General features: G+C 42.2%; 2 protein-coding genes, 3 long non-coding RNA genes and 1 other non-coding gene across 31 annotated transcripts; 2 read left to right on the forward strand and 4 right to left on the reverse strand.

Annotated features, from left to right (window-relative positions):
- Positions 1-490: 490 nt before the first annotated feature.
- On the reverse strand, positions 491-351,374 carry LOC146395980 (uncharacterized). 17 transcript variants are annotated; one of them, XR_014829587.1, is made up of 7 exons: positions 351,125-351,177; positions 282,733-282,957; positions 190,305-190,475; positions 58,259-58,402; positions 38,137-38,231; positions 31,774-31,958; positions 491-3,558 (listed from the first exon to the last, which is right to left on the reverse strand). It is a non-coding gene; the product is annotated as an uncharacterized LOC146395980 (long non-coding RNA). The 17 variants fall into 17 exon arrangements; XR_014829586.1 differs by lacking the exons at positions 491-3,558; positions 31,774-31,958; positions 38,137-38,231; positions 58,259-58,402; positions 351,125-351,177 and adding exons at positions 206,883-207,066; positions 214,831-214,916; positions 264,856-264,940; positions 293,235-293,407 and having other exon boundaries at positions 187,413-190,475; XR_014829592.1 differs by lacking the exons at positions 491-3,558; positions 38,137-38,231; positions 351,125-351,177 and adding an exon at positions 293,235-293,462 and having other exon boundaries at positions 27,079-31,958.
- On the forward strand, positions 94,720-109,031 carry LOC146395981 (uncharacterized). The gene is made up of 2 exons (XR_014829604.1): positions 94,720-94,807; positions 106,484-109,031. It is a non-coding gene; the product is annotated as an uncharacterized LOC146395981 (long non-coding RNA).
- LOC146395982 (U6 spliceosomal RNA) lies at positions 98,281-98,387 on the reverse strand. Its single transcript, XR_014830649.1, has one exon. It is a non-coding gene; the product is annotated as a U6 spliceosomal RNA (small nuclear RNA).
- Positions 160,414-168,529, forward strand: LOC146395983 (uncharacterized). Its single transcript, XR_014829605.1, has 2 exons — positions 160,414-160,631; positions 166,348-168,529. It is a non-coding gene; the product is annotated as an uncharacterized LOC146395983 (long non-coding RNA).
- A 7,634-nt stretch (positions 351,375-359,008) lies between the features above and the next one.
- On the reverse strand, positions 359,009-379,829 carry LOC146395984 (uncharacterized). Of its 5 annotated transcripts, none has more exons than XR_014829581.1 (4): positions 374,221-374,619; positions 372,576-372,845; positions 367,697-367,858; positions 359,009-362,538 (listed from the first exon to the last, which is right to left on the reverse strand). XR_014829581.1 is itself a non-coding variant. In XM_084999554.1 (4 exons), exons 2-4 carry the CDS (start codon positions 374,338-374,340, stop codon positions 367,814-367,816), a joined length of 435 nt encoding a protein of 144 aa, XP_084855680.1. In that variant the 5' UTR covers positions 374,341-374,619; positions 379,140-379,822; the 3' UTR covers positions 363,990-367,813. The 5 variants fall into 5 exon arrangements, 2 of the variants coding, with proteins under 2 accessions (XP_084855680.1, XP_084855681.1); XM_084999554.1 differs by lacking the exon at positions 359,009-362,538 and adding an exon at positions 379,140-379,822 and having other exon boundaries at positions 363,990-367,858; XR_014829583.1 differs by lacking the exon at positions 359,009-362,538 and having other exon boundaries at positions 363,990-367,858; positions 374,127-374,619.
- Positions 379,830-395,253: 15,424 nt separating this feature from the next.
- On the reverse strand, positions 395,254-485,751 carry SP3 (Sp3 transcription factor). 6 transcript variants are annotated; one of them, NM_001444626.1, is given in 9 exon segments: positions 395,254-396,999; positions 399,615-399,811; positions 405,711-405,903; positions 434,933-436,292; positions 443,914-444,048; positions 444,531-444,688; positions 449,831-449,872; positions 481,711-481,829; positions 485,309-485,751. In NM_001444626.1, coding segments are annotated over 7 exon segments (2,370 nt in total). In that variant the 5' UTR covers positions 449,841-449,872; positions 481,711-481,829; positions 485,309-485,751; the 3' UTR covers positions 395,254-396,682.
- Positions 485,752-531,870: the final 46,119 nt, after the last annotated feature.

The raw sequence follows: 531,870 nt of genomic DNA on the forward strand, positions 1-531,870 counted from the left end.
AAGAAAAGAAAAGAAAAGAAAAAGAAATAGATGAGGATGAGGTAGGGAATACAGCTTATTCTTTCTAAAAAAATAAAACAGAGACCTAGCCACCTCAGGTATCAGGCATCCACAAATGCTGCCTCTTTTGTTGGGTTTTAAAATGTATGCAAAGTGCAAGGTAGAAATGACACAATTCCACAGTACTTGTGGTTTCCAAACTTAGCATTATGGGAGCAGTAGGATGCCACAAGAATGCTCCATCAAATACTTCTAAAAGCGTTTCACATTATAGAATCTACCTTTTGGGAGCGTTATTTGTTCGTTTTTAAGACTCAACATAGTTGCAGAGAACGAAAATTTTTGCAACACACTTTCTCCTCCTGATGTTATTATTTCAGATGTTTATTTCTCTCCTGAGGCAGATGGTATACATTTTACATTTTTAAACTTAAAAATAAATTGCTACTATTTAATTGATTCCCAATAAATAATACTAGTGGAGCCAGGGTTATTGAAATCACTTTCCATTTTATTTAATTATCTCTCTCATGTTTCATAACTTCTCAGTCTTTTCTAACCACAGGGCATTCAAGAACCACAAGGAAATATCTTTAAAAATGAAAGGTACACGTTCTCAATTTAGTTGTTGCAAGTATTTAAATAAAAATACTTCCCATACTAGAAAGTTATGAAATATTCTTCTTAAATGAACTTGAAAAGGGGCTGATTTCCATAAGAATGAAAATAGATTTATTAACAAATGGAATGGAAGAAGCGTTTTTCACTGAATAATATTAATGAATTAACCAGTGGTTGGTGACGCTGAGCAGCCGCCTACGTGGGAATGTGTGGGAAACTCATTTTTACTGCCAGTGTGCCCTCAGACACACCCCATGTCAATAACAACGCCTTGTTATCCTCCTTGATTTTACAGCTTTCATAACACATATCAATATTCAATGTCGACTTCTTTTGAAAAATGAAACTCTAGCACCAGTGGGTTGAGGAAATGAAACTTGAACTCCAGCAAATGTCGCTGCTTCATTTGTTGCAAAGACCAGTCTCATCTAGTGATATGAGTAGAGGGACTCGGATCTTGGAGGATGGGGCATGGGACCTCCATGCGGCAGAGGCAATTGTAGAGCCTGAGTGTGCTAGGTCACCTGAGGACCCTCTAGTGACTGCAAGGGAGATCCCAGCCTGCAGAGAGAGGCTGGCCTGGTTGGTGGCTTTTCGCCCTGCTCGTCCCCTTGCTTCTCTCACCTGCTCTTCTGTAGCTGCTGCTTGGATCCCTCAATTCTTTGCCATTGAATCCATCTTTCGGGTCAGATCTCACTCTCCCGGGAGATAGATGGTGAGAGCTGGAGACAGGCTTGAGCCAGGCAGAGGGAGCCGGAGGTACAGCTCATGAGGACTTTTTAAACATAATAGAAATGTGAGGGGATGGAAGCCCTGCATTTAGGATACACTTCTGGGAGAATAGTGCACATAGTTGGAAGGAATCTGAGCTGTTCTATACCTTAGGGTTGGGGAAAGCTTTGGAAAGATCTCCCCTGGAAGGAGTGAGCTTGAATAGCAATAGGTGGTAAGCCAAGTGCCACCTGAGGAGTGCCAGCTAAATTCCCGGCTGTGGCTTTCCTGGGGGACTGTCACTTGTGTCCTCTTAAGCTCTTCACCTGTTCAGGGCTCACCTTCTTTTTTTTTTTCCCCACTCAATGGATGCTGAAGATTCTTTAAAGGACACTGATTTAAAGTGATCCCAAATGATTACCTAGGGCCCCCACAGGTCTCATTCTGACTCCACGGAGCCTGTTATGTGGGATCCAGTTAAGAAAGGCGAGAGTGAGAGCGCTCCTGGGTCCCATCTTGACTGAGAAGCGGGAGGAGGGTGCACAGCACTGTTAGACAGAAACAAAGCCTGGGGAGGAAGCAAACGGCAGAGGAAGAGCAGAGTAAGCAAATATCTGTTTGAGCTAATCCTTACAAACCGGTCTCTTTTTGTGTGACCAGACGTGGGTTTTATGGGGTAGATGTCAGAAAAGCAGCACCTTTCCTGGGACCTTTTTCTTTTCTTTTCTTTCTTTCTTTAAAAAAAAAAAATTTAGAAACAGGAACAATTTTCTGTTCAAATGGTCGCTGTCCCTAAGTGGCTTAAAAACTCCCAGTGGGAAGGACAACAGCCCTCTCAGAGGCAGAGTGGCCTCTGTCTGTGAGAAATATTCACCTACGGGCATGCTTTTCTGGCTCGCTTTATCGCTAGCTTTGCAACTTGGAGATGTAACGTAGCTTGAAATCCACCGTGTGTTTAGCCCTGCTTTGTCAGCCCACCTGGCGACAGATTGGGCTGTTTTGTAGCCCTGCTGCTTTCCTAGGTCACACAATACCATGGCAAGTAGAAGGACTGGGTCCGATTTAATCAAAGGCTTTTGATTGCACAAAGCTTAGAGCCTTGTTCCGACAGGGAAGCCTCTTCTGGGACAAGGAAAGAAGGGGTTTGGTGTGTAGCAGACACACTGGTTTAAAGCTCCATGCAGAGAGATTGATTCCCCTCAATCTGCCCAGCAGCAGCCTGGCGGACCACCACCGCTGCGGATGCTCACACTGGGGGTGGCGGAAAAGCAGAGGAAGAACCGCTGCTTCTTCCCAGGGCGCTGCTGTCAAGAGGCTGGGGTCCGCCGCACGCAAGGTCTCAGGGTGCCACCATCGGTCTGGTTAACCTCCAGATGGGGGTGGATTAAACAAGAATAGGCGACATCACACCTTGGGCTGGCTCTCAGGTTGGCAGGGACAGGCTGGCTCAGCCCTTTACTTTGCGTGTCAGAACAGGGACAACTTCAAAGGCGTGCTCTGGTGTTCCAGAGATGGATCTTTCCACCTGGTCACCTTCCTGACCTGAGGTGGGAAAGGTGATTCAACTAGTGGGTGCCTCCCCTGCTTGGAACAGAGATGAAATTATGTTCTCCTTTCCAGTCTCTCGGGGTATAAATAGGATGACGGTTGTAAGATAAAAACACCAAGACAGCCTTTATTGATTTGCTGTCAGTAATTTTCCAGCAAGGAGCAGGCTTCCTTTGAACACAGTTGGAGAAGGAAAGGTAAAGTCCACATATAACAAAGCAAAAGTTATAAAACCGACAGCGTGGAGTTCCCGTTGTGGCTCAGTGGTTAACACACCTGACTAGTATCCACGAGGATGTGGGTTCGATCCCTGGCCTTGCTTAGTGGGTTAAGGATCTGGCATTGCCATGAGCTATGCTGTAGGTTGCAGACGAGGCTCAGATCCCACGTTGCTGTGGCTCTGGCGTAGGCCAGTGGCTACAGCTTCGATTTGACCCCTAGCCTGGGAACCTCCCTATGCTGCCAGTGAGTCCCTAAAAGACAAAAAGACAAACAAAAGAAAACAAAACAACGGCTTGTAACTTTCATCAGTGGTTTTTGATTCATCTCAGGAGCTCCTGGGAACTGGCAATGATACAGGTGTGGGGGATTATATGGCTTGCGGGCAGAGTCCAGACATGAGGCATCTTCATTCTAAGTGAGTATTCTTAGTGCTCTTGAGGTCTCTGTATTCAGGTACTAGATATGTGGAGACACAGAATAGCTAAATGTGAGTTTGGTTTGAAATATTTTATACCATAAAGATATTTACTAAAAATCTCCATTTATTTAGCCTTTTTTGCACATATGGAGGTTCCCAGGCTAGGAGTCAAATCGGAGCTGCAGCCACCGGCCTACACCACAGCCACAGCCACACCAGCTTTGAGCCGTGTCTGTAACCTATGCTACAGCTCATGGCAGTGCCAGATCCTTAACCCATTGAGCAAGGCCAGGGATTGAACCCATGTCCTCATGGATACTAGCTGGGTTCGTAACCCACTGAACCACAATGGGAACTCTCCAAAATCTCTCTTCATTTAAAATGCTGACCATGGAGTTCCCGTCGTGGCGCAGTGGTTAACGAATCTGACTAGGAACCATGAGGTTGCAGGTTTGGTCCCTGGCCTTGCTCAGTGGGTTAACGATCCGGCGTTGCCGTGAGCTGTGGTGTAGGTTGCAGACGCGGCTCAGATCACGCGTTGCTGTGGCTCTGGCATAGGCTGGTGGCTACAGCTCCGATTTGACCCCTAGCCTGGGAACCTCCATATGCCGCAGAAGCAGCCCAAAGAAATAGCAAAAAGACCAAAAAAAAAATAAATAAATAAAAAAAAATAAAATGCTGACCATATGACACTGGCTACATCCAAATCTACATTAAAGCGAAGGAAAAATACAGAAGCTTGCTTATGTTTCCTTAGATTATTTTTTTAAATTGAAGATTAGTTCATTTAAATATTGTGTTAGTTTCAGATGCACAGCAAGGTGATTCAGTGATATATATATACACATATAAAACTGAATATACACATATATATGTACATACATATATATATACACACATGTATATGTATTTTTTCGTATTTTTTTCCATTAGTGGTTATTGCAAGATATTGAATATAGTTCTCAGGGCTATACAGTAAATCATTGCTTCTTATCTATTTTATATATAGTAGTTTGTATTCCATATTCCTAATTTATCCCCCCCAGCCCCTCCCTTTCCTCTTGGTAACCATAAGTTTGTTTTCCAAGTCTGTGAGTCTGTTTCTGTTTTGGATATAGATTCATTTGTATTATTTTTTTTAGATTCCACCCTGAAGTGATACCATATAATCTCTGTCTTTCTATGTCTTTTTATTTTTGTAAGTTTTATTGAAGTATAGTTAATGTACAAGGGTGTGATAATTTCTGCTGCACAACAAAGTGACCCAGTCATATGTATATACGTATTCATTCTCTCTCAGATTCTTTTCCCACACTGATTATCCCAGAACACTGGGTAGAGTTCTCTGTGCTGTACAGCAGGTTGTCAGACAGAGAAAGCTGTCTGACTTCACTTAGTACGATAAGCTCTGGGTCCATCCATGTTGCTGCAAATGGCATTATTTCATTCTTTTCTGTTTTTTTGTTTTTTTCTTTTTAGGGCCACACCCACAGCATATGGAGTTTCCCAGGCTAGGAGTTTGAATGGGAGCTGTAGCTGCTGGCCTACGCCACAGCCACAGCAACACCAGATCTGAGCCGCACCTGCGACCTATATCACAGCTCATGGCAACACTGGATCCTTAACCCACTGAGCGAGGCTAGGGATCGAACCCGCCTCCTTACGGTTACTAGTCAGATTCGTTTCTGCTGAGCCAAGACGGGAACTCCTATTTCATTCATTTTTATGGCTAATATTCCATTGTGTGTGTGTGTATGTATATTTCATATTCTTAAACCAGTCATCTGTTGGTGGGCATCTGGGTTGTTTCCACGTCTTAGTCACTGTGAATAGTACTGCTGTGAACATTGGAGAGCATGTATCCTTTTGAATTAAAGTTTTCATCTTTGGGGATATATGCCTAGGGGTGGGATTGCTGGATCATACGGCAGTTCTATTTTCAGTTTTTAACAGACCTCTCTACTGCTTTCCATAGTGCCGTACCAATTTACATTCCTGTCAACAGTGCTTAGGTATTTTTAAAGGCTTTTCAGCCAGTTTGGGCCGGCATACCCCAGGGTAAGGGGAAACCAGTCTTTTAATCCAGTTTGTGCTAGTTTTCTGATTCAAACAAAGTCAACATTGGAAATTGGTTTGGAAAATAAATGGAGAAGAGACAAGACAGAGAACGGTTTGAAAGGAATGAATGAATATGAATATGAATACAGTTGCTAATAAACACCAGCAAAGACTAAGAGTCGACTTCAGCCCCTCTATGAGATGACCGATTCAGTCAATGATGCAGGTCACTTGTTTGCTCTTAGTGCCGTGATGGGGGTAACGGGCTGGCATGTCCCCTCGAACCCATCTAGGCCATTACGCAGGAGGCTTTCGGGGACCCAAGGGGAGGGGTGGTGTGGCTCCACATGTTAGCCATGATACCTAAGCCAAGGTCTGGGTATGAAACAGGAAATATCTGGGAGAACATACGCTTTGGGGAAGCAGCGCCTGTCACCTCTTCTGTGTCTTCAAAAGGAAGATTTCCTAATCTGAGGCATGAGAGGAAAATCAGAGTGTGAGAGAAGACCAACATCATCAGAAGTTTGTGACTGTTCCCTAAAAGAGAGTTTCTGAAGGGCGCCTTCCACTGACTGTTTGTGCACGGATGTGAGTGTGTATGTAGGGCATGCGTGTGATGGGGCCTCAAACAGATGAAGGGTCTGAGAGTAGAGGAAGGCTGCCCTTCCTGCTCTCTGGGCCCCTGGGCATGGGTGGGGGGGTGGGGGAGGGCAACACACAGCTGCCGTGGTGCTGCACGGACTATGCTTACACTTTGGCTCCTGTGGAGCTCGTGGGTGGCTGGGCCTGACAGAACACAGGGGCAGTGACATGCCTTCCTGGGTGGCCCACGATGGTGTGGGCATGATGCCAGGAATGGGCTGACCTGGGGGTGCCCTATGGCTGGTGTCAGGGGAGTTAGCCACAGATACGGGGCGTATGGCTGGAGGCCCAGTGGGAGTATAGCCACCTGGGAGGTACCAGCACACGGAGATGAGAATAACTGGGAAGCTGGCAGGGTACATCCATTTCTGAAGATGCAGAGGTAAGGTGGACAGATGCAGGCCAAGGACCAGAGGCCTCCCCTGGATGCCATGATGCTATGCACTCCTGGGAACAGAGATGACAGGCCTCCCCTGGAAGAAAGGGAGCTCCTAAGTGGATCATATTTACCCTGAATCAATTAGGTAAACCATGATTTGATTACAAATTTGGAAACTTTTTCCATTAGAAAGCAAAATGGAGGTTTAAGTAGAGAGTTACAGTTTTTGAAAACCCGAGTTATAGATTAAGCAATATACCTATCTCAGAGTCCCTGGTAGCTCAGCCAGTTAAGGATCTGGCCTTGTCACTGCTATGGCGCGGGTCCCCTGCTATGGCTCAGTTTCAATGCCAGGCCCAGCCAAAAAAAAAAGGAAATTTGGGTATTTCGATACCAAATAACTAGATTCTGAGACACATACAAATGCTTGAGTGAATTTTAAATGCTTGAATCTCCTCTGAAAATCTTTGATATACACAATGAGTAGAGCCTCAGAACTGTAATCTGCCTAAGGCCCAAGACACTCTTTCATTGTTCTTTGAACCCTAAATTTAAAATTCATTTATTCACTAAAATATTTATCAAACACTTCCTGTGTGCAAGTATTTGTCTAGATATGGGGAGTTATTTAAGATGCCTTTGCTGACCTCCAAGAGCTTAAAGTTTATTGTTTTACAAGTAGCATATAGATATTTCACTCAACATAGTTACGTCGCTTGTCGGGCTGTATCCCGCAGGCCTACAAGGCCCTGTGCTTGCCCGGCTTCAAGAGCGAAGAAAGAAGCCAGAGTCCGCAACAGAGATATGAATGATTTAACAGATGGGGGGAGCTTATGCCTCTGAAGCAAGGTCTTGGAGCGACACCCCACCGTGTGTGGCCAGTGGCAGGTGGGACATGGTGGCAGTCTTTGCTCCCAGAGGGAAGGGGAGATTGCAGTTATAGGAGGACTTCTGTCAGGTTGGCTCATTAGTTACCAAGGAAACCAGCAGAGGCACTCCTCTCACTGCACCTTTGATAACCTATCTCTAGCTTAGCCTGGGCCATGTGCGTGTGTAGCTGAAGCAGGCACTGGTCAAACAGGGGCTAAACAGAGAGTGAGAACAGTCATCTTGAGTGGCCTGATCTTATAGTGTTAGAGTGGTATGAACACAAAACAATAAAGTGATATTTAAATATAACAAAATTCGGAACCTCAGCTTAGACATCATGCATATTCAATGTACCATCGTTAGATAAAGTTCGTCGGGAATCCTAAAGATGAGAAGCAACACAGGCGTAAGTGCTCAAGCTCTGGAGTCAGGCTGCCTGGGCTTGGATCCCTGGGCTGTCACTCCTCGCTGTGTAACTTGGGGCGAGTTTCTTAACTTGTCTGTTTTTCCATTTCCTCAGGGGTGAAATAGGAACACTAATAGTACCTACCTCATGGGGATGGTTATGAGGACTAAATCAGTTGTCATATACATGGCACATTTTGTAGGGTCTGGTGGAGAGAACGGTAATATACACATGTACTTGTGTGTTTGTGTAATACATAATAATGGGAGTTCCCATCGTGGCTCAGGGGTTAACAAATCCAACTAGGAACCATGAGGTTGCGGGTTCGATCCCTGGCCTTGCTCAGTGGGTTAAGGATCCGGCGTTGCCGTGAGCTGTGGTGTAGGTCGCAGACGAGGCTCGGATCCTGTGTTGCTGTGGCTCTGGCGTAGGCCGGGGACTACAGCTCCGATTCAACCCCTAGCCTGAGAACCTCCATATGCTGCAGGTGTGGCCCTAGAAAAGACAAAAAAAACAAGCAAACCTCAAAACAAAAAAAACCCATAATAATGCATGTATTTTAACACATGCTCTTTTTTCTCCCCCCAAAACCTAACAAACAGTTCTACTCGTTTGATGCTATAGTGCAGAATATAAGAAAATCTCTTGCTTACGTTTCAACATTTAACTCAGCAGGTGAATGACATTCATCTTCTATGTTAAAAAATAGGAAGGATCAGACACCACCCCTAATGTTGTTTGTGTCGTCACTGTAGCCGACATGAAGTCTCCCAGGGTGGGAACTGCCACCAACATTAAGAAACACGTATGTATGAAATACTTGAAAAATGAAGCACCAGATTTGGTTAAATATACGTCTTTTTGAATTGGTTGTGTGATAAGAGGAGCTGGTTGATAAAGGACAGAAGAAATGCTAAATATGTGTCTTGACAAACAGTGAAAAATTAAGGATTGTAACTAACATTAATTACGTTCTAGTAAGATGAATAGGCTGCTCATCATTAATGAGAACATACACCTTTGTCTAAGTCGCACATCCACCTGTGATGAATGTGCTAATGGGGATAAAATACATCATAGTAACATTTGAATTAACGGCACACTAATAGATTGACATATGAGTATGAATAAAGCATTTAATCATATAAACCATACCACACCCTAGAGCAAATTTTTCTATATTGCCTACATCCCATTCAAGTGAGTGTAGAAACGTGTAGAGTCTTATTTTAAATAATATACTTAGGATACTGTCCGTATTGGCTAATGTTCTAGAAAAAAAAAAGGGTTGACTTATTACATTCCAGTGAACTTCATTAAGGTGAATAAAAAGATTCTTCAATCTAACTGTGATGTGATAAAGAGAATTCAAACACTGTATGTATTTCTCAAGACATAGTGTGTGTCTAAACTTTTAACTTTGATTCCTAGCATATGTGCTGCTGATAAAATGGTATCGATTTAATACCAGACATAATATATTCTGAGTGAAACCAAGCTTCTGTATTGGGGAGAGTTCTAGGAAAAGTCAAGTATATCCTTTTTGTTGATACCTGGTATCATTTCTATAGCAGGTGAATAGGACCTCATAAATAAGGCAGTGCCCTGTTATTTTAATGGATGTTGAAGTTCCTAATATATTAAGTAATATTATTTAAAGCCTCACCCACTGCGATAAAGTATTCTTGGAGGAGAGCAATTATGCATATATCACAACAATGGGGATAACAAGCATATGTTTATAATCTAAATCCATTTCGGTTAGAGAAAAAAATATATATATACTCTGTATGATATTTTCAAGAATCTCAAGATCATGTATAAATTGCTTTGGTCTTTGTTCTTACTTACAAGTTGGGAGTGAAAAATGATTTGACTGTATTACAATAATAATAGCCAAAGCCTTTTGAAAGATACTGTAAACCATCAATCATTCATTCAGTCGCTGAGCTCCTAGAAGCCAGGTGCAATGGCAGTGCACAGACAGGTCTGTGGACACCAAAGACAAGACTGTGGCCCTTGGGGACTAGTTCTGGGTAGACAGAAGTGCCAGCAAGTGAGCTGAAGACCCCTCAGCAACCCATGGAAGCTGTGTAGATCCTTGGATGGAGGAACCAGGGCCAGTGGGTGGGAAGTGCTTGGGGGCAGGTAATCACTTACAAGGGGAGAGAAGGATCTCCTGGCAAAAAAGAAATACATCATGAGAGAAAAAGGGAGAATGTGAGCCTGTCACTCATCATTCCCTTCTTCCTTTTTTTTTTTTTTTTCTTTTTGCCATTTCTTGGGCCACTCCCGCGGCATATGGAGGTTCCCAGGCTAGGGGTCGAATTGGAGCTGTAGCCACCAGCCTACGCCAGAGCCACAGCAACACAGGATCCAAGCTGAGACTGCATCCTACACCACAGCTCACGGCAACGCTGGATCCTTAACCTACTGAGCAAGGCCAGGGATCGAACCCGCAACCTCATGGTTCCTAGTTGGATTTGTTAACCACTGAGCTACGATGGGAACTCCTCAGCTTTACCTTCTTGTCAGCTCCCATGGACGTATGCCAGTGGGACTGAGAAGAAAGCAATATGAAAAGTAGTTTTGTAAGATGTCTTGACCCAGAGAAGCACCACAGTGTATCTGGTGAAACAGAGTGGGTCCAAAGTGCTTCAGCAGGCTCACTGGGGTCTAGGATGGGTAGAGTGGAACACGGAATATGATGGTCAAGTTTCCACAAATAAATACAACGACTATGTTGCAATAACAGAGGTAAATAGGAAATGCTGTGGAGAGAGGAAAGGATCCTGTCCTTAACATTTGTGTTTTCACAAAAGAGGGAATGTGAGCTGCTCTTGAAAAAAGACTATGCATTTTTCAGGTAGAGGGGAGGAGCAGAGGAATTTCTGGATGTGGAAGAGAAGGGACAAAGCCAAGGCATGGGCTTGATATGGTAACACCCTCCACTCCCCTAATACAAGAGACCATTTTTTGTTGTTGTTGTGTGTATTTATCAATCATATCATCAGATACTTCTTTAAAGAACATAGTAAAAGCATACAGAGAAATGAAAATCTATGAAATGAACAATGCAAGTCCTTTAATAAGAGGTCCAATGAAAGATATCTGCCCGCAAAATAGCCAAATAAGAAAATGACAAGTAACTAGGGGAGTGTGAACTGGAAAGGCCACAGATCTGAATAGCAGCCCCTGGGTTCTAGCTCTGTCACCTGTGAGCTGAGCAAGTAAACGGGGAAAAAAACTAACTTTTGTTGAACATCTACTATATAGCAGATTCTATACTAGTTGCTTTGTATAAAACATTGCATTTATGAGTTTCTGCTGTGACGCAGTGAGTTGAGAATCCGACCACAGTGGCTTGGGTTGCTGTGGAGTTGTGGGTTTGATCCCTGGACTGGGAATTGCCGTATGCCACGGGTGTGGCCATAAAATAAAAAAAAAAAAGGCATTTAATTTTCATAACACTTTATAAAGTAAGCATTAATTCCCCTATTTTTTACAGATGAGGAAACCAAGGCTCAGTGAAATTGTGTTCACATGGATAGTAATGGGAACCCCGATTTGAAGCCTAGGGCTGTCTGGCATCTACAGCTGGGCTCTGCCTGGGATACTATACAATGAGATCTCAAAATTAAGCCACTTTTCACTATACCCCATCCTCCCAAAGCCACAGGATGTTCACCTGGATTACTGTGCAATCGATTCTGTAATTACTAGATTACTCACTGTAATAGACTATTTCCAATGGGTCTCCTTGAATGTACCATTGCTGTCTGTCATCTAGTCTCAACACCATGGCAGAATGAGCTTCTAACTGTAAGATCCTGTCACTCCTCTGTTTAGAACTCTTCAGTTGCTCCCTATCTTATTCAAAGTGAAATCCAACATCCTTACTATGACCTACAGGTCCTGCATGATCCGGTCACTGGGCTGCCCCCTGCTCCTACTCTTGAGACCACTCTGCCTGTCTCCTCCCCCTCTTGCTCTTTAACTTGCTCAGACCCTGCTTGTCCCTTGTTCTTTGGACTCCCCAGGAACACTCCATTTCAAAGCCTAAGACCTTCCTTGGGTAGCTTATCTAAAATTTTACCCTCCTCAATGCAATACTTCATGTCCTGCTTCCTTGCTTTACCTTTTCTCCTTTTAGCTTTTATCTTTATTAAGCATGCTTTATGTTTAAGTTATTTTTCTTATTTGATGCTCTATAGAGGTCCAGGGGACAGAAGATGTGGCTTAGGCTAAGGTGGGAGCAGTGGAGATGGTGAGAAGAGACTGGATTTAAGACAGATTTGGATGTTATAGTTATTGTGCTTGCTACGGGCTTGAAAGGGGGATTGGGGAAAGAAAGAAATCCAAGATGATGACTTTGTTTTGACCTGAGCAACTGGGTGGGTGGTGGTGCTATTTTCTGGCATATAAACATTTGTTAGGGATGAATCTTTTGGATGGGAGAAAAAGATCAATAGTTGAGTTTTAGTTCTCTCAGTTCAGGAGGCATATTAAGTATCCAAAGAGAGACATAGTTTTATGTACCCAAGTTTAAACCTCAAGGAAGAAGTCTGGAGCCGGAAAATACATTTGGGCATCATCAATATATGGATGATGTTTGAAGACCTATGGGCCTTTTTGAAAACCCTAAGAGAGAAAGTGTTGCCTGAGAAGAGATTTACAAATCATTCATGGAACAAACTGGGCTTGGAGATTTAGTTTAGAACTCTCTGTAGGAAAAGATGATACAGAAAAAAAGGGAATTCTTTAAGAGCCAAGCCCAAGAGAAGGAGAGCAAGATGGGGCCCAGAGCATATTTGAACATATTTACCAGGGAATGTGACTACAGTCATAGGTAAGTGTGTGGAATGAAAGGTGGGGAGTTGAAATGATTTTCATCTGATTGCATCTATATTTCTCTATGAAATATCTGACATGGCCTTCAGCTGAGAGTTGGGTGGGAGGGGATGTTGGAGATTTGAGGATTGAAGAGAACGTGCATAATAGTCATCTTGGGAGTAGGTTAATGAATTTACTAGGGAAGTTTAGTTGTCAGGTAGCATTGAGTGCTCACTGAAGACTTTTGGTCATAAATTTGAAATGGATCCTGATAGCATGCTTATGCGATTTTCTCCAGCAACATTCAGCCACTTGGGTTCAGGGATATAGTAAGAAGTTGGCTGAGTTTAAGAAGACTTGGGGTTTCACTGGGAGAGTCCAGTGAGGAGCAATGAGGTGAGGTGGTTAAGAATGTTTGACAATGAAATGGAACATGGAGTCGAGAGTGGGTTGTGAGAGCTTCAAAGAACTAGAGGAACTAGCGGGCGGGGGGCAAGGGGTAAGTGGATTGGCAGTCTCAAAGGAGTGTGCTGGAAGGACAGGGCATGATGACTGGGGAGTGCTTTGTTTGAGATTGAGTTTTCAGAGTGTTTCTGTCCTGCTATGTCAGGTACTGTTCTGGGTGCAGGGGATGTCACAATGAATGCAACGGATGTCCATGTCACTTGTAATCTATTGCATAAAACTGTCAATAAGCAAGTAGACCACGAAACTGCACTGTGTAACGTGTCAGACAATGATAAATACTATGGACAAAAATAAAGCAGAGAAGGGAAATAGGGAGCACTGAGGGAGGTCATTGCAATGTAAAGCGGGATGGTTATGGAAGGCTTTGCAGTGAAGGTCATATTTGAACAAAGGATGGAAGGAACTGACATAAAGATGTCTCAGGGAAGTGCAGTCCAGGTAGAGTGACAACAGATGCAAGGACTCTGAAGTGGGAACACCTCTGGTGATTGGGGGTGGGGGTAGCAAGGAGGCCAGCATCTAGGATGAAGTTGCCAAGAGGAGAGGAGTAGAGAGGAGGTCAGAGGAATAATGATGATGGGGGTGAGGGTGAGACCTCATGGAGCCTCGTGGAATGGGGCTTTAGAGACTATTGCAAGGTTTGGCTTTTGTCTTGATTAAGATGGTAATCCATTGGAAGGTTTGGAACAAGGAGGAGACTTACCCTTAAAAGGGTCACTGTGTCTGCTGTATCGAGAGGATACAGAAGAGGGACAAGGACAGAGGGAGGGAAAACATCTGGGAAGCTATGGCAGTAATCTTGGTGAAAGATGGTAGTGGCTTGGATCTGGGTCATAGCACTGGAGAGGATGGAGAGTGGTCAGAATCTGCGTACACTGCAAAAGGAGAACAAATGATGTTTGCCAATGGACTGGATGTGGGATGTAGGATGTGAGAGAGAAAGAGAGAGAGGAGTCCAAGGTGATGCTAAGAATTTTGGCCTGGAGTTCTCGTCGTGGCGCAGTGGTTAACGAATCCGACTAGGAACCATGAGGTTGCAGGTTCGATCCCTGCCCTTGCTCAGTGGGTTAACAATTCGGTGTTGCCGTGAGCTGTGGTGTAGGTTGCAGACGTGGATCGGATCCTGCGTTGCTGTGGCTCTGGCGTAGGCCGGTGGCTGTAGCTCCGATTCGACCCCTAGCCTGGGAACCGCCATATGCTGCAGAAGCGGCCCAAAGAAATAGCAAAAAGACAAAAAAAAAAAAAAAAAAAAAAAAAAAAGAATTTTGGCCTAAGTGAACTGAAGGGTTGGAATGGATATTTGCTCAGGTAGAGAAAACCAAGAAAGAATTTAATGTGGTTGAAGATAAGATTTTGGTTTTGGCCATGTCAGGGCTGAGATTCCTCTTAGATTTGTGAGCAGAGACGTGGAACAAGCAGCTGGGTATATAGGACTACAGTTCAGAATCCTGAATGCTAATTCGTTCTCTTTTACCCTGGAGATAAAAACTTGGAAGTAGGGAGTTCCTGACATGGTTCAGTGGGAACGAATCTGACTAGTGTCCATGAGGATGCAGGTTCGATCCCTGGCCTCTCTCAGTGGGTTAAGGATCCAGTGTTGCTATGAGCTGTGGTGTAGGTCACGGACGTGGCTCGGATCTGGCCTTGCTATGGCTGTGGTGTAGGCTGGCGACTACAGCTCCCATTCGACCCTTAGCCTGGGAACCTCCATATGCTGAGGGTGCAGCCCTAAAAAGACAAATAAATAAATAAATGGGAAGTTATCCCAAGCCATGTGACTGTGAGAGATCCCGGGACAGTGTGCATTAGAAAGAGAAGAGAAGAGGCTGAATAATCCTAGGGGCGTTCCAGTGTTTAGAGGTCAGGGAGATGAGGAAGAGCCAGCACAGATCACTGAAAAGATGTGCCCACCAATGTAGGAGGAAAATAAGGAGAGTGTGGTACCTGGGAGACAAGAGTTGTAATTATTGGCCATGACCAGGCCTGGTGTATGATGATATGAGTGGACGATTGAGGTGAGCTGGAGGGAAAGACCTTTGGAGCCAAGGAGGGTGGGGAGCTGAGTGTCGGGATGTCGGATGACTCCAGGATGGATGACAGGATTGTGGTGGAGAGGTAGGCAGTGACCCATGTGTTGACATCACCTCTGAGTCCACTGACCAGGAGGCAGGGAGGTGACCTAAGAAGTGGTAAAGTTTGATGATTCACTTTTTTTTTTTTTTTTTTTTTTTTGGTCTCTTGCGGGCTGCACCTTCGGCATATGGAGGTTCTTAGGCTAGGGGTCCAATTGGAGCCACAGCTGCCGGCCTACACCACAGCCACAGCCACAGCCACACCAGATCTGAGCCGCCCACACCACAGCTCACGGCAATGCTGGTTCCTTAACCCAGTGAGCGAGGCCAGGGATCAAACCTGCAACCTCATGGTTCCTCGTCAGATTCGTTTCCACTACACCGTGATGGGAACTCCTGATGATTCACTTTCAAAGAGCTAGGACTTTCAAAAGAGGAAGGACAGACATCTGAGAAGTTGCAAAGTGGTGCCAGAGGAATGTTGGGTCCTCCTTCTGGCCTTGAAGTCCTTGGGGGCATAGGAGAGACACAGTCTTCTGCTGAGAGGGCGGCTGGCAGTAGCATCCTCAGGGGACATCCCGCTTCCTTTAGCAGGAAGGTACATTTAGAAGAGGAAGAAGACTCTTCGAAGAGGTAGGTCGGTTTGCTGATGACAGTCAGTTCCTAAGAGCACAGTGGAGTGGAAGGGTTTGGGAGGAGAGGCGAGTTGGGGTTTGGGGTTAGATTGGGTAATACCTGGATGGTGAGGGATGACCTGATGACCTGTTGGTGACCAGGGTGAAGGTGAACGCTGTGGGGGAGAGTGGCGGTGAGGTGTTTGGGGTTGGCACAGAACAGCCCAGGTCAAGAGGTCCAGCCTGAGGCTGGCGATGTTATGGCAGCCAGGAGAACAAGAGGATTGAAGACCAACCTGAGGCTGGTCACACCTGGATGGGTAGGGTGGTGGAGAGTAGAGTAAATCTGTCCATGGTGGCTAATTATCATAATGCTATAGTCATCACAGTGGAGGGAAATTTATCAGCAACTAGGCCAAAGACAGGGAAGTTTATCTGCAAGTGGGCCAAAGAGTGATGAATTACATTTCATCCCAACCCACTGACTACACTAATAAGTGTTGACAAACAAATACCAAACTTTTACTGGAAAAATGAAGAGATATTGAGGAAATCTGGGAAAAAAAGAGGTGAACCTTCAGTGAACTCCAGGAAATGGCCAAATCATTCTGACACTTAGGAATGTGGAGTAAAAATTCAGGGCACAAGGGGAATCGTTGCCATAAATCCAGTTTGGGAAGCCTTGTCTGCCCCAAATTCACCATTTTAATGGAATGTGTGGCTCTAAATGAATTTCCTGTTCCATTAATCTGTTATTATTTTTTATGAGAATGAAAATCACTGTGATTCATACTGAAACACAGACACATGTCTCCACATACAAACCCACCCTGTAATCTGGCCAAATAGCCACCGGCACAACCCTCATTTGATGCCTAAGAGAGAGTTGTTTTGAGGATGGATGCCTTTTATTTCTTTTGTTTGTCTAATTGGTGTGGCTAAGACTTCCAAAACGATGTTGAAGAGCAGTGGTGAGAGTGGGCATCCCTGTCTTGTTCCAGATTTGAGTGAGAAGGCTTTCAGTTTTTCCCCATTGAGGATTATATTTGCTGTGGGTTTATCATAAATGGCTTTTGTTTTGAGGATGGAATGAGATAATGCATTATCCCAAGGGCTGCCACTGAGTAAGATTGTAATGAACATTTCCATATTACTTTCTTATATCTTCAAATAGAGGAAATGGCTGAATGATTTGGAGGGATTCGATGTAAAAAATTAAGGTCTCTGTGTTTCTCAGGGACAGGTGTTCACCTTTGTATCTTTAGCACCTAGGATAGTGCCTGGCATGGAGTGGGCATTCAGTGACTGTTTCCTGGGATGAAGTGGGGTCCTGCTCCCTGAGCATTGCTACCACTGGTTTCCATGATCACTTTCCAGTAAGTCCCCAAACAAGTTAGGGAGGAACCCTACAGCAACTGAAACATACATTTTACCAACCCATTTATGACAGGAGATAATCTTGGACATAAGTCTTCAAGGAATTAGTGTTTGATGATTGAACATCTGAGCCCAAACGCAAGCAACAACTCCAGTCTACACATAGTAACCTGAGCTAAATAATCATTTGTGGTGCTTACATCTGTGTTGTTAGGAACATAAATCCATATGATGTGGCTCATATGATATAGGGAGAGCAATGGTTAAATGGTAAGGCTCTTGGATGCCCTAACGAGATGGGGATGGGAGTTTGGGGAGGGAGGTGCTCATTTCCTGCAAGGTGATAACCCTTCTATTCAGCATCATAGGACATCCGTTTTAGCTAAGATTTCACACTGGAGGTTCTTCTTCCAGGCAAAATATACAACATACACATTGAAAGACAATGCTTAGAGGGAGGAGAGAGATCAAACCCATAGCTACAGAAAAATAAATCTTTCCTAGTGCTGTAACTGGCAGCAATGTCTGACAAAGAGCATGACATAGACTGATGTTTTGTCTCCCCAAAATGCATATGTTGAAACCTAATCCCCAATGTGATGGTATTTAGAAGTGCGGCAGTTGGGAGGTGGTTAGATCAAGAGGGTGGAGTCCTCATGAATTGAGTTAGTGCCTTTATAAAAGAGGCTTCAGGGAGCTCCCTTGCCCTTCTGCCACCCAAGGCCATGGTGAAAAGACAGCCAACTAGAACCACGAAGTGGTCTCTCATCAGGCATCAAATCTGCTGGTGCCTTGAGCTTGGACTTACCAGCCTCCAGAACTGTGAGAAATGAATGCCTATTGTTTTTCAGCCACCCAGTCCATGACATTCTGTTACAGCAGCCCAAACAGACTAAGAGCATTCGAGCAAATCTTATGCTTTAAGTCTAGTTGAAAATTAGATGTCCTTTACTTGGACTTGAAGCCATTGCAGTCAGAAACAGAATTTCATTCACATCCTAGTAGGGCTGTGGTGTAAGGAAAGCCTAGGGTAGAGAGCAGCACAGGATTCATAAGAGCACTTTAAGGAAGCCTGATTCAATAGAGGCTTCAGGACAGGACCAGACAAGAGTATTTCACAGATGCTGAGGATTTCCCTTGGTCCCTGGTGAGGAGGAACTGGGAACCATGATTAGAATCCCACAATTGTGTCTTGCTAATACCCTTGGGCACAAGAGTTACTTATTTACAGTTCTTATTTAAAACTTGTAGCAGTCATTTCCCAACAATCCTATTCTTTTCCTTTTTCCTTAAAATTTTCAGTTCAAGAACTCTATCAGATAATGTAGGAGAATGTCCTTATGCTTAGGAGATGGACACTAAAATCTTTTGAGGTGACACATCAGGATTTTTGCAGATTACTTTCAAGTCATGCACACATATAGAGAAAGCAAGTATGATCACCATCTTTTGAACTATAACTCTCTTCAAAGTTTTTTCTGGGTTTAAAAATCTCACGCTAAAGGGAGTTCTCACTGTGTCCCAGTGGGTTAAGAACCCGACTAGTATCCATGAGGGTGGGTTAAGGATCCAGCATTGCTGCACGCAGCAGCATAGATGGAAGAGTCAGCCTGGTTCTGGTGTGGCTGTGGCATAGGCCTGTAGCTGCAGCTCCAATTATACCCAGAGCATGGGAACTTCTATGCCACAGGTGCAGACTTAAAAAAAAAAAACAAAAAAAAAAACCAAAAAAACAACTCAGGAGCTCCCGTTGTGGCGCAATGGAAATGAATCCAGCTACTATTCATGACGATGTGGGTTTGATCCCTGGTTTCTCTCAGTGGTTCTGGGATCTGGCTTTGCCGTGAGCTGTGGTGTAAATTGCAGGCATGGTTCGGATCCCGTGTTGTGGGGCTATGGTGTAGGCTGCCAGCTGTAGCTCTGATTTGACCCTTAGCCTAAGAACTTCCATATGCCACGGGTGCAGCCCTACAAAAAAAAAACAAAAACAAAAACAAAACAAAACAACAACCCATACTAAAAATCGGGAGGAGAGGTCTACTTCATATTGGTACAGACAGGTATCTGGACTAAATATGCTTGTCAATTTTCATCAAGATTTGGCTTCCCGCAGTGATCAAGTCAGATTGGCAACAACTCTTATAGAATGTGATCCTACAAGAGTTTATTTCTGTTGGCATTCAGTCATTCAACATGGATTTGTTGAGTACCTAGTATGTGTGAGTCACAAGCACCTAGGTTCTGGCTAGATAGCAGGGGAAATAGATGGTTCCTTTCTCATATGCATGTACGTTAACTATTATTTAATAAAAATACCTTTTAGAGAAAACAGATCTTTTGGAATATAGAGGTTTATTTTTAAGAATGTTTGCCTTAAAGAAAAAAAGTTCCATTAAATGTCCTTCCTAAAACTATATGTTATAAGAAAAATAACTTGAGCATTGTAAAAAATACTTCATTTCTCTCTTTATGGTTTTCTGACTCCTTCAGTTTAGAATTTTGCCCCAAGGAGATAGAAAAACCAAACCTTTCAGCCCTGCAGGTATCAGAGGTAGGAATATCAGAAACATCTTCGGTTCAGTCTAGATTAAATGAGATGGTGCACAGGGGTTAGGTGGTAATTATTTTAAGCAGAATAATGGGCTAACCTGACATTAGGTAAGACCCTATTCATACTTCTTGTTGCATTTATTTTAAAAAGCAACAACTGTGTGCACTCTGTGCTGAGGGTTTATAGCTACCTTGGTGGCATCCTAGGCAGGCTCTCCTGCTAGGTGATCTTCAGCTACTGTGGCTTTTTTTTTTGTCTTTTCAGGGGTGTGTCTGAGGCATACAGAGTTTCCCAAGCTAGGGGTCGAATCAGAGCTATAGCTACCAGCCTACACCACCACTATAGCAATGCAGGATCCAAGCCACATCTTCGACCTACACTACAGCTCATGGCAACGCTGGATCCTTAATCCACCGAGCAAGGCCAGGGATCAAACCCGCCTCCTCATGGATCCTAGTCAGGTTCGTTAACCATTGAGCCATGATGAGAACTCCCTATTGTGGCCATTTTATCACTTACTCCTGAAGGGCAGCAAGTCAGAGAACTTTAGCCCTGCCTGTTTTTAGCCTATTGTGATGTCCCCATCAAAGGACAAACAATGCCATTCCAAATGAAATCTTTAACTTGCTAGATTTTATATCCCCAAAGCACTTTTTTTTTTGATGCACCCACAGCATGCAGAAACTCCCAGACCAGGAATCGAACCCACACCACAGCAGAGACAAAGCTGGATCCTTAGCCTGCTGAGCCACCAGGGAACTCCCCAAGGTACCTTCTAAAGATGCCTCCTCCCCTCCACACTGCCATTTCTGCATTCTCCCTGTAGGGGGCCTGAAGTAGACCTACCCCCTGCCTGGCACTGAAGAGTTTCTGATGGAAGAATATGGGCATCAATGATTGCTATGTTGGGCTTATATATTTTGTTTGCAAAATAATGGGTTTTAGGTTAAATTGAGGCAGGTGTGCAAATGTTCTGGTGAAGTCCGTGCCACCTCCCTCCCTGACAGCAAACCATAAAAAGAGTCTGATGATAGTTGTCGCCGGCATCAGTAATTGTAACAAGGGCCTGGAATATCAATCAAAGGAAAGACAAGCATTTTGATAGCATTAATCAGAGCTGGCTTCCTCCCGCAAACCATGCCAAAGCTCTTGGATTCCTGCCTGTTCCCATTGTTTTCTGTCTGGTGGTTTGGATGCAGATCCTTTTCCCTTTCCCTACTGTGGCCATAATGAAATTGGGGAATTAACTCAGAGCAGAGTTGTTCTAGTTTGGATGTGAAGGTAAATACAAATGGAGAAAGTTCAAATTATTAAGAAGAACAAACAGCCCTTGTTACTAAACATTAGCTGGCAAATGCAATAGACATGTACAATGGGCAGAAATCACAGATGATTTCCCAGACCAGGCCTGTGTATCATACCTCTAGAAGGAGATTTTAGGTTTATCCCTTTTTCAGCAGCCAAGCCCATATACCTACTCTCAAGATTTTGAAAAATAGTCTGTTATCACCAGTAAAAAGAGATGGGGGGAAAACTATAGGCTTGACTTTCTTCAGTTGTCATCCTAAACTGTTCTATGCAACTTTAGAGATGCTGTGGGGACCAATTCAACCTTTTTTTTTTTTTTGTCTTTTTGCCTTTTCTAGGGCTGCTCCCATGGCATATGGAGGTTCCCAGGCCAGGGGTCCAATCGGAGCTGTAGCCGCCACAGCAACGTGGGATCCGAGCCTCGTCTGTGACCTACACCACAGCTCACGGCAACACCAGATCCTTAACCCACTGAGCGAGGCCAAGCATCGAACCTGCAACCTCATGGTTCCTAGTCGGATTCATTAACCACTGCGCCCCACGACAGGAACTCTCTAGGGACTGATTCAATCTTTATGCTTCACTTTATTTACGGACAGGTCTTCTTTGAGACATGCAGTATATGCAGGTCTGATTATTGATTTTCCATCCCAAAAAAGTTACAGTTACAAATGATAGTCAAGGGCATGGCTAGCAAATGTATACATTTCAAGATTGGAATATTCCAAATTCATAAATTTTTTTTTTTGCCTTTTTTTTAGGGCAACACCTGTGGCATATGGAGGTTCCCAGGCTAGGGGTCCAATGGGAGCCGCAGCTGCCTACATAGGCCACAGCCACAGCCTCACGGATCCAAGCCACGTCTGCCACCTATACCACAGCTCATGGCTACACCACAGCTCATGGCAACAGCGCATCCTTAACCCACTGATTGAGACCAGGGATTGAACCTATGTCCTCGTGGATACTAGTTGGATTCGTTTCCTCTGCACCCCGGAGGGAACTCAAATAAATGGCTTTAAATATTGCTTGATTGCAAGTAATGACATAATTTTATGAGAAGAGGAGGAGATGGAACAATGGGGATAACCCTAAAGGATCACTCGAAGCCTAGCTTTCCCCTGGGCACATGCAAAGGGGGTGGTAGAAAGTCCACAAACCCAAGAAACAAGAGCAAAGCCTTTTACACCCCTCCCCCACACCGAGTATATCATATACAAAAAGTTATAGTGTTATATACCTTCCCACAGGATTAAACCCACTTAAACAGAAAAAAAAAAATCCATCTACCCTAACACATGTATGCATATTTATATAACTACACAAAGCCAAAATAAATGGTTGAAAAATGAGAGATTCAACCAACTGGCTGATTTGTCTAAATGCTGTCAAACAATCATTTTGATTAATATTTTTTTCACTGAATTGATGGATTTTTTTAGTGACTTGAGTGAACGGCAACACTGTATAGACATCTCATATATGGAGTTGCCACGGTTCCTTAGAAAATTAATTGGTCAGCGTCTGCCACAATGGATAACAATCTATGTTAGAGATATCTCACATAAACAAATTATTATCCTTTATAGCATAGGCTGACTAATTAATTTTCCAGGAAGCTCTAAGTCCTAGAAACTATTATTTACTAGTGGTAAACGAACATGTGTTTGAATTTCAAGTGTTTGAGTTTCTTATGCCTTTATTTCATAAGAAGGGACTCGTTTTCTCTAAGTGCTAGTAAATAATTGCCTTTAAGACAGGGTCTAAATTGGACCCTTCCTTATAACTTTGCTTGTTCTTTTCTGCACTAACATAAGCCAGTCTTTAGATATGAAACACACACACACACACACACACACACATTCTGGATGGACTTTGCAAAAGATAATTAAATTGTTATAAGAAAGAAAAAATGCTGCCCCCAAATTCTATTTACCTTAATTTGAAAAAGATAAGGATAGTATAGAGGAAAACTAAAGAAGAGGTAGAAATGGTTAATTGGGTTTATAGTCCATAGTGATTATTATATGGAATCTTGTCTTTCCAAGAAATTGCAAGTTGAAAAAAATTAACATGGGAGTTCCCGTCTTGGCTCAGTGGTTAACGAATCCGACTGGGAACCATGAGGTTGCGGGTTTGATCCCTGGCCTTGCTCAGTGGGTTGGGGATCCGGCGTTGCTGTGAGCTGTGGTGTAGGTCGCAGACGCAGCTCAGATCCCACGTTGCTGTGGCTCTGGCATGGGCTGGCAGCTACAGCTCCAATTAGACCCCTAGCCTGGGAACCTCCATATGCCACGGGAGCAGCTTAAGAAATGGCAAAAAGACAAAAAAAAAAAAAATTAACATGGCCTCTTATTAATATAAATGTTTTCTCTTAGTGGGCCTCCTCAGCTCAGGGTGCATTGGGGCTCTGTCCTGACTGAGCTCCCACTGTCCTATTCGGGCAATCAGTGCCTCCATGTCTTTGTTTCTCTGATGAGGTTCTGTTTTCTGAATGGCAAGTTTAGACTTTACATCTTCCACCTGAATTATTACAAGAGAGATTTGGTAATTAAGTTCTAACAAGATTTAAATGATATTAAAAACAGTCAGTTAAAAGGAAACACAGCCTTGGGCTTTGTTGGAAATTTGTATAATTATTTTTAGTCCTCTAGAGGATGCATAATTATGTTTCTGTATTTATAAAAATACTGCCTCTGAGGCACCAAAATGAATTTTACAGTATGCTGATTTGCATATTAATGTTACTCTTTGTATATCAGAATTTCTTTGGCTGAAAAAAAAAAAAAGATTTTCCAGGAAATCTTCAGCATAACCACGAGGAGTGTAGTGTTTTTTGATCTGTGTGTCTGACAAACCACTGCTCAGGGAGAAAGTTTGATAGTGTCGGAAAACAAGAAACTTAAGAAAGCGTATTTTAAATTTTTTTTATTTTTTGCTTTTTAGGGCCGCACCCACTAGGCTAGGGTCTAATCAGAGCTACAGCTGATGGCCTACACCACAGCCACAGCAACTCCAGATCCGAGTCGTATCTGTGATGTACACCACAGCTCATGACAACACCAGATCCTAACCCACTGAGGCCAGGGATCAAACCTGCAACCTCATGGTTCCTACTCAGATTCGTTTCCCCTGCGCCATGACGGGAGCCCCAAGAAAGCAGACCTATAACATTAAACCTCAAATTGAATTTGATCGTCACTTGGAAAGGGTGCAGTGGCACAGCCAGGAATAATAAAATAGCCAGTAACGTTGATTGAGAAGTACTTCCTGAGGGGCTAACTTATAGCTGGATGGCAGCCAAGGCCATGTGCTATTATTATTTGGGTCATGCATGTATATTCTCATTTAATGCTCCCGACAAAATTATGAGTTGATCGATGTATTGCTATTTTACTGGTGAGCATAACATGATTGAAAGAGGTCGTTTGCCCAAATGCTTCAAATGGCAGAGCAGGGATCTTAACCCAGGTCTGACTCCAAATCCAGGCTCCTTCTACTCCGTCACACTATTGCTTCCAGGATTAAGAACGAAGTTATAAATCACGTCTCTATCCTACTAATGGTTAAGGTTGCAGTGAGAACTATAAAATTGGTCTCTGAGAAATCTCAAGTTCTACCACATTGCTATAGAACTACACAGCTTTAGCCTGGAAGGGCTGCTTATAGCTACTCTTTGGCCCAGCCTCTTCATGTCAATGGGATAGAGACGGACCAAAAACCACCCAGGAGTGGTTACAGAACTAGAACCAGAATTCGATTTTTTTCTGCTACTCCATACCCTTTTGGGTGCCATAAAAGAAGAGCATTCGGGATTGGTTTCCTCTGTCTTTGAGAAGCCCAGTCGAGCTTTGGCCTCTTCCATTTCCGTTACCGACACCTCATCCACACAGGGCATCCTGCTTTCAGCTGGTTGTCATTTAATGTCTAAAAGGAGATTAGCTACGAAGAAAAATGGTAGCTTATAATACTTTGAACCCTTCAAGTTCTCTTTTGAGGAAGCTTTGCTTTTTAAGTGGTGGCTATTAAGAGCTTGTGAATCCAAGAAAAAATATTTTAAAATGAGAGACCTATAAGCGGTCGAGCAGTCATTTTGGGGCGGGGTTCTTCCTCTAACTATTCCTCATCTCCTTCTAAGGCTGTGATAGGAAGCAGCAAGGTCTTTGCTCACATGCCTCATTGGCTACTTACTTGTTGCACGTATGACCTTAGGAAGGTTCCTCAGCTTCTCTGAGTCTCAGTGCTCTGCTCGGTAAAAAGCAGCATTACCAACATTTACCTCAGGGTAGGGAGGAGTTGATGAATGTGTTGGATAAAGTGCCTAAAATAGCTGCTCAATAAATGTTATATCCCTTTCTCTTCCCTCTCAGAGCCTCTGTGAAGGCCCTTTGTGAAGAACCCTGCCTCTTGCAAACTCATATTTTAACCTAGTTCCCGTTGTATCTTTTGCTGCATGACACTTTATTTCCTATACACACAGGAGGAACTAGAAGTCATGGCCTGATTTATGGCTTAATTACCACCCCCCCCAAGTGTGTGTACCTGAGGATCTACCACAAGGGTGACCACCCGGCCTAGTTTGCCCAGCCCTGACGGGTTTCCAGGACGAGAGCCTGCCATGCTAAACCTGGAAATGTCTCAGGCCAACTGGGACAGACTGGTCCATCTAGTAGAGCTATGCCAAAGACACAGCCCTCACTGCTTTTCCAAGACAAATACCCTGGCCCTCCATACTTCTCTTCTTGGTGGGGAGGTAAGATCAGTGGTTATTCCATGTACTCCAGAGGGACTCCAACAAACAGGAACAGGGAGAACACACCTTAAGCAGAATTGCTGACTGGACATTTTAATTCCATTGAGGTGCCCAATTTTTTTTTTTTTTGTCTTTTTGCTATTTATTGGGCCCTTCTTATGGCATGTGGAGGTTCCCAGGCTAGGGGTCGAATCAGAGCTGTAGCCACGGTGAATCAAATCTACAATGAGATACCACCTCACACCCATTAGGATGGCTCCTGTGAAAAGGAAAACAACAACAACAACCTGAAAATCACAAGTGTTGGGGAAGACGCGGAGAAATTGGAACCCTGTGCATTGGTGGTGGGAATGTCAAATGGTACAGCTGCTGTGGAAAACAGAAAGGCCGTCCCTCCAAAGATTAAAAATGGAATTACCAGGAGTTCCCTTCGTGGCTCAGTGGTTAACAAATCCATCTAGTATCCATGAGGTTGTGAGTTCGATCCCTGGCCTCGCTCAGTGGGTTAAGGATCTGGCGTTGCCGTGAGCTGTGGTGTAGGTTGCAGACGTGGCTTGGATCTGGTGTTGCTGTGGCTCTGGCGTAAGCTGGTGGCTACGGCTCCGATTAGACCCCTAGCCTGGGAACCTCCATATGCCGAGGGTTTGGCTCTAGAAAAGACAAAAAGACAGAAAAGAAAAAAAAAAAAAGGAATTACCACGTGATCTCACAATTCCACTTCTGAGTATATACCCAGAGGAACTGAAAGCAAGGTCTTGAAGAGATATGTGTACACCTACCCAGAGCAGCTTTACTCAACACTAGCTAAAACATGGAAGCAACTAAAGTGTCCACTGACAATTGGATGGATGAGCTAATGTGGTTTATAAACATGTGATGGAACGTCAGCCTCAGAAAGGGAAGGTATCCTGACACATCTACAGCATGGATGAACCTTGAGGACATTACGCTAAGCGCAGTAAGTTGATCACAAAAAAGACAAATACGGGTGGACTCGTATGAGGACTTATACGAGTGGCCTTATATGAGGTGCTTGGAGAAGTCCGATCCATAGATGGACATCGGAATGGTGCTTTCCAGGAACTGGTGGGAGGGCGGAAGGGAGTTAGTGTTTAATGGCTGTGGAGGTCCAGCTGGGGAAGATGAAACAGCTCTGGAAATGGATGGTGGTGATGGTTGTACAACATTACGAATGTTTTAAATAACATGGAACTGCGCCCTTAAACAGGGTTAAGCTGGTCAACTTTATCTTATGTGCATTTCCCCACAATAACTAAAAGAAAAACCGGGATTGTTATATTACCAAAAAGCTTCAGTTGTCTGTGCTGCCACCTCCAGTTCTAAATAGTCACCTCTCTTTGACCACTAGAGTTGTGAATAAATTTTTCATATTGCACATGGAGAGGTTTAGGTACAAAGGGGTCCGTTTTATGCCGCTGGAGTCACAGGCAGGAAAATAGCTTCACTAGAGGCTTTTAAAGATGCTGGAAGAACTGAGGAATTGCTGCTAAACACTTGGCCTCTTTGTAAACGAGAAAGAAAACTATCTGCGAGTCAATGGTTTGGCGTTTTTATAACTTATTTTCAAATCTTTTCATTTCCGGGTCAGTTCCCTCTTCAGAGAGGCCAGTCCTGGTCAGGCTGGATAGATGGGCGAGCATGGCTGAGGGGCAGCTGTCCTTTCATGTCAGTGATGCAGGAAACTTCATTTGTGCTCTTGTGCCCCGAGACAGTGCAGATACTAATGTAAATGTTCACCGGAGGAACAGAAAGCAAACTGGGAGTAGGTGATTTCGGCAGGTCCTCAGAAGTCAATATTTAAACAGTCCCTTTTTCCACCACCCCAACTAGCTCCGTATGTTGGTCCAGCGGCCTCTATTGTTTGCCAACTTGTAAGATTTGTGTACAGACAATTCCAATGATCAGCAATAAGATTAAGACACATAAAATACTGTCGGGGATGGCTCGGACTTTTCAGAAATACATTACTGTGAAATTGGTGTCCTGAGTTTGATCACTAACAATACATGTGAATGCTTCTGTACCCCCTTATTAAAACCACTGAGTTGGGAGTTCCCATTGTGGTGCAGTGGAAATGAATCTGACTAGGAAACATGAGGTTGCAGTTTTGATCCCTGGCCTCGTTCAGTGGGTTAAGGATCCAGCATTGCCTTGAGCTATGGTGTAGGTCGCAGATGAGGCTCAGATCTGGCATTGCTGTGGCTCTGGTGTAGGCTGGCAGCTGCAGCTCCGATTAGATCCCTAGCCTGGGAACCTCCATACACCGTGGGTGTGGCCCTAAAAAAGACAAACAAAACAAAACAAAACAAACCCCCACTGATTTGGGCCTTGGAAAACCAATCTACCTCAAACCACTCAGTGTTAGAAAAGTCTTTCCCAGCCCCGAGCTGGTCCCTGTCAAGCCTGCACGATGCTCCACGTGCCCCAGGACTATCTCTATTCCGGACAGTGCCATCTCGGAAAAGAGATCATTGATGTCCTAGGTTTGGGTGCTGCATTGCTCTAATGTGTCAGAACAACAGCTGGCTGGGTCTCTCTGTGCTGGGTGCACAGCAACAGCTGACTGCCATGATGGATTACATCCTCGTGCAGCCTATCGCTGTAATACATCAAGACACAGTGCTGATTTGAAGGTGAATTAGTCAAAAGATGGAGTTCCCTGCAAGTTCCAAACCCAAGAAAAGGAATTCTGTTTAATTATAGAATGAAAGACAAAGTAGCTGGCATGAGGTTTAGCGACTGTCAAATGCAAGGCTATTTCTAAGACATAATTCACATGAAGTGCGGAGCATTCCCAGATGAGGTCTGATCATTGCTCCGCTTTCTCTGGGTGTAATTCACATCCTCCATCAGCACACCACCCTCGCCGGAGTAGCTGGACCGCAGTTAGGACATATTTTCTCCATGTGCCTTTGTAGAGACTTCTAAATCCAGCTGTACCAGAGACAATCAGACTCCTTCTGTCCTAAATTCAATCAGCTCCCTCTGTCATAAATTTCCATCTCCATCTCTGCCCTTGTACCCCTTTGCTCCGAGTCTATACAGAACAGAATGAAACTATAAAATGATAAAAGTCCATGCCATTCTGCCTCACATGAGCTGGCTGATCCCTTTGACATTCATTCACTCAATTATTCATTCAATAAGTGTTGATTGAGCATTGAACTTGTTAAGATATTTCCATTGCATATAATTAAAAAAACCTGCAGTGGTTAAAAAGTAAGGACACTTATTAGCTCACATAATGAGATGTCCAAAAGAGGTAGTTCCAGAATGCAATAATGCAGTGGCTCAGTGACACCGTTAAAGATCCAGGTTCTTCCCATCTTTATGTTTTGCCATCTGGCCTTGGTCTTTAGGCCTTTTCCTTCATGGTTACAAGATGACTGCTGCAGTTCCGGCCATCACATGTGGACATAATAATGTTGATTGAAGGAAGAGAGGAGGGACATTCTGTCACAAGAGCGAGGAAAGCTTTTTCAGAAACCCATGTCAGACTTCACTTCAAGCCTCATTGGCCATAATTATGTCCTTTAACTAAGGTTAAAACATCACTGATAAGGAGAAGGAGACTATCATGAATGGCAGGTGAGAGAGCGTCTGTCCTCACTGAAGGACGTAGATGCTTGGCAGATGGGGAAGAAAACTGTGGCTTTGAAAACAAGCAAGAAGAAGGGAGGGCAATTTATGGTGTCAGTTACAGACAACTAGCTCTGAAGACCAGAGGAAGCCTTTACGAAGATTCTTGGGAGCTTCCAAAGGACGGGTGGTGGTGGACAGAGTGATAGTCCACCCAGATCCCCCTTCAGAAATAAATACTTTATTCCTCCAGCTTCTGGACAGCCCCAGCCACCATCATGTTGCAGGAGAAAACAGTTTTGCTCAAGGTCATGCTCTTTCCAGGGGTCGCCTACATCCCTAGTGACCGATCAACACAAGGATAATAAGCCCTGCTCCCCTGCTTCCACTTGGGGCAACTCTGAAGGGCTCCCCCAGCTTCAGGTTCCTGGTGACAAGGACCTCCTTGTGCCTGTATCCGAGCTCACTGTCTGCTGCCCAGTCCTGCTTCTTCCGCCCACACCTGTTTATCCCAAGAACATCCTGCTTGTTGATCTCCATGTCAAAGTCTGCTTTCTGGGAAGTCTGCAACATACGATTCCAGACCTTAACTGTCCCTTCAGACCCTGTAACATGGCACTACCCAGAGAAGTGGCTGTTTTTCCATGCCAGACACCCAATAATTTGGAGCATCGAAAATTGGTGGCTGAATCCTAGACCCACTGAAGACTCTAATCTGCTGAGAAGACACTCTCCCACCTCCAATAGTAACAATTTCTAATTCACTTTATCTTCTTGAGGAGATATAAAATGTGAGAACTCATTTGAGCTTAGATATTGGTCAGAATTATAGCTGTGTTTCTGCTGTTGTCATGCGCAGTAGTGGAGCCACAAATAGGACACAGCCAACGTGATATGGTATGAATGTGTCCTGGGCCTTGCTGCTCAGAGCAGGGTCTATGGACCTACAGCATTCATATCACTGACATGCACGGGCAGTTTGTCAGAAATGCAGAATCCAGGCCATAGCTCTGAACCCTCTGAATCAGAATCTGCATTTCAACAGTGAGTCACACGCACTACTTTCCTACCTTCCCCCTCTGCAGTTAAGCTAAAATATTTCTCCATTTAATCACTACATTTTTATTAGCATGGTTATTATCCTTGGGTTTGGATACTTTAAAAATATTACAAATGCTCCCCTGCCCTGGATCAATATACACATGTACTAACACTTTTGTTGGAATTATTTATATTATCATAAGTCAGATTTTTCATAAGTATTGTATTTATGTTATCATAAGTCAGGTTTTTCTTCCTCTCAGGAGTGTCAAAAACCAGTTGACCATCTGATGGACAAGGAAGGGGCTAAAAAGGAGGCCAGAGGGCAGAAAGGTTAATGGGAGTTTCCAAAGTCAAACCAATTTCCCTCAAGGACAGAAAAGGTTTTAACTCTGCAGACATGAACTTGTAACCACAGGCACCTCTTGGCTCACGAGGGCATTCAGCTTTCTGCTTGTTTGACCATCAAGACATACTGGAGGAAGTAGATTTGGGGCCAGGTACTGGCTGTCACCTTGTTTCAGGGAAGGCATCCAAGGGTATCAGACATGAGGAGCAGGTACAGTGATTCGAGCTCTGCAAGGGATACTCAACCTTCAACACAGAAGCAGAACAATCCTGTTGCTGCCGGGTGCTTACCAGGACGACAGTGCTTGGGCACTGGGGTGGTGCCACCACCCTGCCCCAGAGATGACACAGAGGAGTGCTAAAGCGGGGAGGCGGGGTGGCCTCACTGAGAAGGTGCAGAGCCAGGCAAGTGCTGGAGGGGCCCGGGGACAATCCCTAGGAAGCTTAGCCGTAGTCAGTGAGGAAGTGGCCAGTCACAAGTCCCAGAAATCTCCCGCCAATTGGGGGCCCACTAGTACCTATGGCACCGTGAAGAGCCAAAGCACTTCTGAGGAGAACCCTCACTTCTTGAAATCCTTGGATCTTGGCAATCTGGATTTTGGGGTCCTTTCCGTACTCTCCAATGAATGGTACTACCAGCACTGAGAGGAAGTCACTTTGTCATAGTTTCCTCATCTGCAAAATGGTGCTAATGCATTTCACCCTGTTGTAAGGTTCTCAAGAGGCAAAATATAAGGACAAAATTGAAAAATTGTGATGTAAGGTCCTGTTTTGCCATTGGTAGTAAGGAAGCTAATAGGAAGGGCAGCAGAGAAGAGGGATATTGCTGGTAAGCTAGGGAGGAAAAATCTCAATCCCTAATAGAGGATCCCAACATCGTGGCATCCGAGGAATATCAGAGATAAGTCAGCGACCCAGGCGCCTCCTACTTACTGTCCCCCCTTTCATAGTGTATTGCCTTCACCACCATGTCCACGAGGGCCTGCTCCCACAACAAGCCAATGGGAAGTGAGACGGAAGGAGGTGCCCCTTCTTTGTAAGGTCTTCGTCTGTAAACTGCATTCAGCAATTCCACTCTCATCTCGCTGGCCAGAACTTCCTCCCTGGGCCAACTTTACCTGCAGGAGAGGATGAGAAATAGTCTTTTTTTCTCTAGATGGCCATGAGTCCTGCAAAAATGAGAGGTTTTATTTTGTTGAGAGAGAAAGGGAAGGGTGATACTGGGGGACAGACAGCAGCCACATTTCACAATAATGAGACATATTTGAGAAATGACCACAGAGGGAAGAAAAGCCCTTTCTCCTGCATCCCTCTCTCTCTCAACAGCTCCTAACCAGGACCCAAGTCTGGGTGACAGGGCTCGCCTTCATTCTGAGTCCAGGTCAATTCCTTGGCAGAATTTACTCCTTTTTGTATTGAGAATGATGGAAAAACCCTACCCTTCAAACACAACGTTAACATCAAAGGAAGATAATTTCTAAAGGGTAAGAGTGAGAAGTTCCCAGGGGACAGGACAAGACGCTCTCCAAACCGAACTGCTGGTCAGTGAGGCTGGCTGCGAATTGGAAAGCCAACGGCCACCTCTTTCTCTTTTAATTGCTCCCTGGAGGAGAAAAATGGAAATGCCTGTTCCTCCAGGATCACACACAAGCAATGAGCACATTGCAAGACCAATAGATGTCATCCTGGAGTTGCAAGACTCCAAAGTTTGAGTACGGTTTATGGTCCGTATAAAAGCCAACAGTCCTGGTAAGGGACTTTCGAGGGGTGGCCATGTGGGGAATCTGACACTTGCCCACGAGCAAGGGAAGGCGGCAGGATTAACACAGAGGTTCTAAAGAAGAGTGTGACAGTTCGCTTTGAGACAGATGTCACTTGCATAGCCGTGCACAACGGGAAGGATGATGCAACACAACGTGATTAATAACCAGTGGGTCTGAATCACTAGGGGCCCTTACACACACTTCATAAAGGCGAACAAAAGCTCTCCCTGGAAGTAATGCAGATTTAGCCGTGAATGTTCCTTCGCGTGTCCTTAGCTGCGGCAACACATTGCTTTATTGTTGTTGGAGGTTTTTCAGGGGAGATGAAACAGGGGGAGAAACAAAAGAGATACAGAATGAGGCAGATGAATATCAGAGTTTTTTTTATGTTTGGCTCATAAAGACACAGCGCATATGGGTCAAACATGGAAGTATGCAAAGTAAGGATAAAGACGGGGGTTATTGGCAGGGAGGGAGAAAAAAAGGCAATTATTGAAGCCACTTCATCGTCTCTGGCTGTCTGTTAGGGCATCATTATGAATACTAAATGAATTTCTATCTGACACCCATAATGTTCCCCTCTTCTCATCAGTTTATATTTTATAAGTCAAGGGTCTCATGAAGAATAAATATTGTACGAAGTTTTAAAAAAAGCTATTATTGTGGAAACAGCAGAAAAAACTGTAGGTCATTTGATGAATTTCCAGGAGGATGATATAACTGGATCACCCCTGAGCTTTTAATCATATCTCATGTTTATTTCTCTTCACTGAGTCACTCCTCTACATGTGACTACTTTGGGATCTAGTCTCAGCCTGTCCTATCTTTCCAAGGTCCAAGGCACTTAAACAAGTTACCATAAACATAAAGACATTTGGAAGAGGGGGGCGGGGCACTGCTATTCTTGCTTCCCTAGAAGAGAGGCTGATAAAATTGATGTAAGTTGGAGTTCCCATCGTGGCTCAGTGGTTAACAAATCTGATTAGGAACCATGAGGCTTTGGGTTCGATCCCTGGCCTTGCTCAGTGGGTTAATGATCCGGTGTTGCCATGAACTGTGGTGTAAGTCACAGACATGGCTCGGATCCCGAGTTGCTGTGGCTCTGGTGTAGGCCAGTGGCTATAGCTCCGATTCGACCCCTAGCTTGGGAACCTCCATACGCTGTGGGAGCGGCCCTGGAAAAGACAAAGACAAAAACAAAACAAAACAAAACAAAACAAAAAATTGATGTAAGTGAGAGTCCCCCTCTATGGCACAAAGGGTTAAGGATCTGACATTGCTGCAGCTGTGATGTAGGTCACAGCTACAGCTCAGGTTCTGTCCCTGGCTCATGAATTTCCGTATGCTGTGGGGTTGCCAAAAAAAAAAAAAAAAATCATGTAAATGTTCCCAAAGCTTCTCCATCTCTCTTTACCCCTTTCTCTCCTTCCAGGGCACTGGGAGGTCCTTCTTTAAAGTGTCTGCCATGTGTCAGACACTCAGGAGATAAAGTTGAATAAGCTGTTCACATCCTCAGCGCGCTAGGTCAGATGAAGACATTAATGGACCAATTACAATAGGAGCAATGGGCAGAAGAAACTGTGCAGAATGTTCTGAAAGCACAGAGGATGGACAGAGGGACTGAACTGACTGTGGGAGTGACATTTGGCAGCATTTTAAAGTCCAAGTAGGAATTTTCTGGGTAACTCAGGACTGAGAGACCCCTTCTGGGCTAGAAGAGTAAAAGGAAGGCTTAGTTAGGAGTTGCCCTTGTGGCTTAGCGGATACCTGACTCGTATCCATAAGGATGCCGGTTTGATCCCTGGCCTTGCTCAGTGGGTTAAGGATCTGGTGTTGCCATGAACTGTGGTGAAGGTCACAGATGTGGCTCGGATCTGGTGTTGCTGTGGTTGTGGTGTAGGCCGGCAGCTGCAGCTCCGATTTGACCTCTAGCCTGGGAACATCCATATGCCGCAGGTACAGAGCTAAAAAAGACACATGAAATGAAATGAAATAAAAGGAAAGGTTAGAGACTTCACGTAGCAAGATGTGTTTCAGGAGTGTCAAGTGGGTTGGTGTGAACCCAGGTGGGACGTGACTGCAAGTTGAAAATGAGGCTGGAAAGGGACCTTGGTACTTTGCCAAGGAGTCTGATTTTTTGGCTTTGGTTTTAATCTTATAGGTGATAGGATTTGGGTGGAGGGAGACGGTAGGGCTGATGGGGCCAGTGGCAGGGGGAGACTGCCACTCGCTTTCCACCTCCTCCCATTGGGGAATCTCAGCAGCCATAGCAGAGGATAGAGAGGTGTGACAGTGGCCAACAGCTGGCAGTGCTGGAGAGAGACGTCCAAACTGGCAATTGGTAGGTGGCCACTGGCCTGGTGACCCAGAGGACAGTTCTGTTGTCTATCATTCAGGGCCCAGCAGGAAGCAAAATCCATTCTGGAAGGTTCAGGTAAAGGGATTTATCTGGAGAGACTACCTCTGAGGTGTGGGCCGACAAGGGAGTTTGAGGCACGCAGAGACTAGCCACCTTGGGGACCACTCCTGGGCTAAGAAAGCAAGAGAAGGACACAATGCTAGAGCCCAGTGAGGGCAGAGGCTGCCCTGGGGGCTGTCGTTGTATCATGGCACACCCAGAGATTTGATTCCCAGGATGGGAGCTGGGGAGAGAAAAATCCACCTCTCTTTCCTCCAGGCCCCCTGCCGTTACCTCCACTGGTGTCACCCGACCACAGCTGTCTGACAAGGAGTCCAAGTGACAGGGTTCATAGAGTCCTCCTCCCAGAGACGGGCAGAGAAGGGTGAGGAATGGAGCCGGGGAGGGCCCAATGGAGAGGAACCTATTTACTGCATGTCTGCTCTTTCCCCCAAAGACCTCAGGGATGAGAAACTGAATCCCATAGTCACCGTGGTCCTTCTCTTTTTTTGTCAATTAATCTCATACAACATCTGTGTTAAATCTTTTTGTTTGACTAACCTCTTTGAGAATCTGATGAAACAATAGGCCATAAAAAAAATCACATATGGATGAAATTTGCATTCAATTTATATAATCTCTAGAGCCCTCTTACTCAAAGGGCGAGCCATAGACCTGTGGAATCAACCTCACCTGGGACCTTAGAATGCAGGCTCTCGGGGCCCCATCCCAAACCTCCCGGGGCAGAATCTGCATTTTATTTTATTTTGTCTTTTTAGGGCCGCACTCGCGGCATATGGAGGTTCCCAGGCTAGGGGTCTAACCAGAGCTTTTGCCACCTGCCTATGCCAGAGCCATAGCAATGCCAGATCCGAGCCACGTCTGCAACCTACACCACAGCTCCTGGCAACACGGGATCCTTAACACACTGAGCAAGGCCAGGGATCGAACCCACAACCTCATGGTTCCTAGTCAGAATCGTTTCTGCTGTGCCACAACAGGAACTCCCAGAATCTGCATTTTAACAAAATTTCCGGGTGATTTATATGCACATTACAGTGTGAAAAGCCTTGGTCTGGAAGTCCATGGGAACCAGCTTCATGGTGGCTGGTTGAGAAGATATGGACATGTTGGTTAAGATGTTGGTTCAGCTGCAAATAAAAGAAAACTCAATGAAACAGCAGCCTAAACAAAAGAGAGGGGTTTTTTTTGTTTGTTTGTTTTTTGTTTTTTTGTTTTTTTTTTTTGTCATGTAGCATAAAATCTAGAGATAAATCAGTGCAGGGCTGGTGTCAAGAATGTGCCTTACTGTCCACCTGTATCTCTGCTTGGCCATCCTTAGTGTGTAGCTTTTGTCCTCGTGGCTGTCAGATGAGTCCTAGAACTCCAGACATCACCTTGGCAGTCTAGGCCAAGGGCAAAAAGGTGAAGTAAGCAAAGCCCTGAGTCCTTGATGAGATCACTTCCAGAGCTCTCTCCCAGAAACTTCCACCGTCCTTGATTTGATATAACTGACTCTGGTTGCAAAAGAGGCTGCAAGAGTGAGGGGTTTTGTTTGTTTGTTTGTTTATTTAGGGCCACGTCTGCGGAAGCCCAGGCTAGGGGTTGAATCAGAGCTGGAGCTGCTGGCCTACACCACAGCAACACTGCATCTGAGCCACATCAGCAACCTACGCCACAGCTCACCACAATGCTGGATCCTTAACCCACTGAGTGAGGCCAGGGATCAAATCCACATCCTCATGGATATTAGTTGGGTTCATTTCTGCTGAGCCACAGTGGGAAGTCCAAGAATGAGTTTGTTTTTAACCCTCAAATAAAATGGGGGCTGTGTTAGCCAACATGGAGAAAATTGATATTTGAGCCGGCAACTCTCCAAAGCTGTCATTGGATGTAAGAATGAAAATGATTATTTTTGAAAATCTCTCTCACCCCACCTTGTCACTGATAAGAACCCATTCCACGTATTCTGTCTTTTGGAATCTCCTTTTTTTTATTTTTTAAAATTTTATTAAAGTATCATTGATGTACTGTGTTGCGTTTTATATAGTAAAGTGATACATATACAAATATCCATTCTTTTTCGGATTCTTTTCCCATATAGATTATCACAGAGTACTGAGATTTCCCTGTGTTACTTGGCAGGTCCTCTCTGACCATCCATTCCGTATCCAATAGTGTGCATATGCCAATCCCATACCCTCAATCCATCCCTACCCACCACCTTTCCCCTTTGGTAACCATAAGTTTGGTTTTGAAGCCTGTGAGTGTGTTTCTCTTTTGTAAATAAGTTTATCTGTGTCTTTTTTTAGATCTCACCTAGAAGTGATATCATATGATATTTGTCTTTGTCTGACTCACTTTGCTTAGTATGATAAACTCTAGGTCCATCCATGCCTCTGCAAATGGCATTATTTCATTATTTTTATGATTGAATAATATTTCATTGTATCTATGTACCCTGTCTTCTTCATCCATTCCTCTATCAATGGACATTTAGGTTGCTTCCATGTCGTGGTTATTGTAATCTCCTCTTGCAAAATAATGTGATTTGAGGGCAAAGTAGAATTACAGAAATAGAGAAGTGGGAGAAAAAATTGAAAACTGATCAGTTTGGGTTTCAGTTACTCAGAATTGATAGTCATTTCTTTAGGCATTAGACCTGAAATATACTTTTGACCCATTAAGAAATAACTGCCAAAACAGGGGTTCCCATTGTGGCTCAGCAGTAATGAACACAACTAGAATCCATGAGGATGCGGGTTTGATCCCCAGCCTAACTCAGTGGGTTAAGGATCTGGTGTTGCCATGAACTGGGTTGTAGGGTATAGACACCGCTCTGATCTGACATTGCTGTGGCTGTGGCGTAGGCTGGCAGCTGCAGCTCTGATTCAAGCCCTAGCCTGGGAACCTCCATATGCCACAGCCGGGGCCTAAAAAAAAAAAAAAAAAAAAAAAAGGAAAGATAATTGCTGAAATATACCTACGAAGACCAAAAATCACCGTAGGTTTCTTAAAGAAATTGTGTCTAAACTTCGTGTGTGTGGATGTTGGTGTGTTGTTCTGGAAAGAAGGGCTACAGCTTTCAGTGTACTCCTTTCAGTTAAAAGACACTGATTTAGAATGATTACTTACAAGCAGATGACATACTAATTGCATGTCTGTCTAACCGGGTTGTTAACTTGGATACTCTCGGAGTTCTCCTGGCCACTCAGGCTCATTCATACTACCTGAAAGTAAGAAAACTCCGAGTTAAAAAACGCTGTGCTTAATATTCTTCACCAATTCAAACAGAGTTTTTACAATAACCTAAATGAGTGATTTTTACTGGATTCAAGTAGTAAACTTCCCTAGGGATCTTTGAACTGTCTGGTCTGGTAACAGAGGTGTATATTACCTTGAATATCACCCAGCTACAGAGAACTGAATTCTAAGGAGACCTGAGACTTGGCTTCATGTTCTGAATCCTAAAAAAAAAATTGTGTTCCATTGTGTCCTCAAAATGCCTGCAGTCTCCTATGGGTCTCTGATCAGGGACATTTGAGAGTGGTTAGGGTCTCAGTTGGAAGGCTTTTCTTCTCCTGGAGTCAGGGGTCCCAGCAGAACACAAGGGGAATGTTGAGCACGAGACCTCACACTTAGGTGACAGACACTGACAGAATGACACTCTGCATCCAGGACCAGCTGAAGACCCCCAGGTCTTGCAGCTCCACAGAGCAGCCATTACAGTTTCATGAGACTTTGGGCAATAGGTATGTTCAGAGATATGGGTGGATTGTTGTCTGTGGATTGTTGTCTTTTTTTTTTTTTTTTAACTATTCTCTCTCCTTTTTTTACATTTTAATTTTTTTATTAAAAACATTTTTTTGTGGCTGCATCTGAAGCACATGGAAGTTCCTGGGCCAGGAAAGGAACCCACGCCGCAGCAGCGACCCAAGCCACAGCAGTGACAATGCTGAATCCTTAACCCCTTTTGCCACCAGGGAACTCCCTGGATTGTTGTCTTTCTGCAGTTTATTTTGCCATCTTCTCTGACTAGAAATATGGAGAAACACCTGATCGGGTGCCTGCACCTTGGCTAGTAGGTGCTGTCCATTCATTCAGCCAACCCAACGCCAACCATGTTATTTTCTCTCTGCTTGAGACTGGTAGCAGGAGACAACACAAAGAGGAGGAAGAAGCGGCTCCTGCTTTCAAGAGATACACGTATATGTAATTGGTCAGAACAGAAGGGCAATTACACTAAAGATTCCCAAACACTAAAGATTTTGTAGGCCTAAAGTTTTTCCACACTCCTGTGCAAAACTGCTCTGATGCTATGTGAAATACGAAGCTCTGAGATTTTGCTTTTTCTTTCTAATTTATGGATATATTGGAAAGAAATGGCCTATTAACCCCGATTAAGAACAGCTGTTTTAAAGAATCCATACCAAATATTTACCAAGATGTCTTTTCAAATCCAAGTCAGTTGTCAGCACCAAGTTTGTGCAGCCCTTGTAAGTTGACAGTATCAATGCTCATTTCAACTGTATTTGGACAACTGGATTATACTTTTTGAGAAAGATACTCTTTTAATTCTATAAAACCCACCTCTTATATTGACTTGAACACACCCATTTCCACGAGTCGGTATATGCTTCTCGGTGTTATTAATTAATTACCATACTCGTGTGATATAATGCGCATCAGGCCTTTGGGAAGAGCCCTTCTAGAGGCTCTACCCATGTTACATGCTGTTCAGACTTTCGGGCTTGATCCGTCTTACTTCCAAGGCGTCTGTGGTGTTATTGGCATGTTAATTATTACAGCAAAGGATAAAATGTGCAAAATGGTACCCCCCTTTCTTAATGACATAAATAAATGAAGCAATTAATTTTACACAATAAAAACAAGCAATACAATAACTTACAAATTTGGAGTTTCTTCATTATTACATCAAATTGCAAAATGGAAACATGTAATTTCAAAAGGCTCATAAGTAAAAATGGAAACACAGCTGATGCCGCGTCAGCTTGTGGGCTGCAAAATAATGTGGGGCTTGCACAGTGTGGAACTGTCAACATCTTTTAGAGACATCAGGCCACATATGATTCAGAAACTACATAAATCTTCCTAGAACTGAACCATCCCAACGAGCCAAGCCATTTATGCACTGTAATAAGAAACAAAACAAAAAACCCACTTTTTTTTTTTTTTCTTGTTTTCCCTCATGTATTAGTTTGGAATTCCAGCAGCTACTTGGCTGAGGACTCCTCTCCATCTCCATTTATCTGCAGTTGCAGGAGCTGGAAGCCTATGATTGATCTTGTAACTTCAATATCTTGAGAGAGATAAGGAGGGAAGCAAATTTCCCGGAAGGGCTGACAATAGTTTTTAAAATGAAATGTGTATACACAAGCCTGACATCCTGTATTGCCCACCATCTCTGAAACCTTCAGTTTCAGGGCTGACACTTGGTTCTGAGTGTTTGTTTTGGTGATCGGGAAAGTAACACATATTTTCTTTGACATCTTGTGCAATTTTACAAGTATGCAGGGCACACTCCCTACTTTGCATGGAGAATGTATTTGCACAGTTGTCAGAATGACGGACAGCGGAGCGAGTGACAGGTTGGAGCGCTGATCTTTGCTTGTTATTACATACAATAGCCTGGTAGGAATCGTGATGTGTTGGTGAGACAAACTGTGTCCCATTCTGGAACATATTAAGTTTGTCTCCAGGACACACATGACTTCGCTAGGGTGTCGAACCTCATTCATAATAGATGCTAATCTTTTCAGGGCTGACTGATGACAGCACTTCCTGCCCTTCACGGAATTAGAGCTGGGTTTTATCAAAGGACTCAAACTGCCTGCTAATTAGACTAATTCCCTTCATCATGAATTATTTATTTCCATTGGTAACCGATCACTGTGACATTAATGGGTTCTGCTCAACTTGGTTTCATACTAATACACACTAGGAGTTAAATGTTTCAAAATTCCTGATACTTCACTCCAGGTCTAGTGTATCTTTGGCTAATATTTGACAGATTTGATGAAGCCTCGATGGTTAGGTTTTAGCTACCAATAAAGTGGGACAACGTTCTCACTTTTGTTTAGACAGGAAAACAAATCCATTTCTTACTCTGCTCAGGTGTCTCCTGACTTAGCTGGGACAGGTCCTCTTATTCTGACGCATGCTGTCTGCAGGGTGTTGTATCTTATCAAGGTCAAACCATCGGGTAAAAGTGCTGGTGACCCTCTTTAGGATAACAGTATTTCAGGATAAGAGTATTTCAAAGCCGAACTGGACAGAATGTCCACGAGTAAAGTTAAAGTCATGCTTAACTCAGTTAGTGCCATATCTTGTTTATCCATTTGTAAAATGCAGAACATGCTTTTAAAAAATAGAGCTTATAGATCAAGTCCAGCAGTGCACTTTTTAACATCTGGGGTTGTACGGATCAGTGTGTCTCAAAGCACAATCCAGAAACCACCTGTATCCTGGAAGCAGTTGTGAAAATGCAGGTTCCTGGGCCACACGTAAGGCCTGTTAGTTAGAATCTCTGAGGACAGGGTGCCGGAATTTGCATTATTCACAGGCACCTCATTGTGATTCTTAAGCAGTATGAAGATCATTGACCTCAATTATGATGACAAACCCTGTAAATAATCAATGTTTTATTAGAAATTCTGAATCATTTCATCAAACAGGAACAGGACACTGCCTGACAATGTTAGCATTGGCGTCTGGAATTGGCTTCTGCAGCAGTTTCATCAACACACATAAACTGTACGTCAGTTCTATTGACTGATAAGGCAGATAGATGGTCAGTTAGGTCTGTGAACGATAGAAGCAATTTTTGGGCATCACACCTTTGCTCAGAGGACACTCATGAACCAGGTGTCAAAGCAGAGGCAGAAGCAGGCACCATTTGGTACCATAGTGGGTAATAGGCGGGAAAACTCGCTGTAGGCACACACATATTTGTGCTAGGTGGTTTGCTAGTAAACAGTGCACTTTGCAAAGTGGTGAGGAGGTCCCTGGTGGCCTAGCAGGTTCAGGATCTGGCATTGTCACTGCTATGGCTCTGGTTACAGCTATGGCCTGGGGTCAATTCCTGGCTCGGGAACCTCTGCATGCTGCAGGTGCAGGCATAGCTGGGGAAAAAAAAAAAAAAAGAAAGTGGTAAAAGGAAAAGTAAAGAGAAGACAGTCAAGTGAATAGGAACAAGAGAGGAGGGAACAAACACTAACCAAAGTATTATGGAATCTACATGCAATGAGGCAAAGCTCAAATAACAGGGTCTGTTAAGAGCAGCTACAGTTCCAAACGGAAGGCTGGCTTCATATGAGTCCCACAGGTCAAAGATGAGTGGCCTCTTTGCTGTACAGCAGAAATTGGCCCAGCAGTGTAAATCAACTGTACTTTAATATACATTTTTTGAGGAACGGTAACAAAGAGGAGCGGCCTCAAATCATGTGGACCCATGAGGGCAGAAAACAAAGTTTTCAGCACAGTCAGGGCTAAATATAAGGAGCAATAGATTGTGCACGCAGATTAGCCCGAGTTCCATTGCCCTTCTAATTCGAAGCTTAAGCAATCTGTTCTTTCAGATCTTCTAGTGAAAATGGTACTGTTGCATAACACACGCATTTTAATCCTCAAAGACATGAGATCTATGTAACCGAGAAAGCCAGGTTATATGGATTTGGTTTTTAGCTATCAGTACACTGTATTATTGTTGTCAGGCATATATATTCATACATTAAACACATTTGTTAAGTTCTTACTCGGTTCTAGGTACTTATATCTGATACAACTAGGCTTGCAGAGATATACATGGATTCAGAAGAGTTTAAAGATGTTTTCTGAGCTATTTATTTATGTGTGCAAGGGGCTTATTCTACTTGAATTTGCAGGTAGTATTTTTCTACTAAAGAAAAAAAATTGGGAAATGTAAGGCTACCAGTGAAATGGAGAAATATGTTTTGTTTTGTTTTCTCATGAAAATACTCAGAGGACTTTAGCTTTGTATTTCCTCCCACTGCCTCTTTTTTTTTTTTTTTCCCCCACACCCACAGCATATGGAAGTTCTCCGGCCAGGGATCAAACCCTCAGGAGTGACCCAAGCTGCTGCAGATACAACAGTGGTTCCTTAACCTGCTGAGCCATCAACCTGCTCAGCCACAGTAGAAAGCCCCCCCCGCCGCCTCTTTCTCTCCATCTCTCTCTCTCACACACAGTCACATCTACATGAACCTTGAATTCTATTTCACTGTCATACATCTCTCCTTATGTCCCTGAGGTTTTTCATTCATTTCATTGATCTGCACTTGATCACTTACTAAATTCTTTCCTCTTTCCTCTGCTTCCTTTTTCATCTCCTCTTATAAGTCACATTGCAGCTGCAATGATTAAGCTTGAGAAGTTCGATCACGTGTTAATATTTGGTAATTTGAATGGATCCTACCCTAAAACCTTCTACAAAATATAGTATCATTTAATAGATTCCAGAGACAAAGATTTTTCCTCTAAAAAAAAAAAAAAAAAGGGAGGTCCCATTGTGGCACAGTAGAAACGAATCCGACTAGGAACCATGAGGTTTTGGGTTCAATCCTTGGCCTCACTCAGTGGGTTAAGGATCTGGCGTTGCCATGAGCTGTGGTGTAGGTTGCAGACTTGGCTGGGATCTGGCGTTGCTGTGGCAGTGGTGTAGGCTGGCGGCTATAGCTCTGATTAGACCCCTAGCCTGGGAACCTCCATATGCTGCAGGTGCAGCCCTTAAAAGGACAAAAGACAAAAAAAAAAAAAAACAAAAACACAACAACAACAAAAACAAACAAAATGACATCAGAAATTCTGATGAGGGGTAACAAAGCAGCTTGCCTGATTGGGTTTTACTGGTTCTCACATAATTGGAGGTGGCAGGAGAGGGATGGACTGGGGGTTTGGGATTGGCATATTCACACTGAAGTATATGGAATGACTAGCCAAGAGGGACCTGCTGAATAGCACAAGGAACTCTACCCAATATTCGTGATAATCTTTGTGGGAAAAGAATCAGAGAAAGAATGGATGTGTGCTTATGCATAACTGAATCACTCTGTTGTGCAGCAGAAATTAGCACAACAGTGTGTATCAACTATACTTCAATCAAACTTTAAAAAATGAAAAAAATTAAAAGAAGATGATATGAAATGCAGGATAAAAAAGGAAAAGCCTTCTTAAAAATATTTTACGGAGTTCCCGTCGTGGCACAGTGGTTAACGAATCCGACTAGGAACCATGAGGTTGCGGGTTCGGTCCCTGCCCTTGCTCAGTGGGTTAATGATCCGGCGTTGCCGTGAGCTGTGGTGTAGGTTGCAGACACGGCTCTGATCCTGCGTTGCTGTGGCTCTGGCGTAGGCCGATGGCTACAGCTCTGATTCAACCCCTAGCCTGGGAACCTCCATATGCCGCGGGAGCGGCCCAAGAAATAGCAACAACAACAACAACAACAAAGACAAAAAAGACAAAAAAAAAAAAAATATTTTACCATGCACATACAACATGCTCAATAAATATTTATTAAATTGAAACAAAGTTTCCAATGGTTTCAGCAAATCACATTCCAGCCTCTTCTTGTCTATCTCTGGAGAGTCTGCCTGACCTTCAAAGAGCTCTTGAATGGCTTTTGAGTTGTGTTTTCTTGCTTAAAAATTGTCAATACAGTGTTGAAAATAGTGACCAAAGGAAGGGGGGGGGACAGGATCTGAGGTCTCAAAGGGAAGTCAGCTTGCAGCCGGGTAAGGAGCCTGGGGTGCCAGGGGGACGGCAGTTCCCGGGAGCTGGAGGTACTCTACCCCCTGGGCAGTAATACGACCTACTAACTGGTGAGTCCAGGGGCATCTGGGTTACACACGCAAGTATCCCTGAGGATTCTTTCACATACTTGTGGAGAAGAACCCCTAAAAATTATAGACCTTTTGCTAGTCAAGTAACAGGATGTTTAGAGTATTGAATGAGAAACAGATTAATTATATTAAGTGTAGGCTTAAATATTGGGAAGAACTTTGCCGTGTTATTTCCTCTGGTAACCAAATTTTCTAATCAATAGGCATACTTAACAATAAGTAGTGACAAAGCAGAATTGAAAAAATTAAATCACCATAAACCAAAGAATAGATGAAACCAAACTTACTGAAAGATGAGCTATTTGGAGGAAAAAAAAAAAACAATTATATTAGGAATGTACCTAGCTTATATAATCATTCTCTCGGATATGCTATGGACCCCTAGTCACCCCCCAAGCCTCCTATTCTTTCTTTATTATTTTCTTTTTTCTTTTTTAGGACCACACCTATGGCATATAGAAGTTCCCAGGCTGAGGGTTGCATCACAGCCACAGTGATGCGGGATCTGAGCTGTGGTCTTGACTTAGACTGGGTGAGGCCATGGACTGACCCCAAATCCACACTATGTCAGGTTCTTAGCCTTCAGAGTCACAGTGGGAACCCTGGATCCTGTTCTCTAAAGCAAAGTTTTCCAAAGGAAGACTGATACCTAAAAACACTAATAGGTATTGTGTAAGAAGTGTTACATGGGAATTTGGGAAATTTGGGAAACGTTACAATAACTTCCAAATTTAAGAAATGCCTTGAACTTCCATTTCATTCTGGGATGGAGGCACTGGGACCAGATTTACCTTTCCACCATAAAGAGGTTGAAAACTGGACAGATGGTGTTTCTGCTGTGGCACAACAGGATGGGACTTGTCTCTGCAGTACCAAGACGCAGGTTCGACCCCCGGCCTGGCACAGTGGGTTAAAGGATCTGGTGTTACCACAGCTGTGGCGTAGGTCGCAACTGCAGCTCAGATCTGATCCCTAGTCCGAGAGCTCCGTATACCACGGGGCGTCCAAAAAGAAAAAGTATAAAACTGGACAGTTGATGAAACAATGGTTTTCAGACTTTGCACAGAGGCAGCATGGGGCTGTGATTCCAGAGAGATGGGAATCGAATGAGTTCCAGTATCATCTGGTTTCTACTTGGCCGTGATTTTCACGCTGCAGTGCAGGAAGGGGAATCTCAAGGAGAGCACTGCAGCCTTGCTGAATTGAAGAAAAAGAGATTGGGGAGGCTAAAGGGTTTGGACATTGCAGGTCATAATTCTGAACAAAAGAGCACTATGCAGGAATAGAGCTACATAAATCATTGGGATCCTCTTAAATCTTGTTGATTATTGGGTTCTATGTGCATGGGGTGAAACTCCATGAGGCAAGGGAAAATGCAATGCAGGTCTTGTAAGTTCACAAGGGCAGGGAGGAGTTTAAACTCCAGCCAGTCAGAGTAGAGCATCTCTAGTGGTCACTCAGAGCTTGCCATGGAGACCGCAGGGGGCCACGCCTTAACCGTAAGGCTGAACAACTTTTGGAAGAAAACTACACAAGATGTGTGATAGAAAGGCCAAGGGAACAGGTCTAGAAGGGATCAAGCTGAAGAGCAAGTAATTGCTCACCAAGACAAAGCCTGATGCTCTTTAAAGGAAAACAAACAAAATCCAGACATTCATAATGTCTGTAAACCAATTTAAAAAATTATATAAAAAAGTCATCAGATATGTCACAAAGCAGGGAAGTATAACCACTAACCAGGATGAAATCAGTCAGTAGATACAGATTAGTTCTATAGATAGAATCAGCAGAAAAGGATGTTAAAACAGCTATTATAAACATGTTAAATAGTTAAAGAAAAACATGAATATAATGAGAAGAAAAATGGAAGATAAGGAAAGGAAATGTTTGGAGACGAAAGCTACAATACCCAGAAAGAAAAATTTAGTTTGTGGAAATAACAGATGACTAGACACTGAAGAAGAAACTATTATTGAACTTGAAGATAGAGAAACAGAATCTATACAAACTGAAATATACAGAGAAAAATCACTGAAAAAAAACAACAACAAATAACAGAGCAGCAGTGATTGTGGGATAATATTAAGCAATTTACCATACAAATAATTAGAATCTCAGAGGAAGAGGAGAGAAAAGAAGTGAACAATAATTTATTTGAATAATTAATGGCTAAACAAATTCTGAATTTGATTAAAATTATGAATGCTTGGCACTCCATGAACTTCATGCAGGAGGAACCTTCTTTCTCTCTTCCACTTTCTTTCTCTCTTGCTCCCTTTCTTTTTCTCTGCTTCTTACCTCAGAGCATGTCATATTCAGATTCTTGCTAACCACAGAGCAGATCTCAGGTAGAAAAGAAAGCCTGGACATTTGATGGATAAATGTGGTGTGTGGTGGTCTTCAGGCCCACCCATGGCTGCCTAACACTCTCCTCACTTCCTCCTGCAAGGAGTTCTTATAAATTGCAGGGTCCTGTGGTCTTTTCTCAGCAGCAGTGGGCTAGAGTGCAGGAATGAAATACATCCACCTTCAGGACCAGGAGCATCAAGACGGGGCTTCAGGAAGTCAGACAGCAGACATACTGGAGGTCTCATATCATCTGCCATTCTTCTTGTCCGTTTCATTAATTTTTTTGGTCTTTTTTTGGACTGATACTAGCCAGGTTCGTTACCACTGAGCCACAACAGGAACTCCATTTTTCACTAATTTCCTTCTCTCCTTCCTTCCTTTCTTCCTTCTTTCCTTTCCTTCCTTCCTTTCTTTCTCTTTCTTTTCTTCCTTCCTTTCTTTCTCTTTTTTTTTTTTTTTGCTTTTTTTTAGGGCCACACCTGTGGCATATGGAAGTTCCCAGGCTAGGGATTGAATTGGAGCTACAGCTGCCGGCCTGTGCCACAGCCACAGCCACGCCAGATCCGAGCCACACCTACGACCCACACCACAGCCCATGGCAACGCCAGATCCTTAACCCACTGAGCAGGGCCAGAGATGGAATCTTCTTCCTCATGGATGCTAGTCAGATTTGTTTCCGCTGAGTCACGGTGGGAACTCCTTCACTAATTTTCATTGGAATTCTGGTTTTTGTTTTTGTTTTCAGAGGACACAGGACATCTCATGAAAGCAGTTAATATATTTTAGCCCATTTCCATGGGCAAGAATAGGATAGAAGGAAGATGAGAGGAGTTTGGACATTCAGGAGAAGGACACGGGTTAATGTCATAGGACAAATACAACAGAAGGTTTAATTGTTTAGGAGGCAGTCATGGGGAGGTAGCCAGAGTGGACTCGGAAGTAGCCAGAATCATCTCTGTCTCTCGCTTTCTATGAGATATTTGGCAAATTACTTATACCTCTGAGCACTGGTTTCCTTATTTATAAACCAGGGATAAAAATATATACCTTGGCATTCTCACTGTGGCTCAGCAGGTTAAGAACTTGACATTGTCTCTGTGAGGATGCAAGTTCGATCCTTGGCCTTGCTCAGTGGGTTAAGGATCTAGCATTGCCGAGAGCTGTGGTGTAGGTCGCAGGTGCGGTTCACATCCCATGTTGCTGTGGCTGCGGTGTAGACCTCAGCTGCTGCTCCAATTCGACCCCTAGCTGGGAACTTCCATATGCCACAGGTGCAGCCGTAGAAAGAAATGAAAAAAAAAAAAAAAAAAAAAAAAAAGCCTTGTATATATGTCCTAAGCACAATAGGTACCCCCCCACATGTTTATCTATGTAATTTCATGTCATTTACTTAATGAAATCATAAATGCACATGCCTATTATCCCTAAGATGTAGTAAGTGCACAATAAACAGGAGCTGCCATCATCATTTCTGAAACCACTGTAATGGTTTAAGATAATGAATCCTGGTCTGAGAGCATAGAGTGCCTCTATAGAAGGAGGGATTCTGAAACAACCCGGGGGGAGGCGGGTGTGGGAGGGCTCTTAAAGCTTTTGTTTAGGGTAGAGATAGGGAGGAGAAATAATTTAAAACTCTTTAAGAAAAACTGCAAGATAGTCTATGCTGTGTTCATAGGCAACCTGATCACGCCTGGATTCTCTGGGAGAAGTAACTTCTTTATAGTGTTCTTTTTGTTCTGTGGTTCTAACAGAAAGCCCATTTTCTCTTAAAAGCAGATGCTCCTCTGCTCCTATGTAATGGTGTCCCCCGAAGATAAACGCACCATTTAGAGCTCTCTATACGTTCTGTAGCCTGCACACGCTTTCTAAATATAGTAGCCAGATGATTACTTAATTTAGCTAGAAATGGCAGATTGTTGACAAAGAATCCCTGCTGAGTTCCAATGCCTTGAAATGCAGCTTTTATAACAGCAAATCATATCTGAAGAAATGACTAACAATGCCATTTGCTTCATATAGTGACATAATATTTAGCTCTGTCACTGAGGAATAATTGCCTTATTTTTACAATGTTCGTACTCTATTGATAAATATAGATTACCTGGAACAAGTCAGAACTGCTGCAGGGGGCAAAGCAGTTGCAAAGAGTGGGGCTTTTAGACAAGGAAACTATCTCATACTCAGACAAACCATCCGTTCTCCAATAGTGGGTTACTCAAATGACATGGATCCAGTTCACATATAGGATCCATTCATGGAGGGTTATTTCATGGACTCATAAGTTAATAAAAAATTAAATAAAGAAACAGAAGCAACCGGTGTCATAACGCAAAGGTGTGCAATAGAAATTTTGTTGCTATTTTTCGACTTGGTCATCATGCGTGGAGGGAGTGGGAGGTATTAGAATTAACATGGCCCCCATCTGCTCTTACCTATAGGAAGAATATGTGATCCCCTGTTTAGCCTGGGTTTAGCCTTTGACTTTGATGAGAGTGTGCCTCACCCCTCAAGAGCAGTAGAGTGGAGAGAACCCAGCTCCAGCTGTTAAAGCAGAAACAACTGGCCGGTAGAACTGATGGGTCCAGGTGTTCAACCCAATCTCTCTGGGTCTCCATCTCTCCCATCTGCGTTTCTCATAGGTGGTTCCTCTGCATAGATACAAGAAGCCTATCCTTACAACTGGGAGCCCTGACGTTTAAACAGACACTGTAATGTGCCCGATTGGACCAGGGCAGCGGACTCCAACCAGAGAGTGTTTCATCCCCTAGAACTGCTTTTGCTGTACAAGGCTTTGAGGTTATATCATCAGTTACATTAACATGTAATTAACATGTTTTCCAAAATGTGCTTTTGGCGGCTCTCTGTTAGCACAGTGTTCCTTTGGAGAAAGTTTCTCAGGAAAACTGTTCTTTCCTAGATAATTATTTTTGTTTCTTTTCTTTCTTTTTAAAAAATCTTTTGGACTTTGTGAATCTATTAGAGGTACATTTCCCTCTTGGCTTTGGCTCATTTGAGAGTTTAGAGAGATTTACTGTCCACCTATAGCAACTGCAGAGGATATTACAAAACTACGTTATATTCTAATATTACTCTATTTTATTTTCCTAGCATTACTTTTATATTGTTTGATTTCATCTATTTACTTAGTCTTATTTATCCTACACATTTTTAAACCCACTTTAAATCATTTTTGGAGGTAAGGTATAAATAAATCAATTTCTTTTCTTTTATTTTGCTTTTTAGGGCTGCACCTGAGGCACATGAAAGTTCCTAGGAGCTGAATCGGAGCTACAGCTGCCGGCCTATGCCACAACCACAGCAATGCAGAATCCGAGCCTCATCTGTGACCTACACCTCAGCTCACAGCAATGCCAGATCCTTAACCCACTGAGTGAGGCCAGGGATCGAGTCCTCATGGATACTAGTCAGGTTCATTACCACTGAGCCACGGCGGGAACTCCTAGAAGTGTTTTAAGGTCCCTAATAATTAGGGTAAATTAGGAGCGGCCCCAGCATGTCAGTCCTACTGTTGGAGATGAAATCTAGGGATTTGCATGGAAAGTAGCGTCTACGGGATGACACACTTTTATCTCGGTCACTGTATCCATTAGCTTTTAGTCCCGTGTAAGAGAAACCTAACTCAAGTGGGGTTAAACAATGAAAAGGGATTTATTGGCAGAAAAGTCCAGAGGCAGGGAGAACTTTATGTGAGAATTGATCCAGAAGCTGAACCATGTCACCCCTGTCATCTCGTGTTTTTTTCTCTCTGCTCTGCCTTGTTCAGTGTCAGCTTCTTTTAAGGCTGGTTCTCCTCATCACTGTGGTAGCAACAGCTAGGGTTAGAGGGATCTTAATTCTCAGCAACAACTAGGGTTAGATGGATCTTAATTCTCCTCTACAAGGAGAAAACAGCCTTTTCTCCCCATCAAAACTTCCTGCTGCTTAGACTAACTTGTGTCACATGCTCACCTCTGAACCAATCAGAGGAGACAGGTGATTAAGGGCAATTAGCACCCCCCTGCCCCTGGACAGGCCAGAGACACCTGGATTACACAGCTAGAAATGTGGGGGTCCTAGCAGCGGCAAAGGGAAAAGGAAACGAATATGGGGAGGGGGGAGGTGAGGGAAAGCAGTCAAAACTCACTACCATCCCTCGAGTCTTAGGGCAACACTTTAGTTTGTTTCCGGATCTGTGAAGACCCTCCAATGTCTGCCTATGGGTTAAAGATCCAGTGTTGCCATGAGCTGTGGTGTGGGTCGCAGATGCGGCTTGGATCCTGTGTTGCTGTGGCGTAGGCGGGCAGATGCAGCTCCAATTGGACCCCTAGCCTGGGAAACTGCATATGCTGTGAACAAGGCCCTAAAAAGCAAAAAAAAAAAAAAAAAGAAAAGAAAAAAGAAAAAACTCCCAGAATTACCTGACAGGCTCTGACAGGTAGAATTAGCTGCATCATTGCTATTTTTTGAACTTCCCGCACAATATTATGCAGGAAGAGAATCTATAGTTAGATCTAGACAATGAATTAAGGTGCATCGAAGCAGATTATGTTAAAGGAAAAGGAAAATGGATCTGCCTCATTCCTACCATGTATATTTAGCTCCTCAATGAACAGCCACAGTTAGAGAGACTGGGAACCAACTGGGACCCAGGCTAGTACTGAGAAGTGGAGGGGACTTGTTATATACATGTGTACTGAGCACAGACCAGAGGAGGAGATGCAGAAAAAAATGCCTTAAAAAGGCGGGGGGGAGTTCCTTTTGTGGCTCAGGGGTTAACGAACCCAACTAGTATCCATGAGGATTCGGGTTCCATCCCTGGCCTGGCTCAGTGGGTTAAGGATCTGGCGTTGCTGTGAGCTGTGGTGTAGGTCGCAGACGCAGCTTGGATCTGGCGTGGCGGTTGGTGTAGAACTTCCACAAGCTGCGGGTGCAGCCCTAAAAAGCAAAAAAAAAAAAAAAAAGGTGGTGGGGAAGCAATGCACATTCTGCCTGGCAACACCTACTGGACAACTTCAGTTCAGTCAATAGGATTCAAGGAGCCCCCAGTGGCGTGTGGTTCAGTAGCTTCAGGACTGCTTATCAGACCTGGGTTTAAGCTGCAGGTATCCCACAGCCTGGAAATTTCTGTTGGTGCAAACAACACAGCCAACTATAAGAGAGCCCTTAAAAAAAATCCTCCTTCTATCTTTTTCTGCCTGATCACAAAGATCCTGCCTGGGCTTAACCTTTGCTCCAGGCATGGAGCCTTGCTTTTTAATCTAAGGATTAAGAAATGTTTAGATTTTTGCAAAATCATTTCTATTGAATCTCTCTCTCCTTGAGGCCTAGAAAGGCTCATAAATGGTTTTGCAATATATATCACAGCCTCTTTATTTGACTAATAGTTTGCACGAATAATAAAATCTTCCAGGAGTAAACAAGCTCATATTTTTGCCATTTGTAAACTTTATTGCTATTATAAAATCAATGTTTTGCAACCAGAACTCTTGGCAGATCTTACTGACAGCAGTGGGGGCTGTCAATAGGCATCGTGGACTCTGCTCTTTTTCAGTAGGACTGTCTTTTCATGTAAAACATTAATGTGGTTTTATATATGTAATAATCACTCCTCATCATAAATATCTCAAGAGTTAGGCAGGCAGTGGTGCACTAATGATATGCAAAGCAGGGTCTCTACTCATGGATGAATGGGCCTCCCCACCACAGACCACAGACCTGGCTGAAATATGGCCAACTCAGGAGTGATAAAGGCTTTGGATGGGATAAAGTTTAGAAACAGATAGCCTCTGGTGGAGGCTCTTTTGAGGTACTTGACTTTTCTTCCTCAGCTCTCAGAAGGGTCTAGGTTAGAAACTTCCGGAGTTCCTGTTGTGGCCCAGTGGAAATGAATCTGACTAGTATCCATGAGGATGTGGGTTTGATCCCCGGCCTCGATCAGAGGGTTAAGGATCTAGCGTTGCCGTGAGCTGTGGTGTGGGTTGCAGATGCAGCTCTGATCGTTCATTGCTGGGGCTGTTGTGTTTCGATCCCTAGCCTGGGAACCTCCATATGCTTAAGGTGAGGGCTTAAAAAGCAAAAAAAAAAATAAAAGAAAGAAAAAACTCCCAGAATTACATTTCTTGTCTCCCAATTTTGTGTTGGGCTGACTTCATGTGACTCTTTTAGCTTCTCTCTAGTGCAGACGTTCTTGCATTGTCTGTATATCAGTGTTAACTGATATTTTTCTTTTTCTTAGTCATTGAAAAAATAATATATGCACATAGAAAATAACATTTCAAACAGTACAGAAGAGAACAAAACGAAAAAATAGGTTTTTCTTGTTGCTTGGCCTTATCTCCTAATCATTATTTAACCATTTTTGTTTACTTTTCCTCTGGTATTTACCTCTACAATATTCATATACATATGTATATAAATGGCTACACCTGCCCATCCAAAGAGGGATGATACCACCTTGAAGATCCTTCATTTAATTATATCGGCAAAAGATCCCTTTCCCAAATAAGGTCACAGATTCCGGGAGTTAGCCTGTGGACTTATCTTTTGGGAGGCTGAGAAGGCTGTGAGAGTGGCTCTCTAGCAACTAGCCGTGAAACATTTCAATATTTTGACATTCTCGTCTATACCACCTAAGTAGAAATCTTGCCTTGATTTCTTGATATATCCACTTTAAATAGTATCTATTGATCTGGGACCCATTTCCAGACCCATTCAGATCTACTGAATCATCTGCATTTTAAAAATCTTACCAGACAATTCAGATGAGGTTGTCCAACTGAGCACCGCTTTGCGGACTTTAGAGCTGTGATTCTCAAATCTGGGGAAGAAGGGCCAGAGTCGCCAAGGTGTACAAGAGAGGGCCCTGACATGGAAATGTGTCTTGAAAAGTGTGTTTACCATTGAGCTTGTTTAATTCTTCTTCTTTTTTTTTTTGTCTTTTCTAGGGCTGCACCCGTGGCATATGGAGGTTCCCAGGCTAGGGGTCTAATTAGAGCTGTAGCCACCGACCTACACCACAGTTCACGGCAATGCCGGATCCTTAACCCACTGAGTGAGGCCAGGGATCAAACCCTCAACCTCATGGTTTCTAGTCAGATATGTTAACAACAGAGCCACGATGGGAACTCCTAATTCTTCTTATTAATGACAGCCATTAGAGGGGCTTATTTTTCTAGTTTTCCAAAAGAGGCTGTTTCGGAAGATTTTTTTTTTTTTTTTCTGGAAACTAGGAAGTTCCCAGGCCAGCGATCAGACTTGAGTCACAGCAGTGACCCAGGCCATAGTAGTAGCAACCCCACATCCGTTACCCGCTGTGCCACCAGGGAACTCCAGAAGATATCTTTCAAACTGCTACCAGTCTTAATAGCCCCCAGGTTTATAAAGATATGGCTTTACCCAGAAGTGCGGGGGACAGTCTCAAAGTGCTTTTCTGTGTATTTATTCAACCTCTACTATTGCTTTGTCTTCAAAAACAAGTTTCTTGGGAGTTCCTGTTGTGGCTCAGTGGTTAACAAATCTGACTAGTAACCATGAGGACGCAGGTTCAATCCCTGGACTTGCTCAATGGGCTAATGAACTGTGGTGTAGGTCACAGACACGGCTTGGATCTCACGTTGCTGTGGCACAGGCCAGCCGCTACAGCTCCGATTCGACCCCTAGCCTGGGAACCTCCATATGCTGCATGCAGGTGAGCCCCTAAAAAATTAAAACAAACAAACAATTTCTTAAATGCACAAAAGATGCAGAAAGTGAGAGCAACATAAAGTTTGCTAGTGCAATAAGTGAGGCTCGCTGAAGTTCACAGACTTTGCTGTGGATCTGCTGGCTCACTTTGTGGCATGGGGCAGCCACCTCCAGCAGCTCCTCCAGCGCCGTGGAAACACCCCCTTCAGCTTCCTTCACTACTGGGCAGGTGTGTGGGCAGCCCTTGGTGACCTGTGCCGGTCCCCACAGGCCACCTCATTGCCTGAGAGACTGATGTGGCTTCGTACTCCTCTTCCCAGGCTCCTGTCTGTCCTTGCCTCTCCCCCACTTCACGTCCCTTTCCCCCGTCCTGATCTCTGCCTTAAAGTCCCCCATCAGACACAGAGACAGCAGACGTACATAAGTACTTAACTCGCTTCAATGGTCAGGCGAGGTCTAATCCCTAAAACAATGCCTTAAATCACCCCCAGTGGTTCCACTTCTCATGCCGAATTGGTTGTTATTTTATTATTCTGTTTTTGTTGTGTTGGAAGAGATGCAGCTTGAGGATTTAATTTCTCTACTATATTTTCAACTAGAACTAGAGGCATATGAAGGATTATGAATAATTATTAATAATAGGGATTATTACTATTAATTGTTTTAATAATAGGGATTATTCGTATTATTAGGGATTATTATCTTGTCTTGCAAGGACAGCCTGTCATACACTCTGCATACCTTGGTGTCATCACGACCTCTCCGGCTCTGACGCTTTTGGCTCTTCTGATTCATCCTGCCCTCTAGACCCTTAACTCCTTTTCCCTCCGTGTCCACTTCTGGCTTCACTCACCTTCCCATTCAGGTTGGTCCCCAGCTCGTAGCATCCCTGGCTTCCTTTGAACCCACTTTGTTCACTGCCAAGCTTCTTGACACGGCAGCTTGCTCTGGCTTTCTCAGTATTCCTTTCTGACATCCTTTTGACCCATAATCATCTCTCTTGCATCCTGCAAAGTCAGAGATCTCCTAAGCCAAAAACCCAACAAGTCTTTGCTTAGCGCTGATCCTCCCTGACCTAGTCACAGAATGTACCATGGTGTCCTCACCTCCACCCAAGAAGCTGGTTTTCCTCTTCTTTTGTGGTGTTATATTACAACCCCCACGTCTCTAACTTTTTCTGCTCTCACTCACTCACCAGCTTTTCTTGTCACTCCAGGCTTTCAATGCAGCCACCCCCATGGGAAGAAGCCTGATGTATGGTTAGTTGTGGGCTCCCATGCTAGTCTGCATACATCTTAAAACAGAGATTTAGACTGACTTATTTTGTAATTTCTGAGAGTTTTTTTTTTTTTTTTTTTTTTCTTTAAGGGCTCTACCTGCAGCTATGGAAGTTCTGGGGCTAGGGGTCGAATCAGAGCTGCAGCTGCTGGCCTGCAGCACAGCCACAGACACATCTGCAACCTGTGCTGCAGCTCATGGCAATGGCGGATCCTTAACTCACTGAGCAAGACCAGGGATCGAACCTGCATTCTCCTGGATACTAGTCAGATTCTTAACCCACTGCACCACAACAGGAACTTCTCTCACAGTTCTTGAATAATATTTCTATTACAATTTTCAAATCCTAAAATATTTCAATTTAACTAACCCCCCTCCTCACCTGCAAAGTGCATTTCTAGTTTGAATGCATAAGACACTGGGAAAAAATAGCATTCAAACTACTGCGCAGACGTTTGCTTTGCAGTTGGATCTCCTAGAACATATCTATTCTTTTTCTTTTCTTTCTTTCTTTTTTTTTTTTGTCCTTTTAGGGTCACACCCACAGCATATAGAAGTTCTCAGGCTAGGGGTCTAATTGGAGCTGTAGCCTCTGGCCTACGCCAGAGCCACAGCAACACGGGATCCGAGCTGCATCTTCGACCTACACCACAGCTCAGGGCAATGCCGGATCCTTAACTCACTGAGTGAGGCCAGGGATGGAACCCACGTCCTCATGAACGCCAGTCAGGTTCATTAACCACTGAGCCATGACGGGAACTCCCTGGAACAATCTATTCTTTTATAGCAGAACTAAAGGAAAACTTAGTATAAATTAGTTCTTCTGAGTTCCGCTTCTGTTCTTTATTTTCTAAACCAATAAACTGTCTTGTCAACTCTCTATCAGTGCTTGAAATCTTACCCATCCTTCCAGATTAAGGGCAAATGAAGTCCCACTGAATCATGGATTCTTTTCTAAGGGCCCCTTAGCCTGAAACCTCTCTTGTCCACCTTAAAATTCATACAGCTATTCATCTTTTCCTTGCTGATGATAAATTCCCATTACAACGGTTTTCATATTTGCCTTCTCTCTTATACTTGGCACATTCCTTGATGTCAGGGTCACAGTCAAAAGCTTACCACCACCCCCTCTTTTTCTGTTCTCTAGCTTCTTCTTGCTAGCTCATACAGTGCATGTCTCAGGTCTTTGAAAGTGTTTGAAAATTTAAATCGAATGGACAGATTTAGAAAGACAGGTTCGACATTGAACCATAACGTGAAGTGAGGGGACAACTAACTCCAAACACAAACTCAAAGCTACCTGCAAAAGATGGAATGGAAAGACCATTTCTAAGTGGAATCTATGGTATTTCTTCTGCTCCCTGAGGGTTAATGCTCAAGCACAAAGCTCATGAGAGCCCATCAGAATGTGCAACCATGGAGTTCCCACCGTGGCTCAGTGGTTAACGAGTCTGACTAGGAACTATGAGGTTATGGGTTTGATCCCTGGTCTCGCTCAGTGGGTTAAGGATCTGGTGTTGCCATGAGCTGTGGTGTAGGTCGCAGATGCGGCTTGGAGCCCTTGTTGCTGTGCCTCTGGCATAGGGCGGCAGCTATAGCTCCAATTGGACCCCTAGCCTGGGAATCTCCATATGCCTCGGGTGCAGCCCTAGAAAAGACAAAAAAAAAAAAAAAAAAAAAAAAAAAAAAAAAGTGCAACCATTAGGGAAGTTTTAGAATTTCAGTGTGGAGTCTAATTGGAGTGTTTGCATGCACTTTCAGCTATTTATTGCAATTTCAGTATTTCTTGAACCTGGAAGAAAAGGCTGAAAATCATTTGGCAGGGAAAAATTTTTAAGATGTTTAGAAGTTCTATTTATAGTTCAAGCCCCAGGATGCTGCTGCCCATGACCTTTCCACAGGTCCTTACTGATTTTGGAGCATCGACACAACTAAAAGAAAGAAAGACAATCTATTAACAGCTCTTCAAGGACTCCTTGAAACAACACGGAACCAAATTCCCCCTTTGCTCCCATTTTGACCAAAAGATTTTCCTTCTTATTTGAAACAGAGAGGATCATCCATCTTACCTTAAAATATGGACATGTTTGAAGACGCTTAGGCTGAAGGTCAGTTTGGAGTATCAGATGGAGACAGCAAACCAGCCCAGATAAGGGCTTCTGAAGCTATCCATCACTTGAATAAAAGCCGAGCAGCAGGTATTGATCCTAATCCTGAAGACAGGTTGAAAGGAGAAGGTAAGGTCACAGCATCATAGCTACTTGGGAATATGAAAGAGGTGAGAGTGTGATGAAGATGCATGGGCAACAGGAAGCTTCGTAGACCAGGTGGAAAAGGTGCTTATGATGCATGAAAAGCCCTGTGCATGCCCTTATGTCGCCCAAATCGAGGTCTTCGAAATGGGAACCGATGGCTTGGATTTTCTTGGCAGAGGAGACAGGATTGATCATTAACCAGGGTGACAGAGAAGAGGATTACACTCTTAAGGCCACCACAGTGAGAGCACATTCCTGACTCTGGCACAACCTGACAACATGCAGGTCCTCGTGCTCCAGGCCCCTATTCTCTTTGGGTTCCTCCCCTTACATTTTTAGGTCTAGACCTCCTCAAATAGTCCTACTGCTTGCTTGCTAAATTTTGGAATTTCCACCAGCTCCACTATCCTCACTTTACACGCTTGCCTGGACCATTGTCCTGGTTTCCTGGTTCTCCCCCAAACTGTGTACTAAATCCAAAGCTCAGTGCACGAGCTTGTGTGTGGAGAAACCATGGCTTTCTTTCTTTTTTAGCTTTTTAGGGCTGCATCTGTGGCATATGAAAGTTCCCAAGCTGGAGTTCCTGCTACACCACAGCCGCAGCAACAGGGGATCTGAGCTGTGTCTGCAACCTACACCACAGCTCATGGCAATGCCGGATCCTTAACCCACTGACTGAGGCCAGGGATCGAACCTGAGTCTTCATGGATACTAGTCAGATTCTTTACTACTGAGCCACAACGGGACCTCTGAAAACGTAGCTTTCTTGATTTTTCTGTAACTTAATTTCTGTTCTGCATCGCTCTTCTACTGAAGTGGCAGAAATGTCATCTCAAGCATTTATCCTTAGTTTAGGGTTTCTCCTACAACAGGTAAACATCTCCGCGCAACGCAGAGCCCCCCTGCCCGAAACTCCCAGGGCAGCCCAGCCCTCATTCCTGCCGCAGGACGCCCCTCTCTAGGGGCCAACCAACATCTGCCCCTCCTCTCTCCTCCTTTGCTTCTTCAGCGCAGCCCCTGGAAATCTTTTCTGGTCTCCATGTTGTTGGGGTAGGAGATGGGGGGGAGTGCGACCACCTCTCCTTCCATTCTGAAATGCTGTGACTGAAACCTTGATCTCTTCGTGTTCCCTTCAGTATATAGGTTATTGAACTGCAAAAACTGAGAAGAATCTCCTAGCATCTCCTTTCCTGCCCGGTCCGAGACAGTGCGCCCAGGGCAAGACTCAGATGCAGGGAGGGGCAGAGTTGGGTGTGGGGGAACGTGTTAAGAGTTCCAAAGTGGTATCCTATGGCAACACCTGCAAAAGCCAACAGTGTTTGAACCCACCCTGTGGATCTTTTTGTCTCCTGCCACACTGTGGTTCACATCTTTTGTTAGTATTAAGGACACCTTGCCTTCTTTTATCTTGGTGTTATTTAACTTCACTGAGAGAAGCCACCCACTGTCCAGCCCTCCAGTCTAATTCCCCTCTTCCTCTCTCTCCCTCCACAAACACTTACAATGACTGTATTAATCTTTATTATTGATCAGAGGTTGCACTTTATAGCAATTGACGATGTCACTGTTGTATTTCAAGCGATACATTGAAAACTCATAAATTCACATCTCTGTCTCATTCCTATCAGAGACAGTGACGCTCCAGATATGGTGTTCTGGAAACCTGGAGCTTGCATTTTTTTTCTCTTTGTTTATTTATTTTATTTTTTTGTTAAAGTACATTTGACTTAAGCTGTGCTTTTTTTTTTTTTTTTTTTTTTTTTTTTAGTCTTTTTGTCTTTTAGGGCCATACTCACGGCATATGGAGGTTCCCAGGCTAGGGGTCAAATTGGAACTGTAGCCGCTGGCGTACACCACAGCCACAGCAACACCAGATCGGAGCTGAGTATGAGACCTACACCACAGGTCACGGCAATGCTGGATCCCTAATCCACTGAGTGAGGCCAGGGATTTGAACCTGTGATCTCATGGATACTAGTCAGATTTATTTCCACTGAGCCATGACGGGAACTTCTAAATAACTGTTTTAAATAAAGTACATGTAATACCATATTTAGCTTTTTTGTGTGCTTATAAAGTACATCTTATTCTGGTAAAAACACATCCCATAAAGTTTACCATTTTAACCTTCTTGGTTTGTTTGTTTTTTATGGCCGAGCTAGCAGTGTATGGAATTTTCCGGGACTGGGATTGAATCCAAGCTGCAGCTTCGACCTGTGCTACAGCTGTGGCAACGCTAGATCCTTTAACTCACTTCGCTGGGCCGGGGATTGAACCTGTGCTTCTGCAGTGACTTAACCCACTGCTCCACAGCAGGAACTCCTTTACCCATTTTTAAGTGTACAATTCAGTGGCATTAAGGATATTCACATTGCTTTGCAACTATTACCACCATCCATCCCTAGAACTTTTTCATCATTCTAAACTGAAACCCTGCACTCAGTTATTATTTAATAACTCCCAGTTACCCCTGGTAACCACTATTCTACTTGCCATCTCTATGAAGGTGACTATTCTGTATGCTTCAGCTAAGTGGAATCGTACAGTGTTTGTCCTTCTGTGTCTACCTTACGTTATGAAGCATGTTTTTAAGGTTTTTCCATGTTTAGCAGGCTGAATAATATTCCACTGTTCAGATATACCACATTTTGCTTATCCATTCTTTGTGCATTTAAGTTGTTTCCACCTTTTGGCTATTGTGAATAATATTGCTGTGAACATGGATGTACAAATATCTGTACTCTAGTTCCACTTGCTGCTTTCAATTCTTTTTTTTTTGTCTTTTGGCTTTTTAGGGCTGCACTCATGGCATATGGAGGTTCCCAGGCTAGGGGTCCAATCGGAACTACAGCTGCCGGCCTATACCACAGCCACAGCCACACGGGATCTGAGCTGCATCTGTGACCAACACCACAGCTCACGGCAACGCCAGATCCTTAATCTACCGAGCGAGGCCAGGGATCGAACCCACAACTACATGGTTCCTGGTTGGATTCGTTTCTGCCGCACCAATGGGAACTCTGTGGCTTTCAATTGTTTGGGATGTATGCTAGGAAATGGAATTGCTGGCTCATATGATAATTCTATGTCTAATTTTTTTGAGAAACTGCCATACCGTTTTCCATTGTGGCTGTGTCATTTTACATTCTCATCACTACACAAGGGTTCCAATGTCTCCATATCCTTACCAACACTTCTTATTTTCTGTAATTTTTTTTTGTAATAGCCATTCTGATGGATGTGAAATGGTATCTCATGGTTTTGAGTTGTATTTCGTTACTGATTAGTGATCTTGAGCATCTTGTCATATGCTTATTGGCAATTTGTATATCTTCTCTGGAGAAATGTCTACTCAAGTCTTCCGCCGATTTTTGAATTAGGTTGCTTATTTTTGTTCCTGCTAAGTTGTAGGGGTTCATTACATATTCTGGATATTAATTCCTTATCAAATAAATAGTTTGGAAATATTTTCTCCCATTCCACGGGTTGCCTTTTCGCTTTCTTGATAGTGTCCTTTGATGCACAAAGGTTTTTAATTTTGATAAAATCCAGTTTACTTTTGTTCTTGTTGTTGCCTATGCTTTCGGTGTCATATCCAAGAAATCACTGCCAAATCCAACGTCATGAAGCTTTTCCCCTATGTTTTCTTCTAAGGGTTTTATAGTTTTAGCTCTTATATTTAGGTCTTTAGCTCCATTTTGAGTTAATTTTCCTATATGAATAGGTAAGTGTCCAAATCCATTCTTTTGCATGTAGATATCCAGTTTCCCCAGCTCCTTTTGTTGAAATGCATTTTTACGTATTTAAAATGCATCCTACACACTATTCTTTCTTCAACAGTATATGGAAGACAGCAGACTTTTTCTTGAGGGCTCTTGAGGGCTCTTTGTCGCCCTAAGATCATTAACTCTTGTTCTATGCTGTGTTCCAGTGACTATCTCAGGGCTCTCTTATACTAGTGAGCTCATAATCCTGGGCTTCATTTGTTCCTCTCTAGGTTTTCATTGCAATTATTTCTCCTCCTTTGTCATCAAACTATTTACTGTCAAGGTCTTAGCTGTCATATCTCCCTTATAACAGAGTGCTGTCTGTTTGTTTCTATAGACTAACAAACCTGATAGCCAAACGTACTAAGCATTGTGTATAAACTTCAACTCAGTATTCTCTGAGGAAGGGTCTCATGCATCCATTCATAAAGGAAATGATCTTTAGCTTAAGGCCTTTATGAGAGCTATTGACTTTTCTAAAAGATCACTCTCAGTTGAGGTCTGCATCTTTATCTGATGTCTGTATATTCAGGCATTACTCACTGGTATGCTGATAAATGTTTAAAAACTAGCTTTCAAGGTGGGGAGAGGGAAGCCTTCTTTTATAGTAGTTGCCGATTTCCATGGTGTAAATACTCCCAGTATGGCTGATTTTAAGTTACCAATGTGATATAACTGAATGTTGAGTTGGGAAGAGATATGCAGTCGTGCATCTCTACTGTATAGACGCAACAGTCATAAATAACTCCAAGGCCAAGTTAATGATAAAATGTAGCAAAGTAATTAAGAAATGATGCATTTTGAGTATTTATTGCCCTTATTACCTTGTTTTAAATATACTTCTTTCCATTATAAGTTTATACAGTTGAATTCTTAATAAAAACCATGTTTAACAACTGGCACAACAAACTTCCTGAATATTTAACAATCAGCCTTGTAAGCTGGGACAAACCAGCTCTAGCACATCTTTGGCATGACTCAACTACCTTGCACTGAGGGTAATAAAATCATAAAGTTTATTATCCCCAGAATTTGCACAGACGCAAAATGTTAATGGAGCTTTTAAAGGCTCAGATTAATTAATAAATGACGTGCGTGACCAGTTACTAATGGAAACAGGAATATTTGGATGGTATTCTGCAGAATATTCAATAGCTAAAAAGTTCTGTGTTCTTATTTGGTGCCAGGTACTATGATAAGATCTTTATGTCATTATCTAATTTAATTCTGATAAAAACCTGGGGGTAGGTGCTATTACTAAGTGCAGTCTAGAGATGAGGAAACTGGGGTTTAGAGAGTGTCGTATGTTCAAAGACATGCTAGGTTTTGAACCTACAGCTGCGTGATACCATGCCTTCAAGAATTCTTTATTACAAGCCCACTGTTTACTAGATGATGAGTAGTAAGGGGGACTGAAAGGAGGATCAGGTGGATGGACAGAGACTGAAGGGGACCATGGTGCAAGATATACCTGACATAGCTGATATATGGTGCTAGATATACCTGAGCGGCCAGACCATGTAGAAAATCTAGGCCACGTTAAAGAGTTTTGTCTTTATCCAGGACCATTGAAAGCCACTCAAGATTTTAATTATAGGACACAAAATGTGTTCAACTCTGCCTTTCGATGGAATTTTCTGTGTGGAGTGGGGTTTGGTGTACATGCAGACTGGTTAAAAGGTCACTGCAGTGCTCCTGGCAAGAGATGCTGAAAGCTTGGTCTAGGGTGGTGCTGGCTTCTGCAGCTAGATGCATAGTGGTACCACTCATGGAGTCAGGGAGCAATACAAGGGAAGCGCCCCAGTGGGGAAATCAGGAGTCAATTGGTGGCCATGGCTTAGTCTCTGTGTTGCACTAATTAAGTCATAAATTGGACCAGTTGAAACCTGAGATCCTTTGAGACTTTGGCATTTCATAACACCATGTTCCCTGACACTGAGGTAGCCATGAAGAGAGCTGCTACATCTTGCCACGTGTGTCCCTGTCCTCTACCAGTGGAAAGAGAATCTCTCTTTGGATGGACTTTGAGACTTATCTTCTATGGCTCCCCCCCCCTCCTGCCCCTCTCCTTTTTTGCTTTTTAGGGCCGCACCCAACGCATATGCAGGTTCCCAGGCTAGAGGTCCAATCGGAACTGTAGCCACCGGCTTTTGCCAGAGCCACAGCAACGCCAGATCGGAGCCGCATCTGTGACCTACACCACAGCTCTCGGCAACGCCGGATCCTCAACCCACTGATCGAGGTCAGGGATTGAACCTGCATCCTCATGGATCCTCGTCAGGTTCGATAACTGCTGAGCCACTACGGGAACTCCTGTGGTTCACTTTTATCTTACCATCACAGCGTGAACTCGGATGAACTGGCAAAAATAGATCTGCACTGGCTCACCAGCCTGATGTAGCTTCTCAAGGAACTGGGCATGAAAAGGATATGGCTAGAGAAGCAGGAAGCTCTTGCAGAGCCAATTACCCCATGCCAAGGAGCTTAGACTTGACTTTGTAAACCAGTCCTTAATGCCAAGCATAGAGTAGGATCCAAAGCCACTTAATACACAGAGAGAGGGATGGAGAAGAGGAAGTGATGGTGAAAAAAGCTGCCATTTTTCCTTTGCTTCTCTTTTTCGTTTTGAAAAAATTGACTTTTTTCTTTAAAAAATAAAATCAAAAAGCTTTTAAAAATCTTATAATAAAAACGTACCCTTTTCCAATCTGTCCCTACCTTCAGTCTTATTTCTCAGAGCCTAATACTTTCAACTCTTTTCACTATTTCTTCTGGAATACACCTCCATATTTCTCAATAATATGCTTATATTGCTATATCTTCATGTATCCGTTTTCATGACGTGTCGCACTTTTGAGCCAGACTGTCTGTTCTATTTATTTATTTTTGTCTTGTTGTCTTTTCTAGGGCCGCACCTGCGGCATATGGAGGTTCCCAGCCTAGAGGTCGAATCGGAGCCACAGCTGCCGGCCTACACCAGAGTCATAGCAACGCCAGATCCAAGCCCTGTCTGCGACCTACACCACAGTTCACCGCCACGCCAGGTCCTTAACCCACTGAGTGAGGCCAGCGCTCAAACACGCAACCTCATGGTTCCTAGTCGGATGCGTTTCCACTGTGCCATGATGGGAACTCCCAGACTGTTTTAGAATTCTGATTCTGAACAAACTGTGTGATCTTGGGCAAAGTCCTTAAGGTCTCTGTGTCTCAGTTTCTCATTTGATAAAATAAGGATAACAACAGCCCCAATCTCATATGATTTGATCTTTAGGAAAGTTCCTAACACTGATACATAAGTATTTGTAAAATAAATTAATAATGGAAGAAACATTATCCTTTGATTTCCTCTGCTGGTGACTGAGGACCTAGCTCTATTACACCACTGCTGCCATCCACACAGCATCCCTCCCACCCTCTGTGGCAAACATATGGCTGTACCCCAATTTTTGTTTACATCAAGAGTCAGTATTTCCATTATTATAACCATATGCAGATTACCACTGCTGGGCCAAGGGACATACTACATTTGTTCCCATTTTTAAAAATTAAAGCACAGTTGATTTATAATGTTGTGCCAATTTCTACTGTACAGCAAAGTTACCCAGTTATCAATATGTATAGATTCTCTTTCTTATGGATTGTCTTCCGTATGATCTATCAAGATACCACATTTATATTCCCTTTTTCATTTCACTTTTTTATTTATAAAAGAGTTAATTGTTCCCTAATCCTACAATCCTCCCTGCTCCAAGATGGGCTGGTGTTCTTTAACTTGGTTCCCGTGCCCATCGATTGTCCTTGGACATCGCCAGTCCCAGGTCCTGTTTTTTGGATCCTAAGCCTTTTTTCCAGGTCTTCCTCACTTTTTTCCTTCAGCCTTTTTTTCCTTCAGAAGCCTTGTAAGATGGGATAAGAAATAATCATTTGAGTCTTCACATTTGAAAATAGTCTCTGTGCTACCTTTTACAGACTGAATGTATGTGTCTCTCCACCAAATTCATATACTAAAGCACAGTGTAGCTATCTTTAGGGCAGAGAGGTAATTAAGGTCAATGAGGTCATAAGGGTGGGGCCCTGATCCAGCAGGATTAGTGGCCTTATAAGAAGAGACACCAGACACCAGAAAGTTGCCCTGTTTCCTCCGTGCACTCACCAAGAAGAGATCATGTGAGCACCCAGCAAGGTGGTGGCTGCCTATAACCCAGTGGGAGAGCAAGACAGTGATCCTGCTGGCACCTTGATCTTGGGCTTTCAGCCTTCAGACTGTGAGAAAATACATTTCTGTTGTTGAGACCACCTAGTCCATGGTTGGTGTTTTGTTACAGCACCCAGGCTAATATACTTTCCTCTCTTGCTTGATGGGTATTTTGACAAATACAGGAGTCTAGTTTGAAGATCACTGTCCTTCAGAATTTAGAAGATGATGGCATTTGATCATCTTTGTGACTGTTGAATTCCTGGTGTTCTGACATTTTACAATGATGTGGCTTTGGCACTTGTGTCCATTCATTCATCCTGCTGAGCACTGGGAGGTTCCTTTTGATCTGGAGACTCATGCCTTTAAGTTCAGGAAATTTTAATTTTATATATATCATAAATATCATTTCTTTGATAGTTTTGTTGTCTCCATTTTCTCTGTTCTGTGTTTCCAGGAACTTTATTAATCACATTGTACGAGCTTAGAGACTGAGTCTCAATTTAATTTTTATTTTATTTTTTTCATTTTTGGCTGCCTCATGACATATGGAGTTCCTGGGCAGGACATCAGATCTGAGCCATGGTTGTTACCTGAGGCAACACCAGATCTTTTAACCCACTGTGCTAGGCAGGGGATCGAACCTGTGTCCTGGAGCTGTAGAGATGCTGCCGATCCTGTTGAGCCACAGTGGGAACTTCTCAATTTTATTTTTAAAAATCATTTCTCTGCCATCCTCCATATCTATATTTTTTATTTAGGATTCTAGAAGATAAGTTTATAGAATAAAATTTTTACTAAATATTTTAATTTCAAGTACTCTATTTTTAATTGCCAAAATTTCACTGGTATCTTGGATTTCTTTTATGACTATATTATTTTTGACCAGATTTGGTTTTTTTCTTTTCTTTTCTCTTCTTCTTTTTTGTGTGTGTGGAAGTTCCTGGGACAGGGATTAAACCTGCACCAAAGCTGTAACCAGAGCCACAGCAGTGACAATGCCAGATCCTAAGCCACAAGGGAATTCCAAGGTTTCTTTTCTTTGATCAAGGTTCTTTCTGCTTCTCTGCCTTTTGTACTGTCTCTGCTTCTTTTTTCCATTTGCTTATTTTCAGTTTCTTTCCAGCATGCTGGAGATTGTCCTCAAGTGTCAGCTGATACTTTACTCGTATTAAAGATGGAAGCACTGAACAATAGTTTGGAAAATCTGTGTATGCGTGAGTGGGGTGTAGGGGGTGGGCTTGCTGCATGGCGGGCATCACCATGGGCTTAAGCCAGCCCTTCTATTGGGAAAGTCCTAAACAGCAGATTTTGAGGTCTTTTCTCAGAGGCTGGTTTTTTGTTTGCTTTTTTTTTTTTAGGGCTGCACCTGCAGCATATGGAAGTTCCCAGGCAAGAGGCTGAATCAAGGTGCAGCTGCCAGCCTACACCACAGCCATAGCAACGTGGGATCCAAACCCCGTCTGCAACCTACACCACAGCTCACCAGCAACACTAGATACTCAACCCACTGAGAGAGGCCAGGATTGAACCTGCATCCTCATGGATACTAGTTGGGTTTGTTACCGATGAGCCATGAAGGGAACTCCCTGTTTTGTTTTGTTTTGTTTTAAGCAGAAGAGTCAGTTCTTCAGTCTCCTGTTTAAGAGACTTGGCTGCTGCCATTCAGGGAGTAGGACAAGAGAGGGGAGGGGTTGGGTCCCACAATTCTGTACATAGATTTTTACTCTGTCCCTCTGTTTGAACTCAGGCCTTACTCCTGTTTGCCTCTGATCCCAGGGACGGGATCTGAAGCCGCTTTTGTTCAATTTCTGCAATGTGAACAACTCTCCCATAGGTCGGTGTGGTACTGGTGGAGGGTGTGGTTCTGAGGGGGTGTGGTGCTGGTGGGGGTGTGGCAATGGTGGGTATGGTGCTGGGGGGGTGCAGTGCTGAGGGGGTATGGTGCTGGAGGGGTGCAATGCTGGGGGCGTGCAGTACTTCTGGGGGTGTGGTGCTGGTGGGGGGTGTGTGGTGCTGGGGTGGGGGGATCGGGAAGGTAGTTGGGTCACTGCTTCTGGAAATCTCTCTGCAGCACCCTTACCTGTTACTCCTTCAGCTCCACTGAGTTGACTGCCAGCTCTCCAACCCCACTGTCATCTTCAAAAACTTGCTGAAATCCCCTAAATCATCCTCTCTGTTCTCACATGTTAATACTTTTTTGACCTTTATTGTTTTAGGAAAGTTTGGGAAGGAAGAAGAGACAAATGTATGTTTATAATTCTGCCATATTTAACTGGAAGCTTTTCTTTCTTTTTTCTGTTTTAAGGTTTGGAATCTATAAAAGTCCAAAAAAAAAAAATCACAGCCTGTATATTAATTGTCAAAATGGGATAGCTTCTCATTCCTATGAATCAGTTACCAAAAACAAACCAAAAAAAAAAAAAAAAGAAAGAAAGAAAGAAACTGAGGATTTCTCCCCTCTAATCCTCTAATTATACCCCAATAAAACATGTCCTATGAATTAACCAGATACTGTTACCACAGCATATTTGTAGGTAAATTGTCACCAGGGAATGACTTCTAAGAAACGAATCCACCTTCAAAAATTTCTCTAAATTCCCCTCTGATGAGTTTTCCACTATCTGATGTGGCAAACTCCTGTGATCACTTTAGGCTATTGTGAGTCTATCTGAGACAAGTGAGAGGTCATTTCGATCAATGTGATGGGTCCTAATCATAAACATTTCCTTTGATTGATACGTGGTGGTGTTCTTTCCATCTAGTTGGGGGAGGGGGGCAGCATTTTTGTTGGCATTTGAAGGGAGGTGCTCGTCTGGGGACCCCTGAAAGTGGTAAAGGAGCTGGGGTTGCAGTAAAAAGTGCAAGGTTCCTATGGTGCAGTTCTGGATAAAAGCAAGAAATTAGCTCTCAGCCACGCCAAAGGAGCTGAGCAACTCTGAGGAAGCACGCCCATCATTCTGATTGAAGTGGAAGAGAAGAAGGTGAAAGAGCTTCTCCTTGGCATCTGAGTACCGGGAAGTAAAGCAGAAAGGAAAAAGCTTTCAGCGCCTCAAGAGCGGTTAACAGACCCTGAAAGGGAAGGAGAAGTGGGCAAAACGGCACTGCCTGAAAGTTTTATTGAGAGAAAAGAGCAAAGAGCTTTATACACAAGGTGAAGAAATGATGCTCCTGTAGAAAGATAATAATGTGAGTTACAGGTAAGAACTGGTGAGAACGTAGTACTTACAATTCGCAAATTTCTATAGACAGCTACGCATGGTGTTCAATACTTTAATAGAATACACTTGAAAAAGAAGCAGCAGTTTAAACATATAGCCAATATAGGAAAGAAATTTCATTCTAACATTTGTAAGAAGATATTCTGAGCTTGGGGAGAAATGCTAGGTATATTGTGATGATGAGTAGACAAGCTAATTCTGTAATTCTGTGTAACAGGACTTGGGCAAGTCAATTCCAGAGAGAGTTGATGACAGGTTTTTGTTGACAAAAGCTTTCCAGCCAAATATGAAGAGAAAGACCTAAAGGGATAAAAATATTTTTTTTCTCCAATCAACAAACAAATCCTTTAGGGATGAATTCTCATAATAAGGGTGCAGGGTAAATTAATTTCATTTTAAAGGGGAAAAAATCCATCTATTGATTCTTTAAATGGGAACACTTCATTATTAGGGGCCTCAAAAACTCATCTGTTTAATCCAGAGATACTTGAATAGGACAAGTAAATTAGGGAATGAGGAAACTCTATAAAACTGAATGGCTTAATGCTTTTTTTTTTTTTTTTTAAATGCATCCATGGCATTGGAAAGTTCTCAGGCCAGGGATTGAACCCGTGACACAGCAGCACCCTGAGCCACAGCAGTAACAACTGCTAGGCCACCAGGGAACCTCTCTAATGGTTTTTGTTATATGACTGGCATAAGAAAAAACTAAAATATTATTAAAATGAGTTTTAAGGGCTACAATAAAAGCCATTTATTCCCTATTCTAACACCTCTCCCCAAACTCTCAAGTAACTGATAGATGCTTCTCTGCATCTGGAGAGCAATGCTCACTGGGATGTGTAAGAAAGACCTTGAGGTACCGTGAGTTCCCAAACCACTAACTTGGACTCTGTATAGTCCACGAATTAGGAATATGAGAGTCCTTGCATTTGTTTTTCCTGGAAAATGGTGCTGTTAGTTGAAACAAGTCTGACTTAGAAGCAGTGGTATAACACTCCCATTCAAAAAGCCTATGCCCAGGTTTTCCAGAAATACCTCAAATGCCATATTTAATGAACTATAAATGACATGCCTGGACACCACGAAGCCGAGTACATTCAGCAGCTTGATTAGCAAGATCACATAGTAACCTGATAACATTACAGAACATGATACTAAATTTCTACCTTCACAATTCCTGCTTATTTTTATTCCTGGTAGCAAGGCAGAAAAGGAAAGAAGAGCTCCTTCAGGGCAGTTAATGTGGACGGGGGATATTTTCAGTTTTCTTTAAAGATATTTAAGAAGATGTAGTACATATATACAATGGAATACTACTCAGCCATAAAAAATAACAAAATAATGCCATTCGCAGCAATATGAATGGAACCAGAGAGTCTCATACTAAGCGAAGTAAGTCAGAAAGAGAAAGACAAATACCATATGCTGTCGCTTATAGGTGAAATCTAAAATATGGCAGAAATGAACCTATCTGTAGAAAAGAAATCACAGACATAGAAAACAGACTTGTGGTTGCAAAAGGGAGGTAGTGGGATGGACTGGGAGTTTGGGGTTAGTAGATGCAAACTATTACATTTAGAATGGATAAGCAATGAAATCCTGCTGTATAGCACAGGGAACTATGTCCAGTCTCTTGGGATAGAACATGATAGAAGATAATATGAGAAAAAGAATGTATGTATAAATATATGTGTATAACTGGGTCACTTTGCTATACAGCAGAAACGGACAGAACATTGTAATCAACTATAATAATATATTTTAAAAATTAAAAAAATTTAAAAATATTTCCCCAATACAATTTTTTTCCTACTGTACAGCATGGTGACACAGTTACATATACATGTGTACATTCTTTTTTCTCCCATTATCATGCTCCATCATAACTGACTAGACATAGTAAAAGAAATTAAATAAATAAATACAGTCATCCCAACAGCACAAAAATTTTTTTTTTTAAATAAAGAGATTTTTGTGGCTGGTGAGGGGATCTTTTGGAGTAACTTTTATAAAACAGGTACAGGTGTTTGTTACCCTATCATCTTTTATTTCCTTCTCCCCTCCCTCCCTTTCTTCCTTCCTCCCCTTCTCTTTCTCTTTTTTCTTTCACTTTATTTTTTAATAATTGCCCTCAATGAGTGTGTTATAGCTATTAATGCTGACTAACAAATCACCCCAAAATTCGTGACTTAAAATAACAACAGAAAGACAGTGAGCTGGGTGCAGCACTGGACAGGAAGCCTAAGGTCTTGAATTCAGACGCTGGCTGTGGCTTGTAATACATTAATGCCCATAAGCAAGTCTCTGCACCTCTCTGAGGTCTTGCCTCTCTAAATCAGGGCCCTCTAAAGCCTCCTCCAACTTTAAATTATTTCCTTCTATAGCTAGCCCCCTATGCCCTGAGATGTTTGGTGATCAAGCTCTCATTCTTTGAAATAGAACGTCTTCCTCCACCTTGAGGCCATGCAAGGTATCCCTGGCTTTATACACCCAATCCTAATATGCACAGAATATTTTACCCTTTCATCTATAACCATACACCCACAAAGGCAGAATCACTTGGGACTGAGCCTTTTTTTTTTTTTTTAATCTTTTTTGCCATTTCTTGGGCCACTCCCGTGGCATATGGAGGTTCCTAGGCTAGGGGTCTAATCAGAGATGTAGCCACTGGCCTACGCCACAGCCACACCAACACCAGATTCAAGTTGCATCTGCAACCTACACCACAGCTCACGGCAACGCTGGATCCTTAACCCACTGAGCAAGGCCAGGGATCGAACCCACAACCTCATGGTTCCTAGTCAGATTCGTTAACCACTGAGCCACAACGGGATCCAGGACTGAGCCTTTAATTTGCAGGATCTGCTCTAACTCTGGAGAGCTGGTGTCAGAATGGAATGGCAGAACCTCCAGAAGTGATGTTAGAACTTGCTTGGTCACAGATGTCATCATCCAACCAGTCACTGAGGGAGAAATCTGCTGGTTATTTTAGACTCATTTTTCAGTCCACACTCCATAGTCAAGCACTGAGTGATGTGGATTTTGCCGTCTGAATGTGCACCTGACTCAGCCTCCCTAACCCTGAGCCTCCCTCTGTCTCCCTCTCCAGCGTCCACTGCCCTCCTTTAGACCCTCGCCAGCACTCACCAGGACCATGACAGGAGCGTCTTGGTGGTCCTCCCTATCACCAGGCTTGCCCCCTCTCAAATGACCCACTGGGTTTTTTTTTTTCCCCATTTATAATGATTTTTATTTTTTCCATTATAGCTGGTTTACAGTGTTCTGTCAATTTTCTACTGTGCAGCAAGGTGACCCAGTGACATATACATGTATACATTCTTTTTTATCACATTATCATGCTCCATCATAAGTGACTAGACATAATTCCCAGTGTTATACACCAGGATCTCATTGCTGATCCCTTCCAAAGGCAATAGTTTGCATCTATTAACCCCAAATTCCCAATCCATCCCACTCTCTCCTCTTCCTCTTTGGCAAGCACAAGTCTGTTCTCCATGTCCAGTTTTAACTGAAAAAATACTGTGGTCTACTGAAAAAATACAGACTGACCAAGTCTTAAAACCACATAAAGACTGCCCCTGCATATAGCAACGATTCTCAAGCCTGAAGGACCTGTGGCTCACCTTCGAGGGATTTGAAAAACGAAGACATCTGGGCTACTCCTCTATCGATTCTGAGACCTAGCTCCTACCCAAAGGGCAATCGAATAGCTTATTCTGGAGTTTGGGATCAGACACTTTCAGTGTTTATTTTCAAGTGTTTGGAATTCAATGCTGCTGAAAAATCAAATCATGAAACTTTTCAGTTATTTCTAATAAGACAGAGTAAAACCTTCCATTTCACTATTTAACACTTAATGGAATTTCAACACTTAAGTGTTCAAAGTGTAGGTATTTTGCAAGTCCTCCACAGCCAGTCTTTTTGGTTTTGGGGCCCGAGGGGGGGCGGGGTTCAGGCTGCAGTTGGATGACTGATCAAAGATTGCAAAACATGAGTTCAAGTTTCCAAATCTGACCGAATCTTACCTCGCATATGAAAGTTCCCAGGCTAGGGGTCCAATCGGAGCTGTAGCCCCCAGCCTACGCCACAGCAACGCGGGATCCAAGCCATATCTTTGACCTACACCACAGCTCATGGCAATGTCGGATCCTTAACCCACAGAGCCAGGCCAGGGATCGAACCTGCTTCCTCATGGATGCTAGTTGGGTGTGTTAACTACTGAGCCACAACGGGAACTCCCAACAAAGCAACCTGTTTAAACTGCCAGAGAGTGTATGTCTTCAGCAGTGGGAAAGGCTGCCTTTAACTACAGAGACCCCTCTTGGGGACCTGGAGGGTATTTCCAGGGTTCGATGGTAGATACTCCAGGCCATTCTTTGTCAGGGTTTTTGCTCTACAAGATGCGGATAATTCTGTAAGATCTCACCCACGTGGATTATCCATTCCTGTAACATCCTTGGTAATTTAAGCACTGCTTCTACTATTTTAAAAGAAATCATTCATTTTATCAGCAATACACAGGTGATTTGACCTTAAACTTAGGTAATTATAATAATTAAAGAGCTAATACCACATTCACAAGCCTGTGCAGACCCTCTCTCATTGCCTATTGTCTAGAAACCATTATGCTGCGTGTAGCTCTCTTTCTGTTCCCTGTTTCTTTGGAGCACTTCCAAGATCCAGCCTGTTATTATTTAAACTCTCTCTGAATGTTGGTATGTTGGTATTTTTGTGCTCTGCCTTGTATGACTTATGGATTTTTTTCCCTTCTTGGTGAGATATTTTCCATAGCCATTCACAACCATTATTCATTCCAGACGCTGCAAATATAATGCCCACCTAATCAATCACCACTTCTGCATTTGAAAATAAAACCATCCTTTCTTTATTATATTAGGCAAATTAGTCAAATGAGTGTTTTCTAAAATTCGCTGCCTTCTTCGGGCCCTTGGCTCTCAGCCTGCCTTTCTCTACTGCCGCCTCCTCCCTTTCTCCTCCTCCTGTTTGCAAACAGTATCCAGTTCCTTTTGTGGTGTTCCCAGTGGATCCTGATTGTCCCGACTTTGTCGCCTGCTCTCCATGATCAAGCATCCCTCCTCTAGAGCATGCCCTATCCAAGAAGACTGTGCGGGTGGTGCAGAAGAAGCCTACACACACACACACACACACACACACACACACACACACACACACACACACACACACACACACACACACACCCTGTGGTTGAGCAGCGAAGCCTCTTGGAATTAAGCAAAGGAAACTCTGGCAGGTTTTACTTTTAGAAAGCCCAGCGACCTTACAATCAATATGAATCACCGAAAATTACAAAATGCCTTTGTCGATGGTTTGCTTGAGACAGGGGAGGAAAAAAGAGAAAAAAAGGAGGGGGAGGGAGAATGGAGCCGCTTACATACGCAATTCTTCCCTTATCAGTTCTCCCCCCGGTCTGCATTTGCCTTAATTTCTTGATTTTAATTTAATTTGAAGCAGGATTCCTTTGTTTTAAGAAACCAGGGTGCTTTTGTGCCAGGCCCGATGTTCTTGTCAATGAAGCCTCTTGAAGAGAGAATGGAGTGGAGCATCTGCTGCCCCCAGAAGTCTTGGAGCCAAAGCCTGTTAGAGGGAACTCTGTCTAACTATTGTCCTGGCAAAGCAAATGGCCCTTAGAATCATGAGTCTTTCTAATGTATGTGTTTATAAGCAATTAAACTCCAGTTTTAGGGAAGGCTCCCTAACAGCATACATTATTTTAATAGACGTACAGTACTACTTTAAACCGTCTTCGCCATCTGCTCATCATGATTATAAATGCAAAAAGAACATATTTTACATTAGCATCAGAAACTAGTGTGATATTAGGGATTGAAATGCCCATATATGCTCTTTGTACAATACCCAATGCATCTGTGCTATTTTCCTTTTCTTTCCATAATGCAAATCAGAGAAAGAAGATGCTTGTTCCTTGTGGTCTCTTTCCTGACATGGAAGATAATTTTCAGGATAGAGATTCATTAGGAGGGGATTCTGACTTACCATGCAGACAAATACACTTTTAAAACTACATGAGTTGATGCGTCTGGCTCCTGTTGGTCCTATATGGCTATCGTATTTCCCAGCCAATAAGGGGGGAAAAACCCAATACACCAAGGGCAGTAAATCTACTGTATCTTCTGTAATGTCCATGGGAGATACATAATGTATGATGGGGGAAGCGTTTTTGCTCTATTAATACAACTTAAAAGAAGCATGGAGGCACATGTATTGGTGGAACACTATATGCGAATGCGAGTTGAAAAACATCTGGATAGGCATATGCTGTGTTTTTCATCTGCATCTTCATGGTTGGGCGATCTTTCTAGATGGATAATACTGTCATCATAATGTTGGCAGAAGGAGGAATGAAACACTCAGTCCTATCTTCTCAGCTGGGCTAGTCGAGGCCACATACCAGCATAACCATCTCATAAGAAATGGTGCAGCTGAGTACCTTAGACCCTCCACTAAGAAGGATTTTTAGCTAGCCTTTAGAAATGTAGGCCAAAGGGGAGTACCTGACGTGGCTCAGTGGTTAACGAACCCAACTAGTATCCACGAAGACACAGGTTCCATCCCTGGCCTTGCTCAGTGGGTTAAGGATCCGGCATTGCCGTGAGCTGTGGTGTGGGTTGCAGATGGGACTCGGATCCCATGTTGTTGTGGCTGTGGTGCAGGTTGGCAGCTGTAGCTCCGATCCGACCCCTAGGCTGGGAACCTCCCTATGCCCCGGGTGTGGCCCTAAAGAGACAAAAGACAAAAAAAAAAAAAAAAAATGTAGGCCAAAGAGAAGGATACTCAGGATGAGTTAAAAGAAGTTCAAGAGTAGGAGTTCCCATCGTGGCGCAGTGGTTAACGAATCCGACTAGGAACCATGAGGTTGCGGGTTCGATACCTGGCCTTGCTCAGTGGGTTGACGATCCGGCGTTGCCGTGAGCTGTGGTGTAGGTTGCAGACGTGGCTCGGATCCTGTGCTGCTGTGGCTCTGGCATAGGCTGGTGGCTACAGCTCTGACTCGACCCCTAGCCTGGGAACCTCCATATGCCGCGGAAGCGGCCCAAGAAACGGGCCGCTTCCAAGTCCAAGAGTAGAGTCTACTGGAAGTAATTTGTCCCCCCTCAGCAGCAAACTGGATTCATCATGTACTTGAAGAACTCCATTCACACTGCGTTTCCAGGTCAACACATTTAAGAACAAAGGGCAATAACCATTTCCCTTGAGCTTATGACGTGTGTTTCTGCCTCTTGTTGGGCACTCTGGTCGTATCGGACGGTACCGACTGAAAAAGTCATGTATTTTAGGCCGAGAAATGTTACATCCAAGTGAAGATGAGGATGCACATGCTCATTAGTAGGGAGTGATTCAAGGCGCTGATGAACTCTATGGAACCAGGGAAACATCCCCAGAGGTGATTGCCCCCCAGCGGCAGGACCAGGACCTGCAGTGATCACAGAACAGCTGCTGGAGGGGAAAAGTCAGCGTGCCTCTCTTCTCAGGTCTAGGTTAAAAAACAAACAAAACGTAAAATACAGTACCCAACAAGGAGATTTCTGACTTCTTTTGGAGCATCCCAACCTTGTAATTCTGTGAAAGACTGCCTCCCGGTTGTGGCTGTTCTCATTTTGTATCAGGGCTGAGCTTCTTGGGTCCCAGCCTCATAAAGTGGGTACAGTGAGCCAACCCAGCTACAAGACCAATGTCCCTAAAGTACCACATTTACCATGTTACTCCCTGCTCAGAAATTTTCAGGCGTCATGTGGAAGTTTCCCAGCCAGGGACTGACTCTGTGCCACAGCAGTGACCTGAGCCACTGCAGGGATAATGCCAGATCCTTAACCTGCTGTGCCACAAGGGAACTCCCACAGAGGACATTCGAAGTTGCTGCCAAAGCCTTTGTGGAGAAGATCTACCAGCTTTTCCATTTCAACTCCAGGAATTCTCTGGTCCCTCCAACTTCTCAAGCCTCCCACTCCCTTCATGGGATCACGAGGAGACTCTGGCATATCTACAGCCTGTAAGGACCTAGGGGACTCCATCTCAGACCCTCTCTGGCTAAACATAACATACTGCATATTCTCCTGCAACGATCGTTGTTGGTTTAGGGACCTGGAAGATGGTCTCTTCCCTGGGTTTCAACAGAAAGCAAGCCCATGCCTCCCTGTCGTGCATCTTGGGTTTCTATCATTAACACTTTCTCAAGCCAAGACTCTGGGTCCTTCCTCACAGTCTAATTAGTGGGTTGTTTTTTGTTTGTTTGTTTTGTCTTTTTGCCTTTTCTAGGGCCACTCCCGCAGCATATGGAGATTCCCAGGCCAGGGGTCTAATCAGAGCTGTAGCCACCGGCCTAGACCAGAGCCATAGCAACACAGGATCCAAGCTGTGTCTGTGACCTACACCACAGCTCATGGCAACGCCGGATCCTTAACCCACTGAGCAAGGCCAGGGATTGAACCTGCAACCTCATGGTTCCTAGTTGGATTTGTTAACCACTGAGCTACGATGGGAACTCCTAATTAGTGTTTTAACTCAAGGCTTGTCTCCTCCAAAGGTCTTTCTCCTATCCACAGCCCCTTCTCCCCCACCCCCATCCTTCTTGAAAGGGCTTTTCTCTTTCCAGGGTTTTAGGCACTTTCCCCCCTCCCATTAGGTTATTATAAAAACTCTGGTTCTCTAACTTTGGGTCCTTGACATCCATCAGCTCTTTCTTCCTTCAACAAAGGTTGGCTCTCACAAACAAAAGCCTGGGCTTTCACAACTTTTGTATCTGAAACAGGAAGGAAGAAATACTGTCCTTCCTACAAAGCTGGCTTCTGCCCTTCTCTAAAAGAAAGATTAACTTCAGCTCCAATGGATGGAGGATGGTAAAGTCCCAAGAACTGGGGGTGGGGGTGGAATAAAGGTCACACTTTAAAATAAAACGTTCACTTCACATGCATTAGGATCCCATTGAAATTCCATCTTCCCTAATCACACAGGTTAAAAGTGATTTCTACCACCTCTAAACACCCATGGTGTGTAGCCCTCATTCGGGCCTGGAGAGCCTTGCCTGCAGCCCTTTCTTATCCTTCCAAAGAAGAAATAGCCTGATGCAATACCTCTTCACAACAGTTTATTCTTTTTTCTTTTTTTTTTTTTTTTGGTCACACCCACAGCATGCAGAAATTCCTAGGCTGGGGACTGAATCCAAGCCACAGTAGTAACCTGAGCCACAGCAGTGACAATGTGAATCTTTACCTGCTAGGCCACCAGGGAACTCCCTCACAGTAGCTTAATTAGGAGTTTTAGAGCAGTAAGCCTTGTGTCCTTTCTGATAGCCTCCTGGCATCTCCCTGTGGGCAATCCTGTGTGTCACCTGGTGCTGTGCAGGTGATGCCGGAAAAGCCACCTGGAAACCCTTAGAGGTGAGTCTGTGACTTGCGTTTTACACTTGCCCTGATTTTTTTGACTTTTAGAGGTTTTAAAGTTCAGAGCCACAGCAGTGCATCACTGTCAGCCAGCCTGTGAACTTGATTTCTAGACACTGAGTAGAATTACTACAAGGAAAAAAATTTAATATTGAGAAGAGCGGATCCCTAATCAATGTTGTTTTCCAATGTCCTCAAATTTGAAATTTGGAGAAATGAATGAATGAAGGCATCACGCTGGTCACAAAGGTATGTAGTCCTTTCTCCACAAGATTTGGTAGTGTTTAATATATCTAGTATAAGAAAATATTGGTTAAAATACTTTGAACTTTTTTTTTTTGTCTTTTGTCTCTTTTGGGCTGCACACGTGGATATGGAGGTTCCCAGGCTAGGGGTCTAATTGGAGCTACAACTGCTGGCCTACGCCACAGCCACAGCCACAGCCACACCAGATCCGAGCCTCATCTGCAACCTACACCACAGCTCACGGCAACGCCGGATCCTTAACCCACTGAGCAAGGGCAGGGATCGAACTTGCGTCCTCATGGATACTAGTTGGGTTCATTAACCACTAAGCCATGACAGGAACTCCTGAACTATTATTTTAAATGATAATAATGCCTGCACCTACCTGGTCAAGAGAAACTGAGCAACACTAAATATTACATGCCAAAGGCGAATGTCTATCTCATCCTAAATTCCTTTCTAGTTTCTCCTCCAGAGGCAACTGCTCTTAACAGCTTCTTTTTAATTCTTCCAGAGAATTCCTGTGCACATACAAAGTGTGTTTTTGTGGGTACATATGCATATGTATATAACCCCCTTCCCCCCCAAAAGCGAGCATACTTTATACACTGTTAGGAAACTTGGTGTAGCCACTTAAAATGAATCTTGCATATATTTTTATGTCAACATATACAGCTCTCATTCTTCTTAACAGGCATTTACGATTGTATTATTTGAATGTTTCAGACTTTATTTGCCCAATTCTCTATGGAGGAACATTTAGGTTGAGAAATTAAGGAGAATTTCTATTATGAAATTTCCCAGGCAAGACCAATGCTGAGAAACCAAGGTCTCAGCTAAATTTCTATTGACTCAGTCCTCCACACACTTCAACTCTGCAAGGTCCTTGGTAGCGGAGGTGTCCCTGGCTCTTCTCAGTGCAGAAAAAACCATGGTGAAGGGGTACTTTTCCTGAGCTAATGAGGGACATAGAGGCTCTTAAGGTCAATATGGAGACGTAGCTGTCCCAGGGCTGGCTGAATCAGGATCTAAGGCCAGTTCTCCTCTGACCGAGCCCTTGCACTTGTCCAGGCCTGTTGGTTCAGTGTGAGCTGCCACTCTGTTCTCAGACTGTCCTGACTCTGCTCAGCTCACTGCCTAAGCCTCCCTTCGAGATCCCTTTCATGTGTTCCCTGCTTTTGCATCCACGAGGCTTACCTGACCTCTAGAGTAGCCATACCTGTCTACTCTAGGCTTCTGGGACCACTCCCCTCCCACCCTACTTGGTCTCTGACTCTCAGGCAGCTCCTTCTCAGCCCCTCTTGTGGGCCCCCTACTCTCCCAGCCTGCAGAGCTGGGATACCCCTGGCTCTGAAGTCAGCAGTACCTTCCTCTCTACCCACACTCTCCCCAGGCGATGGTGCCAGTCCCACCATCAAAAACATGAGTGAGCCAGGAAAACACCCAGGAAGCACTCCTTGATGCCTCTCTTTATCTCCAGTGGCAACTCTACTGCTACTGTTCTAGTTGGAACCACATTTGTCTTCATGAGGTGGATTGGGGTAAACATAAGGAAAAGCAGCAAGGGAATGCTGGCCCAAGGAATAAAAATGTGATTAGCATGAATGACATGCAAGCTGATGTATTTCACAAACTTTTGAGCTTCAAATTCAAAATCCTATTGCTAACCTTTGTTTGGATTGGGGAGGAGAAGGTAAGTTGAAGGGACCACTCAGGGTCATCGCCAGTTACTGCCTCCTTCCTTCCCAAGAAGGCAAAAGTCAAAAGCACTATGAGGCATCTACTAACCCCAGACTCCCCCTCCATCCCCCTCCATCCCCCTCCATCCCTCCTCCCCCTTGGCAACCATGAGTGTGTTCTCTATGTCTGTCAGCGTTTCTGTTTTGTAGATGCAAACTAGTACATTTAGAATGGATAAGCAAAGAGGTCCTACTGTATAGCACAGGGAACTCTAACCAACCTCCTGGGATAGACCATGACAGAAGATAATATGAGAAAAGGAATGTAGATATATATGATTGGATCACTTTGCTGTACAGGAGAAATGGGAAAAACGCTGTAAATCAACTATAATTTAAAAAAAAAAAAAGCACCACGAAGCAGGTCTGGGACTGCACTGCCTAATGTGGTTGATAGTAGCACCCATGGGTACTGAGCATGAGCAACGTGGCTACTGCCAATGGAGCTGTGCTATATGTGTAAAATACAACCACATTAGAAAGATTTAGGACAAGAAGAAAAAAGAATGCAAAATATCTCATCAGTAGCTTTTAGGTTGATTATATGTTGAAATAAACATTTTGGATCTATTAGGTTAAATAAAATATTATTATTCAAGCAAAAAAAATTTTTTTTGTCTTTTTAGGGCCAAACCCTTGGCATATGGAGGTTCCCAGGCTATGGGTCCAATCAGAGCTGTAGCCACCAGCCTATGCCACAGCCACAGCAATGCCAGATCTGAGCCACGTCTGCGACCTACACCACAGCCCACGCCAATGCCAGATCCTTAACCCACTGAGCAAGGCCAGGGATTGAACCTGCGTCCTCATGGATGCTAGTCAGTTTCGGTTCCACTGAACCACAATGGGAACTCCCTATTCAATCAAAATTAATGTCACCTGTTTCATCTTTAAAAAACTGGGCTGCTAGAAAATGCAAATTACATAAGTGGCGTGTGTTTGTATTTCCATTGGACAGCAGTGGTCTGGAAATTCTGATGACTGGGGTTTTGAGAATCCAACAGAGTTTTTACATTTTAATGGCATTCTGTCCCCATGAAAACTAATTCCTGAGAAGTTTCCTTTGTTCTGGGAATGTTCAAGGAACTGAATTGTATTAAAATAGTCTTCAGAGTCCAGAACCCTCATGGGGGCCTGTCTTTGTCCTCTTAAGAATGAATTTTATTTCTAGAAAGCTTTTACTCGTTTATTCAGCAGGCAGCCATAGAGTGCTTACTATGTGCCTCATGTAGCCAGACAGGGATGCATGTAGAGATGAACCTGAAAATTTCCCAATTTCGAGGAGTTTATTACATTGGAGAAACAGATCCTTAAATAAACATCCAAAAAATGCTTTTAATAGAAGGGTGTACAAAGTGTGAGGAAGGTCCATTCACTTGGAGCCAGGATGAAGAAAACAGATGATTAGGCTGGGCTTCAAAAGGAGACAGGAGTATAAAGTAGTGAAACTGCTCTGCATGGCTAATAAGCTAGATGGACCAGAAATGTGAGAACTAGCAGCATCACTTTTCATTTGAGTAAGCGTCATCATTTAGCCTGCTAAAGTGACCACTTTGAAAGGGACAAGGGTTATTTTATTTTTCATGTATTGCATGTTAGTCACAAATTAAGTCCTATATTGAGTCTGGCTCCCAGGGCTTCCTCAGTCCAGCATTTCCGTGAAGAGCTAGGCTGGTCCCTGGTGGGTGGGAGCTGTGGTCCGGGATGAGCTTTAGGAGACAGAACTTCCAGGGGGCTGGGGAGCATCTTGATGAGAGCCTTAGTGGGCTGGAATGGGGACTGGCAATGGCTTCTCTGTACCTGCTCTTTCTGCTTAGGGAAGTGTGGGGATCACATCTAAGGGTCCTCTAACCTAGGCCACTGCCACCTGTCCTATTGGACAGTTAAGATATTTCTCTTACCCTAACACCTAGTGTGTGAATTTCGCAAAGGAATTCCACATGGATGCCTCCTAATCCATTCTATTTAAATGAAAATGTTTTGCAGTTCCCATCATGGCTCAGTGGTAACAAATCCGACTAGCATCCATGAGGACACAGGTTTGATCCCTGGCCTCCTTCAGTGGGTTAAGGATCCAGCATTGCCGTGACCTATGGTGTAGGTCACAGATGGGGCTCAGATCCCGAGTTGCTGTGGCTGTGGCATAAGCTGGCAGCTACAGCTCTGATTTGACCCCTAGCCCCGGGAACTTCTACATGTCACGGGTGCGGCCCTAAAAAGAAAAAAAAAAAAAAGAAAGAAAATGTTTTGTAAAGGGAATTACTTTGGTGATTAAGATGGACCAGGAAATCCACAGGAGACACACATATCATGGAGGGTGTTGGCCAGTTGGGGAAGGGTGAGTGGAACCTAGCAAGCTTCACGACTTGTCTGATTGATGTACGGTCACACAAACATTTTCTCACACTGGTAAATGGTGACAACATCGTACAGAGAGTGGCTGGTCAACTCCAGTGCAAACCATTAACCACATTAGAGAAAATAGCTCTGGAGAGGTATCGTTCCACGGTTTTTAACTTCAAAAGATGTCACGAGAAGAGCCACAAATTATTATTGCTGACAATTTGTACAATTTGTCCCTGGTGAAATGTGTGTGTCCCTACACCGCACCGTTTTACATAACAATGTGAAATATTAAAAGGGAAAAACGTTTTGTAATAAACAGCAGTTTTGCTGATTGCGGCTGATTATGTTGAGCAGCTTGTACTGTGGGTGTCAGAGGAGACTTAATAGCTCCTATAACTAATCTCCACGGCTGACCTCTCCCCTCTGCTGATGAAGCCTATTCAAAAACCTGCTGCCCTTTCTCATTTTCAGATCTTATATTTCTGAACTGTTTTGATCATGCATATATTTGCTAAAGTTGTTGTGTTCAAGATTTGTGTGTGTGTGTGTGTTTTAAAAAATATATCATGCAGGAAGAAGGATTCTTGCCAGGGCTGTCTCCTACATTATTAAAAACAAAACAAAACTACACGGGCACTAAAAACACGCATATGTGCAACATTCTTATCAGATACCGAAATGCGGTTAATTACAGGCAAAGACAGGTCCTCTGTCTGCGAGAACCTCTGTGAAGGAATATGGTGCTGAAATTCTTTCCCTCCAATTTAAAAATAAAGGCCAAGGATGTCTTTCCAGGGAAGAATGTCGCCTTGGTCATTTCATCAGCCTCAATGACTGGCACTTAGAAGCAAAGTGCTATTCAATCATAAAGCAATTTCATTTTTCTGATAAAAGTTTTTGATTTAAATGGGATTCCATAGAGCACATTTCAGAGCGTGGAGAATTCCTCCACCAGTAAGTACAGATAAATATGTAAGTGCATGTGTGCAAGTGTCTCTAATTCACAGTTTGCTCTTCTTTCCCCCAAATTCAGAGATGTTTACAAAACCACAGGGGAAATGTGGTGGAGGTGGGGAAAGCCGAGCTTTGAAAGAGAGACGGCTCTACCCCAGCTTATGCAAATGGAAGCCATCCCTGGGAAATAAAATAAGACAACAGAGGGAGGGGGAAAATCAACAATCTGAAAAGTAAAGTGTTTGAATGCAATTTGCTCAGGAAAGGGGTGGACTCCGTACAACAAGGTCACAAAAAGGTACAGCTTTCTGTGCGGCAAATACTGGCTGAAGCCGGCTGATAAATGTTTCCTGCAGGATTTGAAGCAGGTTGCCACCAGCAAAACAAAAATCCCTAGGGGGCAGTACATAATTAACAATTTGAAGATGTGGCCGTGTGTCATGTCTCAGAGGGAGCCGGGGAAACCTACCCCCACAGCACAAAACCCGAGTTCCCATATTAATCTCACGATTCCCATATAAACGAACGTCAGTGTTTCCCCAGAGGCTGCAAAGGCGCCTTTCCCCTCGGCTGGCAAACGTTTCCTGGCTAATGGTGTCATTTTCCTGTGATTTTCTATCAGCACCACCAAACCTGTTCCTCTAGTCTGAGGAAAGGCACTCAGCGTGTTTAGAAAAGCAAAGGAATCTTCTTTTTGTTTTTTTTCCCATTAACAAAGAGACGAATAAAATCAGGACTCAGAGGAGCAAGCTGCTGAGAAGGGGTGCCTATCTGAGTATTTAAAGACTTTTGAAAGGGTGACTTTTTCTTAAGCCATCGACCTTCGATTACATGGGACCCAAAATGCAAACAAAAGCTCAGGAGACAGTAACAGTGCTGGTGTTAAGTGCTAAAGAGGTTTTGGTGTGGTTTTAAAATTTCTTTGGTTGCTTTCAAGATGGGCTGGATTTTGGAGGGAGGAAGAGGTTGATTAATTGCTAGAGAGAAAGGAGAGACAAAGAAACCCTCAACTTTTTCTCTTGGAGTGGCGCTGGCATTCATTCCAAAGAAATCAGCAGTTTTTTGAGCTGGTACAGTCAGGACAGCGCCAATTGTGTGTTTCCTCTGCTCCTGAGACCTGGAAGCTGTTGTGGACCACTGGTCCAGATTTTGGACCCCTCCCTCAGATTTTGGGAAAGGAGATCTGGGCGACGTTCCCAACTTTTGACATGATGGGTTCCCCAGGAAGTTTCTGAGCTTCTCCCAGTCTTGGTTCTTGCAATTGCAAACAGAGTTCAGATCACTTGCCACCTGCCTACCTAATCAGAATATTGTGAGGGTTAATGAGATTGAGCTTGCAAAGTGATTGCCTCATCATATAACTCCAAAGTATTATTATTCATCATAAAGACACAGCTGCAATATTGTATATTGTTACATACCAGACGCCATGCTTCTATTTTTAGCAACTTTGAAATGAGGATGTCTTAGAATTATACAGTGGAAGGGACCTCGCCATAACCTGCCCCAGAACAGAGTCTGGGGCAGGTAAAGGTCTAACTGCCCAAGCTGGCCGGCTGTTTAGTCTCATCTTTACATGTAAAGGCAGAAAATCTTCCTCAGAGGAAATTCCAGTGTTACCATCCTAATGGGTGAGGGTTATTGCTTAAGTCTGCATTCTCCCTGGGGTTTTAACTACAATCAACTTTTTCTTTCATTAATATGTACACTGGTCTCCCTCATTAGCACTCTTGGAAGGCAGAAACCATGCCCTATTAACATTCGTAGAATCTGTGGTCCCAGCTCCCCCCCATCCCCCGGATCAGGCTGGAGGACGATACAAATCCAGGGGTTCAGGGCTAAGGGATGGTGTGACTATGGTGGGCAATGTGGCCAAATTTGCAAAGAAAGTTGCACTTGAACCTTCTTTTCCGTAGGCATTTCCAAAAGCCCCATTGGTTGCTTCCTGGTGTTTTCTGCTCTTTGATGCAGAGATTAATGAATGATTCCATCAAATTTCCCCAGTTATCAGTGCTATTCGGTCTGTAATTACTACATGAAATCATCTCTACCTCCCAGCCTCTATCTTTTTAAAGATGAGTACAACATTTTCTCACATTTCCACTCAGAAAGAACTTTCGTCCTCCATAGTCTGAAAAAAAAAAAAAAAAAAAAAAAAATCCAGGAGCTCAAAGACTCTATCTGCTTGTCATTAGCGCTGACTCACTGGCATCCCTCCAGTCTTCACAGATTGTCAGGGACTTTGTTTGGTCCCTGGTCTCGTCCCAGTTCAGTGTATCTAATATAGCTGAGTCTTAACTGGTTTACCATTTACCTCTGATATTTTTAAAAAGTTAGACCCACAAGACTAATGGCTGCCTCTGCCTTTCCTTCCAGCCTTCCTTCCCCGGGTGGCCATGGGCTTCAGCCTCCCTCCTCTCCATCAGCGCTTGGTCCTGGCCTGCCTCTGCTGATTCCCAACCCATCTTCTATAATCCCTGGATCCCAGGAAGCAAGAGGATCGGGGAGCTGGGCAAAGGATTTGGGCTCACAAGGTTATGTCCCTGGTTTGGTGGGCGTCTCTGTTTCTGTTGGTATTTTCTGCATTCCCCGTTGGCTTCATCCTCCTTTAAGCTGTAGTAGTCCTCATTTCCTATGCTATTTCTTTATAAACACCTTGAACAATCTGGCCCAATTTCTTCTATTTTTTTAATGCTCTTCTACTTTTCCTTCAGCTCTTGATAAGTCCTGAGATCACTCAATTTGTTTCCTGGTTATTTGTCTGGTTTCTAAACTGCTATGGTTTTTCACTTTTTAATAAAAAGATGTTTTTTCGGCTGCAGCTGCAGCATATGGAAGTTCTCGGGAATTGAATCTGAGCTATAGCTATGACCTACGCCACAGATACAGCAACAAGGGATCTTTTACCCCATTGTGCCACAGTGGGAACTCCCTGCTATGGTCTTTTTAGAACCTGCCTAACTACTCTCTGAATGGCAGTGCTGAATTACTTGGCATGATAGTAACTATATGTGTCAATTTAGCTAGGCCATGGTACACTGCTATTTTGTCAAACACCAGTCTAGATGTTGCTTGTGAAGGTATTTTTTTAGCTGTGATTAGCATTTAAATCAGTAGATTTAAATCTACTTCAGCATGTGGGTGAGTCTCATCTAATCAGTTGATGGCCTTCAAGGAAGAGCATAAGGTCTCTCAGGAGTGGGGGCGGTGGGGGGGTGGATTCTGCTTCCTGATTACCTTTGAACTTGAGCAGCAACATCGACTCTGCCCAGTCTCCACCCTGCCCTGAAGCTTTCAGACTTGGGCCAATGTCTTAAACTCTCTCTCTAAGATATATATGTAATGTCTTATAAATGTATTATATATATGTGTGTGTGTATATATATTCTGTTTTGTTTCTCTGGGGAACCCTGATTAATTACATGTGGTTTCTGAAACACCCATTTCAACAAACTTTTCCTATTTCTTTTATATAATCAGGTTCTCCTATTTTTTAAAGCAATTTTGGATTTTTCCTCCTTTTTCTAAGGATCTTAAAAATAATCACCTTGTCATTTTTTTCTTCCAAGGACCTCGAATTACGAAGATAATCATAATAATCACTGTATTTGTATAGCGCTTTACACTTAAAAAGGCTTGTGATCTCATAACAACATGAGTTAGGTATAACTGCAGGTGAGGAAAATAGGCTTTGGGCATCGTAAGTAACTTACCCAAGTGCACACTGATAATAAGTGGTAGAATTAAATAGGAAACTCAGGATCTGGCTCTCTTTCAATGAGATTTAGATGCTTAATGAGTCATTCTCAAGTTCCAAGATGCCCGTTCTTCCCCAGGCTCATTGTGGACCTGCCTGCAGTGCCTACAAGCTGAGCCTCAGGATCCTGCATCAGCGCCCAGCCCCGCTTGGACTAAAGCTTCTCCAGGCCTGAGTTTTGCTTGAAAACTTGAGTCTGATTAATCCTGCCAGGTCTCTCCGATCCTGCAGTCCTAGCTCACTATCCAGTCTTTCTCCAAGGCTGGAGAGGAAGGAGGCTGTGCTGGACGAGCCTTCGTTCAGGAACCTGAGCTCCATCTCGGGAGATCCATGGTATCACTGAGCAGTTGCATCCGCCTGTCCTTTCTCCGTTCTGTAACATCTGTGATCTCAAGGGCAGAGCTACAAATGCTGTTTTTTGTTTCCCGCAGTCCTTGAATTTTCATTCCAATATTTCAGGAAAAAATAAGGTTGTGAGCTGCTTTCCTTAAGTCTTTACAAATGTTTGGGAAATTTAACTTGGAATTGCCAAATCTGGGTCAGAGACTGGTTTGTGTTATTGCCTGATTTCCTGGAGCTGAGTCCCGTGACTGTGTCCACCGCTTGCCAGCAAGGGCCAAGCAGAGGCGTGGAGCATGCACAGGAGACACGCGTTCCAGTGCTGTTCTGGGGGGCTTGGAAAAGCTTGACTTCGAAGTCTAGGGCTGCGTGTGGGAAGAAAAAGTGCCAACAGGTCACTGCCTTCCCTCATAACACTCCATTCTTGGAAAACCCACCAAGGTTCTGAAAACAACCTCGTCCTGGCTCAGTAAACCTCATTTTTCTCTACAGCAAAGAAAAAGTAAACAGTTTTGTTCTTTATCGCTCTCTGCTTTTCCACTGAAAGTTAGCCTGGAGAGGAAAACTTTCCTCGCATGACTGAAGATTCTGATGTCACACCATGGGAGAGGACACAAGTTCCTGAGTTGCCGGCTCCTTCCATAAGGTGATTCACCCCTGGCATCAGTGCCAAAGGGACATGGGGACAAATGGAGATGGATCTAAAATGACCCTCAGGCTGCTTTAATAATACTAAGATCATGAATAACAACAAGCAAAACAAGAACCACTAATTGTATGCTTACTTAGAACCAGGAACAGTACTGAACCCTTTGACATGTTTTATTTCATCAGAGAGATATTATGCCAGTTTCCAGATGGAGCACAGAGAGTTTAAGTAACTGCCCAAGGACCAACAGCTCCATTTGTGGTTGAGTGATGGTTCTCCGCCCGCTTCAAGACCCCCAACCTCCAGCAGAAGCTGCTGCTGCCAAAGGATGAACGTCCTTAGGGTGAACCCAGAGAAGGAAGCTGTTGTGCCCATGGGCTGGTTCTAGTTAGGTCTCTTGGAGAACAGCAGTGCCTCTAAGTCAGGGGTTCTAGACCCTCAGCCTGTCCAGGGTCATCCCAGAGTGGGCTCAAACTTCCTGAGCCCTGAAGGTTCCTTATCTTGGTCTTGGGGCCCCCCAGGCCAGAGAACGTTTCTGAAGCTCATGGCTGCAAAGTTCTCCCAAGTTTGCCTCAGCAATGCTCCCAGACACAGCACCCCCACCCCGTATCCACTTAACCCTGGTCATCTAGGGCTAATCAGGGGTGGGAGGAGAAAGAGCCAGGCCAGGTAAGGAATTGCTGCTGCTTCTTCTTCTTCTTCTTCTTTTTTTTTTTTTTTTGTCTTTTTGCCTTTTCTAGGGCCGCACCCGCGGCATATGGAGGTTCCCAGGCTAGGGGTCAAGTCGGAGCTATAGCCGCCGGCCTACACCACAGCCACAGCAACGCGGGATCCGAGCCACGTCTGCAACCTACACCACAGCTCACGGCAACGCCAGATCCTTAACGCACTAGGAACCTCATGCTTCCTAGTCGGATTCGTTAACCACTGAGCCAGGACGGGAACTCCAGGAATTACTTCTTAATCGTCTTTCCCTTTTTTTCTATTGACCTCACTCATTGCTCTTAACTCTGGTGTAATAAGATCTCAGGGACCCAGAACCCTAGGTCTGTTGGGGAGACTGGTCTGCTCTGAATGGCTAGCCCAGGAGCCATTCCAGATTATTTATTCCAAATAGACACTACCCAAGCATCAATGCACGACACTTGAGCATACCTTCCTGGGCACAATCAGATGCAATCTGTGCCCAGAGGTGGGAAGACATACACTTAGGTGAGGTCTGTTCTGACACCCTCAGTGCTGCTGTAGCAGTGACTCTTGGGTCAGGGAGGTGGGAAGGGGGCCACACTAATCTCAGAACCAAAGCAATCAGCGTTGGCCCCTGAACCTGGCTCAGCCCCCATCTAGCACTCAATTCCAAGTGCTCTCTGGCTGGGGGTACTGGTAAAAAGGGACAAGAAGATTGGAGACCTACAGCCATGGGGATCCAAAGGAAACCAGAGGCTGGCTCAGGAACCATGTGATTCACTGCTGGAACATCACGCTTTTGCTCCGCTCCTGAGGGTCCTGTAGGTACCAGTGGAGCTTCTCGGCCTGTGGATCAAGTGATGGACACAATGAAAGGGAAAGGCGTGGAGGACCGAACACGGCTCTCTGCTCTTTCAGCTCTTGGTGCTTCAGTGGAGTGTCTGCGTCCTTTCAGAGCTCTCTACTCTGGCAGGAGGTGTGCTAGACCTCCCATCCAGGTCAAAGGGTTGCTGATCACGCATTTCGTCTCCTCTTGCAGACATGACTACCGTGAGAAGGGACCTTTCTATCTGTGGTTGTTAGATTTAAAATCCAAGGGAGTCTTAACATTTACTAGATTCTTAGATTGTGTTGGTTTTGGGGGAGGCCCTTTGAAAACTTCAAGATGGGTATTTGAGTGGAATTACCCTTTTTGCCCATGTTCTAGGAACACTTCCTACTTTCAGAGCCCACATTCAGAGCTCAGTGTGAAGAACCAGCCAACATACAACACCTCACCCACACACCCCCTCCAGGGCATTTTCCTGTGGAAGAACAAAGTGCCCAAAGCCAAGTTGGAAGTGATATGGGGCTGTGAAACCAGGGGAATCAGAAGTCATCCCTTGAGCCAGAGTTTGAGGCATTGGTGTGACCTGGTTCTAGGTGGCAACAGCATGGTCAAGAAGTCACCATGGCATATTGTAACACACGAGTCATGAATAGTGCCACCTTTTGGGAGGGTGGTTGGGAAGGCTTCCCCAAAGTGTAGCCCCTTCCATTCCCAGTAGGAGGATGTTCTTAGAAGAAGCTTAAGAATTTAGCTGATCAAGTTCCCTTCATGGCTTAGTGGTTAACGATCCTGACCAGGATCCATGAGGACTCTGGTTCCATCCCTGGTCTCACTCAGTGAGTTAAGGATCCAGTGTTGCTGTGAGCTGAGGTGTGGGTCAAAGACATGGCTCAGATCCACTGTTGCTGTGGGTGTGGTGTAGATCGGCAGCTGAAGCTCCAACTTAACCCCTAGCCTGGGAACTGGGAACCTCCATGTGCGGGTGAGGTCCTTTAAAAAAAAAAATTACCTGATAAAACAGGTAGAAAAAATAAGTAAAATCAGTGTTTTTTTTGTTTGTTTGTTTCTTTTTTGTTTTTATTCATTTGTAGAAGCACAATTCAGTCAGGGTTTCCCAAAATGTGGTCTGTGGGTTACCTGCAGCAGAATCACCTGGGATTCCTCTGGGCCTCCCTCCAGTTGGAAATCAGAACCCTTAGCGGTGAGTCTGGAGAAGGGCGGGTAATAGCTCCCTCGGGGGATCCTGGGACATCGCAAAGGCTGAGAACCCTCTGGAGCAGGTAATCCCCTCACACCCTCACAAAACCTGCCGCCAAGTTGATACCATTTTCCTCCTGGCTTGAAATGGGATAAAGTTAGAGTCACTCATCTCAGTTAATTCAATTCACCAAGCATTTATTGGGCAACCTTGCTGGGCTGTCCTGGATACAAGGAAGAGCAGAGCCCAGCTCTTGTCCTCACTCATTTTATCATGGACTCAGAAGGATCAGACAAATGCACAAATACATATAATGCAAGGCAGAGAGCGGTGAGGTCTTCCCATGAGAGAGCTCCACTGAGGACCAGAAGTGCAAAGTAGAGTGCAGCCATGGTCTACAGGGAGGACTAGGAAAGCCATGGTTTCGCCACAGGCCTTGACTGGTGGGCAGAATTTCAGAAGTGGAGACGTTGGGTGTGTTGGGATTCTGGGAAGAAGGAATGATGCGAGGAAAGGTGGAGAGGCAGGGATGTCCAGGGACCACAGGGAGTGGGTTTGACCTCAAAAGCTACTTTAGAACCATTTCAGGACCATCTGGAATACTGGGTAGATGAATTTTTTGGATTGAGATAATTCACAGTGTGAAATGCATCCTTTTAAAGTGTGCAATTCAGGAGTTCCCCTCGTGGCACAGCAGAAACAAATCTGACTAGGAACCATGAGGTTTTGGGTTCGATTCCTGGCCTTGCTCAGTGGGTTAAGGATCCGGCATTGCTGTGAGCTGTGGTGTAGGTTGCAGTTGCAGCTCGGACCCCATGTTGCTGTGGCTGTGGCATGGGCTGGCAGCTGCAGCTCCGGTTCAACCCCTAGCCTGGGAACCTCCCTATGCCACAGGTGCAGCCCTAAAAAGACCAAAAAAAAAAAAAAGTGTGCAATTCAGTGGTTTTAGTATATTCACAGAGTTGTGCAACCATGAACATTACCTGAACATTTTCATCACCCCAAAAAGGGATCCTATACCTTTAGCAGCCACTCCCCATCCTCCCCTCCAATGGTCCCTGGCAACCACTAATCTACTTTTTGTCTGTATGGATTGGGCAGATGAATTTGTACATAATTAGACAGGGAGTAGGGAGCTACTAATTATTTTAATTGAAGTAAAATTTGCATATAGTGAAATGCACAGATCTTAAGTATACAATTCAATGAATTCTGACAAATATGCATACTTATGAATTTCTTCAAATAAAGACATTTTCGTCACCCTAGAAAGTTCTCTGTGGCCTCTTCTAGCTAATCTCTACTTCATAAGCAACCATTGTACTGCTATCTATCATCATATTAATTTTACTTTTCCTTAAATTTCATGTAAATGGAATCACACAGTACAGACTATTGCGTCTGGCTTCTTTTGCTCAAAACGATATTTTGAAATTCATTCCTGTTGTTGGTATGTCAGAAGTTCACTTTTTTTTATTGCTAAAACATATGAATATCCCCCTTTTTGTTTATTCATGCTTGTTTCCAGTTTATAAACAATTGTGAACACACTGTTCATTAAAAAAGAGAAACAAAGTTTCTCTTTGGGGTAATACCTGCTTTCATTTTTTGGCAGGGAGGGTAAATATCTAGGGGTGGGATTGTGGATGAGGGAGCTAATGCTTTTTTCAGAGCAAGAATGTGATCCCATCAGAACCCAACTTTAAGGAAATGAATGAAATGACCGCAGCAGCAGGGAGAATTAGGTATGGAGGTTAGGAAGGTCTGAATGGATGACCTCCTTTATGATTGGGGGTCAGAATATACAGAGCTTAGGAAATGCATGGGTGTGAGTGGACAATGGAACAAGAAGTTTTGATGACGGTCTACCCAGTGTTTACCCTCCAAGGCATCCTGGGGGTTCAGGGAGTCTGACTGGCAGAATGATTGACACTTATTCTTGTTTGTGGGAACGATAAAGGTTTTGGCTTCAGACTATGAGGTAGATCACTGTTCCTGATAATCCGAGTGCCCGGCTCAGAGCATCGGTTGAATGAATGAACTGCTAGCCATCACTTGATACTTGGGAAGAAGGAAAGGGCATCGGGGAGAGTGGGTGGGCTGAGGCAGAGGCTCACACACCAGAAATTAGCCCACTTGCTGGACTGGTTGATTAGATTAGTTACTTGGGTAATGAGGTGGAGAATTTTATTCATCAGACATTCTCCTCCAGAATTGCTCCCCAGAAAATCAGTCAGCGCATGCCCCGTGAGTCCCTCCCCCTCCCCCTCCCTCCACCCCAGGGAATCTCCTGGAACTCCCACACATGTTTATTCAAAGGCAATATTTATGGGCACCGGAGGCACAAGAAGGCCGTTCAACTAGAACTTAAGGAAACGTGGGTTGTTGGTTTTTGTTTTTTTTTTTTCCGGTTACTAAGCTGATTGTGAAAAACTTTAATCATCTATTTCTTAGTTTCCTTATCTGTAAAGTAGGAATAATAATGTCTGTTTAATTTCCCTTGAAATTATTTTATTGTAGATTTGTAGGTTTTTTAGGTTTAAATTTAAATGTAAGATAAATGTTTAAGATTTATTTTAGAGGATAACAATCAAAGAGATTATCAAGGCTAAAATATTTTGGAAAAAAAAATGTGCTCCCCATTTCCAACCAAATAACCAAACAACCTAAAAAGTTCTCAGCTCATCCATCAAGCTTTCCTGTCTTGTGCCCCAGCGGTCTAAACTGCGTCTCGTTTGTTCTCTCCCCTCCCCCGATGCTCACTCGGCTGTTGCTGTTCCGGCTGTGGCGGGCACAGGTCCTACGCTTCACAGAGTGTCTTTATGACACCCTTCTAGACTGCGTGGGGGCCCTAGATTACAGCAGAGGTCACCTGTCCTAGAGATTTCAATAAAACAGACTCAAGCCAATCCTGTGGAAAGCGCAACATCCTCTGTCCATCTGCTTATTCCTGAGGAATTATAAACTCTTAGGTATGTGTGGCTTCAAGTTCCTGATCTTCCTGAATTTTTAAATTCTCTGGGTCTCAGCTTCTGGGGCTCCTTTTCTCTTTGCAGATATGAGCAGATGCCTCACCCTCCTTTTTTTCATAACTCCCAACACACAAAGCACTCAGAGGAGGAGGCATTTGCTGTCAAGTTTACTAGGAGTTGAGGCAAAGGCGGGAGGCTTATTCCTATAACCTATATGCCATAAGAGTATAAATCTTATGCAGCTTTCCCCTTTTTTTTATGTTTTTGGGTTTTTGTTGTTGTTGTTTTATTTTTGGCCATACCTGCAGCATGTGGAAGTTCCTGGACCTGGGACTGAACCCTCACCGTAGGGACAATGCTGGACCTTTAACCCACCGAGCCACCAGGGAACTTCCTTTAAAGTTTTGTTTTGTTTTTTATTTATTAATTTTTATTTTATATCGGACTATAGTTGATTTACAGTGCTGTGTTAGTTTCAGGTATGCAGCAAAGCGATTCAGTTATACACAGGCATATACTCATTTTTTTCCAGATTCTTTTCCCATTAGGTTGTTACAGAACATTGAGTAAAGTTCCTATGCTATACAGTAGGTCCTTGTGATTATCTGTTTTATATATAATAGTGTGTATATGTTAATCCTAACTTCCTAATTTTCTCCCTCCCCCCTGGGCTTTCCCCTCTGGTAATTATAAGTTTGTTTTCTAAGTCTGTGAGTCTGTTTCTGTTTCATAAATAGGTTCATTTGTATCATTTTCTCAGATTCCACATATAAGTGATATACGGTATTTTTCTTTGTCTGACTTAGTTAAGTATGATATTCTCTAGCTCCATCTACATTGCTCCAAATGGCATTATTTCATTCTTCCTTATGGCTTACTCTTTAAAATTCTTGGGTCACCCTGCTATAAGCACACCCGTGGGCTACTTTGCTCCATGGGCAAAGCCTCTCCATTGGGCCCCCCCTCTTCCCTCTTTCTTACCTATTCCCTCTCTCCTTGAGTCTCCTTTTCTCACCCCCAAATTCCTTTAGCCAGTACTTTGCCTTCTTTTAAACTTCAGTTTTAGGGCCTCACCTTCAGTTCCTAGAATAGAATATCAGATGTTTCTTTTCTAAAGAGAATTTCCTCTTTAAATATATTTGCTACCTTTAAAAATAATTTTCCTCCCTCTGACGCTGACTAAAGCTATTGATGATGATGTCTTAGAGCCCTTTCCTACTGGGTTATATGCTCCTTCATGGCAATGTTTATTTCTGATCCATATTTTTATTTATTTATTCGTTTTAAATGATTTTTACTTTTTCCATCATAGCTGGTTTACAGTGTGTCTGTTTTCTACTGTACAGCATGGTGACCCAGTCGCACACACATATATACATTCTTTTTCTCACATTATCATGCTCCATCTTAAGTGACCAGATATAGTTCCCAGTACTACACAGCAGGATCTGATCCATATTTTTAAAAATTTCCCAGAGTGTAAACCCGATGCAGTAGACCCTCAGTGTTGAATGACTGGCCGACTGTGACTGAGTGAATAAATGAAGGCTGCCATTATCTATGCAACCCTCTCCAGGAAAAGCAGAGGGAAGCTGCCGAAGCACTAGATTTCCAGGATGGGGTATTAATATGTTTCAGTCACCACCAGAAGAGATCAACACGGGGTAGAGCGAATGCCCCTGGATGGGGCTCACCCTGACTGTGAGGAGCAGGCGAACCCTGGGCCGGGTCCACGCAGGCTTTGTGCCATCCCTGTTCCCTGGGAGATGCGTGTGCAGCCCTGATTCTTTTCAGAGAGGCTGCTGACCTCCAGTTGAATGGTAACAATTTATGACCATTACCAATGAGAACTAGAACTGCTCCTGTGACCCACGGGATTTGTCCTCTCCGTCCCATCTGTAACCCCTCAGATCAGATTTCCTTCACTGAAACCAGAGTTGTCACAAGGAGTACAAATTCAGGGCAGAATCACAAAAACCCTTATACCTACTGATTGCAAGCATGAAAGGTGTATTTTATTATAAAAATGTTCTGCCATTCATCTTATAAAAAATGGAGAAAGAGAAAGGAAACTATGGCTTGAACATCAATGAAAGAGACTGTTCAACAAAGAATGTGCTTTTGAAATCGTCATTGAATGCTGCTGTTCTTTAGATCCTGAAAGTAAAAACACTAATGTTTGTAGAGCTGTCTAGTCCACAGGTGAGCTCATGCAAGGGGTGCACAATCTTCCGAAATCTTCACCATAAGCCTATACGGGAAGGGTCATCTCTATTCCCAGTCTACCAAGGAGGGAAGTGAGGCCCACAGAAGCCAATTTTCCCAATGTCACATACCTAGGAGGTGGCAGAGCTACCACCAGAAGCCTGTCTTCAGGCTCCAGATTAGTTGCTTTTCATCATACCAAGCCACCTTGCCTGCAAGATAACCTTCCGGGCCTGTCCAGACCCTGTACATCAGAGTTCTATTCACTTGTGATGGAATATGATGGAGGATAATGTGAGAAAAAGAATATGTATATATATGCATGACTGGGTCACTTTGCTGTACAGTAGAAATTGACAGAACACTGTAAATCAGTTATAATGGAAAAGATAAAAAAAATAATAAAAAACACCTAAAAGGATCGGGAGTTCCCATTGTGCCTCAGTGGGTTACAAACCTGACTTGTATACGTGAGAATGCAGGTTTGATCCCTGGCCCTGCTCAGTGGGTTAAGGATCTGGTGTGGCCGTGAGCCGTGGTATAGGTTGAAGACGCAGCTTGGATCCTGCATGGCTGTGGCTATGGTTGTAGGCCGGCAGCTGTAGCTCCAATTGGACCCCTAGCCTGGCAACCTCCATATGCCACAGGTGCAGCCCTAAAATAGCAATAAACAAACAGATAAATAGGTGGATCACATTACCTTAAGAAAAGATATAAAATCATTGGCTTTGAGAGTTCCCATCATGGCTCAGTGGAAACAAATCCAACTAGTAGCCATGAGGATGTGGGTTCGATCCCTGGCCTTGCTCAGTGGGTTAAGGATCCAGTGTTGCCCTGAGCTGCGGTGTAGGTTGCAGACGTGGCTCAGATCCTGCATTGCTGTGGCTGTGGTGTAGGCCAGCGGCTATACCTCCGATTCGACCCCTATCCTAGGAACTTCCATATGGTTAGAGTGTGGCCCTAAAAAGCAAAAAAAAAAAAAAAAAAAAAAAAAAAGAAAAAAAAATCATTGGCTTCATGAGTAATACAATGGGCTTAATTACCAACAATAAAGTTATATTCATTAAGAGTAATTAAGTCACTTTATCGTTTTGCTATGCTGTATCCCAGTTTTGACTTGTTACTTAGAATGAATAAACTTGGAATATGTGGTACCTGATCCAAGAGAAGCACACAGAAATCTCCAAGGAAACAAAGTAGATGTATGGCTTTTCCCCACCTGAGAATTTCTTCTCTGGCTCACCTTGCAGAACATATGGTTAAGGTTCCATGTTTTGGAACGCTTCACGAATTTGCGTGTCGTCCTTGTGCAGGGGCCATGCTAATCTTCTCTGTATTGTTCCAATTTTAGTATAGGTGCTGCCGAAGCGAGCACAGGTTCTATGTTTTGGGGTCTGGCTGACACGTGTGTGTGTCCTGGATCTGCCATTAACTTTGAGCAATTACTAACTTCTCTAAGCTTTAGTTTCCTTTTTCTCATCTGCAAAATGGGAACACATCAGTTAGGTTCTTTGGTTGCAAGCAACAGAAACGGATTCATTTATGCCAAAAGGGAAATTTACTAAATGATCTTAGTTCTCTTGCAGAATCAAAGGGCCACTTCAGGGATCAGGCCTTGCAAAGAATAGAAATTCTGAATGGCGGAAGAAACATATATTCTTGTCAGCACTCTGAGAGCAGAATGTCTCCACCCTAACCATTTTAAAAAATTGAAGTATAATTGAGTTACAATGTTGTATTAGGTTCAGGTGTGTAGCAAAGCAATTCAATAACACACACACATTTTTTTTTCAGATTTATATACATATACTATGAATTTTTCAGATTCTTTTCCATTATAGGTTATAACAAGATATTGAGAATTAGGTCCCTGTTCTAAACAGTAGGTCCTTCTTATCAGTTGTCTATTTTATGTATAGTAGTATGTATATGTTAGTCCCAAACTCCTACTTTATCCCTCTCCCCCTTATCCCTTTGGTAACCATAAGTTTGATTTCTATGTTTGTGAGTCTATTTCTATTTTGTAAATAAGTTCATTTGTATCATTTTATTCCATCATAAAAAAGAATGAAATAATGCCATTTGCAGCAATAAGGATGGACCTGGAGGTTATCATACTAAGTGAAATAAATTACACAAATATCATGTAATATTGCTTATATGTGGAATCATCCTAACTGTTTTTCATTCTGGTGTCACTCAGGGCAGGATAAGTCAGGTGGCCACATCTGGGCAGGGAGGAGGGGTGGGGACCTTGATGGACAGTTCCTCCAGAACCATATGGAATGGAGCGGGGGAAGGTACTCAAAGAAAAACTGGAGTGCTGTTGGAAAAAAGGAGGCAGAACCAAAGATTTACTAGAGGAATAAAAAATAATACTTCATAGGGTTTTTTTTTTTAAGGAGTAAAAGACATAATAAATTTAAAATGCCTAGCACGATGTCTGACACAGTAGGTTCTTGATGAATAGTTGTTGTCATTAGAATGGAACAGAAGTGAGTTGAGAAGGAATATGAATAATCCAAAGAGAAAAATAAATCAAAAGAGAAAAGGATTCAACAAGTGGCTTGGCAGGGCAAAGGAGAGCCCTCCTTCCCCCCTTGATACCATGACCATTCCTAAAATACCATGAAATTTGGAATGAATGCCCTTAATGATTTGAACATCGTATTTTGTATAAGGAATGCTAAGCAAGAGGCACCAGGACATTCAAACAAGCAGAGACTATGTCACTGACTAAACTGAATAACAGATACATAGACACATCTATATAGAAAGCAATAATAGTGAAGGAGAGATGATTCATTTGCCGAAAATTCAGTTTTAACAATCTAAGGAAGAGAATGAGTATTTCATAATTATTATGATGGAGTCATTTAAAAATTAGAGTAAAATGGTTTTCACTTATTCCTCTGTTACGTGAATCAAATGTACTGGCAATTAACAATTATACTCTGATATTTCTACATACCACACTAAATGCAATGAACATTAATATTTATGTGTTACCCACATGGTTACTGACTGGGCCAGATTTGGTCCCTAGTTTCTCATTTCTCCATTCCTAGAGACATAAATGGGAGTTGCAAGTGAGTGTCTGAAGGCACATTTTCAACTGCTGTAGTTTATCATTCTTATAGTTTATATCCTGAAAGCTTCATAACCGTGGCAAATCAGCCCTCACTCTGGGAATGATCTTAAACAAGTTGGAAGCCATAAACCTACAGACAGTGCCAAATGTATCTGAACGATCATTCAGCTTAATGGTGAAAGCATGGCTCTATTATTTCTAAAATCACAAACTATTTAAATTACTATTTTGAACAAAATAATGCTATCTATCTATCTATCTATCATCATCATCTATCTATAGTTATCATCTTCATCAACTATCAATCAAATCAAACGCACACAGCTTCAGAAATTTACCCTGGGACTCCTTGGAATGCTACTGGAGAATGTAGCTCTTTTATGGTTCTCAAAATCTGCACATAATTCTAGATATTTTTGTACAAAAGAGACAACATATCCCTTTTGTGGAGCTTCTCTCCCAAAGCACCCCATTCTGCTGTGATCAGAATTTGCCTTTGGGGATTAAGTAATGCCTACAACATTTAAAATCATCCCTGACTTCAGAAGCATACTTTGTACCCACTCTTCCCTCATTTATAAGGAAAATGATATGGAAAAGTTTTAAAACCTCTACTTAAGGAAAAAAAAAAAAAACCCAAAACACCCCTGGGAGTTCCCTGGTGGCTCAGTGGGTTAAGAACCCAGCATTGTCACTGCTGTGGGTTGAGTCACTACTGTGGGTTGCATCACTACTGTGGGTTGAGTCACTGCTGTGGCATGGGTTCAATCCCTGGTCCAGGAAGTTTTGCATACCAAAGGAGCAGCCAAAAAAAAAAAAAAAGAAAAAGAAAAAGATACCAGTCTTTGAATGTGCAGAATGAGTGAAGAACTTCTTTTTAATTTTTTAAAAGATGAATATTGTTGACTTGAAATGCTTTTCATAAGTGATATCATATGACTCTCTAAATTAGTAAGTTGTGTCATTATATTTTATATTTGGGCAGGACCCAAGTATGTAGGTTTAAGGGGGCCCAAAACAAAGGAAAATATGTTCACTTGGTATTTAAATTAGACTGTATATCCTTGGCACTTATGTATCTAAGTGGCAAGGATTTTAAGATGCTTATTTTGTCAGTGGTTTTCAAGTGAACTTGTACTTGAATGATGATCTTTGTTGGAGTCCACAACACACTTGCTATATGGGACATTTACATGTGCATAGTATTCTTAGAGAGACTAAGGTTCCCACAGCATCAAAAGCATTGCACTGTTCTAGGGCCTCTCTTAGAATTCGGGTCAGCTATTCCCAGTCAGATACCAAAAGATAATGAGGCATCATGGGCAAAGTAGTGGCAAATTAGTGGTTTGTAGATAAATACATGCTCATCAGTACCTGAAAGTAATAATATATGAGGCAAATGAACAGTAAATCAAACTCTTTAACCCTTTAAGATTTTGCATGCATGGTTAATGTTTTCTTTTGAACCAAATTTTACTGTTATATATGGAGCATAAATAAAGTATCTCCAAATAAATAAAATAATAAAATATAACATTTCAGCTATCTGAAAAAAAAAAAGTATCTGAGGGGCTGCAATATTCCCTCTGAAGAATCATGGTGTTTCCTTCATTGGAGCCTGTGCCCTACCATTTTCAATATTCAGTGACAAGACCATCTGGCCCTATTCATAGAAAGTAAATAAATATATTCCCTTTTTCTTCTGCAATTTTAACATTTGACTGCAGCTTTAGCAAAAGGTAGTGCTGAATATGTGCCCTATTGTATTACTGTTAGGTGGTGATGGGTTATTCTAAGAAAAGTTTATACTAGAACAACATAAAATAGAAGCAAGGGCAGGAGGGAAGAATTGAGGAACTCCAACTATGTTTCCCAAAATTGAGTTATGTTCAGACTGGTACAAAATAATTTTTAGATGATCATCAGAATGAAAACATACAATTTCAAAGTTCTTCCACAATTTCTAGACCCTACAGACTTCAGCTTGACTGACTTAAACTATTCCAGGTGGAGAGATTGAGACCTGACATTATCCTTATTTTCCCCCCAGAAGTATCACAAGAGTGTCTAGGTAACCCATTCTAGACTGAAAGTATTCTTACAGTCTGGAGCTGGCTTTTGAATTCTTATATTGCAGTATCTTCCCTTTGAATAAGTATAGTTTTCACCCTCTCGTTCATAAACTATTCATGTATTCTAAGATAATAATTAGGTTTCCTCAGGTTTGCAAGGTTATATGTATCATATCCCATAATCTTATTTAGGGTTCCATTCTTTTTATGGAAAAAAAAAATCTCTACCTGTTTCTTTGAAATTCTCTCACTTCCCACCTTCCAAGTTGAAAACCCCTAAACTAGACACAAGTCTGACCTGAGCCAGCAATGGTCCAGGTAACTATGATGTGGCCCACGTGAAGTCTTTTTTTTTTTTTTTAATTAATTACTTTATTTTTTTGTCTTTTTGCTATTTCTTGGGCCGCTCCCTCAGCATATGGAGGTTCCCAAGCTAGGGGTCTAATTGGAGCTGTAGCCACCAGCCTATGACAGAGCCACAGCAACGAAGGATCCAAGCCACATCTGCAACCTACACCACAACTCACGGCAACGCCGGATTGTTAACCCACTGAGCAAGGGCAGGGACTGAATCCGCAACCGCATGGTTCCTAGTCGGATTCGTTAACCAATGCGCCATGATGGGAACTCCCCACATGAAGTCTTAAAATACTCTTTTTTTTTAAAAAAATTAATTAATATTGAAATACAGCTGATTTACTATGTCCTTTTAGTTTCAGGTGTACAGCACAGTGATTCAGTCTCATATACATATATTTTTTTTTGTCTTTTTGTCTTTTCTAGGGCCACACTTGCGGCATATGGAGGTTCCCAGGCTAAGGGTCGAATCAGAGCTGTAGCTCCCGGCCTACACCACAGCCACAGCAACGCCAGATCTGAGCCGCATCTTCAACCTACACCATAGTTCATGGCAACGCTAGGTCCTTAACCCACTGAGCGAGGCCAGGGATTGAACCCAAAACCTCATGGTTCCTAGTCAGATTTGTTAACCACTGAGCCACGATGGGAACTCCAGCAGTCATATATATATATATATCTATTCTTTTTTCAGATTCTTTTCCCACATAGGTTATTACAGAATATTGAATAGAGATCCTTGTGCTATACAGTAGGTCCTCGCTGGTTATCTATTTTATACATAGTAGTGTGTATATGATAATCCCAACCCCTCCCCTTTCCACTTTGGTAATGTTTATTTTTTTGCTTTTTTTCACGGCTGCACCCATGACATGTGGAGGTTCCCAGGCTAGGGGTTGAATTGGAGCTGTAGCCACTGGTCTACACCATAGCCACAGCAATCCGGGATCTGAGCCACATCTGCAACCTACACTACAGCTCACAGCAACGCTGGATCCTTAACCTATTGAGCAAGGCCAGGGATCGAACCTATGTCCTCATGGATGCTAGTCAGATTTGTTAACTGCTGAGCCATGATGGGAATTCCCTAAGTTTGTTTTCTATGTCTGTGGGTCTCTCTCTGTTTTGTAAATAAATTCATTTGTATCTTTTTTTTTTTTTTTTTTTTTTTTTTTTTTTTAGATTCCACATATAAGTGCTATTATACGGTATTTTTCTTTAAGTGTCTGACTTACTTCACTTAGTGTGATAATTTCTAGGTCCATCCATGTTGCTGCAAATGACATTATTTCATTCTTTTTATGGCTGAGTAGTATTCCATTGCATATGTATACCACATCTTCTTTATCCATTCCTCAGTTGATGGGCACTTATGTTGCTTTACTGTTTATCCTTTTTTTTTTTTGTCTTTTTTCTATTTCTTTGGGCCGCTCCCATGGCAGGTGGACGTTCCCATGCTAGGGGTCGAATCGGAGCTGCAGCCACCAGCCTACACCAGAGCCACAGCAACGCAGGATCCGAGCCGAGTCTGCAACCTACACCACAGCTCACGGCAATGCCGGATCGTTAACCCACTGAGCAAGGGCAGGGATCGAACCTGCAACCTCATGGTTCTTAGTCGGATTCGTTAACCACTGCGCCACGACGGGAACTCCTGTTTATTCTTTTAATGGGAGTAAAGTGAGTATACAAAACATTTTTGTGAAGAATCTTTAAGAGCTACATCAAAACAGTCCCATTGTTCTTGGCTGTAAGATGATCTCAATAGTTGTAGGCTGCTTCTTGGAGCCTGGATAAAGCAGGTTAGTAGGTTGCTGTTGGATAAGACACCCAAGAATCCTGCTTCATGCATCCTCTGCCATCCTACTGTATTAATATTATTATTTTTTTGTCGTTTTAGGGCCACACCTGCAGCATATGGAGGTTCCCAGGATAGGAGTCAAATCAGAGCTATAGCTGCCGGCCTATACCACAGCCACAGCAACTTGGGATCCGAGCCTCATCTGTGACCTACTCCATAGCTCAAGGCAACACCGGATCCTTAACCCATTGAGCAAGGCCAGGGATCGAACCCCTGTCCTCATGGATACCAGTTGGGCTGTTTACTGCTGAGCCATGATGGGAACTCCCTCTACTGTCATTTTTATTTGCATAACTGGCCTTTTTTGAACAGCTTACTCCTGTAGTCTGGTTATGGAAGGGTGCTTCATAGAAGGTAATGATTGCTTGATTCATTAAAAACATGGATGTTTGCCCTCTTTACTCACATATTTTATAACTGACAGCAGTGAACTTTATATAATGGGGCAGAGTTATTGCCTGGGAAACATGGATTGCTTTCCTCTCTGATTCTTTGCGTAACTTTTTCACATTGGTTGGAAATGTCATTTCCTGTTTCTATTTCTAAAATGTTCACCCACTGTCTTCAGCTGGACATTGGTGGTCCTGCCTGTCCTCACCGTATCTGGAATGGGGCCGTGTGCCTCTGTTCCATAGGCTGCATCCTTACCAGCATCCTGTCTGCATTTCTAAGCGCCTGAGGCTGGCGACCATGGTCCCTACCCTGCTGGCCTCTGTGCGGTGCGTTCACACAGCCACAGAGCAACCCCTGGGGTTTACGCTCCTCATGCAGTGAGGCAGCCTTTGAGACAAGGGCTCCAGACAGAGGACACGTTCCTAGCTGAGCTTCCTAGGAAACTTTTTTTTTTTTGGTCTTTTGTCTTTGTTGTTGTTGTTGTTGTTGTTGCTATTTCTTGGGCCGCTCCCGCGGCATATGGAGGTTCCCAGGCTAGGGGTCGAATCGGAGCTGTAGCTGCCAGCCTACGCCAGAGCCACAGCAACGCGGGATCCGAGCCACGTCTGCAACCTACACCACAGCTCACGGCAACGCCGGATCGTTAACCCACTGAGCAAGGGCAGGGACCGAACCCGCAACCTCATGGTTCCTAGTTGGATTCGTTAACCACTGCGCCACGACAGGAACTCCCCCTAGGAAACTTTTTAACCCTTTAAGCCAGTGTAACTTCAGCTTCATCACATTCTGCACTTTTTAAAGTTACACAAAGAATCAGAGAGGAAAGCACAGGAATCTGCTTTCAGACTCCTGCCGCTGTTCCTAACAAGCCAAAACATGCATTTCTGATGTTCCTGTATTATTCTCCTCCTGTTTTGTGTAACCACTAATATTGCTCGGTTATGCTCAATGTTCAAAGCACTCTGTGGATGTGCATGTGTGAGGGTGACTAAGTTTCAACACACGTAACCTGATATCATCTCTGTATTCAAGGGCCAATTCCAGGGGTTTTTTTGGAAAAGCACCCAACTTTGAAAGCTCAGACTTCAGTAATTGACTTTGCGGAGTATCTGGATTTGAATCGTGGCTCCACCACTTACTGGCTCTGTGGCCTTGGTCAAGTGTCTCAGGTGCCTTCTCTGGTCACTGGGGATGACCCCAAGCCCACAGGGCAGTGGGGAGGATTACATGCATGATCACATCATGCTCGAGAGTAACGTTTGTCAGGGAGGAAACATTCAGTGATGTGAGTTATTACCAGCTACGATTCTTCTGTCATCTTAGGAAATGCTGATTTCTGTATCAGATGAGTGACTTAGGCAGGCTTATATAGAACCCCCCCCCCCTTTTTTCCATCAGGGAAAAAAAGCATTGGAAAATATGCATCTCCTGGAGGTTTCCTTGGGGAGTTCCTATTGCTTGCTGGGCACTGCCCTGTACTCACTGCCCTGAGGACTGAATTCTGGCTCACCCCGCAGCTGAGGAGGGCAGAATGAACAGGACAGCTGTCCAGAGGGGAGATCTGTGTCAGATTCCTTTGCAGATACAGTTTTTCCCAAAAGATACAGTAGTGGTTTGTGAAATACACGGCGCGTCTCGCTTCTCGCTCTGGGCAGGGTTTCCACTTAACTTTAAACTGAAATTTTCTCTCTCAATAGCATGCTTTGCAGCTGCCATTTTCTGGCTCCCCGTGGGTCCACATCTCATCCAGACGTAAAAGCACTGGGCCAATTTCTGGCCTGGGAGGGCTGTTCCAGCGCATGAGGGTACTGTGCTTTCAACGGTGGCTGCCACTTGAGTGCAAGTTCATTGTTCGACACCCCAGCTGCACTTCATTAGAGTAATGACTGCAGACCAAGAGGAAGGCTGCCTGCCAAAGGTGACTCAGTGGAGAGTGAGACGGTGCTCCAGGAGAATGCAGTCTCACAAAGGGCTGCTTAACCTGGACCCTGGCTTTCAGGGGCCCAGGAGGGGAAGCCGAGTTTCAAGTACTCTGGTCATTTTCACAGGCCCATTGAGGGGATCTTTGTCAGAGCCTAATCATTATCATAACATCTGAGTGGCCATGTCATTTCATTCAGTTCCACAAATAGCCAATGGTGTCATTGATGCACAGGACATGGAGCTGGGTCTCGAGGGAATTCAGAGAAACAAGACGTGGCTCAAGCCCTCTAGTAGCTTACAATTTAGTACAGAACCCAAGATAAGTATAATCGCCAATTATTCAACGTCATTACTTTTGTCTTATGTGCCTGGAAATGGGCCAGACCAGGGAAAGCAGGTGCATAAAGCCAAGTCTCCGCCCTCAAAGGAGGAAAGTAAGATAGGAGCCCCAGGGATCCTTTCATCCTTTTAGACGCCTGATTTTGAAATAACTTTGAACTCAGAGAAAAGAAGGAAGACAAGTACAATCTGTGTGCCCTTTACACAGATTTCCAGTTGTTAAGATTATTACCACAGTTGCTTTACCATCCTTGTCTTGTTATTTACATATATATGCATGTATTTAATTTTTATTTATATAACTATTTTGTATTATATGGGATAGATACATATATAAAACATGTTTGTTTCTTCTTTTCCATCCAAGTCAAAGGAGGATAAGTTGAAAACTGTGTATTTCTTAAAAGAATAGGCTCCTATCTAATCACAGAACAATCACCCAAAGCAAGAAATTAATACTAAAGTAATAGTACTATCTAATCCTAGGACCTCATTTTAAGTTTCACCAATTGTCCCAATAATGGTCTTTAAAGCAGGAAAAAAAATTCCTTCTCAGGTCCACTATCCAGTCCAGGATAGCATGTTACATTTAGTTGTCAGTTTTGTTTATTTGTTGTTTGTTTTCTGTGTGTGTGTGTGTGTGTGTGTGTGTGTGTGTGTTAGCCCTGCTCATGTCACTTGGAAGTTCTCTGGCCAGGGATCAAATCCTGTCCACAGCAGTGACAATAGCAAACCCTTAACCACTAGGCCACTGGGGAACTCCTGTCATGTTTGTTTGTTTATCTCATTCAGTCTCCTAGTTCTGGAACACTTCCTCACTCTTTTTTTTTGTGACCTTGATTTTTTTTTTTCTGTCTTTTGCATTTTTAGGGCTGCTCCCATGGCACATAGAGGTTCCCAGGCTAGGGACTGAATCAGAGCTGCAGCTGCTGGCCTATACCACAGTCACAGCAACACCAGATCCAAGCCCTATCTGTGACCTACACCACAGCTCACAGCAACACTGGATCCTTAACCCACTGAGCGAGGCCAGGGATTGAACCTGCGTCCTCATGGATACGAGTCAGATTCGTTTTCGCTGAGTCACGACAGGAACTCTGACCTGGATATCTTGAAGTCTATTACACTTATTTTGTAGTATGTCCCTCAATTTGAGTTTGTTACTTCTTCATGATTAGATTCAAGTTACACATTTTGGGCTGGAATATCACCAAAGTGATGCATGTCCTTCTCATTACATCATGGTAAGAAGGATATGATATCACTCTATCCTATTACTGGTCGTATAGACTCTGATCATTTGGGTAAGGTGGAGTTTTCCAGGTTTCTCCACTGGAAAGTTATTTTTTTTTTGGTAATTAATAAGTATCTTATGCGGTGCTACTTTGAAATCATGTTAATACCCTATTGCTCCACAAATTCTCGGCTTATTTTATCATCCTTGGATGATTCTTGCCTGAATAAAATACTACTCAGTAGCTGCCACATTATGGTTTTTCTAATTTCATCATGACTGTGCTTTCCCTTTTCTCTCATTTAGAAAGAGAGAAATGAGAGACATTTGTTTATTCCTATCAGCAAAATCCATGGATTTCCATCTTATTCAATGGATCATAATCCATTACATCATTATGGATTTTGCTGCTCAAATTGCCCCATATTTGGCTGCTGGGAGCACCTTCAAGCTGGTTCCTGAGTGATTTCCGACAGGTCCCCTTACCTTTTTGAGTTTTCCTTCTTTTCTGGATCAACAAGATGTTCGAGACTCATCTGTATTTTGCTGCCTCAGTCATTTCTCCAAAGAGCTTTGGCTGCTCTGAGTAGAGGAGGGTATTTGGAAACCAAGATTTGGGCACTAGTTATGCTCATTGTATCTAAGCCCTCTCAGCGGACAGACCTAAGAAATGTATGTATGTTGAGGCACATGTATACACACATCTGTATATATGTCTGTATCTATCTAAATAAATACACCAAAAGTCATGCATTCGCACCAATAATTTCGATTCCAAACCAATACTCCCTGGTCCATTTTAGTTTTTACTCTTTCCATATTTACAACACTTCACTTCAACTGTGAAAAAGCTGCTCCCATCATCTGTTCATATATTCATCTGCTTATGACAGCAGTCTCTTGACCCATCTACCCTGGCTCTGGCCTCGCAGACCCTACAAACCTCACCAGCCTCCTAGGCCCTGACGGATTCCTTGACTCCAATGGCCCTGCCACTGCAAGTTAAGGGAAAGAATTAATAAATAATTTTTAAAGAGAAAGGGGAAAAAAAGGAAGGGCAGAGAAGAGAAAGAGGACTCACAGTTGCTCTGGTCTGAATGTTTGTGTCCCCCTCCCAAATTCATATGTTGAAACTCTAATGTCCAATGCGGTGTTAGGAGGTGGGGCCTTTGGAAGGTGATTAGGTCATGTGAGGACAGAGCCTCATGAATGGGATTAGTGTCCTTATAAAAAAGACCTGGGCCTCTCCCCCTTCCATCATGTGAGGGTGCAGTGAACCAGAAAGTCGGCCTTTGCAGCATCAAGCCTGCCGGCACCATGATCTTGGCATTTCAGGCTCCAGAACTGGGAAAAACAAGTGTTCATTATTTATAAGCCAAAGGGTCTACAGTATTTAGTTACGTTGCCTGAGTGGACTAAGACAACAGTAATAAAAGGAAAAATAATTGTCTAAAATGTATTCCACACTCCATCAATTTCCCTTTTATCAATAGACTCAATTATTAGATTTAGTTGTTTGGAGGTTTAATGTTTAATGTATGTTTTATTTATTTGTGCCTTTTCTTTCTTTCTTTCCTTTTTTTTTTTTTTTTTTTTTTTTTTGCTTTTTATGGCCTCACCCATGGCATAAGAATTCTCCCAGGCTAGGGGTCAAATCGGAGCTACAGTTGCTGGCTTACACCACAGTCACAGCCACAGCCATATGGGGATCCAGGCCATGTCTGCAACCTACACCACATCTCATGGCAACACGGGATCCTTAATCCACTGAGCGAGGCCAGGAATTGCACCACATCCTCATAGATACTGGTTGGATTCATTTCCACTGAGCCACAGGGGGAACTCTGTAATGTTTACTATTTTAAAACCCAATGGATTATTGTACTATTTTAGTAGTATTATGTAATATTTTTGAATTCAGATTCAAAACATACAATGTATATATTATCTTAAAATAACACCTGCATTTTTCTCATAGAATATATTGCCTATAGGAAATTCACATTTTCCTTCTTTCTCATCCTGATTTGTTTCCCTGGTTCTTCCCTAATAATTGGTGTCAGGACCCACATCTTGTGTGTTTTGTATAAAAGAAGTGATGATGACAGAGGAATGGATAAAGAAGATGTGGTACAGTGGAACGTTAGCCACAAAAAAGAATGAAATAATGCTTTGGGCAGCAACATGAATGGACCTAGAGATTATTACACTTAAATGAAGTCAGTCACACAAAGAAAGACAGAGAAACACAAAATATCATAGGATATCATTTATATGTGAAAAATTTTAAAAAGGATACTAATGAACTTATTCGTAGAATAGAAACAAACTTATAGTTACCAAAGGGGACAGAAGGGGCAGGAAGGAATGGACTGGGGGTTTGAGGTATACAGAATGACTGGCCAACAGGGACCTGCTGTAGAGCAGAGAACTCCACCCAATATTTTGTGATAATCTATGTGGGAAAAGAATCTGAGACAGAATGGAAGTGTGCACATGCATAAGAGAGATGTTTGGGGATTTCAGCCTTTGTATAGCCACAGTCCAAGAAGGGTTACTTCCTTCCTTACCCAAGGGCAAAAGAAAATGGGCCTCGCTAAAGTCTCATATTGATCAGGGCTATCTTGGAGTTCCCTGGTGGCCTAGTGGTTAAGGGCTCGGCAATGTCACTTCTGTGGCTCAGGTTTAATCCTTGGCCCAGGAACTTCTGCATGCCATGGGTGTAGAAAAAAAAAATTATCAGATTTATCTAAAAAACTGGCATTTCATTCCTTGATTCACTGACTTCTTTCCTAGCATATTTACTGATGGGTCCTTGTCATGCACAAGAGAGGAAAAGGGAATTCATTTATGTTGGCCACATTCCTGGGTGAATATAAAAATGGGTCCCTCATCTGCCTGGGGGCCTGAGTGTTTACCATCAATTGCAGATGCTCCTGGGGGCTACAGTGTTGTCGGGACCACTGCTTCATGGAGGGCAAGGAGGTATATACACAGCAGGGAAATGCCGCTTGAGATTCGCAGCTCCGAGTCAGCTGATAAACATGACGGAATATGCCAAGGGGGCTACTCAGGCTAGTTAGCCACACGAGCCCTTGCTGGGGGCTACATGCAAGCCAGCACCTGTCCACCCTAAATCCAAGATAATGGGCTGGAACAGGAGTTGTGGCCAACCAGGTAGGGGATGGAGGCCAGCCAGTTACAGTAGGAGACATCGCTGCATTTCACACCTCTCTCCCCTCCCCTCACAAACACAGCTGAGGAACTGGATGCAAACTTTTGCTTTTGGAATGGATTAACAATGAGATCCTGCTGTGTAGCACTGAGAACTATGTCTAGATACTTATGACAGAGCATGATAATGTGAGAAAAAAGTATGTATACATGAATGGGTAACTGGGTCCCCATGCTGTAGAGTGGAAAAAAAAATTGTGTTGGGGAAATAACAATAAAAAAAAAAAAAGAAAAAGAAATAAAAAATTGGAGACAAAAATAAAAATAAAAGAAAGGGGAAGAGGGGGCTGAGAGTCGGCTCCCCCACCCCAAGAGTCTTATTGCGGGTGCTTAGGGAAGAGAAGGAGATGACTCTAAATCAAATTTGAGGTTGAAGTTTCATTAAGAACAGGATGGGGAGAAGATTGCTTTTGTGTTAATAACCAAAACATGGTTAAGAAATATGCAATCTAGCCCAGTAGTCCTTAAGGGAAACATCACCCAACAGCAAAAGGGAGGCGGCACTGTGAAGATGGTATAGTTGGTGTCTGTTCTTATAAAATAAAATTCTTTAGTGGTCATGAGCCAAAGAGTTGAGATTTCTCAATAAACTGTTAACACAGACATCTGCTAAAAATGTTATTTCAGAATGCTGTTCTGGCTTGTGAAAGGGGTTTCCAGAATGCATCGAATCCAGGTATCTGCTAGTAGAAACATGTTAGGCATCCACTGCGGTGAGATTGGAGAGGAGGGAGCCATGAGTTCCACATGGAGACCCTCCCTCCCCGCCCCCATTCTCCGGACAGTGGGCAAGTGGCCGGGCTGAGCTCCGATGCACTGTCAGCGTCCACTCACTCTGACGAGAGCACAGAAAGGAAATTCCTCAGCTTCCTTCCTGAAGTTCAACCCAGTTCTGTACTTACTCTTTCCTCTACCCCTACAATGCACTTCTGCCCTGAAGACTAAAAGCTGACATTTATTGGCCTCAGTTTGCTGGTAAGAATGGAAGAGGGCAGGGCTGGCTCCCTTTGGCTCTGTTGCCGTAAGGCTGCTCACGGCCGTCTCTGCATGCATTTGGGATAATATAAAAATTAGAGCTACAGGGATATGTTTTTACATGCGTACCCTTGAAGAAAGTTCAGGGTTTTTTTTTTTTTTTTTTTTTTTGGAAGGAGCTTAGGACTTAGAGTTGGACAAATTTGAAATAAAACTCTTAACTCTGCCAATCCCCGGGAAAACCAGTTAATGTCTATGAGCCTCGGTGGCTTTACCCATGAACATGGGATAATGACTTTGAGGCAGTGGAATTACTGGAAGCTTAGTGAGATGATATACCTCAGTGCCTAGCCCTGCCTGCCACCCTGAGCACCTTCAGACAAGCACCTGCTTTCTAGCCCTTCTGCACACTCAGCATCTGGGGGGCACAACAGAAGGTGCTTAATAATTACTTCCCAGGATTCTCTTCATGCCTCAGTGGTTAACAAGCCCATGAGGTCGTGGGTTCGATCCTTGGCCTTGCTCAGTGGGTTAAGGATTCAGTATTGCCATGAGCTGTGGTATATGTCGCAGATGCGGCTTGGATCTGGTGTGGCTGTGGCTGTGGTGTAGGCCGGCAGCTGTAGCTCTAATTTGACCCCTAGCCTGGGAACCTCCATATGCCACGGGTGCAGCCCTAAAAAGCAAAAAATAAATAAATAAAATAAAAAAAAATAAAATACTTCCCAGCATGAGTTCTAGCCTGTCTCAGGGTTGCTGGGCACCGTAATCCATTCCAACTAGCTTGAGTGAAAAGGGGTTTATTGCAAGAACCAGGGAGAGCCCGATGGACTGGTTCCTGTATGTAAACACCCCCATCCTTAACTCCCATTTTGTCCCTCCGATAACAGGCTGGTACATGTGACGCTGTCTTGTGATGATGCTCGCTCCTGCCTGGATTCTATACGACCTTGCACTAAAGCTCCCAAAGCTAGCTTGCTCAGTTTCCGTTCCCCCTTTTCACATTTCTGGAGGAAGAAAATTCTTGTTCAGATTTAGTCAGGATTTTGTCTCTAATCCAATCAGACTTGGTCAGAGCCGTAAACCTGCCACTGGGGCCTACCTGGACTGAGAGGCATGGGCGAGAGAAAATTGCCGCGGTGAAGAGTGTTGTCAGCCAGCCACTCTCATCTCCCCCAGAGCCACTGTGATTGGAGGGGATTCACCCCTCATTCTTTACTTAAGGATGGTTGAGGATTCACCCTTCATTCTATACTCAGAGGATGAGTCTCCAGAGCTTGTGCTGTCAGTGAAAAGACATTTTGTGTACATTTTATTTTATTTCATTTCTTTTTGTCTTTTGTCATTTTAGGGCCACACCTTTGCCATATGGAGGTTCCCAGGCTCGGGGTCCAATCAGAGCTGTAGATGCCAGCCTATGCCACAGCCACAGCAACTCAGGATCCGAGTTGCGTCTGTGACCTATACCACAGCTCACGGCAACGTCAGGTCCTTAACCCACTGAGCAAGGCCAGGGACCGAACCCGCAACCTCATGGTTCCTAGTTGGATTCGTTTCTGCTGCTCCACGATGGGAACTCCCACATCTTGTATACATTTTATAATCAATTAAAATTTTTTACCTAAAAAGCACTTATCATTTACTATGTGTTAGGGACTATCCCCAGAGTGCTACAAATATTAACTCATTCAATCTTTTTTTTTGTCTTTTGTCTTTTTTTTAAGGGCCGCACCCATGGCATATGGAGGTTCCCAGGCTAGGGGTCGAACTGGAACTGTAGCCGCCAGCCTACACCACAGGATCCGAGCCATGTCTGCAACCTACAGCTGGATCCTTAACCCACTGAGCAAAACCAGGGATGGAACCTGCAACTTCATGGTTCCCAGTCAGTTTCGTTAACCACTGAGCTACGGTGGGAACTCTTTTTTTTTTTTTTTTTGTAACTTATTCAATCTTATAATTGGCTGAATGGCTCTGAATTTTACCAGTTTTACTGAAGAGAGGCACAGAGAGGTGGAGTGATTTGCCCAAGGACACACAGCTTGTTGGCAGCAAAGCCAAGATTTGAATTCAGGCAGCTCGGTGTGCAGAGTCTGCACTCCAGACCACTATCTGATGCTGCAGCTCACACTAAGACAGCTTTGCGAGGCTGCCTCTCAGACCAAAGACGCCAGCGTATTTACTTATGACCTATCCATGTGAGGATGTTACAATGTATGCCCGTCCTCCTCGGCATTTTCAGAGGGGACCCACCAGAGGCCGATACCCACTGCCCACTTGTCTTTTATCATTGTCCGGGTCAACGGGTGTTCATGGGAACCAGGAATCATATTACCTTCACAGGGCTACAGGTGCTAATGGTTCCTTTTTGCCTGCATGTTTTTAAAGCCTTTTCACCTCAGTCACATTTTCCATTTTCTAACAACACTTTAAATTCTATTTCTATTACTTGAACATCAGGCACAATTATGCCATTTTGAGTTTCTTCTTTGCAATTAATGCAATCATATGACGCATCCCTAATGCCAACCAAGAGTCTTATCACAAAATAGTATAAATTATCATATTTCTATATACATTTGCAAATGTCTTATCAACATTCCAATCCTGTATACATTTTTATTTAAAAAAATACTCTCTGTGCTGGATTTCTGAAACTGTTACTAGCAGCCAAACTAGATCAGTTTACATGGCTGCCTCTCTCATAGAGGGAAAGTCTGATTGAAATTGGCAGCTTAAATCAGGTTGCATGAGATTTCTTAGCCAATCAAAGAAGCTTAAGCTCCCAAAATTGTTCATAAGACTATAAACCCATTTTTTCTTTCTTTCTTTTTTTCTTTTTTTTTTTTTTGTCTTTTCTAGGGCCCACACCCACGGCATATGGAGGTTCCCGGGCTAGGGGTCTAATTGGAGCTATAGCCACTGGCCTACACCACAGCCACAGCAACACGGGATCCAAGCAGAATCTGCAACCTACACCACAGCTCACAGCAATGCCGGATCTTTAACCCACTGAGCGAGGCCAGGGATCGAACCCGCAACCTCATAGTTCCTAGTCAGATTAGTTAACCACTGAGCCATGATGGGAACTCCTAAGCCCGTTTTTTCATATAGCTGTATGTATAAATATACAGATGCATGTTATCTATAAGGCCATTTTTCATATAGATATTATATACCAAAATACAGATCTGTACAATAAACTATTTGATATGTAAATTCTGGTACTTAGTAATGAGAATTCTGGGTTAATTCTTTAGACGATGTTCTGGAAAAGGCATTGCCCAAGAGTTGCCCAAGTACCTCAGATCATTGCTTGTGTTTTGATTTATCCAGAAATGGGTCATCATAACATCTGTTCAAGAGAATCAGGGTAATTTTAACTTGGGTAAGTCACAATTCCTCTGCTTCAAATCCTCTGTCTGCTAAATAAGGATAAACACACCTCCCCAGATACGAGGTGGTGGAGGAAGTGACACAGAAATATTGGCTCTCTCTCACATTCAGCTTGGTCGTGGTGTCCTCTCTTTTCCTGGTGTCCCTCTTCCCCTTCCTTAACTCTGATCCTCCTTGTAGCACCTGGGTGATCCAGCAAACACTGAATGGGTCGGGTAACAGCTCAACACTGAACTTGTGATTTGCTATTTGTCACTTTGCAAGAAGATACGTGAAAGTACCTCCTGCTCAGCCTTTGGACTACAAACTTATGGCAAAGAATGGAAGGAATTTCCCACTATCTTGAGAGAAGGGATGGTAAACAGGACTTTTTGTGTCTAAGATCGAAGCCTTTCTTGTAAGCCACTGAACTCTCTTTTATCATTGTAAAAAGGCACAGCAAAATATGGGTTCCATTCAGAAAATAAGGGGGAAAAGGGGAGGAGGAAGGAAAAGCGCGTGGGCTCTGGGTCCAATGGCTAAGTCATATGGGCATCATTTCCAGGTTTGTTACATGGTCTAGGATGTGCTCATGGATGAGGAAGGGATTGCCCAGGGGTCATCAGGCAAGTGTCCTGGAGCACTGGTCAGACAAATGGACCCACCCCCAGCATTGAAGCCCAGGAGCACTCAGTGGGAACTCTGTCCCATTGAGTCAGTAGGATTCTTGCTGTTCCTATACTGGAGGGTCTTTGTTTACTACCTTTTAGTCACAATGGTGTGGGTCCCCACATTTCAAGATACTGCTGGATAATTTCCTACTTGCCCAATAGCAAGTACCCCAGGCAGGGCCAGCTTCACGAATGTACCACCTAAACAGGACCCGCAACTCTGAAGGGCCCCATAATTGGTGAAATGCTCTGCTGTTGTCATCTTGAAATTCTTAAGAGTTTTATCTTTTCTTTTCTTCTTCTTTTTTTCTTTTTCAGACTTGCCCACAGCGCATGGAAGTTCCCAGGCCAGGGATAGAAACCTAGGCGCAGTTGTGACCTATGCCACAGCTTCAGCAATGTTGGATCCTTTAACCCACTGCACCCAGGCTGGAAATCAACCTGTGCCTCTGCAGCGACCCAAGCTGCGGCAGTCAGGTTCTTAACTTACTGCACCATAGCGGGAACTCCTGAATAGTTTTATCTTTGAGCTTGTGCTTTGTAAGGGAAGTGCAGTGGGGCCGTGGAGCATGTGGGTGAGTGGAGGAGATATCTCAGTATGTACATCTACTGTTCACTGATGCCCCACTCACATGTAGCATTCACAATGTTCCACGGGCACAGAATTTCCAAGACTGGTGGGGCATGAGACTCCAAAGAAGAGTATGAAAGTTACATCCCTGACCAAGTAAAATGGGGTTTGACATCCTTAACACACTACACTTTCTACTTGAATCAGAACTTGCTTCCAGGGAGTTCCCATTGTGGCTTAGTGGTAACGAACCCAACTAGGATCCATTAAGACGCGGGTTCAATCCCTGGCCTTTCTCAGTAGGTTAAGGATCTGGCGTTGCCGAGAGCTGTGGTTTAGGTGGCAGATATGGCTCTGATCCCCTGCTGTTGTGGCTGTGGTGTAAGCTGGCAGCTGCAGCTCTGATTCGACCCCTAGCCTGGGAACGTCCATGTGCCAGAGGTGTGGCCCTAAAAAAACCAAAAAAAAAAAAAGAAAAACTTGCTTCCAGTAGAGAGAAAGAAAGAAACACCAGTGGTATTCTATCTTATTCATGTAACTTCCCCGTTATTAGCCAACCACTTACGTTGTGGTCTGTGCACACAGGTCGGAAAAGAATTTCTGGACTCATGTTGGCGTGAAAAGAAAGAAGAGTTTATTGAGCATGGCGAGGTGGAAAGAAAGTAGAGTTTATTGAGATAAGAGACACTGCAATCGCAGTGGGACGACTTCCTGATAATCAGGGAGAGCTGGAAATGAGCTCGCGGTCATATCTGTTTTTATAACCCAGGGAGAGAAGAGGTCTCAGGATACACCTGAGGACCTGCTGATTGGTTGGGGAAAGAGGGGTCTTACAACACACTTGCTAGTTGGTTGCGACGTATAAAGCCCCTATAGAGGCGGCGTGAGGAGAGGGCCACACACCTTTCCTAGTAGGGGGCAGGAAGGAGTAGGCCAGGTTGCTCAAGGTGGGGAAGGGGCATTACAATGAGATGGGGGGGCGATGATAAGGGTCTGGTAATTTTTGTCTTGGCCAAAGGTTTTGAGTTCAATCTCCCTGAAGGGGAACTTGAAGCCCAACAACTCAGGCTGAAAATGATGACACTGAAGGAAGGAGAAAGATAGGGCAACATGCAATTCTTTTTCCTTTCAGACACTCCTTACTCATTCTGTAAGCTGAAGGTAGAAAGTGCGGGTAGACTGTGCGTGTATCAAGCACGAAGCAAAATAAAAAGAGGAGTTCCCACTGTGGTGCAGAGGTGTGAGTTCAATCCCTGGCCCCACTCAGTGGGTTAAGAATCTGGCATTGCCACTGCTATGGCCTAGGGTGCACCTGCAATCCTAGGTGGACCTTGGATTCAATCCCTGGCCCAGGAATTTCCATATATGTGGGTGCAGCCAAAAAAAAAAAAAAAAAAAAAAAGGTTGTTTTTTTTTGCAGCATTTCCACTGCTCTGATAAGAATGAAATACATATGCATGTATGAGCTAGGAAATACAAATTGTGTCATTTCAATGATTCCACATACAAGTTAAATGTTCTTATATTTGCATTTAAAAGTGGAAATGCACAATATAAAGATGAACAGTAAAATTCATGCCAATAATTTGAAATTTTAATTTTTCTTCCCATAGAGTGACAAAAACACCACAATAAATTGAGAGAAAGAGGCAATAGGAGAAAGAAAAAAGCTTTATATTTCAGCACCTTTAGCAGCATTTTTTTTTTTTTGTCTTTTTGCTATTTCTTTGGATGGAGGTTCCCAGGCTAGGGGTCTAATCGGAACTGTAGCCTCTGGCCTACGCCAGAGCCACAGCAACGCGGGATCCAAGCCATGTCTGCAACCTACACCACAGCTCACGGCAACGCTGGATCCTTAACCCACTGAGCAAGGGCAGGGACCGAACCCGCAACCTCATGGTTCCTAGTCGGATTCGTTAACCACTGCGCCACGACGGGAACTCCAGCATTTTTATTTTGAACTGGACTGCACGAATTATGAAGAAGAAACCTTGCATGAAAATTTGCACTTGGACTTGTAAATTAGGTAGCTGTCTCTGATCCTAGGCTCCCTGCAAGGCACCCATTTGGGGTGGGAGAGAACTATCTGGGGGATGGGCTGGCATGCCAGGGCCCTCTAAGCTGGGGTCAGGGGGAAGTGGACTTGGATCCCAGTCAGAAGGGCAAGCCTTCCTTACCAAGAGAAACAATCTGAACAAGAGGGGGAACATGGCAGAGTGAATGGGCGGAGACTCAAAGATCTTTAACCAACGTTGAAAATGACTATGGGGAGGAAGTTGTGCTCTTGAAGACTTGTGATTGACAGTCCTAGGCTGCAAGGTTAAAGTTTTTCATTTTTTGTGCTTTTTTTTTTTTGCCTTTTAGTGCCACACCCTCAGCATATGGAGGTTCCCAGGCTAGGGGTCGAATCAGAGCTGTAGCTGCTGGTCTACACTACAGCCACATGGGATCCAAGCTGTGTCTGTGACTCGCACCACAGCTCACAGCAACACTGGATCCTTAACTCACTGAGCGAGGCCAGGGATCAAACCCACATCCTCATGGTTCCTAGTTGGGTTGGTTAACCACTGAGCCATGAAGGGAACTCCCTGCAAGGTTAAAGGTGTGATGTCAAAGCTGCTACGCTTCCCAAGTAGGAGTGACTGGAAGCTTGGACAGCCTCTGATGCTGGTGTGAGGGCTTTCTCAGGCCTAGGAAAATCAGGGCACTAGAGAGCTGGGAGGGATCTCCCTGGGGATTTACCTAGCTCGGCTTTTTATCGTGTTACATGGGGAAAACGAAGACGCTGAGTTTAATGTGGAGGAAACCTGAGCTCTACCTAGTTTTCTAAATAGTAGTGCAACTATGGGCAAGCCACCTGCCCTTTCTAAGTCTCTATTTTCTTAACTTTAAATTGAAGAGATTAAATTATAAGTCCTCGAAGGAGACTGATCTGTTTCTTTTTTTAATTTTTTGGTCGCACCTGCAGGATGTGGAAGTTCCCAGGACAGGGATCGAACCCAGGCCACAGCAACCATCCAAGCTGCTGTAGTGGTAACGCCAGATCCTTAACCTGCTATGCCACAAGGGAACTGAGCCTAATATTTAAATGTGTCATACTGACCTCAGGTATTTATATTCATTTAAGTCCTACTCTAAATAGCATATTATGCCATTGAAATTAGACATGAACATCTATGCTGCTTCTTTAATAAAGTCTTCTTTACGTTGAAAGCCCCCCCCCCAATGTTCACAGCAGCACTATTTACAATAGCCAAGACATGGAAGCAACCTAAATGTCCATCCACAGAGGAATGGCTAAAGAAGATGTGAGGCCTATGTACAATGGAATACTATTCAGCCATAAAAAAGAATGAAATAATGCCCTTTGCAGCAACCAGAGGGACCTAGAGATTCGCATACTAAACAAAGTAAGTCAAAGACAAATAACGTATGATATCACTTATATGTGGAATCTTAAAAAAATGATACAAATGAATTTAATTTATAAAACAGAAATAGACTCGCAGACAGAGAAGACAAAATTATGATTACCAAAGGGAAAGGGTGGGAGGGATAAATTAGGAATTTAGGATTAACAGATACACCTACTATATATAATATAGATATCAACAAAGACCTACTGTATAGCACAGGGAATTATTTTCAGTATCTTGTAATAACCTATAATGGAAAAGAATCTGTAAAAGAATATATATGTCTATATATGTACATACGTGTGTGTGTATACATGAAACTGTATCACTTTGCTGTACACTTGAAAACTGTAAATCAACTATACTTCAATAAAAATCATTTTAAAAGATAAAGGACATACTCGATAGGACTCTGTACTATAACTCACGTTTAGTTGGTAGCATTTTGTCTATAATTTGTGTAGTTCTATGAGACCAAATAATAAGAAACTATAAACCTGCCCTATAAACTTACACCTATCAGTAATATTTTATACCGATGGTATTTATATTTATCATGATACTTACCTCTCAGAAGAATAGAAAACCATTAATTAATTTCCATAGGAAGTGACGTGATTGTAGCGATTTTGGTCAAATACTAGCAGCAGTAGGAATTCTGTTGGTCTCTGTGGGAAACCAAATAACGAACTTTATAGATCTCTGATGTGCTTTGGTGAGGGTAAAGGAACAGGTCTGGAATGGAAGGCTAATTTGCGTAATTGGCCAATTAATAATTATCACTTTTATGATCAGGAAGAAGGAAGGAAACAGGCTGGCAGTGTGAAGGGGTTTTGTCAGAGATTGACTTGGTACTTTTAAGGCACCTGTCTTTGTTCCAGGACCACAAACAATGCTTCAGGCAGTATGTCCTGCCACCAAACTCACTCCTGAACCCTGACCACTTATCTCCATTTTGGACTTGGTTTTGCCCTGAGGTCATGGCTTTCTGAGCTGGAAGACTCCTAATTTATTTGGAAGCTGGGATGCTACCTCTTTCCGCATATTCATGACCTACCTGTAATCACCTTGACCCACACCATAAGCCAGGTGTGGTTTTCCTGGTGGTTGAAGCAGCGTCACCCAGAGCTGAGAGAATGACCATCTTTAGGGTCCCTGCAAGCCCTAGACATAGAGATTTATGAACGTGAAACTCTCCACCATTATTATCTTTCTCTAATGGCTTTTCTCATGGAAAAAATAATGGGCAAGAGTTCAGTTTCTCGGAGTTCCCGTCGTGGCGCAGTGGTTAACGAATCCGACTAGGAACCATGAGGTTGCGGGTTCGGTCCCTGCCCTTGCTCAGTGGGTTAACGATCCGGCGTTGCCGTGAGCTGTGGTGTAGGTTGCAGACGCGGCTCGGATCCTGCGTTGCTGTGCCTCTGGCGTAGGCCGGTGACTACAGCTCCGATTCAACCCCTAGCCTGGGAACCTCCATATGCCGCGGGAGCGGCCCAAGAAATAGCAACAACAACAACAACAACAAAAGACAAAAAGACAACTCTATTTAAGTTCTTTTTTTTTTTTTAAATCAAGATTTGGAGTTCCCTTTGTGGCTCAGCGGTTAACGAACCCAACTAGGATCCATGAGCATGCGGGTTTGATCCCTGGCCTCACTCAGTGAGTTAAGGATCTGACGTTGCCGTGAGCTGTGGGGTAGGTCGCAGGCACGGCTCTGATCCAGGATTGCTGTGGCTGTGGTATAGGTCAGCAGCTGTAGCTCCAATTGGACCCCTAGCCTGGGAACTCCCATATGCCTCGGATGTAGCCCTAAAAAGTAAAAAACAAACACCAAAAAATCAAGATTTGCTTAAAGTATGCAATAATCTGGCACACAATGGTTTACAACACACGTATGAGTCCGTTTTCGAAAGTGGTCTTGAAGGATAGCACTTATTACATTGTACAGATTAAAAGCAGTACTCCCTGAAGAAATTATCCCCATTTGATACCTGTTTTTACATTCCTAAACATTTTTCTTTCTTTTCTTCTTCTTTTTTTTTTTTTTAAAGATCTGGACCATCCACTAGGATTATTGGATTGAGCTCGGTGACGGGAGGGAGACACCAAAAAGACAATGACGGTGGGGCGTCCAGAAGAGGTGCCGCTGCAGGCTCTGTGGTCTGTGAGGGGTGACGGGGAGTCAGGGCTTCCTCACCTTCACCTTCTGACCTAGACCCACGGTCAGCCCCCTGCAGCCTTGGTTCCAGGACTTGTCCACAAACGTTCTTTCTTGTGTCAACATCTGCTCCGTCTTGACTTCTTGTTCAGCTGCTAAGCTGACCTGAGGTTTGGCCCTGATTGCTCTGAACCCTGTTTTTTTACTTTGGACACTTTGGCATCAAGCCCTCCTCTCCATTAGCCTCCAGGACGGGCCTGTTACTAGCCTGGGTTTCACTCGCTTCTTGTCTGTTCTGTGATATTCTAGTTGTTAGAATGGTAGAGCAGCTCTGTTTTTCTCTCTAGTGATGGCCTTTCCTCCTCAAATCATGGATGGTGGTAGAAAGTTGTAGCAGGGGTTACTGGAGAAAAATATAATTTTTGGTGTCCTGGACTCATTCCCCTGGAACATACTTCTTAGAGGAGCTTTATTTGCTGGGATAAATGCCACTTTTTATTTTTAATTTTTTTATTTTTTTTAACTCTATGAAGCTCTCCTAAGTCTGCGATACTTGGGTTTCACTTAAAAATGAGTGTACGTTGGCTATGCTATGAAATGAGTGAAGATCAGAGGCAAGTCAAGTCAAGGAATTCTAAAGAAATAAGTGAATAAACCAATGAGAAAAAAAAAAAAAACCCACTTTATACCAAGCCCGGAAATGTTACGCTAGTAAATCTACAGTTAAGTTAAATAGAGGAATGGCATTGTGTGTTGTTGTATCAAATCTTATAAATCAAAAACAGTTGAATAAGTACTGGCAGGAAATTCTCCTGAATTTTTTATGCAAATGAACTGCTGTTTGTATAAGTATGAAAATAGATTAGTATCTCCCAGGGTGGAAAAGGCATATTTATGATCATCCATTATAGTCCTGAACAACATGGTGTCAGGAGCTGAAATCCTAGGTCCCGAACCTGGCTCTACCTCTTATTAACCGCGGACCTTGGGCAAATGTCTGTATCTGGAAAACAGAAACAGGAGCAGTACTGACCTCGTAGGGCTGTTGTGAGTTTTAAATGAATTAATATGTGTAAAGTGCTTAGTCCATGCCCTGCGTACAATAATTACTTAATAAATATCAACTATCACCATCATTATTATTACATATGGGATGAACCAGAAAATAAACTCCAGAAGACCTTTTTTTTTTTTTTTTTTAAAGTAACAGGAAGGCTTTGGGAGATGAAGAAGAGGAAAACAACAGAGTAAAATGGAAGAAACAGATGTATTTCTATTTTATTTTTTTTTTGAAATTCACCAATCATTTCAAAGACTGAAATGATTTAAGGCAGTTTTCCCTGGCCGAGCACAGAGTGTTATCACATTCACCGGGCATCTCATTCTATGAAGATTATAATTACTATCAAGTTGGCATTAAACCAATCAAATGAGTCTGACCCAGCAGCCATACTTAATACCTTCATGTTCTAAAAAAAAGAACAAGAAAATATCTTCATGTCCTAATTTATGGTAATCTAATAAGCGCACAGTGCTTCAGTTCTTCTATTAAGCCGTTGCAGTCAAACCCTAAAATTTCAAGCATTCTCAGACATAAGTTGCATCAGCCAGCCTAGGGCAGTGGCTGAAAGGTGGAGGAGGGAGGGAAAGAAAAAGAAGAGAATGCTTTATAATAGGGGGCTATTATTCCTTTGTCATATTTTGGTTTCTTTAAAATTGTTCTATTGCATTTAAGTCCCCAAGAGCCACAAAAATTATGTCGAACAATAGCAGGGATTTGTGAAAAGATTCCTTAGATAACATTTGAAAAACACAAGCCGCCCTTGAACCTTTCTGCATCCAGTACATCTGACAGGCTTTGTGAGCTGCAGCCACCTGCAAGAGTTCTAAAATAGATGCTTTCACCAAACAGAGAATTCTCAGAATTGATGTGTTAATATCATTCTCTTAATTACTTGACATCTGACCTAAGTAGCAGTAACAAGATGATTTTGGCCAAAGTGAAAGGGACAGTTGAGGCTGTCATTCACATATTTTTGGCTACAAAAAAAGAAAAAAAGGACAGCTATTGAGAAAAAAAACCAACAAAAAACCCCCTCAGACATAGTATCAGTTAGGCAGATTGTCTACCCAGCTGAAGTTCACTAAATAATTACTTAATCTACCACTTCACTTTTCCTGTGTACATCAGCTTAGATTTTCAACAATACAAAGAATTTCATTTACATTTACCATTTAGGGCGAGAAGACGATAGTTTGGGTATGGGGTGTGGAATCTTCAAAGGAAAATGTATATTATAGTGATTTTGTTTATGGAGATTTTTTTAAAGCATGAAACAAAACATATAGAAATACATACTGGTTTAAAAAAAAAAAAACACTTAGAAGCCCTGAGGAGGAGAAAAACTCCAAATAATGGAAACTCCATTAAAAGATAGAAATTATAGGTCTGAAATTCAAGTTAAATCAGTAACTTCTACTAATCAAACCGAGGCTCCTTTGGAGGGTCACATCCCATCTGCTTATTTTCCACCCCAAGACAAGGTTTTATTTCCTATTTGTCTTTCTCTTTTTTCAAACTGTCAACACTGCAAAGCCATACAGCTGTGGGTAAAGCAGCTGTGTGATACTCTGCCTCCCACATCGTCAACCACATTGTCCGCTCAGTTTTTCTTTATTACTGGTACTGAGGGGATAGAAAGCCAAGGGCTGAGGGCTGATTTATGTCCATTAACTCCCTGTTTCTCAGGTACCTCTCTTTAGGACCTCTCGTTTCCCTCCTTCCCCTCCCCTTAAATTCTTTCAGCCTCTTTTCTCTGTCTCTTTTTAGTTGTCGAAAGATCATGTTCATGATACAGTTTCGATTCCTGATTATTTCCTTAATGAGTGGCCATAAGCATAATGATGCAGTTAAAAACTCCCCTGCCTTTTGCGGATGGCGATGTAGTACTGCTAAGTGGAAGAATTGCACTCCATTCAACTATTTTCATACTTCACTCTGAATACCTGCTTGATGAATATCTATGTACACATCTTTATCTTCATTTCTGATTCTTTTCCTCAGGATGGCTAGAAGTGGCATCGCTGGGTCAATGGCTATGAGTTTTTAAAAGGTTTTTGATGCATTATGCCAAGATGCTTTCCTTTCTGGATCTCCGAGGTTAGGAGAGTCTAAGCCATTTTTAGTACATCCCACATGGAAGAGAAATGGGCTTCAGAAATCATCCCTGAAGGATGCTGGTTAGCAATACGGACATCTGGTGCCCTTGCCTAGAGACTGGACTTGGACTTGGCATGTTAGCGGGCTTCCTGGGGTATGCTTATGTCAGGGAAGTGGGAGAGACACTCGGAGATAACTGGCACCAGCAGAGTGGGGTTAGGAATAGTGAATGGTGTAAGGTGCTCAGGCTTGTGCTTCTGGGGCAGAAACTCTGAATGAAATTCTGGGACAGTGTCTGTTTCAGGGTTCTTTGAGGCTGGATCCAAAGAGATGCTGGGAGGGAGAAGAGGTGAGCTGAGGAAAGAGGTGATGTTGAAGGTAGGCAGGCAAGAAAGGTGAGGTCAATGTGAGGTCACAGTGAGGGAAGGCTTCCTGGAGGAGGTAAGCTGAGCTGACGGCTTGCTTAAGGATTATTCTCCAGTTGTTGGCTGTTCATACATTTGAAATTTTGCCAATGACACTGCAAATTCCTATTTTTGGGAAAGGATCTGTGTATGTCTATACATATTCCCCCCACACACACACACTTATGTTTTGCCCTAAAATCTCCTATTATAAATTGTATGATTTCATTAGATAAGAAAAACATGAATACATTCTGCCTGTAAAAACTTAAAGCATTGCAGATAAGTCTAAAATTATCTTTAGCCATCATTACCCAACCTCCCACCCCTGGAAATAACCAGTACCATCGGCTAGCTATTTGTACTTGCATAACTTTTTATGTACAGATATCTCCATACATAACACCTGCATAAAATATATAGAATAGCTTTAAGTGTGGGCACACTGCTTTGCAACTTGCTGGGGGGGGGGATGAGAAACGGCAGCATTTTGACCCATTTTAACATTATTTTAGAGTTTTTTAGATTTCAAATTAATTTTTCGCTGCACAGTTCATATGACAGTCAGTCTCCTTGTAAATCAATTTTTAAAAAGAAAGGAAGTTGCAAATAAAGCTAAGTTTTCTTCGTCCGTCTCCTCAGTCCTGCCCCCCTCTTCTCTCTAGAGGGAAATCCCATCATCACTTTGGAGGGTTTCCTTGACAGTGGCTGTATTTTAGATCTTTTCCCTTAATTCCTCAACATCGTACCGAAGTCACAGCAGTTGTAGAGTCTTAGAACCAAAGGATATTATACAGATTATCTAGTCTAGCCTTTTATTGTATAGATGCAGAAAGAGATCAAATGTCTGGTCTCAGGTCTCACTCATTACCTCTGCCTTGGTTTCTGTGACCCTTCGCCAGCGCGCTCCTCACTTTACCAGTCCTTGTTACTTCTAGCAATTTCCCCACCAACGGTTTACATTGAAAGCATCCTCAGTAGCAACTCCATTTGCAAAGAATCTGTGAAATTCTCTCTTTTACCAGGATATAGGCTTGGGGGACGAAAGAGTTAGCCTGCCAAGGTCAAGTCTGAGCTATGACGGGAGCTGTACTTCCTGTGACTTTAGGCAGCTGAGAGCACCAGGAAGAGTATGGCCGTTGGTCTGACTCCTGATACTGCCGGTGAGGGGAGGCCTTGGCCCCGGCTCTCTGAATCCCTCAGTGGGGCAAGGTTTTCATTTTGAGGCCAATCGTTTGAAGACCAGCTCCCACCTTGCGGTTTTCTAACGATGTCAGAGGCAGAAAGAGCACAGCTTGACTCTTGAATTCCAGGTTCAGTCCATTTCAGGGATAAGCAGAAAGAAAAAAAAAAAAAAAGAAAGAAAGAAAGAAAGAAAGAAAAGAAAAGAAAAAACCCTTTGGCTCACAAAGTGAGAATCTTTGAAATGAAAGTTGTGCAGAGAGTAAATATGAAGCCCCACAATGCCATCTCTAGAGCCGCATTTCAAAACACAAGGGCACTTCCACTCTGTCATGGAAAGTTAAGAGATGTCATGTTCCTTAATTAAAACCTATCTCGAGTCAGTGGGAGGCACCTGCACAGCCCCTACCTGAAGATGCCGATTTACAGAAAAACTTCCAGCCGTGGGATTCATACAAGGGACACGCTGGCAATTGTGAGTTTCTTTTCAAATCGGCCTCTGTCTGTCATACCTATGTAGTTACAAAATCAAAAGGGATAATAAAGTTCAATTGTATATTCACAGTTTGATATTTCTATTGACAGGTCTCACACAAAAAACACCATTTCAGGAAACTCTGATTCTGTGTCCCTCTATGAAAGGCCCTGAAAGGCTCTCCCGTGTGGCAAATCCCCACCCAACAATCCCTCTAAATCTGAATCTATAAAGTGGCCCCATCGAGGTTCAAAGGTGTCAAATTGGGCCTCCTCTCCCCAGGTTCTGTTTGTGATTTGAAAAAAATCCCTCTGATGGTGAGGGAAAAAGGAAACCACCCAGACCAAACCACAACTGAGTTAAAAATCCCAGCTCCTCAGTAGAGAAGAGCAGTTAACCCAAGCGTCACCATCCCCAGAGGGGACTGGAGCTGCTGCCGGCTCTGAGGCCTTGGGTAGACCAGGAGCAACCCGCACATCTGCCCCATGGCCCCCTCCTCACCCACCACTCCGTATCAACTCTCAACAGCTCTCTTGTTTTCAAAACGTCAATATATGTCACCGCTATGGAAAAATTCTTCAGGCTCCCCTAGAAAAATCAACATGCAGGTGCCTCTAATGTTTAGAGAAGATTTTTTTCTTGGACAAGAGGGGTGCATGTTTGGCTAGATTCAAAACCAGCACGTCTGTTCTTGTCATAGTGTATGGGACTAGGCTTATGCAAGAGCAGAGCACATCTGAATGTGAAAATTAAACGGAGGAATGGGAGGGGGGGAACAGGTGCTCTTTTATAAAGGCTAAATTCCATATTTACCAAACTGATTTGCATGAGGCATATTTTCAATGAAAATATTGCTACTCATTTTGCTGCATTTGTGCAACAGAAACATAAGGATGGAGCAGAAGAGGGATGCGATTCTCAAGCTGTCTTCTTGCACCTACCCTTTCGCCGACAGTTAAATGGCACATTTGGGAGATGAGCTCTTGGAACGTCTGGTTTCCCACTGCCTAGAGAGCAGGACTTCGGGTTTCCTCTTATCCTAGAGTAGAGCCTCCGAGTCAAGAGTTAAAAGAGAATCGAGAAGGGATGGTAAGAGGTCTTTCATGCCGTTGACTTTTACCAGTGGAGAACATCTAAATTACCTCAAGACAAGAATTCTATTCTATTTTATTTTATTTTATTTTATTTATTTATTTATTTATTTTTTTGTCTTTTGTCTTTTTAGGGCCGCACCCATGGCATATGGAGGTTCCCAGGCTCAGGGTTGAATCATAGCTACGGCTGCCGGCCTATGCCACAGCCACAACAATGCAGGATCCGAGCCACGTCTGCCACCTACACCACAGCTCATGGCAACACCGGATCCTTAATCCACTGAGGAAGGCCAGGAATCGAACCCGCAACTTCCTGGTTCCTAGTTGGATTTGTTCCTGCTGTGCCACAATGGGAACTCCCAGACCCAAGATTTAAATCCAAGCATGTGACTCCAGAGTCTGTATTCAGTGTACCACCACAAATTGCTGCCTGGAAGTCTCAGGTATGGTCAGCTGCAAATGGAGTTACCAAAAATGCACTAAGGAAGCTTCAGAGATTCTCTGAAATTTCTAAGAAATTTCCATGACTTACATGGTACAGGCTGTTTTTTCTGTTGTTATCTGATTGTTTGTCTCTTTGTTTCTTAGTGAAGGGCTGGTGGCTAGATGACAATCGTTTATGTCCAATTAAAAATTTGAAGAGTAAAACACAGTTCAAGTGTCTCCCTCCCAGTGACCCTTGGGCACTAGTATATTTGGAACCTAGGCCAGAAATGAGAGGTAGAAATTGGAATAAGGTTAGGCGAGCAATCGGCTGATGGGAGATGCTAGAGCAATGGCTGGCAGATGGCCCATGCAAATACACATAGATTCACTTACAGCTGGGCAGGTGGTGAGCAAGTTCCAATGAGCAAGGCAAGACTCTTGGGGAACCCATGTTCCCCAGAATGGGTTCCAACAGGGCTTATCCAGTAAACTTCTCAATGGGGGACTCTCCAGGGTCACCCTGAAGTTTCTACTTATCTTTGAGAGCTTGCTCTGAAGGGGTCTTGTAGAGAAGTGAGGTTTCCAGAATGCTTCACTCTTTGTTGGAATCAGACAAACTTAGAGCCAGTCCAGGCTTCCTGTGTGTGGGTCTTCTGGATTTCCTTCTCCTTAGGGACCAGAGGCTTCAGATACAGCCCGGCGTTTCAGGGGCAGGGTGGGGGCCATACCTGCTGAATGGTGGGGAGAACGCCCCAAGGGGATGCCTCTTCCTGGCTCGTAGCTGATGTGAGAACACACAAGAGAGCTGCACACGCATCCTGGAGGAAGCCAACAGCCTCAGTGTTGATGTCCAAGGCGAAGAGAGCTTTTACTCCTCATTGCTCAAAGGGTTTGAAATAAGTAGTTCTTCTTTCTCAATGACAATTGAATCGTCTAGTTTACTCTATGATTTCTTCTGAATAGTTGTGCAAACTCCACACTGAATTGCATTTTCTTATGTAAATGGCTTAATTTATCCTACTTCTTGGCTGTCTAGCATTTCTGTTTATACGAGTACTCAAACTTCAAATGGGTAAAACAGACATTGGATAGAATCAGAGCTTTCAAAACTACACCTTACATTTGCCTCTCACACTCCCCCAAATGTCCTTGGACTGCAGTAGATTTCTGTACTGGGATTTCTATACTGAATCTGGGCTCCTCCTGAGGAAGACTACTGGGGAAATGTTCTCTGCTTGGAAATTAACAGTTTCAAGGAAGATTTCACCCCTCACTGAGGAAAAACCAAGCAGATAAAATCAGGGTCTTCCAACTCTCCATGATCAGGGGCAAAGACAATTTTAATTCTTTCTATAAAATTCCCTTTTTATGGGCAAAAGACCTGCATAGACATTTCTCCAAGGAAGAGATACAGATGGCCAACAAACACATGAAAAAATGCTCAACATCACTGATTGTTAGAGAAATGCAAATCAAAACTACCACGAGATACCACCTCACACCAGTCAGAATGGCCATCATTAATAAGTCCACAAATAACAAATGCTGGAGAGGGTGTGGAGAAAAGGGAACCCTCCTGCACTGTTGATGAGAATGTAAGCTGGTACAACCACTATGGAGAATAGTATGAAGGTACCTTATAAATCTATACATAGAACTACCATATGATCCAGCAATCCCATTCTTGGGCATATATATGGATAAAACTTTCCTTGAAAAAGACACATGCACCTGCGTGTTCACTGCAGCACTATTCACAATAGCCAAGATATGGAAACAACCTAAATGTCCATCGGCAGATGATTGGATTAGGAAGATGTGGTATATATACACAATGGAATACTACTCAGCCGTAAAAAAGAACAACATAATGCCATTTGCAGCAACATGGATGAAACTAGAGACTCTCATACTGAGTGAAGTCAGTCAGAAAGAGAAAGACAAATACCGTATGATATCACCTATATCTGGAATCTAATATATGGCACAAATGAACCTTTACACAGAAAAGAAAATCATGGACTTGGACAATAGACTTGTGGTTGCCCAGGGGGAGGGGAAGGGAGTGGGGTGGATCGGGTGCTTGGGGTAAATAGATGCAAACTATTGCCTCTGTAGTGGATTAGCAATGAGATCCTGCTGTGTAGCACTGGAAACTATGTCTGGTCACTTATGATGGAGCATGATCATGTGAGAAAATAGAATGTATACATGTATGTGTAACTGGGTCACCATGCTGTACGGTAGAAAATTGACAGAACACTGTAAGCTATAATGGAAAAAAAAATAAAAATCATAAAATTCCTTTTTTTAAAAAAGGCAAGACTTCAAGTGTGTGGGTACCCAATTCTTCAGTCCCTGAAGAAAGTCCCTTGCTCACTCCCACCTCAGAAGCACCCCAATTCCATGACTTACACAGCACAGGCTGTGGTCTGTTTTTTTTCTGTTGTTATCTGATTGTTTGTCTGTTTGTTCTTAGTGAGGGGCTGGTGGCTAGAGGAAGATCATATACATTCAAATAAAAAAATCTGAAGAGTGAAACACAATTCAAGGGTCTCCCTCCCAGTGACCCTTGGGCACTAGTTCATCATGGCGGAAGCAACCATAGTTACTGTTTCCACACTGGTCCCTTGGGAAAGAGTCTCTGCATATGCAAGTGTATGCATGGAGGTCAATGTTTTTAACGCTAACAGAAGCATACTCTACACACAGCATAATGGTGAGGAACACCAAGCTCTGAACTCTGGAGCCGTCGTTTGAATCCTGGCTCTCCTGTACGGTAGCTGTGTACTTTGGGCAACTTACTTAACCTCTCTGGGTCTCAGTTTCCTCATCACTGAAACTGGGATATTAACAGTGCCTACTTCATATGACTTAATGATTAAATTAATTAATAGATGTGGAGGATTTAGAACAGTGCCTGAAACTTAAATGGTAACTTTTTCTGGTTTGCCACTTAACCACAGATCTTGGAACTTCTATATTAGTTTGTTTACATGTTGCTTTTTGTTTCTAGTGGCTCAAGAGTGTTCTACTGTATGGAACTTTTTTCTTTTTTCAGCCACACCCACGGCATATGAAGTTCCCGGGCCAGAGATCCAACCTAGCCACAGCTGCAACCTACACTGCAGCTATGGCAACTTGGGATCCTTAACCCGCTGCACTGGGCTGGGGATCGAACCCATGCCTCTGCAGTGACCTGAGCCACTGCAGAGACAATGCCAGATCCTTAACACACTGTGCCACAGTGGGAACTCCTTAACTAATTTTTATTTGATTTTAGGTAATATTTGTTTAAATTGATTGAATTTTTAAGTTTTATTTAATATTTAACTAATATTTTAACAATACTTAACTACCGATGGTCATTCAGATTGTTTTTAGTCATCTTCTATTACAGTTTATAGTGCTACAACAATTACCACTGTACATACATCCTAAAAGGAAAAATAATTTCTAAAAGCATAATTGCTGACTTAGTTGTCACAAGCTGCCCTTCGAAAACTTTCTAACTTATACTCTCAACAACAATGCCCAGGGCTCTTGCCTGATATACTTCTCAAACTTTACCAATCCAAGAGGTGAAAAATGGTGATTTTGAGTATGCATTTCTTCTACTCTGAGCAAAGCCGAGCATTTTTCGAGTGCTATGTCCAGTTTTCTACTGGGTTGTCAGTCTTTTTCTCATTGAGCAGTCTGTTTTTTCAACCAGGAAGCTTTTATGGGAGCGATTGGATCTGCCTCCTGGTTGATCTCACTTAAAGTCTCATTAGCCTGTGCAGAAAGGTTTCCACTATGGTAATTTTATTCTAAAATGTGAAACAGTACAAATTTGATCACTGCAAGGATCCGTTAGCACTCATGCAAACTGATCTGTCGTGCTGGGGAATGAGACTTTATTGCATCATAAAAGTGTTACCCTCTGCTAGTGTTAGGCAAGGATTGAAATTTTTATGAGCTCTTTTTAACTAAAGTTATCAATAAATAACATTTGATTCTTGACTGGGCTAATGCTAGATTAATGTGACTGATTTGATAAATCAACACCATAAAGGAATTCTTGGCTCAACCACTGATCATTTAAGGAGAGAAGGGAGATTCCAACTCTGAGTTACTTAGACTCCAACCGTGAAGAGAAGTCAGGTGGGTTAGCCTTCTGAGACTAGAGCCCTACTGGTCAATGCCATAGACCACGAATCACTAGGATTGCTTTGCACCTAGGTTGTTACAACACCATGAATCCCTCATAACCTCACTGCCTATTTGATCTGTTGCAGAAAGAGGCCAAATTTGTAAAGGTCCTTTCCAGGGGCCTCCATACTTTAATGTTTATCAGAATCATCCACGAAGCAGCACTTCTCAATCACAGGTGATTCTGAAGCAGGTGGTTGGAAGGCACTCTGAGCAACTCAGTCAGCCAAAGCCATGCTGGATCACTCAATCACAGTTTCAATGAACATGGCCCAGGAATCTCCATTTTCACAGGCACACTCACTCTCCTCATGCCCCCGACGTAGCAGCTCTCCCTGTGCTGGGGGCATCCCTATGCCACGTTATTGCCGTGAAGAGGTGACAATGTTGGAAGAATTCTTTTGAAATGTGCCCTCCAATAAAGTTATAATTGGTGGTGGTGATTGAAGCGACTTTAGTTTTCCTCTTCCACGTACCTACTTTTTGGAGCTCAGCATTTGCTTTACCTCCTCCCACCCCATGAAATAATAGAGTAAATGAGAAACAAGAAATCTGTCTAGAAGGGGAACAAGGGGAAAAGGAGAGCAGTGAGAGGGCTTCTCCCTGAAATGTCCCTCTTTGATGTCTTGCCCCCTGTTGGGAACATACAGCCTAACACCCTGTCTGGGTAGGTGTTCCCGAAACTCTTGTTTTTATCTAGCTGTTTTACACCTGAAAAGGAGACTCATCCAGTAAGAATAATTGCTACCAGTGAATTATTCCAGATGTAGTACTAAGCGCTTTTACACATATGACTACAACAACACTAGAAGGTGGTGTTGCTATTATTCCCATTTAACAGTAGAGAAAATGGAGACTCAGGGAGTCGAATAACTTGGCACAAGTCTCACAGCAGGTAGGTGAAAAAAAGGATTCAAACCTGGTAGTCGGACTTGAGCCCCTACCTCTTTCCTCAGGGCATGTTGCCCACAAGAAGTTTCTGATCCTCACCAGGTGCATCTTAGAACTGCTATTCATACTGATCAGGCAGCATAAGCTAGTCGAACAAGAATAGTACAAAAAGCAAAACCTCTGGAATGCCTCTGACAGAGCAATGTTGCATAAATCCATGTCTTTTTCTTTCTTTCTTTTTTTTTTCTTTTTTGCCATTTCTTGGGCCACTCCTGAGGCATATGGAGGTTCCCAGGCTAGGGGTCGAATTGGAGCTGTAGCCACCGGCCTACGCCAGAGACACAGCAATGCAGGATCCAAGCCAAGCTGCGCCTGCAACCTACACCGCAGCTCACGGCAACGCCGGATCCTTAACCCACTGAGCAAGGCCAGGGATCGAACCCGCAACTTCATGGTTCCTAGTCGGATTCATTAACCACTGAGCCACAACGGGAACTCCAATCCATTTCTTTCATCACCCCCTTCTAGCCATATTAAGGAATGGTGATGGTATTGCTATAATATTTGTATAAGTGTTCAGTTTGTGTAATGGCACATGCATGTGCGAATATAATATGACGTAATAGTCTACAGTGTCCCTGGTGGAGGGATCAACCCAAAGGCTCGTAGAGGCCTCCTGAAGCCAGCTTAGGATGCCCGCAGGGCGCAGGGTGAGCGTGAGGGTGGAACGCGGGAGATCTGCCTCCGGTCTCACCTCCACACATGTGTGACTTGGACAATGAGGCCACATCTCTGGAACTCATTTTCTCAAGCGTAAAATGAGGCAAACCAATCAAATCCACAGTTTAAAAGTTTTTAAACATAAAAAATAATGCCTAATATATTTCCATTATTTAAAAACCCAAACAATAGGGATAAAGGGGAAGCCCTCACCCACTCCCACCCAACCCCACTGATCTCCCCTGAGTGGAACTCCCAAACAGTACGGTGTGCAGTGTATGAGTCCACTCACTCAAACCAAATGTGCTCATTCCTTTGCAAACGTCTGGATCCTTTTCTTGACACGTTACATAAATGACAGCAGGTCAGTAGTTTTTATTCCTTTTTTTTTAAATTTTTTATTCTAAGAACTCATTGAAAACCAAGTATCTCCTCCCCTTCCCCAAAATGTACATGTACACATTTTGAATAGAAAATCTTTAAGGATATTCATGGACTCCTTGAACCTCATCCATGGATCCTGATTCATGCATTTCAGATTAAGAAACCTGGACTAGAAGATTCCAAGGGCTTTTAGTTCAAAATTATGTCCTATAATTTTAAGTACAGGGCCATTCTGTGTTTTGAAATATCAGTCTTTCCCCCTATTCCCCTACTGTTCCTTTCCATACAACAATATTTGCTTGATTTGAATATAATTTTATTTTAATCCAAGTCTCACATGCACATAGTTTTAAAAATCATATGAGAAAACACATAATGAAAAAAAAATTATTCTCCCACTCTATATCATATTTCCTAGAAGCAACCTCTTTCCCATTTTTAAGCTGCTTCTTCTGGGATTTTCCTCCATGTTTCTAAATAATATGCATATAACTGGTTTATTGAAAAGCCTCACTAAATGACGTACAAACAAAAAACAGATTTATTTTTCTCCAACCACAGCCTTTGCTCTTTCCCAGCCTTCATGCCATCTCAGGCATATCCTCTAGTTTTTAATTATAATTTTCTGGGATAAGTTAGTCAAGACCTACTTGTACATTTCAACCAACTCTGGTTTAAAATTTCTCCCTTCTCTCAGCTTGAGTCTGGCTGTGGCTGAGGGCCACGTACAGACCTAGGTGAGGCTGATGTGTTGGTTAGGGCTGAATGCCCCTCTGATACAGTAGTTCCTTTCTCTGCCTGTGGCTTGGCTGATTGAAAAGTCCAAAGTAACCCAGTGGTAGTTACAACTTCAAGGTTTCTGGATGCCTTCCTGGCTCCAGGCACCAGAGTGGTTGAGAAAAGATCTGGCTGATGTTCATGGAAGAATCATCCTGTCCACCTGGTTGTTGAGCCCCTCCTTGGTGATGGTCTTTTTTGATGACTACAAAGAGTCCATAGATACATCCACAAACCCTTTTCCTAATACTCCTTGTCTCTGATCTGGGATCTTATTCACTGCAGGCCCCTGACCAGGAGTCCCTTTAAAACCTTCTCTCTAGGAAGTGACCAGCCAAGCATATTGCTCAAAGCTGTGCATGCCAGGATGGCATTCCCTCCCCCATGCCCTTCAGAACTGCCCCTGAGTGAGGCTGCGACGTAGCAGAAGTCCACTCTGAGCCGCACAAACATGTAATGTCAGCTCATCAGGAATCTGGCCTGAGTTCATTTCTCTTCCTTCATTTAGCCAAAGGGGTTCCCAAGAACATAGGGGTGTGAGTTGAGGATGATCCTTGGGTGCGACAAGGTAAGTGATATGGGAACCCGGGCCACCTTCCTATGTAATTGTGCCTTTTGCTTCTGCCAAGGTTAGATCCTAAGAATACCATTCCTTTTTGGTTTTATTTCAATTGAACTATAGTTGACTTACAATGTTGTATTAGTTTTACCACTTCTGTTTTACTATGGATTGCTGCTGTGCTCCATTTTCCATGCCATCTCTCATGAACTCTCCCAATTATTAGTTTTATTAAGCACCATAACACAGGGCAAATACTCTTTTTTTTTTTTGTCCTTTTGCCATTTCTTGGGCCGCTCCCGTGGCATATGGAGCTTCCCAGGCTAGGGGTCGAATCGGAGCTGTAGCTGCCAGCCTACACCAGAGCCACAGCAATGCAGGATCCAAGCCGCATCTGCGACCTACACCACAGCTCATGGCAACGCCGGATCCTTAACCCACTGAGCAAGGGCAGGGATGGAACCCGCAACCTCATGGTTCCTAGTGGGATTCGTTAACCACTGTGCCGCGACGGGAACTCCAGGGCAGATACTCTTGCAGAAAATTTATGCAAGAAGTTTATGCAAGAGAGAAAACACCTTGACTACATATTCCCTGTGAAAACTGTAATACATGATCTGGCAAATTCTGGGCAATTTCAGCCTGCATAGTACATTTGATTCTTACTCAACTTATCCTATTTTCCTAAATGGATGTGGAAGCTCGGAGAGCACATGTTTCTCTGTCTCTTGTCCAGCATTTCCTGGAACTTTGTGCATACGCTAGAAGGTGGACTCCATCAAGAGTTTGCTCTCTGCTTATGTCAAACCATGGTCTCTTATCCTATGTCTGTGAAAAGCCACTGGTCTGGACACAGCTTTTGCTGTTTTACCTCCTCTCCCCTGAAGCCAGGAAGACAGTAAGAGTGAGAGTTCCAGGTCACCTCCTCTGCAGTGCCCAAGAGAGGAGAACTGGAATTTTCAATGGAGGCCCCAGGCTTGTTTCTCTGTTCTATTCATTGCTAATTCTCTCCTGATCAGAGAGACACTCCTTCTCCTAGTGGGTCCTCCCCTGGGCCCTTGCTCCTCAGCCTGACATCACTTGTATCACCTGTATGGTACATATTTCTAGTCCAGGCATATCACAAGTATTGTAAGCACTTGCTCCAGTGATCACAGCATAGAGATGTTACTTTTTAGTTCTTAAAAAGCAGAGCCAGCATAGGAGATAGTTTCAGATACTTCTCATTCTTAATACTCCTTTTCTTCTGCTCTGACTTGGGACACTGACTGATGATTATAATTACTTTATAACGCAATAGAATGAATTATTATGGCAGAAGAAAACATTCCAAAGGAGCACTTAAATCCATCAAAGCATCCCTTAGCCAACTTTGCTAACTTAAATGAAAAACTGTTAACAATGTATTCTCTTTCTTTTGTTAAATGTCCTTCCTGACCTTTCATTGTTTCATGTTTTGAAAGGAAATTATAAAATTGGCGGAGCTACCCTCCTCTGGATCCAAAGTCTATCTAGTTCTATATCTTGGGCTTGCCCTGGGCAGGAGCCATTGATACAACCCAGATCTTCTTCCCACCAGGAGCCTGTCAGATCACTTCCAGGGCCACAGGTGAGTTTAAGGTCCTTGTGAATCCGTTCATATTCTTATTGAATCCATAATGGACTCTGGTGTGAGTCTGCTGTATTCACAATCCATACATCCTTTAGGGCTTGATACTGTGTGCCTTTCCTGCCATGTTCGTGGACCCTATGTTAGACTTTTAATATGTAAAATTAATTAAATTGATATAAATAAGAAAAGAACAAACAAGATGATAAGAGAGGCAGAAACGGGTCTTATGAGAAAATGTCTATGGAATTATAGGATTTATCTTGAAGAAAAGGTGAAAGTCTGAATGGCCATGCTGGTATAAGATGGTCAGTGAGTCTTCCTGGAGAAACAGGGCTGGGGAGGGTCTCTGAATGATGGGTAGGAATCAGGCATGGAGGCAAACTGGGTCTTCCATGAAGGGAAATGATGGGAGCAAATGCATGGGGGCTGGGATGTTGTGATTTTGTGTGGAGGGTGTAGACTCAAGGCACTGGTATGGAGATTCTATGAAGGAAGACATGAGAGAGGAGCTTGGGCAGACGCACTGATCTGGGCAGTGTGTTGAGGTCCTAGAATGCCACGTTAGTGGGGTAGTATGATAAAGAGGAGTTCTAAGAAGATAAATCTGCTGATGGGGGCACAGTGTGCTAGAGTTAAGAAGACCAGAGGCTGGAAGGCTAGCCAGGCATCGAGATCATAATAACTGGAACAGAAAGAAAGAAGTGGCCTGAGCATCACTGGGGTGGGTATGTTACAGCTCTCCGTGTAGGACCCACACTCTCTCACTTTATAGACTGTTCTAACTTCATTCAGTGGCCGCAGGGATTGGCTGCAGGGTGATAGACATGAGACACAGAGTCAATCAAAATTTTAGTTCTGAGTGGGAGCAATGGAGGCACAGAGCTGGAATGTTGGCTGCCAGGGAATTATCTCTGTGGCAGATGGGGATGAGGCCAACCTACAGGCAGAGGCAGAGGCCAGAGATGAGGGAGTGAGGAGAGAACTGACGACCCAGCTATGCATTCTAGTTTTCCAAGCTACGTAACTCAATACATTCTGACAGATGCAGTTAAAGGAATACAAATTAATATGGATATTAATGGTTAAGGCCCAATAGGACTATTAGAGTATGGAGAAAGTCAGGAGTTGACAACTCCAATATCTTTTATCTTGGGTAGCTGGATGTATTGAGCACAGTGTCTAGCACACAGATGTACTCACCGTTTTGACGAATGAATGAATGAACAAAATAGGACAAGCCTTTACTGAATCCCTGACCCATAGAAACCATGAGGTAATTTGTTGCTCAGCAATAACCAGAACAGTTATGTAGTCACTGGAGGGGATTTTTCGCTATTACTATATCTTTTGATACCCTGAACATTTCAGACCCAGATCTATTTTGCTAATTTGCAAACGGATCCTCCCTCAGCATCACTGACTCTGCTCCAAAGAGCAAATGCTTAGGACATCACAGAGACAGTTTAAGCTGCTTCTACTATGGCAGAAAAGAGATATAAAAACATAGGAAGATGTTGAAAGATACAGGTCTATACAATTAGGAGAACTCAAATACTAATGGAAATTGCCTAGATTTGTTTTTAATCATTCCTCTAACAAAGACAGAAAAAATGAATTATTTATTATGTTAGCTTTAACCACTACATATGTAAAACTGCTCCGTGTATACCAATGTAAGGCTTGTTATGGTCTTAATTTCCCGATAACAATGAAAAATTTCGACAGTGCACAGATTAGGCACTGAATAAATGTTCCAGTAAGGTTGCTCTATGTAGCTTTTGTAACTCAATGTGATGGAATATTGCATTTTCCTGCCACTGAAAAGAGAGTAAAATGCAGTTATTAGAATTATTGCAATATCTATATGCACATTTTCAAATATAAATGGCATACTATAAACATAAATCATTCAACTATAGTGTGATTATGTTGAAATAATACAACATGGACATAAATGAAGAGAAACGATATTGAACTGCCTTTCCATCTACACGATTTAAAATTCTACCAGGAAGATCAGAATTATAATTGGAAAACTGAGTAAATACTGTGGCAGTAGTTTTAACATGAGAAAAGCACCAATTTCTTTGGAACTGAAATTGTAGATATACCTTCCTATTTATCTCACCAGGTATTTCTTCTGCACTGCACAAAATAGTCATATCACAGGCAGAAATGAGGTAGGATGTTAGCTTAAATCAAAGATAAAATTTAAATCTGGCAAGGTGGTTAAAACTAAAAAGAAGCAATGGTTTTGTTTGAAAGGCTCCAAATAAGTGGTAAAGTAGAGGGGTCATGTACCATTAGCTACATCAGCCCACAGGAAAGCAGGAGGCACTGGGAGCTCATGTGTCAAATATATAGTTTTTCAAAATGAGTGAACTCTGTACCCTCAGCTGCACTCCAGCTGTCTGACCTTGCATGGGCAATGCAGCACAAGGGGGTGAAACACAGACAAGGAAGGCATGAAAATTGCTTCTTGTCCGAGGCAGGAAACCAACAGGGCCTGTCCATTGATTCCAACAAGACCATGTACAGAGTTGCCAAAGCTGTACCCAACAGCGGGCAGCGATCAAAATTCAGGATGGGGCAGGTGGAGAGAGGAGAGACAGAAAATCCAAGCAAAGGCATCAAAGCAGTTATGTGACCCCCTTGTTCTTGTTGAGAAAGTAAATCATTTATAAAGAACTCTGATGAGACTTCTAGACCAGTTCATCTCAACCGTATCAGTGTATCAATGCCAGTGCCCCTTCTTATGATGAATCTTGCATAATTTTCCCCCTTTATTATCTTGAAGGGAAATTCAGCCTACCTAGACACAGAAATTTTTAAAAGACCATGAAATGGCCTAAGTATAATATAAAAGCCTAATAAAAGGCAGGCAATAGATGATAACCTAGAGGTAGTTCAATATGCAGATGCTCAGGTCCAAACACTGCTATCAACTCCACATGGCATCACCATGCCGGTGAAAGAGGCAAATGCAGACAGACGTGGACTTATGAGTTGTTACACTGGCACAATCAATACCACGAGCTGTGTTTTGCAGCTGGTGGTGTGATTTTCCAAAACTGGGAGTAACTTTTGGTCACGTTCCAGATAAAAGAAAGTGCAGCCCTTCCCTTTATTCACACAATAGCTCAGAAAAACAGAACATAACTAAATCTATGGAGAGGCTTCCATGTTTATCCATAAAAGAGCTTGTTTGTTTGTTTGTTTTTTAAAAGAGGGTAAGTTCTAGGCTCAGGGAATTACGAATGTGTTTTTCATTTGTGCGAACGTCCAAGTGGAGGATATTTGAGAGTCAAGCACGAGGTGCAGGATTTTTCACCGTATAGGGCTAACCCTCCTGCCCCCCACTCTCATTACATATCAGTAGTACCCCCTCCATCCCTGCCAACATTCTGACGGTTCATTTGTCCCCATGAATTCCCCAAACACCACTGATTTAGATCAATCAAAGCTCAGGCTTTTATTTAGATGGGCTCACACTCTCCCAACAAACAAAAGCCTATCTTTTGCTGGTTCTGGAGAAAGAATGGAAATGTAAGAGAATGGAACAGGATCCCAAACACCTGATACTCTGAGACTGGGGCGGGAGGGGCTGAGGCTCGCAGCAGAATGTTCTTCTGCTGGGCTTGGGGCGGAATTCCGTCTCCACAAAGCTGTGAGTCGGGAAGGCAGAATGGAGCTATCGCAGGCATGCTCAATTTTTTCTCTTTCTAGCACAGTTAAGAACGTTCATAAAAAGCTATACAAGGTTGTTTTTCCCGAACCATCCAGATTACCTTGGGACTGTGTGGCCATGGCAAAACCCGGACGAAGGAAAGAACAATACTGTTGGTAAGAATCCAATACCCCCTTTGTCTTCCTATCCCAGCCTGTCCTCTGTCTCTGACTATCACGGTCGGGGTGTGATGAGGAAGAAAACAGGACGCCATGCCCTGTTCAGTCTTTCCCTCCAAGGAGCTCTGATTAAGCAGAGAAAGAAAGGTTCCTGATTGTGCTTGTGTTTCCAGGAAATCGGGATGGTTCCCCTTTGACACTGTTCTCATTTCTACATTCTTTCAAGGAAATTTTGCTTTTTCATGAACCCTGTTAGATCCTCAGCATAGATGCAGTTTTATTTATTTATTTATTTATTTGTCTTTTTGCTTTTTCTAGGGCCGCTCCTGCTGCATGTGGAGGTTCCCAGGCTAGGGGTCTAATCGGAGCTGTAGCCACCAGCCTACACCACAGCCACAGCAATGCAGGATCTGAGCTACGTCTGCGACCTACATCACAGCTCACAGCAATGCTGGATCCTTAACCCACTGAGCAAGGCCAGGGATCAAACCTGCAACCTCATGGTTCCTAGTCGGATTCGTTAACCACTGCACTACAATGGGAACGCTGCAGTTTATTAAAAAAACAAAACAAAACATTCCTTTTTCCACACATGGGAAAAAAAGAGTTGGTTCCCGTGTCACTGAGTCTAAAGATTTCCATGAGGCCCCCATGAACATTCGCCATGGGAATTCCCTTCCAGAGCTGGGAGCTGCGCAGAGCCCTGTCTAAAGCTGGAGGATGCCTCCCATCTCAGGAGCCAGCTCAGCATCTTCTCCCACCAGGCACAATTTGGTGATGGGGGCTGTACGGCTGTCCTCCACACCAGCAGTAAATGAATGGACACAGAAACTGACCAAGTTCCCATGCAAGTCAAGGTGGGAGGGGGGGACCTGCTTGACCACAAATCCTGGCGCTCAGACAGACTCACACCAACCCTGTCATCCCGTGTCCACTCGGGGCTATTCTATGACAGTATCTGGCTTCCTTCTCCCTCATCTTCTCCGCCTTCCTCTCCTGAGCGACCATCATTCCAACAGTGGGAAGGCAGTGACCCTCCACATCCCCCACACAGGCCAGGACTCTCCAGTATAACTTCCCTCCTTTACAAGCCAGGCACACCTTACTCCAAATGAGCTTTCTTCCCCATTCACTGCCAGTTTTTCTTTTTGTCTCTCTGCAAACATCTTTCTAATATGAGCACATGTACAATGCTCTTTGCCCCTTTCTGATGGGGCCTGGTCCCAAGTTGGATGCCATACTGAGAACCTGAGCTCTGTTAAGCAGTGGCCCACAGACCCTGTGGTGCTTGAGACCATGTACAGCCTCTAATTAGAAGGCCCACTGGCTCTTTCCTCCCTCTCTTGCAACATTTTCATAGCCCAGGTCACCATTTCTTGAGAGAACACCAGTTTCTGGGAGCTTCTGGCTTCCTCCAAGAACTCCAATGTTTGACTTATGGTTGGTGCCCCAAGTGAGCTTAGCCTGTAGGAGATACTGTCTGGGCAGACAGAACAGAGATGAGGGTCTCTGATTAGACAGAGCATATCTGCCAACATCATCTGTCGCCCTTCTAGGAAAAACATCAATATTTAAACAGATGTCTACAGACGCCAGCACTCCCATCAACATTTTGGCCTCGTCTTCTGTCTGGATTTCTACCTGCAGTCTTCATTCTCCAACATCATGATGCTCTCAACCACAGTGCAGGTCATTTCAAACAGGTTTCCACGACTTCTTCCTCACTTTAGGTGGTAATCCAGGGTCTATGTCAGCCTGAGCTGGGTCTGTTTGTGGTCCCCTTGTATCATCACCTACAATTTGGCACTTATTGGGAGGATATACCTTCTGGCTCTGTTCTAAGGTAACTGATTTACACTGAGATGCACCTATATGCTGCCCTGAGACCCGACGCTCTTGGATGGACATCAAACATAATTTCAATGTCAAATGAAGTCACCTTGTCCCTTTCAGTACAAGCTTAGTGCAAACACTATGTGGAAAGTTGACTTTTTGAAATTTGTGAAAATCCTAGAGGTCCTTCAATTCTTATACTCAGCTCCATCTGTGAGCTCAGGCTACCACCAAATTAATTCAATTTAAGGCTTGCTTTGTCACTTCATAGGTACTGTCCCTCCCAGGTATGAAACCCAGATCCTTTTCTTCACACACACACACACACACACGTTCATTCACTGAATCCCTTATTCATAAGATGTGCATGTCCTCATGGACCTTACAGTTCAGTGATGGGAGATGTACAATAACACAATAAACAAGGAGATCCATGGTCTGTCAGAGAGTGGTTAGTGCCACAGAGACTGAGAGCGCACTGCCTGAAGATGTCAGCTCCAGAAGGGCCGGGAATTTTGTTTGCTTTGTTGTTTGGTGCATTGACCTATTCCCAACAGCCAGAATAGGGCTTGGCATGTGATGTTGAATAAATATTTTTTGGATGAATGAAAGGCTAAAAGGAATAAGGCAGTAGTGTACTAGCAAATAGTGAACAAGTACTCTCTAGAAAAAGTGTATGCATATATATGTGCACATAGTAAATTTTATATTTTATTTAAATATATTTATGTAATATATTATGATCATATAGCATATGTTTTATATTTATTATAAATTTTACTATTGAAGTTCCCTTCATGACTCAATGGTTAACAAACCTGAGTAGGATCAATGAGGATATGGATTCAATCCCTGGCTTTGCTCAGTGGGTTAAGGATCTGGTGTTGCCGAGAGCTGTGGTGTAGGTCGTAGACAGGGCTCGGATCCCATGTTGCTGTGGCTGTGGTGTAGGCCAGTGGCTGCAGCTCTGATTTGACCCCTAGCCTGGGAACCTCCATATGTCGTGGGTGTGGCCCTAAAAAGCAAACAAACAAACAAAAAAACAACTATTTAAAGGATTTTTAGCACACAACTTACAATTAATAATAAAATACTCGATGCTCTTCATTATAAATTCCAAACTTATCGATTATCTGTTTTTTGCCAAAATCTTATATCCATAGCTACCCTGTTTGCAGTGAATAAATAAGTGCGGTTCCAACATGAGTGCTGATTGATCATTTTGTTTACATTAAGAGAAAGACAAAAGTGAAATAATAAGGACCTACATCAAAATTTACTCCTTCAATGATGTGAGTGACTTCTTTGCTGACTTGGAAAACAGTTTTTGAATATTAGAATATTTTTCCAATTCTTTTGTGCTTCCCACAATGTAATAATTCCAGATATGGTACACTTTCAAGTTTAATGGTATTATTAACATTAAATCTAAGCAGTAAACAAAATACCACATTAAACCCTACTTTGCATTTGCAGATTTATGTGGTGTAACTATTTCCACCATGGCTGATTTCAGGCCACCAACGTGATGCTTACTAACCACAGAGTTGGAAGGACACAGCAGTATATCATTATATAGTATTTCTGCCATATGGGTTAGTGGTGCCCTGCAGGGACCATTTTGTTCCCCAGGGGACACTTGGCAATGACTGGAGACCTTTCTGGTTGTCACAACTGAGGAGAGGGGGTGCTTCTGACATCGAGTGGGTAGAGACCAAGAAGACTACTAAACATCCTATGACAAAGAATTACTTGGCTCAAAATGTCAATAGTGCCAAGCATATCGAGTATAGATAATAATTGGAGTTCCCATCATGGCACAGTGGTTAACGAATCCAACTAGGAACCATGAGGTTGCAGGTTCGATCCCTGGCCTTACTCAGTGGGTTAAGGATCTGGCATTGCCATGAGCTGTGGTGTAGGTTGCAGACGCAGCTCGGATCCTGCATTGCTGAGGCTCTGGCTTAGGCCGGCGGCTATAACTCTGATTAGACCCCTAGCCTGGGAACCTCCATATGCCATGGGAAGCGGCCCTAGAAAAGGCAAAAAAAGAAGAAAAAAAAGAGTATAGATAATAATAAAATGTAACAAAATAATTAGGAAGTGATATGCTTTCTGTATTTGCTACTTTTGCCTTTAGTATAATGTATTTATTTGCTAGTATAATTTAGTATGATCAAGTTAGTTAATTATATAATTCAATTTTTAATAATGCTGCGTTTAACAACCACCCTGCAAAATCACTGAAAGTTCAGCAATCAGTTCTCACACACTGACATGAGCTAGCTCCAAGGCACCCCTGGGATAAGTATAGGGAAGAGATAGTCACTATTTTATATAGAGTGGTCGAAAAAGCTCTTAGAAAGCACCTTTTGAACTTAGACCTAAATCAAATGAGGGGTGAACCTGGCAGGTGGAATAGAATCTGCAAAGGCTCATATCAGGGAGCTTGCTTGCCACATCCCAGGAACAGACAGGAAGCAGCGTGGCTGGATTCAAGTAGGAGGGAGAGAGGAGAGGAGATGGGCTCAGATGGGAGGCTGTGAAAGGGTTTGAGTAGAGCAGTGTCATGGACCACACTGGAAGAGAGAATCTCCTCAAAGGCAGTGGGCTGTGCAGTCCACCACTTGACATGGAATATCAAGTACCTCTGTTCTTGAAGGACTTTGCAGCCACTCGCTCACTGGCTATACCACAGGCTGCCCCACTCCCTACACAGAGGACAGAGCCAGGCACCTTTTGCTGACTCTTCTTCCCCCCTCTCCTTATCACCCGTCCTCCCCCGCAAGCACTCTTCTCCTTTCATCATCCCGAGGATTTCAGCTCTCTCCAGTCCTACCTTCAAACTCAACTCTAGACCCATCACAGGCTCAGTTAAACGAAAAAGCCTCCCTCTCCATCAACAGCAAGCATTCACCTTCCAAGAGCACAATGACATCTATGTGAGGTTTATGTCACACTTTCCCCTCTTGTGTTAACATACCAATGACTAACAAATAATGCCCTGGAGGCCCCCCCAAAGTAAATTATATTCCTGTTATTAAAAGAGGTATAATACCAACATGTTCACTTTGCCACCTGACTTTTAATAGGTAGCACTTTATAAAGACTTGCTCATGCCTGGTGATAAGTGCTCACATATACTGGGCAAATGATGTCATCTTCATTCTGCAAAATATAACGTCATCTATGTTTCTGGCCCTTGTAGATACCCTGTATTATCTCTTTTACCTTCACAATAACATCTACATCCAATCTATTGGGATAGAATATGATGGAAGATAGTATGAGAAAAAGGATGTATGTGTAAGTATGACTAAATCACTATGCTGAACAGCAGAAATTGATACAACACTTTAAATCAACTATAATAATTAAAAAAAACTATGTAAGGAGTTCCCACTGGGGCTCAGTGGGTTAAGAACCCAGCTAGTATCCATGAGGATGTGGGTTCAATCCCTGTCTTTGCTCAGTGTGTTAAGGGTCTGGAGTGGCTGTGAGCTGTGGTGTAGCTTGAAGACACAGCTCAGATCCTGAGTTGCTGTGGCTGTGGCATAGGTTGGCAGCTGCAGCTCTGATTTGATCCCTAGCCTGGGAACTTCCATATGCCACAGGTGTGGCCCTAAAAAGCAAAAACAAACAAACAAAAACTATGTAAAAAAAAAAAAAAAGAATATTATCTGTGTGGTACAGATAAGGAAATTGAGGTTTAAACAGGTTGTCTGACTTTGTACTGGGTTACCAGCATTTAGGGCAGAGGTGAGATTCAGATCCATGGTGACTCCAAAGAGAAGCTCATAGCTGCTCTCCTCATCTCCCAACCCACTCCATGCTGTAGTCCCACTGCACTAACTGTTACAGAACCTCACACCCCTAGAAGGGGTAAGAATAAGGAAATTATATCAGATGCTTTTCCATCAATTGCTGCAGAAGTAAATAAAACAAGGACCAACCCCTTTTAATTATAATCGCCAAAGCAATTAAAAATATTATTAAAAATCTCCCTTAAGTACAGAATATTTCCGAAATTTTTAAAAAGAAAGTAGCAGCCAGCCTTGTGTTGCTACGCTGTTGTTTTCTCGTGGACCTCAAAATTCAGTTCCAGTTGGCATTGCCTGTGAGTGAGGCACCATCATTCATCTTTCATTCTGGGGCCACATTTCTTCACGTGGTGACTCCCGATGTCCTGTTTTTGTAACAGCTGCGAAGAATTCAGTCCTTCCCTAAGCTAGGAGGGAGGCATGAGCCTCTTGTGGGTTTTTCTGTCTCACTTGGAGAGTTACAATATGAAGCTTAGTCATAGCACATTTTGGAGACAGGAAAGAGTCATGGGAAAAACAAAACAAAACAAAACACCACTGCAAGCCAATCTGCTTCTGATGCACCAAACAGTCTCTGTCATGCTCCAGTGTCTTGCTCACTCTAGAAGTATCTGTCACCCTACTGTTTTCCCATAGTGGTGACATTTTTCTTTAGCTGAGCCATAATGCTTGAACTTGGAAAGGAGAACTGTGGGAGATAAGACAGCAGTGAGCAAACACCAGCTGGGGACAGCAGGATCTTGAGTCAGTTTACTACAGTTCTAGAGGTCATGAGAGCAGGCTGAAAAAGTCAGATTTTCAATCTACATGGTTTTTCCCTTCCTTTTCTAAGAAAACACAAACTGTAGGATTTTGTAAGAAAATGCTGTGGAACGAAAAAATTAAAAAAAAAGACTAAACCAAAAAAAGAGGGGGAAAATGAGATGCATTAACAAATGAGCAAGGAAATAAGTAAAACAAACAAACAAAAAAATAAAAATACACAAAGTTTTTGGAGGGTAGTTTGAAAAAATATACAAATTCATCAGAGATGTGTATAACTTTAATCCAGAATATTCACCTGTAGCAATTTCTCTTATAGAAGTAACTAGAGAAGTCTATAAATCTTTAGCTTTAAAATATTTACCCTAACATTGTAATGACAGGAAAAACTGGAGCCAGTATAAACATTCAGTAATATAAGATTGGTTTAGAAAGTTCTGGTCTGTCTAAATGGAAGAGCACTATGCAGCGACTTAAAATAATAATTTGAAAGTTATTTACTGATGTCAAAATAAAGTATTCAAATAGAGTGAAAAAAGTCTGATTTCAAAAATAGTGTACAGGAAATTCTGCTTCTGGCTAAAAAGAATAATAGCAACCAGATTTACCCTTCTGCCAAAAATAACCAAAAAATGAACAAAATAAATGAACAATTTTCGAGAGACTGTGCCTTAGTCAACCAAGGACAGTGATTCCCAGAAGTAGGAAATAAATGAGGTGAGCCTTATTACTATCTTGGTTTACTACCTTGACAGAATTTCCAGACCACAGTGAATGAGGAAAAAACTCAAGAGACTGGTGGTTCCCCAAGCTGTAGAGATGGAAGAGAGAATACAGGGACATTCTAAAGATGGCTATAGTCTTTAAGAAAGAGCACCTGAAAGGAGAAAACTGCATAGAGAGAGAACTCTGGAAATATGCAGAAAGTCAGTCTTGAATATTCAGCTGATCAGTGCATGCATGTGAGGAAACCTCCTGAGGCCAACCACTTAAAAGAATTAGAGAGAACCAGAAGTTCCTGTTGTGGCTCAGCAGTAATGAGCCTGACTAGTATCCATGAGGATGTAGGTTCGATCCCTGGCCTTGCTCAGTGGGTTAAGGATCCAGCATTGCTGTGAGCTATGGTGTAGATCCCAGACATGGCTTGGATGTGGCATTGCCCTGGCTGTGGCATATGCTGGCAGCTACAGCTCTGATTAGACCCCTAACCTGGGAACTTCCATATGCAAATAAGGCCAGGAATAATGCTTGTTCCCACTAGATAAACTACAAAAACCCCTCATGATTAATAGGGCTTTGGGTAGAGTATACAAAGTGGCCTTGCTTTAGTAATGGGAATAATTAGCCCTAGAAGAAGACTAACCTAGTCTGCATGATAAACTTAAAAACAAGACCCAAAGGATCAAGTTGTAGCAAGTAAGTAAATTACATCACAAAGTTCAATATTATTTATAGGTATACAAAAATATCCAATGTACCTGCAGGTAAATTCACAATATCTGGCATCAAGCCAAAATTATCAGGGATGAAAAGAAGTGAAATACAATTTGTAATGAGGAGAAAAATTAATCATTCAAAATTGACCCAGAAATGGCACAGATGTTAGAACTGGTAGATAAGGACACCATAAGAGTTATTATAATTGTGTCCCATATATTCAAAAAGTTAAGTAGAGACATGGAAGATTTGTAAAAAAGATGCCAATCAAGCTTTAGTGGATAAAATATACAATGTCTAAGATTTTTTTAACCCATTGGATGGGACTGATTACAGATTATACATTGCATAAGAAAGGAATGGTAAACTTGAAGACATAGCAATAGAAACTATCAAAAATAAAACAGAGTGAAAGGACACCTAAAAATACGAACAGAGCATTGGTGAGCTATGGAATAACTTCAAGCAGACCAACATATACATAAGGAAGCCCTAAAGGAGAGGAGAGACAGATGGGTCAAATATATATATTTGAAGGTTTTCTATATATATATATATATATTTGAAGATATACAGATAGATTTGAAGATATAATGGCCAGAAAATTTTCAACTTTGATGAAAGTTATACGTACAGGAATGCAAGAAACTCAATAAACCCAAGCATTCAAAGAAACAAGAAGAAAACAACATCATGTCACATCATAATCAAATTGTTCAAAATCAGTGCTAAAAAAGAAATTCTTAAAGGAAGCCAGGAATAAAAGACATGTTACACACAGGAGAACAAAGACAGGGATGATAGAAGGTTTCTTGCAGAAGCAATACAAGAAAAAAAGGCAGTGGACCTTTGAAGTATGAGAGAGAAAAAAATCTGTCCATTTGTATCCTATATGCAGCAATATCTTTCTGAAATGAAAACAAAATAAAGGCATTTTAAGACATAAAAAAGTTAAAAGAACTCATTACTAGCAGACCACATTATAAGAAAGGTTTAAAAAAAAAATCTTTCAGGCAAAGGGAAAATGATTCCAGATGGAAATGCAGACCTACACAAAGCAATGAAGAGCACCAGGTATGGTACCTAAAATATACAAGGTATTTTTTTATTAATACTTAAATCGCTTTAAAAGAACTTTAAAAGATAATTGATTGTTTAGACAAAAACAGTAACAGTATAGCAGGGAGGATATAACACATGTAAAAGTAAAATGTATACCAACGAGAGCACAAAGGTCAGGAAAGGACAAAGAGAACATGAGTGTAAGGTTTTTATACTGTACACTAAATGGTTTAATAGATTAATATCATTTGAAGGCATACTGTTTAGTGAAGTAAATATTGAACTAAAAGCCCCAAAAGGAAAGCCAACTAAGGTGCTAAAATATAATCACAAACTTAGCAACTAATCAACAAGAAGTCTGGAAAAGAAAAGGAAAAACAAGGAACACATGGGACAAATGAAAGAGAAAGAGAAGATGATAGATTTAAACCTAAACTCATCAACAATTAAAAATGCAAATGGTCTCAATTTCCCAATTAAAAGATTGTCAGAATGTATTTAGAAAGCAAGAATTGACTATAGGAAATGCATTTTATGTATGTGTGTATGTATGTATGTATGTATGTATGTATGTATGTTGCTGAGGTTTTTGCTTTGTTTCTTTTTAGGGCCACACCTGTGGCATATGGAAGTTCCCGGGCCAGAGGTTGAATTGGAACTGCAACTGTGGCCTATGTCACAGCCATGGCAACACCAGATCCCAGCCACATCTTCAACCTATGCTGCAGCTTGTGGCAATGCCAGATCCTTAACCTGCTGAGCAAGGCCAGGGATCTAACCTGCATCCTCACAGAGACAACATTGGGTCCTTAACCTGTTGAGTCACAATGGGAACTCCAGGTTTTGTTTTTGTTTTTGTTTTGCCATACCCATGGCATGTGGAAATTCCTGCGCCAGGGATCAAACCTGCACCACAGCAGTGACCCAAGATGCTGCAGTGACAATGCTTTATCCTTAACCTGCTGCACCACAAGAGGACACTAGGAAATGAACTTTAAATATAAAAATACAAATGGGTTATAAGTTAGAGGATGGAAAAGATATACCATGCTAACACCATTCAAGTGAAAGCTGAGATGTCTATATTTAATATCGATGTAGATTTCAGAGAAAAAAAAATATTACCAGGGATAAAAAAAAATGGCATTTCATAATAACAAAGGTTTAATTAAAAGGATATAACAATTCTAAGTGCTTATGCCCTTAATCACATTTCTGCAAAATTTACAAAGCAAAAACTAGAAGGATTTCAAGGAGAAATAGACAAATCTGAAAACACAGAGATTTCAACTGCCTTCTCTCAATACTTGATAGAATACGTAGATATGAAATAAATAAAGATATAGAATATCTGAACAACACTATCAACCAACTTGAACTAATGGACATTTAGAGAATATTCCACCAAACAGCAGGAGAATACACATTCTTTTCAAGTAAATGTTCATAAATATAGACAATATTCTGGGCTATAGACAAGTATTACCTCTTTAATTTTAAGGACTATAAGTCTGACAAGTTTTGTTCTCTAGTGGTGTAATTAAACTAGAAATCAATAATGAAAAGATTTCTGGAAAATGTCCAAATATTTTGAAATTAATAAAATATTTCTAAATACTCCATGGGTCAAAGAAGTAATCAAAAGGAAAATTATAAAATATTTTGGACTAAATGAAAATACAGCATATGACAATTTGTAGCATCCTGCTAAAGCAGTACTCGGGGGGAATTTACTGAACTAAATGCCTATATTAGAGAAGAAATAAAGGTCTCTTATCAATAATTTCAGCTTCTAGTTTAAGAAACTACATAAAAGGAACAGCAACTTAAACCCAAAGTAAGAAGAAGAAATAATAAAGATTAGAGGAGAAAAAAAAAAAGAAAACAATAGATTAAAAATGGAACTAAAAGCTGGTTCTTTGAAAAGATCAATAAAATTGATCATGTCTAGCCAGACTGCTCAGAGAGAAAAAAGAATAAAGACACAAATTACCAAACTCAGAAATGGGAGTAGTGGCTTGGCTATAGATACTATTAAAATGATAATAAGGGAGTATTGCGAATAACTTCACGTCAATAAATTCAACAATCCAGAAGAAACAGACAAATTCCTTAGGAGACGCACAAAAACACAAAGTTTACCCGAGAAGAAATACATAATCTGAATAGCCTTATAGCTATTAAAGACATTGAATTTGGAGTTTAAAATGTTTCAACAAAGATAACTCTGGGCCCAGGTTGCTTTACTGGTGAATTCCACCAAATATTTAATGAATAAATCATACCAATTCTACATAACTTCCAAATAACTGAAAAAAGACAAAATTTCCAAACGTATTCTATGGGACCAGCATTACCCTGACATCAAAATCAGACAAAAACATTATAAGAAAATTATAGGCAAATAACTCTCATTAACATAGGTACAAAAATTCTAAACAAAAATTTAGCAAGTCTAATTTGACAAAATATATATGCATGATAATATATCATGACCCAAGCATGAAAATTAATCTATGTAATTTACCGTATAAACCAACAATAAAAGACCCTAAGCTTATCTCAATAACATAGATGAGCACTTGAAAAAATATAAAATCCATTTCCTAGAAAAACTCACAGGAAACTAGGAATAAAAGCTAAGTTCCTCAACCTAATAAATGGCATCTCTGAAGAACCTACAACGAACATCATATTTAATGGTAAAAGACTGAATGCTTTCCTCCTAAGATAAGGAACAAGACATCTCATTATTTCTATTCAGTAGTATACTAGAGATTCTAGCCAGTGCAGTATGGCAAGAAAAAGAAAGAAAAGCCACCCAGATTAGGAAGATAAAGGTAAAGATATCTTTGCAGACAACATGATCATCTATAGAACATAATTAAAACTATAAGGAGGACTATTAAAATTAATACGTGAGTTTAGTGTGGCTGCAAGATACAAGATCAATATATGCAAAAATCTATTATACACTAGCAAAGAACAATTAGAAATTGTGTTTTTGTTTTTGTTTTTGTTTTTGGGAGTTCCCACCGTGGCGCAGCGGAAATGAATCTGACTAGGAACCATGGGGTTGCAGGTTCCATCCCTGGCCTCGCTCAGTGGGTTAAGGATCTGGCGTTGCCGTGAGCTGTGATGTAGGTCGCAGATGCGGCTCTGATCTGGCATTGCTGTGGCTCTGGCGTAGGCCGGCAGCAACAGCTCTGATTGACCCCTAGCCTGGGAATCTCCATAAGCTGCAGGTGTGGCCCTTTTAGGGCCAAAAGACAAAAGACAAAAAAAAAAAAAAAAAAAGAAAGAAAGAAAGAAAGAAAAGAAATTGAGATTTTTTTTAAAAGCACCACTTATAACAGCCTAACAGTTAATTTGACAAAAAGTATGAAAGATCTGTGCATTAAAAACCAAAAACACTGAGATAAGTTTTTAAGACTTAAATAAATTGAGTCAAATATAACGCTCATGGGTCAGAAGACTCAACACCATTAAGATGTTAATGCTCTTCAAATTCATCTAAAGATTCAAAGGAATCCCGGTCAAAATCCCAGCAGGCTTTTTAATAGTATTTGACAAGCTGTTTATAAAGTTCATATGGAATAAAATGCAAAGGGCCTAGAAGAGTCAAAACAATTCTAAAAAAGAACAAAGTTGGAGAACTAACATTGTCTGATTTCAAAATTTATTATGAAGATAATAGCAATAAAGACAGTATGATATTAGTGTAAAAACAGACAAATATAACAGAAGCTATTCCAATAACAGACCCATGTATATAGTGACAAGATTTTTTACAAGGATGTAAAAGAGAGAAAGGATAGTGTTTTCAACAAATGATGCTGGAACAACTGAATATCCATAAGTGAGAGACACACACACACACACACACACAGAGAGAGAGAGAGAAAGGAGAAGAAAAATAAGGAGGAGGTGGTGGAGAAGGTAAAGAACTTTTTTTTTTTTTTTTTTTTTTTTTTTTGTCTTTTTGCTATTTCTTGGGCCGCTCCCGCGGCATATGGAGTTTCCCAGGCTAGGGGTCTAATCGGAGCTGTAGCTGCCAGCCTATGCCAGAGCCACAGCAACTCGGGATCCGAGCCGCGTCTGCAACCTACACCACAGCTCACGGCAACGCCGGATCGTTAACCCACTGAGCAAGGGCAGGGATCGAACCCGCAACCTCATGGTTCCTAGTCGGATTCGTTAACCACTGCGCCACGACGGGAACTCCTGAAGGTAAAGAACTTTGATGCATACTTCAAACTATGTAAAAATTAACTTAAATTGGATGATAGACTTAAAGATAAAATTTTAAACTACAAAATTTCTAGGAAAAAATATAGGAGAAAAGCTTTATGACTTTGGGTTACACAGAAGTTTCATATGTATATTTTATGGCCACCCCTGCAGCATATGCAAGTTCCCAGGTTAGGGGTGGAATTGGAGCTGCAGCTGCTGGCCTACGCCCACAGCCACAGCAACGCCAGATCAGAGCCACATCTACAACTTATATACTGCAGCTTGCAGCAACACTGGATCCTTTAACCCACTGCGAGGCCAGGGATTGAACCTGCATCCTCATGGGTTCTAGTTGGGTTCTTAACCTGCTGAACCACAACAGCAGCTGTCAAAAGTTTCTCATATGTGACACCAAAGAACTTAAAATGTAACAAACTGACTTCATCAAAATAAAAAATGTCAGCTCTACAAAAGACACTATTAAGAGAATGAAAAGCCATAGACTTGGAGAAAATATTTGTAGGTCATATATCTGATAAAGGACTTGCATTCCAGAATATAATAAGAATTATAAAACTCACCAATAAGGAAATAACCCAGGAGTTCCCTGATGGCTCAGCGGAAATGAATCTGACTAGTATCCATTGGGACGAAGGTTCGATCCCTGGCCTCGCTCAGTGGGCTAAGGATCCAGCATTACCATGAGCTGTGGTGTAGGTCACACATGCAGGTAGGATCTGGCGTTGCTGTGGCTGTGGTATAGGTCAGAGGCTACAGCTCCAATTTGACCCCTAGCCTGGGAACCTTCATATGGCTTGGGTGTGGCCCTAAACAGACAAAAAAGAAAATAAGCTAAATTTTTAAAATGAGTAAAGGATGTATATGATGGCAAATAAGCACACAAAAAGATGCTCAATATTAGTCATTAGGAAATGCAAATTCAAACGACACTGACACCATTATACATATACTAGAATAGCTAAATTTTAAAAAACTTATCATACTAAGAGTTGGCAAAGATAGGAGGAACTAGAATTCTCACATACTGCTGGTGGGAATGAAAAGTGGTATAAGTACTTGGAAACAATCTGGCAGTTTCCCTTCTTTTCTTTTCTTTTTAGGGCCACACGTGTGGCATATGCAAGTTCCCAGGCTAGGGGTTGAACTGGAGCTGCAGCTGCCAGCCTATCCCACAGCCACAGCAATGGCAGATTTGAGCCACATCTACAACCTACACTGCAGCTTGTAGCAACACCAGATACTTAACCCACTGAGCAAGGCCAGGGACCAAATCCATTACCTCACGGATACTGTCATGTTCGTAACCCACTGAGCCACAATGGGAACTCCGATCTAGCAATTTCTTAAAAAGTTAAACATATGACTTAATGACTTGGTCATTCCCATTTCTAGGCATTTGCCCCAGAGAAATAAACATTATGTCCATATAAAAACTTACACACATGTTCATGGAAGCTCTATTTATAATAACCTAAAGAGGAAACAAACCAAATGTCCTTAAGAAGTAAAAGAATAAACAAACTATAGTATATCCATACAGGAGTATTCTACTCAGCACTGAAAAGGAATAAACTATTGATCATGCTATAATATGGAAGAATCTCAAGATAATTATGCTGAGTGAAAGAAGCAAGGAAAGAAAGGGTACGTAATGTATGGTACTATTTATATAAAATTCTAGAAAATTTAAGCTAATCCACAGTGACAGAAAGCAGATCTGTTGTTGCCTGAAAATGGAGTGGTGGGAGAGGAGGCAGGATGGGGGGATTACAACGAGCATGAAAAAACTTAGAGGGTGATGGATCTGTTTACTATCTTAATTCTGGTGATGGTTTCACAGGTTATACACATGTCGGTCTGTTAAATTGTACATTTAAATGTACAATTTACTATGTGTCAATTATTCATCAATAAAGCTGTTAAAAATAGTATAGCCTGATTTTGGTAAAAATATCTATGCATATTTATACAGTTGGGAGAGGGCACACACACTGAAAGACTGAAGCATAGCTTATTTTTCTTTTTTCTCCTTTTCCCACTTATTTCTCATCTTCCTCTTCTTCTTTTGCTTATTTACAATTACTGATTTTCCAAAAATGACATGTGTCATGTGTGTTACCAAGCCCAAAAAACAGAACAATGTGGAACAAAGAAACCAGGGAGACAAAGAGGAAAAGCTGGTAATTTTGTTTACAAAAATCAGAAAAGAGCACAGGAGACACCATTTGGAGGAATTATAAAGAAGATCTTTTAGAACAAAGATTTTTAGAAAAGTTCATCAGGAACAAAAAAATTTAACGATCAATTTGATTGACTTTTCTGAGGCAGCCTGACCAGATTATCACAGTTTTGGAAATATGCACGTAAATAAATATGGTTAGTTATTCTCCAAGCAGCAGCTTCAACCCAATATGCAGAAGGAGAGAACAAGCCCACTGGAGGCTGAAGGTGTGGAAAAAACAAAATTATTTTCTATGTAGTGATGAATTTCCAGCTAAGAGAGGATGGATGGACAAGGTTAGATTTATTGCCAACGGCAATTCTGAAAAACAGTTTTCTCAGTTTTGGAAGAATTAGCTCCTGCATTATGACAGTTGACATACTTAGTGACCTAGATAATTTTCTGGACTCAAAAGGATTGTGCATGGGGAGTTCCCATCATGGCGCAGTGGTTAACGAATCCGACTAGGAACCATGAGGTTGCGGGTTCGGTCCCTGCCCTTGCTCAGTGGGTTAACGATCCGGCGTTGCCGTGAGCTGTGGTGTAGTTTGCAGACGCGGCTCGGATCCCGAGTTGCTGTGGCTCTGGTGTAGGCCGGTGGCTACTGCTCCGATTCAACCCCTAGCCTGGGAACCTCCATATGCCGCAGGAGCGGCCCAAGAAATAGCAACAACAACAACAACAACAAAAGACAAAAGACAAAAAAAAAAAAAGGATTGTGCAAATGACATTTTTGTGTTAGAGCCGATGGCTAGTGAAACCATGACACAGAAGTACTAGAACATTAAATGTCTTACTAAGTCTCAAGGCCCTAAGATGGAGCAGCATTCCAAGACAGGATGCTCCAACTGCCTGCTAGTCTGTAAAATACACAGCAGATGAGGGGGTAGTATAGTTCAAAGGTCATGTCCAGTCTCGGGACTCAGACAATGCAAAGTGAGATCCGAATTTCACCACTGTCTTTGTGGTCATGGGCATTTTATTTTTCTCATCAGCTCAATAAGAATTCCAACAGTTACTTGTGGGATGTTATGAAGATGAAGTCAGATAATACATGAAAGGCACTTATGTTTAAAATGTCACACTTACAATAATGTCTTTGATATATTTTAGAATTTTTTGGTTCATTCTTACGTGAAAACTAAAATAATAAATTGGACTAAGAGAAGGTTAGAGACGAAGGGGCCTTCGAGACTATGGTCCAGTTCCCCAAATTAAGGCCTGGGGAATTTAAAGTGAGACAGATCCTGATAGGTCTCCCTGTTTAAAGTGTATCCGATTGCACAGCACAGTTTCTTGGCACTGCTCATCGGGATTCGCTCTAAGTTCTTCAGCAGCTCATAAGCTTCTACTGAGCAGTGATTAGGAAGTTTAGTACAAAATGGTCAGCAGAGCTGAGCTCACCAGGGTGCTTGATAAGTATTAGTTGGTAATGGCAATTACAGGACAATATAGAGAAAAGGGGAAAGACTGGTTCTAGAAGCTCCCCAAAGTGAAAATGAACCCCCTTCTCCCACACTCTGCTCTCTCTCTCTCTCTCACACACACACACACACACACGTCCATTTCTCTTTGTCTTTTTTGCCTGGGTCAGTAGGCATTTATTCAGCAAAACTGACTCATTCTCCTATAAAAGTGTCTAGAAATATAATTTACCCTTAATATAAACTTCATGTCAGGTTGTATTATTTCAGATTTATTGACCATCTCTACCTATTCTAAGATACCTGGCTGGCACATTGTTTATAAGACAGAAGAAAAATCAAGTCCTTAACTACCCCTCCCTTCTTTCATGGCAGATTGGTTCAAATTCCTATTCTGCTCGGGTCTGAGCTAAAACCGATTCAGGCCCAGCATGCAACGGAATCTAGGGAGCAGTGGAGCCCAAAAGGCAGAAACAGACACTCTTCCAGCTTCCCCTGAATGATATCTCTACAGTGCGGCTTCATTATTGCTTTTAAAGCAAATGCCATTCAACTTATAGCCAGGCACCAAACCGTGTTCCCAACATAAATGTACATTATTTTTAGACTCTCAATAATTTGAGGCCATCCAGACATCTACTCCTCTCTCCACCACTTATAGATGATCAAAACTTGACTCACGGTCATCCTACAAACTTCTTTTTTTGTTTGTTCCAAATTCTGTCTCCTCTTCCTGCTTGATTTTTGAAGACAATGGAAAACAAAGAGAAGTGAGGACGGCCTGGCTCTACGCGTGAAGCTAATCGAATCCTCCCAAGACAGCTGCCAACAGCATCCTGACCCTTGCTGGGATTCTTCAATACTGCGACGAAAAGTACAAACTGTAGTTCAAATATGTCTTCACTCTAAGTGCATTGGGTCATTTCCCTGAACAATGTGAATGTGCTCTCATTACCATGTTCAACTTGATTAGTGTATGGTCTAACATTTAAAAGTGCACTTCAGATAAAAGAATGTATAGATGCATGATTGGTTCCTAATAAACTGAGCGACTCCTTAATGAACTGTGAGACAGCTAGAGCGGAACTATTACATACCAGTCACAGAAATGGCAAACCAGCCAAAAACAGATTGTGTGTTTCTGTGTGTGTGTGTGCGTGTGTGTGTGTGTGTGTGTGTGTGTGTGTGTGTGTGCAGGGAGAGGAGATGATCTTTCTCCATCTTCTGTGATACACATTGCTAACTTCGTTGAAAAAATAACTAAGAGAATTCAAGGCAACCAGAGAAATTAGTTCATTTAGAAGCCAAACATAAACAAATGTTCAGCATGGCTGACCTAGCACAACTAAACAGGAAATTCAGAGGGGCACAGAGAGAAATCCCTTCTACAGGATTTCCTACTGTCTTCTTCAAGGTAAGATTGAGCCGATTTAGGATGTTAAGATTTTCTTGTCATTTAAGATAAATTCTGTGTGCCCCCCCATCCCATTTTCTTTTCTTTCTTGTCTTTCTTTGGCTTTTACTTGCTAAGCATACATTTTTGAAGGTTAGAATAAGCACTGGCACTGGCGAGGTGGCCTTCACACAGTTTAAAACTAGAAGCTTGGTATCTTCTTTGTGAAATATATCTTACAGTTACTTCTGATTGGAAGCTAAACATTTTTCAGAAGAATGAGGCAGGGCGCCTCTCTATTTCTTTCTCATATCAGATAAACATAGGTGAAATTTAAATATGAGCTTGGAGAGTTTATGTATTTACTTGGCAGCAGCCTCACGCGTAAGAAATTTAAGAACCGTGCTGATCTGCATCAACAAATGTTTACTTGGTGTTGAGTAAGCGCAAGAGGAATACAAACAAGTATGAGGCTGGGTTTCTCGTTGTGAACAAGGTGGCACTTGCCAAGTGCCACCTGCATTCTTTGGGCGGGTCATGCACATGAGAAAGGAGGGTTCATCTGAGACAGGATGGTGGGGGAAGGGCTCAAAGAGAAGGATGACACTTGAGCTTGGCCTTACAGAATGTGACTGGATGAAGTTAAGTCCAGTGAAGGATGGAGGACACGGGGGCTGGAGGCCTCAATTTGGGAAAGAATACCATGTGTCTGGGGGCTATGGAGGCAGCCAATTGAGGCTACAGGGACAATCCATGGAGGGGAACAGGATGACAGGAGGCCGAGGACCATGAAACTGCCTAATAATGGGAAGCTATCAAAGGCGTCAGAGGAAGGCAGTGACTCCTGCAGAGACAGACGGATTTGGCCTGGTGTGTAGGCCAGGTTGTATGGGGAGAGTGTTGGCGAGCAGAGTGTCCAGGGGAGGTTTTCCAGAGTAGGGCAGGCATGTGCGGGAACAAAGGAAAGACAGTAGTGATGACAGTAGTCTGAAGGCAAGGATGCTCTGGGCAAGGGGTCTTATCCCATGTGGTAGCTTTTACAAAGATGGAGATACGTGTAACTCCCATATGCTTTCCTTAAAATGAGACACATGGATACTCCTGTATTGAAATGTGGGGTTTATACTGTCTCCTCATGGCCTGGGTAGAATATTGTAACTGCTTCAACCAATAGGATACAGTGGAAGTGATGCAGACTGACTTATGCTGCTGATGCTGGGTCATAAAAGCCTTCATGACTCTCTCTGCCAGCGCCCCACCCACCCACCACACACACGCCTAGGAGCCCTGAGCCAACAGGTACGAATGCTGGAAAGATGCATGGAGAGAGCACAGGGATGCCCAAGGAGCTACAGGCTTTTGAGCTGGTATCTAACCTTTGACTCTCCCAGCTGAGACACCACACATCATGAACCAGAGATAAATATCCCCTCTGTGCCCTGTTCTGACCCATAGAATCCATGAGCCTAAGAAATAGTCATTTTATACCATTCACTAAGTTTTGGGGTAACTTGTTACAAAGTTACAGTACCTGTAACATCCCATCTCTTGATTATAAATCTACTAAGCACACCTTGGCCTTCTATAGCCCCTACTCCAGTGGTCAAATTTTTTCTATAAAGGACCAGAGAGTAAATATTTTAGGTTTTGCACCTATTCTGCCATTCTTATACAAAAACAGCCACTAGGCAATACCTAAATAAATGTGCTTGGCTGTATTCCAACAAAACTTTATATACAAAAACAAGCAGAGGCTGAAGCTGGCCTGGGGCCTAGCTTAATGACCCCCTATTCCATACTCAGGGGTCATCGGCAAGCCTCATGAGCAGTAGTTTAGGTTGGCCATGAATGCTGTGCCAGGACAGGGACAATGCATAGGGCCCATGTCCAAAAGCACGTCACTTGAGCCAGAGCGAACAAACAGTCTAAGGTGATGGATTTTCCCACCCTCCACCCGCATCCACTGAACAACCCTAATCATTTCCACCACCATGGTAGTTAGGTCCTATCCTAAGCTGGTGTCCTTCCTCCTCCTTCTTCCCATTTCACTTTGTTCTTAATCGCCCCATATTGACTGTGTTTAATACTGTAATCCTGAGGGTTTTCCCACTGGCTCAAAGCAGAACTGGTAAAACCGAGGTCCCTGTTACTAAGTGCTCAGAATTCATTTCAGAAACCAAAAGGGTGCTCTTCACCCATGATACATGGAACTCAAGGACGGGTAAGAATGCATCCTATAGTCCAATTCCTATTCCTTGAAATGCCAACAACTGTGAGCCGCAGAAAGTGACAAGTAGACAGGCGAGTACAATGGGCCTGTGCTTTTGTTCTGCCTCCTGAGAGCGAGTTGCTGTTGGGTCCTTGATATCTGTAAGTGCTGATTTTGCAATGATGGTGAAGTAAGCGGTACTGAGTTCATAAGTTCACATCACAGAATACATGGAGAAAGAGGCCTTAATGAGAGACAGAAGGACTATAAGCTAACCAGAAAATTCGCCTCTCCTTCCTCCTGGTTTGACAGGATTCTCTAATAAGGGGATGACTTGGAGCAAAAGGAGAGAAACTCAACTAAGTGTAACAGCGGGAGTCCCTCCAGCAATCTTCTAAGCAGCTTCCTGAGAAGGCCTCCAGCCATTCAGCAGAGCCTGGAAAGGCTTAATGAGAGCAGTCCCACATGCATGACCTGTATACAGCCGCTGCGATGCTGGCTTCCAGTGGGCCCTTGCCTGCCCAGCATCAGCTGGCTGCTCAGAAAAAGGAGGACAGGAGGAATTTTCAGGGACAGTTCTCAGCTCTGACCCAGCTGTTATTCTATTATAACATAAACATATAAAATAAAAATGCCTTAGAGGAAAAGCACATATATATATATATATGGTTTTATAATGGGGTCACTGAAATGTAGGCAGTAAAGGGTGCTAGGAAAATGAACTTCCAATTTTGCTTCTAAGATACATGGAAAGTAGAATAGAATTATGAAGCAATCTTCTCATTCATTCAGTCCAAAAGAACCATGACATTTGTCAGGATAGATTGTTTAGGGGGAAAGTATGTTATTCTGAGACAATGCCTTTCAGACTGACCCCCTGGGTTCTTGGGCATCTCAGTGAGTTAGAAATTTAGCAAGCTCGAAAGACCAAAGTAGAGATGGTCTGGGAATCTTTGAATGGAGAAGCTCCTTTCTTCCCCCTCTACCTGTCCTCTAAATCATGACAACTTTATAACAAAGCAGGACTGCAATGGCAGGGAACTATCACCTCAGGCCTCAGAGGAGCTGCCATATTCTTTCAGCAAGCACTTGATGAAACAGCTGTTTGTGTGAGAGCTAGCTCAAACCTTCTGGGGAAACGGTGTTTAAAAGACTCACTTTGATTTAGAAGAGGTAGCAGAGTGAATTTCTGTTCTGAAATACTACAGAAAGGCTTTCATGGAATCAGATTGTACTTTTTTTTTTAATGATTTTTATTTTTTCCATTATATCTGGTTTACAGTGTTCTGTCAATTTTCTACTGTACAGCAAACTGACCCAGTCACACATACATACAAACATTCTCTGCTCACATTATCCTCCCTCATGCTCCATCACAAGTGACTAGATATAGTTCCCAGTGCTATTCAGCAGGATCTCCTTGCTTAGCCATTCCAAAGGCAATAGTTTGCACCTATCAACCCTAGATTCCCAGAGATCACACTTTTCAGGGCAGGTGGTGAGCAGGAATGACTGGTTCAGAGGCCCTTGCCTGGGCCCAGCCATGTGACCAGGATAAGCCACTGACTACCCTCAGTCCTACTGTCTGCAAAATGAGTCTAGTCAAACAATGTAGCCCACTCAGTTGTTATGGGTGAAGTCCAAACAAAATCAGCTATGGGAAAACCCAAGGTGCTTTACGGTTATTCCTTTTGTAACATTCTGTACAACTATAAGCAAAATTCAATAGGGAGAGAGACAGAGAATGGAGATGATCTGGTGACCAATGCGTTTTAATTATTAAGCATTTACACAGCACTTTATATTTTCAGAGAGCATAACCATCTTTTTCCCTGAGTTACTTAGATAAGTTAACATCTCATTTGCTGACCTTGGCTCAATGACCAGTATCAAAACACAGCGGAAAGGGTAAAAGTTCAGAAAAGCAGTCGTGCAGCTCTTCCCCTTCTGGAGGCACTTGGATGTCATCAGCCATTGAGAAGTCACTTCTCTCCTCCCCTTTCCCCTACCTTGCACCAGCCCCCGCAACGTATCTAAACTAGGGGCAACATAAAATAGAACCCAAGACCAAATTTTACCTACAAACTACACATAGGTCTCTTTTCTTTATCACAAAACCAGGCTAGGAACTTAAAACTCAAGGCTTCTTATGAAATTTACCTGCCAAAGTCCTGATTTTTCTAAACAGCACAGAAAATGCCTGGCTCTTGAGCTTTGCCCTGGAAAAGGGAGGTAGGTCTTCTGAGGCCCCACCCTGTGCCCTAATCAGAGCTCCATGCTTGGGGCCAGCTGGTCCAGGGCGACAGGTCAAATACTGACTCTGTAATCTCTGATCCCTTAAAAGAAACTCATCCTGCCATGGCTGATATCTTAAAAAAAAATAAAGCTTTGGTGGTTCTTTCTATTGCTGGAGATGGTAGTTTAAGCTGAGGGTCAGGGCACCCTTATCTTCACGGAGTGAAACACAAACAAAAGGAAACATTTCAATGGACTAAGCAAGTGGTGGGTCAAAATCCTATTCTGAAATGGAGACACCTGGGGCCCTGTGTTGAAAGTTTGGTTTTGGCTCTGGCCGAGTTGCAGCAGGCTGATTTGCTTTTGCCCTTTTGTCCTCCCCTGGGCTAAGTCCTGAGAGCATAGCAGAGGCCTGGTCCTAGCATGGAGAGGACACAAAGGCCCTCACAAAGGTAGTGCCAGGGTGCCACAAACAGATGTGGAGGAACAAGAGTGGCCACAGGGCCTCCTCTTGGAGGGTCATGGCTGGTGCACTAGAGAACGGAGTTCCAGCTAGTGTTGAGTTTCAAGTATGTCTTTTCTCATTGTAAATCTCATCTGGAGGAATTCCCTGATGGCTTAGCAGGTTAAGGATCTGACATTGTCACTGCTGTGGTATGGCCCCTGGCCTGGGAACCTCTCTGCATGCCATGGGGAATGGCCAAACAAACAAACAAATCCCATCTTTAAACTTTGGTTAATTTTTATTATGTATTAGGTATCATAGCAGGTGAGAGAATAATCAAGGGTCAGCAGTGCTTTGGGAAGTCGGGGAAAAGTCGTAGCAGAAAATAGAAAATAACCATGTATCTTTGTGTAGCAGGTAGGGGCTTAGGATCCAGAAAGGGGTAGGAAACATAAGAAGCAAAGAGCTAAGGAGACCCTTGGGAATATTTTACCCTTCCCCCACCTCAACATACACACACTATGGATAAGAAAACTGTCCCAGAGAGCTTCCTTTACTTCCTGAAGTTTGATGAAAAGGTCCCCTCTTGCTGTTCATATATTTGGGCTGGAGTTTCCCTGTCAATCCCTGCTGCTGCTTTATCCAAAAGAAGGCTGGAATTTCTCATTCTGTTGCCCACCCCCTAAACTGCTACAATATGTTGACTAGAAGCCAGGTCAAGACTATAAGCATCCAAACAATTACAATGGCTTGTTGAGACTAGGCAGACTCTTAAGATTGTGCTGGGTTTTTGTTTTATGCTTTTTTTTTTTTTTTCTATTTTCCTCAGATTTTCTCTATCCTAACAGGCTCTTTTCAGTGATGGCCCTTGACATTTTCTTAGCTGCTCAGCCTGCCTACAGTCTTCAGAAAGATGTAGTCATTGCCTCAGCCCACTCAGCAAACATTTATTGAAAGCTTGCTGCATGTGCCAGGAATTGTTCTAGACACTGGCTGTGTGGAGGTGGACCTGTCGGGAAGACCCTATCCTCCTGGGGTGTACGCTAGGCTTCTGCTGCCTCTCCTAACTTCCGAGACAGTCCTCAATGGAACAGCACAGACTTTATTTTCTTCTAAACTCTTAATGCGTGTTAGCACCCAGACATCTAGCCACAAGCAGAGGTAAAGAGTTCTATTTCATTCAAGCTCTGTTGATTCTTCATACTCTTTATTTTTTCATTTTAAATCAGTATATTCTTTTTTTTAATTACTCAAATGAATTTATCACATCTGTAGTTGTATAATGATCATAACAATCCAATTTCACAGGATTTCCCATTCTTCTTGTGCACCTTCCAGCTTCTATACCCCCAGGAAGTACCCTTAAAATGCACATAATATTGTAAACCTTTGAGAAATTGAAGCAAAGCTCTTTTTCCCATTTAACACCCTAATGCGAATTCAAAAGGAGGTTCATCCAGCTGAGGAATGCCAAGTGCAGACAACTTGGAAGTATTTTTGGAGGTTAGATTTCTACTACACCAAGATGCCTCATCATTTTGAAAATACAAGGTGACTTAAGGATCTTTTAAGAAAAATGAGGAAAACCTGGGAAGCTGGTTGAAGTGATACCTTGAAGTCGAGAAGTATCATGCACAGGGGGCCCCCTAATACTTCTGCAGAACCCCCAGGTTGACAGGAAGCCAGCTTACTGTGGTGCTACGGCAAAAACCAAAAAGACCTACCCTTATGTCTTCTTTTCCTATTTAAGGCTTTGACAGAAAGAGAAAATGGAAATGCCACCACATGTAATCTGGAGATTCATCCTAATGGAATTGGCTGGAGTCTTGGAAACACACTATAAAGCTTGCCAGCTCCAGGACCTGGTGTAAATCTGCAATAGCTATTATAATACTATTGGGACCAGAGCACCCATAAGTCAATTACAACGATCTAAGTCCTTGAGATTAACCATATCACTTGCTTGTGACTTCAGGCATTAAAAGAAAGATGAGATGAACACGTGAAATGAACCAAGCAAAGGTATCTTCTGGAGACACATCTACTCTCCAAGAAAGGCCAAAAGTTTTCCTTAATCAACTGTAATAAATTTCAGAGAATGATACTGAAATAAAGGCTGCCGGTTTACAACTGTGATGGATAAGTTCCCAACTTGGCAAGAATTTCCATGTTGCACGTTCCAAGGCAACTTTTCCCAGCCCGAATCACTCACCAAGGTCCAAGAGGCATTACCTAGACTTCCTTCATTCTTTCTAAACGCAGCAAAACTGAGGTTCCCCTTGTGCTTGCTCACCTTTTTGAATCATATCATGAACTGACAATAGAATCATGTCAGACAAAATCCCAACATCAAACGAAGTTGTCTGAAAGATGCGTCTTTCTGCGGAGCCCTTTACAATGGAGATGCATGCATGCCCATGGCACTTAAAACATGAAACTCTCTACTTGTTTTTTTTTGGTTGGGAGCAAATCTGTCAATAGAAGAGTCATTTTCTGCCTTGATTTCCTTAAACTTTATGTGTTTAAGCAGGATAAAAAGCCCATTTGGAGGATGGTAAAGCACAGCCACCACAATATCCTAGCTCTGTCGGTCCTATTCAACTCTTTTTTTTTCCTCTTCAGTGAGCTTTGCATAAAGCTTACCCAAACCCACATGGATTTCTATAATATCCAAAAAGAATGACAATGAGTGATGTGATGTAGGTGGAAACTGCCTGAAGAAACCTAAATTGTAACAGGAAAAAAAAATTGACATTTTAGATTTTAAATGTTACACAGTTTTTATAAAGCTTCAGTCAATTTATTTTATTTATTCTAATGAAGAGCATTACAACTGCTTTACTGCGCTGAAGCAAGCATCGATCACATCATTAATCACACCTTGTGAATAGCCACAAATCAAGTTCTAACAGCAAGCACTGAATCAGGAGCAATGAAGCATAAACTCCTTCACAATTTATGATCTCTCCAATTGCATCTTTTCAACCATTAAATTGCAAGATACCATAAATTTTTATCTTCTTCACTTCAGTCACATTATTGATTCTGCCGTGTGAAATATAGAAGCGCCGTAAATCTCAGCTATTGAATTAAATTTAAAGTCCCGACTTCAGAAAAGAAACCCAACACACCGCCATGGCTGTTAATTTACACTGAGGAACAAATGATAGAAACATTAAAATTTAAATGGACAACAGGGATTTCTAAAAGCCATCGTACTGTCAATCCTAGTCCTTGTCAACCTTGAAGGCTTTTTTATTATTATTATTATGAATTCAAATTTTTAAATAAAAAAAAGAATCAAAAATTTTAAAAGTAGAAGGTAGGGAGATTGTTCATAAGAACAGATCATAGAAAGGTTCCTCCATGGGAATGGCTGCCAATACTAGATATTTTCAAAGGCAGGATGATAATAACATTTCCTCCCACCCCATCCCTTGGGATAAGTCCGAATGAACCCATGTGCCCAGAGCCCACTCAGGACCTCTCTGGATGACGTGGGGATCTCCCAGGAGGCACTGACAGTCCCCAGGCAGGTGTGCTCATCTCCATATGCATCCTGACTCCTAATGCATTTGCTGCCCTGCTGTCCCTCCCTGAGTCCCAGGGGCTGCCCCGGCAGGCAGCCTTACAAGGCCCCCTTGCTGTCTGGCTTCCTGTTGGGTTTGGCTCATGGGAAGGCCCAGCAAAATAGCAAGGGCTGGAGTATGAGTTCCCCACACCCTCTTTGCTTTGATGACAGAATTTGGCAGGGGTAGGACCCCTCCCTGACCACAGCTCGTGTGTGTGTGTGTGTGTGTGTGTGTGTGTGTGTGTGTGTGTGCGCGCGCGCATGCATTGTGCATTGCCCCTTGTTGGTGTAAGTTCTCACAAAGCTCTACTAACCTGCTCCCCTCCCTTTGCCCCTTCAGGCCTGGGGTTAGAAAAGGCTCTTCCAGTTGGTTTTCTCCAGGCAAGTCAGCATCCCTTAAGGATGCCCTTAACCCTCCCAAGCCTCCGTAAATAGGCCCTTCATTAAAGTCTCCTTAGTTGAACATCAAATGGGAGTCTGCCTCCCGCTGGAACCTTCACTGTTACAAGTAGGGCATAGGGAAGATCCTAAAAGCTCCAGAAAACAGCTGATAGCAGCTCAGCTTTGCAGTGAAAGCCAGAGATATCACACCCTCCAAATGGTAAAAATCCTAAGTAAGCCCAGACCACATACAGATCAAGAAATGCCAATTATGTTTTGGCAGAGAGCTGACCCTGGCTATTATGAAGAGTGTGCATTACACCCAGAAGTGAGACAAATGGGATCATGATAAGAGGCTTTTTTCATAAGCCACCAGGCAAGTTGAGATCTAGCTGCAGAGAATAAGGGGGAGGTTGCTGAGCAACAGCAGGGCTAGAGGAGGAAAAGGGGCTTGCCTTACACACAGGGCATTCTAACACAGGCAGAGACAATCCAGGTCCACGGGGATGTCCAGGGCTGGCTGGAACTCAGCAGACACAAGCAGGCCACCAGCCTGTTCTCGGCGGATCCCAAATAACTCTTTGTGTGTGTGAGTTGTGATCTGAGGAAGCCCTGAATAGCTTCTAGCCTTATCTACTTTCCAATGAATTATTATACTTTGCACGTGAATCGTCCACATTTTTAAAGGTCTTCCCAAATCTCAGACTGCTTCCCTCTGGAAGGGTGAGACAACTAAGAAACTAAGAACAGTAGTAATGCAAAAATACCACTGTAACGACTGTCCCATGATGCAACAAACCTCCCACCATACCTGACCAAAGACCCCTAGAACTGAATATGTTCATTTCTCCAACCAAATAACAATCGCATGGGATACAGGTATTGACAGTCCTTCTCAAGCTAAGGCTGTGCCAGAAGTCAGACCATCCCTGAGAGCCAGCAAAGCCATTCTGGGATCAACTGGGAGTCCAGCCTCCTCCCATAGAGTCCAGGCAGGTCCGGGCAAGACAAGATTTCTGGGATCATCCTTCATTTGATTGAAAGCCACGTGAGAGGTGGAAGCACCGAGCTCTCCCCCTGCATCATCTGTTGTGTGTGTGGTCTGGACCCAGAGAGTCCTGCTCCAAAGGGACTGAACCCCCTTCAGTCCATCACAATAATGCCTCCGACCCACTGGGTGATTCCTGATACTCAGAGGAAATAACTATGACTCTAGAAGAGGTGTCAAACTGATGATTCCCAGGCCCTTCACAAAACATCTGTTTGGTAAAATAATAATATATTCACATGGCTCAAAATGCAAAATATGTAAGAGAGGATAAAGTAAAAAGTTTCCTTCTTACCCCACCTTTCAACCAGCCAGTTTTCTTCCCAGAGGCAAACTGCTGCTAGTTTATCTATGTATGTATAGATACCCGTTTACCTACCTAGATGTAGATATATATGCATGTGTGTATACAAATAGGACATGCTTTCATAAATATTCTACTCATAATATCAAACAAATGAATACATACGCATATATATTCTCCCTCCTCCTTTACACAAAGGGCAACACACCACGCACACAGCAGTATATTTACCTTTTTCATTTAATGATATGTCATGAAGCATATAAGGAGCTTCCTTGCTGCTTGTTCTTTAAGGCGGCAGAGTAGTCACATGAGATGGATCCTAATTTACTGGATTGGTTTACTGTTGAGGAACATTTAGGTTGTTTCTGATCTCTTGCTGTGACAAAGAAAGCTACAGTCATACAATTATGCAGGTCTTTACATACACAAACAGGGCATAGCAGTTTTAAAAAACTGATCCGACAGTATTTTTAAAAATCCAGTTTCACGTGAAAAGTGGATTGAAGCTTCTCCTGAAACACGAAAGACCTGGCAGAAAGGAACTCCCACTCCCACACGGCAACAGGCCAGCTAGAGCTGAGCGGTGGACGCCCCTCTGGAAGAGTCAGGTGCCCTCCCAGTTTGTCGTGTCCTCCACGCCTGCCTCGTCCCTGTGTGTGTGTGCAGTCCTTCTACTTCCGACTGTGGTAGGATGAAATGAGACAGGGACGGTGCAGCACTTGGTTCCCTGTGAGTGGTGCAGACTTCGCAGGGAAACGAGGGGCGTGTTCCCTTCCATTCTCCTTCCCCTCCCTGGCGTTTATGAATCCTGGTTCTTCGATCTCTCTCTAATCACATAAGAAAGCAAACTCCATGAAGACACAGACTTTCGTTTTGTTCACCACTACGACCCCACCAGTCTCCCAAAGCACACAGTGCCTATAAAATGAATGAGCAAGAAATAAACCATTCTAGGGTCTACATGCCTCAACTCTATACCTGTTTCTCCATGTTTGCTTGCTTTCATTCATTTTCCATAGTTTTCTATTTACTTGCCCACCCCGAGTTTTTCCACTTTGTCAGTACATCAACATTTCCCCAAGTTCTTTAGTATGTGCCTCTATTCCTTTTTTTTTTTTTTTTTTTGATTTCTCTCTTCTGTCTGACTGCAAATGCTTTCTGTCGCTTTCAATGGTCTCCATCTCATGGTTTCACACCAGAAGAAATCAGATTTTTTTATGTGTTTCCCAAAGCCATAAATCTAATTTTAAATTCCAAAACAGTCCTAACATCTTTGAAATGTTAATAACCCTATAAAAATATTCACATTAGTCCAAATTATATGATTAATGTGGCATCTTCCCCAGGAACATTTAAATGACTTTAAACACAGGACTTTGTGACATTTGCTGTGTGACACAGGTTCCATCTCAGAAAATGTAGAAGATGAAGAATGGTACCTGATTAATGCAATTTTGAAATAAACACCAAAGAATTTAGCACAGTTATTTTCTAGCTTGCTCTGTCATCTGGTGAATAGGATGCCATGGCTATAGGAGCCTTCGAGTTCTGCCAAGTGCTGGCCCCACATCACCCTGGCTCGTTTGCTCTTCTCTGCAACCCGTGAGGGAATGTGTCAGGATGCTGGAGACAGTCTGAGTGAGTTATAGACCATCAAACTGTCTTAAGCTAACATGAGCAGTTGTTGGGGAGAGGCAGATATCTCAGAACTTGAGGACAGGAAATGTGGCCCCATTTCAACAGGAAACAGAAAAAACTGCAAAATCATTGGGAATCGAGACACCTGCTCCATTGCCTCTCCGTGAGGCCACGGTCTCTCATCTCAGCTTCTCCCTGTGCACCTGTTCCCCCACTTCATCTCTACCTGCAGCGAGCTTTCTCTGTTTTTCCTGTGCCTAGAAGTTGGCTGTCCTCTAGCTTCTGGGCTTCCTAACCCTCCTTCTTCAGACAGTTACAAAGATGAACCAGAGTCTCTCAGTCCCGATGCCTGTGAGAGAGATTCTGATTGGTCCATCCTGGGTCAGATGTCCATCTCTGTCCAACACAAGGTAGGAGGGACACTCCTCACCACATGTTATTCTCTGACATTCCAGCAACACGAACCAAGGGCAGCTTGCCTGTGATGTGAGATACAGAAACTATGCAGACAACCTTGAGCACCGAGGAGGAATCGCAGGAGAGCAGCATGGGTATCTCTTGGCTCCGGGAAAGAAGGGTGGCTGCACCCTAGATTGGTTCCAAGTGCCTCACCCGCAGCTGCAGCACCCCTGTGCAGTCACATATCGTATGGGGCCCAGTGCTAAATGAAAATGTAGTGTCTCTTGTTCAATAATGATGAAGAATTCAAAATGCTGACAGCAGAACGGTCCAAGGGCAGGGCCCTTCTAAGCCCAGGTCCCCTGAAGCCAGCTCTGCAGAGAAGGGGGACCTTTGAGAAGGGAAGACATAAGTAGGCAAGCATTCCCAGAGGTTTCTATCATAAACAAGTGCTATCATTTAACCCTTTTAAAAGGTTGATTATGACTAGGTGACTTGCCCAGGACTATACAGGTAGCAAGCAGATTCTGACCTAGATCTGCTCCACCCCAAAGATTGTTTCAATTTTACCACATTCCCTTTTCTACAGCTTGGGACATAATAGACACTCAGGACACAGAGATTTCCAGAGCAGGAAAAAAAAAAAAAGATAAAATATTCATAGTTAGGCTCCTAACTTCCTATTTTATGATATGATGTTCAACCATTTAAAAAACACTAAATTTCAGTAGAAACTGAATTCCAAACACAAGCATATCCTCACCACCACTGTAATTTTACCATAACTACCCTATCATAGTTCTTGGAATTCTTTCTGAACCCCAGAGTGTCAAACTGACATACACTTTCCAGGAATTGTTCGACTTTTAGGCATTGAATATTACTCTCTGCTCCTCTCCCATCAAGGCATGTGATAATTCTCCAAAAATGTGCTCTCCCTACCTTTTTGCTTTTAATAAATGTAATTGAATCAGTCCTGGGCCTTGGGTTGCTGTGTAGAGGGTTTCTTTTCTTTCTTTCTTTCTTTCTTTTTTTCAGTCCAGAGGGCACATTTCTTGTTCTGGGGTCAATGAAATAATCAAAACCTAGTCCCTGGGGAGGAAATTTTATGGTTCTCATTTATTTGATCCACAATCTACTAAACTCCATGCCATAGTCAATCAGCTGCAAAATAAAGAAGGAGAGCACAGCGAGTTTGCTCTAGATAAGGTAAAATCCATCGGATCCTGGGCTGGTTAAGTTAGAAATAGATTGATTAAACCTAAGTTGGAGGCTCACAGGGCTTCAATGAAAATGCCCAGTAGTTGGGAGCTCACTCATTTATTTTGCTCACAAACAGAAACTGCCTTTTGAATCGACAAGATGAATCCTAGTTAACCGGGTTTCCGACCCAGGCACTGGTGGAGAGTGACAGGCTCAGATTGCCAGAAAAGAACAGCAGGAAAGTAATGAAGGGACAGCACTTTAGAAGCGACGGGCTGAGGTTCACAGGGAGAAGACATGTGTTCAGAGGTGCCCACCACCGCCCCACGGACACCCGGGGCATCTCTTCGGTGACCCACCCCCCTCAGCCCTCACATCCCATCAATTGATCTCTAATGCCCGCCTTCGTTAATGTAATTGGAATGTCAATGAATAAAATGTGGTTAGTTACGTGTTATTCTCTTTCTCATAAAACTCACCCTTGGACAGAGGGAACCAGCTTTTTTTTTTTTTTTTTTTTGAGGCTAGGGGTCTAATCGGAGCTGTAGCCACTGGCCTACGCCAGAGCCACAGCAATGCAGGATCCAAGCCGCGTCTGCAACCTACACCACAGCTCACGGCAACGCCAGATCGTTAACCCACTGAGCAAGGGCAGGGACCGAACCTGCAACCTCATGGTTCCTAGTCGGATTCGTTAACCACTGCGCCACGACGGGAACTCCGGAACCAGCTTTTGATAAGGACTATCACTGGGTTCCCAGAGAGCACTTATTTCTACATGGTCTCTAGGACACATGTGAAGCATTGGCAACTCCAAGTTGAGCATGAATTTAAATGACTGGCGTGGGGTCAGCAGGTTCTCAGACAACTGTGTGACCAGGGACTCAGACTTTTTTGCCAGCCCATAGACACAGTCACCACCCAAGGAAACCTTTCTGTCCTTGCTGTTCCACCAGTACCCAGAATTTACATGGAGCTAGCAGTGGGGATAGAAGGGCTTTCTTTCCAGGGTTTGCCTGTGGACACATGTCTTAACCCAGCATTGTTGCGATTCAAAGCCACATGGTACTCTCATACCTGCCCTTGAGCTCTGATCTGCAGCCTCCAGGAGGGCAGGGACTACGTCCATTTACTTACTGCTACAGGGCCAGGGCCCAGCTCGCGATGCCTGGCACACCAGAGGTGTTAATAAATGTTTGTTAAGGCATAAAATGGATCTGTGGAAATTCGAGGAAGACTGTGGAGAGAGTTCTAAGCTGGCAGGACAGGTGTGAAATGGGTACCATAGATACTACCGCTCAGGTAAGGAGACAGGAAAAAGGAACTTTAGTTTTGCTGGAGTCTTTTTTTTTTTTGGTCTTTTTGCCTTTTCTAGGGCCGCTCCTGCTGCATATGGAGGTTCCCAGGCTAGGGGTCTAATCAGAGCTGTAGCCGCCAGCCTACGCCAGAGCCACAGCAACGTGGGATCCGAGCTGTGTCTGTGACCCACACCACAGCTCACAGCAACGCTGGATCCTTAACCCACTGAGCAAGGCCAGGGATCGAACCTGCAACCTCGTGGTTCCTAGTGGGATTCGTTAACCACTGCGCCACGACAGAAAGTCCTGGAGTCTTTTTTTAAAATGACCCTATATTCATTGTTTTGGGGGCAGTGAGTGGAGCAGAAGCTAGAGCAGGGGCAACCTGGGGATGAGTCTGATGGAGAGTGTGAAAACGAAATGTGAAGAGTTTAGAAATGGCCAACATGTGGGCCAAGCAGCCATTGATTCTTTCTTACCAACATGACCAGCCTCCTGCCTTCAAACCAGATCACATCTAAAACACTGCATGGCGGTGAGAGCTTCTCCTGAAAAGAAAGCCAGCGAGGGGCCCCCTGGTAAGCCTTGGCCAGTCGTGCATCAGCATGCACGTAGGTGCTGAGCCTTCATGTTCAAGACAGTCAGACACAGAAAGTGTCTGTGTAGGAGCCTCTCCCCTGCCACTGAGAGAGGCAGAATCCAAATTCAAGGACAGGTGGCCTACCCCATGCCAACTCTACTACTAGATTTCTTTGGTGTGTGTATTTCGAGCTATTTGCTATTAGAAAACCCACAGAGCTACTCTATATCCATTTTCTTCAAAAGGAGATGTAGTCTCTTGCTAAGAATGATTTGAGCATGAAATGGTTTCTCTGTCTAATTTAAGCTGCTTCTGCGAGTCACCAAAGTTAGAGTGGGCTGCAAGCATGTCAAAATGAATCCCCCCACCCAGACTGAAAGGCCTAGAAAAATGCCCTGAGAGACAGCAATCGCCTATTAGACGTGATAGAGAGGTGCTCTGTCCAGCAGAAAATGGACAGAATGAGAGGAATCAGAACTCCCATCAGCAAACAGTGAGTGTCTGCAGAGTGAAAGCTCCTTTCATGTATAATGAAGCAGGCACACCTACCAGGGGAACACCTTAAAAAATAAGTAGTACATAGCTCAGATTCATCACGTATTGTATTTTTAAGATGAATGCATAATATCACTGATGTATGTTGAGTATAACTATTTTTACCACTTATTTTCAACCCCAGAATTAAGCCAACTCGATCCCTATAAGGCTTTTGATGCCAAAAAAAAAAAGACATATGGGGGAGACGGGAAGACAGAGTGGAGTTTTGTGTTAAGAGATCGTACTCCCCCAAATTTTAATTCTTTTTGAATACAGTCACTTACCTGATCCTAGAAGGCCCAGACACTTGCAAATGCAAAATAGGTTTCACACAGTGCAGGAGGAGAGTCTGGGGGAGTATTCTGGGCTGTCAGGAGACAATCCAGTAATGAGCACAAAGTCTTCAATAAAGACAAACAATAAAAGGGCTGTATTGAAATTCTGCAGCCTTGCATAATAGCTGAGCTGCAAAGATACTGCAGAAATGGTAATGAGTACAATAATGCTCTGAACTTGGAGTGTTTTTATTTAAAAGATTTTAATTAACCAGAAAATGAGCATTAATCCCAGCAACTTGAAAAATAACAACATACCATCTTATTGCTTCGAGCAAAAAAGGTAGGAAAAAGAACACAAAAATGTTATCTAGGGAACTAAGCCCTTTGAAAGATGAACAATTCAGAGCACTGGCTAGAATATATAGCAGGTCCACTTCTAAATGGTCAGTTTACAATGGCTTGTTAAACTCTGAAATTTCTAACCCTTAACTTGGGAATCCAGTTAGATTCCATGCTCTGATTTCACAAGTTAAATAGAATGAAGGAAATTTTCAGTCATCTGAAATTTATATTCTGAAAAACTTACTCTTTGTTGGGAAATCCAATGAGCCAGTAAGTATCAGTTACCTGCGGCCTCTCCTAAAATATCAAAATAGTGGGCAAACACCAGAAAGATGCCAGTGGGGGCCTGCTCACCTAGAAAGGTCTCTGCAAAGGACATGATACCACACCAAGTTCCCTACTGCTGCTCAAAAAAAAAGTTGTAATTTTTACCTATTACATGAGCTATATTTTCCAGTGGAAGAGGGCCTGGGTTTTATTATATGAGTAACAGAAGCAGACCTAAAAATATGAAACTGATTGTCCTAAAGCTTCCTGTTAGCAATCAGGAACCTACAAAATGCAGGCACTGAAAAGGTGGACTTCTTTTATAAGAAATGCTCCAGGAGTTCCCGTCGTGGGGCAGTGGTTAACGAATCGGACTAGGAACCATGAGGTTGCAGGTTCGGTCCCTGCCCTTGCTCAGTGGGTTAACGATCCAGCGTTGCCGTGAGCTGTGGTGTAGGTTGCAGACGCGGCTCGGATCCCGCGTTGCTGTGGCTCTGGCGTAGGCTGGTGGCTACAGCTCCGATTCAACCCCTAGCCTGGGAACCTCCATATGCTGCGGGAGCGGCCCGAGAAATAGCAACAACAACAACAACAACAACAACAACAACAACAAAAAGACAAAAGACAAAAAAAAAAAAAATGCTCCAAAGTGTTCCCGCACTATCTTCCCTGGAAGTTCCCTGGCCCTGCACAGTGGATTAGGATCTGGCATTGCCACAGCTATGGCATAGGTCACAGCTGCAGTTCGGATTCAATTCCTGGACCAGGAACTTCCATACACCATGAGTAAAGCCATTTAAAAAAAAAGTAGGGCAAAACTGTAAAGGGCATGGTGAGTAAGGACTGTGGTGGGCAAGGGCATTTTTGGGTATGACAATTTAGTTAGTTAATTTAGTTTAGTTCTTATGAGGGAAAGACAAGAGATAAATGGAATCAAGACAGTGAGAAGAACTTGAAGATTACTGAAATTTTTCCAAGTGAGAGAAGGGCTGAATGCCTGAACTGAGAGATGGGTAAGAAAGAGAAAATGCAGGAGACATTTCTGGAGTAGACTTGACAAGGTTTTGTGACAGAGAGTCTAAGACAACTTTGCGATTTCCAGCTTGGAAGGCCGTGGGGATCACAGCGCATTGCCCAAGGAAAAGAGTTGAGGGCAAGATGCAGGTTGCAAAGTCAAATGTTGGACAGGTTCAGTTCGAGGCTCTATGATCCTAACTCTAGATATCATGTGATGGCCAATGACATGAGAAATTACAGCTGTAGAGCTTTGAAATCTGTATCCTAAGTGTAAATCCTAATCTACTGTGCAGGGCAGGGGTTGAACCCAGGCCTCCACAGCAACCAGACCCACTGCAGTCAGATTCTTAACCCACTGCGCCACAGTGGGAACTGCACAATCTTGCTCTATTTTTTTTTTTTTTTCTTTCTTTCAGGGCTGCATCTGAGGCATGTGGAGGTTCCCAGGCTAGGGGTCTAATCAGAGCTACAGTTGCCAGCCTACGCCACATGCATAGCAACGTGGGATCTGAGCCATGCCTGCAACCTACACCTCAGCTCACGGCAACGCCGGGTCCTTAACCCACTGAGCAAAGCCAGGGATCGAACCTGCAACCTCATGGTTCCTAGTTGGATTCATTTCTGCTGCGCCATGACAGGAACTCCATCTTGCTCTAATTTTATTTCCTGCCCCTTACTACAAATAAACCATGTTTGAGACACGCTGAATTTCTTAACATTTCTTTAGTCTACCACATTCTTTCACAATTTCAATTGTACAAGTTGTTTTGGCAAAATTTCCTTGGTCTTTGCAAAAGGGGGACCCCTGCCTAGGTCCCTATGCTTTAGGGGCCTCTTTATTTGAACCTTCTCTGTCTACCCTTCTTTACCAGGCAGGCTGTCTGTGGCATCAAGGCCACATGCCTTCCCAGAGGCCACATTTTCCCCATTTACACCGGGGCCCCAGAGTTGCCATTCCAAAGACCCGAACCTTCTAGGGCCTGTGTGGGTCTCTTCCCATGTGCATCCTCCAGAGGGCAGCCCACACCACCAGCCTAAACACTCCTAGGCTGGAGGGTGGCCATGAGGCAGGTGCTCACAGAGGGACAGGGGTAAAACCAAAGTGTCCACATGTGGCACATGAGGTCCCTTGTAATATAAGATAGAGCTGAAGGTTGGGAAAAGAAGGAAAGAGGTTCCCAGGTAGGAGCACTAGGGGACAGGGACCAGCTCACCCCAGGCTGTTACATTCCAGCATGGTTGAATTTGGTCTTACTGGTCATTGAAAAAGTAAATGTATCATGATAGTGGAGTGGATATTTTCTTTAATGGTTTACTAGCTGGATTTATAACTTTTATATATTTAAATATATGGCATCTGGGCCTCTTTGTACTCCTGTTCTGGGTTGTGGTAAACATTTTCTGTCCTACTGTTATGTCCTTCTTTCTCATGTCTGCCTATCGAACTCCTATTCATCCTTCAAAATCCACTGCAAATAGATGAACACCTTCTTCTTCTCCCTCTCCCTTTCCTTCAGTAAAGTTAGGGAATTGGAATGCAGTTGAACTTAGGCCTGAAGCCAGGAAGTGGGGTATAGTCAAGTCCTGAGGTGCCATGCTCATCCACCTTCTGCCAGCTTCACCTGTCACTCATCCACATAGTAGAATATGGCCATACCACACTTCAGAATATGAAAGTGAGGTGGACTGGATTAATTAGTTTCCCTTCAAAAATGTATACTTAAGTTATGTGAGTTTCTTCTTTTAGAAATTTTGATATTTCTTCCATTCAAGAGGCCAGTCCTGGAGTTCCCACCGTGGCTCAGCAGAAATGAATCTGATAAGTATTCATGAGGATGCAGGTTTGATCCCTGGCCTTACTCAGTGGGTTAAGGATCCAGTGTTGCCATGAGCTGTGGTGTAGGTCACAGATGTGGCTCAGGTCTGGCGTTGGTGTGGCTGTGGCATAGGCCAGCTGTTGCTGCTCCAATTCGACCCCTAGCCTAGGAACCTCCATTATGGAAACAACCTAAATGTCCATCTACAGATGAATGGATTAAGAAGATGTGGTATATATACATAATGCAATACTACTCAGCCATAAAAAAGAACAAAATAATGCCATTTGCAGCAACCTGGATGGAACTAGAGACTTTCATACTAGGTGAAGTGTTTCAGAAAGAGAAAGACAAATACTGTATGATATTACTTACATCTGGAATCTAATATACGGCACAAACAAAACTTTACACAGAAAAGAAACTCATGGACTTGGAGAACGGACTTGTGGTTGCCAGGAGGGAGGGGGAGGGAGTGGGATGGACTGTGAATTTGGGGTTAATAGATGCAAACTATTGCCTTTGGAATGGATAAGCAATGAGATCCTGCTGTATAGCACTGGGAACTATATCTAGTCACTTGTGATGGAGCATGATGGAGGATAACGTGAGAAAAAGAATGTGTGTGTGTGTGTGTGTGTGTGTGTGTGTGTGAAGGGGTCACTTTGCTGTACAGTAGAAAATTGACAGAACACAAAACCAACTATAATGGAAAAATAAAAATCATTTAAAAAATAAAAATAATAAATATTCACCTAAAAAAAGAAATAACTTTTTTATGGACAAGTTCAGCAAGATGGTTTAAGATTAGACTTATGTGTTTTACTGTCTTTCTGTGATTGTAATCTGACATGGAATATTATTTTCTGGGTGAAATTTTCTAGTGTGAATTGTTTTAATCATGACATATTTTTCAATTGGCAAAGAAATAAATTTTCCAAATGCAAAAGAAAGTATACACACACACACGACTGGGTCACTTGGCTATACAGTAGAGATTGACAGAACACTATAAACCAACTAAAATGGAAAAATTTAAAAATAGAAAAGAAAAACCAAAACCCAAAACAAAAGGCCAGTCCCAAGAGAGGCTAATTTCACAAAGCTAATTCCAAATTCCCAGGGAAGGGGCTCTGATACAATGCTAGATATCATATCTTTCTGAGGTGAGATGATCCCTTGAGATATGAACTCCCTCTTGTATCCTTGTCTTTCCTTTATTTAGTCCAGACCATTTGCTGACTTGGAGACTAGGGGGCAGGGAGAGAAAAGGCTACTGAGTTTCAAAAGCCTTGGTTTTCACTTCACACAGCCTAGTTGCTGAGGCGACTCTGGACGTGGTGAATACACACTCCTGGATACACACCTGCTTAAGACAGAGCTGCTATTCCCTTTTGACATACAGTTCTTTAGGCCGAGCCTCATGGAAAGAGGAGGAGAATAGAAACCGTAAGAGTTTAATTAAGAGTTGGACCTAGAATAGGCAGGACCTTGGACCCCTTCCACAGGAGAGCCTTCAGCAGAGGTGAGACCTGGAGTGGCCCACCCCCAGGGGGTCGGCGTGGGGCAGAAGGAGAGCAGAAAAGGTGGGGTGGCGTGTCTAGGCAGATGGGACTGGAGGAGCTGCGCTGAGCATCATGGGAGCAGAGGACGACTTCCTGTGTGCCAGAGGGAGGGGCCCTGAAGGAGCCTAGCAAGCCTCTGGGTGTGAAGGTGCCACTGAGGGCACAAACAAGGGTGACGCAGGGGCGGCTGGCAAGGACTGACAAACAGTCTTAGGTTGTGACAAAGAAGGGAAGGAAGCAGCCAAGCACCATTTGCTGATGTAAACCTCCAAACTTATCTCTGAGGAAAGGGGAGGAACTCTGACATGATTGCCACAGAGTCAAGGGGTGGTTCGGAAGACAGATCCATATTTTAGGATTAATCTTTTGAAAATGAAGTGTTTTTTTCCCTTGATTGTGATATAGTCCCTAGTCAAGCTGTCTGCATGCCTCAGTATTTGCATTTTTTTACCACCAACTTAAACAAACCTGTATTCTTCAGGGGGAATTTCAACCACAATAAGCAACAGCCTTTGCCCCCAAAGGTTCAACCTTCGAGCTCCCTAAAGTAGCACGTTGCCTGTAGGGAGAGCTAAGTGGGCACCTGACAGGGCTCTGAGTTCTGCTTTGGAGTCAGGGTGCCAAAGAGGAGCCGGACAGCGCTTCCAGGGCTGCTCTGTGGAATTGGCAGCTGTCCCTCAGCATCAAATCCTGAACAGAATCAGCTAAACATATCTAGGGACATTGTACAGGCTTGCAAAACACCCCAGAACATGGAAATGAAAATTAGTATACAGATGACCTGTTTCTGTTTTTTTTTTTTGTTTTTTTTTTTTAATTATATTTAAATCAAACATCTGAGGATTTTTCCTTTCTGGCTGTTTTTCATTTGCAGCAGTTACTATATCTGCATCAATGCTTTTTAAAAAATTAGATAGGTTACTGGCTATGAAGGTCTTGCTGCTCATAAACTTTGTCATTGCCACACTCTCATTAAAGGACATCCGAAATTACTATTTCATTAAACAAACCATATTATCAGATTAATTCTCTAAGTCGTGGAAGACGTCCATGGTCTTCCTATTGTCTGCCATGATTTCCACGGATTGGACGGGAAATGTCAAACTGCTCTCTCTGCTCTGAGCACCCCCAGCAAGGGGTTTCCGGCTCCAGCAGAGGAGACTTTTGTTGTGTTTTGTTTTTCTAGTTCAATGAGAGCTTAATAATCTCTTTTTTTCTTTCCTTTGAAGACTACAGGCAAGAAAGGGTCATTGCTCAACACGAGGGATAAATTGGTGCCATCATACGAGAGGGCAGGAGATGAATTGTGCAGTTCTGGAGGGATCTGACAGATTGGGACGTGAGCCTGAAAGCACACTCACCTCTCCCGTGCACCACTCTCTCCCCAGGCTTCCTGGAAGGGCAACTACTGTCAGTTAACACAACAGCCGTGAGCATCAGCAGAACAATAGATTTTGATTAGAAAAACACTAATGCCAGATCTATTTGTTAATTGTAGACTCTTAACAATTTCTGTCAAATGTGGGATTCTTTTTCAAATTTCAGAGACGTAATCACAGCCTCCTGAAATTCCCTGCGAACCCTATCCATTCAGGCTTTTGTTTGCCTAATGTGTGGAGGGCTGGGGAGGGGGCACCGTGAGAGGGACATAATAGAGCAGCTCTCTTTCCAAGGGCACTTGAGAAAGCGTGTTGAGCTTACAGTTTTAATCATGAAGGACTAAAGATAACCAACTGAAAAGTTTTTGATCAAGATGTTTACATCTTCCAGTTAAGCACTGGAATTGAGAGAGCAAAAACACATGCAGAAGCCGCAATTTTTATTAGTTCACATGGGATCTGAGTGTTTACTTAACATCTCAGAATTTTCACATTGCCTACTGCTACAATGAAGCGAGGATAAGAAAACCATCCAAATGAAGAGAACATAAGGGAAATAAAAGCCATGGGAGAAAATAATTCTTTGGAGAGGGGGCGGTTGTTTAGTCTGAGAAAACAAGAAAATTAAACTAAATATCGATTTAAAAATCTATCATAAAACAAGGACGTTGAACAGCCACTGAACAAAGAGCACAACAGGGTGCAGTAGAGTCATCCTGATTTATCACCGTTTGGAGTCCAGGGTTATCTTACCTCCATCTGTGGTTAAGAACCTGTCTGAGAGTCAAACATGTCTGGGCATATCTGACAAATAGCTGGGGCAGACCTGCCTGAAATTTCTTAGCCTGAGAAGGGAGGAGGGGAGCATTTGGGGTGACACCTCATTCTAAGAGGTGGATCCAGGCACACTGAGCCTGACCCAGAGACAAAGAGGGAGGGGACATGAAAATGAACACAGCTCGACGTCTGGTAGTTGAATGTGTCTCAAATTCTAGCCCCACATCTGACTCATGGTTGGGTCCTAAAGGCACAGGGAAGAAAGGAGTATGAGGTGTTTGCAAGAACTTCTCCAGGAAAATTGATGTAAGCTCACGTGGCACTAGCAGCTCTGCTTGGGTATCCCTCCCACAGCAAACACAAGACAGAAAGGTCTCCTTCGATCTTGCCACCTGAAGACCAAGAGCCTTTGGTATTCTACAGGTGCCTGAATTCCCACTGGGGTGGAAGCTTATTGCCTGGAGACACCCAGCAGAGGGAGGAGCAGTCACCAGCCCAGACTAGCTTCAGAGCACTTGTAAAGACACCTCCTGGGGACTCTCAAAAATACCTGGTGGGGAATATCTTGTAGGAGGCTAATGGGCAGACAGAGAAGGAGATCAAAAGCCAATGAAATATTTACTATATACTCCCGGCTTCCTTTTTTGTTGACTTTGATGTTTAGGTAAGTTAACCGATGCCATCATTCTAACATCTTTCTATATCTCAAAGCTTTCAATGACACATTGCTGATTAAGAAGATAAGCTCTGACTGAAAACACTTTTTTTTTTTTTGTCTTTTTGCCATTTCTTGGGCTGCTCCCTCGACATATGGAGGTTCCCAGGCTAAGGGTCAAATCGGAGCTACAGCTGCCGGCCTGCACCAGAGCCACAGCAACGCGGGATCCGAGCTGCGTCTGCAACCTACACCACAGCCACGGCAACGCCGGATCCTTAACCCACTGAGCGAGGCCAGGGATTGAACCCGCAATGTCATGGTTCCTAATCGGGTTCGTTAACCACTGAGCCATGACGGGAACTCCTGAAAACACTTTTTAATAGCATAACATAGTATTTGAATTTTGGGCACAGACCTTTCTTCCTCAAATACGTATTCTAATGTTTCTAACTATGAAAGGACCTCCACAAGGACAGTTTTTAATGCACATAAAAATGGTTTACACTTGTATTCAATTTGGGAGAGTTATTTTTTCATCCCATGCCAGTTATTTACTGCTGTATAACAAATCACTCCAAAACTTAGTGGATTAGTCTACATAAATATTGAAATGTCTAAAATTTTAAAGCTGACTATACTAAGTGCTGACAAAGAACTGGGACAATTAGAATTCTCATACACTGTTAGAGGGAATGTAAAATGATGTAACCACTTTGAAAAGCAGTGGAAAACAGTTGGTAGTTCCTTAAACTATTAAACATATACTATCACGTGATCCAGTCATTCTACTCTTACCTATTTACTCAAAAAAAAAAAAAAAAAAAAAACAAAAAACAAAAAACAAAAAGAAAGAAAGAAAGAAAAAAAAGACAGTGGAGTTTCCACTGTAGCACAGTGGAAACAAATCTGACTAGGAACCATGAGGTTGGCCTCATGGTTAAGGTCTCTCTAAGTGGGTTAAGGATCTGACATTGCCGGGAGCTATGATGTGGGTCACAGAAGTGGCTCAGATCTGGTGTTGCTGCAACTGTGGGGTAGGCTGGCATCTGTATCTCCTATTAGACCCCTAGCCTGGGAACCTCTGTATGGTATGCCATGAGTACAGCCCTAAAAAGCAAAAAAAAAAAAAAAAAAAAAAAAAAAGAAAGCCTACAGCCATGCAAAGAACTAGGAATGTTCATAGCAGCTTTATTTTTTTAATCAGCAAAAACTGGAAACAATGGAAATACCTCCACCACAAGTGACTAAACAAATTGTGCTACATTCATACAATAGGTTATTAATCAAGTAACAAAAATGAAGTACTAATACCCTCAGTAACATGAATGAATTCCAAAATAATAATACTGAGTGAATAATACCAGACAAAAAATAGTAAGAACCCATTTATAAAACCCTAGAAAATATAAGCTAGTCTACAGTAACAGGAAGCTTGGCTGGGAGGGGAGAGCAGAGGGAGAGATTATGAAGGAGCACAAAAAAACTTTCAGGAGTAGTAGATATATGTTCATTATCTTAATTGTAGTGAGGGCTTTACAGGTATATACATACCTCAAAATTTGCCAAATTGCACACTTTAAATATGCATAGTTTATTATACTTCAATTCTGCCTAAATAAAAAAATTAAATTTTGAAAAGCAATGCCAAAAGAAAATTTAATGGCTTAAAACAGATAAAGCTAAATAAAATCACTCAGTCTGTTCATTAATCTGAAAATTGGTCAGTGCTTCATGGGAAAGGCTCATCTCTGCTCCATGTGGCACCAGCCATGACAACTCACTGAGGGCTGGAGGATCAGATCCCGAGATGGCTCACTCATATGGTGACAAGTTGGTACTGACTATTAACTGGGAGCTCAGTCTGCATTGAGTACTTGGAGGTTTCTGTTCCTCTCCATCTGAACCATCACAAGTGACAGGAGCTTCCCATCTAGTGACTGATTCACAAGACAAGTGTCCTGAGAGATCCAGGCAGAAGCTGTGTCACCTTTTGTGGCTTGGAAATCATATCGTGTCGCTTCCATTAAACCTAGTAATCGAGGCAGTCACAATGGCACCCCCAGGTTCTGGAAAGGGGAAACAGACTCCCGCTCTTGAGGAGGAGCATCACATTCTGGTTAACACATGTGGAATGAGAATTACTCTTGAAGCTATTTTTGGGAAAATATGGTATACCGCAGTCCATCCTCTGGCCCAATAATTCACATTGCTCACACATGCAAAAATACACTCTCTCCTTCTCTGAGACCCTCAAAGTCTTAAATCATGATGGTACTGGGCTCAGGCTTGAGTCCAGGATCCTGTAGGAAACAGTTTCTTAAGAAGTTAAGATTCTTCAAAAGTTAAACACACACTTACTATATGCTCCAGTCATCCCATTCCTAGATATTCACCTAAGGGAAAGGAAAACACACGGCTAAAAAGAGGAAGCTCTTGGATGAAGTTTCTCAAGTGCGGCTCCCCATGAAAAATGTCTTGACCTTAAAAACCTATGAATTTCAGAAAAAGTTATTTACCCCATACACACTCAACATACAATGGCAGGACAGACAGATAGTAACTCCTATAAACATTCTTCTTCAAAAAGAAAGAAAATGGAGGCACACGGAAGTCATCGCTCCAAAGCAATCTGGAAATCCAGTTGGGCATATTTTGCCAGTCCCTTATCAGGGTTCAATTCTACTTTCTGTGTGGAATTTACTATAGCTCTTAACCCTTACTATAGCTCTTAACCCTTTGGGCTCTTGATTCTATACTCTGAATTATCCTTACTTTTCAATAAAATATAGCCAACAATTTTCTGTCACTTTTTTTTTTGTCTTTGCTTACTGCATTTTCTGTCAGGCCAAAGTTTTTCTTTTCAGTAAAGCAGTTTTGAGGGTTTTTTTTTTTTTTTTTTTGGCTGTGACCACAGCATGTGGAAGATCTCAGGCCAGGGACTGAACTTGCAGCATAGCAGTGACCTGAGCCACAGTGCGACAATGCCAGATGTTTAACCACTAGGCCACCAGGGAACTCCCATAATGAAGTCAATTTTATCCATGTTTTTCTTCAATTACAAGGAGAAAAAAATTGTTTTAACTATAAATAAATTGGACAACATGCCTACAGAAGAAAAAAATAGGTAAACCCCATTGCTACAAATCTTCAGTAGAATATATTGTCAGTGGTATTGGTGTGCTAATTCTAAGATGATTTCATCTGCATACCATAGGAAAGAGCAAATAAATGACTACATTTAAGTGATTGGGAGGAGGAGGAGGATGAAGAATGCTTTGCCTACGTCACTAGGTTTCCACTGTCAGCCCCTCCCACACAAACCATGGTGATTCAATCATAATCCACAAAAAGGCAGGAACCTGCACCCACATAGAGAAGGGAGATTTAAAGAAATTCGTCTTCACCTTCACTTTGGGGAGCTGCACCTGGGAATAAAATGAGGACCCCAATAGTGAGACAACAGTAAAACAATCTCATCTTTAATGGGACTTTTTATTTACTACCCCTTTTTGCACAGGGAAAGGGCAAAGTAGTTAACATTTTGAGAGTGGCTTCCATGTACTTTATGTGTATTACCTACTTTAATCCTCAGAACAACTCTGTGAAGAAAAAAGAGGTTTTCAACCCACTATTTATGATGAAAAGTCAGAGACTGAAAAAGATAACACAGTGAAGACACTGAGCACTTGATGTAAGTAAAAAACTGTTTTCATTTAATCCTCACAATAATTCTACACGGTGGCACCATTACTATGTCCATTTTCCATATGAGAAAGTTGAAGTGTATAAAGGGTAATTAACTGGCCCAAGGTTTTAAGATTAAGTTATGGAGTCAGAATTTGTACCTTAGCTGTCTGGCCGCAGAGCCAGTGTTTTATCTCTTCCCTTTAAAGGGGGTAAGACACAGAATTCAACTTGAGGGGGGTCCCACTGGCAAAACTGGAGAGAACTAGACATCAAGTAAATAACAGAAAAGGATTGTAATCTATTGCATAAAATTGGGATCCATGAATCCATACACATTAGAGAGAATGAGAGAAAGAGAAGAAAGAGATAGGTGGATGGATGGACAGACAGATATAGGGGAAAGCTCTTTAATATGTATTATGTATTTATAAATGTAATATATTAGAAAGCAACTAATAAGTATACCAGGAATGAGAGAAATGTCACCATTTGACAATTACCACAGCAATGATCATTTTAGGTGAAAATCATAAATGGATGCTAAAATTCATGGGTAAAAGTTTGAGGAATATCAGGTGGTTTGATGGTCTCAAAGCATCCCATCATCATACTTACTAGTTACAGAGAGAAAAATATTACATTTACAGTAGAGAAACCAAGCAGCTAGCATCCTAACAAATGCTCATAATTAACATCAGCAGTAACAGGACAAATGGACATCATGTAGCTCCTTATATAATTCACTAAAAAGAACACAGCATCATTTCTATTATATTCCTGCTGAAAATTCATAACCTGAATCCAATCATGACGAAACTGCAGACAAATTCAAACAGAGGCACAGTCTATAAAACAACTTGTCTGTACTCTTTGAAAAATATCCATGTCATGAAAGACTGAGGAACTGTTTCAGATTTTAAAAGACTAAAGAGACATAATAATGAATACGATGCATGAGCCAAAATTTTCTTTTGCTCCAAAGGACATTATTGGGACAAGTAATATAATCTATAGAAGGTTAATAGATAAGATAATAGCTTTATACTGATATCAACTTCCTGACTTGGTAATTACACTGTGGTCATGTAAGAGAACATCCTTTATTTTAGGAAACACATCTAAGTGTTTAGGAGTAAAGGAACGTGTGTGTGTGTGTGTGTGTGTGTGTGTGTGTGTGTGTGTGTGTGTGTGTGTGTAAAGAGAGGAAGGGGGAGAGAGGGCAGGTACAAATGTTATAAAACTACAAGCACTTGGGAAATCTGGGTAAAAGGTATGTGGGAATTCTTTACATTATTCTTGGAACTTTTCAGTAAGTTTGAAATTATGTCAAAATAAAAGAGAAGGAAGTAAGAAAAAGGTACCAAATCTAGGATCCATTTTCGGACCCTCTGTGTCTGAGGACTCCTTCTGCCACGAGGGACAGGAAATCCAATTCAAACAGGCTCAAGCAATGTAAATAAACCCAAATTTCATGTACCTGAAAAATCCCAGGAAAGGGATGGCCACAGGCAGAGCTTGTGCCAAAATTCAAACAACACCATCAGGACTTGGTTTCTCCATCTCGCAGCCCAGCCTTCTGCAATACTGCCTTCATTTCCAACCTCTACCTGGTGGACGCTAGCAGTTCCAGGTTCATATCTTTTTGGGGTTTGATCCAGTTGGAAAAAAAGGGCTTTCTCACCAGCACCAGAAAAAGTCTGATTATATCTAATTGGCTCTAAGTGGGTCATTCATCTGGTTCCAGAAACAACCTCAGCAGTCAGTTGCTCTGATTTGTTCCTAAGTCCATCCCTGGAGTTGACTGTGAATGAGTCAACTCCATCCAAAGTACATGCACTGGGAGTGGGCACAGGATTGGTTCCTCCAAGAAATTAAAGGTAACTTGACCACAAGAAGGGCACATGGATTCTGGGAGTACAAACAGTACACCCCACAGATACGACACTATCTATGGCCGTGTAACAAGCCCCTCCAAAACTCTGCAGCATAAAGCAACAACAATCATTATTTGCTCACACCTTTGCAATCTGGACAAAGTTCAGCAGGGATGGCTCACCTCTGCTCCACATGCTGTCAGCGGGGGAGGCTTGGCTGGGAATGGGGGGTCCATTTTCCAGATGGCTCCTTCACATGAATGGCAATTTGGTGCTGGATATCAGCTGGGGCCACAACTTTCCTCCATGTGGGCCTCTCCCATGGCTGCTTGGACTTCCTCATAGCATGGAGGCTGGATTTCAAGAGGAGAAACAAAAGTTGTCAGTGATTTGAAAGGTTAGCATCCCGCCATATGCTGTTGATTGAAGTAGTCACAGGCCCATAGAACAGATTTAAGAAGGTGGAGGAATAAAATCCACCTCTCCTTGGGCAAAATGACCAAGAATTTGCAGCTGTCCTTAATCCACTACAGATATATTGTGTCTCATTCCGTAATCCCACCACTGCCAGGTTTCAGCTTTGCTCTCACAACTGCATGTCCCCACTAAACCCGGAGAAGCCTCTTGCTAATAGGCATTTAGGAGCAATCTTACCCTCTGGTCACTAAAGCAGGGGATGCAACGCTAATGTCTACCAAGGTCAGGCAGGTAACCTATCCAAGTGAAGTGGATGGGGCACTAGCAACCTGAACATGTGAGAACATTCTTCTACTCCACAGACATAAAAATGCATTCTCTCATTTCCGGAATTACACAGTCCTCTTTGTCTTTTGTTTTTTTCACTTCCAATAAAGATTAACTATAGATGTATACTTCTCTAGCATAAAACAAAACAAAACAAAACAAACAAACAAAAAAACACCCATGGGGAGTTCCCATCATGGTACAGCGGAAACTAATCCAACGAGGAACCATGAGGTTGGGGGTTCCATCCTTGACCTCACTCAGTGGGTTAAGGATCTGGCATTGCTGTGAGCTGTGGTGTAGGTCGCAGACATGGCTCGGATCTGGCATTGCTGTGACTGTGGCGTAGGCTGGAGGCTACAGCTCTGATTCGACCCCTAGCCTGGGAACCTTCATATGCCACGGGTGCAGCCCTAAAAAGACAGAAAGACCCCCCCCCCAAAAAAAAACCTCCAAAAAACAAACATAAAAAAACCCCATGCAGGCACATAGAAAAATGACATTTAATTCTAGATATTGACAGAGTTGATGCCGTCTAAGAGGACAGCTGCTATTCAGCTCTGGTCAAGCACTGCCAAGTGGAATTTAGGCCCTTTATGACCCAAATTTTCCATTTTCCAAAAGAAGCTGAAAATTTGGAGTTTTATGTGAAATTCTATTTTTAAATACTGGCTCATCTTTCTGAAAACATTGTGAAGGTTAAACAAAACATCCTGAGGCAAGTTCAGCCAGTAGATCATCAGCTTGTGACTGAAAGTATTAAAAAGAATTTAGCATTCATTGTCAAGTTGTTATATACTTAAAAAAGAAACATAATTTTATTTTCCTAAGCTAATGCTTCAGAGCATAGAATGATTCAGTAACTATGAAACAGTGTACATTATTTCATACCTTAAAACATATTTCCAGCATCACCTATAGTAGATTAAAGACAGCCTTAAATTCCTTGAGACACTTCCCATCTGGAAGCAGGGTCTGACTCCCCTTCCCTTGAATATGGGCTGGCTGTGGCAATTTGCTTGTAACCCTACAATGTGGCAGCAATGGCGATGATGACTTCTGAAGCCAGGTCCAGGGAAGACTTGCAACTTCTACCTTGGCCTCTTGGACATTCTCCCTTCTCTCTGGACACTTCCTCTCTGGATGTTCCCTCCTGGAATCCAGCTGTTATGCTGTGACAAGCTCCACAGCCCACAGAGACAGCACATACAGACACTCTGGGCCAACAGCTTGGCTGAGCTCCCAGCCCACATGAGCTGCCATCACCAGAGAGGCCTCCCTGGACCTTCTTCCCAGTTTTGCCTTTAGAGGCCCATGGCTCCAGACATCATCTCACTGCAACCAAATGAGAGACCCCAAAAAGGAACTGCTCAGATGAGTCCTTGGGGAATTTTGGATCTAAAAAATTATGAACAGGATAAAGTTGCTGTGTTACAGCACTGACTGTCAGGGTCATTTATTACCCAGCAATCAATAACAGAAACACACTACCTTAACATAATTGCTCAGGAAAGTCAAACTTCTCAGGCCTAAGAAAACCTGACTGCTGTTAGCACTATTTCCACTTAATCTTTTTTCTATCACTGTCATGAAGACTTATGGATTAATTTTCAAAGAATAAAGTATCGGAATCTTTAGGCATTTTAAATAAAACGTTTGATGTTAATTAAATGTCTGATTCCTTTTTTTTTCTGCCCTGATTTCCTGTTGCGATGGTGAAAACATGACCAGGAGCTAAAAGAAGTCAGTCAAAGAATGACCAAAAATGGGTGTTCTCTTGTTTCTTTATGGCACATACTATGGATTTCCAAAGAACACACTTGATGGAGGGTAAGCAGACTTTCAAGATGAAAAAGGACAAGTGAAGCTCTTCTAGAAGCATTTGGAGACTGTAATCAAAAGTACTCAAAATAAAAGGATGGCTAATTATCTCATTAGTAAAATTATGAACTAAAGATGCAATTTAAAAGTAAAATAAATAAATGCTCCCAATTAGGCATCATACATGTAGGATATAGAAAAGTTTCATGTCTGCCTTGAGGGCAACATAAAGGAGCCCAGGTTTTCACATATGGGGCCCAGAAATGGAAGGTTTGATAGTATGAGTTTTTAGACGAATAATCTATACCCATTTTCTATTTTGCAACACCCTATATTAGTTTATCAGTTCAAATAATAGGAAAGTAGGGAAAAAGATAATTTGGAGAACCGAAAAATAAATATAAATATACCAGACCCTTCATCTACTTCCATTTTTAATAGAACAAAGAAATCACACACACATCCATTCATACTCTTGTAGTGAGGGAAAGATAAAATTTCAGAAATTAAAGCATCAACTAGAAAGCTCGGATTGTTCTGTAAAAATCCCTGTAGCCAGTGAACAAAATCTCCTCTCTCTAGCTGGGCTCACACAATCCAGTCTGAGGAAAAATGTCCAGTCACTGCATTTCCTTAAGAAGGGCCATCTGATGAGTCAAAAGAATTCTTGTGATAGCAAGACAAGATTTTCTTTTAAAGAATAATGTTTAAAAATTGGGGGATTCATTATCTTGTTTAGGAGGGGGAGAATCTGGTCGTAAATGGGGAAAGGTGTGGGTCTAATGATTTTTGACCTTGACCTGCTCGGGAAACACAATCCAGAGAAAGTCCAGAGCTGAGGGGGAATGTCTTAGCCATAGGGAAGCACTGTAGGCAAACCAGCCTTAGCCACTTCAGTAATCTCAGACTCCTGCTTTGCAGAAGTAACACTTGTCTCCTGCAACCACTCATCTTACACTAATTACACTGGCCATTTTCACATCTTGTAGCCTTGTAGAGGTCACTGCAAAGCTAATGGCTCCTGACAGGGAGTAGGCAGACTCGGGTCCTGTCAGTCACAGGACTGAGGAAGGAAAGAAGAAAAGAAGGGAGGAAGGAAGACAAGGGACACATTCAAACAAAACTGACTAGTCGTGGTCTCCATGGCTCATTTCCAGCTTCTTAACTGTGGGGGAGACAAACAAAAAAATTGTTTTGAGTCTCAAAGGATGAGCAAGAACCCTTAGAAATCTTGTCAGGGGAGAAAGAAGCCACATCCAGCATTTGTTAGAACGTTGTGCACTAGTGGTTGTGGAAAGACCTGGAAAATTTTTCACCTGCTCTGTAGGTAGCGACTGAGGCACGTGGATGCCGTGGCTGGGAAATGCACATTCCTCTTTCCAAGAGAAAGATTCAGTATTCTTCCTTTATGCTAACCTAAGAACAGAAAGCTAGTCTCACAAAGAGCTTAGAGTGAGACTCACTTGGCGCCACGCTACTTCTGCAAGTAATCCTCCTGTTGAAAACTTCAAGAAGAGGAGCTGGATGAGCCCTGCCCTACTATATCCAATAATCACAATTGGCTGACGAATGAAAAGAAAGCTGACAAAGAATGTGCAAGGGTTCCCTTTAGGGTGCAAAAGACACATGGTAGTGTTGGATGGTGACAGAGCCCACAACCTCCCTGGCAGGTGCTCAGACTAGACTGCATCAACCCCATCATTGTGGGGGTGTCTGGGCCACAGAGCCACACGGCCAACACTGGTCTCATAAGCGGTTTTTGCATCATCCTTGTTCTGTTTTCTGCAGTGTCCTCCCAGCTCACCATCTCCTGGGCCTTCACTGAACATATAAGAAGATCTGGGGCAATGGTTCTCAAGCGGTCTGGAACTCAAGCGGATGTTTTGGAAATTTGTGGGGGTGCTTTTGATTGTAAAAATAATTATAGGAGGAGGTACTACAGACATTTAATGGGCAGGGCCAAGGAGGTTGGATGTCCTGAAATACACAGGCATTCCCCAACGGCAAAGAATCATCCTTCCATCGCGCACCATGGCTTTCAAATGATCCACTGCACAGCATAGACAGTTTCAGCCTAGAAACTTCTTCCATTTTATGTATAAACACAGAAGACTCTTCTGCATTTTGCAAGATTTTATTATGCTCTGAATTTTCCATTTGATTGCAGAAAGATTATTCTTAGCTTTGTTGGAGACATTACCAAGAGTCATCACTGTTCAGGATGTCAGTTCATGACCCTAACGCTGCTCTAGGTATCAGAGGCTCTGACACAGTATGCTTGTGTCACCTGCCTCTAAGCTTGCAATTGCTCACAAGAATTTACATATTAAAATAAAGAATATTTTATTTTAGGAGTTCTCATCGTGGCTCAGCGGTTAACAAATCCGACTAGGAACCATGAGGTTGCGGGTTCGGTCCCTGGCCTCGCTCAGTGGGTTAAGGATCCAGTGTTGCGATGAGCTATGGTGTAGGTCGCAGACACGGCTCGGATCCTGTGTTGCTGTGGCTGTGGTGTAGGCCGGCGGCTACAGCTCCGATTAGACCCCTAGCCTGGGAACCGCCATATGCCATGGGAGCGGCCCAAGAAATGGCAAAAAAAAAAAAAAAAAAAAAAAATATATATATATATATATATATGCCTTGTATTTCTTTTTGATATTTTAATTGGGCATCCCATGCTAAAAAAAAAAAAAAAAAAAAAACTCATGTATAAGCAGATTACCTATGAATGTTATTACTGTATAGTAAAAAGTGCTAATAAAAAATGTTTTGTTTGGGGAGCCGAAGGTCTGTCAGGGCTGGGAACTTCTGCTATAATGAGCTGGAGCATCTACAGTCAGTAATTTTTCACTTACTGACTCAGGTACGCCTCCTCCTATCTATCCTCAATAAAAATGCTACGAGGAAAGAAGAGAAAGGAGGACTACACAATGATCACCCCAGAGAAAGACCCTGGAGAAGCTTCTCTAGTCCCAGGATGCTCTATGGCAGCCTTGCCTGGTTTGCAGGATTTTCTCCTCTGGGGCCCAACTTAACCAGTTTCTGCTGTCTTATCTACTAGAATCCTTTCTCTGCTCACTGGGGATTATCTCTCAACTCTCATTTTTCAATTGTGTGACTTTGGTTGTGTCCGTTTAAAGTTCTCAACCCAGTAACCCAAATTCTTTGGAAGAAAGATGCTATATGAATAACTGGTGAAAGCAAGTATGTTTACAGTTAACTCAGGACAAAACAGTCATAAAATCTAACAGTCCCTATTTGGAAAAGAAACTTACGGATTATTACATTATTTTGATCATAGGGGCCCAATTTTAGCTGATTAATTGCCTTCTTTAGGTCCCAATTTCATTTATTTTAGACCTAAGATATAAATGTTCCTAAGATCCTTTTTATAGTGCCCCAGGCTTTCTTACTTAAAACGGGAAATCCCAGGCATATTCAGGATCTGACCAATTCCAAATCAAGAACATTTCCAAAATAAAAATATTTCCAAATTTTAAAGAGCTTATATCTGAAACAGCATAATCAGGAAAAGATTCAATTCAAACTCAAGAGATATTTTTTGTCATCTGGAATAACAAATGAGTTGTGCAGTATATGTGTGCACAGAACTGTAGAGTAGCTGTTTCCACTGGAACATAAGAATATAAGTCGTGCACCCAGAGCAGTGGCACAGCTGAGATGTCCCCGACACACATCTGCGTGTTGTGGCTTGGACCCCTGGCTCCACCAATCAGTCTTCGGAAGCCCAGCAGCTCACATATCAGCAAACACAACACAGAATATGCACTCAGTCTTAGATACTGCAATGGCATAATCTTTAAAATGGGTTTCTCTCAAAAAAAAAAAAATCCTTTGTTTTTGGTTTAGGCTCTGAGAAAAAAAGTCTTCTACCATAATTACATTTTAAACTACAAGAAATAAAACGCTGAGGAGCCAAGCCAAGACCAGGAAGGCAGTTGCCTTAGCCCTATACCTCTGAAATCAAGCAAGCCCCCCTGCCCTGAGTGAGAAACACTAAGGCAGGCACAACGTTTTGTTTGCACACGAATGGAAGCAGGTCCTAGGCACACGAACAGTTAAATTGGGCAAGAGAAAGTTTTGAGTTTTGTTTTTGTTTTGTTTTGTTTTGTTTTTTAGAAATAATTAGGTACTTGTCTTCAACATATATACTCACACACACACTCTCAAAGGCATTAGTAGAGAGCAATGGAATGTGCATATGCTTTAAAAAGAAAAAGTAAAATAAACACACTCATCCCTACCCTCACAGGCATAGGCAAGCATCCTGGAGACGGGATTTGGATTCAGGCAGGTAGCAAAGTCTACTGTGCCTGGAAAGGGGAGCCAGTTAGAAGAGACTGGACTCGGAAGCCCTCTCCTATCTGCTGGCCCCAGGCCCAAAGGTTCCTCTTGGACTGTCTAAGGAACTGCCATGCTGTGACGCTATGCAGGCCCTCACTGCTGCACTGGGCATGCACAGCATTATTAAATACCCTGGTACTGTCTGGCTTCGAAATGAGTTGATAATTGAGGGTCGGGGGTGGGGGAAGGCAGGCAGGACTGAGGGAGGGAACAGAGATAAAGGAAAAAGACTTACACAGGCCGGTCCCTCTTACTTACCTAAAAAATGCAATACATACAGTTCTCTAATTCTGGTTTTTATCACACTCATATTTACTACATCCATTATTTATACAGATATCAACTCTGGACACACTCAAAGTTGCTTTCTGGCAGAGGCTAATTTGAAATATGAGTGGAGTTTATTGGAATTATTGACTGGAGTTTCAAAAATGTGCATCAGTACTTATAAAGCACTAAAACACTAGACTATTTAAAAATAATTCTCAGAGTTCCCGCAGTGGTGCAGCGGGTTAAGAATCCGACTGTCATGGCTCAAATCACTTTGGAGACACAGGTTCACTCCCCAGACCAGCGGAGTATGTTAAAGGATCCAGCATTGCCCCAAATGTGGTGCTGGCCTTAAAAACACTACTACTACTACTGCTACTGCTACTGCTACTGTTACTGCTACTGCTGCTGCTGCTGCTGCTAATTCTCTTACCAGTTCTATACTTTTAATTCAATTTAATTTAATTTCTTTTTTGGCTGCCCCATGGCATTTGGAGTTCCTGGGCTGGGGATCAGATCCGAGCCACAGCTGCAACCTAAGCCACAGCTGTGGCAATGCCAGATCCTTAACCCACTGTGCTGGGCTGGGGATCTAACCTGCATCCCAGGGCTCCCAAGACGCCACCAATCCCATTGCATCACAGTGGTAACTCCCTAGACTTTTTATAGACATAATAAAATCTCCCTGTGATTGGACAGTAGAATAGCTATAAAAACGTGATTCTATCTGTAAGTATAATATATGTATTTTATATATAAGTATACATAACTGCATAATATAAATATATTACATAATTTTGTTAAGTATAATAGATGCATTCCACTTCCAAGTTATCTTATTCAGTTATATTCTCATGCAAACTAGCATTCCTGAGTCATCGTTTCTCCAGTGTAATTTTCACATACGTTTCCTTGCTCTAAAGAAGGTAGCTTGCCAATAGCTGACAGGCCCTGTGTTTCACAAGTGCTGGGAAAGGCTATTAATCCTAAAGGATTTCATTCTGGATGATATAAGGGATTTACCGTCATGGAGTTTAGCAATAGCAGTATTAGTGGCAGTTGTAGCAGCAGTAGTATTATAGGTGGAGGCATCTGTTTCAAATTATTATATACTCCTTGGTTTACTTGCCTTTCAAAATTCAGGTATATGATTGCAAAATCTAAAGTAGGTGACTTTGTGAATGATGTATTATTGTTAATTTTGAGGCCAATCCCCAAAGTCATTTTCATTAAGCTGTATAGAGAATGCAAAATGAGCTTGCATGTTCAAACGCAGTTAGTCAGTCAAAAGTAAGCATACCCTAAATTTTAGACCTCTCAGGTAAAAATTAAGCTAACACTGAATTATGCACTTTACTGTTATGACCTGTATATTTTTAGGCAGCAGCACAATGTGTATGTTAAGAATGTAATAACAAAAATGGCTGAGGGGGCACAGATAAGAAAGTAGGAAATTTAGAGGTTGCAAACCCAAATGCCTTGGGGCAGGAGGATAATGACAATGAGGACAGGTGGGTAAAATGCAATGTGAGTGGTCAGGATAGGACAACAAGAGGGCATGTGCCCTGTCTGATAACATTCTACAGCATAAAAACAAACACCGTTGAGTCCCCAAAGATCTGCAGATGAAATTAACATGTCTGAGATTTGCCTCAAAGTAATACAGGGCAAAGTTAGGAAGAGAAGGAGGACAGGGGCTTTTAGAAGAAACAAGATTAGCTTTTTTTTTTTTTTTTTTTAAAGTGGTGCACTCATGGAAGTTCCTGGGCCAGGGACTGAATCTGAACCCCTGCAGTTGGATACTTAACCCACTGTACCACAGTGGGAACTCAAGAATAGCTTTAATTGGTAGTTTTGAAGGCTGGTGATGGGTACCTAGACTTCACTGTACTCTTCTCTTTATTCCCACATAAATGTGAATGTAAATAAAAAATGAACATAATTTTTCAAATATTCAAAAAAAAGGTCCATAGGTTGCTAATTTTCAGTCTCAGTTGTAATTGAAAAAAAACATAAAAATGGCTTTATGTGTGTGGCACCTAATACCTGTCCACAGGAATGAAGACAAATAGTAAATTCATTGCTGCCATTAATAAAAACGTCCCCAAAGCAATAGGATCACATGAGGAATGAGAAGCTTTGTTTTTATGCCTCTAGTATTTATTCATAATTGTATATCAAATTCAAAGTGTGGGAGAACTGAGCCCTAAAATGCAATTATAGATACTCCCAGACACACACACACACACACACACACACACACACACACACACACACACACATCTTAGCATCTTAGCAACATCAAGCAGATGCTGAGATGCTGTGGACAATGAATTACCCTTAGCATGTGAACAGCTTTTTACTGTTCCCTTAGCATAACAGCTGAATTCCTAGAAGTCAAGATGAGTCCTTCTTCATCTTCTGACCCTGGAACATAGTAGATACTTACCAAATATTCATTGAATTAACAAAACAGCCTTCATGCACTAGGAATATCACCTTGACAACTCACAGAAAGTCTACGTATTGAAAATGAGTAACATGAAATCATTGGGACAATTCAGAAAAACTTTAGCAAAATGTGAAGTGTAATGAGCAGTGGGAAAACAACTGTTTTCCCCAGTTAAAAAAAATAAAATGTGATTCTAAATATATTCAGTAAATGACTTTTTCTGGAATTGCCTTAAAAGCTGCCCTAATGCATTCCATCCTCCATTTCCCAAGGCTATCACACTCTCTGGGATTGGAATCACCAACAGACAATTTTCCAGGCAAGTGCCAGAGACTTAACCTAACAGGCAAGCCTGATGACAGAAGTACAACTCTGGGAGCTCCCGTGTGTCCTGGAGCTCTGCAGGGGACTGTGCTTGAAGAATGACCCAACAATGTGGGGTGGACACATTTTGGTAATGGGCAGGTTACTGCCGCACTGGCAGGTTTAACTAGAGGTAGGCAGGTGAGGTTCCTAAGTACAGGTAGAAGAAAGTGCTGAAGACAGCCCAGTCAGAGAGGCCGTGATCCAGCACAACTCCTGGGCCCCCAAGCTGGGCTCCTTAAATTTAGGTGGGCGGGTGCCAGTAAGAGCTACCAGTTAAACAAAATGAAACTCAACTCAGGAGGTAATTCAAAATATTGTCACCATCCTAAGCAGGACATTTGTTCATATGCTGATACACCATATCCTCTCTCTCTACTCTTAGAAAATAATAAAGCCAGTCCCCTTCATAGAAAACACACATGTCACAGAGCCACTTCCCTCTGTGATTAAGAGTCACTAGAAATGCTCTTCTTCCACTTCTTGGATCAGCCTGATTTGGTGACAGCACAAATGACAGAATAATTCAGTTGTGACAGGAGTACCACAAGGGGACACACTTGTCAATGGGCCCATCTGTCTGCTGTCATTCTCCATCCCCTCAAATGCTTAAGAGAAAATGTCCCCTGCTACTGAAAATGTTAGGAGCAGAAGGAGTTACACTGATACATCCCCACTCTAAATGGGGTGAAGGAAGGTCGTGAATAATAGACAGTGCATTCATAGAAAAACAGTCAACAGAAGAACATGTGGTGGATCTAGGACATCCAACTCTCTGGGTAACTGTAGCCATTCATCTTCCTTATGCTCTGGAATAATACTAAAACAACAAGAAATTATGATGCCTTGTACTTATTTCATGAATGTGAGTGGCTACCATATAGAGAGCAGTGGGCTGGAGATTACAGAGAACAGACAGCAATAAGATTCATGACTTCTGCTCTCAATGAACTTAGCTAGTTGAGAAACACTATACACTCATAAAAAGTTAAGTTATAAAATGATACAAGTCCTAACTAATCACATAGCCCCACTAGTTCCATTTTATAATTTGGAATTAAAAGAGCAGAACAAATCCCAGAGATTTCAAATTGACTACTACTGATGCCCTAAATGTTACCTCTCTGAAACACAAGGGAGAAGTGGCACCTGCCAGCTTAGCCCTCCATCGTTCTGTTTCTTATGTATGAATGTGGTCTCCTCAGCCAGACTGTGAGGTCTCCAGAGGCAGCCCCTCATCTCCTGAATGTTCCATAGACTTCTTAATGCCCAGTGCATCGCTGGGTGACCAGGAGAGCCAGGTAAAGAGTCTACTCACAGATCCCACTATGTTCTCTTACTTTCATCCTGATACCCCTCCCATAGAGCTTAATGCACTTCACTGTAGCCATTTAGAGTTGGCACTGTTGAAATCTGTTCTATGAGAGCAGGCGGTGGGGCTTTCTTTCTTGTCACTGTGTTCCCAGCAGCCACCTGGGCACAGTAATTGAAATAATGAACAACTGCTACAACTTTGCTCAAACAACCATCGAAGTAACTAGAAAATCTGAGATACAGTTATACAAAAAAAAAAAAAAATTAAAGGATACAAATAGAAAACAATAGGAAGATAGGAAAAAACGCTAACCTACCTCACAGTTTTATATGCTATATTATTGCTTATACATATTCTTCAGCTAACTACTCAAGGATATCCCTGTTTTAATTGCCATCTGAAAGGCCTTGGGCCAAAAAGGTCATCTTCCATGTTTCCAACCAGCCTGCAGCAGTAACAACTGCAAGACAGACTGATCTTTCAGTGACTTCAATCGCTAATCTACGAGCAGCTTCTCCACACACCCTCTGACCTGGTCCTGTTTCTGGGCTCTGTCCAAATATATTGAAGCACCCCCACATGAAAACACCCAGATGCCACCAAATCTGAGACGGGGCCACAGGCATCCTGGGAAACCCAAGAATGTCTCAATTCTTGTGGCTCACCCAGGAGACAAAATGCGAAAGAGGAGAAGGCAGGAGATGTCCATTTAGTTCTATGGATGTGTAGAGACTTACATTACCACGTATACCAGGCCACCAGTCTGGTGAGACCACCAACCAGCCTCATCCGCTTTACTTTGTTATCACTGACTGTTTTGTGGTCTCAATGTAGTCAAAAGTGTTGAGAAGGGACTCAGACAGGTCTGGGTCACGTGGGAGAAGCAAATTTAGAATCTGGCTTGGCAGTGAGCAGGTGAAGAAGATAAAGGTCCACATATGGCTGCTGTCTTTGCTCCTTTTCATCATGTCACACTGAGTCTACAGACACACAGGCGATGCGCACACACACACAGAGTGCCAAGGCAACCTCACAGTGCCAGGTCTGGCTTCCAAACAGCTGGAGCAGAAAGCAGCAGTTGGCAGGAGCAGACAATAACAAGAGACACAGTATTAGGTCCAGATTGACACACAAGAGTTCTTGGCATTAACCACACTGCAACCCTTTTTCAGGAGAACTGGCAAACTTCCAGGCCTCCCCAGCCCTTCTCCAAATGGCAAATCCTAGACCATCTATGGAAAAGGAAAACTTAATAGGTAAAGCCATTTGCCTCTGACTGTTTTCCAGCTATGTCAAATTATACTTGTTAGACTAGGTCTCAAAATGAAATGGGTTTGCACATTAATAAAAACCATGACATGAAAGTAATAAGGACCATTTCTTCATATGTTATAACCTGAAGAGAACTTGGACATAATTACTCTAAATGCTCTCGTGTTATCGTTGAGGAAAATGGGTCCTGGAGAATTTATGACTTGATGGGGTCACACTGCTAGATAGTGGCAGAGTTCCTGCCCTGAATTCCAGGTAGCATTCTTTATTTTCAGCCATGCTGCTCTTGTGATTCATTTCACATCCATCATTAGCTCCCTGAAAGATCATGATATCAAATTACTACTTTGTGACATCATATTCATAGCTAAAGCAACTGTGCTGATTTCACAAATACAGTTGCATGTTCTGACCCAGCTGTAGGATAAACAAAGACAGTCTACGGAGGGGCGGGGGGGAGGGGGCCTCCTTAGTGATGACTTGAGTAATCAGGAAGCAAGAATGCAATGATTTCCTTAGTAATTTTCTTTTGCTGAAAATCAAACACTAAGTCTTTGTTGATAGTAGTTAAGAGTTGATGACACTGTAGTTAGGACGACTGGGTTTAAATTCTGGGTACACTGTAGTTAGGACGCTGGGTTTAAATTCACACACACTTAAAGTGGTATGACCTTGGGCAGGTTCTTTCATCTTTCTAAACCTCAGTTTCTGAGTCTATAAAAAAAAAAAAAAAAAAAAAAGAATAAAAACAGCACCTTCCTCATTTAGTTCTTATAAGGATTAAGTGAGATGAGGCACTAAAGATGCTTAGCTTAGCACATGCCAGTCATTCTTATGTATCCAATGAGTTTAATATTTCATTTTTTCTCTGATTCTGTTTTTAACACTCTTTTACAACCCATCCATTCACTCATTATTAATTCTGGACATTATCAAAGTTGCTTTCTGGAGGTGTCTGATATTGAAATTTCTAAAACATGTATCAACACATATGGGCATCTAAAACAAGAGGGTCTTTAAAAAATCGTCTGTTGCTATTACAATTAAGGCTATCTATCCTCCTCCTCCTTATCTTCAATACCATCATCTTCATCCTCAATATCGTCATCATCTTCTTCCTACTGGGTGCCCAGAGTCATCTAGAGGAAATCTACCTTGATGATAAGCTTTGGCATTTTTTACAGAGTGGGAAGACATAAAGCTACGCAGTGTCTGTTAGTAGACATGGCAGGGACACTTAAGATCAGACGAGTGAGTATTTCATCTTTTAAGTTAGCAAAGGGGAAGCATTTCCAGATATTAGAAGTGTCTCTACTTCTATTCTCCCAGGAGGTTCTACTTGTTGCCTCTAAAAGTGGGTCTTCGCTCTCTGAGAAATTCCCAGAGGTAACATTATCAAGTCCTCTTCCTTCACCTCAAAACTTCTCACTTGTGTTTTCACAGGGAAAAGTTCACAGGTGTAGGCTGACTCCTTTCAGATCACAACTCTACCAACCACCTTGGTTCTTGAAATGGTAGATTCATAGCCAACAGACCCAAGCTTATCTCTTTCTCAACCTCTCTGTTTCTGTCTCTGTTTCTCATCAAAATAGTTCTGCTTCTACCAAAAAAGGGCAAAATTCCATGGTCTTTAAATATAGTAACAATGCTTTTAATGCAAGAAAATAGAAAGTGTACATGCATGTGTAACTGGGTCACCATGCTGTACAGTAGAAAAAAAAAAGTATTGGGGAAATAATTAAAAAAATAAAATAAAAAAGAAAATGTGAAAGAAAATAAATCTGAATAAAGCAATTTAAATTTTTAACCATTAAAAGTGATAAGAGAAAGAACATTATTTTTAAAAATTTTAAAAACCTTGAATAATTTTCTTTTCAAATTTTAGTTTTATTCTAATTTCAAAGGCATTAGTCACAGAGAACCTAGATTTAAAGTATCTTAGCATAATCGCAGTGATGGAAATATGCAAACAGTTTGTCTAAATTATTTCTTAAATTCCATTCTTTAAAATCATAGACAAACTCCTTATTCCAGTTTGAAGTATATACTTTTCAATGTTACCCCTTCAATCTGTAATCTTCAGAACGCAACGCAAATTGTTTCCTTTTTTGTTGTATGGGTTTTTACTGATTTCAGCTTCAACCTGATCTTAGGACATAAGCCAATTTTCCTAAATTTATCTTGTGCTTGTTGGCAATTTGGATTTGTCTCTGACAGAGGCTAAACGGGGTTTAGAATATTAATTTAAAGTCTTGTGCTAAAAAATGCCATAAAAATCTTGGGTTTTGAACATAAGAGACTGCAGCATTTCCATAACAATATGCAAAAGGCTCTGTTTTTACTAAATGTACCATGGTGAGGTTAATCCTGAAAATAAAGTTGTTCTCTCTCTCTCTGTCTTTATAATGTCTTGATACATGAACTAGTGATACTTGCTTCAGGCATAATTCCCAGCCCACTTAAAACAAAAGCTCTGGGCAGCACACTGTGATACCAAGGCTAACAGCTGTCAGCCAGTAAAGGCATTCGCCAGATGTTGGGGCCCAGAGGCATCCAACAACAGTGATCATTACAGCCTTCAATCACCCCATTTAGAATTTACAACAAACTGAGCAGAAAGCCATTATTTCCACCTTCGGTATAAAGTTTTCCTCAGGCCGCAAGGGGAGTTGTGCAACGGACGGATGCACCATCTGCTCCAAGTTCACGCTGCTCTTTTCGTGGAACCTGCACCCATAGAAATAAGTCCCATAAAGCCCAGAAATGCTGAGATGTTATTTGTTCTTATTTGAGAGAATATCAAAATCCCTAAGGGTTCTTGATCACACCTAGAAAAAGGATGGACACTGTAATTAAATGAACTAATAACAAATCATAATATAAGGCATAAAATGAACAAACATTATGAATTCATCATACTTAGACAATTACTACCCATATGGCTTGTTAAACTCAATCTGCTACCTGTAGTGACATCAAATGCATACTGTATATTCAATGCTGCAGCTTCTTTTCCCCCCAGGATATAATTACTTAATTTTGTGAATGAGCAAATGAGATGTACAGGCAATGTGTTCACCATTCGGTAGCCTCTCTAGTCTCCCTTAATGGGTCAAAGGATGTCTGCCACTCACAGCTCCGAAGGCTCCTGCATTCCTTTGCTTAGAGACACCAGTTCCTTTGGAGACAAACGCCCATATTCCTCCTCCCTCCTCACTCTAACTTTTCCCTCTTTACTTCAAGGAACATACAGCAAGAAGTTAAGAGAGTGGACTTTCTGTGCACCTTAACCTGGAGGGACAATGTGTGTCTCCTGTGTAATCTGACACCACAGTCAAATGACACCAGTCTCCTAGAGAAAGCCTTGCTCGCTCTTTCTTTCTTTCTTTCTGTCTGTCTGTCTGTCTTTCTTTCTGTCTTTCTTTCTTTCTTTTTTTTTTTGTCTTTTTGCCTTTTCTAGGGCCGCTCCCATGGCACATGGAGGTTCCCAGGCTAGGGGTCGAATCAGAGCTGCAGCCGCCAGCCTACACCACAGCTCACGGCAATGCCGGATCGTTAACCCACTGAGCAAGGCCAGGGATCGAACCTGCACCCTCATGGTTCCTAGTCGGATTTGTTAACCACTGAGCCATGACGGGAACTCCCCAAGCCTTGCTTTTTCTATAATAAAATTGCAGATGTGACTTAGAAGACCCAATGACTTCCCCATTTACCAAGGTCACTGCTGGGAACAGCAATGATATCGACCCAAGCGGAACTGTTGTGAGAATGAAATAAAACATCTCCGTGAAGGGTCTAACCCCAGGTGAGTCAGTGTTCACCAAAGGGGTAGTGAACTTGCATCCTGGAAACACCACTCGGAGTTTGACTGTTCAAGAGAAAATTTTAAAAACAAAAACCAAGGAGCTGCTGAGAATGCTCTTACTCTGGAAGGGCACAGCTTATCTATCCCCCCACTCCCCACCCCCCACAGTGAAAATGATGCTATGAAAATTAGGGGCTGAACCAGGCTCACACTCAGCCTGGAAGTTTGGTGCATCACAGAATCACCATATCATCCACCAGCAGGTAAAGCCTAAGGAACCCCACGGACAGCCATTGGGGCTCAGAGACTAGGGGACAAAGCCCCAACCAGCTATACCTTCCCAAGCAACTCACGCAGACCAGCTGCAGAGGCAACAAATGCTTGAGGGCAGCAGCGGGTGATGATGGGTGGAAGACTCAGTCAGCCGTGGACTCTCAGCCTCCCACCTCGGAGGCCAAATTTGTTCACACATCCCATCTTCTCCTGAGCTGAGCAGCCAGTTCTAGCATCTGTGACCAACTCCAGGTACAAGATCTGCTGTCCGATCAAAAGAGGCAGAATGAACCATGAGTCACCCTGACTCCAAGGGGGCCTAAAGAAGCTATCTCTATGAATAAGCCTTAATCAAGCACCTTTCACACTGTCACAGAAAAGTAGACATGTGAAGCCTGTTTCACCATTTATCCTCTTATAATCAGGTACTCTGAGTAGTTCTATAGTATCTCGGACAGAACAACAATGCCCAGGTTAGCTCTTTGCCCAAACTTCAAGTGTAGAAACTCTCTTGGTGTATTCTAATTAGTTGTTTACAGTGGTCCGGGAGCCCCAAGGCTTTTTCAGTTAAATCAAGCCCAGATTCTGTGCAGTTGGCGATGGAGGGAGGACCCTTCCTGGAAGAAAGCCATGGCCTGTGGCCTTAATGCCTGTGTCCTGAGGTTCATCTGCCCCCAGAAGTCCTTGCAATTCTTACTTTACCTCCAGCCCACCCTTTCAAGAATGCTTCGAGGCACAGCTGAGACCACTTAAATGTGAACATTTAAACATAATTTTGTTAAGTACTTGGGGAGAACAAAACAGAAAGCAAGAGAGATTTGGCATCTCTGAGCCTGAGTTTGAATCTTGGCTGCCCCTTTGTATACTTGGAGCAGGTGACAGCCCTTCTGTCTTCATTTGTGATGCATAGGCAATAGTAGACCTACATCATTTTGTTGTGAGGATTAGATGAAAAAAAATTAAAAAGAAAGAAAAAGAGAAAGTCTGGCACATGGTAGGTCCTAAAAAAAAGTTTTCCTCTGTGGTTTTGTTTGTTGATTTTTGGCCTTATAAAGCATTAGCTTTTTTCTCTTATTCACCCTGACCCAAGATGCCATCACCTCTCCCCTGGATTATCACAGTGGCCCTTAACTATTCTTTGTCTTCTTGCTTTCCCACCACCTGGGCGCTCTGCTCAATGCAGCAGCTATAGTGACTGTATTCACTTCCTACTGCTGCTATAACAAATCGCCACAAACTTAGAGGCTTAAAACAACACAAATTTATTATCCTACAGTTTGGAGTTCGGATGCCCAAAATGGATCTCAGGTTTAAAATCAAGGTGTCAGCAGGGCCGTGTTCCTTCTGGAGGCTCTCAGGGAGAACACCTTTCATTGCCTTTCCCAGGGTCTAGAGTCCACCCCAGCTTGTCCCCAATACTGTGTCCCTTGATTTGTGGCCCCCTTCCTCCATTCTCAAAGCAGCAATAGCAGGCTGAGTCCTCACTCTGCCACCCCTCTGGTTCTCACTTGTCTGTTTCCTACTTACAAGGACCCTTGTGATTACACTGGGGCCACCCAGATAAGCCAGGATAATCTCCTAGGTCACCTGATTAGCAACCTTAATCCCATCTGCAACCTTAATTCCCCTTTGCCATGTGATATGACATATTCATAGGTGCCGCAGACTACATCATGGACATCTTTGGGGGCCACTGGTCTGCATTGATTGCCACAGTGATTGCATTAAAACGTAAGCCTGTTCATACCCAAAGCTCCCCATTCAGAATATAAACCACAGTCCCCCCATATGGCCCACTGGAGTGTGTGCTCCTCCCATTGCCTCTCGGGCTGCTCTCCTACTGCTTTCTCCCTCAGCCACACGGGCTTCTTGACCTTTACTGGTTAAAGGAACATCCCAGGCAAGCAGCACTCGGAGGTTTTGTACTTGAAAAAAGCACGTCACACAGAAAAGGATATCCAAAGTGCAAACAAGCATATGAAAATGCACTCAATTTCGTTAAGTCATTCAGGAAATGCGAATTAAAACCATAATACAATACTACTATATGCACCCCAGAATGGCAAAAAAATGAAAAAAAAAAAAAAAGACAGAAAATACCAAGTGTTGACAGGGATGTGAAGCAACGGGAACCCTCAGACACAGGTGGAGTATAACTACTATGGAAAAACGTTCAGCAGCTTCTGCAAAAGCTGGACATATTCTATGACCTAGGACTGTCACATTATAGCTGAACTGTTATTTCCCATAGATTGTGAAGGCCTGAGAGGCAGGCATTCTGTCTGGTACAGAGTGACTCCTAGAACAGTGCCTAGTACATAACAGGCACTCAATGAATCCTTGCTAAATGAGTGAGTGAAGGCATCTACATGACTAGACCCTTAGAGGTTCCACCACTCGCCCCACATGGTTTCAGTGCTTCTATTACCAACCTCTGTGGTTCTGGATAATTGATTGGTTTCCTTACAACATGGCTTTCTCTCCACATACTAGGTCAACAAACCCTGGTTACTCTTGTGAGTGTGCGTAGCACATGGATGACTCCCACACACAGACCGGACCCTGCTAAAGAGCTTAAGCGAGTGAGTGAGTGAGTGAAGTTCACAGTGAAAAGCCATGGTGGAGTGCTGCCTGCACTTCGTACACTCTGGCCCCTTCCTCAGACCCCCGAACCCCCACCCCAGTGACTTCCGCAGGTCTCCACATGGTGTCTCCTTAGTGCTTGTGAACGTGTTCTCCCTGTGACACGTGGCAGCTGCCATTTTCTGAGCCGTTTTCTGCTGGCTCCTCTCAGTGCCAGGGCTCTGCTGTCACTAACGAGCCCTTTCTTACCAGGTTCCACCACTGTCTCCCAGTGGCACCACTGTCATCAGCAATGCCCTGAAGATTCCCAGGCACCAAACCAGTACCAGTCTCTGCAGTTTTCAAGGCACTGAAAAAGTCTCCCTTTACTCTAGCAAGAGTGGGGGGTTTCCCCTCCCCTTGATCACTTGGCCCCAAAAAGAAAACTACTCTTGTGACTTCTGCCTGTGGCATCCATCTTCTTAAGGCTCAGGCATGAGTTAATCTGTGTGCCATCTTCCTAGTCTCCTCCCCTCTGGCCCTACCTCTTCAGGATGCTGCTACAAAAACCCCGATGCCATTAGCTAGTATTTATTCCTTGCCAAATATTGCCAGAAGTCTTCTAAAGACACTACACATTTTTAATCACTTAATCATCAGCATAACCCTATGAGATGGGTACTAGTATAATCTCCATGTGACAGATGAGGACACTGAGTCATGGAAAGATTTAGAAACTTGTCTAAAGCCACACAGCCAGGAAGTGCCAACACCAGAATTTAAGCCCAAGCAAACCTGTATATTAACTCTTGGCCTGCTGACCTCACAGTCAATAACATAGTGGAAAAAGAAAAAGGAAAACCAACAGTGATCCAGTGCACACTAAGGACTAGGCTGTGCTCTAAGCACTTTACATCTTTTGTCTTATTTAAATCTCTCAATAACTAAGAACTGTTAGGATCTTTTCTACAGAGATGAAGAGTCTCATCTGTAGATGAAAGTAAAACGCACTGCCAAGGTCATACAGTCCTTGAGTGATAAAGCCAGATTTTATTCTCAGGTACTATGACTCTGGAACCGCTGTGCCAGTGGTCTCTGCCTCTGAAGGATCACAGCACTGGCAGAGGGTGTAGGGGAGGTGGGGGAGGTGATGGTGGAGCTCCAGGAATGGCTGAACATTTCTCACTCTCACTTCTGGGTGTGGCTTAGGCCCCAGTTGGGAGCCCTGCTATATATGCCAGGATAGGTACTATAACAATACAACCAAATATTATTTTTCTCCATGTTGCCTTGAAGATTACAATCTTTAAGTGCTCTCAAAAGTCTCCAAGAGGGAATTCCCATCATGGCTCAGTGGTTAACGAATCTGACTAGGAACCATGAGGTTGCGGGTTCGATCCCTGCCCTTGCTCAGTGGGTTAAGGATCTGGCGTTGCTGTGGCTGTGGTGTAGGCTGGCGGCTACAGCTCTGATTAGACCCTCGCCAGGGAACCTCCATATGCCGCAAGAACGGCCCAAGAAATGGCAAAAAGACCAAAAAAAAAAAAAGTCTCCAAGATCATCACTAAGCCACATTTCTTTTCTATCTTTAAAAAAGTCAGAATGATGACCAGAGCTAAGAGTGTAGTTGGACCATCAAATTTGCAAAAAATAAAAGAGAGAGAAGGCTAGTTACCCTTTGCCTCCCTACTGGCCCTCATTCCCCAGATCATAGCTTCTGCCATGATTGGTCCAAGGGAAAAGGAACACCTTTCCAGACTGACACATGTACCTTATTTACAATTCCCAAGGAAGAGAATGATTTCCTGCTCAAACCCTTACGCTCAGGAGAATGCCACAATATGCTCTTCCCAAAGCTTCTCAGAACGTGAAACAGAGGGCAGGGGACTGCTGATCACGCAATAATTTGAGCCATCATGTTCAACGCAAATAGTACTCCTTGCAACTAGACATGTTTGATGTTTGCTACAACCCTACTGATAAGATACTGGCAGAGCTCTTTAATAAACTTGATAAGAGGCAGGATTTCGCGTGGGGTCACGCTTGCCATCTGTTAAGAAGGCAATTGTCAACAAAGTACATGGAGGCAGATAAACTTCCTGGCAAATGCCCTGGAATGCAAAAAGCCTTTGCCACAGGGAAACTTCCCATGAAATCTCAACTCGTGGAATCACAAAAACTGTCACATCTCTCCCATATAGTAAAAAACACCGAGCAACTGTAAGAGGAAATGCCAAACTCTGGATGCTTTATAGATGCCAGCAGAAGTATAAAGAGCTAGGTAAGACTATTTTGTTGTTTTTACAACACTGACACTATACTTAATGCTGAAGATATGTTCTAATTTAAATTCTCAAAGTAAAATACCTGACATAGTAGAATGCCACGTGGCCCACTGCTTAGAGAACTTTCTTTAAACTGAACCACTTGGGGCCCAGAAGAGTGTCTAAGAATCTTCATTTTCACACTCCTACCCTTCCACCTTAGCTTCTGTGTCTCTCCTCTCTACGCAGGTATCATGTACACTATGAACAGCATAAGTCGGTTTTTTAATTTTGTGATTGAAGAGTGAAGAGGAAAAAATATCAAATGATTGTGAATTTAAGGGTGAAAAAAAAAAGAATCTTACCTTCAAAACTTTTCAAAAGGAATAGTTCATTCTAGCTACCTACATTCAGGCACCTACAAATGGCCCTCTCATCTATTATTACAGAGAGATATAATCTTCACGTGAAGTCTATTGCCTTGACATATAGGATCTTGACTTAGGAATTGAGTATTTCACCATTCTCTTAATGATATCATAGGCACTTTTTTTTTTTTTTTTGGCTGTGCCTATAGCATGTGGAAGTTCCCAGGCCAGGAATCTAACACAGTGACTCAAGCTGATACAGTGACAATGCTGGATCCTTAACCCACTGTGCTACAAGGAAACGCCATCACAGTTACTATTGATTAAGCAATTTCAATGGCCAATGCTTAAAAATCAATGGACTGTTACTCTGAAAATTTATAACTAAATGAAAAAACATAAGCCTTTCTTCTGTCTTTATTATACGAACTATATTTCAGAGTAACCAATTAATGCTAGCTGATGAGGGAAATCTTTTTTTAATAACTTTTTAAATTTTTATTATTTTTTATTGAAGTATAGTTGATTTACAATGTTGTGTTAGTTTCGGGTGTATAGCAGAGTGATATATATTCTTTTTCAGCTTCTTTTCCCACATAGGTTACTACAAAATATAGAGTGTAGTTCTCTGTCCTATACAGTAGGTCCTTGTTGGTTATCTATTCTATATATAGTAGTGTGTGTATGGGAAATCTTTTTTAAAGAGGAATTCCAGTTATTACATAGTAAAGGAAGAACAGAACTATAAAATCATCATTTTGTAACCTGTACTGTAATAATTGATTCAGGCAACAAATATAAATGGATGCTGATAGTGAAGAACCAATGAAGAATTAGATGTTTGTGGCAGGCAGATGACTTCCACTTATACGAGGAAAACCACAGCATTATGGAAAGATCTGACTAATACTAGCTGAATCTACTGATCGATCCTGGCAGCTATAAATTTGAAATACTCAAATATTTGTTCTCCTGACATGATGCAACATGAAGTAAAATCCAAAATACTTCACCCAAATATATTAAACCTTTTAGAAATAAAAGAAAACAAAAGACAAGAAAAAAAAATCCAATGACATAATGAGGAAAACAGCAGGCAAATCCAGAATGTATACCATTTTACAGGACAACCAATCTCTTTAAGTCAACGGCATGAATTAAATGGGGGAGGGGTGCGGGTGGGGGGGAGAGGGAAGGAGAAAATGCTCTCAATTCTCCATTTAAAGAGACTTAAGAGACAAGCAGTATAATATGACATATAGACTTTTTTGGATTCCTATTTGAAAAAAAAAGCAACGAAAAAATCGAGAGGACAATTGGGGAAAATTGAATATGGACAGGATATTAAATGACACAAATGAATTATTGCTGTAGAGCCATAAAGGCCTAATGATTATATAAGAAAATGTCTTATTTGTATACAGATGCATACTGAAGTATTTGAGGGTGAAGTTGCAATGTTTGGAATTTACTCTAGACTATTTCAGCAGAAAAGGAGACTGGCAAATCAAACATGGCAAAAGGTGAAGAACTGTTTAGCAATGGATATGTAAAGCTTCATTATCTAGTCATTCTCCGTATGTGTTTGTTTGAACTTTTTATTTTATTTTTTTATTTTTTTATTTTATTTTATTTTTATTTATTTATTTATTTATTTATTTTTATTTTCCCACTGTACAGCAAGGGGGTCAGGTTATCCTTACATGTTTGAACTTTTTTATAACAAAAGGTTTTAAAATTAGACTAAATTACGTCTTCATTTCTTGAGGCTGAAGGAATAAATACTGCTAGAATAAACTCTTTGGTATAAAATGAGATAGCTAATTCTTGGGCCCAGCTTTACTGCCGATCCTAAAATTCCACTTGCAAAGAATCTTTTCTGCTTTTGAAGTTTGTTAATGATATGAACGCTACTAAAACAGACTCACAAAATTTATAGATACTCCTGAAATATGAATAATTTTGACCTAGAGAGGTTTTTTTTTTTTTTTTTTTTTTTGTCTTTTTTGTCTTTTAAGGGCCACACTTGCGGCATATGGAGGTTTCCAGGCTAGGGGTCTAATCGGAGCTGTGGCTGTTGGCCTACGCCAGAGCCACAGCAATGCCGGATCCAAGCCGCATCTGTGACCTACAGCACAGCTCACGGCAACACCAGATCCTTAATCCACTGAGCGAGCCCAGGGATCGAACCTGCCACCTCATGGTTCCTAGTTGGATTCGTTTCCGCCAAGCCATGACGGGAACTACGACTTAAGAGTTTTTAAAAAGAATAATCGTCCTCTCTAGTTGACCAGGTGATCATTAATAAAGTGAAAAATGCACTCTTGGAGTTCCCGCAGTGGCACACTGGTTTAAGAACCTGATTGCAGCAGCTTGGGTCACTGTGGAGGTGCGGGTTCAATCCCCGGCCTGGCACAATGGTTTAAGGGATCCAGCACTGCCGAAACTGTGGCTAGGTTGCAGCTGAGGCTCAGATTCAATCCCTGGCCTGGACACTTCCATATGCTGCAAGTGTGACCACGTAAAAAAAAGGAGAAAAGAAAGAAAAATGAACTCTTAATGGGCCATTAGAAAAATCTAAAACTATATTCAATTCTTGCATATACACACATACAAAATGTGCTTTTGGACACATTTTTATAATTAAATGCAGCAAAAAGTAACTGATTTCATCACATGCTCAAGTATTAATTACACGTTTCAAGCTAAATCTAATTGAAGAGTCGTTATAGACCTCCTTGGACCCAGACAATGCTGAGGTGAGTCTTGGTCTTGATTTTAGAAAACATAGGAACTAGACCCACCAATGTACAAACAACGTGACTGACAATTACCTTCCTTTGTCTTAGCTTGTCTGAAGTAGCACAGTGGGGAGAGGGGGTGGTGGATCATATCCCTTGTACTGCTGGGAGGCAATTCCCTATATAAATTGAAAGAAAAATAAGTCCAAAATCGATCTGAGGAATTAGGCATCCCACACCACCCATGGTACATAAGAAAATAATCAGCCCACTTTGCTATGGAACTGCCACAAGTTGCTACTATGATTTCTCATCATCCACAAAAAGTTAGTTACTGACGTAAAGTAGAGCAGAGCTGGAATCTTATAACCATCTGGGCAGGTTTCTTTCCAATTTGGGGCTGTAGAGGAGTGAGAATGCAAAAGAAAACTGACAAATTTCTATTTGGTCAAGATTCTTCTGGCACAGACAATAGAGACCCACTCAAACAAGCTAAGGTACAACAGTAGGGGAAGAGGGGATTATTATAAGAAGTGAGATGGAACCTAGGGCAGAAAAATAGACTGGGGTGCCATAAGAGACCTGGACTAGGAATCAGAATAGTGCCCAGAGCTAAGGTCTACCTTCCTTCCAGAATGGAAGCTTCTAGGGAGGTAGACTGTTGTCTTGATAGCATGGTATCCCCAGCGTCTAAACAGTGCCTAACACAGAGCAGGAACTCAAATTGCTGTTGGAAAAATAAATGAATTTACATCTCTTTCTCTGGCTCGCTTGCTCTCTCTCTCTCTCTCAGGCTAAATGGCCTTTCATCCCTGTCTCTCCCCAAACTGTTGTAATTAATTCTCTTTTTCTCCATGGATTGCCTTTTGATACTTCTCTATACACGGAGCCAAGCACGGCCACACTCATGGTTCCTGAATTTATATGTCTTTAATTAGAGCAATTGCAGAAACAGAGTAGCTCTCTCGGGATCAATTCCAAATTCGCAGGAGAGAAAAAAAAAATCTGAGTGATTCCACTTAGGCAGGTGTCCATTCCTGCTGAACTGACTATGCCAGGGGAACAGTCAAGGTCAGCATAATATAAACAAGTCTTCTAGGTCCATCCTCACAAGTGGGTGAGGACTGTCCTGAGGAAGAGAGGTCAAGGCCAGGACAATGGATCTTACATCAAATTAGGAGGTATTAGAGATCACGAGATGCTTAGTCTTAACTAGTCAGTGCTACAGTGTCATCAGTGAATATGCTATAGCTGTCACTCTGTCCCCTACTCCCACATGGCGCATTTCCATCTTTGCCCTCATAAAGCAGGGACTTGTCCACTGCTTCTGAACCCCAAGGCTTAGAACAGTGTTTGGTACATAGTAGGCACTTGTTAGGCATTTGTTCAATGAGTGCTGGATAGTGTCTCAGTCAACTGGAGCTGCTAAAACGAATTATTCTAGGCTAAGTGGCTTAAACAACAAACATTTATTTCTCACAGTCCTGGAGGCTGGGGAGTCCAAGACCAACATGCCGGCAGACCCAGTGCCTGGTGGGTACTCGCTTCCTGGTTTGCAGATGGCCATCTTCTTGTATCCTCACGTGTTGGAGAGCAGAGGGAGAGTCACAAGCTCTCTTTTGTCTCCTCTTATAAGGGCACGAATCTCACTCATGAAGGCTCTACTCTCATGACCTAATTTCCTCCCAAAGGCCCACTTCCTAATTCTATCACATGAGGTTAGGATTTCAACATGAGTTTGTGAAGGATGTAAGAGATAGTATAACAATCAGATGTAACCTACCTTAATTTACTACCTGTGTGTGCTCATATGAATACACATACACTGACACACATGCATGCATGCGCGCGCGCGCGCACACACACACACACACACACAAACAACTCACTGACAGCTGCAGTCACCCTCCCTGCCAATCTCAGAGGGATTGATCCGGGCAGACTTGCTCTAGGCCAATCCATAACTTGTCCTCATAACCCCAGTGTCCTGCTCTCCTAGGTCTTAGGGCCACTGTTTATTTCCTCTTTGGTATCGTTGCTTCTCTCCCTCTCTCTTTCTCTCTTTCCCTCTGACTTCTTCGCCTCAGCCTATAAAACACACTCACGTCTCTCTCACCCTAAGTTCATTTCATCTAGGAGGAATCCCAGTGCTGCTGGCCCTGTAAGATTCACCTCATTTCACTTTTTGCTTTACACATTTATGCACTGTTCAACTGAACATGGATAATTTTTGTAATTTTAAAAAGTTTTCCTCTCCCAAAATGTACAAAAACATTTATGACTTGGGTTCTGTTCTTCGAGTAGCCTTGCTTGACTCGTGCTGGCCAGCCAAGCATCCACAGGTCCTGGCGTACATCTAGAGCTGCATTTGCCACATGATAGAAAATCATCTGCATACAGCACCCCTCCCCTCCAAACTGTCAGCTCTTAGTGAGGAGGGACCAAGACTTTTCAAATCTTTGATTTTCTAGGTCCAAGGACCCGTCTGATGGTAGTAGAATTCCACTAAGAGTTTGTTGACTCATTCTCAACATTGCTGTCAAAGGAAGGAGAAGCACCTTATATTATTGGCCAGACTTAATACTTCACTGCCTAGCAAAATAGAAACAGCACAAATAATTGAATACTCACAGTAAATAAGTTGAGTGAATAACTCCATGTATGGCTGTGCCTTGACTTATAAAGTAATTGACCACTTATTCCTGCAAGGAATCTGCTAATATATAGATATAGATATAGATATACATATAGATATACATATAGATATATTTTTCTCCTTTTTTTTTTTTTGGCCTCGCTCGCAGCATGTAGAAGTTCCTAGGCCAGGGATCAAACCATGCCACAGCAGCGACCTGAGTAACAACATCGGATCCTTAACCTGCTGCGCCACAAGGGAACTCCTGCTGATATTTATTATAGTGGCAATTTTTAAGGCAGTAATTCAAGCAAAAGAATCATCAAGGACTCTTCCTTCTAAGGCTTTTACACAGAATATGGGATGAATAACGCTGAAATTCTGTACTCCTATAGAAGAGAGTTTTGACCGCAGGAAATTCTCTCTCCTCAAAGATTGTATTTTGAAGAAGACAGACTTCTGACATGAATCATTTTTTTATCACCTTCATTTCTCTGACTTGTTTTGTACAATGCCCTGAATGATGGTTTAACTGCCCTCCATAGAAAATACCTCCAGAGAATGGCTGAATGCATCCATACAAACACCATGGTCTGTGTAGACATTCTCCATTCATCCACATGGGATGAAGGACAGAGAGAATGAGAAGGAACACCTGCTAAGACCCTGGGTTCATAATAGTGAAACTGAACTCCTCCCCCCCAAAGAAAACACCACAGAATTGTGATGATTTTTTATATAAATCTACCTGATAAATGACTTAAAAGGAAATCAAAACATTCCTTGGAAGAAGTCAGCAAGTCTATCCCTGGAGTTAGGGCAGAGCAGATTCTACTGCATGTACTTAAAAAGCTTTAGCAGAATTAAAGAAAACCAGGCAGAATTCCAAATGGAACTCTCCTTTCTAGCCTGTAGGTACATTAAGGATGGGGTGAAATAGAGTTTTACATTCACTTGGGAATCTGAGAATATTTGCTCTGGGTGGGTGCCCATGTTCTATGAGTTTGGGAATTAAAGAGAGAACGAATGAAATGCTATCATTTAGAGCAGGTTTGAGCCAATGCAACACTTGCAGGTCTAATGATTCTTGGCTATTCAGAGGGGGCTGAGTCATATCAGAACTGTTCTCAGCCATGACACACATCCCTTCATCAATTTACTATCCATTTAGACTGTACACCAACCCCTTCCAAAGGATTTTCAGTAGCTCAGTACAACTGGAATCCTTTTCCCCTCTCCTAATCAGTACTTGACCCCCCACAGCTTCCTTACTTCATGGAAGCCACAGCCTTGGGTTTTAGAGGAGAGCCAGCTGAACTGGCAAGAGTCCGTCATTCCACTGTGTACATGTACCACAGCCATTTGCATTTTTCTAATTTTGGATTCCTGCTTCAATAGGCACATGGGACACTCTTGAAGGTATCTTGGCAACCCACCCCCCTTGTCATGCATGAAGGTGCCTAGTCCCAGGTTGACTAATCCACTCATCTAAATTACACATGTGGGGTGACCATGGGATTTGCTGACTGTGTTCATCTCAGCGCAGCTACTGGAGTTTTTCAACATCTCAAGTTACGTGAAGCATATGTTAGAATAAATCGACTGCCTTCTGCTGCTAGGTTTTGGCTCTGCTTCCAGAGAACTTCTGAGTGAGAAAAGGGGATACTCACTCAGTGTGAGAGATCCTTTTCTCTTATCTGGCTGGACTTGAAGCAGAGAAAACAAGGAATTTGAACCTGACCCTGGTCCTCTGTGGTCTGGCATGCCAGAATCTGAAAGGGAAAGGAAGCAAAGGGGAAAGAGTAGCACTAATAGAAAAATTCTCCATGGGATTGGGACATGATTTCAAGGGCTTCTATTTTAAAAAGTAATCTCCTGGGTGCTCTTTGATTCCTTTACTAAGGATGGAAGTGAGCTATTCCACTAGAAACTCAAACCTAAAATGCAAATATCTGTATAGTAGGGCTAGTCTAAGTTGTCTATTTCACTAAGGGTGAGTCAGGCAGTGGCCTGGGCTCCTTCTGCCATATTCCTGTGTGCCCAGCACTGAGGGGCTGGGGAATTCAGAAAGTACAGTGACATCTAATGGACCTGGCCCAGGGATAGAGAGTGAAGGAGGCATGATACAAGGAGAACAGGAGTGCCCCTGGGAAATAACTCAGCATAAGTGAAGTCGGTATCTGCTTGGTAGGTAAGACTCAGCCAGTGGTCTGAGGCTGGAGAGGTCTAGTAGTTCTGAGCACTCAGCAGAGGCTCTCCAAGGCCCCAGGTCTTATTCAGATTCTAGGTCCTGTTTTTGCCCTGGAGAGAAACTGACTTTAAATCAATGGTTTTTACTTCCGGGCTTTGCAAATCCTTGGCTTCTAGAGCTAGAGCTGTAACATTTGAGGGTTCAGTCAACCTGGATTAAAACTCCTAATAGGGTGCAACATAGACAAGCATTCTCCTTCTCATAGTCTGGAAGTAGCAAGAGTGACAGTGACCATGACCAGTTCAAAGCACTGGGACCTGGGGCCATGAAACTGAGTAATAACGAGTACTGACTTCCATGGATACTCAGAGCACTCTAGGAGTGCCCAGAGGCAGATTTGCAAAACACTAGAATCTCTGAATCCAGGCAGGCCAGTTACATCAATGGAACTAAACTGAACCGTCTTCACTAGCTGGTAAAATACAAGACATTTGGGTTATACCTGGAAGAAATAATTAAGTACTCTCCTTCCTCATTAAGTACTCTAAATGCTACTAAAGATGCATACTTTCCTATCTGAGACTGAGGTAACCCTTGGTAAAAAGAGGAAGATATGGGGAATAGGAGGTGAGAAAGATGAAGGCAAAGACTTTTTAAAGAACACACGCTTATATTAAAAAAAATTTAAACAAAATTAAGGCTGCTTCTAACTTATAGTAAAGGCCAGAAAGCTCAGTCTACCAAGAGGAAGACTCCAGAAGGGACCAGAGTCCATAGCACAGCACAAACATCTCTTCCCAGCTCCTTCTCTTCCAGTCTAGCACCACCCTCCTTACACAGGAGCCAGGAGGAGCCTGGGTGTCCTTTGCTCCTTCTTTCCTACCTCTCTTACCCCTGGGGCCCACACATCTTTGTGGGTGACCAATGAGCCACTGCAGGCACCTCTGCAAGATAAGTCCTGCGGTCATCTACCCCAGCCCCCATCCAAATGTGCATGCTGTTGCCATATGCTAACAAAGAAGGTCTAGTTTAGATAAATACTTCCATACTGGGTAATTTTTTTTTTTTTTTGTCTTTTTGTCTTTTTAGGGCTGCACATGTGGCATATGGAGGTTTCCAGGCTAGGGGTCTAATCGGAGCTACAGCTGCCAGCCCACACCACAGCTGCAGCAATGCCAGATCCAAGCCTCATCTGCGACCTACACCACAGCTCAAGGCAACGCTGGATCCTTAACCCACTGAGCGAGGCCAGGGATCAAACCTGCAACCTACACCACAAGTAACCTTTTTTATATTTTTCAGTGGGTTCCTGTATGTCTGTGAAAAAGATTCTAATTATCTAGGGAAGAACTCCTACAACATATGAGAACTTCCCCATTCAAATCTTAGTCTTTGGATCTTATTTAAAACCTTCAACATAGTTCCATAGGTCAAAGAGCAACAACAAACAATAATTGCAATTCAGGACCACTGGAACATAAATGATAGCATTCTTAAAATCAAATATGCCGCCTTCATATCAAACTACTGCCATCATTTTATTTTAAAATTCCATTTTTGTAAATTAAAAACTGTGTCATCAGGCAATTATGGATACTTTTTTGTGTTCTAAGAAAAAAATCTATAAGAGGGTCATTTTGCTCTTTAGTTTTTTCATAGAATTGGACTAAATCATGGCAATTAGTGTAACGGAAATGTTTATAGCAATCTCTGATGGCAGTTCCACTAATGTAATGATTTAGCTCAAGCCCAGTAAAACATGAACATGTATCATTAAGATGAATTGGAATCAAAAGCAAAGCAAGTTTTTGCTTACAGTAATTCAACATACATCATCTCATCAGCAATGCCAACTATAAAATTAAGGATATACAATTAGTCAATCAGACGGTTCCTGAATTAATTAATTAAGCAAAGAAAATCAGCAAGCAAGGACAGGACTACATCCAACAACATACTCCTCTTGGAGCAATCCTTTCTGTTAATTTTTAGTTATCCCAATAAATCATCGGACTAAATCTTACCCATATGGTTTTAGTGACCAGGATACCACCCAGATCAGCCTTTGCAAAATTCTTAACTTAGTAGCCACCACTTTGCTATCTCATAAATTCACCCTCCAAGAGGACATGTAGCTTTGTTTTTATATCTGAGAATTATCTGATTTGTTGTGTGCCTGACAAAGCTATGCCTCTAATAATCCTCGAGGGTTCATTCAACAGCTGCCAATAGAATAATGCTTAAAAACAGGGTTAATTATATTCCTCCAATAGGAATAAGAAGAAATTTAGTTACCTTGAGGCTTAGATTTTAAGACAGAGTATTACTGGAAATAGAGAACATTTTATAATGATAAAAGAAGAATGGTAAAATGCCAATGGTGGAACCGAGGTGGCACTCCAGGTGAGTGCTCACTGTGAAATTCTTTAACTTTTCTATTTGTTTAAAAATTTTCAAGATATAACATTGGAAAGTACATGGAATTAAAATGTATGACAACAATCACACAAGACAGAAGGTGGTAAATGAGGTTAACGTCTTTGCACGGCCAGAGAAATAGTAAGAATAAAATTCACAGTGGAATCAAATAAGTCAGAAATTCATATTATAATTGCTAGGGTAAGCACTAACAGAATAATAGAAGACATATAACAAACTAGTTGGTCAGCAGAGTGGGTCTGGAATAATAACTTCTCAATCTCAGTGAAAGTAAGAAAGGAGAGAGGGAGTTCCCGTCGTGGCGCAGTGGGTAACGAATCTGACTAGGAACCATGAGGTTGCAGGTTCGATCCCTGGCCTTGCTCAGTGGGTTAAGGATCTGGCATGGCTGTGAGCTGTGGTGTAGGTTGCAGATGCGGCCCGGATCCCATGTTGCTGTGGCTCTGGTGTAGGCTGGTGGCTACAGCTCCGATTGGACCCCTAGCCTTGGGAACCTCCTCATGCCACGGGAGCAGCCCTAGAAAAGGCAAAAAAAAAAAAAAAAAAAAAAAAAAAAAGACAAAAGAAAAAAAAAAAAAAAAGAAAGGAGAGAGAAAATATCTAAAACAACTGAGTCAAATAGAAAACAAATAGTGATATGGTAACTACAGACCAAGTATGTGATAGTAATTTTTAAAATAATTAAATTCTCCAAAGAAAAGAAAAAGTTGATCAGAGTAAATTTTTTAGAGTCCTTATGCTGCTTAAAAATACCTTAGATATAAGGACACATAATGGTTATAAGAAAAAAATGGAAAAGGGCATACCAGATAAACAATAAGCAAAAGGACTGGTGTAACTATACTAATATCAGACAAAGTAGATGTTAATACAACAAGCATTAACAGCAATAAAGAGGGCCATTTCATAATTATAAAAGGATTGAGTCACCTGAAAGATATTACAATAAAAAATTTTATGCATTGGAGTTCCCATTGTGCCTCAGCAGTAATGAATCCAACTAGTATCCATGAGGATGTGGGTTTGACCCCTGGCCTTACTCAGTGGGTTAAGGATCTGGCATTGCTGTGAGCTATGGTGTAGGTCACAGATGCAGCTCAGGTCCTGCATTGCTGTGGCTGTGGCATAGGCTGGCAACTATAGCTCCGATTTGACCCCTAGCCTGGGAACTTCCATATGCAGTGGATGCATATGGAAAAAAAAAAAAAAAGATCCCAAAAAATTAAAAAATGAAAACTTCATGCAACAAAATATGTAAAGCAACAATTGGCAATACTAAAGAGAAGCAGACAAATTCACAATTCTGTTAAGAGATTTTGCAATTCTTTTTCAGGAACTAACAGAAGAAACAAATAGTAGAGATATGGAGTATTAAATAACATGATTAAACATAAGCTGACAATATAGAAAGAAGAGTGCAGCCAGGAGCTACAGAATTCATCTATTTCCTAAGTGCACATGAATAATTCATTAAAATTTACATTTGTCTGGCTATAAGCATATCCAAATAATTGTGAGAAGCCTGAAATTATACACACCATGTTCTCTAACCACAGTGGAATTAACCTAGAAGTCAGTCACAAATAGACACACTTTAGAGTGGGATCAAGATGGTAGAGGAGAAAGATGTGGCACTCACCTTCTCCCACAAACACATCAAAAAAAAAAAAAAAAACCATCTACATGTAGAGCGATTGGCACAGAAAACCTACTGAACCCTGGCAGAAGACCTTAAACCTCCAAAAGGGGTAAGAAACCCTCCACTGAACTAGGTAGAACAAAAAGAAAAATTAAAGAGAGAGAGAGAAGAGGGAAAAAAAAAAAAAAGGAACCAGGATGGGACCAGTACTCCTGAGAGGGAGCTGTGAAGAGGAAAAGAATCTGCACCCTGGGAGGCCATCTAACTGGAGGGGAGCTCAGATGGAGAGAGAGGGAACCTCAACGCCTCAGAGAAAAGTGCAGCTGCTGGAATGAGGAGGGCAGAGAGAGAGAGAGAGAGAGAGAGAGAGAGAGAGAGAGAGAGAGAGAGAGAGGGAGAGAGAGAGAGAGAGAGAGCCAGCCACACAACTATTGGTACCATTGCCCCTGGACACCACAGCCTGAGACACTGGGGCAGGGGCTAGGTGCTGAAACTCGGCTCCGGAAGTCAGTTCCTGGGAGAAAACTAGGATTGGCTGTGTGGAATCAGCCTTAGGGGTTAGGAAGCAGTGTGCCACAGGCTGGGGAGAGGAGTGCCACAGCTGAGGGAGTGTGGGAGGACACCTGGGCCTACAGGAGAAGCAAAGCACCACTGTTGGGGAAGGCAAGAAGAGGAGGAGCGAGACCACCATAGGAATATCTTTCTCTGTGCCCACACAGGCTTTCAGGTGGTAGAGCACCTTTTGCACAGGCTATGGGTAACAGGACACCTCTTATTGGGCTACAGGCAGCAGGGGCAAACTGCCGCAATCATCTCAGACTCCAGAGGTGTGTGTGGCCCACCACCATTAGGGGTCGGTGAACAGGCACCACCTGCAGAGCCAAGTCACCTCAGGGGTTGGCAAGAGGAGGGCACAGCAACTGAGCACCACCTGTTGTGGCTTTCACTCCCCTGGGAATGCACACACCCTGCTGCTGCTGCTGCCAAATGCTCTGGGCATGGCTTACACCTTCCTGAGGGTCACTGCCACTTCCTGGGGACCTGCAACCAGGAGCAGCCTGTGCCATCTCACTTCAGGGTCTTGTAACTATCAAGGGCCCAGCAACCAGGCACTGCACTAGCCCTGTCCATTGCCTCCATTTCCTTGGAAGCACATGCAGGCTATTTACATCAGCACACCCTCTATCAAGGTGATAATAGTCTGTACACACTGAGGAAAGAGACAGCAAGCATCCAAACCAAAAGCAGCCTTCATACCAAAAACAAAATAGTAAGCCCTCACAAACTACCCAGGGGTGCTCTCACATATAAAGAGCTCCCCAAGGCTACAGTCATTGTTTTCCCTAAACTCACAGAATAAGAAAAATAAAATAGGAAGCTCAGGAACCATTCCCAGTTAAAAGAACAGGAGAATTCTCCTGAAGGAGCAAACAATGAAACAGACCTCTGCAGTCTAACAGACACTGAGTTCAAAGTGAAGACAGTGAAAACACTGAAGGAATTAAGAGTGGAAAAGAACAGTAATGCAGATTACCTTAGAAAGGAACTAGAAAATATAAGAAAGAGCCAGGAAAAATTATAAAATTCATTTACAGTCACAAGCTGAGTTAAAGGCACTGAAGAGCAGAATGAATAATGCAGAGGAACGAATAAGTTACTTGAAAGTAGAATAATGGAAATCACCCAATCAAGACAGTAGACAGAAAATCAAATGAAAAAACATGAAAGCAAGAGATCTATGGGATAACAATATAAAGTGAGCCCATCTATGTATAATAGGGATTCCAGAAGGAGAAGAAAGAGAAAAGAGGATTGAAAATATATTTGAAGAAATTATGGCTGAAAACTTTCCAAGTCTAAAGGAAACAGATATCAAGATACAGGAATCACAGAGAGCCCCAAACAAAGTTGAACCCAAACAGACCCACACCAAGACATACTATAATAAAAACGGCAAAAGTTAAAGAGAGGATTTTAAAGTCAGCAAGAGAAAAACAAAGAGTTAATTACAAGGGAACCCCCATAGGGCTATCAGCTGATTTCTCTACAGAAACACTAGAGGCCAGAAGAGAGTGGCAAGATATATTCAAAGTTCTAAAGGAAAAATTTCCTGCCTAGAGTACTCTACCCAGCAAGAATACCATTTAAAATAGAAGGAGAAATAAAGACTTTCTCCAACAAACAAAACCTAAAAGAATAGAGCAATACCAAACCCATTCTAAAAGAAATACTGAGGAGTTCCCATTGTGGCACAGCGGAAATGAATCTGACTAGGAACCATGAGGTTGCAGGTTCAATCCCTGGCCTCACTCAGTGGGCAAAGGATCTGGTGTTGCCATGACCATGCCATGACCTGTAGGTCGCAGATGCGGCTCAGATCTGGAGTTGCTGTGGCTCTGGTGTAGGCTGGCAGCTGTAGCTCTGATTAGACCCCTAGCTTGGGAAGCTCCATAAAAAGACAAAAAACAAAAAACAAAAACAAAAACAAAAAACGAAAAGAAAAGAAATACTGAGATGTCGCCTCTAAATAGGAAAGAAGTAAGACGATATAGGATGGAGGATCTCATAATTGGAAAATAATCAGTATATAATAATTATATTGGCTTATACTAATAAGTCAGTATACAGATCTAAAAGGAAGGAAAGAAAAACCTATTTGTAAAAGTGACAATAAGCACAAGGAACAGCAAAATGTAAACATGAAAAATGAGGGGAAAAAAGGATATCAAAATTACAAAACGTAGAGAAGAAAATCTAGACTTTTTTTAGAATGCGTGTGAGCCTATATGACTGCCAGGCTAAAGCAAACAGCTATAGGAAAGGGTTAACATACTTGAAAAACAAGGCAACCATATATCAAAACTAAACAATACATCCACAAAAACTAAAAAGAAGAGGATACATGTATAAAATAAAAAGAAATCGACCAAACAAGAAAAGAAAGGAACAAAGGAGAAACAGAATCAGCTGGAAAATAAAGTGTAAAATGGCATTAAATATATATTTATCAATGATGACCTTAAATGTCAATGGGCTGAATGCTCCAATCAAAAGACACAGAATGGCAGACTGGATTTAAAAAAAAAAAAAAAAAAAAAAAGAGCCTACTACATTATGCCTACAAGAGACTCACTTTAGGGTAAAAGACACATATAAAGTGAAAGTGAGGGGATGGAAAAAGGTATTTCATGCTGATGGAAAAGACAGGAAAGTGGAAGTTGTGATACTTATCAGACAAAATAGACTTTAAAACAAAGGGCATATACAAAGACAAAGAATGACACTATTTAATGATAAAAGGATCAATTCAAGAAGAGGATATTACAATGGTCAATATATATGCCCCTAATATAGGAGCATGCAGATACCTACAACAAATACAACAGACATAAAAGGAGAAATTGATGGGAATACAATCATAGTAGGAGACTTTAACACCCCATTCACATCAATGGACAGATCCTCTAGACAGAAAATCAGTAAGGCAACAAAGATCCTAAATGACACAATAGAAAAGTTAGACTTAATAGACATTTTCAGAACATTTCATCCAAAAAAATCAGAATATACTTTCTTCTCAAGTACACATGGAACATTCTCAAGGATCGACCACATACTGGGGCACAAAACTAACCTCAACAAATTTAAGAGTATAGAAATTATTTCGAGCATCTGCTCTGACTACAATAGCATGAAACTGTAAATCAACAACAGGAAAAGAAATGAGAAAAAACTGACTACATGGAGACTAAATAACATGCTACTAAAATCCAATGGGTCAACGAGGAAATCAAAAGGGAAATTAAAAAAATACCTTGAGACAGATGATAATGAAAACAGACCCATTCAAAATCTATGGAATGCTGCAAAAGCAGTTCTTAGAGGGAAGTTCATAGAGACATAGGCCTTCCTCAAAAAAGAAGAAAAATATCTGGAGTTCCTGTTGTGGCTCAGTAGTTAATGAACCCAGCTAGCATCCATGAGGACATGGGTTCAATCTCTGGCCTTGCTCAGTGGGTTACTGATATGGCATTGCCATGAGCTATGGTATAGGTTGCAGATGTGGCTCAGATCCATTGTTGCTGTGGCTCTGGCATAGGCTGGCAGCTACAGCTCTAACTGGACCCCTAGCCTGGGAACCTCCATGTGCTGTGGGTGCAGCCCTAAAAAAAATTTTTTTTAAATAAAAATAAAAAAGAAGAAAAATCTCAAATCAACAACTTAACCCACCACTTAAAAGAATTAGAAAAAGAAGAGAAAAACCTAAAGTCAGCAGAAGGAAGGAAATCATAAAGATCAGAGAGGAAATCTATAAAACAGAGATTCAAAAAACAATAGAAAAAATCAATAAAACCAAGAGCTGGTTCTTTGAAAGAGTAAACAAAATTGACAAACCTCTGGCTAGATTCACCAAGAAGAGAGAAAAAAACCCAAATAAACAAAATAAGAAATGAAAAAGGAGAAATATTGACGGATACTGCAGAAATACAAAAAACCTTAAGAGAATACTATGAACAATTATATACCAACAGTCTGACAACCTAGAAGACAAGGACAACTTTCTAGAGATTTACAGCCTGTCAAAACTCAATCAAGAAGAAATAAATCATTTGACCCATTACTAGACCCATTACTAGGAATGAAATTGAGTATGTAATAACAACACTCCCTACAAACAAAAACTACACTCCCTACATGCAAAAAACCAAACAACCAGGACCAAATGCCTTCACAGGAGAATTCTACCAAACACACAAAGAAGAACTTATCCCCATCCTTCTTAAACTATTCCAAAAGGTTGAAGAAGGAACACTCCCAAACATATTCTATGAAGCCACCATCACCCTAATACCAAAACCAGACAAAGATACTATCAAAAAAGAAAATTACAGGCCAATATCTTTGCTGAATATAGACACAAAAATTCTCAACAAAATTTTAGCTAACCAAATCCAACAATACATCAAAAAGATCATACACCATGACCAGGGGAATTAATCCCAGGTTCACAAGGATAGTTCAACATACACAAATCAATCAATGTCACACACCACATTAACAAAAGAAAAGACACATGATCATTTCAATAAATGTAGAAAAAGCATTTGAGAAAATCCAAGACCCATGCATGACAAAAACTCTTACCAAAGTGGGTATAGAGGGAACATACCTTAACACAATAAAAGCCATTTATGACAAACCCACAGCAAATATAATACTCAATGAAGAAAAGCTGAAAGCCCTCCCACTAAAATCTGGAACAAGACAAGGATGCCCACTCTCATCACTTTTATTCAACATAATATTGGAAGTCTAGCCATAGCAATCCAACAAACAAAAGAAATAAAAGGTATCCAAATTGGAAGAGAAGAGGTAAAACTGTTACTCTATACAGATGACATGATACTATATATAGAAAACCCTAAGGACTCCACACAAAAACTACCTGAACTAATCAAGGAATTCAGCAAAGTAGCAAGATACAAGATTAACATTCAGAAAGCAGTTGCATTTCAGTATACTAACAATGAAATATTAGAAAAGGAATATAAAAATACAATACCTTTTAAAATCACACCTCCAAAAATTAAGTACCTAGAAACAAACCTGACCAAGGAGGTGAAGGGATTACATGCTGAGAACTATAAAATATTAATCAAGGAAATTAAAGAGGATTCAAAGAAATGGAAAGATATCCCATGTTCCTGGAATGGAAGAATTAATATTGTTAAAATGGGCCATACTACCCAAAGCAATCTATAGATTCAATGCAATCCCTATCAAATTACCCATGACATTTTTCACAGAACTAGAACAAACAATCCAAAAATTTATATGGAACCACGAAAGACCCAGAATTGCCAAAGCAACCCTGAGGAACAAAAACCAAGTAGGACCTATAACTCTCCCAGATTTGAGACAATATTACAAAGCTATAATAATCAAGACAGTGTGATACTGGTACAAAAACAGACCAACCGACCAATGGAACAGAATAGAGAATCCAGAAATAAACCCAGACACCTATGGTCAATCAAGCTTCAACAAAAGTGGGCAAGAATATAAAATGGGAAAAAGACAGTCTCTTCAGGAAGTGGTGCTGAGAAAACTGGACAACTGCATATATATCAATGAAACTAGAACATACCCTCACACCATGCACAAAAATAAACTCAAAATTGCTTAAAGATTTAAACATAAAACAAAACACCTAGAAGAGAACATAGGCAGAACATTCTCTGACATCAACCGTACAAATGCTTTCTCAAGGCAATAGAAATAAAAACGAAAATAAACCAATGGGACCTGATCAAACTTAACAAGCTTTTGCACTGCAAAAGAAACCATAAAAAAAACAAAAAGACAACCTATGGAATGGGAGAAAATAGCTGCAAACGATGCAACCAACAAGGGCCTCATCTCCAAAATATAAAACAACTCATACAACCCAACAGCAAAAAACCAAACAACCCAATTGAAAAATGGGCAGAAGACCTAAATAAACATTTCAAAAAAACACTCAACATCACTATTTATTAGAGAAATACAAATCAAAACTACAGTAAGTTACCACCTCATACCAGTCAGAATGACTATTATTACTAAGTCCATAAATAACAAATGCTAGAGAGGGTGTAGAGAAAAGGGAACCCTCCTGCACTGTTGGTGGGAATGTAAATTGGTACAACCACTATGGAAAACAGTATGGAGGTACCTCAGAAAACTAGATATAGAACTACCACATGACCCAGCAATCCCATTCCTGGGCGTATATTTAGACAAAACTTTCACTGAAAAAGATACATGCACCCCTATGTTCAGTGCAGCACTATTCACAATAGCCAAGACATGGAAACAACCTAAGTGTCCATGGACAGATGAATGGATTAAGAAGATGTGGTATATATACACAATGGAATACGAGTCGGCCATAAAAAAAGAACAAAATAATGCCATTTTCAGCAACATGGATGGAACTAGAGAGTCTCTAAGTCAGGAAGAGAAAAACAAATAGCATACAATATCACTTATATCTGTAATCTAATATATGGCACAAATGAACCTATCTACAGAAAAGAAACTATGTCTTAGACATGGGAGAACAGACTTGTGGTTGCCAAGGGGGAGGGGGAGGGAGTGGCATGGCCTGGGACTTTGGGGTCAGTGGATACGAACTATTGCATTTGGAGTGGACAAGCAACAAGGTCCTTCTGTGTAGCACAAGGAACTATATCCAATTACTTGTGATGGGATATGTTAGAAATAAAATGAGAAAAAGATTTATATATATAACTGGGTCATTTTGCTGTACAGCAGAAATTGACAGAACACTGTAAATCAAATATAATAAAAAAACTTTTAAAGACACATTTTAAAGTCCTCAAATGTTTAAAATTTAGGCAAAACAATTCTAAAAACAGTATGAATAAAGGAGAAATCACAATAGAATCAGAAAATATTTTGAATCAAAAGATAACAAAAATTTGTGAGATGCTGTTAAAGCATACTTCCATGAAGTTTTTTGGTTTTTTTTTGTTTTGGTTTTGGTTTTTAGGCTGCACCCGCAGCATGCAGAGGTTCCAAGCTGTAGCCACTGGCCTACAGCACAGCCACAACAATATGGGATCCGAGCCGCATCTTCCACCTACACCACAGCTCACGGTAACACCAGATCCTTAACCCGCTGAGGGAGGCCAGGGATCAAACCTGTGAGGCCAGGGATCAAACCTGCGTCCTGGTTGATCCTAGTCAGATTCGTTTGTGTTGAGCTATGACAGGAACTCCTCCATGAAGGATTATATTACAACTTATGACAATGTAACAATTATCAAGACAAAGTGAATTCTGTGCAAGGATAAATGGACTAATGGAACATAACTGAGTCCAGAAAGATCTACCCATAAATAATCACTTGATAAATGACAAAGTTGTCCCAGTGCAGTGGGGAAAAGGATGGTCTTTTCAGTAATGACACATGGTCAATGGTAAATCCATATGGAAAAATAAAATTAATATCGACTCCTACCTCACATACACAAAGATATATACTTCAGATGGATTGCAGAGCTAAATATAAAAATTAAATAATAAAGCTAAATAATAAAGTTTAATCTAGGAGAGAGTATGGTCTCATAATCATGATCTTGGTGTAGATGCAATGGTAGACATGAACAAAAAGCAAAAATTAAAAAGAGAAAGACTGGGAGTTCCCATGTGGCTCAGCAGGTTAAGGATCCCATGTTGTCACTATAGTGGTTCAGGTCACCGCTGTGGCAAGAGTCTAATCCTTGGTCTGGGAACTTCTACATGCCTTTGGTGTGGCCAAAAAAGAGAAAGAGAGAGAGAAAGACTGATTCATACTGTAAAAAAAGAAATTTTATGATATATTGTGAAAAGCTAGTTATAAAACTGTAACTTCATTATAACCCCAAATTTTAAAAATACCTTTGTATATATGTGTGAGCAAAAAAGGAGAATCATCAAAATGTGAAGAGTAGTGACCTCTGTGTGACGGGTGTGGGTAGTTTTTATTTTCTTTATATTTTTCTGTATTTCTAATCTTCCTTACATTGACATATATTATTTTTACAATCATTCAAAATAATATTTCATTTATGTTATGGCCTGAATGGTGTGTCCCCCCAAAATCCATATGTTGAAAGCCTAATGTCCAATGTGATGGTATCAGTAGGTGCAGCCCTTAGAAGGTACTAAAGCTACCTTGTGTGGACACAGGGAGGACCAGGAGGAGGGCCCTCGCTCGAAGGCATTCATGCTGGTACCTTGATTTTGGACTTCCCAACCTCCAGAACTGTGAGAGAAAAATTCCTGTTGTTTTAAGCTATCCAGTCTGTGGTATTTTGTTATAGCACTCTGAACAGTCTAAGACAAGCCCCCTTTCCATTTTTATTTTCTTTATTTATTTATTTTGTCTTTTTGTCTTTTTTTAGGGCCACACCCGTGGAGGTTTCCAGGCCAGGGGTCTCATCAGAGCTGTAGCCGCTGGCCCATGTCACAGCCACAACGCCAGATCCAAGCCACGTCTGCGACCTACACCGTAGCTCACAGCAGCACCAGATCCTTAACCCATGGAGCGAGGCCAGGGATTGAACCCACAACCTCATGGTTCCTAGTTGGATTCATTTTCACTGTGCCACCACGGGAACTCCGACAATCCCCTTTCTTAAAAGTAACAACCTTACCTACTTCAGAGTGTGAGGTGTTAATCTGATAAAAGGAAAATCAGAGACAAGGACTGACTGCTAAATGAACACATGACCAAGTAACAACAAACAGTGCAATATTTAGGTTAGGAAACCAACCTGTACAATTTTTTTAACTAAAAAGGAGTTCAATTTTAATTTAATAAACAAGAATTCTTCCTTAATTAGCGTATTTTCCAAAGGGAATCTGCATTTCATCATAAAGACAGACAAAACATCCAAGTTTTCTTCATCCATAGGAGGAGGTAATGCAATGGGAAGCATCAGAATCTGGCAAATTTATACAGTGTTACATTGTACAGCAAGACGTGCTCATGAAAAGTAGGAAGAGCCCGTTCTATTCCAGGTTCTGACTTCACTGCAAGGCACTCAGCCTCAGACACAGTGACAGCATTTTCTGACAGGACTGTGGTGCCAGAAATGGTGACAGAGAGAGGAGAAGAGTTCGAGGACTGAGTCAACAGAAGTGTCCCGGGGATGATCTAGGGAAAGACTGGCAAAGGAAGTGCCCTCTTGGCTAGAACAGGAAATGACAATTAGGAGCAAAGAAAATCGGGGAATGCCAGAAAATGAACTGAATCCTCACTCCTCGCGAGAACGAACATACATGATGGGGGGATGGGGGGTAAAGCAGTGCAAAGTGGGCTAAAAGCACAATTAGAGAAGCTACACAGTTTACCCAAGGTCACCCAGTTGGTAAATAACTGAGCTGAGTTCTGAACAAAACTTGTGATTTCCCCAGAGCCAAACATCTCCCAGGACTCAGAAAGAAGGGCCAGCCAGATGTCCCTCTTCCTCCACTCTATTTTGCCATGACAGCAAACACAAGCCTGAAGCTTCTGGGTGTCAGCATTCCTCTTCCAGCACTCTGAATGCCAAAAGCCCAGAAGGAAACATGACCGAACAGTTTGCCAACCAGGTGTTTGTAAAAAGCGGGTGGGGGGAGAGAAGGAAAACTAAGGCTGTGTTAGGATGTATCAGCAATGTAATCAGGGCCATGGTTTAAGACTCTGCTCTCAAGGAACAGAGGGGCCTCCAATTTGTGCAACATGGGAGGGGGGGCATTCAGTGTGTGTTTACGTCCCCAGAGGTTGTGCAACACGCAGTCTCACAAATGGTTAAATAAGTTGAAATACTGCAAGAGTACATCATGGACTATTTCTCAGACTTATCCTCAAAACATGCAACATGCAGATAATAGAAAAGAAAAAAAGGATGACATCACTTACCTTGTCAGGGTTTCTGCTGGGATACAGGTACTAAGCAGGGAAGTGACTGTGTCCCAAGTCCTTAGAGCCATTACAGGGAGTCCAGAGCCAACAAGAGGTCTCTTGCATTGAGGACACACTGCCAGGAGGTTGATTCTCAGACACCTGCAGACTGTCCTTACTTGAGGACCATGGTATGAGAGCACTGTGGGGCATCTATGTCTCAACCCAAAACACCGCCTGCCTCTAAGTGCCACAATTGATTCCTGACCTTGTGTCACTACCCGGCTTTCAACACTTTTCTTTTCAACTCTATTTGGTTTTATTTCTCAGTCTTGCTGTTTTCTGAATTAATCAAGTGATAATTATCTTTTCAGTTATTTTTGTTTTTTAAAATAAATTATGTTTAACTACATAAAAAGTGCGTTCTTGTTGTATTTATCATGCCAAAGCATATACCCAAAATACAATGTCTTCCTTGACAGCCAGCCCCATCCCACTGATATCATCACCACTGACCCAATACTATTCCCCTCTCCAGAGGAAAAACACTATACTCGATTTGTATGTACCTTTCTGGAACTTTTAAAATACATTTCAAAGATGTCTGTGTCCGTAAAGAATTATATGATGATATTCTTTCACACAAAGGGTATCATGCCATCCATACTGTTTTGACCTGCTTCATTCACTTAAAAATCTGTCTTAGCAGAGAAAGACAAACATCATACGATATCACTTATACGTGTAATCTTAAAACAAAAATGATGCAAATGAACTTATTTACAAAACAGAAACAGACTCAGAGACTTCAAAAACAAACGATGAAAAAGTAGCAGGGAGGGAAGCATTGAGAGCTTGGGATCGGCATATGCACACCATGGTGTATGGAATGGATGGTCAATGAGGACCTGCTGCAAAGCACCGGGAACTCTACTCAATATTCTCTGATAACCCTTATGGGAAAAAGAATCTGAAAAAGAATGAATATTTGTATATGTATACCTGAATCACTTTGCTGCAGAGCAGAAGTTATTACAACGTTGTTGATTAACTATACTTCAATAAAACTTCAAAAAATAAATTTATAAAAAGCGGGGGGAGTACTTCCTGTTGTGGCTCAGTGGGTTTAGAACCCCACTAGTCTCCATGAGGATGTGGGTTAGATCCCTGGCTTTACTAAGTGGGTTAATTAAGGATCTGGCATTGCCACCAGGTGCCGCAAAAGCCACAGATGCGGCTTGGATCCCATGTTGCTGTGGCGCAGGCCTCAGCTGCAGCTCCAATTTAACCCTTAGCCCAGGAACTTCCATATGCTGCAGGTGCAGCCATAAAAAAAAGGGCTCGGGGGTATCTGTCTTGGAAGTGTTTCCCTGGAAGTATACCCAGATCTACTTCATTCCTGTTACTGTTAACTACAGTGTGGTTAAGACTGCTGCATAGCTTGTGGCAACCTCGTTTGTGTAACCACTCTCCTACTGCTTCCAATTTTTCACTATCACAAAAAATGCAGTAATGAACGTTCTTGTATATAAAACTTTGGGCACATGTCTGAACATTTCTTCGGGACAAATGTCTTTAAGTGAAACTTCTATAAATTATAACAGTTTCAATAAAATTATTTTTCCCTCAAGGCCATACCAACTCATACCCTCACAGATCGTAAACGAGAGCAGGTGTTTTCCCCATCTTCACTACCACTGGACATTATTGGTTTTCCAGGAAACCCAACAGGCAATTTCACTTCCCTGAGTATACTAGTAAGGGTGAGCAGTACTTTTCAAATGTCTATTTTCTTTGTAGTTCCCTATATTTTATTCAGCTTCTTTGATAGCTTTGTTTTTTTCCAGTTAACTCCATGGTCCATCTGGGGTTTATTTTCTGCATATTTTGATGAGGAAAAACCCTAATTTTATTTATTTTTTCCAAACAGAAAGTCAATAGTCTGCCCATAATTTATTGAAGATTCTCTTTTTTCCAAGGTGAAATTTTTTTTTGGCTTTTTAGGGCCGAGGCATATGGAAGTTCCCAGGCTAGGGGTCGAACTTGAGCTACAGCTGCTGGCCTACACCACAGCCACAGCAGCGAGGGATCCGAGCCGTGTCTGCAACCTACGCCACAGATTATGGCAACACCAGATCCCTAACCCATTGAGAAAGGGCAGGGATCGAACCCGAGTTCTCATGGATCCTAGCGGGGTTCATTAACCGCTGAACCACGAAGGGAACTCCTCCACGGTGATTTAAATTACTTCCATTTAAAATGTGTATAAATCAGGAGTTCCTGTTGTGCCTCGGTGGGTTACGAACCCGACTAGTATCCATGAGGATGTAGGTTTGATCCCTGGCTTTACTCAGTGGGTTAAAGATCCAGCAAGCTTCCGTGTAGGTCTCAGGGGAGGCTTGGATCTGGTGTTGCTGTGGCTGTGGTGTAGGTCGGCAGCTACAGCTCTGATTTGACCCCTGGCCTGGGAACTTCCATATGCCGCAGGTGCGGCCCTAAAAAGCAAAAACAAACAAACAAACAAACAAAAAAACCCTGTATGAATCTTCATTTATTAGGGGTCAGATTAGAACTCCATATTCTCTTCTACTGATCTATTATTAAGCCAGGAATTGTTTTAATTACTAAAGCTTAATTGTATGTTTAATGTCCAATAGGGTGACAATGGATGTTTTTTTACATTTTCTTTTCCAGATGAATTTCAGAATTAGCTTGACAAATTTCTCGAGAAAATTCCATTAGCAATTATTTAAATTTCCTTTTCTGTCATTTAGTAAAGTATTACAGTTTACTTTCTATAAAACTCACATAGCTCCTGTTGGGTTTCTTTCTAAGTTTTCTTTTTTATTGTTTGATTTGCTTTTGGTTTTTGGCTAAGCACATGCATTTGATGTCACATCTGATGTGACCTCACTGTGTTACCAATTAACTATTACCCTAACCACAATGCAAATAAAACTATCATTTTTGCTAGATAGGTCTCCAAAAATTTACTCAATCATCATTAAATTACTGTAGGTCATGCTGTTCAGTTTCCTGAATCTACATTTTGCAATTAATTTGGTCTGTGAACAGATAATGCAATCCAAGAGAATATTAACTAAGGTTTCTTGATTGTGGTGAGTGACCTGCAGACCTGCTTCAAGAAATTTCCGGTCCCAAACCCCTTCTGTACCAGGCTCTCCATCTTGTTTCAACCAAAGGAGCAATGCTTTTGCTATTTCACACGGGGGTTCTCTGTGTAATTTCATTTGAAAGCGAATTCCCCGATGGGAAATAAAAAAGTTTTTTGTTTGTTTTGAAAAGCACTGTGTTGTAGTATGAAACTCAGGAAACAGAGGACCATTTGTTCAAGGCTGGAACAAATTCAGGCTGCTTCTTGAAGTGACTGCTGCCTGGGCCTGCAGAAACCCCTGGGACCCACTTCCTTGTAGGTTCCTTGGCTACAACCTACCATATCTCCTCAGACTGATAAACTGGGCTTCACCCACCATCTCTGTACTCATAGTTGCCAAAGTCTAAAGATCTGCCTTCACTCAGCAACATAGAGCTTCTGCTTTCCAAGCTTTCATCAGCGTTCAGTTTTCTCCAACACCTACCAAAGGTTGGCTGCAACTAATGATATTTGGGAAAGATTGTCTAAGGTTTGTATAATCTATATACTCGCCAAGGTCTTTCAAATTCTATCCTTAGATGGAATTGGACAGCCAGAACAATAAGTATCTGGACTTCTGATTTCAGCACTTAGAGAAATCACCTTTACTCACCTAAGTATTGCACTCTGGTTTTGATTTAAGGTCATTCCAAGAGGCATGAACAAATGATCCAATGAATGAATGAATGAACAACCAGATTTAAAGAGAATCAATTTGCAAAGCAGGAAACCATATTTTTGTCACTATAGGCAGCCTGATTTAAAAGTCTATTAGAAAAGGAACTAATTAATTTAGTCTCCTCTCAATTCAGTTAAATTTTGCACAGCCAAAATAAAGTATAATTATCAGAAATACCTCAATATTAGCTGGAAATTTTAAGTACTGTAAAATATGCATTGAATATAGAAGTTGTTCTTAAATTAAGCATTATTTCTATCTTTAACAATCCAAGATGCTAAAACTTCAAAACAAGTGTTCACTATAAAGGGCTTGCTTTATGCTTAATGCATGACTTAGCCAATTTTATGGATTATTTGAAATTGTGGGTTTTGTAACGTGGACGTACAGAACTTTTCAGGACAGATTTGCTTTATGACTTAGACCTTTACATCAAACAACTGAACTTGTAAACTAAGTCAAAATAACAGGTACGTCGCATGATGGCTATGGGAATTGTTCATTTCCTTCACTGTAGACACGAGCCAGAACAGATTTTACTATTCACTTACTACGTTTCTTAAAAATGTATTTCGGGGAGTTCCCGTCATGGCGCAGTGGTTGACGAATCCGACTAGGAACCACAAGGTTGCGGGTTCGATCCCTGCCCTTGCTCAGTGGGGTTAAGGATCCAGCGTTGCCGTGAGCTGTGGTGTAGGTCACAGATGCGGCTCGGATCTGGCGTTGCTGTGGCTCTGGCATAGGCTGGCGGCTACAGCTCCGATTGGACCCCTAGCCTGGGAACCTCCCATATGCTGTGGGAGCGGCCCAAGAAATTGCAAAAAGAAAAAAAAAAAAATGTATTTCATGGCACTCCTTACTCAACTTTGATGGAAAAGGTTATTTCCCTAGACACACAAAAGGGAAAGAAAGGGGGAAGGGATGGAGAGAGAAAAGGAAGCAAGTTCTTTCAACTGCACAAAAGACTGTATCATCCTTAGGGATGTTCCACATACCATATGTTTAAATGGGATTTCTGTATCATCATTATTATATCATTACATATACCATTATTTTAATGTCTAATAATAGCAGAAACATTGGCTAGAAGATTTATTTTCCCAAACTGCCTGTGGGTAAGAGAGGCTCTCCTTTCCGCGTCATTCCCACTAAGCTGCACCATGTGTGATTCTACACTTTCTTACAACAGCTCTGTCCCAGCCCACTCAGGGGGAATGGTGGGGAAGGCGCAGGCAGTACCGTGTTTGTACTGGGGGAAAGACCAAGACTGGCTGAACTTTTTGGTTTGTTATTACGCATAGCCCTCCAGACTATTTTCTAAGGATGATGTATATATTTTTAATATCATGTTGCTTTAGCATTAAATTTTATCAGGCTACGAAAAAGGAGTTTTTCTCTATAGAGCAATACAAGTTTTGTAGGAGCCACTGTGTATCTTCCATTCAGTTTGCAGAGCTAATACCTAACTATTTCTGATATATACTTGGTCTTGACATCTTTCAGGGGACGCATGACCCATCAGAGAAGCCAGTGATCTTGGTGTCCAGCCTCTCCTGTCCCACAAGTGCACGTGAGTAAACCACTGCTTATGGCTGAATGAAGGCACAGTATGAGGGACACATAAATCAATAGGCGTGGGGGTTTTAAGACACTTTGTGTGGAAAATAGATTAGCAACTCTGTTTCATTGTAGTTTTGCTTCAGTATATGCCAGGGGATTTCTGGAACATGCTGAAAACAAAACTCTTCCTAACATATGGCTGGGGGAATGGACACTCATCCAGGCATTTACATTCCCTAGCTCTGAAGGATGACAGAAACACATAAACACACTCAATTCATCATCCTGCCTGCTTCCCTAATACTTTCAGGATCATAAAAAATGACTGAGAAGTTTCCAGTAGAAGAAGCTGCAGATATTAATGAGAGTCTTGTGGTAAGCTTCACTCTAGTACTTTTTGTCCAAAATATCAGAGCAAGACCTAGCAGGTGGATAGGGGACCCTGCAAGACAAATTTGCCCACATGCGGCATAAGGCACTTTGTTGTAAAAGTGCATTAAAACTGGAAATTAGCTAACCATGAGGCCTTGAAGAAATGAAGTCAAGCACTGTATGATTTTTTTCAAGGTATAATGAATCAGTAATAAGGTCAGAATTTTGACTTTCATCATAGAAAGCACCTGAACCCACTTTGTTACCTAACCAAACTTGGGTCTACTTGCCCCCTCAAAGCCAATCTACTGGGTTCGTCAAGACACTAGGCTGTGGTGAAGGAAAGTGCCTTGTATATTGCAGGGCACCAAGACCAAGCAAGGAGTCCAGTTAGCTAGTGCTTAAAAGGCTCAAACGCCTCAAAAGCTTTCAGGGAAAGGTTTTTAAAGACAAGGTGAGAGAGGGGGGTTGTGGAGTGCTTGATCAGCTCATGGACATTCTTCTGACTGGTTGATGGTGAGGTAACTAGGAGTCAACGTCATTAACTGGTTCTAACTGGTCTGAGGTGGGCAGCACACAGTTAACTTCCTCGGTTAACTGTGAACTAGTTAACACAGTGGGGGTTTCAGTATCTGCAAAATGGCTTAAAGGGTATGTCTCAAATAATATCTATAGCCCTTGAGGAGGAACTAAAGGTCCTTGATTTGGTTTAATGGCTCAACTATTATTATTTTGTCTTGCTTAACTGTTTTCCTTTCCTTCTGCATTCTCTCACTTCTCTGATTAAATTAACTCTTTGGAAGACCTAAGAGGCTAAAGTTTTTCTGCAGACAAGAGGCAGGCGGGGGACATTTTGTGGGGAGGGTGTTCTGAGAAGGCTCCTGCTCAGTTACAACTTCAGTTCCACAACCCAGTCAGTTTAGCAAATCTTAAAAATGCCTCCATCTGCCCCCTCTTTTTGTAGTTTGGAGAACTGAGACTCAGTGGCCAAGGAGTATGGCCAAGTCTCCCAGCTAGTTAGGCCTGGGTAAGACAAGAACCTGTGTTTTCCCTGACACTTGTGAACCTCTCTCTACGCCCAAGATAGACTTGAACACTGCCACTTTATGTGGTCGTGGCTCCTTGCACAAAGCCAAGTATAGTTCTGAATGTGCAATTGCTTCCCTGTCTCCCTAGACCACAAGCTTCTGGAAGATAGGGACATATTTCTTCCACATTTTGATCCTAGCTCCTGGCATAACACCCTAACACATACTCTAGTATAAAGTAATGCTCCTAATAATAGGAGCTAACTTTCAGTGAGCCCCCTAGGTCACATCAGGCCATGCTGCCTCCTTAATGCATTACCTCATTTGGTTGCTACAATATTCTTGGAGGCAAGTACTATGTTTGACCTCAGCTAACAAATAAAGAAATTGAGGCTCAGAGGGGCAGCATGCCCAGCAGAGCCTGGACTCCCTCTCAGGTCCGTCTGAACACTCATCATTTGTTCAGTGAATGAGTGAGTGAATGGACCTGATGGCAGGCCCCTGAACATATCCCTGTGTTAGCTCTGTCATTTCATAAGCGTCTAGATTCGGGAGAAAAGCTGTTGGCTCCCTTCATTCCTCCAGCATAAAGTGGAACATCATGCATGTGGAAAGAGGGAGGCTGGGGAAGGTTGTTGAGGCCTCCCAGTGACTGGGAGACTGCTGCATCACTTGTATTTTTTAAGGTTCTCGATGTATTAAAATATGAATAAATGTCACAACAGAGTTACAAAAATAAGAGCATAATTTATTTATTTATTTATTTATTTATTTATTTTGCTTTTTATGGCCACACCCTCAGCATATGGAAGTTCCCAGGCTAGGGGTTGAATTGGAGCTACAGCTGCTGGCCCTACGCCACAGCCACAGCAACTTGGGATTGGAGCTGTGGTCTTGAGACCTACACCACAGCTCACGGCAAGGCCGGATCTTTAAACCACTGAATAAGGCCAGGGATCGAACCCGCATCCTCATGGATGCTAGTCAGATTTGTTTCCATTGCGCCGCAACGAGAACTCCGATTACAGCACATTTTAAATGTTCAGTCTTGGCAATGTAGTCCTGTTACCATATGTAGCCACATTTGAGGACAATGTCAAAATGTAAATTTCCAGACCCTTGTAAATGTGAACGCAGGACTGAAAGGTCTTCTGTGAGAAGTCCCCATTAATCCAAGACCCACTCACCCCAATTCTTTTGTAGAGTTGTCTTGAAACTATTTGCTATTGTTCCAGCAAAGAATTTACTGTACAAAGTACCTTACCATTACTAACTATATTGAGTGGCCATTTCTGCTACTGAATTTCACCCAATCACTGAATTGAGGCAACAAAAGAAAATACCTTTCTGCCACATAAACTTACCCTCTACCCCACACTCCTAGTTGATCTTAGAGTTATTCAGCAATACCAGGACTTTCTCTGTAGGTCAGTAAAGAATGTATTTTTTTTTTTTACAAATTATTATCTGGAAAAATTATTTTTGGGAACGTTTTCACTTTAGATCTAAATAGCTAGTGTACAAATAAATATCAAAAATGCTCAGTCTCATTTCAATTATAACCAAATTGAGTAAATGTGTATAAGGCGTTTACCTCTTCTCTGAAAACTGCAATATTTTCCATCTATATTTCTTTAGAAATATAACAACAATAAATGCAAGGTATGACATCAATCTTTCATCGATGGCTAGCAAACAGCTGAAAGACGCCATCTAGATCTGATATTCCCAATTCCAACTCATTTCTTTTAGTTAAGCTTTACTTCCTTCAGCAGGACAATTGAGCAAGTGACACATCCATAGAGATGCCTTTTCTTATGCAAACTTGAGCTACATTAGTGTTCAAGATGGAGTAACTTCTTGTATACAAAGAAGTTACTCCATTCTCGAACTATATACTTATTAATTCAGCAAATACAAATGAGCACCTACAATGTGCCAGGCAAATGAGAAATGTGTTACTAGTGCTCTGAATTGAGACTGATAATACATTTTCCCAGAGAAAAACTGTCACTGACATTACTATCCTTAAATTCAGGCAAGCTTGCCCAGAACCCAGGACGTGGGAGTTCCTCTTCTTTAGAGTCCCTTATGGTACCTGCAAGGGGCCAAAGCTGGCAGTGCCAACAAGGAAAGCAGTCTGAGCCTGGATCAGGACCTGTGTATGTCCCGGTCTCCATCTCTCACCTTCTAGAGGCAATCCAAACCTCTACTGCTTTCCCACAGTGGGGTCTACAGATGCCCCAAGGAGCTCCAGAACTCACATCTATGAGGTCATCCCCGGATGCCCCAGCTAGGCTTTGGTTCTCAGAGGGCAGCCTGGCACATGCACAGTCTCTGCTGGCCAGCAGGTGCTCTTTTCACATGATCAGATGAGACTACACATCAGAACAGCAATGACATTGATTTGGGGTAATGCAAATTGCTTACACAGACAGGTGCCCCACAAAACCTGGGACTCCCTCACATGCTAGGAGCCTTCTGGTCCCTGGATCTATTAAATGTTACAAAAGGAGGTTAGGTGCAGCTGAAAAGGAGTTATCTTTCTGATTTATATCTTAATTGGGGCTTAAATTTATGGGCTAAAGAAATTCTGATAGACAAATCTAGGAAGCTGTCCTGTTTAAAATTTTTTAGTCTAGGGAAATGCTTTCTGAGCATTGAACAACTAATTTTCAGGTGGATTTTTGGAACCCAATCCATCCTAAATAGGAGACTATTTATGTCACTCTGTGTATATACTGTAGAACTCACTTACAAAGACAGTCAATTGCTCCCTGAAATAGCCACTGTAAATCTTTTCGGAAACAATGCAAAAGAAACATCACATGCATGTTTCTCTGTCTTATTCATGTGGTTCATCCTTATGCCTCAGAACACCTAACGCAATACACTGCCCATAGCAGGTACTCAACAAATATTTGCTGATCAGCATTTTTAGGGAGACAGTCTTCGTTTTGCATTTTTCTTCAAATAACAAATGTTCATAGGAGCATCATAACTAACTGCGTTGAGCTCTTTTACGAAAAAAAACAAAATGAGAAAACTCTTACATAACACATGAGAACATTTTCCTCAAGAAATTCTTCGGGCTTCATAATCTTGTCAGAACTGCCAGTGTTCTCCTTGTGGCTCAACAACAAAAATGACACAGCCACCCATAACACTAAAAAATAGTTAAAAAATAAATAAACTAAACAATGGGAAAATGACAAACAACTCTCCGGAAAACAATTTTTAAAAATCTCTCACTCGGGAAAAGATTCTTTCCACCTCAGTCTCTCTTCTTTGTCTTCATTTTTGTCTGTCTCTCTCACATACACTCATGAAATGAACACGCACACACACACACCACTTCCATCTGGCAGGAAACAAGAAGACAGTGTGGAGGGGATGGTTTAGTTCAGTGAAAGCCCAGTGAAAATAATCAGCCACTTGCAAAACAGGCATGTGATAATGTGAAAGGAGGGAGCCATTTCCTGAGCCAAACAGAAATTGAATTACTGGTTCACTTAACTGGATATTTCAGTCATAAACTTAACAAGTGAGTAATCTTGACACTCAGTGTAAAAACCAACATTTAAAGAATGCCGTGTGCACATATTTGCCGTCTGTGCAAATATCTATTAAGACGGTCTAGCGCATGTGTTGAATCTCCTATGTGTTAAGTGTCAGTGATTAGGAAACATCACTAGAGTTAACAACATGGCACCGTCTCTATGAAGTAGATGAATCCTACCATTCTTGACAGTTTCATGACATCATTGAAGTAGACTCTTTCTTAACCAATGTTTATGCCCTATTTTTTAAAAAATACATTAGTAACGACTCAAAACCCTCTCCTTGGGGGTTTCTCCAGGTCAGTGCTTTCTGCACGTTGCCACTGGCTGGTGTCCTTACACAGCAAGTGTACCTTGCTGTTTACAGAAATGTGACTTAAAAGGCTGTGTGTAAACTTCACCTTTGTGGAGTACATCATTTTTAAATGCACCAAGAGAACTTGATACTGTATTAAAACATATTCTCTGCTAAATAACCACGACTTGCTTTGTATATCTTTTTTTAAATGATTTTTATTTTTTTCATTATAGCTGGTTTACAGTGTTCTGTCAATTTCCTACTATACAGCAAAGTGACCCAGTCACACATACATACATACATACTTTTTCTCACATTACCCTCTATCATAAGTGACTAGATATAGTTCCCAGTGCTACACAGCAGGATCTCATTGCTTATCCATTCCAAAGGCAATACTTTGCATCTATTAACCCCAAATTCCCAATCCAGCCCACTCCCTCCCCCTCCCCCTTGGCAACCACAAGTCTGTTCTCCATGTCCATGATTTTCTTTTCAGTGGAAAGGTTCATTTGTGCCCTATATTAGATTCCAGATATAAGTGATAATCATATGGTATTTGTCTTTCTCTGACTTCACTTAGTATGAGAGTCTCTAGTTCCATCCATGTTGCTGCAAATGGCATTATGTCATTCTTTTTTATGGCTGAGTAGTATTCCATTGTGTATATATACCACATCTTCCTAATCCTATCATCTGTCGATGGACATTTAGGTTATTTCCATGTCTTGGCTACAGTGAATAGCGCTGCAGTGAACATGTGGGTGCATGTGTCTTTTTCAAGGAAAGTTTTGTCTGGATATATGCCCAAGAGTGGGATTGCTGGGTCATATGGTAGTTCTATATCTAGTTTTCTAAGGTACCTCCATATTGTTCTCCACAGTGGTCATAGCAGTTTACATTCCCACCAACAGTGCAGGATGGTTCCCTTTTCTCCATATCCTCTCCAGCATTTGCTATTTGTGGACTTATTAATGATGGCCATTCTTACTGGTGTGCGGTGGTACCTCACAGTAGTTTTGATTTGCATTTCTCTAATAATCAGTGATGTTGAGCATTTTTTCATGTGCTTGTTGGCCATCTGTATATCTTCTTTGGAGAAATAGCTTTGTATATCTTTTTATATATATAATTAAGGTATCAAATTATCTGAAAGCAAAAAAAAAATTGAATTTGAATCCTAAATATATAATCTGAGAGCTCTTTCACTGTAAATCCTGGCTATCTCTAATTTTGATATGAAGGGGTAAACTGTGGGTCGCTGTCCTCATTTGCTGGCTTTCACTGTCATGAAGATCAGCTTGCATCTGACCTTCACTGGTGTCAATCCCAGTTCTCAGCAATAGAGCATTCTTCTACAAAAGTCAGTGAGGTGTCACCCTAGAAACCATTGCCAAATAATGGCCAAGACTAACCTGCTGCCCTAGCTGGCCAAGAGCACCCAATCTGAGGTTCACCACCCTTTACCTGTGGTGGAGAAGGAACCAGCCAGCAAGAGAACAAGGAGAAGAGGTGTTCCCACCCTCACTGCCTTGTGAAAACAGCTGAGTTCCTGGACAATTCCTCCTCTTCAGCCACCCTCGGGTTATTGCCTCCTGAAATCTTACCCCATCATTCCACCCAGTCCCTCAGAAGGATAATCCCCCCTTTAGAGTCCCCACCTTCACCACTCTCTCTGGGCCACAGCTTCAAAGAGTCCCCCAGCCCCACCTCCAAGATTTTCACAGCAACTTCACTCTTCACTTCTGCTCTGGCATAATTTCCAAGAATCTTCTTCCAAATCTATCAATGCTAAGCAACAAGGAAGCGTCAAGAACTGACAATAATGCTCCAAAGCAGAGAGCTGCAAACATATTTTTGATATCTTTTAGACCTAGAACAAACTCCAGGAATGTAGTGAATTCTCCAAACCAGATATTTTAACATGATGAAAATTATGATGAGTGATACTATGAACTGAACTGCACCCCCTAAAAATTTACACGTGCAAGCACTAACCCCCCAGTGCCACCGTATGAGGACACATCATACAGTGTTGTGTCTAAGCCAGGAAGAAACTCACCAGAACTCAACTATGCTGGCACCCTTATTTCAGACGTCCAGGCTCCAGAACTTTGATAAAATTAATTTCTGTTATCTAAGCCACCAAGTCTATGGCATTTTGTTGCAGCAGCCCAAGCTAATATAAGTGGCTTTGAGTAAACTGTCCCTAAAATCCTTTCCTAGCTCCAAATTATTTGAATCCATATGTCTTTCATAAAAACGTTTACACTGACGTAGGTAGTGATGAGTGAGAGGTGCTGAGGATGGTGAATGAAATTGTCAGGGTCAGAGATTCAAAAAATAATGAAGTAGATGGCAAACTATCAAAATTCTCAGAAGGTAGTAAAAGCCCTATCCTGAGATTTATCAGATGCAAATTCTATTCTGACCTCCTCAAGGATGAGTGAACACCATCACCACTTTCAGATTGACTAGTGAACCTCTGATGCTTCAGTTCTGGGACATGAGCGGAACGTGTGCAATATTAATAAACCAAGCAAAACTGTGGAACCTGCTTCGGGGTATGGTGTAAAAAGGTAAAACTCACTTTTCTTAACATGTTTTGACTAGTTAAGTTATTAAAATTTACCAGGCCTTAGTGATGGGTCAACCCGATACTGTATCAGCTTGGGATAAGAGTAGAAGCCGGTTGCTTTGATTTCAAGAGCTGCCAGTTAAGCTTAATGTCTTACCATGTGAAGGCTAGTTTCTCATCTGTTCTGGGAGTTTTCCTTGTCCTCTTCTCTTGCGCACAGACCCTGTGCAGAGACCCACACACATATACTCTCCTTTATAACCCCAAACTACTCACAGATAAGAATATCTGGGTCCACAAAGACAGAAAAGTAGATCAGTGATTGCTTCCAATGGGGGGTGGGTTGAGGAGAGTAGGAAATAACAGCTCAAATGCAGAGATGATGAACCATCCTACAATTGAATCTGATAATGGTTGCACATAACTGTGAATATACTAAAAGCCACTGAATTGTATTCTTTAAATGGGTGAATTATATGATATAGAAATACAATTCAATTGTAACTTAATTCAACTCAATAAAGCTAATGTAAAACATATGTCTGGGTTAAAGCTGAATGTCCACTTTTGAGGACAGTGGACAGAACAGAAGGGAGGGTGTAGGAGGAAAAACAGAGCTGAAGTCATGGCTTGTGCCCTAGACTTGATGGTAAGGAATCACAGGGTCATGGCCATAGTCCAAGGCTGGTTTCCCGACGGAAGTATCCTCTTTGGAGCACCAGGTCACAGCAGCAGGGTCCTGAAAGATTCTTCCACCTCATGCAGACAGAAAATTCCTTCCAGGCCCCTCCCCTCCTCATTCAGACAACTGAATCTTTGTCAGAGCCTCACTTGGGAAGGACCTGATTGGCATAAAGGATCATATAGGTGGAGGAAGAGGAGTGAATCATGTCCTAGAAACCTAGGGGTATTAAGCAGACTGGCTGGCCTCTCCGGCAGGAGGAACACATTAACATGCAGATCTGACAGAATGGTTTCCCCTCGGCCTTGCGACACACCTCCCGCCTGATTCCTATCCAAAATTCTAATTAATAGGAATTCATATTTTCACATAGCTCTGGCAGTTTGAATATGCAAGTGCCTATTCAATGCTCCAAAGACCCCAAGCACCCTTTCAGAGCACATGGCTCTATACAAGGGCTCCTGAAATGCAGACGCTGCCTCCCTCGCTGTCACCCTCCTAAGAGCGTGGCAGCTGTGCTCCCCAAAGCCAGCAAAGTGGGTCCTGTGCACAGAAGACATGCCTCAGCTCCCATCCACCATCTGCCTGGTTGGTGGGTGCGCAGCCTCAGCGCAGACAGACAGCTGCCCCTGACAATGGGGAAAACAGCAGCACTTCCTCCGCGCCTTTGGCAACATGAAAAAAAAAATTCTGCAGAAAGAATATGTAAAATTGCTGCACATTTTGGATGCAACTGCTATTATGCTTCCTCACAGCTAAATGATCATACTCAGTAGGATGGGTTCTGTTTAGCAACTGTAACAATTAGGCACATTTATACAGAATAAGGCACTAACAAGGCTAAAAGACTATTGTCCTGGACAAAGAGTTCCTCTCATATGCTCTACCATAATAAATGATACCTTTTTTTTTTTTTTTTTAAAAAAAGGCTCTTTCAAAACCCTTCTTTTAAGTAAAATGACTGTCACTAATTACTCTGTTGTGAGCACAAATAAAAATTACTTTCTTCAAAAATTCTAACTCTAAATAAATTACTCTAGTCAAAAAGACATATTCAATTAATTCTTTATTAAGGGTGTCGTAAAATCTAAGTGATTGTTCTCGGGTGCTACATAATAAAGTTAGGCAGTGCCAGGAAAACATTTATCACTTAGCTAAGTAATTAGGGTATTTACTTAGAAAAAGTTTTAAAAGTTTAAAAAAAAAAAAAGACTCCAGGATTATTTATACAAGTCAAGTCTGTAAGGAAAAGGAAAAATATACATTAACTATAAGGAACACTTCTCTTTTCAGGAAAAAAACACCCAAGTTTCCAAATGTTTTATCAAGTCCCTGAACGGATATCACTCAGGTGTCCCTGCCCAAACTCAGGTATCCCTTTCCTGACCATCCCACAATTTCATCAATAGACAGCTGCTTCAGAGATGTTCACACACTCGTGAACTTTAGTTCTCCGGTTAAAATCAATCAGATTTGGGGGGCGGGGGGCAAAGCCCCTCCTAGAAGAAATGGCACATGACCCAAAATGAAAAACTCTGGGGGGATTATTATTACAGATCTATCCATATCAGAATTATGTGAGCAAAAAGAAGCTCCTGAGGACCCACAACTAGCAATGGCTTATACAAGATAGAAGCTGATTTTTCCTGCCTGTAAAAAAATATGGAAGTGAGAATCTAGAACTGGTTTGATGGCTTCATGTCATTGGCAGGGAGCTGGGTTCCTCCTACTTCGCTGCTGATATAATGTCCTCAATATGTTCCACTGCATCGTGCAAGAAGGCTGCTCAAATTCCAGCCATCTTACCCACATTCCAGCCAGCCAAAAGAGGAAGGACAGAAAAACATGACCCCTCCCTTAAAGGCCACCCCCTCGAAGCTGCACACCCACTGGCCAGACTTAAGGTCCTAGTGCTTGCAAAAAGGGCTGGAAAATGCAGTCTTTATTCTAGGCATCCATGTGCCTAGCAACTACGATGGAAGCCCTGGAGAATGGATATTAGAAAACAAATAGCTGTCTCTCTCACAGCATCTAGGACTCAAACTGCTGCTAACAATGAGGTCCAGCCCTGCAATAACTCAGGGTTTCACTGTTATTGCTGAATACGTGGCTTAGCAGAACTTGAAGAGTAAGGGCCATCTCTGGTCAACACACTAATAGCAGCAGCTACCAGAGCAGGGAGCAGCAAACTGTCCGTGAAAGCCTGGATAGAAAGGATCTTGGGCTCTGCAGGCCGTACAATCTCTGCCTCAACTATTCAACTCTGCCATCACAGCATAAAAGAAGCCACAGACGATGCATAAACAAATGGGCGCTGCTGTGTTCCCGTCGAACTTTACCAAAAATGCCAACAATTTCTCCAGACCACGGGTCACCTTGCAGTTACTGAGCATGTACCTCTACCAAAATACATCTGAGCATCTCCCCATTTATCTATGTTTATTTATGAAACATATATATAACACTGCACTAACATATGTACGTTCTAAAACACACAAAAGCAGAAGTCAAAAGGGGAGGTTTAAAATATGTAAGTAGAACCTCCTCATATTTTCTTCCTGTGTCCCAAAGGACAGTCAGGTACACCTCACTTAAGGCATACACACGGACTCGTCTGCCATTTGCGGATGCTGTTTACTGAGTGCCCCTGTGTGCCAACATTCTGTCTGGACCTCAGGATACAATAACTAACCATATGCCTGTCCTCAGGAATCCGGAGTTCTAGCAAAACGGGAGATGTTTAGGCAGACACTGTGATGCCATGTCCAGATCCCCCTTCTAGGAAGGGCTCTTGCAGCAAAGGTTAGGAGTGCTGTGGGCAGAGCGCCATTGGCTGTCTAGCGCTTGCTGGGCTGTAGAGAGCCTCGCCCAAGGTCACGCACAATGTCCAATGACTGACTTCTGTGTGGTTTAGTACAAAGGCCATCTCACCCCAGCTGAAGAGAACGCAGAAGCTCCAGACCGCCCCTGGGGTCAGCCATGCCCTGCCTGGCACCTTGACCTCTCCCTCCACCTACTCAAGCTTCCTCTTCCCTTCTTGCCACAGGCATGGACTCCAAAGGGACTCAACCTGTGACAGACATGTTAACAGTGAGACGTCTTTCAAGTGCATTCTGTTAGAATTCAGGGAGGGCACAGATAACGGGGAGCTCACGCCAGCCTGGGGCACCTCAGTTCACTTGTGTGTGTGGCGAGGGACAGGGAGAAGGGAGAGGGAAGGTCATTTTTAAAAACCTCTTAGGGAAGGTTTAGCCTCAAACCAAGTCTTACAAACCCTGGTGTCTGCCAGGATGGGGAGACAAAGAGAAGGGCATTCTTGACAAAGGAAGAAACGTAAGCACCAACCCACAGAACACATGGTACATTCGGAGAACCTACACATTTATGACATGTCTAGATCACAAATAGCTAAAGAGGAGTTCCCATCGTGGCTCAGTGGTTAACAAATCCAACTGGGAACCATGAGGTTGTGGGTTCGATCCTTGGCCTTGCTCAGTGGGTTAAGGATCCGGCGTTGCCATGAGCTGTGGTGTAGCTTGCAGACACGGCTCGGATCCCGTGTTGTTGTGGCTGTGGCGTAGGCCGACGGCTACAGCTCCGATTCGACCCCTAGCCTGGGAACCTCCATATGCCATGGGAGTGGCCCTAGAAAATGCAAAAAGACTAAAAAAAAAAAAAAAAAAAAAGCTAAAGAAGTAAACAGAGGCCAGCTCTGATGGTATTTCTAATGATATTCTAATGAGTTTGGACTGCACGCTCCAGGTTCTTGCTACTGGTAGTGCATTCCCTGGATCTGCAGCAATAGCATCTCCAACAGCATCAGCTCATGACAGCTGCAGAAGCGCAAGCCCTGCCGCCAGTCCTACTGCACAAGAATCTGCACTTTAACAAGCTCCTCAGGTGATTCATGGGCACAAAATATACTTTGAGTAGCATGGTTCTAGGGCACTGGCACCCAAGTGTTGTGCACAGAATAGTCCACTGGGGGTCTGGGAAGAAAACAGTAAAATGCCTATATTTATTCACATTATCCTTGAGAAAACCCATTCTGACACATTTACATCCTATATAATGTATCAGTACACTACCAGCATATACTTTACAAATACATACATACATAAATCAGGGATGCATGCTCAGAAAACATTTGAAAACCTCCAATCTGGGCAAGGAAGACACTGAAGGCTTTTAAACTAAGAGGGACATGATCAAATTTACCTCTCAACAGATGACCTGGAAGCCAGGGATGTGATAAGATGACTGGAGGAGAGCAAACAAGAGGGGGGAAATCTGTCAGGTTTGGGGTTTGGGGTTTTTTTTTTTTTTTTTAAGATTTTTTTCCTTTTTTTGGCCGGGGAAGTGTTTTTTTTGTTTTGTTTTGTTTTGTTTTGTTTTTTCTTTTTACAGCCCCACCTATGGCATATGGAAGTTCCTGGGCCAGGGGTCCAATGGGAATTGCAGCTAAGGCCTATGCCACAGCCACTCCTGATCTGAGCCACACCTGTGACCTATACCACAGCTTGCAGCAACGCTGGATCCTTAACCCACTGAGTGAGGCCAGGGATCAAACTCGCATCCTTATGGAGACAAGGTCAGGTCCTTAACCCACTAAGCCACAATGGGAACCCCAGGGAAGATTTTTTTTAGACTATTTTTTAATTGTAGGTTTTTAGTTCACAGCTAAATGGGGAAGAAGGTACGGAGATTTTTCCATGTGTTCCCTGTACCGCATGCATAAGCTCCCCCATTACCAACATCACACACCAATAACAGTATATTTATCACAACTGACGAACACATCATTATCACTTAAGAGTCCATAGTTTACATTAGGGTTCTCTAAAGGTGTTGTATGTTCCATGGGTTTGGACAAACGTGTAATGACAAGTAGCCATTCTTATAATGTCATAGAGTATTTTCATTGCCTTAAAAATCCTCTATGTTCTGCCTATTCATCCCTCACTCGCTTCATCTCCACAACATCCTCATAACCATCAATCCTTTTTCTGTCTCCATAATTTCACCTTTTCCAAGATGTCATATAGTTGGAATCATACAGTATGTAGCCTTTTCAGATTGGTAATTTGCATGTAAGTTTCTTCCACGTCTTTTCATGGCTCAATAACTCATTTTTTTCTTAGCACTAAATAATACTCTATTGTCTGGATGTACCAGTTTATTGATCCATTGACTCCTGAAGGACATCTTGGTTGCTTCAAGTTTTGGCAATTATGAATAAAGCTGCTATAAACATCCATGTGCAGGTTTTTTTGGGTGCATAAATTCTCAGCTCCTTTGGGTAAATGCCAAGGAGTATGATTGTTGGATAATATGGCATAGTATGCTTACTTTTGTCAGAAACTGCCAAACTGTCTTTTAAAGTGGCTCACCATTTTGCATTTCTACCAGCAATGTAAGAGAGTTCCTGTTCTTCCACATCTTTGTCAGCTTTTGGTGTTATCAGTGTTCCAGATTTTGACCATTCTAATAGGTGTATAGTGCTATCTCATTCTTAATTTTTTTTTTTTTTTGTCTTTTTGCCATTTCTTGGGCCACTTCCACGGCATGTGGAGGTTCCCAGGCCAGGGGTCAAGTTGGAGCTATATCCACCGGCCTATGCCAGAGCCACAGCAACACAGGATCTGAGCCATGTCTGCAACCTACACCACAGCTCACGGCAATGCCGGATCCTTAACCCGCTGAGCAAGGCCAGGGATCGAACCCGCAACCTCATGGTTCCCAGTTGGATTCGTTAACCACTGCGCCACAATGGGAACTCCCTCATTCTTAATTTAATTTGCATTTTCCTGATAACATATGATGTTGAGATCTTTTCATATGCTAAATTTGCCATTTGTACATCTTCTTTGGTGAGGTATCTGCTAAGGCCTATTTTTTAATTAAGTTGTTTTTCTTATTGTCAAGTTTTAAGATTTCTTTGTATTTCTTGAATAGTAGTCCTTCATCAGGTGTGTCTTTTGCAGTATTTTCTCGCAGTATATGGATTGTCTTCTCATATTTTTGACATTGTCTTTCACATAGCAGTTTTTAATTTTAGTGAAGTCATCTTAATTATTTCCTTCATAGACATGCCTCTGGTGTTCTATCTCTAAAGTCATCAACATAGGTTGATGTAGGTTTTCTCTTTATGCTACTAAGAGTTTTATAATTTTGCATTTCACATAGATCAATGATCCATTTTGCGTTACTCTATCCATTACATAGATCAATGATCCATTTTGTGCTACTTTGTGTGAAGGGTATAAGTTCTGTGTGCAGATACATTTTCTTGCATGCAGATACCCAACTGTTCCAACACCATGTTGAAACAGCTATCTTTGCTCCACTGAATTGCCTTTGCTCCTGTCTTGTCAAGATCATTAATTATGTTTATGAGGGTCTATTTCTGGGCTTTCAGTTCTGTTCCCCTGATTTATTTGTTTATTCTTTCACCAATACCACATTTCTTGATTATTATAGCTTTAAAGTAAGTCTTGAAGTTCAGTAGTGTCATCTCTCCAACTTTGTTCTTCTCCTTCAATGTTGTGTAGGCTATTCTGGGTCTTTTGACTCTCCATATAAACTTTAGAATCAATTTGTTACTATCCATAAAATAACTTGAGGGATTTTGAAAGAGACTGATTCAATCTATAGATCAAGTTGGGATGAGGTAATATTCTGACAATATTGAGTCTTTCTATCCATGAACATGGAATAACTCTTTTATTTAGTTCTTCTTTGATTTGATTCATTAGAGTTTTGCAGTTTTCCTCATATAGATCTTGTAAATATTTTGTTAGATTTATATCTAAGTATTTTATTTTGAGTGTGCTAATGTAAATGGTATTACATTTTTAATTTCAAATTCCATTGTTCATTGCTGGTATACAGGAAAGTGATTGGCTTTTGCATATTAACCTTGTATTCTGCAGCACTGTTACAACTGCTTATTAGTTCCATTTTTTGTCAATTCTTTAGGCATAACAACCTACATAAGTAATCATGTCATGTGCAAAGACTTTTATTTCTTCGTTCCCTATAAGTATACTTTAATTTCCTTTTTTCACTTTACTGTATTAGCAAGGACTTTCAGTATGATATTGAAAACTTGTGGTAATAGGAAACATCCTTGCCTTGTACCTGATCTTAGTGGGGAAACTTCAAGTTTTTCAATGCTAAGTATGATGCCAGCTATAGGGTTTTTTTGTAGATAGTCTTTATTAAGTTGAAAATTTTTCTCCTCTGTTTCTAGTTTCCTGAGACCTGTTAGGTTTGTACATACAATGACTAGAATTGAAAATACATGCCATTAACGGAAAGAAGGCTTTGGACCCTCAATACTCATTAACAGAAAGAAGTCTACCTCAGGAGAGCCTTAGTGCTCCTTAGTGGACAGCCAGCCTCCTAAGGGAGCTGTAGGACTTCTTTCAAATGAGCTATAAATCACAGCAGGTTACCAGATTTTCCTCATAAATCTGCTTCAAAACTTCAATTTGCCTGTTGAAGAGTCAACGACAGAGTGCTGACCTGCTTCACCCCATCTTTGCTTTGTATTTCTGCATCATAACCTTACCATCTCCTTTCTCCTGACCTGAGAGAATTCTCTAACATTCCTGGCCATAGTCAGTCAGAACCATCTCATGAAGCAGCTCCAGACACAAATCTCTTCCCCTAGCTCCTCCCTCTTGGTAGAAGTTCAGACACATTCAAGGATGAATGTACTCTCATGGCTTAGATTAAGGGGACCCGGGAACTGTGTTTCTTATCAGTTTCTTGCTCCATCCCACATGCCAGCTTCCATACATTAATTTTAAATATTCCAAATGTTTCTAGGCTAAAGCTAAAGATTAATCTAAACAAAGATGGATCGGGAGCTTGGGCTTATCAGACACAACCTAGAATAGATTTATAAGGAGATCCTGCTGAATAGCATTGAGAACTATGTCTAGATACTCATGTCGCAACAGAAGAAAGGGTGGGGGAAAAACTGTAACTGCAATGTATACATCTAAGGATGACCTGACCCCCTTGCTGTACAGTGGGAAAATAAAAAAAAAAAAACAAACAAAAAAAACAAAACAAAAAACAAAGATGATAACCAGCATGGCCTAGATACCCACCGACTGGAATGGATGCCAGCCTGGCTTGGTCAGGGCCTGGAAGCCCTCTGTTAAAGCAAACATTAGTCTTTTGGCTGCTGGATGGCAGAGCAATCTGGAGGGTCTCAGGAAGGGAACTGAGGGGGCTGCACAGGTGGCTCCAGGGAGAGCTTTTTACCAATATATGAGAAAATATTTCGAAGTTGTAACAACCAGTACAGCCATTCTGCTGTATACCAGTTGAATGAGCAGGCAAAATAGATAGGTAACATTTAGCTGTTTTATTAAAGTTTTACCCCATTTCTCTCCTTATGCATGAGACAGAGAGTTCCCAGGACCAAAGCTCACTGGGGGCTTTGCCCCCTGGGAAAGATTACTAAAGAAATTAAATACACACTTAATTGCAGAGCCTAACTTAGAAGTGTTGTCTGAGCAAAAAATAGTGCTCTCAAAAATCATAATGCAACCCTAACTATACTCTACATATCTTGACTTTCCAGCTAGTACTGAATAAATGTACATTTTTTCATCCTAATTGTTTTCAGACCACCGACTAGAATTACAGCATGAAAAGGCCGCTGTCATGTTCAGTATATATTTTTAATAGACATCTTTAAACATTTAGACAAAATATTATTTTTAAATGGCAATTCTTTAACTGGTAAATGTAATTATCTAACTTTAAAGAAAAAAAAAAAAGCTGACAATCAAAATATTCTGTCACTGCTTTACCAAAGCACCTAAAATATCTTTTCAGCAAATGAAATGATTCTTTATTTTATGCTTTTAAAAATGCATTAGGGTAATTGCTCTGCAGCAAATCACCTTCTCTGCTCTAAGCTCGACTGCCACACTCCTCACATGTCCATCAATTGTGCACATTGTCATGATCTCCTGATGATCGCCCAGGGTGAGTCCCCCAACAGCATGTTTATAAGAGTATTCAGTTGAGCACTCTGCAAAATAATTATATTTCAATGGAGATATTATGCTGTGAAAAAAATCTATTATATGTCAAGAGCTAAATGAAGCAGTTATAGAGCCAAGACACATTTATTGGTGCTTTTAATCAAAGCAAATAACTTCTGCAAGCTGATAAATTCCATTGTTTTCTTGCAATTTTAATCTGCTTCCTTAATAATAAAAATACACTTTTCAACCAGCAGTCATGACTTTACTTCTGAGTGAACAAAATACTACATTTTTTGGTAAAACGGTCTTGGGTTACCATTTCCATATGTTTGGAATCTATTTCCCCAAAGTCCTATGTCAAAAAAAAAAAAAAAATGTACAGAAGTTAGTCTCCTGACAAAGGTTGTCCCAAAGTCCACATTTTCCTTAAGTCCAAAGAGAAACTAGGGGACCCTTAACCCTATCTGTTGGTGGCAGAAGAGTTGAGGAACTTTTGCTCCGATGCACTTCATTTGTTCCTTTGTAAAGTTTAAAGTTCAAAGCCGAGAAGGTTCTTTGTAGGCCTCAAGTTGAATGCAACCTGCTTTCTTTCAACATTCCAGTCATCACCACTGCAACAGCAAGAGCCCTGAGCTTAACTCTTAGGACGAGATTTCAAGCCACACATTTGTATTTCTAGAAAATGTTGAGTATCTAAAGAAATCACTCTTTTAAACTTCAAAATGCAGTAAAAAGCCATACTCTTTCACCAGACCTCAGCAAGCCTGACCACAAAAACTTTGACATAGAGTATTGATGACTTTCTCATGAGAATAATAGCTCACACTTCCTAAAGGCTCGCCATGGGCCAGGTCCTCCTTTAAATGCTCTTTTAAGCCTCCTCTCCCATAACATTCACAACAATCCTATGACATAAAGCCTCCAGTGAGCCCAATTCACAGATGAGGAAATGAAGGCTAGAGAGATTTAGTAACTTGCCCAGTGATCTAACCAGCTTTCCCAGATGTCCCGTTGGTGCTCAACAGATGTCGACCAAAAGCCCCAAATCTGCTGAAGAAAGCCTTCTTCCACGTAAAACCATTTCTAGTCCTCACCTCCATCTCAACGGCCAACCAAATCTGAGTGCCGGTCAAAGGCACCTGGACAGCAAAGCACAACGCATAATGAAGAAACAGGGATCCGGAGGGGCCAGGATCTCCGGGCATCCCTCCCTCTAAGGCTCAACAAACCCTAGCCTGAAAGAAAGTCCCACCCTCCTCCTGCCTCCAATCCTTTGCAGAAAGGACCCATTTGAAATTCTATCCAAACCTCGCGGTAGGATTTCCCTGTCTAATATCTGCCTGTTTCCAAGCAGGAAGTGTGACTAATCACAACATTGTGATTGGAGGAGTCCGTGGAGGGCTCTCGGCCCGGCTTTGATTACACTGCACTCCCTCAGTGCCAGCGAGCAGCGGGCTGCCCCCAGGAGGATGCTCCGACTCCACTTCAGCCCCAAACCTGGCACCACAGGCCCCAGGAGGGGGAGAGGGCACCGTCCAGCTTCTGGCCACCCCCCCCCATAAAGCTGCTGACTCTGCTGCTTGCTTGACCCTCTCCACCTCCTGCTCCTGCCTTGCAGCCATCCTGCTCTACCCACTTTGTTATCATTAAGCCTGTACCGTCTAAAAGGGACTAATTATTACTGCTGCTGTTCAGTGCAGATCTTAGAAAGGAAAGTGCTGACAAGACGCTTTTCCAGAACAAAGAAAGTCAGGCAGATGCTAGGCCCTGAAGGAGAAAGCCATCTTGGGAACTGCTGAGACATGTGTGTGAGATAGAGTTATGTGTGCAGGAGCACGCATGTGTGCATGTATATGTGAAAGAGTGTGTGATGTGTGGGTATGGGCGTGTGTGGTAAGAGTGGCGTGTGTGAGAGAGAGCGTGTGTGAACGCTCTGTATGGTATACAAACACACACGTGCAGGAAGTCTGGGGAGAACGGGATCCCAAGAATGTAACCAATAATCTGGCCTCACTGTTCTAGGAAGAATGAGGGAGGAAATAACAACTGAAGACACCATCTTTTCCTAAAGAAATCGCTAAAGTTTAGGTCAAGATTTCTCTTCTCAAGATCACAAGAGCTGGATTTCTTTATAACTATAATCTGAGTATTGACTATGTGCTAGACTCTGTGCTAAACATTTCACATGAACCCTACCATACACCTTATGAAATATGTGCTACTAGCTCCATTTTACAAAGGCAGAAACTGGGATTCAGAGAGGTTAGGTTATTTCCTTAATGTCACACAGCTAATAAATGGTGAACTGGGAGTCTACTGTGGCAGGGTGAAGACAGAGTTGGTATTATAACCTTGATGCTAATGGTTCATCTTCTTCCTAAACTTAAAGATGTTGTTATGAGCTAATCACCACCACTATTCAGCCCCGGATCCAAATGCTCACACCCATTTTCACAAGAGCACAGTCTGGGTCAGAGGCTCTCAGATATCACTGGGCAAAAAACCCTTTGGGCGGCTTGTGAAAATACTGCTTATTGGCCACACATAGTGATTCTGATTCCTCTTGTCTGGGTCAAGTCCTAAGAATCTGCATTTTCAACATTTCAGCTGCTTCTGATGCAAGGCATGCAATGACATGGTCTCATCCAGGGTGCAGAGCCAGTGTTGAGGTAAGTCAGATGTCTCTCACCTGCTCAACATGCACTGGCCTCGCCATTCCCACCATACTCTCACTAGGGTTAGGGGTGGGAAAGTATAGATCCAAATATAGCGTAACTTGGAGAACATGTTTTTCCCTTCCAGAAATTCATTTTTGGCAAATCAAAACTATATGAGGTACGACCTCACAACTGCCAGAATGGCCATCATTAGTAAGTGTACAAATAACAAGTGCTAGAGAGGGTGTGGAGAAAAGGGAATCGTCCTACATGGTTGGTGGAAATGTAAGCTGGTACAACCACTGTGGAAAACAGTAGTTCCATGTCTAGTTGTCTGTACCTCAGACAACTAGACATGGAACTACCATATGACCCAGCAATCTCACTCTTGGGCATGTGTCCAGACAAAACTTTCCATGAAAAAGATACATGCACCCCTATGTTCACTGCAGCACTGTTGACAATAGTTAAGACATGGGAACAACCTAAATGTCCACTGACAGATGATTGTATTAAGAAGAAGTGGTGTATATATACACAATGGAATACTACTCAGCCATAAAAAGAAAAAAATAATGCCATTTTTAGCAACATGGATGGAACTAAAGACTCTCATACTGAGTGAAGTAAGTCAGAAAGAGAAAGACAAATACCATATGATTATCACTTATATCTGGAATCTAATATACAGCACAAATGAACCTTTCCACAGAAAAGAAACTCATGGATTTAGAGAACAGACTTGTGGTTGTCAAGGGGGAGGGGGAGGGAGTGGGATGTACTGAGAATCTAGGGTTAATAGATGCAAACTATTGCCTTTGGAATGGATAAGCAATGAGATCCTGCTGTGTAGCACAGGGAACTGTATCTAGTCACTTATGACAGAACATGATGGAGGATACATGAAAAAATATATACGTATATTCTTTGCCAGGTCACTTTGCTGTACAGTAGAACCTGACAGAATACTATAAATCAGCTATAAAGGAGAAAATAAAAATCATAAAATGAAAAAAAAAAGAAATTCATTTTTGCAACCCTCGAATTGAGAGAAAATCAGTCTTTTTCATAGAATCTCTAAACATGCCAAAAATAAAAAACAAGCCAATTTACTTCAAGAGATGTGAGGTTCTGTGAAGGCCAGCACAGTGCCTGGCACTTACTAAACGTGCTGTTAAACATGTGTGGAATGGGCACATGAAGAGAGAATGAAATCAATCTGCTCACGGCTGCTGACATCTCTAACTAACAAAGAAACCTGAAATCCTTTAAGCAGAGTTCCTCAAGCACAGCACCACTGACAGTTTGGACCTGAGAATTTTCCATTATGGGCACTGTCCTGTGCATTACATGTTTAGCAGCATCCCTGCCCTCTACCCACCACATGCCAGTCGCAACCCTCCCCCATCCAAAGCCATACAAGTAAAAATATGTCTAAACATTGCCAAATGCTCCCCAGGTGGCAGAATCACTCCCAGTTGAGAACTACTGTTTTTTTTTTTTTTAAGAAATGAATATTTCAATTGCCTTCAAGTGTCTGATTCAGGAGTTCTCATCATGGATCAGGGAAAAATGAATCTGACTAGCATCCATGAAGATGCAGGTTTGATCTCTGCCCTCGCTCAGTGGGTTAAGGAACCAGTACTGCCATGAGCTGTGGTGTAGGTTGCAGATGCGGCTCAGATCCTGCATTGCTGTGGCTGTGGTTTAGGCCAGTGGCTATAGCTCCTAACCTGGGAACCTCTGTATGCTGCGGGTGCGGCCATAAAAAGGCCCCAAAAAAGTGTCTGATTCTTTTCTGATTTTTGTACCCTTCTCCCAAAATGGTTTTGGTGGTGATTATTATTTGCTTGTTTGAGGCCATTAGGCCTCAGAATTTCTGGAAACTTTTTAGCTCTTTTCAGGACACTTTAATAACATGTTTTTGAAAGGATATTAAAGGGTACACAATCTCAAATTTCAGAATGCATGTGTGGAATAGATGCATTCTGAAATACAATGAATATAAGAGTTTTCAGAGAGAAAAAATAGATTACATTATTAAAAGAGAAATCAGAATGAATAGAATGAATAGAAGAATAGAATGAATATAAGAGTTTTCAGAGAGAAAAAATAGATTACATTATAGAATCTATAGAATAGAATGAATATAAGAGTTTTCAGAGAAAAAAATAGATTACATTATTAAAAGAGAAATCAGAATGTTATAGAACTTCTAGATGCTAGAAGACATAGACAAATATCTTCAGAATTCTGAGGAAGTTATTTTCCATCTAGAATGGTATATCCAGCCCATAGTCAAGCAAATATGAGATCCAAATGGTATATCCAGCCCATATTCAAGCAAATATGAGATCTGAATAAATTTATTTTTAGATATGCAAGTAATCAAAAAATTTACTTCCCATGCACCCTTTCTTAGGAAGTTCCTAGAAGATATCTTTCAGCAAATTAAGAAAATCAACCAAAAATAGCCCAGGCTCCAAGAAAGGAAACCCAACATAGGAAAGTGGATGAGAGGTGTTCCCCACACCCAAAGAGTACCCAGTCCAAATGTGAGGGGGGATGGAGGACAGGAGTCGGCAGGAGGAAGAACAGAAAGGGTTGAGTGTTTGGAACTGGACAAATCACTGATAGACACTGGGTGACAGGTCTGTCAGCACATCTGGAAGAATAGCAGTGATATGAACTTAGAATGGAACAAGTGAAAAGGGGGGGGGTAATTATTTACTCCTGGGGGGGGAAGGTAGTTTGAGGGAAAATGCTTATATTACATTTATTGATTAGGCAGTGCACAATATTCACTTAGCCCTCACAATGTAAATAAACATTGACTATTAATTGAACAAAAATCATGATTTAAGTATACCTAACGGTGAGAAGGGAAGCAGGTGAATTAGAGACCCTAATTGTCATCTATCACAAAGGACATCAAGAGGAAAGGTCCAAAGCATTAGGTAACTGTGAGCACAGGATCTGGAAATCAGGGGGTAAATACCAGAAGAAACAGTTTAAAAAGTTGAAAGTGCTTGCCTCTGGAGAAAAAGATTAGAGGCGGGAAGAAGAAGGCAGAAGACCCCTGCTGTTTGTTATAAGCCTTTCTCCTTGATTAACTATGTGCCTGTATTGCCTCAAAAGAAGTGTAAGTTAACTTTGGAGTTTCTGCCGTGGCTCAGTGGTTAACGAACCCGACTGGTATCCATGAGGATGCAGGTTTGATCCCTGGCCTTGCTCAGTGAGTGGGTTGAGGATCCAGTGCTGCCATGAGCTGTAGTGTAGGTCACAGATGCAGCTCAGATACCACGTTGCTGTGGCTGTGGCGTAAGCCGGCAGCTGGAGCTCTGATTCGCCCCCTAGCCTGGAAACCTCCATAAGCCACGGGTACGGCCCTAAAAAGACAAAAGACAAAAAAAAAAGTGTAAGTTAACTTAAAGATATAATACAATGAGATACTGTTTATAAATGACTCCAGCACCTGGAACAGAGCGAGCACACACACTAACACTGATGTCGCAGCTGCTCCTGTACCGTCCCTGCCTCGCTGCAAGCCCATGTGCAAAATCTCCCGCTCCCCATGCAGGACCTAGTGTCCATACTATGGATGACCACAGTCCATCCAGGGGGCTGTGCCAGGCTTCCCCTCCACTTCCATCACACCTGCCTTCCTGCTACTACTTGCAGCAGGCTTTCCTGCCTGCCACTCCCTCAGCCTAGAAGGCTTGCCTCCCAGATGTTCTCACCTATTCGCCACCCAGTCCCTCTCAGAGGCACTCCCATCCTCACTAAAGAGCACTTCTGATGCTCTTAGTCTCTTCCCTTGCCCTACTTTATCTCATTCACCGCCCTTGTCAGTACTTAAAGTACCTGTTCACCTGCCCGTTCCCTCTCTCTCAACTGAATACCATCTCCCAGAGGGCAAGGACTGTCTTTACTGCACTGGAACCAGGCCTGTCTACTAAGTATTGAAAGGCATGGGAGGCTGACTGGGTGGGAGGATGGGTGAATAAATACATGACAGCTTGTTTGGAGGTTCCAGCAGGAGCTCCGCTGACTGGAGAGTGGTCCTCCTCTATCTATCAGATGCATGCGGTCGGGGAGTGGGGGGCACATGGAGCAGTGAGGGAGGAGGGGACCCCCCCAGGCAGCAGGATCTGCCTCACATCCACTACGAGGGAATGAATGCTTTTGTGCTACGAGAGAGTCCCAGCCTACGGCTTGGGCAGTCCTTGCGTCAAGATGACTTCCAGATGGTCCCACATTATTCCCAGAGGTTGTGTCTGCCATCCTTGTATCTGCTTTGCCCATCAGAGCCTGACAGGACCTTCCCTTGCCCTCCTACCTCACCATATTTCTTCCAAGCACAGGCCTCCATCTCTTAAGGAAAAACCTACTTGGAGCATCTTCAATCGATACGTTTCAAGATATACTCTGCATAGTCAAAAGTTTTTTAAGTTCTGATCATCAGGTTTCCCAGAGCACAGAACATGGACAGGTACCAGCGACACATAATGCAGATGCACTTGACAGAGAAAAAGCCCCAGGAAAGTGCACGGTTGCTGTCTCATTTGTACTCACAGGATTGTAACTTATGGAGGTAATGGAGTGGGGACACGGAGAGGCCAATGCCACTGAAAGATTTTTTTATCACTTACATTTCACGAGAGGAGGGGCACACCACACCTCCCAGGGCCACGTGGGGAAGGGCCACAGTTTGGTCAGGAGGCAGAAGCAGGCTCAAGGGGAAAGCCCAGACCAGGGCCTTTATTTTGGTTTCTGAAGGAAAGGCAGGGCAGGGGAAGGAGCTTCAGAGGACCTGCTAGTTTGAATACTACCAGTGGGCTCTGGCTATTGGCGGTGGTCTCTAGTTGTCTGGAACTTGGGCCTGGGTGACTCAGGGCAAGGGGAATACAGGCTTGATGTGTGAGAGTTAGATACAGCGGTAGATCAGAGCATGTACCCTAGATGGCTGGAGGAGTAAACTTTGGCTTTTAGTTTGGCCAAATAGATAAATACAGACTCTAAGAAAACACACTTGGAACAGCATCGCCCGTAACATTAACAGGTCTGTCCTTAGCCAAAGCCAGATCCTGCACTGAGGGGAGAGTGAGCGACTAACAGATTCTAGACTTATCTCTGTCTACTAAAGAAGTCTTTAAAAGAGGGTGAGTGAAGGGAGAGGGACAAACGTGAGCTGACCCACTGGGTGAGGGAGCAGAGGCCGGAATGCAGTGTGTCAGACGAAGTGTTGGCTTCATATTGTAAGGAACCGGCGGCTACAGAGGGATCTAGAAGGGAGGAAGGCCTTGTTAAGACCAGTATTTAGGGGCAGATGGTGTGAGGAATGTGCCATTGTGAAGGAGGCTCTTGGAAGAATTCAGGCATAAGCCATGGAAAAGGACAACCCCTAGAGCCATTTTATTTTTATTTTTACTGCTTTTTAGGGCCGCACCCGCAGCATATAGAGGTTCCCAGGCTAGGGGTCTAATTGGAGCTACAGCCGCTGGCCTACTCCAGAGCTACAGCAACGCCAGATCCCAGCCACGTCTGCGACCTACACCACGGCTCACAGCAACGCCGGATCCTTAACCCACTGAGCGAGGCCAGGGATGGAACCCGCAACCTCATGATTCCTAGTTGGATTCGTTTCCACTGCACCACAACGGGAACTCCTAGAGCCATTTTAAAGAGAAATCTAGCCCAGTATTCTAAGTGAAGGGGGCAGTAGCATGTGGTGGATAAGACATGGATCAGGGGTTTCTGGAGACCTAAGAGGCCCTGCCCCTCCACTTACAGCTGATGATCTTGAGCACATGGATGAGTTCTTTCCCCAGTGATGTGGCATGATAGTACCCGCCTACCAAGGAGTGCTGTGAGGATTAAAAGCCTAGAAACATGTCAGCATAGTGTCTGGTGCCTAGTAAGTGTTCAGTAATGGATAAAAATATTTTTGATGACTCAAATTTTACAAATTATTATTAAGAGAGAAGAGTCATGGATAATTTCCACATTTCTAACTGAGGGGTACCACAGACAGAATTGGGAGAAAAAGCCTCCTCCAGGAGGTGAGTCTCAGGAACCTGAGATTTAAGCTGAGTTCAGGCAGACAGCAAGAATTCAGGCGGAGGTCCCTATGTAATTAAAACCCCACAGTTCAGATCTAAGCACACAAGTAGAATTCAGAAATGAAATGTACTCTCAGGAAATAAAATAGTAGAGAAATTGCTAAATTTTAGTTCCAAAGGCTGCTTTTTGAAAGACACTGCTGAAAAGGAAACTCACTATCCTTTGGAAAGTGTATATTTTGTTCAGTGATTAAAAACAGAACAACAACAACAAAAATACTTGAAGGGCAAAAAAGCAGAGAAGGAAAATTTCCAAAGTTTGATTATTTGGTCCTGAAATTGACCATAGTTAGAATAGACAATTGAATAATTTCTATTTTTTCTGCATGTGTTTCTCCATCTCTGGCCTTCTATACTAAAAGTTTGCAATAGTCAATTCTCAATTAGCTTTGTTAATGCAGAGGAGCAGTGACACAGATAAAAACAAACTACAGATAACAGAAAAATGATTTACTGCCACTCACAGGTCCCCCTCAACCCCCAGCCTCCCATCTTCTCAAAGCCCTCCAATCAGCGCCTCCAGACCCCCAACGTGTGGTGTCAGAAGGAGACTGTGGGTCACACAGATAATCTACTCAAGGGTAATGGATTTGACTACAATTTAGCATTGATTAATTATAGTGTCCAATTTTAATTCAATGCTATTCACTAACTAATTAGATAAGGTTTTTCTATGCTCTATTTTTGGCTCAGAAAATTCTAAGCATAGGTACTTCAAAATTAGCAGTGCTGTTGAAATTTAATAATTATCTATCCCCAACCTCACAATGAGCACAGCACAAAGGGCAGGAGACCTAGGCTCCTCCCAGTCCTACCTGTGATGGGGACTTTGCAACACCAGGTATTCCGTTCACCTCGCTTCATTTATAAAGTGGGGCTGGATGACGTGGATGTCTGAGATTGCTTCCAGGGCTACCATTCTTGTCTAGGTCAGTGTTTGCCCTTTGACTTGTACTCATAAATTTATGGCAGTGGTTCTCAGCCAGGGGCAATTCTGCCCCCAAGGAAACATATGGCAATGGCTGGAAACATTTTTACTGTCAAGACTGGGAGGGAAAGAGTGATACTGGCATCCAGTGGGAAAGAAACCAGGGATGCTGCTAAACATTCTCCAATGCCCAGGACAGTACTCCACAACAAAGAATTGTCTGGTCCAGGAGTTCCCTTCATGGCTCAGCGGTTAACGAACCCGACTAGGATCCATGAGGATCCCTGGCCTCGCTCAGTGGGTTAAGGATCCATTGTTGCTGTGAGGTGTGGTGTAGGTTTCACACATGGCTAGGATCCCGTGTTGCTGTGGCTGTGGCGGAGGCTGGCAGCTGTAGCTCCAATTCGATCCCTAGCCTGGGAACTTCTGTGGGTGCAGCCCTAAAAAGCAAAAAAAGAAAGAGAATTATCTGGTCCAAAATGTTAATAGTGTTGAAGGTGAAAAACCCTAATACTTAGGAAGGTATTCTGACACAGGTCAGTGACCTAGGAATTGCCCTACTTTGGAAGAGGAACAGAAGTTTAAAGTATAGGATAAGAGAACACTAAATTGGAACTCACCACTGAAGCACCAAAGAGTCTATAAATGTGAAATTCCAAATGAGGTACATCACCTCGTGGAAATTTCAAACAGTGTTATTAAAAACTGAATAACGGAGTTCTTGTTGTGGCTCAGGGGTAACAAACCCGACTAGGATCCATGAGGTTGCAGGTTCAATCCCTGGCTTTGCTCAGTGGGTTAAGGATCTGGCGTTGCCCTGAGCTGTGGAACAGGTCGCAGACACGGCTCAGATCTGGCGTTGCTGTGGCTGTGGTGTAGGCCAGCGGCTGAAGCTCTGATTCAACCCCTAGCCTGGGAACTTCCATATACCATAAGTGTGCCCCTAAAAAAATAAAAAATTAAAAAATAAATAAGCAGCCCAAAAAATCTGCAAGAAGGCTATAAAAGGGCTGCAAAAGTGGATACTGGAGGAGCATTTGTAAAAGGAATTCTTTTGCAGATAGCTGCTGCCCTGTGTGACTCTTAATCCCGTCCTGTGGGTAAAGAGCTGGACGGAGCCATTTTGAATTCTACCTCCAGAGACTCTCCTGAGAGCAATGAGGTGCCAAAGTTACCATGGAGTGGGAAGTCCAGAAAATAAGGGACAAGAGAGTACGGCTAGGGGATAGTATGCACGGCCCACCTCTCTTAACGATTGCTGGAGGGACCCTACAGGGGAAGCTCTGAAGAGCATGAACACCCTTATGAGAAAAGGTTCATCTTTAAGCATCTGCCAGAGCCAAGCAGTGCAAAGGTAGCTCACAACCATACCATTCAAGGAAGAACCTTCTTGTAACTTTTTCCTTCTGACCTCCCGGTGCTCTCACCCCAGGGGAGCCTGAAGGTTAGAAACTAAAGAGGAAAAAAGCCACTCACACTTCTTACCCAAAGGCAGGTGAAGGACAGGCTATGGCTGGCATAAGAGAAGTCTTACCACATGCACCCGCATTTTCATTGCAGCACTATTCACAATAGCCAGGACATGGAAACAATCCAAATGTCCATCGACAGATGATTGGATTCGGAAGATGTGGTATATATACACAATGGAATACTACTCAGCCATAAAAAAGGATGACATAATGCCATTTGCAGCAACATGGATGGAACTAGAGAATCTCATCCTGAGTGAAATGAGCCAGAAGGACAAAGACAAATACCATATGATATCACTTATAACTGGAATCTAATATCCAGCACAAATGAACATCTCCTCAGAAAAGAAAATCATGGACTTGGAGAAGAGACTTGTGGCTGCCTGATGGGAGGGGGAGGGAGTGGGAGGGATCGGGAGCTTGGGCTTATCAGACACAACTTAGAATAGATTTACAAGGAGATCCTGCTGAATAGCATTGAGAACTATGTCTAGATACTCATGTTGCAACAGAAGAAAGGGTGGGGGAAAAATGTAATTGTAATGTATACATGTAAGGATAACCTGACCCCCTTGCTGTACAGCAGGAAAATAAAAATAAAAAATAAAAAAAAGAGAAGTCTTACTTTTTAATGTATATTGAAACACTGATTCACACATCCAACTAGAGTCCTGTTTCTAAATCAAGATGGTGTATTTTGGATTAAGTTGATAATAAGTAAGACTTTCTACTCTTAAAGTGACCAGAACATTCCTGGAAGATGTCAGAACTTTCACCCAAACATAAGGAAAAACTCCTCTACTAAATAAATTTGAAAAAGCAGTAGACATCAAAAACTTGTTTCAGGGAGCTCCCACTGTGGCTCAGCAGAAAAGAATCTAACTAGTATCCATGAGGATGCAGGTTCAATCACTGGCCTCCCTCAACGGGTTAAGGATCCAGCACTGCCATGAGCTCTGGTGTAGGTTGCAGGCATGGCTTGGATCCCGCATGGCTGTCGGGTGGGCCAGCAGCTGTAGCTCTGAATCAACCCCCACCTTGGGAACCTCCATATGCTGCAGGTGCAGCCCTAAAAAGACAAAAAAAAAAGAAAAAAGAATAAAAAACAACCATGTTTCATTCCATAACATCTTACTGGTCACACTTGTTTATATACTAGTTATAGAAACAAACTTCCATTTTCCTTCTTCCATAAATGTAATCAAGATTCCTTATGAACTCTGCCTACAGGGGGAAAAAAATCTTTTCAGATATTCTCTATTTCAATGACACTATATCAGAAATATCAAACTTGGTGAGTTGAAAAATTGTATTTTTTTGGTTCCTATGAGTTTTAAATCTATTTTACTGAACTTTGTACTCTGAGGGGGAAAAAAATCTTACCTGTCATTAGATACAAAGTTTTCCAAAGATTATATACTCACCTGTGAATTCTCCCAGTACCTGTAGCCTAACTTGGATGATCTCAATTTTTTAAAATTTGAGTTTAGTAACGTTGGCAGATATTTTGAAAGGACGCCTTTTAAAAGGCATTAAACATGTCAACTATTTTGTTAACTATAAGTTCCTGATTCACTTAAAAGCCATGGAACTCATAATCTCACATGTGCATGGGCCTGAAGTAATTTCTCCTGGGTGTCCTCAAAGGCACAATAGAGAGCTTTAAAAATTGGTAGAAATGTCATGCATAGGTGGAAAAATAATTTTGTATTTATTTAATTGTATGCCACAGCAAGTCTTCACCTAGAGGTTTTCTTTTTTTCTTTTTAGAGCTGCATCTGTGGCATATGGAAGTTCCCGGGCTAGGGGTCAAATCAGAGCTGGAGCTGACAGTCTACACCACAGCCACAGCAACACCAGATCCAAGCCACGTCTGCGACCTATACCACATCTTTTTTTTTTTTTTTTTTTTGTCTTTTGTCTTTTTTGTTGTTGTTGCTATTTCTTGGGCCGCTCCCTCGGCATATGGAGGTTCCCAGGCTAGGGGTTGAATCGGAGCTGTAGCCACCGGCCTACGCCAGAGCCACAGCAACGCGGGATCCAAGCCACGTCTGCAACCTACACCACAGCTCACGGCAACTCTGGAACCTTAACCTGCTGAGCCAGGCCAGGGATCAAACCTGCACCCTCATGGATATTAGTCTGGTTCTTAACCTGCCAAGCCATAACAGGAACTCCAAGATTTTTTTTTCTTTTTTTTCAAATTAAATATTATTGTTTCTTTTCTCCATACTTCCCCTTATATGATTATGACTGAAGAGAAAGGATATCACAGCCTTTAGAATATTTCCCAGGGCCTTGTGACCCTCTATTAAAAGTAAAGTCCAGGAGTTCCCACTGTGGCTCAGTATATTAAGAATCCAACTAGTATCCATGGGGATGCAGGTTCAATCCCTGGCCTCGCTCAGTGCGTTAAGGATCCAGTGTGGCCGTGAGCTGTGGCGTAGGCTATGGCTATGGCTACAATTCAGCCTCCTCCTCCCCACCCCCCGCCTCAAAATTTCCATGTGCTGTGGGTATGGCCCTAAAAAGAAAAAAGTGAGGTCCCCTTTGCTGAAGTGAGCAGCTTCAGCAGGACAGGAGCGATCATTAGATATAGAATATCATGCTCTGCCCCAGATCTAGTGAGTCTGAACTTGAATTTTACAATATTTCTAGGTGACTCTCACAGACATTAAAATTTGAGAACTGATCTAGGCAACTATTGAAGAGGCCTGCAGTGATAGCAGATAACAATTAACCCAAGACAATTAAGTGGAAATAACCCAGTTAGGATGAATTTCATTAGATTCAAAAAATAAATCCACGGTAGAAACAAAGCAAATCCTTGCCAGTGAAAATTCATTTTAATCCAAATCTGCCAGAGACTTTTCACAAAATGTCATGTGTAACCATAAGCAATTGATACAGTGGAAATATAGCTTGGATTTGGGGTGTAACTCCCAAAATTGTGCTGGTCAACTACTGTGTAGGACTCAAAATATTCCTAGTAATCCTAGCTGAGTAATAACTGTGAACATTTTTTGTGTCCTTTTTAATTTTTAAATTTTTTGGCTTGCTTATGAACTCCTAAATTCATGGGGAAGATAGGGAGGACAGAAAGAAAAATACCGTCCCAAGGAATGTTTTTCTTTTTATGTCAATTTGGGTGATACCTGCCCCAGTGGTTCTCACTCTTTGGTACATATTCTAAAATCAGCTGGAGAACTTTTAAAAATCCCCATGCCCAAACTGCACCCCACACCAATTAAGTAAGAATCTCTGAGGTTGGGACCCAGGCATCAGCAGTTTCAAAAAGTCTCCAGGTGACTATAACGTGCAGCCAATGGGAGCCAAAGACCTATGCAAGTCTAACAGAGCCAACCAACAATAAACTCATATAAAAAATAACCACCTCAGGGCAACAGAAATCATGCCCAAGGTTTAAGAGAAAATCAATTAAGGAGCTACTAGCCCCTAATCTGAGGTCTCTATTTGTTTATCAAGGTTCACAGTCATTTGTCCCCATGCTAGTCTTAAGAAAAATACAGTAATATTAAAATAAAATGTTCCTGAATACCTAGAGATACCCAAGGAGACCACAACACTTCCATATTGCATTAAAGAGCCTTTTTCCAAGGTCAATGTGAGCTTTACTATATAGATTGTGTTTATATATAAGATACGAGCACTTTTTAAACTGTCTGAAAATACTGGTAATCTGAAAACTATGACTTGTTTAAAATCATACACTCTGTGATGTCTTTTCAATAGTCCCTGTGATCTTCTAATATGGGGAAGTGGTTTTTACCAAGCTAACCACCAGCCTTGAAATACCTAATGATGCCCTGAGACTGGAGGGAATCATTCCAAATTGCTTTAAATTGAACTTCCCATGGTAAGAACAAAGGGTGACACTTAACTCAAGGCCAACAGCCATGAACCTTGGGGGGTCCAATTTTCGACTCAGGATTCCAGTCTTGGGAACTTCAGGATTTTAAAGTACAGTATCTTAATCTGGCATGCAGAGTGAACTTGCCCGTTTACCCAGAGGAAGAGCCTGTGTGGTGGTTTTGCGATTTTCCTGAGATTTCCCGTCTTTGCTGGAAGCTGGAGACCTCTAGGCTGGGGAAGGAGCTAACTGGGAAAATGGCCAAGCCACTGCCCCCTATATCATCATTTACCCAGACGCACCCTAAATTTCTAAATGTTCTCCTTAAAGATAAGCTACCTCATTCTCAAAATGCATGTCAGCACTCTATGCCAGACCTATTACAGCAAATCATGAATGATAGAGCAAATCGATTTCCCTCTGGGAAGAATCACACTTTATTAGGATATTTTCTGGCACAAGAAATAGAAATCCACTTGAACTAGCTTAAGCAAAGGAAGTGTGTATTATAAGAATTCTGGGGTATCTTGAGGAATTCAAGAGTTGTTAAACAGCCAAGCTTCAGAAAGGGCAAGAAGTAGGAATTAGAACATTTTAGGGAACTCTGAAAGTCCTGTCTCTAAGCATCAGTTTCCTTCTTCTGTTTTCCAGCCTTCATGGTGGAAAATGGCCATGACCAGCACCTCCCTTGTTGATGTGCTCTCCTCCATTTAGGGCAGCATCCAGAATTGACCTATGTGCTCTTGCCCCTAATTCCACTTTTCTGTCAACTGATTTCATTTGGATAAAGAGCCCAACTCAATCACGTATGGTCAAGAGGAGGGGTCATTTGTTCAAATATGGCTGCTCCCACTGAAACAACATTTTGAAGAGGCATGAAGATAGAACAGGGGTGACACATTTAGAAAATAATAATATAGGATGTCCATCAAATTTGAGATCACATAAATAACAAAAAAATTAGTATCAGTATGTCCTATGCATATGAATGACACTAGTATATTGTGAGATATTAATACATATTCCATAGAAAAAGTTGCCATGATTAAAAAGGCTTGGAAAATATTGGGTAACATCTGCGAATTTATTAAATATTAGAATTAGTGCCGGCTTGAGCCAGGCACGAAATCCAGCAGAGAATTTCTTAGAGTTTTTGGTTTGTCTGTTTGTTTGTCTTTTTGCCTTTTCTAGGACCGCTTCCTGCGGCACACGGAGGTTCCCAGGCTAGGGGTCGAATCGGAGCTGTAGCCACCGGTCTACGCCAGAGCCACAGCAACACAGGATCCGAGCCGCATCTGCAACCTACACCACAGCTCACAGCAATGCTGGATCCTTAACCCACTGAGCAAGGCCAGGAATCGAGCCCGCAACCTCATGGTTCCTAGTCGGATTCCTTAACCACTGCGCCACGACGGGAACTCCTCTTAGAGTTTTTAATACACTAATGGGCACTGTAACCCTCTAAGAGAGGAAATGGAATGGACAGTACTTCCCAAACTTATCTGACTTCAGAAAAGTCACCAAACACTCTATGCTGCTCGGAACCTAGTCTGAGAAATGCTGACTTGGGGCAAGTGTATCCAGAAAGATGAATTATTCCAATTAGCAAGCACTTATGGACGTCTTGAATGTTAAGTCACACAAGAGCTCCCGACAGTTCTGAAGGTAGCCCAGCAGAAATCTGCATTATCAGTAAAACACATGCTACGGTCTTCAGCCTGTATCCATGAGTCCTAGTCCTGATCATTCCTTCTTTTATTTTCCATCATCACAATGACTTAAACTTACCCCCAACTTTACAGAAGTTGTTTATTTTATTGATGTCATTTCAGCCTCTTTCCATAAGACTTCTAAGACTAACATCTCCATCCCCTACCAAAATCACTACCTATTTGCACATTACGTTATGATCCAGAAAGTTCTGATTGTAGCCAGTGAAACTGCCTATAAGAAGCAGCAACAAATCACACCAGCAACAGATAAGTAGCCAAAACCTGTTTTTCCACATCATAAAACTCACCTTCTTGAAACTGCGGTATCTCTTTAGCACCTTTTGACCTGTCTTTTCTCTTGGCATTTTGACCTTCTCTGCTGCCGACTGTCATTCAGGGTTTTTATCAGTCCCTTCCATCCACTAACATACCCTTCCACGACAGTTCCTCCTGGGGGTTCTGACATGCCTCCAGAGACAGAAATTACAAATGTAATCCTGTTTGAAATACCTCTACCACATGTACCTGCTCAAACTTGGATGTACCAGTTTTCAAAACACGTGTCATGAAGTTCCCACCGTGGCTCAGTGGAAACAAATCTGACTAGTATCCATGAGGATGCAGGTTCGACCCCTGGCCTCACTCAGTGGGTTAAGAATACAACATTGCCATGAGCTGTGGTGTAGGCTGGCAGCTGGAGCTCTGATTAGACCCCTGGCTAGGAACCTCCATATGCTGCAAGGGAGGCCCTAAAACAAACAAACGAACAAAACAAAACACAAAAGTGTGTCATGAGGCAAGTACAAAAAAAAATCACAGCTTGAAATTTATCCCAGGTTATAAGATGTACAAGGACTCAATATGATAGACTTAACTAGGGTTAATTGAAAATTTAAATGCTGACTGGCTATCTGATTAATATTTGATGATATTTTTGAAAGTCATGTTTTTAAGTGTGTTAGTGGGTTGATAAAATAAAATTTAAAAAAATACAGACTAGAGGGAATGGATGAAAGTGTAGATGGGGCAGGATTGGCTAGGAGCTAATGATTATTCTAGTTGGGTGATAGGTACTTGGGTGGGGGGGTTCATTATACAATTCTGTTTATTTTTGTATGTTTTCAAAATGATCCATAATAAAATATTTTAAATAAACAAGTAGCGTTAGTTGATCAGGAGAACTTGGGGGTAAAAAGTGGGAGTTATGGGACCAGTCCTGCTGCAGATCCTGGAATGGAAACGGCAAGAAAGCTTGAGGGAGTATCATCTTGTCCATTGTTCCAGGCTTCATCCCGTAGAGCATTCACAGTGCTGAGGAACTGGTGGTGACCTCACCCCAAATGACAGAGGCGTTTCTGCTCTGGGGAGATCCTCTTTGCTCTGACTCCTTACCAGCAGGGCACAGATGTTCACTCCCTGTGTCAGGGAATTTGTACCAGGTCTTGGTTTTCACTTGTGTAGTCGCTCAAGGAGTAGACATCAAGTACTGAGCCTTTTTCACTGGTTGTCTGTGGAAACCTTTGTTTCCCTCCATGGGCTTGGCAAGACGCTGGTTGTTGCTCTGAGGCTGAGCTTGTGCAGTTCTCACGTGAGCCCTCTGGTCTGCTGTTCTCTTTGCTCATCTTCTTTCTCTCATGCTGAGATGACAAGAGGTGCTCTTCAAACCCTGGCAGGAAGACTGCCTTTCTGAGAAGAGCACGAGCTTGGGGCAGAGCCATGCCTCAGAAATCAAAGACATGACAGTTCCTGTGGGACAGTGTTCAAGAGCCCACTGCAGCAGCAACTGGGATTGCTGAGGCCCGACATCACGTGCTCTACAAAAACACAAGCTTTGAGGGGAATTCAGGTTCACGAGCAGACCTAGTTCATCATCTGCTTATAGGATAGGTGTTTGGGAGATGCAGTTATGCTTTCATGGAGTGACTTCCTGGATTGGTCCAGGCTGTTGATTTCAAACCACAGAAACCAATTCTGGCAGATAGAAGCAAGGTAAGGATTTGCTGATGAGCGGGAGCTCAGATTCTCCAGGGAACTAGAGAACCACATCGACAAAACAGGTTGGAACAGGGGAAGTGAAATTGTCAGGGCCACAGCTAAAGCCCATTGCCCCGTCCCTAAACACTAAGAATCACCACCACTGTCGCAGGCCTGGCCCTCAATGCTGCCATGTTCCTGCTCTGTCACAACACTAACTCCAGAGCCAGGTCCAAGCCAGGAGCATCCAGCTGGCTGGGCTGGGGATCTGCCCATGTCCTGCCTCCAGCAAAGAAGCACCTGGCCTTTTCTATCTTCCCACTGGCTTCCATGGGGTGGGGGGGTCACCACAGTGAGGTGTCCATTTCACACGTGTTCCCTTATGATTCCGAATGGCTGAACCCATATGCCCTTCAGATGGGGAAGATTTGAACCCCAAACCAATGCAGAAAGAAGTCACCCTGGGGGCTCTGTCAAAGAAGAGCTGCTGAAGGTGGGGAAAAGGTCTCCCTCTGAGGAAGAAATTAGGGGGCAAAAATGAGAGAGCTACTGAAGCATTAAACTTTGAAGACTCAAAGAAGCTGCCTCCTTGCAGCTCTGCCTTGTCTCTGCCTCATCTCTGGACTTGCAATCTTTGCAGTCAGTATTTACTATACACGCATCTTTAATTTAACAAAAAGACTCATTGAAAACAAAATGATGGGAGTTCCCATCGTGGCTCAGTGGTTAAGGAATCCAACTAGGAACCATGAGGTTGCAGGTTCAATCCCTGGCCTCGGTCAGTGGGTTAAGAATGTGGCGTTACTGTGAGCTGTGGTGTAGGTTGCAGATGCGGCTTGGATCTGGCATTGCTGTGGCTGTGGCGTAGGCCGGCAGCTCCAGCTGTTTCGACCCTTAGCCTGGGAACCTCCATATGCCACTGGTGCGGCCATAGAAAATATACAAAAAGACAAAACAAACAAACAAGCAAAAGAAAATGATGAATGAAGAAAGCAAAGGGACTGTGGTGGCCACCTGCCATTTTTATCCCTTTACCAATGTGAAGAAGGAATAAAAGATATTTGCTGACCCTGAAAAACTGCCCGAGAGAACCTAAACCCACTGGAATCTGCCTTCCTGGATTTGGGATGAAGATCCCCAACACAGCCAGAGAGCAGTGGCAGCAGAGGCTCTGGACAGCACACATCCGTACTCTCCTCTGCCAACCACTGCCAGCCCAGCAGACCCCACCGTCGCACACAGCCTGAGCACAGTTACTGGAATGAGTCTGTGCTCCCTCTGCCAGGGTGTCAAGACTTAAATCAAGCCTGAACTCTTCCTCTGAAATATCACAGTTCTGTAATACAAACAGTTGACAGATGGAATAATCCATGATTATATCTTAGACTACTTCAGAATTAAACCTACAGGTTTGGGAGAGTGAAGCAAATCTGAATTGCCTGCTTCCGAATACCATCTTCATGCATATCCATGATCAATGCCTTCCGTGCCTGCATTTATAACTCTAGTTGACCCCCTGCCCGACAGGTGTAATTTGCCATGCAGTATATCGCCTCGGTGCTGCTCAAGGCTGGGATGGGGTGATCGCACTTCCCTTAATTGAGGGCACCTGTTTTCCCTTTGCCAATGAGGAGAGCAACTGGAAATCCTGCTGAATCCACAGTTCCTCTCACGGCCTGAGCTAAAAGTTATAGCCATTTGCTTTTTCAAACTATGCTTTCCAGGGTCAAGCCAGGTGCCTGATAATATAAAACATTGTCCAAAAGGGCCCAGGCCTGCGGGGCTGGTAAACAAAACACCTGATCATACCTAAAACTCAGGAAGCAATCAAAGATTAGTAGGGGCAGGTCAAAAGGACTCAGGTATACCTTGAACAGGCTCCCACTGACCAAAGTGGACACAACTTAAGTGTGAAAAGAATAATAACAGTAAGATTGAAATTTACAATCCATAAATTATAATGATAGTAAAAAAAAAAAAAAAAAAATTACCATGGCTGGAGTGCCTGCTGTGGCACAATAGGATCATCAGTGTCTCCTGCAGCACCAGGATGCAGGTTTGATCCCTGGCCCAACACAGTGGGTTAAAGGAGCCAGCGCTGCCGCAGCTACAGCGTGAGCATGACTGAGGCTTGGATCTGAACTCCATATGCCACAGGGTAGCCAAAAAAGAGGAAAAAAAAATCATCATAACTTAGACACATTTGGAGGAGGCTAGGGAACCAACTCATTATTTTGAAAACTAATAAACAAAGGGAAAGAATTAAGCATTTATGCCATTTTTCCCATATAAATGATAATCAAACAGTAGGTGAGGGAAATTTTCTCCTTATGGAAGTATTCCAGCTGAAAATAAAGGATACTTAGTAGAATAAGAAAATTATCGCTTTGCAGCTTCTAATAGATAAATGAATCAAAGCAATGATTATCAGTGGGTGCTCACGTCACAGTACAAGAGACAGTCATACACCCTGAGCCTCTTCATGGAAGAAACCACCCTTATCAACGAAATTGTCTTTCCAGGGGAAAAAAAAAAAAAAAAAAAACCCAGAAAGATCCATCCTGGTAGCATCTGAGTGGAACAATGTTCTGGAAATCGGAACACAAGGCGAAGCAGACAGTTCTTTCAAAATGTGTTCTTTCAAAATGTGTTCTTTCCAAAAATGTTGGACTTCAGTCCAAACAAGCCTTTTGATCTAATTTCCAGTTCATAGGAAATATAGAGATATAGGAACAAGTTAAATAACATCATGAGGAAACAAAGAGCCAAGTCTAGATTTCTACAGGACAAGTCCGAGGCATAAAGAGTTGAAGATGGGGATAGAAAGAGGTAAGTGTTCCTTATTAAAATAAATGTGAGACAGAATAACCAAAATACACAATGATAAAACCTCCCTTTGTGGAGTTTCCATTGTGGCTCAGCGGGTTAAGAACCCAACTAGGATGAGGTTTCAGGTTTGATCCCTGGCATCGTTCAGTGGGATAAGGATCTGGCATTGCTGAGAGCTGTGGCATAGGTGGCAGATGCAGCTTGGATCCTGTGTTGCTGTGGCTCTGGCATAGGCCAGCAGCTGTAGCTCCGATTCAATCCCTAGCCTGGGAACCTCCACATGCAGCAACTGTGGCCCTTAAAAAAAAGGCAAAAACAAAAAAAACCCCTACCTTTGCATATGGGGCCCCTGGGAAGCCGATTCTGAGACAAGAATTTAGCACACAACATACTTACTAAGGAGAACCTCTGGATCACCTGTGATACAGAGGGTAAAGAAGCAGCAGTGGACAGAGGGAGAAGCTGAGTTGTAATGCAGATGCAATGAAAGCCGCCGCTGGTACTAGAGGGGCCCTTCCGAATCGTCCCCAAATGGCCAGGCAATTTATCTCCCTTCATTCATCAGTCACTGGAGGTAGGCAACCCCGAGAAGAGCTTCGCTGGGCACGAAGCAGCTCTCTACAGCTGAGACAGCCCTTGAGGGGTGAGCATCTGAAGGCTGTCTGCCCACAGTGCAAGTCCTTCCCTGAGAGGGGATCTGCACAGTGTATTTCTATGTCCGTCCCAGCTGCCCCAGTACTGCCAGGATCCACAACTTCATATATGTTCTGAAAGTAGCTCCTCTGAGATTCCAATGGACCCCTCTTCTGTAGAAAACTCCGCTGCTCTAGCCACAACTGACATGCATCTTCACTCTCCTCCACTCACCATTTTAGATTCCACTCACTCTCAGCTGCATCTCCACTGATCTCGGTAGCCTACCTGAGTGGTAAGTGGTGTGACCAGGACTCTCATACCTGATAGGTCTGAGTTGTCACTCTTGCCCATTCACCATCAGAATCAGAAAAGGAGTACCAAGAGCCACCCACGCAGGCCACCAGGGTGGCCAATACATTCATCACCTTCTATTAGCCACCTCACCTGCATGTCAGGATCCCCTGGCTACCCACTCTGACCTTACCATTGACTGCAACTGCAATAACGGCATCCATATAAAGTCAAGGTTTTAGAGGTTATCAGCCTCCATGTCTTCAGCCTAGTAGTCAAGCGACCATTCTTTCCTAACTAGAGCCCTGACTCTGACTTAGCAATTCTACCTTGAGCAGGAGATCTCACCTCTGGAGCTCAGTGACTCAAAGGATTATGTCTTGGGCCTGGTCCACAGCTCTCTCAGCTCTCCAGCCCTGGGAGTTGACAGCTCTCCTTCCACTCCTGCACCAGTCAGCAACCAGATGTGGGCTGCCCCAGGAAGAGGCACAACCTTAGTGAGGTGGCTCTCTACACCTGAGGCAATCCTAAGGGGATGACAGCTAAGGCTACCTGCCAGCAGCACTCCCAGCAGCCAGGGCAACAAGTCCCTTGAAAGAATCTGGGAGTACGTCTCATTGTCTTCCACTGTCCTCTGCCTTTAAGCCTGTTTGATTGCTCTCAGTTGGAAGTATGCTGCAAAGAAATACATCTAGATTTCGTTGTTGATATTTTAAATATTTGTTACTTCAGGCACACAAGCTCATCTTACAAATATATACCTAGGAAGTCTCATCACAAATATGTCATCTTTTTCAGGGCTTCCCACTGTGGCTCAATGGCAACAAACCTGACTAGAATCCATGAGGATGTGGGTTCAATCCCCGGTCTCACTCAGTGGGTTAAAGACTGGTATTTCCATGAGCTGTGGTATAGGTCACAGACATGGCTCAGATCCCACTTTGCTGTGGCTGTGGCAAAGGCCTACAGCTGCAACTCTGATTCGACCCCTAGGCTGGGAACTTCCATATGTTACAAGTGCAGCCCTAAAAGAAAAATTTTAAAAGTCACTTTTTTCAGCAATTTACTTTTCCTAACTATTTTAAAATAAAAAAAACTTAAGGGAATTGGAATAATACATAATAATATAATAGTACATATTATATTATTATGCACATATTAATTTATTATATACTGTAGTAATTATTAATATGCACATATTGTTTATTATGATTGCCATATGCCGGGTATACTGAATGCTCAGCTAATGTGTGAGAACAGATTTATTCACTGGATGTTTTTATGAGCCCTTCTGGAATCTCTTCTTATTTCAGAATCCCAGTACTCTACTATTTAAAATTATCCTGCAGCTAAATGTAAAAGAATGAAATTAAAACATTCTCTAACACCATATACAAAAATAAACTCAAAATGGATTAAAGCTGTAAATGTCAGACTAGATACTATAAAATTCCAGAGGAAAACATAGGCAGAACACTCTTTGACATAAATCGTAGCAATATCTTTTTGGATCCGTCTCCTAGAGTAACAGAAATTTAAAAAAGATAATAAACAAATGGGATCTAATCAAATTTAAAAAGCTTTTGCACAGCAATGGAAACCATAAACAAAATGGAGAACAGCAGACTTGTGGTTGCCAAGGGGGAGGGGGAGAGGGAGGGAGTGGGAATTTGGGGTTAATAGATGCAAACTATTGCCTTTGGAATGGATAAGCAATGAGATCTGCTGTATAGCACTGGGAACTATGTCTAGTCACTTGTGATGGAGCATGATAATGGGAGAAAAAGGAATGTATACATGTATGTGTGACTGGGTCACCCTGCTGTACAGCTGAAAATTACAGAACTCTGTAAACCAGCTATAATGGAAAAAATAAAAATCACTATAAAAAAATGGAAAGACAACCTATGAACTGTGAGAAAATGTGTGCAAGTGATGCTATCAAAAAGGGATTAATTTCCAAAATATATAAACAGCTCATACAGCTTAATACCAAAAAAACAAGCAGCCCAATCAGAAAATAGGCAGAAGACCTAAATAGACCTTTTTCCAAAGAAGACATACAGATGGCCATCAGGCAAATGAAAAGATGCTCAATACTGCTAATTACTAGAGACATGCCAATCAAAACTAAAATGAGGTATCACCTCATAACCAGCCAGAATGACCATCATTAAAAAGTCTACAAATAATAAATGCTGGAGAAGGCGTGGAGAAAAGGGAACCCTCCTACACTGTTGGTGGGAATATAAATTGGTGCAGCCACTATGGAAAACAGTATGGAAAATACAACTCCCATACGATCCAGCAATCCCACTCCTGGGCATATACCCAGAGAAAAACGTACTTCAAAAAGACAGTGCACTCCAATGTTCATTACAGCACTATTTGCAATAGGCAAGACATGGAAAAAACCTTTATGTCCATCGACAGATGAATGAATAAAGAAGACGTAGTGTGCAAAAACACACACACACACACACACACACACACACACACACACACACGGGAATATCAGCCATAAAAAAGAACGAAATAATGTCATTTGCAGCAACATGGATGGACCCAGCAATTATCATAATATTAAGCGAAGTAAGCCAGAGAAGGACAAATATCATATGATATCACTTATATGTGGAATCTTTAAAAAAAAAAAGATACAAATGAACTTATTTACAAAACAGAAATAGACTCACAGATGCAGAAAACAAACTTATAGTTACCAAAGGGGATAGACGGTGTAGGGGGAGGAAGTGGGGGTAGGGAGGGGGAGATAAATTAGGAGTTTGGGATTAACAGATACACCACTACTATATATAAAGCAGATAACCTACTGTATAGCACAGGGAACTACACTCAGTATCTTATAATAACTATAACGAAAAAGAATATATGTATATGTATGTAAAATTGAATTACTTTGCTGTACACCTGAAACTAACACAACATTGTAAATTATACTTCAATTTTTTAAAATGGTTGAAAAATAAACTGTCCTGAAAGGGCTGCTTCAGAGGACACAACAACATCATCCTAACTTGACAGCTTCAGAGCACCAACACTGTCCTTCTACTATGAAGTAATCACTGAATTCAAAAGATGTGCAAAGCTTGCTCTCTGATGGATGGGGACTTTCAAGACACTGGCAGTGAATGACAAATTTGAGCACAATCTGTCAGAAGCCTAACCCCATGGGCTGACAGCAAAGTGTTTCCCTTGAGAAGGTAACCTCCACTCACCTGGAAAAATGCAGCTTCCTCTGACTGCAGAAGGAAGAAGGCAGCTGGCAGGGGTAGCCATTCTTGACATATCAGCAGCTTAGGTATAGCCCACAAAGGGGAGGAGGTTAAAGTCAGGTGGGTGTCCACTTCTGATTCAATCATCTCTAGCCCAGAAGAAGGCATAACTCCGTAGAGCATCAACATGGCTGAATTAGGTCTTGGTCGGCTTCAAAGTGAGCAGCACTGTTTTCAGAGAAGATGAGTGTCTGCTTACTGTAGGCAGTCATTGTGAGCAAATGGTTAAGTGTAAGTCACCATCTTGATGCTTCTTGGCTTCAGGACCATATCCTTCCCCCAACCCACTGTTCTGCTTAGTTGACCATCTCTTGCTGATCACATTACTTGTCTGTGTGATTCCTCACCCTCTTACTGACATAGATAAGGATGTCAACCATCTTGTATCCAGACTTAAACGTGTCACAACATTCTATCACATCTTCCCAGAGCACTTGATTGTTTTTTTTTTTAGGCTAGTCATATACTTTATTATCCAAATCAGAACTTTCTAGGAAAGAAAGGGATTGCAGTGAATTATGTGGGACAACAGGTATAAATCAGAACTGTCCTGGAAACACCAGATCTATGGCCACACTGGATATGAAGCACAATAATGAACACCTTTGAACCCAACTTAAAAATGAGAGCATGACTAATACTGTGGGCTTTTTCCTCATCCATTTCCCTGCTTTCCCTACAGAAATAGCTATTACCTTGAATTTTTTTTTAATTACTCAATGAATTTTATTACATTTATAGTTGTACAATGATCATCACAACCCAATTTTATAGCATTTCTGTCCCAAACCTCCTGCCCACCCCCCCACCCCCCAACCTGTCTCCTTTGGAACCATAAGTTTTTCAAAGTCTGTGAGTCACTATCTGTTCTGTAAAGAAGTTCATTGTGTCCTTTTTTTATATTCCACATGTGATAGCATATGGTGTTGGTGTCTCACTGTCTGACTAACTTCACTTAGCATGATAATTTCTAGGTCCATCCATGTTGCTACAAATGCTGTTCTTTCTTTCCTCTTAATGGCTGAGTAATATTCCACTGTGTATATGTACCACATCTTCTTTATCTACTCTTCTGTTGATGGACATTTAGGTTGTTTCCATGTTTTGGCTATGGTATATTGTGCTGCAATGAACACTGGAGTACATGTATCTTTTCGAGTCATGGGCCATTACCTTGAATTTTGTTGAATGATTTCCTTAGTAAAACTTGTATCACAGATGTATGAAAACCTAAACAATATAGTTTATTTTTTGCTTGGTTTTGAGCCCTCTAAGTGTTGGATTATGTTGTATGAAGTCTTCTGCAATAAGCAGAGCACTTGGTTCTTTCTTGCTACCTCTTACCTAAGGGAAAATGCTGGCCCCAGTGTTTCCCATCTTTTCTACACTTTTGCTACCTGTTCTTCTTCTTAATGACCTCATAAATGGCTGCCAATTTCCTTTTGTCTAAAATGAAGGGATTGGATTAAAATTATTTCTAAGGTTCATTTTAGCACTAAAGTTCTGTGATGCTATAATTTTTAATCATTGGTTTGCCCTGACACTCTCACCATCTGAAGCTGTTACTTTCTTAGTTCATGGACTCCTTGATAGCTGGGTTTATAGCATACTTCTATAATTCAAGCGCAATATTTATAACAAGAAGTCATTTTGCAGATACAATGTAAAATGTATAAATACGTGATTAGAAGATTGGAGGGAATGGGGAATAATCCGATGAATTTAATGTATCATACGGTATTTTACAATATTGCTACACAATATAATGTATATTTTATGAGTTCTTGACAGCATTTTTTAAATCTTCTGACACTGCTTTTCAGGTTGTTTAAGATGTTCATTAACTCTCTACTACTTCAGAATAATCTTTATTAAGTGAAACATCTGCCCTCAAATCAGACTATTTTTATCCAAATGATGTGTTTCTGCAGCATGTTAATAGGTGCTCCATACAAAAGGATTTTATAATCAAATAAATGTTGGGAAGGGCTGTGTTAAATACAGTTAAACAGGGTTTCAACTGTAAAACATCTCAGAGCCTTTTATGTAATTTGAAAGGAACCCCTTTCCAAACCTTTTTTCACCCACACACTGTTTAAAATTTCATAAAGTACTATTCAGTGAAATTCAATTTGGGAAAAGCTGCCCTATCCTTACTTGAGACATATTTTGTGTTCTAATATAGGACTGTATTGAAACTAATAGATGAGGAAAAGGATAGCTTTTGAGATTTTTCTCTTCACCTTTCTTTGCCTGATCTGAAGTAGAAAGAGTCTCATCCTGACCATGCTTCTGGATGCTTCTTCTAAATGTGGCTTTTTTATTAAATCTGTTGGAACTAAATCTCTGGCCAGAGGTAGGGACATAGAGAAGAGAACAAGGAGGAAGTAAATCAAAGTTCCTTTGATGTTAAAAGTGATGTTGAAAACTAGGCCAGAATCGTAAGCAAATACTTATATTTTAAGGAAGCATGTATGAGTCTTTCCCCCTTCCTCTTAGCTTATTAGTGAAAATGACAATAAGATGATTCTAAAGAGGGAGTTTCCGTTGTGGCTCAGCAGGTGACAAATCCAACTAGTACCCTTGAGAATATGTATCAAAACTACAACTAACAGCACAACATTGTAAATCAACTCTACTTTAATGAAAAAGAAAAGATACAACTATGTATCAAAAATAAGGATAAAGCAGAATTTGAAAAGAAATTTTATAGTATTAAATGAATATATTAGACAAGAATATATTAAGTTAGTGAACTCAGAATCAAAATCAGTAAGTTAAGAGAAAAACAAACAAAAACAAGGTAAAACAAAAGCTTTACTCAGGGAAAATAATAAAAGAACATAATTAATGATAAAATAATAAAAGATAAAATAATAATAGATAAAATAATAATAAAAGAACAAAATTAATGATATAAATAATAAAAAAAGAAACAACAAAGTAATAAAAAGTCATATCATTCAAAAGACTAATTAACAGGAGTTCCCGTCGTGGCGCAGTAGTTAACGAATCCAACTAGGAACCATGAGGTCGCGGGTTCGGTCCCTGCCCTTGCTCAGTGGGTTAATGATCCGGCGTTGCCGTGAGCTGTGGTGTAGGTTGCAGACGCGGCTCGGATCCTGCGTTGCTGTGGCTCTGGCGTAGGCCGGTGGCTATAGCTCCGATTCAACCCCTAGCCTGGGAACCTCCATATGCCGCGGGAGCGGCCCAAGAAATAGCAACAACAAAAAGACAAAAGACAAAAAAAAAAAAAAAAAAAAAAAAGACTAATTAACAAATTTCTTGTGAGATGGATAAGAAAAGAATCCTGGCACAAATAAGATATTAGGAATAAACAAATACTAGTAATGTCCAAAAAGAACATCTGTACAGTGATTTGAAGATAAGAACTTTATACAAATAACACTGAAAATTAGACAAACTAGACAATTTCCCAGGAAAAAAAAGCTTTATGAAATTGACTAAAAGAAAAAGAAAAACATCTATAGACCTCAACAATTACCTAATCTGAATAAAGCACCCACATAGACACATATACAAACATCATTCCTATATATCACCAACAGTCAATTAGACAAAGTAATTTTTAAAAGATATATTACAATAGCAACAAAGCATTTAAGATACCTAGGAATAAATCTACTAAAGGATATACAAAGGAGAGTTATAAAACTTTAATAAAGGATATAAGGGAAAACTATAAAACATATATCCTGTTCACCAAAAAGACTCCACACATAAAGATGACGATTCTCCCTTAACTATTTTAAAGATTCAAAGTACTTCTAATTGAAATCTAAAAGAAAATTTCACATACTTTGGTGATCTTGAAATTCAGGTAGAATTGTAAAGAACAGAAGAGAGCCAGGAAAATTTAAATAATAAAGGGAGATTCGCCCTATAGGAAAGTTTATTATAAAACTACAATATTTAAATCAGTGTGATTAAAGACAAATGAAAAGAAAGAAAGCCTAGAAACAGAGCTACATAAAAAAGAAAATCTAAAGTAGGAGTACATGCCAACAAAAATAGGATGGATTACTCAATAAATGGTGCTAAGACCACAGGCTATAAAACTAGGTTCTGACCTCACCCACAGATGGGCTGAAGGCCCTTAGGTAAAAAACAAGACCAGGACTTTTACATGCAAGCACAGGATATGTTCATGGCATCAGGATAAGGAAAAATTCCTTAAATGTAAAGCCAAATAATGAATAAAGAAAGATACTGTTAGCTCTGACTACATTAAAATTTTAAATTTTGAAGTTCCCCCTATGGCACAGTGAGTTAAAGATCTGGCAGTTGTCAATGTAAAGGCTTAAGTTGCTAGCGTGGCACAGGTTCAATCCCAGGCCGAGGAACTTTTATATACTGTGGAGTGGCCAAAAAAAAAAAAATTTTTTTTTAACTTAAAATGTTATAACCCCCAAAATGTCATAAACAATGTGAAAAGTCACAGAATAGAAAAGGATGTTTGTTTCCCAAAGTATTAATGTCCAGGATATGCACAGAATGTCTACAAATTGCTAAGAAAAACATAAACAACCCAATTAAAATAAATAAATAGGAAATGAACAGGAAATGCACAAAAGAGAATGTTCAAACGTCCAATAAAGGTAAGAAAATATGCTCAACCTTACCTGAACTAAGGGACATGTAAATTTAGAATATCATAATAATAAAATACCATTTCAATCCATGAGATTGGCAAAAATTAATGAATCTTAGCATTTCAGGTATGTTGGCATAGATGTAAGGACAAGGAAATTCTTCATATTGTTTTGGGGAGTATACATTAGCATAAATATTTCATAGAAAAGTTTGGCAATTCTCAGTAAAGCTGAAGCTGTGACTACCCTGTGACGGGCAATCTGCTTTTCAGGAATCTCACAGAGAAAATGAGCTCACTTGCATGTGAAGATGTCTGTTATACAAGAACAAATGGAAACAAACCATCATTTTGGTAAATGGACAATCTAAAGTGGTTTATTCAAATACTTGATCACAAAGAGCTGCTAAAATAAATGACTTACATCTACATATTTCAACATGGATAAATCTCAGATATATAATTTTGAGTTTAAAAAAAGCAAGTTGTGGAAAATGTGTTCAATGTGATGCCATTTATTTAAAACTCTAAAAACCCCTAGCACAATATTCTATGTTGTCTTGTTGATATATACAGACGTAGAAAGTACCCCATGTCCAGGAAGAATACTGGCTACAGCAGATGCTACCAGGGCCTCCCCTCCCCATATTCCCTCCAAGCTCATTATTCCTGAGCCCTCCAGTTTCTTGGGGCAAACACCTTCCACTCTACCTGAGGGCTGGAGGAGAACACTCAGCCCCTCACAGGGCAGGCCTGAATACCAAGAAGCCTACAACCAATGACAAAGGGAGTTGGTGGGTAAACGCCCGATTCCTCAGACCTCAGATGGAGAAACTCTGAGGCTTGTCTACACAGGCTCTCAAAGCCCCTTGTGGGATGGAGCCCCAGTTGTCCAAAGAATAACCTGCTCATCAGCACACTGCATAAGCTTTTCTTCCTTCCCAGTATCACTGTCCCACCCCACAATTCTCAAATAAACTACTAGCACTCAAATCCTTGCCTCTGGATCTGCTCCTAGAGGATCTCATACTAAGATGCTTAGCATACCTCTGCAAAAGAAAGAAGGGGAAGAGACTGAGAGTACATCTGCATTGTACCCATCATGTTGTACTTATTTAAAATAAGTCTGAAGCAAGTATTAGCAAAACGCTAGGGTAGTTGATTCGTAAGTCTTATTTTGTATGCCCTCTGGGCTTTAAAGATTTCATAATTAAGAACAAAAGATTTGAAATAAAGTAAATGTTTGCTAAATCCATGATAAGCAGTTAGAACACTAGTTCTGCATTTAATTAGACCCACCAGGGCCACATCTACAGCGTCTGAGGCCCCGGGCAGCTATTTTTTCATTTCAATTTAAAAATGTTTTATAAAACTCAGAGGCCCATGTGAGGCAAACTAATGTATCCATGAAGATTTAGAATACTAGGTAGAGAAGAGCTATTTATGTACTTGTTATTGTCCATGAGGGCATATGGTAAGATTTGATTCATCACAGTGTCAGGGGCCGTCTCTTCCTGGTAGATCCAGGTACCATCTCTTGGTGTTCTTTAATGTTAATTACACTGTACTTAGATCATTATATGTCTCCCATGCATGATGAAAGGTAGCATTGATGTTATTATGCCTGGCTCTTCAGAACCGGCTTATAGTTTGAAGTTCCCTAATACCATTTATTTAATTCTGGGTACAGCATCACTCAGGAGCCCATTAGTTCATGGAATGTCCAGCCCCTGGCCAGCATGGCTGAAGGCAGATCAGGGAAAGCATGGCATTGACCAAGGCAAGAGACATAGGTTGGAAGGGTCCACAGGTACTAGGGAACAACAGGCTCAAAAACCCTTGGAGATAAACTGAGCCCCCTTGAGGACCACCTGACATGTGGCCAGAGCCTGTAGAAGGTGTAGGGTACCCATCCTGGGGCCAGCAGTGGGGTCACATAGAGTAAACCTGCCACCACCCCTGCCACCATGAGGTACCCTGGGCCAAAGGTAGTACCATGTTTAGAGTCAATTCACACAGTTCAAGTCCAGAGGGTCATGAGTGGACCCCCAGTAATCCAGAACCCAAAACTCAGTGCCCCAAATCAGCACCATTCTGGCAGCCAATCTCACAGTGTCCAGTGAAAGAAATGCTGTACTAACCAGCAGGAGCAAACTGCTTGCTAGGACACTCTCATGGGACCAGAGCTTGAGCCACAGGACCCGGAGGCATAAAACCAAGAGCTTTTTGGGGTAAAAGAAAGGGTAGCGGGTCAGAGAGAAATGGAGGCCCACAAAAGTCCTGGTCCTGGCTCATGGAAGCCCTGCCAGGACAGCACTGCCATCCCAGTGGCCTCAGACACCACAGAGGCACTCTGAAATTATTTAGGAAGGCACCCCAAACCCAAGTCCCCCTCCATGTGGGGCATGGGGCAGAGGGCCATTTGTCTATCTAAGAATAGAACAGTAACTCGCCTCACAGATCTGTACATATTTCATGTGTATCCATTTGGTATCACCCAGGAATTCTTTAAAGAGAAGGATTATATCACAAACACTTTCTGTGTCGGTCATAGACCCCAGCATCATGCTAGATTCATACCTGATGCCAGGGGGGTAACTGCAGACCCAGAGACTGATCAAATTCTTTCCCTGGAAGCAGAATCACAGAAATGCTGGCTCCAGGGTGACATGTGCGGAAGCACCATCCAAGAAGCTGATGTCGAATCATTAAATTTCCCCTTTGCGTGAACCCTCTGGTCTGGTATGCAATCATCAAACAGCCTCCTGTATGACAACTAGGACTCCTGCTGTTCCATCCATATGCTTCTACACCAACATTCTGAAATAGCTTTTCAGCAACACCAAAGACTATGGGTGTTATCTTGAACCTATGATCTTTTCAATACTCTGAAAAATCATTTTCGGTTTCTTTGTACTAATAGCATTTCTCATCACTCCTCTGCAACACGTATGTTTGTGTGTATGTTTGTCGCATTAACTAACCTTCATGGGAAAACACTGGAACAATTAATTCCTCTACCCAGGCTTCTAATCCTCTTTCTCTCTCCTACTCTCAGTCTTCTGGCCAATTTAGCCTTTCCCGCTAGATTTGCCTTTTCTCAGTGAAACAGCCATGTTTCCACTTTTGAGTGTCATTTCATTACATTTCCAAAGCAGCCATTCTGCATCCCCAAATTAACTCTTGTCTGGTGGGAAGTGTAAATGGCTTATCAACACATAACGCACTTTGTCAAAAAAAAAAAAAAATTCCTCACTGTAATGTATATTTTCTCCTTGTTGTGCTCGGGGGCATCAATTAATGTCAGAAGCCTGACAATCCCCTGAACACATCCCTTAGACTATAGATGCTGGTGTGACATTTCCTGACATGTGGGCAATGTTTTCTACACGTGGCTCACTCCTCTTGCCCTTGATTTCCATGACATTCTTGTACTGGTTTCCTATTCCTTTCTCCTTCTGGAGACAAAGATTATAACAAGAGTGGCTTCTTCATAGGCTAGAAGGCCCATGGTATGTCTGTCTTTCTCTCTCTCTCCTTTTCCTCTAAGAAACTCAAACTTGAAAAACAGTAAACCAATATTATTTCAACCCTTTCTCCTACATTCTCATAGTGATACAGTGGTTATGTTTTTAAAGAAAGTCTCCAACCACTAAGTTTCCAAATTTGACAACTTCAGAATCAGAGGCCAAGATGTTTTTGGTTCTTGCTTTGTTTTGTTTAAACAGAGCCTATACAGAACAAAAGAGACTTCCATTTTCAAAGGAAATACACGGGATACTCTCCAAGAACAGAAACTGAGACTAGACAGACCCACCCTGAGTCAGTTAGACGGGGTAGGGTTGACCCCTGGGGAAAAAGCCTGATTCACTTTCCTGCATGCATAGATAGAAACTGTGCTGGGGTGAAAACGGAGAGAGAAGTTCAGAGATGAGTTATAGGGAAATTGTATAACCTGGGTTCACATGGGACCACAGGCAGCATTTCTTGTTCTAAAGGCCTTACCAGCCACTGGCATTCTGGAAACCCCTTGGAGAGAGCCCCCTGCATGTGGGGTACTCTGCCCTCACGCCTGCACCCTCTCTTTTTCTTTCCATTTGGAACGTCCGTGGTAACTTCAGTCACAAAAGCGTAACTGAAGCCCAGTGAGAAAATCTAACACATCCTTTCAGAACACAGAATTGTTTCCTCACAGCGCGGCCCTACACATCCTGAGATGGATGGAAAACACGAGCCAGTCAGAAAGAAACCAAAGGGAAATGCCACTACAAATAAATGGAGAGATTTTTCTTGCATCCCTACAGAGTTTGTGTGAGAAAAAAAAATTGCTTGTTTATAGGAATTTGACCTTAAAACCTCAAAGCAAAGAAAGATACAATTTGAAGGAAATGCCTTTTTCTTTGATTTTTAATGTCAGTTTAGTAAATGGGTCAAGCCAAAGTGAGCTAAGAGATCAGTAAATTGATTTTTTTTTTCCTCCTAGGAATCAGCTTAGTCCCACTCACAATTCTTTATCATGCTAGAGTCTTATCCTAGATAAAAATATTGTTGCTCTTAAGATAAACTTGGGCGAGAAGGAGGATGGGGACCTAGAAGGATTATGGTGTTAAAACTTCAAAGCCTTTTGCTTTTAAGGACAGATTCTAATTATCATTCAAAGGATACTCTGGTACAGCTCTTCCAAAACCAAATCAGGAGAGACATCCAAGGTAGCAAAAGATATCCCATTGGCAATCCAAAAAGGACTAGAAGCAAACCCAAGAATAATCTGGGTGGTGACACACTGCTCCAATGTCTTCACCTTTAAGCCCCAGTTAAACACTCCTGACTCTGAAATGGCAATTTCGTAAGACAGAAACATTGCCTGAGCTCTCATAAAATATTTCTTCCCTGCTTTCCCTAAAGTAGTAAATCCAAAAAGAGACCTCAAACGTTTTTTATCAGGGTAGTATCTCTACAAATATAACCCTAGCAACAGCCCCTGGGGTCCCAGGTCTGACTGTGCCCAATATTATCCTGGAACATGTTTCCGCTTTGATATTCCACAGCACTCCAACTCGGAGTGCATCGACATAAATCATTGGGGGGGGCGGAGGATTTCAATAGCAGTAACAACTGCATCCTATTTGGTGACTGAAAACTGCAGCTATATTTTCCAATCTGCTTGCAATGATAAAGTGTCATCATGTGGAATGAAAACCCATGGATTAGAGCCCCTCTGCCAATATGCTTATGCGGCCCTGTTGGCATCACATCTAAAGATGACTTGATTTTTAACCTGCCTTGTGAGCTTAAAAGACACAATGTATTTATTCAAGGAGAGTTTGGTAGAGGTGAAGCAGGTGATCCACGGAGACTCTACCATAACTTTTCCCCAACTGCCATTCATCAAACACGTTCCATCTCATGAAACATGAATCATTTCATTTTTAAGTACTCTTTTATTTCCTTTAAATTTATCTAAAACGTCATTAGATTCAACTGGCACCATCCTGACAGACAGCCTGCATTCATTTTAAAGCTTCCCAGTGGAGAAGCATAAAACATTTAAAATCTATATTTGATCTGACAACAGCAGCACAGTGTTTGAATTAGAAACAGATTAGACATAATTGAAGATAAAGAGGACGCAAGCACCACTCCCATTTTGGTGAAGTGGGCTTTAAATTATCAGATTCATCCAGAATACATTACCAAGAAACATTGAATTGTTATCTTTAGACAGCCTTTTCTAAGAGTTTACAATTTCTCAGTTCAGTGAAGCTTACCACCAGCTTGTTATCAGAACAAAAAACGAAAAATCATTCGGTTCAGAGCACAGAACTGATCTCACCTCAAAAAGTACACATTTCCTTCTGATAACAGACACTTCATTGGACCGCCAAGGGGGTACTTCATGCACAATCTTTTCAGGTCCTTCGGCTTCCCAGGTAATTCCTGAGGAGGCCACAAACTGGCATTGTTTACCAGCAGGGCTCCCGGCCAGGCCCACTTCCATCTTTAATTAAACATCCTACAGGCCACTTGCACCCCACACCGTTGTGCGCGGGCGTGCGTGTGCGCGGGCGTGCGTGCGTGTGCGCGGGCGGGCGGGCGTGCGTGTGCGCGGGCGTGCGTGTGCGCGGGCGTGCGCAGGTTAGCACACATGGAGAATCTGGGCTTTGCCGGAGTCTGTCATCCTGATTAGTTAGTAATGGAGCTGCACTCAGTATGCAAAAAAAAACTTGCTGCATTTAATTCATGAAAGTTAAATTAAGTTTGGGTACAATAGCTGGCTATGTTTGGGGTTTTTTTTTTTTAGAAAATTAGATTTTGGAACATAAATCAGACTAACAAAAGCAGAAAAATAATTCCATTAAGACGGGGATAACAGAGCATGAACATAAGTTATTTCTTTTCATTCAATATATTTTTACTCATTTGCATCCTAAGTTACATAAATACTCTTATAAAGCATCAAATCTCAAGATTTCAAAAGTCAATAAAGGAAAAGGGAAAGGAGAAGAAATGCTGATTATTTTGGAAAAATTGAGAGTTGGGCTAGATAGTAGAAAGCTCAGAACCCTTTCAGTTAAGCAACTCTTGAACTTTAATTTTCAATCCAAAAATTTCCAGTGTAGGAAAGCAAAATTTTTTGCAAGCAGCTAGAAATACTCCCTCTCTGTTTTCATTCTGCCAAGTTTTAAAGAGGAGCTAAGGATTTTTGGAACTCTGCTTTGACACAGGCATTGTACCTGGCACACGGTAGGTATTAATAAGTATTGATGGAATTAAATAATTTATTTCATGATTTTCTGGCTTTGATTTTACCATTTCCTATCAGTACTTTAATGTGCCTGTCAGCTCTTTCTCAAAAACACAGTCTTGTTTTCCATGCTACTTTGCTCCTTGGGAGCATTTTTTAGATTGGAAAAACCTTGAAGTGCTTTGTGACTTCCAAATAATTTAAATTAGATCATAAAAATTTAAATCAGACAGAGTCTTCAAGACGGAAAGGTTAATCTGGTTGTGTGCGGGAGGTGGGGTATGTGTGTGTGTTGGGGGGGTGCCCACATTACTAGGAAAGTCAGTCAGGCTGAAAATCAGAAAGTACTTTTTAACTTTATCATTTCTAGAAGGCAGCCTTCTGGGATCAGAAAACAAGAGATTTGGGAGTCAGACCTGTATTTAAATAATAATGCTTGGTGACTGACCACAGGCAAATTACTGGACCTGGTTCTTCCTCGTGTGTGGAAAATACCTCCTTCAGGGCTGCAGAGGTTTTAATGAGGCTACATCTGTTAAAAAGCTTCACACTGTGCAAACTCTTAATTTGAAAACCTAAAAACCTTATGTCCTGCCCACGGAATGTTAAAAATTGGGGTTGTGTTCCTCAAGTGCATTTCGAATAATAAAAATATCCAAGTGATAACAAAACAAAAATAAAACACATTTATAATACATGTTTATATAACACAAAGGATCTTACAAACATACATTTTAAATGTAAAAACAAGCTCAGATATAAAATGTCTACCAAAGCTCTTCCTTTTCAGAGAGTTTGCCAGGTGAGCTGAACCAGGGGAACGTTCAACAAGACCATGAATTTGAAAGTAGACCCCTTCTTCCATTCCAGCTAAATCTTGAGGCTGTTAAAGGATTCTTTTTTTTTTTTTTTTTTTTTTTTTTTTTTGTCTTTTTGCCATTTCTTGGGCCGCTCCCACGGCATACGGGAGGTTCCCAGGATAGGGGTCTAATCAGAGCTGTAGCCACTGGCCTATGCCAGAGCCACAGCAACACGGGATCAGAGCCGTGTCTGCAACCTACACCACAGCTCACGGCAATGTCAGATTCTTAACCCACTGAGCAAGGCCAGGGATCAAACCCGCAACCTCATGGTTCCTAGTCAGATTCCTTAACCACTGAGCCACGACGGGAACTCCTTTTTTCTTTTTTTTGTCTTTTTGAGTTAAAGGATTCTTTGATGGCTCTGACATCTCTGGAACTGCATTTAAATTAGGGTCATTTGTCTGGAAAAAAAAAATTTTCCACCTAGCTTATATGCATGATTGATTATAAAAGTCTTTGGCAAATGGTGGGAAATGCTGGAAGAACAATGTCCTTGGCAAATTCATATTCTTCGAGGATTTCTCACTCTTCTATTTCAGTAAGTTCTCCTTGCTATACCGCTGAGTCTAACCATTTCTCTTCTCCAGAATGCTGAAGGTACACTGAGTTCTTTTCCTAAAAGAACCAAAATGTCCTTTGTTCTCCCTGACAGCACATTCCTTTGATGTTTCTGGGAGTCTGTTTCTCAGCATAGAAAAATAATAACAATAATGTTCTTGCCAAATTTGGTGCTTAGTACTTTTAGACATAGAAATTTGCTGCATCCTATCATGCATCTGTGCGAGCCAGTTTTTCCAGCTCACAAGCAATCCCATCATGTTTTCCTATCACTGCAGGCTGCATCGACCTAAGCACTCTTGGCTTCCTTCAAATGTTTTCCCTGCCCTTGAAAATTGCGCTCCCAGGCAAATGCAACAATTTGAAATTGCAGGTTAGCCCATTCACTTTCATAGCCAACTCAGGTTACCTAAAATATCCTGCTCTATCGCCAGAGAGATGGGTTTTCTTAATGTTTTTCTTTTCTCTTTTTTGTACTGTATTTCCTCTTCTTAAGTCTGTCAAAGAATAAAAATAATTTCCAAATGTGAAGCAACTTTGCAAGAGAGATCCTGTGATACTTACTCTGAGGGCAGTCACAGAACCACTAGGATGCACCCTCCGAGTTTTTAGGAGAGTCAAAGTAGTCCTGATCAGGACAGGAGAATGAGGCACAGCCACAAATCGGCGGCTAGAGTCTTGAGTGAGGCTGGGAGCTTTAACTTCTTTTAGGGTTGTATTTTGCTACTTTGTGGGTGGTGGTTTTTGCAAATGGAATTTGTTTTCAGAGAAGACCCTCCACCTAGTTGGGAATGACCGTTCTGGTGAGCCCTTTTGGTCATGTAAATAGAACACGAAAGCTTACCCTTTGTTCTCAGGAAGACCCCGAGGTGAACTGACCCAAACGCCAAGGCTTCAGGCTGAGAGGTTGAGTATCCTGCTTATAATGTCAATTGGGCTTCTAAGCAGCACTGTGCTTTTGTGGATCTCAGCAGGGCTATCCTCCAGACTCAGATTTAGACCACCTAGAGCCTGGAAGGGGCTTGTGTCTTTTGGATCCAGGCGTTTTTCTCATGGAAAGCTGGACCTGAGGCTGGACTCTAAGGATTTGCAGATCCGATTCCTTCTTCTGACTCTGGGGACACAGTGAAGATCCTGGGTTATAGCCTTGGTACCAACCCAACCTGGATGGAAGGGTATCCCCATCAGGGCATTACCCACAGCTGAACAAGTCCATCTTAGGGAAATACATGGCAAATGCTCTTCGGGGCCATGGGAAAGTTCTTCTTGAGCAAACAGATGTGTCCCACTGTCGGTCACCCAGAAGCAAGAGATGAGTGGGCGTGCACCAGAGGAGGGCAGGGCAAGTTTGCCCTGGAGCTGGAAATTGATTGGATTCAAGGTTTTTTTGTTCTTTTGTCTTTTTAGGGCCACAACGTGGCATAAGGACATTCCCAGGCTAAGGTCCAATCAGAGCTGCAACTGCCAGCCTACACCACAGCTCACGGCAATGCCAGATCTGAGCCATCATGGCAATGCCTGATCCTTAACCCACTAAGCAAGGCCAGGGATCAAGCCCGCATCCTCATGGATACTAATCAGGTTTGTTACAGCTAAGCCACGAACTCGCTGAATTCAAGTTCCGAATGCCTGGGAGTTCCCATTGATAGAGACTGAGCTGCTCCCACCATTGGGATGCCTGTGGGCATTAGGAAGGAAGATGTTTGGCTTGTGGGCTTTAAGAGTCACCCCTTTGGATACTGTGTTCACAAGCCTGACCAGGTTACTCAGAGGAGAAGCAGGAGGGCAGTGGTCCCTCCTCAAGGCTGGAGTAGGCATGTGCTGCAGGTGGGGTAGAAAAAGTCAGGTGAGCCCATCAGAGTGGCTATTTCATGGGAATCATCAGTAATATGGGCAGATTCTGGCATCAAGACAAGAAACTGAACAGAGAGAAAAACTAGAGGACTTGTGCTCAGGAACATTTCCATCTGGTTACCATTAGCCCAGATTCCTGGGCAATGCTCAGTGATAACTGATGAGACACTTTGAGGGGCCTTTATTTCTGGAAAGCAGGCCAATGGGAGCTCACGTTGTCATAATCTGGGCAGAAAAGGATGGTTATTTCATTTTGTCACAAAATGGTCAAGCAGTAGAGAGATGGGCCGAGTTTTAACTATTGCTATGGGGTCTATTTGTGAAAGGTACTAAAATCAGGAGTTCACCTATAAAAGACACACAAGAAATAGTTCTTCTTTTTTCCCTTCCTCCAAATTCAGATAGATATCCTCTTCCAAGATTTAAGAGAAGAACCAAAAGGTTTCTACCCAAAGGAATATGATAGTTATGTCAAGACAAAGAATTAATAATGGCCTAGTGCAGGCGTTAGAAAGTGTATTACTTATGTCCTTGTTGGCACTTCTAATCTCTGAAAATAAAGTATGCTTGCCCTGAGTGTAGGCACTCACGAAGGAAGGTGCGCTTGTGGGTCTCAGAACGCTGCCCTTTCACAGATCCTGTTTTTCACAGTAGGAAGCCAGATTCACCAACCATTTTTTGTATCAACACATTTCATCAGTGAAGAAATGCTCCATGTAATACATAGCTTTGAGAATGGAAATATAAATAGAATGTTCAGCCACAAAAGAGATACACCTTCCCAAAGACAGGGAATGTAGCAAGATGAACTTCTAATATCACTCCCTTTTCCAGGACTCAAGTGAGTCTATTGCTGATTCTACAGCATCTCTGCTTAATTCCACCACCCCCCTTTTTTTGCCATGCCCCCGGCACTCAGAAGTTCCTGGGTCAGGGATTGAGCCCTTGATGCCACAGTAGTGACTTAAGCCACAGCAAGGACAATGCTGGGTCCTTAACTGCTAGGCCACCAGGGGACTCCAGCTTAATTTTGATTTTATGCAGCTAATACAAAGTCAGATGTGAGTCAACAGAAGCCAGAAATGGGATTTGCTAGAATTGATGCTTCAGATCTAAAAGCACAACTCTTATCTAGTTCCCCTTACAGTTTCTCAGTGTCAACAATATTTTGTATGATTCTCAAGTTCTATGGTATGTAGCCCTACATAAGAGTAAGGTTCATTTAAAGTGAGTTACGGTTTTCAACTAGATTCATCTTTGGGCCATTTGTGGATGAACTTTGTATATAATTCAGGGGAAAAAAAGATCAATGTACGTAACGAGTTTGATTAAAAGACACATAGCTTGATTTAATTTTTTTGCAGCTTTACTGAGGTATAACTGACATCCAATAAACTGCACCTATTTAAAATGTACAATTTAATAAATTTTAATGGATGTATATACCCATGAAACCATCACCACAATCAAGATAATACACATGTCCATCACCGCCCCCCACAAATTTCCTCACACTCCTTTGACTCAATTTTTAACCACAGAGAATATATCCACAAGTTCTTTCCTACACTCCATGCCTCAAAAAGTCAAATTGCCCAGAAATCGATTTCTGAGCCTTATCTGGCTTTTATTTGGACAAGTTGAATAAATACACACAATTTGTTGACAATGCCTTCGTAAATGAGGGTACAAGAAATCTGTCTTTAAATTGCATCTTCAAAGAAGACATTTCCATAGTAAACTCTATTTGTCCTGGGAAGCATTAGACTACTTGAAAGATGGAAATTGAAAAGTAAGCAATCATACTTTGAAAGGTGCCTGGTTTTCATCTCTTACAGGTCTGCAAATTTCTCAGAAGCTAAACTTGAGAAAAACAACAGATTCTTGACATAAGCATTACAGCTCCTGTCCTGCCTCAGACTCCGAGATGGAGGTGAAACATCACCCTTGGGATCTGTTTGGAGAACCATGTTTCCAACTGTCTTCTAATTAAATCGGATTTGAGAATTGTTTGATAAAAAAAATCTTAGTGTTCCAGATAAAATAATGTCAGTAACACTGCTGATACTATGATACAAAGATTTTTTTTCCTTCTGTGGTCTCTGCCTCAGCTGGAGTCCTAGACTCCTGGCTCTGCGACTACTAGCTGTGAGTGCCCTTAGGTAAGATATTCCGCATCTCCAAGACTCAGCTTCTCTATCTATAAAATGGGATTCATGATAGAGGGGTTCCATGAGGTTGAGAAAATAGGCAATCAATTAATGTTAGCTGCTATTACTGTACATGTATTGCTTTTTCTGATTGTGCTATAGGCTAGAAGAGAGATAAACGCCTCAAATTTCAGTGTTGCTGACATTCTGGAGCAAGTATTTATTACCCATCAAACTTTTTTTTTTTCTTCTTGTTAGGGCCACACCTACTGCATATGGAAGTTCTCAGGCTAGGGGTCGAATCAGAGCTACAGCTGCCAGCCACAGCCACAGCAATGCAGGATCCAAGCTGTGTCTGTGACCTACACCACAGCTCATGGCAACACTGGATCCCTGATTCACTGAGCAAGGCCAGGGATCAAACCTGCATCCTTATGGATACTAGTCAGATTCACTTCTGCTGTGCAACAACGGGAACTCCTATTACCCATTGATCTTTAGTGGAGTCACTAAAGATTGGTACCTGGATACCTGCCTGTGGCCAAGAGGTTACCTGCTCTTCTGGATCATCTTGGTTTAGGGAGAGAAGGAAGCAACGCTCAACTACCAAGGATGAAATTCCCTCCCCAAACTCATCTTCCTAAGGATGGCAGTGGCCCCACTCTTCTCTGGGAGACCTCAGTATTGCAGTACGGTACTCGTGTTCTCTTGCAAGGCACCAGGGAAGCAGTTCTCTAAGTCTGAAGTGGTCCGACTGGGGTCCAGCATGACCTCTGTAGAGAGCCTCTGGCAAAATAGAAAATGTTCAGGGAACAGCTCTCCTGAAAAGTTTTTACATTGTATATTATAATCATTAAAAAGTGTCTGTCTTAGTTCTGGAGCTTGTTCTAGGAGAATCATCCAAAAAGAGAAACAAAAACAATATGCATAGACTATACCTCAAAAACAAACAACCATACATAGGAAGTTATAGCCAACACGGATGCCAATAGTGAAAAATTCTCAACAACCTAATGCAATATCTAAAAATTTGGCATATCTATGGGTTGAGAAATAATACAGGGATTTAAAATGATGAATACAAAGATCATGTAGAAATAGAAAACGTTTCTGTTGCAATATTAAGTTTAAAAAAGTTTGATTTATGGAGTTCCCGTCGTGGCGCAGTGGAAACGAATCTGACTAGGAACCATGAGGTTGCAGGTTCGATCCCTGGCCTCACTCAGTGGGTTAAGGATCCGGTGTTGCCATGAGCTGTGGTGTAGATCGCAGACACAGCTCGGATCTGGCATTGCTGTGGCTCTGGCATAGTTCAGAGGCTACAGCTCTGATTAGACCCCCAGCCTGAGAACCTCCATGTGCCGTGGGTACAGCCTTAAAAAAACAAAAAAAGACCCAAAAAGAAAAAAGTTTGATTTACAAAACAGTGTGATATTGGCACAAAAACAAACATGGATCAATGGAACAGAAGAGAGAGCCCAGAAATAAACCCACATACCTACAGTCAATTAATTTTTGACAAAGGAGGCAAGAATATACTAGCGGGCAGATAGTCTGCCACAAGTAGTGTTAGGCAGCTGGACAGACATATGTAAATCAATGGAGTTTGAACACTCCCTCACACCACACATAAAAATAAACTCAAAATGGCTTAAAGACTTAAATATAAGACAGGACACCATAAAACACAGAACAGGGAGTTCCCGTTGTGGCGCAGTGGTTAACGAATCTGACTAGGAACCATGAGGTTGCGGGTTCGGTCCCTGCCCTTTGCTCAGTGGGTTAACGATCCGGCGTTGCCGTGAGCTGTGGTGTAGGTTGCAGATGCGGCTCGGATCCCACGTTGCTGTGGCTGTGGTGTAGGCCGGCGGCTACAGCTCCGATTCGACCCCTAGCCTGGGAACCTCCATATGCCGCAGGAGCAGCCCCAGAAATGGCAAAAAGACAAAACAAAACAAAACAAAACAAAAAAAACACAGAACAGAACATTGGCAAAATATTTCTGGTTGGTATAAGCCAATATCCTCTCCTGCCACAGAAGAGATCTAACCATTTTCCTCACTTCTGCTTCTTCCCTCTTCAGTCCTCCTTCAATACAACAGCCAGAGGGACCCTTCTGTAACACGGCAATCATGTCACTCCTTTACCCAAAACTCCCCAACACTCCCTTTATCTCTCCCTTGCTCCCTTTTCTTCTAAGAACTTATCAACTTCTCAGAGTTCCCATCGTGGCTCAGTGGTTAAGGAATCCGACTAGGAACCATGAGGTTGTGGGTTCGATCCCTGGCCTTGCTCAGTGGGTTAAGGATCTGACATTGCCGTGAGCTGTGGTGTAGGCTGCAGACGTGGCTCGGATCCCACGTTGCTGTGGCGGTGGTGTAGGCCGGCAGCTGTAGCTCCGATTCAACCCCTAGCCTGGGAACCTCCATGTGCCTCGGGTGCAGCCCTGGAAAACACACACACACACACACACACACACACACACTAAAACTTATCACCTTCTAACAACACAGTAGGTGATTCATAGATAAATATTTGTTAAAGGAATGATTAAATGGTGACAGGCGTGATCTAAGTGGTAAAAGAGGGAAACACTGGGGAGGAGACATTTTTGAGAATGACTTTGGAGGTGAAATTGACCAGATTCAATAACCTGCGAAATGTTTGGAATGAGGAGTCAGGACAACGCCCAGATGTCTTACCTGGGTACCTAGATTGGGTTGGTGGTGCCATAACCCAAGCAAGAGGGAGAGGCAGTGAGGCAGGAACATCCTGAGTGATGGGTCCCTAGTGAGGGTACAAAGGCCGGCATCTAGTGGACAACCCGGGACAGAAGTCACGAGCGTTCCCTCTGCCCAACCAGACTTCCCATTGCCTGGGTTCCAGATGGTGTCTGGAGAGGGGCAAGATCCAGACCAGAAAGTCTCAAACATTAGGGTACCTAAGAATATCCCAGGGATGCCTACTAAAAGTCCCAATTTCCTGTCCTGTTGGTTCTGATTCAGTAAGACCTATAGGGAGCCCATGAATCTACACTTTATCTAGTGCCCAGAGGATTCGGACGCAGGCTATCTGCAGGCCTCTCTTTGAGAAATGACAGCCTTGATCTTCTCTCTCACTTTGGTCCCATTCATTACGCCTAGTTGACTGAAAAATGTATTTACATTCCTATCATTTAAAAACATCTGGATGGCGTCAGATGGAAACATGAACACCTAAGCAACACATAAACTGCATTATCTGCATGCATTTGATAAGAAATTTTATAACATTATATGTTGTAATTATATTATAGACTGCAACAGCATATTCCAGTGAGTTACACATAATTATATTAAAAGCAGTATTTAGGGCAATTATATCATTTGTTGAATTGTTGTAATTTCATTAAGTATAGGAACCTGTAATGGATTAAAATCAGAAACAGTGAAGTTTTACAGTGGTTCCCCTTCAAAAGTATTAAAGAATATGGGGTTTGTACTGTTCTGCTGAGTCCCAATTAGAAACTAAACACAATAGGGAATTAGATGCAATTCGCCTTATGCAACCCTCTGTGGTTTTTTTTTTTTTTTTTTTTTTTTGGTTCCACCCCCACCTGCATACCTACCAACTTCCCTTTTCATAGGAATCAGTCACTTATTCCAGTCTCCCTGGGCCTCATCTTCCACCTCCCAGACACCCTCAGCTTCTCTCCAGCATGCTCTTCATTCATTGAAAAATACAGCATCTCATTAGTTCAGAGCCACAGGGGTCCAGCATCAGTTTGTTTTTTCACAGTATCCTAGCAGGTTCAACATTTGATGATGACCCTGGCGGGGAAAGCAAGGCCCATGTACCAGGAGCATCGCCTGCAGTATCAGGACCACCTGGGAGCTCTTTGGGCCTGCACACTCTCCAACCCACTCACTATAGACCTACTGAATTGGGATCTGCTATTAAACAGGGTCCCCAGGTGATTCTGCACCTGCAAATTTCAGATGCCCAATCAAAAGTAGCATAATCCTCTTTTCAGCTGAGGAACCCAAGACCCAAAGAGATGAGCTCCCTGGCCTAGGACCCCACAGCTAGTGACTTCAGAGTCATGCTAGAGCAAGAATAAATTTTTTACTAGTTTACTAAGAGCTACAATTAAGCACATACTATGTGTTTTAGAGACCTTTTTTTCTCTTTTAAGCTACTCAACAACCCCACGATGAGGTTACTATTGCTCTCATTTTCCCAAGCAGAAACCAAGACACATAAATGGAGACTTACTCAAGGTTAAAGTTAACCAAGGTTCAATACCAGATCTCTCTAACGCCAACATCTATGCTCCCCAAAATAGTGTTTTTTATTTCTAACCCATCAAAACAAATAATTGGAATGCCAGTTGGTCAGGCTCATGAAAAAATTACTTTTAAAAAAAAAAAAAAAAAAAAAAAGGGAGCTCCCATTGTGGTGCAGCAGAAACAAATCTGACTAGTATCCAGGAGGATGCAGGTTTGATCCCTGGCCTTGCTCAGTGGGTTAATAATCCGGCATTGTCATGAGCTGTGGTGTAGGCAGAAGATGAGGCTCGAGTTGCTGTGGCTGTGGTGTAGGCTAGCACTATAGCTCTGATTCGACTCCTAGCCTGGGAACTTCCATATGCCATGGTGGCCTAAAAAGCAAAAAAAAAAAAAAAAAAAAACCCAAAAAACAACAAAAAAACAACATTTCCTTGGCCCTCCCAGCCTGGGACCAAAGGGCTCACAGGCTCTTCCTCCTGAAGTACACGGACTACCTCTCCTTACATCCACCAGCTTTCTTTTCAAAGTATTTTACATTATTCCCTCCAACTTCCAAGCCTTCTCTGCTGTGGTGGTTAATTTTATGTGTCAACTTGATTGGGCTAAGGGACCCCCAGATAGCTGCTAAAACATTATTTCTGGCTGTGTCTATGAAGGTGCTTTGGGAATGGATTTGCACTGGAATAGCAGACTGGGTAAAGAAGATTCTCCCTCACCAATGCGGATGGGCATCACCCAGTAACTGAGGACCCAAACAGAACAAAAGGAAGAGTACATTTTCTTCTCTGGCTTCTTGAATTGGGATATCCACCTTCTGCTCTCAGACACCAGAGCTCGTGATTCTTAGGCCTCCAGACTCTAAGGACTGATACCAGTGGCCTTCCTGGTTCTCCAGCTGCTAACATCAGATCATGGGTCCTCTCAGCCTCCATAACCGTGGGAGCCAATTCCAATAATAGATGAATAATGTTTTATCCCATTGATTCTATGTCTCTGGAGGACCCTGACTGATACAGCGGGGCCGAGATGTAGGTGTTCCTGTTAACTCCAAACTGACTCAGCTGCAGCTCCCGTTTGAATGCAGAGTCCCCAAGGGGAGCCCCCCACGCTCCTCAGGCCCCCATACCCACAGGAGGCAGAGGACGCTGGAGAGAGACTGAGACCTGCAGTTGAAGATAACTGCACTCCATCTGCCTTCCTCGTTGCTCTGGCAATGTCTTCTTCCATTCAAGTCTCCACCCAGAATCCCTTGAAACGATCCGCACTGCTTCTTTTGAATGAGCAGTCTTATTTTGCATTTTTATACTGGCCTTTTTTTTTTTTTTACTCATTTTGCACACTTTATTAGCTTTCTTCTTTCTTCTTCTCGCCCTCCCCATTCTGTCATTTTTGCTTCCTGGAATCTTTTTGCCAAATAAACATCATGTATCCAATACACGTAAACATATATATCTTAGCATCACCTACCTAATAAACATATACCAAGTAAACATTATATTGTTCATGACTCGGTCTTCTCTTGGGGAATTTACACTCTGACAACCCCGTCTCTTATATGATGCTAATAAAAAGAGGCCATGGATATCTACAGCACAAATAAAAGACTGTGGATGCATGAATGGTCAGAGAGAATGGTAAGGTCATGTCCCTGAATCACAGAGCCCTGCCAGAAACTAGGACTATCTGAGCCATAGACACAGTATCAATAACTCTGGCCGGATGGTTAGCATCTTTACTTAGCCAGGATCCTAGGTGGAGCTTTAAAGAAATGCTTACTCCACCTTCAGAGTGCTTTTGACCTAGAGTCCTGGTATTTAAATTATAACATGTAGAAACAAGATTGTTTACTCCTTTTCAAGAACACAATCACAGTGATAAAAACATATTCTTGCTCCAGAAATGATATACACAGGCCTTTTTAACCCCTTTCTTTTCCAGGCCTTTCTCAGTGTTTCCCATTAGCATTGCTAAAAGGCCTGAAACTCAAGGGCCTGTGGTTTCAACCTTCTCCTTTTCTCTGCATCCGAAGCCTTCACCATTGCCCCATTTCTTGGTGATTCAAACTCATTCCCTTTTCTCACCTCATGTAAAACAGTAATTGAGAATGACCAACCTCAGGGCTTTATAATTCCACAGCTTCAGCTTCTATGAACCAGGGGCAAGCAAACTTAGCAAATAAAACAAAAAACAAAAATGAAAGGAGAAAAAACCCCAAACAGCTGCTATAAATAATTTCCAGATTTAAGGACTGGAGTCTGAATTCTTAAATAATCCATGCTTTTCTGGCAACCTAACCTACCGTTTTTTGTTGACTATGAACTTCTACCTTCCTCAGGGCATTTTTTTTCTTCAGGATAAATATTTAAATCAGTGTAGTATACGTGGAACAGTTATTTGAAACAAAGGAAGTGAGAAAAATGTGGTGGTAGTCAGAGGGGCCAACAATGTGAAGTAAATGTTTTGCTGTTAATTACTAATAAAAATCAATTATTAATTATCTTAAGTTAAATTTAAATTACAATTAGATTTTCAAAGCTTCCGTCTAAATACCACAGTTCCCCCTATAGCTCTCAGCAAGTCTCAAACCCTCTTCAAACAATCTAGGCCATACTCAGATGCAGATCTCAAAACATATTTTTAATTTCTAATTGATCTTAACACAAGAAGCGATTTCCTTCTTGTTTGTGATATACATAGAGTGAAGAATTGCTAATTTATACAGGGTTGCAAGATACCCAAACGGGCAAAATAGAAAACCAACAGATCATTTAGTATTTTGGACACAAAATAGATTATTTAGCTGAATTCAACACTTCATTCTTTATTCATAACTTAACCTGTGTGGAAAGACAGTCTAATGAAGCTTTCCAGGGCAGGGCTGAAACTACCAGACCAGCAGCTCAGCTCTTTGAGTCTTTTCATTTCACAGGAAGCAGCAATCCTTCCCCCCAAACTATTTGCTGATTCCTATACAGATTTTTGCCAACTTCAGATATATGAAAGGATATGGTTATTCACTGTTTAGGACAAACTAGTTTTCACAGAGTAAACTGTCTTGGTGATATGAATGGTGTTCCTTGAACAGGGCCAGTCCTGAGGCATCACTCTCTCCCTGACTCAAGAATCCCTGTGACCTACTGCTCCTCTGATTACACCCATTTAAACAGCAGCCCTGAGAGAGCCTTCCTTCTGGACAGATGAGAGCTGAGAGATTGTTGTTGTATTGCTTACGTTGACCCCTTCAGAAAGAACAGAAGCATAGAATGGGACAGCAATACGAGATGAAAAGGAATGCAGCTGTTATCAGAAATGGGTGCCTACCAAATCTGTCGACCCAATTCTTTTCATTTCATGTCACTGAAATAAAAAGTGGAGTTTTTAAAATGAAAATGTGCCTGATGGCTATGAGTTTATCTCATTGGTTTTGCATAAGTAACCAATCTAATTCTATCTTATAGTGAAACAAGTATAATAGTCAAGAAGCAAAAATTGAGTGTTCTTTCATTCTTTTTAGCCAGACAGCCTCGCATTATACTCTGTAATGAACAACAACAAAAAAATAGGATTTTAAACTTTTGATTTGAGAAGTTGTCCCTATTTAAAATTCCTTTGTCTATTTCATTGACCGCTTCTTTGACGAATTTTATTTCCTACCTTTGATGTGTCCCCCCCCCAAAAAAAGCCACGTATTTCAGAGTGTATGCTGACTGTATAATTATTACATTTAAACCCCTACAATAGCCCTGTGAGGAAACAGACTCAGATTAACTCACCCATGTAAAATCACAGAGCTCAAAAGCATCAAGCAAGGATAACCTCGGTTTTCTCCTTCCAAACTCATAGATCTTAGTACTACCTCACCACTATCAATCTTTAAAAATACCCTGGAAATACACAGAACATACGTAGGAAATTGAGTTCCCTTTGATTTGTGGTTTGGGGCCACTTAGTAAAGTGTGTTATCTACTATCTCCAAGAGATAATACTCTTAGATATAAGTAGATAATAATCTTTTTTTTTGTCTTTTTTAGGGCAGCACCCGCAGCATATGAAGGTTTCCAGGCTAGGGGGTCAATTCTGAGCTACAGCTGCCAGCCACAGCCACAGCAATGTGGGATCCAAGCCACATCTGCAACCTACAGCACTGCTCATGGCAACACCGGACCCTTAACCCACTGAGCGAGGCCAGGGATGGAACCTGGGTCCTCGTGGATGCTAGTCGGGTTAATTAACCCCTGAACCACTACCGGAACTCCCTCTTTCTTGAGTTCAGAGCATCTGAGCTTTCATTCAGCAGTTAAAATAATACAGATTTCAAGGGATGCCCACAGCCCCCCAATCAGTACTAAATGGGCTTCCCCTCCCTTCCTCTGCTCAACTTTTTCCGAATTCATGAATAAATTGGCCTAACTCGGTTACACTAACATGTAATGTGAGAAAATGCCAACAGTTAATTAGGGATGAGAATGTGAAAACTTGGGGGAAGCTACATGTTTCAATTATATTAATGAACTCACAAATGCAATCAAATCAAATGGATAAGCATTGTGTCAAGTTTTTACAAGAGAATTGCATTTCACATGCATGAAAGCAACTCTCTTGTAACTTACAGAATACAAGACTAAAAATAAGCACATAGGAGAACCATTCAAATACTTATTATTTGAGTTAAATTAGAATTCTCTGAGAATGGTTTCATCAAATGATTTGTGTTATTTTAATTTCCCTTCACAATCAACCAGATTCAAATTACTCTGTCTGCAGGTTACTTGGTTAAGCAGATGCTCCTTAAACATCAAACCCACTTTTTATAACATTCGGCATTGTGTGTGTGTGTGTGTGTGTGTGTGTGCGTGTTTTCTTTTTGTTGGCCACAGTAAGCAGCAGCCTGCTGTGGGATCTCAGTTCCCAGACCAGGGACTGAACCCTGGCTGCAGCAAAAAAAGCACCAAGTGCCAAACACTAGACCACAAGGAACTCCCATCATCATTGATTTTGAAAAAGTTTAATATCAACTTGAAGCTAGCCACTAAATAGCCTCTGATTTTTAATGTTGTCCACTCCTTCATATAATATTTCATAGATGTTGATCTTTTTTTTTTTTTTCTTTTTGAGGCTGCACCCACGGCATTTGGAAGTTCCCAGACTAGAGGTTGAATTGGAGCTACAGCTGCCGGCGTACACCACAGCTACAGCTACAGCAACATGAAATCCCAGTCTCGTTTGCAACCTACACCACAGCTCATGGCAACGCAGGATCCTGAACTCACTGAGGGAGGCCAGGGATCGAACCCACGTTCTCCTGGGTACTATTCGGATTTGTTTCCACTGCGTCACAATGGCAACTCCCATAGACGTTGATCTCAAAGAAAGAAGATCTCTCAAATGCAAGAGCTTTAGATCTCAAAATATTTCATGATTTAACAGCTGTCTCTGGAATTGAAAAAGATGATGCTAGACTCCGCTAAAATTCAATACCTGTTCTTTAAAGTGTGCTAACTGCAGTGTGGAGTTCCGACACTCATAGTCTGCACGCATTCTAGTTCTTCAGCACCAGCACCCACGGAGAAGGAATTGCTCATGAATCCAATTTTATCGCCCATCCCTAAGTAGCTGTATTTCTTCAAGTAGCTTTGATACTTGTGAGCATTAATAGTGACTGATTGCGCCCTGCTTGGGATTTCCTGGTGCATTTCCTTTAGCACATCCATCTGAGAGCCATATTCTCCCCTAATGGGAAGATAAAATTGAATAAAAAAGTAAGTAGGGCCAATGATTTCATTTAAAACCAGGAAGAATTAGAGACGGACCAGAAGACAGACTTGCCACCTTGCAAAACCCAACCAGGACCCTCACCAAGTAAGCACAAGAGTTTACTGAATTCCTTTGTGACGCAGCAGGTTAAGGATCTGGAGCAGTCACTGCAGCAGCACTGGCCACTGCTGTGTCACAGGTCTCATCCCTGGCCTGGGAACTTCCACATACTGTGGATGTGGCCAAAAAAAAAAAAAGTTCATGTTACACAAGAGTTCTCAAAACGCTGTATGTTAACTGAATTTTTGCAAAGAGAATCACACTTTCAACACAAGAGAGAACTGTTATTTAAGGGAAAATGTAAATCATTTGGTAGAGAATTTTTTTGGAAAGGGAAAAACTAAGATACACTTAGTGTATCTTCCCCATGGAAATAGAATAGTCTGGGTACACCAGAACCTATGTTGGATTTCTCAAGACCAAAAACATACACAACTAAGTTTCTGTATCCATGAAGTGCATTTTTTTTTTTTTTTGTCTTTTTGCCATTTCTTGGGCCGCTCCCGCGGCACATGGAGGTTCCCAGGCTAGGGGTCTAATCGGAGCTGTAGCCACCAGCCTACACCACAGCCACAGCAACTCGGGATCTGAGCCGCGTCGGACCTACACCACAGTTTATGGCAACGCCGGATCCTTAACCCACTGATAGAGGCCAGGGACCAAACCTGCAACCTCATGGTTCCTAGTCGGATTCGTTAACCACTGCCCCACGACGGGAACTCCAAGAAGTGCATTTTTTTTAACCATAAACATTCACAAACCAGCAGACTTAGACACTAATGGAGTGGTAGACAGAAAAGGAAAAACTCTCTGACAGAATCATCTCCTATCACATCAGGACATAAAGGTAGACCAGACAGCCCCAGCTGCTACTATTTCCAAAGCCTCCCCCCCCCCTTTTGTCCTCACTGTCAGCAACCCAGGCCCTCCTTCCCAACCCTCAAGCAGCCAGGAGGCTGGTATGAGGAGGATGAAGCCAAATGAGAGGTAATTGTCCAGTGCCGACCATGGGTGTCTCTGCCTTACAGGTCCCTGACTTCTCTCTTGGCTAAATACACATTAAACCAACCAATGTTTATGGTCAATTTTACACAGTCTTGGTTTCTATTTTCATGCTTGATGCAACATTATGTCATTCTTACAAAGCAAGCTGGGAGAAAAAGTGATGAAAGACTCCAATATGTTTGGGGGAAATATGCCAGTTACTCTGGGGATTGAATTTTTTTGACTGCTCTTTTTATTCCAAAATATCAATCATTTGGAGTTCCCTTGTGGCTCAGAGGATTAAGGATCCAGCGTTGTCACTGCTGTGGCTCAGGTTAGATCCCTGGCCCAGAAACTTCTGCATGCCATGGGCGCGGCCAAATACATCAATCGTTTATCAAAATACGCACACTATATATGCCGGCCATGGTCATATGTCCTTATGATAAAAAGATGTATAAAGAGATAAAAATACATAAAGCAAACCAGAAAGATTCAAAGAGTGCAATAAAATGTTAGAAGACAGAGATAACCTTTAAGTTAAAGGTTACAGTGAAGTGTGGGAAGAGAGAAAGAGAATGGAATTCAGGACGGTACCACCAAAGAAGGCAACACATGAAAAATAGGTACGATTTGGACATGCAAACATGAGGAATAAAGTCTGAGAGCAAATTCTATGCCAAGAGTTTTATAGAGTACTATCATACATATGACTTCATTAAACCCTGACCTTACCTCCATGAAGAAGTTGGAACAATACGGCGGATACTTATTAGAGGCCCCTGATTGCATTTTTTCTCCCTTGCACTTGGGTTGGAATCATGTTACTCAGTCTGGTTAATGGGATGTGGACAGAAGTTAAGGATGCCATTTTCAGACCTGATCATCCAAAGCCATGTAACCCTCCATACTTTCCTACTACTTATCAGCCAGCTGAATGCAAAGAATCCAGCAGAAAACTCCAAGGAGGTCTCAGAATATTATAGCACCACAAATAAAATGCCTTCAAGGAAACCTGAGTCACTGCTTACACTAGAATTCCATACATACACACATACACACACACACACACACACCCTTGCTCCTCTCCCCATCCTGTACCTGCTTTAGGATTCGCAAGAGCAGGAAAGAAACCTTTACTGTGCTATGTCAAGCAATAAGGATTTGGGGACTGTCTGTTGTACAGCTAGCATTAAGTGCTCTGATTGACACAGGGAGCTACTACAACCTTTATTTTATTTTTATTTTATTTTATTATTTTATTTTATTGGTCATACCCACAACATACAGAAGCTCCCAGGCCAGGGATCCAGGGATTGAACTTGCTCCATGTCAGTGACCAGAGCCAGAGCAGTGACAATGCCAATTCTCACAACCTGAGCCACCAAGGAACTCACAACCTTCATTTTTATACAGGGGAAAAAAAAAAAAAAAAAAAAAAACGAAGCTCACAGAAGAGAGAGCATGCATAAGAATATGCAAAAGGAGGAGTTCCTGTTGTGGCTCAGCAGTAATGAATCTGACTAGTATCCATGAGGATGCAGGTTCAATCCCTGGCCTCGCTCAGTAGGTTAACAATCTGGCATTGCCGTGAGCTGTGGTGTAGGTCGCAGATGTGGCTCAGATCTGGCATTGCTGTGGCTGTGGAATATTTAACCCCTAGCCTGGGAACCTCCATATGCTGTAGGTGCAGCCCTCAAAAGACAAAAGACCAAAAAAAAAAAAAAAGAATATGCAAAAGTAGAAAAGTGTGGCACAAAACCAAAGAATGTCCAAGGTCAGAGCACTTCATAATTAGTCTCCACTCAGTTTTCCAGCAGCCTCTCTAGGACTTGCCACACCTGTGCTATACCACTTCTGCTTTTTCTGTCCTTTCCTTCTAGAATTCCCTTCCCAGCTACATCTTCTGAATATCTAATTTTTATAAAAGTCATCTCACTGATTGAGCCTCTACAGCACCCTCCTTATTGCAATGTGAGGTGGCTGAAATAGTGACAGATTGGAGCCCGAAGAGAAGGGTGTAGACTCAGGGTTCACCACATATGAACACGACCCTGCGCAAATGACCCAAATTTTCTGAGTCTTTTTCCTTTTCTCTAAAATGGACTTAACAACTGTTATTTCATAGGACCATTGTGAAGACAAGGTGAGAGAATAAATGAAAACGTGTCCCCGATACACATAAAATGTGAAATAAAATGTGTTCCATCTATTCTGTAGCCCTTTACTATTCTACTCATTTATATATTCCCATGCAGATGGAAATCTGGCAGAGCAAAAGCCACATTTTATTCACTCTCAAAGTCTGCATGTAATAAATAGTAGGTGTTTCAGTTAAAGTTAGGTAGAACTACATTTGAAACACACACCCCTAAAAGCTTAAATCCTTAAATCCACAAGGCTTTTTTTTTTTTTTTTCCTAAGCTAAAGTAAAAATCCAGAGATGAGAATCCAGAGATGCTAAGGCAGTTCCACAAATGAGTCAGGATCCCACCCCCCTTTCACTTTTACTCCCTGCTACCTTAAGGATGTGACCTTTGCTAAACCTGAGCAGGTGGGCTCTAGGTGACATACTTATACTCGGAGTAGCACAGAGGAGGAGAAAGGTATGGCTCTCCCTTGACAAACACTTTTTGGGAATTGACCAAACACTTCTAATTACCTACTATTGGCCAAAAGTTAGTTGTGTGGCCCTACCCAACAACATGGGAAGCAGGGTAATACAGTCTTTAGTCTAGGCCTCCATATACCCAGGTAGTATTCAAGATTCTGTTATGGGAGTTCCCATCATGGTTCAGTGGTTAACAAATCTGACTAGGAACCATGAGGTTGTGGGTTTGGTCCCTGGCCTTGCTCAGTGGGTTAAGGATCCAGTGTTGCCATGAGCTGTGGTGTAGGCTGCAGATGCAGCTCGGATCCCTTGTTGCTGTGGCTCTGGCGTAGGCTGGCAGCTACAGCTCCAATTGGACCCCGAGTTTGGGAACCTCCATGTGCTGCAGGAGCGGCCCTGGAAAAGGCAAAAAGACAAAAAAAAAAAAAAAAAAAAAAAAAGAAAAGAAAAGAAAAAAAGAAAAAGATTCTGTTACGGAAGAAGAAGATAGGATTTCTTAATGGAGGGACAACTAGCAGTATCTGCTATATTAAATATATGACTATGCTTTGGGGAGTTGCTTCTGGCAGTGACGTGGAACACAGAACCAAAGCTAAGAACAAGGAGAATAGCTGGGATATTATTACAGTAATACTTACAAAAGCGACCTCTTGCTGAGTGTTTACCATGTGCCAGCCATTGTGGTGAGCTCTTTACTCACATTAGCTCATTTGCCACTTCAGTTTTTCAAAGCAGCATTAGAGTTCAGATTGCAGCAAAACATGTATTCTAATTTGAGGTTGTCGGATGGCTTAAAAGAGTAATCATGGTATCTCATGATTTTGTGGATTGGAAATTTGGACTGAGCTCAGCTGAGCCAGCAGGGGGTCTCGTCTACTGGACTCTAGATGCTTTACCCAGTTTCCAACCACGGCTTAGCTGGGACGGTGGACCAGAGCGCCTACCAGTGGTCTCTCCTGAATGGCAGTGTCAGGGTAATAGGACCTCTTACGTGGCCGCTCAGAGCTCTCAGAGAGAGTGCTGCAAGAGACAGGAAGTGGAAATTGCCACTTTTTTCAGTCCTGGGCCCTGAAACTGGCAGAGCAAACTTCTGCCATATTCTATTGGCCAAAGTAGTCCCAAGCCTGCCCAGATTCAAGGGGAGGGGGCAAGCATCCCACTTTTCAATGGAAGGCATATAAAAGTATTTGTAGCCATCTTTACTCTTCCACTGTGCCTTGCATTTAATCAGTATCTAATAATGTTTATTGAATGGCTCACAGGTTTGGTTCTGCTCTGGACCCTGAAAAATAACATAATAGGAAGAACTAGTGAGTGGGGGAAAAGGATTTCAGAAAAGAACATGGATTTGGGGCACAGAATCAGATTCTACATTAGGCAAATAAAGGAGTTTATTCCAAAACATGAGGGAAGAAAATCAACCATTATTCTTGCCCATTTCCTGTACTTCACCAACGGTTTGAATTGGTTGATTGCTTTTTGGTATGAACTGGGAATTTCTCCAAGATTCAAGCTATTACTCCCTTCAGTCCTAGAGATAAGAAAACAAAGCCAGACAAGAGTGAGTTATTGCCTAAATGTAAGCTTCCCTGGCAAGTCTTGGATGTTGGAGGTAAAAGGCAGTTGCTGGAAAATGCCCCAGGCAGAGCTCTCGTGTTTTGAAATAAAAGCAGTAGCTGACATGTGTCTTTTCGAAGGTATTTAGCAACTACCTTTACAAATGAGGCAACACCAAAGTCTTGATGAGGCGTTCTTTCCTGCTATGGAGAGCATGATTCCAACAAGTTTGGAAAATCATCTCATTGTCATTCAGGACAAGTGGGGCCCCAAATAAAGGAATGGATTTAAAGTTGGTCTTGAAGTTAGAACCACCAGACGCTGGTTCTAATGATACTCATACAAACCCTCAAGTGTCCTGGACAACCCGCATAAAACCAAGTAATTGCAGTGATGACTCCCATTCATCAAAATCAGACTGGAGTAAGTTCTGCTTGTCCTCATAATGACTTGAAAATGATAAGTTAGTGAAATAAGCACTTAGACTTTTCCTTTTCACCACAGCTAATTGGCCACTTCATTGGTAGGGGAGCTTTGGCTTTCTTTTTAACTAGTTTTTTTTTTTTTTTTTTTTTAATTACTCAATGAATTTATTACATTTGTAGTTGTACAATGATCATCACAATCCAATTTTACAGGATTTCCATCCTACAACCCCAGCACATCCCCCACCCCATTTTAAACTAGTTTTTCACTTCAGCTATTACAAGACTTCCTAGACCATAAATCTTTCTAGGGTGCGGCTTGACCACACTAGTGTTAAGGCAAGTTCTTTAGTTCTGTCACCCATTCCTGCCATGCCATGCAAGTCCTTCAAAGGCCATGAAAGCAAAAGCTAAATAGATCCAAACCTGTAAGAAGAATAAAAATGGGCTTCAAGGGATTCAGCCTGTGTATCTAATAACAATCAGTAGTAACCTTTCCAGAAATGTGATAGATTGAATAATATGTCTACTGTTTTCACTTGAATCCTTAGGGTACATTGACTAAAAGGGAAATCTCTAGGGTACATTGACGAAAAGAAAATCAATACTTAATGGGTTTTGCTTAGTGAGAATAAAGGCATGAAAAGTTGCTGCATTTGTTTACACAGAAGATAAGGTTTTACAAGCACATGTGGAAAGGACCCACACACAAATTTAGCAAGTCAGATAGTAACTGGGCAATCTACCATAACGATGGTGTTGTTCAAGCATGTGGAGAGCCCTGATGGGCAGACTTGGGAATAACCTTCTTTGGCCGTATAAACAGGATCAAACAAGTGACTTCACTGGCCCTGAATAAGTGATTAGAAGTAGTTATCCAATCTACACTTATATATAATCAAGTGCTTTAGAAAAAGCTTCAACTTCATCCTTTCTCATTCATAGAGATATTTCTTGACCCAAGTTTTGTCTAGCAGTAAGCACAAAACTTTAGACAACTGTCACCTAAATGAGCTAGAAGCTGCTCAAGCTCTTGGGCAATAGAGAACACAGACCAAGCATTCTTCACGAATAAGGCAAAGAGACCACAAGACATCCATTTCAAGGAAAAGGGGGTGTTGTTCAATCAACCAAGTGGACTCTCACCAAAGCAACTCTCCATTGCCCTTGGATTTCTTGACCTGTTGTCCTTACTCCCAACGGTGTCCAGATTTACAAGGGATTTTTCCACAACCCATCAAAACCTGCCAAACCAGACATGTTGGGCCCAATGACATAATGGTCCAATCCATGGATGTGGCAAGAAATTGCACGGGATGGAGCCCAGCTCTGCTACTCTCTGGCTACCATAACTCATAGCAAGTCACTGTCCTTTACAGATGCTTCCTCATCTGGACTATGATCAGCATAATGCTTGTGAAGATTATGAGAAACCATATATCTGCACATGGTAACAGCTGAAGAAATATTCCCTATCATTATCATTATCATTATCAATTGCCAGCTAATGTTCTTTACTTTGGTTGCCAGTAGGGGTGGGACAGGGAGATCCTGACCGCAAGATGCTCTTTCCCAGCCTAATTCCACTCAGTGACTGAATTCAGACCCTGACATAAAAAACAAAACAAAACAAAACAAAACAGCAATGGGATTTTTTTGGGTGGGTAATGAACATGAAATATTCTTTTTTGCAATCACATTTTTTAACTCACTGAGGTAGAAAATAATTAATACCTTACCAAAAAAGCCTTAATTTTTTTAAAAGCAGATTAAAATCTAATTGTAGGAACACCTGCTGGGCATCCATGTGCTTCTTCCTGTTCCCATACTTAGTACAGAAAAGAACAAAACAAAGCAAAAAAGGGGTGGGAAGGGGCCTCTTCTGAGGTCGTGTCCACTACAAACCATGACTGACAAACTAGTTCAACCAAATTGGTGTCTACGACAGGCAACGAAGTACAGTTTAACAATACCGCTGGCAGACAGGCTAAACAGGTTTTAATTCATCAACATTCTCTGATTGGAGCTTGAACTGAATATAGATTCAACCTGATTGCTCAGGCTGGTTCAGCTCTCCTGAAGCTTTTTGTTCTCATCTCCATCTGCCAGAGAAAATGGTCCATATTTACCTCGTGGTGAATTTCCCTTTTAGGATGTAAGTGTGTCAAAACTTCAGGTATGTCAGGATCTTTCAAAATCTCTAGGTATTGCGCTTCCTGGGGAACAGCTGAAAGCTACAAACATTCACAGCCCGGCTGAGTTTAACCCTTCACACTGAGAAGGTGATGTCTCGTTATAAATCGGGAGCGATTTCCACCCACCATCTCACACTCTGCGAGAAATATTTACCATCCCCATCAGCTGCTGCTAGCCTTTGAGCTGCTCTGTGAAAAGTGCGAAGGAGGGGGGGGCAAGGGGAACCGAAATTCAGCTGCCAACCTCGGTAGCAGAAAAGATTTATCCCTTGGAAAATGTAGGCTATCACTGCAGAGATCCACCCCTTAATGGCTTTCAACTCGGCAGAAATTGTTGTCAGGGAGACTGAAGCAGGCGCTTGTCATGCAGGGACCATCTTGACAGCATGCCTGCCCGGACGGGAGGACTCGCTCTAAGTTACCGGTTTCCACCTCACATTTATCCTGATGCCATCAGAACCGATAGGCCATCGAACACACAAAAAACCTGATCTTGCCCATTAATGACAGATTCACCAAGTGGGCTGGATGCGCCTCACAATCAACTCTCAAAGAAAATGCAGACAGTGCTCCCTGGAAGGGGGACTGTCGGCACAAAACGCTGTGAATTGTTTCATAGTCTTAGGCACTCCCTTTCTCTGAATCCCTATAGCACTCATTATCCGTACCACACAATTTAGCACTTGATTATATACTGTCTCGTATTGTTCTCTAATTGTTTCTCCACCCAGATAAGAGGTGGAGTTTCTGGAAGACATATTTTTTTCCTAACATGATTTCTATAATTGTCTGTAGCTGCGTCCCTTAAACCTCTGTCTAGTAATTTTTCTCCCATCATGGCATGTACTTCAAATCTACTCAGATGAGAGGAAATAAAAACAACATTGACCATCTTGCTTAAAAAAAAAAAAAAAAAAAACTAATAGAAAAATGAGAAGGACCTGCACACCTAACACATACCAAGCACTATGATCTGTGAAAGAAAATGCCACTAATGGTAAGAAATTCAGTCAACACTTGTCTTACTGGCCGCCAAAATACCCAGCCTAGTAGGAGCACATTCTTAGAAAAGTCTCTTCACTCTGTCGTGTTCTCCTATCCTTTTCAACCGGGAGAAGAAAGTTTCTAAAATAATATGAATGGAAAGCCCAGCCCCTCCTCAGAGTCAGGGCTGGTGCCATCTTGAGTTCAGCCCGTCCCCTTCTAATGCCTTAATAAATCTCTTTTGCTTTACCTAATATTAATAATAATAACAATGTGAATGGCAATAACCCGAATCCGCCTCTGGATTAAACTTAGCATCCTATAACCCACACCCATTCCTCCCAGTATTGGTTGCTTGAAATGCAATCTGCGGGACTTCTGTTTCTAGGAGGAATATCTTATGTCTTTCTTCCTCATGGCAAACAACCATTTCAAACATTTTTGGGAAAACCAGATGGTTTTCTTTTACTCAGGCATGTCTCAAAAGAGCAGAATCAACCTCCTTATGAATGCCTTTTTCTTTTTTATTTATTTATTTATTTATTTATTTATTTATTTATTTATTTATTTTTGCTTTTTAGGGCCACACCTGCAGCATATGGAGGTTCTCAGGATAGGGGCTGAATCCAAGCTGCAGCTGCCAGCCTACACCACAGCTAACATCTATGTGGGATCCTTAACCCACTGATCGGGGCCAGGGACCAAGCCTGTATCCTCATGGATCACAGTCGGTTCATTACCACTGAGGCAGGACAGGAACTCTGTTAATTCCTTTTTATTTATTTTTTTTTTTGTCTTCTGTCTTTTTGTCTTTTGTTGTTGTTGCTACTTCTTGGGCCGCTCCCGCGGCATATGGAGGTTCCCAGGCTAGGGGTTGAATCGGAGCTGTAGCCACCGGCCTACGCCAGAGCCACAGCAACGTAGGATCCGAGCCGCATCTGCAACCTACACCACAGCTCACGGCAACGCCAGATTGTTAACCCACTGAGCAAGGGCAGAGACCGAACCCGCAACCTCATGGTTCCTAGTCGGATTCATTAACCGCTGCGCCACGACGGGAACTCCTGTTAATTCCTTTTTAAATACACAGTGGGGGCCTGTCATCAGAAGTGCTGTCGGCCCTTCCTGGACCACGGTTTACAGCGGCCCTGGCGAGTGCTCCACATGCCCTGAAGGAACAGGCAAGGTGAGCTGGGGCGGGACACTCCCCTCCATCTCCTGGATCATGTCAGCTTCTCACTGACAAGTGTTTGTGAACTTCAATGCAGGCTTTAAAAAGGGAGAAATGGTTTCTTCACAAAACTTTTATGTAACAACTAGAAAAGAAAAAAAAAAAATCCAGTGCCACATGGGTTCCCGGACCCTCCTTGAAGTTCTCTCTTCTCACAAAGGATCTATAGACAGGCAGGCAGGTCCCTCAAGAATAATGCCCAGGTCCCTGTCATTAAGCAGAGCCACAGGTTTACACATCCCAGAAGACTGAGGCTTTATGCGATTTTTAAAACTCTTCAAAGAAAGGGGATTCTACAACCTCCTCAGTTTCTAACTGGCTGTATTAGAAAATGATCCTGCACACTGATGATTCCTGCTTCAACAAGATGCAGCCAAGTTGTTCTTCCCTGTTACCCCCTCTGCCCTCAGACAGGACCCAGGACAGGCAAAATGAAAATACTAAGGTCCTTGTTAAAAACATTATTAAGAAAGTTCCCATCGTGGCTCAGCAGAAATGAATCTGACTAGGAACCATGAGGTTTCAGGTTCAATTCCTGGCATCGTTCAGTGGGTTAAGGATCTGGCATTGCTGTGAGCTGGGATGTAGGTCGCAGACGTGGCTTGGATCCTGCGTTGCTGTGGCTTTGGCGTAGGCTGGAGACCACAGCTCTGATTCGACCCCTAGCCTGGGAACCTCATATGTCTCGGGTACGGCCTTAAAAAGCAAAAAAAAAAAAAAAAAAAAACACACAAAAAAGCAAAAAACCAAAAAAAATCCATTACTAAGAATTTCAAGATGGCGGCTGCAGATTTAAACCAAAAGCAGTGCCTGGTGTGGCTGACCTCAGGAAAGGCTCTGCAGAGGTGTGGCAATCCCAAGCCCATTTGGGTCTATTCTGTCACACCACCTTCTCTTGTTTATTTCTTTGTATTTCCTTGTTTACATATTAACCATTTGTGTCTCCCAGTAGAACATAAAGACCATAGATCTTGTCTCTTGTATCCAGCACTGTATCTCCAGGATCTATGCTGGGCACAGAAGAGGTATTCAATTTGCAGGAAGAGGGGGACAGAGGGAAGCAGGGAGGACAGAGGTAGGCAGGAGGAGATAAAGAGAGCGTAGGAAGGGGCCATCAACTAGAATTTCTCTTTTGTTGCCCTAGCAACTCATCTACATTGAAGTGGCTTATTTCCTTACCTGCGAATCCCTGGGCCCCCAGCTCTACACTGACAGACGGGGATCAAGGGAACACCTGGAAGGAGGTAAGAGAATATAACTAACACTACTGAGCACCGGCAACAAGAGCCACCAATGTGCCTGTGCATAGAATCTCCTTTGTTTCAGCTGCAATCCTCTGGGTGAGAGAAGCAGGTGCCCCTACATGGACTATGAGACCTGGGCTGGACCAGGACAGTGCTTGGAGCTGAGTGTCCCCACCCCCGCTTCCTGCACTTCTGCTTTAGCTAAAGCTCCACTCAATGGACACCCAGCCTCTCAGATGACCCACAAGGGCTGCCCCTCATAACTCCAGCTTTCTTATAACCTCTTGGCCTCTGACTCCACTTCATGATGCCTTAGCTGACGAGCCCACCTTTAGCTACTCATCTCCATATCTGTTAGTCCAAACTCCCAAGAGGTGTTTGAGTGACCCAGCTGTCTTTGCACAGGCAGCCCATCAGGCCTGTGGACTGGCTCACTGTGGGTCAGGAGTCACTCATGCTCCAGTCCACTTGCAGAGGGTGAGGGTAGGACAGGGGATCATGTTATGTGAGACATAACTTGGCTGCCCAGGGCACGTAAGCAGAGGTGATTTTTGAGGTGGGAAGGTAACTTACATGTTCCTTTGACAGCAGTTAAGTCCTGACAATAACCAGGGGCGGGGGGGGGGGGCATTATTATCCCCATCCTACAGGTGCAGAGCATGAGGACCAGAGATGTTAAGCAGTTGGCTCAAGCGCCCCCAGAAGATGTGCAGAGGTCAGAGGTCAGCATAGCTGAGACTGCAGAGAGCCTCCTATGAAGCTGTCTCACACAGAGGAATGAAGAGAGGGCTGCCTCGCAAGCTTTTCACCACCTCTGAAAGTCAGAGCTGCTCCTTCATATACAAACGCCCTAAAGCTGACCTACCAGTGAGTATGTTCATTGGCTGAGTCCATCCTGACCAAACACTGCAGACAGGCTTAAACAATAGAAGTCTATTGGCTCACAGGTCTGGAGGCCGGAAGTCCCAGATCAAGGTGTCAGCAGAGGTGGTTCCTTCTGAGAGCCCTGAGGGGGGATCTGTTCCAGCCTCTCTCCTTGGCTTGCACTTGGCCATCTTCATGCTCACATGGTGTCCTCCCTGCGTATACGTCTGTGTACAAATGTCCCCCTTTTTATAAGGATGCCAGTCACAGTGGATGAGGGCCCACCCTAATAAGCTCCTTTTAACTTCAGTAAAGGACTTCTCTCCAAATAAGGTTATGTTCTAGGTACTGGGGGTTAGGGCTTCAACTTATGAACTCGGCTGGGATGCAGTAAGTGAACTGAAACCTTCTCCGCAACTTCCTGCTAATTACACTGCTCCTTGCGACCTCAGAGTCCAGGCCAGGGAGCACCAGAAGCAGCAAGGGCAGCCACATCCTCTCAGCTCCATGGCGGCTGGAGCCAGTGGGGACAGCTTTCTCTGGTGCCAGGAAGGGATGAAGTTCTTGCTTTCCCTCTTGTTAGCTTCCAGGAATCTCTGCCCCACCAACCTCAGCGAGGCCTCCTGCCCATCTCACTGCCCAAGACTCTTCCACAGTCCTTAAGAAGGGCTAGATCAGAGCCACCATGGGGACACTGGTTCAGCCTCCTAACACAGCAGAGGATGCTCCCCCATGCCTCAGCACACACGAGCCTACTGTGCTTAAAGTTCAACAGATGTCCAAGAGATGGCCGCCCACAAGGGATGAGGCTAAGATACATAAGTTGGGGGATCTTCCCCTCCAAATCAGTGGTTTAGAGCACAGGGATCCTGAGAGGGAGGAAGGGACTTTTAACACTCTCACACAGATTGCCTAGTGTCACCCTAAATGGTTGACACAGGGTTTGAGACTTAAGGCTTGGTTCAAATCCCAGCTCTGCCACTGTCGGTATGACATCGGGCAACGTTTCTAACCTCTCTGAACTTCAGTTTCTTTATTTATAAAAGAGGCAAAATTGTATCTATTTTTCAGAATTATTATGAGGATTACATGAAGTGATATACATAAAACATTTGTGCAATACCAGGCAGTTAGCAAACATTCAAAAAGCAGTCGTTATTCTTATGATCACCATCACAAATTTTTGCTTAGAATCTATTTCAGTAACAAAGTTATTTCTTGCCATGTCCTAATTTAACTTGCTCAGCTGTGTAGAAAATATCAATTGAACGTGAACAAGAAATGTAATGGATAGATTTGTAAGTCAATGGCCACTCGTCAATCAATCTATGAAGCAAAGATAATTCAGATTTAGCAAACAACTGCTGGCTATCTAACAGACATATTTTAAGATACTGGGAAAACCCTTTCCTTTCTTATGGCTGAGTAATATTCCATTATACATATTTACAACATTCTTTTTTTCCAGGCATCCACTGATGGACATTTAGGATGTTTGCACACTTTTCGGTTTACAAAGTACTTTCCTACAAATTGTCACATTTGATCCTCACCAAGGCTGGCAATCACCTCCATTTCCATTTCGTAAATGAGACTATAGAGTCAGAAGGTTAAATGTCTTGTCTAAAGCTTAGAGCCAAGATTAGATATATGTATAAAATCTTCATGTTGGCACTCCACTTTCTCTTTTAACAGTAACCAGGTAAATAAGCCGAGAAACCTGCTGGGTGAGAGCAGCTTGGAAGAAGGCAAGGGAAAAGAAAGGGGAAAAAAAAAAAAACTGTTCTGCATGAAACACAAATAGGAGTTTTAGGAAGAAGGGAGAGAGGAGAGTGCATAGCTAAGCAATACAAGTAAGTGAATAAAAGCTTCTTTAGAAAAGGGAATTTCTGGAATTAAAATTTTTAAAGATTTTCACATTTCTTTGATGTAAACCTCCAAATTCCTAAGCTTTTACAAACATCTGCTATATACCCCCAAATTTCTGTGGGAGTGGGTTTTAGGAGAAATCTAAGTAGCTGGGCTGAAACATCACTTCGAGACCCAAAGAAAAGGTCCCAGAGGGCAGCGAGGTGACCCAGGGGAGTTTGGCAGATGTCAGAGCCAGGGCAGAGATGACAAGGAAAACAAGCCAGGCTCCAGGACACCCAGAGAGGTCATAGGAGGCAGAAGTGACTCCTGCTCTTGGGATGGCATTTGAATCAATTTCATTTGAATCTCGGGGAACAAGAAATGTTCACTGACATCTGGATCATCGAGCAATTCGGTACCTTGAGGGGAGACAGGGCCTAAAACCCACGTCCGATTATTAATCTGGGGGAGGTGTTCATTGCGGAGTCTTACTGGTCAGAGATGTGGATGAGAAGATAATTTGAACAGAATACCTCCTGGCTACACTTCCAAGGAATCTTTAAAGGCCTTCAACTTCTCTGCAAGGGAAAGATGAGTCAGATGGCTCTCATGACCAAGCAATTTTGCACACTATTAAGTGGACAACTTCCCAGGGGATCCTGTGACCAAATAAATATGTTTACAAATACACATAAACTTGGAGCTGAAAAGACTAATGCATCGGTTTTCAAACTCCCTTTCCTCAAACAAGCTCTTACACAGACAACACTGGGGAATGAGGCTGGAAAAATGAATCCCTCCCCTCCCCAACCGAAACATGGGAAGCATGTTCTTAAAACCCTAGACATTTGGGGGATGGGGGAATCAATCTCTCCTGGAAAAGTTTATGTTAACTTTCTGTTACAACAGACAAGAAAAATCCTCAGAAATATTGTTTTGACTAAGCTAAGGCAGACAAACATCAGAATGGGTTGGGGAGTGTTACAGGAAAAGGGGCAGGAGGTAATATTCTGGGGTATTAGTAATTTTTTATATCTTATTGGGGGGGTTGAGTTACATGTGACAAAATGCAGCAAATGTGTATTTCAGATTTGTATATTTCTTTGATGTAAATGTTATATCCAATGGGTGAAAAAAAAACTATAAACAAACATTGAATTTGAATGACATGCGCGTTGAAGTCTTTAAGAGGAAGTGTACAGATGTCTGCAAATGACTTTCAAATGCATCAAAAACAAAACAAGATGGTTTGATGGATGGCTAGAGGGATAGAGAGATGGACAGGTATGTGACAAAGCAAGGATGGTAAATGTGAAAGCAGAGCCTCGGTGGCTGAGCATCCAGGTTGCAATTGCGCTGTATGCTTGAAATGTTTCCTAACAAAATGTTGGCGATCAAAAGCCCTTATCTTTAGAGATGTATATTGAAATACTTATGAATACAATTACACAGCATCTGATTTGCTTCAAAATAATGTGGAGGAACAAGTGTGAGGGAGCATAGAGGAGATAAGATTGGCCAAGAGATCCTAACTGTTCAAAGTGGTAGTTCAAGCTGCTGTAACAAAACATCACAGGAGTTCCCATCGTGGCTCAATGGAAATGAATCTGACTAGCACCTATGAGGACGCAGGTTCGATCCCTGGCCTTGCTCACTGGGTTAAGGATCCGGCACTGCTGTGAGCTGAGGTGTAGGTCATGGCTACAGCTCCAATTGGACCCCTAGCCTGGGAACCTCCATATGCTGTGGGTGTGGCCCCAAAAAGCAAAAAAAAAAAAAAAAAAAAAACCACAAAACCCAAAAAACATCACAGGTGGGGTGGCTTAAACAAGAAACCTTTATTTCCCACAGTTCTGGAGGCTGGGAAATCCAAGATCAAGGGGCTGTCAGGTTCAGTGTCTGGGGAGAGCCCTCCCTCTCCCTGCTTTGTGTCTTCTCACTGTGTCCTCACGTGGTAGAGAGAGGACACAAGCTCTCTCCTGTCTCTTCCTCTAAGGGCACCAACCTCATCGCAAGGCTCTACCCTCGGGACCAAATCCCCTTCCAAAGGCCCCACCTCCGAATACCACCACTGGAGATTAGAAGGGGACACAAGCATTCAAGTCCACAGTAGGAGTTCATTTCACTATTCTGTTTTGGGGTACATGCATGCAATTTCCACAATAGAAACTTTTTTAGAAATGAAGAAAACAATACTGTGCTACAAATTCTTTTAAAAAGTTTTCTCCTAATTTCTATTTTGGAAATATGATAAAATACTGTCTTTAAAAAAAGCAACAACAACAACAAAAATAAATAAAAATAAAAAAATTTAAAAAGGCAACAGAAATTCCCAACATGGCTTAGTGGTTAACAAACCCAACTAGTGTCCATGAGGACATGGGTTCGATCCCTGGCCTCACTCAGTAGGTTAAGGATCTGGCATTGTCATTAGCTGTGGTGTAGGTTGCAGAGGCAGCTCGAATCCCATGTTGTTGTGGCTGTGGTTGTGGCAGAGGCCGGCAGCTACAGCTCTGATTCAGCCCCTAGCCTGGGAACCTCTATATGCCACAGGTGCGGCCCTAAAAAGACAAAAAAATAAAAAATAATAAATAAATAAATAAAGCAAGAAACGTTTTACCCCTTATGTCCACTATAATAAGGGGTCCCCTCTCCCCCTCCTTTTTTTTAGGGCCACTGATACAGCACATGGAAGTTCCCAGGCTAGGGGCTGAGTTGAAGCTGCAGCTGCTGGCCACAGCCACAGCCAGGCCAGATCCCAGCTGTGTCTGTGACCTACACCACAGCTCACAGCAATGTTGGATTCTTAACACACCGAGCAACAGCGGGATCGAACCTGCATCCTCATCATGGATACTAGTCCAGGTTTGTTTCTGCTGAACCACAATGGGAACTCTGTGAGGGGTGTCATTTAAAAGATCAAGGTAGCGATGGTGCTGTCTCATCAAATTCATGTAACTAAAATTGTGCCTAAAGTGGAGAACAGCCAGTTCCCATTCTGAAAGGATGTCTCATTATGAAGCATCAATAAAGAATTCCAAGTTATGAAATTGTACCTGACTCTGGTTCCTGACACAGGTGTCCCTGAAACAAAATAATAAGAAGCTGTTCCTTTGGGTGTGGCTTCTGTGCCAGTTTACGGGGCACATGTCTGGCCACTCCAGCCAGGGGAGAACCCCAGTCTGCGGGGGTTCGGGGACTTGCCCACACAGAAACCCAGGTCTCCTGCTTCCCAAGTCACTGTTCCAACTTGTTTCCACACTGCCTTTCTAGAAAAATGCTAGAACACCCAAACCAAAAGGAAAAAACAAAACAAAACAAAACAAAAAACACACAACAACCCACACTTTTGACATTTATCAAAATGCAATGTCTCCTGTATGTTCCCTACACAACAAAGCTGGATGCAAAGCAACACCCCCACATTCTGAGGTTTAGCCAAACCACCTCAGGATTTACAAGGGGGCCAGAAATATGACAAGGCCTGGCCAGGTTCCAAGGTCTTCCATCTCCCTGCTCGTCTGCAAGCTCCCTCTTCCCCACGCCTTCCTCTCAGCACACTCCCCACCTTGGACCTTCTTGTGGTATTTCAAAACACTTCCTCATGAACCTGGATAAAACCCGGATAGTCAAGGACTTGGAAGGCTAGAATGTTGTTTCCTGAACATTTCAAACCTAAAAATAAATGAATGCCTGTGTGTTCTGTTAGAGTTCTGGACGAAAGCCCAAATTGACATTCCTTTGCATCTGAGCTGGTTTGCCCAGACCTGAGCAAGGGAGCCCACCCTGTGCAAGGGTGCCAGTTATTGTGCTGTGTGTTTTCGGATTTGGGGTATTATTAAAGAGCACTCCCCTGAGGGCAAGAGATGTACCTGGGTGATGGAGCACTAGGGAATAAGGCGAGTGTGGAGGGAGAGATAGGCTAGCAAGGACTGGTGGGTTCAGTGGGCACCGGCTGGCCAGCAAGCTCTGCCATTCGGTCTCCCTGAAGCCCAGTCAGCATGCCAGTAATAGAGCTGGAAGGCCAGGCAGGAGCTGTCACAGGGGGCTGGTGCATGTCACGTCTCAGAGGTAAGAAGTCACCATCAGCTTGTACCACACAGTGGGTAAGAGAGAGAGCTCCAGAGCCAGCCCCCCCTTGACCTCAGCTCCTCCACTTCCAGCTGGGTGACCCTGAGGAAGTCACCCGGCTTCCCCAGTTCTGCTTTCCCACCTCTAAAAGAGGGATCATCGCAGACACACTGATCAAGCACGTACCACAAGCCAGGTCCTACTCTGAGAGCTCAATATGTACCCTTCCTGACAACCAGTGATGCCGATACATTCACTGTCTATGTTGATGATGCATACAGTGATATACTCTCCCCACTTTAAGTTGCTAAGTCACTGTCTAAAGGTCATACGGCTGCTCCATGGTAGAGCCTGGCCATACGCCAGGCCACTGGAACTCCAGAGCCTGCTTGTTGTGTTGCAGGACTTACATCCAGGGAGACAGGACACCGAGGCCTTTTTGGCCAAGAAGCAGCATTTATTCGTGCTGGCACTGGCTTAGCGGATTCACATGCAAAGGCTGAGCCCCGAACATGGCAGGGCATCACCTTACATACCCTCTGTTATTTTTTCTTTTACACTTTGGTCCCTTTGTTCCCCTTATAAAGTAACATACATTCTGTAATTTCTGAGCGGACAGTTATAGATATGCTTGCTGCCCATGGATTCAGGTTATGTTCCACTGTTGCAGAACTGCACATGTGCACACAGGTGCTGATGTTGCGTGTTGCCTTCCCTTTGTTCTGGGAGGGCCCTTCCCCCTCCCTACTATGGTTTAACCATTAGGCTCTCTTACTTCCGTTTTGGGGTCATTTTGCAAAAATGATTATTCATAAGATCTCCTCCCCACAAACATTATAAAGTAATAGCTCAAGGAGCAGAAAAAACAACAAAAAAGAACAAGCAGGCTCTGTTAACAGAAAGCCTCCATGAGACGCGAAGCTTGAACCCGTGTACTAACCTTATCTCACTTCTAAAAGAAATGAAATAAACTCATGAGGACAAGGACTACGAGCAAGGAGGCAATAATAGACCAGAGATGTCAACAGAATTTAGGGAGAAAGAAAGAGGATGGAGGAATGGTACCTGACTCAGTGGAGTCCCTTCACAGAGGGATGACAAGGAGGAGAAAACTGAGTTGCTTCCACAAAGCCCCAGGAAGATATAGAGACTGAGGCCCCAGGGACCTAGGACGGTGTGGCTGAGGCATGACCAGGACACAGAACTGACTGGAGGGCTGAGACACAATGGGTAGATCTCCAGATTCCCTCCTGACGCCAAGTAGCCATCACCTACCATTCTCCAGATCGAAGCTATACTTCTGGAGAGATTAAGGCAGAGAGGCATGAAGGATGGTGGGAGCAAACGATGGGACCAAGAACGGGGGCTCCATGAATGTCTGCTGCTGGAGAGACCCCTGGTTCATTCCCCTGTCCTGCTCCCCCGATGCTGACAGCCAGGCACATACTCCCTTCACCCTCCCTCCCAACCCAATCCCACCCCAACAAAAGACTGAAGGACTGCTTTCTAGAGAAACTGAACAGATTTGAAGAATAATCCTGCATTTGGGGCCCCCCAACAAAAAGCTGGCTAGCCACTCAATCACTCTGCAGTGAGGGGAAAATAAAAACCAAAAAAACCAGTTGCAAAAACTGTGTGTTCACTCAGAGGTTCCTCTCAGGTTGTTAGTGCCTCACCTTTAACTATATATAAATGGAGAGCAGGGATCACCAGAAACTCTCAGGGATATGCTGTTTCCAGCAGGAACAACAGAGAACAAATAAATGGAGGAAAAGACACTAGAAGGAGAAATAAACCAGAAACCAAAAAAGGTCTTTTTTTTTTTTTTTTTCAATCCTCAGAAAGACAGAAGATATCGTAGCCATGAAACATGAACAGGGTGCATTTTTTTTTTTTAAGAAAGAAACTGCTATAAGAGATGTTTTAGAGTTAATAGTAATTGTTACTATCTTTTCTTTTTTCTTTTTATGGCCGCACCTGTGGCATATGGAAGTTGCAGGGTCAGGGGTCGACTCAGAGCTGCAGCTGCTGCCCTATGCCACAGCCACAGCAACTCAGGATCTGAACTGCTTCTGCAACCTACACCGTGGTTCATGGCACCACTGGCTCCTTAACCCACTGAGCAAGGCCAGGGATCTAACCACATCCTCATAGAGACAAAGTTGGGTCCTTAACCTGCTGAGCCACAGCAGGAACTCCTGTCACCATTATTTTTGTTACCACGTGCCCCCTGGCTTGGCAGCCCCACACAAAGACGCTTTTTCCTAAATCCACTGCCCAAAGACTCCTTCACTCCTCACACTCCGGTGTGTCTGGCCTCCTTACAGTGTCTTAACTTCCAGACCTTCCTGATGGCTGTCCCTCTGCCTGGACTTCCTCTTCTCCATAGCACTTAACCCTGTAAATTAGGAATTATGTGACTTAATTTTTAAAATTTGTATACACTTTTAAAATTTACTTTCCACTTACAGTTATTACAAAATATTGGCTATATTCCTTGCCCTGTACTAGGAGCCTATCTTACTTCCAATAGTTTGTACCTCTCCCTCCCCAACCCCACGCTGCCCCTCCCCCTTTCCCCACTAGTAACCACAGTTTGTTCTCTATATCTGTGAGCCTGTTTGTTTTCTCTTATACTCAATTATATGAAGTCTTGGAGTTTCCATTATGGCTCAGGGGTTAATGAACCTGACTAGCATTCATGAGGACGTGGGTTCAATCCCTGGCCTCACTCAGTGGGTGAAAGATCCGCCATTGCTGCAAGCTGTGGTGTAGGTTGCAGATGTGGCTCAGATCTCATGTTGCTGTGGCTCTGGCGTAGGCTGGCGGCTACAGTCCTGGGAACCTCCACATGCCACAGATGTGACCCTAAAAAGACAAAAAATAATCAATTAATTAATTTTTAAATAATTAATTTAAAAATTTTAAAAATTAATTTTAAAATTTAATTCTTTTTAAAAATTAATTAATTTTAAAAAAATTATATGACTTCTTGACAGGTTGCTGTGTCTCCTCCAGATCCAAGAAGAACAGGTCCCAGCACTGAAGACCATGGCTCTTACCCAGCAGGTTCTCCAAATATTTGCTGAATGGGGAAATCAATGCATCTTAAGTGTATTTGGGGAAAAGGTATGACTGCAAATATTCAACAGAACATGTAAACCATCCTTTTCTCTCCTGGAGGGGTCAAGGAGCCAAAGACAGTAAGGTTTTGACTTGAGTTCTGCTGAAAATATAAACGATAGTTTACATTTGAGTTCTGGTAGAAAAAAACATAAGCATCAACATTATTTACCCTTAAGACAACTGGAAAGGCTAGAGGCAAATATACTTATAAAACATGAAAATGGTTTTCTAAATTTAAAAAACTCTGACTTTAGATGTCTATATTAGATTTTATATAATCTATAGGCAGGTCCTTAACTGGGCAAGAACTCAACTCAGAGTCTTCCAATTTTAGAGTTTTCCTGAGGGATGGGCTCACTGGGAAAGCCTTTATTTAGCCTAGAGGAGGGAACACTCTTCTGTGCCTTTTCTTTTACACCAGCCGCAGGCATAAACATACAAAAAGCAACTCAGTTCAGGTGGTTTGTTTGTTTGTTTGTTTGTTTGTTTAGTAGCTTAAAAAATTCTCCTGCCAAATCTTTTATTTGAACTAATGTTCACAAGCTATAATCAATCGTAGAATCTTTGCACTTGGAAGTCATCGAGTTCAAAAATTCATCATTTCACAGAGGAGAAAACAGAGGAGTAAGCTGTCCAAGTTTACAGAGACTGTCACAGCCCTCAGGGTCTTCGGCCTCAGGTCCATCACCTATTGGTAGGAGGTGGCTGTCCTGGGAGTCCCAGCCCATCTGGGCTGGGTGTTTACTGAGACCCAAGAGAGAGGTGACAGCACCCCTGGTGCCAAGCCAGACAGTGTCTGCCCTCAAGTAACTAACATTCTCATGTGAAAACAGGCAATACTGGTAAAGAAGTCACATAGTGTCCATTTCTGACAAGCACCATAAGGGATAAAAGAGGCTAGTATAGCAGAGAATGCCTGGCTGGAGATGTGAGGGAGAAGGCCTCTCAGAGGAGGTGAGAACTGAACTAAGCCTGAATGAGGAGGCAGAGGTAGCTGTGGAACAATCGGGAGAACAACTGCAAAGTCCTAATGTGAAAACCAGCTCAACGCATTCAAGGGACAGCAAAAAGCCAGAGTCTAATGGGGAAGGGTAGGAGAGAAGGTCTGAGATAAGACGGTGGCTTGGATTTGCAGCAACAATGATGGACCATGAATGGATATTCAGAGATTATCATACTAAGTGAAGTTAGACGGTGAAAGACAAACATATGATATCGCGTATATGTAGAATCTTAAAAAAAAAAGATACAAATGAACTAATCTGCCCAACAGAAACAGACTCACAAACTGAAAACTTATGGTTACCAAAGGGACAGGCTGAGGGAGGGATGGACTGGGGGTTTGGGATTGCATATGCACACTGTGGTATATGGAGGGATTGACCAAAAGGGACCTGATGTTCCGCACAGAGAACTCTACCTGGCATTCTGTGATAATCTGTGTGAGAAAAGAATCTGAAAGAGAATGGATGTGTGTACATGTATAAATGAGTCTCTGCATTGCACAGCAGAAATTATCATGGCAATGTAAACCAATTATACTTATATAAAATTTAAAAAAAAAAAAGGTGGCTTGGGCCATGGATGGCTGTGGCTGGAGAGGAGGTGAGAAAGATGTATTCTGGAGAGGGGCCAACCAGAATGACCAAAGGAATAGATACGGAGGCAAGAGAAAGAGAAGAAGCAAAGACAAGCCCTAGATTTGTGAATGGTGATGCCACGTCCCAAGATGGGCCATGCCTGGGGAAAGAACTAACAAGTCTGTGTAGGTGGGTTAAGTGTGTGGTGTTTGCTAGCCATGGGGTAATGGCTGATTTTATTGCCACAGTCTCATCCTGTGCCCATCTCCCTCCCTCACCATATTCAGCCGCTGTGGAAAGCTTTCAGTTCCTCAAACATGCAAAACTCTTTCTTGCCCCTGGGCCCTCACACATGCTGTTCCCTCTACAAGAACTATGCATCATCTCTCTTCTTCATCCTCAGGCATCCCCGAAATGTCCTCCCTTCAGTAAGGCCTCTGCTGGCTCTCCCAGCTAAGTTAGGCCCCTCCCCCAATTGTCTATTTTAGCCCTCTGTTTCCTTCAAGAGGCTTATCATTTCCAGTCTTTCCTTAATCAACTGTCTTTCCTACTGGAACGTAAGTGTTACAGACCCAACACCTAGTACAACGCAAGGCACATAATTAGTGCTCAGTGAAGTTGTGTTTAGATGAATGGAAGGAAGAACAAAAGATAGAGGACTGGGGTTAAAAAAATGTACAAGGGGAGTTCCCATTGTGGCTCAGCAGGTTAAGAATCCAACCAACTAGTATCCATAATGATGCGGGTTCCATCCCTGGTCTCGCTCAGTGGGTTTAAGGATTCAGCATTGCTACAAGCTGTGGCATGGGTCACAGGTGGCTCTGGCATTGCTGTGGCTGTGGCATGGGCCAGCAGCTGCAGCTCCGATTCCACCCCTAGCCTGGGAATTTCTATATGTCATGGGTGTGGCCCCAAAAAGAAAGAAAATATGTACAAGGGCATGCTGGGAAGGGCCATGCAGGCACAAAAGTAAGCCTGAGTGTGGTGGGTAGAATGGCAGGAAACTTCTGATGCTGCTCTCAATGTCCCCTCCCAGTCCAGCCCTGTTCCAGTCAACCCAGTTTCAAGGCCCTAAACTGTTCTCCTCTACATGTAGCACATGCCACTCAGCTGCAAGAGTCTCAAGGATAAAGAAGATACAAGACTTAGTTTCCTTGACCACTGGCTTTCTAGGGCACAGCCTCCTTCATAAACCTTTCCAAAGGCCAGAGAGGCAGTCCAGACAGCCCTTGGTATGAGCTCAAGTTTAAGAACAGGACTGCAGGACTGGAGGAGTTCTCTTGTCGTGCAGTGGGTGAAGTATCTGGTGTTGCCACTGCAGCAGCTCGGGTTGCTGCTATCGTACAGATCTAATCCCTGGCCCAGGAACTTCCACGTGCTGCTGGCAATGGCCAAAAAAAAAAAAAAGAAAGAAAAAAAAGAACAGAACCAGAGTTGCAACAAACAACATCACAAAGGCAATGTTCCCCGTCCACATTAAGCACAATAAATCCATGCTCAAAATATCTTAATAGAATTTAACCTGTTTTTAAAATAGGCTTTACTTTTTAGAACAGTTTCAGATTTACAAAAGAATGCTGAGAGTTACAGAGAGTTCCCACATATCTCATACCAACCCCTATTATTAACATCTTACATTTTAATGGTACATTCCTTACAATTAATAAACCAGTGTTGGAGTTCCTGTCGTGGCTCAGCGGAAACGAATCTGACTGGCATCCAGGTTTGATCCCTGGCCTCTCTCAGTGGCTTAAGGATCTGGCATTGCAGTGAGTTGTGGTGTGGGCCGCAGATGTGGCTCGGATCTGGCATTACTATGGCTTCGGCATAGGCCAGTGGCTACAGTTTCAATTCGACCCCTAGCCTGGGAACCTCCATATCCCGTACCCACAGCATATGGAGGTTCCCAGGCTAGGCATTGAATGGGAGCTGCAGCTGCCGGCCTACACCACAGCCATAGCAACACGGGATCTGAGCTGCGTCTGTGACCTACACCACAGCTCACAACAATGTCAGATCCTTAACCCACTGAGTGAGGCCAGGAATCAAATCCACAACCTCATGGTTCCTAGTCAGATTCGTTAACCACTGCGCCATGATGGGAACTCCTGGAAAGCCGTCACTATGAACAGCCCACAGTTAAGGACAGGGGAGTTAAACTAGCCTCCTTGAGGGTGAAGAATATACATAAATTATCTGGACTTCTGCGCAGGACATTTGTGTCTTCTCCATTTATTTATTTACTCAATCCTTTATTTATATCAGTAGGGTCTCTTGGCTATTATTTTATACTTTGGGTTATAATCCAACACTCAAATTCTTTTGTCACTCAAACTCTTCCAGCTTTGGCCACTCAAGCTCTTTCCGCTGGTTCTTGTCTGTCTTTGGAATGCCCCCCCCAGTCAATGTGGGGATTGGTTTCATTGGTTCTAAGCACTTTCCTACTTTCTGGCATGAAAAGAAGCAACCTGTTTCTTAAATCATGCCTTCAGCAGACCCGGATTTAAGGCAACCCCAGAAGTAGATAATTAAAAAGATGTCCCTACCTTTTATCCTCCGAAAGGAATAGTTCTAGACTGTACGGTTCCTGGGAGCTCATTTTAACCAGGCTTTTGCTTTGCATCCCAACCAGAGGTCACCTGTCAAGTGCCAAAAGGCACAGGAAGCCACAGGACATGAGAGATGCTGATCATAGAGTCGGCAAGACCGGGATTAGCTGTGGCCTCCATGCTAGCTGAGTTATCTTAGGGATGCCTCTGAGCCCTGGAGTCCTCACCAATTCCTTGCAGGACTTTGTGAAGAGGAGCGGTAATAAGCATGAACACCCAGCACAGTGCTGGCCCAAAGTGTAGCTTTAAAAAAAAATGGTTAGCCCTGTGGGAGAAAGTATGTGAGAGCGGGTCCACTCTGCGAGGATCCCAGGGGTTGGGAGGAAGAACAACTGCATTGCTCCAGCCTCTCCAACCAGCCAGGGCACTGTCAGTTCAAAACCAAACAAATGACTCATGAATTCTAATCCATTCTTCTACTCTCAGCTTCCCTCCTTCATGCTGGGAGGCTAAATTACAGTATTTTATTATTTTGTTCTCTTTACTGTGTATTTTATTTATCTCTTGTTGTGCTGCCTAGTTTTTGGCATTTTTTTCAAAAGGCCTACTTGTCCCTACCTGCTATTGTATTCTTGGTAAAATCACCAATCGCTATAATGTACCTCTCCCCACCCTCAGGAAGATTTCCATGTTGGATTCTGGCCACACTGTTAGTTCATTAATCTGGAACTGCATGCTGAAATTCCACTTAGTGTTTGGATTTATATGTTCTCCTCGGTAAGTTTGTCATTTTCCAGGACCAGAGCTTCTGTGCCTGGATAAGTGGTTGCTCCTGGTGGCCCCCACCAACCAACCGCCAGCTTGAATAACAGAACAGGTCTTGATAGAATAAAGGTGGGTTGGAGTTCCCATTGTGGCTCAGTGGAAATGAATCGGACTAGGATCCATGGGGATGTGGGTTCCATCCCTGCTTCACTCAGTGGGTTAAGAATCCAGTGTTGCCATAAACTGTGGTATAGGTTGCAGATGCAGCTCCAATCCAGCGTTGCTGTGGCTGTGGTGTAGGCTGGCAGCTACAGCTCCAATTCCACCCCTAGCCTGGGAACCTTCATGTGCCACAAGTGCAGACCTTAAAAAAAAAAAAAAAAAGGAATAAAGGTGGGTTGTATCAGACTTCTAATCCACCTGAAATCTGGAAGAGCAACAGTGCTGCCGTCAGCCGTCCTGTGACCCTCGTATCAGCATCAGCTGGTGTCTGACTTTCCCTCACTAAGCTCCAAAAGGTCAAACCACCTGTGTCTTGTTCACTCCTGTATCCCCACTGGGTGGCACAGTGCCTGACAGGTTGTAGGTGCTCAATGAATGAATGAATGAATGGGATTTTTCAAAAAGTAGGCACTCCAGCTTTTCTTTCGTTTCTCAGATAGATGCAGAAGAAGTGCCCTTTTCCTTAGTCCAAAGATTGGCTCCACTTTATGTGGCCCACCAGGATGATTATCTTCTAAACTGTAACTTGAGTTAGAGATTACAGATTGGAAGGTGGTGCTTCCACCCAGGGCTCTAGAAAGGGGAGAACCACGATGAACTTGAATAAGCACACCGCTCTAGTCTAAATGTGTCCCTTTAAAGTTCATGTGTTGAAACCTAATCTCCACTGTGGTGATATTTGGAGGCAGAGACTTTGGGGGGTGATTAGGGCAGAAAGGTGGGGTTCTCATGAAAGGGGATACAGAGGGCAGACTGTATATGCTATTCTTATGTAAGGGACTTGGACATCTACAGATTTTCATATCCAAGGGGTTCCTGGAACCAATACCCCATGAATACTGAGGGATGCCTGCAGTGGCCTTGTAAAAAAGACCCCAGATCGCTTCCTCATCACTCTATGATCCAGACACGGAATCTGCCAGCATCTTTACCTTGGGCAACCCAGCCTCCAGAAACATGAGAACCAAATTTCTGCCATTTATAAACCATGTCATCTGTGATATTTTGTTACAGCAGCCCAAACAGACCAAGACAAATGTCCTCTCACTTCCTTCTCCATTGACCCTTCCCAACGATTTGTCCCAGACATAACCTCCAGGTCTGGCCCCTACCAGACACCAAGATGTGTGTCCCCCACTCTTCCACAAGACCTTCCGGCCCTACCCTCATCTTCCTTCAAACCTATAGCATGAATGACCCATAAGGTTCATCCACATGCCAGGCATACTTTGAAGACTCTCCTCATACTGTTGTTTTCTCTCTTATAATCTCATATTTTAGGACTGTTCATTTTTCATGTGTTCTTATCTTGTCTTTTAAACCACATTAAAAACTCCTTGAGAGCAGAAGGTGTGTCTCATTCCTTTATCATTCTCTCTGTCCCAGCATCAATCATCACCTCTGGCAAATGGAAAGTTCTTTCTGAAGTCTACCTTCAAGGTGCTAGCTTTAATCTTCATCAAAAAGTCAGAGAAAGGAGGATGAGGAAAGACAGTCTAAGAAAGGAAAGCAAGAGGATGGGGCAAGGCAAAGAATAGGAGATAATCAAGACGGAGCCAGGACTAGCCCTGACCGTAGGTGAATTTCACTGTAATAGTAAGTGGATGAAAAAACCCAGTGCGGAGTTCCTGTTGTGGCTCAGTGGGTTACAAACCCAACAAGTATCCATGAGGATGCGGGGTTGATCCCGGGCCTCGCTCCATGAGTTAAGGATCTGGCGTTGCTGTGCGCTGTGGTTAGGTCACAGATGCAGCTCGGATCTCATGTTGCTGTGGCTGTGGTGTAGGTCGGCAGCTGCAGCTCTGATTTGACCCGTAGCCTGGGAACTTCCATATGCCAGAGGTACAGCCCTAAAATGCAAAAACAAACAAAAAACCCAGTGCCGCTAAGGGAGAAAGGGTTAAGCTTTGTAAACCAACTTACTAATCCCCTCACTGCCTTCCTCATGTGCATGCCCCTGCTGAAGAGGAGCTCTCTTTACCCAAGCTCAACAACCTGCTTTGAACTGGAGTTGTGCTGAATTAAACATCATTTCAAGTAATAGACACTTAGCCACTTGGAAATCATAGAACCATGGGTTTCCAAGCTGGAAGTGCTGTAAAAGACCAGTCAAGGTTACCATATTAAACTCCAGCTTTTCCTTTCAAAATACATGCGACCCTCTGGAAAATGGTATGAAATATCTAGAATAAGCCCAGGTAAACTTTTCTTAGAAGATTTATAAATTGCATCAGATTTTTAAAGAGGTCACATGGCTAAAAGGTTATAGATCACTCCTCGGGGCTAAGTCCTCAATGTTACAAACCAGAAAGGGTATGTGAGTAGACCCACAGAAATGGGGCCAGAGGCGAAAGCACCAAAATCCTAACCCGATCCTCCTGACGTCTAGCGGCCACTTTCCCTCCTGTGCTCACCCTCCTCCCTCTTTTGTTATAAAGAGATTTTCTTTGTGACACTATTTGCTCTAACAGGATTTGACCTGTGGTGTTCTGGATGCTTTGCTCGGTTTCATTTTAAGCGTCTTCCATTTGCCTGCTTTCCTTCACCCTAATGATGCCCACAGAGATGTAATTTTCTCACTTCTCTTTTTCTATTATCACCTTATCTGGCCTCTGCCCACTCTCTTTTCTGCTACACATGGCATGTCTCTGGGTGCCCTTTTGTCCTCCCATCCTGATTTTATGAGAAGTATTTATTTCCATGTTTTCTGTATTTGCCTGGATGTATTCTCACCGAGCTGATGGTAAAACTCTTCTGTCTCAGCAGGAAACGATTGCTCACAGCAATTACGCCCGCTGTCTTCCTTTTCATTTTCCTTCAGCTCTTGATGAAATTGTGTTTCCAGAAACCCTATGAATTCTTTCTCCGACTCTTACATAACTCAATGCATTCAGCCATTTCTTTTCCATATTTTTTTTGTTTGCCTGTTTGGTTGGCTGTTTGGCTCATTTACTCTTCTAATAATTTGGTGGCTATTTTATCTTCAGTTTCTCTCACACTGTAGAGGATTTCCTGCATCCAAATGAACAGCTCAAGATTCAGTCAGATTTGGTTGGTATTTGTATCATTAGTTGCAGAATGAGTCTGTGAACCTGCCAATTGTTTGTAAGCCTGTTTTGTTGATTTGTTGTTTGGGGGGGGTGTTTGTTTACTCTTTCAGGGGAAAGGCATGTTTATTTTGGGTCTAGTCATAGGGCTAAAGTTTAGAATGTGTTCTTTTTTGCCCCAAGTTATACCCTTTATACCTTTAAAGAGTTTGCCTCTTAGGCAAAAGTCAATGCGTGTGTGTGCGCGCGCGCACGTGTGTGTGTGTGTGTGTGTGTGTGTGTGTTTTCTGGGAACGATTCTAGTAACTATTTCATTGGGGCTAGAATATGGATTTCAACATCTTTTCTACAAATAAATCAACACTTGAGGATAAACACTCAATTCCACTCTCCCTACCCTACCCAGACCCTCCCCTTCTCCCATCCTACTCTCAACCCTAAAGAGGAGCATTAGCAAAATTAAGGCAGAAATCAGGCCCTTATGTACCACACAAGGGTTCCAAAGAGGCCAGCAGAGTCATGGAAAGGGATTTGGAGATGGGGGTGGGGAGGGGGGCGCAGGAGAAGATAGCCCAAGAGTAACTCAGATACCTGAGTGTCCTTTCTTTGGGCCAAGGGGCTGACTGACAGTACATGTACCTTAAGAACAAATGAGACTAATTGAGTGTATCTATCTGTTGGGACATGGAGGGAGAAAATCCATCCTAAGCCCCACTGAATAAGCAAGGGATTGAGAAAGGGCTAATACTGAACTTTGGCTACATTTCCTGGCTGGTTCAGGAAACAGGGCAGGACAGACTGTACAAGGAGTTCGTGATGATCCCTCAGAAAGGAGTTGAGGGACGAAGAGGCAGTGAGGCAGGGACTGACATCCTTAGGGCTTTCACTATGGCAACCGCTTGCATCCCACTCTGTGGGATGTGTGCATGGTACCCTGGAGAACCTTGAACCCCGCCAGGGATGCCATCAAAGTTTGATCAATGTGTAAACTGTATTTTTGCTGTAATTGAGAACACATACTGGCCATGTCTGCCAGATAAACTCTTGAACTGAACCGGTCACAGCATGAAGACTGGGGTCTGGTATAAGTTCCTCCAGTAGAAAGAAACAGGTATAAGGGGCATTTCAAGCCAGCCTAGAAGAAAGATCCCATATTCAATGCAACTCACTAGGCCTTTGTCCTTATAAATGTATAAGACAGCATAGCCCAGCCAGTTAACGAATCTATGCAAACAGCATTTGGTGCTAAAAGAGCTGGTAAAAAAAATAATAATAACATGATGACTTTAAAACTTCTTTCAATTTTCTTTTTTTGTTTGTTTGAAGAGGTGTTGACCTTCAAGAGTGCTGTCAAAAAATTCACGTATTTGGGGGAGTTCCCGTTACGGCACAATGGAAACAAACCCAACTAGTATTGTGAGGATGCAGATTCGATCCCTGGCCTCATTCAGTGGGTCAGGGATCTGGTGTTGCCATGAGCTGTGGTGTAGGTTGCAAAGGCAGCTCGGATCTCACACTGCTGTGGCTGTGGTGTAGGCCGGCAGCTACAGTTCTGATTCAACCCCCAGCCTGGGAACTTCCACATGCCACAAGAGCAGCCCTAAAAAGCAAAAAAAAAAAAAAAAAAAAAAAATTCGAGTATTCAAAAGGTTGCCTCATGAATTAGAAAGAACCAGTGGAACAGATGACAGGATTTTAGAAACCTAGAAATTAAAAAATAAAAATAATACATATACATTCTCCTCTTCCCTCTGAAGTTACTCAAAATGTCATCAATGGAACTTTGAGAGACAATATAATGAAGCAAATGGTGGCATCAGAGGGACTTGGTCACCAATACCAGTGGGAGCTGTACCTGAAGGAGATGGTGTCTGACAAGCTTGGTTGCCTTCTTGAGAGAAAGCAGTCTCTGCCGAAATGGCCCAGAAGGAGGGGATGAGTTAATATTCTGACCTTTCTCCCTACCTCTTTCCAATCTCTCACCCATATCTTCCACTGGCTGAGCCAAGGAAGCTAGGGTAGGGAGTCCTGGATACAGTTCATACAGATCAGCCTCCTGCAGCACAAAGCAGGGTGTGCAGACTTAGAAAGTATATCTGCAGTGGCAATGGGAGAAGAGCTGGCACAGACAGAACCGATCTGAACAACATCATTTTTGGGTTGAGTTTGCTGGAAGAAAATAGAATCCTGAACCCAATTCAAGAATATACATTCTTCACAAGTACATGCCTGGGACATTGTTAAAAACTGACCACAATTCTAGGCCAACAAGCAAGTCTCAGGACATTTCAAAAAAATCCATGTCAAAGAGAACCTACCCTCTGCCCACAAGACAACTCAATACTGAGGGATCAGAAATCAATGACAAAAAGATGGATATATGCCCAAGAGTGGGACTGCTGGGTCATATGGTAGTTCTATGTATAGATTTCTAAGATACCTCCATACTGTTCTCCATAGTGGTTGTACCAGCTTACATTCCCACCAACATATACCGCACAAAGGAACCTTTCCACAGAAAAGAAAATCTTGGACTTGGAGGATAGACTTGTGGTTGCCAAGGGGTAAGGGGAGGGAGTGGGAAGGACTGGGAGCTTGGGGTAAATAGATACAGAATGTTGCCTTCGGGGTGGATTAGCAATGGGATCCTGCCGTGTAGCACTGGGAACTCTGTCTAGTCACTTATGATGGAACACGTAATGTGAGAAAAAAGATTGTATACATGTAAGTGTAACTGGGTCACCATGCTGTACAGTAGAAAAAAAATACATATATATATATAAATAAATGATAAAAAAAAAGATGGAAGGGGGAAACTACATATTTGGAACTTTTAAGAACTTCTAATATGTCACAAAAAAAGAAACAATGAAAAAATGTTCAATTGTCACTAATTACTAGAGAAATGCAAATAAAAACTATAAAGAGTTATCACCTCACACCTGTCAGGATAGCCATCACCAAAAAGTCTACAAATACACACACATACACACACACACACACACACACACACACACACACAGAGTCTACAAATAATAGAGTGTTCCTGTTGTGGCACAGCAGAAAGGAACCCAACTAGTATCCATGAGAATGTCGGTTTGTTCCCTGGCCTCACTCAGTGGGTCCGAGATGCGGCATTGCCATGAGCTGTGATGTAGGTCACAGATGTGGCTGTGGCTGTGGTGTAGGCTGGTGGCTGCAGCTCCAATTCAACTTCTAGCCTGGGAACTTCCATGTGCTATGGGTGCAGCCCTAAAAAGCAAAAAAAAAAAAAAAAAAAACCCAAACAAACAAACAAAAAAAAAACTTCACAAATAATAAATGCTGGAGAGGGTGTGGAGAAAAGGGAGCCCTCCTACACTGTTGGTAGAATGTAAATTGGTACAACCACCATGGAGAACAGTATGGAGGTTCCTTAGAGAATTAAAAATATAGCTACCATATGATCTAGCAATCCTACTCCTGGGCATATATCTAGAGAAACATGATACATGATGGACCTAGAGATTATCAAGGAGATTACCTAGAGATTATGAAATAAAGACAAATATTGTATGATACCACTTACATGAAGAATCTAAAAAAAAAAAAAGATACAAATGAACTTATTCACAAAACAGAAATAAGCCACAGACATAGAAAACAAATTTATGGTTACCAAAAAGGAAAGTGTGGGGAGGACAGATTAACATATATATAATATTTTATATATAAAATTGATAACCAACAAGGACTACTGTATAGCATAGGAACTATACTCAATATTCTATAATAACCTATAAAGGAAAAGAATCTGAAAAAGAGCATATACACACACGCATGTATGTGTAACACATATGCAGTATACATGTATATGCATAACTGAATCACTGTGCTGTACACCTGAAACTAACACAACACTGTAAATAAGCTATACTTCAATTTTTTTAAATGCTAAAAAGAGTCACAGAAATTTAGATATATTCAGAATTGATGATAATAATGAAAACACTATGTATCAAACCTTGTGGATATAGCAAAAATAGTACATAGGAGAAATGTATATCCCTAAATGCTTATGCTAGATAATTTAAAAACTAAAAATTAACGAGCTAAGTATCCAATTTAGAACATCAGAAAAAAAACAAAGAAGTTGGTAAAAATATAAGTGCAGAAATGAATGAAATAGAAAATAAACACAAAAAAACCAGAGATGATGAGCACATCTAACTGCTGGTTAAAAATGAAAATGAAGAAACTAAGAAATCAACTTTTAAGGAAGATGAGCAAGCAAGAACACACCCAAGTTTCACCTCTGCTTCCCTCTTCACAGCCTCAGTCTCTCAATCTCCAACTGCCAGCCATCATTTCTTTTGCTTTATGTGAGCCGAAAGGGTATACATGAAATTGTAGCCTAACTAAACAAAGTATACAACTGATTAGGTGACTTTACAGTGTCTGTCAGAATTCTACAGATTCTGCTGTTGTCTCTGAGCTGAGCAGCAACAGCTCTGGTTCTGTGCTCCTGGGTCCTGAGCAGACGCCAGAGCAGGCTTTTCTACCTAAATGAAAATTAAAATAGCGAAAGGGATGCTGAGCACCTGAGATGGAAGAAGAGTGGAAGCGAAGCTCCTGGTGGTAGGGAGACAGGTACTGACCCGGGAGGCTAAACAGGCCAAAGACAAATCAGAGATCTGTGTCACTATTTTCTCTAGAGCCAGCTCTGCCATTTGGGTGAAACTTGGGTGCTGAAGGGCTCTCTGTGGCTACAGAAAATCTGTTTGTTGTGCTGTTGGGGGAATTTTCTTTGGGTTTTTGTATTGTCCATTTTTCTTCCGCTGCTTTATAATACCTTTTCTACGGAGACAGCAAATCCCCTCACAGCCTTCAGTCATCTTTATAAAGTGCTATCTCAAGATGTGTGGGCTGGAAATAAAACGTTCCTCAAACCAACCAAACTCCAGGGTTTCATATTCATAGAAGACTGTGAATGGTAAAAAGAACTGTGAACCAAGTGCAAAGAGTCATTTCCAGCTTCATAATTACTGAGGGAAAATGACATTTCTAAACCATAGGTGTGGAAATAAGGCTAACATAGGACAGAGGTGCTATTACACAAGTTAAATAATGGCCAACTACACCATTCACTATGGACTAATAATATCAACACTCTAACTTTGAAATCTATTTATTATTAATGCACCTTAAACCACAGTTGAATAAATACTTAAAATGGAAATACAGTAGTTCCTTCTCTCACATCAAAAACTGGTCAAGTCCAGAGTTCCCATCCTGGCTCAGAGGAAACGAATCTGACTAGTATCCATGAGGATGCAGGTTCGATCCCTGGCCTCACTCAGTGGGTTAAAGATCCAGTGTTGCGAGCTGTGGTGTAGGTCGGATCTGGCATTGCTGTGGCTGTGGCGTGGGCCAATGGCTATAGCTCTGATTTGACCTCTAGCCTGGGAACCTCCATATGCCTTAAGTGCGGCCCTAAAAAAACAAAACAAAAAACCCAAAAAACCAAACCAAACCAAACCAAACAAAAAAAAACTGGTGAGGTTCTTTTTGACTCTTGAAATGACTGGTCATTAATCACTAAGGTACTCCATGCAGTTTGAGAGAAATCCCTGCATTCTTATTTACTGGGAAAGCCATTCAGAATTCAATTAAAAAATATCAATATTCTCTGTTCACAGAAACATCTCCCAAATAACTCTTTTATCTTCAATTTTAATTAAAAACTGTCTTCGAATTGTATGTTCTGTTCCATTAAAAACAGAAATGGAGTAAAAGTGATGGATAGTATCCTTGTGTAATGACTTTAAAATTCTCATGCTGGTCACTTATAATCATCATAAATAAGTGAAATATATATCTCTATTTCCTTAACTAAGGAAAGAGACCACATTTGTTCACCAGTCATTTCTTCAACATAATAGAACTCTGACTTGAAAAAGAATTTTCTTATGCTTCAATATCCGGGTATCATGAGATCTCCATGGACCATTATTATTCTTTTCTATGTTTTTAAATTTTATTTATTTTATTTTATTGTTGTCTTTTTAGGGCTGTACCTAAAAATACAACAATAAAATATTTTATTTATTTTAGGGTTCATTAACCATCGAGCCATGATGGGAACTCCTGTTTTTTAATTTTAAATTTGGATTATTCTTGTATATGTAGAAAGCCGTATCCCATGCTTTTTAACTCTATGACAGAAATCAGAAACAGTATTTATAAATAATCTCTAAATTGCCCAGTAAATATAATAATTCATAATGATTTGACTGTTCCAAGGTTTGTATTATGCTAGCATTTGTCTTCCTACTTTCTATCAACCTAAGACATAGATAAGGTAATAAATTTCTAGGCTAAAGCTTATTACGCAGATTATAATTCTTCTGAATTTGTCTTAAGAATTACCATAAGTCAATATGAATTTTCCTTGTTTATTCTGTCTTTTTGTCTTTTAGGGCTGCACCCATGGCATACGGAGGTTCCCAGCCTAGGGGTCGAATTGGAGCTGTAGCCGTCAGCCTGTGCCACAGCCACAGCAACGAGGGATCTGAGCCGCATCTGCGACCTACACCACAGCTCACAGCCACGCCAGATTCTTAACCCACTGAGAGAGGCCAGGAATTGAACCCTCAACCTCATGGTTCCTAGTTGGATTAGTTTCCGCTGCGCCATGATGGGAGCTCCAGAATGTTTTCTGGTTTAAATCTATTTTTCTTCCTTTGAACCATGAGCATTATTTTTGTTCAAAATTGTAATGTCAGTCCATGATAAGTCTTACTGCAGATAGTTTAGAAATACATACACAGGCTTGCACGTAGGGTACAAGGGGCTCATCTCATTTGATTAAAAGCATATACAAGAATATGCATTGTCCCATGCAAGGACAATACTGAATTTTCACCCAAAATTGCATATAAATAATGTGTAAATGAAAAGCTCCCTGAATAAGCATTAAGAAGGAAGACCATAACACTTCATCATTTCAATGGTCCCAGCCCAAAGGTGCTTGTGTCACTTTGACATAACAGAGTGTGACATAATCATAGGCATTGTTTCAGGCTGCTGAGTCCAAACTCAGGGGAAAAGAGGGAATGAAAACAGGCCCAAGGAGGAATTCTCATCACGGCTCAGTGATAACAAACCCAACCGGTATCCATGAGGTTGCGGGTTCGATCCCTGGCCTTGCTCTGTGGGTTAAGGATCCAACGTTGCCATGAACTGTGGTGTAGGTTGCAGACACTGCTCGAATCCCACATTGCCGTGGCTGTGGTGTAGGCTGGCAGCTATAGTTCTGATTCGACCCCTAGCCTGGAACTTCTATGCACTGGAGGAATGGGCCTAAAAAGACAAAAAAAAAGAAAAGAGGCCCAAAGAGTCACTGAGGGCTGTAGCCCAGGCCCTTGGCTCCAGCCCACATAGCCCGTTGCTTTCCCAGATTGGTCTGGCCTCCTCCTCCTTCTCCTCAAGGAAGGAGGGCTTTCTGTAGTTTTACTTTGAGGAAATGATGAGCAACAGATATGGAAATAAGCCAATCAGTTAGCTTTCTGTTTGAATCCAAATCTTGAGCAATATTTGTAAGATGCTCCCCAAAGGAGAGGAAGGGCCTCCTAGCCTCTCCAGCGTTGCTGCTCCAAGTTTGCCTCACACACTGAAGGTCTGCAGGGTGAATACCTCCTGATTCATCTGCCACTATGAGTGTTCAGGATAAAAATGTCCTGCCTTCTGCTCGCCAACCACTACTATTTGTAAATTGTCTCTGATATAGGAGATCCTATACAGAGTTCCTGTTGTGGTGCAGCAGAAACGAATCTGACTAGTAACCATGAGGTTGCGGGTTCAATCCCTGGCCTTGCTCACTGGGTTAAGGCTCCAGTGTTGCCGTGAGTTGCGGTGTAGGTAGCAGACACCACTCAGATCCTGCGTTGCTATGGCTGTGGTGTAGGCCGCTAGCTGCAGCTCCAGTTCAACCCCTAGCCTGGGAACCTCCATGTGCTGTGAGTGCAGCCCTAAAAACAAGGGGGGGGGGGGAACCCTATACAACAGTCCAACTTCATTAAGAATGCACCGAATCCTATAAGAAAACAGCCCTCTATTACATTTAGAATGGATATGCAATGAGGTCCTACTGAACAGCACAGAGGCCTATATCTAATCCCTTGGGGTAGAACATGATGGAAGATAGTATGAGAAAAAAAATGTGTATATATATATATATATATATATATATATATATATACACACATATATACATACACACACACACATATATATGACTGGGTCACTATGCTGTATAGCAGAAATTGACACAACACCTTAAATCAACTATACTCTAATAAAAATAAAATAAAATTTTTAGAAAAGAAAGAAAACAGCCCCAATGCTGTTATGGGATCTCCATACATCCCAGTACCTACTACCAAGCCTTGAGCATGGCAAAGACTCATCAAAATTACCTTCTACAAGTCAAATTTAGGCATTTTTTCATTATCGATGGTGGATTTAAACCATCCATCCATGTACTTGTACCCAGTCCCCTAGGCCTGCATTTGCACCAGGTCTAGCTGGAGGTGGGAATGAAATCTGTGTCACAGAACACATGCTACCATTCAGTTTGTGAGAAAATTACCCATGATTTGGCTTCATTAATCTCATTCTCCACTGGTACCATCAACCACTGACTACTTGACTTCTCAGTTATTTGGTTGAAGGAATATATTTTATATCTAATACGGAAATTCAATATCTGAATATTGGGATCAAAGAATCTATTTCCAGAAAATAAATACGTATACACACATATTACATACACACATATACACACACTCTATAATCATCTGACCTCGTACATGAATTTTCTACATCATTTATTTTCAAAAGAAAATCTTGATTTTTATCATTTTATATTTCTTTTTTAATATGTGAATATAATAATGTAATTTAACATTTTCTTAATATTTAGAGTTGACCTTAGAACGATAGTTAATGTTCTGTCCCATAATACAGTGGTACTCCTGGTGACTGTCAATGTACATAAAACTCTCTTGGTTACAATGAAAGGCTTCAATTTAAGGGGAAAAGGTGTCTGGTTTTAGTTGAGGACTTTTGTCTCTTCAAACAAAAGGATGAGAGATCATCATTGCTTCTCTCTGCTGTCATGTGTCTGCCTCTCCTTCTCAACCCAACCCCTATAACCACCACTGGATTTTCTGATGCTAAGTGCCTTTGGAACTGTTTATTCATTCATTTCTTCATCCTGCAAGTACTTAACGAGCCTAATGGTTACAGAGGTCAAAGAAGGCTTCCTTGAGCAAGTGCTGTTTGAGTTGAAAACCTGAAGCATTAACTCCATGAGAAAGAGCTTCGAGAGCCTTCCTAGCAGTGAGAAACAGAGGTGCCAAACTGCTGTGGTCAAAGAGAAAGAAGAAAATCCGTGTTATAGAATCCCCCAAGGCTGAGATCCAAGCTTTTGGGTTGCTTCTAAGAGTAAAAAGAAGAGGTTGAGGTATAAGTAGTGGGGGATAGTTGACAACAAGTTTTGCATTTTGGAAACACTGCCTTGGCCGCAGAGTGGATGATGGTTTGGACTTGGGCAAGGGAGGACACCCAATAAGAGAGAGTGGCAGTACATTCAGTAAGAAATGGTGGTGGCTTGGACTAAGGCCAGAGAGCTCTATCTGGGCTCCCCAGAAATCTGTGAACTTGGACAGGAAAACAAGCCCTTCTTTATTTTCACCCACCTCTGATTGAAATTTAGTATTTCCTTCGCTGATGACTGTAGATAATAACCCACAGTAGTATCAGCAGCACCTGTGACCGTGCAACCAAGAGGAGCCACAGGTGTCTTCAGATCACATTACAGCTGCCGCAGCTCTATCAAGATATCACTTACACTTATCGCTGCCTGAAAATTACTGTAGTTGTCAGGCCTGCCACTATACCATGTTACATAATGCATTAATAAAGGTGCACCTCTGTTATAATTCAATTTTTAAAATATTTTGATAACTGCATTTTAACATAATTGGTTTCCTTTGTAATCCTATGTACTTGATTTAATGAATTTAAGTCTTATTCTAAAAAGGGGCTCAGAGGCTTTACCAGGCTGCCAGAGGTCTCCACTGCACAAAATAAATTAAGAACTCCTGAGGGTGAAGGATAGTGAAGAGTTTGAGAGCTATGTAGGTCAATGGGGAATAGCCTGGATGGGGATTTTGGGTGAAGGAAGGATCCTGGGATAGTTCCTAGGGGTCTGGCTCATGCAAGTGGGTGGACAGTGGCACACTAGTGTTCTACTCAAAGGAGAAAACACTAGAAGAATAGCATATGAATATCTATGGATAAACTGCAAGGGCTTTAATAAATGGACTTGGGGGTATGTAGTTGGGCCAATTTTTTCCTGATATTTGGAGTTATGGCAAAGTTACAGATAATTGAGGAATACTGGTAAATTAGGTGTCACCATGAAGGGATACACATATATAACAAGAATCCTTATCAAGAAAAGTACAAACTTCTCTTCACAATGTCCAGTCCAAGTTTTTGTTCACAAAAGTATTTTTAATATTCACAAATGAAACAGTTACCCAAAAATCTGCTATTTCCTCTACAAGACTGGTTTCTAGGGGATTGAATTTCTTGTCCTGGTGGAGTCCAGTTTTCATTAAAACCTTTAGTTAAGCAATGGATATCATCACCCAACATCTTTTTTTCCTGGGGTCCCAATTATCTATTCTGTTTATTTAAGACCCCAAATTTCTACTGCAGCTCTTTCAAAAAAAATCAGAAATATCAACCCAAATATCCTCATTATTTCTATTTCTACCCATGAGCAACATATTGACTTTGCCAAAACAATTAAACAAACTTAAAGCCAAACAGTTCCCTTGGTGACTTCATCCAAGCCTCCTGCCAGCTATCCCATCAGACATCTGTTGAATTCCAGGCAAGAGAAGAGTTGCAAACAAGGGAGTACAGCATTAAACTCAGTGTATGTCTTCCATTCCTGTTTACCTTCAAAGTTGTATAAACCTTCTAAACACTTATGCATTCAAAACACAATTTTAAATATGAGAGTCCGGGGATGCACATACTGGATTGCCCTTAGCTCTGCAACTTGATGACAGAAATTTTTTCATTTTCTGCTGTTTTTCCTTTTGCTCGTGGAAGAAAATACTTCAGGCAAGAATAAATTCAAAAGCTGGTAGAAAGGATTTGAGAAAAAGTGGTTTCCCTTGCCCCTCCTATTCCCAGGTGTCCATGCAGATTGTGACAGCATTTTTTTTTCTTTTCATTTTCTTTAGCTCACTCACCAGGCCCCAACTCTCTCCTGCTGAAAAAATCTCAAAGAAACCAAAGCCATGGCGATTTTATTTCTTTAAGTCTCCTCCCCATCAAGAACTCTGTGATTTACACTATGCTGTGTGAAATCCATTTCAGTTGTCTTGGCTTCAAATTCCCAGAATTTAATATGAAAGGTAGTATTTTATTTGATTAATGCAACTATTCAATCCTTCATTACTTTTGACCATGTGCCCAAGACAAAAACATTTTTCCTCCCATAGGTGTTAACTGTTATGAATACGCTGCTTCTTGAAAAAACTGGTTCTTCTCTGATCTATAGAGCATTTGAACAAAAATGTCTGCATCAAATTGGTTAGTTTTAAAAGAAATTTTCCAGATTAAAATCTGCCTGGCTGACTGGACTGCTTGGCAACTGAATGAGCTTAGCCAGGTGGCTAGACACATTCTTCAAACTTTATTTTTCTAATTTTCTATTACATAAGTGATACAGAAATGCTGAAATAGGAAAGAGCCTGAGAGAAAAATATATAGCGTGCTTGAAAATAGCTGCCTCACGCAGGCAGTGTGATCTACATTCTAGGATAGAGAAAGCACATTTGCTTACCTTGTTTATCTAACAAAGCAAAACAAAATCTTCCTGTGTTAGAACTTTTGGGGTTCTAACAAAGTTTTGGTTACACAAACTAGCAAAAAAAAAACAAAGATACCAGGCCACAGGAAGAGGGGTGCCTCATGAACCAATGAACCAGACCCTCTCACACTGTCAGAGAGCTCTCTCCTCCCTCCGCCTCCTCCTCTCTGTGGCTGCTTTCAATCCCAGTGAATCACCTCTACATCCCAGCGACAACTAGAGCCACTTACAGTTCACGTCGTCGTTCCACCTCCCCAGCATCCAGCGAGAGTAAAGCACCACTACCTTTCGCCTTCCGGCTTCTGCTTTTAGAAAAGCCAAGGAAAAACTCTGATTGGGCTAGCTTAGAACGCATGCGCATTCTCAGACCAATCATTGTTGCTGGGTAATAAAGCGCAGTGATTGGCCCAGCTGGCGCCAACTTTACGCCTGGTGACAAGCACAATGCCAGTGAGTTGAGGTCGAATAAAAAAAGGGCAACTCATTTGAATTCGTATATTAAACTAGAAGCTTCCCGGAATACAGTTTCAGAAGAAAGGGGGGTTGCTCAACAAACAAAATAACAATTGCTTGTCCCATTTATGTGGCAATCGTGACGCTACAGTCTTTGCCAAATAAGATTTTGCCCTGGTTTGAGTTTAAGATGCCAGAGATTAAATTATTATATAATTTATTATTTTATATCAAAGGCCTTGTTTCCCCAAGATACAATTATAATTGTGTGAATCATTAATAATGATGTAACATGAAAAGGAATAATTCTAGGGGCTGGGGAAACGGGGCAGTGTCTGGTCAAAAGGCAGAAAGTTTCAATTAAGCTGTTTCAATTATGAATATGTGCTGGAGATCTAATGTGCAACATGATAACTAGCTGTATACTTGAAAATTGCAAGAAACTAGATCATAAAATGTTCTCATCTCACACACACACACAAATGGTAACTATGTGAGTTGATTGATATGTCCATTAGCTTGATCGTGGTAATCATTTCACAGTAGATGTATATATGTGTACATCATGTTGTACGCCTTCAATATATCTGTTCTTATTTGTCAGTTACACCTCAATAAATCTAAAAAAAAATTGATACAGATCACATTTAGCATTTCCCCAATAAAAGGAACAATCCTAGAGTGAGATTACTTGAACTGTTTTTCCCCATTTCCAGCATGCTCTTTTATTCAAGTAGGTCTTTGTAAAACAAAATGCTGAAGAGTTTTCTCATCATTTGCAATAGGCTACATTAATAATTTTAGAGTGCCATTAATAATCTTTTCAAATAAAAATAAATGCTCTAGAATTGCTCTAATTCCACTATGTCAGCAGTGCTCAGGACACTAAATGAAAGCACCATAAACATATGTTATTAGTGGAATGGCTGTTTCCTTCATCACACAGATATACCCAAGCAATACTAGAAGCCAATACAGAGGTGTCTTTTCTGCTCGGTGTTGGACACCATGACCACCTGACACACAGGACTCTGAACCAGACCACCGGAGGCCATTACCACAGGCAAGTGACCATACCACTCCTGACTAACATTTCCCTGGCTTTTAAAAGTGACACGATTGGGAGTTCCCTTCTTGGCTCAGTGGTTAACAAACCCGACTAGGATCCATGAGGATGAGGGTTTGATGCCTAGCCTTGTTCAGTGGGTTAAGGATCCCGTGTTGCTGTGGCTGCAGTGTAGGCCAGCGGCTACAGCTCAGATTTGACCCCTAGCCTGGGAACTTCTATATACGGTGGGTGTGGCCCTAAAAAGAAAAAGAAAAAAAAAAAAAAAAGACAAGATTGGAGTAAACTTTAAGGTGCTTTCCAGATCTAAAATATAATTCTAACAGAAAATAACGTAGCATAATTGGGACATCAAAGAACCATTTGTTTTATCTTTTAGAGGAAAGCCAGTTGTCATGCTCTCTTTTATTAAACATTTACACGGCCCTTGGTGTCCTCAGGGCTGGGTGTCAGGGCACAGAATGACTACACTGCAGTTCTTGTCCTCAAAGAGCACACAGGCTGGAGATGCAGAGGGGAGCCAGGTGTGTAAACAGATCTTTCAAATGCGGTGTCACGGGAGTTCCTGTCCTGGCTCAGCAGTAACAAACCCAACTACTATCCATGAGGACTGGGGTTCGATTCCTGGCCTCCCTCTTAGCTCAGTGGGTTGAGGATCCAGCGTTGCTGTGGCTGTGGCGTAGGCCGGCAGCTACAGCTCTGATTCAGCCCCTAGCCCTACATGCAGCCCTAAAAAGATAGATAGGTAAATAAATAAATGCAGTGTTTCGAGGGCCTGGGAGAAGAGCAGACAAGGAGCAGAGAGGAGGGTGTGACTAACTTACCTTGTGAGATGCAGACAGAGGAGGTGATGGTCACAACGAGCCTGGAAAGGCAAGTTCAACAGACCATCTGTGCAGATGGCCATGTTGGAGGGAAGAAAATCTGGTCTGGGGAGAAAGCAAGTCCCAAAGCAGCCCAGGATGTTCCAAGAAAGGAAGTCTGGTAAGAGTGGGACAGGTATGGGGACTTTCTCCTGTTGACAAGGAAGAGCCACTGAAGGGCTTCTTCCCACAGGAATTAGGCTTGGATCTGCCTTACAGCAAAGCTCCCTGTAGCACTGTGGAGGGTGGATCAAGGGAAAGGGGCCTGAGGCAGGAACACTGAGCCTTTGGAAAGCTTCTGCATTAATAATTGCAGGAGCTGGTAAGGGTCTGGTTTGAGGCAGGGGCAAAGGGAGAGAAGAGACAGGTGCTATTGAAGGAAAAGATGTTTTTCCTAAGATCCAACTGAATTATATTTACCATGTTGAGGAGAAGAACTTTTCTTGGATCCTCTTAGGTTCAGTAACCAGGGACCTGTAAATGAAACTTATAGAAAACAGATTAACAGGGAAAACAGCACAGAATTTTTTTAATATTGATACACATAAGAGTGCACAGAAAAGAACTGAAACAAAAAAACAGTCTGCACTGACCTCATACGGCTCAAATCCCGCGTTGCTGTGGCTCTGGCGTAGGTTGGTGGCTACAGTTCCGATTCGACCCCTAGCCTGGGAACCTCCATGTGCCTCAGGAGTGGCCCAAGAAATGGTAAAAAGACCAAAAAAAAAAAAAAAAAAAAAAAATCTCTCCAGTTCCAAGGTAACAGTGGCAATATTTGGTCCCTCTCGTTTTTCCTAGCTTGTATCTGACTTGCCAAAGTTTGTTCTAAGTGTTTTCCTGTATGAATCCTTTCATACCAACATGAAGTAGACATTGTCCTCATGTCCATTTTACAGGTGGGTCAGGTGAGGCTTAGATATAGTGAGTAACCTGGGTGAGGTCATCCAGCCTGTAAGATCCCAGCTGTCTGACTCAGGAGACACCCCCCCATACCCCCACCCCCTGAAACTATTCCATTCTACTGCCTTGTGTGTGGGAAGCAGGAGCTGAAAACTCAGCCTGGATGACTGATGCCTATTCCTCTGAGAGGGAAGAAAAAGTGGGAAAGGGCAAATGATCTGAGGTTTCAGTGAGAGGAAGAAATTTGAGGCTGTTGAGACTTGACAGCCTATGTTTTCTCTGAAAAGCCAAGCTTGGTTTGTGTGAAAGATTTCTGGAGAACCGGCGATGCTCAAGCCTATGAAAATGATGCTAGACAAAGTCTAGATTTCAAGTCCAGAGAAAAGATGACATGGAACCATTCTGTAATGTTCTCTGCAAGGAACAGGAAGCGGGTCTGAATGTGCAAACTCGTGCAGAACATTCCTGTCTCATATCCCGCTGCCTCAGGCAGTGTTCCTGGCTCCATCCAGTCATAACTGAGCACCTACTAAGTGTGAGGTGCTCTCTTAGCTGCTGGGGAAACCACAGCAAATAAAAGAGGCAAAAAGCCCTGCCTCTAAGAAGCTTATGTTCTCATGGAGAAAGAACAGAAATCAAATAAGGGAAAAATACACAGTTTGCCAGATAGCATAAGTATGATGGAGGAATGTAAAGAAGGAAGGGGTCAGAAAACATCAATGGTTGTTGGCACTTTTAGATAGTGGAGCCCAGTAAGCCTCCCTGGGAAGGTGACATTAAGACCAGAAAGAGGTGAGGGAGACAGCTAGACGGTGACCTGGGGGAACAGCATTGCAGACAGAATAAACAGACAGTGCAAAGGCCCTGGGGCAGAGTGTTGCTGACTTGCTTAAGGAGCAAGGAGCCCTGTATGGAGTGGGAGGCTTGGTCAGGGAGTCAGCACAGGGCCAGATCCTGTGGGGCTTCATAGAGCACAGTTAGAATTTTTGCATTACCAGGTATGAGATGACAGGCACAGAAGGTTTTGAGCAGAGGCGTGATGTGGTCTGACCTGGGTTGTAACAGGATCGCTCTGGCTGATGTGTCAAGGACATGCAGAAGCAGGAAGAACATTTGGAGGCTCCCGGAAGGATTCAGCCAAGAGATGCTAGAGATTTGGAGCTGGATGGTGGTAGTGGTGGTGGTCAGAAAAGTCTGGAGTCTGGATATTGAACAAAGGTAGAACCAAGAGGATGTCCTGGCCAGCTGGATGTGGGATAACTCCAGGACTTTTGGCCTTGAGTAACCGGAAGATGAAGTTGCCATCAGCTGAAATGGGGAAGATTGCAGGCATAGCAAGCTAAACAAAAGGATCTGGAGCCACAGAGCCTGGTAAGAGCACGCAAGGGAAAATACGTTTGATTTCACACATCCTGGGAGCAAGTGTTTTTTTAGTTTTAGTTGGAAAAGGTAGTTAGATATCCCCCCTCCCCCACTAAAAGGATAAACTAAACTATCGGATTACCAAGTCTTTGCGAAATGTCAACAGTTGGCTGGCACCAAATGCGCATCTGAGCTAGTGCATCGTCCTGAACACAAACAGTGAAGATCCTGTTCACAGCAAGGGAAACGGAGGGCTGGATGGAACCAGGACATCAGGTTAGCACCAGCCCTCAGGCTTCCCGGCACTGCGCCCACCTCGACTTCACCCGCGCAGAACAAACCTTTAGTTAATGCCATTTGGTGCTTGGCTTTTTCAGTCATAGCTGAGAAGAGCCTTTCTTTGCCCACAGGGCCACCAATGGGGCAGGGAGATGACCTGAACCAGGCCCAAAGTGGCCAGGCTTGAAACCTCTTTTTTTCTAGCTTTATTGAGATATAACTGATGTGTCGCATTGTGTAAGTGTAAGGTGTACCATGTGATGGCTTGATAAGTGCATGTAGGGTAAAACATTTACCACAACAAGGTTAGCTAACACATCCTTGCCTCACATAATTACCATTTTGTTGCTTTGTCAGAGTGAGAATCTCAAAGCTCTAATCTCACAGCAGCCTTCAAGTATTCAGTATAGCATTGACTGTAGGCATTAGCTCCCCAGAACTGTACATGAGATCCCCAGAACTTATTCATTTCATAACTGAAAGTTTGTACCTTTTGACCAGCATCTCCCCATTTCCCCCACCCCTCAGCCCCAGGAAACCACCATTCCACTCTCTACTTCTATGAGTTTGATGTTTTTAGAGTCTGTGTATAAATACAGTCAGATGGTATTTGTTTTTCGCTGACTGACGTATTTCACTTAGCATCATGCCCTCAAGGTCCATCTATGTTGTTAAAAATGGCAGGATTTCCTTCTTTTCTCTGGCTGAGTAGTGTTCCATTGTGTCTGTACACACCACATCTTGTTTATCCATTCGGCTATCATGGAAACTTAGGCTGTGTCATGTCTTGACTATTGTAAATAATGCTGCAAAGAACATGGGAGTGCAGAGGTCTCTTTGTGATGTGGATTTCCTCTCCTTCAGATATATACCCAGAAGTGGGACTGCTGGGTCATAGTGTAGCTCTATTTTTAATTTTTTTAGAATTCTCCAGGCTGCACCAGTTTACAGTCCCACCAACAGTGCACCAGTATTCTGTTTCTCCGTATCCTCACCAACATTTGTTATTTGTAGATTTTTTGATGATAGCCATTCTGACAGGTATGAGGTAATATCTTGGTGTGTTTTCAAATTGCAGTTCCATGATAATTAGTGATACTGAGCACATTTTCATGTACTTGTTGGCCATTTGTATGTCTTTGGAAAAAATGTCTGTTCAAGCCCTATGCCCATGGGATTGTTTGTGGGTGAGTTTCTACGTGTGTGTTTTTCCTTTGGGTTTTGTGTGTGTGTGTGTGTGGGTGGATTTTTATGGTTTTGTTTTTGTTTGGCTATTGAGTTGTATGAGTTTCTTACATATTTTGGATATTAACCCCTTATTGGATATATGCTTGACAAATATTTTCTCTGATTCCATAGGTTGCCTTTTCATCTTTATTGTTTCTTTTGCTGTGCAGAAGCCTTTTAGTTTTATGTAGTCTCCTTTGTTAATTTTTGCTTTTGTTGCTTGTGCTTTTGCTATCAAATCCAAAAAAAATTATTGCTAAGACTGGTGTCAAGGAGCTTCTCCCCTATGTTTTCTTTTAAGAGTTTTACAGCTTCACTTCTTACATGTAAGTCCTTAATCCATTTTGAGTTAATTATTGTGAGTGGTATAATTTGGGGTCCTATTCCACTCTTTTGCAGGTGACTATCCAGTTCTTCCAGCACCATAAGGAAAATTGAAGAGGCCATCCCTTCCCTGTTGAGTATACTTGGCAGTTGGAGATGCCTTGATTGAACCTTTACGAAAATCAACAAAAACACATGCCAAGGCCATCTGACATGTCAAATCTGTTATCCTCTTAAAAATTCACTGAATTTATTCACAGTTCTGTGGAGAACATTTGGCTTATATCAAGTAGTTTCGGTACTAAGATCCTTAAAAATAATCAGTTTGGAGTTTCCTGGTACCCTACTGGGTAAGGGTCCAGCATTTTCACTGCTGTGGTGTGGGTTCGAACCCTGGCTTGGGAACTTGCGCATGCCACAGGCATGGCAAAAAAAAAAAAAAAAAAAAAAAAAAAAAAATTATCACTTTGATGATTTCTACAGATGATGAAAAAGAGTCCATAGACTAGCCAGAATTGCATAGCTAGTTAGGGGCAGAACTGAAACAAAGATCCTTCCAGCTTGACTCCCATCACAGCAGAGCCTCCAGAGCCATGAGTGTGGTCACGGAGGCCAGGAGATGGTAGTAGTCCACCAGTTCTTTTTTCTTTTTCTTTTTTCCTTTTTAGGGTCACATCTGCAGCATATGAAAGTTCTCAGGCTAGGGGTCAAATCAGAGAATCGGAGCTCCAGCTGCCAGCCACAGCCACAGCAACACCAGATCTGAGCCGCATCTGAAACCTATACCACAGCTCATGGCAACACCAGATCCTTAACCCATCGAGCGAGGCTAGGGATCGAACCCTCATTCTCATGGGTACTATGCCGGGTTCTTAACCCACTGAGCCACAAAGGGAACTCCTGGACAGCCTTTAGACTATGATTGATTTCCTCATGGTAAATGTTTAAAGTTGCTCTGAAGCTCTGAAATACTTCTACTGTTTCTCCAAGTCTTTCTTCATTCCAAGACCATTTCTTAAAATTTCTAGATATATATTTTTTTAATCTTGGGAATAAGGTGTGTATAAGACTTGAAAGATCTGTTCAATAAATGTGTGTCAAAAGCGTACTGTAGTTAAAGTTTGTAAAGTCATATGAGAGAATAAGAAATGCTCATTATCAGCTTTATCCGAATGTTTCAGAGGACTTTTCTAAGCTTTAAGAAAAATAGTAAATGGGTTCATTCAGTAAAACAAAACAGCAAATATTTGCTTAAAAGTTCACTTTAAAGAAAAAAAAGGGTTCATTGAGACTAAATTCAGCAAGCGTCATCAGTGTGTTTTCATCGGTGTGATACGTAAAGTATTTGCTTAATAATCCACAAAAACAACCCAAAATGACGAAATGGTAGGATGTCTCAATCACTGCTTTATTTTTTTTATCCAAGGATGATGTAACCTACATTGAAATTACTATCATATTTGGGACACTGCTAGAGATTTCTAGCTAGAAATATGCAACTGTAAATGCGATGAGCTTACACTCTTCGTACCACTGGGCACTCTCATGGATCTCAGTTGTACACACAGCACTTGATTTCTTTGGAGGGTTATTGAGTTGAAGGATTCATCTCTGTTCTTATATTTAAGGTCCTCCTTTGCTTTTCTTTTTCAGGGGAGGGGAACTAGAGGTCCACAGAGTGTTTTGTGTCGTGTTATATGGATATGCTATCAATATTCACTCAAAATAATCAAACAATATGTTTTCCATAAAAACAGCCCCTTGTTACTCTTCATACTCTGAGTAAGCAGTCACACACACACACAGAAATACTTTATATTATAAATCAACATACCTCTCTCTCTATATATATATATGTATATATACATATGTCAAAAAAAGAAAAATAAACACATCTTAATTAAATTATGTGAGTTTCCAGGAGTGTTCACCAAATAATGCCATAGGGATTATTCTAGTCTGGATTCCCAAATTTTTAATACACAAGCACACAACCAACTCATCCCCCCTGCCAAATGGCCAGTTTGATGCCTGTCAGTGAACTTCTGGGAATATTGTACTGTATTTATAAGTACACATTTCAATCTTCACCCATCCCTCCATCTCTTTGTGTTGTCAGAGATCATGCTAAGCTCTCCTTTCATCTGTCACCCCGCTGGCACACCCAGTGATCAATGCTGCCCTCCGTGTGAACCCTCCCTGTTCCTTGATTGGAGCCTGCAGACCACTTCTCAGGGCTAAACCCCCTGGCAGTTGGGCATGGCCATATGACTAGTCCTGACCATTGGGCTGAGGAGAGAAGGGAGTATGCCTTCTGGAAGAAAGCACAGGAAAACCCCATGGGACCCTCCAGGGCGACGAGGGGGCAGGTTACTTCAATGGAGCAGCTATAAGACGGTGGAGTCTCTGTTACCCTGACTTTGTAAATGGCTGTGTGGAGCAGAGCCTCCTGCCAGGGAGAGGAACATGTAACAGGAGCTGGAAATGAAGGTTGCTGTGTCAGACCACTCAGCTTTGAGGGTGTTTGTTTCTCCAGCAGCCTGATGATGCCCATGACTTCAGCTGGCATTGCTTCTAAGCCACCTGGACCAGAAATTCCCTCTACAGGTTCTCTGCACCTTCTCTAGGAAGCCCTATTTTCCGACCCTGGAGAAGGACACATAAATTTAGTTGCACAGATCCAGAACTCCTCCAGGAGGCACCCGCCACCTCAGGAAACACAGCCTTTATCTGGCTGCCCCAGCACACCTCTGCCACTCTTCCCAAACACGTTCATAGGCATCCTGGAAAGACAATTGCTGGGAATCCCTGTGCAGCCAGGACTTGCTTCCAGGACCCTCCTCCTGGGTAGCTCATGCCCAGACACCAGCTCCCTGGGGAAATGATCCTGTCCTTAGTTGGCCTCCTGGCTCCTCTCCAGCCCACTCGCTGGATTCAGTTCACAGCCCACTTCTCTCCGAAGCAGACTAAGACTCGCCTCGCCTCGGTACCTATTAGAGATGCTACATTCTCCCTCAGTTCATAAGCAAACACTTGTACTTCTGCAATTCTCCCTCTCCTACCATAGAAGCAATCAGCTACTTTCTACCGGCAGCCGGAAGCGGAAATCTGAAATGCAGTCCGAGGTCACAGGGATGATCTCACACACTGTATCCTCCGGTCCAACGCAGGCAGTTCCCGCACATGCTTCCAGCTCAAACTCTTCCATGCTCCACTTCTGATTTTCCAGGGTTTCCTTGTCTGCCAGTTTAAGCCTGCCCCCTCCTGTTATTTTTAGATTGGATTTAACTCCTTATAAAAGGCCAGGGGTGGGGATGGGGAGAACACTTTTTTCTTTTTAATTAGAAACAGATGACAAAGACAACTCAGGCACGGAAAATAATAGGAGTCGCACTGTCTCTGGCTCCCATTCGTGCCATTTCCTCCGTCAGCCACAACTGAGCAGAAAAGCAGCAACACCAATCCGTTCCCCTCTGCCTTTTCTTGAAGATGCACATTATCTAAGCAGATGTCTACTGGGATTCCATCAGAAAACTGCATATGCTCTTCCCTTTCTGTTCCCGCTCGCAGAAGGATTGCATTTTAGAGCTGGAAGGGAGCCTCTGTGACTCTCTTCATGTCACCAGAGAGGAGCCCGAGGTCAACAGTGGTCAGAGGAGGTGACCAAGAAGGTCCAGCGGCACCTTCCAGACGCTCAGCCTGCCTGTCGAATGCATGTTTCTCCACTGCTAATAGTCAAAATAAAGCCAGAGCTTCTTCCGGAGAGGGACCCCTGCCTTGTAAGTTCTGTTTCCCAGGAAGCCACCCAGGCAGGTAACAGTTCACAGTGAAGCTGTAGGCTCTCGCTCCTTCTCCCAGGCTCTCTTTCCGTTGTTTACCTCCTTTCCAGTGACTGTTTTTGTCTCTCTCAGCCAAATGCAGCCTTGTGCATACTCCGTGAGCCTTCAGTTTGTTTGCTTGCCTGCTTGTTGACTCAAAGACGGTTTAATTCCAGATTTTCTGGCAAGACTTCTTAGATTCAGTTCCAAAGTCACATTATTAAATGTATTTACAGTTAAGATGTTCTGTTACCAGATATAACAAGTCAAAAGTCCTGGTCTGCGAGCTCAGGTAAAACTCACATGGGCCAGACAAGCAGCAGCATTTGTCGCGGTCACAGCAGGGCATGCAGTTGGACTCCTGTCAGATTCTTGCCTTTCTTCCTTGTTTCCCCAAATCCAAGAAGGCCAAGGGGAAGGTGTGACCTGAGGACATCACTCACAGGCTATCCTCAGATTGCGCCAAGGAAAGCCTGAGGAGGGCAAGCGCCTCGGACAGAAAATCACGTGTTCCGACATCTCCGTGCTGCTCGCCAGGAAGATGAGGACACTTGATTGCAAAAGACAGAAACCCAAACTAGCTTGAGCAAAAAAGGCAAACTTACCACAAGGCTCACATCCCCATTTGGGAAGGGGGGTGGGTGTCACCAGATGTCAGAGACCTCTGGGCCCAGGGCCTCACAGCCCAGCATGCTCTCCTTTCTCTCCATCTCTCTCTCTCTTTTTTCCAAATGATTTTTTTTTTTTCCCATCAAGGCTGGTTTACAGTCTTCTGTCAATTTTCTGCTGTACAGCAAGGTGACCCAGGCACACACACATATATACACTCTTTCTCACATTATCCTCCATCATGCTCCATCCCAAGTGACTAGATATAGTTCCCAGTGTTATACAGCAGGATCTCATTGCTGATCCATCCATTTCTCTCAAGTCGGCATATTTTTCTCAGGCTGGCTTTGTCCTTGGCGTTGAAACCATGAACTCTTCCTCATCCCCAGTTTAACCATCGGGGAGAAACCAACTCCAGCTGCAAAACCCTCTAAGAATAATTCAGCTGCGCTGATGAGAGTCAGGTACTACCTCCACGCCTGGGCATTGAGGGTCTTTCTCTGCAGTCACTCTAGTTCATGTCCACCACCATATGGGACAAGCGGCAAATTCCTTCACTTCTCTGAGTCTTGCTTTCTTCATGGCAAAATGAAAAACCAGTTCTGGGGCAGGGGCGGGGGGGCAAATAATCCCTACTTCAAGGAGCTGTTGATCATCTGACATGGATAACCCATGTCGATGGCTAGCGTGGAGTCCAGTATCTATGAAACATCAGCAGATGTTCATTTTCTTTCAAGGTGAATCTTAAAGTCAAGGAAGAAGTCAGCACATTAAAATGGAGAGGACAATTATTTGGAGCACAGGGAACCAAATGGAAAATGCGCTCCAATTCAGAGTAAGAGGCACTGCAGGAGTTGTTAAAAGAAGGGTAATTGAGCCTTAAATCATTCCTACCCATAAATCACACTCAAGTCCATGTTCTAGATAAAGGGGGTGGGGGCAGCGCTCGCTATTAGGAACCTGGAATGTCAAGTGGATCAATAGTCTGTAGTTTGTGAGACATCCTTTGCTATCCAGGGGCAGATGATTTCAGTCAAGTAACATTTTGGGGCCAACATAAAAAGAATTGTAAAAGATTTGGATTTTGATGCACTGAGGAGCAAAGCTGCACTTGCTCATATTCCCTTTATAACTTTTTGGAGTCAGGCCAATGCACATACCCAGCTGTGCCGCAGGGTAACCTGAATTTACTGCTACTTCTATGAAAATATTCCCTGTGTTGTCTTCCCTCACACATTTCACCCTTAAGAGGAAAAATGGACCTCATATTACACATTTCCTAGGTAAGATTACTACACCAGTGGAGAACTGAAATCCATAGATTGTAACATTTCCAGTCTTCCCAAAGCTTGGAGGGTTTAGGACAGCTCTGATTTGGCGGGTTTTGCATTTGAATCACCTCAACTCATGCCCACATCTGCTCTTGATAAAATATGAAATGTCATGTCTTCCCCATGGCATGGAATCAAACTCTGCCCCTCTCTACCCCTTTCTTTGATAGTCTGTGTCATCCACTCCTCCAGGCTGTAAATAGCCAGGACGTCTGACACCCACTAGAATTCACCCATCCCAGGATTCCTTTTCCCTAGGAGCACGTGGGCTGCTAAAGGCAGGGACCACACTCCTCATCACTTGTGATGTGTGATGTCCTGCCCAGTGGAATCTCAACACCTGTCAGATCCATCCCACCCCCTTGAGTTTTGACTCAGCCCAGATCCTGGCCCTAAGACCCAGCTCCTCAACGAAAGTGTCCCTTACTTTCCCAACACACAGACGCATCCTCCTCCAAGCTCTCACTTAGAGCATAGGTAATTTGATCTTACTCAAAGACTGCCTGGTGTTGCCATTTCATCTTTAAGTGCCTATGTCTGGGGCCTTGCAGTACATTTGTTCCCTGGTACCGAGCACAAAGCAGATACATAAGAGAGGCTCCAGGAATACACGCATGCATGAATGTGTGAGTGAATGGAATGCTTTTCTACACCGCTTAGCATTTTTTAATCTTTGGGAATTGAGGTCTAGGTCAGATTTAAGTCTAAACTCAGCAGATTTTGGCTGACTCAACCCCCACTGGGAACTTGTTACACATGCAAATTATCAGCCACCCCCCCCCCACACATGCAAATTATCAGCCCCACATACACACAACTACTGAGTCAGAAGCTCTGGGCATCTGAATTTTATCAGACGATTCTTTTTTTTTTTTTTTTTTTTTGCTTTTTAGGGCCACACCTGAGGCATGTGGAGGTTCCCAGGCTAGGGGTCAAATCAGAGCTGCAGCTGCTGGCCTATGGCAGAACCACAGCAATGCCAGATCTGAGCCACATCTGCGACCTACACCACAGCTCACAGCAACGTGGGGTACTTAACCCACCGAGCAAGGCCAGGGATCAAACCCACAACCTCATGGTTCCTTGTTGGATTCATTTCCTCTGTGCCATGACGTGAACTCCCTACCAGATGGTTCTGATGCAAAGAATGTTTGAGAACAAGTGCCTTCATGAAATGATAAACAGGGAATTAGCAAAAGTTTATTATAACTAGATACCTTTCATTGACCCATCCCCCACCCACACCCCAAAACTCAGCAAGTGTTCACCTTGTATCCCTGGGTCCAACATGGCGTGGGGTTGCCGTGACAGTGGTTCCCACACATTGCTGCATGGGAGAAACTCCTGGAGAGATTTGAATGGTCCCACTGCCTATGCAGCTCCCCATACAGGCCAAATCGGAGCTCCAGGGCTGGGAGCCAGGCACCAGCATGGGTTTCAGATACTCAGGTGATTCTAGCGTGCAGAGAAGTTTCAGAACCACCAGCAAAGCACCAAACAAAGCCCATGAGATCAGACTTGCCAGAAAAGGTAATCTCTATAAGATGCAGATGAGAGGCTGGCTTGTATAGGGCAGACCCCGCAGGGATATCATCCTTTAGAGCATAAAGTGACTAAGAAGCTGCTTCCCAGATCACGGGAGAATTGGGAACACACTCTCATCCTCTTGGCTATTCCTCCAATGTCAGCAAGAAGCAGATAGGTCAGAACAAGAAGGATGAAGCTCCCCCGCCCCTAGCCTCTGACCCTTTTCTGAACACATGTGAGCACTCTTAGCATTTTAATTAATACCTGACTGCCTAGCGGGGGCTTGGTAAATAGCTACTGACTAGGCTCCTGGTACAGAAAGATGGTGAGATGAGGAGGAGGATGGGAGGAGGGGGAGGGAAGAGGGGCAGGGGGAGGGAAGGGGGGTGCAGGAGGAGGAAGAGAGCTAAGCTCCTTCAGAGGTTCCCACATGCCAAGCTCTGGGCCTCAGTCCCTTTCCTCTTCTTCTTTTTTCTTTTTTTGGCATCTGGAGGTTCCCAGCCTAGGGCTCAAATTGGAGCTACAGCCGCTGGCTACGCCACAGCCACAGCCACGTCAGATTGGAGCTGCATCTGCAAGCTACACCACAGCTCATGGCAATGCCAGATCCTTAACCCACTGAGTGAGGCCAGGGATCGAACCTGCGTCCTCATGGATGCTAGTCAGACTTGTTTCTGCTGAGCCACAATGGGAACTACTTTTTTTTTCCCCCCTCAGTCCCTGTCTTACCTCCCTTTTGCAGGGGGGAAGCTGACGTCAGGGCCGGGCGGGAACGTGCTCGTGGTCACAGCTGTGAATAGCAGAGCACTCACCAGTCAAGAAAGAAGGCTGCTGAGGGATCAAGGATGCCAGGGGACAGGAAAGACCCAGAGAGGGCAGAAGAGGATGCCTGAGGCTCCCTGGGGCCAGATCTGTGGCATGGGGACACTTCACAAATCAGCCTCGCCATCTGGTCTCATCCAGGTGTGATAGCCTGGATCCTGGGGAAGTGAAGAGGGGCTTTCTGAGGGGTCCAGAGCAGCCGGGGTGAGGGAGAGGGTGTGGCACAGGGGCTTGGGACAGGGGCACCCACCAGTGGGTAGATGGATTTCCACATTCAAGCAACCAGCACACACACCAGTGTTAGGCCAGCAAACACTGGTTTACCCGCTGCAAACACAGAGAATAAGGTTTTTGTGGTTTAGGAGATTTAAAAAAAAAAAAAAATTTTTTTTTTTTTTTTTGTTTGGCTGTGCCTGAGGCATGCAGAAGTTCCCAGACCAGGGACTGAACCTAGGCCACTGCAGTGACAATGTTGAGTCCTTAACCACTAGGTCACCAGGGAACTCTTTGGAGATTTTAATTTTTAAAAAGCCCTCTGGCATCCTTAACCCGTCTTTAATGAGGTCCCAGATGTCTCAGCTGGGCCATGCACTCAAGCACACCCAACTCTAGCAGTGAGGACACGGCTTTCCCTCCCCCACTGGAAAGCCATCCAGGGGGCTCTGCTGTGAAGCCCAGGAAAAGAGTCGTTGCACATGAAGAACCTGGTGGCTAGAGTGGTAGGGAGAGAGGGGACGAGATTCCTAAAATGTTACCCAAATTCATCTCAACTTTCACATTCGATCTGGGAAAACACACCCAAAATAAACCCATAGGAGCAGCTCATTGCTTCAGTGCTGCAAGTTTTCAGGCTGCTAGGCAAGAGGCTCACAGTTTTGGCAACTTCTGAGAAAATGTCATCCAGCTGGGAGGCGGGGAGAGGGGGAGGAGGATGGGGCGAGGCAGAAAGGTCAGAGGATTGTGACAGAGCTGGGAGTCTCGGGAGATTACAGTGAAAACAAATCACAAGTTGGTAACCCAATTACAGGGTTAAAAATTCCTAAATAAAAATATGGATGAACATACATTGTTTATGCAATGCTCTGGTGATTGTTTTGCACAGATTTAAGGAAATCGGAGCACAGAAACGGAGGTTGCCAATACCTGTGACCCTGGTTTGAATTTTAAGCCAAGCATCAAGCCATCTCTCAATAGGTACAGGGTGATGGTGAAAACTGAGTGATTTGGAGGAAAAATTCACCTAAAAGCTAAATGTCAGCACTACAAAGATTCCAGTTACCGACACAGCACCTACAATAGTGACAAGTGGCACCTATGCAGAGCTTGCCTCATGCAAGCACCTGTCCTGACCACATTCTAGATGCTATCTTGGGTAACCCATGTGACGACTCTGTCCCCACATGACAAAAGGAACCAGGGAGACCACACAAGAGGTACGAGGCAGAGCCACGTTTTGACTCCAGGCAGCCTGATTCCAGACCCCATCCATTTCTTTATAGTTATGTGCTCTTTGTTTATGACAGAAATCCATAATATTTGAACGCACTTACTATGTTCCAGGTGCTGTCCTAAGCCGTTTACAGATATTCACTCATTTAATTCTCATACTTATGAGATGTTATTCTTATCCTTTCCTTTTTTTAAAAAAAAACAAATGAGAAAACTGAGACACAGAGAAGAAATGTAAATTTCCCCAGATCTCATTGTTAATATGCAGTAGAGCCAGGGTACAAACTTAGGTGTCCTGGTTCTGAGGCTCCTTCTCCTGACCAGCCAGTAACTGCTTAAGCAACACACACATAAGGGTTGAGAGAAAGCTTTACTGAGAGCTGCCTGAAATCTGATCAAGGTCATGGGTGAGGAGAACCTCCACCAGGCTGCCTGCGTGAGGACCAAGCGAATCAAGGGAGCAAGTGATGAGCTCACCCCTTTGGTGGTGCTGCCGTGGGAGCACGGGTCCCAGTTTAACAGATGTGGCTTGGCCTGGGGAACAGCCTCTTGGCACAGGTGAGATGGACTCCATTCAGCTCAGGGCATCCCGGAACTCCTTGTTCTCAGAAAAGTTGGTCCCTCTGTTTAGTTTCCCAAGCATGTGAATCTGCCCTTACTAGCATGTGGATAACCAGCACTCCAGCTTTGCCAGAGAACCAAGCTTAGACTGGCCACCGCCCAACCCAAACCCCTGCTGCAGGAAGTGACATTTAAGGAAAGATATACTTACCCTAGGTCCAAGGCTTGCATTTAGAGGGTCCACCAGAAAGCTGAATCTCCACGCCCTGTCACCCTCGTGCCTCACAGTCCTTCAAGCTGCATTTGGATATATTGCTCTCAGCATTCATCAAAAATCCTTTGTGAAGCAGTCAAACAAAACTCTTGGCAGCATCTGCCATGCGGAAAATGTTGAGAATATTGTCCAATGTATCACTCAGTCCCCATGAGAAAGACTCCCCCCAAAAAATTTCCTTTTTTTAATCAAGCTGAGAAAAGTTTTACCTTTCTTGAGGAAATAGTACGTTTTGTCATTTCTGAGCATGACAGTTATGCCTAACTGTCCATCTCTTTTTCTCTTTATCTCTCAATTTTTAAAGCTTCTAGGAAGCTCAGAATCAAACTTGAAGTTGTGGGCCTTGATTAGCCTGCAACAGGTTTCTCAAAACTTTTTTTTATCTCACCCATCTCCATGGGGAAAAAACTTTAGGACAAACTCCTAGTAGCTGTATATTTATTTTTTATTTATAAATTATATGCATGTACCTGATTATATATTACAACCTGATATTGTCGCCATAACATACTCAGAGTTTGATGTGCACTGTTAACGAGTGGAGACATAAATCCATATTTCAATGGGTCCTCTAATAATTTCAAAATTGTTTTAGTCTTTTCTTTCGGCCCTGACTAGATTATATGTACTTTTTTTTTTTTTCTTTTTATGGCTGGAGCTGCAGCATACGGAAGTTCCCAGGTTAAGGGCTGAATTGGAGCTGCAGCTCCAGGCCTACATCAAGGCCATGGCAAGCCCAATCCTTAACCCACTGAGGGAGGCCTGGGATCAAACCCGCATCCTTATGGATACTAGTTGGGTTCCTAACCCACTGAGCCACAGTGGGAACTCCAGATTATATTTCTTTTCATAGGGCTGACAAAAAGCTTGCCTAAGCAGCACAAGGACCTTGTTTGCTCGAAGATGATAACCAGTGTGACATGCAAAACAAGCAGTTTCTTCGCAGAAAGATTTTTTTTTTTTTTTTTTTTTTTTTGTCTTTTTGCTATTTCTTTGGGCTGCTTCCGTGGCATATGGAGGTTCCCAGGCTAGGGGTCTAATCGGAGCTGTAGCCACCGGCCTACGCCAGAGCCACAGCAACGTAGGATCCGTGCCACATCTGCAACCTACACCACAGCTCATGGCAACGCCGGATCGTTAACCCACTGAGCAAGGGCAGGGACCGAACCCGCAACCTTATGGTTCCTAGTCGGATTCGTTAACCACTGCACCACGACGGGAACTCCCACAGAAAGATTTTTAAGCTACGATCCTCCTTGTTTGAGGATACACTTAAACATGGGTAATACAAACCAGAAATCCACTAACTGAACACACGTGTACTGGGCCATGCCCCAGCCTCCTGCAAGCAACCAAGAAAACAAGGAGGCTCCGGGACTCTCTGGCTGTGGGGCTTCTCCTCAGTGTTCCCCAGATGCCTTCTAGAAGTGTCAGGGGCTGAGGGAAGCACAGGACAAACACATGTCCAATGGCACTAAATCTTAACGCCTATCATTTTAGATGAAAAATGGCTCTAACTAAACCCTCTAATATATTTTCTTCCCACACCACAATTGTTCTCCTGTACACACATCTCCCTGGAACCTGGCCACCTGGACCCCTGGCCATTTTTACCTTCTCCTGGTCTTGGTGTCCTACTCATGCTCTTCCTCATACCCTTCCTCCATTTTTTTTTTTTGTCTTTTTAGGACCGCACCCACAGCACATGGAGGTTCCCAGGCCAGGGGTCAAATGGGAGCTACAGTCACCAGCCTACACCACAGCCACAGCAACTCAGGGTCCGAGCCACATCTGCAAACTACACCACAGCTCACGGCAACGCCAGATCCTTAACCCGCTGAGTGAGGCCAGGGATTGAACCTGCAACCTCATGGTTCCTAGTTGGATTCATTTCCTCTGAGCCACAGTGGGAACTCCCCCCTCCATTTTTATTTATACCAACCATCATTTTGGCCTGTGTTCTCATTATATCCTCTGTGGACTGAGAGCGTCTGAACACGCCTACACGTTGTGAACAGAATACATAAGAGAAACTGAATGAGAACGCTTTCCTCAATGCCTTTACTGTTATTTTAGCTGATCATATATTTGAGAATTTGTATGTTTGGGGTTATTCCACATACCCATGTTGCCAAACAGTTCAAGGCCATGTTCAGAGGAATAAGTGTGGCCTGGCACTGATTACCAGCAGAAATGGAATCCTTTTCTTTTTGTCTTTTCTAGGGCCCCACCGGAGCATGTGGAGGTTCCCAGCCTAGGGGTCGAATCGGAGCTGTAGCCGCCAGCCTACACCACAGCCACAGCAACGCAGGATCCGAGCCGTGTCTGTGACCTACACCACAGCTCACGTCATCGACGGATCCTTAACCCACTGAGCGAGGCCAGGGATTGACCCGCAACCTCGTGGTTCCTAGTCAGATTCGTTTCCACCGTGCCACAATGTGAACTCTGAAACCGAACTATTTCCGACGTTCATGAGATGTGAAATATCTCCCTAACCAGGATTAGGTTTGCTGACAGAAATCCTGAAAAAAACTCTGCCTTTAATCCACTAGGCTTTAGTCTTTCATGTAAAAGAGGCGGGTTCCCTAGGGTCAGTCTGGCAGCTCCATCAGAAAGAGAGCCCCTGAAACAGACCAAAACGTGACTCTCATCCTGGGTCACCATTTCCCTTTTTAGGTCTCATCTCAGCCACTGCCGGGCCGTCTCCGGTAGAGGGGGTCCCACAGGGACATGGCCCGCGGTGGGGGTGGGGGTCGCTACTTTCCCCACTTTCCTGGCGATCCGGTGATGCGGAAGATGCGGGCAGACGCCGAGTCTTGCTTTTGCAGCTGAACATCAGTCAGGGAGAGGGTTCACCGTGCGACGGCAGGCATCTCTCCTCTTTCAGAAGCCAAATGTTCCAACAAGAAAAACGCCTGGAATAAGATGGCAGTGCCGCCACCCCTGTGCTCACACCTCATAGGGCGCATCGCACGCTAAGCTGGGAGGGCCTGTGCAGTTAAGAAGTCATCAACCAACCCGGGAGCTAAAGCAGACGAAGCTTCTCCTTTGCTGGGCCTCGTGCTCCCTCATCAGACCTGGGTGCTCGCTCACTTGAGGGGACAGGCAAAGTCCGTGAAAAGCTCCATTGAGCTGAAGAGGAAAACCCGCTGGGGGACGACAGGGGTTGAACCCCTGTCGCAAGGGGCGTGGTTTCGGGAAAGCTGACACCACGTGAGCACATTCACAACCCACCACCCATTACCTCCAACCCCTAAGGCGGGGAAGAAATCTCTTCCTCTGCTTTGCATTCCCCCCCACACCCCAAATTTTAAGGGGAAGAGGAAAATTATAAAATCTGGAGGCCGCCTATCCCCTGAGACATTTAAATGTAAGCTGGACCGAGCCCTCCCCTTGTATCACAGGCAACAATTTTACCCTGGCAGGGAAGTGGACTAAGTGACTTAATGGGTATTTTCCATCTCTAATTTCCATGATTAAAAGAAAGAGGTTGAGAGGGGTACATGTGGAGCCTATTGTGAGTTTGCCAATGAATCCTAATTTAGATCAAAGAGAGCCTATGTGACACTGAACCATAAACACCCTAGTGTGCGTTACTTCAAGGAAGTTGTTAGTGTGTCCCCGATGGCTATTATGGGATATGGTTGCGCTCTATAGCCTGCACCCTTTAATTACTAATATGGAAGAAAATCCCATATAAGAGGGAGGAATGTAAATGAGACCTCTGCTCTTTTGAACATTTTATGCAGTTGGCAAATTAAAATTTGCTGTGGACTTTGGTTTTCCCTGATCGTTCTTGGTAGTGATCATTGGGCTCGTGGGATTAAATCCGACTTTCCCAAAACTATTTCCGATCAGTGTGCAGATTTCCAACCTTTGCGTGCGCTTGGCCTGAGACATGGATCATCAGAACCAGATTGGGAACAATTTCTTTGAAGTTTTCAAAGGTAGGGAAGAAATCTTCTTTCATTCTCATCTTTCTTTGTGACGGGTGCTGTAATGATGCAGGTTGAGGGGGCTGCTTGGCTCCAGAGGCAGGCTATTGCTCCACACTCGTGCACGGCCCCCAACACGAGCACGTGCTTTAGGGACATGGGTCTGGCCGGGGCTTGATCACTGAGTGTTACTGCACAAGATGAGGACAACCATACATATCAATGGCATGATTTCTGTTTTGGCCTTGCTGGCAGCCAGGGCCGGGGATCAAACCCACGCCACAGCAGCGACCTGAGCCACTGCAGTGACCACACTGGATCCTTAACCAGTGTGGTCACTGGTTAAGGATCCAGTTCCACCACAAGGGAACTCCCTAGAACAGCACAATTTTAATGCTATTTCCTTCTCTAAGATTCTTCTGCCCCCAGCCATGTGTACAGAGAGAGGGTTGAGAACATTTAACCTAAACTAAGGGCTGAGTGTAGAACCAGGCCCTGTGCAAAAGCCAAGATGCTTATTAGACAGAATGACTACTGAAGATATTAACCATTCATGGAGATTTGCCATGCATCTTGTTCAATAAAGCAAACTCTTTCTTTGCCATCTGTCTCATACTACAAAGAGATAATAATAATAAAATCATTGCTTAATGAGTAAACTAAGTAGAGGATAATTCCCCAGTAGATCGTATTGCTGTTCTTCTCGAAAGGATGCCGTGTCCTCAATGAGGCAGAGAACACAGGGAAAAAGAGCGTGTGCTCGCGCACAAAGGAGGATGCCTAAAATCAAAAACCAGCGCAGCATATGTCAGTATTTAAAGCCCCATCAAAGAAACATCCAACTTTTCAGCTGTAACCCAAATATAAATTTTCCTTACCCTGTCAATTAGCAGATTACAAAACTTCTGTAGCAGGAAGACCATTCTGCCAACAAAGCCGTAGTGTTTGGAATGGGTCCAGGTCAGACAGATGGCCTGGAAAAGGGGTGCAATGAGACAGTCCCTATCAGCAGAGGCAACTGTTCTTCTGCGCAGCAACTGTAACCTGGGAAGGGTGGAGCCCCCAGGTGAAGTGCGTCTCCCACGCTGCTGGAGAAGCAGACACGCGCCTGGCATCAGTGCCGTCGCTGTGGCGGGCGCTACACTGGTCTGGCGTAAGGGAAGCATTCACAGAGGGAGAGATGCAAAATGGTAAATAACTGCAAATGTGGTTTATCAGCACCTACAATGTGCCCCCCTCCCAAACCTACGCCGATGAGCATAAAAAAGCAGAGTCGCCTCTTCTCCAGGTAAGACCTGATTGGTAAATCAGGATAATAGTTTTTGCTCTCTTTGCTCTAAACAGTCCAATGATGTAACCAAGGGGGGAAGACAAAGGATACGTGCTATACTCTTATTAAATGCCACCTGTACATGTCACAGTCTATCTGCGAAACTGACTCTTACAAACAGCACCTACCCAGCTGCGCAGGGAAGCCTGAGGCAGAAGACAATCGATGAAGTTATCATGCATGGTGATAACAATAATAGCTCACTGGATTTTAAAATCGAGTTTAAAATGTACATGCTAATTCATGACTTTTTAAATGTAAGAGTTTAAATTCCCTTTCGTCAGAATCAAAGAAGCAAAGCAACTTCATTAACTGAAATATCTTTAGGTCAGTAGTCTTTGTTGTTATTTCTTTAAATTCATAGTGACCAAGCCCCTTGTAAGCGCCGACAAACAACACACCGAATGCTTTACTTGTACCAGCTTACTTAATCGTCTAAACACCCCTATGAAATAATTCTCACTATTTTGAGGTAATAAATCAAAGATCCAAGAAAGGAACCTGGCCACATTGGCAGTAATTCAAAGCACGGTTCTTCCAAACCCAAGGTCAGGCTGGAAGGCACTTTCTTCTCCCCTCCACTGCAATACCCCCAAGGAGGGAATGGCTGCTTCTTGCAAGTTCTGAGTCAAACTTTTGTCTTCAGTTGGAAAAGCACCACCTGTCAATGGGCAGATGAACTCACTCAACTCAAAACAACTAGTTTAGGAGTTCCCGTCGTGGCGCAGTGGTTAGCAAATCCAACCAGGAACCAGGATGTTGTGGATTCGATTCCTGACCTTGCTCAGTGGCTTAAGGATCTGGCATTGCCATGAGCTGTGGTGTAGGTCACAGACAAGGCTCAGATCCCATGTTGCTGTGGCTGTGGTGTAGGCCGGTGGCTACAGCTCCGATTAGACCCCTAGCCTGGGAACCTCCATATGCCGAGGGAGCTGCCCTAGAAAAGGCAAAAAGACAAAAAAACAAACAAACAAACAAACAAAAAAACTAGTTTATTTATGTCCTAATTCCTATTTTATCGAACTCCAGGTCTTGACTAGTGCACCATGATTTTTGCACCATGAAGTGATGTGGGACCCAGCCTGTGTTGGAGTGTTACCTTGAAGCAGCCCTCCCTGAAGGTGTTCTTGCATGACCAGGAATCCGGTTCCACCCTGCTGACTGTCTCTGGAGAAGGGAGAGATAGGCAATACCTGAGGTGGGCCTGGCACTCTAGATCTCCTCGATGCCTTTTGTCCCGATTCTTTTCCTTCTGCTATCAGCATCCCACTCACTTCCAGAGGCTGGGGTGGCGGGGGTGCTCTTGCTGACATAGTATAGAGTGGATGACACCAGGGCCGCCGCCCTGACCATGCTGGGCCAACTTCTTTCCAGATGTCTTAGCAGAAGTGCCTGGGTTTTCTTTGACATGATCTTGATCGAACAAAAAATAGCACACGCCATGCTCTGTCTCCAACAGCCCCTGATTGAAGAGAATATAGACCTGGAAACACAGTTGATGCTGTAGATATTGCAGAACCAAAGCAAGGTTCACCCACCAAGCCTGGAGTGATATTTCGTGACTAGCACCACTGACTTCACTTCACAATGACCTGTAAGAAAGAGGAGCCAGTGATTAAAACAACAATCAACATGGTCATCAGCTTAGACTTTTCAACCCAGGCCCCTGCCCTATATCCACACCCTGAGAAGAGAAGAAAAAGAAAGCACAATAGCCTCATAGAAATAACAATTGCCTACTTTAATGTTGGCAATGTATAAGTGACAATTTTGTTGTTAATTGATAGTTATTTCAGGGAGTTGTCATCCATGTAGATTGTTCAGATTAGCAGTGTTGTTTTTGCATTGTGATTAAAGCACTGAGTAGCTGTAGAAAAACTGTTGTATTCTATGGTAGACACATGCTCACAACTCAGAACAGAAAGGAGGCCAAGCTCCTTTAAAGACACAGATGACTTTTAAAAGAGGCGGGGAGAGGAGTTCTGGTTGTAGCTCAATGGTAACAAACTCGACTAGGATTCATGAGGTTGTGGGTTCGACCCCTGGCCTCACTCAGTGGGTTAAAGATCTGGTGTTGCCATGAGCCCTGGTGTAGGTCGCAGGCGCAGCTTGGATCCCATGTTGCTGTGGCTGTGGTGTAGACTGGCAGCTCTAGCTCCGATTGGACGCCTAGCCTGGGAACCTCCATATGCCGCAGATGTGGCCCTAAAAAAAACAAAGAAGCAAATAAATAAATAAAATAAAAGAGGTGGCGAGATATAAAGTCTTGTTAAAATGTGATTTTTAGCAGAATGCTAGATTAATGAAAGGCAATGTTTAATTAAAGAAGTTTCTTTCTATGTAAATGAAGTATTAATTCAACAAAAGGCAGTAAAAGAGAGAATGATAGTTGCATGGTTAATAAGAATCCCAGGTAAAATACTACCCCTGCCTAGAATGCGGCTAATGAGCCCCGTGTCTGTCCCTGGAACACTCTGTCATGCTCCGGTCAGGAGCCAGTTTCTTTTTGAGGGCTGAAGACCAGAGCAGGTAAAACCCCAAAGACGTCTGGCCTGAAGGAAAGATTTAGAATACATTCACAACCCAAGGCTAAATAGCATTTGTTAACTCTATCTACTTTTTAAAAGAAAACCCCACATTTTTACATCTTACTTAAAAAGTTTTCTATGGCTTTCCCATCTTGCAAAAACAGATGAATTTTGAAGTGTTTCTATTGTACAGAAGCTTACAGCCATAGCCACTTGATTAGTGACATGAAAAAGTGATCTGGAAATTGGAAGGTCACAACTCGACAAGGCCTACTGGCCCCTCCAATCTCACGAGCAGACCTGGCCACAAGGTGGCAGCCGCCCCGATCTCGGGTAAGTGACCTGTGGGAAGTAAACCGTCTAGAGGCCATTTCACAGAGTTTCTACTGAATTCGGATGAAAAGTACGCAGGTTATCAAGCTTCCCTTTATTCCCTCTTAAATTAGATCCAGTGAACAAGCCTGGCAATAGCTTATTAAATTGGAGGAATAGGAGTTCCTGTCATGGCTCAGCAGTAACGAACCCAACGAGGATCCATGAGGATGTGGGTTCGATCCCTGGCCTCGCTCAGTGGGTTAAGGATCCAGCGTTGCCGTGAGCTGTGGTGTAGGTCGCAGACATGGCACAGATCTCACATTGCTGTGGCTCTGGTGTAGGCCGGCAGCTGCAGCTCTAATTCAACCCCTAGCCTGGGAATTTCCATATGCTGTGGGTGTGGCCCTAAAAAAAATTAGAAAATAAATTGAAGGAATAGTCCTTTCCTATCAACTGTACATATATAATTTTTTTTTTTTTCTATTTCTTGGGCCATTCCCACGGCATATGGAGGTTCCCAGGCTAGGGGTCTAATCGGAGCTGTAGCCACCGGCCTACACCAGAGTCACAGCAACGCGGGATCCGAGCCGCGTCTGCAACCTATACCACAGCTCACGGCAATGCCAGATCCTTAACCCACTGAGCAAGCGCAGGCACTGAACCTGCAACCTCATAGTTCCTAGTCGGATTCGTTAACCACTGCGCCACGACGGGAACTCCTATAATTTTTTTTAAATTCACCTTTCTGTTGTCACTTGAATCTACGCCATATAGCTACACTTCTCCCCTCCACCCCAACCCCTCTCAGTATTGACACTGTTACACTACTGTCCCGTTTGATGGTGCAATGCACAACTGTGGGTTTAACTCGCCCAGAATTATTTCCCTCACTCGTGGTCATTGGATTCTAATCTTCCGTTGAAGACCCACCCCTTGTCTACATTATTCTTTATGGTTTACAGGGGACAGTCACCCCTCCCACACGCAGGAGTGGCCCATATCTCAGGCCTGATCAATCAGGTTGTCCCACGCCTCTGACCACAGCAAATGGATCAAGGATGAGCACAGAACCCCATCAGGGTGGCAAGAACCCGCCTTGGTACTTTTTCTGGAACTCCAAGGACATAGAGAGAAGCCCTCTTTCTTCAAAAGTTATTAGGAGGAAAGAATGCAAGCTCAGTGATGCTTATGAATTTTTAATAAATAATTTTTCAAAATGTTAGTAGTTTTTTTAAAAATATAGAGGGTGGGAGCTCCTTGCTGGTTCCGTGGTTAGGGATCTGGTGGTGTCACTGCAGTGGCTCAGGTTGCTGCTGTGGTAGGAGTTCGATCCCTGGCCTGGGAACTTCCACATGCCGCAGGCGTGGCCAAAAAAATATATATATATATATTATATATTATATAAATAAATATATATAATATATATTTTATATATAGAGAGAAAATATATATAGAGAGAAAGAGAAAGAGGGAGTAAAAGTCAAGGGCCACTGAGGATTGATGGTCAAAGGCAAAGGGGAAAAGCACCAGCAGCACCTGATGCCACCCCATCTGGACCAAGCTCTGATGAAGAGAATCTACTCCAGAACTTTTGGGTTGTTCCTGGTCAAGAGTGCGAATAAGTTTACTATATCCAACAATATACTCAATTTAAGTAAGTATAGTAAATTCACAGGCCACTGAGAATAAAGAGGAGGAAAAGATTGCTGCCAGGAAAGCAGATAACAGTTTCATTCTACCACATGTTCGAACGGAGTCGTTAGTGTTAAAAACAACATACAAAAAACCTTGACACGTTCATAAATCTGCCTCTCCAGCTTGCCCCACATTTCCAAATACCACTTTGGGTCATCAACTGAATTCACTTCTTATGTGGGGATACTGCTTACCTACTTAAATAGCGTGCCTGACAAATGTAGGAAAACGCAGCTCTGAAGCACTTTTTTTTTTTTTTTTTTGGTCTTTTGTCTTTTTAGCGCCGCACCCACAGCATATGTTGGTTCCCAGGCTAGGGGTCAAACTGGAGCTGTAGTTGCCAGCCTATGCCAGAGCCTCAGAAATGCCAGATCTGAGCCGAGTCTGCAACCTACACCACAACTCATGGCAGCGCCGGATCCTTAACCCACTGATCGAGACTAGGGATCAAACCCGTGTCCTCATGGATACTAGTCAGATTCGTTAACCACTGAGCCACAACGGGAACTCCTAAGGCCTCTTTTTACTGGCCCTGCCTTAACATGAAATTCACAGCATTCATCTTTCAGGGTCTTGAAGGTCTCTACTAAAATGTAAATGCCGTGGCCCGTGCTATAAATTTTCATCCAGATTCTATCTGAAAGAGTAATATAGTATTAACCATTAGCAACAGCACCAATTTATTAACCAGATTAATTTCTGTCCCTTGGGAGGGTCTTGGAGAAAGGGGATAGAAGGTGAGTAGGACTACGAGGGGGGCAGGATTTGGAGTCTCAGAGACCTGGATTGTAGGCTGACATTAGGATCCAGTCCACAGGTACCAGCTGGAGAGAAGAGGGAGGCGCAGACAGAAAAGGACTAGAGAAAGAAGAAGGTCACAGTGCCAGGAACAAACACGCCTAAGACTCCTGTCAGCAGCCGCCATCTGCAGTAATCATATCAGCCTTGTTTGAGGGGCACATGGAATCAGAGCCACGCGGGACGAAACCTGGACAAGGTGCAAGTAGGTACTGAAATCCAGTCACGTCTCCTTGCCAAGCCCTGAGTCCTGGGAGGGCTGCATCTGCCCTGAGCGATGCCTTTCTCTGGGTGATGCAAATATTTTGCAGTGGCCGCAGCTGCATCAAAATAATTTTCAAGCCTTTTCCACCTGTGGAGGGACAAGAGTGTGTTGTTACTTCCCGGTGGCACCATCTTCTTCCACTGTGAGGAGTGTGACAAGGACCTTGTCACCTTCCATGTCGACTGTGCACCCAGGCCATGACCATCCAGGCACCCTCCTGACACTAGGCTTGTTTGGGATGTAGCAGAAGGCAGAGGACAGCAGGCTATAGCCAGGAAAGAACAGCATAGCCGTTATCGAATTATTTTCAGTGACAGACCCACTGGAGCCAAGTCGGTACTGGAAATGCCAACACTGATCAATTGTCAGAGCGCTCAGAGAACCACAAGGGGAGAGCTTCCTTTCCACTAGAATCCTGCTCAACAGAAATTGAAAAGGAAACATTTTATCTTCTCATTTTTCTGCTATGTTATTGACGGCAAAAAAACAAAAACAAAAGCAAAAAACTTACCAGAATCAACATTAGGGAGATCCCTGTAGCCTGTACGTTATTTCTCCCGATGCTTTCAGGACAATGTTCATTTGCAGGATGGCTTCTGTCATATTTTGACAAGGAGGAAGTCCCTCAGGATTGCTGCCCCCTCCATAGAGCCGTGGGCATCCCTGGGGAGCCCCGGTGGGAGCCCAGATCCCACTCATGAAGGAAGCTTTGGTGATCACCGTGGCATTTTCTTCCTTGGTTTTCCTCTTTCATTAGTTCCAACTGATGATGTCATGCAGACGCTAAACATAGAGGCAGCCACCTAGGAGCTTTTAATTCATGGCACCAACTGCCCTTAAGATCTTCCTTCCAAGAGTCTGCCGCTGCCCTACGTATTTGCGTAGGGTTAAAGGATTGTGTCTCCCAGTGGTCCTGTGAAGGGCGAGCTTGCTACTCTGCAGGGACCTTACACAAGCAGCCCCTTCCTACAATCTGACTTCCTGTTGTGCCCAATCAGGTCTTCTGCTAAGCCCCAAGGAGACGGGGCCAACCAAATAGATGTGTGGAGTTTCCCGCCTAATTGTGCCATTCTTATCTATCTTCAGCCTTTGTCAGTCCCCTCGGAAGACTTCCAGTCACCCTGACTCTGGTTTAAATGACCCTCTTCCACTCTCCTGCAACAGTCTGTGCAGGCACCTAGGACACTCAGCTCTAAAAGGGAATTTCCGGTTCCCAGGATTTCACATAAGGGCAAAGGTTAGTTTACGTCTCCAAATCTCCTTTCATTTTCACTTCTGTCATAAAGGACCAAATAAAATCACTCTTTGAGTATCATTCTTAAGCACTTCTCAAAGGAAGGAAAAATTGATATTCGTTGCACAAAATCTGAAAAAAATAAATTCTCTATTGCTCAAAATGGCAAATGCGGTTGTGGGTCATGAATCTGGTCTAAATCACTAAAATCCATAAAAATAGTTACGATGTGTTCATAAAACACCTCTTGCAAGACTTTCCATAAGCAACTTTAGCAGGTAATGAAACATCAGACAATGGGAAGTGCTAATTAACTCTGGCAAAGCCCTGAGAGGTTCGACTTTATTATATTAATTGGGTACCTCATGAACGCTGCACCCACAGACACGTGCCTTCATCACCCAGGTTTCCAGTATCGATGGGTAAAAGACTTAGAGCTCTTTCTGCCACCAGACTCATAGCCCAGGTTTTATTTTTGAGTTTCACAATGTACCTTCTTATGCCTTCTTGTACATCCCTGGGTCACTGGATAGAATAATTTCAGTAACTAGATGCTGTAATTGAGAATTAAGACTGTTAAGGGCTCAGGTCCCATGTTCAAAATTTGAAATTAAAATCAGATCTATAGGAGTTCCCTTCGTGTTGCAACAGAAACAAATCCGACTAGAATCCATGAGGATTCGGGTTTGATCCCTGGCCTCACCCTGTGGGTCAGGGATCTGGCCTTGCCATGAGCTGTGGTGTAGGTTGCAGATGCGACTTGGATCTGGCCTGGCTGTGGCTGTGGCTGTGGCGTAGGCCAGCCGGCAGCTGTAGCTCCGATTAGACCTCTAGCCTGGGAACTCCCATATGCCATAGGTGCGGCCCTAAAAAGCAAAGAAAAGCACACACACACACACAGAAAGAAGATCAGATCTGTAAATCATAGGGAAAGATGTGAAACTGAGGTAGAGGGGAGAACAATTATCAAACAGGCTAAGAAAAACCCTTTGATGTCTAGTTTCTCTCATAAAATACAGTATTGGGGAAATTCACAGGATCTAGGATTCAGAAAGCACTCTTCACTCTTTCTCCTCTTTCCATGTAAAAAAAAAAAAAATCCATAATAGTCTTGGCCTATGTTCTCAGGTTTCCCAGACCCATTAGCCGTCCTGCAGTACTGTGCTGTTTACCATTGTCTCCTGCTCTTGACAAAAGTATAGGCAATTTTCCATCACGGTGAAACATTTGCTAAGTACTGACAAATACTATTTGCACATCTCCAAGTGGAACTAATTTTAAAATGATGAAATAAAGACTACAGAGTAATCTTAGTAATAATAATCTCATTAATCATGACGACCCATTTGATTTCATAAAATAATTCAAAGGGAGGAAGGGGAATCTGCTAATGCCTGACTGTCAAAAACATATTAAGAGGCATCATGGCAAGAGTAAAGTTATTAGGTTTATCTACAGAAACTTGGATTTCTCTGGATTTTCCCCCTGCCTAACAATTCTTTGTTCAATATTTACTCTGTTGACAATACCCTTAATGCCTAAGAACTGCTTTAATGATTTTGAAACAGGAAAAAATAATTAGCATATATTTGTAACAAAAGGTGTACAGACATTGATGCTATAATTATATATCAAAATAAAGGATAGAACTCAATGTCCTAAAAGACAGCTTGCCTGAAAACATGTAGGAGATGAGTTGGGCATATGTGCAGGGACGGAGCAATTTGGTAGTTAGAAAATAATTTAGGCAGCAAGCAATGTGGTCTGCTTTCCCAAACCACAGAGCAAATGTAATTAAAAGGGGGAATGGAAAATATTGTGGGTTTGACTTATAAAAAAAAAAAAAAAAGAAAATGGGTCGGGACTTTTCCTGACTATAATCTTCTCTTGTTACAAACGTCAGCATAAGGAAGCATGGATGCGGAGAACATGAAAGGATGGCTGATCTGCCCAGGCGCTTCCTCTTAAACACCTAGTGTGTGGACAAACAATGAGGAAGTCAGATAGCTCTAAATGGTAGGGTTGGTAAATTCAGATACTTGAGCCATTTTGCTAAAAACCCTGTACAAGCCTCCTTTTCGGCTTTGAGCTGAACTAACCTGTAAGCGGTCAAGGCAAGGAAAATAAAGACACTTGATGTGAATACAAAAACAGAAAGATGTATTCAAACCAAACATGGCTATGCCCTCTGTCTTCTGCTACTGACAGGTTGTGGCAAAAATGCCAGAGGACATTCATGACAGCGCACTAGGGGAGTCATCATGCTCCCTGTTATGCTTTATTCTACTTGGAATTTTTTTCTCCATAAAGTTCAAATTATACTAGAGATGTTCCGATAAGCATGAGGTCTTGAAAAAAATATTTAGATCAGCATAACATGGTTATGTTTACTATCTAACACCCCCCACCCCCACCCCCACGCCAGTGCTGGCCTCAGGAACAAAGGGATTGGTCATTTTTCTTTTGTTAAGTTCAGGTTCCCCAAGGGGAGGCAGTGAAATAAGACGAAAGCATGAGAACCAAGAGGACTCTGGCTCCGGGAGCTGAGGGTTTGGGATGGGCTTTCACGGAGGGAGCTGGCAGTGAGCTGATGAGACAGATATGCAGAGCAGTTCTTTGCTTTGAGCTTAGATTGACCATTGCCATCAATTCATTTTTCTCCCTGGGACGGGAAGTGAGAATAGAGCCCCTCTCTGTCACACTCAGTAGTCCCCTTCTGCTTTACAAGGCACAGGAGTTTGTCCCAATGGACATTCTACAAGGTGGGGCTGCCCCTCTCCTTAAAAGATGCAATAGAAGCATCTCAGAGTCCAACTAATCATCGGGCACAGTAGGTGCAATGCCTGGGCTCATAATATGTTTGGAGTCCATGGAACAGGTTTCAGTTTCTTTCTTTCTTTCATTCTTTTTTCTCTTTTTGCCATTTCTTGGGCCGCTCCCGCAGCATATGGAGGTTCCCAGGCTAGGGGTCGAATCAGAGCTGCAGCCGCTGGCCTATGCCAGAGCCACAGCAATATGGGATCTGAGCCTTGTCTGCGACCTGCACCACAGCTCACGGCAACACCGGATCCTTAACCCACTGAGCAAGGCCAGGGATCGAACCCGCAACCTCATGGTTTCCAGTCGGATTCGTTAACCACTTCGCCATGACAGGAACTCCAGTTTCTTTTAAAATCAGGAAAATAATGAAGCCAGCAATTATGCTCCTAGGTATATTTCCCCCCTCCAAAAAAATAACTGAAATAGGCATTCAAATAAACACTAGCACACAAATGTTCATAGCAGCACTATTCACAAGAGCAAAAAGGTTAACTACTCAAATGCCCCTCAGTGGATGAAAGGTTAAACAAAACGTGGTCATCCACACAATGTAATACTACTCAGCCATGAAAAAGGATGAAGTACTGATACAAGATGCAACATAGATGAACCTCTGAGACATTGTGCCAAGTGAAAGAAACCAGACACAAAAGGCCATGTCTTGTATGATTCTACTTACATGATATATCCAGAATAGGTAAATTCATGGAGGCAGAAAGCAGAGACTGGGAAGAAAGGATCTACTTAATAGAGAAGGGTTTCTCTTTGCAGTAATGTTTTGAACTAGACAGAGATGGTGGCTGCACAACAGCACGACTGAATTGGACATTTTAAAATAGTTAATTTTACATTATGTGATTTTAATGTAATTTTAATTTATATTTAATGTTTAATATAAAGAAAAAGAAAAAAAATCCAACCTGATGGAGTTCCTGTCATGGCTCAGTGGTTAATGAACCCGACTAGTATCCATGAGGACTCGGGTTGGATCCCCGGCCTCTCTCAGTGGGTTAAGGATCCAGCATTGCCATGAGCTGTGGTGTAGGTCACAGACGAGACTCGGATCCAGGATTGCTCTGGCTGTGGTGTAGGCTGGCAGCTACAGCTCTGATTCGACCCCTAGTCTGGGAACCTCCATATGCCACAGGTGCAGCCCCCAAAAGACAAAAAGACAAAAAAATAAAATCCAACCTGAATTATACTCACCTTGGTACAAATGTTATAAAACATATGGGTTTTTAGATTATTTAGGAAGGTACACACAAAAGCAAAAGTGCTGAGAGCCCATAAAAATCATAGCGCATCCTTGACCACAATGCACCTGCCCAGAGGCAAGCCAAAAGAAGTGTGAGGTTCCTGAGGAAGTGAGAGATGGACTGTGGCTGGAGCACAGCAAGTGAGGGACAGACTCATTTAGGGAGGACCAACCAGGCCACGGCAAAGACGCAGGATGCTATTTGAAGTGCCATTAAAGAGTTTTAAGGAGATATATATATAAATACATAATTTAAGGCTATATATGTAAAAATATAAGGATTATATATATATAAATTTATATACTTAAGGATATATATATATATATAAATATATAAAATATATGTTTTCTAAGTCTTCTGGGCTGCTGTTTGGAGAGTGGAATAGTAGGGGTTCAAGAAGAGTGGTTATGGGGAGCCCAGATTAGAGGACATTGCCATAATCCAGGCAAAAATGATGGCTGCTGGCCAGGATGTTGGCAGAGGAGAATGTAGAGAGATCCAGGTTTTGAGACACCTGGAAGAGAAACAGGACCAGACTAGGAGGTAAGCGTGAGAGGGCTGTTCCAGCTAAATTTCACTTTTCTGGAACCAGCATATAGATGCATATGATAACGTTATTTATTCAGATAAATCCTGGAGTTCCAGGTTTAGGGGAAGACATATGGAAACTGAGTTTCGAACACATAAAGTTTGAGGTACCTCTGCAAATTCCAACAGGGGAGCCTCACAGGTATTTCCATGTCTTGGCTGCCACTCAAGTGAGGAGGAGAGACAGAACCTTTGAAAGCTGTCCATGTCTGAAGTTAAAGAAAATCCCCAGAATGAATGAGTTCATCCAGTAGAAGAATATAAAGTGAGAAGAGAAATGAGCCGAGGATCAAGCCTTGAGAAGATCCAACATTTAAATGTCAGGTAGAAAAAGAAGAAAAGCCAGCAAAAAGGAGATGTGGGAAGAGGTAGAAGAAAACTCAGGAGGGCTGCGGATGTCAAGGAAACAGACTGTTTCCAGGAGAAACACAGCCAACTGACCTGAACACTAGAGGTCAAGCAGGATGTGAAAATTTGTGTCACCGGGTTTAGCGATGTGGCTGTCATTATTGACCTTTTCAAGAGCATTTTCAGTGGAGCAATGGGACAGAGACCAGCTGAGAGGAAAATGAGAAGAGAGTGAAAGAAAAGGATGTGGAAAGTGTGGACCACTCTCAAGGAGCTGACATCACTCACTTGTGTGGCCTGCCCATCTGACAAGAGAGAGACCAGGGCAGAAGCAACTCAGCCCCAAACAAAGGCGTTAGCAACACGGTGCTGCTAGCTCTTAGAGATCTGTGATGAGCATGACCAAGGTCCTTCTGCAGCCAGAGGCCTGACTGCCTAGCAATTTGATAGAAGCCACCCCATGATCCTGCTAGTTTTATGACTGCAAAGGGACAGTTTTCTCTACCCTTGCAAAGCAAAACCAAAGAGGAATAAAAGTTTGCAGCTTACACCCCAGCACTTCTGAAGTTGTGGGAGAAAAGCCTTAAGAACAAAGACTCTGGGGCAGAGTCCCAAAAGCCATCTACAAAAAATGTTAAGACTCTAGGAGTTCCCGTCGTGGCTCAGTGGTTAATAAATCCGACTAGGAACTATGAGGTTTTGGGTTCAATCCCTGGCCTTGCTCAGTGGGTTAGGGATCTGGTGTTGCTGTGAACTGTGGTGTAGGTCACCGACGTGGCTTGGATCCCACGTTGCTGTGGCTGTGGTGTAGGCTGGCGGCTACAGCTCCAATTGGACCCCTAGCCTGGGAACCTCCATATGCCACAGTGGCAGCCCTAGAAAAGGCTAAAAGACAAAAAAAAAAAAAAAAAAAAAAAAAGACTCTAGACCAGAAGCAAGAAGGTGGCACCTGTGAATATTCAAATTCAGAGGTTCTTTCCGTACAGATGGTTAAGAGCACGCAGTGCCAAGGCTGAAGGCTGAGCCCCACCCCCTGACTCTCCTGCACATTCCTCCGCATCAGTGGCTCTGAACTGCTCACTTCCTTCCTCCAGACCTCTTCTCCCTGCGTCCCAAGTTTGAATTCTGGGACACAAAAACTCTCTTGAAGGTCGTCCCTTTATCTGTGGCCAGTTGAAGAAGGAAGTGGGCCAGCGGAGAGGAGCCAGATAACACAAGCTCTCTGGCTTTGGGTGGTGTTTACAGCCACTGCCCCTTCCATCATGGGTCATCAATGCCATGGTTTTACAGGGCAGGATTGGAACTCTTCCTTCTTCACCCACTGTGATTAGAAAATTGGTTGTGTGTATATGTTGCTGCCTCATAGTCTCCAATTTCCACTTGAGGGCTGATTCACTGTCTCCAGTAGTAGAAGAGATTTGAAAAGACTTGGGCCAGTAAAAGAGATTTGAAAATATAGATCCATAAGCAACCTGTCTTACTTTTTTTTTTCCTACCCTGAATTTGGTCTATCAAGTAAGCCTTGAGCTTAACACTAGAGCCTGAGCAAGGCAGCCCCTAGATTCTTTCCTCAAAGGTCATAAAAACTTTATTAGATGCCCTCATGTGTAGAACTCCACGCCAAGGAGACAAAGGGCCTACATCAGGCACTTGCATGCTTGGCATATGATGTTCCAAATGTCACATCTGTGGACACTTAGCAGGGTTATGCTGTAGCTCTTAGAGGATCATCTGTAAGGAAAAAAAAAAACAAAACAAAACACTAGTCTTCTCCTAACATAAAGAGAATATGTTTTTGTAATGGAAAAAGTCCAGGAAACTAGAGAAACCAGATAGAATCTTTTTTAATTCAGAAAGGCAATTGTAGTCAGAATGTCATCAGCCTTTCTGACCATATCCTTCAGGACAGAAACTATGAATTGATCATCTTTTTATCCTAAGTGCTGAGTATATAGCAGGAGAATCAAACAGGGTTACATGTGGGAAAGGAAAGTAAATGGTAGTCAGAAATGGGACCGAGATGTCTGTTACTACCACTTCTAGTTAATATTAAGCTGCTGATGAAATCAGATATATATTTTTAAATAGAGGTATCGGTTTGGAAATGAAGAGATAGACCTTTTCTTATTTGAGGCCGATAGGACTGTCTCCGTAGAAAACCTCATAGAATTTATAGGCAAAGTATTAGAACTGGCAAAAAAAAAAAATTATGTCTAAGAGACAAAACAGATTTATGAAATCAATAGCATTGATCATTTGACCAACACTGATCATTTGACACATTAACTTTAAAAAATAAAAAAGCCTATTGCCCATAGTGACAACTTACAAAAAAATGATATAGGAATAGATATAAAAAAAGATGTGTAAGACCACGCAAAGAGAAAACTTATAAAAAGGACATTAAAGTAGACTTGAATAAGGGGAGATAAAGAATGTCTACGGAAGTAACAGAAATATATCAAAGGACAGGCAAGGGGTGAGCAGAGGACTTTCCTCACCAGACATCAAGATGTGAAAGCCATGGTGTTGATTTATGGTCTCAGTACAGGAAGGGCAGAAGGAAATCAAGGAATAGACCCACACATGAATGGAAATGTAAGTCAGAAGCAGCATGACAATTAGTGGGGAAAAATTGGGCTATTCAATACACTGTGCTAAGGCAACTGGTAATCTATATGGAAAATATTAGGAACTTCACACCATAAACAAAATAATTTCAAAGCGGATTAATAAGCCAAACTGAAAGGCAAAATCATAGCATTTTTAGAGATAAAATATTTTTATGACACCAGGCAGAGAGTATGAGGAAGACAGGAAAACCACAACTCAGATTCAATAAAATTTTTAAAAAATACCACCACACATATTAAAAAAAACACCATAAACAAAGTTAAAAGATAAAGTCTAGGAGCTCCCCTTGTGACTCAGTGGGTTAAAAACCCGACATAGTATCCATGAAGATGTGGGTTCGAACCCTGGCCGCACTCAGTAGGTTAAAGACCTGATGTTGCTGCAAGCTGTGGTGTAGGTCGCTGATGCAGCTTGGATCCAGTGTTGCTGTGGCTGTGGTGTTAGGCTGGCAGCTGCAGCTCTGGTTCAACTCCAAGCCCAGGAACTTCCACACGTTGCAAGTGTGGGCTTAAAAAGGAAAAAGGAAAAAAAAAAAAAAAAAAAAAGAGAAAAGATAAGGGCCAGACTGGGAAAAGATATTATCTGCCCATTTATCTCTAAAATAGTAAGTATCTGGAGTTCCCATCATGGCTCAGCAGTTAATGAACCTGACTAGGATCCATGAGTATGCAGGTTCGATCTCTGGCCTCACTCAGTGGGTTAAGGATCCAGCATTGCCCTGAGCTGTGGTGTAGGTGGTAGATGTGGCTTAGATTTGGCATTGCTGCAGCTGTGGCGTAGGCCAGCAGCTGTAGCTCTGATTTGACCCCTAGCCTGGGAACTTCCATATGCCACAGGTGTAGCCCTAAAAAGCAAAATAAAAATAAAATGTATCTGAAGTTTATTAAGAATGCTTACAAATCAATGCAAAATAAAGATAGCCAAGAAAGGCAAATGGACAAAGAATTTAAATAGTTAATTCCCTTCAGAGGAAAGAAACATGGATTATAACTTTGTAAAAATATGCTCAACATCACAAAAATACCAAGCAATTAGAATCTGAGTAAGTTATTTCATATCATCATGTAGGGATATGTAGCAATATGGGGGAGTGTCTCTGCAAGAAAGGATTTCCCCAGTTTGAAGTGGGCTTCTGGAGGTGATGGGCTGATCAATGATTACTTGATTTAGAAAAAGGGTGGGAATGGAGGGGAAGAATTGGAGCAAACAAGGCCACAGTGCAGGAGACTCTCATTCTCAGCCCCTGGATGAAGTGAACATCATGCAAAATAGCTAGCTGGGCCTGAGCCTTCTTTCCAATAGTCAATCCAAGAGGGTTGTCTACTGTGTGAAGAGACCCCTACAGTGAGAGGCCGTGGGAAGTCCCAAACCAAGGCGGGGGTTGAATGAGAGTTAAAGAGTGGAACCAGTAAGAAAAACATGCATTGTTTCTACAACAGTTAACTTTTATTATGTTGGGTTATGCCTACTGGTATCAATGTCTTTATATAAATTCATGGCTGTTTTCTGATTTTTTTTTTTTTTAACATCTTACACTTTCGTTTCTCCCAGATGGATTTTAAATCACTTTGTCAAACTCCAAAATAAAACTGTATTTGTTTTTCATTGGAAAGAAGTATCTGCCAAGGCCAAGGATTTGGGGAGGGTGTGGGAAAATGTGTGCCTATACACTGATGATACTAAAAGGGTAACATGGCACATACACTGTGGAGATCAATTTGGCAGCATCTGGTAAATTTGAAGATAAGAATGTCTTATTGGCCAGTGAGTGAAGTTCTAGAAACATACCTCAGAAAAACACTCACACACATGCACAAGGAAACATGTCAAGTATTTCATTGCAGCATTGTTTATAATAGACAAAAGTAGGAAATAACTGAAATGTGCAACAAGAAAATGGATAAACTGTGATATACTCATTCAATAAACTACAGCATTTAAAATGAGTAATTTAGAGAAACATGTGTTAACATGGATACATCTCAAAAACATGAGTGAAAAAAACAAGTCCCAAAGATTATTATGTACAGTATGATACCATTTATATAAAGTTTCAAAAACATGAAAACAACCCTATTTATGCACACACAGTAAGCATATAAAAACATTCATGGTATCATTCTGATAAACATCAAATTCAGAGCAGCAGTTACCCTTGTGGGTGAAGGGCAAGAAATGGAATGAGACAGGACATATTTCAACTATAGCTATAACCATTTCTCTTTAAAAGAAACAAGCAGATATGTATAAAATGATTTAAGACTATAAAAACTGGATGGTGGATACACAGGTGTTATATTGTTCTCTATATTTTTGCTATATATTTGAAATGCTTTGTCATAAAAAGGCACAATATAAATACTAGCAATTTTGTTAATGTTTGCTGACAACCAGGTGGATCTAAGTGAATATGAGATGGGGATAGTTGTTTCCAAGTGTAGGAAGAATACTGATTTCTCTAAGGCTAGCATTTACTAATACTAAACTATGTGCCAGGCACTGTGGGAAGTGGTTTACATGCATTAACTTAATCTCCTCCATCACCCTTATGAAGATGATGCTACTATTATCCTCATTTTACATTTTAGAAAACTGAAGCCCAAGTTGGAAAGGTAGAGCCCAAGGTCACATAGCCTAGTAAGCAGCAGAGCCAGGACATAGACCTATGAGTGCTCAAGTTCAAAATCTATGCACTATGTTATATTGTAAAAGTCTTCACCTTCACTTAATGATTCAGGATGAAAAAGTTGCACAAAGCTACAACAGTAAAAATGTGAATGTTGTAATTAAGAATATTTAAAGGCTCAGGATGTAATGAAGCTAAGTAATTGGGTATACACAAGTGAAGCCCAAACTGAACCTGAGTCCAAATACATAATGAAAATACAAAGACAGTGTGCTGGGAGATAACGTTGGCATAAAGTCAATGATCCTTAAGACCAAAAACAGACACAAACATTTATACACAGTGTCCTTCGACTGTAGATGGACTTGGAGGCCTCCTGAGCACATTTTATTGGCCCTTCAAAGCTCACCCTTTCTGACTCATTCAAGCTCTACACCAAGTCTCGCACATTTAAACCTGACTCATCTGGCACTAACCATGGCTTTTTGTTGGTATTTTCTACAGCACCAAGTTATCAACTATTTCAACCAGTGTATATCAATTATTCAAGAAAGAACTGTATTTCAGATGTTCTAGTTGGCACTATTTGGTAGTAAGTAACAGCCTCCCAAACTTAAGAAAACACTAAAGGTAGAAATGGGAGAGTTTCTGTACAGTTTGGAGGGTATCTTAGGGAACCAAGACCAGGAAAGGCACAGGCACAAAACACTGGAACACAAACTACAAAGTTACCAATAATCAAGGCAGCTGCTCTCATCTTTTTCTGCTGGGATTGTACAATCTCTCATCTTTGATTTATTCTTTCTGCTTCACATTCAGGTTCCAAGTGTAACCACCCAAGACATCAGTTTTCCAATTCCAAACTCTCAGGAGACAGCATCTAATTGGCTCAGATTTGACCAGATGTTCACTCCTAGTCTGATCATCTAAACAACATGGCCCTGAAAGTGGCAGGAAGTAATACTCAGAAAATAGGACATAAGTTGGGACAAATTTCCTAAAAGCTACCTACTCTTAACATTTCCTGTATTTCACTACTGCCTATTAATTGAAGGCTTAGACTTTTTTTTTTTTTTAAACAAGCTGCATTTTTTTGATGGCCTTTTCCAACTTTAGGTTGGAACTGTAAATTCTAAATGTTATCTTTCAATCAAAATGAACCTAAATATTTTTTGGCTGATTCCTAGAAATGTTGAAATAGGTAGAATCCTCTATCAGGGTATAATTTCTATGCTTGATTCTTTTCTTCATATTCCATCCTTTCTGATGAGGCAGCCCCTTCAGACACATTGTTCACTATCAATTTAGAAATCAATGCATGAACCATGTCTAAAAAATGCAAACTCCAAAACCATTGGTCCCTTCACTACAGAAAAGTGAAATCTCCAGTTTATAAACAGATGTTGGAATGTGGGGGGAAATACCATTTATTAAGTCCCTACTAAAAAGCCAGTAACTATGTTAAATGCTTACATTTTAATTCTCACAACAATTCTATAAGGGATACTATTGTTAGTTATCCCCTTTTTATGGATGATGAAAACTAGTTTTTAAGAAGATAAGAAACCTACTCAATATTACACCATCTATATAGTATGTAACTTAACATGGATTTAGGAGAGAACCAAGGTTGTTAAAAAGCTGGGGAGTGGGGAAAAGAAGGCTAAAGGAAATAGACTCCTATGTCACCACATCATTTTTAACACCAAAGAAGCTGTATCTTATTAAATATACGATAAAATGGTATAAATCACATTGCATGACAGCAAATCATGCAGCTTTTTAAAAACTTCAACTCCCAATTTTGATATTTTCAAAGGAAAGAAGTTATCTCTGGGTAGCTTAGAAGTTACTTAAATTCCTTCATGCTCTTATTTTTAAATATTTATCAATATAAGTTAAACTTTTCCAACAATTTCAATCCTGACTCAGCCATCTTTCTTTTCTTCACCACTAAACTTAACATCCTACACTTGCTGTCTCCACAGTCCTCAACCCAGTCTTTTACCCAAATATTCTCAACAAAGATCAGCTGGCAACACCTTATTGCAAAAATCAAGTCTTTTCTCTTTCATGACTTAACCTCTCTACCACATTTGATGTTCGTCACCATCTTAACACTTGGAGCTTCTATGTCAGCCTCCTTGAGAACTCTTCTTCCTTCACCAGTTCCTTAAGGGTGGCCATTTCCCAAGGTGCAGGCTTCAGCTGAGATAGGTCCCCATGAGTGTTGAAACATTAGAGTAAATGAATTAAATTTGCATTTTCTAAGACCTATGATCCCCAAAAGATCAAGAACCACTGGTAAAGATTAAACTGAGTCTTTTTTTTTTTTTTGGCTTTTCTAGGGCCGCACCCATGGCATATGGAGATTCCCAGGCCAGGGGTCTAAATGAAGCTGTAGCCATCGGCCTACACCACAGCCACAGCAACTCAAGATCCGAGCTGCATCTGTGATCTTCACCACAGCTCATGGCAACACCAGATCCTTAACCCACTGAGCGAGGGCAGGGACTGAACCCACAACCTCATGGTTCCTAGTTGGACTCATTAACCACTGAGCCACGAGGGAAACTCCTGAGATCATTTTCAATTTGATAGCCACTCCTCCAAACATCCCCACTCATCGCTTAAAATTTCCCCTATTGTCCGTAATGAGTCATACTGTACCTTTGCTAAAATCATTTCCTCTGCCTTAATTTCCCAAACTTCTCCATGCGGAATTCTCCCTCTTCTAAGTTTCTAGAGTACTTTGTATCTGCCACCAGCATATATTTACAATATATTTGATGACATATAAATCTGTGAACAAGGAACCCAATCAGTATTGTCTCCAACACTAAACAAAAACGAATTTTACTAAACCATCAAATCTTGTTCCCAAGAAATCAACCAATTTGTTTTGTGTTAATTACTAGACAGGACTTACTACTCATTCATGGCAAAGTTTTTAAAACACTTGTTTAGGGTATTATGACCAACACATGTATTTTAAAACCAAATGTTATTAGTAATAATAACCCCAAATTTCAAACTATATTGAATACAATTTGTAACAAACACTTTGGCATCACAAGTAGTCAGTAATAGGATCCTAACTACAATCTAGATACTCTACTACAAAGGGATGGTTGATCTAGGTAAGTGATTCTAACCCAAGTGTTTATCAGAACCACTTGAGGAGCTGTTAAAAATACACAGTTGAACAACACTGGGGTTAAGCCACATACAACATAGCTGGCCCTCTCCATGCCTTGTTCCTCCACATCTGTGGGTTCAACCAACCATGGACTACGCTGGTACTACAGTATTTACCATTGAAAATTATCCATGTGTAAGTCAACTTGTGCAGTTCAAACCTACCGCTGTTCAAGTGTCAAGTGAGAATTATGACTCTACAATTCTCCAGAATTTTAGATTTAGGTCAAGGATAAAGCTAGGCCTGTGGGTATTTTTGAATGTCCCCTGCATTTATTTTCTGGTGAAAAATACTGGCTAAGAACTATTTTCTATGAAATATGTTTGACATGCCTTCAACTTATATGTATATGTATTTTTATTATTTAAGCATTTTCATTATTCTGAAATAACTTAAGTATTTTCACTATCTTACCCAAAGTTACTTATAGGGCACCGCTTTCTGCAATATGTATACTCCTTTAAAGCTTAATGTGCCTCTTAATTCTCAGTCATTAAGTCTCAATCTACAGAAAATAAAATTTCCTTACATGGTTTTTTTTTCTTTAAATTGAGGTATAGAGAATGGACACCTAGTTCACTAGATGAGTATGTTTTGATAGAGGAATTATTTGTATGTAAATATATTGAATATGCACTAACTCCAGCCTTTACAAAAATAAAAGCAATTGTCACAAACACCTATTATACTAACACTAAGAAATATTATATCCATACACAATACTAATAGATTTTATAACTAGAAAAAAAAATTACTTCAGGGTAATTCTTCAAATATTAAGTTTCCAGAGGATATTCAACATTTTTAAATACAAAAACAAGTACTTAAAATCACCTAGGTCGAGGTTGAATACTTTCATTTCTTTGTTAGGTAAAGATCCAAAATTCACTGATATATTCCAGGTGGTCAATTCAAAAAAATCTAAAAACTTATTTAAATAAACATTAAGACTACTAACTTTCTTCATGGCATTCCTATTCTAGGAACTGATAAAATTTGCTTGGAAACTCAGGGATCAAAAACTCTCTATAAACTTACCACAAATTTTCAATATTAAAAACATCTTTGCTATCACACTTGCAAGTTTTTCAGTCTCTTGACTTAATGGGTGTTTTGCTCAAGTGAGTAACCTCACATAATCTTCTTCATACATCCTAAATACTTTTTAAAACTCTAAAAATTTAAAGGAGTCTGAAGATTCAAATTTTAACCTTGTAGCTTCAAAATAAATGTACATTCCATTGATTTCTATAATTCCAAGTAATTCTTAATTCACATCACAAGCTTAAGTCTCACATTTAGAAAAACTGTGTTTTTATGTGTATCCAGAGTTATCCTATGCATTCAAGATATTTATTGACAGTGTCAGACTGGGCCTGGAAAAAAAAAACAACGGAAATCTTTAATCCCACCGTATCCTCGTAGAAAGTAACTGGATTTTTAAAAAACATCTCAAATGCTCATATTAATATTGTTGATTTTTCCTTCTTTTATGACTAAACATACATAAATTCAAAAACAAAATCTTTTCAAATAACTCTTGCCATGGTTAACAAAACTTGCCTTTTATCAAGAACCTTCATATAAACTCACATTTCTGATAAATCAAAATATTCTGCATTGCTTTAAAAGGGGAAACAAAAAACAAGGTTTGTAAAATGGCATCGATAAAATCCTTAGTGATCAACGTGAGCTAACAGTTACAAGTTTTTTTCCCAAAAGTTCTACTTAATAAGAAAAAAAAAAAAGTAATCTGCTAGAACTCTACCCTTCCTTTTTAAGTAAATATACCTCTTTATGGTAACTTCAGTATCTGAAATTAAGAATCGCCAAATAAAATGCTAAGAAAAAATAAATCACACAGATTTTCCAACCCCATTATCACTGCAATTATTTTAAATGCATAGGAATACAACAAACTCAAAAGAAAAAAAAATAGTGTTTTATTAACTACCACACTGTTATAATACACTTTAAACGTACAATAAGGTAGCCTTTAAATTTGAGGTGGTCTTAAGAATAACAAATGAACAGAATTCCAAATTTCTGAAATAGGTGAACTGCTGCAGTTACAGGTATACATTTAGGAAACTTGTATAGCTCTTATAAGACCAGCAATGAAACTTTATTTTGTACATTTTTTAATAATTGAAAATATAAACAATAATTAAAAAATAAAAAGAAAATACAGCATAATAAAAAACATACATTTCTCAATTAATTGTATTGGATACATATAAATTTTAAGGAAAAAGCAAAAAAGAAAATGGTTGATATTTAAGTGCAGACTACCTAGACCAAAAACAAACAAACAAACAAAAAAAAGACTTAAAAAAATATCATAAAACCTCTAGTTTTCTATGACTAATATCCATATGGTTGGAGTATCGTCACTATGGAAGTAATTTTGTTATGTTTGCATATGTTATACTTTATTGGTAATTTACATGATGGCTTTTAAGGCCCTGGCAGACATATGGGTTTTGGAAACAAGATTGGATTTAAAAATCACTGCTAAGACGCAATACACCTTATTTTTTGGTCCTCCAATATTCAAGAAAAGGGATAATACACTATAACATTTTCTTACCACCCAAATGCCTCAACCTATACATTTTAAACTTTTTTAAACATTGGTTATATTGCCCAACTTCGTTACTGAAAGAATATTAACAAGACATTATTTTGGCAAATTAAATCTTAAACATGGCTTTTCGACAGGATTTAAAAGGTGACTATCCCTAGAGTTCCATGTTAAAATGTAGTTTTCAAAATCTTACAAGAGTAATGCTTAAAATATTGTACATAGTTAACCTAATTAAAATAATTAGCTTCAAAATGACAAATTGATAAGCTAAGTAAAGCCTACACTATGTAACATTTGCTTGGAAACTTGATTTGTCAGTTATGCATAATAAAAATTCCAGTCATCAAGAAAATTACAAAAATTTTTATCATAACATGATTTCTTTCACCCACCAACTTTTTTTTTTATCTTACAATAGATAAATACCAACATGTTCTCATTTTTACACTAAACCACACAGGATTGATGCATTTGGTTAGACTACCATTCGCATTGTTAAATTCAATTTTCTCTTTATATAACTTGGTAAAATTTCATTTCTTCTAGATTCCAAAAGTACCTACAAAACCCATGCAATTTTACCATTTTTAATATACTATGGAATATCATACAAAGTAAGGCATTTCAGTGTCATGTATAACCAAGTTACTGTCAATCCAAAAATTTTTGCACATCAATAAAAAGATATCTAAGAACTTAGGAACAATATTCTTCTCACTACTGTATAAAAATAACCACAATGAATAAGTATTTGTGTAATATTTACTCCATTGTCTCATTTCCAGAAACTGTGACAAGCTGTAAAGGTATTTCAGTGTTGGTAAGGATATCTTGATTGCTGGTGGTGGAAGTATTAACAGTTCCTATCCCTGAAACAGAACCTTGTTGAATATTTGCAAGGATAAGTGTTGTTCCTCCTGCAGTAATCAAAGTATCATCTCGTGCAGCTTCCACAGATGCCAGCACTGTACTGCTAGAGTGAATACCTTTCTTATTCTGATGTGTTTTAATATGTTTGGCAAGGTGATCACTTCTCATAAAGCGTTTTGAACATTCTGGACAAACAAATTTCTTCTCACCTGTTAAAAAAATTAAGTTACTTAGTTTTAATTCACCATAAACAGACTGATCATTTCCTGAGAAAGAAAATAAACCATCACTGACAGTTAGGGACAGGGAGCAGAGTTCAATTAGAATTGTATTAGTTTCATGAGCTTATCCCTACAAAATCTCTCATAGAATATTCCTCCTCAAAATAAATCTGTCAACTCTATTTTTAGGGGAAAAGCAATCTTCAAACTCATTAGACTATACACTGATAGATAAGAATTCAATACCTCAACTAGACTAGTTTGTTTTGAAACATCTGTCACAGGATACCAATTTTAAAATGACCATCTAGAACATACTTTCTTCTTTAAAGAAAAATACAGTTTTAAGGTATTAACATGTCAGAGCTTTGCCACTTAACCTTCAACCCTTACTATGAATTCAAGTAACTACACAGAGTACTTCTAGATTAAAACAAAGACACAAGCTTAAACTCCAATAAGGACTGAATAATCGCAACAATAATGGATATGGCTGGCTGACTCAATTTCAGCTGGAATGATCAAGAGCAAGCCTAATACATCATAATGTTTAAGATAATAAGGCTCTTTTGCCTAAATTTATTGCCCAGCATGACTAAAATGCCTTTTTAAACACAAAAGACAGAATGAACTTCTATTATGGTGAAGACCTACTATGTAAAAGGGTTACTGGAAGACAAGGCAAAGGCCAACCTAAAGGAATCCAGAAAGAATTCAATCAATAGACAAATCTAGTGTTTTCTTAATTTATTTCAAAATGTCTTCCCTATTTCTTATTTCAGCACCCTTTCTCTGAGCAGGTCCCTGTCAGACCTCATACCTGAACTATATTTCAATGACATGCTAGACTTTCCCTCTCCAATCCAACAAATCAGTGTCAAACAAATCTTCCTTAAATAACCAATTTTATTACAGTACAAAACTTCACCATGGTACTAAGCAGTACGGGAATGCAAGAGTAACTAAACAGTTTAGACTCTCCATTACCTAACTTATAAGGACTTCTATAATGTGGCTCAATCCTACTTAACAGAAATGTTTTAAATAAAATCTCATCTTCAACTCATGACAAATTGTCTCTCACTCCATCTAGTCACATACTATTCTATTCTTCTGGGAAGGCACTTCCCAAAGTTCCTCTTGAACCATGAGTCCTGAGAGATGCTAGCATGGCAAAAGGCACACTACCTCCCACAACTTAAGAGATTCACATTCAATCAAAGGTCCTAAGAGGCACTCCTTGAAGGTACTTGTATCTAATAACCTTCTTTAACACAGTGTTTCCCACACTTATTTTATCAGACCTTTCCCTCTTCTACACTTATTTTATCACAAACCTTTCCCCCTTCTACATTATTTCTTTTTATATCCTGTTGATCAAATTCCACTGCAGAAAATTCTATCATAGGGCCATCTTAAGGTCTATCCCAAGCCCACTGCCCCCAAATATTTTACTATCCCAGGTAATAATGACCTCTGCCTCTGAGCATACTTTATCTAACTTTCTTATATTGTTTGTTGCTAGACACATCAAACAGGTTAAGCTTATCTGATGAGACAGAAATTAAAACAAATACAGTATATGTGTACTACAACATTATTTCATAGGTTGTTTTTTATACATTTAGATCTAGGAGACTTCAAAGTCCATACTGCCCTCTGTTTCACCATGGTTCTTTCTTCTAAGCTCCTTCAACACTGTACATGCATTAATACATTTTTCAATTCTTCAGTGCTGAGCACAGACTGATGAACGACTTGATCATTAAATGGCAGTGGGAGAAAACGAAGTGTATAAGTTACATTAAATTAGGATTCAATTTGGGGTCATTCCTAGATCCATTTCATATAACCACCACATAAGACTATGCAAAAACAATTAAATGAAAGAGGTCTGACATCAACAATGCCTTGGTTATTCCTCAAGGAAATGTCTTTTGCTTATCTCACAGACATTAAATGGAAGAAAAGGTGAATTTATCAGAGGAAAAGGAATTATTCTTTTTTCCCCTTTCTTTTTAGTTCCCAGGTTAGGGGTCAAATTGGAGCTGCAGCTGCGAGCCTACACCACAGCCACAGCAACACCAGATCCAAGCTGTATCTGTGACTTACACTGCAGCTTGAGGCAATGCCGGATCCTTAACCCACTGAGTGAGGCCAGGGATCAAAACCAGCATCCCCATGGATACTAGTCAGATTCTTAACCCACTAAGCCACAATGGGAACTCTGAATTAGTCTTTATTGTAGAGGAAGAGGAAAATAAGACACACCAAGACTAAAAGCAGACAACTAATTTAAAACGCTAACATAATTAATAATTAGTGCAAGTGTGGCTTAAGACATTCAACAATGTGAAAACAAAAACCAAAAAAAGCTAACTGAAAAAGAAAAAAGAAGTTAAGCAAAGTCTGCATAAACAAAACATTTTTTAATAAGATAAGCCATAGTAGCTTGTTCGGAATTAGTAGTTTTAAATTGGTGTAAGTTGATATAATTGGCTATATTTTAAAAGATTCAGGTCAGTAAGGTATGCTTTAAAAAATGTAAGGTAGTATGTAGTCTTATACTTCATTTTTGTCTGTTAAAAGTAAATATTAGTAACCTGTATGTGTTCTTCTGTGCCTCTGTAATTCATCACTTCGAGTAAATCTTTTACCACAGAACATCCAGTTACAAATAAAAGGGCGCTCCCCAGAATGCCAACGCAGATGAGCTCTCAGATGTGAGGTCTTCCCATAGACTTTACCACATCCTGGTATATGACAAATGTGTTGCTTCTTTTTCCCAAGATTGGTACCTCTAAAAAACACACACAGAATAATATACACTTATATGATAATATTCAAATGGACATTACCACTCATATAATAAATATTCCCCATGCTGAATTTCAAATAAAGACATTATTACCATGAGGTCAATCAGAAATGAAGATCATTTAAAATCAATTTAAATAAAAATTTATAACATTTACATACTAATTTTACTCCAAAATTAATGTGATTGCTGTCCAAATGTAAATTTGCTCAAGAAATATATAATTTAAAAGGATATTTCATACATAAGTAATGTATAATAAAGCTATTTATTATTCTGTCAGAACCATTCACAAATTCCATGCATAGGCCCAATTCAATTAAGTCAGTTACAGGGGAAACTAAACGGTCTACTCATAGTCATGATATCAGCTAATTTAAAAAGTAAATAAAGCAATAATAAATGCATAACAGGTACAATAAGGGACCTTAAGCAGACTTTAAATTAACATGATTTTAAGCATATTTTTTCATATATTTATATGGCCACACTCTGAACATAGACTGACTTGGAGAAAAAAAATCAGAAAAAAATCTAGACAAAGCTATCATCTTAGATCCCTAGCACTGTATGAAAAAACAAACAAACAAACAAAAAAACTATAGTTAAAATTCTCTTCATATTAACCATGTGAAGATAACCAAAATTATAAATCAGAGATAATAAAATACAGTTCTCCACACTACGATACTTGACATCTGATACATTTCAGTATTTGATACCAAGAATAGGGTTTAGAAGGTATGTGCTTATTAGATAGGTGAACACAGGTATCTTAGCGTAAGCAAAAAGAAAACCTTTTTGATTTCAGAAATGATATTCAAATTTTATTAAACATTACAGAAAATGTTATTACCCAACCTCAAAAAAATTAGCTAGTTACTGAATAAAAACAAATGAATTTATTAAAAAAATGACATTTTAGACTCATCAATCGTCAAAATTGTATTATATAAACTGTGCAGTTTCTTTGAGATTTAAAAAAAGGTACATTTAAGACCTCCCCCCAACTTTCCCTCCTCCCACAATCTCACAGTCCAGGTATAGTCTGCAAACCTTCCATAAGCCTGCAAATCTTCCTGTATAGAATATACCTATCGCTTTTTAAATTTTACTGGAAAAAAATGCATATTTCCCCACATTTATATTTTAATGTACTCACACTCAGTAGCATGTGAAATTGCCATAGGACAAACAGTGCTAAACGGTGCAGTGCTGGCTGTTAGATGCAATAGGTGTTCTGAACAGGGAGACATCAATGTGGACTCCAGTAGTTAGAGAAGGCTTCGTGGAGGAGGTGGGTAGGATTTAGATAGAAAGGAGGGAAGGCATTCCAGGCAGAGGAATAGCATAAGTAAAGACAAGGAGGAGTCATGCTGTTGTCTCAAGGGCAAGGACGTCATAATCTAACACAATTCTAGTTTCTGCTCCAGTCCACCCCCAATTTCTACAACTCTCTTCAAAGAGCTGAGTTGAGTGAAACAGGTTTTTCTGGCTCACCTGTGATGCCAAAGTCTTATTAACCCAAAGCCAATATTATTTCCATTTAATTTAGCTTTTTAAAAAGTTTTATTCTTAAACAGCCCTAAGAAAAAGAGCAATGTTTGAGGCTATTAGTGTGTATCAACCAATTTTACATATTGTGTTCACCATAGCAATTTCACAGAGAACCCAAGTCAGTCCACTTTACACTCATAACTTCTTGCCTCTCTTCTAAGCGTACCACTCAGGTGAATCAGTGTGCTTTTTATAAAAACTGCTTATTCTACTAACAACAAAATTTAGCTTGAGAGCATGAACAAAGCACAAGATTGTAACAAATTATAGCAACAAATCTGAGTTCTCAAAGAATCAAGAATCCAAAGGAAGATGTTTCCAAATGAATTATAAGGAAACGAGACATATTCACTGTTTGAAAATGAGACAGGCATCTAAGAAAGAAAAAAACAGATGGAGAGTGTGAAAATATATAAGAGAAAAAGCTTAATACCCAGATCCAAGTATCTATTAAAAAAATTTTTTTAGGCAAGATAATATCTAGATAGGCTAGATATGAAAATTATGGCATGTGATATGAAGGAAGTAAAGAACTGAAGTGAATTTCTCAGCAAACCTCAAGTAATGAAAGATTTGCCATGTTTTCTTCTTAATTTATATAGTCACAACACTAATACCTATATATGACCTAAAAAAACTAACAAATTTAAGTTTCTGTTTTTCACTGATTAAACTTACACCCAAAATTTTAATAATTCGAAGACAGTAACAATAAATAAAGGTCACTTCTGAGTAGAGGAGTTAATAGGGAAAGTTAAGCAAATTGAGTCCTTTCTTTTGCTTGGGGTAGAAAAAAATGAAACACAAACTGAAATGCTGACATGGGAGAAATTAGATTTTGCAAAATGACTTAATTTTTAAAAAATGGACTGAGATCTAATTCACACAAAACCCTTATAATAGTAATGGCTTTAGAATTTTTACTTTATAAAATGATTTGTCTCTTCTATTAGAGTAAAAAGGTTCTTAAGGCTGGTCCTACTTAATAAATATTGGCTAAATGCTCAAATGAATACAATTTTAAAATATTTAATTATATTTTCACCTTGCTCACAAGGTAAATAAATAAAATTCCCTAAAATGCCACCTTTCACATATTCTTTTATTATTTTTTACCCAAGAATACTGCTGAGGAAAAAAGGCCAATATTCTAAAATGTTTAAAGTACCACCTACCTCACTATTACAAAATAGGATGTACTGTATGTTATGCTTCTATTAATTAGATGTAGTAATTGTCAACGACACAACTGTGCCTACAATGTATGGTTTAGTTGAATTTTGTTCAAATGAGCTTAAGAAACAATAGTTTTTCCTTAAGAACTTCAAATTGCTTACAGTAAATTATTAAAAATGAACTCACAAAATTCTAGAAAAATATGAGTATTCTTATAATCCTCAGGATAAAAAAGACTTTTAATAGAATAATAAGGCATCTCATAAATACTGAACAACTATTATTTTTGTGCTTAAAAAAAGTTTGCAAACTTTAAGTGACAGAAGTCTTTCTTTACTTATATAAATGCATTTTGCAAACCAGACAATGTATAAAACTAGGAAAAAATACCTGCACATATGACAAAGTTAAACACATAATTAACATTCACAAAAGACCAAAAAAAAAAAAAATTCATGAAAGAAACTCTGAAATGGTCAAATAACACACTAAAAATGTTCAATCTCACAAGGTAAAAAAAAATATAGTAAATAAAACAATAGTGAGGTACTACTTTTCATCTGTCAGACACTAGAAGATTTTTAGAAAGGATAAAATCAATTGTTTCCAAGGGTGTGGGAAAGCAGATACTCTCATATACCACTGATGGAGTATAAATTGTCACAAACTTTTCCAGCAGATAATTCTCTTTGATCCAATAATTTCACCTCTGCCAAGTTATACTGATGAAATAATCAGACAAATGTGCAAAGATGTATGTGTAGGATTAGAATGACAACATAAACTCAAAAAAGATGTTAAATTCTTATATACTCATACAATAGAATGCTATACAGTCATAAAAAATTGATGCAGACTCTACATAGACTTTGAAATATAATCACAAAATTTTTCAAAGTAAGAACAGACATGTAAAACAGTGTGAGTAAGATGATTCTATTTTAGGGAGTTCCCATTGTGTCTCAGCGGAAACGAATCTGAATCTGAGTAGCATCCATAAGGATGCAGGTTCGATCCCTGCCCTTGCTCAGTGGGTTAAGGATCTGGCATTGTCATGAACTATGGAACAGGTCACAGAGGCGGCTCAGATCTCGCATTACTGTGGCTGTGGTGTAGGCCAGCAGCTACAGCTTTGATTGGACCCCTAACCTGGGAACTTCCATATGCTTCAGGTGTGGCCGTAAAAAGACTGAGGAAAAAAAAAAAAAAAAAAAAAAAGATGATTCTATTTAAAATATATTTAAAGTCTGGAAGGATATATAAAAAATTAGTCATCTTGAAGCAGGGTAGGAGTTTGGTATCCTTTTAATACTCTTCTATTATTTTTGCATTTGTATGAGCATGTATTAGTTTAATAAACATAAATTTAAAAAATTTTCAATTTAAAGAATAAGCAAAATATAGACAAGGCCTTGACCCTCAGATTTAACTTTCATGAACACCTTATCTTTAAAATCCCTCTTTTCCTTTCAGGAAAGTTATTGCCTAACCAGAATTCCACACTAATTTATTTAAATTGACTAAAACATTTCAAAGAATAAATAAAATTTCAAACAACTGAATAACTACCAGTAGTAAATACAAATGCCTAAGGGTCAGACAAAGAAAGAAATCCACTTGGGAGGCAGTACAGTATAGTTGAGGTTCTGGAGTGAGAAACTGGGTCCAAATTCCAGTTGTGTGTGTTCTTAAGAGTCATTTGATCTCTCTATGCCCCACTTTCAAGACCATCCAGAACACAGTAAGCTCATAGTTACAATATTATTATTATGAATGGGCTAGCCAAGGTACAAATCAACTCAAAGGGCAGGTATCTATCTGATCAGGCTCTATCTGATCAAGCTCATTAATTATATTAATAGTTTGGGGAGTTTGGGGGAATCTATTTAAATAGTTCATTTCTGAAAGAAGTATGTTAAGGTCTTTTACAATGACTGGAGGGTATGGTTACAGAATGTCTTTAGAGTTCCATCAGGTTTTGCTCCATATCTTTCAAAGTTGTGAGGGAAAGGGACCATGGCTATCAAAGCTTCTTGGTGAAAATTTCACATTATTAAGAAATATATCCCTATCTATCTATTTGATATTTTCACTTAATCTTACCACGTCTGATATTAACACTAATATCTAAGTTTTTTCTTTTTTTGTCTGCCTTTTCTAGAGCCACTCCTGCGGCATATGCAAGTTCCCAGACTAGGGGTCCAATCGGAGCTGTAGCCACCGGCCTATGCGAGAGCCCCAGCAACGCGGGATCTGAGCCGTGTCTGAGACCTACACTACAGCTCACGGCAACACTGGATCCTTAACCCACTGAGCAAGGCCAGGGATCGAACCCGCAACCTTGTGGTCCCTAGTCGGATTCGTTAACCACTGAGCCAGATGGGAACTCCTCTAAGTTTTCTTTTTGTTAACATTTGCCTAATAAATCATTTCCATCCCATTATTTTCAACATTCCTGTGCCAATTTAAGATGTTCCTTAGAATCAATATAAGGCTGTGTTTTATGTTTAAGTATGATCTGAGTCTCAATCTCTTCATTATTAAGCCTAATGCATCCACATTTAATATAATTACTGATCTGTTTTGAGATTTTTTCCCTATCATCTGTTATTCTTTCTTAATATTTATCTTAAAAAAAACCCTGAACTATTAGTTGTACTTTAAAAAAAATTCCATCAAGCCTTGTTATTAATTTCTGTTGAAAATGGAAAATACTTATGCTTTATAAACTCTCCTGAACTTCTAATTTTTATATTATATAACTGTGATTCTCAGGATAAGAATCAACTTTTTAATCAGTATTTAGCCAAATCCCATTGCTGGTTTGAAAATATACTAATTTCTGATATGGGCCTGTTGCAATGGCATCTTGTTATACTTTTTTTTAACATAAAACTAAGTAACTTCAGGGTTTTTTTTTGGTTTTTTTTTTTGTTTTTTTTTAAAAAGCATTTAGGTCGGAAAATTTAGTTTCATATATTTTGTTCTCTAACTTTTTCTGCTACACTCATAGAGACAAACACATAAAATGATCATGTAATGAATAATTTCCCATAATTAAGTGACGTGCATGAAGCATTGCAAAAATCAGGATGATGATATTAACAGTCTTAAAAAAAAAAAAAAAGTATGTTTCATGTGTGCATACCTCCCACCACCTTCTTTACAGTTGGGACAGGTGCAAGCTACCCTCCGAAGTCTTTTTCCTTCTTGATGTTGTTGGTCCCCTTCTTCATCTACCACCTGTACTCTTAAATGTGTTAGATCATTGGTATTCAATGTAGAATCACCACTGAGCTGCCACTCTTCAGGATCAGGTTCTTCTTCCTTGATCCTAATATCTAAAGAAAAAAACAAATACAGATGAGAAGCAGCCCATTGGCCCAAAAAGATAGCATGAAATCTGAGCCTCTCTAAGGTGAAATGAATACTACGTAAAAGTCAAAAATCATCTGTCTGTGGAGCATAATCATTGCTCCTTGTTGTGACTTTTTCTTTTAAAACAATCTATTTTATTCTAAATGAGATTAAGCCAAAAAGGGAATAAAGCCAGCATGAGAGCTTGCTTTTTAAGATTAAGAAAAACATTTTTTTGAGCAAGCTGAGTCATAAAACAATCTGAAACTCAAATTTTAATTGTTCAAATAGTCAATGAATTCAATGGTCAACTCAGATTGGAACAAATTCTAATGCTTTAAACTTCTCTTTTACAGACTGCATCAATTATGCCTGCTTGTACTATGGGAATGCAATTATGCCTAAATGTAGGCACCATGAAATTACTACTTACAAACTTGAGCTTTAAAGTCACATTATCATTAAATATCTATAATGGCCACACTACAGTATCACTGCGGAAGGAGGTGCATAAGTAGAGTTTCTATTTTCAAGTAGTTTTACTATAACCCAGACGGGGAAACAAAATGAGCATGCCATGGTAAGGAAGTGTGGATATGGCAGGAAGCTATGTCATTGTCTCAGTATAGCCAAACATCTTTCTTTAAATCAATAATGATATAACATCATTTTCTAGGTGAAACTAAGAACTTCTTTCATCTCAGAAAACTAATTCTTTTTTTTTTTTTAAATGATACATGATTTAGAACACAGAATATAACTATCTTTGGTAAAACATAAATTCCTGCAAATTTTTATTTTGATTTATGTAAAGTAAAAACCTCAGTGGAAATTTATTAATTTAAATGTATATTAGTCACTAATAATTAAAGAAAAAAAGTCAAGTGTGTTCTAATTTCTGAGTTTATGCTAATAAAAACTAGAACGTACAACCATGAAAAATGCCTCAAACATTTTAAAACTAATTTATTTTATCAGATAAACTACAACTAAGAAAAAAGGAGGTAAATGGGAAGAAAGGTGACTCTGGCCTGGGCAACAGGGTAGATGGTGGTACCATTCACTAAGATAGGAGGTACTAGAGAGGGCTCAGGCGGAGGTAAAGAAGGGCAAAGACAGTTAATGCGTTCAAAGGTGAAGGTCATGAAGGCTGAACAGTGTGTGAGACGAACCAGCAAAAAAGCTAGACCTACACAGAAGGAGCCCACCTAGAGAAGTAGGTTAGATCACTCAAGGGCTATGAGTAAAATGAGAAGAGAAAGTGGCCTGTGAGGAATATAGACATTCAAGGAACAGGCAGAAGAGGAGCCTGATAAGGAAAGGAGTACCCAGGAAAACATGCAACATTAAAGAAAGGAAAGAAAGAGGAAGTGATCAACATCACACACTGCAGAAATATCAAAAAGGAAACTAAGTAAATGGGCATGAAGTAGAAAAGTGTTTAATAGAAAGGAGAGATAAATTTTTCAAAACATCTAGCTTGAGGGAGACAGAATCATGACAGTAGAGGCTAAAGGGGACCAAAGAAGAGAGTCTGCAGGAGGGAGTGTTTTGTTTTCTTTTTGAAGATAGGAAATTCTTGAACATGTGTACATGCTTGTGAGAAAGGTGCATTACAGAGGGAGAAGTTGAAAACACAGGAATGAAGTCCCTAAGAAGTCAGAAGGGGATGGTGATCCGGAATATTTACAAGTTTAGCTGATGGAGCACAGCCACCTCTTTCTCTATTACACGAGGGAAAAAAGATATGGGCACATTCACTCAGTAATTAGCTACTATGTGCCACAAACTGTGCTAGACTCCAGATGCAGAGAGAATTTGATGGCTAGAAATTAAGGGAAACTGGTTTCCATTTCCCCAGTGTAAGGATGAAGAATTAGATATGTATAGAATTCATCCAGATACACAACATAAATGGATATTGACCTCTTTTTCTTTATAATCAGGTGTCTACCAACATCATGTCAAAACATTTAAGTACTTGCACAAATAATGCATAGTAATAGCTTTTTTTTTTTTTAACAAGTTATATAAAAGACATAACGTATGGGTATCACATATCCAGATTTGGATAATTTTAAGTCCATAAAATGAGTAATTTTATTAGAAGTTTTGAAAGCTGCTTATCTTTATACATTTGTGACAAGACAGCAAGAAAAAAGGAAGACAAAATACTATCAAGAATGAATAAAATTTTCCACCGTGGCACAACGGGATCAATGGCATCCCTGGAGAGCTGGGATGCAGGTTCAATCCCCTGTCCAGTATAGTGGGTTAATGATGCGGTGTTGCCACTTCTGCGGTGTAGGCCAGAAACTCCACATGCTGCGGGCGGCCAAAAAAGGAAGGAGAAAAAAAAAAAAAAAAGAATAAAGAATGTACAGAGATAGAAGAAAGACCTAAAGACAACAAAGAGAACAAAACAAAACAAAACAAAAAAATACAAAAAACAACCAATGAGAGCAACAATGAAATGCAACCTGACTGAGGAGATAAAGATATTATAGGGCATGCCTGCTCTTACTGCTAATTCTCATACTGGAACCTAGAAAATATTCTCAAAGAGTGTGTCATGGGCATGGATACTTACAACCTAGTTCTCTTTCTTATTGAATACAAATACAACATGGCACATAGAACTCAACATGTCCAAACTGAACACACCTTGTTCACTCACCAAAACCTCTCCCTGCATCCATTTAAGTAATAATTACAAGCCACCTAAGTGCTCAAACTATCAACTTCAGATGGAGTCCTGTCAGTTCATTCCCAGCCTCTCATCACTCTTCTGCCTATCAATCCATTTCTACACGGCTTCCGGGATTTTCTTCCTAAATAAAAATCTAACGCCAACACTTTCCTGATTCATTACCTGCATTAATTCTCTATTTTCTACAGTATTGAGCCCTAAATCATTAACTTGGTATTCAAAAACCTTCTCAAGAGCCTCAACCTGCTCTTCCAACTTCAGTATTAAAATACTGAAATTCTCATCATTTTCAGAACACAGTCCTTTCTCAACATCACACCCTCTTGCTTCTTGCTTGGCCTGTTTTCTAGCTCTTTCCCTTTTCATCTAACTAACCCCTACTATCCTTCAAGATTAGTTCCAATGTCATCTCCTTTATTCATGATTATAGTAGAATTAATTCTATTTGTTGACTCCTACATCCCTTTAGATAATGAATGCTTCACACCAAAGTGCTCAGAAAACACAATCAGGCTAAATGAGCAAACCCTTCCCTAAGGAGGAACTTCCAATATAGGTAATAATCTACCTAGAAAGACTTTGTCCTCTACTTTTCTATGTTCCTTCTATCTGCAAATAATACATACAGAGATTTTTTAAAAATTAAGTCAGTTCATATGGATAGGACCACAAAGTGCTCACTTAAGACAGCAAATTTATTGCCAAACAAGTGTTACATGCAATTTTTAATCATTTTTCTTGCTCATAAACATCTAGATATTCTAGATGTTATTCTAGAATCTTAATCATAAATTTAACTAATCTAGTAAATCCTAAATAATCCCCCTTTGCCAACTTGCACATAAATTTAATAGACACCTTGAAAATGAATTTTCAGTATGAGACAATTTATATTTTCCTCAGTAACTTAGTGCAGATAATATGAAGATATTTTTTACCATGCTACACTAGTATCCTATATAGCACCTAATTATTCTTAAAAATCTGTTCATAAAGCTCAGGAGAAGGGAAGTAATACCCATCAAAAAGCCCATAGTGTGAAAAGGTATTCAATACTACTAGATATCAGGAGGGTTAAAATTAAAAATCACAGTGAAATATCCTACACATATACCAACATGACTAAATTTGAAAACAGACCAGACCAATTATTCCCACAAAAAGTAGCACAGCAACTATTCTCTACGACTGCTGGTACTCTCCCACACCACTGGTGGGTGTATAAATCGGTATAACAACTTTGGAAAATGTTCTAACTGTATCTTTTCAAGAAAAACCTATGTATACTCTATAATCCAAGCAATCTCACTCCAACAGAAATGCATACATGCATGACACCAAAAGTATAAAAACCCATTCTAAACTGGATGCAACTCTCATATTATCAGTGTTGGAATAGAAAGTAAATCACGATATATTCATTCGTACAATGGAATATGTTAAAACAATGAAAATTAACAACTTATATGCAACAGGAACATCACACACAATTTTAAACAAAAGAAGACACAAAGTCTCTCATATATATCCCTATCTCTCTATATGGATAGATATTCCATTTAAATAAAGCTCAAAACAACAGAAAATACTACTATATAGTGACTGCCTACTTTCATGAGGGGTAATGACTGGGTACAGGGAGACTGCTGAGTTGCTGACAATGTCTTTTTTTCTTGATCCAGGTGACAATTTTCCCCATGTGTTCATTTTACAAAAATTCATCAAGTTATACACATGATCTGTACATTTTCTGGAATGTATACTTCAATATGACTGTTCTAAATAAAGTAATCCAAGATTACTTAGGATATGCTAAAGAAGTCAATCAATTTTTGTTGTGGTTTCATCTCTAGTTCCTATATAATCAACTAGACCCTTGCCCCACCACTGGAATTAAAAACAAAACCACAAACCAAAAGAAAAAAAAATTTAAGATGCCTATGCTCCAAAAAATTAAGTCCATAATTTGAAGTTTAGACTATAATGTTATTTCACTCAACAGATATGTGAGTGACTACAATATGCTAGTCACTGTTCTAGGTTCTAAGGATAAAAGTTAACAAGAGTTAGGCTCATGCCTTTATCAAGTTAGGCTCCATTTTAGTTGGAGAACAGAGAACAAATGTACAAGTATATATGGCCCATCCTTAAACAATGCAGGGCAGGGGTTAGGAGTGTCATCCATCTGTTTAACTTAACAGTTGCCCTTCCATATACATCGGCAGATTCAACCAAATAGTACTGTTGTATTTACTATTGAAAAAAACTGCATGTAATGGATCCAAGCAGTTCAAACTGTGTTGTTTAAGGGTCAACTGTACATGATATTTCAGGTGGCAATAACTATTATGGGGAAAAGCAGTATAAGGCCAGATAGGAAGTGAAAGGAGAGAAGTACTTGCTGCTTTAAATAGAGTGGTCAGAAAAAGCTTTGCCAATATGGTGACATTTGACCCTCAAAGAGGAACATGAAGGTGGGGCAGAAGTAGAAGAAGATGGATGTACACTTGGTTTGTTGAGAGAAATAAAAGGAAGCCTGTGTGGATAGAATGAAATGAATGAGTAAGAAGAGTAGAAAGTGATAAGGTAGCAGAGAAAAAAACGTAATGGTGGGATAAGATCATGAATATGTTATACATTGTGCATTACTTTGTAGGCCATTTAAAAAAAATTATTCAGTGAGTGAAGCCACTGAGAGTAGACTAGTGATTTAATGGCCTAAACTAGCTGTTAATGAGGAAGTAGTGAGAAATGGTCAGTCAGTAGATATATTGTAGGTACCATCAAAGACACTAACAGATTTGATAACAGGGTTATCACATGTGAGGTGTGAGAACAAGGTGTTAAAGAAAACTCCAAGGTTTTAGTCCTAAGCTACTAGAAAGATGGAGGTGCCATTAACTAAAACACACAGTAGATTGAGGTGGAAAACATTATGGGAAAGGGGTGCCAATCAAGGGTCTATTTTTGGATATTAAAGTTTTGAGATACCTACGAAACAGGTCAGATAGAAGTACGGTCTACAGAGAGTTCCCATCGTGGCACAGTGGTTAACAAATCCGACTAGGAACCATGAGGTTGTGGGTTCAGTCCCTGCCCTTGCTCAATGGGTTAACGATCCGGTGTTGCCGTGAGCTGTGGTGTAGGTTGCAGACGCGGCTCGGATCCCGCGTTGCTGTGGCTCTGGAGTAGGCCGGTGGCTACAGCTCCGATTCGACCCCTAGCCTGGGAACCTCCATATGCCGCAAGAGCGGCCCAAGAAATAGCTAAAAAGACAAAAAAAAAAAAAAAAAAAAAAAAGAAGTATGGCCTACAGGTATTCTCAACACATGCAGTTTGCTACTGAGAGTCACCTGGAGTGGTACATATACAGAAAAAAACCTTGGGGTGCCTCAAACCTAACAAGCAGAGATAAAAAAAGAAAAGAAAAAAAACCAATTAGTAAATCTGGTGTCTAGAAGCAAAGACAATTATTTCAAGAAGAACAAAATCATAGGTGTCAAATGCTTGTTAGTCAAGTAATATGAAGATTGAGAAATGACTTCTGAATTTAAAAACGTAATCAGGAGTTCCCGTCGTGGCGCAGTGGTTAACGAATCCGACTAGGAACCATGAGGTTGCGGGTTCGATCCCTGCCCTTGCTCAGTGGGTTAACGATCCGGCGTTGCCGTGACCTGTGGTGTAGGTCGCAGACGCGGCTCGGATCCCGCGTTGCTGTGGCTCTGGCGTAGGCAGGTGGCTACAGCTCCGATTCAACCCCTAGCCTGGGAACCTCCATATGCCGCGGGAGCGGCCCAAGAAACAGCAACAACAGCAACAACAGCAACAACAACAACAACAGACAAAAAAAAAAAAAAAAAAAAAAAAAAAAAGACAAAAGACAAAAGACAAAAAAAAAAAAAAAAAAGAAAACAGTCAAAAAAAAAAAAAAAAAAAAAAAAAAAAAAAAAAACGTAATCATTGGTGATCCTGATAAGAGTTGTTTTAATAAAAAAGAATTGAGGGTACAACCCTGCCCAGAGTGGATTAAAGAGAATGGAAGGAGACGAACTGGAAACAAGTATATACAACTCTGTCAAGGAATTTTGCTGGGAAAGCAAGTATTATTAAAAACGGCAGTGAAGTTCCATGGAGTTCCCATCGTGGCGCAGTGGTTAACGAATCCGACTAGGAACCATGAGGTGGTGAGTTCGGTCCCTGCCCTTGCTTAGTGGGTTGATGATCCGGCGTTGCTGTGACCTGTGGTGTGGGTTGCAGACGAGGCTCGGATCCCGCATTACTGTGGCTCTGGCGTAGGCCAGTGGCTACAGCTCCGATTCGACCCCTAGCCTGGGAAACTCCATATGCCGCGGGAGCGGCCCAAAGAAATAGCAAAAAGACAAAAAAAAAAAAATGGCAGTGAAGTTCCAAAACTAGCCTACAAAGGTAGAGTTAGTATATAAGACTACCTGAAGTAGTGTAAACTCACCTTTATTTTCAGCAGCACTATCTATACAATATACGCTAATATAGAAAATGAATATGCTAATTTAAATGACTTTTGGTACTTAATGAAAAGCAAGTTTGCTGTGTGTGTGTCCTTTAGTCTTTTTCTAGGGCCGCACCCAAGGCATATGGAGGTTTCCAGGCTAGGGGAAGGAGCCACAGCACCTAGGGATCCAAGCCGCATCTGTGACCTACACCACAGCTCACAGCAATGGCGGATCCTTGACCCACTGAGGCCAGGGATCAAACCTGAAACCTCATGGGTTCCTTCCCAAGTTTGTAGTTAGGGTTTGGGTTTTTTTTTTTTTTTTTTTTTTTTTTTTTTTTTTTTTGCTTTTCAGGGCTGCACCTACAGCATATGGAACTTCCCAGGCTAGGGGTCGAATCAGAGCTGCAGTTGCTGGCCTACACCACAGTCACAGCAATGCAGGATCTTTAACCCACTAGGTGAGGCCAGGGATCAAACCTTCACCCTCATAGATACTCGTCACATTTGTAACCCACTGAGCCACAATGGAAACTCCCAGGAAAAACAAGTTTAAATGCAAGAAAAAAATGTAAGCAGTAGAAACAGAAATTCTCAAGTACATTTGCATGTACATGTAAGAACTTTATAAACTAACAGCACTGGTTTATGATGTCTATTCTTTACCTCAAAATGTTTAAATTCCCTTTTCATCTGGTCTGATACATGATTGACAATATCTATGTCCCATAATTATGGTCGTTTTCTAGGCCTACCCCAATAAAACAAGTCTGTGAAAGGGATATACAAATGCAAAATTTTTTCCCAATTTCTTACATACCTGGGTAAGAACTGAAGAAAAGGAGAGATAAACAAGGGACTTCAAATGATGAAAAAATAAAAATACAAACACACCCCATACAGTATGGTCACAAAGGTAGGGCTAATTTTCTTGTATAACCAATGAAAAAACACAAAATTAAGAAAGATACAGTTAACAGGTTTTTGGTAAATTTAAGTAGAGAAATACCAAAAAAGCAGAGAGTGGCATACAAAAGTGTGATGGTGAGGGTGTAGGTGGATCCAACATCACATAGCTACTAGTGACCTCAAAGAGTCTGGCTGTTTTTGTGGATTAGGAAAAGGATGAAGCCAGTGGGCTGCAAGTCGTCCTGACTGCTTGACATTGTAGTAAAGTTACAAACATGTACTTCATGAATATGTTTATTAAGCATATACATGGATTACTATTCTGACAATTACATATTATAAAACAAATAGATACATAAAATAAATAATTGTATTACTGACAGCTCAGTATTAGATAATATGTCCCAACAAAATATTTAGATTAGATTCAGTATAATCAATAGCAGATAGAAACTGTCTACCATTTTCAGCGATACTTGCATTTCTCTCCTATTCAATCCATGGTTTCTTTATGAATATTAAAGCCACTTGTCCACTTTGAAGGTTATTCAGTTAAAACCAGGAAATACAAATCAATTTAATCCAATCATATCCAAGCATATATAAATAAACAGCAATATGCAACAGCATGCTAAAAGCACACAAAAAGTGTGCAGTAAGCAGGCATAGCATATGTAACACAAACACAGCTGACATGGAATTAGTGAAGGTACAAATCTCTATAATCAATATTAGTTAAGCATTAGCAACTAGGCATGCCTAGATTTCTATTAAAAATATTACAAGAAAATGCTAAATGTTTTTTCCTAAGACTAATTGCTAATTATTTGTCAATAGAGCTAATAGAATATTTAAGATAAATTCTGTACTGGTTTATCAAGTCTGAAACACACATATTTAATTTAAATAACTAACACTGGATAAATACGAATTACAGTACTGTTGATAAAATGAGACATTTTCCTTTATCAATAGTGTATCATTAGGATTTTCTTGTTCTTATTAAAGGCTTTCACCTTCTCTGCCTTTAAGTTTTATTAAAGTACTGTTGAAATTATTTCATTTGATTCTGAAAGTTTATTTACATTTTCTCTTTAATCAGTTTCACCTGCCATAAAAATCACTAAACAGAACCACAAGATAATCCTACAAGATCTCATTTATTATTTAGATCTTCACATTCATAACTATTTAGATTCCTATGGACATTTCAGAGATAAGACTTTTTTTCCTGATTTTTCTTTGAAGGGGATAGTTTTAAACTACAGACATGGATTCCTAAAAATATAACTTTGCTAGTCTGATCAAAAGAGTTAACACTTTAGGGGAAGATTTTGAAACCAAATTTTATTTATTAAGTATAAACTTTATAAATATAAAATCTTTGCTTTAACATGGAGCAATCTCTTTCCCACACACCCTATCTCTTTAGATTTGGATCATCGCTTGTCTAAGACTGCTCGCTTCCCCTGATTTACATTTAATCTTTGATTTTATCTCCACTAATCTTTTACAAATCCAACCCCCTTCTATTTTTTTTTTTAAAGCAGTTTCTCAAATTATTTTGAAAGCTCTTTTACTCACTTGGAGATTATACATTAATAGGATTATCATTCCTAGTAAATCCAAACAACTCAAGCTTTTATAAGATACACACACATAGATATAAACATAACTGGAAATGACTGATTTTCTAATATGCCCTATAAAGTAAAAGACCTCATTTTACAGACAAATATATAAGACAGACTTTGGCCGGCAATTAATACACTATAAACAGTGTTAATATTAACTTTAATCTGAAGTACTAGATAAGGCACTGTTAAAGGAACAGTGTTCTACTCTATTGGATGATGATGATGATAACATATACATAAGATTTTCTTGTTGGACACTATTGCAAGCACTTAACATACATTAACTTACTTCAAACTCCCAACTACTCTAAGCTTTTAGTAGTATTTTTTTTCCCGCTTTCTAGATGAGAAAACAAAGAAGTTAGTAGTTTACCTTAAGTCACAGAGCTGAAAATGGATGGATGGACATTAAGACAAAGTGTACCAAATAATTCTTAGAAAAATAATACGAATTTTAAACAGAGGATTGAGAAAATCAAGGGACTCTTTTGTTTTGTTTAAAGGGAATGTTTGGTGTTACAGCTTAAGAACCCAACATAAGTCTCCTGTGAGGATGCAGGAGGAAGCACAGGTTCGATTCCCAGCAGAAGCAGTAGGTTAAATGATCCGGCATTGCTGCAGCTGCAACATAGGTCACAGCTGCAACTGAGTTTCAGTCCCTGGCCCAGGAACTTCCATATGCTGTGGGTACAGCCATAAACAAACAAATAAAATATCTCCTAAATTAAAATTCTTCAGGGCATGAGTCATTTCAGATGGTAGTTTACCAAATAACTACAGGTTGCCATACTTTGAATAGAAATCGCTCCAGAATTAATTATACATTGACCTACTTTCTTTAACAGGAATCTCAGTCTACTCATAGCTCAAATTCACTATTAAAAATAATGTATGGTATTAAACAAGCCCCAGAACACTATACTAAAAACATATAGAATTGTTTTATTTATTTCTTATATCTACTTGGAATTTCATTTGTTTGTGTGCTTTCTTCCCAACCCTGCAGATAACAACTCTTCTATCCCCAACCTCCCAGGCCACCACAGACATTGTTCATTCTACTGTATATCTTCCAAGCCAGTTTTAAACTTGGAAATCATCCAGGAATGTTAAAACTGATTAGGTAAAAAAAAAAAGAACCTAACACTTTCCCTAAAAAACCTAAACCCCAAAACAATAATGATGACCACAGTGGATATACCTGCTCCAGCATCGGGATTTTCAAACTATAGCTCCTTAACGGTCACATCAGCAGAAAAGATGACTATATACAGAGTCTCAGGTTCTCATATTAATCAGAACAAGCCCATAAGATCAGTTTTAAATACTGGGGTTCTACCTAAGGCTTCATTTGAGTTCTACTCCACCACTAAACTAAAACTGGTGTTGCTGCCATGGACACTAAAGTTAGAAAAAAAAATAAAGGTTTGGGCTTTTTCCCCTACCCCTGAATTAAAAAAAAAAAAAATTTCATTTATCTTTCTTTATATGGCTGTACCTGTGACATATGGAAGTTCCCAGACTAAGGATCAGAGCTACAGCTGAGGACCTACAGCACAGCCACAGTAACACCAGATCCGAGCCACATCTGCAATCTCTACGGCATGCCAGATCCTTAACCCACTGAGCGAGGCACCAGGGATCAAACCTGCATCCTCATAGGAAACTACTTTGGGTTCTTAACCTGCTGAGCTGTAATGGGAATTCCAACTATTCCCTTTAAACAAAAGATTCCCTTGATTTCCTCAATCCTCTGTTTAAAATGCATATTATTTTTCTAAGAATTATTCACTACACTTTCTATGGAGTCAACATTCTTGATCTGAGGTGCTACTACCAGAAGCAGAAAAAAATGCTTTAAGTGATCCAGTAAACCATTTCCACATTACAGCTTTGAACAATTATTTCTAGTTAAAATGTTACAAGTTTCTTTGTTTTCTATTTTTTCCTGTGTCTTCTACATAACTGATTTCCCACATTACCTACAAATATAAGATGGTACTCGTCCAAGTGTGGGCTTGGCTATTATAAGGAATATAAGCTAAAAAGGTGTATCTTGGCAGTTTAAGAATCTGTACATTTTCTTTTGCTCTCAAATTTCAATATCGCCAATTCAAACATTTACTGAGCACCTGAGACAAAATTATAAATTACCAAACACATCAATAAGAACTAGTGAAGTAGTGCTACAGTAACAAACCATCCCAAAAATCTCAGTAGCCTGACATAAAAAAAGTTTACTTCTCATTAATTTTATGTGTCCAATTCTGGTTGGCAGGGGAGACTCCTTATCACAGTGCCTTAGGACTCCACTTGACACATGCTTCCAAGACTGTCTTGCCAAGGAAGGTAAACAGTAAGGTGGTAAATCACATTCTGCCCTTAAATTTCCATTCACATTTTATTGACCACAATAAGTCACACAGCCATGCCAGATTTCAAAAATGACACGAAAGGGCAATCTTATATGCGCTTAGAAGGGAAATGGTCTATTTATGAAGAATCATGACTCCAAAGTCCCTGTGCTAGTCAAATATTCAATTTATTCTTCCTTTCACATTCAGATACACCTGTTCCCTCTGTGCAGAAGATAACCCTAAAATCCCAGCTAGTAACAGCATCAAACTCAAAGGTCCAGATGCGGCCCTTCTTCAGAGACCTATTTATTAAAACGTTATCTACCTCTCTTCCTAACACAATACACAGTGATAAAGATAAGTATAAACAGGAAAAGAACAAAAGACACAACACTCAAAAGTTCATAGCAATTCATAACAGGTAACGTTATGCTGAACAGATAATGTAAGTGCTCTCTGCTCTGGGGGCAGGAAATCCTCTGGCTCATCACTGGGAGGAGTTTCTCAGTACAGTGTTCTCTTGTCTCTTTTGGTTCTACCTTCTAAGGTTTTTCCTTATCTGCTCTCCTCCTCTATTGCAAGTGAGGTGGGCACAGGGTGTGCACCTCCCTAGCTAAGTAGAATTCTCAACCTGCTGGTAAAAGGTTAGGGGTAACAACCAACTCAAGCAGTAACACTTTTTCACTTTTCATGCTGGTTTCTTTGGCTGCACAACTCCGTGAAAAACTGAAAGTCTTATCTGTTTGATTCTAGCCATTTCAAGTGCGAGTATCTAGAAACACAGAATTTTTCTAGATATGTCTTTTACACTTTCTACAGTGCTTTCTTGCTACATGAGACTGTTTGTTTGCTATTTCTCTCTACTTAATTGTGGGTGCCTTGCAATTACCTGGCTTCATTAGGGAATCCATACCTGCAGTCTCTTTTCCCTAACCCAACTGAATGGCACCATCCCCTTACATAGACCTTTACTCTGAGCCACCTTAATCCATTCAGACATTTTAACAATGACAGTGATGGTTATAACCTTGGTTGCCATAAAACAGTCTTAATTATCTGCTCAAAATGCCTGTTACATCTCTTACTAACTGAAAGTGGGAAGCTGCAATTAGAGATCCTCATATTAAGTGAAGTAAGTCAGAAAGAGAAAGACAGTTACCATATATTATCACTTATATGTGGACCTAAAATATGGCACAAATGAACCTATCTACACAACAGAAACAGACTCACAGACATAAAGAACAGACCTGTGGTTGCCAAGGGGCAGGGAGGAGAGGAGGGGTGGACTGGGAATTCAGGGTTAGTACATGCAAAGTATTAGATGTAGAATGGATGGGCAATGAGGTCCTACTGTACGGCAAAGGGAACTATGTCCACAATCTCTTGGGACAGAACATGATGTGGGATGATATGAGAAAAAGAATGACTGGGTCACTCTGCTGTACAACAGAATATGGCACAACATTTTAAATCAACTATAATTTTAAAAAGAAGGAAAAAAATATCCTGGATGTACCAGCAAGGATCCTGGTACTCAGGCTTGAACCCACTGATCTACATGATTCCAGAATTTCCATTATTAATCATGCATTCTGACATATGAAATGAACATGAATTGCATGTTCAAGTATTTGTAAATATTTAAAAAGTCATAATTTCATCTCTTTTGTACAACATAGCTGAGAAGAAAGGAAAAAAAGAAACTGAGATGGAAGTGTTTTGCCAGTCCTAAATTCCCCAAGTTTCTGGATCTATTGCTTTTTATTCCTACTTGCAAACCAGCCAATCATGTCTCAGCCCATCTGTTTCTTATATCTCATCAAATGGAGCCAACAGCAGCTAAAATACAATTTGTTTTCCAAACTCGTTATCTAAAGCTATAAATGCATGAGGTACACTACTGGCCTTCCAAGTTATTGCAGGCAGGTTTTAATAAATGGTTCTCTGCACTGCATCTTCCCACCCTCTAATATCAGTTTCCTTGCTGCCTGATCCCTGACCAATGCCACATTTGACAGTTTTTGTTAGAGCATCCTACTGCTCCTAACAACTTTAATAACTGCCCAAGAGAAATATAATTCAAGTCACATGTGCAATTTTAAAATCTGTAGCTGCCACATTAAAAAGGCAAAAAGAAACAGTGAAGTTGATTTTAATATATTTCATGTAACCCAATACACCCAAAATAACTCTATTTCAACCTGCAAGCAATATGGAAATTGAGATATTTTACATTTTTTCATACTAAATCTTTGAAATCCAGTTTGTATTTTACACTTAATCACATCTCAATTCAGTCTAGCTACATTTCAAGTGCTTAACAGTATCATGGAGCGAGCATCTGCCATTATTAGACCATGCAGGGCAAAATAAAGTTGCAACAGCCAGAAGCCCCTGAAATCTCAGTGGTTTAAAATAAAGGCTTATTTTTTTATTCATGTCCATCACAGTGTACTGCATGCTTTCCTCACTTAAGAACCAAGACTAGTAGAACAGTAAGAATGGCAGAGTTCATCGGCCAAAGCAAGCCACACTGCTATACCCAACTTGGCTGTGCCCAGAAAGAAATCCAGAAATATTAGGTAAATAGCACTAATGACTATTACATTTAATTTTTAAATCATAATTTAGAACTTTCAAATTATGTCTTTGAGGAATTGTATCTTTAAAGTTTTCCTTTTTTCCCAATAGATACCTACTTCAAAAAGCAAATAAAACAATAAAGTGGTAAACTACTACTACTTTATCTAGTTAAAAAGAATTCTAGGACAAATGCAGTTTCTTTGCTATTAAACATAATTTTCTCAATAAAGTCTCTGAAGATTCACTAAAAGCAATTTAAAAGACGTAACTAGACCTCAAATACTATTCCTTTTACTTCATTTTGGCAAACCAGTACTTCAAATTCTCTTAAACTTCTTTTAATAAGCCTTTCCAAGTGACTACTGCTGCTGAAATAAGGCAGAAGGAAAATTAAATTGAAGGGGAAAAGCCACATTTATTCCTCAAAAGTAGATGAGAGGAAAATAAAGAAGGAAATAATGTTCATCAAAACTAAAGATATTTTCACTACTTTTTCCAAAAAGATTTCCTTATTGCCTTTATAAGTTAATGTTCTGCCACTTAACACTGCAACATAAAAATCAATTGTTTATTCATCCAAAATAAAGGTATTACTTCAAAGCTTAAAGCTTTCACAGGTTTAAACTCCTTCCTTCTAAAAATAAACGCTTACACCCTATCAACACACTGAACAAAAGTTAATTATTTCGGAAGCAAACAGGTAAAATTTACATCATATGTTATCACACAAATTTGCTATGTTTATTCTGTATCTATTACTGATATTTTATTTATTTACTCTCCAAAAAAAGCACAGAGATATAGAAAGATGAATTAAGAAATGACTGAACTTCAAAAAGAAACAAACATGTTAATTACAACTACAGAAGAGACAGGTTCTATTAAAAAAGCAGTAATTTAAAGGAGGCAGGAAACAATTAAGACTATGGGATAGGAGTTCCCATCATGGCTCAGTGGTTAATGAATCCGACTAGGAACTATGAGACTGCGGGTGGGTTAAGGATCTGGCATTGCCATGAGCTGTGGTGTAGGCTGTAGACATGGCTCAGATCCTGCACTGCTGTGGCTGTGGTGTAGGCTGGCAGCTACAGCTCCGATTCGACCCCTAGCCTGGGAACCTACATATACCGCGGGAGCAGCCCTAGGATGGCAAAAAGACAAAAAAAAAAAAAAAAAAAAAAAAAAAAAAGACTATGGGATAAGGCAGCATCTGAGCTAAGCACTGAAAGCTGCCAACTCAAAGCTTACTCCTCTGCTCCCTGTAACAGTAGTTCAGTGTCAGTATACCATTTACCACATTACATTAGACTCTTCTACATGACTGCCTAACCCAATGGTTCTCAAAGAAAAGGGGGAATTTTGCCCTGCGGCAAGACGTTTGGCAATGTCTGAAGACATTTTTTTATATCAGGAATGAAGGGTTGGAGTGTAACTTGCATCTGGTGAGGGATACTGCTCAACATCCTAAAATGGAGAGGACAGCACCCACAACAAAGAATTATCATATCTAAAATATCAATAATGTGGAGACTGAGGATCCCCAGTCTAATCCTTAGAGTATGAATAAAATTCTGATGCAAGAACTATCTTATCCTTGTATGCCCAGCATTGGCCATAGCAGGAACTCTATGCATATTGGTAGACTCAATAAACCTCAATTTAAAGGCAATGGAATACAATTTTATATGTCAAATATACCTCAATACAGTTGAAATTTAAAAAATAAAAGCAATGGAAGAGCCAGTGAAGGTTTTAAAGAAGTCAACAACATGACCCGTGTTTAGGGAGAATAACTGATGTAAAGGATACACTAGAACAACTTCTAAGATCTTCTAAAATCAAAGATACATATAATCCCTAGACATATATCTATTCTTCAAATACACATACTTTCCCTAAGGAAAAAAAGTATATATTTGTATAAGGATAATGATTGAAGATTAAAAATAAATAACCATCAATAAAGATCTTATTAAATGACAAAATACTTGTGCAACAGTACAGTGTTACTGACATTGCTAAGAATGAGAGAGCTCTATACTTATAATATTAAGAGATCCAACATAAACATTTTTAATGCGAAGAATGAGTACAGTTTCAGCGAATGGCAGAGAATATACAGGTATGGTAATGTATGTAAATGTATGCTTCCACCAGAGATATTCCATACAGTTAAAAAAAAAAACAAAAAACCAAACAAAACAGTAACAATGGCTACCTCTAGGGAGAGGAACTGGGGGGTTAAGATAAGGAGAGCAACTCTTCAATGATTATTCTTTTATATATTTTCTGAATGTATGCCTTACAGGGGTATTGCTTATTCAAGAAATAAATTTTTTAAAAAGATTTTTGACACGCACTAGAAAGAGGAAAGATTAGTGGCATGGATAATAAATTATTACAACAGTAGCCTAGGTGAAGAGTGAAAGCCAGACTAATGAAATGAGAATGGCCAGGAAGAACAGATCACAAAAACATGGCACAGATAAAACCAAAAGGACTTGGAACTTTCTACCGCACATAAAATAAAACTGGATACAAAATCTGTCCTGGGAACCAATAAAATGACCAAGCAGTTTAAAGACTGGCTTTAATAGTTATTCTATTAGGTTAAAAATAATATGGAACTATAGAACAATGTGTCAAAGAAAGCATACTAATGAAAATCACACATTAATTACATGGTTTCAATTCTGCTGCATTCATCAATATTCTAATTTCCATCATTACTACTACATCCTGGGGGTAAATTTGGTTAATAATAAATTATACGATCTCAGAAAAAAATATTTAAAAACAAACACTGAGCAGCCGTTTGTTGAAGTTGCATCTAATCAGCTGAATTAGCTTGACTTCTCTGATTCCATGGTTTAAATCAAGTAGATAGATAATACTACTTTAATATATACCAGTATTATATATATCATATATAACAATAATACTGTTATATTTACCAATGTTGAATAGGTATTTGAGACTTCTGTAAGTACCATCCTCAAGAGATTACTCATAGCTCTGTGAGCACTAACTTTCCAGAGTACTAAGAAAATAACAAGTATGACCACAAACATAATTAAAATGATTTAACTTAAAAGGCACAAAATGTGTTCTAGATATTTTCCTAGTCATAAGAATTATAATGTGAAATTCCCAATTTTTGCACAAACTGTTGAACTGCATCAGATGACTTGTAAATCAATACAAACTAAGCTCAAAAACTATGGTTCAAAGTTTCTACATTATTTTTATTAAAAAAATATCCAGTAAGAACTTATATGAACTAAAACTCACCACTGACCAAACAATGCAAATGAATGGAGAAAATACCTGTGGTGTGTGACAAAAGACTAATGTCCTTAACATATAAACAGGTCTTAAAAAAAATAAAAAAGTCTTACAAATTAGTATGGGGGGGGGGAAATAAGCAAAACAAACAAACATTAAAGGGAACTGATCAAACACAAATAGCCAATAAACACACAAAAATGTTCAAGTTCCCCAATAACAAATGAATGTATTAGTCTATTTATACTACCCCAAAATTTTGCCACTTGATAAAATTATATCCCAGTACAAAAAAACCCATGCTTGCATACAATGCTGTTGAAAGAACATTTCTGTAGTATATATAAAAGTCTTAAATATTTCTGCATAATGACATAATCAGTAGTGTGAGCAAAGACTTCTACATAACGGGAAAAAATGAGAAATAACCTGAACATGTAACTATTGTTTAGGACTAGTTAAGTCATGAAATATTTGCACAAAATTACTTACCAATGAAAACAAATAAACATGTCCTAGAAAACTGATGATGTGGAAAAATGCACACAATATACTATTTGGAAAAAAAGTTACAAAGCTGTTGTATATATGACTCCATTTCATAAAGATACTTAAGAGTATATAATATGCACAGGAAAAGGACTGGAAGATTATATAGCAGAATACTAGCAGATAATTCACTAATTTTACTGGCTAAGGGACTGCTAATATTTTTTTTTCCTGTTTCCTTGTCAGGGCTGTCCTGAATTTCTACATCTGCTATTACTCTTTTTCTTTGCTACATGTCTCCTTTCCTATTTTCTGTTGGATTGACCATTTTCTACCTCCCGCTCTAGTTTAAGAAGTTAAAAACGGCATTTTTGGAATAGACAGAGCACAGCAGACTTTCAAGGCAGTAAAAATATTCTGTATGATACCATAATGTTGGATATACATCATTATACATTGATCCAACCTCAGAGAATGTATAGCACCAAGAGTGAACCATTATGTAAACTATGGACTTTGATGTATCAATATAGGTTCACCAGTTATAACAAATGCACCACAATGGTGAAAGATGCTGAAATGGGGGAAGCTTTGCATATGTAGGAACAGAAGGTATATGAGAAATCTTTGTACCTTCTCTTCATTGTTGCTGTGAACTTAAAACTGCTCTAAAAAATAAAGTCTTAATTTAAAAATATATATAAAGTTGTATTTTTGTTCTCTTGATAATTACTTATATCCAAATTATACACAGATGTAAAGGCTAAAGCCATTCTCCATATAAATGATCCTCCTAAATATGACAAGAACACTAAGAGTTCTGTGGTTCAGTGGGTTAAGGATCCAGTGTTGTCACTGCAGTGGCTTGGATTGCTGCTGTGGCTCAAGTTTGATCCCTTGCCCAAGAACTTCTGCATGCCACAGATGCAGCCAAAAAAAAAAAGACAGGAACCTTTACCCAGAAACCAACCCCCACCCATCCCACACCTCTATTTCTTGTTTTCACACTTAGCATTCCATGTCTTAACAATATAAGTATTAAAAAAATAAATATTAACTACCAAGGATAATGACTGCCAAGTATTTAAAACACAACTGATAAAAAATGAGTTCACAAATAAATAAATAAAAGAACCCCTAATGGCAGCTAAGACACCAACTCAATCTGAAAACAGATGAATAAAAGTAGTGGATTTAATTGCTTACCCTCCCTTTCTTATACAAACTGTGATTTGGGGGTAACCAAATAGCTAACAAGAGAAGACTCTTTTCAGAAGAGGATTGAGAATATTAGAAAAATCACCGTTTTGCAAACCTTAATGAAATAATGAATCCAAATGACAACGGAAAGCTGCTAAAACCATTATTTGAAAAGCTGAGACTTGGAAGCACATAAACCAGTAAAAGACAGTCCTTGTTTGAATCCCAATTTGATTAATTCTAAAAAGACTTTTTTTTTCTAAAAAGATGTTTTTTAATCATCTGAGCAGAACTAAACATCACAGGATAATAGGTAATATTAAGAAATTACTATAAATTTAGGGTACTATAAATATTGATACTGTGGTTGTTTCTTAAAATCCTTATTTATTACTGCAGTAGTTTTCAAACTTCTGATATTACTATCACTTTAAGTCTTAAAAATCACTGAAGACTTCAAATCATTTTCGTTTATGTGAGTTACACCTATTTGCCAGAGGAGAAGGCTAAAGAATGGTTGACTATGAAATGGCATATGGAAATGGGAAGGAGTGATAAAATAACACTATCTTTTTTTTTGGGGGGGGGGTGCTTTTTAGGGCCAAACCCACAGCTAAGGGTCAAATCGGACCTACAATTGCTGGCCTATGTCACAGCCATAGCAACGTGGGATCTGACTGCAACCTACACCACAGCTCACAGCAATGCCAGGTCCTTAACCCACTGAACGAGGCCAGGGATTGAACCTGCGTCCTCATGGATACTAGCTGGGTTCATTTCTGCTGCACCACAAGGGGAACTCCCAAAATAACACTATATCTTGACTATGGTGGTGACTGTACAACTGTGTACAGTTTTTAAAACTGCAGGAACTGAGCACTAAAATTTTACAGTGAACTTTACTGCACGTAAATGTCTTTATAAAAAATGGGGAAAAACTTTTTTTTAACAATTTGAGGATTTCAAAGGGCCTTTGTTCACATAAGTATATCAATATTTACTATATTAGGAATCAAAAGTGGAAAAATTTTAAAGGTGTATTTATTAATTTTAAAGTAACAAACATATTGTTAACATAAGTAACACCTTTATGAAAAATATAATTTTTTTAAATTAGTAAGAATAGTTTGACATTTTTGCAAATACCTTTAATATCTGGCTTCTTAGAAAATAGCTAGATCATACCAAGTAAAATAAGTCAGACAAAGACAAATATACAATTATCATTAATGTGTGGAGTCTAAAAAAAATGCTATAGAAGTTCCTGCTGTGGCGCAACAAGATTGGCAGTGTCTCTGCAGTACCAGGATGCAGGTTCAATCCCCAGCCCAGCACAGTGGGTTTAAAGCATCTGGTGTTGCCACAGCATAGGTAACAACCATAGCTTGGATCTGACCCCTGGCCAGGGAAGTCCACATGCTTCGGAGAAGCCAAAAAAAAAATTTTTTTTTTAATTTAAAAAATAGTACAGGAGTTCCCGTCGTGGCTCAGTGGTTAACGAACCTGACCAGTAGCCATGAGGACGAGGGTTCAATCCCTGGCCTCGCCCAGTGGGTTAAGGACCTGGTGTTGCCATGAGCTGTGGTGTGGGTTGCAGATGCAGCTCGGATCCCTCAATGCTGTGGCTGTGGCGTTGGCCAGCGGCTACAGCTCTGATTCTACCCCTAGCCTAGGAACCCCCGTATGCCACAAGTGCAGTCCTAAAAAGACAAAAGATAAAAAAAAAAAAACAAAAACAGTACAAGTAAACTTATTTACAAAACAGAAATAGACTCAGAGACATAGAAAACAAACTTATATGGTTACCCTAGGGGAAGGGTGGGATTAACACATACATACTACTGTATATAAAACAGATACACAATAAGGACCTACTGTATAGCACAGGAAACTATAGTCAGTATCTTGTAATAACCTGTTATGGAAAAAAATATGAAAAAGAATATATATGTATAACCAAATCACTTCACTGTACATCTGAAATACAGTATTACAAATTAACTATACTTCAATTTAAAAAAAAAAATAGAATTCCCATCATGACTCAGTAGAAATGAATCTGACTAGCATCCATGAGGACCCAGGTTCAATCCCTGGCCTCGCTCAGAGAGTTAAGAATATGGTGTTGCTGTGAGCTCTGGTGGAGGCCAGAGGCTATGGCTGATTCGACCCCTAGCCTGGGAACCTCCATATGTCATGGGTGTGGCCCCATGAAGACAAAAAACAAAAAAAACAAAACCCAAATAACAGCTAGACCTTCATATCAGCTTCTGTGTTCAATTTGTTGTTACCATATATTACACAGTCTCTGAAAAACCCCACTGTGTATCAACTCTGAGGCAAAAGTGAAATAAGCACACAGTATCTTGATATTATTATGAAAGTAACTGACTTCATGGACCACTATGAAAAGCATCTCTGGGACTCCCAGGCCACACATTGATAATCACTCCATTAGCATTTCTGAGCAAAATTATACGTCTGGAATGTACTTTAAAATACTCCAGCAAGAATAAGTTAATTTTTTACCCACTGTAATTACTATTATGTCATTTCCTCTAGATTCATTTTTCTACTTAATCCTTCAGTAGTTAGTTTCGTAAGGGTCTTTGAGTAATGAGCTCATAGTCCTTGATTATTTTATTTTGGGCCACATCGGCTGCAAGTGAAAGTTCCTGGGCTAGGCATCGAAGTTACACCACAGCAGTGACAATGCTGGATCCTAAACTGCTAGGCCACCAGGGAACTCTAGTGCTTGATTAAGTTAAGTGTCTTCATTATACTCTCACTCTTGAGTAGGATTTTAACTGCATATAGAATTCTTGGATGCTGGTTATTTTCTCTCAGTACTATGAAAATATTACTACATGATCTTCTGGTGTGTGCGTGGCTGATGAGAAGTTTATAGGTCTATAATTTCTTTGTTAGCAATCTGTCTTTTCTGTCTTAAAATTTAAGATTATCTTTCTCTATAATTTTAGTTTAAGATGGGGTGGACTTGTTTATCTTACTTAATACTTGAAGCAAAATTTTCATCTGCAGACTACACATCTTCAACACAAGAAAATTCTCAGCCATTATCTCATCAAATACTGTTTCTCTTGCCATTCACTCTATTCTCTTTTTCTGAAATTCCTAACTGGTGACAATCTATCCTTCAAGTCTCCTGACTGCTTGTTCATTATCTCTAAGCTTTTTCTGGGCAAATTCCTTAGTATTTTAGTATTCACTCATTTTTTTCTATGTCCCAGCCTAAATGTTCTCCTGTTTGACCCATTTTTTTCTATTTCACCTAGTCTAAGGCGATGCTAACAAGACACCCTACTCACTACCAGTAAAAGAGAAAAAGCACTGTAAGTTAAACACTGATGTGCCATGGATTGTAAGATATATTCAGATCTCAGAAATGTTAAACAATGTGGGTCTTAGAATCAATGACATGTTTCTTATTTGTAGGACTTCTGGCTGCTTTTACACATTTATGTTGTTTCACGACTTTCTAAAGATGCTACAGCTTCCTTTATCTCACTGACATATATAAATATACTGATTTTAAAGCCTTTAACAGATTTTTAAATTACCTTTTTTTTAACCAGACATAATCTCTTGATTGTTGATTTTATTGGCTTATTTTATTGTTGATTTATTTGCCTTCATCTTATATTTAGGAATTTTTGATTTTCAGGTTTATATTGAATACAATTTTCTCCCTATGCATTATACCTCCACACCTTGCATTTTTCCAAGTGTCTCCACCAAGTCTCTCTTACCCTAATGTAGACCCAGGTCTTTTACTGGCATTAGAGGCAATACTGGTGATATCATAAATCTAGACACCAAGCTAATAGCTCAATACTTCAGACTGGTTCAGAAGCTGATTACAAGAGTGTGTTGATGTCCTTTGTCCCCTTCTCATCTAAGTGTACAGCCTCATTTCAAAGGTGAAAGATTTATATGATCTGAAGAGAAACTAGAGTATTATACAGACTCATTTAAGCTGTGCCTTGGAGTAACAGAGTTCAAGCCCCCCACCTACCCCCCGCTTTTTAGGGTTGCACTCTCGATATACCAAGATTCCCAGGCTAGGGGTTGAATCAGAGCTACAGCTGGCAGCCTACACCACACCCACAGCAATGTCAGATCCAAGCCAAGTCTGCAACCCACACCACAGCTCACAGCAATGCCGGATCCTTAACCCAATGAGCGAGGTCAAGGATCGAACCTGGAACAACCTCATGGTTCCTAGTTGGATTCGTTTCCCCTGTGCCAAAACACTCCCAAACTTTTTTAAGCTCTCCTCTACAAAAAGGAGCCCTACTCTAGGCCCTAATTTGAAGGAGTAAATTTGAATCTCAGCTTTCTCCTGTGGGGTCTATCTATATTAATAGATAATTAAATAAGCATATAATTCTGACCTAAATACTTACCAGGTATGTTCATCCTACCAAAATAAAAAAAAGTAAGGAGTTCCTTGCTGGCCTAGTGGTTATGGAACTGGAATAATCACTGCTGTGGCTCTGGTCACTGCTGTGATGCAGGTTCAATCCCTGGCCTGGGAAATTCCATTTGCCATGGGCTTAGCCAAAAAATAAAGACATAAATTTAAAAATTAAAAAGTAATTACAAATTAAGAAAAAACTGTACAAGCAGTATAATTATGATAATATTTTAAAATGTATAAGACATAAAGTTTTAAATACGCCCAGCCTTTAAAGCACAAGTCAAAATGTGACAGAGGACTTAAATTTGAGAAACCTAGATATGTCTTTGCTTGAATTTGGATGCAATTTTCTGACTAGAAAAAATGTTGGAAAGATAATGTAAATTCATGCTTTGTCACCTCTCACTCAGTTTCAAATACACAGCAAACAGGTGACAAAGTAAAAATTAAACTTTGAAAACAGCATGCATTTCTCAGTGAGCAAAGAAAAGAAATAAAAGGAGTTAAGTAGGGTTGCAGCTTGAGGCCTAATGAGCTCTATGTTCCCAAAAAAATGGGGTTTGGTTTCTAAAGAGTAAGAGGCACTAAACATACCCCTCATGAGGAGGGGTCCTGAGTCCTTATTCACGTCTTAAAACAGGCTGGAATAGAGGTCATTTTTGTTAGAAGGGAGCTTAAAAAAAAATGTCGAAGAAATTCCCAAGCCCTGGTTAAAACAAAAACAAAAAACTGTGCAGTCTCATTTATTTGGGAAATGCGTTACATTATTTCCATGCTCACCAAAAATAAAAACACAAACCAATGGTGTCAAAGTTTTAAGCATTTTATCTGGGCATACTATGCTCTAACAGAGACAAAAATTTTTTACTCTGATTTTCACATAAGAAAACACATCCCAAAATAATTTCTCCTTGCCAATTAAAAAGAGGGTACACGAAGGGACAGTTTTCTTATTACCTAATTATCCCCAAATTACAAATCTGGTTTTATTTCTCAATATGCTACTGTGTACCATGTAGGGTTTTTATTCTCATTCTCTTTTAACTTTTATTTTCCCATGTTCTTTCCCCATTTCTTTAAAAATTGTGGAAAAATTCAAATTTAAGGGCCTCTGGAGTGCTTCTTTATTTTACTCTTCCTTGCCAACATTCAATAAACTAAATGATGTTCCTAGAAATTCAAATTTATATTTAATTCAAACAGTTTTGCTATCTTGATAGTATTTGGGAAATAAATTACTACTGAGCACCTGGTGCTTTATATCATTCTAATTTCATGACCAACATAAACTCACAAAGTCACAAACTCTCTAGAGGTGTTTTTCTTATACAGATCTCCATAACCTTAACTTTATGCAGGCTTTAAAATATGGTATCTAAAAACTACTCGCTGGGAGTTCCCATCGTGGCTCAGCGGTTAACAAACTCAACTAGCACCCATGAAGACAAAGGTTCAATCCCTGGCCTCACTCAGTCGGTTAAGGATCCAGCGTTGCCATCAGCTGTGGTGTAGGTCGCAGATGTAGGTCTAATCCTGAGTTGCTGTGGCTGTGGTGTAGGCCAGAGGCTACAGCTCTGACTGGACTCCTAGCCTGGGAACCTCCATATGTCACAGGTGCCGCCCTAAAAAGACAAAAACAAAAACAAAAAACAACCAAAGGAAAAAAACCTACTTGCTATTTTTCAGAAGTCTTCATTCCACCAGCATTCTCAAGTATTCTCAAACTTTCTGGTCTCAGGACTCCTTCTAAACTCTTAAATATTACTAAGGTCCTAAAAAGCTTTTGTTCATGTGGGGTATACATTTTGATATTTACTGTATTAGGAATTAGAATAGAAATCTTTAATTTTTTAATTCATTTGAAAGTAATAAATCCATTACATGTTAACACGAACTAACATTTTATGAAAAACAACTATTTTCTAAAACACACACATAAAAGTTTAATGAGAAGACATGTTTTACATTTTTATAAATCTCTTTAATATCTACGTTAAAAGAAGACAACTGGAGTTTCATATTTGCTTCTGCAATCTTTTGCAATATGTGGTTGGGCTGAAGCACATGAAGAGTGGCTAGTCTCACAAAGATAGGTGGCTGGAAAAGGAAGAAGTAATCTGATACTCTTTCAGCCAATTATGGGTATTCCTGATACTATACCAAACCCGATAAGTGGTAGTTTCTTAAAGGTCAGTTGCAATGTAGAATCTGAAACCATACTGGTAAATTTTCCATATGCTTGTTGTTGGTCTATCTCAAACCCTGAATGGATCTTTTACCCCTGTATGATTTTGTAACAATGAATGGGTCATCTGAATACTACTGGTTTACTGGCTTATCATAAATATCTTCCAAATGTTGGCATGTTTCATTATAATACAGTATCCAAAAAATCCCATTTATTAATATATGAATATCACTGTCAGAAAAATACTTTTCTGATGAGACACTGGATTATTATTATTAACAAATATTATAAACAAACTATCAAGTTTGATAATTAACAAGTTTTCAAGCTCTGAGTAGTAGACTGAAGTTTTCCAAAATTCTAATTTTCAGTGGAATTCCCAAATTTTATCATTGGTAGAAAATAGGGTTTTTTTCCCCTTTAAGAAACAGGTTCACTTAATTCATTTTTTTTAAGAAACTATCTGTCACTTATATGAGTCTCTCAATAACCATAGTTTGTGAGTCAGTCTCTCAAGTAAAACACGTTTCATGAAAATAGCATCTAGTTCAGTTTGCAACTCACACAATTACTCAAGTGAAAATGTATATTTTTTCAAAGACAATCATCTTTTTTTGGAACACAGGATAAGTGCTTTATTAAAGTATACTTCCCATTTTGTCACAAAGAATATTACAAAGACATGCTGCAAGAACTGCAAATCAGAAACACAAAAATACTTCACACCCATTATTAGAATGGCTAAAATAAAAAGGGAGAACAATGCTAAGTGTTGGCAGGGATGTAAAAAAACTGAACCCTTTTGCTTGAGAATGTAAAATGATAAAGTCACTTTGGAAATACAGTTTGGCAAGTCCTCAAAATGTTAAACATACAACGCAGTAATTCCACTAAGTATATACCCAAAAGAAACAAAAGCATGTCTACACCAAAAAACTGTACAAAATGTTCACAGCAGTATTCTTAATAGCTAAAAAATGGAAATGTCCATCAATGGATATATGAGTAAAATATGGTATATCCATACAGTGGAACATTATTCAACCACAAAAAGGAATGAAGCACTGATAAAGACAACAATACAGCCTTTATCAATACAACCTGAAAATACGCTAAATGAAAAGTCAGACACAGAAAACTACATAGTGCATAATTCCACTGATATGAAGTAACAGGCAAATCCAAAGAGACAGAAAGTAGATTAGTGGCTGCTGGGGACAAGGGGGAGGGAGAAATGCGGCGTGACTGCTAACAGGTATGGGGTTTGGGGAAGATGCTGAAAATGCTGTAAAATTAGAGTGGTGATGGTTGCACAAGTCTGTGACTGTATTAAAAACCACTAAATTGTATACTTTAAAGGGTGAGTTTTATGGTATGTGAACTGCATTTCAATAAAGCTATTATTTTAAAAAGGACATGCAGCATTCAAGGGTCAAGATTTAGTAAAAATAACTATTTTGACTGGTTAATCAAAGTCATTCTTCCGTGAAGCTAGCAGTTTTAACTGTTAAGTGCATAGTCATAAAGAATACAACAACTAACATAGTTTGGAATCACAGCTTTGATTTGTGCTAAGACACAGCAGTTTTAACCACCATCAGTGAAAATGCCAACACAACTAAAAAAGCAAATAATTTTAATATTATTATGAAAAAGCAGTCTGACATCAAGAATCTCAGAGGGACTCACATACCACACTTTTAGAAATGCTGCTCTAAACTACAGCTTCAGAAGGCTCAAATGCAATTAAAAGCTTTCCAAGCACATATCTGAGGCTTCAGGACAACTCCAATTTTCTGAGTATATATCACAAATTTATCAAAAGAAAAAAGGCAATACCATGACTCCAATAAATTAAACCCAAGTGTCCCAATTTAAGAGTTTGGAATCACTTACTCAGTGGAAGGTATGTACAAGCACAATCTCCACAAAAACCCAAATAACAAAGTAGAAGAGTGAAAGTAGGATTTAATGTTCAATGAAACATTCAATAAATCATTACCTAAACAAAACACATTATAAGGTAATGATGATACCATCTCTTTTAAAACTATACTATTTAATTTAACAAAGAGCAAATTTCTGAAGTTTCTACTCATCCTATCAATAATAACATATCCAATACAGCAAAGTTTAAGGCCCACTTCACCTTGTAAGAATAAACCGTCAGAGAATTGAAGAATTTTAGGTCAGAAAGGTACTCTAGATTTAGTTACCTAGTTCAACAACCCCATTTTACATGATGAGAAAACTGAGTTAACACGAGAAAAAGTGACAGCCAAAACCACACAGCTAGCTAATGGGTGAGACAGCATAAATGGGAACTACTCCCAGTACCATATTTTCACTGAGCCAACCTGATTGCCCAACCAAATATAATGCACAAAACATTTAATTTACATCACACCAAGGTCAGCCAAGACACCTTACCTGCCAAATAAAAATTCTGTGATGTCTGACAATACCATTCGGATGTGAAAAATATATATATATAATTGAGTGATGAAAAACTACAAATTGGCATAATAGAAAAATGAATCCTAGACTTGAAAAATAACAAACTTTCAATGAAGAACAATGTGGAACACATTTTGATGTTGACTCTTCATACTGACATAGGGAAATGTATTATCACCTTTAAAAGGAAGCCAGATGCTGATGGACACCTAAGGCAAAAACTTTCCCTAAATATTAGCAAGTTACAGAACTTATCTATGGCATGACATGACTTAAGACTCACCTGCAGGACTGTCAGCATTCTCTCCTGGGTGTAGCTGTATACCAGTAGAATCTATAGAGTTTACTGTAACTGTCTGTAGATTTGGCAACTGACCAGTGCTTAGACTAACTGGAGTTGAAGTCAAGGCTCCACCTGCTGCAACTTGACCAAGCGTGAGTGTCTGAACAGGCGTCAAAGTTATTTGTTGGGCAGCAGTATTCTGTATTTGCAAATTCTGCAAGTTCTGGACCCCTTGCACTTGAAATGTCTGCCAGGTTATCTGTCCAGAAGGGGTCACTGTCTGTGCCTGAATTAAAAAGGTTCCAGGATTCAGCTGCAACTGAAGATTTTGCAAAGCTTGTTGTGATATATTTTGACCACCGGCTTGCACACCATGGATTGTCTGTGGTGTAATACCTTGCACAATTTGGGCTTGACTGGTTGGCTGCTGAGACTCTTGAAGTTGTAGATGTTGTACAACAGGCTGTGCTGTAGAAACCTGAATATTCTGAGCCTGTGTCTCTTCAGAAACAGGCGACTGGATATAATTTCCCTGAAGATCTGAAGAATGGACTTGCCCACTAGTAGTAGTCAAGCTATTTGTATTTTGTTGTAATATACCTGTACTATCTATAGTAACAGGCAACTGTGATGAAGAGGACGTTGGCACAAATAAATCTGTATCAGTATTAGTTTCATTAATATCAGGAGAAACCCGCTCACCAGTCCTTTCTGAATTGTCTGAACTATCCATAGCTTGTCCTGTGTTTATCAAATGTCCATCAGCATTAATGCCTGCAGTCATTGTCTGAGAACTGCCCGAAAGTCCCAAAGAATCTAGATCAACACTATTGATTGGTACAAAGGTAATATTTCCCGGAAGACCAAGAGGCACATTAGCAACTACTTGGGTTTGGCCAGGAAAAGATGAACCACCAATTGCAACTCCCTGAACCTGGACTTGACCAGTCTGTGGTATGAGATTCTGGATATTAGCAGGAGGTGTTCCAGAGGCAAGCAAGGTTTGATTAGAGCCAGGAATGATCTGAATTTGACCACTTTCTTGATTTATACCCCCATTATCTGAAGAGCCTGTGAAACCAATCTGAACCTGCTGACCATCTGATGACTGAATCTGTGGTATTACTTGATATTGAACATTGGACACTGTACCATTTGATGAATCTGATCCTGGTGCAACTGAAAATATTTGCTGATTCTGCAAATTCTGAAGGGGAAGGACATACTGCCCACTGGAAGTAGCAGCACTTGGAATCTGTACTAGATTACCGGCTTCATCTTTTATAGTTGTAGGTGTGGCTGACAAAACCTCCCATCGGTTTGGTGCTCCTCCTAACTGTGTAGAAGCCAAATCACCTGTCTGGATGAAGAAAACAAAAAATGTTACATGATATGTATTTGTGGTATATTTAATTCAATCCTCAAAACTCTAAAAACGAATATAAACCCTACCATCTGAAAATAAAAGTTTTCTCAAAAACATAAGTTCAAATAAAGAAGTACTGAATAAACTATAATTATCATGTAAAATGTTATTAATTACTGCAAAGATAACCCACGTTATTTAAGCAGGAAAAAAGTTCAATTAGATTTTCCTTTATGACTACAAACTTATTTTCTAATCCCTCACCTATGATCTCTAATGCTATACAGTTAAAAATAAATAAAGTCAAAGTAGCTAAAAAAGGTCACCAACAGTTCAAACCAAACATACCTCAAACACTGAATAGAGTTCAAAAAGTAAAAAACCCACTGAAAACATCACTAAATCAGATGCATTGTATTTACTTAAAAGAAACATTAGTGCTACTGAGTTATTTAGAAAAAGTTAAGATTTGTATATTATTGCTATCAACTTTAAATCAATTAATGCTACTCTTTCATAGCCTTTATTAATATACTCCAGAGTAAATTCATGGTGAGGGTGACTCCACTACTGAGCCATCAAATTCTTTACTTGCGCCCATAACTACTTAAAAAAAAAAAAAGTTCTTAAAAAATTTTAATGAGGGAAGGTTACTTGCCTGTGATACGTTGAAAGGTTTTTCTAGGAGTTCCCGTCATGGCTCAGTGGTTAGCGAATCCAACTAGGAACCATGAGGTTGCCAGTTCAATCCCTGGCCTTGCTCAGTGGGTTAAGGATCTGGCGTTGCCGTGAGCTGTGGTGTAGGTTGCAGACGAGGCTCAGATCCCGCGTTGCTGTGGCTCTGGAGTAGGCTGGTGGCCACAGCTCTGATTCCACCCCTAGCCTGGGAAGCTCCATATGCCACGGGAGCGGCCCAAGAAACAACAAAAAGACAAAAAAAAAAAAAAAAAAAAAAAAAAAAGGTTTTTCTAGAATCTAAAAGCTAGAAGATATAAACTGTTGCTTTGCCTACTATTTCTATTCAAGTTTACAGGAGAATATTAGACACATATATTTTGCATTCTGTAATCTACTAGAATCTAAGGTATTAATCCCATATTTTATGGATTAGACAAGACTGGAAATACCAATATAGGAAAATAGAAAGCAATAAAACCCAACATATCAATGTCAAAGGGTACATTTTTTAAGGGACTAATAACAGTAACTTCTAACATTTGAGCCATTCTTTTATATGCCATTTTTTTATACAGTACCACCACAAGGGGTTGGTTCTAAGATTACATCATCTATTCTTTATGACAATTCTATGAGACATTAAGTAGTTGTTGTGATTATCCTCATATCACAGATGAGAAAACTGAGACAAAATCACATACCTATCAATGGCCAAAACGGGATTTAAAACTAAGGCAGTCTAACTCCAGAATCCAGGCCTTTAAATACTATACCAAACTTGTCTCCACTAAGACCAGGGGGAAGATATGGGGAATGAGATCCTATATGAATTACCACCAAAATAATGCCATTCTTAACCACTTCCTTCTAGATCTATACATGATTTTCTAATCTCCACATACCACTCAACAATGAAAACATGAGCATATACAGCCCAGAATTTTCAATCTAGGATCCATGCTTAGGGTTCAAGGGATCTTTGAATCCTCTAAAATAGCATACCACCTTTTTGAGAAAGTTCAAATGCAAGGGCAGGGGGTGGGGGTGGGTGTTTTACCTAGGGTTTCATCATATCCTCAAAGGGGTTGAGAATTTTTAAAAAAGGATTTTTTAATTGCATTTTATTGCATTTTCTGCAACCATTAAAAAAAGGTTAAGACAAATACTGTTCTCTCAACATAAATCATTCTCAAAATTTAATACAAATACTGTACAGCGGAAAGAACTTAAAAATTTCTTAAAGAGACTCACGACCTAATTCTCATGTAGACACAGTTGAAGAGAATATATTTCAAAGGATGAACTACAGTTTAATGACTCAATTTACAACATTTGAATATATCTGCCAAGATGAAATAAGCATACAGGTAAGCCCATGAGATATACAATCTATCTTCAAATGGTTCACAATCTAGCCAAGCAGACATACACATTCATGTTACTACTATGTGAATAGTGGTGTACACTAGGCATATAACCAAAACATTTTTTGGGAAACAAAGAAAAGAGATTCCACATTAAGAGATTTTTAAGGCAATCCTGAATAAAAATTAAGATTTCATTGACAGGCAGCTAGGAAACTGAGAAAGGCATTAATAAGGTATAGAAATAATAGTCACAGACAGAAAGAAACTCTGAAGAATAATATGTAGTTCGGAGTTCAAGAGAAGATCTAGAAAGACTCATATTCATAGAAAAAAGCAATGGGGAAAAGGACTAGACATTCTTATCAGGGCCTGTAGTAAATGGCTTCATAGGTTCTACTAAGGAGTTTGGACTTTATCCTCCAGATAGTGACTGGAAGCCATAAAAGGTTTTAAGGCAAGTGATTGGTGCAATCAGATCTGTGTTTTATATAGATAAACTAAGACCTAGTGAAGGAGACAGAAAGGTGGAAGACAATAAAGGCAGAGAAACCATGGGACACAGTACAAATTTCTAAGCCTGAACTAAAATAATGATCTATTTTTTTAAAGATAAACACTTAAACCTATCAAACTTAAATTGTTAAAATGAAGCACCAGACATTAAAGTTGCTTATCATTTTTCAACTTCTATATGGTATAGCAAGCTTATATCATCTTTCCCAATATTAGAGTATTAATTCATGTTTCATTTCAGCCTCTTGACATTTTAAATAAACCAAAGATATTTAAATCTATGCTTCATACTGAAGTCTGCACTAAAATACGGTATTTCAAATCCAATTCTTATCTTTACAGGGTTACTGCTCGCCTTTGGAGAATCGATCTTGAATTTTTTCTCACCAGCATTAAACTTACAATGTTTCTACCTATAACAAAGAATATAATATAAATATCTCAGTTTCATAAGTTAGTCTCACAACACAGCTATCCCTAGGTATCCCCAGAGGATTGATTTGATTCCCAAGGATACCAAAATCCCCTATGCTCATTCTCTTATATAAAATGATGTAACAACAGGTAGCCCTCCAGGATGCAGAACACACAGATAAAGAGGGACAACTATATTGGCATTTTGTCCCTTTTTCATCCTTAAAATAAAATATCAAATTTACGGCATCTAAAGTTTTTTTTTTTAACAAAATCGTAACAAGAACAGATATTCAACCTATTAGTGAACAGTTTTCCAGTTCACAAAATTCCCTGAAAATAAACCAACTACTTTATTTACTAAGACAAGTCTGAGTAAATACCACCCAAACACTCCCTTCTCCAGAAGCTAAATAAAAATAAACTACAGTACCAGTTTTCCTAACAATACTGGCCATTAATTGAAGGGAAATCCCCAAACCTAAGACAAAATGATGTATTTGAACTTTTTTGAGTAAACTTAAGTGAAAAGCATATACAAAAAATATTTATGAACACTGAAACAGAAGAGTACTAGATTTTCATGATTTAAGCTAAGACTATAAATGCTTGGAGGAGGGAAATACATTAATACTAGAATGGAAAAAACTCATAACTAGGATCAAGCCCTAGCTAGAACTGTAGACTTACATGTGATTTAGAACAGGACTCAATTTCCCTATGGGAAAAATATTACCTTGCATGATCATACGTACCTAAAGAAAGTGTTAAGCTTTATAAAGTATAAAGTACTACACAGTCCTAAAGTATCCTAATGATGACTAAGATTATGAGGACAGATTTGAAAACATCCAATTGTGCCCAGCACAATGATCAATAAATATTGATTGAATGAATAAAAGTATTTTACTTTAAAATCACTGCAAAGAAAATAACAGAAAAAAATGGATCAATAAAACTGACCTTGAGATATTAAAATCTTCTATGAAAAACTCTATACCAATTTTAAACCAATTCTTTCAAAACTACAAAGCCTACTAAGACCATTCATTTGTAAGAAAAATTTCATCAGCAGCATTCCAGCAAAAGAGATAAATTAGAAAATTATCTGAGACCAAAACAGTTGTAAAAATGTCTGATGTTAAGCTACTGGAAACTCTACAGACAAAGGGAGCGAAACATACAAACACATAACTAGTATTTGGTTTGGGTTCAAGATAACCCTCTACATTAAGCTTACACACTAAAAGAAAAATCCACCAGTGTTTCTGTCAGTAATTCTAACATCCTAATTGACAAAACACCAATTAACATGGACACTGGTATTATTGTAAAAAGTTATAATTGAAGGCAGCCAAGTTTCCCTCTATATACAAACACATAATCACACAGTAAAAGAAAAAGACCACAACCAAGAGTAACCATGGGATGCTGCTACTGCAATTTATTACAAGGGCATTCTCCACTGCAATCACACATAAAAGAAGGGCAGGGGCAAAGAGATACTTTTCTAAGATATTACTTATAGAAAGGAAAAAAGAAAAAATTCATACTGATTTATTAGAGATTATTAACCTCTCAGTTCCCACAAATGGCTTTATGAAAGCCAGAAATAGGCAAGGAAAGAGTGTAACTGGAAACAAGTGTAAAGCTAAGATGGAAACAAACTAAGACCCATTCTTAAGCAAGTACTCAAGTTTCTTAAAATCTTCAAAGAAACAGTAAAGAACACCATCTGAAAATAAAAACAATTACCCAATGAATTTCTTACAATGACAATGTTGGTCTTATTTTAAGCAATAGCCGCAATAACCTTTTTGGAAATAAGCTATTATTCACTTTGTAGCTCACCAATATTTATGTAATAAGCGAACACTAAATTTACAAGTTAAAATGAAATCAGGCAATGCTTTTCATATTCACTTGTACAGTTTACTATACTAAAGTACAAATGAATTAAACAAATTAATAATCCACAGGCTCACGCAAATGTAAACTGGATAAGGTGATATTGCATTATGGGTCTACTTTTTCTATTTCCTGATGTATTACTAAAACTAACCACATAACTTTTAATAACAAAGCACAGAAAAAGTCTTGCCATCAAAACAACTTTCAGAGTCCATACTGTGGGACAAAGCAGGTGAGACTGCTTTATGATTAGACCTATTCAGCACTGTACTGAGGGTAACCAAACATTATCTTGGCCAGAATTCAGGATCAATGCACATCACATTATAACAAAATATAAACTGAAAATATTTAAAGCAAATCTGAAGTACAGCTGATTGGCTTTCAATGCCCTATTAACTCTAAAATACCAAACTAAACTAGAATAAAGTTGCATTTTCCACTTGATTTTAAACATAATACTGTATACAATGCGGTATCCCAAACTGAATCCTGGGATAGAAAATGGACATTAATGGAAAAACTGGTGAAATCAGAATAAAGTCTGTAGTTTAGTTAATAACACTATCATAGTTAATGTGCTAGTTTTGACAAATGTACCATAGTTAGAGTAACACTAGGGGAGGCTGGGTGAAGGGTCTAAGGTAAACTCTCAGTTCTACCATTAAAATTTTTCCATAAATGTGAAATTAATCCCAAATAAAATTTTTTAAAAACACAGCTAAAAAAAAGCTCTCCCTTTATCTCTCGTAATTCCCAGTAATTTGAGTAATTACTGTAAGATTATCTAAGCATGTCTTTTAAGTGGGGAATAAAAAGCCTATGAAATCACTGAAGTTCATTTTCTGAGGTGTCCATATCTACATTTTTTGAACTGAAAAAATAATTTTCTCACTTACTAAAGGCAAACAAACTCAAACTAGTTTTACTAATTATACACAGTGAAAAATCTTATGCATAGGTACCAAACAAGCAAAGAAAAAATGCTCTGATTCTGGTTCATGTTCATCTGGCGGGAAATGAGATGTCAGTAGATTTAGCAGTTCGGAGGAGGAGCTGAAGGGCTGCAAACAACTTCCCTACAAGTATATGGATGGCTACAGTAGGCTAAGGATGGAGAAAGTATTCTATTCCTTGGGCTGAGACTCACATATACATATTTTTTACCCCTAACTTCCTCCTTTACTTCTCCCCTCCCCCATTCACTGAACTGATATCTAAACTTGGTAAGTTGCAGTTACAAAAAGTTTTTTGTTCTATTCAAAATATTTAAAAAGATAAATAGAAACAATCTGCTTTGCAATTTTACTCATGCCATAAGGTTTTTTTTTTTTTTTTAACGTAAACTATCTGTTTTAGTATGGTGGGGCTTATAGGAATATAGTTCATAAAAAAAGGTTTACCAAACCATAAACTTGTTTAAAAAGTAACAGCTTCTCACAATCATAATTTTATGCCTTCTGCTTACAAAAGAACAAAGCCTAAAACCATACTTTTAAGTCATTATTCACATTCCTCTACAGTAAAATTCCAAGCACTAAAATCACAAATACAATATTTAATAAAAAGCTGAACATTAGTTCACTTTTAATGCCTCCTAATACTAAGAATTTCCTGCAGACTATACCAAATATCAAACTTTTTTTGGATGCAGTGACAATTCAAAATAACACTACACAACCAAATTCCTAGAACTCACTTCAAACCTCAAAAAAAAAAAACCCCAAATGATGGGGGTTTCAATTATTTTAATATCTGAACACATCTACATGTTTAACTCAACAGCAAAGATTCAAATTCAAATAAAATTTACAATAGTCTTAAAAACTGTTTCTAATCTGTATTAAGCCCTCATGTAACACTAGCCAGCTTCTCCCCCTGCCTCAACCTAAAAACCCTACAAAAAGAATCCCACCATAGCCCATCAGACGCAATCACGATAAAATGAAAATACAGTTTTGCCAACCAAATTCAACTGTAAGTATGGTATGCATGAGCATACATGTAAATATAATTCCTTAGATGTACTTTTGTTTCTAACACTGGTATTCACATTCCATTTCAAAAACCAAAGTACTACCTAAGTAACTTCGCCGATTTCAACGGTCACTTACTCCATTTATGAAAAAGTATTGCAAATTTAAGCCGTCTGCAAAGACTAAAATGGCCAAACAGAAAGGCCATTTAAAAAGCACTCAAAAAGTGTTCGAGTTCACCCCCGTATACAAAAAGGCGACTGAAAGAGTAAACCTTCATTCCTTTTTTTTTTTTAAACCATTTAACATTTAACTGAGTAAGATCTACTAACTTCTGGCAGAAAAAGCCCTGGGTTCAAAAAATATTAGAAACTAAAGACACCGCCTGGGTAGTTGATACTATCTATGGCCGATAGGCTGTGCTTGAAAATTTTGCGGTGTTCGGCGAAGGAGTTTGCAGCACTGATATGAACTGCTCAAACATCCATTTTGGAGTCCTCTACCCCCACCCTCTCAGACTTCATTTTGTAGTGAATTTGGCTGGAGGTGCCGCAATGACAATTCCGAGAAAGCCTGAGCTGGCTTCTGATCCGAAGAGGCACGCGAAAGAGCAGGAAAGGGTGCCCTGGCCGCGCGACGGGCGTCTCGGGGAAGGCGCGGGCGCCGGGGAGGCCTTGCGGGCGGGCGGGCGCGCCGCGGGCCCGGGATGGCGGGCGCCGGGCCTCGGCGGGGGCGGGCCGCGCGCGCGAGACTTACCGCTCCGGCGGCGGCTGCGGCGGCGGCGGGGGCCCCGGCTGCGGCTGCCGCCTCCTCCTCGTCGTCGCCGGGCGATGGCGGCCCTATCTTGCTGCAGGTAGCGGCCAGCAGAGCAAGCGGTGACGGCTGAGTGTCCTACCCCCGATGGGCGGGTTCAGAGAGGGAGACAGGGGGAGGGGGTGGCGGTTAGGGCCGGGCCGCCGCTCGCACAGGAAGTGCGACTCGGGCCTCGCAGGCAGCGCCCGGGCGAGCGCCAGCCCGCGCTCTCCTCCTCCTCCTCCTCGACCCCGGCTCGCGCCCTCCCGCTCGCACGCACACCGGCTCCACCGTCCTCGGGAAGGCGGGCGGCGGGCTGCGCGCCGGGCCTCCACCTTCCACCCGGAACCCACCCCCGAGAGGGCGCACACACTCACACACATACACACGCGCACACACACGCACTCACACAAAAAGGCGGCGGGCGGGGGAGCGCGGGCGGGGTCGGAGCGTTGGCGCCTCGGGCGGGCAGCTCCCGGGGCGGGGGGAGGGGAGGAGAGAGGCGCGGAGGGAGGGGAGAGGCGAGGGGAGGAGAAAGCGGCGCGAGGGGGGAGCCCGGCCGGGGCTAAGCCGCTCCTCACCTGGGCTGCAGCCGCCGCCGCCGCCGCCGCCGCCACCACCGCGCCGTTTCCGTGCTGCTGCTGCTGCTGCTGCTGCTGCAGATACTCGCCGTGGCCGCCGCCGCCGCTGTCCACGTCCAAGGCAGCCATTTCCTCTTGTTTCACTGGCTTTTCGGGAGCTGCAGGCACAGCGCGGGGGGGGGGGTATTGGGGGGGTGGGGAGGAAGGCGGGTGGAGGAGAGGGAGGGGGCCCGCGGGCCGAGGCGAAATTATTCCGAAAGCCCGGACCGAGTCCCCTTCCCCTCCCCCACCCGCCCCCCGGCGGCGGCGGCGGCGGCGGCGGCGGCGGCTCCCTCCTCCCCTCCTGCTGCTGCCCCCGCCCGCCGCTGCCTGTAACCCTCCTCCTCCTCCTCTTTCCCTCCTCCTCCTCCCCGCGCTGCCCCTGCCCCCTCTCCTCTCCTCTCCTCCCCTTTCCCTTCGCGCCGCTCGCTCTCACTCGCGCTCGCTCCTCTCGCACCGTCAGTCACTCACACGCCCGCCCGCCCGCCGCCCGCGCCCGCACACAGGGGGATGCGCTCCCGGCGGGCCGGGCCGCCCGCCCCGGGCCCGGCGGAGACACGGCATTGCTGGGGCTTGAGGGTTGGACGGTAGCTGGCGGGGAGGGAGGCGGAGGGGAGTGCGGCTTTCTGCCTCTCACAGACACTCGGTCGCACACAGGGGGCCGGGAGCCGGTGGCGGCGGCCCCGGGCTGGCTCTAGTCGGCGGCAGCGGCGGCGGCGGCAGCAGCAAGGGTTGCTCTCTCGGCTTTACGTACCGGTCATAGTGTGTTTAGGGCACCTCAGGCGGGGCTCCCCGCCGCCTTACACATGGTGAGGAGCGAAGGCGGCGGCGGCGGGAGAGGATGCGGGAAGCGGCGGCGGACACGGCCGGAGCGGTCCGGGGATTTTTTTTTCCTATTTTGATTGACTGTGCGGGAAACACAAAAGGTGGAGCCTCCAGCCCAAAAGGGGGGAAGAGGGTGACAGCCCGCCCGGAAGTTCCGCCCCTCTTCTCCGCGCTTATTCGCCACCACGGTCTCCGTAGTCATTGCTCATTGGCCCGGACGCTCGTCCGTCACTTGGCCAGGCATCGCGCTTCCTGTTTGCCCCCGGGTGGAAGGGGAGAGACAATGAGCGGCCGTGGCGGCGTAGGTTCCGGAGAGCGGCTGCCGCTCGTCTGTTACCCCGCTGTGCCCGCCTCGTTCGCCGGCTGCCGCTGCCAGGCCGAGGCGCAGGCCTTTTCTACCTTGCAGGCGCTCGCAGCAGGCCCCGGCAAGCCGTAGGGGAACTGAGATGGGGAGGAAATCCGTCCCCGGAGGCTCTGGCTCCTCTCGATGCTTCCTCCATCCCGGCGGCAGCCGGATCTCCCCAGGGCCTCGCGCTCTCGGAGCCGCCACTTCCCTGCGCTGCCAGGAGGCCGCCGCCGCTCAGCCCCGGGGCTGCTGCTGCGGCCGCTGCTGCTACTGAGCAAACCAGGCCCGCCCCGCGAGCCCGGGGGGAGGGAGCTGGTATTGGGGGAGACACCCCCTCCGAGGCTGGAGGAGGATTTTCTCTCTGACACATTCAGCTCTTAGATTCACAATCGAGCCATCCCCCGTAGCCCCTGTTTCCAAACCGTCTCCCACTTTTACGTACCCTTGGAAGCAGACATTTCAAACAAAACAAAAAGACCTCAATTCACCTCACAGATAGGAGAGCTTTCATTCTGGCCAGTGGTACCAAAACAAAGTATGTTTCTTTTAATACATTGTGTGTATATTCAAACAACCTTTTTTTAATTCAGTCACAATTATTTTGCTGCACAAACGTGTTGTTTTCCCTGCTTCTTAATCATCTTGGTAACAAGTGAAATACCTAAAAAAGCCCATCAACAATTGCCAACATGAATAGTGAATCTAAGCAAAGTGTTTTCTTGGTTTTTTTTTTTTTTCTTGGAACATTTTAGTTATACTTTAAATTCTCATTTCACTTACTGGATTAGGTTAACACACCTTTGCTCTTTGGCATTCTTGATATATTGCTGTCATGGGGGGTATGCTCAAGTTTTCTCTCTGTGTGTGTGTGTGTGTGTGTGTGTGTGTGTGTGTGTGTTTTGCTGGCTAAGAGACTCTGCCTGTTACCTTTAGATCTAATTGCCAAGAAAGAGGTTAAGTTCAAGAGGCGGAAATGCTGTCCAGCATACCCTTTTTTGTTAGAAATCTGACTCCAACAAGAATTAGTGTTTCAATTGTGATTGTTATATTTGTTTGATAAAGTTGTGCTGGAGGCTGGAACTGTGAAGTCCAAGGACTTGAACTAGATTTTGTGTGCACTGAAAAGAATTCTTAACCCATTTATGAGACAGGATTTGCTTCTCAGTTCTTATATTTTCGTCCTATGCTCGTAGGATCAGACACATTTTATGATTACTGGGCAGTTAATTGTGCAAAAGATAGAACTTTCAGGGAAATGACCTAAAAACCACAAACATGCAAAAACAAGACAAAATTCTGAATCCAAGAATGGAGTTGATCTCCAATAGTAAGAACTTTTAGTCTCATACAAGTAGAAGCATCACTTTTAAAAGTAAATAGTAGGAATTCTCTTGTGGCATTGCAGGTTAAGGTTTAGGTGTTGTCACTGCATGCTTGGGTCACTGCTATAGCACAGTTTTGATCAACTGCCCAGGATCTTCCACATGCCGTGGGCAGGGCAAAAAAAAAAAAAGAAAAGTAAATAGAATAAACCCTGTACCATTTTACATTTAAATTCTAAAGGAAAATTAAAGTATCATAGAATAAGCTGATGTTGGGGGAAAAAATAGAGAAAGGAGAATGGGAGTCTTGAAGGGTAGGACAAGTGAAAAAAATGGAGTGGGAGAGAGAGGGATGTCACAGTATTCTCTCTACTTACATGGATATTTGGATAGAGGGTAGTTCTTTTCCTGGAAGAGATATTTCAGATATTTTCAGGTGTTTTTCTAGGAGTGAGGATGTGTTTTATGAGTCTAAACGTACTACCTCCATGCTGCTTTTACAAAATCTTAGTCCAGCCACCCATAGAAAGCAAAGTACATGGCCAGGGGAATTCATTTCTTCATTGATCCCAACTGACAAATGAGAAATCATTTTCAGGAGTTCCCATTGTGACTCAGCGGTAACGAACCCAACTAGTATCCATAGGGACGTGGGTTCGATCCCTGGCCTTGCTCAGTGGGTTAAAGATCCCGTGTTGCCATGAGCTGTGGTATAGATCACAGACGGGACCAGATCCCCTGTGGCTGTGGCTCCAGTTCCACTCCTAGTCTGGGAACTTCCATATGCCACAGGTCTGGCCCTAAAAAGACCAAAAAAAAAAAAAAAAAAAAAAAAAAATCAGGAGTTCTCATTTCGGCTCAGTGGAAACGAATCCAGCTAGTATCCATAAGGATGCAGGTTCCATCCCTGGCCGTGATCAGTGGGTTAAGGAGCCAGCATTGCTGTGAGCTGTGGTATAGTTCTAAGAGGCAGCTTGGATCCCGCATTGCTGTGGCTGTGGGTAGGTCGGCAGCTGTAGCTACGATTAGACCCCTAGCCTGGGAACATCTGTATGCCTATGGTGCGGCCCCAAAAAGCACACACACAAAAAAAGTTTTTTTAAACTTTTTTGGTTCATAGACCATTTTGACAAGATGCAAAAACACTTCATCTAATCTTCCTTAAAAAAAAAAAAAAAAAAGAAAGAAACCTACCAGAGCTAACATTTCTGCTTTTAGTGCGATGCTTTTAAAAGAGAGCGATAGCTAAAGTACATAATCAGTTTCAGAGGACCTACTCAGACACACTGAAAAGAGTTAATTGTTGTGGAATATCTTAAAAAGGCAGGAAATGAAGGTAGTCTTGGGAAAGATCATCTTGTCTAACCCAGGAGTGTAGTCAAATCTCGAAATACGGTTTATTTTCATTAAAAGGTATTTGTTTTCTTGGTAGAAGACAGCCTCTCGATGGCACCAACTGCTCCGTGACTTGGGAACTCAGAAATTGCAGTTGCTTATCAGGAAGGGAAGCACTGTGCTGGATATTATTTATACTTTCTCCTTTCTAAAGATGATTTGAGGAAGCTCAAAGCTGGCCACTCTTTACATCACAGGAGGAGATTTGGATGTAGCTTTATTTTCCCTTGCTCTCAATTTCCTCACTTATTTTTTTAATCTTAGGTATGTTTTCATAAGTTTTCTTAAATCTTTTGGAAACTGTGGTGAATATTGAAGGGCCTCAAAGACTTCTATAGATCCACTGGCATGAACTCTTTCAGACCCATCTTCAAGCTCCTTTTGTCCATCCAAAGACAAGAGGCCACTAAATAATGCTCGATTCGCATCTACAAGAGCCTAGTCATTCTGTATTAAAAACAGCAACTAGAGTTGCTGTTGTGGCTCAGTGGTAATGAACCCGACTGGTATCCATGAGGACGAGTGTTCAATCCCCAATCCCTGGCCTCGCTCAGTGAGTTAAGCATCTGGCATTGCTGTGAACTCTGGTGTAGGTTGCAGACAATGGCTCAGATGGGCCTTGCTGTGGCTGTGCTGAAGGCTAACAGCTGCAGCTCTGATTTGACCCCAGCCTGGGAACTTCCATGTGCTTCGGTGTGGCCCTAAAAAGACTATCAATCAATCAATCAATAAGTAAATAAAGATAAAAACAGCAACAGCCCTGGTTAACTGTACCACGCCTGAAGAGCTCTGCCCTTTTCCTTCACAGTCTCTGCTGCCTTCTTCCCTCCTGGACATTTATTAAGTGAACAATACAAAATTGCCAATATTCAACCATTTTTATCTAAAAAGGTGGCAATTGTGTATAGTTCCACCTAAATCAATGTCTATTTAACATAACCTCTGTTGCTATGATTATGACCTTTCTTTTACCCACCTCTGAATCTCTTTAACCTGTGAATTCTGGATTTCAAGAATCTTCAAATTTGTTCTACTTACATAATCACTATCATATTTCAGAAGCATTCTAGCTGACACTGACTAGGTATACTTAACCTCCTTCATATTTCACATCTTCCCTTTCTCAAAAATATACCTCAAAAGCCATATCTCTTATCTTTACTTAACCTACAAAAAGGAAGAGATAACATTTTTGGACTTTTGATATATGCCCGCTCCTTTGCATTTTCAATCCTCACAGCCCTAAGAGGTAAGTATCATATGTTCATCATTTTATAGATGAGAAAACTGAGGCTAGCAAGGTTATGATACTTGCACAGTGTCACTTTCAAAAAAATGGCAGAGCAAGCTTCAAACCCGTGTGTCAGACTCACCAATCAACATATCAAGTCTTAAATGATCAGTCAAAGAGACACCTACAATAAAGAAAAGAGAAAGAAAACATAATAGATACATATGTATAAGGAAGATCATTTTTAAAGTAAATCTTCTTAGAATGTGAACTCCTTGTGTTAGGGGTCATATATTTTGAATGCTCTAACCAATACTGAACATGCTGTGGTTGTTTAATTAATGTTAAGCAGAAAGACTGTCAAGACAATTATCTTGTGGGAAAATGAATGATGAATTTAAAAATTACAATTAACCAATAAATGCTGTATGATAAAATTTCTTTGACCTTATAATAGTTCACCTCTTTCAAGATCACCTTTCCCAAATGAGTTAGACCCTCATTTTCATTCAAGCTTCACACTAAAGATATCACCATGATACAAAAGCACTGATGTTTTTATAATTCGAGGAATCCCATTCTCTTTATCCAGGCTATTGACATCCCTGGGTATTATAAATTTTCTAATTATCCGTAACACTTTTGAAGTCATCTTCACGACAGTCCAGGAAGCTTAGTCTACTGACATATTTCTGAGTTGTTGCAATCTTCTGAGAAAAGATAGGTTATGTATTTCTACCTTGTTAATAATCTGTCTTAGAAGAATATAGAATGCTAGAAAGTATCTTGTTAATTATCTTTTCTAGAATAATATAAAATGCTAGAAATTCTCTTGGCTATGAATTAGTAAACTTATGAGATAGCTTTACTTTATTTTTTTATTTATTTTTGTCTTTTTGCCATTTCTAGGGCCACTCCCGTGGCATATGGAGATTTCCCAGGCTAGAGGTCTAATCAGAGCTGTAGCCGCTGGCCTATGCAGTGGGGGAACCAAGCCACGTCTTCGACCTACACCACAGCTCACGGCAATGCCAGATCCTTAACCCGCTGAGCAAGGCCAGGGATCAAACCTGCGACCTCATGGTTCCTAGTCGGATTCGTTAACCACTGAGCCACGATGGGAACTCCTAGCTTTACTTTAAAATAATATTTGTAAATATGCTTTAATAATACTTTACCTAAAAATAAATAAACTGATGCCATTAAGGTGTGGTATCTTTAAATGATGAGCAATAATCTTCAACATGAATTTTATTCATACTATATTTCATGCTTAAGTCTCTATCTAAAATTCTAATAGAATTTTTTTCTGGTCTTCAATCCTATAAACGAAACATATCTTATCAACTATTCTCAAAACAGCCAACCATGCCCATGGCCTACTTAGAAGAGGTAAGAGAAGGGAAAAAAATGAATGAAGTGGCAGAAAGTTGGATGGAAATTCTATTCCTTGAGAAATAGAATTTTTTCAGTTACCCCCAGAATGGCTAAATGCTGCACCATGCCATTACTCCATTTCGATTGAAGAGATGGAGTAAAAAAATAAAAGCAATTATACACACACACACATATATTTATTATATAAATGTGTGTGTATGTGCACACATATAGAATAACACACAATGGTTAATGAAGTGTGGTGTATTCATTAAATAACATTTAAAATAAGTGAAAAGAGATGATTCATCATGGATAAATCTCCAAAATAACAGCAAAAAAGTTATAGCACGATAAACAGTATACCACCTTTTATATAAAGTTTAAAAACATACCAATTTATATTCTTTACTATGTGTGGATACACACATGTGGAATAAAACTATAAATCTTGCATGGCAATGATAAATGCTAAAATTTACATGGTGATTGGTATGGAGAAGAGGATGGGATCTGAATGGATTTTCAAGGGGCTTTAAGTTTTGCTTAAGCTGGGCTGAGTATATTATCATTATGATGTTCTCTATTACTTCCCTGTTTGCCTGAAATATTTCATAATCATTTTAAACAAACAAAAAGAATAAATTAATAAATGAGTCTATGGCAGAGGTAGTAAGATAAGCATGCCCAAGCAGCTGACTGACTAAAGGAGTGGAGGGAAGGGAGAGAATGATTCACATATGACTAAGTTTTCCAACTTTAGTAACTAGAAAGATGAGCTGGAATAAGGAATATAAAAAATGGGAATGGGTTGAAATGGACAATCATGAGTGTGGTTTTAGATGTGTTGAGTTGGAGGTGCTGGCAGGGTATTCCTGAGATACCCAGCAGACTATTGTAAACTTGAAACCATAGCTAAAAAGAAAAGCAAATGCAGGGCAGGGATTTAGGAGCCTATGAAATACCAGCAAAACATATATATATTGCTCTCTGCCCCCCCACACACACACCCCTTACCCCCATTCCTGGCACAGAGCTCCTAAAACTTTTGTGATTCCCTAAGCGATAAAAGCACCAGGGTGCATCCTTTGTTCAAATATTTGGTCTGTGACCCTGAATCTTAACACAGAGTTCCTAAATCCCTTGGAATTTCCTGGATGATAGAAGAACAAAAGAAGTATCTTTTGTTCTAATGAGATGATTTTAGGTGGTCTCCTGGATGAGGGCTGATCACTATAAAGACCAAGCCATGGTTAGAAACAGAACTTTCAGCCCCACCGCATCCTCTGGAGAGCGGTTGGAAAATGAGTTAATAATCCGTCATGGCTACGTGACGAAGCTGCCATAAGAACCCCTAAAGTATGAGGTTCAGAGAGCTTTCGGGTTGCCAGGTGCTGGGAAGGTAGCATGCCAGGAGAGGGGATGGGAGTACCTCACCCCTTCCCTGGACCTCTCTCTCTATAGCTCTTCATCTAGTTGCTCATTTATATCTTTATGGTAAATGTGTTTTCCCTGGGGTCTGTGAAACATTCAAGCAAATTATCAAACCCAAGGTGCATATTATGGGAACCCCGATTTGTAGCCATTCGGTCAGTACTGGGAAACTACCTACGAGCTTCGACTGGTGTCTGAAGTGAGGCAGGCTATGGGGCTGAGCCTTTCACCTGTGGGAGCTGACACTAATTCCAGAGAGACAGTGTCAGAGCCGAGTTGTAGGACACTCAGCTGATGGTGGAGAATTGGTTGATGTGGGACTAAACACACACACTTGGTGACGAGAAGTGAAGTGTTCTGAAGATTGTGAATGTGAGAATAAAAAGAGAAACAGGGAGTTTCTCCCAGACAAAACCCTTAGCATCTTCACTGGCCTCTGTCCATGCTCCAAACATAAACAAGTCTCCCATCCTTAAAACCCTCCACTGATTCTGCCGTTTTCTCTAACTGTTGTCTTGCTATCTCAAAGGACTCCAATGGCTTCCTTATGGCCAAATCCATGGATGGCCCCTAGTCCGATTTCATTCTTTTTCAGCATTTGACACTGTAAGCTCTCCTCTGCTCTCTGTTTTTTTCTCAAATGAGAATTTCTCTCTATCTCTGCAATACTGTCCAATAAAACTATGATGAGGGAAACATTCTGTTCACACTGTCATTACAGTAGCCACTATCCACATAAGGCTAGTGAGCACTTGAAATGCGGCTCTTGTGACTCAGAAACTGAGTTTTAAATGGTATTTAATTTTAATTAATCTAAATTTAGATGGCTGAGTGTGGCTAGTGACTACCATGCTGGACAGTGCAGGTTTAGGGTTTCTTTTCCTCCTTCTAGGCCCTATAAAAGGAACATTGCTCCTGACTCAGTTTTTGATTCCCTGAGCTTTTCTTTACAAGCTCCTTCTCTGGCAGCTCAACCATTCCGGCAACTTCAGCCATATATAAATTTCAATGTCACATCTTCTCTTTCATTGTCTCCTGTCACCTGAATTCCAGTTCCATATCCTCAAGCACTGTAAACTCCTCTGGAATGTCTCACTTTTACCTCAGACTCAGAATGTTCAAAGCTGAACCCATAACTTTCTCTACAGAACCAGCTCTCTTCTCTCTTGTGACATTCCTCTCTCTGGCAGCAGTGTCCTTTTCGTTTTCTTAGATGCCCCTACATGAAATTGCCTTTGACGCATTTCTCCCTTTCCTCTCCCACTGGCAGCCAGTTACCAGGAGCTAATACATTTTCCCACAGAATCTCTGTCAGCTACCCTTTCACCGACACCACAACATTCATTGAATCCTACTCTGTAAGATACTGCATGACCCCTACTTGCAAGAAGCAGATAATCCATTTAAAGACAAAATAGAAATGTACAAAAACTCAGAAGAGAAATAACAAAGTCTAAAGTCCACTAGATGCATTGCCAAAGGAGTATCCTCCAAACTCAGAAATCACTGAGGGTTAGTCAGCTCCTTCTGATCAAGATCAAAGCATGTTTTGCCCTGTCTGGACTTCTGCAACTCTAGATGGTACATCTGCCACCTTCTTCTCTGTATCTGCCACCAAATGAACCTTCCTTTACCTCATAAAGTGTTAGTGAGTCCCATGATCTAATGCATACAAAAGTCTCTTTGGAAAGCCCTCACTGCCCCGTATTTATTCACTCCACCACCAGGACTGTTCTTCCCTCTCCCCAGTGCACATGCAAATTCTAACAAGCCTTTAAGCCTCAGTTCAAGCCCTAACCTCATTCCATAAAGCCATTGCTTCCAGCAGTTAGTAATTCCCTCGCTTTTAACTTTCTGTTACACTAAGAGTATGTACCCTTAATATCACACTTAATTCATGACAGCGTTTTCACCACGGTTTAAATCATACGTATTTTGTGCCCAAGCATGATGTCTCATCCTTCTTCTGTGGCTCGTAAGCAGTGATTCTCCAGGAAGAGGAATATGATTTGAAAAGGAAATGGCTGTGTGTCCCATGGGGACTTTTTTTTTAATCTATAACATCATTAACTTTTTGAATTTCAGAGATTAAAGGAACATGTTATATTTCTATGCTTTATCAAAAGAGATATGTTTAATATAAGTTCAAGAGAAAAGTCTGTTGAGAAAACAGAAGATACTCAACAAACATCTGTTGAATGGTTCACTGATTTTAATAAGCCATAAATTTGGATTCTGTTAGGATTAAGGTTTCAGGCATCTTATTTTGATGGAGAAACTTCCAGTAGTATGACCTGCTGATTGTAAAGGGGCTACAAAACTGGTATTCACCAGCCAAACAAATCATCAAATACCTGTGAGGAAATCTTTAAAGTTTTTATTATATATCCTTGATATATATAAAATATGTGCAATGTATAGTAATTATAAAGCATAATAAATAATACATTAGGTGACTCTACCACCTAATTTAAAATATTTCTGGTATTAACAGACTACCCAGAATGCAAGTGTTCTTTCATGCTTGACAGCAAGTGTCATTATTTTTGCTCTAATTTTATATATTCTAGTGAGTTATTTTCATAGGCTAGTACATTAAAATATACTTAATATTTTATTTAAAATATTCATATTTAAATTCTATAGTCAATATTCCTCTTAGTCATAGCATTTAAATTAATTTCTTTTTAGCATGCTTATTTACTTACCTAATGAGTTTTCACTCTTTTACTCTTTTTTTGAACATTGTGACTTCATATTACTGTGGGATAATCTTTCTACTTCATATTTCCTCTACCTTGAATTGAATAAGCCACTCATCTGCTTATGTTCCTAGTCTACTCAAGTCATTTCATTCCTTCTTTGTATTGACTGTCCCTCCCTCTGGTTTTGTAGAACAAGCTTACTGCATGTTCCTTCTTCTAAGTCACTGACATATAAAATGAATAAAATTGGTCCTAATATTGATCCCTAGAGCTTTGCAATCCATCCATTCCAAACTATTCCACACTTTGATATCAAAGGCAATGTTTAATCTTCTTAAGTAGTTCATCCCTCTACCATACTTCTCTAACTTCTAGATTAGTTGTTTTTATAGTATTCTTTTCATGGTGCTTTATCCCAGGTTAATTGGTTCATGGATTCTCTCAGCAGATATTTGTCATTAGACCCAGAGGTTATCTCACATAACTGAATCATGTTAGATGTGAATCCATGCTGACTTTTAAAATTAAATCATAACTTTCTTATACTTTCAATCTTTGATTTCCTACCAAATCTGCCAATGTCTTATCCTCCATGAAATTTAAACTTAATAATTCTGAATCTTGAACTCAGGAGAAAAGGAATATTTAGGAAATGAGCAATAATTTAATGAGAGTTTTATTTATTGTAACTGGTACAGACATAGTGTATAAGTATTTCAAGTCACCTTTAACTTTACTGATAAATTCAAACATCTATTAAGAATCAAGAAAAGTATTTGATTATAATTGTAAGAAATCTGGTACAGTAGTCAAAAATTCACAGAATTATGCCTGAAAAGGGTGCTTTACTATATATAAATTATATCTTGATTTTTTTTTAATGGAAGAAAAAAAAGAATTTTCAATTTAAAAAATCTAGTTGAGTACCGAAAGGGAAAGACTCCATAAGACCAGCACAGGGACCTGTACATAGAGAGGTCCATTAACTAATCATGGAAACTTTTTTGAGGAGGAGGTGAAAACATATGAACAAAGGTTTAGGAATGAATATTTTGAAAGTAGGTAAAAATCCATGGATAAAGCAATGGAAAGGAAAGAAGCACCAACATTCAAGAGCTTATTTAATGTATGCTAAAAATGAATGCATAAAAAGGCAAAATGAGTAACCCCACAGAGTTTGCTGCAAACATCTATCTCTGAAAATGTAGCAGCAAGGCTCCCTCCCAGGCACACTGAGAGGGTTGGTCAACCTGCAGTGTTAACATCTTACATTACCATGGTACAGTCATCAGAATTAAAACGCCAACATTGCTGAGTGACTACCAACTAAACTCCAAACTTCATTTGGATTTCACCTGCTTTTCCCACTAATGTTTCTCTGTTCCAGGCCCTAACTCAGGATACCACACCATGTTCAGTCGCCCTGTCTTTGTGTCCTCTGGCCTGTGACAGTTTCTCGGTCTTTCCTTGCTTCTTGTGACCTTGACTCTTTTGAGGAGTATTTTGTAGAATGCTGCTCTCAATTTGGGTTTTTCTGATTTTTTTTTTTTTTTTCATGTTTAGACTGGTGTTATGGGCTTTGGGGCCCTAATTTATTTTGCAAATGTCAGTGCTTATTTTCATGGTTACATTAATCATTGCAGATTTTAATTTCCTCAGAACATCATTTTAACTTTTTAAAGGGGATTAAATCACTTGTCCAAGAGTCAGAGTGAATTTTTAATTCTAGATAGAGTTCTCACATTACCATTCCACAAAGAGCAAAGTCGAATTGTTTCGAATTCAAAAAAAGTCTTATTTAAACCTTGAAAATGACAGAGCTCATTGCCCAAGTTACCTTTGAAGCTGTGAGGCTTCTCCACTGGCACCATCCTCAGAGGGTAAAAATACATTAGCATTTTAGCATTTGGCTAAATAAATAATGCTATGAAGGTTTATTTTTCCATTTATGAAAAGAAAATACATTCTGGAGTTCCCATTGTGACGCAGTGGTTAACGAATCCGACTAGGAACCATGAGGTTGCAGGTTCGGTCCCTGCCCTTGCTCAGTGGGTTAACGATCCGGCGTTGCCGTGAGCTGTGGTGTAGGTTGCAGACGCGGCTCGGATCACGCGTTGCTGTGGCTCTGGCGTAGGCTGGTGGCTACAGCTCCGATTCGACCCCTAGCCTGGGAACCTCCATATGCCGCGGGAGCGGCCCAAGAAATAGCAACAACAACAACAAAAGACAAAAGACAAAAAAAAAAAAAGAAAATACATTCTCTGATGAAAATTTAGAAAACAGAAATGATGACAAGGAAGAAAATTAAATTAATTGCAATTCTACTATCCTAGAAAAACCATTGGTTATAACTGTTAACCTTCTTTTATATCCTTTTAGTCTTTTTTCTATCAGATTTTCTTTTGTAAAAATTGGATTATACTATTGTATGCTAATTTTAATTAACTTTAAAATGTGATATATTATGAATATCCTTTTATACAATTAAACATCTATGACAACATTTTTAATACCTACATATTTCATAGTATGTATTATTTAATATCCTTGTAGCTAAAAAGCTACACAGATCCATGAAAATTTCCTAAAGTTAAATTCTTTTGTGTGTGTGTGTGTCTTTTTAGGGCCACACCAATAGCACATGGAAACTCCCAGGTTATGGGTCGAATCGGAGCTGTAGTTGGTGGCCTGCACCACAGCAACATGGGATTCAAGCCACTGCTCACAGCAACACCATATCCTCAATCCACTGAGAGAGGCCAGGGATTGAACCCGAGTCCTCATGGATTCTGGTCAGGTTCATTACCACTGAACCATGACGGGAACTCCTCAAGTTAAATTCTTAAGTGGACTTGCTATATCAATGGGTCACGTAATTTTCTGATGTGCACTGCCAAATTGACCTCCAGAGTCGTTATACCAATTTATATATTCGCAAGCAACTTATAAAAGTAAGTACCCATTTCTCCACGGACACACCAACTCAGTCTTTTGTGTTTTTTTTTTTTTTAATTTTTTTTTTCCTTTTTGAGGCTGCACTGGCGGCATGTGGAAGTTCCCCAGCTAGGGTTTGAATCAGAGCTACAGCTGCAATCCTATGCCACAGTAACACCAGATCTTAACAGCATCTGCAACCCACACCACAGCTGGAGGCAATGCTGAATCCTTAACCCACTGAGTGAGGCCAGGGAGTGAACCCACATCCTCTCCGAAACTATGCTGAGTTCTTAACCTTCTGAGCCACAATGGGAACTCCTCAGTTTTTATTTTTAATCTTTGCCAATTTGATAATCAAAAATACAGCATTTTTTTGTTTAAGTTGCATTTCCTTGATTACTAGTGAGGGTGGGCATTTTTATATGGTTAGTATCATTTGTATTTCTTATACTGTGCATTATTGGTTTAAACTCTTTATCCAATTTTCTATGAAAACATTCACCATTTTCTTATTGATTTGAAAGTACACTTTCCAATACATTAAACTTCTCTTGTATATGTTTCAAATATTCAAATATGTTTCAAAATCTATTTTTCCCAGTTTTCAATTTAATGTTTTAAAGACAATTTTAATGATATTTTGATATTCAGAGATAGGAAATGTTCTTATTTCTTTTCTGCCTTTGATAGCTGGTTCTGGTTTTTGGTTTGGTTTGGGTTTTTTTATATTTTATGTGTGTGGGTTTTTTTTGGTCTTCATGTCTTTTCTAGGGCTGCTCCCGAGGCATATGGAGGTTCCCAGGTAGGGGTCTAAATGGATCTGTAGCTGCCGGCCTACGCCAGAGCCATAGCAACACGGGATCCAAGCCATGTCTGTGACCCACACCACAGCTCAAGGCAACGCCAGATCCTTATCCCACTGAGCAAGGCCAGGGATTGAACCCACAACCTCATGGTTCCTAGTCAGATTCGTTAACCACTGAACCACGACAGGAACTCCATGTGTGTGTTTTTTTGGTCTATGCCCACAGCATGCAAAAATTCCCCAGCCAGGGATCAAACCTGCTCCACAGCAGTGACCTTAGCCACAGCAGTGACAACACTGGATCCTTTACCTGCTGAGCCATCAGGGAACTCCTTTTTTTAAAAAATATTGAGCTCATTCCTAAATCCTGCTTGTTCCTATTCAGGGCACCCCAGGTGAGTCTAGGCATCCTATAGCACAGCAGTTTCAGCACAGGTTGATGTGTTCCCTTCCTTAATGAGGCAATGCCCTGAGTCCTCACAGCCCCAGGCTTTAGGAGAGAAAAAAGAAGTGCAAGCAAATTTAAAAGCACACTGCCCTGAAGGGGAAAAAAAGACAAAAACGAAACACAAAACACTGCCCTGAAAACAGACAAATTCAGGCTGCCACCAATTTCCAAGAAAATAAATTCCAAAGATAGTAATAACTTTCAGTTAAAAATAAAAAACCCACCTCGCAAGACAATTCCGCTCCCAAATATCAAAATCATCTCTTTTGGTAGCATCAGTACTGTGTATAGTAGAGCTTCCCAGCTCACTGTTTGTGAGCACCCCTGCTTTCAAGTCTTTCCCTGGGGTTCCCTGCATCCCTCTGCACAGAAAGAGAGGCCAGGCTCTGAAGTCAGGCTCAGGGAGACCATGAGTTCTCTTCCTGCTTCCCCTTCTCCTTGCCTAAAGTCATGACAATTTCAAGGCACATATCAGGACTGAAAGTTATTAGAAAGAGCCAGAAAGATTTAAAAGCCTTCTTCTCCACCCCCACTTTCTTTAATGAAAACATTTGACAGCAAATGCTTTACATTAAATTTAAGCCAAGAAAATAAATAGAAAAGAAAAACATAAGGCAAAAAGAAGGCCTGGCCCACAGACAGCAGACATAGTCACTGTTGTGCTATAAATCAAGGAGCCTGGGGAAGGCCTCCTCCTCATACATTCCCAGGAATACCTCCCTACCACAGACTCACCATAAATTGTTCCTTTCTGAGATGCCTAACCCAATACCCACAGAGAGTGGATGTTTGTGAGTAATTGTTGGAAATGCAATAATTCGGGGCAAGTACTGGGGTATATGCACTGGGTGTTTATCCTCAAGTCTTCAGAGACACAGACTTCCCTCCAGGATAAGGGGGTCCCACTGTACCTCCAGAGTAAAGTTCTGTCTGATTTGCCTTTTCCAGTTGAGAAGGGGATCTTGATGGGGACAAGAGCCCATGTGGCTTTGATTAAAGTGGGAGGAGGAACCAGGAGAGGGGTGCTGCCAGGGCCTTAAGCACATGCTTCCTCTGCCCACCGGGTAATCCAGCTGTGGTCTCGAGGGAGATGCCACACCGATGTTAAAAGGCACAAAAACTAGGAACGGGGATGTGGTTTTCACCCCCAACCTACTCACTACTCCCAGAAGCCTATCTTAATTCTGAAGCTGCAGATCAGAACAACTCAACATTCAGCCACCAAGCCCGGGTCACATCCCTGACTCTGAAAGGCTCCAGCCCAGCTTCTGCTCAAGGAACCTGTAATATTTTAACACTTGTAAACTGCCCACTTCTAGAGTTTCTTTGTTGGTGACCTTATTTTGCCATCTAGCTTCAATATTAACTCAGCATAGAAGGAGAGTGGAGGGATGTCCTGGCTTGAGCCTAAGCTGGGCACAGAGCCAGGATTCAGATTCGTCTGGGCACGTCTGACAGGCTTGCCAGGCAGGCAGGAGTCTCTCAGCATAAGAGATGCAGGAGGCTTACAGATAATAACATCCTAAGGCAGTGGGTGTGGAGGGGCACATCACAGGTATCAGAATCACCATGGAAACGTTAAAAAATATGTACACCCTACACAAATGCATTCCCCATTCTGATTGTGTGTTGTGTGTACATGGGTACATACGAGCAAGGAGCACTGCTTTGACGCCAAAATTGGCCCTCAGAGTTACACAGGTCAGCCTGCACCGGGAGCCCTGAGGACTCCAGAGAACACAAGGTGGCTTCTGTACCTAAGCGCTCCTGACACACTGGCAGTGTGACTCTGCTATGTAGCTCTGAAAACTGATGGCTTCCACGCTTCAGGGAATGTCTGCCTCAGGAATCTTTAAACCAGAGACCACAGACTTCTGGAAGTCCAAGAAGAGGCGGCAAGGGTCCACGAACTCCTAAAAACTGCAAGCAACCAACTGGGTATATATGTTTATTTTTCTGGAAATAGGTTTCTCAGATCCTGAAATGGTTAAGAATTGGCAAGTGCCAAAAAAATTGGGGGGCTGGATAAGCAATGAGATCCTGCTGTATAGCACTGGGAACTATATCTAATCATTTATGATGGAGCAAGAAAGATAATGTAAGAATAACGAATGTATATATGTATGTGTGACTGGGTCACCTTGCTGTACAGTAGAAAATTGACAGAGCACTGTAAATCAGTTGTCATGGAAAACAATTAAAATCATTAAAATAAAAAAATAAAAAATTGGGGGGCAAGCAGGTTTTGTAAGGTTGGAAGAATGCCACTATAGTAGATTTGGACCAAAGACAGGAATATACTGTTCTTTTAGTTACTGTGACTTATTTTTACCTTGAGGCATCGCTGACCTAGTGAAATATTGAAAATGTGAAATCTCACCTATGCTCCAAGCTCACCTCAAATACCGCCACCTCCTCTGCAGCCAAAAAATATTGCTCCCTTGCCTAAGCCTTGTTTGTACACCTCTCGGAACTCTGAGCAGTTTTTGCCTCGCATTTTAGATGGGCATGTGCACACATCCTGTCTCTTCTGCAAACATTACCTTTGAGAGTGGGAATCATGTCTTACCCATCTTCTTGTGGTTACCGTGTCCAACATAGCATATTTACTTAGTTATCACTGGATAAGGGAATGAGCAGATCACAAATCCATCCTATCTGCCAGACCTTTTACTCTCTCTACTTAAAGCACCTAGCCCTATTTTCTTGGAGTTCCCGTCGTGGCGCAGTGGTTAACGAATCCGACTAGGAGCCATGAGTGCGGGTTCGATTCCTGGCCTTGCTCAGTGGGTTAAGGATCCGGCATTGCCGCTTTGCCGTGAGCTGTGGTGTAGGCCGGCGGCTACAGCTCCAATTAGACCCCTAGCCTGTGAACCTCCATATGCCATGGCAGCGGCCCTAGAAAAGGCAAAAAAACAAAAAAACAAAACAAAACAAAAAAAGCACCTAGCCCTATTTTCTGGTAAATTGTGCATTTTGAATATATTCCTTAGAATTTATATTGTCATAGTTAATTGACTTACTTCTTTACACCTCACACATTGACCTGCCTTATCTGTTTACTTGGCTGTAAGTTGCTTAGAAGGCAAGGATCATGTATAACTCAAACTAGGTAAACCCACCTGCCTCTTGGGAGGAACACACGGGGCTAACCCGTGTGTTCAGTGTCCTGGTCAGCACAGCCACAAGGAAATCTTTTCATAAGAAGGCACCAACTCAGAGAGAACAGAGGTTGGCAGAAAAGAGAAACAGCAACTATTAGCAGGAACTAAACAGCAGAGCAAAATCATCAGGTTGTGGAACTGAATTCTAAAGAGGAGATAAACCAAAGAGAGCAGCCTGGATCTGCCTGAGGAAGAAGAGTATGAACCAGAAACACCCCCGCCTCAGAGGAGGTACGACGAGATCGAGGTTTAGAGCTTTGGCCCTGATTCCATGCAGGTTTTGCAAGACCTGCCGCGTTTTTCTTAGTTCTGTTACCCTATTTGGATTGTTCCTTATTCGTGTCAGGCTTTTCTTCTGTTCAAAAAACCCTGATGGCCGTTATTATACGTGCAATGATGTTAATGAAATCATATCATGAAGTCAAGTCTGTTTTCGGAATGGAACACAAGCCAAGCAGACAAATTCTCAACTGCTCTGAGCCTATCCCTGATGACCAGGGCACAGGCAGAGACATGGCAGCTCTCTCCTCTTTTTCTCCTCTTCTCAGGTTAATATTTATTTACACACATATCCACCCACACGTTACCACACCCTTAGTTGTCCACAATCAAAGTCTGGAGGATTGTGTGATGCTGCTGACCATTTTAGCTTAATGACTGAATTGTTGTGCTATGATTATTCTGGGGAAGTTTATTAACTGATGATGGGCAGAGCCATAAATGTCTGACCAACCGTTCCACAGGCAAGGATCATGCCAGGGGAAGTGCAAGTAGGAGGAAAGGCCAAGACAATTAGTGGCTACATGGATAGTAGCTTAGCTAGTGATTCAGAATTATCCAGAGACCAGCCCTAGGACACAGGGGTCATTCTGGAGTGAATGCAATTAGATAAATTAGATAATCTCATGTTGCTTATTTAGCTTATCACACTTTTAAAGTATTTATTCATCATTCAACAACATGGATTCAGGGTCCAGGTGTGGGATCCGTCATTAAACAGAATGAAAATCCCTGCCCTGGTGAAGTTTATGTCCTTGAAGTAAAGAGGAGCAACTGGGTATCATCTGTCAATCCTTGTGGTAATTTTACATCTTCTCTAGGTCTTACCTCTTAGAGGGTCATTATCTTGCTTATCTCTGTTATTTGCATCTCTGGCCCTAAATGAGTTTGTACTCAGCTCCCGGTCCTTTTTTTTTTTTTTTTAGGGCCGCACCCGCAGCATATGGAAGTTCCCAGGCTAGGGGTTGAATAAGAGCAACAGCTGCCGGTCTACACCACAGCTCACGGCAACACCGGATCCTTAGCCCACTGAGCGAGGCCAGGGATCAAACCTGCGTCCTCATGGATCCTGGTCAGGTTTCTTAATAGCTGAGCCACGAAGGGAAATCCCTCAGCTCCCTAAGTCCTTAGAGAAGCAGGGTCTCTGCATTTCTGGGTCCCAGGTCCAACTCCATCCTCTCCCATACACACATTTAAATCCAACATTTTCCTCACCACCTCAGCCTGGTCATTGGAAAACTGACTGAGAGAAACTTCCAAAGGTTGGGGACAATGTGATAGATATCCAATTTAACCCATGTACTCCCCAGCCATGGAGACTGAGACCCAGAAAGGCAAGGTGACTTGCCAGTGTCACACATGGGGACCTGTCTTATCCCCTGGCCCCTTCCTCCCAGCCTAGTGCCTTTCTATTATATTATAAAATACATAATCTGTGGGATCAAACAGGCCAAAAGAGCTAAGAGTGGCTCCAGAACAGAGGTGGAGCAGGACGGACTCATGGTCAGAGAGTGCTCACACTTGGGAATAACACCACGGAGGACCATCTGGTCAGACCTGGAATCCACCCTAGGCTGGCTGTTGGAGTAACTTGGTATCACCCCAAATGGGATGAATTGGGTGTCTGTCTTGAAAGCTAATACAGCTATAGGCCAGACTATAGTTAAGTTAGAATTTTAAAATCTATGGTCTATAAACTAATTCATGTATGTATTTTTACAAATGTTTTCTCAGTTTTCTAGGATGAGCCAGTTTTGAGAGGGTCCTATGTTGTCACAGCTGGGCTGGACTCCGATTAGAGGAGAGATAATTTTTCTAGATCTCATTCAATATTGGGATGAGGAAAAACAGTTGCCTGAACCAACAAGCCTGACAAATATGGGACAGAGAGAGCAGAAGCCATAGGAAGATTAAGCCTGCTTACCTGCTAAGTTTTCTCTTAAAGATCCCTCACAAATTTAAAACTTTAATAAGAAACCATATTATCCAAGGCTCTTATGCATAATTCATTAGCTTTTAACAGGACTTACCAAACTGATCAGTTAGCAGTTAAGGAAAAGCATGGGGGTGGGACCAGAAGACTTAGACTCTTCCTGCATCTGGTTGGTTTGTTTGTTTTTGGCCACACCCACAGCATGTGGAAGCTCCGGGGCCAGGGGTTGAACCCTGGCCTCAGTTGCAGCCTGCGCCACAGCTGTGGCAACACTGGATCCTTAACCTGCTGCACCACACGGGAATTTCCTCAGGTGCTAGTTTTATGACTCGGAACAAGATGCTTAACTTTTGTGAGTCGTGGCCTCTCCACCTATAAAATAGAGAGAGTAAAACCTGCCTCATCTTTCTCTCTATATTTCGAGAATTTAATGAGCAAGCATGTGAATGCTTTTTATAAACTGTAAAGAAATATAAAATTTTAATTATCATTATCAATTAACATTCACATTTAAGACTTTCCGAATTAAACTCAGTCCTAAATTTAGCGAAATATGAACTTGAAACTCTGCTTTGGGGGAAGGAGGAGGGTTTACATGTTACCAACATCATTATTTTAAAATTCAAATAAACAAAACAAATTCCTACAGAATTTGGTAGGAATAATCATACGAATAAAAATACTTTTGTAAACCAGCCATAGTGGAAAAAAAAATCATTAAATAAAAAAATACTTTTTCTTCCTTTTTTAGATAAAAAATACAATATCTTTCCCTTATCAAAGAAAAGCGGTTGTTTGTTTTTTTAAGGGCCACTGGGGTGAATTTTTTAATATACACTTTATGGAGCAGATAAAATGTTGTTTACTCAATTGCTGCATGCTGGAGCAACGAGAATCAGTATCAACTGCCCATCCTTCAAAAGGGCTCACATTTTTGACTGCTGGGAAAATCTTGTCCCTTCAGATCCTCTACTTTCATTTTACACCATGGAAATGTTTGTTACTTGGTCCCAAATTGCATGAAGACCTTCTTTGCTGAGATAAGCAAAGCTTTGCCATTTTTAGTACCTCTGATCCCAAACTGATTCTACAGATTTGGCTGCCCAGACAAGCCTACTGATGGGCAGATATTTATGAGTCTGCACATAACTGAGGGATGCCCTTACAATGCAATAATCCTTAGCCCACATCTGCCAACCTCCAAGGCATAATTAACATTATTTCATTTTATTTTTAAAATTGCACCCTGTGTAACACAGCCCCTGGGTACTTGTAGAGAAAATGAACACATTATAACAAATAAAATATTACAGAACAACAACTAATAGCTTAAACTCATTAAAATTAAGAACCCACAAAAATAGCTTTATTGCCAGGCCACTGGGGAGGAGCAAGCTCCTTTAGCGGCTAAGACTGGGATGCATTAGAAAGAAGAGGCTTTTCTTAGGCAATGCAGGAGAAGAAGGGTTGGAGGAGGAAAATGGCAAGCTTTATTCAGAGGGCATTCTTTCCCAGCAGGCCCACCTAAGGTCCCTGCATTATGGTGATGGGCCAATACTGTCCTGGTGACCATGGACAGTAGGGTCCTATTTGGCTTCTTGAGATGTGAGCCCAACTTTAAATCATTAGCTAAAGTGTTCCCTGTTTCACTTTCCTGTCAGACTTAGAACTTGATGTCATATCCCTCGTTTTTCAAACAAGAAAAGTTCTATGTTATTTTAAAACTTAAACAGAACTTATCTAGTCCATAGACACAAACTAGAACAGGAAAAATGTATAAATAAGTGTACACGTGCATACACATACACATGTGCATACTCATGCATACCCACATGTGTCTCTTCCACAGATGACAACACAGGATAATGTAGTCAGTCCACCAGGAGTTCTCCTCATGGCAGAGTGCAAACGAATCCTACTAGGAACCAGGAGGTTGTAGGTTCGATCCCTGGCCTCGCTCAATGGGTTAAGGATCTGGCATTGCCATGAGTTATGGTGTAGGTCGCAGATGCAGCTCGGATCTAGCATTGCTGTGGCTGTGGTGTAGGCTGCTGGCTGCAGCTCCGATTAGACCCCTAGCCTGGGAATCTCCATATGCTGTGGGTGTGGCCCTAAAAAGACAAAGAGACAAAAAAAAAAAAAAAAAAAACCCACACACACACAAAGCCACTAGGCATTCTTAAAATAAGGGTGCACTCTAACTTTTCTTTAAGTCTCCACAAAGTTTTGCATTGCTATCAAAATATTTTTGGAAATTCTGTAATGTTGCTTCTTTTCCCTTGGCTTCTTATTTCTGGCAAGGACTAAACCCCAAAATATCTTTCCTCTGGGACACTGAAATAAGTGTCCCAAAGCAGCTGCCAGAGCTATAGATATTCAGAATTTTAGGACAGATTTCCAAGGAAGGCCACTTGCAATTTTGATAGAGCGGAACGCCCCCACCTTCTCAGATTCGCAAAGAACAGGTGTGTGAGGGGCTGAGGGACGGGGCTGGTACGCTTCCTGGATTCTCTCATTTTCGTTCATGACCAAATCTGCTATTTCACTTCTGTTTCTTCCCTCCTTTTGTCTTGGCCCCACCCCTCCTCTGGGTTTTATTTTAGACGTAAAGGAAAAAAAAGAAAAAAAAAAAAAATCAATGAACCACTCCCTCTCCCCCGAGTGCTCTGAAGTTGTATTCGTCCTCTGCTGATTTTCCAAAAGCTCTCCCTTACTATAATGGTGCCACAGAACTGGGTTCTTTTTACCCAGGACCACCTCCATCAAGTTTAGAACAAGTTAGAGGATGTATCTTGTAGATAAAGAGAGGAAGAAAAAGGTCTCCCCCACCAAGCACAGCTGCCTGACTGGCCCAAACTGCGGAGCTTCCTGCAGACAAAAAAGGTTTGGATCTGTTATGTAGCACACAGAGACCTTGGCTGTGCCCATACCCAGGCTACCCATCTTTACATCAGTGGTTCTCAAGCCTGGTTTTGCATCTCAGAATCACCTGGGAATGGTTCCAAAAAATACCTTCATTAAAAAGAACAACCACAACAACAAAAATTTGTGCAGGTCTGATGCACTGAATCTGGGCCTGAGCCTGGGCCTGAGCGTCTCAATGTTTTAACAGCTTCCAGATGATTCCATTGTGCAGCAGGGTTAAGGTTCTGCTCGTGGAAGTTATCCAACCCTGAGCTTACTCCCTTCCTTCCAAATGCACCCCAGGAGATTCCTCTGCCTGTTCTCACACCAAAGATTTCTGGGAGCCAGGAAATAGAATACAGCAGCCTAGGGAATGCAGTTTAGGTTCTGAAGGGGAGGGGGTTGAAAAGAGAGGTGGTGGCAAGGCGGGGAGGAGGCTGGTCTCAGTGGTCCTCCAGCCCCCCTGGATGTGACGGCACACAGCTGGTGTTCAGGAGGCCACCTCCTCTCCCCGGGGCCGGATTCTCTTAGGACTAGGAGCATGAGACACTTTAGGCATCACAATACTCAGTTTCTCTCTTGCCTGGCTGGGTAGGAGAGTGGGAAAACGAAGTTGTGGAGGACACTGGAGACTCAGGAAATGAACACAATCCCCAGCCAGCAAAACAACAGTTTAAAAATGAAGTCACATTTATGCCGAAAAGGTTAGGCTACAATAGCAAGTATGATTTTACATGCAGATCGTCATGAGAGAGACACACAGCTGCTGCCGTGACGCAGTCCTTGCTGGGTCCCAGGACGCAGCTGGCCAGGGGAAAGTGGCTCCAGGAGCCAGAGACGGCCAGCCCCTTTAGACCCTCTAGCTACTCACCACTGCAGCTTGGAAAGAGTAAAGAGGCCCCTTCTTGGAGCCCAGAGTTCTAACAAACCCCAGGGAGGGGGGACCCAAACACCCCCTGGTTGCTGAGGCAACTGGTAGGCACCCCCCACTCTTCCAGGCCAGTGACTGTGCTGGGAGAGGGGCCTGCCCTGCTGCTCAGCTCTTGCTCAGAGATTCTTGGCTCTCTGCCCACCCTCCCTCTGGCACGTTTACGGCTGCTGTTGCGCTCTTGGCTTATTCTATACAGAGAAGGTCTCCCTGCCTCCACCCGTCTTTCTTCCAATCTCGCTCTCTCCCCAGATGTCTCAGAGTTTATGTGGGAAAGCATGTCCTTACAGCCTATTAAAGAGACTTTCAAAGTCAGGCCTTCCCCTGCAGCCTCTGGAGTCCACTGCATCTAAGCGCACGCGTAAAGGGGACCGGAGGGGGTGGCTATTTGCATTCTCTGGTTAGTGTTGCTAAATATTTCTGGGTTTCCCCTGGCACCGTTCTGATTTGTGAGCATCCAAAACTCAGCTCCTTGCCCTCAGAAACAATCGTGAACAGTAAGGGCAGCGAGATTAATGCAGATGTGCAACATGGGTGAGTTCCAGCTAGGAAGGAGCAGGGTTTGACATTTTCTTGTTCAATTAAAATCCTCCCAGAGTTCCCATCATGGCTTCGGGGTTAACGAATCTGACTAGGATCCATGAGGATGCGGATTTGATCCCTGGCCTCACCCAGTGGGTTAGGGACCCAGCATTGAGGTGAGCAGTAGTGTAGGTCGCAGATGTGGTTTGGATCCCAAGTTGCTGTGGCTGTGGTATAGGCCGGCAGCTGCAGCTCCAATTTGACCCCTAGCCTGGGAACCTCCACATACTGTGGGTGTGGCCCTAAAAAGCAAAAAACAAAACAAAACAAAACAAAAAATCCCTCTCCTCCCTATTCACCTGACCTTGGTGCTTCCAACTTCATGAAGTTCCATTACCTGGAATTTAGGGCCTTTCCTTCCATCCTTCCTTCCTTTTTTTTTCCCCCTCAAGAGTGAATGACCTCTTTCAGATAATGAACCTCCAGAGGCCAGGCTGAGCTGTGCCCCACCAAACCAGCATGCGTCAGCCTGTGCTGGTCACCACCACTCCTTCCAGACTCAAGCCATCCAGCCTGACTCCTCTGGGGCTTGGGGACGGTCCCTTTTTAAAGGTGCAGCTTGATATTAGTAAGCACGTATATCTCTCAACTTCAAGAATAGGTTTTTTTTTTTTTTTTTTTTTTAAATGAAATGAAACCACGTAACCTGCTGTATTTGCATTCTAATCCAAAAGTCGGATCTGGACAGTGAATATGATGTATCTTTAAAACTTATCAGAGTGATTACATACCAAGGCTGGGGAGTTGGAATGCCCAAAGGCAGATCCTCTTACAGGAGGAGGCTGGCAGGAACACCCTGCCTGGAACAAACACTCCTGCTGCAGGGGTTTCTCACCCTGTTTCGTTTTTAGAAACCAGAAAAACATGAAATGTAAAAAGGGCTCCAATTCTAACCATCCCACTCAAGCCTGGCCCCAGGCAAAAGGAGGAAACAGGCCAGCAGGGCCAGTCCAGGCTTCCCACCCCAACTGCCCCTGTGAAAGCCAAGAACGCAGTCAGGGACACCCTGCTCCCCAGCCCAGAGCACAGAGAGCAGCTCACGGGCACATGCATTCCAGAAATCTCTGTGTCTGGGACAGAGAGCAGAAAAACCAGGGGAGTATGTCAGGGAGTCAATATAATAACCTGTATGAGCATAATAACAAAAATAATGGCTCCTAGGTTTCTTATCCTAGTTCTGTGACTTTAAGACTTTGTAACCTTGGACAAGCATTTAACCTCTCCCTTTCTTCACCTGAAAACTGGTTATGGTTATCTACTCTGCTCTTCTCCCAAGGTTGTCATAAGAACCAGATGAGATCATATGAAAGTTATTTTGAAAACGATAAAGTTGATTTGTAGCCTGCTTAGAACATTCATTCTTTCTAAGACTACTTAGCCAGATACCATACCTAAATATTATACCTAGTAGATAACATCTTAGTTATCTGTTGATGGCTAAATATTCAGAGTTTGGTGGGCACATATGCTATATATTGCATTTTTCTTAACACAGTCCGAACTGTTACTAAGGACATGTAAATAGCCTCACTGCATAAAACCAGCTATCACGGCATTTGCTAAAGTGGGCTTCTACCAAGAGATGTGGTGTGGTTTCAAGGGTCCCTAAGGGGTGCTCTGCACAACTCAGAATGGGTGGTGCATGTCTTTAATGAGACCACATAAAAATTATCTCTATTCTCAAGGAGCGCAGCTATCTCTATGATTTGTGGGTAGGATGCTCAATGAGTTCAAAAAAACATTTCCCTCTAGCTCCAGCTGGCAAGGTGTCAGGATTGAAAAACACATTTCCTGGTTCTCTTTCTTGCCCCAATTGGGATGGATGACCCTAATTCTCACCACCCCATTTCCTTAAGCCATTAACAGTGATTGAATCTCTGCCCATCCCAATGAGCCTCACGCAGACAATTTTAATGCACAGCAGCACCCGTAATAGAGAGAACTATGTTGTGAAACTTCAAATTTACTTTTAATTCCATCTTTGACAGACCAAATTGCAGCCATGGGTTATACTTTGCTATGGCTACTTAACACAGGCTGGAAATTCAGGCATCCTCTAGTTTGTAAAAGGTGCCCTCTCCCATTAGCCTCAGATCAAATAGAGGCATTTCCATTTCTATCTTGATGACTTTTAGTCCACAGAAAGGGCTCATCTTGACAGGGAGGTGGTACAGAAAGGACAACCAGAAGCCAGTGTCCCTGAGGAACTGGGGACCCAACAGGAAAGAGATGGTGAGAGAGCCCCGTATCCTCTTACTGTACGTCCATTCATTCTGCACTTGTTAAGTACTGCTGAGTGAGAAAGGAGTTTCATGAAATACACAAAAGCACTACAAGTAATGTTCACTCATTCTTTTTTTTTTTTTTTTTTTTTTTTTTTTTTTTGTCTTTTTGCCATTTCTTGGGCCGCTCCTGCAGCATATGAAGGTTTCTAGGCTAGGGGTCCAATCGGAGCTGTAGCCACTGGCCTACACCAGAGCCACAGCAACGTGGGATCCGAGCCACATCTGCAACCTACACCACAGCTCACAGCAATGCCAGATCCTTAACCCACTGAGCAGGGCCAGGGATCGAACCTGCAACCTCTTGGTTCCTAGTCAGATTTGTTAACCACTGAGCCACGATGGGAACTCCAATATTCAATCATTCTTAAGTGACCAAGCATTATTTATCTGCTACAAGGTTTCAGAGAAGAGAAAGATGATACCAGCAATACCACCACTGACAATAATCTCTCTTTCTCACAGCAACCCATGAAGTACCATGATTCCCATCTTATAGATGAGGCAACTGGAGGCTTAGAAAGGTTGAGTAACTTGCCTAATAGTCACAGATACTGGGCAGCAAAACAAAAATTTCATCCTAGATTTATTGGATTCCCAAGCCTTTACTCTCAATCGGTACACTCGGCTGCCTATCACTGTCCGGGGGATCAGCCAGGAAAACTTTAGGGAAGTGAGGCTTGGATTAGCTCTTGATGGCAGTGTGGGTTTGGATTCCCTTGGATTGAGGGAGAGGGAAGAAGGCATAATCCAAACTGCTGAGTTTGTATCCCCAGGACACAAAACACTGCTTCATATAAGATAGATGCTCAATATATCTGATGAATGAATGAGAAACAGTAAAAACAAAGGCAAGGAGATGGAAATCCTATGAAATTGGATTGTGATGATCATTATACAACTACAGATGTGATAAATTCATTTGAGTAATAAAAAAAAATAAAGGCAAGGAGATGAGCACAAGGATGGAAAGCATGGACTGGGAAAGGGAGAAGGAGAAAGAAGATCAGAGAGACTAGATTGGAGCACAGTATTCACTGTGGCAACAAGTGGAAGCTGAGGTCTTCTAAGCCACATGGAATTTTCTGATGGAAAGCTTAAAACTCTGGGGTAAGGAATCTGGATTTAGTTCTAGGCATATTGTAAAATTCATTCCTAATGAGGGGCCTGATAAGGTGAAAGCCATGATTCATTTGGCTCTAGTGAGCAGGAGGGGCTAGAGGGGGAGGCACCAGAGACAGTAAGACCAGCAGATGATGAACCCTGGGGAACTCACGAGGGAGGACCAGGGTTCTGACTGGTGAACTAGGGTAAGAGTTGAGCACAGACTTGTGTCTCAGTTAGACCGGAGAGCGAGGTGTTGACAGCAAGCAGAAGACAGCAGGGAAACATACAGGCTCTTTACCCCAGGACGAGTCCATGTGGAGAGTCTTTGAAAATATTCAGCTAAGGGGAGTTCCCGCCATGGCTCAGCGGTTAACAAACCTGACTAGCATCCATGAGAATGCAGGTTCAATCCCTGGCCTCGCTCAGTGGGTTAAGGATCTGGCATTGCCATGAGCTGTGGTGTAGGTCACAGACACGGCTCAGATCCTGTGTTGCTGTGGCTCTGGCATAGGCTGGGGAGCTACAGCTCTGATTGGACCCCTAGCCTGGGAACCTCCATACGCCATGGGTGTGGGCCCCCAAAAAAGACACCAAAGAAAGAAAGAAAGAAAGAAAGAAAGAAAGAAAGAAAGAAAGAAAGAAAGAAAGAAAGGAAGGAAAAAGAAAGAAAGGAGAAAATTTTCAGCTAAGCCTCCTTGTACAAAATAACTACTTTTAAAATCTTTGGTTACCAGGTCAAAGGAACTGGCTATTGGTGTTAGTAAGTGGTTACATGTGCTCTTAGTGATCTTTGACTTGAGATGTTGGTTGTTTGTTTTTTAAGTCCTCAAATTGGAACAAACTTTGTTAAACTTAACATGCATCCTCTTGCCAATATGAGTCATGAACCATAGGTAGTCATTTCTACAGAAACTTTCCCAGTGAGATGGCCAAGTTGCTGAAGACAAGGACAGGCCCTTCTCGTTTTGGGAGAGCCTCGCCATGGGCTGAGCACTGGGCACACAGAAATGAATGCTTCACAAAGAACACTGTCTTGACTTCCTAGTCACTGAGAGCTCTCTCCTTATGACCTGTACAGACCTGGCACTCAGCTGCTTCTAGTAAATGCTCAAAGAGCAACTGGAGCACCAAACGACTGTATCCAATATCAGTTCTCTGACTACATCGTGGTCACATGTACTCACAGGGGTTGTGCCTTTAAGAAATGCACCTTAGGGTTCTTACCCTAAGATGTTAGTACAATTCTATGAATAGAAAACGTTTTGAAAGCGCAAGATATATAGATGCCCATCAATCATTCAACAAACATTTGCTGTGTGCCTGCTATATATATACTGGGCACTGTTTATGGCACTAAAAATATATCAGTGAACAGCACAGGCAATCCTGCCTTCGTGAAGGTTAACTTTTAGTAGAAGGCGAAAAATGATAAATAATAAATATAATGAATAAGTAAATCGGTAGATTGGAAAGCGATAAGTGCTATGGAGAAAAGAAAGAATATGTTGGGGATGGTATCGAGATTTAAATTAAGGTGGTCAAAGGCCTCACTGAGATGGTGACATTGATCAGTGACCTGAAGGAGATAATTGTCTATGCTATCCCTCAGTTGTGATAATTAAAGTTTTCTTTAAACCTAAGCTAAAAATAAAGCATTAGCTTATATCTGGTATAAGCAGGATTGGGGACCGGCCTTATTATTTAAACTAATCAGACACATATTTTTACATGCTTGGATTTTAACAACAAAAGCAGTCAGAGGACTTCACCTTCTGAGGGAAACTGTGTTAAAATACTGTCTCCAAGATCTTTCTGTGTAACAAAACTCCCCTCATGAAAACTCTGGCCCTACCTCTCGGTGCCACTCTCTCTGGGGTACCGTTCCTTCTCTGAAGACCACAATAAAAACTGCTCTCTTATCAAGATACAGAAACCAAGTTTTTGTATGGGATAATTTGTAGCCAACAGCAAGTTTTAGCATTAATGCAGCAGCATATGAACAAATTATGAAAATTCCCTTTGCTAGAGAAACAATCAGCTATCTTGCCAATCACCCAGCAGCTTTTATTTCCCACCTGATACTAAAGGTATGGCTTTTTGGGAGGGAGAAAAGAGGTTCAGAATTATATGTTGAATAAATTTGATATCTACCTAACCAATGATAACAATTCACATTTAAGTGCATATCATTAAAACGGTAATCTTTGTTTCAGATACTAATCTATTGTAATATGCTTCTCTTCAAGACTTTCAGATTTCAAATGGCTCCCAAATCTAGAAAATTATCTTCCTGGTCCACTAGCCAGGGGGCTGACCTTGAACAAAAACAGTTTTGGAGACTGTTCCCATGGGGACGTTTTAAGAATCTTGAAACACAGTGTGTGTCTGAGAAATGAGCAAGTTCACAACATGTGTTCCTGGTACATGATTGGAACTGGGTTTGTGACACTAAGTGGTTCGGCTCAAAGATTCACCCCCAAGACCATCCCCACATGTCTGCCTCCTGCCTGCACTCCTCTGTGGTACACAAATCTTCACATCTGACTTCGCTCGACACAGCTCGGGCCTTCCCCAATTCTGGGCTGCCAAGACCAGAGTGCGTGGCCGAAACATTTTTGAATACTCATGTGAAAGGAACTCAACTTCTGCTTTGGGGTCATTTAGTAACAGTTGCTCTATTTCCTTTTCTTCTATTAAGCAATTCTATTTACACAGGAAAATATAACCAACAACTGATTTTTTTTTTTAAACCAAGTAACAAAAACAATGATAATAAACCAAACTATGCCAGACATTTACATAGCCTACTCCAAGCTCGCTAGTCACATCTGGCAATGTGCTGTGAGCCCTTGCAGAGGAGAAATAACAAAGAACTTAAAAGACAAAAAAAGAGTCTCTGCAGAGAAAAGGAAGCATAGTTTAATTGTGACTTGACCTGATGAGAAACACTTCCTGCTTCAAGCAAAAAAACTTCGGACTGTTGGGCATATTATCAGACTGATGTTGAATATCCCTGTTTACTTTCTACCTCTTTTACCAGATTCTCAATTCCAAGACTTGGCCTAGAACCAATAAATGCATCCCGTTAAAGCACGGGGAGGAAGCAGATCCTTTCTTCCACAGGAAGGCTCCACATATAAATACTATCCCCTTGATCCATCCATTCCTGAGGCTCCATTCATGACTTTCTACATTCACAGAGCAACCCTGTATCTCACCTTAACCTCAACCGTCCCCCTATGGTGTAGATGAATTCACTGTGACAAGACGAAGTGGTCTGCCCAAGATCCAAGCACATGGGTCGGTATCAGAACTAGAACTCAGGTCTCCTCGCTGCCGAGGTGCTATATTGGGTGTTGTGTTGCCCACGGGTGCACGCATAATTAACAAGAAGTGAAATCATCCCCTGCTTGCCAGCTTCCATCCGGCAACACCCAGCTCCCCCACCCTCTAGCACTCTCCTTAACACACAATAGGAATGTCTTTGCTCTAACTTGTCTCTCTTCTCTGTTATTTGTTGAGTGCTACTTGTCTTAGATGCAGGGCTGATATTCAAAATACTTAACAACTGGTATGGCTGAGGCACTGACCTATCGGAAAGGATGCTGTCTTACTACTGGACCTGGAGGCCCCTCCCCCCCTTTTAGGTGTGTGGGGAGATTAGATAGACCCAAGAGAATCCCTGTTTTAGGGGCAGTTTCTCAGGAGAAACCTGTAAAGGTTCCTGTCTTCTAAAATCTGTGTACCATATGCGCGATGCTTCCGATTTATTATTCATTCAACAACAAAAATTTTTTTTGTCTTTTGTCTTTTTAGGGTCACACCTGCAGCATATGGAAGTTCCCAGGCTAAGGAATGAATCGGAGCTGATGCTGCTGGCCTACGCCACAACCACAGTCATGTAAAATCCGAGTCCCGTCTGCAGCCTACACCACAGCTCGCAGCAACACCAGATCCTTAACCCCACTGAGCGAGGCCGGGGATTGAACTCGCGTCCTCATGGATACAACTTGGGGTCACTAACCACTGAGCCACGACAAGAACTCCCTCATTCAACAAATATTAAATACCGATAATATGCAGAACCTTATGAGAAAAGCAAAGGCTGTCAGACATGCTCATGTTCTACTCTATTTCTTCGTAGAATAGATAAGAAATGTACCTCAATAGCTAAAATAGAAACCATAAATTTGTTTGTTTTAAGATAGGTCCAGGAACATGGGTAGGCTCGTTGACTAAAAAAAGGAGGGATCCTTTCTGACCATGGATCATAGAAGGTTTTCTAGAGTGCTTATTTCTGCCGTAGCTTTTAAAGGGTGGGGAAGAGTGGTGACCATTTTTGTGATACGCAGAAATATTAAATCACAATGTTGTGCACAAAGAATTAACACTGTAGGTCAATTATACTTCAGAAACAAACAAACAGCTCATAGAAAAAGAGATCAGATTTGCGGTTCCAGAGGCAGGACAACAGGATGAAGGTGATCAAAAGGTACAAACTTCCAGTTATAAGACGAATAAGTACTAGTGAGGTAACGTACAACATAATAAATATCATTAACACTGCTGCTTATATATAAAAGATGTTAAGAGTTCTCATCATGAGGAAGAAAAATGTTTCTTTTCCTTGTATTTTGAATCCATATGAGATGGTGGCTGTTGACTAACCTTACTCTGGTGATCATTTCATGATGCATTATGCTGTACACCTCAGCCTTACACTGTATGTCAATTACATCTCAATAAAACCCATCAGCAGTGACCACACACTGCGGATCAAGGCTTCCTGGGGTTCAGGACATGCTCCCTGGGGGCCCTCTCATTTCTAAACTAGCCAGGCACCCGCCCTACCCCCCACCCCATTCTGATCATACTAGAGAACAAATAGGCGTTTGCCAAGTGGCCTAAGGGATCACATGCCCTTGCCTGGCTCCACCGGCTGGCCGGGGAAGAGCTGGCCATTGAATGCTGCCCCTGGAACCGCTGCCTGGGAACAGGATGCATTCTCTCAGTCTGCTTGGAGGCAGCCCAGTGCTAGACCTGGCTCTAGTCCAATGCAGCGCAGGCGCCAGGAGGGAGTGTGTGGCAATGGGCGGTGGGTACTCCCTAGTTCCTAGCACTGATTCAGGTGAGGCCGGAGGTGGGAAAGAGGAGGATTGCTCAAAGGCATATTTAAAATACGAGTAGGCAGACAACTCAAGGAGAAGTCATTTAAGAAAAATGATGGATTTCTCAGCATCTGCTGTAGACAAAACTGAAAGAGATTTAAAAGTTGCTTTTACTGTCTCCTATACTATAAATGGATTCCACATAATTTTCGTTGAATGACAAAAACTAGCTACATCCTAGCTGCAAAAAGCACAGACTTTGGATTTCCACGCATCTAGTCCAAGTTGCTTCCTTGTCAGGAGAAGAGCACAACTCCTATTTACCTAGAAATAATGCATTGGTGGGGAGGGCTCATGAACTCCCGATGAAATTTAGGAAAAGGTAAGTTAGTGAACAGTAATTTACCAGTGCTTCTCTATCACAATGCAAGAAAGATGGAGCTCCATGTTCTCCATGACTGGTAGAGTCTTAAACAGAAATATCTGTAGAGCAAATGCGGGTAGGATAACCAGCTACTCTTGTCTGAGGGCTGTGTTCCCTGGGAACAGCCAACTCCCTCTGTTCTTATTCTACACCCACCAATCTGCCTTCTGATCTGCAATCCAGTTTCCTGAGTGGACTTTCTTTAGAGCATCCTGTATACATAACCAGCTCCAGTTTTCAAACAAAGCCTTTCTCCTATTGCATTGTTTTTCACATTGGAGTCTTCAATCATATTCTCAGAGGTCCAGAAATTCTTTAGAATAATTTTTAAAATGTGTGCTCTCATTTTAAAGATAATATAAAAATTTTAATGTAAGCATCGCCTGGATCACCACCTGTTCATAGAGTAGTACTGTGTAATATCAATGCCCAGACTCGATGTGCACTCGTGACGGTTTCGGTCAGGTGATCACCTAAAATCTCATACTGTAAGTACGAATACGATGTTGCTCCAAATCCCAGTAATTACTGGATCGGTAAAGCTGAGGATCAGATCTGTGGTACCTGGACTAACATACTGCCAGTCAATGAAGCAGCCGGCCAGATGGCCTCCTCCTGAAGAGCTCTGCTCTCGTCTATGTGATGGATGGATTGCGATTGGTTAATCAGACAAACCCATCTTAGATTTGAAATAGAAGTCTTTCTGATTCTGGGTGAGTCCCTTGATCTCTGCTCTCGACTTTGTAAAATACAGGTGATAGTACCACCACAGCTATGACCACCAACAGGGATATTGTGATAATAACTTCACACTTGCTGCCCTGCCTGGTCTGTCTGGCCCAGCTCCTGATGTGGTACTTCTAAGGGGCTTACGACATGCCAAGAGACCAATGAGACGGGAGAGGCATGAGAAGGAATATTCTGGGAGTCATCCCTGAGGTCCAGAGATTAGCTCTGATAGCACCGTGAGAAGTTTCTTATTAAGCAAATAGCGCATCTGAGAGACATCCTGGAGTCTGGGTGGGAGTAGCAATAAGCTTATTTTGGAGGCAATTAACAAAGTAACAGAGGACTCGCTGACTCTTGTAACTGGAAGCGCAGAGGAGATCAGACTTCAGGTTCAGCACTGTCCCCAGGACAATTCTGCCACTGTGGCCTGGCAGCCACATGCTGACCCTCCTCATAGGTGGAGGATGGCTGCCAGCAACATGGAAGCTGTGTTTCCACATTTGGGGATGCCTCTGTTCGGCATTCCAAGCAAGAATTCTAAGGTTTACCCTGAGAGAGTTCTCGACAGCTCTCTGCTACAACATTCACATCTAATCTGTCAGGAAATGGTGGGTTCCACCTTCAGATTTGTCTAACACCCAACTGCCTCTCACCATCTCCATTGCTACCACCCCATGGCCAATCATCACCATTTCACCTGGACTGCTGGAGTCACCTGCTAATTGGTCTCCCTGCTTCTGCTCCTGCCCCCCCCCACACACATCTTGCATGATACTGTAAAAATATAAGTCGGATCATGTCACTGTTCAGAATCTTCCAATGGCTTCCCCTCTCACTCAAGTAAAAGCAACGACCTTGCAAGGCTCTGTAAGGACATGATCTGACTCCCCAGTAAGCTCTGACTTCAGCCCAGGCCCTGCCACCTCACTCAACTCCAGCCACGCTGGCCTCCTGTTTCTGTTAACAGGACAGGTGTGCTCAGCTTCTGATCGGGGACTTCATACTGGCTGTCTCCTGCCTGGGACAGTCTTCTTCTGGAGAACCACATGGCTCACCTTCAAATCACTTTGTCAGTGAGGCCTACCCTTGACACCCTGTTGCAGACTGCAACACCCACAGACCCTCCACACTCCCGATCCTTCTACACTGTTTATATTTGTCTGCAGTACTGCTCACCTAGTGCATTTATTGACTTGTTGATTGTTTCCTCTCAGCTAGAGTGTCAGGGATTTTTGTCTGTTTTATTGATGTATCTCTAGGCCCTAGAACAGTATTCAGTTCATAGCCAAGTGCTCAAAAAATTGTTGAATGGAAGGCAGCTATGCTCACCACTATACCAGTGATGCCGCTGGAAATTTTTTGTTGAATGAATGAATGCATCAATTGGACTGGCTTCAGGAGTTCCCTTCGTGGCTCACTGTTAACGAACCCAACTAGGATCTATGAGGATGTAAGTTCAATTCCTGGCCTCGCTCAGTGTGTTAAAGATCCGGCATTGCCGTGAGCTGTGGTGTAGGTTGCAGATGCAGCTCAGATCCTGCGCTGCTGTGGCATAGGCCGGCAGCTGCAGCTCTGATTTGACCCCTAGCCTGGGAACTTCCATATACCACGGGTGCGGCCCCCCAAAAAAAAGAAAAGAAAAGAAAAGAAAAATTGGACAGGCTTGGATACCCACTCTCTTTCTGAACTCTTAGGTGGGGAATCCCTAAGTCCTTAAAGCTAAAAATTGGACCTACCAAAGTTGGACCAAGCTGGGTATCCCCAGAGTGTGGAATTTAGATTATGCACTCAGAAAGAAACCAGCATGAATCAACAGATAATCAAAGAGGTTAACAGCATCTGTGATGCTTATTTAACATGATTATCCTTGGGTCCCATCATAAAATTACAAGTCAAAATTTTGAGGAGCAAGGATTACAAACCTGCTTTTTTTTTTTTTTTTTTGGTTTGTTTGTTTTTCTTTCATTCTTTCTTTTTTTTTTTAAATCAGCAGTCTCCAGATGATTCATCTGTTCACTGAAACTGAGAATAGTCTCGGGAGTGCATGCAAATGTGTGGCAGGAGTAACCCAGGTGTACTGTGAGATATAATTGGAGTATGGCAAAGAAAATTGGGATATGACCTATGGCATTGACCTATTAGAAGAAGGAAGATGTTCTTGGATTTAGGAAAAGGAAACCCAAAGACTAAAATTTGGAGAGTGTTTTTCCAGTATTGCTCAAGAGACAGACTAGATAATCTTATCACTAGAGAGGGTTATGTGTCAATTTTATCTTTTCAAAGAACCAGTTCTTAGTTGCATTGACCTGTTCTACTATCCTTTTAGTCTCTATTTCATTAACTTCCACTCTAATCTTTGTTATTTTCTTCCTTCTACTAACTTTGGGCTTCATTGGTTCTTATTATTCTAGTTCCCTGAGATATAAAATTATTTTGTTTATTTGAGACGTCTATGTTTCAAGAAGGAGCTTCATCTTAGAAGATTCAGAAACACAGTGAGTGAAGCCAGGAGATATGCATAGTACACACCCTTCACCAGCCCTATTTCCAAGCAATTGCCACACCAAACTTTTTTCTTTCTTTTTTTGTAAACCTATTTCTAAGGCCCCAAGCCTAACATCCTCCAAAATGAAGAATCTCACACTGTGTGCCTTCATTACAAAGAGGATAGAGGTACCTAAGTTGCAGGCAGGGACTCCCAGATATTTTGTCACAGACAGTCCATCCTTGGCCACATCATCTCTGAACAAAAGGCATTTTGAAAAAGGGTAAACTTCTGAGCGTGAGTTCTGCAGATCGGGGTAAATAAAGTCATCAACCCAGGAGTATACCCACTTGCCTTCACGACGCTCTCCCGCAGAATAGCCCCCCAATACCTTTTGTATCTGGGAGGCTCCACCAAGGAGAAGGAAGGTCTTGACTTCAACTTAAACAAATATTCTTGCTTGCCATATCCTTTTCTGGCACCACCAAATATCTTTCAAGTCCTGTGTCCCTGCAAAGAATACAGTGCTAAGACTTAAATGGAGGTTCTTAGAAGCCCAGACATTGTCATAAACTAGGAAAAAATGTTTTCTTAGATTAGCTTAGACGTTTTACCAATTAATCTCCTTGTTCTAGCCATAGCAAAGGATATAATAAAATGGCCTTAAAATGGCTCGGTTATGGTTGGTTAAACATATCCCATGAACACTGTGGGCCATTAGCACTAACTCTAAGCTTGAGAGTTTTAGATCCAGGGCAGGCTTCTTTAAAACTCAAGCCACAATGGCCAAAACTTGAGTGTAAGGAGATTTCCAAGTCTTAGTGGATGACAAAGAAATTTAATCTAACAAAATTTTAATATAGTAGAAACCCTCTTAACAAAACACTGCTTAATTAACTCACTGGATTAACCTTCACTCTCTGTCCTTCTCTAAGCCCACCTGACACCAGGTGCACTGAATGCTAGGAGGCAACCCTTTAACACAGTATATTTCCAACTGTAAGTCTTCATATCAATTACTGGGTTGAAATAAATTCACTGGGTCATCACTAACATTTTATTTTTATTTTTTATTTTTTGTCTTTTGTCTTTTTTTAGGGCCACACCTGTGGCACATGGAGATTCCCAGGCTAGGGGTTGAACTGGAGCTGTAGCAGCCGGCCTATGCCAGAGCCACAGCAACTCCAGATCTGAGCCGCATCTGTGACCTTATACCACAGCTCACGGCAATGCTGGATTAACACACTGAGTGAGGCCAGGCATCGAGCCCCCAATCTAATGGTTACTAGTTGGGTTCATTATCCACTGAGCCACAATGGGAACTCCATGACTAACATTTTAAAAATAAAACAGTACAGAACAATTGAATTGCATGCTTAGAATCATGCTTATTTATTCTAAAGTGTATTTACTGTTACATAAAACAATGAAACATAAGTGCAAAAAACCCCTCAAAACAAATAAACCAGACATGACAAACGATATAAAAATAAAGTTGAAAGATTTGAAAAGACTCTACAAAGACAGGTTGTTAAAAAAGAAATCAGAAATATTAATATCAAATTAGCTGTGAGCTAGAAAACAGTAAAAGATGAGACAAGAAAAGCCTAAAAGAACTCCGCACTGATTTGTTTTACAAGCATCTTTATGTTCTCTTCCCACTAGAGGAAAACAAAGGCTGGAAATCCTAAACGCAATGAATCAAGAGTGGAGCTAATGCAAGAAAAAACAATGAGTAATTTCAGTCAGAGAACCCACAATGAGCCCAACATCTAAAGACTAGGGAATGAATACACAACTATACGCTTTAAGTAAAAATTAAAAGTTTAAGATGTTTTATAAGCCTCAATTATATGTGATAAATGGGCTTACATATTTTAAATTTTTGGCCAGTTCTTGGATTATGATGAAATAGAATTTGACTATTATAAACTCATTGCAACTATCAAGGAAGGAAGGAATCACAAAACATATCCTTAGTGTATTGACAATACATTAATCAGATGACATGAAATCGGCAAAATACAGAAAAGTCTCACATCAGGAAGGACTACCCACTTATAAGCTAAAGATTTGTAATCAGCCTGGATAACTAATTTTTTTTTTTTTTTTTTTTTTTTTGTCTTTTTTGGGCCTGCACCCACAGCACACAGAGGTTCCCAGGCTAGGGGTCCAATCGGAGCCGTAGCCGCTGGCCTACACCACAGCCACAGCAACACCAGACCGGAGTTACATCTGTAATCCACACCAGAGCTCATGTCAACACTGGATCCTTAATCCACTGAGTGAAGCCAGGGATCGAACCCACATCTCATGGATACCAGTCAGATTTGTTTCTGCTGAGTCACGACCGAAACTCCCCAGATGACTAATTTTCTATGCCGCTTTTCCCACCTCCTCCTCCTCACTGTCCTCTTGCCCCACTAGAACTAGCTTCTGCTTTGTGTCCCACTGGCTCCTCTATGTTCTTCTCCTCAGGGGCCTATCAAAGTCCCAGTGACAATTCTCTATACATTGTTGTTTAAATATACATATCCATCAACAAGATCCTAAGCTCCTGGAAGATAAGGACCAGATCTTGCCTGGTATTCCCGGCATCGGCACAGAGCCTGGTACTTGGTCAGTGCTTAGTAAATTTCTGTCAAATGAATGACTCTGCAGATAAATCAAGCTGTTGCTCTAAAACAGTTTTCAGTAAAAATGGAAGGTAACCCTGTCTGAAGTAAATTGTAAAATGTAGTTTGAAATTTTTTTCTTAAGTAGTGTTATAGGGAATTCCCACTGTGGCACAGTGGGTTAAGGATCCAGCACTGTCACTGCAGGGGCTCAGGTTGCTGCTGTGGCTTGGGCTCAGTCCCTGGCCTGGGAAATTTCACATGCCATGGAAGCAGCCAAAAAAAAAAAAAAAAAAAAAAGTGTTACAGTAATACAAGCAGGCACTGGTATAAAAAATATCACTAGAAAGGTCAAATTTCACTAGACTGTTACAGATTGATTGAAACAACCTTTAAGATCATTCTGCTCATTTTGTCTTTATTATTTAATATAAACCCTTCTATGATTTTCATTCCTTGCCTGGGATCTTGATACTTCAAAGGAAGTCCCTAAATAGGCAAGACAGGTATTCTGGTCACTGAAAACAAAATGTCTTTCTACTTCAAACTAAGTTGATTTTCTAAGAGAAAACAGAAAAGATTTGCTGCTGTGAAAAAGAAAAAAAAAAAAAAAGGAAAACTTAGAGGAAAGCTATTGTTTTATTCTCAGGATTTTTTCCCCCTCCATCTCTAAATATTCAAAATGTGATCATTTTTATGAGCTAAATTATATAAAGTACTTTTCCTGAGTAACAGAGTAATACATGCTGACTGTAGAAAAGTTGTAAAGGACTAAAAGGCACAAAGAGAGAGAAAAAAAAAAACAATTCATAATCCTACTATGCGGTGGCTCGGGTTCCATCCCTGGCTCAGGAACTTCCACATGCCGCAGGCGCCACCAAAATAAAACAAAACAAAGCCCCCACAAAGTCTGTTCCAGTGTTGGACTCTTAGTACTGCCTTCTACAAGATGTCCAAAAGCCCAAGGGAGTCAAAGAATAAGTGGAAACATCCAACCAAGTGTTAACAGAAAGTATGAGCTTGTGACCTGGGTTTGGAAGCAGAGAATAACAGCCAAGAAGGGAAAACAAATGCAATAAATATCACTATTCAATGATAGGCTCCCCAGGAGATCACCACGGGCAGGACAGGAAGGAAGGCCAGCTGTGTGGACCATTCTTCAAGATGCTCAGCTCTCTGGGCATACTGGAAGATGGGGCTTCCCAGGGGACCTCCTAGCTTTCTCAATTCGGACAAACGGCCTCGCCTTCACCCCACCACTCGGTAGAGATTTGGGGAAAGAGGTTCCTGGAACAAAGGCATTCTTCCTTCATGGATGCACACCCTTGCTCACATACCTCGCATTCATGCACATGCTCGCATTCACACACACACCTTAGCACTTCGCCAGTTTCCCACTTGGGGACCGCGCTTTGAGAACCAGCAGCCCCTTGGAGGTGCGGGCTGGGGAATCGGAGTAGTCACACCGAACCCCGGGTCATCAGGCTCCCGCCTTTCAGTCCTGGGAGCACCAGAAGCCAGGGGCGCTCTTGGCCACAGCTTTCTGTAGACAGCACTGCGGCCACACTCTGGCTTCACACCCGCTTCTCAGGCAGGAGCACATCTAAACCACCCCCCCGCCTCAGGGGTTGCGGGGCCTCAGCCAGCCGTCCCTCCTTCCGCGGTTTCGGCGCTGACTTCCGCCCCCTTCCCCGGGCCGCGACGCCTCCGGCTCTTTGCCAGACCTCCCGGGGACACGAGGGAAACCGGAGTTGGCACTCTCCTCGACGTAAGCGACCGCTGGTCGGCTTCTTCGCACGACTTCCGAGGCCTCCCCCAGCCTTGGGGCGGGGCCTGGATCCTCCCTTCACCCCTCAGCCCCGCCCCCTCCACCTCCCCCGCCCCCTCCGCTCCGCCTCCCCCGCCCCGCTCCGCGCTTCCTCTCTCCCAACCCCCACTTTCTTCCCACTCTTCTTCCCTCCTTCTCCTTTCCTCCCCTCCCCTCTTCTCTTTGCCAGGTCTGCTCCCGCTTCCTCCCCCTTCCCTCTCCTCCTCCCCCGCGCCCCGCGGGCAAGGGGGAGCCCTGGAAGCCGTGGCACTTGAGGCCCTGGCCGCGCTGGTCGCCTGTGTCCCGGCGCTTCCGACTCCGAATCTGCAAATTGGGCCAGGAACACTCGCCAAACGGGTTAAAGTCGCGTAAAGGGGTTTCGAGGAGGCTCTTTCGGCAAATCAAGCTTTTCACACGAGTGACTCCTCCTCTATGGCCGGGGAAAGTTAGAGGCAGAGTTGCAACTCCTTAGAGAAAATGTTTGGACGCTCTCGGCCCTGAGGCAAGGTGGAGAATGGGGAAGATTTTAGGTGAAGGCGCAAAAGGGCCAGGCCAGGCTCAGTTCGCCTGTGTCCTGGGCCTTTTCAAGGGGATTTGAGCCCCTTGACGTCCCTACAAGTCTCTCGAGGTGCTGGCACCGTCGTTAGTGCCTTTCCCTGGCGATCCTCAAGACTTCACTAGAAAACAGCAGATTAGGTTGGGAGAGGGGATTACAAGCCCAAATCCTAGGATTATAGAGCCAACATTCTGATTTGACCAAAAATCAAAGTATGTGTCTAGACAAAATAATCAGTTGGAAATGCAGAAAGATCCAGTAAGAAGATTGACTTTAAGTCTTGGCATTGTCTGGGACTAGTTTTAGGCCTTGGATGAGTTACTAAAGCTCTTAGAGACCATTTCTTCATCTATGCAATGGAATAATCCTACCTTTGGAGTTGTTGTGAGGAGAAACTGTGGTAATGCATGTGAAAATGTAAACTATAAAATGCCATACAAATGTGAGCTATTAGTCTTTCTAGATTTATGGTCCAATCTAAAGAGAAAAGAAAACAGAATAACTTAGCCCTGACTTCCAGCAAGAAGGCAGTGAAAGCCATATTTCCCAACACGATTTTAGCAGTACCCTGAAGGAAACCCCAGGGACCTGTGGGACTGTCACAAAATTCCTGCAAAATTGTCTTTAACTGGGATACTTGTATGTCACCATTATTCTTTAAAAGCTTGCCATGTAGTGTATCTGAGAAGAGGGAATGTCATGACTCAAAGATTGGGTGTCAAAATAGTGAAAATGTGGTTGAGGATTAGGAAACATTCAGTCAAGCCAAATAAAATCCATTGTTCCTTTGTTGTTGTTTTACTACAGAATTCCTCAGAGCCCTCGGTATGTTCTGTTCCAGAAAAAACTATTGCTAATAGTTAAACTAATGTTGATGGGATCCAAGTGTTTGCAACTTGGCATCTTTATCCGCCTTTTCTCAGAAAGACCCCATCTTCTTTACAGTGGGCAATAACCAAGCCACAGGGTAGTGCCCACTGCCGAATCCCTATATTCAACTCTAGGGGACACCCCCTCATACACTGAGCTCCCTACCAAGGTGTCCTCCATGTTTCTGCCTCCACCCTGCAGACTCCTGACATTTAACAACCTTCACCCTCGATCTTGCCTTTCATCCTCTGGCACCACAGGAACCCTAATGTTCATCAGTAGTTAACAGATATGTGACCTTTAATGTTATGAGGACTTGCTGCCAGTGTCATCTTTTTTTTTTTTTTTTTTTTTTTTTTTTTTTTTTTGTCTTTTTGGTTTTTTTGTCTTTTTGCCATTTCTTGGGCCACTCCTGCAGCATATAGGCGTTCCCAGACTAGGGGTCTAATCAGAGCTGTAGCCACCGGCCTGCGCCAGAGCCACAGCAACGTGGGATCCGAGCCGCGTCTGCAACCTACACCACAGCTCACGACAATGCCAGATCCTTAACGTACTGAGCAAGGCCAGGGATCGAACCCGCAACCTCATGGTTCCTAGTCGGATTCGTTAACCACTGAGCCACGACGGGAACTCCCGGTGTAATCGTATTTAAAGAAAACTGCCCCCATGAAGAGAGCCTGGTTTGCCCTCGAGGTCCTTGTCCATTCTGCTTCTGTTGCCAGCCAGGCCACGGGGAATTCTCCCTCATGGAGAGGGGAGGCCCCCACCTAGTCACCGGCTGAGGTCCACTGACCTGATTGTCCTGAGAATCCTGTGGCTCAGGGATATGGTTGGTCATGATGAGGCTAACTTGGGCATCGTGTTTTTCAGAAGTGAGTTTACTAAAAGAAAAATATCAAATACACGATATGGTTTGTGGAAAAAGCAAAATCATGAAGTCTGTTCACAAGTGGCTATAGTTAAGGGAATATTCATCCAGAGAATGTCAAGCTGGCATCAAGGAGTGGCCTGACGGTGTGAGGGAGGCAGGGGCCTGAGATGAGCGAGAGAAAGAAGAGGGGACTCCAGTGTGTCCTCTACCCTCAAGGCATCACCCCCCACACACTCTTCCTTGAGAGAAACTTCAGCTGCACTTTAACACTAATAGTGAGAAAATCCTAACATTCCTGACGAGAAAACTCATCAGGTTTTCAGCGGGAGGGAAAGAATTTTCATGACACTCTATCCTGCAATTAAGACAGAGTGGGAATTACCTTTGGATGTTTGACTTTGTGTGCACAGAGAAGAGGGCCACAACTGTCACTCTGCAGCAATAAATTGCCAATTTAATTATCTACAAATGTCCCGCAGACTGTAAGTCATTTGATATTTTCTCCAGAAAACATCTCCAAATTGTCAGCCATCTCCCCCGCGTCCTAATTATTGTGTCACTAACTGTGTTGGTTCCGTTTCTTTTTTTCGCAAAATGGGTCCCTCAGCATTGGCTGATCACAGTTATCATTTTTTAATGTTCAAATCTGATGGATTTACAAAGAGTTTCCCCAAAGCCGCTGGCCATTTGGGCCAAATGCATCATCGCCAGACAAAGGTGAATCGAGTAATTCATCTCAGCCATTCGTCAACATCTCAGAGGAGAAAGTGTCAGCAGCATGTGATAGTGATCAAAATAGTTATGAATTTGAATTTGGCTGTACTCCTTCTAAGGATTGTAGGTGCATGATGTTTGTTTGGTTTTTCAACTACCCAGTTTAATTTTTCTACCATAATTCTTGGCCTACCAACAACTATGGAGAGGATAACGCCAAAGGAACCAGAGATTTAGTTTATGATAATAATAAGTACAAAAACAGGGATAATAGAATTCCCATCATAGCTCAGCGGTAACAAACCTGACTAGGATCCATGAAGATACAGGTTCAATCCCCAGCCTCGCTCAGTTGGTCAGGGATCTGGCATTGCCGTGAGGCGTGGTGTAGGTCGCAGACAAGGCTCAGATCGCACGTTGCTGTGGCTGTGGTGTAGGCGACAGCTAGAGCTCCAATTCGACCCCTAGCCTAGGAACTTCCATATGCCATGGGTGCGACCCTAAAAAAAAAAAAAGTGAGACCAAAACCCCACATACAATGATAGCTAACAGTTAGTAAGTACTTACAATATGCTAGGCCTGTTCTGAGTGCTTTGTGTATATTAACTCATTTACTCCAACAGAAACTCTATGAGGTAATTACTGGTATTATCCTCATTTTACAAATGAGAAGCTGAGGCACAGAAAGTTTTATTAAGGTTACAATGCCAGACGGTCTGCCACGAATCCATGCCCTTACAACTGATCGCCCCTACGGAAGCGGCAACATCTTCATGATCCAAAAAAATATTTGTCGAAGACTTATGACAGGCAAGTGAACTGCTTTCACGTGCACTCTCTCATTTAATTCTCATACAAACCCCTTAAAGAAGTGCAGTTATCCCCCATTTTATGGATGAAGACACAGGCTTACACTGTGTGCGCCCAAAGCCACAGAACTACTAAGTGCCAGGGTAGGGACAGTGGCTCCGTCCGACTCTTTACTATTGTGAGAATTGCCTATCAGGAAAGGATTCTGATCCTGGCAATGCAGCAGGCCCTAAATAAAGTCACTAGCATATCAGCAGGGAAATTTAAAATAACCTGAGAAGCCCTCTCAAGAAGTGACAGCTTCCAGGGCTAGAGCAGGTGGGGCTGAAAATGCAAAGTGAGCTTAGGGTATTTTATACTGACAGCAAGTAAAGTACTGCTTAAAACAAAGCAACACACCAGAAAAGGATGAGGGCATGCAAAAAGGACACAGGAGCAAATCTGAAAGAGCTCCTCATGTCCAAACCTGGAACAATTTAAGCAACAAAACTAGTAACAAAAGGGTTAGATTATAACTCAAAGAAAAAATACAGATTTATGAGTCCAGAGTGATACGAATAAATTACCAAATTCATAAATAAATAAGTAAAAAGAGACAAATTGTCCTTACAGAAGGATTCCAAATTATAAATGTAGAAAGAGTTCCCTGGTGGCCTAGTGGTTTAGGATTCAGCGTGTCACTCCTTTGGCTCAGGTTCAATCCCTAGCCTCGGAACTTCTGCATGCTCTGGGCATAGCCTAAATAAATGAATACATGTAGAAAGAATGAGGGAAGTAGGAAAAAAACCATTAAAGCCCCAGAGTGGTAATTGTTTCAGGCAAGATCCACTGAGGAATGTGAAAAATAGTGGGTGAAACTTTAAGGAGAAACAGGATTTTTGGATAGCATCAAAGTATCTACCCAAAATGTTAGCTAATCACTAAAGTGGGTTTAACATATGTCCACAAAGCTTTGATACTCCTTCCTTCAGAGAAGGAACTTAATTCCTTTCCCCTTGAGTGTGGGCTGGATTTAGTGACCTGCTGGTAACATGAAAATAAGTACCTTCATAGTGGCAAAACCTGGCAGATACCACCTTAACCGAATGATCACGATTCATGTCATCTAGAGTTCCTGTCGTGGCGCAGTGGTTAATGAATCCGACCAGGAACCATGAGGTTGCGGGTTCGATCCCTGGCCTTTGCTCAGTCGGTTAAGGATCCGGCATTGCCATAAGCTGTGGGGTAGGTCTCAGACATGGCTCGGATCCCAGACCCCTAGCCTGGGAACCTCCATGTGCTGTGGGAGCGGCCCTAGAAAAGGCAAAAAGATGGGAAAAAAAAAAAAAGATGCATATCATCTGTGATACATCATTCTCATATCATGAGCCCTCTGCTATGATGTCATGAGAAAGGCACTGCCTCTTTGGGGTCTTCTTCCCCCAAATTCATAACCTTAGTCTAGTCATGAGAAAACATCAAACCCAAGCCCCACCTGAAGGACATTCTTCCAAACTCCTGACCGATGCTCTTCAAAGGTGTCAAGGTCCAGGAAGACAAGGGAAGGCTGAGAAGCCATCACAGATTGCAGAAGACTAAGGAGGCAGCACCAGTAAATCCTTTGTGGTATCCTGGACTAAATTCTAGAACAGTACCAGGATATCAGCAGAAAAAACAGTGAAATCTGACTAAGCCCGCAGTTCAGTTAATAGTCTCATATCAATGCTAGTTTCGATAAGGACATCATGGTATGTGAGGTATTAACAGTAGGGGAAGCTGGATGAAGAGCTTAAGGGACCCTATGTGATGGCTTCAGGGAGGGAGGCGCCCAGCTGTTGAGGAGGGGGGCCGAGGCTGTGGATAACCCCTTGCACCTGTAGATGGCTTTCTGCCTATCTGAGCTCCCAGGTGTTCTCTCAACAGACTCGACCTACTCACCCAGTTTTAGGATTTTCTCTATTAGCTTTTGAAAGCCTAGAAAGGGATTTGCAAAAACATGTAGGAAGATGAGGGAATGGCAAGAGTGGGCATGGAGACAGCTTGGGCTGATGGGAGAAACTAAGAAAATCGGAATACAATATGGACTTTAGTTAATAATATATCATTATCAGTTCATTAATTGTAACAAATGTGCCATGCCAACATAGACCAGTAATAATAGGGGGAGTTGTGTGTGTGTGTGTGGGGAACTCTCAGTGCTATTTTATCAATTTTTCTGGAAAACAAACTAGTCTTAAAGATAAAATCTAGGGAGTTCCCTGGTTGCCTAGTGGTTAAGGATCTGGCATTGTCACTGCTGTGACTTAGGTCTCTACTGTAGCAGGGGTTTACTCTCTGGCCTGGGAACTTCTGCATGCTGTGGGCACAGCCTAAACAAACAAACAAACAAAATCTATTTAAAATGAAAAATAAAAATTTCCCCACCAGTGGAGTTCCCATCGTGGCTCAGGGGTTAAGGAACCCAACTAGTATCCATGAGAATGTGGGTTCAATTCCTAGACTTTGCTCAGTGGGTTAAGTATCCAGTGTTGCCGTGAGCTGTGGTGTAGGTCACAGACACGGCTTGGATCCTACATTGCTGTGGCTCTGGCGTAGGCTGGAAGCTGTAGCTCCGGTTGGACCCTAGCCTGGGAACTTCCATATGCCATGGGTGAGACCCTAAAAAGACAAAAAAAAAAAAAAAAAAAATTGCCTACCTGTGCTCCGAGGATAAACAGCATAAAGATTCACTGAAGGTTCAGCAGAGCTGCCCTGGTTTGACTCCAAGGGACCTGTGAGGGTGCCACAGAGAGGAGGGGATGGGTGGCAGGAGAACGCAGAGATGGTAGAAGGACTTGGAGGAGCGGACATGGTGAGTCATTAGAAAACAGGAAAGGAGCACTGGCGGGACAGCAAATGAAGGAGACCCTGAGCTCCAGGTGAGTTGCTTTCCATGGCTGCCCACCCTGCAATCCATCCCTCCTATCTGCTCCTCTTCCTCCTGCACCTGTCCTCTTTTAAGAGGCTATGTGATGACACTGACACTCTGTTTGCCCCTTTGCATTCCCTCTCCAGTTGTTCCCTCCCTGCTTTGTGCCCCAGGCGACTTCCTGCCTGTGGCTTCCCTGGGGCCTGGCCAGTGGGAGGCTCTGAGAAGGGAGGAGAGGGGGGTCTGAGTCCTTAGGTCCTGTCCCCACCCACGTGCCTCTTCTGGCCAGGTCCCCCTGCAGACGCCACAGCTCTCCCTGGCTTCTGGTGATCGCCTCTCCTCTTGTCCCTTCAGGCCTAGATGTGGGCACGTTTCCCCACCGTGGGTAATTCTGGGGTCCTGCACCATTCCCCCAAGGTTTCCCTGAAGTCAGCCCACATCTTGGTAAATCCTCCCTTTATTAAGCTCTTCTCAGTTGCTCAGTTGAATGTATCATTTCTTTCCTGCTGGGACCACAACTAATGGAAAAAGTTACTTGTGGAATTTCCCGTTGTGCTCAGTGGGTTAAGAACCCGACTAGTATCCATGAGGATGCATGTTTGATCCCTGGCCTTGTTCAGTGTGTTATGGATCTGGCATGGCCACAAGCTGCACAGGTTGAAGATGCAGCTCAGATCCCACATTGCTGTGGCTGTGGTGTAGGCAGGCAGTTGCAGCTCTGATTTGATCCCTGGTCTGGGAACTTCCCTATGTTGCTGGAGTGGCCAAAGGGGAAAAAAAAAAGTTACTCATTACGTTTATTGCCTATTGTTTATCTTGCTCTTTAGAATAGAAGCTCCGTGAGGGCAGAGATTATGTGCTGCTGTGGCACTCAAGCAAATATTTGTTAAAAAAATAATATGAACACTTTATTTATTTTATTTATTTTGTCTTTTTTTAAGGCCTCACCCTCAGCATATGGAGGTTCCTAGGCTAGGGGTCGATTGGAGCTGTTGTTGCCAGCCTACACCACAGCCACAGCAACACCAGATCCGAGACGCATCTGTGACCTACACCACAGAATAAAATGTTCATTTTATCTGTAGTGTATCATACAGTAGTTACTAAGACACATGTGGCTACTGAGTGCTTAAAATGTGGCTGGTGACAGTGGAAAATAATTTTATTTTATTTTATTTTTTGCTTTTTAGGGCTACACCTGCAGCACATGAAAGTACCCAGGCTAGGGATCAAATTGGCGCTGCAGCTGCCGGCCTATACCACAGCCACAGCCATGAGGGATCTGAGCCGAGTCTGCGACATACACCACAGCCAGATCCTTAACCCACTGAGCGAGGCCAGGAATTGAACCTGCATTCTCACGGCTACTAGTCAGATGTGTTTCCACTGTGCCACAATGGGAACTCCACAATTTTAAATTTTGTTTAATTCTAACAGCCACACGTGGCTAGTGGCTACAGGGCTGGTCTAAGATTTCCTGAGCTCAAGGCAGTTCTCTTGCTACTGAGGTCCACTCTGTCTCTGTAGGAGTCCAATGAGAGTAACTCAAGGGCCTTGGCTGTTTCCCTTCCCGGGGGAACCGCCACACTGGGCTTTCTGGCCTTCTCTCTAGGCAGGCAAATTTGGGAACCTGTGTCTTGGTTTTACACAGTTACCTTTTTATTTCCTTGCAACCGTCGTGCTTCTTGAACAGGAGAGTCACAGTGTGCTTACCAAGCCCTTGCAAACTTGCAGCACACCAAAGAGCTATGGCCCTGAGCCAAGGGAGTCTCCAGCTGCTGACTGACCCTGCCTGGGAAGTCAACTTGGAAGAGACGCAAATGTCCTAATCCACCCTAAGTAGGTTTTATCCAGTGACCTGTAAAACCAAATTAGTAAAGGGACGCTTTAATTCCAGCTCGTTAGAGAGCTTCTAAAATCTTCGAGAGAGCCAACACAGCAAATTTGTGTGCTGGGGGGCTGAGAAACGCATCCCTTTTTCAAAAGCAAAATGTCCTTGCCTTCCTATGGTTTCTCTCACATCCCTCAGCAAACAGAAGATATTTTCGGACGTGTTCACAGGGATCCCCGGTGGAGGTGGGAAGCATTTCCTGAGAAGAAGAAAAATACGGTGGCCCAGCGAGATCAAGTGATTTTCCCCACCTTCTGCCAAGTCCCGTCCCAGATCTGGTCTCCTGACTCTAGTACAGAGAACATTTGCACTGTTCTATTACCCCAGGAGCTGGCTTATTGCACAATATCAGGAAATAGTCCATACGAAATCCTGGCCCACAGAGCGGACATGTTCTGCTTTTCATTCTGCAGCTTTCTTTCTTTCTTTCTTTTTTTTTTTTTATAAAGTGTGTTTTCCTTTCCCATAATGTCATCTGGAAGCAATTCCTCCCAACAGCTGGATTTGCTTTCACCATTGGTAAACACGTAAAATGGAAGGCGGGGAAGATGCCGAGTATCACCAGAGAGCCTTTTCCCCACCCGCTTGGCTCACGTTCTGAGGCTTATCTTGGGTCTCAGCACAAGCTTCATCAAAACCGAGAACGTCTTCAAACAAGTCACCCTCCCTGCACTCTCTCTCCTTCAGAGGGTCCGCATGTTCGTTGGGGGAGAAATTTTCTGCATACTTTGCAGATAAAATGGATCAGATGCAGACCAGATTGCCAGCTGCCAGGACCTCTGTGCTGCATGTGGGGGCCAGCAGAGCAGCTTCCCCCCCCAAAGTTCCCACCATCCCGGTAACAGTCAGAATGTCTGCTCCCCCCCAGGGAGCCTAGCCTGTCTGAGAGCAGAGCCTTCCCAGCACTGCAGCCACCGAAGCCAAGAAAGAGGAGACAAGGGCCCCAAAAGCACTGCGTGGGTCATCAAAGAGGTTGAATGTCCCCCAAACCAGCTCCGCAGGACCGTCTCCATGAAGATACGAGCAGAAAGGCTGGGCTAGTGCTCCGGAAAGGCTGAGGGCCAGAGCACAGCTGTCATCTGGGTGTTGGCTCCAACCTCATCACTCTGCTCACCAGCATGGCTGCTCTGGCCCAAGAGGTCCAGGAGCACACGTTCGCTGGGATACGGAACCAGAGGACAAAGCTCAGGCTGCAGGCACTTCCTGCTCCCAAGTAAGATATGCTGTTCTTTGGATCAAAGTTTCAAATTTAGGTTGAAATCAGCCTAGCACATGGCTGAACTCCCAGAGGGAGCACGCGAGTGTGCCAGAGACCAGGCAGCAGGGCAAAGATGTAGGAGAGGGCGTGTGTCACCCGGCCCAGCTGCATGGATGACCTCAACGTGGTGCTGGCCAGCTTTTGGGGGCGTGGGGGGAGTTTCCTTCCAAGCACCACCAATCCTCAAGGTAGCCAGGGCCCTGCGCCCCATGAAGGAGCTTTCCTGTGTGGGGGCCTTTGACTGCAACGATCTCCTGGCAGCGACGAGCATCCCTCCCACTGGACACGCAGAAGGAGACTGTCTGGGGCAGTGCTCATCAGAGGACCCCGAGGAGGGCAGCTGCCCAGTTCCTCGCACAAGCCCCAGAGGGAGCCCCGTTGCCTGTACCCTCTGTGTGGGAGAGCCCTTCCCCTGGGTTCTGCTTCGATCCTGGGGTCCCTGCTCTCCCTCCCCCAGCATCCTCCCCTTCCTCTGCCAGCTAGGCTGTATCTCGTCTGGAGCCGAGGGACAGAAACTCCATCATACCTTATCCCAGATCTCACAGTCTCATATTTGGAATTTTGAAAATCCGTGTTTTGGGTTCCACGGCAGGGCGAATACTGTCAAGACTGTGGTCACTCTGGTCTGGTCACTCTGGACTATTCCAGAGGGACCTCAGGATACACTTGGAGAGAGTCGCAGAAGTCTAGAACAGAGGGATGAGTGGCAGGAGCAACCTGCTGGCTAGTGCTGCAGAGCGAGCCTCTAGATTAAAGCAACCGATGAGAGAGGAAACCACCAAATGCTGGTTTGTATCCCGATTCAAACCAATTCTAAGACACTTGGGGATAATCAAGAAAATTTGAATATGGACTGGGTATGTCAACGGCCATACCACCTCGAACACCCCTGGTCTTGAATCTGAACTGGGTATTAGAAAATGTTTAAGAATTTATTGCTAATGTTGATATGTGTGATAATAATATGGTTATTATATAAGAAAATGTCCTCATTTGTTTAAAAGCATACATTGAAATATTTAAGGATGAAATATGATGTCTGGGATTTATTTTAAAATACTTGAGGAGCTCCTATCACGGCTCAGTGGAAACAAACCTGACAAGTATCCATGAAGATGTGGGTTTGATCCCTGGCACCACTCAGTGGGTTAAGGATCTGGCGTTGCCATGAGCTGTGGTGTAGGTCACAGACGTGGTTCAGATCCCAAGTTGCTATGGCTGTGGCATAGGCGGGCAGCTGCAGCTCCAATTCTACCCCAGCCTGGGAACTTCCATATGCCGAGGGTGTGGCCCCAAAAAGCAAAATAAATAAATAAAATAAAATACTTAAGGAAAAAAAAGCTGATGAAGCAAATTGGTGTCTTAGTCCATTTGGATGGCTATCATACAATACCATAGAATGGGGGGAGTATAAACAACAAGCATTCATATCCCACAGTTCTGAAGGCTGGAAGTTTAAGAACAAGGCACTAGCATATTTGGTGTCAGATGCGAGCCCTCTTCCTAGCTCATAGATTGCTGTCCTTTCACTTAACCTCACGTAGTGGAAGAGGTGAGGGAGCTCTTTTATAAGGGCACTAACCCCGTTCATGAGGGCTCCACCCTTATGACCTAGCCACCCTTCCAAGGCCTGACCTGCTAACATCATCCCAGTGGGGATTAGGTTTCGACACATGGATGGGGCGCAAACATTCAGTCTATAGCACATGGCAAGGTGTTAATATTTCAATTTAGATGATGGGTATATGGGAGTCCTTTTTTTTTTTAAGAAGAAGAAGATTTTAAAGTTTTAAATGACTGCATAGTAGTCTATCATATGGATGAAGAGGAATTTTTTAAATTGTTTTAAAATTAATTTTTAAAATTGAGGTATAATTGACATGTAATATTGCCTAGGTTTAAGGTGAATAACTTGAGATTCTTTGTACTACTTTTTGAAAAAATTTTTGTAATAAAAAGTTAAAAATGTAGACTATTTGGAGTTCCCATCGTGGCTCAGTGGTTGACGAATCTGACTAGGAACAATGAGGTTACGGGTTTGATCCCTGGCCTCGCTCAGTGGGTCAGGGATCCGATGTTGCCGTGAGCTATAGTATAGGTCACAGACATGGCTCGGATCCACGTTGCCTTGGCTGTGGTGTAGGCTGGCAGCTGTAGCTCCAATTGGACCCCTGGCCTGGGAACCTCCATATGCAGCGGGTGCGGCCCTAGAAAAGGTAAAAAAAAAAAAAAGACAATTTTATCACAACTCACAGAACCAAACAGATGTTTACCAACCTCAGTGATGGCTGGATTCTTCATCCTGATGGTCAGACTAGGGGTCAGCTCTCGGGTATAGTGGAGAGGTGACAGAGAGAGGCCAGGGGAAGGTGACCCTTAAACCTTGGACCCTGGTATGCCCTGCCCTCCCAGCTCCTCCACCTAGTCAGATGTGGAAGGAGCTTATCTCCTGGGATAAATGCAGCCTTCTTCGCTCCAGCCCTTGCTGGCTTTTAGGGCTAGGGTTTCCTCCTGCGTGTCCTGCCTTGCTGCATGAGCGGTTCAGGGGCCTGCGGGAGGGAAAGTAGGACGCAGACCATATGCCATGGAACTACCAGGTAAAGTGCTTGTTATTACAGCTTCGATGGCTCTTGTGGCCCTAGCCCCCAGCGTTCCACACTGTCCCATCAGTGTGCTGACTGTCATCCTGCCCTGACTCACTCACAGGCTTGTTCTCAGGAGTAATCCTCTGTGGGTCTCCTATCCTCCAGGGGCAAGGGCGAGGCCTTCACTTGAAGAGTCCCATCGTGGTGCAGTGGAAACAATCTGACTAGGAACCATGAGGTTGCGGGTTCGATCCCTGGCCTTGCTCAGCGGGTTAAGGATCCAGCGTGGCCGTGAGCTGTGGTCTTGGATCTGACGTGGCTGTGGCTTTGGGTAGGCTGGCAGCTCTAGCTCTGATTCAACCCCTAGCCTGGGAACTTCCATATGCTGTAGGTACAGCCCTAAAAAGCAAAAAAAAAAGAAGAGTCAAGTATGAAGCATGACATACTTATTCCCTTCCTAGCTCTGGCCCTTGCCACAACTTCAACCTTCCCACTCTAGGTTCGTCTACAATCTTTAGACGAAGATTGTCTTGGGAAAGAGATGATTTTTTTTTACTAGTTTCTTATCTCCTCTTTCTGGCAGAAATGCAGTCTTTTCTAGAAAACCATCTTTTTCCTCTGGCTGTGAAATATGCTGGGTATTCTTTTTTGTCCCTTTAAGTCCCTGAATGAAAGATAAGCACCTTTTCCTGGTGCCCGGCCACGACTGGTCCTTTCTCCATCCCAGCTCCTGGTACCCGGCCCTCCCGAGTGGGAAAAGGCCTCCTGTGTGGAGGTGGTGCCTAGAGAGCGCTGTCGCTGAGAACCTGCCCAAAGCTGCTGCCAACACGGGTTCTAAGGAAGACGGATCTCACAGAAACAAAAAATAAATTTTAAAATCCTGATCAGGAGTTCCTGTCTTGGCCAAGCAGAAACGAATCTGACTAGTATCCATGGGGATACAGGTTCAATCCCTGGCCTTGCTCAGTGGGTTAAGGATCTGGTGTTGCCATGAGCTGTGGTGTAGGCCAGGGCTACAGCTCTGGTTAAACCCTTAGCCTGGGAACCTCCACATGCTGTGGGTGTAGCCCTAAAAAGACACACAAAAAAATTAAAGATAAAATAGGGAGTTCCCATCATGGCGCAGAGGAAACGAATCTGACTAGGAACCATGAGGTTTCGGGTTCGATCCTTGGCCTCACTCAGTGGGCGTTGCTGTGAGTTGTGGTGTAGGTCACAGATGTGGCTTGGATCTGGCGTGGCTGGGGCTGTGGCGTAGTCTGGCAGCTACAGCTCCGATTTGACCCCTAGCTTGGGAACCTCCATATACCAAGGGTGCAGCCCTTAAAAAAAAAGACAACAGACAAAAATAAAATAAAAATAAAATAAAATCCTAATTATACTCAGTATGTGATATTTCTACCACATTTTCAATAGGTTCTCTTATTTTGATTTTTTCCTTCCTGATCGTTTCCATCTTTGTCTCAATTATAATAAGCTAATGAGAACTTACTTTCATTTTTTACACTTCTGCTCATTTTTAGTGTATAATAACGCCATTGACACTACACACACCTGGCGGGAGTCTCACTGGTATGACGTCACGTGTTAGCTCAGACATTGCACTTGTCAGTGGGTACCTGCAAGTCCAAATTCAGTCTACAAAAGGAGATTGGATCGAGTTTGAATGTGAGAGTTGTTCAAAGCCAAATATATGAAAATTGAAAATGCTGCCCCATTTTCAGCCCAGCCCCAACTAGAATGTAAGCACCTTGCAGGTAGGAATGTTGTCTGTTTCGAACAGAGGGGTATTCGTAGGTGATCTGCCATGGGGTAGATGGTTAATACTTACCGGATGCATGAACGGCCCGTGCTTTGGCTTTCTTATAGCCACTTGTCACAGTCTACCATTACTATCACTATTATTGCATCATCATTCAAGTGAAAGTTTCTTGGAAGCAGAAGTAAATCTCTCTGTCTCATAAGACCTACATCATCCCTAACTGGGATTTGATAGCCATCTACTGAACACATAGAAATATGTTCTATTGGGAAATAGCTTGCAATGAAATAATTTTAAACCAGAATCCCTCATAGGTCATGAGAAAAGCCAGGGACCATGCTATAGAAATGGACGGTTGTTGGAGCCCCAGAAGTTTCTAACGTACTGTGTGGCAGGGGAGTGAGTTTCCTGCCCCAGAAATCTGGTGAAAGAATTCACTTGAGGATTTAAGTCTCAGGAAAAAAAAAAAAAAAAAAAAAAGATGGAGGGAAGGAGGCAGAGAAGGGGAGGTCTCTTCCAGGGCAGAGAGATTAAGGGTATTTAGATACCACTTAAGAAAGGAACCAGATGCCAGCCAGGTTTGTGCTGCAGTTTGACCACATTCCCTGCAAAACTTGCTTATGGGAAGATCAGAAGCTCTGGTGATCATTATTGAAGAGGATTCAGAGAAATGATCGCTTACTCCCGGTTGAAGAGAGAACAAGTCCTGGTCTTTTTTTGGTGTCAACCTCTACTGAAATGTGCTGTTGTCAAATCAAAAAGGGGACAGATTGGGAATTTTACAACTCCGATGAAAGTGAAATAAAAGGAAATCTGTATCATCTTGATCAAAGCGCGTGCCACCTGAGTCGGCTCCCTGTCTTGTCCCTTGGCCTTGGTGACTCTCCTGTGCCGGAGGTTAAGGATTTGTTAAAGAAGATGGGTTTTGATTAAGTGTCACATTTAGTGTGATGTGACATGCTCTTTATCATTGCAAGGGAAGGTTGGGGGCCAGGAGGAGCTTTAGAGCTAGTTCCCAATATAAATTAGGAGTCTTGGGGAATGGGTGCTTTGCAGTTGGCCTTGATCCTTCCAGGGCCCAGTGAATGTGAGCTTGAGAGAGAGGGGGAGAGAGAGAGTGTGTGTGTGTATGTGTATTTGGAGAGATGGCATAAAAGTCAATTTCCAGGTGCCTGCGCTAATGGGCTGATTACCCCTCTTGGAGTTTGACTTGTGATTGTAACACAAGGCTCCAGCTCTAAATCTGTCCACATTCTTGATGGAGGGGGCCAAGGTCTCCGTGCCTTTTACTCCTATGGAATTTCAGTGTTGCTTAGGGAAATCTCAGAGCATTCACTCGATCCTCTTGGGGACCACAACAATGAATGTGAAGACGGAGAAGCCGGAGGAAGCATTCCAAAAGCCACAAGCCACTTCTAACCAGAGGCCATGGCCAAGGGTTCCCCCAACTGCACCAAGAGTAGACAGAGCCAAAGCTGCCTCCTTCAAAATCGAAGCTTTGCAACACACCTTCAGATTCTGACTCTGCCTTAGTGTGGAGCAGTGAGAATACAAAGCAAATGGGGGCACAGAAAAGCCCCAGACAGGAGTTCCCGCTGTGGCACAGTGGGTTAAGGACTTAGTGTTGCTGCAACTGCAGCTGGGATTCGATCCCCGGCCTGGGAACTTCGGTATGCCATGGGTGTGACCAAAAAAGAAAAACCTCATGAAGAAGGGGAAAGCAGGGGGTGGGAATCTAGAAAAACAGCCCAGAAGGGACCACTCCCACTCAGGAGGCACCCTACCTCCAGATTAATCTTCCTAAAATACTACTGGCATCAGGTACTTCCCTGTTCAGAACCCTTCCCATAGTCCTTCCCTTCCCTTCCATTGTCCATGAAAGAAAATCCACACCTTTATCCTGGCATTTGATGACACACACACTGGGCACCACCAGATCAGTCTATTCACTGCCTTCCTAAAGATTTCCTCGCTCGTGTCTTCCAGTGTATGCTCATGTTTCTCTCCGACATGGTTGTCTTCCCTGTTTCTCCTATGGAAAAGCCTGTCCATCTTCTAAGGGTTGGCCAAAGTCCTTCCTCTTTCATGCACTAGGAAAACTCCTTTTTCTTTTTTTTTCTTTTCTTTTCTTTTTTTTTTTTTTTTTTTGTCTTTTTGGGTTTTTTTTTAGGGCTGCACCTGAGACATATGTAGGTTCCCAGGCTAGGGGCTGAACCGGAGCTGTAGCTGCCGGCCTACACCACAGCCACGGCAATGCAGGATCCTTAACCCACAGAGCAAGGCCAGGGATCAAACCCGCAACCTCATGGTTCCTAGTCAGATTTGTTTCCGCTGTGCCACGACAGGAACTCTGAGAACTCCTTTGTTTAAAAATTCCAAAAATATGAATGGCGGGCCTGCTAGGTGCCCACAATTGCTCTAGACACTTGGGATAAGTCAAGAGAACAAAACAGATAAAGGAGCTTGCCCTGTAGTAGTGGGGCGAAATGTGCACTAAACAGGAAGGAGAAAGCATAAATAGTATTACTGACTTAGTAGCTGATAGTTACTACAGAAAAAAAAAAAAAACAGAGCAAGAAAAGGGAGACAGGAGCCCCTGCAGTTTAGGGGCAGGGAACTGGCTGCCGTATTGGAGGATGGTAAGGGTGGGTCTTACTGAGACGGTGGAGGACTTGAGGGAGGTGAGGAAGTTAGCCAGGGAGACACTGGAGCAGAGCGTTCTAGGTAGGTCTAGGGTGAAGGCCCCCAAGTAGAGCCGCCTCAGTCCCCAGGAGGGATGGAGGGCCCTCCTTCCTCCTCAATTTCCAGGTGGCTCTGTAGGCGACAAGGCTCTGGAAGTGTCTGGGGACAAAGGAAATGTAAGAAAATCCACATTGAATTGGATATTGGATATTCATGTCGAATATTGAGCAGAAAGGCCTGTAGGGTTAGTTATGGCCAGTTCTGCCATAACTAAGGGAGAAGCCAGCAAAGCAATGGAGAGGTACTTAGGTTTTCATTGCTATGTTCAAAAGTAGTTTTTGTGGGTTATTTTATTTATTTATTTGTTTTTGCAATATGGTACCTGTTTTTATTAGGGTCTTTTCAAAAATTTTTAAATTTTTTTTTTCTTTTTCTTTTTTTGTCTTTTTAGGGCCCCACCTGTGGCATATGGAAGTTCCCAGGCTAGGGATCAAATGGGAGCTGCAGCTGCGGGACTACACCACAGCCAGAGCCACAGCAACGCAGGATCCAAGCTGCATCTGCAACCTACACTACAGCTCATGGCAACGCCAGATCCTTAACGCACGGAATGAGGCCAGGGATGGAACCCTCGCCCTCACAGATATGAGTCAGTTCATTACTGCTGAGCCACAACAGGAACTCCATAAAATTTTTAAAAGTTTTATTGAAGTATAGTTGATTTACAGGGTTGTGATAATTTCTGCTGTACACCAAAGTGACTCAGTTACACATATACACACATCCATTCTCTTTCAGATTCTTTTCCCACATAGATTATCACAGAATACTGGATAGAGTTCTCTGTGCTACACTGCAGATCCCCGTTCTCCAATCATTCCATAAAAGTAATTTTTTTTTCATTAGAAATATTATTTACTTATGCTTTCTTACTATTTAGGAAACAATCTTACATATATATCTGAAATAATGCACTATCACACACTGTCTAAAGGCAAAGCACCATAGATAAATTCGATCAGCCATCCAGGGTTCCCAGTGTATGGAATCTTGCATTCTGATTTTTACATTAATGTCTGAATATCAGAAATGTCATCTCTGGAGTTCCCGTCGTGGCGCAGGGGAAACGAATCCGACTAGGAACCATGAGGTTGCGGGTTTCATCCCTGGCCTCACTCAGTCGCAGATGTGGTGATGCTGCATGTGCAGCCCTAAAAAGAAAACAAAAAGATTCCAGATACTGCATGTGCAGCCCTAGGCTGCATTCATAGCTCGGATCTGGCGTTGCTGTGGCTCTGGCATAGGCTTGGCAGCAACGGCTCCAATTAGACCCCTAGCCTGGGAACCTCCATATGCTGCGGGTACGGCCCTAAAAAGATAAAAGACAAAAAAAAAAAAAAAAGAAAGAAAGAAAAAGAGAAAAAGAAATTACATCTTCGAGAAATGTTAAGGGATTGTAAAATAATCATTCTATTTAATAGTATAGTTGGTTGTAGGAATGGATCATATTTTCTTTAAGAAACAAAGAACACGCGACTTGACATCAGTGGTCCTCACTCTAGGTCAGCAGGAAAAAAATACTGTGTTGAACTTATGTCTTCCATACACAGAAGACCTTCTAGTTCAAGCTTTATATGCTTCCTATATTTTCACAGATGCTTCTTTTTCTGCTGCTTTTCGTTCTTCCTCACATTCACATTAGAGGGTTGATACAGCTTTTAAAACGTCATTAACAGGAGCACATCCATTATCCACTGATTTCTTCTCAAAAGACACGCTTAACATTCGGATAGCTGGGCGGTTTCATTCTCATGAATACTCTAGCCATGAAAAACTCAATAGGACGCAAATCCAATGAAGAGAACAAGAAATCTATTGAGTTTCGGAATGTTTGCGGCATTGGGTCGGCCCAGGATTATGAAACCTAAACCTCCATTGTAAACAGGAAGCTGGTGGCAAGTCCTTCCTAGCATACTGTCCATCTGCTCTGTGGGCCAAGAAAGCAACTGGCCTCAGAGGCCCACGTTCATGAGTCAGGGAACCGACACTGGGAGGTTCCACCCTGATGTCACCAATCACTCCTCCCTTGATGAGAAGGAAGACACCACCACTGGAGCACACGCTCTCGTGGCCAGGCATCCAGGCAGGCTTCTTCAGCTCAGGCTGGGACACTGGAGCACTATGAATGGGATTTAGTCTCCATGTTTTGGGCAGGAGGAGCAGCTCTTGACTCAAACCTCACACATCACCCAGAAACAGCTAAGATAACTTTTAAAAGATATTAAAATTATAAAGGTATTAACTGGCCATTGCTTTTTTTTTTTTTTTTTTTTTTTTTTTGCCATTTCTAGGGCCGTTCCCGCGGCATATGGAGGTTCCCAGGCTAGGGGTTGAATCGGAGCTGTAGCCACCAGCCTATGCCAGAGCCACAGCAACGCAGGATCCGAGCCGCGTCTGCAACCTACACCACAGCTCACGGCAACGCCGGATCGTTAACCCACTGAGCAAGGGCAGGGACCGAACCCGCAACCTCATGGTTCCTAGTCGGATTCGTTAACCACTGCGCCACGACGGGAACTCCGACAATTGCTTCTTGATAACAAATACATTAGAGAAATTGCAAGCACTGCTGTGTTTCCTAAAACAGTCACTCCCTGTCTCTTTGACCTGTCTCTTCCTCACCAGTTCCCCTGCAATTTGGCTGGGGCCCTCGGCACAGACACTGCACCAAGACTTGCTTATTTTTTTTAATTTTTAAAATCTCTTTGTTTTTTTTTTAAGGGCTGCACATGCAGCATCTGGAAGATTCCAGTCCAGGGGTTGAATCAGAGCTGTAGCTGTCGGCCTACACCACAGCCACAGCCACACAGGATTTGAGCCACGTCCGCAACCTACACCACAGCTCACCACAATGCTGGACACTTAACCCACTAAGCGAGGTCAGGGATTGAAACCACATCCTCATGGATACTAGTCAGGTTCATTACCGCTGAGCCACACCAGGAACTCCCCGAGCCTTTCTAATAATCATCCTCTGGGGAGGCTCTTCCAGCCTTGCTGGTACTTGGAGGTGATCTAGTGTTGTGATGGAGTCTGGATTGGAGTCCCCGCATCTTCACTTCCTTCCTGTATGGCTTTGAGCTAGTGACCCAGCCAATCTGTGCCTCCGTTCACTCATCTATGAAATGGGGTTTATCTAAATATTGTTCTGCAGTTCCCTCGAGATAATCCATGCAAAGCGCTGGCTAGGGCCTGGCACACAGTCAACCCACTTGAGTGCTCACCGCTGTAACTGGCCTTCTGCCCAAGGTTCCCGCCTCCTCTTACAGCTTTCTTCCTCTTTCTGCTGGACTCGCTCAGACTTCACAGCCCCCGCTTTCTTTATCACGTTTCTGCCCCAGCCCATGAGGGCTGAGGCTTCCCAGGCTCTCTCTGCCCACACTTCCTACAGGGCCTCTTCACAGCCACCCCCACCCCCACCACCACATTCATATTGGTGGCCGCCACCTGACTTCGTTATCCCAGGCCCTCACCTGCACTCCAGACGGGAGTATCCACGCAGGCTGAGCACCTGTACGTACCCAGAGGCTTCACAGTCTGCTCCATCCAACCCCCTATCAAGCTCCCACTCTTCCCCCTCCACCCAACTCTGTTTTCCAATCTCTGTCGCTTCCACCCGGTCTCTCCCATCCTTTCTTTCATTCATTTATTCTTCAACACTCTGAAGCATTCACAAAGTTAAGAAAGATCTACACAAAGTGGTCCTTACTCTTGGGAACCTCCAAGGGCCATGGGCAGGGTCAAATAATCACAATCCATAGAGGAAAGAGGTTTGACAAAAAGAAGCACAGGACTTAGGTGAGAGGGTAGGAGGGAGTCTACCACGTCTTCTTCTTCTTCTTTCTCTCTCTCTCTCTTTTTTTTTTTTTTTTTGAGGGCTGACTTCTCTTAAGAGGTCGTGTTCTGCAGGGACAGACAGGTACATTTTCACCTTGGAGCAGGGCAAGGGTGTAAGAGGAAGCCTCTTCCTTGATTGCTTATTACCTGAGGGAAGAAATAAGAAGAGCAAGACCTCCAGGCCCCAGGAACTCCTACCTATGGGAACCCCGTCCTACTTTGAAACAGGCATTCAAGCACAAGTCTTTCCCACCGGAAACATAATTACACTGCTGTTTCTGAGATATCTCTTATCATTCTGCTTCTAAAAAATTTTATGGCTACGAAAAAAAAAGAATTTAATAAGTATTAGCTATGAATTGAATATATAAATGTCAGTCAAAGGTCATGAATAATCAGACCTCTTTTTTTTTTTTTTTTTTTTTTTTGGCCATCTCATGTGAAAGTTCCTGGGCCAGGGCTCAAACTTGTGCCACAGCAGTGACCAGGGCCATTGCAGTGACAACCCAGGATCCAGGATCCTTAACCTGCTGTAACACAAGGGAACTCCAGAACCTTTTTTTTTTTGCTCTTTAGGGCTGCACCCGTGCCATATGGAGGTTCCCAGGCTAGGAGTTCAATCGGAGCTGCAGCTGCCAGCCTGCAGCACGGCCAGAGAAATGCAGTCTCACTGAGTTCCCGTCATGGCGCAGTGGTTAACGAATCTGACTAGGAACCATGAGGTTGCGGGTTCGGTCCCTGCCCTTGCTCAGTGGGTTGACGATCCGGCGTTGCCATGAGCTGTGGTGTAGGTTGCAGATGCAGCTCGGATCCTGTGTTGCTGTGGCTGTGGCATAGGCCAGCGGCTATGGCTCCAATTCGACCCCTAGCCTGGGAATCTCCATATGCCGCGGCAGCGGCCTAAGAAATAGCAAAAAAGACAAAAAAAAAAAGAAAGAAAGAAATGCAGTCTCTGGGCCAAGTCTGCAACCTACACTACAGCTCCTAGCAATGCTGGATCCCCGACACACCAAGTGAGACCAGGAATCGAACCCGCATCCTCATGGGTGCTAGTCAGGTTCATTAACTGCTGAGCTATGACAGGAACGCCTCCCCAGAAACTCTGGAATAGGAGAAAAATTTAGCCTACAAATTGATCTCAAATTTAATGCCATTTTAATGAAATCAAAGGTAATAATTAAAGGAGCTCACCTAGTTTACGTGTTGCAGCCATTGCAGTAAAAATTTGTAAATTTTATTTATTTATTTATTTATTTATTTATGTATTTCATCTTTTTTGCCTTTTCTAGGGCTGCTCTCGCGGCATATGGAGGTTCCCAGGCTAGGGGTCTAATTCAAGCTGTAGCCCTGGCCTACACCAGAGCCAGAGCAACACGGGATCCGAGCGGTATCTGCAACCTACACCACAGCTCACAGTAACACTGGATCCTTAACCCACTGAGCAAGGCCAGGGACCTCATGGTTCCTAGTCAGATGCGTTAACCACTGCGCCACGACGGGAACTCCTGTAAATTTTAATTTTGCACTTTTCGTCTTGTATTTTTGGGGCCCACACTCTCCCAACCCCACAACCTCCAGATTTCAAGTGTTTTAATAGGACCTTGGCATGTTGGTAGCCCTGGTGATGAGTTTAGGGAATTCACCAGGCCACTAGAGCCAAGCCTGTGTCAACCAGGATGGAGAGGACAGTTGGCTTTATTCTCTCCCTAGGGGGTGACAGGTTTTAGTGCCGGTTCCATTCCACTCAGAATGGTGACATTAGGCACCCAAACACAGACTGGCAGGGGTGTAGGGGATCTGGGAGAAGCAAAGGACAATGCCTCCTGAAACTGAGTGGAAGCCACACAGCAGACCTGTTAAACATTCTCTCCTTTACCAAAGTAATACAGGCTCATTAAATACAATTTGGATAACATGGGAGAGGAAATTAATGATGTTATGTCCCACATGGACTTAGTACCAAACTCAAGCATTGCTCACTTTTTTATCTTCTAGTGATTTTCTCTGCATAGAGCTGTTCCTCTTTTAAAAAAATTTTAAATGTGGTTTGTAATTGTGCCTACTATTTCATTTCCTGCTTTTCCCACTCACTGTATTGTGTTTCCTCTGTCATTACTACATTAGTTTACTGTTAAAGAGTCCATAAAATGTCATCAGGGGATGACAAAGTTTTCTTATCCAAGTTTTCTTTCTTTTTTTTTTTTGGCTTTTTTGGGGGGGTGGGGTGGGGCATATGGAGGTTCCCAGGTGAGGGGTCAAATGTGAACTAATAGCTGCCAGCCTAGGGCACAGCCACAATGCAGGATCCGAGCCACATCTGTGACCTACACCACTGCTCACAGCATGGCGGATCCTTAACCCACTGAGTGAGGCCAGGGATCGAACCTGTGTCCTCATGGATGCTAGTTGGGTTCATTAACCACTGAGCCTGACGGGAACTCCTCAAAGTTTTCTTAACCATTGCCCTATAGCTGAACATGTAGATTGCTTTCAATGTTTTACTAATACGTACTTTTTGTTATTAAAAACAATATTGCAATTTAAGCCTTTTTTGACACTTGGGATTCTTTCTTAAGTTAGAATCTCAGAAGTAGAATTATTGAGTTAACAAATATGAATATTTCTGGAGTTTTTTTTTTTTTTTTGCTGCTAACTTAATAGAAAGTGAGCTTATTTCTTATATAAACTTTACAATGAGGTTTATCATACATCCAGAGATGTATACAAGTCATAGGTGTATTTTCACAAAGTGAGCACCCCTAAATAACCAGCACCCCCATCAAGAACAACATGACCAGAAGCTCAGAAGCCCCTGCTGGGCCCCTTTTCGCCCTCCTCCACCCCACCCACGGGTAACTGCTGTCCTGACATCTCACACCGCAGGTTAGTTTTGCAAAGTGACTTTATCAGAATTTGCATTTTCTTGAATACCTGAGGAGCTAACCATTTTTCCATGTATCAGTCGATGCATTGTAGTTCCTTTTTTTGTAAACTGTCTCTTCACGTTCTTTGTCCAGGAAATGGTTGCCTCTGAAGCAATCTCCTAAGTTGAGTTTGGCTGGCGTTGAACTGCAGTCATCATGACACTGTTGAAAAATGGAAAAGCGTGTGTCCGTGCGTGTGTGGTGACGCTCCCATGATCTCACTGTGACAACACTCATTTATTTAGGCTTCTTCACTGCAAAGCAAGATGGCAGCTCTGTAGGCAACGTTTGGCGGGGCTAACTTTTCGGGGACAGAGCTGAGCCTCGGTAGACTCTGCTATTCTTTCGGTGTCTGTGAGAACTACAGAAATAGGTCACTGAACCTTTTTAAAAATAGAACTGACACATTTGGGGAAAGCATTTTTTCTGCTGAGATAGCACATGGTACAAGATGAAATCATCTCTGGAGGGTAGATGAACTGAGATATTTGATATTAAAAAGAAATATTCTTAAGGGCAATAACTCACAGGAAATAGAGTGTTTTTCATAAGAAAGGTCTCTAAACATTGTTACCTGAACGGCTTACGCAACGCTTTCCTCACTTTCAGTTCCAGTGTGGGTTCTTCTGCGGGGCAAGCGGGAACTTGTTGACCCCTGCCCAGCCACACCTGGCAACAGCTGTTGGTGAAGAGAAGGGCCACATATGTCATCGGCTATGGTCAGCCTTTGTTCCCTCACTGCAGCCAAGATCCCCTGTCTCACTGGGCTTGCTCTCTCCCCTTTTAAGCATTCCACAACCATCCGCTCACCTCTGGATGCCTATCCACAGCTGCAAAACAGGAGGGACAAGGCCATCTCATCACCTGAGTGCAGCTTCATTCCAGCTCTTTCAAGGATGAGTGCTTTATTCAAGGCCAACCCCAGCATCACTACCCACAGGTTCCCCTAGAGCTGTCTAGGGCCCCCAGATCTGCTCCGTGGGCCTGGGGGTAGGGCTTTTCTGCCTGCTCCTGAGATATCCTCAGAAAGCTCTCTAGCTCTTGGCCCAGTCCCTGCCCCTTCTCACACCCCCACCCATCCTTAAGAGATGGGATTCCTTAAGAGCTGTCTACACTACCATGCTCGGGCTCCACTAATGAGAGAGGCAAGATCTGTTGGCTGGAAAAGAAGGGCCCGGAGTTACAACAGAAAAGATTCAGCACCCAGGAGGTGGTTGGCTGTCCCATGAATGGGGGGTGAACAGGGACCAAGAGAGGAGGATGCAGAGCTGGGACAGGCAGACCTGTGTTTCAGTAAAGTCTAGCGGCAGGGAGAGAGAGGAGCGAGCAGCAGCTGTCGGGGAGTGGGGTTGGGGAACAGAAGGGGACAGGTATGAGCATTTCTCAGAAGTAGAACACACAGGCAGGACCTGATGACTTTGACACTGGCATGGAGAGAAGAGGAAGAGCCAAAGATGCTGATGCAGCACTTTAAAATGAGACCACATTTCCATTTATACAACACATATCCGTTCAATAAGCGTGTGTGGATCCATTCAATAATAGTATCTCCCTGTGTCAGATACGGTTGCAGATTCTGGGAATAACACTGCCCAAAGCAAGTTTTCACTCTGCTGGGTAAGGGGCTGGCAGTGCAGAAAACAAATAAATAAGCAAATAGAAAAGATGATTTCCCATGGTGAGGGTTGCTCCTGGAAGATCACTCTGGCTGGGAGAATTGTGTGATCAGGGAGGACTTTTCTGAGCAGGTGATGTTCCAGCTGAGACTTGGATAATATGGAGCCAGTTAGGAGAAGAGCCAGGGCAGAGCATTCGAGGTAATCAAGAATGCCTCTTCAAGGAGTTCCCTTGTGGTGCAGAGCATTAAGGATCCAGCTGCTATTGTTTCTGCAGTAGCTCTGGTTGCTGCTGTGATGTGGGTTCAGTCCCTGGCCTGGGAACTTTCAGATGCTTTGGATACAACTAAAAAAAAAAAGAAAGAAAAAAAAAAAAAAGGCCCTAGGATAGGAATGATCTTGGCATATTTCAGGAAGAAAAGGAAGACCACTGTGGCATGACAAGAGTTTGGCCAGACAAATTGTTTTCTGATCTATTTGCTGAGCTGCCCCTGGACCCACCCTGCCTTAGGGTTTCATCTTTGTTTTCGAGACACTACCGACCCTTTCTAGACCCTAGCCACTTCTCTTTGCTCCTTCTCTCCAGACCAGCTTCAGTAGAAAGTAAGACCATAGCCGTAAGATCCAATCTGGGGCTGAGGAAGTAGCTAGAACCAGTTCAGTCATTCCAGAGCCAAAGGGGGAGGGGGCCCTGGGGCTGGCCTGGCTCCTTTTCTCAGATGTTTCTTAATCATTTTTGAACTACGAACCCCTTTCGCAATCTGATACAAGCTATGGAAAATACACATATACACAATTCTGTACACAATTTTCGGGGGTTTTAGGGCTCTTAGGAAAGCTCATCATAGACCTCCTCCTCAGGTCTCTAATATTTGGGAGTCCTTTTAAAGTTAACCTTGTCCATTTTCTCCTTTAAGTTTTCCATGAGAGAGAGGATACATGGAAAAATCACCTTATATGAAGGTAACCTATCACCACAATTTTTTTTTTTTTTTGGTCTTCTTGTCTTTTTCAGGGCTACACCTGTGGCATATGGAGGTTCCCAGGCTAGGGGTCCAATCAGAGCTGTGGCTCCTGGCCTACGCTACAGCTAGAGCAATGCAGGATCTGAGCAGCATCTGCGACCTATACCACAGCTCATGGCAACGCCGGATCCCTGGCCCGCTGAGCAAGGCCAGTGATCGAACCCACGTCCTCATGGATGCTAGTCGGGTTCGTTAACTGCTGAGCCATGATGGGAACTCCAATTTTTTTTTGTTTTTATTTTTGCTTTTTAGGGTCACACCTGTGGCATATGGAAGTTTCCAGGCTACAGGTCGAATTGGAACTACAGCTACCTACACCATAGCCACAGCAACATGGGATCTGAGCTGGTCAGTGACCTACACCACAGCTCACGGCAAGGCTGGATCCTTAACCCACTGAGCAAGGCCAGGGATCAAACCCGAGTCCTCATGGATTCTAGTAGGGTTTGTAACCCGCTGAGCCACAGTGGGAACTCCCACCTGTATACAGTTTTAGGGGGTTTTAGGGACTTTAGGAAAGTTCATTGTAAACCTGTTCATCAGGTCTCTACCTTGCAGCCCTTTATAAGCTAACCTAGTCCATTTTTCTCTTTAATGCAGTGCTATCTCCACAAGAGAGGATACTTGGAAAAATCACCTTATACAGCAAAGCAGCCTATCACTACAAATTCTTTTGACCATATCTTCCAGAGAGACAAGTCCATGTATGATAAGACGTAACCATGATGACAGTAAAAATACATTTGTACCGTGTTTTGACTTTGTATACACGTTTCCACCCGCATCATTTTATGCCACTGACATCCTTGACACATAGGTAGGGAGGGCATTGTTGTCCCCTTTTACAGATGAGGAGACTGAGGAATAGAAGGCTAAGCGGCTACTTGTGATACCAGTGCCAGTTGACAATGGCTTTGAGACAGGAACCAAGATCTTGTCACTCCCAGGCCGAGCCTCCCAGAGAAGTACAGGTCAGGGCCATCTTGACCTCTCTCCCCTCTGGGAGAGACGCTGTGAAGGCAATCTTTGCGCATGCCCACTCTTAGCCCACAGAGCCTTCCCAATGGGAAACAGAGTCATGGAGGAAATGATATTTTCCCACATGAGGAAAGCAGCACTGTGCCCCCCAGTGAAGCCAAGGTTGTGTGGATGGAGGGGAACTTCCTACTAGAGGCTTCCTCTTGGCCAGTGAAACCTAACCAGTCATTTCCTTTTTCTTCTCAAGACTTGCAGCATTTCCTCCTACAGTCCGGCAAAAATGAGTCTAGAGGAGCGCCACCTACTGGACCATAAGGATCGCCACTTATTTGCCCCGCCCCTCTCCAAGGGGCCATGCTGCCTATCGGAAAATTGGACCCATACCTCTTACCATCCACTAGGATAAACGCCACATGGACCAGAAACCTACATGTGAAAAATGAAACCACGCAAGCATGAGAAGACACCATGGGTGGACAAACTTACACCCTGGGTGTGGGAAAAGTCTTTCTCTGACCCAAACCCCGCTACAATCTAAGGGCAGCTCTGGGTACCTGCTCCTCCAGCTGAGAGAGAACACGTGGAGCAGCTTTCTCTCCTACGTAGCATCCGCTCCTCCCAATGAGCTACGCGCCTGTCCCCAACCAAAAGTTTCCTTGGGACAAGAAGGGATGTGGAACTCCTGAGAAACCTAAGAACTAATCAGTCTGGCTTGGCTCACAGTCCGCATCTCCTCAGCAGAAGGGGAAAGAGGTCTCACCATCATGCCTCACAAAAGGGAGACACTTTCAATACCAACATGCTCGGAAAGCCATGCCCAGTCCGACCCTGAATGAATGTTTCCAATGAAAACTAAAATATCCAGACGCAAAAAGGAAAATATTGATAAATTCAGCACATTTTAAAAAACCCTGCTTCCTGGCAAAAAAAAAAAAAAGTGCAAAGTGAGAGAAAGCTTTGTAACATTTATCACAAATCCAGGCTAATCTGTAATATTATTAATATAAGGAACGTTTAAATATTGAGAAAAAATGGCCAAGACTTGATAGAAAATTGGGCAGAAAGCATGAATAGACAGTTCCCCCCAACACATACAAAATATATAAATGCATCTTAAAAATATGAAAAGATGTTCGGCTTCACTCATAATGATATAGATGCATATTTGGACTACAATAAGATACTATTTTATTGAGTTGTCAAAAATTTTAAAGTTAGGTAATACGTTCTGTCATCAAGGCTGTGAGGAAAAGGGGAGTCTCATAATCCCTGTTTGCTACTAATCAAATATAAGACACAACTTAAATGCTCACCCATTCAAATACTAACTGAATAAACTATGATGAATTCACACAACAGATTAATATAAAGCTGAAAAAGTTGAGAGATATTTCTATGAATTAACATGTGGTGATTTCTAAAATATATTAAGTAAGAAAATCCAGGTGCTGGAATGTGGATATAGTATGCTACTTTTTGTATAAGAAAAAGAAACAAAGGAAGAGTAAATCAGAAAGTAATAAAAATGGTTGCTGGAGTTCCTGTCGTGGTTCAATGGTTAACGAATCCGACTAGGAACCTTGAGGTTGTGGGTTCGATCCCTGGCCTTTCTCAGTGGGTTAAGGATCTGGCATTGCCGTGAGCAGCTGTGGTGTAGGTCACAGACGCGGCTTGGATCCCGAGTTGCCGTGGCTCTGGCGTAGGCCTGTGGCTACAGCTCCGATTAGACCCCTACTCTGGGAACCTCAATATGCCCCGGGAAGCAGCCCCAGAAAAGGCAAAAAGACAAAAAAAAAAAAAAAACCCAAAACCCCCAAAAAACAAATGGTTGCCCATGGTGGATGGATAGGAATGGAGTGTGAGAAATAAAAATAGCAGTAAGGCTTCTGAGTACACTCTTTATAGAGAGAGTTTTGACTTTTGAACCATGTAAAAATTTTATGTATTAAATTTTAAAAGATTCAAAGAAAGCAAACGCTGAAACTAAATGCAAATACAAACAAAGAAATCTAACTGGGTATGAATTTGATAATAGACCCCCCCAACATACAGATACACACAACACACACACACAGATACACACACACACACACGCGCGCGCGCGCGGTTAATTTCAATGCATTGTGAATACTTTGTACACCTTTAGTGGGATATATTCTAAGAACAAACAGAACTACAAAGTCTTGAATTTTCCTCTGAAGTCTTCTTGTTGGAAATGGTATTGGAACAGTAATTCTGAAACTGTTTTGAGTATGTTGTAGGGTTGAGTAAGTGATTAAGTATACTGAGGTTGATAGGAATCAGGGTTCTCACTGTGAAGGAAGAGAGACACAAACATGGAATGGGAAGGTGAGGAAGAACCCTACAGAGCTGGACTTGAATTGGAGGAAATTTCTTTCGAAAAAAAAGCGCTTCCTAACTCTGTCCACTAAGAGATCTGTAAGCCATATCCCAGGAGCGATGAGCAAACCTAGTGACCAGAGCCAGCTTTCTGAACGCTGTCCTCCATTGAAAGAAACCTTGGAGAGCGGACTGATTTCAGGTCTGGGGCAGGGAAAATGCAAAGTGAGCCAGAAAGTTAGAAAGTGCTCAAAGACCGATGGAAACCTATCAAAGGATATAGACGTCAGCTTGCAGAACTTCTGCTAACCAAATCTGGGAGAATTTGACTATCAGAAAGAAGTTACAATAGTCGATTACATCACTCAGGCGGCTGTTGGCAGGGCTCACCTCCAAGATTACTCCTCTGGGCCTTTCCATAGGGCCACCTCACGAGACACACACACACACACACATGGAAACTGGCTTTCCCCAGGGCAATTGATGCAGAGAGCTTCTGAATTGAAAACCAGTCTTTCTATTACCTAATTTCAGTAGGGACATTCCATATCTTCCGTATTCTAGTCTTCGGCATTGAGCAACTGGGTCCAGCCCACACTGAAGGGGAGGGGGACACATAGAACGTGAATCCCAGGACCTTTGGGACGGCTGCCCACCACACCAGGTAATCAAACATAATAGCATCACCAATAATGGGACAAACTGACATCATACGCCTTCTGATACAAGGCAGTGGGACCGACAGTGTCACCTATGCAGTTCTCTTTGTTTTTTTTTCAAACACCAGGGAACACTGGCACTCTAGAAGGAGATAAATCTGCACTCAAAAATGTTGGTATCATGAAAAAGAAAAAAAAAATGTCAAATTGTCTTAGGCTACAGGAGAGCAAAGAGAAAAGATAACTCAATTAGTGGCCCTTGATTGGATCAAAAAATAAAAATAGCTATAAAAGGATATTCCTGGACTAATTAGGGAATTTGAGAATGGACTATGTATTAATCATTAAGTGTATGTTAATTAGCTGGATGTGATAACAGTATTATGATTATGGAAGGGAATCTTTCTCCTTACCAGACACATCCCCAAATATTTTGGAGGCTGCAAATTATTATTTTTTCAAATAGTTTAGCAAAAAAAGCCAAAACACACAAACCCCCCAAACTCCTAATGTATAAATACATATATGAGAGTGTGTGTGTATGTATATGCAAATATATGCAATATGCAACTATCAAGGGAATATTCATGTTCATCGTCCTACTCTTTCAACTTTCTTCCAGGTTTAAAGTTTTCCAAATAGAAGGTTCTGAGGGTGGGAGACAGAGTTGGAGAGAGGGGGAGTTATTGGGATCTCAGTGCAAATCTCCATGAAGCAGACCCTTGGCATTTGCTAGGCTGTCATGAAGATCCCAGAGAACCCAGAAGTGCCATAACAGTCTCTTGGGGGTGCCTGGTGTACATGCTGGGGATTCTACAGGTCAGTCCTCACTCCATTATGTGGGCGAAAACGTGGGCTGGGGAGTCAGACAGACTTGCTCTGTCTAATCTTTGCTCCATCCCTTCCTGGCTGTGTAACTTGGGGCGACTTATTCAATACCGCTGACTCTCAGGTCCCCTTTGTAAAAAGAGAGAGCATGCCTACCCTGCAGAGTGGTTGTTACGTGCTCAATAAACAATACTTCCTAATCCCACCTCCTCAAACTGTCAAATCATTCGCTCATTCATTCAATAACCACTTATTGTTATTCCCTGCCATGGGCAAGGAATACAAATATGACTCCAGTAACTTCCGGAAGCTCAGACTGTGGGAAATGCTGAAAGGTCCGTGCTGGGTGTTCGCAGCAGCACAAAGACTTCATAGGTAGGGGAGGTGGGGTGAGGGGATGTCCCAGAAGACTTCACAGAGGCCCTGTGGTCTGGAATGGTGTGTTCGGTGGCCTGCGTGGGTGACAAGGAAGGAGAGTGATCTGTATGGAGGGCCCTCAGGGGCAAGGGGTGAAGAGAGTTGGGCGGAGTGGGCAGGATCAGGTCAGGAAATGGGTGTGGGTCCAGGTCTAGGATGACGGGGTTCCTCTAAAGGATGCATTTCCAAACATCTTTTATCACTGCCCACAACAGGCCTTGATGCTGGGTTTACAACACATAGTCATCGGAGTTCCTGTCATGGCTCAGTGGTTAATGAATCTGACTAGCATCCATGAGGACGCAGGTTTGATCCCTGGCCTCACTCAGTGGGTTAAGGATCCCGCATTGCTGTGGCTGTGGTGTAGGCCGGCAGCTACAGCTCCGATTCGACCCCTAGCCTGGGAACCTCCCTATGCCACCGTGTGGCCCTAAAAAGACAAAAAGACAAAAAGAAAACATAGTCATCAGCACTCAGCCATACCACACTGGTTTAAAAAACACATAAGGGAGGCGAGCTCCCCATTAGAGAAAAAAATGATACAATAAAAATTAAAAACACTCGAACTGACAAACAAGAAGGAAGTTATGGAGCCTCACCTTTTCCCTGTGGCCCTTCTCCTAGCCCCCCTCCCAGAAGAAGAGAAAAAGTAATAGAAAGTGGCTGCCAAAGAGCAGAGAGTGTCTGTCCCCTTATCTGCCCCCATCCCCTTATCCAGTCTCTGTCGTCAAGCACCTAAGACTATCAGGTCCCTTCATCACCCCAGAAGGTAGAGATTTACACTTTCTAAATCCCACATTTCTGTAAGGCACTAATATTTCCCGGCTGGGGGTGGGAGAGAAGCACTGATGACCTCACCCGTGCCAGTGCCTGGGGGCTGAGAACTCCGGGTCTCCGGGGGTCGCCTGGGCCCTGCTGCTGGCCCCCGGGGCAGGGTGGCGGGGGCCGGGAGCGCTCAGCCCCGCCAAGGGCGCACACACAGAAAGAAAGCTACTTGCCTAATTCCAAATCATTTTTCTAAGAACAAAAACTATGTACAAATGAATATTTCCATCTTTATTTCAAATTCTAGGTTTCAACTGCAATATTAATGCTACTCCACAGTGTAATTTACTTGTAATAATATATCATTATTTCCATTTTACAGTTCTCTTCTTAAAGTAGTAAAGCAAATGTTTAAAACAGCACCAATCCACAGCCCCACAATTCTCCATTCAGGCTCAGAATTTGTGCTCTCCTTTCAGAATTGCACATAATTGAAAACAATGAAAACCCCCGATGTGCTAAATGCTCTAGTCATTAAAGCATTTTTTTACTTTGGAATAAAAGACCGTTCTTGTGGTTATGGTTATTATTTATTTATTTATTTATTTATTTTTAGAAGCCCCAAACAAGCTGCTTCCTGTTCCCAGACTGACATCTGCTGGGGATGTCAGGCTGACCGGCTTCCCGGGGCAGGCCCGCAGCCGGCTGCCACTCACCAGCCCTGGGGGTGGGGAGGGGGCTGACCCCAGGGGGCCAAGGCCCTAGGGGCAAGGCCAGGGCCAGGGCAGCCGCCTCTGCTCAGGGCTGCTCTCGCCTTGGCAGCGATCCAGGCGCATCAACTGGCCCCTGAGGGTCCCCAGTTTCTCTCCTGCTTCCAGCAGCTGGATGAAGCCCCAAGATGGTACTGTCGTGGCACAGGGTCCTTGGTGTTGGTGGCTTAGGCAAGGGGCTGGTGGGCAGGAGAGAGTTTGGGAGCAAAGATAGGCATGCAGGCAGGATGGGTGTCCTTTGTGTGCACACAGATCCCCAGACCTTTTAGAGGCAAGTCCTGTTTCCTTGCTTTCTCGAGCAGGTCTCCATGAGCATCTGCCTTCTTCCTTCCCTCCCTCCCTCCTTCCTTCCTTTCTTTTCTTTCTTTATGTGTTGGCTCCTTTGCCTTTAGTAGAACAGCTCCCTGCCTAGAAGCTCTGGGCCAGCTCTGGTCTTTGAGGGGAAGGTCTCCATTTTTCGCTATTTAGATTCTAATTCCACGGGCTTCATGGTTAACAACCAAGAACAAGCTTCGTTTTCCACCAAGAGTGAGGGCCCCTCTGCCTATTTCCCCATTTGTAGTAAGCCTGGGTATTCTCTTCAACCTAAACAGGGGTCGGGGTGGGGCTGGAGTGTTCTTTTCTCTCTCCAGGACATGTCCTCCAGCTCCAGGGCCCTATTAAGCAAAAGGATGGTCCAAACCTGCGTGTCTGGCTTCCAGCCCCATGAAGGACATTTTTTGAAAGGTGTCCTTAGATCCCCTTGAAGTCAGCATCCTGCCCCCACCAGCCCCCTAATGCACTCCTACAACCCCTGGCGCTTTCCTAGCACCTCAGGTGGGCCTGGATTCCTGCCCCTTTGAATCCTCCTGTCCTTCCATAGCTGGGCCCCATTTGTCCCTTCATGACCAGCAACCTTTTCTTCTCTCGCCCAACTTCTCCTGCTCCAGCCAAACTGCTCACCCCATACCCAGATGAAACTCTCAAAGGCACCCCCCAACCTACTTAAACACCCTTAATGAAACCTCATCATCCACAGAAAAAGCCCAAGTCCTTAGCCTGTGCTCCAGAGACAGCATGGCACAGTCCAGAGCCAGCCAGGGTTTCCTAAGGCTGGGAGCCTGCCCTGGGGGTCGGGGAGTCCATGGGGTGATTTTAGTTGAAATGAGGAGGAAGCATTAAAAATGAAATGACTGAATGAGAAAATAATGCTGCTTTTTTGGGGGGGCAGCGGTGCTTGGCATATGGAAGTTCCCAGGCTAGGGATTGAACCTTAACCTGGATCCTTAACCTGCTGTGCTACAAGGGAACTCCTGATTCTGCTTTTTATTCTCTTTCAGTTCTCAAGGTTAAGAAAGTCGACTTAAAAAAATAAAAAAAAAACTTTTAATTTTAGAATGCTTTCAGCAACTGGAAAAGCTGCAAGAGTCTCACTCAGAGTTTCTGTCTACCCTACACCCAGCCTCTGCATTGTTAACATGGCCAGTGGAGGCTGTGAACACCTACAGTGGGAAGGATGAGCCGGACTCCAACTACACGGCTTCCTTTGCAAGGAATGTATTTTCTGTTACCTTCTCTTTCCAGCAAGTGATACTACTCATCCACATTCTAAAACGCAGAACATTCTGAAAAACGAATTTTTTTTTGTAAGTTTGGGGCCAGAGCTGATTTGAGCCAAATTATATATGTCTTTGTCTTAGTATAAATATTCATACATTTCTCTGCAGAAATAGTCATTGATTCTTTTGCCCCCTGGAAGGTGTTAACTAATGTTGCGTATATGCGTTATTATCACCTTTCTGTGTCAGACAAAAAAATCTAAATTTCAAAACACATCTGGCACTTTGAGCTTTTCATTTATAGTGGTGATATAAAATATCTTTAGATAATAAATGAGTAAAAAGAACAAGTCATTTAAAGAAAAATAGTAAGTACATTGCATGTACAGATGACCTATATTTTCAAGTTTCCCTTTCATTCTTTTTTTTCATATAAACACATAACTACCCCCCCCCCCCAACAAAACAGAGGATCTGCAAGGCCCTCAGGATCCAGACCAAACCCGTCAGCTGCCATTTATGTGAGCTCTGCCCACCCCTCCTGCTCTGCCTCAGATACCCCAGGTCCCGCAAAACACCAGTCACGCTCTCACACAACCAGCTCCATCTCCTGGAAAGGCCTCTCCTACTTCTTTCCCTGGCAAAGCCCCGACCCTTCTCCCAAACTCAGCTTGGATGCCACTTCTGCAGTAAAGCCGTCCGTGCTTGCACCGTCTTACCCCATGCAGTCCCATGGCACACTACACCCTACACCGTGCTGTGGGAAGGAAGTGGTTGGACCCTTGGCTCTGCCCCTTTTTAGGTGGCTGATTTGGGTCACTTAATTCTAAGTTCACTAAACTTAATCAGTGAGATTAGTAATGATAGCTATTACTATTATTATTATTATTTTTTGTCTTTTTGCCATTTCTTGGGCCGTTCCCTCGGCATATGGAGGTTCCCAGGCTAGGGGTCTAATCGGAGCTGTAGCCACCGGCCTACACCAGAGACACAGCAACGCGGGATCTGAGCTGCATCTGCAACCTACACCACAGCTCCAGGCAGTGCTGGATCCTACCCACTGAGCAAGGCCAGGGATCGAACCTGCAACCTCATGGTTCCTAGTCGGACTCGCTAACCACTGAGCCACGACGGGAACTCCAATGATAGCTACTATTGATTGTACTTATGCACTAATCTCAGTGCTTTCCATAGATAAATTCACTTCACTCTCATAAGCCTGAGAGGTAGAAACTATTTTGACCCCCATTTAGCACATGAAGAAACCGGAGTTCCCGTCATGGTGCAGTGGTTAACGAATCCGACTAGGAACCACAAGGTTGGGGGTTCGATCCTTGACCTGGCTCAGTGGGTTAAGGATCTGGCATTGCCGTGAGCTGTGGTGTAGGTCACAGATGCGGCTGGGATCTGGCATTGCTGTGGCTGTGGTATAGGTCGGCAGCTGTAGCTCCGATTAGACCCCCTAGGCTGGGAACCTCCACGTGCCCCGTCTGTGGCCCTAAAAGGACAAAAAGACAAAAAAAAAAAAAAAAAAAAAAAAAGAAAGAAAAGAACCATGTAAAGAAACCGAGGCCCAGCATGGTGTAGTCTCTTTTCCGAGGGTCAAAGTAAGGAGGTGCAGCTGGAATTTCTTCGTCCATCCCTCTTGCTCCTCACTATGGAGCAGCTAGAGCAGCTGAATCACAGGAGTTACTGGGAGCATTCAATGGAATCACCTTGACCACATGCTGTGTTTCATCCTCACAGGCTCCTCTTGGCCAAGCCTTCACTCCTAGCCCAGACACAGAATGGGCTCTTTTACCTATTGAGGGTAGCTCAGCGAGGGGCCTACAAGACCCTGCTCCAGCTGCTCCTCTTTGATTTATCATCTCCTCCTCTTGATTTATCATCTCCTCACCAGAATCTTCTGACTCAAGCCCAAGCTGGGTGGGGCTGGTACATAGCTTTTTACCGTAATTGATATTTATAATTTTGGCCTCTTCCTCTGAGCTCAGCAGAAAGAAATGTGCCAGACTGGAGTTCCTGTCGTGGCTCGGCAGAAATGAATCTGACTAGCATCCACAAGGATGCAGGTTCGATCCCTGGCCTCGCTCAGTGGGTTAAGGATCTGGCGTTGCCATGAGCTGTGGTGCAGGTTGAAGATGAGGCTGGGATCCTGCATTGCTGTGGCGTAGGCCGGCAGCTACAGCTCCGATGATTCGACCCCTAGCCTGAGAACTTCCATATGCTTCGGGTGCAGTCCTAAAAATATAAAAAAAGAAAAGAAAAGAAATGTGCCAGATCCCCATTTGTCTTTCATCTAGCACCCTGCACAGGGTCTGAACCGAGTTTGGCAAATGTGCAAAGAATAAATGATGAAATAAATGTATGGATAAATGGATGGATGGATGAATGAAACAGCAAGAAATGGACACATTTTTGTCTTTAGAATATCTAATGCATTTGACATACCATGACTAAAGCGGAGTGAAAAATAACATTATCCAGATAACACTCTTCCAAGCAGATGTTCAGAGGCTGAAGAAGAAAGAAAAAAAAAAAAAAAAAAAAAGAAAGAAACCAACCACATCTCTTCACACTGCATTGCACTCTATGTCTGCGTTTCTAGGATATTCTAGTGATATTCAATCCTTATGATTCTCACTTGAGATGGGTCGCCGGGAAGGGATCAACTGGCATTTGTGATAAAGTTAAGGCATAGTAACTGGCGTTGAACAAATGTGGTGGTAAAATAACACTTACAAGTGAATGTAATGCAGAGCCGTAAATGGCAGCAAAGAGCTGCAGCGCGCCAGCAAGCATTGAGAGGTGCCGGGTCACGTGGGACGGGAAGTGCCGGTCACTACACTTTAGTCCTGGGAAAGTAGCCCCTTATGGGAAAACTACAAAGATGACCAGATATGATCTGAGTCAGGCAATCTGTATCTCAATGGTGACAAAAGGATGAAATGTCATTGACATTTAATTTATTACACGACCATTCCCCTCATCTTTTTTCTCCTCTTCTAAATTTGGCAGCGGAAGGATAACATATTAATTAATGAGTGCAGTTATTAAAGGTAAAAGTGTCTAATTATAGGATAAGAGGAAATTATTTTGCCAGGGAGTGCAGAAGAGCCCAGGAGTCTGGGAATGGCACCCTCAGGCTCTGCTGTTTAATTTATAAGCTATTTATCTCCTCACTTACACCTGGCAGAAACAATTAGCACTTGGTAATTTGTTGATCTTATCGAGGCTCTAGGACTTGTTATCATAGTTGCTACCAATATAAATGCGATGTGAAATAAACAATGGGGAAATGGCCTGCTAGTAAATCATGCCCGTTTAACTGGGTTTGAATTTATTTTAGTCTGGTGAAGTCACTGCATTTTGGCATCACTTCTAGATCAATGTTAATTTTCCCAGGGATTTTAAGATGCTTTCAGACCCCTATAATATCACAGTGGGAATCAGAATCCTTTCCAAAAGAGCCATTGGCACCTCAGAAAGCAGTACCTGTGCAAAACACAAGTGCAAGGGGAGTGGGGGAGATGCAGGCTTGTAAGAAATTTCAGAAAGCCACCAAGCACATCAAGCTCCCCCAAGTTGCCCTCTGCAGCCCCAAGACTCAGTTCTTCCAAGTCAACTGGGACTCCCTCGGCTGCACCCAGCCTCTCCTTTCTTACCTACACTCCAGAGTGAACTGTGGGCTGTCCGTCCTCAGACTGTGAGCCCCGAAGCCCTTTGGTGGCACTTCCTGGGCACCCGGCAGTTGTCCTCCATAGGCCACATGGGAAGCTGCTGGCAGATGGTGCCTGAAATATTCAAACAGGTGTGAATGGGTGAAAGGTATTTTCAGATACGTGCTTTTTCTCATTTCTCCCAATTTCATACTTTCTTCCCCATTTAAGCAGAAAGGCAGTAAAGTGCTCAGTGCCTTAAAGGAGACTTCTGTTAGGACAGAAAACCAAACAGCCAACCTTTCCGGCTTTTGTTATTTAAAATCTAAATCCTGGAGTTCCCATTGTTGCACAGTGGAAACGAATCTGACTAGGAACCATGAAGTTGCGGGTTTGATCCCTGGCCTCGCTCAGTGGGTTAAGGATCCAGCGTGGCTGTGAGCTGTGGTGGAGGTTGCAGATGCAGCAACCTAACTGATTTAGAGATCTTATCAGGGAACTGGTGCTGCTGTGGCTCTGATGTAGACCAGCAGCGGTAGCTCTGATTAGATCCCTAGCCTGGGAACCTCCATATGACCCAGGTGCAGCCCTAATAAGTAGAGGTGGTGAGAGAATTCCAAGAAGGAGGGAGGTAATGGTTTGATTTCATTTCCCCCCATCAATCTGAAAGAAAAGGACTCAGAATCAGAAATTAATAGCTTCTTAGACACTTGAGCCTGTGGCCTGTGGGAAATTTTCCCTTTTATAAGATTTCTCAAAATTATAGTATGCTGAAATAATTCATTCTGGGTCTCAGAGAAATGGATTCAATAGATTACTTGTGTGCTGGTAAATGATCAATAACTGATTTAGAGATCTTATCAGGGATTAAGAACTCTGACTGACCGTCTGCCAGTTTCCATGGCGTAAATACTCTGAAGGGCCATCCCAGCTCCAGAGCTCCCCCGGGCATTTGCTGAGGCCTGTGTTGTAGTTGTAGACCTGACCCAAGACATGTCCTTTTACACACATGTCATCTACTTTGATTAAAGGAAACCATTCCCTGATTCATTACAGTGTTTCTGCATAACTGGGTTCTTTAAGTGATTATAGCAATGCCAAGATCTATGACCTAAGAGGCATAAGATAAAGAACGAATAAAAGACAAGGTTCCCATGGTAGTCAGGTTCCAGGATGGCCTCAAATGATTCCTTCCTCTTGATATTCACACCCCTAAAAAGGGCTGATCTATGTCACCAATGGAGTATTTTGGAAATGAGTATGTGACTTCTGAAGCTAGATCGTAAAAGACACTGTGGCTTTTTGCCTTATCCTTTCTTGGATCACACACCCTTGGGAAAGCCAGGTGCCATGTCATGAAGACTCTCAAGACTCTATGGAGGAGTCCACGTGGTGAGAAACTACAAGCATCAGTTTGCCAGCCATGAGAGTACATCATTTTGGAAGCATCTCCAGCCTAAGATGACTGCAGCCAAGCTCCTGAACTTTCAACTTGCAAAAATCATGCCAGATAATAAATGTTTATTGTTGTTTTAAGATGTTTAATTTGGAGGTAATTTGTTATGCTAACTTGCAACTAAGGGAGTACCTCATCTATAGGAGCTTTACAATTAGCAGGGGAGAAAACACAGATATGGTTATATACAAAGATGTGAAGCCAGCATGTGTATGATCATATGCTGACTGTTATAAGTTCTGAAAAATGGGGAGAGGGGAGGGATGAGGTTGCAGATTTCAAAAATAAAGAGTCCCATTTGGGGAGCTTTCAAGAGGCCAATTTTGGAAGAAAAGGAGGTTTGAAGAAAGGCAGGACGGTATTTTGGGACTTCTCCTTTCTGGGGAATTCAAGTTCATGAGTTGATGCAAATGTTCTTTACAAAATATGAAGTTCACTTGAAAGTCAAGAACGTATCTTTAGAACAACATACATGTCAACCTGTTTTTAGCATTGTCTTATAACAAATGCAAAGAACTTACCAATCTACACAAAAGTTGTTACCAGTTTGCTGTCTACCACCTTTTGTGTTGAGTAAGAGATAACAGAATATTTATTTATTAGGTTGGTTTAAATTAAAAAAGAGATTGGTGGGTTGGTTTTCATGCTGGAGGAATGGACATAAACTGAATTAAAGGGAATGAATCCTATTTAGTTGAAAGGAATAAACAAAAGCCCTCCAATCAACAAGAAAAAAGAAGTACCTCTTTCCAGGCTATTGTTCACTTAGCTTTGCTTTTTCTTAGGGAATTTTAAAACCATAAGTTTAGGAGTTCCTGTCGTGGCTAGTAGTTAATGCAGGTTCGATCCCTGGCCTTGCTCAGTGGGTTAAGGATCCGGCATTGCCGTGAGCAGCTGTGGCTGTGGTGTAGGCCAGTGGCTACAGCTTCAATTCAACCCATAGCCTGGGAACCTCCATATGCTGTGGGTGCAGCCCTGAAAAAAGACAGAAAGACAAAAATAAAGTAAAATAAAACCCTATGTTTAAAACTATAAGTCATGATGGCATGGAAATGCTGGTTTGGAAAGCATCTCAATATCTTTTCATTTTGCCTGATTCTCATTCAAGATATTAGTTTCAAATGACATGAGAAGTTTGCTTAAATCAAATAGAAAATTAAAGCACATGAATTAAGCAGCTGGAAGAAAAAGTACTATAAATATAAAGTAGATGAATAAATATATAAAAAAAAGATACTCAGCCTCACAATAATTAAAGAAATATAAACTAAACTGCAAGGAGATGCAATTTTTAAAAGCCTATTGGGTTGGTAAACACTAAAGAGTTGGATAGTGCTCAGTAAGTGGGATTAAGGGGAATCAGGCAGATCACAGGGCAGGGGTTGGAATGTAAATTGGTACAACCATTTGAGACAGCAATTTGACAACACCTAGCAAGATGTTAAATGCATATACCCTTTGGCATACCAATTCCGTTCCTAGAAATGTGTCCCAGATGTGGATGTATAAGTGCAAGCTCAAGGAAATTCATTGCGGCCTTCTTGGAATTAGTGGGAAAATTAGAAATAGCAATGTACACAAGAGGGCTAGCTAAACAAACAGTAACAAACACAAGGAGTGCTTGCTTGTTTTGTGTCAGTACTGTTCTAAGAGCTCTATGTGTCTGAAACCATGCAGTCTCACAAGAACCCTGACACCTGGTTCTCTTCTTATGATGGTACAACCATACAAATGCCATTCGAACATCCCAAAGCACAGGGGTAGGTCCAGATGGGCTGACACAAAGACGACTCGTGAAAAAGAAAGGATAAGAGGAAATTTCAGAACAGGCTATAAGAGCACAACTTCATTTATGGTTAAAAAAATAATAAAGTGTATATATGTATATGTTCATATTTGTGCAGAAAATATCTAGAGAGATAAACCAGAAAGATACAGTTAGGGAGTTCCCAATGAGGCTCAGCTGTAACAAACCCAACTAGTATCCATGAGGACATGGGTTTGATCCCTGGCCTCAATCAGTGGATTAAGGATCTGGCGTTGCCATGAGCTGTGGTGTAGGTTACAGATGTGGCTTGGATCCCTGCATTGCTGTGGCTGTGATATAGGCTGGCAGCTGTAGCTCTGAATCAACACCAATTCATACGCCAGGGGTGCGGCCCTATAAAAAAAGCAGGGGGGGTGGGGAGGAAGGAAAGAAAGAAAGACAATTAAAGTGGGATCCTCTGAAGAAGAGGGACTGGTGAAGCCAGGAAGGGAGGAAAAGCTTCCATTATAAAATTAATACCTTTTTGCTTTTTATTTTTAAAAACTAAAAGTTACTTATTTATTTTTTTAGGGCTGCACCTGCAGCATATGGAAATTCCAGGGCTAGGGGTTGAATCGGAGCTGCAGCTGCCAGCCTATCCCACAGCTCACAGCAACACCAGATACTTAACCTAATGGGCAAGGCTAGGGATTGAACCCACAGCCTCATAGATACTAGTTGGGTTTTTAACCCACTGAGCCGCAACAGGAACTCCAATACACTTTTACTTCTAAAATTTATTTATTTACAATGCATGTGCATACGCTTTTTGACTGGAGTTAGACAAATGGCAGTTTGAGGTCACAGTTGCCAAGACTGCCTTCCCTTCTGAGACCAAACGCATGTTGGCGGTGGTGGCGGGGGTCGGGAGGCCCAAACCACTCTCAAATTTAATAATTCACTAAAAGGGCTCAGAGAACTCTCTGAGAGCTTTTACATTCGTGGTTGTGGTTTATTACAGGAGAGGGAGGCATATTAAAATCAGCCAAAGGAAGAGAGGCATTGGGCAGAGTCCGGGAGGGTTCCAGATGTGTGGCTTCCATTATCCTGTCCCACAGAGTCAGAATGCGTTTCTCTCCAGACATCCACATGTGACAGTATGCACGGAGTACTGCCCACCAGGGAAGCTTGCCGAAGCATCAGTGTCCAGAGTTTTTATTGGAGTTTCATTCTGTAGGCCTGATTGGTTGATTGCCCACATGGTTAAATTCAGCCTGCCGGTTGATACTGTGACTCAAGCCCCACCCCAAATTACATGGCTAGTGTTTCTGGAGAGGCCAGTCCCATCCTACACTCCAGTGTGGGTGTCCTGTGCCTTACACAAAGGCAGCCCTATCAGGTATGCCACAGGTTAATCCCAGAAGCTGAGGGCAAAAGCCAGACCTCTCTTTGGGCGAGTCCGAATTCTTCACTGCACATTTTTATAATTAACACCTGAAACAGGAGTTCCTGTTGTGGTGCAATGAGTTAAGGATCCAACTGCAGCAGCTCCGGTCGCTATGGAGGCTCTGGTTCAATCCTCTACCTGAAGCAGTGGGTTAAAGAATCTGGCACTGCTGCAGCTGTGGCATGGGTTGCAGCTTCTGCTCAGATTTAGTCCCCTGGCCTAGGAACCTCCACATGCTGTGGGTATGACCATAAAAACAAAACAACACAACTTTAAATAGCTATGTGGTTGGCTTCCATGTGCTTCTCTGTATGTAGTATAGTTTCTTCTTCTATTTTTTCTTTTTAGGGCCGCACCTCGGCATATGGACGTTCCCAGGCTAGGGGTTTAATCAGAACTATAGCTGCCAGCTCTACACCACAGCCACAGCAACTCGGGATCCTAGCCACATCTGCAGCCTGCACCACAGCTCACAGCAATGCCAGACCCTTAACCCACTGAGCAAGGTCAGGGATCAAACCTGTGTCCTCATGGATGCTAGTCAGACTTGTTTCCACTGAGCCACGACGGGAACTCCATGTGTAGTATAGTTTCTAAGTTGTATTTTTTTATGTAAGAGGATTGATTTGCACTGAGACTTCCTGATCATGTGGAATTTTTGTTCTGTTTTCTTAGATTCTTTGTTTTTCTACTTGGCATCCATTGATCACAGCTCTCCCTTGTGAGCCAGCTTTTGTGGATGCACAAAAATCATATTACAAACCCTCTAACGAATCACTAGTCCAAACTCCCCATGACTTTCTTTATTTAACTCTCATACACCAAGCCAAAATTCCTCACCCCTAATTCCCCAGGACCAGGTAGCAAACAATAGATACCACCCCTACAGCCCAGAGTCCACTGACATTAGCCAACCAGCCAATCCTGGGAGTTTCCTTCATGGCTCAGTGCTTAACAAACCCGACTAGGATCCATAAGGATGCAGGTTCCATCCCTGGCCTCGCTCAGGGGGTTAAGGGTCCGGCGTTGCTGTGAGCTGTGGTGTAGGTTGCAGATGCAGCTCGGATCCTGAGTAGCTGTGGCTGTGGTGTAGGCCAGAAGCTGTAGCTCCCATTTGACCCCTAGCCTGGAAACTTCCATATGCTGCCTATGCAGCCCTAAAAAGCCAAACAACAACAACAACAACAACAACAACAACAACAAAAAAAAACAGAAAAAGCCCCCCCAAATCTCCCCAAAACTAGCCAATCCTAGGCTGTTTTCCCTGCCTTGGTTTGCCTTTCCTGTGGAAAACAATAAAGGTCTAGGCCATGTTTTCCCTTTGCTGCTTCTGCCTCCTGACCAAACCTGGTGCCTCCCTGGGAGGCCCTGTGTGGTACAGCGAGCTCCCTTCTCTTGGGAAATATAATAACAATCTTCTTTCAATGGCATCAGACTCTGTGTTGTCACTCAGTCACCTCCATAAATTAAAATCCTGTGGGCACAATCAAAACAAGTTTGAAACCCCTCCTTCAGGGGCCTTGGTTTCAAGAAGGCAGTAGTCCTTTACTAGTTGGCACAGGCCTGGATCATTCACGCTTTTTGAATATAATGAACAAGTTTATGGTCATTTCTCCAGTGACGCAGGAGATAAATTATTCATCTTGCTTGATGCAATCATCGCTCTATGTGGAATCTGAAAAGAAGTTCCATGAGCCACTTACGGAAATGCACATTCCAACACATTCTGCCCTGAGTTTACTGGAAACACTTATAGCTGAACTTGGTCACTGTTCTTTTGTCACTCTTCCCTCTCCTGCCCCCACTTCCACCCTAATTCATTAGTTAGCAAATAAGCTTGTATCTACTGTCAGTAACTAAATCTGCCTTGGCCAACATAAAAGCTAAAACTCAGAATGAAGACAAAGCTGTGCTTATTCCTTCTAGGCTTGTTGCATGGTTTATTTTAGGCTCTGAGAAAATGTTAGTTTATGACTGTTTTTGCTTATTACAAAATACCAGAGATTTCCTGGAGCTGGCTTTAACCCAACCACCTTAATTGCACTCTCAGGTAAAGATATGAGAAACAGAAAACCTAGTAAACTGAAGATGTATTTTTGGTAGTTAATTATAAGTGACAGCATCATCGTTTCCAATTTGATGAGCAGTCCCCTCAAATGTGGTTTGGCCACATTCCCACATTTTCAGGGATATGAGGTTTAAAGATATGAGTGGATTGGAAAGGAGAAAAATTGTGATAAAAATATTAAATACAGAACACATCTAAGCCTCTAGTAATAAAAGTGAATAAAGTGCTGAAGTTATGGACAAAGAAGGTTAAGAGATGCCAAGCCATAAAGGATGAAGAATATTTTGGGTTTTGGTAAAACAGGTGAGCTGTTTTTTTTTTGGTCTCTTTAGGGCTGCACCAGCGGCATATGGGGGTTCCCAGGCTAGGGGTCGAATCGGAGCTACAGCTGCTGGCCTACCTCACGGCCACAGCAGTGTGGGATCTGAGCCGCATCTGTGACCCGTGTCCTCATGGATGCTACTTGGGTTCATTACCCCCTGAGCCATGACAGGAACTCTATAACAGGTGAGCTTTTATAGCAAAAAAACAAAACAAAACATCAACAAAAATCCCTCACAGTGATGGCCTCAGGCAATAGCAGAGGCTGTTACAGTTGGTTTCCAATCATTCCCAAAGGCTGACACAATTAAGAACTCAAATTCTGAACCAGAAATTTTGGAAAAGCTTTTAAAGATGAAAACTCCAAAATGGCTATTTGGGAACACTGATACTCTCTTTCTACACACCAGTTAATGAAAAATCATTTTATTTATCATATTCCACTTAGCCAAAGTGCACTAGAAAATCAGAAGTATTAAAACACTTTACTTTTATAATACTCTTGGATCTTTAACTATATTTAACAAATTATGAAGCAGGGCTTAACAGCCAAGTGGAAGATGGGGAATTGTTTTTGTTGAGCCAGGATAGAGTATTAGTTATAAATGCTCTTGAGCAGAGTAAGTTCTGTGAAGTCAGCTGTGTCTGCAGGCTTTTAGCTGCAAGTAGTGGAATATTCAACTAAAAATGTCTTAAACAATGAGGGCATTTAATTCTCGCACAAAGAGGCTGATCTAAGATTGGCTAACATTTAGGGCCACCTCTTTGCCCATCTCTGGCTTTCCTTT

Source organism: Sus scrofa, chromosome 15, assembly GCF_054392235.1.
Source record: "Sus scrofa isolate SSC_HxYL_T2T_F1_AM1 chromosome 15, Sscrofa_HxYL_maternal_Yorkshire_Landrace_v2.0, whole genome shotgun sequence".
In the NCBI taxonomy this organism is placed as follows: Eukaryota; Metazoa; Chordata; class Mammalia; order Artiodactyla; family Suidae; genus Sus; species Sus scrofa.

Coding starts and splice junctions, on each gene's coding strand:
- LOC146395984 (XM_084999554.1), bottom strand. CDS start 374,340: ATGTCAGCAAGAGCACCCCCGCCACCCCAGCCTCTGGAAGTGAGTGGG. Junction 372,846..374,220: donor GAGTGCCAGGCCCACCTCAG/GTATTGCCTATC, acceptor CCCTTACGCCAG/ACCAGTGTAGCGCCCGCCAC. Junction 367,859..372,575: donor GTAATCTGCTAATTGACAGG/GTAAGGAAAATT, acceptor TCCGCATGGCAG/ATGCTGCCAAGAGTTTTGTT.
- SP3 (XM_084997959.1), bottom strand. CDS start 435,716: ATGACTGCAGGCATTAATGCTGATGGACATTTGATAAACACAGGACAA. Junction 405,904..434,932: donor GAATGCTGACAGTCCTGCAG/GTGAGTCTTAAG, acceptor TTTTTTCTTTAG/ATATTAGGATCAAGGAAGAA. Junction 397,000..399,614: donor GCACAGAAGAACACATACAG/GTTACTAATATT, acceptor TTTTTTTAACAG/GTGAGAAGAAATTTGTTTGT.